Consider the following 488,031-nt stretch of genomic DNA (forward strand, 5'->3'; position numbering starts at 1 on the left):
TTGAAGTGTTCTCTGACTGGTTTTTGAATAACTCTTGACATCTGATTTGTGTCAATTTATTCTTATGTAGAGACTGTCCAGTTTGGCCAATGTACATGGCAGAGGGGCATTGCTGGCACATGATGGCATATCACATTGGTAGATGTGCAGGTGAACGAGCCTCTGACGGTGTGGCTAATGCGATTAGGCCCTGTGATGGTGTCCCCTGAATAGATATGTGGGCACAATTGGCAACAGGCTTTGTTGTAAGGATAGGTTCCTGGGTTAGTGTCTGGTGCGTGGTTGCTGGTGAGTATTTGCTTCAGATTGGGGAGCTGTCTGTAAGCAAGGACTGGCCTATCTCCCAAGCTCTGTGAGAGTGATGGGTCGTCCTTCAGGATAGGTTATAGATCCTTGATGATACACTGGAGAGGTTTTAGTTGAGGGCTGAAGGTGACGGCTAGTGACATTGTGTTATTTTCTTTGTTGGGCCTGTCCTGTAGTAGGTAACTTCTGGCTCTGTTAAAAGATTCCTCCTCCCCCCACCCCTCTTCTTCCTCTCCTGCTGGTAATAGCTCACCTTACCTGACCACTCTTGTTACAGTGTGTATGGTAACACCCATTGTTTCATGTTCTCTGCGTATATAAAATCTCCCCACTGTATTTTCCACTGCATGCATCCGATGAAGTGAGCTAACACGGCTGCTACTCTGAAACCTTCCATGTTAAGTTACTTCTGAGAATTGATCAAACACAGGCTGGATGAACGTGGCTTTTTTTTTTTTAAAACTGTTCTTTATTTCATTTTATCTTTAGCTCCCCAGCGACCAACTATTATTGCATGCTCCTGCCTGAGGCACAGGGAAGTAGTGGGTTAGATTTTAAATCACAAGTACCCCAAAGGGGAAATGCATGTTCTAACTTTTCCATGTTTATGAATGTGGAAAGTGTCTGACGGCCTACCATACAGAACACCTGCCTGCAAGGAATAAGAGAGAGCAAGACCTCCTGTCATGTGACTGGCTACGCTCTGTTTGTAATGCAAAGATCTATAATAAGAGCCATCTGTCTTCTACAAAACCTTCTCACTCAGAACATTTTTACTGTAAGCCCCAAAACTGACAACCAACTGGAAGTTTTCCTCAGGCTGTCTTTAGATGAGGAGAAGAAAAGACCCGGATTAAAGATGTATTTTCTAAGACGCCTGCTGAATGGGTTTAAGAAGCTGGCCAATAAACCATTATGCAGTAGAGACAAGTCAACCCAATTGATAATTATGTTCAAGAGCCCAGCCTTATTGCCACACTATGCCCCAAACTTTTCAATATCAGAATCATTCTATCATTTAGCACATTAAGTCTTTCACTATAATCTTGGAATGAATTCCTCTGCCATTATAAATATTAAATAACCATACCATCTTTTGCATGTGGACATGTGGAGCAATCATTCAGAGCTAGTGGGGCCCTACAGATAAAACAAAATAATTAATAAATAATAATACCTTGCACTTACGTAGATCAGATTTTCAAAAGAGCTGAGCTCCCATTTAAAATGAATTTGTGTGCTGAGTCTATTTGCAAATCTGGCCAACAGTGCTTTTCCTCTGAGGCCAATACAATGCTTTACAAACAATGGGCCAGATCCTCTGCTGGTGTAAATCGGCATAACTCCATTCACTTTAGTGGAATGATGCCAATGTGCAACACTGAGAATCCCACCCTTTAATGATATAAGCTTCAGAACACTCCTGTGAGATAGTAAGTATTAGCACAGAGGGGGAAACTGAAGGACATGGAGATGAAGGGTGATCTGAGTAGACAGCCAGTACAAGGCCTCTGAATCACTCAAGTCCTTGCTTAAGTGGTGCAGAGCCCCATGTGGCTCTCAGCAGAGGTAAATTTCATCCTAAACGACTTGCCTTACATCACAGAACAGGGAAGTGTCTGTCCTGGTAAAATGCCCAGATTGCCTGACTCTCAGTCCCATGCTATAACCATTAAATCACAGTTCCTTTTTTCCAAGATAAAGGGCTTGAAATAAGTTTTTGCTTCTTGCCTCTGTGGCTGCTCCTGAAGTTCTGTGAAAAATTATACTCAGCCAGCAAATGTGGCAATATTTGCTTTTTTTTTTTAAATAAACTATTTTGGTGCCTGAAATGGATTAACCCTAATTGCTAATAGCACAAACCAGTTTTGATGAAGAACAAGGAAATGGTTTCCATTTCCCAAAAATGGAGCAAACTGATCTCAGGACCAGAATGCTTCTGAGACCTCAAGTGGGAGAACAGTGAAGCAAGCTTTTGGAGGAAAAACCTGAAGAGAATATTCTTGTTAAATTGCAAAATGATAACAGAAGATTCCTTACCTCCTTCACAATTATGTGACTGTTCCTTAACTATTCTGCTTCTGTGATATTTTAGGTAGAGTAAAATGAAGTTTATTTGTAAAATTCTACTACAAATAAAAATTACCCACCCATTGTTACTCCCTTTCTATGCTGCTAAGTAGTTTGCCAGGCCTAAGAGGTATACAAAGAGGTATTGTACCAAAATCTGCTTGAGTGCTTAATTAAAATTACATAGACTATAACACACTGCTTTTACAGAGCCTGATCCAAAACCCACGGAAGTCAAACAAGAGTCCCATTGGCTTCACTGGGATTTAGGTCATGTCCACAGGGCTATACAGATTCCCATTAGTGGAACATGAAGGTTTACAATATATTTCTATATACCAAGTAGCACCTTGTGGCATAGGTCAGCATCCATTAGCATTTAAGGGTGTAAATAAGTAAATAAATAATAATAATAATAATAAATTTGTAGTGCAATAGTGCCTAGGAGCCTCAGTCATGCACCAGCCCCCATTGTGCTGAACACAGTACAAATGCAGGACAAAAAGATCATCCTTGACCCAAAGAGCTTCTAATCTAAGTGAGTAAATCTACTGCCACTGGGAGAAAAGGCACATTCCAATAACTTGACTTTACCTGGAAAGAATAATTTGGACCAGTCCTTATGTGTCACCTAAAGTATACAGGAAGTGACAAAAAAATAACGCTTATAAGGGAAAATGTGTGTGAGAGTGAGAGAGAGAGAGATATTCATTGATTGATTGATGATCAGAGACATTTGGTTTTGCCATGCTCTGAATTTCACTAAATATTTTTGTACTGTGTTTTTACAAGATCATCTGTTCATGATGCTTTAAACTCAAGCAAACATAAATATGACCTTTTACTTCCAAGGCATGAGTGACAGTGATTCAGTTTTGCCATATTCTGAATATAGCTCATAGATAATTATGTACCATATTTGTAAGGAATCCAGTCCATAAATCTTTACATGCAGCACTTTAACCAACTTTAAAAGAATGAACAGCTGGATAGAATTGTAATGATATAATGGGGAAGAATAAAAATTGAATACTTATACTTATCTACTAAATTTTCCTCCATTTTACATTTATGTTGTCTTCTATATTTATTATGATATCATATATCAAATGATTTTACTTTCTCAGAGGCTCAGTTTTGTCTGCGCAGTTGACACCATCATCTATAGACAAATCTGGAGGAGCTGTAACTGACCTAGAAATAAAAGGAGACTGTTAATGATTTTATTAAACAGTTGTAAAAAGCAAAGTAGTGCTACTGGGTGAACTGGTCAATTAGTGGCATATATTTCATACATTTTTTTAAGGCCAGAAGGGACCATTAGATAATCTAGTCTGGCCTCCTGTATAACATAGAGCATAGAATTTCATCCAGTTACCCCTGCACTGAGACCAGTAATTTGTCTTTGGCTAAAAGATACCTTTCAGAATGACATCCAGTCTTCACTTCAAGGCCACACAAGATGGAGAATCCATCACTTCCCTTTCGGGTTTGTTCCAATGGTAAGCCACCCTCTCCGTTTAAAAAAAAAAAAAAAAGTGTGCCTTATTTCTAATTTGAGTTTGTCCGGCTTCAGTTTCCAGCTGTTGGCAGACTTGATGCCAGCTTTTGTCAAGGCCTCAGGCCTCACTGAATACTGACAAATACATAGCTGGAAACCAGTCTGGCTCACCTGTGTGTTAGTATTGTTAAAACAGATGTTAGAGTTATAAGAGGTCTTTAGTGTTTAGACTTTATGGAATGCTCGTAGGATGCTGAAAGTGTTAATCCTACTTATAATATCTGTATCCCATGTTATAAGGTAATGTTTAAATGATTGCTCTGTGATGATACCAATGTTTGCTTAAGACTGTACCTAAGAACATAAGAACACCATATGGGTCAGATTAATGTTCCGTCTACCCAGTATCCTCTCTTCTGATAGTGGCCAATACCAGGTGCTTCAGAGGGAACGAACAGAACAGGTAATCATCAAGTGATCCATTCCCTGTTGCTCATTCCCAGCTTCTGGCAAACAGAGGCTAGGGACACCATTCCTGCCCATCCTGGCTAATAGCCATTGATGGACCTATCCTCCATGAACTTATCTAGTTCTTTTTTTGAACCCTGTTATAGTCTCGGCCTTCACAACATCCTCTGGCAAACAGTTCAACAGATTGACTGTGCATTGTGTGAAGAAATGCAAACAAAAGGAAGTCCCACACAGCCAAGGGAGAAGCATGACCAAGTGTGAAATGCTAGTTTACCACAAAAGGTGCTCTCTCTTCCCCAACAAAAGAAGGTCTACAGACATCAGACAAGCCATTGTGGACAAAAGACTTTGTTGATTGCCTCCCATGAAGAAGGTATGTGCACAAGCCTTCACCCCACCACAGCATGAATGCTGAGGAAGGGAATAAAAATGCGTGTTAGGGAGAAAGATAGCTACATACTGCTTGAACTCTGTGGGGCAAAGATTTCTAAGCATAAGCAAAGGATCCTCTGCTGTTTAGTGTGGGTTAGCCCTAAAGGACACAGATTTCAAAAGATAAAAAACTTCTGTAATAAATATATACACACAAATGTCAGTGGAAGAGTTTGTTTATCTACTTTAATCTTGTAATAACTCATTTCTTTTTCCTAGTCAATAGTCTTTTACAGGATTGGCTACAAGCATGGTCTTTGGTGAGAGATCTAAGGTGCAATTGACCTGAGGTAAGTGGCTGGCCCTTTGGGACTGGGAGTAACCTGAATATTGTGGTTTTTTTAGTGTAAGGCAGTGTTTCCCAAACTTGGGATGCCGCTTGTTCAGGGAAAGCCCCTGGCGGGCCGGGCTGGGCCGGGCCGGTTTGTTTACCTGCCACGTCTGCAGGTTCGGCCGATCGCGGCTCCCACTGGCTGCAGTTCACTGCAGGCCAATGGGGACTGCAGGAAGCGGCGGCCAGTACCTCCCAGCGATGAACCGCGGCCAGTGGGAGCCACGATTGGCCGAACCTGTGGCCATGGCAGGTAAACAAACCTGCCCAGCTCGCCAGGGGCTTTCCCTGAACAAGCGGCGTCCCAAGTTTGCAAAACACTGGTGTAAGGGACTATCTTTCACAGAGAGAGGCCTGCCTGGGTGGCAACATAAGGGGTCCAATGAGACGGTCTGTGGCTCCCTATTAAGGTTGTTATACTGCCTGAGGATTTCAGACTTGTTACTTGGTTGGCAAAACCTAAGTAGAGAACACACAACCCATTTGGGGTTCATGCCCCGTTTCTGACAGCCTGCCTACAGTCGTCAGCCATTCCAGACATCATGACAAAGCCTTTCTCTGTTAGATGGAAGAGTCCTTTAGTACCCTTCTTTTCTCCCCAAGAAGGCATTTATATACCTCTTAATCCAATCACCTCTCAATCTCACGTTTATGTGTGTAGATGTTTTCTTAGAAAATGGGCAAATATTTGAGTCTGTCACCTAAATAGGCTGTGATGTTTAATTAACTCATTGAAAAGTTGACACCCGGTGCTTCGTTCTTCCATTATAAATACAACTAATACCCACAGACTTACCTGACTCCTGCGGTAGGAGAACCAGAGCCCCGGAGTATTGTACAATAAAGAAGGAAACCTATTCCACACAGACAATCATTCTTTTATCTTGAAACAAAAATGAATTGAAGATGTCAAACAATATTTATTACTGACAGAGTAAATTGGCCTGAAAATCATTTTTCCCAAGTCACTGATTCAAGTTAGATTATGTAAGGAGCTGTCCTAGCACCCTCTTCAATTACATTAACATGAGCCATGCACAGATTGTCACATTTTCTACTTAGTGCTTCACAGCACTGTTTAGGGTGGAGAGAATGCTTATAAAATTTGAAAATGACAGCAAGCTGGGAGGGGTGTCAAGCGCTCTGGAGGACAGGATTAGAATTCAAAACAACCTTGACAAATTGGAATCATTCGTCTGAAATCAATAAAATGAAATTCACTAAAGACAAGTGCAAAGTACTTCACTTAGGAAGGAAAAATCAAATGCATATCTACAAAATGGGGGATAACTGGCTAGGCAGTAGTACTGCTGAAAAGGATCTGGAGTTTATAGTGGATCACAGATTGAATCTGAGTCAACAACGTGATGCAGTTATGAAAAAGGCTAATATTCTGGGGTGTATTAACAGAAGTGTCATATGTAAGACACACGGGATAATTGTCCTGTTCTACTTGGTACTAGTGAGCCTCACCAGGAGTGCTGTTTCCAAGTCTGGGCACCACACTTTAGGAAAGATGTGAACAAACTGGAGAGAGTCCAGAGGAGAACAATAAAAACGATAAAAGGTTTAGAAAACCTGGCCTATAAGGACAGGATAAAAAAAAGGGATATGTTTAGTCCTCAGAAAAGAAGACTGAGGGGGCACTGATAACAGTCTTGAAAATGTTAAAGGCTGTTATAAAGAGGACAGGGATCAATTGCTCTCCATGTCTGCTGAAGGTAGGACAAGAACTAATGGTCTTAATCTGCAGCAAGGTAAGCCTACCCATGAGAGCAATCTACATTTCTACCACTCCCCACTGCACAGAACATCATCTGTTCCCTCCCCTCCAACCACAAGTTATATGGAGTGGATGAGTCTTCTGGAAGGCTTCCTATGCTATCTTATCCAACATTTGGGGACCAGGAGAGAACTGTAGGATGGGTTCACTCTTCTTCCCTAGCCAGATCCTCACATCTATGTCTCCTGGCGGCTGTTCCCCTCTCAGCTGGCTTCCTCTGAGTCCTTGCAGCTGAGGTCTTAATATTTTAAAACAATGGCATTTTCTTCTCCAAGTGGGATTTTTCCTGCCATCCACAGGCACTTTACAGACAGAAAAAAGGTCTTTGTCGTGAAGCCCTGTTTTGAAACAAGCCCCAAGTGCCCGCCACAGGACATAGTTTTTATAGTGAAAACAGACATTTAATCACTTTGCATTCTTTGCTCTTGCAGTTAGGCTGAGCCGACAGCAAATGTGAAAAATTGGGACCAGGGGTGGGGGGGAAATAGGAGCCTGTATAAGAAAAAGCCCCAAATATCAGGACTGTCGCTATAAAATCAGGACATCTGGTCACCCTGCTTGCAGTTAAATTTGCCTTTTACAAACTATTGTGAAAAAAAAACCATGAAATTCTGCTGTGGAAATGTGGCACCGGGACAAACAAAATTGCAGAAAATGTTGCCAAAAATGTCCTACAATTTTTCCCCATTGGATGTATGTCCTGTCTCATCAAAGATAAGCATTCTTTCTTACTTGTCAAAATTACTTAACTCTGAACTCCACTTTTCAGGAAAAGAAACTAATACTTAGTTTTCTTTTTTACACACAGGCACTATCTTAGATCTGATGGGGACCCTGTCACAGGGCGGGACTCACCCCTGTGGCGCCTCCCGCTGGTTGGCCGGGGAATTAGCTCTTCCAGCCTCCAGAGCACCCTCTGCAGGCCAGCATCTCACTGCCGCTGGCCCCCATGTCCCTCCTGGACCCTGGTGCCCCTTTCCCTGGGGTGCTGCCCCCTAGCAGTGCCCCACAGTCTCTGGGTCTCCCCCTCCTAGGGGAACCCCCAACCCCCACCACACTTCAGTATATGGCTACTGCCCAGTCACCATCTAGCCCCCATTCACTGGGGCAGACTGCAGTATATAAGCCACTCATCACAGGCAAGGGGGGTTTGGACCTGCTGCCTCTGCCTACCCGTGGGCTGCCCCCTGCAACCCCAGTACCCTTTTTGGCCTTCCACTACGCCTGCAGCCTGGGGGCTTTCCAGGCCGGAGCTCCCAGCTCCTCTGGCCTTCCCCCAGCCCTGCTCCACCTTAGGTACCCAGGTATGCTCCCCAGCAGCCAGGCCCTTCTCTCTTTAAAGGCAGAGAGAGTCTGTCTGCTCCTGGCCCACTGCCCTCTTATAAGGGCCAGCTGAGCCCTGATTGCGGTGTGGCCACACCTGAGCCTGCTTCCCCAATCAGCCTGGGAACTGCTTGCTCCCAGCCACAGCCCTCTCCTGGGCTTTTTTAAGCCCTTTAAGGCCGGAGCCAGTGACCACCCTGCTACAGACCCCTTTACAAAAACATCCCCAGGTAGGCTTAACAAAGAACAACCAGAGATTCTAGTATTTCAGAGCAGACCAGTGACCAAGGAAAGCCAAATACAGTGCATGTCCTTGAATACCTGTAGTGAGAGTTTCTAAGAGTTGGTCTCCTCGTCTTCCCAGAAGGAGGGCCATATCACCATATAGTTTTCCTTTCCTCCCAATCTTTAAAACTAAGGAAATTAAATGACATTTTACATGAATGTGTGTTTCGAACTGGTAATCTTTCAATACAATGAATCTGAGTGCAGAGCTCCTCAAGGTGAGGGATACTGCTTGCCATAGTATATTGTCCTTAAATCAAAAAACACCACGCTTTGAGTGTGGCTTGGCATCCAGATTCTTGCTCATAAAAAGTTTTATGCAACTTTTTTATTATTTTTGCTTGGAAATATTTTTTTAATAATCAATGAGTGAGAACAAAATATAAGAAAGGGGGTGAAAATAAAATCAAACGGGTGGAGGAACCTCTACCAGAATGGTGCTAGCATGGAGTTGCAGCAAATAATTTAGCTAAAGCACACTTGCTTGGTTTGCTTAGCTGAGCAGAACAAACAATCAGATAAGCCGACAGGAGCATATTCAAAGTCTTTCACTGAAATAAAATAATAAAGCCAGATCCATGGAGTGTGCTGCACATTGACACCAAACATGTAACAAAAAGAAAATGTGATTTATTATAGCATTTATCTGACAGCGAATGGTACATCAAGGAGCAGCAGTGGAAGAATGCTTTTGTATCATCTGGGGCTTCATGCTCTTTTGTGGCCCATCATTGAAACAGAAATTTTAAAAGTACCATTGACTCAGAGTTTCCAGTGGCACAGAATGAATTGTAAAGCAATCAGCACAATACACTGGTCACTATAGCTACACCACCCCCACCCCGAGGGGGATCAGAGCAACTTTTCACACTCAATTGGCCAAACTTGCAGACAGGAAAATAAGCAGGGGAGATTACTCGCAGGTAATAGGCCTACGAGGATGGTACACACCTCCACAAGACCTGCCGATTGCTAGATTATCATCACTTGTGCTCATGGAGCACAGTTGGGGTTAGAAGCTGTGCAGAGAAAGCCAAACTCATGAGCAAAGAAGGGTACATTGTGTCCCACTCATCCATCTCCAATTTACGTTTGAAGCTGGGCATCAAATTACGAGGACTGTCAGATCAATCCTCGTGCTCCAGGACACAAACTGATCATCAATTAGAATTAAGGACCTTTACCTCATGGGGCAGATATTGCACAATTTGCCCCATCTATGGTGCAGTGAGGCACCTCTCTATGAAAATGAAGTTCTAACTCTGAAAAGTGACCTCTAGTTGAATGGCATTGTGGGTTTCCGTGATTACTGCCTTTCAGACACTTCAGAGCCAGTTTGTTCAGCAGATGATTTTGCCAACTCCTACTGCTGTAAACTCTACTGGGGATCTGAGAGGCAAGCTGGGCTCCTTGTCCTTCTGACTCAGGCATCGGCACCAGCAATATAGAATCTGCCAATAGAACTTAGTCAATAATATGACGAATAGCGCATGCGACAGAAAAGGGTCTAGCTCACACTCCCGAAGTTCTGGTTACTCTGGAGGGCTAACAGAAGCAAGAGTTAATGTGTATTCTTCTCATTGCCCTTGTTTCTGGCTGCAGAAGATCCCACAGCAGGCATTGCATGAAGTAGGGCCCCGGGGTGAGGCACAGCATTCCACATCAGCTCCCTCCCTACCAGGATACAGGGTGCAAAATGGAGTCATACATTCTGCTGCCCCAGCTCCTCAGGTCCTCTCTCATGTACATAAACACATAGCAGACATAATTAGGGCCACAGAAGCTACTGTACCAGCTGCAGAACAGCTCAGCAGCCACTTCGTAGTCCAGTGGGGGGGGCTGGTGAGCATCACTCCATTGGCCATCCCAGCTACTCATGCTGGGCACAGAGCTGAAGGTTTGCCTCTAAGTACATTCTTTTGCCTTCCTCTGCAGCATTAGATATTGGCCACTGTGACTGGATACTGGCCTAGCTGGAACACTAATCCAGGATGTCACATCCTAGAAACCTAATTATTGGACCCCGATCAGGGCAAGGGCGCCTTCCGCATTAACCGCAATCTCTGCGATAAGCTTTTTGCTACACATGGCTGTTATAGACCTAATAAAAAGGTACTTTCCCTCTTTAGGCCTGTGGTTCCCAAACTTTTTAGTAATGTGGATCCCTTATAGATATTTTAACACTTGGTGGCTCCCCAAAACCAAACACTATTTTCTTTACTGTCTCAGGAAGCTAGATCCAAGAATTCAGGACACTAGATTCAAGAGGGACACTAGAATTTGAACAGTCTTATGGTTTTATTCAACCACATGTAGTATGTTTAAGTATATAATCTGCCAATCTAGTCCACATTTTTAAAAGTATAATTTGACAATATGGATTGTGGGCAAGTTCAGGCCCAGCCTAAGATTTCAGTGAGCAGAACAGACCTGGGACATCAAAGTTCTTCAGCTCCTGCTCTTGCTTTGACAAATCTCACACCGCACACAAGCTGAGGCCGGTGGACTCATGAATATGCAGTACAAAATATTGACTCTTCTTAACTTGTTCTATCAACTGGTCCTGAACATTATCTCCAAGGTCATTAGTGCATCTATGGTGGGTACTGTGTAACATAGGAATGGTTTTCAGTCCCCTGGCTGCTTGTTCCCCAGTCATAATTCTATGTGTCCGTTGCTGCTAGAAGTGCGAGGGTCTCGCCAATGGTGCATGCTTTTTTATATTTTCAATTCACATGGTCACAACATTAGGGGCTTCTAAATCTTTTTGAGGAAAAGTTGCTTCTTGAGACAGGATTTTTGGCTGTTTCATGCTTTCGGTTTCCAAAGGGAACAATTGCAGCTCTTGTTTACAGATTCCAGGTGTCTGGTATCTACATCGCACGGCAGTTTCCCAAGCCTCAGACTTTCATTTACTAACAAACACCACACTGGAGCTGTGGACTTTCGGCAGTCGTATCAAGAGACAAAAATCCAAATGTAACGTAACTATCGTCATATTGACTGCTTTTCTTCCTTGTCTCCTTAGCTTTATCAAAATCATCATCTTCTTCAGCCCAACATTCACTACATGTCAGCTCAGCACTTGGTAAAAACCATTCCATTATAAAGAGAAGACAGACCTATCTCACAGCTTCTCTCCCCTATCTGCTCGTGCTCTTGCTGCTCCTGGTAAGAAATCCCCCTGCCCAAGGCCCCACCACAACATCAGACACAAATCCATAGATAAAATGCAGGTGATTTTTAAACCGTATTTATTATTCTCTTCATTAGAAAACAAAACCCAAAACGGGCATAATCCATTAACATTTTTTTCCCCAAACACTTGTCTCTCCCCAGGAAAACTTTTGTGGCTCCCCAAACAAGGGAAAAGCCACCCTTATTAGAACAGAGAAAAAGCTACCAAGTTCTAGACAGAAGTTTGAGGGAAATCTGGATCCTCTTCTCTCTCTCTCCTTCGTCTCCTATTTTCAACCAGTGACCATCGCCATATGACATAAGCGCTACTTATCCATCCCTGCCCTTCCTCCTTTCTGCTCACCTGGACCCTGCTCATCAGACCATCTGAGATTCTATGGAGCAGTTATTTTTAGTCATTGGACGTGGTGAGGCAAATTTGCCACTGATATAACCCCATTAAGCCCAATTTCTTCTTGATTAAGATCAACGAAAAAGAGCATGAGCACCACTCTGATTTATTGTTGCTCCCTACTTGACCTGAAAAACGTGATGCAAACAAGGAGCAGAGGACTCCTCAGAGGAGCACTCCCATGTGTGAAGCAGAGCAAGTGTTACAGGTGTGCCTGCATCTACATAAACACTTAATAGATAAGGTACCATTAGATGGTGCTCAAGAATATGTAGCACCATTCCCGGGGTTTTTAGGACCTATAAAATTGCTGTTGTGCTCTGCAAATGACTTCCTGTGTGCAGTCCTTTACATGGAGCTTACAGCAGCAAGGAGCAGTCCCTGTGTGTCAGGAGGAGCCAGAAGCACTCCCCTCCCTGGGGTTTGGGTGTGTGGCCAAAATCTTCTCACTTCTTTTTCTACACCATTTAAAAAACAATCCCACCCTCTATCTCCATCATAATTGCTGAGGCGTTTGTCTTGCCCTTATCTCCTCCTATGATTCCTGCAACCTCCTCCAATCAGGCCTCCCTCCTAGCCCTAGAACTCACAGTGCCGAATGCCACAGACAAAATTATCTTCTTTGCCCATGTATCAGGCCACGTTACTCCCCCCTCTTTGAACTGCCCAAAGGCTTCCTCTTGCCCATCCTGCCATGCTCAAGTCCTCCCCATCAAAGCCATACACACAACTCAGCACCAGCCCACATTTGACAGCTCATCTTCTATCATGGTCACACTCATCCCCTTTCCTCCACCAACAATACCAGCATTCACATCCCCTGACTTCGTACGTTCTCCTGCACTGCCTCTTATGCATGGAATGACCTCCCAATTCTAGTCTGCCAGGCCTCCCACCCTATAAGCTGCTCCCTATTCATCAACTGCTTCCTTGAGGCTCAAAAGGAAAAACAATAGATTAAAGGCCAGATCCTGATCTCCTCATTCACACCAAGTAGTACCTTACTCTGTGAATAGTCCCATTGCTTTTAACATCAGTTAGAAAATGGGGGCTCTATATCTCTCCTGTACCTATTGTTCCTCCAGAATGTCATTGGAATGAGATTCTTGACATACTTTTTTCCAATGGCCTCGCTATTGCATCTGAAAATTTGGGAGTAAAATCAATTTGTGTGTGCAAACCCCACATTTGCATATGTAAAGCAACTGTGCATGTAAATGAGCATTCTCACACATACAAAGAAAGAGTCACCAGCAAATACTGTGGGTGAATTTTTGGAAGATCATTTGAAATTAAACTTGAATATTTGTTTCTTGTATCTCTGGTTTGAAAAATAAACCTCACCACATGTGCTTAAAGAGTATTTGCTGAGCCTCATGAATGCTTTCTAAACTATGACTTTCCAATTATATAAAGTGCACAGAGTCAAATTTTCTATGGGGCATAACCCAGACCCCCACATTTGAATGCCTAAAGTTATTGCCATATGTTTTGCTTTGCTTTCTTTTTGGCATCTGTCAAGGCTGATTCCCCAGTTTGGCACTTTGAGTGCAGAAGGTGGGGGCCCGCAAGGATTCTAAAAATTAATACTGGCCACTCCAGGCTTGTATTAAACTCCCAAGGTTACAGCTTTTTTCTGATCTTGGATGGGTAGATGCTGCCACCACCCAAGTGCAAAAACCCTTTGAGAACCCAGGAAGGCGCACTTGGGAATTCCTTCCTGTGGGGTATCCTCAAGTCCTTTCACCCCCCACTCTCTGTGGAAGAGCTGAGAAAAAAAACAAAGGAAATCAGCTGCTGCCACCAGCTAATTAAACAACATGTGCGCAAACCTCTTAGGACCCAAAATCCAATCCTGTTCTTAAAAAAGGTAAATGTTATTAAAAACAAAAGAAAGAAAATACATTTGAAAACTCAGGCTATTGCTAGATTTAAAAAACCCACTTACAGGAATCAGGCATCAAGAATAACCTTCTTGAGGTCCAGCTTAAAGGTTACAAGCAAAACAAAAGCATTTTGGGGTTAGCTCAGAGAAGTCCACAAGCCATAAAGAAATAAAAAGAAATAAACCTAGTTGTGTCTTCCTAGACATTTCCTGATCTACTTACATATCAGAGGATTTCAAGTGAGTAGTTTCTAGGTATGATTCAGATTATTTTTCATTCCTGGCCCCAAGCTTCTTACAGAATAGTTCCAGCCCTGTCTCTGCTTCTCCCCAAGAACAAAAGACAGACAGACAAAGGGGAAGTTTTTTCCCCAATTTTAACAAGTTCTAGCTTTCCCATTGGCTCTTTTGGTCAGGTGCCCACTCCCTTCCATTTACCTATGCAGGGAGACTTTTTAACCCTTTACAGGCAAAGCAAGTAGAGAACAACTACTATGCATATGTCTATACTACCCGCTGGATCAGCGGGCAGCGATCAATCCAGCGGGGGTCAATTTATCGCATCTAGTCTAGACATGATAAATCGACCCCCGAGCGCTCTCCCTTCGACTCCTGTACTCCAGCGCCGCGAGAGGCGCAGGCAGAGTCAACGGGGGAGCGGCAGCCGTTGACTCACCGCAGTGAAGACACCGCGATGAGTAGATCTAAGTACTTCGACTTCAGCAACACGTAGCTGAAGTTGCATAACTTAGATCGATCCCCCTCCCCAAGTGTAGACCAGGGCTAAGAGGGATTTTATAGCTAACTGGCTGGTTGGGTCCATAAAAGGGAGCTACTCCTCCCTTCATTTATCACAGCGTCTATGATTTTGTGCTTGTAAAAAGTCAGATGTGAGGTCAATGGGAGTTAGGCATCTAATTCACTTAGGCACTTTTATAATTCCCACTAGCCACCTTGCATCTTTCAGAACCAAAATATCTTTGAAAATCTGGATCGCAGCATCTCAGAGTTTCTAAAGCTTCAAACTATCCAATTTGTTAAAAAATACAGTTTGCATGCACATACAGAAATCTTCTCTGATTCTTTTTCTCACACAGTTTCATTGGAGTTTGCTCTCTTTTAGGCAGTTCTCTAAGCCTCTGAACAAACAGTGGATTCTATACTGTTTATACCACAGTTAATAGGTAGGGTAGTATAATCTGCTACTCCCACCCACTGATGGAAATTGACTGGGCCAGTTAGAGTCAAATACTGGATCTGGATTTTTAAAAGGGCTGGATAACTTTACAAGAAGTAACAAAATCAGCAGTTAAGCGTATTCAGATTCCATGCTGCTCTGCATTAGTTAATCTCTGCTGAGATCAGGAAGGATTTCCTTCCTCCGTATAAAGCTCTCCACAATCGGCTAGGTGAATTATGGGCTCTGGTCACCGCTATTGGTCACTGTGGAAGGCAGGACACTGGACAAAATGAACCAATGGCCTAATGCAGTATAGCAAATACTGTCTTTCTATAGAAGTGGGTTGATGACCCCTTTGAGAGGGAAAGGAGCCAGTGGAGATTGAAGCAGGCTCTGAAGAGTCCAGCAAAGATTATCAGATAAAATTATTGCCTCAGGGCCAAGGTTTATGCACACCCCACCTTGTTGACTTGCTGACACCCTACTGTTACTCACAGCTGCAGAGAGGTCAGTTCCAGGCACATGTCTCCAGGTAAACTCCTGAATCTTCACCATTCGTTGGCACAGGCAACCTGAAAAAAGAGCACTTTGCACAGGCTGCACATTGTCATTCATGCGGCCACTGACCATTTATCCAGCAAAAGGTTATTTCTGCAGCTTCTGTTTATGTTTGCCACACAGTGACTGCTGAGAGTTTGTTTGTTCAAAGAAAACGTTTCAGTCAGGTATCAAGACTTTAATATCCTAAAGTACTGCTCCAGAATTTGGTTGTGCTGCAAGGGCCTGCAGCTACAGAGATGTCAGGAGAGAGAGGATTTGGAGTGAATTGTGAGACTCTGCAGTGTGCTGATGATTAGGTGGTGTATGGAAAGGGGAGGGAGTTGAAAGGAATGTTCCAGGGCTAAAGCTGTTTCTCAGAGCTGCAATTTTGTGGCGGTTTTGCTAGATACAGTGGCAGGACCCCATCCAACTGGGGATTTCAAAAACAGTTTCAAAACAGGCAGCACTGACAGGATGGCTCTTTACAATCTGTAATTCTGGCAACCATTATGAACAGTCAGAGAAAATGAACACTTCCCATTGGCTGATGGAATTTTGACCTTGGCTCTATGTAGTATAAATGGCCACCAGAATTTTGATTCCACCCCTGCCATGAAGACCTAAAGATTTATTGTGATTGGCCTTCTCTCCTCCCTCAAATCTTTTTGGACTGCTGCTGTTGGCAGTCCCTACTGAAGGCCATATGGATGGCAATTAACAAGTATTCAGCAGCTTAGGACCAGTGATTATATTACTGGGGAATTTTATTATGAGATGTTTGATCCTCTGTGTCCTATGTTTTCCGGTGACATGTCTGAGTGCCAGTGAAGGGACTTTGTAAACACATTGCTCATTCTCTTTTTCACTGATCTTGTAATCAAGAAGAAATTGGGCTTAATGGGGTTATATCGGTGGCAAATTTGCCTCACCATGTCCAATGACTAAAAATAACTGCTCCATAGAATCTCAGGTGGTCTGATGAGCATAGCAAGAGTGAGGCAGGAGCTGTCAGGGAAATTTGTTTCCTTTTAAAATACACAGGGGCAAATTCAGACCTGCCAATAGCTGATAGAATGCCATTGTCAGCAATGGAGTTGCACCCACATACACAGGGTTTGAATTTGGCTCATGGCTTTATCAGATTTGTTTTTAAAAGGCATCTCTAACTTGGCCCAGCATCATGCCCTGGCAACTTCAGGACAGTGTCAGAAGGGTAAACGTGGTGACAGTCTGATAACTAGAACTGTGTGGGAATCAGAATTTCCATGTCATGGGAAATGCCACAGTTTCCAAATTTGTTTCTTTCTGAATCAGAACTAAAACAAAGAATTTAGAAATTTCCTGTGACACAAAATTTCAGAAAAAAAATTACTTTTGGGTCAAGCAACATGTTCTGTTTCAATAAAATCGAAATGTTTTTGTGAAAATGTTGACATGTTAAAAGTAAATTGAAAAAGAATAATATAAAATAATACATTCTAAAACAAGGTAATTTCAAAATGAAAAACTGAAACTTTGCATTCTGCAAATATTGAAATGGACCATTTTGACCATTATCAAAATGTTTTGGTGGTTGGTTTTTTTTTTCATTTCTATTAATGAAACGAAATTTCATTGAAATTGACATAGTACCACCTAAAATTTTGGTTGCAATTATACCGCATTTTCCAGTGGAAATTGTTCCGCCGGAAAAATTTTGACCAGCTCTAATTATGACTGAGGACTTGTCATTACTCTGCCTGGATGGGTGCACTTCTTCAGAATCAGACATGATTAATTTACCGTACACTTTATAGGCTTTATAGGCTTTGATTGAGTTGTTGATGTGACGCATGCCTTAAATTAGCAACTAGGACCTTGTCAAGAACATATGTATATCTGGAAATGATCCTTTGTTCTGAGTATCTTGGGGAACTCTTCTCATACTAGTGATCTGGATTGATCTGTAGACAGAGTGGGGAAAAATTCCAGACTATGAATATATACTGCAGTTGGCAGTACTACTGGCACACATAGTCAAGAGTGTTTATTTCTCCTCACTGGGAAAAGGACGTCAGTGTTATTATTCGGAGGTCCTCGCAGGCTAAGTGGTCTCGTGCAGCGATTCTCAAACTGTGGGTCAAGACTCCAAAGTGGTTCACAACTCCATTTTAGTGGGGTTGCCAGAGCTGGCTTAGACTTCCTGGGGCCCAGGGCCAAAGCCTGAGCCCATCACCCCAGGCCAAAGCCAAAGCCTGAGCCCCACCACTCCAGGCAGGGGGGATCAAGTTACAGGCCTCCTGCCTGGGGCTGAAGCCCTTGGGCTTTGGCTTTGGCCCTCATGCCCAGGCCAGTGGGGCTTGGGCTTTGAACCCCACACCTCACCCAGGGAGGCAGAGCTTGGGCGGGCTCAGGCTTCGGTCCCCCCTCCTGGGGCAGTGTCATAATTTTTGTTGTCAGAAGGGGGTCGCAGTGCAATGAAGTTTGAGAACCCCTGGTCTATTGCATGGCCCATGCTAATTTGGTGCTATGTTCATGACCAATGCTTGTTTATTTGTATAAATAAAGCAGTGGCCATAGCCTTCTGATGACAGGTATGGCTCTGAGTTAATGATGAAGTGGGACAGGGAAGGTGTGGGATATGCCAGTGTTAATGAAGATTTATTCAATAGTGACATTGGATCAGATCTACTGGGTGAATTCTTAGATTTCATTAGTTAAAGACATAGAGCAGTCTGTCTGATTAAAGAGAGAAAAAGCAGTAGGGAGCTCACATAAATTACTACAGCTCAATTAGGTGCAGACAGTTTAGTGAGTGTTTATTACCAGTAGAAAGGAAGATTTTCCAATTAGATTAAAAGGTTTTGAAAATAACAGTTATAGTGCACAGTGATTTAGACCCATCGCTAGAATAATACATTGTGAGAAGTAGCATTGATTAAAAGCAAACTGATAAGTTATTTGCACTGCCTCATTGTTTATCAATGGAGCCCCTGCTGCTTAGGTACAATTTACCTCACAAGATCAATGTGTGGACTTGGCTAATTTTCTTCTTGGCCTGAAGATTTATAAGAATGTAAAGGGCAGCTAAATCACTGCTGAAAATACCAACATGATTTATTTGGGGTAATCATCAAGGAAGTGAAGCTGCATAAATCATCAGGAATGTATCTTTGCCATGCTGGGCCTTTCAGGCTCGCATCCCTGCTGCAAAGCTGGTGGGGGTTTTTTTGTTTTTTGTTTTTTTTAAAAAGGATTTTAATCATAAAAGAACTTGATTCCAGTGACGTCCCATAAGCTCATTGTGGAAACTGAAAAAGGCATTAAAACAAAAGTGGAAATATATAGAGTGCTCAGAAAGTGGTCAATCAGTATTTCTGACAACTGATTGAAGGTACTCAGTGTATGGTTCGGTGTAAGCCCATGATTCATGAATCCCTATGTCCTATGGTGCAGTGTGACTTCCAGCCATGCTGAGCGAGCTGGAATTCAGGTCTGCTTTGCCAAAGGTTTTTTGGATATGGACTATGAGAGGCAGGGGGTCATTCTCCATGACTCTGAATGACTGATTATTTCCCATGTTGAGTTCGGGGTTGAGGGGAGGAAGAAAGAAAAGAAAATGAATGATATCTAAATTCCTCATTGTCCTACTGTGCCCTTCAGAACGCATGCAGGCTTGCAGCTGCTTCTAATCCCCATCTCCCAGCATTGTTTAGAAAACTAGGAGAACTAAGTGGAACCAAAAAAAAAAAAAAATCTGACCTAAAATGTTCATTTTAATCCAGATACATAGAGTTCTAAGTTTAAATCTTTCTTCCTTTGTTCTCTTTTTGTGTGTGAATAGGACTCAAATGAATCCAAATGTCATAGCGTTAATACCTCTTCCTCTCTGTATTTCTCCTCTCTATTGCATTTGCATATGCAGGATTTTGCCTTTGTTAACACATTTGCCCTAGCACTGGATTCAATTCAATAGCTATTGAAGAGGATGGCAAAAGGCCCATTGTCTGCCAAGGGAACAGAATTGGGCCCTCTCCTTTTGGTTTTAATGCTCAGTCCCTCTCTCTCTCTCACTTACATCCTCCCCCCCCTCCCCTCCCAAGAACACTAAGTGCAATTGTCTTCCATAGAATCATAACAACTAGAGCCGGAAAGGAACTATTATTATTATTTATATATATTATGTCAGTGCCCAGCATGTGATGGATGCTGTCCAAGCACACAGGGATATATAGATCCTGCCCTCAAGAGCTTGCTGGGCCACTTCTGCAGAAAGCAAAGGGAGCAGATTTGTGTAAACATGTGAGCACATTTGTTCCTGTACAAATACCCTTTTGCTTGCACGAGATACTATTTTCATGCACACAGCTTGGAGGGACATGTTGTAGCTCACAATTGCTGTGACTACAAATGGGTCTCGGCATTTTTAAAATGGGGCTCAAGCAACATTGTGTCACCTACTTACACGAATAATAGTCCTATTGACTTCAGTGTAAGCACTCACCAGCATACTTAAGATGTACACGACACAGCCCTAAATCATCTGGTCTTCCCCTTGTCCCGTGCAGGCTTATTCTAGTCTATATTATAATTCTGAGTGCTTTGTCCTGTACAGGTAAACAGTGGGGCTTTCCTTTGGGCATCTTTTACACATTTTATGAGATGTGACTGCCCTAATCGTAAGTACATTTCACCAAAGCAACCAATAATAATTTCACACCAGAATAAGGCACATTCGAATCCCATCCAGCCACCCCAACTGCTATTTTCACCTGATTTGAATAGCTCCTGGTGAATAAACTACGTGACATTCCTTTTCACAGTAAATGTCCTGGTGGTTTGCTAAACTGGGCTTTAGGTTCGTTTTCCTTTTAATTGAAAGAGCTTGTCATTTAAGGCAACAATTAACATTTGTTGTGAGCAACTTGATTGTAAATGACTCCTGCTATTACACTAAATACATTTAATTATGATGTATCAGTGCATAGAAACCTTTTGTAACGTTGTACTCTAACATCCATTTTCGCTTAATTAAACTCATTATAGCAGCACTTCGCTACATAACTGGAGCAAAAACCAAAATGGTATAACTGAAAATCCCATTCTTGTGTTCAAAATAAAGGACATAATGGAAAATAAGCAATACTGATCTTGCTATTACATTATTATTTTAATGGTGCTCCCTGAATAATAGCCTGGAGAAAACTAGAGTTATAAAGAGATTTACTTACTAATAGCTGGAATTCTTTGAGTGTGTTGCCTCTGTACATGAGAGACATGGCATGGCCCCTCAGAGTTCTGGAAACTTCTGGAAAATGGTACCCATGGAGGCCTCTAGAGAATACAAGGAGAATTATCTATGCCTGTATGTAAAATCAGTTGTACTCAAACCAATAAACTATGGTTGCTTAGTAAATGTATTTAGTGCTGTACAATCAGGGTTTAATGACTCCATTTGAGTTCAGGAGCTTTCCAAGGGCCCCTGGAATATTTTTAGTATTCCCTGGTTATGCCCATTATCTGTAGGCATCTTTACCCTGTTTCTGTGACAAATTATGGATAATGGAGCTGATTTTGAGAAGGGCCAAGCAGCTGTAGCTCCCACTGGAAGCCCTCAGAATTCACAAACAGCTTGGTACACAAGACATAAGAATGTTATTGCCTTCTGTCTGCAGGTGTTAAGACCAGTAGGAGCATAATATAGACACCTCCATCTGAAACATAGTAAAATGCATAGAAATATATATATACATATACATATATATACATATACACACACACACACACACACTGTGCTGTGCTGTGCTGTGACAAAAAAAGAAAAGGATACTAGACCTGGCCAATCTACTGACTTGTGAATCTGACAGGTAATTTGGGGATTAATAATAGTCATTTTTCAATTAGTGTAAGTATCCATTATGTAGACTTGGAGTTATCCAATTAGGTTACTGGCAGGAGGCGTACTAAAGCAGAGGTGATATGGATAAATGTGAGATGAATACATGTCAATTACAGCCTAAATTGAGACCTAATGTACACTTACCAGTTCAACAGAGATGGGCATGAACTGTAAAACCTAGATCTGAACTCCCCTTAAGTTCAGGGGTGCTAGGATCAAGCGTATTGTTTCTGCCCCTAGAATTCAAACCCATTATAAAGCAACCCCTCCTTTCTCTTGTATGGACTCTGCTAAGAGGTGCTGAAAATCATGCAGTGTCCAATCATGTTAACATTTTGCATTGCTAAGATTGTTTCTTGACTGACTTTCAAGTTATAGTATTTCTTTGGTCATCTTGACCACTCTATGTCAAGAATCGAGGCCACATACTAAATTTCCAGACCAAACAAAGATAAACAAACTTTCTCTCCTTCATTAGTGCTTCCAACACATACATAGAGCACCTGGAGCTGCTGCTTTTATCACCACAGTTTACACCGTGACATTTTGCTGAAGAAAACTCACAAGAAGCAAAGGAGGTTAAGACGTGAGTGGGGGATTTGAATTTTTAATCCCCACTGAATGTAGATGCTTCTGAAATGAAATCAAAGGGAGCCCAGGCTCAAATAAACTCATCTTCACACACAATTTCATGTGGAATAAAGAGTGACATAAATATTATTTTATTTTATATGTACTAACACAGTGGTTTGATGATGTTAGCATAAGACATTAAATGGGGGCAATTTCAAAGTGATGTGTGAAATGTACAGGCTCAAATCCTGTTATTTCTAACAGGATTTCTGCATGTAACTCCGGTGCAGTGATTGAAAATTCCCCCTCCCCTCCTTTCTCCAGTTAATCATGAGGTCAGAGTTAACTGCAGCCTGTCAGTATCTAAGTGAATAGGTTTTACATATCCTAGCTGCTCCCTTGCTCAGCAACAGCCTGTGCTAGCTGCAGGCCAAAGATAAGTCCTCAGGGATTACCTTTAAAACAACCACCCAGGCTTTTTGTCAGAAACTCAGAACAAAAACTAAAGAGCTGTAATCCTCTCTTCTGTGGACTGGCCAAATACTAAGAATGGAAGGTTCAGAAAGAGCCCTTGAAAGTCCGTGCAAAGCTCAACCACATTTACAGTCGCTATGTTACAAGGTCAGCCTGGCTGTTCCATAAGACGTCCTGATTTTTTATTTTTACAACTTTGGCCTTTTTGTATTGCTTCAGGCTAGAGCCTTCGACAAGCACTGGCAGAATAGGTGCCATTTGTTTTCATTATTTTTCCCCAGCAAAACCAGTTTCAACTCTTAACTGCTGCCAAATGTGGATTTGATTGACTGCTGCTCTGCACGTTGTCTAATCCTTTACCCCAGCATAGGGTGGACGGAGAGTGCTAACTGATCATACTAGTAGCGTATCACACCCACTTTGCACTGGTGTAAAGGTCCGTCCAAGGTGCTGGGCAACAGAGAATAGGTCTGAGCATTCTCAGGTGCATCTTGCATGTAGAATAAGAGATGGAAAAAGAACAGTCACTCTGTAATTTAGCCCATACAGCCACAGGAATAGGGTGGCCCATGCCATACTGTGGCTGGGATTTAAAAATCAGCCATTGTGCAGCAAGCGGCTAGAGAGCAGCGCTTCCCTTTTTTAAAGAAAGCAGCCTGCCCTTAAAGAAGGTAAAAACCCTCTGACTCAGTTTTGTTTGCAAAGGAACCAGTGAAGCTTTTCTGTCACCCTGGGCGAAGACTTAAATTGGTGCTAAGTAAGGGCAGGAAGTAAAAAACCCTGCCCCGAGAAATGCAGACAGATTTGGCCCTCAAAACCTCAAGCATGGGCCAAAAAGTTGCTGGATGTTGCTCAAGTGATCAGAGAGCCTTCCCATGGCCATGCTTACCACGGGACTGAGTCAAACATCCCCACCCCTGAGCCGCACAGGTAAGCCGACCTCATTCCCAGTGCAGACAGGGCTTGGCCGAGGGCTACCAGTACTGACAGGAGAACCCTGCATGTCGGCATAGGAAGTGTCTACACTCAAGCGCTACAGCGGTGGAGCTATGCCGCTGTAGCATTTCAAGTGTGGACAAGCTCTTACAGTCACCGATGGAGTTTATGTCTTGTTTACTGCTGCTCTGACCTGTTTGACCCTGTATGTCACTTCTTAGAGACCTAGTCACAGAAAACAGCACAGGCGTTTGTGACAAGGACGAGACATTAAGGGTGAAGAATGTTTTTATCTTTAAATTTTAGACCTTTAAAACTCATAAGTTAGATTCCAATTCAAACATTAATTATTCTTAATTATTATTATTAGTTTGGTTGGAGAATGAAAGGACACAAAGCTCTGAACTAAAACTAGCTGAAATTTGGGAAGCGAAAACAGAAATTCTGCAGCAGTTATAACTTACAGGGGTAGGCACAGAGTTATAATCAGAACCATTCCACCCCACCTATTTGCTTGCAAAAACATTGAAATGCAGCCTCAGAGGGGTGAGAGGATGGTATCCAGCCAGTGCACAGAATACTGCACACCAGTGTGGAGAACCTTTGGATCTTTAATGACCAGCCAGGATGTATCTGCTTAAAAATGTCATTCAAAAGACCCACACCCATTGATGCAGCTGATAGTTCTTTTTTGGAGTAGCACCACAGGGTCCAATTTTCACAAGACACAGCCTCAGTTGTTCTTGAAAATATATCTGTACGAACAATGCTGGGTTTGTGTGTGCCCACTGCATACACATAGGTATAAAATGTGGTTTCCCTGATCTAAGTGTGCAGGTGAGAGGGAAGGCACAGTCCTGCACCGTACCTGTATAGAAGACAGCCAGACTTACCATCCAAGCAAACGCTAGGCTGTTAAGCTGCCCAGTCCACTTTTTGGTGCTTCTTGCCCCAAAGAGGTCACGGCTGCAGTAGTGGCGAAGGACCAGTCCATCCTGCTTGCCTAGTGGAGTTAGGAAGCTGGAGCTGTAGGGAACTGCTTCAAGGACATGAGGAAAAGAAATTCTTTAATTGCCTAAACACCAATGCTAGGAGCGTGGGTAACAAACAAAAGGAATTAGAATTGCTCATTTATGATCATAAATTTTATTTAGTTGGTATTACTGAAACCTGGTGGGATGATGCCCATGATTGAAATGTTAAAATCAATGGTTATAACCTATTTGGGAAGGATCAACCGGGGGAGTGGCACTCTCTTTAAAAAAAAAAAGAATTGCCTGTTTGTGAGTGACTGATGCATTCAGAGGAAAATGATCTTGACTATCTATGGATCAATGTCCTAACAAATAAAGCAAAAGATGAGGTATTGGTTGGGGTCTGCTACAGATCACCAGATCACAGTAGGGAACAGGATGACTGGTTCCTTACACACCTATCTATAATGTATAAGGGAAAAAATGTGTGTGATCATGTGGGACTTCAATCTGAGTGACATATGCTGGAGGTTTCATGCTGCCAGTACTAAAAGAAAATGTCCTTGGAATTTCTAAATATTACAGATGACAATTTCCTAATGCAAAAAGTGTTACAGCCAACATGGAGGAATTCTATATTAGACCTTGTCTTGACAGATAAAGAGGAACTGATTACAGAACTAAAAATTAACGGTAACTTCGTTACAAGTGATCGTGACTTGTTCAAATTTGTAATATGCAAACAGAATACATTCCAGAATACATACCTGGTGCTTTAAAAGGGCCAACTTTACGAAGTTGAAAACAATTATTAGCCATATCAGCTGGGAGAAAGAGTTTAATCAGAAAAATGAAAATGATAACTGGGAAATGTTTAAGAACACTTTACTAGATGCCCAAAAAGCCACAATCAAGGGAAAAGACTGTATTGGTTTTTAAATGCTCCTGGTTTAGAGAGGGATTGAAGGCAGCTATAAAAAAATAAATAATTTAAAGAAAGGAGAAGTTGATAGTAATGAATATAAATCAGAAGCTGGGAATTGTGGAAAATTGATAAGGAAAGCAAAGTGACACAAAAAGAAACCTATGGGCCAGCAGTGTTAAAGAGTTATTTTAAGTATATTAGGAACAAAAAGAAGCCTAACAATGGCACTGATCCATGACTAGATTCAAATGGTAGAATTATCAATAATAATGCACAAAAGGCATGGTCAGTATATATTTCTGGTCAATAAATATTTCTATTCTGTATTTGGGAAAAACAGATGATGTATTCATATCATATAACTCTCTTTCCATTCTACTACTATTTTTAAGGTCAGGCTTGACAAAGCCTTGGCTGGGATGATTTAATTGGGGATGGGTCCTGCTTTTGAGCAGGGGGTTGGACTAGATGACCTCCTGAGGTCCCTTCCAACCCTGATAATCTATGATTCTATGATTCTATGATACTAGGATCTCAGGTGGATGTTAAACAGCAGCTACTAAAGCTAGACATTTTTAAATCAGCAGGTGTGAATAACTTTCATCCAAGAGTTTTAAAAGAGCTGGCTGAGGAGCTCACTGGACTATTAATTTTCATTCAGTCTTAGAACAGTGGAAAGTTCCAGAAAGCGAATGTTGTGCCAATAATTAAAAAACAGTAAACACTATGACCTGGGTAATTATCAGCTGTCAGTCTGACATTGATCCTGGGCAAAACAGTGGAACAGCATATAGGGGACTCCATTAAAGAATTAAAGGAGGGTAATAAAATTAATGCCAATAAACATGGATTTATGGGAATTGGATCCTGTCAAACTAACTTGATATAATATCTTTTTTTGATGAGATTACAAGTTTAGTTGATACAGTTAATAGTCCTGACAAAATGTAATTAGACATCTGTAAGGCATTTCACTTGGTACCACATGATATTTTGATTAAAAAACTAGAACGATATAAAATTAACATGCCACATATTAAATGGATTAAAATGCATGCAGGGTCGTTGTAGCCATGTTGGTCCCAGGATATTAGAAGATGAAGCAGCTCTGTGCTCTAAAGCTTGTCTCTCTAATCAGCAGAAGTCGGTCCAATAAAAGATATTACCTCACCCACTTTGTCTCTCTAATATCCTGGGATCAACACAGCTACAACAGCAGTGCATATTGCTATTTGATTGCTCTTCAGTGGCCTTGCTGAAATGATTTGGTGATGTCTATCCAGTTGACAAGGATCCATAGCACAAGATCCACCAATACAATTGACTCTACCTTTGACGGCCTCATGACAGAACCCAAGGGTTGAATGGTCCGGGAGCCTGAGCTAATAACCCCCTCAAGCCACAGAGATACTTTCTTGAGGTCATTTTCAGGTCAATTTTCTTGAGGTCAGTTTCAACCCGGCATTTTCAGGATCCCCAGATTTGCCCAAAATGTTTTGATACATAATTTTAGAAACCCACAGACACATTCCCTTGCTCATTTACAAAAGTCACAAGGGATTGTCTATCTCAGTTGTGGCAACAAAGTTCCAAGGATCAGACAAAAATAAACCATATTTAAAAGTGAATTTGAAGGTGAACAACCTAACAGCAGCAGTTAAAAACAAATTTTTACAGTATTAAACATCTCAGTAGCATTTCTTGACACATTTGGGCCTGATTTTTAAACCTTGCTTCTGTTTGTGAGAATACAATTTTGTACCCAATCAACTGAAAGCACCCAATCAACTGAAAGCTAACATTCAGATTTCTAAACTGAATTGCAGGCAGAATGGCATAGTCAGATACCCAAATGTTTGCGTTTATATCCACAAAAATGAAGGCCCATTGAAAATCCATAGCAACATTTACACCTATATACCTTATAAATTAACTAAACCCAATCAACCAAGAACAAAACCCATTAAAGAAACTGAACATTAACATATGAAAACAACAGTAACAATGAGGCCAACACAACTCAAATCCAAGAGAATGCATAAGTGAAAATATATGCTTAAATTATTTGAAAATCCTACATCAGAGGGAAAAATAGTACACTGGCAAGCATGGAGACAATTTGGCTGCATTTACCATGCACGTGGAATGCCTCAGGGCATCACACCCGTGTACTCTATGTCTGCTTCCCTCCCAACAGGCAGACAGCCACACACACACATTTACACATTCCCCAGCAACCCTCGGGCTGCACAAGACAAATGTGGCTTCTGATGTGTAATTTCATGCACAAACAAATTTTTCAAGATATCCTTTGGAAATGTGTCTCTTTATGCATTGCCACATTTTGAGCTCTCAAAAGAGGTGACTGTACCACAGTCAAGAGGAGAATTATTGGCCACAGCTCATGCCTCATGGTGAAATACACCAGTAGTGCAAGCTGGGTGTTACCATTCTAGATGCATTTTGGGTATTTAAAAAGAAAAGTAGAAATAACTGAGATATTTAAGTTTTAAAGTTAGCTGCTAATTGTGCACAGCAGTTAATTTCCCCCAACATTTTATGTGATGAGACCAACTCTTATTAAAATAAATGGGATGTTGGTACCATTCCATTTAATGCCACTTAGCAATGTCACAATCCCTCTTATTATGGATTTTTTTTACTACAATACTTCCCACTCACATGATCAGAAAGCTAGACTCCACCATTCGTGTTAATGGCAGTTGCAGTCCTAAGAAACTTTTTTACAGAAGAAATCCCTTGAATAATGTGTTCGGTATAATACATATAATTACAACAGGAGTTTTGTGTGCTCAGCACTTTTGAACATCAAGCCCAGGGCATCTCAAGTTGGACACGCAAAAAGTGAGTCACCCCCAAATTAGTAGTTACGGTCAAACATTTTGGCCATAATATCTATGGCTAAAAGAAGGAGATAGAAGGCTGTGCTTTACTGGATTTTGGTCATTTATCTCATATACACGGAGATCACCTTTATAAAGCTTTTCATGTTTGCTTAAGGCCAGAGAAAAAAAAAACTTTTTATTTCTTTAATGCTTCATTTTTAAAGTACAACTTTGAAAATATGTTTCCTTGACTACAGATTTTTGTTTCCATTTTGAAAGGGCTGATTGAATGCAGGAGGTCATGAATCATGCTGCTCTGTGAATTTTGTACTGCTAATATTGCTGCGAATGAGTCTATAATAGGATGTCATCTAGTAGCTAGGCACTGTCTTTATTAAGTTGTAATAAAAAGGAATTCTCAATAGTTACCGTGAATTTAAGGCACTTTATTGCTGAATATAGCCATGATATATTGCAGAATGCTTTTTAATTGGTTGTTAGCATCCAGTGTGTTGCTAAGACCAGCAGTTTGCATCTAGATAGCACCCACATGAAATCAGTTTTAAGTCTGCACTCTACAGTACTAGTTAGAATTAAGGGGTGAACATGTTTTCCATTTTCAAGATCCCTTTAATGATCAGGGTTTTCATCCCTTTCCTGGTTCTATCCCACTGTTACAGTGTCCATGTCAGTAGCTACTGAGAGACCATTTAAATATCAGGTTTAAGCAATTACCAACCAGTTTATGGGTGTGTTTAATTTTGGGAGACTTTGGGTCTTTTTCATAGTTAGTCTTTTTAATTTTTACTTCTAATTGTTCATCCATATGCTTTCAAAACCCCTAAGGAGGGATATCACAGACAACAGAGATGGAAAAGGCCTATTAAGTTACATTATCTAGGTCATCCCCTCAGAGTATTCCATGAAGTATATTCTCAAGTGCTTTCTCCAGATGCTATATATGGAAAAGAAAAATACTGCACAGTGTGTGAGTTACTGTATGTCTGTTTTCGCACTAAATATTTAATATCCTCGCTTCCTTGCAACTGCAATATAAACAACAATAATAGTTGTTTGAGATGGTAGTTTTTAGCATTCTCTGAATCAGGAATTGAAAATTTCTCACATCTGAGGTTTGGGACTTGCAACATTAAGACTTGCAAAGGTGCCGATCAAACATTGCGAGACCCAAGGACCAATAGCAGTTTAAAGGTCTAATATCTTGCAAACAGACAGAATTGGAAACAAATGTTTGGTAGCTTTCGTAGGCTTTGCCAATGACATAACTGCAAGATTTTCCAACTCTGGAACTTTGTGAGATATATATCTTGAAACTATGTCATTCTGATTACCATAATACTTTTTGTTCTTACTTGAATTCCAAAATGATTTTAGCAGCCACTATCTTGAGAACTCCCAGAATGCAAACACTACACTTTAATGCCATCTAAAGCTTGGCTCCTCATTTTTAAATTGTACAAAGCACTAATAAGTTTAGTGAGGCAGAGGTTACTACAATTATGTCAGAACTGAAGTGGGGAAAAGTACACGATGCTACTTGGAATGACATGATGTAAAGGTCTGCTATGTCATAATCCGCAAGGCTTATAAACTCTTTTATAAACCAGAATACATTTTTTCAGGAGCAATAAGCAATCAGTCCTCGATAACTGATAAGAAGGAATAACTAAGAACTAAGGAATAACTAAGAAATGAACAAAAGGTCCGGTCATGACCCTTTGTTCCATGCACAGAGGAGAGCTCTGTGTGTAGATCCATTCAGTGGCATGAGTAGGAATCATCTTCTTCTACACCATGATCCTCTCTATTCCTCCACCAACAGAGATCCAAGGACCTGCATGCGGACAGAGGGCAGGGCAGAATGAACATCTTTCCGCATCTCAACCACATAAGACATCCAATCAGGAGTAAAGCACTCTGAGATTGAACAGCCCGCGCTGTGTCCAGAGGCAGCTGCTGAGAGGAGAAACCTTGTCAGTACAGGTCAATCCAGAGGAGAACAGGTGGGAGCTGAGAAACAGCAAAGATACAGGGTCTCATTTAGAAGTCTCTGTATCTCATAGGGTTCTCTGAGATCTGTGCATATCTTAAGGGATCTGTGAGATTCAGGGACCAGCCTCTCCACTTCTTATGTGGAAAGGAGGGGGCAAATCTTTCACCCATTTAAATATTCTGAGGAAAAGCAGCCTTGAAGGGAGCCTCACTGATTTATCCTTCCCCCTTTCTCTGTTTGTGGTGGGGGTTTCAGCCATGTTGGCTCAATCAGGCTGTAAGTTAATTCATCCTGATGAGGACAGACAACAAAAACTCAGCCATCACCTTTATTTTTGTTTCACATTGCCTAGCGTTTTGTAGTTTGGTGCCTTCTCTGGTGCCTGGCAAAGAAGAGACTAGGGAGAAAAAAGACAAAAGGAAACAAATATTTCATCTCAGATTTTTATTTGTGGTTGTACTTTAAAAAGAGGACAGTCAGCTCTTCATGAGTTAAAAAACTGGAACAGATGTCTGGTAATAAGGAAAAAGTACAGAGGAGGGGGAAATTAAATAAGATCTCTTGCAAGAACAGCTTTAGTATCTCTGGAGGTTATAAGAGCAATCATGTTCCTCTGAGCAGCTGATGGAGGACATCATTAAAATGTAGGCACTCCTTTGGAAGAGAACTTTCAGCTTGATTCACTCATTAATAGACACTAATGCTGGATTGTGCCTGTGTGAAAAAAAAAGAAGAAAAATCTGGTTCACTGAGTCTGACTCTCCTAAACCTTAACTAAAGGAATCCTTTCAAACTTTCTCCAGCTTATTAGAAACATAAAATTCTATTGCGTCAAGTTGCTTTAAGAGACACATAACACTACGCTAGGCAACTAATGAATCATCATAGCATGGGCTGTTTGGGGTATGCTATGTGGATATATGTCTTCTTCATTTACAATGTCTAGTCATGGTTGACTATCCAGTCCAAAAATAGTGGAGTGCATAGGCAGCCCTTTAAAACTTAGCTGCCACACAATATGACTGTTGCATCATGTTCTATCTTGTAGGCATGCATGCGATAATGCAGTGTAGGAATACTAGGGATCGATGAACCATGGAGGTTTAGTTCACAAAGGGGATGATGAACCAAATCCTATGGTTTGGTTTGAAAACTTGGAAGTGTTTCAGGTTTGCTTGGAGGTTTGGTTCTGATTAACTTGAACTTTCAAGGTGTTAACCGTATGGGTAGCCCCCCTTCCTCTGATGTCTCTTCTAACAAGCCCCAGGACCTCATTTTCTTTCCTTAGGTATCTTCAGAGGGTGAGGGGACCCTGGGATTTGTTAGTGAGAGAAAACAAGAAACATCAGTTTGGGGGAAGGGAGGTTCACCAGTATGCCAGCTGTGTTAACTTTACCCCATGTTCACTGAACATTTGTGGGCTGGTCACAGAAACAAAACTTTAATTCCTGTCTCAGTTTGAATCACTCTGACGTTGGATGGAGATATTTTGCACAGATCTCTCTATTAAGGAGAAGATGAGAGACAGTTCAGCATAGCCTGGTTCTAACAGTGCAGCTATAAAAGGAAGGAAAATCTCAGTTTTAACGTTTGCTGTGTTAACTAAGTACCCAAAGGAAATATTTTGAAACCTTGTTTAGATGAAGGGAAGATGCTTATATGACATCTTCTCTATAATACGTCCAAACTCCATTGTTTAAAAGTACATCTGAAAGAATGCAGACCTACATAGTCTTTCTTCCCCATGGGATTCTAATAGGGTAGAGGCCTGACATACCCTTAGAACAGTGGATCTCAAACTTTTTTTTCGTGACCCACTTGAAAACTGCTGAGGGTCTCGGCGGACCACTTAAGGATCTTTCCAAATGTTGTTTGTACCATTAGCTAACTATTGTAAAGCACTTTGGATAAAAGCGCTATATAAAAAAAACAATAATAATTTACTTTTTTTGTTCTACAAATAAAAGCATACAACTCGCCAGAAGTTGGGAATGAGTGACAGAGGGTAGATCACTTGATGATTACCTGTTCTGTTCATTCCCTCTGGGGCACCTGGCACTGGCCACTGTCAGAAGACAGGATACTGGGCTAGATGGACCTTTGGTCTGACACAGTAGGGCCATTCTTATGTTCTTAAGTTAATTCATAGTTTAATATCAGTAGCCTTACCTTTCTAATGCGATGGATGTGCCCTCTCTCCCCCGCCATGGCAGCCCCCGAGCAGAAGCTGGGAAGGAGAGGGGTCTCTCCCTTTCTCCTCCACTGCAGCCCCCGAGCTGGGGTGAGAAGGAGGGGGGCTCTACCCTGCCACAGCAGCCACAGAACTGAGGCTGGGAAGGAGGGCCGTCTCTCCCAAGCAGCCTCAGCCCTGGAGCTGGGGAAAGTCACCTCTTTCTCTTGCTGCCACAGCCCTGCACATCGCAAATTCCACCCCCTCTTCTCACCCCACTCCCCCCACCAAGACCACGACTTCAGCTTACATGTGCATCTTCTCCAGGGTCCAGGCACCTAATTAGTGGAGCCATGCCTGCGCGGCTCCACTAATTGGGTGGGTGGCCCTTCATTCTCTCGTGTGCGGCCACCCAGGGTTGCACCTTAGAGGGAACTATCTGTGGACCACCTGAATGGAGCTCACGGACTACTGGTGGTCCACAGACCAGAGTTTGAGAACCTCTGCCTCAGAAGTTGTGCTTTTTAGTGAGATAACAAAATATTGGATAACTTGTTAACGATGGGGTAGGAGACAGTCATAATTCATTAACATATTGGATACTAGAACATAAAATAAAAGTATATTAAATATAGAAAAATGCTGCTTTGTCTCAAGTACTGTCATGTGGTAGCTGTGGGTAAATGCTTACTTTTCAGTGGTGATCACTGTACATTTGCAGATATCTTTAAGTCAGATTTCTGAATGTTAACGTTGTTTTATACTGAAGTTCACCTTTAATTTAGCAACTTGCCCGTCAGAGCTCAATTATTTCTGTCTGACTTTGCAATAAAGCCACAATCCTTTATTGAAAAGTGATCACATTAACAGAGTACAATCCAGTGTTAGTATTAGGAAAAGCCTGCCACCTACATTTCATTTATGTGTAGTTTCCACAGTCTTCTCTAAAGAAGTAAGGGCAGAGGTGAAAGTACGCCCCGCTACGGTGTACCGGTAAGAGCCGGTGCGCCATACCAGGACTGGCTTTCCGAGAGGGTAATTTAAAGCCCTGAGGTAGCAGCAGCGGGGCTGCAGCTGGGATTTAAAAGGCCCCGGAGCTCCAGCCGCTGCTACTCCCCCCCTTCCCCCCGGGGCCCTTTAAATCCCGGACTGAGCCCTGCTGCCCGAGGGGTGGGGTGGGCTTTGGCGGGGATTTAAAGAGCCCCAGAGCTCCAGCCACTGCTACTGCCCCAGCCCTTTAAATCCCCACCAGAGCCCTGCTGCCAAAGCCCTGGGGTAGTGGGGGTGGGGCTCCGGCGGGCATTTAAAGGGCCAGGGCGGTAGCAGCGGCTGGAGCCCCAGAGCCCTTTAAATCCCCGATGGAGCCCGGCCACTGCTACCCCAGGGCTCGGGCAGCAGGGCTCAGGCGGGGATTTAAAGGGCTCGGGGCTCCGGCAGCTGCTATTACAGAGGAACCCCAGGCCCTTTAAAGCTCTGCCAGAGCCCAGAGCCCCGGGGTAGCTGTGGCAGCCAGGAGCCCCCAGGGCTCCTCAGTGATTTAAAGAGCCCGGAGCTCCACTGCAGTAGTGGCAGCTGAAGCCCTGGGCCCTTTAAATCGCCCCCGAGCCCCAGGGCTCCCAGGCGCCTATGCAGCTGGTAGCTCAGGGGTGATTTAAAGGGCCCGGGGTTCCTCTGTACCGCAGCTGGAGCCCTGGCCCTTTAATTCAAGATTTAAAGGGCCCGGGGATTTAAGGCCCTGCCTCTTCCGGTTGAGGCCACGCCTCTTCCAGTTGAGGCCATGCCCCCTGCTCAGGACTCTGGCATACCGGTAAATCCTCTAACTTACTTTCACCCCTGAGTAAGGGAAATATTTATTTGGGAAGTAGAAAGCTAATAAACTTTCCTTTCTATGCCTGGCACAATTATAATTTGCTTTAACTATGAGTACAGTGTTCCGCTGTAATATTTATTCAAAAATGCTATCAACCCTCTTGAGTGCAAATATTAATATGTAGGGGAAGATTTGCAAATTTCCAACTTCCTTTACTATGTGGAATAAAAAGCCAGTCTTTTCCCATATTAAATAAAGTTAAAATTAATATGTTTTGTAATTTGGAGAACACACTAGAAAATGTAACAACCTAATATGAACTCTTAAATCTTTTAGTACTATAGGTAAGCATATTCACCACTGAAGAATTCCTAAGCAGACTTACAAAGTGCGCCTGGGTGCACTGCCTCATATTTGCAAACAGTGTTGTCCATCTGAGTTGCAACAGGATTCTGTAAGGTAGCATTAAATGTTCTCTTCAGGACAGTGTCCTTAAACAATGGGCTTAGCTGTGGAGACATAAATATATGAATTTCAGTCAAATCAACAGTAAGCATACATGAGCAGAATTCTACAATAATCTTGCTTATATACTTCCTAGGAAAGAAAGATTCTGCTTGCCACAAGAGACTGCTTCCTCCAAAGCTTCTTTATGGAAATCCAAAGCTTCTGTATGGAAAAGCACTCAACATTATCTACTACAGCTAAGAATACCTTATTACACTGTGCCATTTTGGATTATTGAGCTATAAACAATCCTGGAAACTGCAGGTGCTCAGCAACACTGAAAATCAGGCAAATTATTTAGGTGTCTACATACGGATGAAGGACCATAAGTTTAGGAACCTTTTTTAAAAAAATCGTGGAGCACGGTGATGGAAGTCTTAGTAGTACGAGTGAAGGGAAGGAGGAAAGAACAGAACTAGATGATCTTTAGAAGTCCCTTCCACTCCTACAGTTCTATGATTCTATGACTGCAGGACCACCTATATAAATAAATGTTTGCAGGATCAGGATCAGGCTTGGTAAGACTGAGTTAATTCAGATGTATATGGGCATCCCATTGTTCAGGTGTTTTTTGTTTTCATCATTACTAATGCGCAACATCACAAAATATTTTATGCATAAAGATGACAATAAATTAAGGAGAAAATGATCATTTTAAGGTGAGATTTCAAGGGAGGAAGTAATTCTTTGTCTTGGAGGGAAGGAAGGACAGAGGTTATAAATAGATGTGGCAGGAGGGTCATGTGGGTCCCCAACCTCTGAGGCAGAGATCAGAGGAGCAGTGAGTGGGCAGAGGAATAGGTGGGAATGTGGTCAAAGATATCTGGGAGAGGATTCTGGGGACCATAATGGCAATTTTGAATTTTTTAAGTCAGTTAAAGTGACAATGGATGGGGATGATCTTTCTCCCTGAAACAGGAAAAAGGCAGTAGCATTCTTAACCTTCTGTGGCTTAAAAAGTAGGGAGTTTGGAAGATTATAATAAAGGGAATTGCAGTATGCAGCAAGGGAAATGGGTGACAGAAATGAAGGGCCTAATTCTCATTTACACCTAGGCCACTTCACACTCATCTGTCAGTGTACAAGATCCTTAAAGTAGGAGTAGATTATATCTAAACTCATTTTAACATCCCTTTACATGATTAGAACAGTTTAAATCAGTAGAGGCAGGGTCATAATAATTAAACATTCTAGGAACTTTCTAGAAAGCTCTGACACATAGAAATGGGAACCATTGGTGAAAAAAAGTTTTCATCATGGATAAATCCAATATTTCTGACCTTGGGAGCAAGCTAAAGCCAGATTTACAGAGTCATGAAGTCAGATACATGGGACTAGAGCTGGGGAACTATTTTTAGTGAATGATATATTTTACAAACAGGGGCCTTTCTTCTGTGCATATAAAGGGAAGGGTAACAACCTTCCTGTATACAGTACTATAAAATCCCTCCTGGCCAGAGGCACAAAATCCTTTTACCTGTAAAGGGTTAAGAAGCTCAGATAACCTGGCTGGCACCTAACCAAAAGGACCAATAAGGGGACAAGATACTTTCAAATCTGGGGTGGTGGGGCGGAAGAGGTTTTGGTCTCTCCATTCTATGTGCTTGCCAGACACAGATCAAGGAAGCAAGCAATCCAACTCCATTAGAATTAGTAAGTACTAGCAAGGGAATGTGTTAGCTTATTTTTGTTTTGGCTTGTGATTTTCTCTGTGCTGAGAGGAAGGTGTATTCCTGGTTTTCTTTTTGTAACTTTAAAGTTTTTCCCAGAAGGAATCCTCTATGTTTTTTAATCTGATTGCCCTGTAAGATTATCTTCCATTCTAATTTTACAGATGTGCTTCTTTTACCTTTTTTCTTTATAATAATGTTCTGTTTCTTTTAGAATCTGATTGGGTTTTTTTTTAGTGTCCTAAAAAAACCCAAGGTTGGTCTGTGTTCATTTTGTTTATTCTCAAGCCTCCCCAGGAAAGAGGGTGTGGGGGCTTGGAGGAATATTAGGGGGGAGTAGGAACTCCAAGTGGTCCTTTCCCTGAGTTTGTCTAAATCACCTGGTGGTTGCAGCATTACCTAATCCAAGGTACAAGGGAAAATTTGTGCCTTGGGGAGTTTTTAACCTAAGCTGGTAGAAATAAGCTTAGGGGGTCTTTCATGCGGGTCCCCACAGCTGTAACCTAGAATTCAGAGTGGGGAGGGAACCCTGACAATGAGTTATTTGTAAACTGACTAATTTGTATTTGTCATTGTCCCATTAACACATCATGCAAACATATTTCAGTGTAAGTGTTGCTTGTGAATGATTCAATTCATCTATATCTTCAACTGTTTGATCGTCATTATTCATCATATATGGTTGGTTCCCCTAAGTCATATGGTATTGTTTCTGTTCCCTGACTGGATGACTGAAACAGTAGCAAACACTAACACAAAAATATAAATGATATGTTTATAAATCAAGAGTCAGTACTTCCACCACTAATAGCAAATTCCCTCTTATTTGTCCAGCATTTATGTGAACAAAATCTGCTGACACAACTGTTTGAGAATAAGCAAATATGAAAAAGTGTAAATGTGGCCAAATAGGAAAGTGATTCTGAATGAAAGAAAACGTCCATGAATAAATGAGGTGGGAGAGAAGTGGAATTAAGTAGTAAGAGCCAATAAGAGAAGAGAACTAGTGGGGAAGCTCCAGAGAAATAAAGTAAAGAAAACAAGCAACTGCATATGAATGAGGTAGCAACAAAGATCCTGTGACTCAATATTCATTTTAGAAAGAAACAACCAAGCTGTATTGAAAACTATAGTCACTGTATTGGATCAAATGACTGAACTGGAAACAATTGTATCCATTTTAGTTGCAACTGCGCAGTAGGGAGATATCAAGTCAACAGCAGAGTCATTAAATTGTTAGTTTCCATCTCCCTTTATAGAGGGAAGGAGAGAATGCAGATCTGCCCACACCATAAAATATTCGAGGGATGAGAAGAGTTAAAAAACAAATAATCATAGGGTTACCAACTTTCTAATCGCATAAAACCGAACACCCTACCCCACCCCTTCCTGAGGCCCCACCTCGTGCTCACTCCATCCCCACTTCCTCCACCACTTGCTCTCCCCCACCCTCACTCACTTTCACTGGGCTGGGGCAGGGGGTTGGGATGAGGGCTCTGGGTATGGGTGCAGGCTCTAGGGCAGGGCCAGAAATGAGGGGTTCAGGATGCAGGAGGGGGCTCCAGGCTGGGGGAGGGGGTTGGGGTGTGGGAGGGCGTGAGGGCTCTGGCTGGGGGTATGGGCTCTCAGGTGGGGCTGGGATGAGGGGGTTGGGGTGCAGGAGGAGGTGACAGATTTATGTTACCAATCTGCCTGAGGTGACAGGTGATCAGGCTGAGGCCACAGGATTGTAGGGGAGGAGGTGAAGGAGCACACCAGGCGACTATGTTTTAAAGCTTTATTAAGCAAATAACAGCAGTGAGTGCTGGGAACACTTCCACGTTACTTGGAGGAAGGAAGGAAGCCTAAGTGCCCCCACCCTAACACACTTTCATACTCACACACGCACGACCAGAGGCTAGCCAAGCCTGGGTGTAATGTAAGAAGTAGAAGGGGAAGGGTAGACGAGAGTTTTGTCCCCTGCACAGGCCATTTAGGGTCCACTGTTGATCTCCGACTTGCTTCAGCTTTTGGGAGGGTTTTAAGTTTTGGGTTTTTTGGGGGGTGTTTTGATTAGGGACCTTTGTCGCCCATGCTCTCTGTACCAGTTTAAACTGGCCTTTTGAGGCTTTTTTAAAACACATTGGCTTTAGGGTTGTTATGTTTTTATTTGCTGACCTTTGCATTTTTACTAGTTTTTGCACTTTTTGCTGTTTTGTTTGTTTTGTGTTTTGTTTTGTTTTTAATGGTTGGCTGGGGCTGGGTGAGATACAGATACAGCTGCAGGCTTTTGGGTTGCATAGAGTCTGTTCTAGTGCCATGGCCTTGGACTGAAGCCAGCATTTTATCTTCAGACTGAGCTGAAGTGTTGAGTTAACCTGGGTTTCTGGGGTTTTTTTGGCCTCTTGCAACCTGCAAAGGAACCTTTTACTTTTAACTTATACCTTTAACCCTTCCCAAAATACCTTGCAATACCTGCAACAGCATTAGCAACATACAATGCTAATTTGCCTCCCCAAGGAATCCCCTAAGGAAGGGGGCCATTGGGTTGTAACAAGGGCTTCGGGAGGGAGTTTGGGTGCGGGAGGGGGCTCAGGGCTCGGGCAGGAGGTTGGGGTGTGGGAGGGGGTTTGGGGTGCAGACTCTGGCAAGGCTGTGCTTACCTCTGGCAGCTCCAGGAAGTGGCCAGCATGTCCAGCTCCATGCCCACAGCACCCACTGGCCGCAGTTCCCGGCCAATGGGAGCTGTGGAGCTGGTACTTGGGGTGGGAGCAGTGCGTGGAGCCCCCATGGCCATCCCTGTGCCTAGAAGCTAGACATGCCAGCTGCCTTAGCCCCGCCAACCGGACTTTTAGTGGACTGGGTGTTCCAGTCAAAAACCGGATTCCTGGCAACCCTAAATAATTCTCATAATGCTTTTAAATTTTATAAAAGTTTCATCCAAGCATCTCAAGGTGCTTTGGAAGTTGGATAAGTATTACTATACCCATTTTACAAACTGGATAACTGAGGCACATTGACAGAACAGTGCAAGTCTGCTCTGCTGCTGCTGCTTGTGCATGACCAGTTTGGTTGACAGTAAACTTCAAAAATGTGTGACAGCAAATTGGCGTAATACTGAGTACGGCTGAGAGGCTTTGGACTGACTCTCATGAATTTCAGGGATCCTTAAACTGATGAGAAAATATAGCTACAGATCCTGCTTCCAGGGCTACAAGTGAGCCAGAGCAGAGAAACTAGTGAGGTTCCTTACTGCATGGGGTGAAAGTGGATTGGAGGGGCTGCACAATTCTGGTGCAGTGCAAAGCTCAGCTCTGGAAGGGGTCTCTTCACTGCAGTATGCAAAATGCAGGCCAGAGTGGGAGAACCCACTGACACCCAAATCCTCCTCTCCTGTGGAGACCATGTGTTAGGACAGTGGGAGCTAATGATGTTTTCAGCTTCCAGAACTGCTTCACAGCCATCAGCAACCTGAGCAGAGTTACCTAGCACACAGTGTGGTATGCAAGCAGTGTGTTCGATGGGAAGCCCTGGGCTCTAAGGATGAGGTCTACAGCTTTGAAGTTATTTGGACATTGTGACAGGTTTCAGTCGGTCCTCCGAACCCCTAGGGGGCGCTGGAGAGCTATGGTCCCACTGGCAGGCCTTAGTCACACCTTTCGGGCACTGCAGAAATAGCGGGGAAGGTGTGCCGGCCCGAGTCTGCGGCGCGCCCCGCAGGCGGGAGGGCGCCGGCCCAAGTCTGCGGCGTGCCCCGCTGGCGGGTGGGCGCCGGTACGGGTTTGTAGCGCACAGTTCTGCTACCCAAGGCAAGCTGGCCTGGGTAGGGGAACGCAGGCCCACCCAACTCCACAGCGTTCCAGCCCAGGGCCCGGTCTGTGGCAGGAGGCGAAGGTCCCACCGCTGGGTCAGCGGGGCCACCCGCACCCGCTGACCAAACACCCCAACCCCATGGTGCAGTTCTGCCTCTGGGCTACTTCCTACCCGGTCTCTCAAGCGGGTCTCTCCGGTCCCTCCAGCTCATCTGGGTATTCCGCTGCTGGCAGCTCCAGCTCCCCCCTCTGTGTCGGACTCACGCTGGCCCGGGCTACCGCCGGGCCCCTCCAGATCCTCCAGGTATTCAGCGGCCGGCAGCCCTGGTTGCCACAGGCCTTCCTCCCAGTCAGGTTCCTCCTTGCCCAGGGCCTCCCCTGGGTCAGCAGCAGGATCGCGAGGGAGCAGCCTGTGTCTGTCTCCCTCCCTGGTGCTCTCCTCACTGGGCAAAGGGCCCTGCCCTTTGTACTTCCTGTCCCACCCCTCCCCTTCTGGGGATTGGCGTAAGCTTGGTCTGGCCCCGTCCACTCAGGCTGAGAGGGTGGCTCTTTACCCTCTGGTTCGGAGGGGAGCCACCCTGGCTCCCTACAGACATATACACTGAATAAATGCAGATATACAGTATAATGTACTGAATTTTAGAAGGACATCAAGTGCAGCTTACAACTCAGGATTACTGAGCAACTGTATTCACATAAAAGTCAATCTTCTAATAACGTAATTTAAGCCATAGTTTAACTCTGAATATGCTGTATTCAACTAAGCTCCCGATTTGAGTATAGAAGTTAGTGCCATCAGCTGGATAAGAAATTAATACGAAGAACAGTCTCTGTAGTGTACATCTAGAAGAAGACCATTCCTTTGGCCCTCTGAGTTTGCACTCTACCTTTTGTTAAAAGGAGCCTAATCAAAAAGCAGTCCATGAAAAATCAGAAATATCTCTGAAACTAAGTCTGGGGGTTTGCAATCTTAGTGGATGCAAAAGAGTACAATGCTTTGGTATTTGAATTTTAAATTAATTTAAACATCTTCAGTGGGTATTATTTACAATTTGAGTAAAGGCAACACTGTATTCATATGTAATACCCTTGCACTTCTGCAGCAGCCAAAATGTGCTGAATTTGGCCTTTAGATACATGTGTGTGCATGCACCACTAAGTTTACTATGCTTGCATGGATGTAAATGAATGTTGAGTTTGGCCCAAAGTGTTTTTACACTTGACTGATGTAATTTTCATCTAATTGTTTCCCACATATACTCAATAAATCAACATCGATACATGGCACTAGATTATTTTTTTACAATACATATCTCCTTCCACACAGAGAACTGTTTTAAGGTACAAGTGCCTCCCTTATGCACCACTATTTTAATGTTTTACCCTTACCAGTGAGTTTCTCTAAAATACTTGGGAAATCTCAACTCATGTTACAAGGCTGGTGCATGTCTACTTTCTTATGAAGAAGTGGTGAACCAAGTAATGAGCTTACACTGGCCCAGCTTCTGACCAGTGCAAGACGGTACAATTCTGGTGCGTAAGACTGGGGAGCTGAGGGGAATTGGCTGGAGCCTCTCTATTGATGGTTCATGAGCAGCTAGGAGATCACTCATGTAACACAGTTAAGTGTGTCCCAGCCTGTAGATATCTATATATCGGTGGGTGTCATAAATATAAAGGGAAGGGTAAACCCCTTTAAAATCCCTCCTGGCCAGGGGAAAGCTCCTCTCACCTGTAAAGGGTTAAGAAGCTAAAGGTAACCTCGCTGGCACCTGACCAAAATGACCAATGAGGAGACAAGATACTTTCAAAAGCTGGGAGGAGGGAGAGAAACAAAGGGTCTGTGTCTGTCTGTATGCTGGTCTTTGCCAGGGACAGACCAGGAATGGAGTCTTAGAACTTTTAGTAAGTAATCTAGCTAGGTATGTGTTAGATTATGATTTCTTTAAATGGCTGAGAAAAGAATTGTGCTGAATAGAATAACTATTTCTGTCTGTGCATCTTTTTTGTAACTTAAGGTTTTGCCTAGAGGGGTTCTCTATGTTTTTGAATCTAATTACCCTGTAAGATATCTACCATCCTGATTTTACAGGGGGGATTTCTTTATTTCTATTTACTTCTATTTTTTATTAAAAGTCTTCTTGTAAAAACTGAATGCTTTTTCCTTGTTCTCAGATCCAAGCGTTTGGGTCTGTGGTCACCTATGCAAATTGGTGAGGCTTTTTATCCAACATTTCCCAGGAAAGGGGGGGTGCAAGTGTTGGGAGGATTGTTCATTGCCCTTAAGATCCAAGGGTCTGGGTCTGTAGTCACCTAGGCAAATTGGTGAGGCTTTTTACCAAACCTTGTCCAGGAAGTGGGGTGCAAGGTTTTGGGAAGTATTTTGGGCGGAAGGACGCGTCCAAACAGCTCTTCCCCAGTAACCAGTATTAGTTTGGTGGTGGTAGCGGCCATTCCAAGGATAACGGGTGTAATATTTTGTACCTTGGGGAAGTTTTGACCTAAGCTGGTAAAGATAAGCTTAGGAGGTTTTTCATGCAGGTCCCCACATCTGTACCCTAGAGTTCAGAGTGGGGGAGGAACCTTGACAGTGGGTTTGGAAGACTCAGGGTCCCATAGTCCAGGTTGCACTCAGGGGACCCCTTCACACCAGGAGTTCCCTACAAGACCTTGGAAAGGATTACAAGGTGCTACCTGCTCCTACGAAATTATACAGCCCTGACAGCAGGAGCAGAATTGTTTCCTGCCTCCCACTGCTCTGTTGGGGACTCATACTACCATCTGATTCTCCGATGACCCTGTTCAAGATCAAGAGAAGCAGTGCCTCTACCTAGAGAGTCCTCTGATTGAGTAGCAGCTACCCACTGTCCCCTGAAAGTCCACCTCAGGATATTGGTGGAGAGGAAGCTGGTCCCCATGAAGACAACTAATGTTCAGGTGTGTGTGGGAGAGTTTTGGGGTGGGGTGAGCAGGGAGGGCCTGCTAAAGGGACAGAGGTTTTTCATAGAGTCAGGTTTTATACAAACCCTAATCTCCATGTGAAGCAGCAGTGGTTGATTCAATGCCTGATCCTGCGGCCAAAATCCTGCTGGGTTAAATTCACAAAACTCATGAAACAAACCACTCTCCAATTCTAAAAGTATCTAGTGGATTGAGTGTAGTGGTGGAAGCCAGGAGCACCTGTTTTCTAATCAAGGAATCAGAAAATGAGACAGATTTTCTAAAATTTTAAAGTGAGGCTGTAACTTCTTTTCCAACCCTCTGCCCCCCTTCCACTTCAGCACAGGAACCACCCTGGGGACTAAGGCTCCCAAAAGGCTCTACTGCCATACAGGGAAGGAGCCCAAAGCCTCAGCCCTTACTCTTCCAGCCTTCACCCCCATCTTCTGGTCTGGAGGACATTTTTTTTACAGCTGTGACTCCCACACACTACTGAATTATAAGTACCATCTCCTTTCCCCTCTTCTCCCCCGGAAGGCAGGTAAAAACAACAGAGTGTCATGTCAACAAGACGGAGGCTTATGTTTAGGAAATTGATGTCGGATGCCATTAACATCTTCCTTTTCTACGACTGACGCTTACCAAGTATTATTGTCACTATTATCAGAATTTTCATGGCTGTTATGTCACCATGCTTCCAGCACATCCACCACAGGAACAGATGGGGTTCGTAGTGCCTCTGAAAGGGCCCAACAGACCTGTCCTGCCTGTAGCACTTGGCAAACTGGACAGCCATTCCTCTTGGAGTGTGCCTTTATACAATCCACTATTTCACCTATTCCAGTTGAAACTGGGAGGAACTATCCAAGGAAACAGCAAAGCAGACATAAGAAACTGGATATCAAACTTCTACTACTTGTCCACTGCACAGGACAATTACCTAGGTGCAGGTCACAAGAAGGCAGCACACATCTATCTGAACTAAAATTGATGCTGAACAATGCAAGATCCATCACCAACAAACAACAAGCAATACATGACTTCATTTAGTGATGCAGTATAGTTAGCAATACTGAGACTCAGCTGGATGATACTGCTAGCTCTGTGCTAGCCCACCTCATCCCCCTAGATTACATGGCCCATCACAAGTCCAGAGAGGTCAAGAAGGCAGGCAGCACTGCATTAGTCTTATTTTCAAATATCAGATCCAAAGGAGATGCCGCAGGTAAGACATTCAAATTCATTTAACTAACAGTGGAAACCGGAGACACAGCTAACAGATTTTATGCTCATTCACAGACCATCAAAGAGTATACGGTTCATAAAGGATCTCACTGATATCTTATTGATGATGGTGGTGAACACCCCTGACTTGTCATCCTGGAAATGTCAACATTCAGGTTGACAAAGGGGCAAACGTAAACTCATTTCCCCAACTGCCCTCCTAGGACTTTCACAGGTTAGCTCTGGTCCAACCCACACAGCCAGTCTCACCTTGGTCTTAGACTAGATGTCAATATAGAGGCTAACATAACCCAGGCAATCCTTTGGACAAACCATAACTTCATTTAATCAGAGGACAATGGTTTCCCCACTCCTAGGCAGCAAGAAAGACTAAAGACTCTGATTCAACCATGAAGCATCTTAGGGAATATCTACACTGCAATCCCAGGGGTAACTGCAGCATGGGTAGTCAAACCTTCACAAGGTTTACCAGCACTAGCTTGGCTATAAATAGCAGCATGGGCTTCAGTGTTGGCACGCAAGGCAAACAGATCCCCAGGGTGCTTGTACAGATGTGCTGAAGTCCCTTCTGCAGCATCTACACTGCTATTTTTAGCTGTGCTAGCATGAATAAAACCACCCCAGGTATGCCTACCCATGCTTCAATATTACCTCGGACTGCATGTTAGACATACCCTTAGATTCCATCAAATTCCAAAGCATGCTAAATAACAGCACCACTCCACCTTCAGGAGGAGAAGTCAACAATCTGGTGAATCCTTATGTTTATAGACTAGCCTCGACTGTCAACACACTCGCACCCCAAGCAGCTCCTCCTCCTCATTACCCATATAGATTTTCTTGGTTTTCCGACACCCAGCACAAGATGAAGAGAGAAGGTCAGGAAGTCATGCACAGATGTTGGAAAATAAAGACTGAAACAGACAGGATGAAACATAAATAATTTCTCCACACCTATCCTGAGGTTGTATTACAGACAAAGAGAACCTTCCTATCAGCCTCCACTGAAACTCCCAAATCCCATTTCAGGAAGATAGTCAGGTGGTAAACTGCTTCATCAATCCTGACTGCCTGCAGCCCACAACAAAACCCAACACCAAGCCCTGGGAAGAACAATCAGCCTACTTTGCTGAAAAGATCACATACATTTGGGAAAAAGAAAAGGAGTACTAGTGGCACCTTAGAGACTAACCAATTTATTTGAGCATAGGCTTTCGTGAGCTACAGCTCACTTTATCGGATGGGAAGGCTCTCAAACAGCATGAATCTGCTCTCGCTATTCTGACCAAGAAACAGCCCCCTAAAATCCCAGAGTTCAGTACACTCACTCCTCAAAAAGTTCTGGACATCCTAAAGGAGTCTCAACCCAAGATCTGTGAACTTGTCCCAATCCCTTCCTGGCTGACGAAAGACACTCAACTGGTGCCACTAATGAAGGAAATAGCTGATGCCTTGTTCAGTAAAGGATTCCTCCTTCAAACACGCTATAGTCCAACCAACACTGAAGAAACATGCGTTCTTACACACATCAGTTCTTGCCAGCTACCAGACAGTATCAAAACTTCCACTTCCGAGTAAGCTCTTAGAGAAACTGACCAAAGGCTAATTACATGCTCATCTAATTGAAGATAATATCCTTGATCCAGTACAATTTAGATTCAGGCCAAGACATGGGATGCAAAAAGCTTTAGTGATACTGATGGGGTGATCTCCTCCAGTCAATAGATGGTATGTAGGCATCCATTTTCATCCTCCTGGATCTCTCTGCAGTATTCAACACTGTTAGCCATGAAATACTGCTGTCCTGCCCGAGAGGTGACAGAGATCCAGGGTAATACCCTAAAATGGATTAAATCCTTTCTGGGGGGAGGGGGTGTGTGCACACAAATAATAGAGATAAGAAACTGCCATTAGACCCTTCACTTATGGAGTCCCATAAGGATCAATTCTCTCTCCAGTCCTATTCTACATCTACATGCAGCCACTAGATGAACTAGCCAGACAACACAGCCTGAAGTGCCAGCCATATGCAGCTGATACACAGCTCTACTATCCTTCATCTGACCATACCACTACCACTACGATAGCCCTGTGATTGTATGAGATGAGCCCATGGATGAAAAACAGATGGTTGAAGCTGAATCTGAGCAAGACAAAGCTTATGTTGGAGCAGAAGAAAGCACTTTGAAGGGCTTGCATCCATGGCACGGTATCCTCTGGCTGAAGGATACAGAACACCTGCAGTTATTCAATTCAGTCCATAATTTAGGAGTGCTCCTGGATTTTTCACTGATGCTAAGCTTTCACATAGCAGCATCCATAATTAATGCTTTCTACCATCTTTGGTTGGCTGAGAGACTCCATCTTATTCAGCAGCCAATGATCTGATCTTTGTTATATATGTCTTTGTCACCTCCTATCTAAACTACAGCAAAGAAATGTATGTGACCATGAAACCATGAGATCTTAGGAAACTCCAAGTAGCACAGAATGCTGCAACACATCAACATAAGCTACCATGAGCATCTCAAACCAGTCCTTACCTCACTACACTGGCTTCCGATAGAATACCAAGTCAAGTTCAAGGTGTAGGTCCTTATCTTCAACTCAACGGCCACAACCTAAAGCTCCAGAATGAAAACTGTGGCCAACAGCTCCACTCCACATGCACAATGAAACTTGCTACCACAAGGCTAAAGCTCATCTGTGCAGGAGACAGAGCTTTCTCAGGGGCTGATCTGAGACGGTGAAATGAACTCCCACAGGAACAGGACCATTATAAACCTCATCACCTTCCACTCCAGTTGCAAGGCTCCCTTCATCAACCTGTCTTCTCTAACATAAACACATAGCAGTTAGCACATTTTAAAACAAAACAGAATCCGACACAGCACACACAACTCTCCCCAACAGGAGAAAATGAGAGAGAGAATGAACTATCGATGACAAATGTTACATTGCTTAATGCATTACTGGAAGGCACTCATTGTGTTTATGTGTAAGTAATTTAAATTATTTGTTTCAGTTTCCTTGAGGATGGTCTGAGGATTAGTTAATGTTTGTAAATGTTTGAAAATGGAGTGCAAAGTATTTTTGTTATAGGTTAGGTACTACCAAAATTACTCAGATATCCACATTGTGAACAGGAATCCCTCTAAGAGTCATTATTAAACAAGAGAAAAAAATGAAGGAGTAAGGCCCAGCCTCAGGCTTTTAATCCAGGCAGTTATTATTTGCCTGGAAATGCACAACCCAGTGGTCAGCATTGCTACTACAAACTGTGCACTAATACAAACATCTGAAAATGTGAAAAACAACTTTTCACATACATACAGTTTTTGTCTCAAGACTGGCCAAATGGAATTCTAGAAAATGTTCCTATAGCAAAAATAATAACCTCTGAGCTGACAACAATTATAAGAAATTTCAGCCCACAGAGTAATCTCCCCCCGACCATCCCTGAAAAGTAAGTGTCAGAAAAAGAGGGTTGTATGATCTAAATTTCTGAATTTTGCAACGTAAATTCTACTACCTTTTTTAAAATTTAGTGTGGGTTTACTAAGATGACATCAAAGAGTGTTCTTTACACATAACAATGGCAGGATATGGCCTAGTGGTGAAGAAATAATACCAGCTTTGAAAAGATTTAAGGCTCTTGGAACTGGTTACAAGTAAACAGTCATTTAGTTTAACAGCATGCCCTAGTATAATAGAATTTGGGAAAGTATCCAATATGGGATGACAAGAACTTGTCTTCATCTATGATTTGCCACATGGTATGCATCTTCATGCAGTAATGGCCACAACCAATCACTAATACTAAAGAGCTAGGAGACATTCCCACTCCAACAGATGTTTTTTCTTATAATCCCTCAAAACTGTAAATTTCTTTTGTTCACTGTACAATAAGCAATAATAAGAATCCATCTCTGCACTGATCTTCCAAGATTTTCAAAAACTCCTCCTATACTTCCAATTGATGCCAGGCTATGTAATTAGGTTCATTTTAATGCCTTAGCTCGTTAGGCAGCTTAGCAAAAGTATTTACATAAAGGAAAAATCTAATAAATAACTTTCTCATCTGTAAATACTAAAGGCCAGAGTTTTCCATGTAACAATTTGGTAAGTAACCCTAATCCTTCTAATAGCTATACTTGGACTATATAATATCTCCAGAATAGCAAAAAAGTCATGTAGTCAATTTCTCACATAACAAGAGTTATCCTGGACACAAAAAAACTTATACCACTTCTAAAATAAAAAATATATTGCAATAACAATTTTTAAATTTAATGGAAAAATAATATTTTGTCTCTGAAATTCTACAAAATAATAAGTTAACAGAATATGGAGACGTACGAGAAAATGCAGGACTACATGTTGAAAGTAACATAAATAATTTATGCACTCACAGTTCCAATAAGATGACCAGTGAATGTTCTCCTTACATTACCCCATTTAGCCCAATATTCCGCCTTTTGACAGGGCTGGTGCCAGATATTTCACAGCAAATGAACAAAACAGGGCAATTTATCAAGTGATCCATCCCCTGATGTCCCACCTTCTAGCAATCAGAGGTTTAGGGACACCCAAAGCATGGAGTTGTGCCCCTGACCATCGTGGTTAATAGTCACTGATGGATCTATCTTCCATGAACTTACCTAATTCTCTTATGAACCCCAATTCTCTTAATACTTTTGGTCTATACAACATCATCTGGCAAGGAGTTTCATCACCGGTTGACTGTGCATTGTGTGAAGAAGTACTTTCTTCTGTTTGTTTTAAATCTACTGCCTATTAATTTCATGGGATGACCCCTAGTTTGTGTGTTATGTGAAGGGGTAAATAACACTTATTCACCTTCTCCCCACCATTCATGGTTTTATAGACCCCTATCATATCCTCCCTCAATCGTCTTTTTTCCAAGATGAACAGTCCCAGTCTTTTTAATCTCTCCTCACATGGAAGCTGTTCCATACCCCTATGTAAGATGTTTCACACTGTGCTGTAACATTTTCTAAAATGTGATTGCTCTGTAAGCAAATATATTGTAACACACCTTAAAAAATGCACAAGGAGAGCAAATGCATTATTCTAAACATTCCTTCTGAAAACTATAATACCCTCACTCATGCTAAATAGTACTTTGCTTCACTCATGTTCACACTGACACTGAGAAGACTATTAGCATAGAAAGGCACTACTGTGTGTAATGGGTTGTCTTAAGCATTTTCTGATCAATATCATTGTAATGCATTTTGAAAATCTATACATTTTAAACACTCATTTTGTAGGGAATACAAAATAATTTAAAAAAAAGAAAATGTGGATGCTTATCTGAACCTTATCCAAATGTACAAACCCTGGAGAGCTGATCCTTCCTTCTAATCCAGCTTTATGTAACCCTTCCATTTTCAACCCTGGCTCACAGCAGTAGCCGCCAATTCTATTACCTAACCCTCTGTCTATAGTCTCTTAGATCTATACCCTATCCGAGATTAAAATTGAATATTCAACCATCAATCTGTTACTGGAAATTAACTCTATATTTTCAGTGCAAATACTTTCAAAGGCATTTATAAAACCAAGCTCTTGGACCAGTTGAGATAAAAGGATTCAACTGGCACTAAGCAATCTACTATGTGACAGAATAATTGACTAAGGCCCCAATTCAGCAAAGGATTTAAGCACATAGTTAAGTCCATCTCTATTCAGCAAAGCACTCAGGCCTCAATTTAGGACAGCATCTCTATTCAGGCAGGATGCTTAAGCATGTGCTAAAAAGTCCCATTAACTGGGAACAGACCACAATGTTTTCCTGAACAAGAATACACTTAAGCCTATACTCAAATGCTTTCCTGAACCAGGGCCAAAAACATGTGCTTAAGTGCATTTTAAAAGCTATTTAGGCATTACTACGCTCAGTGTTGTGATGACTAACTGATTTAGGAGCCTAAGTCTGATTTTCAGAAGGGATTTAGACATTCAGGAGTCTAAATCCAATCAACTGTTGATGGAATTAGTCTCCAAAGTGCCTAAATGCATTTGAAAATGAGATTTAGTCTCCTAAACCAGTTAGCCATTGCAGTGTTGAGCACAGTGGTGCCTACATAGTTTTAAAAATGTGGACCTAAATGAAAAGAGGAATGAATGAGTGAAAAGGATTTTAAGGCAATTCGCTCTACAACATTCTAAATAAGAGTTATTTTCATGGAAAACTAGTTCACAGCCACATAATTTTGTAACTTACAATATGGAAACAAGTTTAGTAAAAAAAAATGTAATTTATCATTCATAATTGCCTCTTGTATACAAATGCTTGTACAGACTTTCAATGGTCTGGAACTAGACTAGTTGAAATACTATAAAAATAACATTATATTACATATATTTCAAATAAGCAAAATTAATACATTCAAAAGTGCAGAAAAAAATACTATCCACAAACATCATGTAATTCTTTTATAATCTTTACTGAACATACAGTGTGTGATGCATACAATACGAGAGGCAATTTAAATGTTGAATGAATTGCTGAGATATGGGTCTGCTAGCTATCAGCACATATGTTAAGTATAAAGAAAGCATTCACTTTTCACTCATTAATGCCATAATTTTTCTGTTTGCATTTCACTTTGTTACAGGCTTCAAATGCCAGTTAAAAAATTTAAGTAACAACTTATTTTTTTATTACAAAGATATAAACTTTTAAATCGGCATAGACTCTCAGGAGAGCAGTAGAAAAATTATTTCCATTTTTTATTTGATTTTAACAATTAAGTTCTCTGAGCATTAAAAAAACAACAACAAAGTTTAGCAATTGAACAGAATACCTATTGTATCTCCAGGCAGCCGAAAGAAAGCTGCCTCAGGGAAAGAATTTATTAAACATCCGTTCTCTCACCCCACCACCTACCCATTTTGAACTCAGAATTACACAGCATGCATCCTGTCTCAAAAACATTGTGATTTGCCTTTCAGTCATATATTTCCTGCTGCTGGTGAAATCTAAGCTGTATTTCATGAAAAGGTTCAACTCAAGAATTATTACAATGCCATGGTTACAAGGCAAAATATATGGTAGACTCAGGGGGCCAACCAAAGGAAACTTGGTTTTAGAAGAAAAATTACCCCTCTATTTGGAATTTCATATGCACAACCTTTTGCATTTATGTTTATATGTATCTGTAAAGTTTAACTGAATATCTCATAAACATCATAATGCTGACCTGTTTTATCTGCAGTGCACTTTGTGTGGTCCAACCATTTGTGAAATGGTAACGTTATCTAGTAAAGGCTGTTTATGTTTCGTTTATCATTTCACAGTCATTCTGAAAACTTTTCCAAAGATGTGTGAGAAATGCTTAGGGCTGCCAGTTTGTTGGCAAAGCACCCAGTAAGCAATTTGTAAAGATTGAAAACTTATGAATTTCTGAATTGAATTCTGCATCTTTGAACTTCCCTTTCAAAACATACATTAAACATACTTAATGAAATTAAAACTTTAATAAGTTTTAACGATAACTTTAACAATAACATTTTCAGTGCTTCCAACACAGAGAAATGGCATAGCACTAGTTTAAATCACACAACTGTGAGCAGATCCTCAACTTGGATTTTCCCCAAAATTCAGGCAGAAGAAGAGAACAGAAAAGATATCACTTGAGTAAAAATGGAATTATCCTCACCAAGCGACACTCACAAATGACTTGATACTGTAAGATGCTGAATGCTCCCAACTTTCCTTGAAGTCAAAGGGAGCTGAGGGTATGCTACACAAAAGAAGAATCTATCTCATCATCTCCACTCTGGAAATATATCAAAGTTGGCTAGGGAAGGAAAGATAAAAACTGTGCAGAATTACTAATAACAACCAACACAGTACCTAATATACAACCACAATACACAGACTACTACAGCTACCAGTAATAGGGCCAGATCCCTTTGACTTCAGAGGGAATAGTCACAGTAGTTAGCACTATGCACAGTAGTAGGTGTATGTAGAATTGGACCCTTGAAAGAAACCCACAATGGCTAGCATTCAAAAAAGCAGCAGAATAAAATGATTCACTTAGACCATGTGGGAGCTGATAGGGCCACCGGGGCTCGAGGTGGTGTAGCGCCCTCAGGAGGGAAAAGGAGGTGTGGGACCGCTATTGAGACCAGGATGGGCCCTAGGGGACCCCTGCTGGGGCAGGGTCTATGGCCATGGCTCCTCCATCCCCTTGCTTGTGGGGGATAGAGGACCATATGGTGCTGCTATGGCTGAGAAGGGCCCTGGGACCCAGGGCGGTGCTTCCAGGGCTGGGCCCGTTGCCAGGGCCAGCAGCCACTACTGTGGACTGGGTGGAGATGGTTCCCAGGGTTGTGGCGATGGGCACAGTGGTGGCAGTCCCCACGCTGCTTGCATGTATGTGTGTGGGAGGGAGGGCTATGCCACGGTAGCATATGCTCCTTATGTCTGCTGCTCCCTCTCCTCTTCCCACTTGGGGTGTGGAGAGTGAGAGAGGGATTGTGAGGCTCTGGCCAAGTCTACAGCCAGCAGCCCTGGAGCTGCTCTGAAGGGGCCAAACAGAACGCTCAGTCCCTTTCCCCTCCATCTTAGGGCTAGGTGACAGGGGTCAGGGCGCATCTAAACTTTGCATGCCAGGAGGTAGTGCCCAGTCAGGCATTCTGTGCCCTTCTGGTGTCCTCCTGGACTGCAGAAACCTCACCACTTTATTGGAATGACAAGGGAATTGAAGGAAGATTTAAAAGTGTGGGAATGATTTCTGGAAGAGTTTAATAGGGTTTCAATATGGCGTTTGGACTGTTTGCTCAAGACTGAGCTGTAGGTATATCCCAACACTTCAGGAGGAGGTGGTTTTGAGGGGTTACTTTCAAGGTGAGAGGTGTACTCAGAGGTGGCCAGAGAGCTGAGTGCCTCGGGGCATTATAGGGACATCACCTTTCCAGAGGTTTTGTTCATATACTGGTGGCAGGCACTATTTGGGGAGAAAACTTTCAGGCCAAAACAGTCCGTTGCAGGGTAACAACAGATCTGTGGCCCATACTGTAAATAGATAGTCGGCTAAAACTGCTCAGTTTAATGAGACAGCTGAGAGCCTTCATTTTACACTTCCGGGGATCTAACATGCTTTTTTATGCACTGCATGTCCCAGGAGTGGATAACGGTGCTGCCAATGTTCTAACATGATTTCAGGATGACAGATTTTAGGTACGCCGCCTGCCAGCAGGGATCCGCAGGTGATGCCTTTGGAACCTTGGCTCATGACAGCTATGGGACTAGTCAAAGACTTGGTTGCCCCGTGGACTCTGGGGGCCTGTAAGGTCAGGCTTACAGAGTTCACAGAATTTAGGGCAAAGGAAGAGCTTTGGCACAAGTGATTCATACCGACACACCACATGGTGCGATACACGGTCATTTGTCCCACCATGGGTTTTCATAGATTCCCAGAACAGAAAGGACCATTGTGATCATCTAATCAGACCTCCTGGATAACACAGGCCAGAGAAGTTCTCCAAAATAATTCACAAAGCAGATCTTTCAGAAAAACAACCCATCTTGATTTAAAAATAGTCACTGATGGAGAATCCACCATGACTCTTGGTAAATTGCTCCAGTGGTTAATTACTCTTACCATTACAAGTTTATGCCTTATCTCCAGTCTGAATTTGTCTAGCTTCAGCTTCCAGCCACTGGATCTTGTTATATCTTTCTCTGCTAGATTGAAGAGCCCATTATTAAATATTTGTTCTCCATGCATATACTTATAGACTCAAGACTTATAGTAATCAAGTCACCCCTTAACCTTCTCTTTGGTAAGCTACGTAAATTGAGCTTCTTGAGTCTATCACTATAAGGCATGTTTTCTGCTCCTTTGATCATTCTTGTGGCTCTTCTCTGAACCCTCTCCAATATACCAACATTCTTCTTGAATTGTGGGCACCAGAACTGGACATAGTATTCCAGCAGTGGTAGCTCAGTGACAAATACAGAGGTAAAATAACCTCTCTGCTCCTGTTTGAGATTCCTCTGTTTATGCATCCCAGGATTGCATGAGCTCTTTTGGTCACAGCATCACACCCAGAGCTTATGCTCAGTTGGTTATCCACACTGACTGCCAAATCTTTTTCAGTCACTGCATCTCAGGATAGAGTCCCCCATCCTGTAAGTATGGCCTATGTCCTTCGCTCCTTCCACTGTATCACCACCACCAACTAGTAGATCTGTTCCACTGGTTTAGATCAGTGGGTTTCCAGACCCATATAGCACAGTTCTTCAAGGGTGGTTCAGGAGGGGCAGGTGCAGAGGGACAAAAGATTACATGTAACCCTGACATGCTTATCAATGGCACTATCACAGGTATTCAGCTGTGGCAGGGAGGCCATTTTTATTTAGGGTGGCATTCATTGTTGCCTTCTTTGGCACTTTTAGAATCAGTGAGTTGGGCCTTTGGCAGACACAGACAGGTCCCAGCAGGCATTGAATGTAACTGAAGTATGGCTATTTACAGGAGCAGTGTCCCTGTTATTACGGTACCTTTAAAATGGACCAGAAGGGAAGGGGGGACTTATTTGGTATTGAAGGAATGTGCATTTCAATGCCAGTGCCCCATTAAGGCAGTAAAAGCCATACTAGAAATCCAGAACCAGCAGCCAGGCCTGCTGTTCATACATGATGATGACAGCTTCCTGACAAGGTACCAATTCACTGTGGTACAGAGAAAAACCTTGCCATGACTCATTCTTTGAGGATTGAGGCAGCAATGCCAGTGACCACCGGGGGGGGAGGGAGGGGCAGCCATTGGCCAGTGGAAGGTAGAGATGATAGGGCATGAGAAATTAAGGTGTTACAGGATTTACCTCTGCACCCAAAAAAGTGGCAAGGAATGGTAAACTATAGCTAATGTGATGCGTTTTTTTTGTTTCAGAGGGTATCCAGAGTCTACTCAGTATTTGGATTTGTGGGCACACTATAGTGCATTGGGCCCACCAGATGGCAGGCAGATCAGAGTTGGGCTTCAGTGCAGAAACCATTTGCATCCAGTGGTTCAGCAGACAAGGCATGCAGTGGGACCTGCTCATGCCACTTCTGGACTCATCGATGAACAGTGGGGATCTGTGTCACATCCTGGTTATTTACTCTGAAGAGAACAATCTTGGGGGTTAATTTAAGGGATAGAATCCAGAGGATTGTTGGCTTGATTAAGCTATCACAGTCAAAAGTTAGGTTAATGGTCAGTAATGCTTGTGAAGTGGGTTTGGTGGGGAGTTGCAGACCCAGCCCATGTGGACAAGGCTCAGAACAAAATGAATCAGGCAGTCACCAGGATATTCCTGGAGACAAGGTTTTGGTGGTGTAATGCTGGCACCAGCTCATGCCAAGGTGCCTGGTCATGGTGCCTGGTGCCAGCTCATGCCAAGGCCCATAGGCCTCACTGAACACTTATAAATGCATAGCTGAAAGCCATTCTGGCTCATTGTGTGTTAGTATTGTTAAAATAGATACTGTAGTTATAAGAAAGTGTTTAGACTTTATGAAATGCCTGTAGAATGCAGCATGTATTAATCTGACTTATAATAGCTGCATCCCATGTTAGAAGGTAATAGTAAAGTGTTTGCTTTGTAACTATAATAATGCTCGCTAAGACTGTAAAACCACAGTCAGGTGAGAAGCATGACCAAGTGTGAAATACTAGTTTACCACAAAAGGCGTCATTTCCTTCCCAACAAAAGAAGTCCCATAGACATCAGACATTGTGGAACATCAGTGGACAACAGACTTTGTTGACTACTTCCTCCCACATCCATGAAGTGGGTACTGTGTGCACAAACCCTCGTCCCATCACAGCTTGAACATTAGGGAAAGGGAATACAAATCCCTGTGATGGAGGAATTGTTATCATTACGCTGCTTGGAATTTGGAGAGGGCAATATTTCTAAGCATAAGCTAGGGATCCCCAAACTGCTTAGCTTGGGTTAGCCTTAAAAGACATATAGAGCTTTCACATTACAACAACTTCTATTACTTTTAGAAACCTAAGACTGTAACTCATTTGTGTATGTTTACCTGCTTTAATTTTGTAAATAACTCTCATATTTCTTTTTCCTAGTTAATAAATCTTTAGTTAGTTTAATATAGGATTGGCTACAAGCATCTTTGGTGAGAGATCTAAGGTACAACTGACCTGGGGTAAGTGACTAGTCCTTTCGAACTCTAACCTGAATATTATTGTGATATTTAGTATAAGGGTCCATCTATCACAAGGTGGTAGCAAGATAGACCGGGGTGTCCAAGGGGACTGTCTGTGACTCCATGTTCAGGCTGTTTTAGTGCTTGAGGAGTTCCCACTTGATGGTTGGTGAACATACAACCAGTTTGGGGTTTGTGCCCTGGCTGGTAACAGTCTGCCCTGAGGTTGGAACCCACATTTATGAGCCACTCCAAACAGCTTGACAGGTGGTACAACATAGAGATGGCTGTTGGAATTGGCCAGAATTTTTCAGGTATGATGGTGTACATTTTCCGGATGGAGGCACTGACATATGGCTGTGGAACGTGAAGGAACTGATGGGCAGGAGTTGCGAAACCACGTGGTGTGGTTGGGGGGGGGGGTGAACAAGCTAGTCACTGGTGCCCCTTTTCACCAGTTTCCAGTGAGGTTTAAAGGATAAAATTAACAATTCCCAGTGGTAAAAGACATGGGACTTTGCTGATGGGCTTTGGGCTCATGGGATAGGTTGAAACCCTGTGGCCCTTTCTGGATGAGGTCCCCACCTTCTGCACCCTCTGTCCCCCTTGTGGGTGAGAGGTGGTAGGATTCCAAGCGAACAGAATATTGGGGGTTAGGCTGAGAAAAGAGTACCCAAGTTATGAGTTATGTAGTAGGAGCCCTGTAACTCCTGCACTGGAACCACTTAAACACCTGGTATATGAGAGTATGGGTGTTTAAGTTAACAAAAGTTGCGGCCTGCCACTTAAAATCCATCCATATATCTGTCCTCCTTTTGTCACTGTGTCTGAATCAACAAACGAGTGAGCATCCTCCAATGGGCATCTATGCCATGGCTAATCAAATGTGGCTTCTTGCATGCGTTGAGGCTCTGATGTTACTTGAGCAAAGAGATCTAAGATTGTTTACAACTTGACCCACTGATCTCCACTATAAAGACCACATAGCAACAAATTCTAATAGAAAATGTTTGACCATTCAGGAAAAGAAAAAACTTTTTAGTTAAAAATAAAAGGGATTTGGTGGGTTGGTGTTTTGTTTGTTTGTTTGTTTTGGGAGATGAGGATTTATATAAATACATTTCTCTTTGATATATTTGATCTGCCACAACACAGAAAGAGGCTTTTCTTTGATTGTGGCCACGATCAAGCAAAACACCTAAATTTGTACAACACATGAATAGTCCCATTTAAATCAACAGGACTATACGAGTCTTAAAGTTCCCCACTTTTAAAATAAAGCATCACTTGTACACTTCTTTTAACCTGGAATACATGGGGAAATGTTCTTGCACTTTTAGAAGAACACCAAATCTAGAAAATAAATTGGAGATAAATAAACTTAAGATGAAAATACCTAAGTAAGTAATAGATTGGACTTATTGAACCTGATCCAATACCAACTGAAGTTAATGAAAAGCCTGCTATTGACTTCAGTGTACAAATGCACATTGGATCAAGCCCATATACAATAGACCCGAATCCACGTCTTTCATTAAGTACCATGTTGCAATCATTTTGTTGTATATTTCCAAAGGATGTTCCAAAGACTTTCAGCAAAAAATTTACAAAGCATACTATTTCCATGGACAGAAGAAACAGAAAAATGCAGAGCTATATAAATTTAAAATTCATTCTCTCAACTTCATTACAATCAAGCTCTGAGGACACTAACTCAACTTACTTCAATGAAGTCTGAATGCTGAGAAGCAGCATATACACAAATTGCAAAGTAGTGTGTCAGACTGCTAAAACAATAGATATTTTGCAAATATTTGCAAAGTACTGGAAATAACAAAGAACCTTTGCAAAATATCTGCCTAGAAGTTTGGGAACTGGATGCTAATGTTTGATAGTCTCAGAAACTAAAATGATCTTTTACAAGTTATTTGCATTAAAAAGAGCTTCTTTCTGCACAGGACATAAACATTTATAAGCATTTTTTTCCAAGTATCATAGAAATAATCAAATGGAAAGTATTCATAATACATTCAGTAAGGGCTTGCGCTTGTTCATAAGCTACAGGAGGGCCTCATTGCATAGGCTGTTTTGCCATGCCACTGAGCCAAGCAAGAGAAGCTTTGTTAAAAAAAAAAAACCTCAATATTCTTTCTGTAAGATTCTCACAGACACTTCCCTGTGCTCATACCAAATCAAAACTTATTCTTCTCCCTCCACATCTCAAATTCCTTTTGCTCTTCCCCAGAACAATTGTACGCTGCAGTTACCACATCTTTTTCTCATCCCTTTGCCTCTGTTTGACAAATTTTCCATTATCCTTTATTCTCTAGCTGTCCAATTTAAATTTAAATTTAAATTGAAATGACGAGTACAACAGAACCGGGCAAAACACAAGCCAAGTGAAGTTGTTTTAAACCTCACTTATAGCTTTAGGGCTCTGCGTACAGAAAGTATTCAAAATGTAAAGATCTTTTTCTTGTTACAATCCCCAGATCATTAGGAATAAGAGCCATGGATTCCACCAGGAATAAACAGTTTAAAAAGCACATAGACTCAGCCCCAGAAATGTATTTCACTTATTCCACACAAAAAATTATTCCCTATTTTCCAACATAGCTGGACAGTCAGTCAGTCAGAGAACAGAGACTTGAACAAGTCAAGATGTCTTTTGAGATGACAGTTCAAAAATAGATTTTGGCCAGGGAGACGTGACAGCTCCCATTGGACTGTAGATCTCTCTCAATGGCAGCCTGAAAGGGGAACTCTCACCATTCACTCAAACCTCCCTCTCCACAACAGTAATATGTGGGATGATGGGTCACTAATAATAATCAGCTCAAGAGACCCCTGGGGCCCCAAGCGCTAGGAGGAGATGGGAAGAAGTCCATATCCGGTATATTTTTTATATTTCAGAAATCCCCTTTCTAGAAATCAGACCACAGCCCCACCCCACTCATGGAGCCACCTAACGGGGTTTCGGCTGCACCCAGGATGCTCTTAGACTGAGGAGAGGGATGGGTTTGGAATGGAGACCACTTCAGCTACTACCACCTTCATAGCAGGAACACTTCCTTGTATCCAGATTAGTCAGCTCAGTGCATGGTCCCCATACATAGTGTTTTGGGACTCGTATATCCCAGAAAGCCACCTAGCTGGTAAGTCCTAAAGTAATCAAAAGGAATGAAGCATTTACAAAATGTCAAAAAGAACCTATTCCTCAATACTGAAAGAAGGCAAGGAAAAGAATGAACAAAATAGAAGTATCAGTGTGCAGATTACACCAAGCATAGTATGTCTCTTGAGAGTGCCATTTCTTACATGCTGCTCTAATATTTCTCATGGGAAAAGGCTCATCGGTGTTCAAGGAAAATCCTTTTGTATAGCAACTATGATTAAAAACAAAAGCTGGCAACAGAACTGTTCCAGATGGTGCTTAAGAAATTATTACGAATAAGAAAGTATGTCAGGTGATAAGTGAAAGAACCTTGATAAATGCAAATTAATCTGATCACTTATTTTCCATTGCAGAAAGGGAATACTTCTAAATTACTAAAGTAGACAATGCTAGTTCATATTATCTTACAGCTTACTTCTGTGACACTACAATATCTCTATATTCTGTAGCTATATTATACATAGATGATAGCTGCATGCATATTTACAGTGCATCTGTACGTCAAAAAGCCTATAAAATATTTGAAAACTTTACAGCTATACAAAGTGTACAGGAGGTATTTGTAATGTAACGCTGCACTCCACACATATTGAACTTGTTTACAAAATATATTAAAGATTGTGGAAGTTAAAGATGAAAACAAACTAATGATAGCAATTGTAACATATCAAAACTGATACAAAGACCAAACGTTGACTTTCATATGTATAATAAATATTGTACAGACTAACTGCCATCTCATAAATGGTGCTGTTGACTTATATATGAAGTTGGCTAACATGTATATATGCAGATCAGTGATATATGTGACTAGTGCGCTAAGCAGACCTGGCTGGGTCTCAAGCAGGACAAACAAAACGTCAGACACAGAGCTCCTCCCTCTGAGTGATACATAAGCAGCTGTGGAAAGAGTGCTGAGCAAATGGGATGAGAGCTGTCCCCAGAGCAGAAATTGTGTCACTGTTGCTTTGGACGAGACAACTCCCGTGCTTCTCAAGATTCACCTTCTGTTTTCCTTTCGTCTGTTTGCATTCAGAGGGAACCATATCCCAAGGATAAGGTCCTGCAGCACATGACTCTTCTCAGCTGAGGATACCGTGCAATGATGCTGTCATCGTTGCAATATTGGTCACAATGAGATTCCCATGCCCCAGATCATAAACTTGCAGGTTCTGTTCAGCAGGATAGGAATCCAAAACAGGCCACATTCTAGCCTAACAGAACCATCACCAGTCCCAGTGCAATATGAGGATTAGAAAAGACTTTTATAGATTTTGTGACAGTTACATAGCTTTGATTTCTCAAAAAGCTGAACAGATTAACAATGGACTATGCCTCCAAATCTAATTGTACCAGAAGACATTTTCTGTATAGATAGAAAAAATAAACCATCTACTAAGAATAGAAGTCAACTGTAAAACAAGGTATCATCACTCCAGATGATTGGAGAAAGATATAAGAGAGAAACAAATATACCAACATTTTATCAGATTAATAAGAAAAGGAATTGTGACCAAGTGATATGGTGTAGTGGAAATATAGCATTATTTCCATTTTATTGGTCTAACAGAAGTGTCCAGTGCTTACACCTTCCTGAGTGGCAGTGTAGTTTAAAGGATCAGACTCCTCAGGAAGTCACCAGATGTTGGATAGCAAATGCTAACAAAGTACAATTGTACCAAGACAGATATTCCCCTTTCCTAGAGTGACATGCTACAAGAGTGACTTGCTACAAGAAAGAATTCAAGCTAGTGACCAGGGTGTATATTTCATTAAGGCTTGTTAGCGGGGACCTGCACCTAAACTTTGGCATGTTCAAAGAGAAAACTATATAATAATGATCTACAATTCATTTTCTTAAGAATTAAAAGGATTGAGGGAAGAAATCATTACAAAGCTTATTTTCAATGTATTTTTAATCAAATGGATATTTCTCAAAGACCCAGAGGTACTGTAAAATTTGTGCTAATATTTAAGAACCACTAAGTATGATTCCTACAGGAGCCTTAGTAGAAATATTACAGGCTCCTCAGAGTACGGTATGTTTATTTTTAACACCCATTTTTGCTTTTTTGTAATATTGTTTGATAATTCAGCATTTAACCAGTGCAAAGTTTTAGGGATTAAAATTGACATTACATTTTCCAGGAGAAAAATAAAGGAATAAATTTCTGGCAATCAGTCTAGTTCATTTACATGAATTATAAGCGGTTTAAAATAATTTGCTGTGTGAGTAATTCTAACCTTGCAAGAAAATCTTTAAGTGAGTTAAGATGCAAATTTACATAAATGCAATAAATGTTTCAAATCTTGTATTTGTGTTTTCCTCAAGCAAAATATCTTTTTGCCAGCAACTTTTGGCGGCTTTAATTGTAATGAGCAATGAATGGCTAGCTCTATTAGATGAGACATTCAAGTTTTAACACAGTGGTCTAGATAAAAATACCCATGGGCACAAAGGAGTTGCAAATTGAGGTTGATTTACTCAAGGAAATGTAATTTTGAGCCCTGACTGGTTTTTAAAGGAATTCCCCTGGTGGAAGCTGACTGAAAAGGAAAGACACTGAATCAGCATCTCACCCAGCTGCCCGCATCCTCTCCAACTCTTGGGGTGACCCCATCCCATTTTGGTGGCTGCATAAGCTGACACTGGGTTCATCAGCAAAGCAGAAATTTCAGGCAATTTGCACCACTGTATCCTCCACTCCAGGCAAATTTATTTGCACCAGAGGTGGTGTCTGAACCATCACAATTTTTCCAGTTGTAATTAGAGATGGGTAAATTCCTATGAAAAAGTAAGAATTCTTCAAACTTTCACTCATTTCTAGGACCAGAGATAGGCCTGAGCCATGAAGTTTGGATCCAGAATCAAGGTGTTTCGGGTGTGGTGTTCTTTTTCTGATGTATCTTATAGAAATGGGTTTCAGCTGCAAAGTTTGGATGAGGATCCAAACTTGCCCAAAGTTTTAAGGAGATTGGATATAGTGTTCCTATATAGCCAGGGCTGGATTAACTTTTTGTGGGCCCGGCACCAAACATATTTATGGGACCCCTGCGGAATGATTGTAAAAGGGGCCAGGGGCAAAAGCACAGTGGGGCGGGAGCAAGGGTTGGTCCCTGGAGCAAGGGAGGGGCCATGGGTAAACTGCAAGCGCAGTAGGGCTGGGGAGGGGGTAAACAGGATCCCCCCCAACCCCCGGCTCCCGCCCTCATAGAGCGGATGCCTACCTGGTTCTAGCCCATTCTCTTCGTCTCCCTCTGCACTGAGCTGCCCCTCCTCCCGCAGCAGCAGGACAGGTTCTCTTCCAGCCCTCTGGGGTGGGTGCTGGGAGTGGGAGGAGTGGAGGCTAATGTGGTTACTCCTACAACCGGACTTTCAGTTTCCAGTAAGCACTGCTAACCGGACACTCAGGTTCTGTTTTCTACTGGAGTTTCCAGTTTAAAACTGGATATCTGGGAACAGGGCTTTTAGAAAAGCCCGGGGGGGGGGGGGGGAGGAAGCAATCACTTTTAAGCAGGGAGGGAGCAAGTGGTGGGTGGGCTAAGGAGCGGAGAGGAGCTAGTGGGCAGGGCCATGTCTGCTGTCCTGCTACCCAGGTAGATTGGAGACTGGAGGTATCAGTTGACACAGTATGCCCAGCCCAGGTGACGTGACAGCTAGTGGTGGATTTAGAGTTAGTGGGGCTCACCGGCCCTGTGCTCAGCTTCATTTTTGGGGCCCCTCCTTGGGACCCAGCCAAGAAAAAGAAAATTCTCTCTTATTTCCCCCCACCCCCGTTTTGCATTCTTTTTTTCTTCATCCTCCTCCTATAAGTAATAGCAAGTAAATGAAAATAAAGTGAGATACCTTGATTGTTCTTGTAGTCCAACTTATTTTTCCACAGACCACTTGAAAATCGTGGAGGGTCTCGACGGACCACTTAATGATCTTTCCAAATATTGTTTGTATCGTTAGCTAACTATTGTAAAGTGCTTTGGATAAGAGCGCTTTATTAAAAAAATGTAAAAAAAATGTTGGGGCGTGGGGTCTGGCCAGGAGCTAGGGTGGGGGCTCGGGGTTGGGGCAGGAGGTTGGGGTGTGGAGTGCTTACATGGGGAAGCTCCTGTTTGGAGAGAGGGGTGCAGGTGGGAATGGCAGGGGGGTGCAGGAGCTCCCGTTTGGTGCTCAGGATAGGGTTGGGAATGTGGGGGGGGGTGTGCAGGAGTCAGGACAGGGGGCTGGGGGTATGTGAGGGGGTGCAGGAGTTAGGGCTGAGGGTGTGGGGGGTGCAGAAGTCAGGCAAGGGGCTGGGGAGGTGTGAGGGATGCAGGGCAGGGGGCTGGGGATGTGTGAGGGGGTGCAGGGGTTGAGGCAGGAATTTGTGTGTATGTGTGGTGCAGGAGTAGGGGCAGGAGGCTGGGTATGTGTGTGCGGGTGCAGGGGTCAGGGCAGGGGCCTGGGGGTGTGAGCTGGGGTCTTGGGGGGTGCTCATGGTGGGGGCTGGAGGGGGTAGCCAGATTCCAGCCCCTTCCCCAAGGTCCCACCCCCGCCTCTTCTCCTCCTCCTCCCCGAGCGGCGAGCATGCTGAGGCTCCACTCTTCCCCCTCCCTCCTGCTGGCAAACAGCTGATCAGCAGCAGGGAGAGGGGGAGGGGTGGGAACATAGCACCCTTGGGGACAAGGCTGGGGAGGAGCTTGGCTGCCGGCAGAGCCTGCCTTGATGCAGCAGGAGCCCCAGGAGCCAGCAGCATCGAGCTTCTGCCCCCACAGAAGAGAGCAGGGAGCAGAGAAGAGCGGGCCAGGCGCCATGGTAAATCCGGTACTATATATAGCCATACTTTGCTCAGCAGCAAACCATTTTTAAGGTTCTCCAAAATACAGTGAAATTAGTTACAGATCGGAAGACAGTAGATCCAGCCCCATGAGGATGTCCATTAGTATACAGAGAATCCTTTGATGGCACAGAGGCCAGTGTAGCAGCTTTACAACATTGCCTTCCCGGCCCTCAGTATACAGTTGGGGCACCTTTAAGCACATTTGGGAACAAAATGGGGGAGGCAAACAAACTTTACCTTCCTCACCTCACCCAGTCCTGTGTTGAACGCAGCTTGGCCAGTCAGAGAATCTGGACTAGGATGTTTCATTTTAATAGTGGTCAAAGCTCAGCCTGTCGGTCACATTTAGTACTCAGTACCCAAATCCAGCTGTGGTACAGCAATTAACAAGCAGTATATATTTTCTAGTACAAGAATAACATACATTTGAAGCATTTGAACATGGAATCACCTCTTTCCATTCTTTTTCCTTGTGATGAGTTGGTATTATCTAACGTAGAAGGCGACCCAGGACAGAATGGAGTGATTTTTGCTGAAAGTAATTGTAGAATAAGAACTAAAATGGCTAAGCAAGTAAAGACTCCATGACTTGAAGCAGGGCAATGTGTCGGTAAGAGAGATCAGCAGCCTTGGGACATTTATAGCACACACCTCCCATTAGTAATGACTGTGCATTCCAGATGCCAAAATCTCACTTCAATTCATACTGTATAACAACAGCTTTTAAAATATTGATAATTACAACACTATACTTCACACTTACAGATGACAATCTATATTAATTAGCTGGCAGTTATTAATGATGCACACTTAATATAAAGCTGAGTCAATTCTGGCAAGGTACTTAATGTTATTTCATAGTCATGCTGAAAAAACACCAATCATTTCAATCTCACAAACCTAAGAGCAGATTATTTAAGGTTTCTTGTTGTCACTTTAAAATATGCACATAGCCTGTTCCTGCTGTAACACTGTGCCAATTACGTTTCCTTTTTAAATGTATCCTTGCGAGACTTCCTCTTTTTCCTAAGAGTAAGTTTTAGAACTTGAGAAAATAAACTGAGAAAAATGTTAGCTTAAATCTTAAAATGAAGACTTTGAAGTAAAGTCGTAACTCAGTATGAGATGTCAGGCATACAGCTCTTCACTAATGATACTGGAGTTGCACATTGAGTGTTGTTTACAAGGTAGACCAGGGATCGGCAACCTTTGGCCCGCAGCCCACCAGGGTAAGCCCCCTGCAGGAAGTGGCAGCGAGCACATCCCTCAGCCCGCGCCGCTTCCCGCAGCCCCTATTGGCCTGGAGCGGCGAACCGCGGCCAGTGGGAGCTGCAATCGGCTGAACCTGTGGATGTGGCAGGTAAACAAACCAGCCCAGTCCACCAGGGGGCTTACCCTGGCGGACCACGTGCCAAAAGTTGCTGATCCCTGAGGTAGACTGATAACTTTAAATTTGTCTATTCCTGCTTCATTATTGTTGTCAGAGTCTAGCATATTAATAAAAAGTAAAGTGGATACATAGATTATATATGGTAGCACTGAAAAGAAGAGTGTTATTTACAACAATTATATTGTGTGTTTAGGTTAAAAATCCTTGAAAAATTGACAAAATTCAGCAACTTATTTGGGGAGGAAAACAAGTAAAAAGAATCTGGTTCCTCATAGAATACTTCGATATACATTCTCTACAGATAATTCTGCTTATGAAATCCAGGTGTTACCACTGATAGTAATTGTTTAGCAACAGTTATCACACAGGTTTATCTGAGAAACTGTAATTTTGCTATGCTTAGGATAGAAGATGACCACACTGTCTCAAATTTTGTGGTGTGTTAAGTATTTGCAAACATGGGCCTTTTAATCATGTCCACTATGTATTTTGTTTTCCACAACAAAATGCCATTGCCCATTCCTGTTTTGAAGTTTGGGACACACCTTAGTTGAGGCAGCTCATATTTTACAGAAAGCAGAAGCAGCTTCAGACAATACCCAACTGGGCTTTAAAATGTCTTTAACATTAAGCAATTTTTAGATCCTGTTTCTCATTCCCTACTCCCATTTCTACTCTCTTGTTGAGGCAGAGGCTGAGATGGTGCTGCTTTTGTGACAGAAGATCAGAGCAGCACCCATTGGGCAGACAGCCAAAGACCAAAGAGTTGGGACACTCTCCTTAGGGTTGACTAAATATTTCCCCCCTTTGCTTCCCCATCTAAAACAAACAAGGGGATGGGAACCTTAGGCTTTTAGGTGGGGAGCCCTGAATTCCCTGGATTACTTTATGAGAGGAGAGATTCGGGTGCTGTTCAGACTACTGAATACCTTTCAAGAGGCAAATAAGAGAAAAAAAGATGGAGAGTTTAACCTCCAGGATAGGGAGCCAGCTCCTTCCCCCAACTCCACTCTACCAGCAAAAGCTGTTGCAGACTTCACTTAGCAGTTTCTCCTTTTCACAGTAGCTGCCAACTCCCACTTCTGTTTCTCCCCGATTTTGAGGCATAGGTCAAGGCTGTGGAAGAGAACATACAGATACTGTTGCATATAGGGGAGGGTTCCAGTCTAAATTCTCTTCTGCTTTCTACATGGATTTTGATTATAAGAACTATATTTTAAGGTTAATTGTTGCATCTGAGTGACTTATTGTTACTCTGACATCTGAAACAATGTCATATTGAAAGGAAGGAACATTACAATCTTGGCTGAAGATTCCTTTACATTTTTTACATTGAGTGGTGGTCTTTAGAAATCCCTTTCCTTTCCCCTCCTTTATTATTTCTTCTTCCTTTTATTTTCCCCTCTTCAGCCTTATTCCTCTTCCTATTTTCTTGTGACTCAATCACTTATTCAGTTTAACTATCCTCTTTTCTCATTCCTATGCCTCTTTCTATTTCTCTTTTACTTCTACTATTTTAACTTTCTTTCCTCGCCTCACTCTGTCAGATAGGTAAACTATATGTGAATATAAAGACTGAAATCCTGGCCTGTCATAAATATAGAGAGAAGGGTAGCATAAAATCCCTCCTTGGCAGCTGTACTGAACCACCTTACCTGTAAGGGGTTAAGTAGGTCAAATAACCTAGTTGGTACCTGACTGGAAGGACCAATGAGGAAAGAAGATACTTTCAAATCTGTGGGGGGAAGGTTTTGTTTGTGCTCTCTCTTTGTTGTTCCCTCTCTGGACGGAGAGAGAAGCCAAGCAGATACAATGTCTCCTAAAAATATACCTGGAATATCCCATTTAAAATCACAGAAATTGTAAGTAAGGCAAAGAAATGTGTTAGGTTATTCTTTGTTTTAGCTTGTGAATTTTCCTATGCTACAGAGGTAGTTTTATTCCTGTTTTTGTAACTGTGAAGCTAAGCCAGAGGGAAATCCTCTCTATTTTAAATCTTTTTATTTACCTGGTAAAGTTACCTTCCATCCTGATTTTGCAAGTGTGATTCTTTTACTTTTTCTTTATAAATAAAGTTCTTCTTTTAAGAACCTGATTGATTTTCAGTGTCCTGAAGACAAAGGGTCTGGTCTGTGCTCACATTGCTAACCAATTGGTTGGTATATTATTCTTAAGCCTCCCCAGGAAAGGGGGTGAACGGGACTGGGGAGTATTTTGGAGGGATAGGGATTCCAAGTGACCCTTCCCTGAAATTTTGTGTAAATCACTTGGTGGTGGCAGCAATACTGCCCAAGGACAAGGAAAGGAATTTGTGCCTTGGGGAAGTTTTTAGCCTAAGCTGGTAGAATATAAGCTTAGGGGGGTCTTTCATGCAGGTCCCCACATCTGTACCCCAGAGTTCAGAGTGGGCGGGGGAACCCTGACATGCCCCCTCTGAAGATCTAATGTTTGGTTTTAAACTTCTGACTCTTTTTTATCATTTCTATGTGAATACATTATATCATGGGCAAACAAGCCCATACAGTTGAACTCCACATGCTATTTTGGAAGGAGTTAAGATGGCCTAATAGCCATATACATTATGGAAAGCTGGGGAAGCTGAGACACATGATCTCAAACAAATTAATTTTTAGGAGGTAATATAAATGGATGACTTGATAACTAAGTTATAAAGAGGTGGAAAGACAACAGCATATTTTAAAAAAACATCATCTTCATTTTCCTCAAATGCCTGGTTTGTACTTTCTATTTTATTTTGTAATTTCATCTCTAGATCGATAATTTGTCCATAAATTTGTTGAATAAGATGTGAAGACTCAATTAATGGATAATCACTGTAGAGATGACTCAGAGAAAGAAATGGATCTTTGAGAAGGATAAGTTAGGACTGGGGTAGTGATCGGAGGGCAAAGGGGCCCAAAAGGACAGTGACTCTAGCATGGGGAAGTTAAATAACCTGAGAGATGCTAGGCTCTGTTACAGCCTGCCTTTTTCCTCTTCTCCTCATCTTTGTTTTTCTATCCCGTTGTCCTCCCACTATATTTTCTTCTCCTTTCTTTCCTCACCTTTCCGCTTTCTTGTTGACCCTCAGTTATTTTGCATTCTAGTCATACAGTAAGTTTATCTAAGTATAAATATACCAGATGTTAGAGTTTTGTGCCATATTCTTTTTCGTTCCTACAAGTGTAAATCCAGAACAACAACTACTATAGTCAGTTGATTTACTCTGGATTTATGCTGGTAAAATGGAGTAGATTGAGGCCCTTTGTCTTGCAATGTTAACAATTTAATTATTTTCATTACTCTGTCACTTTGTTACCTCTGCTATCAGTAATCTTCTAACAAGGCTAACATCAAGCACATTGTCCTTATAGATTATTCCCTTATTCAAATAGCTGTAACTCATCTACTAAAAATAAGGTGGATAACAGAACAGGGTTTTGTGAAGCTATATATCAGGAAGAAAGTTTTATAGCTTTAGTGTTGCTTACAAATCAATTCCTTGGAGTTGGGTTACCATTAGTAGCTTTTAAGACTGCCTGGAGCTGTGTCATTCACTGCTATTTTGACACATTAATGCATTAATGGTATGTGGAGGCTGACATAACTTCTCTGAAGTACTATTACAGTAATTATTAGGAGTCTTCCACAAGATATGCAACGTTAAGAAAGGTGACAAAAGAGTATGTAAATACTCAGACATCACTTAAGCACCCATTCAACATTGACAGTGCATAATTAAGAAACTACAAAAACATTGAGATACAGACTGTCTGCTAAGAATCCCGTTAGAAAAAAATGAGCAGGAACAAAGAGACAGTCATCTGATAACGATGACTGGTGGTCTCAATTAGTTATTTTTGCTTCAGTAAAAGAGGGTTATAAGTCATAACAAGGTAAAGAATGTGAGATATTATGTTCTGTTTAGTTCTTTTGAAGAGAAAATGTTCCATTTCTGATTAGTTATTAATAAAATGAATACTGATTCAGGAGGCAATTTAAGAGGTATCAGATGGTATGAATCTTGAATCTGTGTCTAGAAGCATTAAACTTGGGACAAGATGGATATTTCAATTCCCGCTTAATATACCACAAATATCTGTTATGGTAAATTAATAAGAGTGGAAAAAAATAGTTTGGAAAATAAATCCCAGCAATCGCTAGTCAGTTTATTCTCCTCTAACTAAATTTAACCTGGATTATTTTTTAAGGTTAATATTCATATGAAGTAGAAATTAAATACATGATCCCGCTCCTCTCCTTCCAACAATGATCATTCTCATGCCATGCTAAAAGCTCAGTAAATCAGTTCTATGAACTGAGTCACTCAGTATGATAGGGTTGAGCGTAGTAGCCGTGTTAGTCTGTTTTCGCAAAAAGAACAGGAGTACTTGTGGCACCTTTGAGACTAACAAATTTATTTGAGCATAAGCTTTCATGGGCTACAGCCACTTCATTAGATGCATAGAATGGAACATGTAGCAAGAAGATATATATACATACAGAGAACATGAAAAGGTGGAAGTTGCTATACCAACTCTGAGGCTAATTAATTAAGATGAGCTATTATCATCAGGAGAAAAAAAAACTTTTGTAGTGATAATCAAGATGGCCCATTTCAGACAGTTGACCAGAAGGTGTGAGGATACTTAACATGGGGAAATAGATTCAATTTGTGAAATGACCCAGACACTCCCAGTCTCTATTCAAGCCCAAGTTAATGGTATCTAGTTTGCAAATTAAATCCAGTTCAGCAGTTTCTCATTGGAGTCTGTTTTTGAAACTTTTCTGTGGCAAAATTGCCACCTTTACGTCTGTTACTGAATGACCAGAGAGGTTGAAGTGTTCTACTACTGTTTTTTGAATTTTATGATTCCTGATGTCAGATTTGTGTCCATTTATTATTTTGTGTAGAGACTGTCCGGTTTGGCCAATGTACATGGCAGAGGGGCATTGCTGGCACATGATGGCATATATCACATTGGTAGATGTGCAGGTGAACGAGAGCACCTGATGGCATGGCTGATGTGATCATGATGAGCTACCACCTCAGCTGGAACAAGGGCTGTACCAGGAGAAATGATTGTGCCCAGACTAGGAAGGTGTCCAGCTCCAGTCTGTGAAAAAAACTTATTGAAACATCTCTAAGGACCCCTACTAAATTTCAAATGGAGGTGAAGACCCCTTTGGAAATCTTAGACATAGTCCATGGAACCTCTGCTCCAAACAACAGTGGGTCTCACTGTCAAAAACATTGGATTCAGTTTTAACAGTAGAAGCAAAACTCAGCTGAAGCCTTCACTGAGGACTATTGGTTCTCATGTTGCAGATTCTCACACCCGTGTCTATTACTGTGATATGCAATGCAACGTGAATCACAAATGCTGAAGGGAAAAAACAGATTGACAGAGCCAGAAGACTACCCAGAAGTCACCTTCTACAGGACAGGCCCAACAAAGAAAATAACAAAACGCCACTAGCCATCACCTTCAGCCCCCAACTAAAACCTCTCCAGCACATCATCAAAGATTTACAACCTATCCTGAAAGACGATCCCTCACTCTCACAGATCTTGGGAGACAGACCAATCCTCGCTTACAGACAGCCCCGCAACCTGAAGCAAATACTCACCAGCAACCACACATTACACAACAAAAACACTAACCCAGGAACCTATCCTTGCAACAAAGCCCAATGTCAACTCTGTCCACATCTCTATTCAAGTGACACCATCATGGGACCTAATCACATCAGCCACGCCATCAGGGGCTTGTTCACCTGCACATCTACCAATGTGATAGATGCCATCATGTGCCAGCAATGTTCCTCTGCCATGTACATTGGCCAGACTGGACAGTCTCTACGCAAAATAATAAATGGACACAAATCTGACATCTGATGAAGTGGGCTGTAGCGCACGAAAGCTTATGCTCAAATAAATTTGTTAGTCTCTAAGGTGCCTTAGTATGATATTTCTCATATTCTCTGCTACCCAGCAGCATTTCTTTTCCTTCAAGCCTCCATTTGGGACTCAATCCTGGAAGGGGCCAAGTATCCTCAGCATCAGGCCCTTGATCCCTATGCCTTTAACAATCTCATTGCAATCTACTCTAGAAACTGCTGTGCTCTATAGCTCCATTTCTTTGCAACTCTGATGCTGTGTTTTCTCTGAGGACGCACTAAATTCTGGAGAACTTCTGAGTTGGGACTACACATACACACACATATATCTCGGGATTCCGATGACCTCACAACACACTTGAGCTTTGCAACAATGGGTAAAATAATGTAACTCACTCCTGGGTGTGTTTTCAGACTGTTTGTGTAGTATCTTCTTTCACTCTTGATACACATACAAAAATTACACCATACCTGTGGTAGTTTATTGATTATTTTGATTAATTTTAAAAATATAATTTAAAACTTTTGTGGGTAGTATAAAAGCCAAATTTTCTGCTTGACTTCAATGGACCATGCTAATCACGATTTTTTTATTATGTTGAAAGGTGAGCTGAAAGGCTATCTGCCTGCCAGGACCTGAGTTAAGGTTCTGTGTTTGCCCTACAATATTTCTTGGCATCATTGACCCCAAAATCAGACCAAAGAACTGCATCCTTTAAACTTCCTTAGGTGTCTGTCTGTATGATCATCATTTTTAGCTGGGGAAATACAGGTAACCGGTCTGTAAAGTTATTTTTAACTGTTTTTAATAATAGTTGAAATATTTAAATCAATAAATTCTTACTGCCAAATCCTAAAGTCCAGTGATAATTTAGCAAGAATAAAAACTGAACAAGAACCTCAAGATTTGGCCTCAATGATTTTGAAATCATAAACATTTTTATATTCATAGACATATCAATATTTAAAGTTTTTTCAGTTTACCTTTAATATATGAAAAAAGTAGTTCAACAACATGAACAATATTTTAAGTGCTCCAAGGACATTTTAAGTCTGTCAGTTTTTAATCATAATGACTGTCTGAAATCAGGCGTTTCATACACGTTAAATTTTGGCAGCAGCCTATTTTCAGTAAAATGGCACAGTTAACATTTGATTTAGAAACATTTCAAAACAGGCCACAGAAAATCTTTTTTAAGACTACAAAATGCCTTGGTATGATTTATGATATGAAAGGTAGTAATGTACCTTTGAAACATATTAGAACTGTATTTCTCTTGTTTTATTAAGAGATTCCAGCTTGCACCTTGGCAGCTTGATATATGTTTTGTTACATCTCATGTTTTTCACCTTTGCCATAAGGACAGAACAAACTTGATACTAATATTCTACTGGTTAGATTAGCTACCAAGAAGGTCAGAGCCTTTTCACATCTTGATAGGAAAGGAAAGCAAATGAGAATTGCTTTAATAAGTATAAGTATGGTATTGTTAGATTGAAAAATAAAGGCTTTTATCTTTTTTTTATCATCCATGGACTAAGCTTTCTTTCCTTTTGTATTTAAACCTCCTACAAACTTTAGGTTAAAATGTGAACTTCTTGTTTCACTGACAGGGGTCCAGCCTACAGCAGAGCCAGTCTCCTGGAAACCCAATGAGCACAGCTGGCCCTGATAAAAGCTGCCTGATTGACCATGCCACCGGATTGACTGAAGAAGTCAGCAAGATGATACTTAAGTTCACTAGCAGCAGCAGTGCAATGGCAGGGTTGGCCTGGGCTGGCCTGGTGGGAGTTAGAGGATTTTCTGACCCCCAGATGAAGTCACCCTGGAAATTGAAGAAGAGCCTACTGGAGAGGGAGAACAGATACAACATAGGGGAAAAGAGGGCAGTCGAAGCAGAAAGTTACAATTGTAGGATCCCTAGCCAAAGAAATAAAATGAGGTAATGTTAACCCTGAGATAGCAGCTGAGTGGATTAAAAAAATATAGTAGGCTGCGAGATGGAGATCTTTAGCTGAATGTAAAAACAAGGAGAGAGTTGATACGCTGCTAAAAACTAAAATGCTGGGGGAAGTTAAAATAAGTTGCCAGCTTTAACTGAAAAAGAGGGTGTAATATATGGAACGCCATTAGAACTGAACAATGGTGAGCTAACTAAAAGCACAGGAGAAGATAAAGTATTAGTTAACAAGTGACTAATTAGTAAACGAGGATGGGAAAACAAGCCATCAACAGCAGTACTAACTGGCCTGTGATGGGGTGGACAAACCTCACCCAAGGCCAGAAGAGTTTAAAGGGCAGTACTGGGTGCAGGTATTCCCACTCCAGCCCTGCAGTGCATGCTCCAACTGGATACAGGGCTGAAAAGGGAGCAACCCAGCTCAGAAGAGGGTAGGACAGACCTAACCTGAAGTGCCCTGATAAGAGCACCGGAGCAGTGTCTCTGTGGGAATAAGACCATGCGATGAGCCTGATTAGGACTGGTGGTTTGGTTGCCTTTTTCTTTTTCTTTTCACCTTCTATTGGACTGGAGGGACCCAAGCTATCTGTCCACCTTGCTGCCCCTCTGAGTGAAAGAGGACCTGGACTGCAATACCCACCCACTGGGAGGTGGCACTAAGTATACTAACCACTAGGCCACCTAACCCACTGAGGACCCAAGTACACGGCCATTGTGGCTTAAACAAATTTTGTTTTCAATAAATAGACCCAATGGACTCTGTAATGTGGAAGAAACAATGGATCACCTTTTGTATGAAAGGACTTTATTAAAGAAAGGGAAAAGATTTCTGAGGAATCAGATATCTTAAGGTAACAGAAGTTACATTATGTTATTTAGTAAAAATATTGGGGAAACAGAGTACTATTAAAAAGGCTTTGTTACATTACCTGAAAGACACAGGGCAGAGTGAGAGAATATAAACTGCAAAGTATTGAGGAATTATTGTTGGTGGCAGCTATAGACTATTCAGTCAAGTCTGTTTCATCATAAAAAGGAGAAAAACGAAAAAGTCCAGTGGCTGCTCAGTGCATTCCTAGCCTGCACTTTTGCTTAGTCCTGTCCCTACCTCCACTATTTCTAGCCTTGCCCCAGCACCCGCCTGCATCTGTTCCTGCTCCAGCCCAGCTCCTTCCTGAACTCTGGTTCCTGGCTCAGACCCTCCGCTGTACCTTCGGCTTAGGCTTTGGTCTCTGATTCCTGGCTACAACCTTTGGCTTTGCTCCTGGAACTGCCCTGTCAGCTCTAAACTGGACTCTTGCTCCAGCCACTAGTCCAGATTGTCCAAGACTCAGTCGCTGATACCCACAGATAATGTTATCCAGTTCAGGATTAAACTACTAGTTTACAAACTAAACAATAAAAAAGTGATAATTTGTGGTAACATGTAATATGGAAACACAATTTTCCAACATACACATGTAAAACTCTCCTAGCTAGCCATTTGCTCCCTCCTCTCCCAACTACTGTTTTTCAATAATTTTTTTAACAGTAAGCAACATCTGTAAGGAATCACTGAACTTCAGTATTAGGAAGTACCAGCATAGGTTTCCTCTCTCTCTTAAACATTCCCTTTTCAGGTACACACAGCATACACTGTGCTCTGATAATACAGAAATTGAGACTAAACTATTTAATAATTTCACAATACAGTATTTAATAATATGCCTCTGTAGCAGCTGTACTAAGCCCACATACATGGTAGAAAATACAATGTATTTACCTCTCCTCTTTAGAAATTAAAGCACACACACTTTGTGTAGGAACAGACTGCATACCTGTCCTCAATTTTATAATCAAAAGAAGCTTTAAAAAGAGCTTAAGTATCAGCATATCACGTGTATATCATATTTGCCTGCCTGCCATGCCCCAAAAACCAAGAGACCGAAGAAAAGATTCAAAAAAGCACTTTTTTTTTCTAATGACACAAAAATCCTTTGTTATATGCCAGGGGCAATCATGACACATCATGCTCTGATGACCACAGTCATAAAATATGAAATTTAGTAGTAATAATAATAATTAATAACAACAAAAATGTTATGCATGTCAGTATTGGCTACACAAGCCTAAATTCCTGAGAGCAAACAGAAGCTGTTTCTTGAGAAGATGCATTTTCAGAAAGAATAAAAAACTGGTGGCCAAGACAGAAACAAGCTGCAAGCATTTGGTTAACAAAAATGAAATAATTTTCTCTTGTTAAGAGACAAAATGGAATGAGTGTTTAAAATTATCAGATTATGTTACATTAGTTCATTCAGAGATTTTAGAAATAACAGCCCTTTGGATAGGAAATCAAACATACATAAAGAAAAGGATGAAAAGATTCAGTGTAACTCCAGAAAAGAGTTTTACACAGACCTCTTGGATGACAAATTTCAGAGTAGCAGCCATGGTAGTTCATCTTAAGAGGAAGTTCAATTGCTAGGAGTTTGTGACCAAAAAGTATCTTGCTAATATGTGTTTATTTTAAATAAAGAATGCTGATTAATGACCACAAGTAACAAATAACAAGAAAATGTATCAAAGGTTTGTATGTTAAATCAAAGACCAACGGAACTATTTTAATGTTGAAAAGCCAATGTGCAAGGCAATCCTTCAAAAATAAACCCAATCAAAATATATCATAGGGAACTGAAGAGCCACAAGGATGGTTAACTGCTTGGATTAGAAGTACACAGATGAAGTGATTCCAGCACACATCAAATAAGAATAAACAAGTACACATACAGAGATTTAAGATGTACGTAGCTAATTTATTCTGCTGATGTTGAACCAAACTCAGATTGCTGGAGAACAGATGATCCAAGTGCCTGTATTGTTGTATAGTAGTTTTGTTAAATACATTTACAAAAACAACTAAGAATGTGGAGTGACTTTACATAAAAGACCAGAAAACTTCAAAATGGACTTAACAAAGAAGAGACACCACATAGCAAGAATGTAGAGCAAAAGTGTATATATATATATATATGTATTATCCTGTCTTCCTTACCTAAAGATAGCATTCTAACTCGACAGTAACATAATAGCTAAAATTAACATTGAGACATATTTTAAAATAGCTTCCGCTTCACACTGGGAATATCCGTGCAGTACAACATTAAAAGCTGTATCATCAACCGCTCCATTACTGCAGTGGATCATAATTCTTTGTAGCACACAGAATGCATGTCAAGTTCTAAGCAGTTCACTCCATGAAGACTATGACACATGAACTGCACACCGATAAACATGCTCTTTAATTTGTAAATTATATATTCTGACATCATAGAACATAAACCTTTGACATACAAAACATGTCTATCAGGAGCTAATTTAAAACTGAAGCCATGGAAATAAAAACAGTGTTTATATATTGCCTTGAGGTGGTTGCTTTTCAGCTTCTGGGGATGGACTGTTTCACAGAGAGGTGTGGGTCTCATAACAGTGCAGACTATCAAGACAATCTAGAACAACAAATGAAATAATTGCCAGGAAAAAAATCTCAGCGAAACATGAGTGTAAATTGGGGAGCTTCTTTGGATAAATCAGGAAATAAAATATAAAATAAATATAGAGAAATTGAAATAGCAAGGTTCACAAATCTCTCTCTGGAAGGCTTCTATGCAGAAGTACGACAATTGTAATATAGAATTGTTCTTTTTCATAATGTTAAATGTATTTTTCTTAAGTATGCTACAATCTATATATATAAAATTACAGATAGAACAGAATGGGGAAAAAGTTTGTCCAGTGTAAGTTCATTTGATATGAGCAATCAACAGTGAGGAGAGTTTACAGTTATTGTAGTTCTTACGATGGGCATGAAATTGCTCTCACTGAGGTCTATGACAAAACTTTGTAATAGCTAAATAGTCTAGACTGAGGACCAGATCTTGGCCCCTGCTCTGGCTAATTTGCACCACTGACAGCACAGAATAGCTGTAAAAACCTCAGATCCAGTCCCCTGCGGTATTATCCCACCAAAACTGGATTTCCACTGTAGGCAAACCTCCTGGTGAAATAGAACCACTTCAGTGGCTCCTGTGCTACTCCCCTACTGGTCCCATGGAAAGTGGGTATAGCTGAGACAAAAGGGATGTGGCTGCGGGTTATTCCTAGGTCCTAGTAATGCCTTCCTGCTGTAATGATCCCTTGGCACCAAAGGCAGATAAGAATAAATTAGAGCAGTTCCAAGACACTAGCTTACACCAAGTGTCACATACATCAGGATAGGGGTGCACATAGGTTATTTTGTCCCTTTCCCTCTGAGGTGTGCTAACTATTGCTCCGATGATAGTACTGTGGAGCTGAAGATGGCATAGAAGCAGAGTCCCCAGCAACTGCACAATGTTCCACAAAGGTGCCCACATAACCACTCTGCAGATCTCTGAGATGGGGACATCCTTAAAGAAGGCCACAGATGAGGAGATAGATCTTGTGGAAGGATTCCTTTGTGGGGACATAATATTTTTGTCTGCCCCCTTGTACATGGGGGCTACTGATGTTGGGGTTTGCCACATTGTCTCAGCTGGGTCTAGGAGAGCCTCATTGATTGGGAGGGCGATTTTCAATGAGGAGGAAGAGTGAAGGATGTCGATGAGCTGGTGGTGTGTGTCTTTGACCTCCTCCAGTGGTATGTCTGCCACTCTTTTCACCAGCTCCTGAAACAAGTGGAAGTCATATGCCATGAAAGGTAGTGAAAGCTTCATTCAGGGAAGAGAAGGATATGGCCTTAGGTGTTACCTCCTCCTCCATGTCCCCTTCTTGCTTCCCCATTTCTTGAGGCTCTAAGGCCCTCAATGCAGTGGCCACGGGAGCATGCCTGTGGCATTGTTGGGTGATGCTTCACACCCTTGAGGCAGGCTGTCGGAGCACCACCCATGAGTCCCAATAGGGGCACTGTGTTAGCATAAGTCCTGATGGAGGTGCCCGGGGTGGCCGTACCAAGATTATGGTAATGCCATCTGCTGAAATGTTCCCAGATCTTGTTGATGGTGGATCCCATATGGACCTTGAGAGGAGTACTGCAAAATTCCCTCCAGCTCACTATCCAACCCCTCACTTGACAATGGAGTGGCACAGCATGATTGTGGGAGATACCCTGTGCCTGGCAATGGCTCAGTGCCATGAGCTCAGTACTGAGGGGCAGAGAGTCAGGTACCTTCAACATGCCTCAGTCACCATCTGATGGAATTCCGCTGGTACCGAGGGCCCCCACATCAGTGGCAGTGCCAGGAAAGATGGAGAACTTGTCCGCACCAGTCTCTCTGGTGCCAGGTGGGATAATATCGCTGGCCGTACCGATGTTGACTTGTGTACCGGGAGTATCTTAGGCCATTTGCCCTTATCTCTCGGTACTAAAGATTCAGTGCCCATGCCCAAAGAGTCTGTGGGCCTGTCAACAGTACTGGAGGCCGACATTTGCCATGAGTGCCGGATGATCTCTGTGCCAGCGGTGCCAAGGATACCGAGCAAGATGGTGATTGCTTTCAGCTATCCCTGAGCTCGCTGAGGAGACTTCCCACTCTCTTTTCCAACTTATGAGAGGAGTCCCCAGACCATTTCTTGACTCACTATCCTTCAAAGTCAAAGGTTGAGGGGAAGACTCACACCTGTCAGAGGCCTGGAGTCGGAAAGCTGCCTTCATAAAGATGATTTTTTGGCAAAGCTGTCTGACCTTGCGGAATCTCGGTCAGAGCTGCTGGCAAGGCAGCACTTCTGTTGGATATGGCCCTCACCGAGACAGCGGATGCACTGGGAGTGCTTGTCTGCAACCAAGTTCACCTTACTGCAGTTGTGGCACTTCTTGCATCGCAGCTAGCCAGGCATACCCTTGTTCAGGGGGTCCCCCGCACCTGAGTTCAACACAAGAACAAAGTCATTTCTTCATCTTTCTTCTTCTTCCTTCTCTCTCTCTCTTTTTTTTTTTTTTAAAGACACAGCCAAATAAAAAGTCATAAGAGGAAAAGAAACAAAAAGGCTTCTAAAGAAGCTAAAATGTAACAAATGAAAGAGAGTTAACGATCCACTAACGGACAGCTAACGGCTCCATCTTCAGCCAGAGGTGGGTGAGAAGGAGCTGCATGCACTGGCTTGCCTTGTGGCACAGCGCGAGAAGAGACGCAGCATGTGCGGGCCCAACGGACACTGCTACTGAAGTTCTCCAATCAGCAGCACAGGGACATACCCACACCTACAGTGGAGCACCCATAGGGACACCACTCAAAGAAGAAATAATATTTAAGTGAAGATCGTATTCTAATAAAAATTTTTACTTCACGCAACACTGTTCTATTCTTTGAAAACAAAAGTTGCTCTTCAGAAGTATTGGTCCAGGGTTTTATACATATTGCTGCATAAAAGGAAATGACCCTAACATGAATGTTTTAGCAATCTTGTGATCAATGCCATAATACTCAGACTTAAAAATAAAACCCTCTTCAAAAATTTCATGATAATGGCAGAAAGAATGCTACAAAAGCGAGAGAGGAATTTAATTCCATGTGACTTCTGTGTGCATAACAAAAATTACAGGAGTAATGGGTACATTTTTTTATGTAATAACAAGAGACGGACCTTAAAAACTTGCAGGAAACAGCAGAAAATTTGCCTCAAAATGATTTTTTAAAAGCAGCTGAACAAAACCATGGCAAGTCAAAATGTTTTCAAAAAAGCCATTCTACTTAGATCAACAAGAAACATCTGCCAGGTTTCAGATATCAAAGCCCTCACTCAACTTCAAACAAATCAGATCTCTTTGAAAGCAACCGAGGGGCCTGAAGATACAACACAAACACGAACACAAACCTATGTGTTGATGTACTATTTCTCTTCATAAAAAGTGTGATATTTGGGTCATATTAAACACACACACTTAAAAAAACCCAGCACTAGCACTTCATGCATACCTCCAAATGAAATAATTATTGAAAGGAGCTAAGAACTGTTACTTTTGGCAGTAGCATGCCAAAACAAGCTTTGCTTGCTGCAGGGAAAAGCGTATCCCAGGGCATTACCTACCCCTGAAATAGCTCTAATGATGTGTGTGCAACCCCCATTTCCCTCACCTGGCACCTCTACCGCCTTCCCTTCAAAAGTTGATCTTAAGCTTAACCCTGCATTATCTGACTTCTGAGCGTTGGTTTCTCAAACTTAACATAGCACTAGCTATTTGCATGAAATTATTTTGATTTAAAAACAAAAACCCCAAATCCTCTGAAAGCTCAGATTTATTTTAAGCTCCATTGGCTCCCACAGTCCAGCTCTTATGTTCTTTGCAGTAAACCACAACGGACTGAATGGGGGAACTCATAAGTTTCACCAGCTTTGCCATTTTATACTTTTAAAAATGTATCTTTACCAAACTATGGTCCTTATCTATGATATTCCTATAGTTAGAATGAACAAATACTGCAGGTGGTCAACACCTAATTTTCACGGGCTTCCACTGCAGGCCCACTGATTTTGGCCTATTCAGTTTGAAGCCTGCTGAATAGAGCCCAACTTAACGGAGGCCATCCTATCTCAGTGGCATCTTCAGCACACAGGTATCTTAAATTTTGAGGTATTTTGAGCAAAGTTTGTTTTCTTCCATTTCACCACACTATTTTCTGTTTATTATCTAATCACAGTCCTTTCCTCCACCACCAGCCCCATTTGGAATATCAGGCTATGACAAAAGATATTTTTACTCAGTGGTGCTGGAACCATTTGTATAGTGAGGGTACTGAGAGCCATTGAACCAAACTGGCAACCATGTATATGATGGAAACCACTTCAAGCCAGGGGGTGAGGTAGCACCACTAGTTCCAACACCTATGTTTTTACTTTAAAAACAGAAAATGTCCTAAATAAGGACATGTATAAAATAGCTCCCAAATGATGGTACATGTGTGTATGGACCACTTTGTGAGGGAAAGAACAGATCTGCATTTATGTCCTTCTTCAGGAAAAAAAAGAATACACTTTAGAGAACACATCTACATGTATTTGTAAAAATAAAAGTTCGGTTTCATGTGTGAATATGTATGAGGGACAACTGACCGCTAGGAAGGGAAGGTCGAAAGTCTGTGAGCTAAGAAGCCGCAAACAAAAGTGTCTACATACACATTTCTGTGATGAGAACCTGTGTATGTAGATGTACCCCTAAACAGTGATGGACATGTGTGCAGACATTTTTAACTATGCTGAGTATGCAACTGTGTGATATCTTATGTATATATTGGGATGTCATAAATATAAAGGGAAGGGTAACCACCTTTCTGTATACAGTGCTATAAAATCCCCCCTGGACAGAGGCAAAACCCTTTCACCTGTACAGGGTTAAGAAGCTAAGGTAAACTCCCTGGCACCTGACCCAAAATGACCAATGAGGGGACAAGATACTTTCAAATCTGGAGGCAGGGAGAACAAAGGGTTCTGTCTGTCTGTGTGATGCTTTTGCCGGGAACAGATCAGGGATGGACTCTTAAAGCTCCTGTAAAGTTAGTAAGCAATCTAGCTAGAAAATGCATTAGATTTTCTTTTGTTTAATGGCTGGTAAAATCAGCTGTGCTGGAGGGAATGTATATTCCTGTTTTTGTGTCTTTCTGTAACTTAAGGTTTTGCCTAGAGAGATTCTCTATGTTTTGAATCTGATTACCCTGTAAAGTATTTACCATCCTGATTTTACAGAGGTGATTCTTTTACCTTTTCTTTAATTAAAATTCTTCTTTTAAGAACCTAATTGATTTTTCATTGTTCTTAAGATCCAAGGGTTTGGGTCTGTGTTCATCTGTACCAATTTGTGAGGATTATTATCAAGCCCTCCCCAGGAAAGGGGGTGGGGAGCTTGGGGGATATTTTGGGGGAAGACGTCTCCAAGTGGGCTCCTTCCCTGTTCTTTGTTTAAAACGCTTGGTGGTGGCAGCATACTGTTCAAGGACAAGGCAAAGTTTGTACCTTGGGGAAGTTTTTAACCTAAGCTGGTAAGAATAAGCTTAGGGGATCTTTCATGCACGTCCCCACATCTGTACCCTAGAGTTCAGAGTGGGGAAGGAACCTTGACAGGGGCATACTTCAAATGTAGGGCATCTGACAGGTCTGAACAGGCTTTTAATTGATGTATATCTGTAAGTTCTCTAACTATGAAATATCCTGGGCAAAATTCTGGTCCTAATGAAGTCAATGGCAAGGCTCACATTGACTTCAATGGGGCCATAATTTCCTCCATTGTATCCAAAAGAGCTATCATGAGTTAGGATAGATTTGATTATGACTAATCTTGGTTTATGAGAAACTTGATTAGAAATGGCTGAATTTGAAGTGAAATCACTTAAGGGTGAGTTTGAAATGTTCCATGAGTTGGTGGATCGGCACTGCTGCAATTGATGCAGCAAGCGTCAGTTTAGCGGGTCTGGTGAAGACACGAAATCAATGGGAGAGCACTCTCCCATCCATTTGTGTACTCCACCTCCCCAAGAAGCAGGAAAGTCAATGGGAGATGCTGTCCTGTTGACACAGTGCAGTGTACCCACAGCGGTAAGTGGATCTAACTCCGTTGACTTTTACATTATTTACATAACTGAAGTTGTGTAAGTTAGATCAATTTATGCAGTAGTGTAGACCAGCCCTCAATTATAGACCTTGGGGAAAGATTTTTTTCATGACTCACTTCTCTTTGTTCATCTGTGCCATCATTATACCCTTATGATTTCAAGCATAAATGTAATGCCCATGATCCACACACAATTCCCACTGACATCTGTGGGAATCAAATACATGAAATAAGGGAAGTTTATGAACGTTTATGTCCCACTGTATACCACACTAAATAAATAAATGAATATGTTTCATGTCAATAACTTGTGACAAGCATAGTGCTGAATTTTCTGTAAAAACCTCCATGAAAACTGAGCATCCACAGTGTATGCTGCTCAGAAACATGCCCTCTGCTTAAAAGCAGAACATTTCTGTCTTATTAGTCTTCGTGTTCTAAGATCTATGTGATACCATTATTTGGTAGTACTGGCCTTGCATATTATATTGCTGAATTTATATTTACAATCATTTGCTTGATATACAATTCAAGAGAATGATCATTTGATTTTACCTGCATAAAAATATTAAGGGCCACACCCAGCTACCACTGAAGTCAACAGGAATTTCTCACTAATTTCTCAGTGGTGTGGGCCCTGAGGCTATGCCTACTCTGCAGCTGGGAGTGAGCCTCCCATCCCAAGTAGACAGACTTGCGCTAACTCTTCTCAAGCTAAAGTACTAAAAATAGCTCTGGAGACACTGCAGCTTGGGCAGCAGCTCAGGCTTTCAAGCCCACCCAACCCCTTGGGTCTGAGCTCAAGTGTACACTGTGACACAACATCCACATTGCTATTTGTAGAGAGCTAGTCTGTCTACCTGGGCTTAGAGGTTCACTTCCAGCTGCAGTGTAGACATAGCCTAAGTGGCCAAAGGAGTCTAGAACATCAGCATTTACGGAAAGAGGTAATACATTTATACTTTTTGTTTAAAGAGCAATTATGGGCAAATGTTAAAATGATCATTGTTACACTGTTAAAAAGATATTACCTCATTGACCTTGTCTCTCTAATTGTTACAGGATCATTCAAAAATGTATTTACCCTGGCAGAAACTTTTTCTGCATCGGTCCGCAATCACTGATTATGTGCATTACATTTTAAATTTGTGCAGGTTTCTCTATTTCATGCAAACTCTCTTTTAACACAAGGAACAAAAGCACTGATATTACTGAGTGAAATTCACTCTTATGCAGAGGGTCAACTGAAGGTCTAGGCACCTCTTAAACTCCACTTAATCCCTCATGAATGGGTTTCAGCGATACTTACATGTTGCAAAGACTGTGAGCTGGCCCTGTGCCTCGGGATGAATTTCATCCACTCTAAATGAATATGTTGATATTATATTTTCTATGAGTGTGTACTTTGAAAAGTTTTGGAATTGTGAAAATGCTAAGCAGAAAATTGCTTTTATTTTTATATGCAAGATGTGTAATCATAACTATCCTAATTCTTTATTCACTAGTATTTCATAAGGGCTAGGTATTGTTGATGGCTTCTACCACCGCCCCAGAGAAAATGTAACATTAAAGTTGTTATTTCATGCCCTGAATATGTATGAAGTGTCCCTCTGGAACTCTCATAATTTCAATTATGCTATTGCATCTACTTGAAAAGTTTTACTGTATTTCTATGAAAGATTACTCTATGCACTTTTCAACAAAACATTTGCTATAATTTCTTCTAGAGAAGCCAGAGGAGGTCTTTGGGATTTGAATGCTATGGCCCAAATTTTATAGTCTTTAACTAAGCAAAAATCCCATTGACTTTAATGGGAATTTTGCTTGACTAAAGACTGCAGATCTGGTCCTATGTGAGCAAAGTACATAATGTGATTCCCGAGAGTTCTAAATGTGATAAAAACTTCTGGGTTCAAGAAAACCTATCTGTATAATATGAACCTGAAATGTGATTTACATGACGGAACTTCTATTCCCTTCTTATTCCATGGATGACAAAACAACTCCCACTGCCCTCTCTGCAGTGATAGTTTTATTAAAAGTATATTTTAATCAATTTAGGGGGGAAATTTCAGTCCAAAAAGCAAAATAAAGATGCACAGGAAAACATCATTCATAGTTGGAGGCTACAAATAAAAGACATTCCCCTATATTGGGAAAAGAAAATACTCCCACAGAATTACTTACTACTAGATAATCGGTGAACTACATTAGGAGGAAAGGAGTACTTGTGGCACCTTAGAGACTAACCAATTTATTTGAGCATGAGCTTTCGTGAGCTACAGCTCACTTCATCAGATGTATACCGTGGAAACTGCAGCAGACTTTATATACACACAGAGAATATGAAACAATACCTCCTCCCACCCCACTGTCCTGCTGGTAATAGCTTATCTAAAGTGATCAACAGGTGGGCCATTTCCAGCACAAATCCAGGTTTTCTCACCCTCCACCCCCCCACACAAATTCACTCTCCTGCTGGTGCTATATATATATATATATATTATATATAAAGTCTGCTGCAGTTTCCACGGTATACATCTGATGAAGTGAGCTGTAGCTCACGAAAGCTCATGCTCAAATAAATTGGTTAGTCTCTAAGGTGCCACAAGTACTCCTTTTCTTTTTGCAAATACAGACTAACACGGCTGTTCCTCTGAAACCTACATTAGGAGGATAATGCTTTTATTTCTTCCATAGAAGATTTTCCAGCATCCCTCCTCTAGAAAGCCCTAACTTAGCTCACTGTTAATTGCTTTAGTAGCATAAAGATATTCTATCCATGTTGACCCTGTGGGGCACATTTTAGTGAAACCAAAAAAAAACAAAAAACCTTTTAGTACACATTCCTTTCCACTCCTAACTATAATTATTGTAATTAATCCATATTATATTTCAGTATGTAATTCAAACAGCACTTTCCTTTACTTGGGTTTTTGTGATTTGAAGGAAAGCATATTCGCTTTTTTGGATGCATGGATGTATATATATGTATGATGTAAGAAGTTAGACCTAGAAAGTGTGTGTATGTGTGCATATATATATATATATACATATATATATATATATAAAGTGAAATGAATTTCCTTCTAGTATTTGAACGGAAGCAGTTTTACAAGGAAAATAAGATTGACTGTTCTGTCACTGGACCCATCATCATCCATGCATCCAAAAAAGCAAATATGCTCTGTGTGTGTGTGTGTGTGTGCGTGTGTGTGTATGTGTGTGCATGTATCACATATACATATGTGAGGTAAGAAGTTAGACCTAGAAAGTGCAGTGCGTGGTAGTCATCCTGAAGGTGTCACTGTGAAGTAACTGAAGCCCTCTATCTAATTATTAGATTTGAAAAGCAGTGGAAACCTCAACATAGTTCACACTACAGTTCAGTGAATCAATGTGTGTGTATATATATATATATATCTTCTCCATTTTGTACTAGTCACAGAAATTTAGTTTATTATTTAATGTGTTCTAGCTCCAAAAGCAAATAGAGGGGTCCCTAGTTTGTTTCTGAAAACAAAGGTCAGACCTTATGTAATTCTCACATGAGCTTACCCAGCATTGTTGACATTTCAAAAGTTCATAAAATGTCAAAAATGCAAACAAGGCACACTGAAGGGAACAAAAGTAATTCTTTTACAGAAACTACAATCCTAGTAAAGTCCATATAATATGCAGTAGAAATTAAGAACAGAACCGTTGTTAACAACCCTCAGGAATCCTGTCAATATTTGTGGTAGTACATCCATCCATGGAACTTAATGTCTATCTCATAGGAAAACTTGCAGATTTTATGTAAATCTAACCATTTTGCCAAAACTTACAAATCCACAGCATGTCTGTTTTAGAAGCTGATTCAGCCATCTCTAAAGTGCCTTAATAGCATCATGAGAACAAAGTGATAGTGTTTGGTGTCACAAAAGTATTGTAGTGGGAACTGGTAGCAAAATTGTTTTTAGAACGCCTAACACTTCTGATCATAAAAGATTCTTATGACCTTTTCTTGAGGTCCATTGTTTGCAAAAGGCCTTTGAAATTTGGCAGGGACAAAGCACCAAGGCTAGAGATTTGCCTTTAACCTGTCCCACTAAATTCACTTAGGTTTGGCTGAGAAACAAACTTCTAACATTTGTCATCTCCCTTCATTCCCTTTTTTCCTTAGAAAAATGTTGGCAGCATGCCAAAATAAAATTGAATATAAACACTGTAAGCAGGGTCCATGCCAACACCACCATGCACTGCACTGGGAACACCTGGCAGCTGCAGAAGTAGCTGTAGTGGGGCGAAGGGAGGGAGAGAGAACCACACCCTCCCCAGACCTATAGTCTCCATCCCCCTCAGGGATAAGAGCTCCCTTCATTGCCGAGGGGGAGGGACAGATTAAGCTCCTCCAAGTTAACTGCCCTCATACCCAGAACATGGCTTCAAACCTTCAGCACTTCAGAAAACAGTGTGTATGGTAACACCCATTGTTTCATGTTCTCTATGTATATAAATCTCCCCACTGTATTTTCCACTGAATGCATCCGATGAAGTGAGCTGTAGCTCACAAAAGCTTATGCTCAAATAAATTTGTTAGTCTCTAAGGTGCCACAAGTACTCCTTTTCTTTTTGCGAATACAGACTAACACGGCTGTTACTCTGAAAAAATGAAATATACCCATATGGATCTTCAAAGCCATTAAAAGCACGAGAGACATTTCAGACACTAGGCTCAAACACCAGGTACAGTATGAGAACTTTTAGGAGGGAGCAGAATGGCATGAGAACTTGCTTAAGGGCAAACCAGCAATTGATCTCAATTTAACAGAACAAAAAACAAGTAATTAACCTCTGTACTGAAAGACAAAGCTTTACAGATCATGCAAAAAGAAAGAGATTTCTAAGGATAATAGGAAATGTAAAAAACTGTCAAATTACACATCACACGTACCATCCAATTTTCCTGTTCATAAAAAGGCCAAAGGGGAGCTACAACAGCTAGACAATGGACTTCTCCTGAAAAAGTTGAACATTCAATGCCATGGGTATTCCCTATCCCAGTGGCGCCAAAACTAAAACACCCTGGTGAAATAAATCAATATACTGCTGCCTAATGAAGACACTAGAAATGAAAGATATCTCACACCACTTTAGATGACACTATTACCTACTTAAATGATATGAAAGCATGTTTAAAATTAGATTTAATCTCTGTATACTATCAATTAAAATTTAATCAAGACTACCACTATTTTAACATTCTCAGCACACATTGGACCGTGATTTGAATTTTGGCATCCCATCTGTAGCAGAAATCTTTCAGATTGATATTAAAGGAACACTGTCATGTTTAAATGGAGTACTGAATGTCAGTGATGACATTCTAGTACATAGAAAAATGCAAGAATAATGATACCAGACTGGAGGCCATCTTTCAAAGACAGAAAGAACAATTCAGCCTTACATGAGAAAAATGTGATTATTAATGAGCATTTGAATTTTATGGCTGTTTTTTAAGAAAAAAGGGAGTGTCTGATGACCCCCTGAAACTCACAGGCATAAAACAAAAGCCTATGAACTACAAAACACTGCAGAGATAAGAAGCTTTCTGGCCCTCGTCTTTTTCTTCCTTGCTTGCTTCCTTACCTCACACCCGTCCCCTTGCCACTGTCGTCATCTTATTCACAACATGGCTGTTACTTAGCTTTTATGTAAAATAACATTTAAAAAAATAAAAAAACAAAACAAAACATGAGAATGGACAAAAACACATCAAAATGCCCTGAAAACATTTTTAAAAAATACAGGGACCAGTGATTCTATCATATCATACTTTGACCCACAGAAACAAAACAGAAATAGTGAACAAAGCTCTCTCAAATTGAAAGGCTTTTAACAACTGATTCAGATATCAGGTTGAGTTTGCACGGCTGGTAGTTAGAAAAACACAACTTTGAAATTGGTCCAATTTGTTACGAAAATCATTGTGAAACTGGAAATATGGAATTATAAAGGCCATTTTTAAAGAATCACCTTTCAAAATGTAACCACACTTTCATTCTGTTATAATCAAAAGCAAAAGTAAGTAAGTAAATGTAAAATAATAAGATCAGAACTTAACTATATAGCACAACTAAGATGCTTCTAGCAAATGCACTATTTAATAGACCGGTGAGTAATAAATTGCTGTCCATACAATCAGTGGAGAATGATATGGATAAAGAAGCTATTCTCAAGCAAGACATGCAATAAAAAAAAGAAAGAAAGAAAGAAACACAGCTGATAGGAAAGTGCAAATGAACCAACCATACATAGAATATTGATCGAAAGTGTGAAGCCAACCAGTAAATTTCAGATATCACATGGCTAAATTCCTTTTTAAGGTTATTTTAAAAGAAGAACAATGATCCCCAGCATGGAAAGGAAAATTTTCATGGACTGTAAGAAAGCAAGCCGGAAAGAATGCAAGAAAAAAACTGATGGTTACTATCAGGAAACAAGATGAAGTTCTAACAGATCATGGTCAAGGCATAATTGAGGACATCATACCATTTTATCTACAAGGCAAAGCACCAATCAACATGTTTAAAGACTTTGGACATATTCTAAATACTTCTCAGAAGAGTAGGAATAAATACCACCAGATCGATTTTTGTTTGCAAAACAATGATGGAGAAACAATATCATGTGGAAAATTTAAAAAACCTAATATGTTGTGATATAATAAATATATCTCCTTTAAGATTTTTCTTACAGCATTTAACAAAAATAGTTATTTCATACTACAACATCTGAAGTTCTTTCATATTAGCTAATTCTGGCTGGGATGATTTAGTTGGGGATTGGTTATGCTTTGAGCAGGGGGTTGGACTAGATGACCGCCTGAGGTCCCTTCCAACCCTGATATTCTATGATTCTGTGAATTCTCTGAAATGGAATCATTTGAAAACTTGAAAATGGAAAATATGTAGAGACCTTACAAATTCCTAAAATGTAGATATTACCATTCTGCTGCCATGCTGCAGCTGCTCAAAGTAACTACACTAATACTCACGTACCACTCTTAGGGCTAGTGAATGAATAAAGGTATAGTCCAAAGTGTTCCAACACAGCAACACTATAGATGGCTCTCTGTTTTCTGCAGTTATGGTTTTGTATCAAATAGATAGATGAAAGGTAATCCAGTATTACAGTGATACGAGCCATAGAAGGATTTTGTAGGTGGACAGAAAGGAAGAGAAAGGGAAAACAGGTGCTTACTTCTCCTCTCTAGATTTGAATTGGGTTCTGCTGCAGAACCCAGATGGAAGCTCTACACCACCCTACAGACACTACAGAGCACTGTATTTGGTTCAGTGTTTAAAATATCTAAAAACTGAAAAAGCTTGTTCAGTCAGAGTCCCATATTGTACAAAGCAATGAGACCTAAAGCCCTAGATCTAAAGCTTTGTAGAGTGACCTATCAATGCTTGGATGAATTCACTTTCTGACCACTTCAGTGTTAATTATGAACTTAAGTCAATGTTGATTTCTTTGATTAATTGATGAGAATGAAAAGCTAGGAGAAAGCAGAACAAACAGTATCTGATTAAACAATTTAGAGTATGTTTAGGAATCTATTTTCTCATGTTATTAACCATTTTAAAGACTGTAGTCATAAAAATACTTATTTGAACAGGCAAGATTTAAATGTGTTTTCTACATGTGTCTAGTATAGAAATATATCATCATACGCAAGAGGAGATCTTTTATTGGACCAACATCTGTTGGTGGAAGTACAGGCTTTTAAACTACACAGAGCTCTCCATCAGGTCTGAGGAAGGAAATCAGACTGTCTGAGCTAAATACAAGTTGGGACAGATTGTTAAGCATAAGGGCAAATGCATGTTGTAGGTAGTAAAATGAAATGAAGTGGGCAATTGAGGGTTAGCCTGTTATGCATAAGAAGTTTCAAGTGGGCAATTAAGGGTATTTAGCTCAGACAATCTGATTTCCTGGAGACCTCAAAAGCTTGTTTCCACCAACAGAAACTGGTCCAATAAAATATAGTACCTCACCTAATTTGTCTCTCTCATACCCTGGGACTAACAGGGCTACAACAACACTGCAAATAACGGGAAAACAAATACACTTCTGGTCTGGTCCTGGCACAAGAAATATATTGATCATGTAGCTATGCTGCATTAAAGTTGTTTAGTCCACTGGTAAACAGAAACTCGTTTGTACTCTGTAATACAAACAGCTTACATTTGGTTTTTTTAATTGCCTTACTTTTCTCTTTATTACCTTTTTAAAAATTGAGTCCTAGCTACCTTTTCTTTGGTTGGTATATTAATATCTGGAAAAATCTCCCTGTGTGCCTAAAATCAAGCTTCTAATTCCATATTTGTGGACCTAAACAAATAACCTGATTTCTGAAAGTGCTGAGGACTCAGTAGCTCCCAATGACTTGTATGGGAACTGTTAGGTGATCAGTCCACCTATTGAGGTGCATAGACTTTGAAGCCCATTTTTAAAAACCTTGACTTGTGGTAATTATGACAGACCGGTGAGTTACAGATCTAGGAGTACTGGAGCATCACATGAACTGTATATTCAAAAAAGAGTTTGATCATTTTCTACTTTCTCGTGCATCCAAGTTACTTGCACATTACTAAAAAAAACTATCCTTCTTTTAGCTTATTCCAGTCCCTTCTGAACATTCACACCTCTATTTTACAAAATAAAGAGGGAATTATTTATGAACGGACTATATGATGTATAAGTAAATCATAATAAAAAGTCTCTGGAGGAAAATGATTAAATGCAATAAGGTTGGCAAAAACTTCACATAAACACACTGGGCCTGACCCATTTACTGTATTCTATGGGGGAGGCCACTGGAATCACGGCTTCAGGCCTCCAGTGACAAAAATGTCACTCTCAGCAAAGTATCACAAGTTTGCTGAAACTTACATTTTGTTGATGGATCTAGAGTCAGTCTACCCAGGTTAGAAAGTGGACTGGGCTGGCTGGTGGAGAGGAGGTGAATGCAGGGAATCTTGGTGATGTGCTGATTTATCATAAGCTTTTAATAATCCCTAACTTGACTCTGTGAAGAAATCCAGTAGCTCTGAAGGGATGCTGTGGCAAAGAGCACTTGACCCCTCCCTCCTAGCCCCCCACATTCCCCAGAGCTCTGACACTGAGAACTTCCTTGGCTCTTCTGGGAGGCAGGGAATGCCCTCTGCTAAGGGAATGCTCTCTCTCTATTCTCATCTGAGCTTTTATGGTTTGGGGAAGTTCTTTATCTACTCTACATGGGCCACAAGTATTTTGTTTTTATGCTTGGTTAGGAATCTCTTACTTAAAAATTGTAAACCTATATGGAGAAAAAGCGTCTTTCATGTTATTTTTACTGCCCAAATCATATCTATTTCCTGTGTGGCAACAATAGTATCATTTGTCATCACACAGTGATAAGATCACATCTTATGTCAGGGGCCAGGAGAGAAATGTGATCTTGTGCATTATATGATCTTATCTTTAAATTGTAAAAAAGCTCTTTAAGAGATGAAGGACAGTGTAACCCAAACCAAAATAAGATTTTTATTTTTTTAAAGAAAAACATGATCTTGTTACCTTTTAAGAGAATGCCCAGCTTGATTAGTATTACTAAACTCCCTCAGGCAGAAGAAATCTTTACATTAAGAAAAAAATGGAGGATGATCCACCACAATAAAACTTCCCTTAGTTTCTTCCAAATATTTTTAGTCATTTTTTTTCTTGTAACAGCTTCTGATTTAAATATTTTAAAGAACATTTTATAGTATAGCAGGAGAATGAAAAACATGTAACATTAATAGATTAACAAGACGCAATTTATTACATAAAAATTAAACATATTAAATATTTGTTTCCAATTTTTGACTTGGAATTTTTGAGCACCAATGCAGGATCCTGTTTACTTCCTCAGCTGCAAATGCCAAAGCACTTACAATAATAGTAATATTTACACACACACATACACAAGCTGGTAAGTGTGAAATCTGATGCAGGAGAATAGGTCAGACAAATAAAAAGATCTCACTGAGGCGCAAGTGCAATTATAATATAAAAACCAGCAACTGTTTTTAGAGATACATTTCAGAAATAAGACAGTAAAAATGAATATAATAAATTATGCACCTAGCATTATAACATAGAAACAACTAAAAGTGAGGTGTTGCACTGAACATGTCCTTTGGAGATACATCAATAAAAAGTAGAAAAAAAGGAAAGTTATATTTCTAAAAACCAAAGAGATGTGGGAGGACGTCTGTAAGAATGGGCTATTATCTCAGACACTCAAGCCCAGATCCTGATCAGTATATAGGTGCCTACCTTTGGATTAAATGAGAGAGAGACAAGGTAGGTGATGTAATATCTTTTACAGGACCAAATCCTGTTGGTGGAAGGGACAAGCTTTCGAGCTTCAAAGAGCTCTTTTTCAGGTCTGGAGAAGGTAACCAGAGTGTCCAAGGTGGAACAGATTGTTAAATATAAGGGGTTCACATATGCTGTAGGAAACCACTTAAAATGAAACAGACAATTAAGGGTTAGCAGGCAGAGGGTGTGTTACATATTGTTGCCATAAGCCATAAAACCAGTGTCTCTGTTAAGTCCATCGTTTTTAGTGTCCAGCAGAGAGATGAATTTAAAATCCTAGGCTCTCTTTTTGAAGGTCTCCTTTGCAGTCAGATTTGGAGTGATCGCTTTGTGAAAAGTGTTCACCATGGGTGTTTGGTATATTGTGTTTTTATTTTATTTTTGCTGTGTGAGTTCATTCAAGAGCATAGTGATTGTCTGGTTTCACCAACGTAGTTGTTATTGAGGCATTTGATGCACAGGATGAGGCCCACCACATGTTGTGATAGGCTTGTGTAGGACTCATGGATCTTGTAAGATGTGTTGCAGGGGTATTGATCATTGTAGCAGTGGCAATATATTTGCAGGTTTTGCATCTGCTGTTCTGGCAGGGTCTGGTGCCACTTTGAGTTAGTGGGTCCTAGCCTGTGGTGAGCTTGCTTCTGATTATTAACTTGATGAGGTTGGGGGGGAGTTGTTTGAAGGCCAGAGAAGGGGGTTCAGGAAAGATTTCTTTTAGGATGTGGTCCCCATCAAATATGGGATGTAAATGTTTGCTGATAACCCACATGAGTTTTAGTGTGGGGTAGTAGATGACACCTTCTAGGTGTGGTGTTCTGTCCGATCTCGTGGCACCGAGACCACTTAGAGAGAGAGAGATAAAATGAGTCTGATCTACAGCCTTAGCTAAGAGCCAGATGGCTTTTAGCTCATGCGGTAGAGGCTCATGCATTAAGCTCCAAAGGTCCCAGGTTTGATCCCGCCTGCTGACGACCGGGGTCTGTTGGCGTTACAAGTGGCAACGAGGGTGGGATCGAACCTGGGACCTCTGGAGCTTAGTGCATGAACCTGCATGAGCTAAAAACCAACCAGCTGTTAGCTAAGGCTGTGGCGCAGATGCATTTTATCTCTTTCTTTAAGTGGTCTCAGTGCCACTGGATGGGACAGAACACCACACCCAGAAGGTGTGTGGGTTACATGTGGTCAATGTTTTTGTTTGTTTGTTTGTTCTGGTTTTTGTTGTTGTTTTTTTTTTTTTTGTCTTTTCTGTATTGAAGCAGGTTCTTTTGGGTGTCCCATTCCATTATGTGATCTACTTCTCTGGTGAGTGTCCTTGTTTAGTGAAGGTGGTTTTAAGCAGGTTTAGGTGTGCACCCCAGACTTCCTTTTTGGAGAAAATTCTGTGGTATCTGAGTGCCTGGTTGTAGACAATAGATTTCTTGGTGTGACTGGGGTGGTTGCTGGATCTGTGGATGTGAGTATGGTGATCCATGGATTTTTGTATAAAGATGTTTGTAAGGCTCCATTTATGAAGCTAATCAGAGTGTCCAGAAAGTTGATGCTGGTGTGAGACTGTTCTAGAGAGAGAGTTTGATGTATGGGTGGTGGTGGTTGTTGAAGTTGTGGAAAAAATCAGGGAATTTAGGTCTTCTGTCGACGTCACGGTCTCCTTTGAGAACAGGACCCTGGCCTTCCGCGAACCCGAGCTCATAAGCTGGAAAAATACACCCCCCTCTGGCCGACACCCTGAGAGCGAAGGGCTATGACGTGCAGATGGATGCCCTGACTGCGGGAGCCCTGGGTGCTTGGGACCCCTGCAACGAGTGAGTGCTGCGGACCTGTGGGATCGGTTGATGCTACGCACGGCTCATGCGGCGCCTCATGGTCTCGGGCACGACCCGATGGTCCAGGGACATCTACATCGAACACATCACCGGCCACCGACAGTACCAGGAGGTGTGAGCCGGTACAACATCGTGCATCAACTATGAAAAAGGGACCAAGAGACTTTTTCCATTGGACCATATGAACTGGAACCATAAACTCACTGAACATTAAATCTCACCAAATGAGGGTAAATCCATCCTCATCATCGTATCCACTCATTGTACTTCACACCTGAGCATAGCCATTATATGAACAACATACCCCCATATCTCAATGTCTGTACTTTGACCCGTTAACCTTTTACCCCCAATCAGAGACATTGCAGATTATGTATTCCTTACGCCACCCGATCCTAAACCGAATTTCGCATCCCTTGATAATCTGTACCTTATTCCCTAATAACCAGAAACTCTGTACTGTTTTCTTTTTATTTTAACATCATCTTAATAGGCAATGACAGAGAGTTGTTGTAACCCGCTCCCTGGTCTGGAAAGGGTTACAGCAGTGATGAGCTGCCAAAATCTTAACAACCGGTTCCCTCCTCACCCCACGAGGGGGTCATGGCCTGCCCCCACCCCCTGGGACTCCTGCCCCATCCAACCCCCCTCCCTTGTCCCCTGACTGCCCCCAGAACTGGGCAGGAGGGTCTCATGGGCCACCGTAGTGGATGCCCACCCCGCCCCGCCCCTAAGAGCCAGAGGGACCTGCCGGGGGGCCAGGTGGGGAGTTCCGGTGGTGCTTACGTGGACAGCTCCCAGAAAGCATCTGGCAGGTCCCTCTGCCTCCTAGGGGTGGAATAGTATAGCTAAGGGGGGGAGCAGAGGGAGCAGCCGCTCCCCGCACTGATCACATCAAAAGTGGCACCTTAGGCATCAACTCCGTGGGTGCCCCGGAGCTGGAGCACCCACAGGGAAAATGTGGTCGGTGCAGAGCACCCACCGGCAGCTGCCCACCCCGCGCCCAGCACCAGCTCCGCCCTGCTCCGCCTCCACCTCCTCCTCTGAACCCGCTGCCCCGCTCTGCTTCTCTGCTCCCCCCCTCCCCGGCTTCCGCGAATCAGTGGCTTCGCGCTCAGGCCCAGGGAGGCGGAGGCGAGCTGGGGTGGGGAGCGGTTCTCCTGCGCGCCTGCCCCCAGGTTACCTGCTGCGGCGCGGGCAGCCCTCCTCGTGCTCCCCCACCCCAGCTCACCTTCGCTCCGCCTCCATGGGCCTGAGCACGAAGCCACCACCTGCTTCTCAGCCCTCCCAGGCTCCCCGCGCGAACAGCTGATTTGCGGGAAACAGTGGGGGTGGGGGACGAAGAAGCAGAGTGAGGCAGTGCATTCAGAGGAGGAGGCAGAGCGGAGGTGAGGTGAGCTGGGGCCGGGCGGGGAGCTCCCGGTGGGTGCTCCAGCCCCAGAGCACCTATGGAGTTGGCACCTAAGGTGCCACTTTTGGCCAGTTGTTAAATTTAGAAACCCTTTTAGAACCTCACGGGACAACCGGTTCTAAAAGGGCTTCTAAATTTAACAACCGGTTCCAGTGAACTGGTGCAAACCGGCTCTAGCTCACCACTGGTTACAGCCAGCCCTGGGAGAGGGCTGGAGCTGCGGGCTAAAAGCTAGGCTGATTGGGGAAGCAGCCACAGCTGGGCCATGCCCCAATCAGACCCTGATAAAAGGGCTATGAGCCAGGAGCTAGACACACTCTCCCTCTAGCTTCAGAGGGAGAAGAACCTAGCTGCCTGGGAGCTGAGGGTGCAGGCAACCGAGCAGGGCTGGGGAAAGGCGAGAGGAACAGGGGAGCTCCCGCCTGGCAACTCCCCAGGCTGCAGGCCTTGTCAAAGGCCAAGCCAGGTACTGGGGTTGCAGAGGCTGAAGCCCAGGGGCTAGGCAAAGACAGCAGGTCCAAACCCTCCTTTGCCAATGATGAATTGCTTGTACACTGCAGTCTGCCGCAGTGAACAGCGGCTAGATGGTGACTGGAAGTAGCCATAGACTGAGGCAAGGTGGGGATAAAGGGTTTGGGGTTCTCCGGGCGGGGGGGGTGAGACCCAGAGCTGTGGAGTTACTGCAGGGGGGCAGAACCCTGCTGTAGAGGGGAACCGGGGTTCGGGAGGGACATGAGGGTCAGTGGCAGGCGAGACACAACCATGCAGAGGGTGCTCCAGAGGCTGGGTAGCTAATTCCCAGGACGACCAGTGGGAGGCACCGCACCAGTGAGTCTCGGCCTTGTGTCAGTTGTCTATTGGCCTCATTAATGTAATACTCACAATTAAGGACTACAATAGCTCCCCCTTTTTCTGCTGGTTTGATCACTATCTAGTGGTTGAATTTCAGGGACTGTTATTTGAAATAAATGAGTGTTAGGTACCTAAATACCTCTGAGGATCTGGGCCTCAGAGCACAGACAATTGCCATTAGAAAGAAGGCCTTACAGGTTAGGCATTGGAAGGTAAATTCTTTTAAAGGCTCAAAATGAAGATTACATAGAACTTGGAACTCAACACTAAACTCAAAATACTTCAAAAGCAGAAGCTTCTATGAAGGAAAGAATCTAAAAAGCTGCTTGAGACCTGACAGTTGCACATTGTCCTGCAGAGCTCCAGTGCTGTTGATCATATTTATTTCCCATGTGGTTACCTCCATATTTGAATTGTTCTAACCTTATCCAGAATCTAAAACATTACCTAAGAATAGTAAATTCTACTGAAAGATGGATTTCTCTAACAATTCTGAACCCACTTCTAATGATACCACCCCTTTCTTTGAGTATGTCTATACAGCAGCTGCAAAGTGTGCTTCACATTTCATGCAGCTATACATGTACTAGCTCTACTCAAGCAAGCATGCTAAAAATAGTCTTGTGGCCATGGCTTCATGGGCAACGAGTTGGGCTAACCACTCAAGTATGTACCCAGGGGATTGGGCAGGACTCTACTTGGGCAGCTAGCACGACTTGCCACTCACGCTGCCATGGCCACACTGCTATTTTTAGCATGCTGAGCTGGAGCAAAATGAGCGCAGGTATGTCTACCTATGATGGGAATTATATCTGTGTAGACGTCAGTTACATTTCAATCTAATTGCAGCCACATTAATTCTGCACATGTTGTTAAAAGTCAGGGCATATGATTAGTTATTTGAACTGCAAAGTAATTTTATCTGGCAAGGACACTGTTTCACCATCTAAGGAATATTTTCACACTTCTTCCTCTATTTTCTCAAACACACATGAAAGTTATAATTCACACCATTGTCACCTCTAGACTTTATTGCTGAAACTCCTTATTTTATGGATGCATAAACAGATCCTCTCATACCATAAAGATTGCAACTCACGCAGAATAGTGCTGTTAAGGCTTTTACTGACTCTAGGTGTTCAACAGAATTCAGCAGCTCTTCAAATAAAGATGAAAAATGCTACAATTTAAGATTCAAAGACATCAGAATTATTTTTAAAAATTGTGTAAAAGTCATGGTAAATTCCATATGGGGAAAAAAAAATCTAAATCTGGCAAAGGACACCCTTTTCAGACTATTTCTTGTCCTAGGGGAAAAAATGTCTTAGAATTTTTTCTTCTTCATTCATAAGCGGCAGTTCACATTTTTATGACAGAAGTCTATGTTTGAAGTCACTAAAACACCAACTTGTAAAAATGAGGCTGAGGTCACTGCAAATGCCCCACTACAGAACCCTGTTAGAAAAGGCTTTTTCTAACAACTTTTCAAGTAAAAAGCTGCTCTAATTTCTCTGTCCTGTCTCTTCCCCTCTCAAGAGCTTCAAATTATAGAATATACAAAAAATCCAGAAACTCACTGTTTATTACTGTGCAGTAGTTCACAAGCGGTGCTGGGTATCAGACTGTTCTCATGCACAGCAGATAATGTGCTGTGGTTTGTTCAGCTGCATTCTATAGTCATATCAAATTTCAACAATCCTTTCTTATCAGAATCACACAAGGATAGCAACATTCTTGCAAATGAAGCACTGCATTGGTTTCAGTAGGAAAACTATTGTTGCACGTTCATTATAAAGGGACATTAATTAACTGTAACTCAAGTTTCTACATATCTCCAAGAATAAAACAGAAGTCTATAGACATTCAAGAAATGATTGATGTGAGCAAGGGTTATTACTATATATTCTAGATCTTATCTAGCAGCTTAATTTTCGCCTAACTGCCTATTAAGTAATACTTCCACTCATAGCGACAAAAATTCAAAGTGACCCCCCCACTGGTCTACAACTTTGTACCCACTTAATGGGGCGGGCAAAGTCAGCCTTTTTCATAGATGATTCCTTGTGCAAAATTATAGGCATATATTTGGAGATTGTTTTAGTTTTCTGCATCCAAAGGGAAGTAGCAGGAATGTCTTTATGTCCAGAAACGTGACACAAGTAGAAGTGCTCTCTGGAAGCAAAAGTAGGGTTGCCAACTCTTCTGATTTTTATCATGAGAGTCATGATAATTGGTCCTTTCCTAAAAGCCCCACTTGCTGGACTCCTATGAATATCTGAAAATCTGAGCTTTCATTTTTTAAAAAATGTTAATTTAAAAAAGTTTCTAGCCATCATGATTGAAGAGAAAAGTATGAAAATGTGACCACAGGGTACCCTGCAGGCTCCAAAACCTGAAAGCAATAAAAACAACTATCAAAATATATCATTTTTAAGCCAAGATCATGATTTTTGAACATTTGCTGCTAGTGATACTGCAAAAGTGCCAAGGGGCTGAAATGACCTGATTGCCAAATTGATTGCTGAACTGCTGCAGCTCCTACTGACTTCAATGTCAGTTGAGTCTGAGTTGAGTTTCCTCCAACTCTGGGCAGGGTAACTGATGCCTTGAGCCAAGAGGTCTGCCAATTGTGTTCTACCCATAAGAAAGAGGATAACCAAACTATTTACTATACTTTGGTTCCATCAGTTCTGTGGATTTTTCATCTAAGGGGCAATGTCTGAAAGCATTATCATCCAGTGAGAACCCCTACTTGGGCCAGCATTACAAATCTTAGTGTTGGGGTTGGCTCTCCAGGTGCCATACCTCAATATCGAGGGAATTTTAGTGGCCAAGAGGGATGTCCTCCTCCAAGTGGCTGTAGAACATGAAGATATTGTCTTGTAGACATATAGAACATAGACTTACTTCAGGAAACATACTCTACTACTGACACTTTCAACTATCAATTCCTGGCTTTGCTGTTATGCCTTACCTCCATCACAGGCAATACAAGATGGCACCCTGCATCAGGAAAGGTATCCCAGCAACTCCAGTCTCATCATCAGGTCCAAATGATGCTATTGAATGGCAGGCTATAAAAGTGAAGGACCTGATTCTTATCAACGTCTACAAACTTCCATCTGCCAATTGGCCAAATCATGCCTTACTCATTTTCTCAGGACATTTAGTTTACTGTGGCAATTTTAATTCACACCATTCCCACTGTGGGATTTCCAGATAATTATACAGATGGAGTAAGGCTAAAGAAGTAGATCTCTATGGTTGACCTGCAGCTTCTGTATGATCCTAAGCAGCAACCCACTTTCCATAGCCTTTTATACAACTGGGCAACATGCTCCGTTGGTCACACAGTGTAAAATGTTTGTTTTTTCTTCCTCAATCCCAGCACCAGACATGTCTGTACACAACATGCATACAAATTCCAAATACATGTGGCCTCCAGAAACTCCAGTGGAATTTCTGAAAGGCAAGGTGAGATCTGTTCCAATCTGAGTTGAACTCTCTTGTGGATAAAGACTCCAAATCAAATATTAGGAGCAAATATATCAGTGCCATCTATCAAGTTTTCTGTGATAAAAGTTCTGGCCACTGCAAATAAATAGATACCTAAGGGATTTTTCTGAACAATTCATTCTTGGAAGGTCATATGATGCAAACAGATATCAGGAATTTAAATCCAACAAGAACGAACAGGAGCTTTTTGTCAAAACTAGAGGCTTTTTACTCCACGGGCCCCGGGGGGCGCTAAACTATGTCTAAGATTTCCAAAGGGGTCCACACTGCCATTCGAAATTTTTTAGGGGTCCACAAATAAAAAAAGGTTGAAAACCACTGCTTTAGAGGTTTCTTATTTGAGCATTAAAATACAATTACATTTAAAATTCTTCAAAACAACTTCTGTTAATAGATGCTAAATAAAAATGCAAAGGGTTTCGAAAAGTAGGATGTTCCTTTGTGTATAAAATGCTTTATGTACTTCTTTATATTTTAAACTCATTTCCCTACCAAGACCTACTCATTCATTTAGAATAACAAGCTATTGCTATGACTATTTGGCTCTATTTTCTATAATTCTCAGTGTGAGCCAGATTCTCTGAGAAGTTAAGGCCCCTCTGTGCTGCGAGAGAAAAGTACTATTGCTTTAGCCAGCATAAGTAAGAGTAGCGCTGTGACTGCTCTAACTTGTACTGAGGTCCAGTCCAGCCAGCCCTAGGATGCGCGGGGAGGGTTTCAAGGTCACTTAGAGCCACCTTTGTCTCTCCTCCACTCTGTCCCCAGCTGGGCTGGGTATGAACTTGGCACACCTAGGGATTGAACCCTATTTAGGCCACACGTTCTGCTGAAGTTGCTAGTGCAACTAGACTCTTTACTTAAAATTCAGCTTTCTGTTCCAGGGGACTGGCTAATTGAAAAATAATATTTTTTTCTACCCATGAAGTTGGCTAAAGGAAGAGATGCAGTCATCTGTATTGTAGCAAATATTGTAACTTACAGCCCGTGGGCAATTATCATTACTAGAGAGGTTACAAAGCCCATATGCATTGTCCATTATGGCCTTGCTTTCTGTTTTAGTTTCATTTTTCAAAACTACAAAGGGTATGAGACCATTATTACAATCCTGGGAGAATAGCCATTTGAGTGATTAGAACAATTTTGCAAGATAATAACCTCTAAATGTTAAAGAAAATACTGCACCAGATGATTCTTAAACAGCTAAAGAGATTTTGTTTTATTTATAAACAAACAAAAAGTCATTAGAATGAATGGTAAAGTTACTTAGGTTGGCATCAGTAGTACAGAGAATTAACCATATTTATTGTGATCTGAGATGAATAGCCCATCTTCTTCATCATAATCAGCTTCATCTAATTCCATCCTTCAGAAACTTTAATTTATCTAACTTACACAGAATGTGTTAAATAAAAAACCACTTCACAATATTAGTGTAATTTACATCAAATGCACTAGAGAAAATTACCTAATACAATTTTCTAAACCATTTAATATCATGAACTTGGCACTAAAAGGAGAAAATTGCTTTTTATGATTTGTAGGCTATTGAAAACACTGCACACCTGAATTCACACAATCTGTGCATTATCATGCCTCTCCCTTAGAAGTATAAAAGCCTTAATAAAGCAGAAAGCTAGCCTGAATATTCTGTGCATTAGGCAGAAAGATATAATAAATTCCTAGTCTCACTCGCCAAGTTAGAATCTGCAACTGTAACAGTACAGTTGTGGTCTCTTTTCAGATTCTGGCACGAGTGACTAGGAAGTCACTTCTTACTCTGGAGTGGTTTCTTTCTGAGGGAATAGGAAAATATAGCAGCGGGGAAATAAACATCAATTTAAAAAAAAACCAAACAGCTGAATCAATGCTACCAAATAACAGGACTCTCCTAAAGTAAAGTCAATATATCTATAACATGTTGAGATTTCATTACCATTTTTGCTACCTATTCAGCTGTTTGTATAACCTACTCCAAATGAGTTTAAGCCAAAAGAGGATAATCGTATATCGAAAAAATGTTGCTAAGATACTACTACATACACAGGGCCAAAATCATGACATCTTTCCTAACTCATGGCCAGATCATTCCCTCCTGGGGTCTATTCAATGAGAAGGAGTTCAGGAGGAGAACATTTCCACCTTACAGGGCTTCCTCATACCCTCACTCTGCACAAAAGACCGCTTCTTTTATTCTGTTCTTATTCAGGCAAACCTCACTTGGAAAGGAATGGGCTACATCCTAATAGGTGGTGAGGACCCATTATTCCCCCTGAAGTAAATGGGACTTGTAGTTGGTCAAAGATTCTTTGGATCTAATAAGTGGGAGTTCTGACTCAGAAAAAAAGAGTGTCAACTGAGTAAGAAACCTATTAACTTAATTTGGAAAATAGGTTTCTTTTAGTTAAGATTTACATTTTACAGAGTAATCTGGAATACTTTTCAGAAGTGCAAACAGTTTCATTACCAGAAAATTCAAATTGTGCAAACAAGTTCGTTCTAAAAGGTAGGCTTTAAAGGATTACCCTAAACAAATCTTAGGAACAGGGCTTCCAATTTTGTAGAAAAGTAAATGACAAAGTAAATGACAGTTTGCAATATTTTTATATTAACTAAGCAGTTTTTAATATATTAGAAAAAGCAAAACAGTCAAATACTGGCTTTAAGGTAAAACAAAATGGCAAAGTCAGCAGGCATGCAAGCTATATTTTGACACGAGGCTGAAAAAAGTCACAGTACCCAATTCACAGAGTTTCCATGAAACATAATATTCCATTCCTTGAGGGAAAGAAAGAGTTTAGTATTTAATTACTACTATTCCCAAAGGAGCAGAATGGCTATGTTCAGAACACTTTAGAAATATACAGATACTAATTTTAACTGGCTTTCCTCTATTTCCTCTATAAATACTAAAATTATTTTGTGATTTAACATCTTCACCTACTTTGTGTATTTTACTATTTTTTTTTTTGGCAGAGTACTGCATTGTGAGATACTTACCCCAAATCCAAAATTCTGTACTGTAAAGGTAATAGTAATTTAACAGGAACTTTTTAAAATAAAAACAAGCTGAGAGAACCATAGGGTAAATTTAGAGGACAGCCAAGAGGCTCCTAATTAAGCTGGCTGAAATTCACTAAGGTTCTTGAGGATCTAGTCCATGTTGCTAACTGTAAGAAATGTACTTCTGTATTCTCTATATAGATTACAGTTTTTGTCAAATCAAAGGCAATTACAGTCAAATTCATACATCAATAAGAATCAAGTCAATAGATCAATGACTGTGTGCTAGAAATATGTTAAAAATATACAAGGATTTATACAGTACTGAGTCTCCATTCACCTATTTAGGAGTTTAAGGTGGAGTATATTTCGTACAAAGCCTTCTGTTTTTCTAAAGAAGTGGTACAGCCTTGGCAGTATCACTGCATGCATGTTCACACTGCCTAACCACTGTGCTTGAAGTTGTGAGACCACCTGTAACAGTGAAAGGGAAGTTTGGGGTGGAATTTTCAAAACCATTCTGGATTGGCTCTGCTCCCATTTAAATCAATGGCAAAGCTCTCATTGACTTCAATGATAAAATAGGTTTCAGAGTAACAGCCGTGTTAGTCTGTATTCGCAAAAAGAAAAGGAGTACTTGTGGCACCTTAGAGACTAACCAATTTATTTGAGCATGAGCTTTCGTGAGCTACAGCTCACGTACAGATTGTAAGGGTGGAATCTTCAAAAATGCTCAGTAGTAAAATCTTCATTGACTTTAATTAGAGCAGAGTTAGGCCAGCACTGAGCATTTTTGTAGATCCCACCCTTAAAGTATGTACCATTGATCACTAGCTTCTCTGCTCAAATCGCCAACAAAGATATCAATTAGAAATAATTTTGGTGTGGATATAGCCATTGGAAACTTGATTAAAAGTTACCACATCTCTTTAAAAAGGCCAGTGGACAGTCATTGGAAGGTGAAAGTTGCAGTCATCAGTGGCCTGGGTCAAAGTCACACAAGTGATCTAGCAGTGAAACTGAAAGAATCAAAACATCATTATGGACAAAGTGGGACTGGGAGTGGATGGGTCATTACACAAAGTAAGACTATTTCCCCGTGTTTATTCTTCCCCCTCTGCCCCCCCGCCACTGTTCCTCAGACGTTCTTGTAAACTGCTGGAAATGGCCCACCTTGATTATCACTACAAAAGTTCCACCCCCTCCCCACATTCTCCTGCTGGTATTAGCTCATCTTAAGTGATCCCTCTCCTTACAGTGTGTATGATAACACCCATTGTTTCATGTTCTCTGTGTATATAAATCTCGCCACTGTATTTTCCACTGAATGCGTCCGATGAAGTGAGCTGTAGCTCACGAAAGCTTATGCTCAAATAAATTTGTTAGTCTCTAAGGTGCCACAAGTCCTCCTTTTCTTTTTATGGACAAAAAGTGGCACACAGTTTTTAAACTTACATTTTTTTATGGACACTGCAAAAGAAAAGTGATTAATTAAAACATGCTCTCCCTTAATAACGTCAATGGCAAGTATAGTACACACTTACTATAAAACCTTCAAATGTAAATAAATACTGTTTGCTCTCCACCTTAAACTTTTAATGACAGTGAGAAAATAGTACAGCAAACAAGATATTCAAGCTTTATCCAAAAGCTCCTATAAAAATGACATTCAGCTTGAGACTAAAATAAAATTTCAGACCTCAAAAGCTTTGAAATATATAGTCAAAGGCTAAAATAAAATTACAATATTTAATGTTCAGCACTGTGCGGGTGTGGTGGGACACACTTTATCTGAGCAAAACAGTTTTGCAAGATAGTGGCAAGGAAAGCAGCTTTATAAATATTTGTTTTGAGGTAAAAATTCCAAGTTCTTCAAAATAAAAATATACTATATAATTGTTCAACAAGTCACTGTCATCCGAATACTTTTTTTCTGATGGTTTTTACCTTTATTTTTGTCTCCCATTTTTGTCCTGCTGTTTTAGAAGCTTAACAAGTACAGTATGTATAAATTTAATTCTCTTATATAATTCCCTAGAATATTTAGAAACTGCTATATTTACTGTTTTTCTTTGACATTCATTTAGTGTGTTTTGTTTTGTTCTACGTTAAAGAAAAAGGATTCTCAATCTAACTAAAGGAGGAATTATGTTTATATCCTTTTAATAAAAAATAATTCCTCCCACTTGCATAGTATGTTTCAGCTGAAGGTCTCAAGTGCTTTAAGAATACTAAGGGCCAAATTCTGGGGTTAAATGTCAGCAAAAGTTGCATAGTGCAAAACTAGCATGAGTATAAATTAGTTTATATTACATGCTCAGGTATGGGGAAGGGTGGGGTTGTAGCAACAAAGCAACCAGCAGATCTTTAAAGGATGAGGGATGCCTCCATTAAGAACAAGTTTGAAATCTCTGTAAATTCCTTTTCTGTGGCTCTGTTACAGGGCTGGGCTGGTTCAAGATACTTAAAAAATCCACTGATAAAGTGTTCAGACTGCAAACTGAACAACCTCATGTCAACTAATCTATACTTATTACTTGAATGTCCAGCAGCCCTTGTGAGCTACGGAGGCCAAGGAATTTTCAAAGTTAGTTAAAAATCATCCTGCAAAGGCAGCCTTAGCTGACGATCTTATAAAAGCCACCAGGGGACAGAAAGCACCTTTTAGAATAGGTCCTGGATCTTAATTTTTAGCACTGGCCCAGGATCAATCTGAACAGGTCCAGAGTGAGGACAGTTCCATTGCAGATCTGTTAAAAATGCTTTCACCCCAATATACAGAAGGAAAAATCCCAAGGTAAGCTGAATGTTTCTAAAAAAGACTACCCAATTGGAAATTTCCATTTACTGAAACTAATCCTTTTTGCTCTTTCCTGGCGTTTCCTGCCCAAAATGTAACTCTTTTGAGACGAAAAAGCAACCTTGGTCTGAAACAGAATGAGGGAGCTGAGGATTTGCATGAAGTGACTGTTTTGCTAGGGTGTGCATGAATCTAAATAAATTCATCCAAAGTCAGTACAGGATTCCATAGTGTCACTTCACAGAAAAGTGAAAAGGGAGGCATCTAATAAACATCATACAAGAATCAGGTTTCAGAGTAGCAGCCGTATTAGTCTGTATTCGCAAAAAGAAAAGGAGTACTTGTGGCACCTTAGAGACTAACAAATTTATTTGAGCATAAGCTTTCGTGAGCTACAGCTCACAGAAGTTTTAGTTCTAGTGGAAACAGCTTTTTGTCCAGCTCAGCTCAACTTCCTTGAAGAGCGCAACAAAGATATAACATGTACACTTCCAATTATCATGGTCCTTTGCACTCAGGAACCCAAGTAATACAGAGGTGAGATGGAGATCAGAACCTAACAAAACTCAGACCAATGTGTCCTGCTTCAGCTCCTCCAAGCCAGCATTTTTGACTTCAGCTAATGTTTTTGGATTTCAGATTTGAATAAGAAGCTACCAGTGTTCTGGAAGAGTGATACGAATGGAGATAAGTAACAGAAAAGGTTATCAGTCAGTGGTTAAGAGGATTTCGTCTGGAGGGCATGGAGCATATATATCGTTCCCACCTGGTAAGTCAATGCCCCCCACCTGAGCTGGGCTTCCACTTCCCCCTTGATCCACTCTGATACTGCCCTCTTAACCTTCCCTGTGTAATCTAGAGCAGCAGAGACGCTTAAAGGGGCCACATTCTTTCTTAATGCTGTCTAGAACAAAGACCTACCACATTCAGTTGTGGTGAGGACATTTTTTCACACCCTAGTCCACAGACTGTGCAAACTCAGACTGTGGCTCTATACTACTCACCACATGATGGCTGTGTGGAAAAGGCAAGTTCAGTTTTTACATAAAAAGTGTGATGGGGTGTAGTTTCAAATAAATTTGAGCCTCTTATTACACCAAATAAGCAACTTAAATAAGTGTGCTGATTGCTGTGATGATCAAATATACAAACTAGGGATAATAGGGAAAAATCTCAGGAAACAACACAAATGGTTTAGTAAAGTTAAAGCATAAAGTGCATCATGGCTGGAGAGGGTACTGCAAAATAAATTCAGTTGTTAAAATATTACAGTCCTAAGAATGCCTCCAGTTTGTGAGGAATGAGAGTTCATAAATTTTGCCATCTGTAAAGTTCCAGGCTGCTAGAATTGTACATCAAAATATTACTGAATTTCCATAAAGAAAATTGATAATGAAACTGCTGGGATATTACCATGAAAAGGACAGAAGCCTCAAAACATCCAAAAGAGAAAATTTTAGACATCTCACTGATGGAGCAAGAGGTTCTTCTATGAAGTAGAGAATTTACTACCTATAAATTCAAGCCACCTTACACTGAGGCCTCATCTACACTGGCAAGTTTCTGTGCAGTAAAGCAGCTTTCTGCTTGTTTCCCGAGCTCAAAAGTGGTGTTCCATTGTGATCAGTACCTCCGTGAATGCCACAAGCAATCTTGTGTTGTAGTTACTACACATGGCGAGATCAGTGTCACACTCCTCTTGCCTTTGTAGTTTAAGAAATAACTCCACTGCCACTCGTGACATGTTGGTCAGAGCAAGCAGCATACTGGTCAGCAGTTCGGGATCCATTCCTGCAGCTCGAAAGAGGTAGGCCACACAGTACACAAACTGTTAAAAGATGGCACCAAATGCGGACGGAAGCACAGGGATGGCTGGATGTGAAGCAATGCATCACGGGGCATTGGGACTGGACCCAGGATGCCCCGCGAACCCCTCCGAGTTCCCACAAGTCTTAGTGGCAAATGAGCGAGAGGTGCTCTGTGGGATAGCTGCCCAGAGTGCATCGCTCCAAATAGTGCTGCAAGTGTGAACACACTATTGCGCAGGCAGCTGTCAGTGTAAACACACAACAGCGATTTTCCTTCTGCGCTCTCTGAGTGGCGTTGTAACTGCCGACGTTGTAACTTTGCCAGTGTAGACGTACCCTGAAAAGTCAGAAATTAAGATGGCAAGTTCTTAACAAACATTTCATAATGGAATGACTAAACAAATTTGGCCTAAAAATGTATCTACAAAGGAGAAAAAAATCGATAGGGAACGCCTTTAAATGATTAAGTAAAAACACAATTAATTTTACCCAAATTAGGTTTGATTTTTAAGTCTCCATTGATTGCTCAAAATAAGATAAACCTGCAGTTTCTAGACCCAGATGTGTTTCAGTTATCTAAATGCATAACAACCTCGCCAATTATCATCTTGTGCCAAAGTTGCCTTTTGTGAGGAAAATTATTGAGAAAGTCAAGGCAGAGCAATTCCAGCCTCATATGGGCTCCTCCAATTTTCTGAATCTCTATTGATCTTCATTTTGGTCTTGGTGTAGTATGGAGACTTCATTAGTACCTTTAGCTGATGAGCTCCATCTTGCCATGGTCTACAGTCAGATGCCTATGATGATTTTATTAGATCTATCGGTGGCCTTGGATACGTCAGGTCCCTGTATACAAAATACTAGCAATATTGATTGTGTCCTTTTTAATATTTAATTAAATAAAATTCTCTGTTCATGAATGTTTTCCAGCTGCTACCTAATTTACCTAATATAGTATTGGCTTGCTGCGAATATTAGTGTGGCACAGAGTAACATACCTATTACATCTTAGGAGAGGATGGGTAGCAGGAAGGGGGAGTGTGGGGTGAAGAGTTTTACTCCTATCCCTTTTCCGGATGATGTGGTTGGGCAGCAGCAGGAGAAAAAGGGATGGGCCAATGAATCGAAGAATATGGGAAAGCAACAGTGGATGGGGGCAGCAAAGGAGACTGTATACTCAAGGAGGAGAGAGTGGAGCACAGCTATGGGTGGGGACAGCAAGTGTTCAGGGCAGGCATGCAGCACTGTTAAGGGAAAGAACAAGACATTGGCCACTCTTCTCCAGGACCTTATCTCAGCTAGGCACAAGAAAAGCAGAAAACCACAATGCCAGAGTGGACAGAAATGAAATTTAGATCTGATCATAGTTCTGTGGACACTACAGGCTAAAACACCTCACTATCTCCTCGAACAGCCTTTCTTATACATCTACCAAAAGGGCAAAATAGGACTCTACATGTTAGGGGTTTCAGCACAGATGAACAGTTACTCAATAATACATTTTTGTCAAGTGGGATGATAATTCTGATGTATTTAGGTTGGTTGGGAACAACCAAAGGCTTGCATGAGTTTAATCTATCTGGCTTTAAGATTAAATTCAAATAAGTTTATGGAGGAGATGGTATGATGGGATAACATGGTTTTTTGGTAATTAAATATTCATGGTAAATAGGCCCAATGGCCTGTGATGGGATATTAGATGGGGTGGGATCTGAGTTACCCAGAAAAGAATTTTCTGTAGTATCTGGCTGGTGAATCTTGGTGAATCTTGCCCATATGCTCAGGGTTTAGCTGATCGCCATATTTGGGGTCGGGAAGGAATTTTCCTCCAGGGCGGATTGGAAGAGGCCCTGGAGGTTTTTCGCCCCCCTCTGTAGCATGGGGCACGGGTCACTTGCTGGAGGATTCTCTGCACCTTGAAGTCTTTAAACCATGATTTGAGGACTTCAATAGCTCAGACATAGGTGAGAGGTTTTTCGCAGGAGTGGGTGGGTGAGATTCTGTGGCCTGCATTGTGCAGGAGGTCAGACTAGATGATCATAATGGTCCCTTCTGACATTAGTATTTATGAATCTATGATTGCCAGAACCTTGTGTGAATTACCATGAGTAAATCTAGGCCCCAGGTATTAGGTTATTTATTCATTGAACACTAAATCTTTTGCAGGCTACTTGTAAAGAACTGGAAAGCCCTCCCAAAGACAAGTGCTCTTGGGAAGGCAGTCTAGACCAAAGGGAGAAGAACAGGGCTGCATTCTAATTTGGGCTCTGCTACAGGCTTACAGTGTGCCCTCAAGCAAGTCACTTCCCCTCTCCATCTCACGTTTGCCACTTGTGAAATTGTCGATGGCCCCTGATGCAGGCAAAGAGGTAGCTACACACAAGCACATATTATATGTAGATACAGATATATTCATGCTCTCAGGTAACTTTTGCTTTGTTTTTATGTGAAAGCAAATTGGATTATTGGATTTAAGCTAAAGTCATGTTTTAAAGTAGTCTTAATAAAAGATACACCGTACACCATTAAAATCTGGACTTTTACCGCAGCACAGTGTTTCCAGTACTCCCCATGTTTAGAATTCGAAATCTCACAAATCGCATAATAAATATTTCACTTCTGCAAGAGGTATATTCCAAGATTTTAATGGTGATCATTGTAGTTCATCCTTAAGGGAGCCATTTAGGGATCTGGGGGAAAAAATGGGGGATTGGTCCTGCTTTGAGCAGGGGGTTGGACTCGACGATCTCCTGAGGTCCCTTCCAACCCTGATATTCTATGATTCATGAAAGGTACTACATCAAAATGCACTTGCTGGATATTTAAAAACCTGTTAGAAATAGGAAATCGCAAAAGTTAACATATAAGTAACTTACCAGATACTTTCACCCCACTTTCTAATGGGGGGGCTGTATTTAGATAAGAAAACTTTCCCAGTGATGAAAGTAACTATTGATAGGGAGAGATTCCTGTGAATGAAAATATTTAAAACACTCAAAATCCCAAATTCCTCTTAATTCACCTGACTCCCCACTTTTTTTTTAAAAGGACTGAGCAAAGGTATCCATTGCCAGCCACACTGAGCTGACATCTCCAAAAATAGACTCGTCTTTTCTCTGACAAAAGCCACTCTTTACAAACGTGATAGCCAGGCATAAACTGACATAGCTGAAATATCTGTACTTGGGATACTCACCTTTTCACAGTGTTGAGAGGGATATTATACTAATCCAAGGCAAGAACGTATAAATTTTGGATAAGTATTATCTATATCTTTACTACAGCATCTATTCTATTGAACTATACATTTGTTGAACAGATAGGGTTAGTGAATTGAAGTTACAGATTTTAACAATGAAAAGCTACATTCTGAGATGTCTCAAGGAATGTCTTAGAAACGGGAATAGGTTGAAGTTTATTCAACTTATGTAGCTTCAAAATGGCTACACCTCAGATCCACATTCTTGTAGTAACTGACTCAACTGAAAGAACCATTTGAGCACCTGACATTTCTATTCTGACACCAACTACATTGAATGTGTATGGAACAGCATAGGACACTTGGCTCTCTGGCTGTCCTTAGCTGATGAACAGTTCTAGCTGGCTACAGGTTAGAGGAGCTTCCAGGCTTGTAAGGGCTAATAAGAAAGCTGTAACTGTCTCTGAGCCCCCATCTACACCAGCCTCTTCTGCTTCGAATTTCTGCTTGGTGCAGCAAAGAATCTAGTCCTTTGAGGGTGAAAATAATCCTATTTCCCAAACTTGAAATTGAAGCACAATATAAATAGTGATATGAAAGTAAATCTCTTACGCTGAAGAAATAAATCTGTGAATGCAACTCTAGGACTTAAAAATCCACTTGTTCATGCATCATTTTCAAGTGAGGAAACTTTTCCCGGGTAAGCATGGAAAACTAAACCATAAATTCCTGGAGAATTTAAGCTTCCATTTTTAAAATCAGGAATATTTACAATCCTTGTGGTTGCATAAATAGCCTTACACACAAAATTGATGCAACCAAGACAATGTTTTATTCCTGAGTCTGCAGACAGATGGCTCCATTTCTGCTTTTAGCTGTGTAACCATGCCTCAATGAGTCTCAACTCAGAACTCCTCAAGATATGCTGGCTAACTATTTTGTTAGTTACTCCAGGAGCAAACATGTGAAATACAGGTATAGAGCAATACTCATAACTTCAAATAGAAAAATGATATATGATACAGATAGCATAATCATAACCAGCAAATCATAATCTTTTTATAGACACCTCACTTGACAACCTTTGTACAAGATTTGTTGCAAATATATAACAGTGGTTGCAACAACGATCAATATGGTCATACTTTAATCAGAAAACGTCACAAGCTGAGAAGCAAAAGCACACTGAAATTAATAAGATGGGTCAGTGTCAGGACACTGATGCTCCCTAGAAAAAAGTGAAAGTGTCAAGATTCATGTCAATTTCGAGGTGCTGCTGTTTGACAAAGCTATGAGCCAGAGCCTCTCCTGCTGCAGGTATTTATAAAGGATAAGTACTATAAAAATATAGGCTAGAGTGGGAGTAGAATAGCAGAGACCTCTTACCCCCCAGAAGTCTGGGGGAGGGATAGAGTAGTGGGCAACTTGAGGGGGTAGTGAGTGGAGACCCTCCATCTCCCGCAGCAGACAGGAGGCTTTGCAGTATATGTATGCCCAATAGAAACAGTTCCACTCGCATAAGTATGGATATACATTAAAAATATGAATCTTTTTGTACAATTCACAAAGGGAAGAAATGCCTTAAATATGAAGAGAAATATGTAGAAATTACATTTGCATTTTGTTGTTTCTACCATAAGACAACATCAGATCTTCCTAACCACAGCTAGTGTTGTCAGTTCCTATTTAGTACCATTGTAGGATTTAAAGTGGCAAATGAAATGGCAAAAACCTCAAAGGCATATTGAAATTCCAAGGGTCAAAATGTGATCTGTATATACACTTGAGGAATTGTTCAGATCTCACTTTCAGTGGAAATAGTTTGATTTAAATAATCATCTTTGTTGATGCAGCTCTCAAACCGACACATGAATATTCTTGTTCAAATGAAAAAACAAAGCTACTTTATCGTATATTTTTATTTTTACTCTTTTAGATGAGTATGTATCATACTCAACTTGTCTTGACTTTTGCAACTCCCTTCTCTATGGACTCTTCAATTCCCAGCTCACCAGAATCCAGCATGTGCTGAGAGTTGTGCTCTCCCTCTTCATATGTACAAAGAGCAAGCAGCACATCAATTGAATTGTTAATACTGCCAGCTCCCCACGCATTTCAGGATCTAATTTTTGGTTTCCCTCCTTGTTTTTAAAATCCTCACTGAATTCACTCCAGCCTGTCTCACAGACTTTGTTGCTTTTTTTTCCCATCACCACCACTACCACCAACACCAATTTATCTAGTAATGGCTTTTCTCTGTTCCTTCACATAATTTCAACAGTGTTGTTACTACTTGTGCAGCATTGTAAATCTGAGGCTAAACCAAAGAGTTTATCATCTAGTTTATACAGAGTAGAGACACTTAGAGGAGGAAGGGAACATGGGGGTGGTGGGGCAAAACAAAATGAAAGGAGATTTTTTTTTCCAGTATGCATTATGGATTACAATCACTTGAGTTCTCCATTTACTTCAATCTTTTATAGATTCTTTTCAAAAATATTTTATAACTGTATCATGGGTAGGCACAGGAGCAGCCAAATAAAAAACCATGGGAGGTTGATAAGTGAAAGTAATCAGTTTCAAGGAGGTATTTGAAGGACAAGAGTGAGGTCATTCAGTGCACTGGAAGAGGGATGTTCTTCCAAGCTCAAGGGACAGCATGTAAGAAGGTGTAGAGCCATGAATGGGTGAAAGAGAGAAAGGGTACATCTACCAGGGATAAAAGACCCACAGCATGGCTGTTGCTGGCCTAGGCTCGCAGGGCTCAGGCTGCAAGGCTAAAAATCGCTATGTAGATGTTCATGCTTGGGCTAGAGCCCAAGCTCTGGGACCCTCAACCTTTGCAGGATCCCAGAGCTCGAGCTCCAGGTCCAGCCCAAGCTCAAACGTCTATGCATTGATTTTTCAGCCTGAGCCCTGCAAGCCCTGGGCAGCTGACTTGGGCCAGCTGCAAGTTTTTTATCCTTGTGTAGACGTCGCCAAAGAGAGCATGAAGGTGTGTAGAGTAGTAGTAGTAGACGATGGTCTAGATGTATATAAGGTCAGAGTTATGAAGGATCTGGAAGGTAAGTTAAAATGTAATGCAGGAGACAGGACATTACTATGGAGACCTGAAGGAAGTGACATTTCTATAGTAGTGGGAGAGAAAAATCATATTTTCAGCAGTATTTTGGAGGAAACGGAGGGGACGAAGGAAAGCTAGGGAGGCCAGGGAGAACATGGTGGCAGTCTTCAGTGTAATGATGGTCTGAGGCAGGAATAGCAGCGTTAGCAGTGGGACAGAAAGGAAAGGATAGATTTTTGAGATATTGAACTGGAAGAACTGACAGGATTTAGTGATAGCCTGAATGTGGATGGGGATAAAAGCAAAAGAGAAAGGAGTCGAGTAAAGAATGGCATCTCTGGTGTACCTCCCCTGTCACAGTAAATACCTCATTTTAAATCTCAGATTACAACATATATTTTATCATTATTTTAGACCACTCAAAAATGTATAAGGCACTCGGTCTTTTCTCTTTTACCTACACAGAATGGGTGGGCTTGTGGGTGAAGCATGATGGGGATTCAGGCAACCTAGATTCTAATTCCCAGACTGACTTTCTGACTGATGCTGTGCATAACCCCTGTGCTTTGGGGAGCTCAGAGGGAGCTCTGTTCCCATCTGTCTCCAGAAGTGCGAGGCACCCCAGAAACGGACAGGGGGAGCTGGCACAATGGCTTAACTCCCCATGCATGGCCAGTAGCACTGGATGGCTGCAGCACGTACACTGCACCCCACAAAGGGGTGTAGTGGCAGTTGCACAGCCTCCGAGAGCCTAGCAGCTCCAGGAAGTGCTCCCTGAAGCAGAATGCCTCCTGCTGCTCTCATGGGAGTGGGGCAGCTCAACATCAACCTTATCATGGGCCATGAATCAGTGATACAGTTCAGCCCAGAAATCTTAGAAACGCTCTCACTTTCGGCTATTTGCTGTTTTGGAAAACAGCATGTATGCAAAACACTATCTACAATGATACAATTTTACGTTGCATGTAATGGTACATCACAAAACCATACGGCTACAGCATAATTTTTAGTACACGTATGGCATCTCTTTCCCAAATCAATCTAAATATCTTGTCAAGATCCATGATACCCAAGTGTATCTTACAATTGAGATGACAATCATAATTCCCTGTCAAAACGACCCAGCAGCCTCGTTTATTTTCATGTGGTAACTCAGTCTTGGTACAGAGATCGGTATTCCCAGAGAAATACATGTATTCTGGCCTCATGTATTCTGCAATTATGGAGCCACAGAATTTGCTGCAGAATTGTGCTCCAAAATTCAGCTTTAAAAAAAAAAATTATTCTACTCGTTATTATAGGGGGAGAAATAAACAAAAACAAAAGCCCACAACAACCTTAGAACCATAGAATATCAGGGTTGGAAGGGACCTCAGGAGGTCATCCTGCTCAAAGCAGGACCAATTCCCAACTAAATCATCCCAGCAGGACTTTGTCGAACCTGATCTTAAAAACCGCTCAGGAAGGAGATTCCACCACCTCCCTAGGTAACCCATTCCAGTACTTCACTACCCTCCTAGTGAAAAAGTTTTTCCTAATATCCAACCTAAACCTTCCCCACTGCAACTTGAGACCATTACTCCTCGTTCTGTCATCTGCTACCACTGAGAACAGTCTAGATCCATCCTCTTTGGAACCACCTTTCAGGTAGTTGAAAGCAGCTATCAAATCTCCCCTCATTCTTCTCTTCTGCAGACTAAACAATCCCAGTTCCCTCAGCCTCTCCTCATAAGTCATGTGTTCCAGTCCCCTAATCATTTTTGTTGTTCTCCGCGGGACGTTTTCCAATTTTTCCACATCCTTCTTGTAGTGTGGGGCCCAAAACTGGACACAGTACTCCAGATGAGGCCTCACCAATGTCGAATACAGGGGAACGATCACGTCCCTCAATCTGCTGGCAATGCCCCTACTTATACATCCCAAAATGCCATTGGCTTTTTTGGCAACAAGGGCACACTGTTGACTCATATCCAGCTTCTCATCCACTGTAACCCCTAGGTTCTTTTCTGCAGAACTGCTGCCGAGCCATTTGGTCCCTAGTCTGTAGCGGTGCATGGGATTCTTCCGTCCTAAGTGCAGGACTCTGCACTTGTCCTTGTTGAACCTCATCAGATTTCTTTTGGCCCAATCCTCCAATTTGTCTAGGTCCCTCTGTATCCGATCCCTACCCTCCAGCATATCTACCTCTCCTCCCAGTTTAGTGTCATCTGCAAACTTGCTGAGGGTGCAATCCACGGAATCCTCCAGATCATTAATGAAGATATTGAACAAAACTGGCCCGAGAACCGACCCTTGGGGCACTCCACTTGATACCGGCTGCCAACTAGACATGGAGCCATTGATCACTACCCATTGAGCCCGACAATCTAGCCAGCTTTCTATCCACCTTATAGTCCATTCATCCAGCCCATACTTCTTTAACTTGCTGGCAAGAATACTGTGGGAGACTGTGTCAAAAGCTTTGCTAAAGTCAAGGAATAACACGTCCACTGCTTTTCCCTCATCCACAGAGCCAGTTATCTCGTCATAGAAGGCAATTAGATTAGTCAGGCATGACTTGCCCTTGGTGAATCCATGCTGACTGTTCCTGATCACTTTCCTCTCCTCTAAGTGCTTCAGAGTTGATTCCTTGAGGACCTGCTCCATGATTTTTCCAGGGACTGAGGTGAGGCTGACTGGCCTGTAGTTCACCTTGAAAATGTGAACCAAATTAGATCAATGAAACATTGTTCTCCTGAATCTTCATGCAGCCTGAAACAATAATTCTGAGAGGTGTAAACTGCACCATTCGTCTTAATGGATTGTTGACTGTGAAATCTAAATCTGCAGAATATTTAAAAACTGAAGATGTCAGAATAGCATGAAAAATGGAATGAAAAATCTAATAAATACCACATGGGCTGCTTTATTGGCAGGAGTAATCAATTATTTTTGTCCAGGTCCAAATTTCTTGGTCAAGGTATAGTCAAAGTCCAGACTCCAGAGGAAATTTTTTTAAAAAAAATAATGAAAATAATAAGTAAATAAAAAGATTTCGGGGTCTGTTCAAAAGCATCTGGCGGTTCGGATTTTTCCTGTGGTCCACCTATTGACTACCGCGGGGCTATATTATTCATTTTTATATTTAATTTAATAAAAACCTCCATATGTTTAATTTATCTGAAGTGACTGAAAAATCTAAGGGCCTTTTTGCAGAATTTAGGTTCAGCTTGCCTCAGAGGTCATGGAACCCTAGGAATATCATGTCTGGGTTTAGAAAATAAACAACCTGAATGAAATCTTGGGAAACAGGGGGTATAAACTGAGGACAGAATTTGATCCGTAGTGTTAACTAATCCCTGCTTTTTAATGTAATAAATGCAAATATTAGCAGCTTTTTTAGCTGTTTAAAAGGCAGGCTAGTTATCTTGCATAAAGACGCACTGGATGGTATACTATGGGCTCATTCTCTGGTATGGTTTGAAGAGGCGTTTAAAAAGGCTTTCATTTGTTGCAATATGTTGAACCCAAATGCTCGGGTTTTAGAAAATAATAAAATAAACCTATTGAACATATAAGGATAAAAGTTCATTTCCGGTTGGCAAAGTTAGGATATAAAACAGTACTTTCTGGTTGAGCGCAGTTAGTATGTCTATTAATTCGATGGTGTTATGGGACAGGATTTCCCTATGTTAATTATTGCAAAACTCTGAGCAATACTGCAGTAGCAGGTAGTATTATGAAAATTGCACTTAAGCATCCATGGCTGAAGTAACTCATGTATCTTGACCTAGAGTATGCTGAACATTTCTACTGTTCATTAAATAAATGGAATATATTCACTAATTACATTAATCCACAACTCAAAATTCTCACCAAAACCTGAATATTAATCCCACACTTTTCAACAAAGATTTAATTGTAAAGTAAGTACTGATTACAACACTCTACTAAGATTTAATTACTTTAAATAATATACTACAATAAATTTACTGTATACTTTACAGCGTAATTAAAACTAAATTACACTTGCCAAATAAATGAACAAAGTATATTTTGTGAGTAAGGGTCCCTGGTCATTTGTAATGTTCATTCGTTCATTTAAACAGTAACAGTTCAATTCAGCACTCAGAGGGAGATTTTCAAAAGTGCAAATTGAAGTTAGGGGTCCTACTCCCATTGATTTTCTATAAAATGGAACTACTTATATGCTTAAAGTTAAGCACGTGCTTAAGTTCTTTGGTGGGTCAGGGCCTATTTGCCAACTTACACCATCCTTACTTATCCTGAGAAGTCCTTTATTCCATAAGCAGTCCCATTGATTTAGAACCTTAGAAAAATCAAGATTTATATAGCAATCACTCAGCAGACAATCACATGTTTTCTCTGCACTATACACTTTCTGTTACTCCTATAAATTTATATTATCTGGCAAGAAGCACGGTTCTATTAAGTTGTAAGACTACTTATTGGTGGGGTGGGGGGCACAAGTGCAGGTCAAATTTGGAGCAGCACTGAACTACTTCTGTGGGTACCTTGTTTTATGAAAGGTCCTGAAAGAGCCACATAATAAAAGGTAAATATACTTTTGAATAATCCAGTGACTGTTTTTATTTCTGATATAATGAAACCATCAAAATTTGTGAAAACTATTCTTTAAGTCATAAGATATCACAACATCATTTGTATGAGAGACAATTGGTGATACAAAAATCAAGGTGTCTACCTCTGTTACATGTTTTCACAATTTCTTTAGCTTGCTAAAAAAAATTTTAAGATAACTTCAGATGTGCAATGACAATAACTTTTTATTTTTAACCGAAGTGTGAATGGAATGGCAATTTCTTCTGTAAAAGCTTTAAATAAAAAAGAAAAGCCAAAAAATCTACTTGGAAGAAGCAGGAGGTTTAAATGGAAGAGATGTAAAGCTGAGGTTCTGACTTTCTGACCAATAGGAGAGCAGTTTTTACAGGAGTAAGAGGGTTCATTCCAGTCTCTTGAACAAATTATAACATTCACTGATGACTACCCAACATTTTCACCACCAGTTTTTGCCTTTTTCTCTAATGACTAAAGATACTTTTTCCTGGAATTGAATGAGAAATGTCTGCATTTTACCTCCTGCAAATCTTCTAGCCCTACAATACAGAATAATTAAGCGTAATGGTCTCTCTCAAAAGTCCATGACTCTAACTACACTATGCATCAAAATGTCTGACCTCAAAATATTATGCCCTTTGGAATCATCTGCTGCAGAGGGCTAAATCCATAGGGGTGGAAGCTGATGCAAGAGGCGAGGTTAACCTCAGGCTCGACAGGACAAGGTGGTGACTGGCCGGCCAGCCAGCAAAAAACAGGCAAGGTGGAATCAAGGAGTGAGGAGGAACTGTAGCCCAATCTATAGATTACTTATTACTTATATTGATTACTTAAGAATTCCCAGTAATTACTCTGAGGTTTGACAGGTTCTTGTCCCAAGATCAGGCCCAGTATTCTTAAATTACTGTTCAGTTGGGAACCCCAATGTACACAATTACAATACTTACACTTTAGGATTTATTCCTTGCATTACTGCTGAATAAAATAAATGCTAAAGGTAGCTCTATGGGCTATAGAATTAAATATTCTAGAGAAAGTGTTATTTTGTTCTTGAAAAACAAGCCTTGGGTATTTTTCCTAATAAGGCATGTACTTATGGGAGGCACTATTGCCTAATGGATAGAGCCAGGGTTCTATTCCTGTCTCTGCCACTGGCCTTCTGGGTGACCTTTACCTCTGTGCCTCAGTTTCCCTATTTGTAACATGAGGATAATTATACCATCCTCCTTTGTAAAGCACTTTGAGATCTGCTGATGAAAAGCACCAGATAAGAGCTAGGTATTATCATTATTTTTGCTTCTGTGAAAAATCTATGAATTAGAAAACACTTGAAATGGGACATGAGAAAAGAAATGAGCAAGAGAATATGTGAACCTACCTTTGGGTGGAAAAGAGATGAGAGGAGAAATAGATAAAAGAATTGGAGAGGAGTATTAATGGCTGTGCTGCCAGGGGAATCCTGGATAATTGAGGCCTAATGCAACTGGACAGAGAGCATAGGTTCAAGGCTGCCACTGCTGAGGAGTTCCATAGGAGTTCTTGAATTACAGTTCTGTTTAAGACTGAAAGCTTGTCTCTCTCAAGCTTGCCCAACAAAAAAATATTACCTCACCCAACTTGTCTCTCTGGTATCCAGGGACCGACACGGCTACAACAACACTGCATACTACGACGTTTTCTCAGATACTACAAATCAGGGATATTATTATTTTTGGCATTTAATTTTGTTGCATATGGAACGAGAACACATTAAAGAGAGACCTTACTAAAACTGTCTAAAAATCAGATATCAAAATGTACAAGTGTTCAAGACACACAAAATTTGAACACAGATTCACATACTATACTAATATCTTATTGGTGTATTTCATACAAAGTTGTATAATGGATGCATTTCTGCTTTTTGGATCAACCAGTTAAGAATCCACATTTCTACAGATACTGTAAACACAATGGTGAGTAAACTATATATGATACCAGTCAAAGACATAGTTAGTGAACTGATTAGTCCTAACTTTTCCACCCAGTTAAATGTGAATGTTGTGCCATGCATCATGCAATCATAGTCAGTTGCTACAGACAGCTTCATACACAGCCTACCAAATAGTATGTACAACTTTCAAATAGCTATATTACCCACAACTCATTATTAAACACCACCATAATCAGCATCTGGAATCTGCAAATCATCAGACTTTCTAACCTTGAAACTTAATAATGGACCAGAGGGTAATCTCAGTTATATTTGCGTAAACCTGAATTGATTCCATTTTCTTTAGTAATGCTAGTCCAGATTTACTCGAGTCTATTTGAAAATAGAATCTGGCCCAGTATTTTCTTATTCTGTATAGGAGGTCAATTTTTTAATGGCCAGTTTTAGTAAATTTGTCTATACAAGCTGGAAAAATATAGCATCCACAGAGTAACAAAATGCATTTACCAAAGTTGCAGTAATCATTCTATGGAAATTAATTATAATCTTAATTAGAACACATAGAACATATTTATAAACTTAATTATAAAGTTGTCATCTTCTGCTAGTCAGTCTTCAAATACATTTTCCTCCAATATTACTTTTCCAGTGATATAATACAAATTCTGACTGAAAATCCATCATTCAAATAGTCAATAATATTTGTACTGCTTGAGATACTAGTTATATTTGCAAACTGATATGTTTAAACGGTCCCTGAGTACAGATGACAGATTAATCTAAGGGTAGTTTGAAGCTGATACAAATAAATTCTTACATTTTAAGGTATTCATTCATTCAGCTTGATTACTACTCGCTTGGTCCTGTCACTAAAGTGATTAAACCCAAAAACTTTTAAAGAAAAACTATCCCTCCAACATTAGTATGATTATCAAGAAGAAAAATAATAATAATTCTCTAGGCTGAAAAAAAAATTAGAAAAGTTCATAAGTACTATCTCGAGGATACAATCCTCATCTAGTGAAGACAGCAGGATAATTACTTTAGTCTACCGCCAATTCCATTTGGGCAATTTTTAACTCTTAAAGCTTTGACGTTTGTTTGGTTAGTGTGAATTATATTCATAATTATTCCCATTTTAAGCACCAGTTTGTGGGAATCTGTAATCGATACAAATGAATAAACATTAGATGTAAAAAACTAATTCAATGTATCAATGCAGAAATAGTGGAGCAAGAGTTGTTAACATATACAAAATAAGCACGCAATAATTTAGCCACAGAATATGTTAATGGTACCACACTACTACTTTGTAATATCTACTTTTGTGGCAAATGTAGCAAGCTGAAGGACCTATTTAATTTGATTTATTAATCTCTTAGGGCTACTATTAAAGCTGAAATAAAATAATTGTGGTTTTTATTACCACATGTCAATCTGCTGCAACATTATACCTGAAGCTACTTGAGCCATTGTCATAAAATTTCCATTATGTTAGAACTCTATTAGCTACAATTCAGTGAAGAAAAAGCAGCTCAATTTTGAGAAAACAACATGAATTATTTTAAAATATATTGAAAAACTGACATCACCTTGAAGTCTAGTATTATACTCCTCTCATTTTTCATTGTTAATTATAGGAAATAAGCACCAACGAAGCAGCTCTCTTGGTTTTATTTATGCTTACATTTACATCACTATTGTTTCTGTTCACACCTTCTCATAGGAACATCAATCTAAACCTTTAAGTTATGGGGAAAATGACACCATTTTTAAACTTTCTATGAAATAAATATTGTGCATTAAGATGACAACTTAAAGAAGTATCATATCAAATATGACCATAAAGGCTTTCAGATGAAACCAAGTGTCCCAGCAGATGACATCGTGAGTTTAATCTATATAATACAAGAGCAGGAGCAGGAAGAGAATATTCTAACATTTGGCAAGATTGCTACAGTATAGATTTAGGAGAATTGCTTTCTCAGATCCTACATAAAGCATCCATCATTTGCCATGAATGTAAATATGTAGAGAGTAAAAAATAGAAAGTTTCACAGGGCTCAATGCACACTGTATTATATCCACAGTGCACAAGACAATAGCCAGTTTTTTGTAGATCAAGTGTCTGGTTTATCCAAGATATGGAAAAGATGGTGGAGAGCACAACAAGCTATTAGCAGTTTCTTGTTCTTCTGAATCAAACTTAAATAACCCCAATTTCTTGTCTTCTGAAAGTAATTTCTATTGGATATATCAAAGTTTATTAAATTCATTCACAAACAATTTTGGAAAAGTAGCAGATTTTTAAAGGTCTGCTTTGCTATAACTATTAGTTTTAAATAGACCTAAATCTTACTGAATACTGGATACTTAAACTACTCTGGAACTTTTAAACTTACATTACTTTAGAATTTTTTTAATTTGAGAACCCATTCAGAGTCCCATCTACACTGCTTATGTATGAAATATTCCAACACAAAGTCTTGGATACATTTACTAGTTGACCTAGACTGATTAGAAATCATATTACTCTTCAAGATAAAATTAGGTTGTTCTCGAGCACATATTGGCCTTTTTAGCGTTAATAAATAATTACACTAGTGTTATAGAAAGGTCGGAAAATTAAAAATACATAATGTCATTTTTCACAAAATCCCAGATGTCACAGTATTACTGTAATTTCTGATATACTAAACTGAAATTCAGTTTTCAAAACTACACTAATTAATTCTATGGACTTGGATTAAAGACTAAAATTTTCTCCATCATAATCACAGATAGTAAGAGAGACTCTTATTACAAAGCTTCTATGTAAAATTATTGAAAATGATCCTAGAAGCATCGTATTAAGAGAACAAAGGCTAGGAATGTCATCTGGTCTTGGAGAATGTTGTTGTTAGATTGTGCTAGTTTGGGTGAGCTGTCAGAATAAGTGGAGTTCAGTTGTGCCATTAACCTGTGACATTTCTGACAGTGTAAGGCTATCTACTGTGAGAAAAGTAGCACATTTATTCTTTTAACTTGCTTCACCTCAGTTTGTAATGGTACTAAGATAAGATAGAATGGTTTAGTGAAAGACAAAAAACACCACCACCAATACCCCAAAACTGATTAAGCGAACCAAACCCAAAAGGCATACAGGGAGATTTTTCATAATTAGATATAAAAATTACTCTGTACAGAGTAAATGAAACAAATTCTGCCAAGAGAGAGACCACTGTAAATGTAGATAATTTACCCATCATAAATCTGGACATTTTAAGAACAAAAATTACAACTTCCAGTGCTGACAATTTGATTTATACTCTTGTCGAGCTACGTTTAAATATCTAGAGAGATAGAAGAACAATGACAATCGTTGCACTATTTGTGCTTCTGGAATTAAGTTTTAACTTTATAAATCCCAAATTCTTGATGTCTGATTTGTGTCCATTTATTCTTTTGTGTAGAGACTGTCCGGTTTAATGTGATATATGCTATCGTGTGCCGGCAATGCCCCTCTGCTATGTACATTGGCCAAACTGGACAGTCTCTACGCAAAGAATAAATGGACACAAATCAGACATCAAGAATTGTAACATTAAAAAACCAGTAGGAGAGCACTTCAATTTCCCTGGATACTCAATAACAGACTTACAAGTGGCAATTCTTCAACAAAAAAACTACAAAAACAGACTTCAACGAGAAACTGCAGAACTGGAATTAATTTGCAAACTGGACACCATCAGATTAGGCCTGAATAAAGACTCAGAGTGGATGGGTCACTGCAAAAAGTAATTTTCTCTCTGCTGATACTCACACCTTCTTGTCAACTGTTGGAAATGGGCAATGTCCATTTTGATTGCATTGGCCTTATAAGCACTACAAAAGTAATTTTCCCTCTGTTCATATTCACCCCTTCTTGTCAACTGCTGAGAATAGGCCACTTCCACCTGAATTGAATTGGCCTCATTAACACTGACCCCCCACTTGGTAAGGCAACTCCCATCTTTTCATGTGTTGTAATATATATACTGCTTACTGTATTTTTCACCCCATGCATCTGATGAAGTGGGTTTTAGCCCATGAAAGCTTATGCCCAGATAAATTTGTTAGTCTCTGAGGTGCCACAAGGACTCCTTGCTGTTTTTAAAAATATAAGCATTCTAATACAAAAAGCATTACTTAATGGAAGTGGTTTCCTAATTAAGGGAGAGTGAACTATACTCATTATGGTTGGGGGCAGTTTGAGGTGGTCTCTTAGGACCAATGTTATCTATTAAAGGTTGGGTCTTGTACGGGTTTTACCGTACTTCGGAACAATTCTGCTTTTTTTGTTGTGCATTCGTTTTAATGTTTTTTCCCTTCTCTCTTTTCTTTTAAACTACAAGGGCTATTTGCATAAAAACTTGAGATTTGACTTTTAAGGCTATGTCTACATGACAATACACCAGATCTGCACTTTACCACTAGCACAACTTCACAGGTAATAGCAACAGTGAAAGCTGTAATGTCAACATGGATCAAGCGTTTTCACTACAATGTCCTGAACCCTGCTCGGAGTACCATTAGATGATAAAATAGTAAAAAGAAATGGGTTGTGGGCTACGCTACAACCTCCACTATCACTACCACCAGTGGGAAGTTATGGATCCCAATTCCTGGGGTAAACACAGCCCAAAAGTTCAGCAATTCCTCCTTACTCTCCTTCTCAAGTTATAATTCTTTATTTACGACACTATAATACACTTGTTACTGAGAAGATTGTGATCTCTGTACTGACGCTCCCCTTGGGAAAAAAAAGAAAGAAAAAGAGTAGGAGAGATTCATCCTCAACAGCCAATGAAGTCAATAGGGTTAAGAGTGTTCAGAAGTTCACAGGATCAGTTTCACTCATTTTGATTCCCAGTGGAATATAAGGACACGGTGGAATTTCCAAAGGGACTTATGGAAGTCAGGTCCATAATTGCCATCAACTTTCATTCCCTTAGGCCCTTTGAAAATTCCATTCTCAAAAAATAAAGTTGTTGCTCTTATGTAAGTGTCCCTAGTAATCAAATGAGGGAAAATATATACTACCAGGAGCGTTTGTATATACAATATTCTTCATAGACGCTTCAGCAATTTTTTAAGGAACCAATCCTGCAAGATGTTAAGTGCCCCTGTAACAGGATGGTCTCTCCCCACTAAGAGCAGTGATGCCCAGGACTAACGATCTCCTGTTCCAAGACATGTCCCATCCCCCTCAAGGGCAGGTGTTGAAAGGATCAGTAGACAAGCTGGGAGTGGAAGACAGGTATTAATCAGGTGACTACCTCCTGAACATGATAAAACCCCATTCTAAGTTCAGTGGTGGGGAGTCTGGAGAGGGGTGCATGCACTCATCCTGGAGCAGGACCTTAACACTGAAGAGAGTGAGGACTACAGAATGGAGTGACTGTAGAACTGTGTCCCAAAGGAAGAAGAGAAGCACTACCCTATAAGGAAGATTGTAGATATCCTGTTTCAAAGGGAATCTGAGAAAGCCGGCAGAAGTGCCAGAGCAGAGAGCTGTCCTTTCACACTGTCACCCTGTGGCAAAGATGAAGAAGTTTGAGAATAGCAAGTATAGGAAGAAGCCCTGTTAAGGAGAAGCCCATCAGCTTGTGGCTGGGGGTGGGAGCTAGGCAAAAAGACCCATTATTTAGGACTGGGCACTCATGGTAAAAAGTAGGTGTGAGTCCCCCCTGTACTACCACCCTGATAGAGGATGCAATGACCTCTGCAGTTCAGGAGACAAAGAAGGGACTAATGTAGCCCAGGAGGACTAGAAGTTGAGTTTCAGACTAACAGCCGTGTTAGTCTGTATTCGCAAAAAGAAAAGGAGTACTTGTGGCACCTTAGAGACTAACCAATTTATTTGAGCATGAGCTTTCGTGAGCTACAGCTCACTTCATCGGATGCATACCGTGGAAACTGCAGCAGACTTTATATACACACAGAGAACATGAAACAATACCTCCTCCCACCCCACTGTCCTGCTGGTAATAGCTTATCTAAAGTGATCATCAAGTTGGGCCATTTCCAGCACAAATCCAGGTTTTCTCACCCTCCACCCCCCCACACACACAAACTCACTCTCCTGCTGGTAATAGCCCATCCAAAGTGACAACTCTCTACACAATGTGTATGATGATCAAGTTGGGCCATTTCCTGCACAAATCCAGGTTCTCTCACCCCCTCACCCCCCTCCAAAAACACACACACACAAACTCACTATCCTGCTGGTAATAGCTCATCCAAAGTGACCACTCTCCCTACAATGTGCATGGTAATCAAGGTGGGCCATGTCCAGCACAAATCCAGGCTCTCTCACCCCCCCACCCCCATACACACACAAACTCACTCTCCTGCTGGTAATAGCTCATCCAAAGTGACCACTCTCCCTACAATGTGCATGGTAATCAAGGTGGGCCATGTCCAGCACAAATCCAGGCTCTCTCACCCCCCCCCCTTTTTTTTTTCTCGGGGGACACACACACACACACAAACTCACTCTCCTGCTGGCAATAGCTCATCCAAACTGACCACTCTCCAAGTTTAAATCCAAGTTTAACCAGAACGTCTTGGGGGGAGGGGGGTAGGAAAACACAAGGGGAAATAGGCTACCTTGCATAATGACTTAGCCACTCCCAGTCTCTATTTAAGCCTAAATTAATAGTACCCAATTTGCAAATGAATTCCAATTCAGCAGTTTCTCGCTGGAGTCTGGATTTGAAGTTTTTTTGTTTTAAGATAGAGACCTTCATGTCTGTGATTACGTGACCAGAGAGATTGAAGTGTTCTCCGACTGGTTTATGAATGTTATAATTCTTGACATCTGATTTGTGTCCATTTATTCTTTTACGTAGAGACTGTCCAGTTTGACCAATGTACATTGCAGAGGGGCATTGCTGGCACATGATGGCATATATCACATTGGTGGATGTTCAGGTGAATGAGCCTCTGATAGTGTGGCTGATGTTATTAGGCCCTGTGATGGTGTCCCCTGAATAGATACGTGGGCACAGTTGGCAACGGGCTTTGTTGCAAGGATAAGTTCCTGGGTTAGTGGTTCTGCTGTGTGGTATGTGGTTGTTGGTGAGTATTTGCTTCAGGTTGCGGGGCTGTCTGTAGGCAAGGACTGGCCTGTCTCCCAAGATTTGTGCCAAATTTGAGCCAAAGTTTGCTGTGTGACTGCCATCAGTCCAGGATGAAGGATTTGAGGCATTCAGCACCTGAGGTGATCTTAAAATCATAACTAAAATGGTGAATATTTGGTGAATAAGCTGCAGCCAAAATAATTTTTGAAGGAGCTAGGCCATGATATAAAGTAAGAGTTTCATCCTGTAAACTACACCAGCACAGTACTTACTACCATGGGCAGTCTCATTGTAAGTGCTTGCAGGATCAGCCCTTAAGCCATTTTAGTGTCAAATCATTTTTTCCCAGAATGAATAGCTGAAATGTTTATTTGACCCACAGTTCAAAAAATAGTTTGCCCTCACAGTTAATCTTCTGACATCACTTTTAAGAATGATAAATTCTTCACTTGTTGGGATTTAGTACTGGTATAACAGTCTCAATACATTATTAATATAATTCTATGGAGACAAGATTACAATGTCAAATGAAACAAAATGATGTCAAAACAAATATCTGGATATGCATTATGCTGTCAAAATTAAATCAGGTGAAAGGCTGTTACTGCAAATCTTTAGAGACAATATACTGCTGTCAGGATGATTGCAAAATGTCTACAGAGAAACTTATGATGTGAAAACAAAAAACTAGGTTACCTGCTTGTAAATGGGGTTCACCAAATACGTGGTCTTTACAGATCCCCACTTGAAGTCATGCACTGTAGCACCTTAGAATGGTTTTTAAAAGTACTTAACCTACAAGCCCACCATATGCACATACTGTGCTAAGAACTATACACAGAAGGACACAGAAGTGCAACAGCCTCTCGTCCTCTGACTTCCTGTACACCTGTCCAGACAAGATATTCTGAAGAAAAGCTTAAATGAAGGATGGCATTGAATCTAGATCTGTGAAGACAATTTAGCTGAAGAATTCCCTTTACGGGGAGTTTTTTCCCCTTATAAATCTGCCTCCACAGATTCCCACTCTAGGAAGCAGTAAATACGTTCACAGGGGAAGGGCTAAGAAATAAATATAAGTAAAATATCATGATAAAACTGTCTTTCCTAAATAAGCCTATGAGCTTATTCTTCACCTAAATAGTACCACTGTGCAAATGTGAATGAAATAGCTACCTTATAGATAATAGCTACCTTATAGATATCAAATATAGCTACCTTATAGATATCAGCCCAGGTGGGAACCTTGTTGTGATACGGCTTCAGAGCTGCCATAGCTCTTCTGAAATAAGGCTGGAGACTTTCTGGTGCTGAAACATGTGCACTCTTATCAATCAGTCAATCAATTCTACTCGCTGCTTAGATAGTCTTGGGACTGTCTCCTTTGGGACCAAGCCCTTTTAACGATACCCAACAATGCCAAGAAGATTTACAAATATCTTCAGTTTTCTCAGCACAAGAAATCCATGTCATTTCACTTCCAACTTGTAGAGAATTACCATCTTGGAAGAGCTGAAGGATAGAGAGGAAAGGAGATTGGTTGAGCAATGGACTAGTGAAGCAGGAACTGAGACATGCGCTTAGGAAGAACTGAGGCAGTGCTGACATAGGAAAAAGTCTTATGGAATATAGTGAAGTCACTACTTGTGTGATTATGGTGATTGTGACAAAAAGCCCCCACTTCAAGCAGATGGTAAAAACTCTCTGAGAGTTCAAACTAATTCTGTAGCTTAGCGAGGACCAGATAGTGATCCCAAAACTCAGCAGGGATCTTTGCTGAATGACAAAGATGAAAAGATTTTTCAAGATGGATTTTCCCAGTGTGAGTAAATAAATGGAGATTTTTTTTCTCCACTGACTCATGGTATTACCCTCAACTTGGAATTTATAAGAGTGAGAAGTTAATTTCTTTAACTAGGGTTGTAAAAGTAGGACTGTGTGATCTCTACTCTCACCCTAAATTTCTATTTCACAACATAGGTCTTCGAAGATGCTGAGAGATTGATCTATGTTTCGCCATACAGAGCAGTGCCACCCCACTCTAGAAGTGCAAGATCCACACTCCTATGGGAAAAAAGGCCATTTCTGGATAAAGAATGTGCCCTTTTTTCTGGAGGAAGCAACTGGGCAGATGCCCAGTCCAGTGCAATAGTGAGATCAAATACAGTCCTTGGATATATAAGCAGAGGAATATCCAGTGAAGTAGCGAGGTCTTATTACCACTGTATATGGCATTACTATTACAGTAATGGTCTCACTGTATCCAGTTCTGGTGCCCACACTTTAAAAATTATGTTGACAAATGGGAAAGGGTTCAGACAAGAGTTACAAGAATGATTAAAGGTTTGGAAAACATGCCTTACAGTCAGAGACTTAAGAAGATCAATCTATTTAATTTATGTAAGAGGAGATTAAGAGGTGACATGATAATATTGTATAAGTATTTACCAGAGCGAAAATATTTCTGACAATGAAGGGCTCTGTAATTTAGCAGACAAAGGCATAACAACATCCATTGGCTAGAAGCTAAGCCTAGACAAATTCAGACTAGAAATAAGGCGCACATTTTTATCAGTGGGTAATCAACCACTGGAACAACCTACAGAGAGATGTGGTAGATTCTCCATCACGTGAATTCTTTAAATCTTTCTGAAAGATATGCCATACTTCAATTAGAAGTTATGAACTTGATGCAGGATTTACTTGGTGAAATTCTACGGGCTGTGCTATGCAGGAGGTCAGACTAGATAAGGGTCACTTCTGAACTGAAAAATCTGTGGCACTCTGAAAAATTGGGAAAGCAAAAGGAGGATTTTACAACAACACTAGGAGGTCTGACTACCAAAATTCATGAGCTTAAGTCAGAGTCATCAGGATATTATGAGTATTTTTGCCTTGCTTTATGTAGCACCTTGGAAATAAGGGGAAACAGAGGGAAGGTACACAGAAACCTGTTTACAATTGTACCAGGTCAATTCCTGGATACCTTTCCTTGTCTTTGAGCAGAATTATCAGCATCCGCTCTTCTTCTGACTAGCAGAGGTCTATGTGCAAGCTATCACATTCCAGAAACTGCATATTGACTACACTTTGAGATAAAGACCACCTGTGCTGATTCCAACCCAGACAAATGAGGCTGCTATTCTTCTCAGGAGAACAGCCGAAGAAAAGACTATGTGCCATCACAAAGATGAGTTACCTCTTTTCAAATTAAATTGGATCTTACCCGACCCTGACAAATGAGAGAGAATGTTGCTGTAGACTTGTCCATCAGCAACTGAACTACATGACCCTAAATGACTATAAAGAATAGACCACATAAAGAACAGCAAAATGATGAATGAGAGTGCATTAGAATACCATTCTTTTTTTTTTTTACCCAGAAAATTGAAAACAAAGGGTTTTTACACACGCGCGCACACACACTTTTATGTGGAACAAAGAGTACTTTTCAAAGAGTACTTTTCACAGAGTATTTTGAAAGATGCATAAGAGCTATTTAGAATCAGATTACATTTTGCTAGTGAGTCAATAAATAGGAATGCAGTAACACCCTCTTTTCACTTGTAAGTGCAAATCCACTGATCAGATCTACCATACAAACCCAAATGAACACATTAAACAAGACCTAATTTTGCTCCCTGTCAATACACATCACATTCACAAGAAAAGCAGAATATTCTCAAAATGTTAAGGGCCGTATGAAATCGCCTCAAGAACTGCTTTCAACAGATCAGTTCCCCTTGTTCATCACAAGAATTTAAAATCACATTGTTTTTTCTTGAGAGTTGGACTGCTTAGCATTTTGCAAATTTAAGAAAAAGCAGTATACTTTGGAACATATGTTGTACTCTAAGATATTTTATTATATATAATATAAATGTTACCTGTTTTCACACAAGCAGCTGGCCAAAGTCCAGGGCTCTGTGAGTTGTTTCTGCCTCAGGAGAAACTGATGACAGAGTCACAGTTTATCCAATCCTGTTTATTCACAAAGAATGTACCAAGTCCTGTTTCCCTGAGCACAGGAGGAATCAAACAACAGGAGATAATTTCTTTGCTCACAGCTCCAAACTCCTTTCAGTCAGCCCCGCATATCCAAAACTTTCTCTAGGCTTTTCTCAGGGACACACTCCGAATGCTTGTTTAGGCAATATCTAGAGCTTCCTTACTGCTTTCTCTCTGCTTCTGTGGTTTTCCTCACCCGCTCTTACACACACAAAAACACACCCCTCCCCCAAATGATACCCAGTGAAAAACTTTGTGCACCTAGTTCTAATTCCTGGATGGACTCACATGTGCCTTTGTTGTAGTTTGAGGTCTCTACTGTTTCTTACATTTGTCTCAAATGAATGGTGGCTGCTACACTCACCAATTTCAATGTCATTTCACCCCAATCCGTAACATTATAAATATACTAAAATTAAATAACGTTTCCATTTTGGACAATTACAACACAATACACAGTGTTTTAATGGTAGGACCAAATCTCCATCATCTTATTCATAATAAGTCATATTAACTCTAATGGTCCATGATTTGACCCATAATTTGTAATCTTATGCAAAGGCTTTAATGTTTGTCAGTAAAGGAAAGAGAACAGAAACAAACAATTTCGTTTTATATATTTCCCTTCATACAAAGATATCTCATAGGACCATGCATACAATGATTAACACTTATAATACAAGAAACCAAATAATCAACCATTAAGCTAAGAGCAACCGCTCTTACAGCCTTGAATATTACATGTGAATTTATCTAAAGAGGAAATACTGGCCATGAACTAGTTTCCCCAACTATTTGTGCAAAACATCATGAGATATTTAGCTTTTTCAAGGACAACCAGCAGAAAAGAGTAAAAGACACCTTAGCTTACAGTCAGATCACAAGGGTGACAACTTATTATTCAAATGTGACACTTTCTCTTGCGTCCAGAAATGCTTTGGTATCTTCAGTTGATTCACCTTAACTTTCCTGGGTATCCCTGTGTACACAAGCCCTTTGAAATGCATTTTATTACACTAAAAGGGACTAGAATGGTTTCTTAATAGAATGCCTTTCTAAGTGTTCCATGGCATGTAACAGCTCTGTAACTTGAGCACAAACTCACACAAACATTCATGTTCTAAACTAAACCACACTGCTTCAGTAGGCATATACCATTAAATTGTACTGTTTACACTAGTGGTTTTAATCTCTAAGGTGCCACAAGTACTCCTTTTCTTCTTCTATGTTTCTTGAACAAAAGACTCTTTATAGCTCCCTGTTAAGGGAGAGATTAAGGCATTCTTGTAATTTTCCACTTCATTGTTCCCTTGACTATTTGACCTTTTGTATTTTTGGATGTAACTGATCATGGAAAAAGTCAGCAGAGTACTATTGCAATTGATTAAAGCCGGCTTTCCAAAAAGATCACCTATCCTTCAGAAAAACATATTAAAATGAAACACAAAAGCAAAAGTTATTTTCTTGAACGCTTTGCAAACATGATACAGTGCTGTGTCAGAGAGGAAAATTTCTATGAAGCCTTTCAATCTGCCAACAAATTTCTTATATTCTTCCATATTTTAATAGAAAAAAAGATGTTTGCCAAGGAACAAGCCATGCATACCCAATACCTCTTTCCTTTATCCCTTTATTTTATGGTTCACTTTCATTAGTACATGGGGAGCTGATATAGGCGAGAGGAGTTACAAGCTCATCCTCTTTAAAATAAATGGTTGAGTTCTTAGGATGATACACCTCTCCTTTCCACACTGATTTTTTTTTTCTAACTTGGTTAGGTCTAACCAATCACATGCATTTTTACATCCTCATATATTGAAATGATTAATTAGTTGACTTGGCTATGTGTTCCAATCCACTGTAGAGCTGCACAAAACTATATTGAAATAAAGTAATTTGGGGGCTTCTTCTATGGTGTGCTTTTGTAAGGATATCACAAAAATAATAATAAAGAATAGATAACAGCATCTGAAATATGACTAAAGATAATCCACATTCTCACTGTCCAAGTTTTTCAAGCCAATTACTGACTGTTTTACTATGTTTCCACTTACTTATTTTTATTTTGTTGGGTAGAATTTTCATTTATCATGAAAACTAGCTATTAAGCCCACCTTCAGAGCTCCTGCTGCTGCTGCAGAAAACAATGCCCAAATAGTGTTCGATGGCACATTCTGAGGAACGGACAAGCTGGGGTTACCTGAGGATCCCCTATGTGATAAGCACTCTTCAATATTGCGGTAAAGTTTCCAAAGTACATTCATATATTTAAAACATGAAATGATCTTATTGAGGATGGTAAAGGAATGGTAAAGGGGAATGTTCTAACCTGACCATGTGGGATGCTGAGCCTATAATGAGCATGTGTGGTGTTGAAATCAGTCAGAGTTGAGAGTGCTTAGGACCCCTCATGATTTGCCTCTTAATTACAATTAGCTCTCCATTTACCTTCTGTACTTACATGGTCCCCAGTACCTTAGTATCGGAACTCCTCATAATCTTTAATGTCTTTATCCACACAATACCCCTGTGAGATAGGAACAACAAGCACTGCCCTGTATAGGCACCAAAGCATGAATCCAATATCAATAAAAACATTTTTTCTTATTTCGATTTTTAGAACATGTGTCTTTGCAATAAAAATCCTGGTTTAAATTATATGACTGAAAGGACCTCATTCTGCCTGTGATGGATGTTAAGAAAAGCAAGTAGTGATGGAAACACAAACCAACCATATGTTACACTATTCTTACCTATAATAGTAATTTTGTTGCAAAGATACTTAACCTTTAGAGGCCTGGAATTTCTTTACATTACCAACAATAGGCATCACAATGAATACATTATAAGTAGCTCCTGTTATGAAATCATTAAAATTACAACTGTCCACTATGGGCCAATTTGTCCTTGTCTCTAGAATCCATGGGATCTGTGAATAGCCCACACAAGGAGTATGCACAGGAGCAGTCACAGTCCCCAAACTCAGGAAAGTGCAGCCCACCTTTGCATTTGTCTGCAAAATATACCAGATGAACCAGAGCACAATCCCCCTCGGGGCTCTCCCAGGGTGGTACAGTTCAGCATCATCCCCAGCTAATGGCTGTGGCAAAATATCACAATCTATTCTGGGTATTAGGAGAGCTGGAGAGGCAACGTGCTTAACCTCTGGATTGGAAAGAGTACCTCACTTTGCTCAAAAGTGGTCTCCATTGCTTTGTTCTTTCTGGCTCTTTGACAGCAGCTTCTCATCCAATTTAACTCACCAACCTAGTAACAGTGTTCTCCAGGCCAAGCTGCTTTCACTAAATACATTTAACATCATGGCAGGCATTACGAAAGTACTGTTGTCCAGTCTCCCAGGTACTTTTTACAATGATTTATTTCAATTCCTACCAACTCCTTCGTGGAAGATCCCACGGGCAATGGAAGTGGCAGCACTCCACAGCAGCTACAGGACACCAAGTTAACAAATAGGCCATTTTCTCCAACAAAATGGCTAAATATGCCTCTCAGGCTGGTGAGTCTGTATGTCCCTTGGCCCACAGCTTTTCATGCTTGTTAAATAAAAGCTTCCAAGTCAAAGGGAGCTGCTTGTGTGCTCAGCAGATTTGAAAATCAAGTCACCTCTTTAAGTGCCTAAATATTGACCTAAAAACCTAAGTTCAGGCTTCTATTTTTGAAAATCTTGTCCACAGTTAAATCTTGTCCACATATTAACATAGAGAATAATAGGATCAATCAGAGTCTGCAAACCAAGCCCAGCAAAAGCCAGACTTGGAGAGTGGTCAGGTTAGGAGTAGTTGTACTTGTGGCACCTTAGAGACTAACAAATTTACAAGAGCATAAGCTTTCGTGGGCTACAGCCCACTTCATTGGATAGTGACAATTAAGATGGCCCATTTAGACAGTTGACAAGAAGGTGTGAGGATACTTAACATAGGGAAACAGATTCAATATGTATTCAAATGGTGTAATGTGTGTAATGACCCAGCCACTCTCAGTCTCAATTCAAACCCAAATTAATGGTATCTAGTTTGCATATTAATTCAAGCTCAGCAGTTTCTCGTTGGAGTCTGTTTCTGAAGCTTTTCTGTGGCAAAATTGCCACCCTTAAATTTTTACTGAGCGGCCAGAGAGGTTGAAGTGTTCTCCTACCGGTTTTTGAATGTTATGATTCTTGATGTCAGATTTGTGTCCATTTATTCTTTTGCGTAGAGACTGTCCGGTTTGGCCAATGTACATGGCAGAGGGGCATTGCTGGCGCATGATGGCATACATCACATTGACAGATGTACAGGTGAACAAGCCCCTGATGGCGTGGCTAATGTGATTAGGTCCTATGATGGTGTCACTTGAATAAATATGCGGACAGAGTTGGCATCGGGCTTTGTTGCAATGATAGGTTGCTGGGTTAGTGTTTTTGTTGTGTGGTGTGTGATTGCTGGAGAGTATTTGCTTCAGGTTGGGGGGCTGTCTGTAAGTGAGGACTGGTCTGTCTCCCAAGATCTGTGAGAGTGAGGGATCATTTTTCAGGATAGGTTGTAAATCTTTGATGATGCGCTGGAGAGGTTTTAGTTGGGGGCTGAAGGTGACAGCTAGTGGCGTTCTGTTATGTTCTTTGTTGGGCCTGTCCTGTAGTAGGTGACCATCCTGGTCACTGTGGATGTAGAAGCCCTCTACACCAACATTCCACACAAAGATGGACTACAAGCCGTCAGGAACAGTATCCCCAATAATGTCACGGCAAACCTGGTGGCTGACCTTTGTGACTTTGTCCTCACCCACAACTATTTCACATTTGGGGACAATGTATACCTTCAAGTCAGCAGCACTGCTATGGGTACCCGCATGGCCCCACAGTATGCTAACATTTTTATGGCTGACTTAGAACAACGCTTCCTTAGCTCTCATCCCCTAATGCTCCTACTCTACTTGCGCTACATTGATGACAACTTCATCATCTGGACCCATGGAAAAGAAGCCCTTGAGGAATTCCTCCATGATTTCAACAATTTCCATCCCACCATCAATCTCAGCCTAGACCAATCCACACAAGCGGTCCATTTCCTGGACACTACTGTCCTAATAAGCGATGGTCACATAAACCCACCCTATACCGGAAACCTACTGACCGCTATACTTACCTACATGCCTCCAGCTTGCATCCAGGCCACACCACACGATCGATTGTCTACAGCCAAGCTCTAAGACCAATGTGATATATGCTATCATGTGCCAGCAATACCCCTCTGCCATGTACATTGGCCAAACCGGACAGTCTCTATGCAAAAGAATAAATGGACACAAATCTGACATCAGGAATCATAACATTCAAAAACCGGTCGGAGAACACTTCAAACTCTCTGGCCGCTCAGTAAAAGATTTAAGGGTGGCAATTTTGCCACAGAAAAGCTTCAAAGACAGACTCCAACAAGAAACTGCTGAACTTGAATTAATATGCAAACTAGATACCATTAACTTGGGTTTGAATAGAGACTGAGAGTGGCTGGGTCATTAAACATATAGAATCTCTTTCCCTATGTTATGTATCCTCACACTTTCTTGTCAACTGTCTAAATGGGCCGTCTTGATTATCACTACAAAAGTTTTTTTCTCCTGCTGATAATAGATCATCTTAATTAATTAGCCTCTTACAGTTTGCATGGCAACTTCCACCTTCTCTGTATGTATGTGTGTGTGTATATATATATATATATCTTCTTACTATATGTTCCATTCTATGCATCCGACGAAGTGGGGTGTAGCCCATGAAAGCTTATGCTCTAATAAATATGTTAGTCTCTAAGGTGCCACAAGTACTCCTGTTCTTTTTGCGGATACAGACTAACACAGCTGCTACTCTGAAACCTGTTAAGAGTAGTGTGTTTCAATTGTCCAGTATGTGGTGATCTAGCCATAAAAAGGACTATATTCCTACATCTGCAATCCATTCATTTTTATAAGACATTTCATCTGATGGGACTAGCCACTTTGTTCAATACGGGATATAGTCAGTGAGCTTCTAAGGCTGGTCATGAGTCAGCTTCACTCCATGTCACGCAGCAGGCAGTCACTGATTAAAGTGCCTCATTAAGGGACATGCTGTGTAATCCAGTCGAATCCAGTGATTTTATGAGCACTGACCAGTTCTCTGAACCACTTTTCTGCTGCTGAAGTCATCTTTCTGCCACCGAATGTGACATCAATCCTTCTGCCAATATCAAGCTATCAGAACAAGAAAATTCCCAGATGATTTGGGCATATGAAGAATCACCCTTCTGTGCCTACCCAAAGACAATGAAGCAACAAAGAGACATAGAGGAGATGCACGTGGAAGTTAAGGGCAGGCACCTACATCGTCCCAGGCCGGGAGTGCTGTTGAGTTGCTTTTTTCTGATAAGAAAATGAAGGGAATCAAAATTACCTAACTTGCAGCAGCTGAAACTAATGGGAGCATTTGCAGACTAAGGACTAAAAAACCTGACAAAAATAAAGCACGGCACATGGACTTCTCCATCTGTGGTTGATCATGCAAGGACTGGACCTTTACTGACTTTGGCAAGATATCTCTCATGGGCAGGGTAGATGTCTGAGGCATTGGCCTCTCCATGGAACCTGGAGCACTGTTGGAGATCCGTGCAACCATTCATGGTTTTGGGTACAAATGGATGTTGGCTACTGCCAGGATAACTCCTTAGGTTGAGATGGAGGAACTTAGGGATGACAACTGTTGCAGGGCCCAGTGTGTAACTGGAGCTAGTGTACATTTCAGAGAGTTTCTATGTATGTTTATGTTGGCAAGACATCGGAACATTTTTAGTTTAACAGTAAATACAAGTTTATATTGTTCCAAAATAATTTTCACATAAACAAAAGGCTTAATTAGGCCCAAGCTATTTTTTACAAGTAATGAACGCCAAAGCTTAAAGCAATTCAGCTATTAAGACACTCAGTGATAAATGGAAGTGGAAGAGTTGGTAAAAGAGCATTCATTATTAAATACCTTTTAATGCTGTACCTCTGGCTTAAGAAGATAAACTAATTACAATAAAAATAATAGCCTCTATTCACAAAAAGCCTCATCATCAGTAAAGGCAGATTTATATAAAAATAGATATGGATCAACACACCTTATAAAGACAAAGAAACAAAAATGTTGAACTTGATTAAAAATGCACTCCTTTATGCAAATGTGAATGTGCAAATATTTAACTCTTAAGTAATGAAAAAGAAATCTTAACCATGTAAGAGATTGGGGAAGTTCAGTCTAGTGTACATGTTTATACTGAAAACATAGGAAAACAAATCCTCTGCAGTCACAGCTGGGGACTGGGTTTCATGATTAACTCTACACTATTCATTATGTGACCTTGGACAAAACACTTTTCTTCTCTTTCTCAGTATAACTGTTTGTTCAATGGGTATACTAATACTTACATACCACATAGCCGTTTTCCAAGTTGAACTTGGTGGGGGAAATATATTACAATTATTGGTCCAGTCTATGATGAAAAGTAATATTTTTACTTTATTTATAAAGCATTGTTTTTATATATACCTAGAGTGTGAAATACACGAATTTTTATAAAGAAAAGAAATAAATAAGGTGCTAAAGATATTTGTCAGTTACTGATGCTTATATTGACCAAATTTCAGTACCCTCAGAAGTTTCTTCATCATTCATTTAAATATACTGTAAAAGGAATTACAGAGTTCTATACTGAATAACCATATAGAACAGTAACAATCGCACATTATACTGGAGAGGTTCAAAGAGAATTAATTTATTTCAACTAATAATGGTCCCATATAAATTTATTTTCTAATCAAATCCAAAATGAAACTTGGTAAAAAAAATTACTTCGAAGTAACAGGATAAAGGAAACAAGATATTCTTTCAGTATGACCCTCTGAGAACATGATTTGGAGCAACAATTAAGTAATCTATTTGGTTTTTAAATGCCATTGCCTTTTAAAAACAGCAGCTCTCTGATTCCATTAGGGTGTCAATTTAGAATTATGAAAGCACTTTAAGTTCTTTCAGATTCTGCTGGAGCGAGTGAGGAAAAGTAAAAAGCCTTTCCAAGTTCAAGGGGGTCTGACACATCTCAGGTGAAAGTTTACAGTCATTGGGGTGATGCAAAAAGGTAGAATTCTTCAACTGTACCACACTTCTTTGTAGACTCTTTTTGTTGGTTATTATGGAGACACATAGTTGAACCCATGTTCTACTCTGAAAAGGACAATGTAAAAATGTTACCTACTTAACTCAACAGATCTGTTAACTTTTTATGTATTTAGTTTCATATAACCTCGCTTTATTGCCAAAAATAAACTGCTATTGCCTTTTATCCTTGTTAGCCCTGCAGGCCAACAAATCTAAGGGCAAGTCTACACTTAAAATGTTGCATCGGTGCATCTGCACCACTGCAGTACTTTAATGAAGACGCTCTATGCCGAGGGAAGAGAGCTCTCCCACCAACATAGCGCTGTCTACACCAGGGGTTAGGTTGGTATAGCTATGTCACTTGGGGGTGTGGATTTTTCACACCCCTGAGCAACACAGTTATACTGATATAGGTCTGTAGTGTAGATCAGACCTAAGACTGCAGCTGCGCCACTGTAGCACTTCAGTGTAGACACTCAATACCATGAAGCAAGTGGTTCTTCCATCACCGTAGTCAATCCACCTCCCTCAGATGTGGTATAGGTTGATGGAAAAAAATTTCCATCCACTTCACACTGTCTACACCGGCGTTAAGGTCAGCTTAACTATGTTGCTCAGGGGGATGGATTTTTTACACCCTTGAGTGACGTAACTGGGTTGACCTAACTTTTCAATGTAGAACAGCCCTAAGTTACTGTCAGTGAAACTGCAAACTCATTGATGGCAACTGGGCTGCACAGGTATCAAAGTGGAAACACCCAGCACTGATGCATCACCCTCAATCTCTGGGCAGGATTTTACGTCTTTTCTGCTTGAATTAAGCTCGCTGAGCGACTAGAGATGTTGGGAGCACTTTGTTGCACCAACCTGTGTTTTAGACCTGTATTTTTCTGACTGGTAAATGCCATTGGGGAAGATGTGTGCTCATTGTTGGTGGAGAAGGTCAATCTCTCACTTAGGAAAGACAGTTTGCTGGCTTCCCATATGAATATCCTCAAATCGCCTGTGCTCATGAAATCATCAGTTAACACTGTCAATCTGGGCAAGCAACAGCCTGTATCTAACATTTAGTTTCACTCTTTCCCCTTAGCCTGTCTCTGTGCTGTGTTTTTAAAACTGTAAATGCTTTGGGGCTGGGATCATGCTTCTTTGTTTGTACAGCTTCAAACATATTTTGGATGCTAAGAAACAAATACATACTAATAATATTCATATTAAAATAATTTTTGGTTGTCTTTGTGGGTGAAATTCTGCTAGATTTTATATTTGCACTACGCTTTTAAAGATTTGTCAAAGGCACCTATAACATTGCATAGGTGCTTTATATTCATGTATATAAAAATAAATATATACATGAATACTATATCCTGAATCCTGAAAGTTCAGTTACAAAAGAAGATGTCCGATACTGAAATAGCAAAAATGTGAAATCCTGATACACAAAGCAAATTCAAATGAAATACACACCTACACAGCTGTTTCAGTAGCCCTAGGCCACATCTGTGGCCCTGAAAGCTGAAAAAGATGTTATGGGAAAACAGCTGCCTGAACGTATTTAAAATGTAAATTATTTTATATATTAGCAAGAGACTTGGGGGAAAAAACCTATTGCTTCGTTATGAACAAGATGACATTCTGATTTTCCTTTTAAAAAAGGATATGCTTGTAAATATTTTAACAACATATGAATCACTATACAGCCAAACAGAAAAAGTTTAGCTTGACCAAAGTGAACGAATTCTATTTAATCACATGCATTTCTAGAGCTTTAAAATTCCATCTCGCCTGCAGGGTATTTTCTCCCCATATGGTGATTTTCACTGAACAACACTGCATTCCTATAAAAAGGCATTCCTCTCATGCAGCAATGGTGAAATGTTAAGGCTCTGGGGCTGTGAAATATTAAAGCAATCCCTCACCTGAGGCTTTGATACCGTCAAATCTTACAAGCTAAGCTAAGAGGTGGGCTTGTTCGGTGCTTGCAAGAGAGACCCTCAAGAAAAATCCTCTCCCGAAGAAAGCAATGTTGGGGACACTACGCTGGGAAAGATACTACATTTGTAAGAAGACATAGAAACAAGGTTGAATCAATTTTGGATAGATAAAGTTCCCAATGGCACTTTTCACAAGAATAGAGTTTTAGATCCAGTATTAATGGCTAATTTGCCATCTGAATTTTTACATCCTGTCAACTAGAGCGGGTCACAACATTTTTGACTAAATGTAATTTCGTCAAAGCCAAAACATTTTGTGGAGACATGTTGATTTTGGCAAAGTTTTCGATGGGAAGGTTTCTGAGGTCCAGGGCCCTCTGGTCACTTTTGAACAAAGTAAGAATGAGAGACAGACTAATGGAAGAGCTCATGTTTTCAATCCAAAAACAGCTGTTTTGATGCAAATCAGTTTCACAAAAACATTCGAAAGGTTTTATTTTCATTTCCAGGTGGAACAGAAATAAATTTCAAAACTTTGTAAGTTGCTGCAAAACAGAATTGCTACACTCCAGCCACTTCTACTGTCTACTTTAATGACTTATAGAGTATCACTTTCTGCCCCAAGTTATTGTATAGTGTTGTTGTGTGAGGTGAAACAAATGCTACGTTCCCGTTTAGAGGATTGTTGCATTTCAGAGATAAACCACTTTGGGAGACTTGGGAACTAAAGAGCTGAATAAATGAAGTGTTATTATTCATTGTAGTTCCTCACATACAAACCTCACAGAGAAAAAAGTAATTAACACATCTAGGTAAAAGAAATTATACTTCAAATCACAACCCCTTTAATGTCTGTATTTCTTACATTCCAGAACAATATATTTAATTTACTTTAAAACTTCAAAATGATTCTTGTTCAATATATCTTTTTAAAAGTTATACAGTTCATATAATATATTACAATGAGAAACTTACGCAGCACAGCCAATTTAATTTAAGAAAAAGATTAAGATGTGAGTTGATAATAGTTTGTAAATACTTCCTATAGAGAGATGATTTCTGACACTAAAAGGGGCTGTAATGCAATAGTCAAAGGCATAACAAGATCCTATGGTTATAAATTGTGGCTAAAGAAATTGAGATTGGAAATGAGGCATACATTTTAAACTAGTGAAGATAATAAACCACTGGGATAACTTATCAAGGGATATTAGCGGATTTTTTGTCATTTGAAATCTTTAAATCAAAATTGGATATCTTCCTAAAAAAATGCTCTAGCTCAACCAGAACTTACAGGCTTGATGCAAGAATTATTGGGTAAAATTCTAGGAGGTATGCTATGCAGGTCAGACTAAACAGTTGCAATGGTCTCTTCTGGCCTTTACATCAATGAATCTGTGGAATCTCTCTATATATTAAGAGACACTAGTGGTTCTTCGTGGGCATATGCATTGTGGGCAGGACCGCTATAATACCTGGAGTACTCTGGTGGAGTGCCTGAGGGAGCATGAAAACATCTATACTCCTTGAAGGCCAATGCTTGGGTGAGGGGAGCCACAGTTCCACCCATTGTCCATCCTCCCCAACCTCTTTGAGACACCGTGTGCGTCCAGGGAAAGTCATAAGTGAGCTGTCCCAGTGCTTCCTGGAGTTATGGGGAGAAGTCCATAAGACCCAGTTCCTTATTCCCCACAGTATGTCTGTGTAAGGGATAGCCAGATTCTAGTCTTAAATGTATTCTTTCAAATATTATACAAATAAAATTCCCTAACATAATAGGAAACAAATACAGGAGTAACTATGATGTAAGTGATATCAGCATTTCCAACACTCTACGAACATAATGACCATGACATAATTACCTTCAAAAATACATTTCCATTTTGTAGGTGTCAAGGTTCCTCCCCCACTCCAAACTCTAGGGTACAGATGTGGGGACCTGCATGAAAAACCTCCTAAGCTTATCTTTACCAGCTTAGGTCAAAACTTCCCCAAGGTACAAAATATTCCACCCTTTGTCCTTGGACTGGCCGCTACCACCACCAAACAGATACTGGTTACTGGGGAAGAGCTGTTTGGAAACGTCTTTCCCCCCAAAATACTTCCCAAAACCTTGCACCCCACTTTCTGGACAAGGTTTGGTAAAAAGCCTCACCAATTTGCCTAGGTGACTACAGACCCAGACCCTTGGATCTGAGAACAATGAAAAAGCATTCAGTTTTCTTACAAGAAGACTTTTAATAGAAATAGAAGTAAACAGAAATAAAGAAATCCCCCCTGTAAAATCAGGATGGTAGATACCTTACAGGGTAATTAGATTCAAAACATAGAGAACCCCTCTAGGCAAAACCTTAAGTTACAAAAAAGATACACAGACAGAAATAGTTATTCTGTTCAGCACAGTTCTTTTCTCAGCCATTTAAAGAAATCATAATCTAACACGTACCTAGCTAGATTACTTACTAAAAGTTCTAAGACTCCATTCCTGGTCTATCCCCGGCCAAGACAGAATATAGACAGACACACAGACCCTTTGTTTCTCTCCCTCCTACCAGCTTTTGAAAGTATCTTGTCTGGTCATTTTGGTCAGGTGCCAGCGAGGTTACCTTTAGCTTCTTAACCCTTTACAGGTGAGAGGAGCTTTCCCCTGGCCAGGAGGGATTTCAAAGGGGTTTACCCTTCCCTTTATATTTATGACAGTAGGGTTGGAGTATAAAGGGACCGTCATAAAGATTGACAATTTAGCTTTATCTGTATGATTCAAAATTTGGGAGAGGGGAAAAAATACTGGATTGTTCTATTCTTTGTTTCTTTCTGTGTAGAAATCATAGAGCTGTTGTCCTATTTCTAAATTCAGAGACAAGTTTGTTTTAAAATGCCCAAACTTTAAGAATGCTTTAATGAATAATACTCCTTTGATTACCTACATTCTTTTTTGTTTATTTTTTGTCTCAAACCACATGCCTTCCTTGAAAAATATTTTCAGCATGATTAAATAATGGCAATGTGATTCCTCCCCTCCCCCCGCCTTCTAGTTAAAAGGTTTTAATGGATAATATTCAAGAGCCTGTCATGGAAGTACTACTTAAATACTAAAGTTTTAAGCCATTTATCTTATTGCAACTTTCATTAGCACATATAAAATAAATCTAACATAATACAGTATGTGCACATGGAAACATATTTACTAAAAATCCTCTTTATGCAACTGTCTTTATCAAGGATTGAAGAGCAATGTTAATGCATAACAAAACACCATCCTTACAACTTAGTGGGTCTTTTTGTTGTTGTTGCTTTTTAATGACTAATATTGAATCTATTTCTAATATAATATCACTGCAATAAGCACAAATGTACATGTTGTCCAGCATATTATGGACAAAGGCTTACTGGACTGCAAGAAGGGCAGAGGAACAGACAATGCATAAGGATTAACATAAGATTCATGGCATTGGAACCAGGGATCCTTATTGCACTACACAATTACAAGGCCATGTTTATGTCTCTTCTCTTAGGTCCTGACCCAATTCCTACTTAAGTTAATGGGAATCTTTCCATTGACTTTGATAGGAGCTGGGTTGGACCATATATCTTCCCCCATCCCATCGAGGATCATGCAAACTGAATTTCTGCTGAATCAAAAATGTAAAAATGTTGTAACTTTTCCCTTCTGCACCTCATTGATAAACAGGATACTATGTGGTCCACTGTACGCAACTGGTGCATAACATGCACATTTCTTCAAATGTAAGCACATCCTTACACTACGTACTTGTTGCCGTACTTATTAAAGCTGGCAATTGTTAAAAAGTATTTAGAGAATCTCCTTTAACAAATAAAAGACAATTATGAAATCAGCTTGCCAATGATCAAATTAATATTGAATTCTAACTAAGCAGGAAGATGGCTGTTTTATGTGCCTAGCTAGACATTTTTTTAAAACTATGAGATAGCAATAAACTTTTAAAATTGTATTTTTTTATGATTCTGAGACCAGCTTTCACTCATGATCACAAGCCTTTTTTTTGGAACATGAAGAAATCCCTCTCTGCCTTTGGGCTATCCATTATCTGTCTGTCCATAAAATAAAACAAATACTCAAAAGAATCCTCTCGTAAATGTCCAGAATGCAAGTTGGACAAAAGCTTGGAAATATATTTATATTGTATTTCTCTGATTTATTACATGCTCTATTTTTATTAATATTAGGTCAGATATTTTCGTTGGGGGACATCTGAACATTATTTTCGCTGATGCTGTCCTTTTATTAAATATGCATTCTAGAGAGAAGTGTTTTCACTGAACTAGCTGAACATGAAAATATCATTTCCCCATTTGTTTAAAATTTAAACTAGAGAATGAAATTAATTTTAATTTCAGCTATGTTATACATTTTATGTGTAAATGCTGTAAAAAGATGCGTAATGATTGCGTACATCTAAAGTAAATTGGTCACTTAAAGCAAACAGAATACAACTGTAGTGTTTTACTTCACTGAGTATTAATGTTTAATAAAAACCAGCACTAATGCCAGTGGATTTTAATAATAAACCACATCCAGAGAATGATTTTGATAATTTTAGATAAATATAACGTAGGTCCTCAGTTAATTTACTTTAAAAATGGCATATGTGTTTCTAATTCCTAATAAATTGTATTTAATCCAAAATTTTCATGAAGAAAAACAAATTAAATGTATTTTATTGATTCATAGATTCCAAGGCCAGAAGGGACCATTGTGATAATCTAATCTGACCTTCTGTATAACACAGACCAGAGAACTTCCTGAAAATAATTCATAGAGCATATTTTTTTAGAAAAACATCCAATCTTGATTTTAAAATTGTCAGTGTTGGAGAATCCACCATGACCATTAGTAAATTGTTCCAATGGTTAATTGCTTGGACCCTTAACAATTTACACACTATTTCCTGTCTGAATTTGTCTAGCTTCAACTTCCAGCCATTGGATCGTGTTATACTTTTCTCTGCTAGATTGAATTATTCAATATCCATATATAAATACTTATAGACTGTTAGCAAGTTACCTCTTAACCTCTCTGAGTTAAACCAAACAGATTGAGTGCTTGGAATCTATCATTATAAAGTATGTTTTCTAATCATTTAATCATTCTTGTGATTCTTCTCTGAACCCTCCCCAATTTATCAACATCCTTCTTGAATTGTGGACACCAGAACTAGACACAGTAGTTCAGCAGTGATAGTATCACTGCCACAGATAGAGGTAAAATAACCTCTCTACTTCTACTCAAGATTTCCATTTATGCATCCCAGGATCGCATTAGCCCTTTTAGCCACAGCTCCACACAGGGCACTCCAGGTCAGTTGATTAACCACAACTCCCAAATATTTTTCAGAAAGTCACTGTTTCCTAAGATCGAGTCCCCCATCCCGTAAGTATGGCCTACATTCGTTGTTCTAGATGTATACATTTAGCCACATTTGTGCCCAGTTTACCAAGAAATCCAGATCACTTTCAGTCAGTGGCTTGTCCTCTTCATTATTTACCACTGCACCAATTTTTGCATCATCTGCAAACTTATCAGTGATAATTTTGTGTTTTCTTCCGGGCCATTGATTAAAATGTTAAATAGAGTAGGGCCAAGAACCAATCCCTGCAGGACCCTACTGGAAACATACCTGTCGATAATGACTCCCCATTCACAATTACATTGAGACCTATGAGTTATCAGTTTTTAATCCATATAATAGTGTTTGCCATGTTAATTTTATATTATATCAACCCTATTATCTTTATCAACCAAACTTGTAATCTCATCAAAAAATCTCATCAAGTTAGTTTGACAGGATCCATTTTCCACAAACCCATGTAGATTGGCATTGATTATATTACCCTCTTTTAATGCTTTATTTATCAAGTCCCCTATCAGCTGCTCCATTATCTTGGGTGACTTGAAACTAAACATATAAGAAGCACAGAACAGAGAAGCCAATCACTAATTCAAAACCAAAGTGTGGGTATTATTTATGAATACCGATCATCTTATATTAAAAATACATCATAGATCAGTATTGCTAAGGGAGTCCGTAACTGAGCTTTTTAAGTTGGAAGAGAGCAAAGACACTACAGAATCTGATCTTTTTGCATACCTTTGCTGTTTACAAAATAGTGTACTTTCTATGTATTGTAACACAGTAGCATTAGACCCTGATCCTGCCAAACATACTTTTGCTTAACTTTACTATCCCCAGTTGACCCCTTGAAATCAATGGGACTATTCAGGGTAGAAACTAGCTAGTTTGCAGGGTGAGGCTCTTAACTGTTAATATGGGGGAATCCCCAATTATATATCTCCGACACCTTGCCTATACTCAGTCCAAAAACGTATAAGAAAATAATAACTGGTCTCTGCAGAGATGGTCTATGCTACACTGTGGCCCAAAGCAAATTTTTTCAGCTGAGTTATCAGGTGCTAAAAATGAATTTCTAATAAAAATGCTAAGAGGCCTTTAACTACAATGGTGCTAGTGGGCACTACTAAAATAAACAGAAGTCCCTGTCAATGCCAGAAAAACAGTCCATCATAAGAGACACTTTTCTAGAAGCTTTTTATTACATCTGGATGATAATAATCTTCCCACTCGTGAGCCTGCTGGTTTCTGGGACATATCAAGCTTGTCAGAATATTTTTACACATTCCAAACAGCAGGCAGAGTAAACAATAACAAAAGAGAAAACAAGCGCTGCATATCTTCTTTCTCCGAACACTACGGTGTTTGTAGTTAGTAACAAAAGCAGGCATTTAACCAAACTCCTGCACACATTAACATTCTCAATTTAAATGGCTGCAGTTACAATGTAAACTTTCTGGGCCCAAGCCTCAGCTGTGGCAGAGGAGTGCTCAACAAAGCTGAGGAGTAAGAGTGTGTGCATGTGCAAAGGCAGATTTAAGCTACTTTTGCACTCCCCTGATGATGGGGCTACCCTGCATTGGGCTGATCCCTGACATAAATTAAGGAGGCCTGATGGCTGCCCTAATTTATCGTGGCGGCCTATGGCTCCTAAGCACATTAGAACAGCCCGGGGTCACCAAGGCATTGGGATGCACCAGCGACACTACTGTTCTCCCAGTCATGCCCTCCGAATTAGTCTCAGGAAGGGGAGATGGCATAGGAGCCGCTATATCCGATGAAGTGAGCTGTAGCTCCTGAAAGCTTATGCTCAAATAAATTTATTAGTCTCTAAGGTGCCACAAGTCCTCCTTTTCTTTTTGCGGATACAGACTAAGATGGCTGCTACTCTGAAACCTATAGCTGCTCTATGTCACATAAAGAATGCCCACATACAGGTGGACTTCTCCAGCTGCCAGGTATGCCACTTTGTAACTGGCAAGTATATAACCCGGATTTCTGCACAGTTCTCCCAGAGTAGTACAGCAATCTTTTTAAATTAGTTCTTGACTATATTACAGGCAAGAAATAGATTTGCGAGAACTTTTAGATTGTGATATAAACTGTGGCCTGACTCTGCAAACATTTCGAAAGGACTACTCTGGTAATTACTTTGATGCTTGATAGTAAGTGTTTTAAGGACTGGACCATATTAAAGGCAAAGTTGAGACTGAAACTATCCTTAAATGGTCCATATTTCTTAGTGTATTGTACATATTATACTGTACATAACATCACTTGTTGCTCTGAGACTCTTCCACCCAAAGGATGAGGTAAAGGTTAGAGTGTCAGGTTTAAAATGAAGTTGTTTATCAAAAACCTGAATTCTCCTAACTGAAGGCCAGATTTTACCAGGCCTATGAACAATGGCATTTAGAAGGAAAGATGATCTAGCCTGTAGCTTAGTTAGTAACTTGGCCTGCAGAACCTTTAATTACTGGAAATGGTAAGAACTCAGCTTTGTAGGAATTGGTAGGACTCTCAGAGACCAGGCCCAATTTACAGGGCTGGTAAGAATAAGCCCCCCTCCCCCGCCCCTTTTTTACTTGTAAGCTTAGCACATTCTATCTAGAAATTAATGAGAGACAATAAACATAGACCCTCAAAATGCTGTTTGTCAGTCACTTTTCACAGTAGAACCACACTTTAAAAATAAACGGGTAACTGACAGTGGCGTGACACAACAATAAAGCTGAAAGAAGTCTGTGTTTGACATGAATTTTATGTCACTGAAAAGTGCAACACTTCCTGGCTAGTGAGTCATCTATTTGGAATATTACCATTGCAAGAGTCAATGTTATGCACACGCACTGCAAGTTAGTTTACCTGGGAAGAAGCACATGCATCTGAGAGCATAACATAACCTCAAACACTGGAGAGTCAAACATTTTGAAGAACAGCAGAATATTAGATGATCTTTAGTAAAATACAGAGCCTACATTCAATTCCTTCAATACTTAACTAAAACCAAATCCTAAAGATCCAGGGTGAGGATAAAAGTCCAAAATGATGTCCCTTGCTTTCAAAATTGAAAATCGTTTTTCAATTACCCACACAAAAAGTATTTTACTCTGATAAATATCTGCCACCCTCCCTTCCTACCTATAAAATGCTCCAGTAGGAAGGAAAGAAGAAAGACAGAAAGACAGAAAAGCCAAACCAAGTCTTTGAAAAGTTGCCCAAAAACATACCTCCATTTGCACACATTATATGCGAGGATTTAGCTTGGAGCACATTTTTACTGCTAATTTATAAATCCTTGAAATATGGGGTTTAAAACAGAATGTTAATATAACTAACTACAGTAGTGCTTGCAGGCACTGCTATAATGAAGGAAATAATTGCATCAATAAAATTATACTAGTTTGACACTAACAGTTTGCCAAAACAAACAATTCTGAATATCTAACAAGCACTATAAATATGGCTGTCATCATAAATCAAAGCTATCTGAGACCAGGATGGATGAAACTCTGAAAAAATACCAATGCTACTGATGACTCTTTATAAAAGAAAGCATCTTCGGAAGCATTAAGAATTTTATTAAGCTCCTTCATGCTCAATTATGAACTCAGTGTTCCTTTGAAATTTTTCATCGACTATCATGTTTTACAGTAGATACAATTATGCGGAACTTGGATGTAAGCTTCTATTTGAGTCGCTGTAGAATCAACAGGTTCTAAACTCAGAAAATTACCTCAGTATTTTAAAGAAATATAATCAACTTGGAATCTAGCCAATTTAAAAAAAATTAATTAAAAGTACTTCCAAGTGGTACACTATGTCTTATTTTCTCCCACTAATCACTGCAGTTTTATAATTACCATTTTCTATTTTTACAGTGTTTTTCTCTCTCCTATTTCTGTACAAAAAACCCAAAAGAGTGAGAACTACTAAAGCCCCAATCCTACGATACAAAAGCCCACGAGTAATTTTAGCATGTGAATTGACCCACTGGGTTCTACAAGTCCCCACAGGATAGGGGCCTAAATGATTCTAAAGACTGGTCTACAAATAGAAATTACACCAATTTAACCAAATCTAAATTGATTTGGTTAAATTGGGGCAATCCCCACGCGTGGACACTCTTCAATCAGTTTATGGGTGCCTTATATTGGTTTATATTAAATTGGTAGCAAAGAGAATTAAGCTAAATTGATATTAGTCATTCTTACATCAATTTAAATTTCCCACACATGGGAGTTGATTTAGAAACTGACACAACGGCTGTATGAAAACATGCCTAACATTTCACACTTCAGGTGTTAAACAGTGAACTTTCCCTACAAAAGGTATGGTTCTAATACAGGCTAATGACCTCAAAAAGATTTTATTTTTCCTGCATGCCTGAAAATTAGAAAGCGACAAATCAATTATGTTTTTAAATGTAATAAACAAATATTACTTTCAAATCAAAATTTGACTATGATTCAATAAACGTTTGCAGCTGCCTATCTACTGATACCTCAGGTTTTCAGAAGCCACCTGTCAATGTGGAATTATACATTATGTAGGAATAAAGCTCTGTATTAAAATATGAATATGTTTTGTGGGCATTGCTTTAATGAATTATAATGAGTCTCTCCATAAATTCCCAGATGTTCTATATTGATGAGCTGATGAGTCTAAAAACCTAAAAACATAATTAAGTTCAGAAATATTTCCCAACAGTTTCTGAAGGACTCAATATTTTTCAGGCAATTATTAGAATGGAAGCAAAATGGATTTTTCATAATCTGCACATTCTTTTATGGATTGCCTTGGACTGCAGCACATTTAATTTGTTTAATGCATACTGATGATCTATGTTATGTAGTATGGTTTGAAGCAGAATTGGTGAACTCTTTCTTTTTCAATTTGTATAGTGCATCCAGGGGGAAACATTTAAGTAAAATAAAGAGCTTTAGAATGCAAAGTATGTTGCTACAGTAGATTGACGAGTTAAATTATATTGACATTTCTTTTTGCCTGATAAATACCTTCCTGATCTTAACTATTATTACGTAACAGACCACTGCCAAGTATTGCTGTTAACACAGCTATGAAACCTAAATATCATCTCATTTGTGTTACAAGTATGTGTGATTTACTGTCATTACCAAGATAGCGTGGATTGAGATAGGAAGACAGAGGCATTGACACATTAGAAAACCATATACTGTTTAAAGGGCAACTTCAAAAGATGAGAAAAATTTCAAAACAGGTCCCATGTCATATCATCAGTTACAACACTGTCACACTAATGGCTAAGAAAAGCAGGGGAGCAGTAACAATAAGTGCATTCATCTTACTATTGCCCTGGAAAAGGTGCACCTGTATCCCAGTGCACTCTGTCTCCTTTTATCCCCTGATGAGTGCGCTCCATGACAGTGGATCTGATAGTGAGAATGTTAGCTATCTGTCATCCCTTCTTGCTGAAAGGCACCTTGACTACATCCAAGGACTGTAACAAGAGTAAACTATAGCCGCCCCTGCTACCCAGGTCCAGTTTCTTTGTTACGATGCTGACACAGTAGTGAATTATCTAATAAACATATTCTAAAGCAAAGGCTAACAATGTCTTTAATACATTTTTGCTTTGTAAGTATTGCATGATATGTAGCAGATATAAACAACAGGAAACAACTGTTAAAAGTATTAAGGTATAGTACTGTATTTACAAATATGCAAGGAGGCAATATACACTTAGGACCCAATCCTGGAGTCTGACTGATCTGCACAGAAGTGAAGTGTACATATGAAAGGTGGCTGAAAGCTCACCTTTGCACTCTTCTGATCTTGTTGCTACTCTTTGCAGAGCTGGTCCTTCTGGTCCCCGTTTCAGCAGCCTGACATATCTGACAGCAAACAGGCCCCAGTGACCGAAAATGCAGCCAGGAATCAACGTGGAAAGGAGGGATTCCACTTATCACATTTTTCTGGTATAGGGCAACAGGGCAGGGAGTGGTTTGAGAGCCCGCACACCAGTCTACACTAGTGAACTATTAACACACAGGGAATGGGTCATGAACATTGCAACAAGTTTCAGGAATTGCAAATAATCTCACCTACTTTAGCGCTAGATGTAAGAAGATTCCAACATGGGATCATGGTACAGAAAAAGTTGAGAAGCAATGTACTAGAATGATTCCCCCCAGACTAGTGACACTGGCTTTAGGGCCAGTGTACACAGGCAGTGTGATGTGAACAGTCACACTCCAGTAAAGAATCTGGCCAGTACCGTTTGCACAAGAAGGGAGGGTTTGCCTCCAAATACTTTCCTTTTCAGAACAGTAAACTCCCTGATTTGTTTGTTTTTTATGATTCTCTGGGAAGCCTTAGTAGCGATTGAATGAAAATGCGATATGTTCATACATTATCTGGAAAATTTAATCCTCCCCTTTGTGGAAACATTTTTGATAGATGTTTTGTTGTGTTGTTGCAGTCCTATATAATATTATTGAATAAAGTTATTTAGTACAGTGAAGTTTAGCTTGGGGATTTCTATTCACATGGGGCTTTACAAATGTAGATGAGACATAAGAAAATAAGATTTGCAACAGTCACATTACATAGGAAGCAGCTTGGTTTTTAAGCAGTTAATTTTGTATCCTGATGTGACCAGTGCAGATAAATAGTTCTTGGAGGTTGGTGGTTTACTGTTTACCACTTACAATGCCCTTGTTTATTATCTGTTTTGGTCTTATTTTTGATGCCAACAGTTAAGTACCTACTGTAAAATGTGAGTAGATACAGTAACAATAGATTCCACATTTTTGACGAAGATATTAGAAATGATTCCATTAGCATCATTTGTGCCATTGATTTTTAAGCAGAAGCCCCTTTGAAATCAGTGGAGGGTTTCTGCTTAAAAATGTATGACATGAAACAGTTGTTAGCCTTTGCAACCTTGAGTCTTGAGTTGCAAGACTCATCTCTTCCTGCAGGCATTCTCTGAACAACTAAGAGCAAATGGTATAGTAAGTAAATCCCCTAGATTAAACTACTCAAAAGGTAAGGGGTTTATAGCTAAGTGGGAGAAACTGTTCTTTCTTGTGAAGTAAACTGTTGAACTTCTAAATGAATGTCAGAGTGTTTTTATATTATATTGATGGGTTTCTTCAACATTAATATAGCAGTTCAAGTGCTGATAATTGTTTGATTAACAGGTTGACGTTTGTATTGAATCCATATCCTTTTAGTTCCTTGATTAAATTATTTAATTTTGCTCTGCTGGGCATTTTTTCTTTAGCTAAGGATATAGTTACTATCTGTTCATTTTTTATTTTTTATTTTTTTTAAGTTTGATTACAGAATTACAAACTCAAAGTCCAACCCTGGAGTCCTTACTTAGACAAACTCTTATTGAAATCAAACAGGAATTTACCCTGAGTGAGAACTATAGGATCAGGTCCTCTGAGCATTCCTATAAGTAACATGAACATTTTGTATAGTCCCCCACAGATTTCTCAATAACATTTCATTTCTTTATTAATGTACAGTACAATAACTCCTATTTATTATTGTTAATAATATCACAGAGGAAATTGCCTGTAGTTATCGTAAGATTTTTATGAGACTAAAATTATTGATATTTAGAAACTACACCAGTCAGGGACTTTTCAAGACCTCTGAAAGAATTTAAAAATGAAGGAGCTGAGCTGCTAACAAAAATCAAACACTAAACAGAAACACCTGATCTTCACCTGTACCTCTTCATGTACATGAAAATACTGATTACAAAACTTTACATTAGGTAGAAGTGTTTATGTTAACAATAAATTAGCCTAAATGTAAATATGAGGCTGTCTGTTAAAGTAAGGCAACGTAGTGCAAACTTCTTATACATCCTCATGGTGTTCATAAGTGTATGTGCTGTTAATAAGAGGCAAGGTAGGTGAGGTAATATCTTTTATTGGACCAACTTCTATTGGTGGAAAGCACACGCTTTCAAACGTCAGAGAACTCTGCCTAATATCTGAAGAAAATAACCAGAGTGTCTGAGCTAAAACTGGGGCAGATTGTTAAGCATAAGGGTTTTCACACATGCTGTAGGAAATCACTTAAAATGATGTGGGCAATTAAGGGTTAGCAGGCAGTAGGGTGTGTTTCAAATTGTTGTCATGAGCCATAAACCAGTGTCTCTATTAAGTACATGGTTTTTACTGTTCAGCAGAGTTATGAATTTAAGCTCCTAGGCTCATCTTTTGAAGATTTGTACAGGTTTCCTTTAAAGATGAAGACTGGGGAGGCCAGGTATATAGTGATGGCTTTGTGAAAAGTGTTTGCCCAAGGGTGATTGGGTGTTTTTGTCTATCATTTTTCTATGTGAGTTAATTTGAGAGTGTAGCGATTGTCTGGTTTCACCCACATAGTTGTTGGGGCATTTGGTGCACCAGATTAGGTACACGAAATGTTATAATAGGCATGTGTAGATCCCATGGATCTTGAAAGGTGTGTTGTGGGGGGTAATGATCATCGTAGCAGAGGAGCCACGTCTGCAAGTTTTTCATGTGTTGTTCTGGTAGGGTCTTGTGCCACTTTGACATGGCGTGTCCTGGTCTGCGACGAGGTTACTTCTGACAATGAGCGTGGTGAGGTTGGGAGATTGTTTGAAGGCCAAAAGAGGGTTTTCAGGATTCATTTATTTTAGGATGTGGCCCCCATCAACTATGGGTTGTAACTGTTTGCTGATACCCCAATGGGTTCTAATATTGAGGAGGTTGGTGACAACAAGTGGTGTAAGGTCCATGGTGTTTTTTCTTAATTGAAGCACGTTCTTCCTGGATATTTGGCCCCTTTCCATGATGTGATCTACTTCTCTGGTGAAGCGTCCTTGGTCAGTGAAGGTGGTTTTAAGTATGTTAAAATGTATATCCCTGACTTTCTTTGGAGCAAATTCTGTGGTATCTGAGTGTCTCGCTGTAGATAACAGATTTCTTGGTAAGTCTGGAGTGGTTGCTGGATCAGTGAAGGGAGGTGTGCTGATCCATGGGTATTTAGCATTTAATCATTAGGTAGAAGCTGATCATAGCGCCAAGGAAGATGATGCCGGTGTACGAGCGTTCAAGAGAGAGTTTGAGGGAGTGGTGATGGTTGTTGATGTTGTGGTGGAAATCTGAGAGAGGATGAAAACATCATCCATGTACCCCAGGTATGGTGCATGGTGCATTTTCCAGAAATGTAATGTGAATATATAGTTCGAGAAATAAACCACAGCATTAAAATGTTGTTTTAAAAATGCTTTTACTTTCAATACTCTACTTTTCTCTATATGTTGCTTTTTCTGATCTCCCATCCCCCAATATTAACTCTGATGGTTACCCAGAAAACTGTGAAGTTAATATTTTGCATTGATTTACACCCATCTAACTTTTTAAAATAAACTCTAATAAATTTCTGAGGATTTTAAATGAAATAAAAACTGAAAATGAAGAGAGGCATAAGTACTAGAGAGGCATCTAGTAACCTTTGCAGATAGCATACATATTATTAGAATTTTGAAATACTGAACCTTTATAAGTAAAGATTTACAACGTCAAAGAGGGTTTTAATGCTCCATATCTCACTGTTACAGCTAATGAACTAATTACACTAGAAATCGTGCTATTTTGGACTTCTATAACACCTTGCATCTGTAAATTCCCCAGAGTTGCATGTGTTTCGACAGGAATGCTCTAAATTTTGAAGTACTATGTATTGTATAAGTCACTAGCTGTTGATAGTGACCACCAAATGCTCTTTTAAATTTAAGATTGTGAATTCCAAGTGAAATGGTTTCATTTAGCTCTAAAAATGGTTAAATGCACTAAACTGCTCGACATAATGACAAGGCATTTACTGTTTTTTAATAACTCTACCATTTTCTTAGCAGATGATGCAGAACCAATTATAGCGATTCGACCACTTTAATCATGAAAAACAACAAGTGATGACCAGATCATAATAGTACCATGGTCAATTTTCTCTCTGTTTTAAGCTATAGTTTAATTTTAATAGTGTACATCTCTTGCATTTTTCATAAGCAGTGCTTTTGCTCAGCTTACCTATACTCTCCATGAAGATATGGGGAGATTTTTTAGCATTAGATTTCTCATCAAGAGAAATCACATTTTGCAAACGTCTTTTCAAGATGGTTGATAAAGCAATACTATTTTCCTTTTGTATGTTTCTATTTTGGACTAGGAACCAGTGAATTTGGCATAAAGTTTGTCTTATCAGCTTCATAACAGGGATTTCCGAAGAGGTTGTAAGAACGGGAATTCATGGAAAGGCCACAAAACGGCAACATGGACACACCATAGCTAGGATAGGGGCTGCAGCCATTCTGTACCCCTGACATAATGGTTTGGGCCACTAGATCCATATCAGCATGGATACAATAACCTCAAAACAGACTCACCCTAACCTTCCACTTTACATGCTGTCCAGTTTGGGGCCAAAGTGGAGATGCACCCCATTGCACAGAGGGTTTGTGGACACCCATCCATGCAATGCTCCCCCTGCACCACCCTCAGCCCAGCTAGACTACAGAGCCTAAGTGGAGTGAGGAGACTCATGAGGACCCTCTGCACCAGAGTGAACGTCAACCTGCGTCATTATTTATTATTAGTAGTATTATTTTGTAGGGTTACTGGGAAATATCTTAAATGGATACTTTATTTGTACTAATTTCTAACAGGCCAAATCTTAAACTTCTGTCCAAGAAGGAGAGGGAGAGAGAAAAAATGAAGTAGTGCTCCAAACCATGCTGCAAGTCAGTGCAGCAGTGGGGAGAACAGAAGCACAGCCACACTGGGTCAGATCAATGGTCGATTTAGCCCAGTATCCTGTCTCTGACAGAGGCCAGTACCAGAGCTTCAGGAGGAGCATACAGAACAGAGCAATGTTGGAGACATCCACCTCAGTGTTCTCCCAGCTTCAGAGGTTCAGGGTCTCCCTGAATGTGAAGGTCCATCCCTGACCATCTTGGCTAATAGCCATTGATGGACCTATCCTCCATGAACTCGTCTAGTTCTTTTTGGAACCCAGTTATAAGTTTGGCCATCACAACAACCCATGGCAATGAGTTCCACAGATTAATTTTGCATTGTGTGGAAAAAGTACTTCTTCTGGTTTCTATTAAACCTCTTCAGAGTTTCACAAAACATAAAGAAAGGTTAAAATAGAATGTTGGGAATTGCAGCCAATAGCACAACTGATAAATTGTGGGGAACAATCTCATGACTTACATGAAGGTAGCACTGACCACCTCCACTCTAATACAAGGCTATATTTTTATTTGTCCTTCAGCAATGAATTACGCTCAGGTGCAATGCATTCTTGAGGAGCGCAAGAGATGGCAGCTGAGAATCAGCATTCATGGCCTCTCAGCTGGACCCTCTCCCTTCAGCAACACTCCACTTATTCATCTTCTGAGCCTGGATAGGACACAATATAATTACTCCTTTGTTTTTATGGCCCCTATTCCAACTAATTTGAAGCCAAAACATATTGACCCAGAGTGGTTAGAGTACATTTCCTATGTGAAAATGACAAATCACAGCAGCCCACTGGAATAATCTAATCTTTCAGCAATACAGAAGCTAAGATGCCACCACTATATCGAGTGTATCTGTTACAGAGACCTTTCCCCTGTGCATTCAGTTAAACATAATGATGGACTGAAAATGTTATTTTATTATTATTTACAATGTTAAGAGTATGTGTTGAATACCACTTAAGCACAGTACTAAAATTTGCAAGCCATTTTTTCAAGTTCACAAATGCAAGTTCTCCATAAACATCAGTTCCATCTCAGTGTGACACCTAAGCATTCACTCTGCTGGTAACTGCAAAGATATAATTAAGCCACACTGGAAGCTGTCTATAATAGACAGGCATTTTCTGTATTTTTCAATATTGCACAGTTTTAAACAGTTTTAATATTGTAAGATAGTAAATAGAAATTTTTTTAAAATGCATCGTATGGAGGAAAAATGAGCTCTCCCCATCACTGTTGTTCTGTAAGAACACAAAAGCTAAGAAGGGTTTAGCTGGAACACATATTGTAAGTATTCTAGGAAGTGGTGTTTGTGATCCATTAGGCAGGACTCTTACTTCTGAGTCAGTACCAATGCCCTGGTGTCGTGTAAAGAGGCAACATTCAGCTGGTGATTCTGACGACATGAATGATTCTGCATGGTGAATCAAATTTACTGTGCTGTGATGATTCCAGTGACATTTAAAACTAAAGGTGCTCAGCATTTGTGGTCATATAAGATCTAAAATATTATGGTGATAGTTTTAGAAATGTTTATTAGATTAGATATGAGATACTACTTTTCATAAAAGACTACAGATATAAACCCTGATGTCCCATCCAAATTCCACTTACAGCAATTACATTCTTCCTGTATCAACTACCCCTGTTGTTGCAACTGGATAGAGTACACTTCTTCATTCTTGCTCTAAGCTGTTGTCTAATGTTGCTATATGCTGTTTATCAGCTACTACATTCCGCCCCAAAAAGAAGGGACTGTATTTCAGTAATGGGCAAATGATATTGATAAAAATCCTCCTTCCCTTCATACATTAAATGCATTTAAAATGCTTTCAGATCTGCTACATAAAAGAGTAAATTATTTATCTTTTATGATAGTCAGGCTTTGTTCACGGGTGTTTCTTTGACATATGGCACTAAAGTTTACTCCAGTGTGTTAATAATATAAAGGTTACATTCCCTAAAGAGTAAGATTTCAACTATTTATTATATTTTTGCGTGTACTCTCACTACCATGTTTTTCCATCATTGTTTAACACATAAAACTGAAAATAATATAGCTTGTTTAAATACCAGGAGCCTACAGGTGAACTGAAAATGACCAGTTTCCAAGGAAACTAAGTTGAATAGGCTAAAAGTGCTGTGAGTATTGTTATTATAAACAAGATTTAAGAAAGCAGTGTCGCAGTTAAAGAAATACTGAGCTGAAATCATATTTCAGATATATTGTGTGGTATTAACTCATCATCCTAATCAACTAATATTAACCAGCACATGAAAAATAGCAGGGAAGACTGCATCTTTAAAAAATATAATAACCCATTGACATGCAATAATTGCCTTAAAATATAGCTATGCCATGATACTCCTGCATAAAGCAAGCATGCTTTCGTTTGTGCCTCACATCCTATAAAAGCAATCTTCACCCCATCATCTTCTCCAGCTACGGTCTCATATCTAGTCTCTCCATTTCTCTGTTGGAACTGATGCCTCGTCATGGACTGGTCATCGTGACATGCTTCTCATTTGGGGCTTTCGACACATTCAGCAGACAGCTGGCAGCTTGGTTTGGCATGACAGGTGGTCAGTTTAAGGCTGATGGTTGCTGAGCTGTGCCAAGATGACAAATCATATTCTAACGCTTTTCAACTTTTACACAAACAAGTTCATGTATGCAATGGCATTCACTTAGGCGTCCAAGCATAGTCATTCCCAGAACTTGAACAAGCCCTAAATGCTGACCTGAGTAAGACAGCCCCAAACTGTAATCGGTGTCATTTAAAACCAAGAGTGACCAAGTCAGTTTTGAGTGTGTTCCATCTTCACAATGCCAGAGTAGCCCAAGAACTCATATTTCTTAATGGACAGAGCTTGAAACATGAATCCCATCCAGTCTACTTGGAGTAACACTAGATAGATCTCTCACATATCTTAAGCACCTGAGGAAAACTGCAGCTAAGGTGAGGTCATATAACAACCTTCAAAGCAAATTGGCTGGCACTTCATGAGGAGCAAACATTCAAACTCTTCAGTCATCCAGTTTAGCTCTGTTACTTTGTAGAAGAATACTGTGCTCTGGTTTGGTTCCATTCATCTCAAATCAGGTTGGTTGACAGTTACCTGTGTTCAACTGTGCACATCGTACTGGGACAATTCAACCCATACTAGTACCGTGGCTCTCCGTGCTAAGTAAAATCAATCCTCCATATATCCATTGTGAGGATTACAGCCAGAATGGTTGAAAAGATCAGGGCAAACCCAAGCCTATCGCTATAAAAGACTTCTTCGGCCACCCAAGAGCAAGGTTATCGTCAAGGCACCCATTGTGGGCCCACTTGCCATGCCCAGATTTCTCTGCAACATTGATGTGGCAGGAAGAATGGTCTGCAGCTGATGTCAGAAACCAATCTCTTATTATTTACCCGACCACATGTGTACCAGGCTTTGATTTGCCATGCCGCTTATAGGCCCTTCTGAATCAATTTGGAACGGGCCAGGGTCAGCGTGCATCCAGCTTTCATACCTGTGGCCAACAAGAGTATCCCACATGCGGCTGTGGCCAAAGACACACAATGTTCCACATCACTGATGACTGCCTTCTGACCAGATTTGATGGTGGTCTGAGGGCTCTGCACTTTGCTGATGAGGCAGACACAAATTGCCTTGGCAAGCTTCACATCCAGTAAGATGACCATTTATACCCAGTCATTTCTTTCTGTCCACAGTATAATACTCACTATTTCAGTTGTTCAGATAGCCCTCCAACTTCTTAAAAATCATATATGGTTGCTCTGACATGGCCATTTTACATAAGGTTTATTTTGTCCCAGGAATAGTTGTTGTTTTTTTTAAATTAAAAATTGTGCTGAGAGTGCACTATGATTTGATTACATAGTTAGGCTGCTAATAGCTTCTCCAATTCTCTTGTTGTCCTGATTACCATTTTCCTGTGAGCTGATTTCCATTTCAAAGAATATTTTACACTTATATTGCACTTGTTGCCTAAGGATCTCAAAGAGCATTATAAAGACAGGAATCCCTTGTGGGGATCCACCTCTATGAAATTTCCTGGAAATTACCTGTTATTTGTTCCAACTTAGTGCATCCAAAGGAAAAATATATCATTTTTCAGAAGTATCTTTATGAGTCTCACACAAAAATGATTTAGCAGCATCCCTAAACATCTACAAGATTAGGGAAACTCATCCCATAAGCAATCAGCAACATGGCTTTGTAAAGAGTGGTCTTGTCAAAGAAACTTGATTACTTTCTCTGAATGAAAGAATTACAAAATGGAAAAGCAGTAAATGTAATGTATTTAGGCCAAGATTTTCAAAAATTGGTGCCTAAATATAGATAACTAAAACCATATGTAGACTCCTAAATTACTGGCCTCTAACATATTATGATGAGAATAGGGCCTGATAAATTAGGGACAAGATACAAACACTTACAGTTATGTTTCTTACAATAATATATATTTCTTACAAAGAGATGAGGGAGGTCTAGGGTACATTGTTAAATCAAAGAGAAAATTTTTAACCATGGAACTCTCATAAAAGAAAAAACAAAAAGTAAAACAAATCAGAAAACTGTTTAGTGCTTTGAAGATTTACCCGACACTATTGTGTCCTTAAAAGTAAAAAGATCACATTTATTTTTTTCCTAAACAAAAGGAAAGCAACCTTTGTTCTCAGAATAAAAACCACATGCAAACTGACTGAATTACTTTTGGCGGTTAGCTATGTAAATGTTATGAATGTAGCTGTAAAAGTTAAACGTCATCTAATTTGCACAAAGACTGTTAATAATTTGTACAGCAGATAATTAGGCAACTTGTATGCTTCCCTCAGGTCAGGAAAAAAAAAACACTCCAAATTTCCATTTAGTAACAGAACATTGGAAAAAACAGAAACTTCTGCTTTACTATTCTCCTTTATCAAACTGCTCCCTTTATTTGTGGAAAGGCCATTGTAAAACCTACTATTTATAAATAGATGGATATACTAAAGCCCCAGTTGTCATGTACTCTTTACTGTATTCCCCCAGAGGGGGTGAAAGTGCAGCTAAGATTTGAGAATTTAAATGAGAATTTAAACAAGAAAAGAATTGTATTGTCAGTTAAGGTTCCAAGAGAACCATTTTAACTACCTCTCCATGAGTGCCTCCTAGCCTCCATATACTAGCAGGAAACACATCCAATATAACACTACCCTTTTGCTCATATTTAATACAACAAGGCCTTACATAACCATGGAAAATGTCACATACATACATAAAAAGTGAAATATACAGGTTGTATATTACAGTCTAATGCACGGGTGGCCAACTTGTGGCTCCAGAGCCACATGCAGCTCTTCAGAAGTTAATATGTGGCTCCTTGTATAGGCACCGACTCCGGGGCTGGAGCTACAGGTGCCAACTTTCCAATGTGCCGGGGGGGTGGGGGTGCTCACTGCTCAACTCCTGGCTCTGCTATAGGCCCTGCCCCCACTCCACCCCTTCTCGCCCCCTCCTCTGCACCTGCCATGCCCTCACTCCTCCTCCTCCCCCCCCACCCCAGAGCCTCCTGCATGCCATGAAACAGCTGATCGGGAGGTGCAGAGAGGAAGGGAGGGGGAGGCACTGATCGGTGGAGCTGCCAGTGGGTGGGCGGCACTGGGAGCGGGGGGTGTGGTGCAGAGCTGATGGGGGGCTGCTGACATATTACTGTGGCTCTTTGGCAATGTACATTAGTAAATTCTGGCTCCTTCTGAGGCTCAGGTTGGCCACCCCAGGTCTAGTGTATATGATACAGACTGATATGGGGGTCTATTAGGAAGCTGGGCAGGGATATGGCGCAAGGATGCTGTACAGATTACAGTAAGCACACTATGGCTGGGGTGAATGCAACACTGTCTATATTTCCTGTTTACACAGACTCTTACCTTCTTGCTCTATACCCCCTAGTGGCTGCTGTCAGCTTTTGCAACTACTACCACAGAGGCATCTCTTTAGCTGGAATCAAGAAGGGTTAATGGGAAGGGATAGATCTTGCACATATGTGGAGGATGGCCAGGACAGGGATGTGGGAAAGTTTCCAATCCATAATAAGAAGGTGGGAATGGTATTGAGCTCAGAATAGGAGAAAAATGAAGGTTTTATTATTACTAATTATTATTATTTGTCTATGGTAGCATGCACAATGTGATGAAAGTTTCTATATAGACAAGAAGCCGCAATTCCTGCCCTGAGATCATAATCTAAGTAAAGACAGACAAATAGAGGTGTGGAGAAAGAGGAACGAAATAAACAATTTTTTGTAAGTACATATATCAACTAGATCCACTGGCGGCCGAGGTGGGGAAAAGGGAGAGAGAGAGACTGGTGACAAACTATGTACTCACATATATGCACAGCCAATAATGAGTAGGTCTATTCGCCGTATATACTCTCATTTTACTTGAGTGGGAAAGACTACTCATAGCAAACAACTTATCTGTGGAACATATCCCTCTTCTCTTCTGTAGTAGAGTCTCCTGCTGTAGCCTCTGGACAGCCAGCTCTTCAGCACCCATAGTAGTATTTATGTTGCATTTGGGTTATTTCACAAGTATTTACAAAGAATCAGGTTGTAGCAGCAGTTGGAAATTGTAAATGTAAATTGCTTTGGATTTACATCATCAGCTTCCAAAATGAAACAACTGGAATGCAGTAAACTTGTATATTATTTTTCAGCTCTTGCCTAATTTTTTCTCCCTTTCCAAAATTTCCTGTTGTGGCCACTGACTAAGGAAATTTTAAGCCCAAAGAAGCTTTTAGAGAAAGTAGGCTACCAAAATAGAGCTTAGAGTGGAAAGCCTCTTGCACCTTTAACAATAGAGTTGTGACTGGCAACTCTGTAATAAGGATATAAAGGGCTTAAAACTGATTTTACACTCTGGGGATATTTTAATCAATAGTGCAATTACTGCAGCAATAGTATCTAAACCAGAGTTTACTATCTGGAGCAAATGACAAGCACAGAATCCAAATTTACTACTTTTGCTTTACAGAGTGCATACCATCACCTTTCCTCCAAGTGAATGGCCCTAATTGATTACTATATTTTACTGACATGAGTCAATCAGAAGGGCTTTCTGAACCAAAAATCTTGATAATTAAGATTAATATATCAATGTCAATTATCAGGTAATGTTGGTCCTGATGTGGGAGACAAGCTAAATTATTAAACAGTTATGAACAGTCTTATAAAATTATTTTTAAAAATGAAATGAAAAACTATGTATACATCAGAATTAATATATTATTTTTATCAAAGAAGGTGTTTGTAATAGGTCTCATTTTTATTAACAATTTTCCTGGTATGGCAAAAGGGAGGATCATTCAGATAAAGAGACAAATGTCAAATGAATGGCTAGTTACGCCTTGGAAGGAGGTATTAGATAATAAGGTTTAAAATAGAAATACAAGGTCATATTTTCAGCTAGTGTAAATCTATATTGATTTCAATGGAGCTACACCAGTTTACACCAGCTGAGAAACTGTCCAACAAACTGTATTTCTGTTTCCAGTATTCATTGACAAAGGGAAAGCAAAGAGTTGTATTTTCTAAAACTATTTTTCCTATTAGCAAAAGATACAGGAGTACCCAAAAAGACAACCTTTTTTGGTTTTGAGTCATAAAAGCCTCAAAACATGTAAAAATTAGTTCTAGCAGGAATCTAGCATAGTCAGAACTATTTGAATGGGTCATCCACTTCCTTAATAAAAGAACAGTCATTCAATCAGTAATTTATCCCTTCAACGTTCATTACTGCATAGGTGACAGCAATGAAGAAATAGTTTTACACAACAAGAAAAAAACCTAAACCAGTAACAACTACCCCGAAACCTGGGTACGATGCACTCTTTTGAAAGGCCTCCTCCCTGGTGAGATCTTATACTGCTTATTGAGTTCCCCAGCCCTTCTTCATTCATTGGCCCAAGCCACTTATAGAATCATAGAAATGTAAGACTGGAAGGGACCTTGATAGGTCATCTAGTCCAGTCCCCTGCACTGAGGCAGATGAAGTATTATCTAGACCGTCCCTGACAGATGTTTGTCTAACCTATTCTTAAAACCCTCCAGTGACAGAGATTCCATAACCTCCTTAGATAATGTGTTCCCTGCTTAACTACCCTTACAACGAGGAAGTTTTTTATAATATCTAAGCAAAGTCTTCCTTTCTGGAATTTAAGCCCATTACTTCTTGTCCTGTCCTCAGTGGATATGAAGAACAATTCATCACCCACCTCTTTATAACCACCTTTTACGTACTTGAAGACTATATCACATCTTCCTTCATTCTCCAGACTAAACAAACCCATTTTTTCCAATCTTTCCTTCTAACTCATGTTTTATTTTTATCGTTCTCCTCTGGACTTTCCCGAAGTGTGGCACCCAGAACAGGACACAGTACTCCACCTGAAGCCTTATCAGTGCTGAGTAGAAATCTTGCTTGCACAATTCTTGCTAATAAATCCTAGAATGATGTTCACTTTTTTTGCAATGATATTAAATTGTTGACTCATATTTAGTTTGTGATCCATTATAACCCCCCAGTCCTTTTTTGCAGTACTTCTTCCTAAGCAGTCATTTCCCATTTTGTATTTGTGCAATTGATTATTCCTTCCTAAATGAAGTACTTTGCATTTGTCCCTATTGATTTTCATCCTATTTATTTCAGACCAGTTCTCCAGTTTGTCAAGATCATTTTGAATTTTAATCCTGTGCTCCAAAGCACTTGCAATCCCTCTCAGCTTGTCTGAGGCTTGAGCAAAGAACTAAGCCCCCAATCCATAAAGGTTATTGCACTCATCTGGGATGTGGGAGACCCACAATCAATTCCCCTGTTGTCTCACAAGAAGGGATTTGCAAAGAGGTTTCTACCCTCCTTCCCCCATCCCCTAAGGCTCGGACTATAGAGCCATTCTGTCTCTCTCTTTGGCCCAATTAATATTTAATACAAAGTGGAACAGCTTCAACAAGGAGAGACCCACACCATAATATTCCATAGTCCAATGGCACTTACCTGAGAAGTGAGGAACAAATCCCTTCTCTTCATCAGGCAGCGGTGGGAATTGAATGGGGCATTCTCATGTCCAATTGAGCACCCTAACTACTGGGCTAAACCATTCCTCCCCACCATCAGCCATTTTGTAGTAAGTTAGGCATGTTCAGAGCATTCTAGATAGGGCCTTTCAGGTGACAGAAGTGTTTGAGTCAGGGGTTTGTGGATTAGTAGCAACTACATCAGGGGTTTAGGTGAGTATGTCCTTTTATGGATCTGGGCCTAACTTTTTGGTTTCTGGGAATCAGTTATTACAGAACTTTCCACTGTTGCCACCTCTTACAATTTAATCATGACTCTCACATTATTTGGGGGTTTTCTTAAGGCCACCTGCCTCTAGAGTCATGTGATCACATGAGAGTCTTACCAAAGTTTCAACAGCTATCATTTTTAAGCCTGAATTATTGTTTTTGAAACAGGAGGTTGGCAGTACTGCTTCTGTATCCTGTTACACAATTTTTCTGTAATGGATCCGTTTGGTCCTCTTTACACTAGAGAATAAACAGTTTTAAATCCTGGCCTCAAGTGGAGGGCACTTAGGGCAATCTGTGGTTGACATATGTTAGGGGTTTTCTACACAGGGAAATAGCCTGGAATAACTTCTGCAATAGCTCCACTCTTATTCCACACTGAGTGCCTTTGGGGAGTTTAATACACTTTCTAAGTGGATTAAGTTAAACTAAAGTGCAAAAAGGCATCCTTACTGCAAAATAAGTGTCTCCATACAGGAGCTACTGCAGAATAGCTATTGCACTTTAATTTCACACCCTAGCTGATTTCACAGCAGCTTCCACACGTTGACAAGCCTTATTATTGCAGGTCATGTTCCCAGTGCAGCAAAGGCTCGAGTTTGAATGTAAAAATTATTTTATTTACAAGCATGAGAGACAAGTATTACATCCATATCCAAGAAGAATCTGAAATTTCCTTATCAAGTTAGGGGCAACCCATATTATGTTGTCCTTATTATGGTGCAATTGTTATAAAACTCTTGAAATCAGAGGGACTAATGGAAAAGGCTTAATATGGAGTGGATATCCTATCAATTGCCCCTTTCTTCCCTACTGCAAGAGAGATCCTTTTTGTTTAACTATGGAAGATAACGGGCATTTTTATTATCTAATAATGCTGAGTAAACACAGTTTATCCATTGTCTGCACAGAACATTTGGGATTAACTAAATTTACATGGCAGATTTAATTTTCACTGGAAATATTTGGGTTACAGAAACATCAAATTAATCTCTCCCATGCTGAAGATAAATCAAGGTATTTCAAAGAGTAGCCTTGCTCCTTATTGCTCTCTGGCTGTTGAGGTTTGAGACTGCAATCACCGTGTCTGACCTGACAGCTGCATTGTCTGTACCCTGCTCTTGTATGTCAGTGAGGCTTCTCAACTCTTGCAAATTGATCTAAATCTTGTACTCTGTTCAGAAATTTTTCCCTAAAGCAATCTGGTCTTTCAACAAGGCACCAAAACCAAATATAGTAGCATCTGTAGTTAGAATAACCAGCAGTGAACATTCATGCAAAGAAGATAAATGGCCATCTGGCTGAGACCAAGCAGCGAAAGTGTCAGACCCAAAAGTGAATTTTTTCAGAGAAGCAAGTGAAAACAGAGAATTGTACTGAACTCCATACATAATCTTACCTACAAACATTACTCAACATATGGTCTATGCAAAACAAAACAACCTTTTATTTGTTTTACTCAGACAATTAAAGGAGAACACCATTCCTTAATGAGGAAAGGAGATGCAGGTATATGAAGTGGCAGGTCATCATGTTGGGGGACTTAATACTACACAAATAATAAATTGTACGATTATGGCCCTGAGTTTCATGCAGCTTGCTGCTTTCCATGGCAACAGAGAATAACTAATTAGTTCAGTTAGCTGCAAGCATATCTAGTGGACCTGAGAAATAGATAACTATCTTGTTTGAGACTTTGGGGTATAATTTCAGCACTTTATATGCAAAAGTAAGGCTTTATCCTCAAAGGTGCCATTTATATTACAAAGCTAAAGAGTTCCATCGTCCCAACATTCACCTTCTTAAAATTATAAACTTGTTTCAAATTATGACTTATTTTTAACATGTTAACAATAATAAACAAGATCCGCAGCTAGTGTAAATTGGAGTAACTAATTTAAAGTCAATGGAGCTACTCTCATGTGCACTAGCAGAAAATTTTCCCCAAGATTTCTTGGCACTTTTGATATCTTAATAAAAATTGTAAAATTTAGAAGCATCTTTAAAATTTGATAAGCATGAAGTACATAACTTCAAAATAAAAATAAAAATTAAAAGGATAAGAAATAAATTAAGCTATTTTAAAAGTACACATTAGGCACAGGTAGCGCCCAACATTTTAGGTCCTTTGTGGACAGGAGATGAAGTATATTGTGTGAGGCTTTTTATAAATTACTTTGAAAAAACTGTTGCATGAGTGTACATAAACCAGAAGATTAGGGAGAATGAGTGGGAAGCGTTGTTAGAATCCAGAGTTAAAACTAATTGAAATGAACTAATAGCTCTGCACCAGAATACCCCATGAGAAAAGGATAAAGTTCTCGACTAGCAAAAGGTCGAGTCAGTTCTTATCTTTTAGTAATTTGATTTATCCATCCTTTGTTAAAACCCTCACTGGAAGAAATAGGCAGCCTCCAGCACAAATAGTACTGACTATATAAATAATTCTTACTCAGTCTGAATAGGTGCTTAATTGAAGGGTCAATCTGGTGTTTAATAGTATCAAATGCTGTATTATTGTGCTCATATTGGTCTGCTACTATTATAACTAGGGCCTCACTAAATTCACGGTTTATTTTAGTCAATTTTATGGTCATAGGATTTTAAAAATAGTAATTTTCATTATTTCAGCTATTTAAATCTGAAATTTCACAGTGTTATAGTCGTATGGATCCTGACCCAAAAAGGAGTTGTGGAGTGGTTGCAAGTGGTCATTGTGGGGGGGGGGGGTAAGGGTTGTGGAACTACTATCCTTACTTCTGCGCTGCTGCGGACAGTGGTGCTGCCTTCAGAGCTGGGCAACTGGAGAGCAGCAGCCGCTGGCCGGGATCCCAGCTCTGGAGGCAGAGCCGCCGCCAGCAGCAGCGCAGAAGGAAGGATGGCACGGGATGGTATTGCCACCCTTACTTCTGCGCTACTGCCTGCAGAGCTGGGCCCTCAGTCCGCAGCCGCCACTCTCTGGCCACCCTGCTCTGAAGGCAGCAGCGCAGACGTAAGGGTGGCATGGTATGGCACTGCCACGCTTACTTCTCTGCTGCTGCTGGCGGGGCGCTGCCTTCAGAGCTGGGCACCTGGCCAACAGCTGCCGCTCTCCAGCTGCCCAGCTCTGAAGGATGCGCCGAAGTAAGGGTCGCAATAACGCGACAATCACCACCACCCCGCAACTCCCTTTTGGGTCAGGACCCTCAATTTGAGAAATGCTGTTCTCCCCCATGAAATCTGCATCGTATAGGGGAAAAGCACACAAAAGACCAGATTTCACGGTCCATGATGCATTTTTCATGGCCGTGAATTTGGTAGGGCCCTAATTATAACAATGTTGGAAAAATTATATTGTGAGATTCTTAGCCCAAGGACCAATGCCTTGATCAGATTTGTCCATAAGATGTCATGCTCATCTATAGTGCTGCATAAAATAAATAATAATATTATGCATATTAAATTCTATGTAGTGAAGCACCATTTTAGAGTAACAAAAATATTTCCATAAGTGCTTGTCCGACTCTTCAATTACATTTCACCAGTTTTTATAATTACACCATACATTAGGCCAAAGATCATATTAATATTACATCCACAGAAGGCTATAATGTGTTCCAAGTCTGGAAAATTGAACAAAATTGCCAATTACATCATAAAGGTGTCACACAGATAAGCTGGCATACCAAAAAGAACTGACATACTTGCTTTCACACTGTCAAGTAAAGGGGTGGTAAGTAATATGACAGAAACGTTTACACTCGTTGCTACATTTAACAGTGTTAAAAACAAGTAATTAATTTGCACACACTGTACAGCTTTTTGAGGGTTGTAACTTTTATTAAAGTGTCTGCCAATTAAAAAAAAGACAAAACTAGAACTGTGGATTAGCACAATTTTTTAAAAGAAGCATTATCTTTTAATATACTGTATGGCACTGTCTGATTTTCTAAGAGGCTTCAATGGGACTTGCAGCTGCTTAGAACCTCTGAAAACCAGACAAGTCATTATATTTCTACAGGCTATATTGTGCCATCAGTTTTCAAGTAGAACACACCAGTGAAATCAGAAGGGAGTTCTGTTGAAAAAGCGATGTCATGATTATGGCGCTATGTCATTTATAGAAATTGTACAAAACATTCTGGGCGAGTTCCTCCCCCAATCTCTTGACACTTTAAGCTAGGTGAAAAGGATCGAGTGGCATAAGTTTTTCTAAAAGAGTAGCTAGGCAGGGCTGCGGCACTGGAGATTCTGGGCAGTGCTGGACCTATAGGGCCTAGGGTGCCATAACTGATGACACACACCCCAGGGCTATCTAAAAGATGGCGGATGTTGCAGAACTGCCCAGGATTCTGAGGGTGCAAAGGTGGTTTACCATCACTTTATCGCATGCCTGCCCTGAGCTCCAAGTTATGTGCTTCATCTAGACTTAGAGCCACAGCACAGAATCTCACCCTCCGAGTACAGTTTGAAATAAAACTATTTCAGTATGCAGAGAGAAAAAGTTTTGTATTCAAACTAAGAAGGACCTTCATTCCTGTTAACCTTTCTTGAAACAGTTTCCATATTCTAGAGCATAAGGGTCTGATTGTCACAGCTCATACTCATATGGGTACAGGCTTCAGAACTGGGCCCTAACAGTTCACCATCAAATATTAAGAAGGAAACAAATTAGAATTGTGTTATATATTATTTCTAACTCCCTGAAGGCTCATTTTAGTCTACTTCTGAGTAACAGGATCCCAGTGGCACAAAATAATTCTTTACTTATTCTGCTTCACAATTATGGCAGTGAAAATAAATAAACAAGACTCTATATTACTGGATCAATAGGGACTTATGATGCGTCATGCAATATAAGCATCATGATCATAGTTACTTGTGGATTTCAGTTTATATAAATATGCAAAAACTTTCTTGCAGTAAACAAAGCAATGTAACTTGAGAAGTTCAATGTATAATAAACTTGATAAACATTACTTCAAATATAAATAGAACTTCAGTAATATCTCTACGCTCATCATGATCACAGTATTGTAACAGTTTATAGTGTGATACCACAACCACAGAATTTACTGAAAAATTCATCCCTTGGAATTTTGCTCCAGGATCCCAGCTTACATTGAAAAAAGTATGTTTCTAGCCAGCATGGTTGTGAAAATAAACTTGCAACAGATAACAGAATGTAAATCAATGAGGTGTCACCTGATGGACTCTGCAGAGAGTCTGAGACCATAGATCTAAAAAGTTTGGATTGCCAGTTCACCCCAGTGGACTCTGCATTGCTGCAGCCATGAAATATAGCACTTTTAAAAGATGCCATTGAATTCAGTTTTTTGCTGAAGAATTTACCATTTTTCTGCAGCCAGGCATTAAACATTGCTTTTTTTGACCGCCTGCCCTGCCAGGACCTGACTGCAACCGCCTGTTGCTTTGCACCTCTCCACTACAAGGAGGTGTTAATTATAGCATATTTTTCATACACTGTTCCATGAAGCATGACAGCATGAGATCAAGGGAGCTGAGGAGCTGGAGCTCTTCCCTTCCCTGCAATATGGAGGAAGGAGATTCTGAGTCATGCCACTGGGAAAACATTGCAGGAACACAAGGGTGGGAGGCAGTGGGCTGCCTAAAGAGTACACTAAAAAAATCCATCCAGAAATAAATCACTATCAAAAATAATTGTTTATGAATTTTATTTCAAGGAATAGATTCAACTATGGGCCAGCTGTGTCAGTGGGAGAAGATGCGTGTGTGAGTGAGATGGGAATGAAAGAGCAACAGAATACGTGTACATTGCTATGGAAATTTGTCCTATTTTGCCACAACATGGATGGAGCCCTAATCATGATATGTGCTTTTATAGCCACAAAATTCTGACTATTAAAATTGTCATCATCAAAATATTTACTGGATGTCTGACCAGCTGCACTATAAAAGCAATATGTTAATCAACAATACAACATTTATAGTTTTTATATAGTTGCAACTTACACAGGGGAGAACAGACATTAAAAAGGACACCACTGAGGCCTCTACTCTTAAAAACTGAAAAGTTAAAGCTTACTAAAATTATGACTATAAAACTAAAGCACAGATCTCTATCATTATGCTTTTCCACTATGAATTAATTAACTTTAAATGATTTCTAATATACAGTCATATGCTACACCAGTTCTTGTCCATAACTAAACTCAGAGATTAAGACTAACCAAGGCCCAGTCGACTTCCCCAAAATGCTCCAATCCCTCTGCATCCTCAGACTATGTATGAGTAACACATAAAATCAAGCAGAAGCAAAAATACACAACACATGCTCATTTTTTCTATCAGATGCAGGCAAAAACATATGAACACAACCAAAAATACGACACTGGAAATACTGAATTGGAAATGACAAAATCATTCAAAAATATAGCTCCATCATTGCAGCAGCATGTATTTCAAAAAAACCCAACAAATTCCATTTCCCACTACTGAATCCAATTAGTCCCTCAGCTATGTTTAGAAGAATTGGACTCATGCTGACATCCAATTCACAGAGAGGTCTCCCAAACATTCCTTCTGATACAGAGACCCCATTGACTCCTGACTGATGCAATCACTGATAGAGTTACTGTATGAGTATTCTGTATCCCTAACCTTGTATTGTCCCCTTTGATGATTTTTCTTTCTTGTTGAGAAATTTGCTCAACTTTTCTTCTCTCTTCCCTTTGTCAACCCACTCCCTTTTCTATAAAGTCTCTCTTTTCTCTTGTTCTGCTTTCCAAGTTCTTGCTCTCTTCCCAATCTTTCCATTTCTCATCCTTCCAATTACTTCATCCTCTGTCTCCCCTCAATTGCCATCTCACCACCTCTTCTCCTTTGTACTACCCCAATCTCTCTCTCCATTACCCCACTCCCGTCATTGTCAAAATGCCGGGTTCTCTAGTTATCTCAGAACATATATAGACACAATGCAGTATCTGAACACCACACCACCATAAGATATGAAAGTATTATTCTCATTTTACGGACAAGGATCTGAAGCAGAGAGAGATTTGCTGACTTGCCCAAAGATCACACACAAAATCTGTAGCACAACCGGCAATTGAACTCAGAATTTCTAATTCGCAGTCCACGTCCTTGACTGCAAAACCATCTTTCCTTTCCCCCAATCATTACACTGCATTCCCTTCTCCCAAAAAGTTGTAAGAAAAGGATCAGGAAAGGTTTCTTTTGGCAGCGCCTATTCCCCCATAGGACAGAGGAACAATGATAAGCTAAATTGGATCTCTTCTTCCCCAGGGAGTAGAAAGCCAACAGGGTCCAAAGGTGGAGCAGAACTGGAGGGGGAAGGGAAGAGGCTTTCTACAGATACTGTTGCTCTTGCCTCCCATTTCATTGCCTGGGAAGACCAGCTAATGTGGCTGGGTCTCCTCAGACCTAATCCCAAGTAGCAGTACATTTGGCACATAATTGCTACCCAGAGGTGAGAGAGCTGTGTCAGGGAAATTGTAGCAATTAGTTAGATGGTGAAGGCTGCCCTTCCACTGCTCTTTCATCGAGTTTTCTGCTCCACAGAGCTAGGCCCCTTCCCTCAGTAGGCCGCCAGTCAAAGATGTTTAATTTGCTCATGGCTAAATCCACTTTGGAATACATAAGTATAGCACAAAGAGAAGATTCAGGCACTGAAAGTGTACTGTATTTCATTACCCTGAGCAACAGAGGGAGCGAAGGCTAATCAAAGTAGCAATATTTATTTACTCCCATCTGACTCAGCAGTGAATAATAGGTCTGAGGTGAGCCTCTACTACAGCATCTGTTTAAAGCACATACAGTAGGTATGTTGACAAATTCTCACTTACTTTGCTTATTACTGGTCACATTTTTAAAACCTGGCCTCCATTCCTGTTCCCACAATTTGGGAATTGTCATTTAGATATCTAAATTTAGACTGTCCCTACAACTCATGTTAAATGCCTCAATACTGCCAGGAAGATTACAAGCACAACAAGAGCAATGTAGCTAAGGCCAGGATGGCAAATCAGCCCCAGTATGTGACTGAGAACACAGCCCTTATCAACAAACCTCATAAGCTCCGGGGCCAGGAGTAATCTCTTTCACTTCCTTAAAACGCTCCACTCTGGAAACAAAGAGGGAAATAATGGAAGCTGACTTCACGACAGGATTGTACGTCCCAGGTCCTAAGGGAGGAAAAGGAATAATTCATTAAGTAAAGAATTCTTTTAAATGGCTGTTAATAATAGTCTTAGAATGTTGTTTGGACTAGTATATGGTTTATATATATCCTGCAACCTTACTGCCAGATGTCCTACAACATTTGTTTTTCCTTTTAAAATGTAATGTTCATGAAAGGCACCAGAAATAGCTTTGTGGACTGAAACATTCAGAATAATTCCGTCACAAAGAGTAGTAGTGTAAACTTAGCTACACCATTCTATCAACATGGCTGAACTCTATGTTTTGAGGGACTACCTTCAGTGGAAAAGCAGTACTCCAGACTCGACTACGATATAGTCCTTGGCTTCTCTGCTGAAATGTGAGCTGTTGTAGGAACTGTTGTACTTCTGAGAGTAGAATGTGATGATCACACAATATATGGAATCAGGTGACTTTGGACAGTATGGTTAGAAAAGAGAATCTAGTGGAATCCTGTTGGGAGCTGGTGATGGGGTTTTTGTTTGTTTGTTTTCCGGTTGTCTACACTACAAACATCCTTGCAAATATCTTTACATTTTTCATTGGTGCAGCTACATCGCTAATAGCCGGGGGGGAAGATTTAGTATAGACTTGACTTAGACATTCTATCACCATGTGTCAAGGTTCCTTCCCCACTCTGAACTCTAGGGTACAGATGTGGGGACCTGCATGAAAAACCCCCTCAGCTTATTTTTACCAGCTTAGGTTAAAACTTCCCCAAGGTACAAACTATTTTACCTTTTGCCCCTGGACTTTATTGCTGCCACCACCAAGCGTCTAACACATATATAACAGGGAAAGAGCCCGCTTGGAAACGTCTTTCCCCCCAAAATCCTCCCAAACCCCCTTTCCCAAACCCAAAATCCTCCCAAAATCCTCCCACCCCCTTTCCTGGGGAAGGCTTGATAAAAATCCTCACCAATTTGCAGAGGTGAACACAGACCCAAACCCTTGGATCTTAAGAACAAGGAAAAAGCAATCAGGTTCTTAAAAGAAGAATTTTAATAGAAGAAAAAGTAAAAGAATCACCTCTGTAAAATCAGGATGGTAAATACCTTACAGGGTAATTAGATTCAAAACATAGAGAATCCCTCTAGGCAAAACCTTAAGTTACAAAAAGCCACAAAAACAGGAATATACATTCCATTCAGCACAACTTATTTTATCAGCCATTTAAACAAAACAGAATCTAACACATATCTAACTAGATTGCTTATTAACCCTTTACAGGAGTTCTGACCTGCATTCCTGCTCTGGCCCCGGCAAAAGACAACACACAGACAGAGAGAACCCTTTGTTTTTCCCGCACCCACTCCAGCTTTGAAAGTATCTTGTCTCCTCATTGGTCATTTTGGTCAGGTGCCAGCGAGGTTATCTTTAGCTTCTTAACCCTTTACAGGTGAAAGGGTTTTTTCCTCTGGCCAGGAGGGGTTTAAAGGTGGTTAGCCTTCCCTTTATATTTATGACACCATGTATCTAACCTTACCTTACTCAGAGCAATCCAGTAACAATGCCTGAGTCCTGTATTAGTACCACAGTAGAGGTACTCTGGCAGTGAATTACAGCTACAAAATTCACTAGTACCTGCAAGGTCTCAGTGAGCAAGTTGAAAAGAGCTCAAAGAATGTGTGAGGATGAGATCAAAGTTGCTGCCAGCATGAATCTTGTGTCAATTATCACCTTTTGTTGGCTGTGTGCATAAGATGTGTGGAGAAAAAATCACAGCTTCACTGAGTCAAAGAATTTATCTTTCATTTTCTTACTTTCTTCATATTCCTCTGCAGTCTTTGTATTGCCTCTATATTTAGCATAGGATAATTAGGATATGTTGCTAATTTAATACAATCTTTATATTTTTAAAATTATTAATGGGACAGATTCTATCTGTTAGATCAGTATAACTTCTGAATCACTGCACTGAACTCAGTGGAGTTACTCAGGCCATCAGTATAACAGAGAGCAGAATTTGGCCCTCCATTAAAAGTAAAATAAGGTGTTCATTTAATTCTTCTCTGAAATTTATGAAAACAATCGGTGTTCCGCTAGCCAAACTGACATATCTAACTCCTAACAAATTTGGCTCCTCAAAAAACTATGAAACTGTGTGCAAATGTGTGTGGCCACAGACTGTCTCTCCTAGCTGGCACACGTTGATGATAACAAAAAGCAGCAGGGTGTGCCCAGCAAGGGTGTCCATGATAGTGATTTAAATACTTTGATCTCTCTCTCTCTCTCTGAATACAGTCCGATGCATAATGAATGACTTTAAAATCAGTAACAAATATCTCCTTACAAGTGATGTAATACTAAGAATGTACAACTATCAGCTTTTTTTTATTCTAATAACTGAATATCATATACCTGACCAGTAATCGAGGGCAGAGGGACTAGGTTGGTTTTGTTTTGTTTTTTTTATGTAAAATAAAGTTCTGCAAAAAAAATATTTCTTACTTAAATGCCAAAACTGGGGTTTTCAAAGGAGACTATTGGAGTTAGGCACTCAATTGCAGTTTTATGCACCTAACTCCCTTAGTCTCCTTTGAAAATCCCAGTCCTAGTGTATACTTAGGCTGAAATTATGTTCTCAGTTACACCAATGGAAAACCAGAGTAATTCTACTCACTTCACTGAGTTACTCTACATACATACTCAGATATTTAAAAGAAGAATTTTATCTTTATGCATTTTTAAACATCTGAAATAAGGGTACATAAAATAGTATGTGAACTTAAAAGCAAACAGTAAAAACGTATCACTTTGTGTGCCTTCAGAAAACCCACAGTCACAGGACTACCAAAAAGGAATCAATGACCAGAGAGAAAGAATGTTAAACTCGACTGTAAACCATTTTTGAAGAAAAAAGGTTATTGTCATGATTTATAGATGAGGCTGATAATACTTCCATCAGTGTCTAACAGCTAGAAACAGATTATTTGTTCATCCACATAATTTATAGCCAAATGGTTTAGCCTTGCTTGCATGAAACATTTCCCACCAAATTTATTTTAAAACTCTCTTCCCCTCCTGCCCCAGTTCTTTCTCATTAGAAATTTCTTGTTCACAATTTTTATGTAGATATTTTATTGGATATTTATTGAATAATATAGTATTATATAGTTTCTCTATTCAAGCAGTATACCCTGCCTCCTGTAAATTAAGAATTCTTGAACATCATGCTACACTTTCAACTGACCCCATCTTCATTCATTCCAAAATTATCTTCTTAATATTAAGACTTTGGTCAATGGAGGGTGGGTGACGGTTTTGTGTTGAAATTAATTTTAAACATAAAAGAAAGGGAATTTTACATACATATCATTAGAAATCAGCCTGTACCATTTTTACTTCACAAGTCTGATACACAGATATCTCGACTAAAGATGTACTTACCGTGGGATTTTTTTGAACCCTACTCTCAAGTTCACTTGCAGAATGTGTGTTCCCAATGGCAAAGGAAAATATTTTAACATTGGTTTAAAAACAGGCAATATTTATTTTCTCCCTTTAGTTTACAATTAAAAAACACTATGCCGAGATTTTAAAGATACTGATACCATGCACCTGAATTATTCTTTTACTAGCTCATGTATATGTTCCGGTGTGGAAGGTCATATAATCGGTGATTTACTGTACATTTTGGAGGATCATTTTAATATCTTCAAGAATTGCTTAATTGTTTATTAATCTCATTTTTATCCTACATTTGTGGTTTCTTCGGATGTTAATGTTAACAGTATGCTAGGTGTTAAGTATGATTATTAGGTCTGTTATTTCCAAAACATCAGTATAAACACATTTTTAAATACCTGTCTCCCACCTCAGTACATATGAATCATTGGTAATATGCATAGAGGGTGAACTACGGCAAGTGGCTAGAAAGTATGTGGACCATGGAATATTGTAAGGAAAACTGGATAATTAAGGAGTATCTCTTCAGTTCAATACCCACAAAATGTACACACATAGGGCTCAAGCCTACTAACACTGAAGTCCGTGAGAACAGGATCAGTCTCATATTGTAATCTGCAATTGTATGGCTAGTCCATAGGTTACATGTACATGTACCAACCAACCACTAAGACCTACTCAGGTTAATGTGACATGCAAGACTCTTGTCCAAAATAATACTGATTTTAGAACAGATTTGTCTCTAGTCTGTTACCACAATAATGATTTATATTTTTAATTTTGAAATAGACTCTCTAATCTTACCATTTGTTACAGTAATTGCTAATTTATTTACATATGCGGCTATAGCTACTAAAGCAGTTGAAATGAGTTACTCTATGGCTTTAACCTTATTATTATATTGAAGTCTTTCACCTGTTCTAGGGTGAAACAAGACTTCATTTATCATGCCACCTGGTGTCAGTCAGTTTGCTTCATTTCTGCATTATGCCTGTTTTAAGACTTCTAACATTAAAAAAGTGTATTGTGTTACACAGTTTTTTATCTTAGAATATATTTCCCATTACATATGCTGCTGGTTATGTGATACAGGTCAAAGGCTTTCATTGCCTTTCCCAGCACCAGTTCAGAGCTGAATTATGCAGAAGCTGTCTGGAATTTATTTACCAAAATGCCACATTTTAATCACAGGTCAACGAAGAATAAAACTTCTCATTCCAAATCAAACACCTATGAAAAATCTGCCTGTATCATGATTGGTATATAATGGGAAAATCAAGAGCAGATGATTCTTATAATTATATATTTTCCAGCCCTGTGCCGGTTCACTCTCTATGAAATGTCAACCAGTGCTACAGGGCAAAAATGGCAGAGAACAGGAACAATGGGTAATTTAAAGTGAAAATCTATATTTCTGGCCCCTCAATGAGACTGTTCCAGTATATCAAAAAAGGACTGAAAAATGACTGTTTTTATAAATAAGAACTTTAAAATCCAAACTTGGATGAGGAACATGAATTTTCTTTGTAACAAGCAGAGAATTATTAATTATACACTGCTCACTTGCTCTTCTACATTACTGGGAACTGCTGTTACAATATCTTATGTGGTCTTATGAAAATCCATTGTTAACAAAAGCATGAATTCTGAAGAGCAAAAAGGTATGCTGGAAAACCTACAATGAAAATGGGAAGTGTTATTTTACACAATGTGTTTTAAATGTTTTTACATGTTTAAATGTTTTACATGTTTTTAATATGTATGTTCTGACTTTTGTTCTAATCAAGTTACGGTAAAGACAAAAAATTAGTACATAGGGAAATATCACCACTGCCTGGAAAACATTATGCTTAATATTCATCTGCTACTACTAAAATTCATTTGGATTTAAATGGCACTTCCGATGATGGTTATAAAGCTGCACAGGCCATTCAGTCCTCCATACTTGTAAAACAAAACACACATATACACAAGGATACAAAATTCTAAAAAGTTGCTACCAACACACCACTACATTTTGATAAAAAAAATAAACAAAATACTGCACTACACAAAACAACAGCATGCTGCACAGGGACTGATAAACAGAGATAAAAATATACCTAGTTGGACTGCACTGTGCCTGTATTACCTGAAAAAAAATCTGTTTATAGTAGTAAATGACCTCAACATTGTTTCAAAGCCATTTGCAATAAAGATCCTACCTAGAACTTGTATCAGTCATTCCTAAAAGACCTTCTATTGGCCTGGAATCACGACTCTCATCAACTCTGCCGCTCTGCAGCAAACGTGTTTGGAAGCAGTAGTAGGACTCCAGACACCAAGATGGTGGAGACAAGTTAGTCTTGAAGATGAAAAATTATGAACTTTCAGGCTTTGTGCCCCTGGCAGCTGAGTCAAGAATCACTCACTTCTGTAGAGTAGTGGGCTCGCGCTCTCTCTCTCTCAAATGTTGGAGGGTGCATGGAGTAAGATTAAGATCAGTGCAACTGAACAGAAACTCAGCAGACTCCTAGATTAAGCAGCAAAAACTCTCCCTGGGAGTTTAAATTTGCCTAGTCAAACCAAAATGAAAACAGAATAGCAAGTTCTCTAGCCCTATTCCCTTCATTCAGCTGAACATGCTTTGACATGCTAAATCAGAGCAGCTCTCAAATCTACAGAGCTTCTTGGCCCAATATCTAAACAGCAATCACCATGTGTTTTAAGGTTCTGAGCCCAACTGGGCTCAGTTGCACCTGCTTAACTCAGGTGCAGGTAAAAGATTTAGGATTGGTGCCAGATATCTTCATGTAACTAGTACAACTAGATACAACAAAAATACTCTGAGCACACTGTCTCTCATAACAGCTTTCCCCGCAAAAGGGAGCAGCAAGCTAACTGGAAAACAGGTGTTAGGAATTTGTGTGGGGCGTCTCTCCAATGACAGTCTTTAAATCCTTGATTAGGGGTTTATTTGTGGCCTATCACTTCTATTATATGTCATTTAATTTTAAAAAGAGTTCATGTTAAGATGTCTATGGTGTGTTGCCCATTTAATGAAGTCTATTTCATAAAGAAACCTGTCTGTCAATCCAGCATCTCTGCTTTCCTTGTGGCGACAATCAGCTGCATACTTAAGCCCAAGGAGACACTCCCCAATGGAATTCAGAAAATGCACTCCAGAACCCCTGCTGCTATCCATTCACCTCCACTCCACCCCAAAAGCCTCAAATATTACTATCTGAGTCCGACAGGTGCACAATTTAGGGATGTTAGATCCCAGATGCTTCTGAATGCACAGGAAGAGGTTGAATCCAAAAGCGTTTCTTCCATCTGCACTTTGCAAAAGGCAGCCTTCTCTCTCTCTGATGCAGTCCTTGCCACAATTATCCATGTTTCTGTCACCTCGACATTGCTGTAATGTGTTCTACATGGGTCTACACCTTGGGATCATTTAGGAGCAGAAGCCAATGCAAAATACTGCAACCTACTTATTAAGAAGAGTTGCACATGGGAACAAATCAAAGCAGATCTCCATGATTTGCACTGACTTCCAGGGAGAATTCAGGGTATGCTAATCTTGTTACCTGAGAGACCCCCTCTCATCCTGTGATATACTGCCATACTTTAGATGAGCAAAGGTTCCTGAGCTACGTTTATACCCTCAATATAAACAAGAAAAATCTGATGGGAAGACATTCTCTGTGAGCAGTATTTGGTTTTGGAATTTTCTTTCTCCCCCTTGGTCTGCTAGACCGTGGATTTGTAAATCATCCAGGCATGTTTCAAAGCCCATCCTTCCCCCCTCCTTCTTTGTTAAGGTTGTGGAGGTGATATATCTATGGGCAGTTCTTTATGTTTATGTTGTAACTTTTAATGTACAGGATAAATACCCAGAGCTCTTGATGGGCACCTATTTGAAAAAATTGAATAAAATAAATAAATTTCCATGGTGGGCTTCCAAATGGGCAACAAATGACCAGTGCATGCCACCACAGTATGCAATTGACTTTTCTGCACTCTACAATTTGGCAACACTGAAAAGATTCTGGAAGGCAAAAGGACTACCCCTACTAAATTACAGTACCATATTTTAAAGCAAAATAAGCTGATGAGCTTCTTAACCCAATGAAACATCCTTTCTAGGTTCAGTTGTTTGTGGGCTGTGGGTAAGGTACAGAGAGAGGAAAGGAGAAGAGGGAGGGGAATCTGAGGCAGGACATAGTGAGTGTGAACGGAGAAGAAATTCAGAATACACTGGGTGAACCGAGAAGAAATTCAGAATACCACTGCTGCGCCCTGTGTAGTCATTTACATCTGTGCAACGTGATGTAAACTGCTATGGTAATATTTTTACACCCGCTCTGCGCTGCTGAAAATGACAGCACAAGGTTCAAGGCTGACCCCGGTCTGTGATGGAAGACATTTGCGAAATAAGTCAATCATTCTCTCTACTTTAATTTTGCTTTTTTGGCATTTTTCAAATGTAAATTGAATATGTAGCAACACTTCTCTCACAGGTTGTTGAGTTCAAAAGCTGAACAAGTCATTCAAATGTGAAAGATAAATGGAAAGAGTTTCAAGAGCTCCAGAAAAGAGTTGCTGCCCCTCAGCTCGTTAGGTTCTGTTCTCCGGCCACAAGTTTTTGTACTTAATGTAAATTAGTTAAAGCTTTCTAAATTGCAAACATTTCTAGTTTATCAACAGCGAATATTCTGGGGAGAGGGGTTAACCCTCACACTGTAGATAATGAAGATGTGACGCTAAGAAATAAGATGAATTCAATAATTTATTAATGCAGACTATTGAAGTCAATGGTAAATGGGACAAAATACAACATGGTTTTACAAAAGGTAGATCTTGCCAAACCAACCTGATCTCCTTCTTTGAGAAAGTAACAGATATTTTAGACAAAGGAAACGCAGTGGATCTAATTTACCTAGATTTTAGTAAGGCATTTGATACCGTGCCACATGGGGAATTATTAGTTAAATTGGATAAGATGGGGATCAATAGGAAAATTGAAAGGTGGATAAGGAATTGGTTAAAGGGCAGACTACAACGGGTCCTACTGAAAGGTGAACTGTCAGGCTGGAGGGAGGTTACCAGTGGAGTTCCTCAAGGATCGGTTTTGGGACCAATCTTATTTAATCTTTTTATTACTGACCTTGGCACAAAAAGTGGGAGTGTGCATATAAAGTTTGCGGATGATACAAAGCTGGGAAGTATTGCCAATTTAGAGAAGGACAGGGATACCCTACAGAAGGATCTGGATGACCTTGTAAACTGGAGTAATAGTAATAGAATGAAATTTAATAGTGAGAAGTGTCAGGTCATGCATTTAGGGATTAATAACAAGAATTTTAGTTATAAGCTAGGGACGCATCAATTAGAAGTAACGGTGGAGGAAAAGGACCTTGGAGTATTGGTTGATCATAGGATGACTATGAGCCGCCAATGTGATATGGCTGTGAAAAAAGGTAATGCGGTCTTGGGATGCATCAGGAGAGGTATTTCCAATAGGGATAAGGAGGTTTTAGTACCGTTCTACAAGGCACTGGTGAGACTCACCTGGAATACTGTGTGCAGTTCTGGTCTCCCATGTTTAAGAAGGATGAATTCAAACTGGAACAGGTACAGAGAAGGGCTACTAGGATGATCCGAGGAATGGAAAACTTGTCTTATGAAAGGAGACTCAGGGAGCTTGGCTTGTTTAGCCTAACTAAAAGAAGGTTGAGGGGGGATATGATTGCTCTCTATAAATATATCAGAGGGATAAATACCGGAGAGGGAGAGGAATTATTTAAGCTCAGTACCAATGTGGACACAAGAACAAATGGATATAAACTGGCCACTAGGAAATTTAGAGTAGAAATTAGACAAAGGTTTTTAACCATCAGAGGAGTGAAGTTTTGGAATAGCCTTCCAAGGGAAGCAGTGGGGCAAAAGATCTATCTGACTTTAAGATTGAACTCGATAAGTTTATGGAGGAGATGGTATGATGGGATAACATGGTTTTGGTAATTAAATATTCATGGTAAATAGGCCCAATGGCCTGTGATGGGCTACTAGATGGGGTGAGATCCGAGTTACCCAGGAAAGAATTTTCTGTAGTATCTGGCTGATGAATCTTGCCCATATGCTCAGAGTTTAGCTGATCGCATTATTTGGGGTCGGGACGGAATTTTCCTCCAGGGCAGATTGGAAGAGGCCTTGGAGGTTTTTCACCTTCCTCTGTAGCATGGGGCGCGGGCCACGTGCTGGAGGATTCTCTGCTCCTTGAAGTCTTTAAACTACGATCTGAGGACTTCAATAGCACAGATATAGGTGTGAGGTTTTTTGCAGGAGTGGTGGGTGAAATTCTGTGGCCTGCGTTGTGCAGGAGGTCAGATTAGATGATCATAATGGTCCCTTCTGACCTAAATATCTATGAATTTATTTACCCTTTGGTACTAAATAATAATCTTTTAAAATGATAATCCTTCTAAACACATTCTGAAAATATGCAGAAAGGCAGTCAAGCATGTCTTTTCCAAAGGTTACAGGGTGTTTGTGAATCTACTGTTGCCATTAATTTAGCCAGTAAAAACAAACACAGAAAAGTTAAGAGCTTGGTTTCCAGCATAGTACACTATAAATGCTGGATAGGTAAAACATTTAGGTTAATAGGACTCTGTGGGAGGGTTCAGGACAATCTGTAATGGGAAGGTGAGATCTAACCTGCTGAGTGTTCAGCCTGAAGCAGTGCTTTCCAGTTAGTTGCTCTGTCATCATGTTTAGCTGTAAGTCACTGTACTTCTAACCCCATAAAAAAAAACTAGAGATATTTTAAACCTACTGAGGTGGTCTTATGAAAATGACATCTTCTTAAGGACTCTGATCAACAACAAAGTACTTACAGTGGCTGCAGTTAGCGTAGAATTAGCATATTCATTATAGAACCCTAGTTCTAGTGTTTGTAACTCAGCTGGAAAAAGGGTATCTATGTTATAACTTAGCAAACCTACAGAATCTACGGTCACCATTAAAATCTTTACAATTGTCTTAGTAAGCAATAAATGTTACTGCATTATTCCCCAAGTTGTCCCTATTCTAAGAACAGAGGAAACGGTAATACCATGGCAACATTATCTACTTGTAAAAGGTGAGTTTAATGGCGACTACATTACTGTATGTACACACACACACATACACACACACACACACACAGATTGTAAGCCCCCAGGGGAGGGACTCTACCTTTTAAACTTTTTCTATAGTGCTTAAACAGCATTGGTTCTCTCCAATAAATAAATATATTTTATATTGTCTTGATTTTCAACAGGGCAGAACACCCACCATTTTCCATTGAATTAAATGGAAACTGCATAGGTTCAGCACCTTTGAACATCAGATCTGTACATTATAGGTACAACAGCAGTGAGACCCACATTAAGGATTCATAATACTTTCCATTATAAATCTCAATCACTTTGGCAAACTTGAATTATTTGAGCATAAAGTGTGAGCAAAAGCTAGTTAGCCTTCATTCAGGACAAAGAGAGTGGAAAATAGCTGGTCTTATCATTGTTACATTTTTTCCCTGACACTTGACCTTGATATTTGGCAAGGAGATAGTCCTGGCAACAGAAAAGTGCTTTTTGCTGTAGCCATGAAAATCCATTCAGGTTTGGTGAAGTTACAAGCCATAGAAAATCACAATAGCAAATACATAGCAAAGCTTGTTAGAAATTTGCTTTTTACATTCCTACTATATGATGCATAATCAAACCTCATGAATTCTCCTAAAGCAGCCACACAAATGAAAACTATTTTCACGCAGCACACAGGAAATACAAACAACCACCTTATTAACTATATGCATCTAGTGGTACAGAAAAGTGAAGAATTACAAAATTGAGGTCTACATTCATATTTTGTTTTGGTTTTTTTGACAATGCTTTTAATGGGCAATTCTACTTAGAAAAGTGACAGTAAAAATGACATTGTTGAGTTCTATGTTTATTGTCACTCAAAGATTTCGATCTTAACATGTTCAGTTTACAAGAAAAATATGGTTGTCTAACTGCTAGCTCACCCTGGAATCTGAGAGTCAAGCTGGGTTCTTTTCTGCCTGTGCATCAGCATCAAATAAAATACATTTTGAAAGTCAAATTATGCCCTTAATTAAATCCATGCAAACCCACTGAATTCAAATTATGCATAATATATTCCAGCTCCTTTGGGCACAGCTACATTGATTCTTCAGTGCTAACAAGAATACATTTCAGTTAAAACATATTTTTGTCGCTACAGTTAATAGGACTCTGAATATACACAAGGAACAGATCTGTTGAGTAAGATGGTGTCACTCATACATAGTCACTTTACAGAGCAGATGAGTACCTTAAGGCTCTATAATGCCAAGCAACTTCATTTTTGCTGATCTTTTCCAAAAATGAGTAATAATTGATGATCATGTGGCTTTACAAGCTTTTCCCCAGGAATCTAAGGAATCTTTGTGTATTATCCTTTTGAGAAGGCTTCCTCTATCTGGCAAAGTATTATGTGAAGTGTATACTTGGCAAGCATTCTATTATATAGTATAGTCAAAAAAGTAAGTCTAATGAGTATTTGAAATCTAAATCCAAATATATATCTGGTCTGTTCCTGATATGAAGCCAGTTTTGGAAGTGTTTTGGGCATTTTACGGCCAATACACTCATCCAGCAATATAGAGATGAAAGAAAATAAGAGATGCACATTTGAAAGAGTAAAAAAAAAAGAAAAGCAATACACATGGCTTTCCTGGGTTTCAGCTCAAAAACAGCACAGTGACGTTTAATGTCTCCTTTAAAAGCTGAAGAAATCATTCACTTTACTCTGAGTGACCTCTGGTGGTAAGACAAACACACACATACACACATACATTGTCCAGTTATACTGAAAGGAGGACAGGAGACACTTGATATGGTTTTATCAGGCTGTAACTTTATTATTAGATGTCTGGGATTTCTCGGTAGGTAAAAGTGTACAGTGTAGGTAACTCCATGATCATTTCAATATCTGTGGGGGCTTCCGCCACTCCCCACCTTTTTCCATCAGGTCCCCGAGCCAACCCATTGCTGGGACCTTACCATCCTCCCCCTTGAGTGAGGGTTAAGGTGGGCTATAAGGAAGGGGGGTTGGCTCCCTGCCGTGCCAGTCGTACAAGCCGTGAACCTCCCCACCTGATCCCTTCTTTCTACTCCTTTAACAAACACTTCCTTGTTAAATCCAGATAAGTGGCTTGTACAGGTCACTGTATCCCTTCCCTATGGAGTACCTACATTGGACATCTGGCCCATACTTACATAATGAGTTGAGACATCATAGCCTAACTCCCTTCCCTATTCACTATAACAAAGCCCTGAACCCACTGTGGGGAAGGTGAACACCCCCCCCCACACACACACTCCATATTGGCCAATCTGGTGATGAGGGAAAAATTCCTTCCCAGCCCCCCTAGAAGGAGTCACTAGAACGATGCCCACAACAGGTCCTGACCAAACCTAGTATTTTGCCACCTTTAAGGGGAGGGAGGGTGGGTGTTGTTCCACCTGATCTGGGGTAAAGGGGCTTCTCCTGACGCACTTGCCCTTTATCAACTTCCCAGCCCTTCCGATCCTTGGGGGATGAGTCAGCGTCACCATGCTGACCCACTCAACTTTTGCAGCAGCTTCTGAGCCTCTCTTAACCCCCGTCCATAAAGAGTTATACCTGTTCCCCCGGCAAGCCAAACAAGTTCCCCCCGACCCTCTTTAAGGTGCAGTGCAGACATTACCAGCCACCCACTTATCAAGACTACTTTTAAATATAGTTTCTTCCCTTCATCTTTTTCAGAATGATACAACAGCCGATGAATTCAGTTCAGATTCTGTGTATTAAGAAGGAAGTTTTAAGTATATTTTGCTCTTCTTAATGTTCTTCACTTTAAACGTGTCCCTGTTACATGAAAAACAAGATAATTCCCAATTGCAAAATGGTATATTCCTTTGGAATTTGGCTTTTTTATATTTGGTGGGTTTCTTTGTCTTTTGGGGTTATAAGCTAAACCAATCGAATGTTATTTCATCCTTATTGTATTATAATCAGTAGAAAATAGTCAAAGACCAAGTTCTGACTCTGAATTTATTTAATGAGTCTTCTTCAAACTTATCTGATGATTCTTGTAAAGTACCAGAGGCCTTTATTAAAATGTATACATCTAACGTAAAGGAAATCACTTACAGCTATCACATGCAAGACATACAGTCCTAAAAACGAAAGTTTTATTCAATTAATTAATATATCCATTGAGACTGTGATGTTTGCATTGTGCTAAATCTAACATGCACCTAGATCAGAAATAGCAAAAATACCACACACACCCACACACCGAAAATTAAGAAGAAATACCCAAAGGGTCACAATCAACATTTTCAATAGCTTACATCAAGCATTTTTGACCCGCAGCAGTATTAAAAACACCTTTACAGAACCAGAAAAAATGTTTTTTTATGTTTTTATTATTTTAATTGAGGTGTAAACGCTTTGAAGTATTCATAAAAATGTCAAAAACTGTTGATGCACTCTAAAGAGTTTTGACCAAGAAAATTATTACAATTCATAACTGCTGATCACTGCAATATCCCCTCTTATTTAACAATGTCCATGAAAAAAAGAGAAACGTATTAGGTCTCTGCTTCAGCAAACACTGAAATCTATTTATATGCAAATAAGCTATCCATTATTAGTATGAGAAGAGACTTAGGCATAAAGGGAGAAATAAATTATCACTGGAAACCCTTAATGAAATCTACTTCAAAACATAACATTTTACAAGAGCCCTCACTCATGTAATGTTTGTTCAAGCCTAGAAGGGAATTGGTGAGTTCTGCACTTAGATGAGATCTCATACTACAATATTTCCCATGCCAATTTGTTTTATAAAATGCATTTATTCTTTCCTTAGAAACAACCTGATAATTATAAATCCACAGTTTCCTTGTGAAGGGCTGCATTTTCAAACTACAATGGACTTCGGTGCTCCTTTTACATTATTACCAGGCAGTGGGTTGTGGGTTTTTATGAGCACTTTATTTTTGTTAAACTATGTTGTTGCTAATTTATGTAGAATAAATCAAGATTATTGACAATTCCTGTATTAACCAAGGAATAAGCATCAGAGAGAGGTGTAGGCTAAGCACAGGACTGGAAAGAAGACACTACTGAGTTCTAAACCCAGGACTGACACGACTGACTAATTGAGTAGCCCTTGGCTAAATCACTAGGACTCTCTGCCTCCATTTCTCTACATATAAAATAGGGATTTATATCAGCTTTTGGGGTTCTGATGATTAGTTAATGTTTGTACAGCACTTTGAAGATGGAAAGTGCTTTCTAAGAATTATTATTATTGTTAGATGACCACTACCAGCTCAAAATAAATAAGAAAGGGACAAATTCCCAGTTTGAATTCAATTTGTCCATGAATCTACTCACATTCCAAGTATCTGATTCTTGTGCAGAACATTTTCAATAAGGAACCTTGACTCTGGAATTAGCTTCCTTCACTGGGCCAAAACAGCCCTGGCCTATTGACCTTGAACAGTCTCAATTCTCAAAACAGGGCTCCTCCTGTTCTTCTTAGCATGACTTTGAAGATAAGCATTCCATAGTCTGAAGTCTTTCTTTCATAGGCATGCCATGTCAGCTGAACCTACCATCACAACAGGGCAGATTGCAAAGCTCACCTATTAACACAACGTGTTGCCTGTTTTTCTGGGGATCCAGGGAGAGGTCGCTTGAGTCCTTTAATGGCCACTAGGCCAATTTGTTAACACAATTTAACTGATATATTTGTGTGTGTATATATATATATATATATATATACACACACACATACATACTATGAGTACTGTTAATCAACACACAAAATTATGATGAATAAATAAATGAATTAATAAACAATACAGCTGTTAGTATCACAAACAATAAAGAGCAAGGATGCAGTTCTCTGCTGGCTAGATGTTTGTGATATTATCAACACTTGCAGAAATACAGATCTTGGACTTTGCATCACAGATAGAAATGTAATTTGTCATTTTAAGCTTACATATGTACTCCTAGAGCCTGATCCTAAGTGGTACGGAGTACCTCAAGGGCTGAGCACTCTCAATTCTCACTAACATCCAGTGGAAATGAGGGGGCTCAGAACCTCCCAAGAGATTCTTAGTACATTGCAGAATTATGCCTTTTATGATCTGATATTTCAAACAATTAATTTTTATAAATGTTTTTCTGTTCCTTTTTATAGAGGCACAGAGTTCATGTCACTATTTGAGAAACCTAAGTGAGGGTCACTTCTAAAGCCAAACTTTGCTCTTGGTTACAGCATGGTAAATCCAAAATAACTCCACTAAAGTCAATAAAGTTACTCTGGATTTATAATGGTATAAATGTGAGCACATGAGTAATGGGAGATATGCAGGCATGTAGTTTTCTGCAAATTAACAGAAAAACAAAAATAAGACCAAAGTATCAAGAAGCAGACTTGATAAAACAAAAATAAACCTTCCATCTGCACATAAAGGGCTACATTTTTATATCAGTTACATTGGGATAAATCTGGAATAACTCCATTGAAGTCAGAGGTGGTTACTGAGACAAGAATCTGATCCAGAGAAATTTCCACTGAGTTCTAGAAAAAAAACATAGGTTTCCAGTGAAACAAGTCAACTCTACATATATCAGTGAGAGGCAAATATTCAAAATCAGACAAAAATCACATTCAGGGGCCCAAATATCTGAAAGTTATCCAGATGCCTAATTATCATCAAAATCCACATATAAACTTCTGTTCTCTCCCTCCTCCAAGACCAGGATTCTTTTCCTCTCCCGGGGGGTGGCTTTCACCTAATAATATTTTAGGGGAGTACAGGCATGACCAAACAAATTTTAACAATCAACTCTGATATCTTCAGCAGAGGGGGGCCGGTGTCAGACTCCCTCTTTCTCCTAAATTTTCAAGGGTAGTTAAATGGTATTGCTGCCCATACCAGAATACACTGGGCAAAAAAGAAAATTCCCTTATTGTAGAAGACCTTCTTAACTATTTTTAGCAGCTGACTCAGAAAAATCCAGACACCTCTTCCAGTCCAGCTGCCCTCACCCTTTAAAGTTCTCAGCCTGAAATTTCCTGAATGCACACAACTATGGGGAAATCTTGCCCATTAAACCAGTGTGAAATAACCATTGCAGTGGGCATGGAAGAAGAAAATTCCAGTGTTACTTCTGCAAAATAGGGAAGGAAGGACCTTTAATATGTAAAATAACTTGGCAAGACTATTTCACAAACTAGATATCTCCTTTCACTTCAATCCATAACCAACCACCGACAGTTTTATCGTGTCATTTAAACATTTTTCCCTCTCTATTTTTATATACATAAATGTAAGCACAACATTATATTGTTCATAGGAACAAAAAACAATAAGCCCTCTTTTCCCTTTCATCTGTCCCCTTTTTAAATAATATTGAATTTTTAACAGATTTACTTCTATTACTGCCATAGAGCTACTTCCCCATGATCATGCTGAATTGGCAGTTCCAGAAACAGCCTTTTCTGGAATTACAGATTAGGTCTAGCAAAGGACAAAGTAACTGTAGGTTAAGGAGGACTTGAAGAAACATGATTTAATTGTCAGATTGTGTTATTTATGGATTCATACTAGCACTTCAAAAATGGGGCACTTGCCAACATTGCTTTCAGTCAAAATGTGAGCTACCCACTCTTCTACTTCCAGTGCCTATTGTATGAAAATGAAAATGGGAACAGGAAAGTGTCTTTAATGGGTATAATAAATCACAATCACATCAGTAAAAAGCAATTACAGCATATTTAACTTCATACCACTCCAAGTCAATCTATAATATTATGTGTTAATTTCAGTTCAAGTGATATTAAAAAAAAAAACCCTACAGGTATTTTTCTTGTTCTCACCTCTTTTTTGCCCTTTTCATTGATCAAATTAGTCCATATTCCCTCAAAACCCTTTGATCGTAGTAACACCATTAGAGAGGGCACAGCTATTTAATTTTTTGCTGTTAAAATCAGCCAACAAAACCATTCGCATCTGCACTAGAAGTGCATGTTTTTTAGAAAAATTAGATCTCTTTCTCCCCCTCTGGGACAAATGTAAGACCAAGTGATTCCCAGAACCTACATGCTGTTCAACACCAAGTATTTTGTTAGAACTTAATTTAACTTCTCAATAGATGATGATGTGAATGAAAAAAAATTATGCTATTCACAATTTTGAATTCATTAGTTTGCTAGATTATCGGAGTCAATACTCAATAATTTTAACCAGAAATGGAAAATTGGGTATATGTTGGTAATTAGGCAGACAGCTGATGTCAAGGGATATTTTTAAGTGATATGTGTACAACAATTTCCTTTAATAACACCAACAATTTACTGCGGCGGAGGCATAGATAATCTCCATCAGTAACAGACCCAATTCTTCCTCACTGGTCTTCATCTGCCAAGAAGGACATGGGTCCAAAGTACAGGTTGTGGCATGAAATATTTCTAAATCTTCTACCATTTATTGAGCAACAATAACCTAAACTCAAGCAGAAAGGACTTTGCACTCAATTCAGTCCAAAGCCATTTGATTTAAAAAAACACCCACATGTTAATTTCCAAATAACTGATATTCCTATGTGTGTCTGCACATATAGTCATATGGACATGCATCACTATATTGTAGAAATAAACACAATTTGTTAAATTTCTATTAGATACATTATGAGACTTAATACTATTAAAAAATTCTTATGTCACTTATTACTGTACAGTGGTAATATACAATCGTATCATGCGCATACTTATCTAAGAACTGCACTTTAAGAACAGAAAGGTTAGTGTATTAAAAATGAAAGCGTAGTGTTCTGTCTCTAATAATACTATTCAAGACTTTTTCTCAAAAGGCTAATTTCACTCCAGATTTTCAAATAACTAGCTCTATAAAATATCACAGAAAAAAAAACCCAACAGAAACAGGAATAGCTTCTACAGGTCAGATCATCAATATTTTTATTTTCATCAAGTGTATCATAGTTTTTACTTTTTAACATTAATTCAAGATATTTGTATCTGTTATCTACCCTTTCCATGACTCGTTATCCCAATCCTAAAGACTGCTATTTTTAAACATTTTTTTCATTTATGTAGATTTTTTTAGTTTGTCTTTTTTCTCATTTTCTTTTTAAAATAGATTCTCACTCTATACATAGTAACTCAGCCAAACATTCCTTCTTCCACAGCCCCCATCTCTATTTTATTCCTATGTAATCTAAGAATTTTCCTGCTAGACTCTGTGAAATGCAGCAGAGCTAAAACATAGGGCGGGTTGTTTTTTCTCCCAAGTGCAGTGTTTTCTGCCCCTTCAACCTCAAGGGGACAGATGATACTAAATAAATTACTTATGTAATGCTTTTCCAGGAACTATACAAACATTCATCTTCAATCCACACAGTCCCTCTGTGCAGTACATAAATAAGTACTGTATTAATCATAGAATCATAGAATCATAGAATATAAGGGTTGGAAGGGACCCCAGAAGGTCATCTAGTCCAACCCCCTGCTCGAAGCAGGACCAATTCCCAGTTAAATCATCCCAGCCAGGGCTTTGTCAAGCCTGACCTTAAAAACCTCTAAGGAAGGAGATTCTACCACCTCCCTAGGTAACGCATTCCAGTGTTTCACCACCCTCTTAGTGAAAAAGTTTTTCCTAATATCCAATCTAAACCTCCCCCACTGCAGCTTGAGACCATTACTCCTCGTTCTGTCATCTGATACCATTGAGAACAGTCTAGAGCCATCCTCTTTGGAACCCCCTTTCAGGTAGTTGAAAGCAGCTATCAAATCCCCCCTCATTCTTCTCTTCTGCAGGCTAAACAATCCCAGCTCCCTCAGCCTCTCCTCATAACTCATGTGTTCCAGACCCCTAATCATTTTTGTTGCCCTTCGCTGGACTCTCTCCAATTTATCCACATCCTTCTTGAAGTGTGGGGCCCAAAACTGGACACAGTACTCCAGATGAGGCCTCACCAATGTCGAATAGAGGGGAACGATCACGTCCCTCGATCTGCTCGCTATGCCCCTACTTATACATCCCAAAATGCCATTGGCCTTCTTGGCAACAAGGGCACACTGCTGACTCATATCCAGCTTCTCGTCCACTGTCACCCCTAGGTCCTTTTCCGCAGAACTGCTGCCTAGCCATTCGGTCCCTAGTCTGTAGCTGTGCATTGGGTTCTTCCGTCCTAAGTGCAGGACCCTGCACTTATCCTTATTGAACCTCATCAGATTTCTTTTGGCCCAATCCTCCAATTTGTCTAGGTCCTTCTGTATCCTATCCCTCCCCTCCAGCGTATCTACCACTCCTCCCAGTTTAGTATCATCCGCAAATTTGCTGAGAGTGCAATCCACACCATCCTCCAGATCATTTATGAAGATATTGAACAAAACCGGCCCCAGGACCGACCCTTGGGGCACTCCACTTGATACCGGCTGCCAACTAGACATGGAGCCATTGATAACTACCCGTTGAGCCCGACAATCTAGCCAGCTTTCTACCCACCTTGTAGTGCATTCATCCAGCCCATACTTCCTTAACTTGCTGACAAGAATACTGTGGGAGACCGTGTCAAAAGCTTTGCTAAAGTCAAGAAACAATACATCCACTGCTTTCCCTTCATCCACAGAACCAGTAATCTCATCATAGAAGGCGATTAGATTAGTCAGGCATGACCTTCCCTTGGTGAATCCATGCTGGCTGTTCCTGATCACTTTCCTCTCATGCAAGTGCTTCAGGATTGATTCTTTGAGGACCTGCTCCATGATTTTTCCAGGGACTGAAGTGAGGCTGACTGGCCTGTAGTTCCCAGGATCCTCCTTCTTCCCTTTTTTAAAGATTGGCACTACATTAGCCTTTTTCCAGTCATCCGGGACTTCCCCGGTTCGCCACGAGTTTTCAAAGATAATGGCCAATGGCTCTGCAATCACAGCCGCCAGTTCCTTCAGCACTCTCGGATGCAACTCGTCCGGCCCCATGGACTTGTGCACGTCCAGCTTTTCTAAATAGTCCCTAACCACCTCTATCTCCACAGAGGGCTGTCCATCTCTTCCCCATTTTGTGATGCCCAGCGTAGCAGTCTGGGAGCTGACCTTGTTAGTGAAAACAGAGGCAAAAAAAGCATTGAGTACATTAGCTTTTTCCACATCCTCTGTCACTAGTTTGCCTCCCTCATTCAGTAAGGGGCCCACACATTCCTTGGCTTTCTTCTTGTTGCCAACATACCTGAAGAAACCCTTCTTGTTACTCTTGACATCTCTGGCTAGCTGCAGCTCCAGGTGCGATTTGGCCCTCCTGATAACATTCCTACATGCCCGAGCAATATTTTTATACTCTTCCCTGGTCATATGTCCAACCTTCCACTTCTTGTAAGCTTCTTTTTTATGTTTAAGATCCGCTAAGATTTCACCATTAAGCCAAGCTGGTCGCCTGCCATATTTACTATTCTTTCGACTCATCGGGATGGTTTGTCCCTGTAACCTCAACAGGGATTCCTTGAAATACAGCCAGCTCTCCTGGACTCCTTTCCCCTTCAAGTTAGTCCCCCAGGGGATCCTGGCCATCCGTTCCCTGAGGGAGTCGAAGTCTGCTTTCCTGAAGTCCAGGGTCCGTATCGTGCTGCTTACCTTTCTTCCCTGTGTCAGGATCCTGAACTCAATCAACTCATGGTCACTGCCTCCCAGATTCCCATCCACTTTTGCTTCCCCCACTAATTCTACCCGGTTTGTGAGCAGCAGGTCAAGAAAAGCGCCCCCCCTAGTTGGCTCCTCTAGCACTTGCGCCAGGAAATTGTCCCCTACGCTTTCCAAAAACTTCCTGGATTGTCTATGCACCGCTGTATTGCTCTCCCAGCAGATATCAGGAAAATTAAAGTCACTCATGAGAATCAGGGCATGCGATCCAGTAGCTTCCGTGAGCTGCCGGAAGAAAGCCTCATCTACCTCATCCCCCTGGTCCAGTGGTCTATAGCAGACTCCCACCACTACACCACTCTTGTTGCACACACTTCTAAACTTAATCCAGAGACACTCAGGTTTTTCTGCAGTTTCGTACCGGAGCTCTGAGCAGTCATACTGCTCCCTTACATACAGTGCTACTCCCCCACCTTTTCTGCCCTGCCTGTCCTTCCTGAACAGTTTATAACCATCCATGACAGTACTCCAGTCATGTGAGTTATCCCACCAAGTCTCTGTTATTCCAATCACATCATAGTTCTTTGACATCACCAGGACCTCCAGTTCTCCCTGCTTAATATCCCAATTTAACATGTGTGGAAACAAAGAGGTTAAGTTATTAGCCCCAAGTCACACAGCAAATAAGCGTGAGACCCACAAGTTAAAACAAGGTATTTTGACTCGGAGACTGAAGTCTAATCCATTATCCCAAACTGCTATCTGGACAAGTCATTCAAACTTCCTGTGTGTCAGTTTTCCCATATGCACTTACATTCCACTTTTTCATCTGTCAAAAGAGTTGACAAAAGTGGGCAAGCCCTCATAGCCTCTTTCTGTGGAGTGACATAATGAACAGATAGATATAAAGCAATTTTTCCTAAGCAGCCTAGTAGCTTAGTGGATAAGGCATGACCCAAGAGTAGGAGGAAGGTGGCTTTATGCCAGCTAAATATCCCTTGTTGTTGAGGCTGAAGACAGAATTGTTCAGTCCCCAGAACAACACAGAGCATCTTCAGGACTGCTTCATCTCACACCCCATCTGCACAAGTCTCCAAAGATCTATTTGGGCAGCCAGGAATAGTCAGGGCACAGCAGCACTCTGGCCACACCCCTTTTTCTAACCATGTTCCAAATGTGATTCATTTACGCCACCATGATCACATAAAAGTACTTGAATAATACAATATCATATAAAGAAAAGGAGTACTTGTGGCACCTTAGAGACTAACCAATTTATTTGTAATTTATTTGAGCATGAGCTTTCGTGAGCTACAGCTCACTTCATCGGATGCATACCGTGGAAACTGCAGAAGACATTATATACACAGAGACCATGAAACAATACCTCCTCCCACCCCACTCTCCTGATGGTAATATGCTGGAAATGGCCCAACTTGATGATCACTTTAGATAAGCTATTACCAGCAGGAGAGTGGGGTGGGAAGAGGTATTGTTTCATGGTCTCTGTGTATATAATGTCTTCTGCAGTTTCCACGGTATGCATCCGATGAAGTGAGCTGTAGCTCACGAAAGCTCATGCTCAAATAAATTGGTTAGTCTCTAAGGTGCCACAAGTACTCCTTTTCTTTTTGCGAATACAGACTAACACGGCTGTTACTCTGAAACCTGACAATATCATATGCAATTTTCTATAATTTTCTACACTGGTGTAGCAACATGTAGTACTGTTTACCATTCTGTGTATGCCCAAGTGATACCTGTATGCCAGAGTAATCCAGAAAGTCCATAGCCAAAGAGTGGAGAGGAGGTTATATGGAGTATGGATGGAGGGCTTGAAGCCCTACCTGGAAGCTTTCATCCAGCACAGAACCCCTTTAAATAATCACAAACTTCAAGAAGTGTAAATGCTATTATAGTAAGGAGGAGGGGAAAACCACATGTATCCAGGGGCTCCATCTGATACCAATGTGGTCCTTCATGTCATATTTTAATTTTTACACATCTCAATATTAAGTAAAAATAATTTTAAGTATATACAGCTCACAAATAATGTCTTCCTATAGATGTTGTATGAGGGTGGAATCTTGTACTTTCCCTTCCAGAATATAATAATTTAAATTATAGGCTTAACTAAATGTTGCTTTGGCCTGACAATAATAGCTCCACATCTGCATTGGCCTTATTTTATGAACTGAACTCAGTTCACAAATTGCGATTAGAGTTTATTTTTTAGAAAAAAACATTCAAATATTATTCTGCTGTCTATCAGAGGTATTTTTGTTTGACTGTTTTTTAGAGAATCTACTGACTCAAATAGTACATTTTATTTTCAACCAGGAAATTTGTACATACATAAAGATGGAAAGGCCATGATCCTGCAAATGCTTGAGCATATCCTTAATTTAAACCACAGTAGTCCCATTGACTTCAAAGAGACTATTCGTGTTAATCCAACTGAACACCTGTGGCCCAAATAATGAAAATACATAACAAATCTTCCAAGAGTTTCTCAGTTTTTATGTTGTACTTTCAGTATCTCAGCTTTCAATATCTCGTAAAAGATCCTAAATGATGTATCCTTTTATACTTTTTATAAGATTTTTTTCCATTTCTCAAGCAAATAAGGGTTACCATAAAGTATCCTTTTCTCTTCTTCTTAAATCCTTACTAATTAAAATCTGTCAAATATACTTACATTTGTGGCCAATAGAATACAAAACACAAAAATAATACACAGATACAAAGCACAGAAAATCATTAACTAGAGCTATGTCACAGGAAACATTTTGCAATTTTCAGTAAAAACAGGTCTGCCATTAGCTCAGATAATTTTGCACCTCCCGAATTCCACAAAATTCTGTGGCAATTTTTAAAAAACACAGAAATACGAAAACCTACTATTGTTCAAAATGTCATGCTTGCGGGAATGGGAAAGAGCCGTCTTTGAAGTATTTCTTTTGTGAAATCAGAAAGAAGGTACAGAACATGCAGCAAAAATCATCCAAAGCACATGAGTTGGTGGTGATGGGGGACATCAACTACCCAGACATCTGTTGGGAAGATAATACAGCAGAGCACAGATTATCCAACAAGTTCTTGGAATGTATTGGAGACATATTTTTAATTCAGAAGATGGTGAAAGCTACTACGGGAGAGGATGTTCTAGATTTGATTTTGACAAATAGGGAGTAACTGGTCGAGAATTTGAAATTGGAAAGCAGCTTAGATGAAGTGATCATGAGATGGTAGAGTCTGTGATTCTAAGGAATAGTAGGAGGGAAACAGCACAATAAAGATAATGGATTTCAAGAAGGCAGACTTTAGCAAACTCAGGGAGTTGTTAGGTAAGATCCCATGGGAAGCAAGTCTAAGGGGAAAAACAGTTCAAGAGAGTTGGCAGTTTTTCAAAGAGACATTATTAAGGACACAAGAGCAAACTATCCCACTGCATAGGAAAGATAGGAAGTATGGCAAAAGACAATGCTGGATTAACCAGGCACTCTTCAATGTTCTGAAACTCAAAAAAGAATCCTGCAAAAAGTGGAAACTAGGTCAATTTACAAAGGATGACTATAAATAAATAACACAAGTATGCTGGCACAACATTAGAAAAGCCAAGGCACAAAATGAGATTAAACTAGCTACAGACATAAAGGGTAACAACAAAACATTCTACAAATACTTTAGAAGCAAGAGGAGTAAGGACAGAGTAGGCCCATTACTCAATGGGGCAGGGGGGGAAACAATAACAGAAAAAGTGGAAATGGCAGAAGTGTTAAATGACTTTCTTTCAATTTTCACCAAAAAGGTTAGTAGCAATTGGACATCTAACATAGTGAATGCCTATGAAAATGAGGCAGGATGAGAGGCTAAAATAGTGAAAGAACAAGTTAAAGATTACTTAGACAAGTTAGATATCTTCAAGTCACCAAGGCCTGAGGAAATACACCATAGAATATTCAAGGAGCTGACGGAAGAGGTATCTGAGTGATTAGCGATTATCTTAGAAAAATCATGGAAGATGGGAGAGATTCCAGAGGACTGGAAAAGGGCAATTATAGTACAGTACCTATATATACCTTTTCCTACAAAAAGAGAAATACGTACAGCCGGGGAATTACAGACCAGTCAGCTTAACTTCAGTACCCGGAAATATAATGGAGCAAATAATTAAGCAGTAAATTTACAAACACCTAGACGATACAATGATAAGTAACAGTCAACATGGATTTGTCAAGAACAAATCATGTCAAGCCAACCGAATAGCTTTCTTTGACAGGGTAACAAGCCATGCGAATGGGAGGGAAGCGGTGGATATGGTATATTTTGACTTTAGTAAGGCTTTTGATACTGTCTCACATGACCTTCTCATACACAAACTAGGGAAATACAACCTAGATGGAGCTACTATAAGGTGGGGTGCATAACTGATTGGAAAACCATTCCCAGAGAGTAGTTATCAGTGGTTCACAGTCAAGCTGGAAGTGCATATCGAGTGGGGTCTTTCAGTGAACAGTTCTGGGTCCAGTTCTGTTCAATATCTTCATCAATTATTTAATGGAATAGAATTTATTTAATGGAATAGAGAGTACACTTATAAAGTGTGCAGACGATACCAAGCTGGGAGGGGTTGCAAGTGCTTTGGAGGATAGGATTAAAATTCAAAATGATCTGGACAAACCGGAGAAATGGTCTGAAGTAAATAGGATGAAATTCAATAAGGACATATACAAAGTACTCCACTTAGGAAGGAACAATTGATCACTTGCACACATACAAAATGGGGGAGAATTGTATGTCTCCTGCTCTGTTTTTCCTGCATACTGCCATATATTTCATGTTATAGCAGTCTCAGATGATGACCCTGCACATGTTATTCGTTTTAAGAACACTTTCACTGCAAATTTGACAAAATGCAAAGAAGATACCAATGTGAAATTTCTAAAGATAGCTACAGCACTGGACCTGAAGTGCCTTCCAAAATCTGAAAGGGATGAGGTGTGGAGCATTCCTTCAGAAGTCTTAAAAGAGCAACACTGATGTGGAAACTACAGAAGCCAAACTACCAAAAAAGAAAATCAACCTGCTGGTGGCAGACTCTGACTCAGATGATGAAAATGAACATGCGTCGGTTCGTACCGCTTTGGATCATTATCGAGCAAAACCTGTCATCAGCATGGATGCATGTCTTCTGGAATGGTGGTTGAAGCATGAAGGGACATATGAATCTTTAGCGCATCTAGCACGTAAATATCTTGCGATGCTGGCTACAACAGTGCGATGAGAACGCCTGTTCTCACTTTCAGGTGACATTGTAACCAAGAAGTGGGCACCATTATCTTCTCCAAATGTAAACAAACTTGTTTGTCTGAGTGATTGGCTGAACAAGAAGTAGAACTGTAGGCTCTAAAGTTTTACACGGTTTTATTTTTGAATGCAGGTTTTTGTATATAATTCTACATTTGTAATTTCAACTTTCATGATGAATTGATTGCACTCCAGTACTTGTATTAGGTGAACTGAAAAATACTATTTCTTTTGTTTTTTACAGTGCAAATATTTGTAATAAAAAATAAAGATAAAGTGAGCACTGTACACTCTGTATTCTGTGTTATAATTGAAATCAATATATTTGAAAATGTAGAAAACATACACAAATATTTAAATAAATGGTATACTATTATTGTTTAACAGCATGATTAATCACGCAATTAATTTTTTTAATCGCTTGACAGCCCTAATAAATACAGAATTGGAGCCTTAATTATGAAACACACAAACAGACAAAAGTTGCCCTTTTGCACCAATAGAAAAGACTACATATGAACTAGAAATAACGAAGTAACAATATTACATCGAACAGCAACTAATCAAATAGTTGTACAAAACAGAATAAATTCAATATTTCAAATGTATTTTAAATACACTATTTCAAAAGTTGGGTAGCAATCAATTGACAGATCAGGGATATTATCCCCATTTTAAAAGTAAGATTCAGTGAGATTCCGGGAAGCCAAAAGGACCTTTTTATCATCATGATAAAAGTATATATACATTTTTTAACTCAGTAAAGTTGTTATGTTATGGGAGACTGGGGAAGGAAGAAAAAGGAAGGAATAAAGAGAAATCTGAAAAAGGAAACTCAGCCTGCATAAATAATAATTCTTTTCAATAGCTTTGGATAGATCAAGCAATATATGAACCCACTATTTTTTATATAGAATATTTCTTTTTTTTTTCATACTTAACTCATTAGTGTATCTTATTTTTTAGACACAACAAAAGAAAGAATAATAGTGGGAGAATATCAAACAGATCTGACTCAGAAACCTTTATGTGGTATCCAAAATAATTTTAATATCCATAAGAGAGGATCAAAATTATTGACAGAATTTTAAACATCCACAAAGGTAACCAAACAAATCTTCTCATTTAGATAACAAAGGGAAGCCTAAAGCATGATTATTATGCACTATAACATGATTCTCAAAAAAGGGTAGCATTCAGTGAAAGAAAGAGTCTTCCTTTTGAATCATTCCAGTACTATTCTCTTTTTGTTTCTAATTCAATCTCTTATTTGTCTCTAGTCAACTACAGGCATCCTAATTTCAAGAATGGATATTATATTAAAGAGTATACTTTAAAATCTAAAGTTTTAAATTTCCACTACAATCTCTGAATTACTGCAAAAATTCTTTGAATGGAAACTTTGAGGTAGCATCAGAAAGTTTTTAGATTAATCATTTTTTTTAGATTAATCAATTGTATTTTTAGATTAATCAATTGTTTGAGCATCTGCTTTGGGATCTGCAGCTGCTAATGGGGAATATGACATGGAGTAGTAAATGAGTGAGGACCTCCCATATTGTTGCTGCTGGCCTCTACGCAATCATGAGTGCATCTCTGGGTATATATTTATTCAAAGTAACCCTTTCTTTTTTATTACTTCCTTTTACCAGACAGTATTAGATCAGGGATAATGTGCTATGTAGCATTCTTGAAAGCTAATGCGATGCATTTGTTTATTAAGTTCAGTTATACTAAAAGGAAAAATATCTGTGAACTTTAGGACAGGCTGCTCCCAACCAAATAAAAGCATCAAGAATCAATTACAACATACATCGTATTTTTAGCATATGGCAAAGGCTCCTGTGTCCCCCTGGATAGGTACTTTACTATATTATTTATACATTTAAACAAATCAAATCAATAAATAACAAAAACAATTATGCAAATTTTGGCCAAACCCCTGAGAGTAAAAATAATCAAACCAAGATAAAAGAAAAACCACAACCATTTCCTCAGTCTTTAAAGACGACTTTATTAAACAAAGGTAGTCTCCCCTATTGGCTGGCCAGTGGTCTTTCAGTCCTCTTTAGATACTCTTCAGGGGGCCCGATTCACTCTCATTTACTTATCTACAAGGACCTGAGTTCCGTGAAATCCTACCCAGTTAAGTCAATGGCAAAACTCCCACGGACTTCAGTGGAGCCAGGATTGCACCCCAGGATTTCGCCTGCAGGTTTTAATGACACAACTAACATGGAATGCAACGTAAAGAATCTAGCTTCCTGATCTGTGTCAGGCCTTACAAGAGAAACAAAGGATCTCAGTTTGGGATCTTGACTGGTAAAAACCATTTCAGCTTACTATTTTCATTTTGGTCATTTTCAAGCTACACATATATTCTGTTAATGATCTTAAAAGTTTTTTTCCAACTAACATAAAGCATTTTTCTCTATTATTCTTAAAGAGCAAGATGATAAGTTACAGAATCAATGTCACACAATGGAAATCTGTTCATTACAATGTATAATAATAGCTGTACTAAGAGAATGCCATTCCTAACTGTTCCAGCTCATTGGCTATAAAAGAAAAAATAGTTTGTACATCTATGGCCCATTTATGCCTAATTTTGTTCATTTTGATGCTCCTCCATGATACTGACCAAAGTAGAAGGTCATGGAGACTCACCCACACTAAAAGTGGGGAGTGAGGGAAAAGTCTTATTTCTGCAGAATATTTTTACTGGAAGTACTGTATTTAGTGCATTAAAAACCTTCATTTAAATTTCTAAATAGAGGAATGTTCCTTGATTTAGTCCCCAAACCTGGGAAGATTTATGCATGGGTATAACATTATACACTGTGAACAGTCCCCATTGACTTCAGTGGGACTACTCACTGTGCATAAATTTAAGCATATAAGTAAATCTTTGCAGGATTGAGTCCTTAGAGATGAAGACAATTCAGATTAAGAAAGAGTTAAGGATTAAATTTATTTTTGTTTTTAAGCATACCTCTTTTTGAGACGCTGTGTCAAGAGATCTTCTAACCTGTACTAGTCAATAATGCTGAATTATTGCTTTGGAGTAGTTTGTGTTCTTGATAATACCAAGGAGGCTCTTTGTAACTGAAGTGTAAGCCATTGGTGATTATCACTTAACAACTTTCATTTATCTTAAAACACAACAAAGTAATTAACCTTTACATTCTATTAGGTTGTTTCACTTTCTGCAACAGTATTACATTTTGGATATTTCCATCCTTATGGAATTTAGATGGGGGGGTGTTTTTGACTTCTACTAAACTTTAGGAGCTAATTAAGCAAGTGAGCATCTATTTTTGAAGCATCTCATTAAAATCACATGCTACTAATACTGAAAAGTCCTTGGAATTTCTAAAAATTACAGGTGATAATTTCATAGCTCAAAAAGTGTTGCATCCAACACTGAGAAATTGTATCTTAGGACACAATCTTGACAGATAAAAAGGAACTGATCACCGAATTAAAAATTAGTGGTTGCTTATGTGCAAGTGACCATGACTTCATTACATTTGTTATGGGCAAACAGAATGACGTCCCAACAAGTAATATATATACTTGGTGCTTTAAAAGGACCAATTTCACAAAGGTGAAAACAATTATGAGCCAAATCAGCTGGCAGAAAGAGTTTAAACAGGAAAATTGTGAATAACTGGGAAATGATTAAGAATATTTAACTTAAAGACGCAAATCAAGGATAAAAGTCTTTACTGGTTAAAAAAAAAAAAACACAGCCTGCCATAGAGGGGAAGTGAAAGCAGCAAAAAATGGGGGTGTGGATGTATACGTATGATTATATATATACACAATGAATATAAACTAGAAGCTAGAAAAGATACAAGGAGAAACCTATGGCCTGAAGAGTTAAGGACAATAATAAGGAATTTTTTAAGTCTCAAAAACAAAAGGAACCCTAACAATAGAATTGTCCATTACTAGATGGAAGTGAAAGAACAGTCAATAACAATATACAAGAGGCAAAAGTGTTCAGTAAATATTTCTGTTCTGTATTTGGGGGAAAAGCCAGACGATCTGTACATACAGTATGATGATGAAGTCTAAATACTTTTCAACAGTAACTAAGTTTTAACTTCTTTAAAAATGTATAAGAGTTTTAAAAGAGTTGGTCAATGAGTTCGCTGGCCTGTTGATTTTCAATAAGACTTGGAAAACAGGGGAAGTTCCAGAGGATGAAAAGAAAGTTAATGTTGTGCCAATATTTAAAAAGGGTAAACAGGATGATATAAGTAATCATAGGTCTGACTTCAATCCCAGGCACAACAGCAGCTCAGACAGAACTCGATTAACAAAACATTAAGGGATGTAAAATACTTAATGACAATCAACATAGGTTTATGGAAAATAGATCCTGTCAAACTAACTAGATTTTTTTTGGCTGGGGGAGGAGAGGAAGGAGAGTTTACAGGTTTGGTTGATAAAGGTAATGATGATGTGCTATACTTATACCTCTGTAAGTCATTTGATTTGGAACTGCACAACTTTTTGATTAAAAAATTAAAATGATATAAAATCAACATGGCACACCATACATGGATTAAAACCAGGCTAACTGACAGGTCTCAGAGTGTAATTGTAAAGAAGGAATCATTATCAAGTGGGTCTGTTGCTGGTGGGGTAACACAGGGATTAGTTCTCAGTGCTACACTATTTAATACTTCTATCAATAACCTAGAAGAAAACATAAAATTACTGATAAATTTTGCAGATGACAGAAACATTGTGGGAGTAGCAAATAATTAAGAGGAGAGGTCACTGACAGAGTGTGACCTGGATTGCTTAGTAAGCTGAGCACAGTTTAACAGTATATGTTTCAATAGGGTCAAATGTAAGATTATATATCTAAGAACAAAGAATGTAAGCCATACATACAGAATGTATGACTCTGTCCAGGGAATCAATGATTCTGCAAGACTTGGGGGTGGGGGAATGGTGAATAATCAGCTGAACATGAGCTCTTGATGCTGTGGCTAGAAGAACTTATGTGATCCTTGGATGCAAAAAGAGGGGAATATGAAGTAGGGTTAGCAAAGATATACTACCTCTTTATCTGGCACTAGTGTGACCATTACTGGAATGCAGTGTCCAGTTCTGGTATCCACAATTCAAAAAGAATGTTGAAAATTGTGGATGGTTCAAAGAAGAGACACAAGAAAGACAGAAGGATTAGAAAACATGCTTTTGAGTGGAAGACGCAGAGAGATCAATTTATTTAGTTTATAAAAGAGAAAAGATTAAGTATTGATTTGATTACACAACCTATAGATACCCACACAGAAAATAGAAATTTGATAATAGAGGGCTTTTTAATCGAGCAGACAAAGGTATAACAAGATCCAAAGGCTGAAAGTTGAAGCTAGACAAATTCAGATTAGTAATACAGTGCATTTTTTAAAAAGTGAGGGATAATTAACCATCGGAAAAATCTACAGAGGTTGTGGTGGATTCTCTATCACTGGCGATTTTAAAATCAGCATTGCATGTTTTTCTATAAAATATGCTCTAGAGTTCAACCAGTTATAGGAACTGAAGCAGAAATTAGTTCAGGGAAATCCTAGGGCCCGTCTAATACAGCGGATCAGACTAGATAGTCACAGTTGGTCCCTTCTGGCCTTACGAATCTATAATTATTTAGGGGGGAAAAGAATAAAGAATTGCTCTATGGTGTTCTTTTAAAAGCTGGCAATCTCCCTCATTCCACTGATTTTCCATATTTCACATAACCACAATAACATACATTTACAGTGATAACATACTGTAAGTTTTGCAGTATCCATAGATAGAAAAGGAGTACTTGTGGCACCTTAGAGACTAACCAATTTATTTGAGCATAAGCTTTCGTGTGAGCTGTAGCTCACGAAAGCTTATGCTCAGATAAATTGGTTAGTCTCTAAGGTGCCACAAGAACTCCTTTTCTTTTTGCGAATACAGACTAACACGGCTGTTACTCAGTATCCATAGATGTTTCCCATGTGTAACTGTATTGTAGCTATAGAGGATCAAATCCCAATGAGCCAATTACATCATATTACTACTCCCAACAAGCAAATCAAATATGTAATTGCATTCTAAATATTATTTGTGAATTAAAGGCAATAGATGCAGAGACCCAACATGAAGCTATCCAGGGGATCAGAGGGCACATAATATTAAATATTTATGAAAAAAATTAAAAAGTTGAAAAAGTATTGCAAAACCTTAAGAACTTGTCTAAAGTTTTTTAGCTTGGCAAAACCAAAATTTCTTAGAGTTCTTCTATCTCTAATGCCTATACAACATACATCTTTTTCCAGTTTTCACAAAATGAACTATTTCTTCTGCCTTCAGAAAGATTATTCACACTTCCAATATATTATAAATGTACATTTTGATAACTCTATTACTTTTCTTTTTAATATATTCCATAACTCCAATGTTATTTCTATAAAAAAAAGTAAAAATCACTGATATACATCCTTGTATTCTTTGTTTCACTAGCTTTGATCTCGCATTTAAATTCTTCTCAGAAATAATGCCATCTTGTTTTTCTCAGACTACAGACAATATTGAACCTCCCTGCAGTAATTGTTTGATTGTGGGAAGTAAAGCTGCATTTTCAATGATGTGCTTATTTGATCTAACAATGCAAATGTATTTTGATGTTACTTCTAGCACTGACTTTGAAATGATTCCCTCATTAATGTAAGCAAGCATGTGCAACAGCATGTAAAAGCCAACTACCCACACAGTGATATCTACCTGTAGCAATACAGAATTTTCAAGCCAAAGGATTCTATAATATATTAATTAACATATATTATATTCTATAATAAACAAATACAATGCTTTTCTTTAGTACAGTTTCTTTATTCGAAAAGCTTTTCAGAGTTATTTGAAATGATACAATTATAAAGTTAAATAATAATAGTAGAGAGAGAAAGAATACAAGAGGTATAGGACAAGATGAAAAGCAATGTTTTCAGATTTTTAATGAGATGGAGAGTGAATTAGGTGGACAGGGATCTGTTCTGGGTCTGTTCCTATTTAATATCTTTATTAATGACCTGGATGTAGGAATAAAGAGTATACTGATCAAATCTGCAGATGACGCAGAGCTATGACAGGAAGGCTATTCCAAGCTACACAGGCTGCAGTGGAGTGCACTCAAATACCAAGGCTGTATGGAGTGACAGGAAGAAAGCCAGTTCTAGATATGCAGAAGCAGTGCAGATGGTAGTAGACAGACAAGGGATCTGATTCTGATCTCACAAAGTTTACGCTGGTATAACTCCGCTGATGCCCATGGATTTATAAATGTTTAAATGAGAGAAGAGTAAGATCCAAAGTCAGTGAAATAGGCTGGAAAAGGAGGACAATTTTGAACAGGATCCTGAAATGAAATGTTGTCTTGTGGAGTTCTTTTATACTGGGGACGATGTGGTTGCCTTCCTTTATCCATGTGAAAAACTCAGTCATTAGCTTTTCGTACACGCTGGAGTCTGGAACGTGGGGATTTGGGGAAGCCCTACAGAGTCAAGAGTTGCAATTTTAAAAGATTAAGTACAAATGAGGATTTCAACAGGAGTAGAGGCAAAGCAGTTTCTTACATGGGCAGTACCACAAAAGTAACAATAGGCAGATTTCCAAACAAAAAGTGTTCGAGGAGAGTTCAGTGTCAAACATGACACGAAGGTTATGCATGAGGAAGTCAATATAACGCCTGAGTCAAAGGAGATGGCAGAAGAGACAGAACTGTGTTTGACAGTGATCCCTTTGTCTAAGAGAATCACTTCTGGTTTTGAGACATTTAAGTGAGACAAAACGAAGAGACTGATTCTCCTCTGCTTTCCACCAGTTCTACACTGATGGAATACCACTGGAATGACAACAGAGACACCGTGACATAAAACAACAGTGACACAGTGGGGAATGAGGCCCCATATGTTTACTTAGTCAAGGAAGGCAAAGTAAATGTACAGGAAGGAGGAAACTGAGATGTCAAAAGTTTATATATTTGAGTATTATGAACATAAAAATGCCAGTTAAGATTACAGATATAATGAGATAACAAAATAACATAAATAACAACAATTAGCACTATCAAGGTAGAAGTGGCAGAGGGTCAGAAACTAAATCTAATGACATGGGGCAAGAGCCAGCAAGAAAGAAAAATGTTAGAAAGGATAAGAACCAGGAGAGCTGAGAAGAGGGTGAACGAATGAGGTGATTTTCTAAATAATTAATTAAATGTTTCAATTCACTCTGAAAATAAAAAAGCTAAGTATCATAAAGGAGTTGGATCTGAGGAAAAAAACCCAAAGATTGCCAGCACCTTTGGAAAGGAAGAAAGTGCTGATAAAAAGCCTTAGAACATTGAGGGCTTCATCCACTGGGAATGGAGATGGAACATGTACCATTCATTATTTTTCAAGATAACTTGTGCCTTTAATGGTCTGTAGTTGATCCATGTACTATGGGAAGCTTACATGACAAAAGAGTGCTTTCTGGTGGGGAAAAAAGAGCTCAGGGCAGAGAGCATAGATATCAAATACAAGGACGTTTTCTTTTGGGGAGTGGAAAGGTTGTTAGCAAATGGGGAAGCAAAAAAGCATATCAATCTGGAGAGATTTATGGGATGAACGTGCTTGAGACCATATTGAAGAAGTTAACTGTTAAGGCTGATTCCCCACTCTGGCACTTCGAGTGCAGAAGGCAGGGGCCTGCAAGGATTTTAAAAATTAATACTGGCCACTCCAGGCTTGCATTAAACTCCCAAGGTTACAGCTTCTCTCTGACCTTGGATGGGAAGATGCTGCCACCACCCAAATGCAAAAACACAAAATCTTTTGAGAACCCAGAAAGGCACACTTGGGAATTCCTCCCTGTGGGGTACCCTCAAGCCCTTTCACCGCCCCCCCTCCCCCCGGGGAAGAGCTGGGAAAGAAAAACAAACGAGATCAGCTGTCACCACCAGCAAATTAAACAACATATTCACAAACCTCTGAGGAAAACAAAAATCCAATCCTGTTCTTTAAAAAGGTAAATTTTATTAAAAACAAAAAGAAAGAAAATACATCTGGAACTCAGGCTTTTTGCTAGATCAAAAAAAAAACAATTACAAAAATTAACCATCAAGATAGCTCTCTTGAGGTTCAGCTTAAAGGTTACAAGCAAAACAAATGCACTTGGGGTTAGCACAGAGGAGTCCACAAGCCAATAAGAAATAGAAGAAATAACCTTAATTGCATCTTCCTAGACCCTCCCTGACTTACTTACATATCTGGGGTTTCAAATAAGCAATCTCTAGTGTGACAAAGTTCCTGCTCTACCTTGGTGGGTCTTGCGCTTATTGGCGGATTTTCTCGCCTTGGAGCTTCACAGCAGCCTTCAGCTTGGCCGTTTTTCTGAATTCACAGTCCAGGTCAACTCCTCCTGTGTCTGACCAGGAGTTGGGAGGATTGGGGGGGAACCCGGGCCCGCCCTCCACTCAGGGTTCCAGCCCAGGGCCCTGTGGAATGCAGCTGTCTAGAGTGCCTCCTGGAACAGCTCTGCGACAACTACAACTCCCTGGGCTACTTCCCCATGGCCTCCTCCCAACACCTTCTTTATCCTCACCACAGGACCTTCCTCCTGTTGTCTGATAATGCTTGTACACCTCAGTCCTCCAACAGTTAGCGTTCTCACTCTCAGCTCCTAGTGCCTCTTGCTCCCATCTCCTCACACACACACCACAAACGGAAGTGAGCTCCTTTTTAAAACCCAGATGCCCTGATTAGCCTTCCTTAATTGATTCTAGCAGCTTCTTGATTGGCTGCAGGTGTTCTAATCAGCCAGTCTTAATTGTCTCCAGAAGGCTTCTGATTGTCCTGGAACCTTCCCTGTTACTTTACCGAGGGAAAAGGGACCTACTTAGCTTGGGGCTAATATATCTGCCTTCTATTACTCTCCTATAGCCATCTGGCCCGACCCTGTCACATATCCCCCCCTCTGCTCAACACTACGGGGTTGGGCAACTTGGGACGTCAGGCAGTGTACTCATGACAAGCCATCTGCATTGCCATGGTGGCTTCCAGCCTGGTGTTTTTTGGTGAATTGGAAAGGTTGTAGGGACAGGAACTATCTGGTCACCCTTGCGTTCTTCTCTTTATTTCGCTGCATCCACTGGAGGGGTGCATGGTCGGTCACAAGGATAAACTGTCATCCCAGAAGGTAATAATGTAGTGTTTCCATGGCCCATTTCACAGCTAGGCATGCTCTTTCAACCACAGCATACTTCTGCTCTCTCAGGAGGAGTTTCCTGCTGAGGTAGAGGATTGGGTGTTCTTCATCTCTGACTATCTGTGATAGGACCACTCCCAATCCTACTTCAGATGCATCTGTTTGTAAAATGAATTCTTTGTTGAAGTCTGGGGCTATAAGCTCGGGGTTACTGCAGAGGGCTGTCTGTAGATCCATGAATGCTTTCTGTGTGGCATCTGTCCACTTCACCATGTCTGGACCCCGGGCTTTTATCAGGTCTGTCAGGGGACTCGCTCTGGTAGCAAAATGGGGAATAAATCATTGGTAGTACCCCACCACACCCAGGAATGCCCAGACTTGCTTTTTCCGATTCGGCTGGGGCCAATTTTGGATAGCCTCTGGTTTGTTTAGTTGGGGCTTGATCATGCCCCTTCCAAGGTATTTAGCCTCAGCTAGCCCTATAGCACACTTGGCTGGGTTGGCTGTGAGGCCAGCCTGTCTTAGCATGTCAGGAACCGCTTCCACCTTTCCTAAGTGGATTTCCCAGTTGGGGGTGTGAATAATCACATCATCCAGGTATGCCACTGCATAACTGTTATGGGGCCGCGGGAGTGTGTCCATAAAACGCTGGAAGGTGGCAGGTGCCCCATTCAGTCCAAAAGGAAGAACAGTATATTGAAACAGACCCTCTGGTGTGGAGAATGCAGTCTTTTCTTTCGCATCTTTGGCAAGGGGAATCTGCCAGTATCCCTTTGTTAAACCAAGGGTGGTCAAAAATCGGGCATTGCCCAGACGGTCAAATAACTCATCAATACGGGATATGGGGTATGCATCGAATTTGGATATCTCATTCAGCCGGCGAAAGTCATTACAAAACCTAGTGGTGCCATCGGGTTTGGGCACCAACATAGTCAGGCTTGACCACTGACTGTGGGACTCTTTGATGACTCCCAGCTCCAACATCCTTTTTACCTCTGCCTTGATCTCCTCCCTTTTTGCCGCTGGGAACCGATAGAGCCTTAAAGTTACCTTTGTCCCAGGGTCTGTGATAATGTGATGATATGCTTCAGTGGTCTGGCCTGGTTTGGTTGAAAACACATCCTGATATCGGTTGATCATCTCAGTTACCTCCTTCTTCTGGTTTGGTGTCAGATCAGTGGATATCCTGATCTGCTCCTGCATATTATTTCCCTGGATTGTTGTCTCTTGGGCCACTACACACGCCTCTCGTTGGTGCCAAGGCTTTAAGAGGTTAATGTGATAAATTTGTTCTTGTTTCCGGCATCCTGGCTGCCACACCTTATAGGTTACTTCCCCCACGGGTTCAACCACCTCATAGGGCCCCTGCCATTCGGCCAAAAGCTTGCTTTCTGCCGTGGGTATCAACACCATCACCCTATCCCCTGGTTGGAACTGTCGGACTTTTGCCTGGCGATTGTAATGGGTTCGCTGGGCCTCCTGTGCCTTTTCCAAATGTTCCCATACAATAGAGGTGACCCAGGCTATCCATTCTCACATCTTCAACACATGGTCAATTATATTTCTCCCCTCATTGGGCTCCTCTTCCCAGATATCTTTTGCAATATCTAGTATGCCACGGGGGTGGCGTCCGTATAATAATTCAAAGGGGGAAAACCCAGTTGAGGCCTGAGGTACCTCCCAGATTGCAAACATAAGGTAGGGTGGTAGGGTGTCCCAATCCTTCCCGTCTCGACTTACCACTTTCCTTATCATTGCCTTGAGGGTTCAGTTAAACCTTTCTACCAGCCCATCGGTCTGCAGATGATAGACTGAAGTTCTCAGGGTATGTTCTCAGGAGCAGCGTACAGAGGTCCTTCATTAGCTTCGACATAACTGGGGTACCTTGGTCTGTTAATATTTCCTTTGGTAGCCCCACTCGGGCAAAGATCCCCACCAACTCTTTAGCTGTCGTTTTAGAGGCCGTGTTCCGCAGAGGGACGGCTTCTGGGTAGCGAGTAGCATAATCCAGAACGACAAGTATATATTGGTGGCCCCGGGCTGTCTTCTCCAGGGGTCCCACTAGATCCATGGCTGTTCGCTTGAAGGGGACCTCTATGATGGGAAGGGGTACTAAAGGTGCCCTCAAGTGGGGACAGGGACTGCGCAGCTGACACTCCAGGCAGGACGCACAGTACCTCCGCACGTCTTCATGTATTCCGGGCCAGAAGAATCGTCGCAGGACCCATGCCAGGGTCTTCTCTACCCCCAAATGCCGCCCAAAAAGATGACTATGGGCCAGACTTAATACAGCATTCTGGTGTTTTTGAGGTACTAGAATCTGCTGTACCTTCTGCCCCTGTACTAGTGCAACCCGGTATAAGAGATTCTTCTTCATTATGCAATAGGGTCCTGGTCCCTGGGTTTTCCCTTCCACAGGGACTCCATCTATTTCGGTCACCTCCTTCCTAATGTTGTCATATCTTGGGCCTTCTGCCTGGTACCGTCCAAAATTTCCTGTCCCAGGGCTAATCTGCCCGAGATCTAGGGGGCCAGACTCTGTTGCCTCTCCTGGTTCAGAGGCGTTAGGGTGTGGGTCCGACTCGGGTGGCCCTCCTGGGTGGCCTCCTTTTCAGCTGCTCGGGTCCGCCTACCTACGAGAGCAACCCTCTGGCTTTGGGCCAGTATTCAGGTTCCCAAGGCCTTAGCTGCCCTTCTTTCCCTTTTCGTCTTTCTACGCTGTCTGGGAGTGGAGAACAAATCTGGGGATATTTCAGAGAAGGTTGGGGTTTGACAGTCTACTGTGGATGCCTCACTACTTTCAGGGCTTCCCCCTTTCTCCAATTCCCCTACTGGGAGTAAGTCTCCAAACCCTGGGAAGTCCCTCCCTATGCGCACTGGGTATGGGAGTTTAGGGACTACACCTACTGCTACCTCAGTAGTGTTCCTCTGAATCTCCATTTTTACTGGGAGGGTGGGTAATAACCAACTGTCCCATGGACACATGTTATCCCCGTACGCTTAGCCCACAGCAGCTGACTACGCTTCACAAGCTTCCCAGAGACAAGCGTGATAGCACTCCCCGAATCAACCAGTGCTCTGATCTCTACCCCATTTAGCTTCACTGGTCTAGTGTACATATGTGGGGTTAGTGAGGCCCCCACAAGGTGGATTAGGGAGCATGGGTCTCCCCAGTTCCCCATGTTACCCTGCATACGCTCCTCGGCATTGGGACACTGTGCAGCTATGTGTCCCCCCCACCCCCCCACCCCCCCGCAGGCGTAACATCTGTATGGAGCCCTAGGCATTCCTTTTGGTTTGGGTAGTCTAACATCATGATCCTCTTCCCCCTCAGTGCTCCGACTCTTTGTGGCTTCTGGTGGGCCTTCATCCCCTCTCTTTTTCCACCTGGGTTCTCCTGGTGGCCCAGTCACCCGAGCTCTAGGGCTTGGTGCTGCTCGTTTAATCCGGGGTGCTTCTTCCTTAACTGGTCGGGTCAGCTCCCTTGCCGTCCTTCGCCTTTCTACCAGTGCGACAACCTCGTCGTAGGTGGAGGGTTCGTTCTGGCTTACCCAGGCGTGAAGGTCTGGCGGTAGTCCTCTCATGCACCGGTCGATGACCAGAACCTCTAGTATCTCCTCCGGACTCCAGGACTCAGTTCGTAACCACTTTCGTGCGAGATGGATGAGGTCATATAATTGGGACCGCGGGGTTTTGTTTTCCTGGTACCTCCACTCATGATATCGCTGGGCCCACACTGCTGTCGTTACCCCAGATCTGGCCAGGATCTCTGCTTTCAGCTGGGGGTAGTTTGCCACAGGCTCTTCAGGCAAATCATTGTTGGCCTTCTGGGCCTCCCCGCACAGGAATGGAGCGAGGATGCCAGACCACTGTTCTCGGGGCCAACCCTCCCGCAGGGCTGTCCTCTCAAAGGCCAGGAGGTATGCCTCTACATCATCCTCCCGCGTCATTTTCTGCAGCCAATTGCTGGCCCGCATGATCTGCATCCCCATCATGGCCGCGGTTCAGCTCTGTAAGGGCCTTTACCAGGTTTACTAGTTCCCGCAACATAGCCCGGTATTGAGCAGCCTGGTCCATCAGCAGGCGATTAGTCTCTTGCTGCAGCCGCACTGCCTCCTGTTGGGCGGCTGCCTGGACACGAGTAGCCTCCTGCTGGGCAGCCGTGGCTTGTATCAGTGCCCGCACTACCTCCTCCATTGTGGTGAAAAAAAATAAAAATAGATCCTCTTACCTTTTTTTTTTCCTTCCAAACACCCTTCTCCTGCCACCGCGCTGTGGACACCAGATCCCACTTCTAACACCAGTTGTGACAAAGTTCCTGTTCCACCTTGGTGGGTCTTGCGCTTACTGGCAGATTTTCTGTGGAGCTTGGAGCTTCACAGCAGCCCTCAGCTTGGCCGTTTTTCTGAATTCAGAGTCCAGGTCAACTCCTCCTGTGTCTGACCAGGAGTTGGGAGGATTGGGGGGGAACCCAGGCCCGCCCTCCACTCAGGGTTCCAGCCCAGGGCCCTGTGGAATGCAGCTGTCTAAAGTGCCTCCTGGAACAGCTGTGCAACAGCTACAATTCCCTGGGCTACTTCCCCATGGCCTCCTCCCAACACCTTCTTTATCCTCACCATAGGACCTTCCTCCTGGTGTCTGATAATGCTTGTACACCTCAGTCCTCCAACAGTCAGCGTTCTCACTCTCAGCTCCTAGTGCCTCTTGCTCCCAGCTCCTCACACGCACACCACAAACTGAAGTGAGCTCCTTTTTAAAACCCTGATTGGCCTTCCTTAATTGATTCTAGCAGCTTCTTGACTGGCTGCAGGTGTTCTAATCAGCCTGTCTTAATTGTCTCCAGAAGGCTCCTGATTGTTCTGGAACCTTCCCTGTTACTTTACCCAGGGAAAAGGGACCTACTTCACCTGGGGCTAATATATCTGCCTTCTATTACTCTCCTATAGCCATCTGGCCTGACCCTGTCACACTAGGTATGATCTGATGGTTTTTCATACCTGGCTTAAAGCTTCCTACAACATAGTTCAGCCCCATTCCTGCTCTGTGTCTCCTCTCTCCGGAGAACAACAAAACAGACAAAGGGAAAGTTTTTTCCCAATTTTAAAAAGTTCTAGCCCTCCGATTGGCTCTTTTGGTCAGGTGCCCACTCCCTTCTTTTTACCTATGGGATTTTTTAACCCTTTACAGGTAAAGCAAGTAGAGAACAGCTACCAAGAAGGATTTCATAGCTAACTGGCTGGTGGATGTCCATAAAAGGAAGCTCCCCCCCCCAACCCCTACTTCATTTATCACAGTAACATTATGAGGAAAATAAGTGACAGAGGGAATTCATTAACATAACAAGGGTGGTCGGTGTATGTGAATAAAAAAGGGACGTTGCTAATAACAGGTGCTCAGAATCTGAACAGAACAGGGAATATACCCAAGAGTATGGTCTTGGGTGTGCTTAGGAGTAGTCACACACTAAGACTAATGATTCAAGAATGGAGATAACACTGGAAGAAAATGGGTTATCATGCTCATAAGTATGTATTAAAGAGTCCCTAGTAAGTATGAAATCAAAGGAGAGAACAGTCAAGGAGAGAAAATGAAAAGTAAGCACTAATAGATTTAAAAAGCAACCTGAAGTTATTCTGTGCCATCCTCTGCAATTTAACCTATATATTTTTTGAGAAAATATTTCCTCCTAAATATTCTATGACCACTTCTGTCATATTAGGATTACTATTTAATCACAGAATTTTAGCAATCCAAATAAAACAAGTTGAGGTAATAATTACTAACACAATAACATGCACAATGTGAAAAAGACTGGTTACATTTTACTTAGCTGTTAATCACACTTTGCCAATTTACTACAAAAATAAAAGAGGCCAATCCCTTCCCTAATAATAACCTAAGTTAGAGAAGCCCACTCAATCCATTTTCAAAATTAGGCTTTTCTTTCCTTTCATTTTGATAAAAGATGAACAAAGCTGATAAGAACAATTTGTTCATTTCTTCTTTATGTCAAGGTACATATTAACTCTAACCTAAGGACCTATCCGATTAGGTATCTAAAAGATAAGGATTTAACAATTTACCAATCACACTTCTAACAGACTTCAGTATTCATAAGTGAAAAGTTTGTGGCGCTCTCCCAATAAATAAACCCCTTTTGTTTTTGCATTCCTAAAATATGCTACATGTACTGTATACTGCCTTATTTGCATATTTTAAAACTACAACCTACACATTAGATTACACTTCATTTTAGGCAGACAAGTCATTAGAATCATACTTCGCAAAAAGTATGTCAACAACTTAATTCTGTTCAGATATTTTATCACTGACTGACTGAAAGCCATTCTGTTTCAATAATGTACATTTTTTCAAAATTAAATATTGAATTTGTTTTTTCTAGATGCTTGCAGCTGCATTTTACTATATACTTCAGAAAGGAACTGTAATTACTCAACTGATAGCGTATCTATCATAAATCTTATTAAAGAAAAAGCACAGAGAACCATAGGATGGGGTATTGTGCTTTTTATTCTGTCATTTCATGTAATCAGTTATGAGTATACTACCAAAGCAGCAAAAACAACCTTTGTGTGAGAGAGTAATCTTTTTTTCTTATTGTTGTAAATAGCATTGCTCAACAACAAAAAGGAAAATGTATCAGAAGTTTTCGATGCATAACTTCTGTAAGTTTTGAGAAAATTCTTGCTAATTTATTTTTCTTTTTATTCCTTTCAGAAAGGATAATCTTCTACAAAATATGTTTTTATAAATATAAATCATGCCTTTCAAGAGCTCTGAATCTGCTCTGAACTTCCTGATATTAGATTAAAAAATATTTTGTAGACGGAGAAATAAATGAGGATTACAAAGTTAGAGCAATATGTAATAAATGTTTGCCTGGAAAAAAAATACAACGAATCTCTTTCCACTGAAAGAAAAAAATTAATGTGTAACAACATTTTGCTAGATGAATCATCAGACCTCAGGCACACACATACACATTTTCTAGAGTGATATGGAATTAAGGAAAATAAATAAACCACTGGGCAAGAGGAAAGTCACCTCATGGATTTAAAAATGGGTCTGTGATAGAAAACAAACAGTAAGAGTGAACGGCTGCTCCTCATAATAGAGATTAACAATGGGTTACCCCAAGGTTGGTGCTGGAAACAGTGTTATTTGACATATTCATGATTTGAATGAGTAAACAGACAATGATATGGTGAAAGTTTGGTGATGATACAAAATTGTTTTGGGTTGCAAGAACTATACGGGATCATTAGACAAACAGGATGAAATTAAATGCATTCTGGGGCTGGGCACCATGAAAGCTGATTACATTTATCTTTAGATAAGTAAGGTATTATTACATGGATAAACAACAGTCAAAACTTCTCATATGCAATGATGAGCTGTGAGGAAAATGCCTTTGAAATCATCATCGATATCTCAGTGAAGATATCTGCCCAGATATCTAGCAGCAGCTTTATAGAGCAACTAGTACACTTTGGTGCATTAAAAACTTGATGCACAATAATACAGAATATGTTATAGTGGCATCAATCCAACAATAACTCATTGAAATGGCAAGATATGCTTTAGAGTTAAAACCTCCAAAGAAATTACAACAAAGATTATTACAGATGTACTTGGATATGGCAAGACATTGCAAAATCTTCATTATTCAGTCTCAGAAGTAGCTTATTAACAGAAGGCTTGAATGGTAACTGACTTGATGGACCAATGATTTAATTTGGAACTACAACTCCTTTGTTACCAACCTATAGCTAAACCAGTCTGACATTCAACATTTCCCATTTTCTACTTGTGGACGTATGATTAATTTTCTAATTAGTTACTACATAAGACATAATGAACCTTATTTGTCCAAGGTGCACCTCCATCAAGAGTCAATGGAGCTACATCCGAGATGCATTTGGCTCAATAGGCTGTTAGAAATGTAAACAGCCAGGCATGGCCCCACCAACACTACACCCCCAGACTCCCCCCTTCCCACCAACACTGCAGCTCTAGGCCCCCTGTGCACCAGAGGTTGGTCCTGGCAGGAGTCACCAGGATCAGAGACCTCCTGGGCTACAACCAGGGAGACCGGGTGGATCCCCTGACTCTTGCTCAGCGTATGGGGCTCTCCACCCTTCGTACTTCCCAGCGCAAACTTCAGTAGGTAAGAGCAGCCTTGTCGCCCGCCTCTCAAGCTTACCTGGAGCAGGTCCTGAGGGAGGGTGCTCCACACGTGCACCCAACACCCCGGGCCCTCCGGATCTTTTCATCGGGCCCCTGTCCTATAAAGCGCCCTGGCCTTATACCTTGAGCAGGATGCATGACATGCAGCCAGTTCACTTTCAAACCATGCCAAGGGCACATCTGTACATGCTCGTGCTCCATTTCCTCATCCTAATGTTATCTGTTGAGGGTGAGGAACCCCAGTGGGCCAACCTATATTCCACCCTAGCTGTGCAGCCCGCCAGGGATATCAGCTGGTGTTTCCTCCATGGAGCCGTGAGCACATGCATGTATTTGACCCAGTTCACTCCTGTCCCCGAAGCCTATCCCTTCTGTGGTGTGAGGGAGACCCTGGTGCACGTTTACCTTGAGTGCACCAGGTTGCAGCCCTTTTTCCTGCTCCCTGGACCGCCTTTTATGTTTTTGGCTGCACTTCTCCCCCCACCTCCCTATATATGCATACCCTTCCCGTGGCCCCACAAACTCACGGGACCTCCTCGTCAACTTCCTCCTAGCGATGGCCAAAGTGGCCATCTGGAACACCATTGAGAGGATGTTGGCTGAGGGAGTTCTCTGCGACTGTGAGGCCTATTTCTGATCCTCCCTCCATTCACGCATCCGGGGAGAGTTCCTCTGGGCGACATCTGCTGGCTCCCTTGACACCTTTGAGGAGCAGTGGGTAGTGTCCAGGGTTTTCTGCTCCGTGTCCCCTTCGGGTTCCTGTCCTTGTTATTTTTTTCCACTGTCCCCCATAATTACTTGAGTTTCCAGGCTCTTTGGATCCTCCCCATAGGCTGGGGGAGGGACCTTAGCCATGGGCAGGCTTGTGCCCACCCACCTTCCCAGAACCCAATGGACCCCTTGCTACTGTGCTCTGAATGGTGAGCTATGTGGTCATTTCTAGGCTGCTCCTTAAAAAGCATGTAAAGTGCTCATACCGGAAAAGAGTTATGGAGATAAACCATTATGCATTCATAGCACTTTAAATGCACCTATTACTCAAACATCAGAACCTTCTGCCTGATCTCTAAGTAATCATAATGGTACAACATATACCCCCACTTGCAAAGAGCACAGCATAGTTCCCCTGTATGATTTTGTTATTTCCTTTCTGACATCGGTTCACTTCAATCTGTATTCAAGTAACATTTTGCAGTTGAAGTATGAGAACTGTTATGAAAAGGAGCAATGAGGTAGAAAACTGTCTTTTGAACTTTTTCTTATACCACGACTTTTTTCACAGTGTATTTCAAACAGATTTGCAATCTGTGAATGCATGTACCCTGCAATGAATTTAATTTAATCCTTAAAATAACTTGACTGGAAAATACAGTTCAGAAGGCTACACTATATACTGAATTTCATTTACAATGAAACAAAATGACTCACAGTACAACTATAATCTCTTATCATACACTGCTATGATGTCACGATTTTGTATAATATCATTTTCTACCCTTGTAGTGAATACAACTTTAGAGTTGTCAAAAATGTTTTAGATTGACTTGAAATACATATAATCTCCTTGACAAATATTTTACATCATATTAAAAAGTTACTCATTTGTAGTTTGGGTTCCTTTGCCAAAGTGTTTTGGTTTTTTTCCATTTTACTTATGATGAAGTAAGCAAAGATTTCACATTGTGGACAATTGCAACTAATACAGAATTTCTGAATCATTTATCAGGATTTATAATAACTGGAGTTGCTAACTGCTATGGGTGACTTCACTTTAGACTTGTTTCCCATTAAAGCTAGCCTATGATTCTAGCACTATCTTCAAAAGTAACCTTAAAAATGGGCCAAATTCTGGCCCCTGAGTGTTGTTCCAGGAACACACAGGGGCTCTAAAGTAGCCATAATAGCCAAGAGGAGAATTCACCTGATACAGGACCAGCCCTATGCAGCATATGTGGCCATACGTTGTCTCCTCTTCATAACTCCCAGAGTAGGGAGCATGCCAGAGGTGGGAGGAGGAGCAGCAAAAAGCCTTTATGGGCTGGGAGACACTGATGTGGCAGCCACTGCAGTAAGGGAATTCAAGGCTACATTTCCCTTTCCACTTCACCTGTACCTCCTGTGCTGACTGAAGGCTGCAACACAGAATTTAGGCCTGTATATTATGTACTGTTATTCAGCTGAATATCCTGTTCCTCAACTAACCAGATGAAGAGGGTTATTCAAGCAAATTTATATTTCAAAATAAATCTTTCTTTGTTTTTTTTCCTTGAAGACCAGCTCCCACTTGGTGTAATGTCCAACATGTACTCTGTTGATGACATCATATCCACAACAGAAGCATGGAGCCCATTTATAAGGGTATGATGAATTGTTTTTGCTTGCAGTACTGCCTGGTTTTGTCATACATTATAATATGACAATTTTTTTCAGACTTTAGAAAACCATGCAATATTATAAGAGATAAATGGGATTTAATTTACCCCTATAAACAGGAGCCAAGATCTAAAGTGATTCAGTGAGAGTGATACACTAACAGTAGAAAGTACGGTAGGGGAACACGTCAAGTGGGAACTGGTGATCCATAGTAGGTCTGGACTTCACAGATCTCCAACTGAATGAAAACTATGTGCTGAATACCTATTTTATCCTGTCGTTTAGGGGCATTCAGAACATAGCCTAAATTTGTTTGATTTTTTTCTTTGTGGACATACAGAAGAAATTATTAAGAAGTAACATTTGTTGGTAAAAACCCATTAACTGGGCTGCTGAAGTCCCAAAGTGGCAGGAACAGTGGTCTCTGTGATCCTCCAAACCTGGGAAACAAACCAAAAAGGGTTGTAAAACCCAGAAGATGCAGGAATAGGGGCCTTTGTCTCTCCTAATCCCCCCCCCCTCGCCCTCCCGGTCTCTACCCAATGGATTTTTTAATCTATTAAATTCCACATAAGGAGAGAGAAATCAATCTGGCAAGATGACTATCCACGAAGGGCTTGACCCTGAAAGGTGCTGATCACTCCAATCTGACCCAACTAAGGCACTTAAACACATGCTTTTAGAGTCTTTAAAGAAACTACTCACATACATTTTTGGATCTAGACTAGAGAGTGTTCAGTTCCTTGCAGGATCAAGCTCTAATGGCGCTCCACTGCCACAGTCTATACATATGCCAGTTTAAAATGACTTAGAGACCCAGGAGACTTTGATAACCCAACTAACAAATGTCTGGAGATTCCCAAATCCCAGATGCCTGCATAGAAATGCAATTCTGAATTAAGAATTGCTTTACAAGATTAAGCTAAAGTTAAAGAGAAGCAGCGGGATTCATTGCAGAGCTCCCCATAGGCCAATAATCCAATTGCAAACAACATACAATGGCGAAAGACTGGAATGTGCCTGCCACAAAGGCATACATTAGAGAATTATTGTTTGAAATAAAAGTCAGTGAAAATTGGGATGTAAACTTCCTTCAGGGAATTAATAAAAGATGCAGACAAACATGTGGAGGGACTGAAGTCAAGGCAACCTTAAATGAATATTCAGATATGCTAACTGAGATACATGGTAAAAAGCAAGGACCTTGAGATGGAATTAAAAATAGATGATTAAGGCCAGATTCTGCAATCCTTACTCACACTGGGCAATAAATTTCTCCATGAATAGACCCACTGAAGTCAATGGAGGTAGGCTGAAACTGGCCCTTGGAGAACAGGGCAGAAGAAACAACGTAAGAATGAAAGGACCCCGAGAGGTGACAGAAAAGGGTAACCTTAAAAATATATGAAAACACCACTAAGAGAATTCTTGTGGAAGGAGGCAGAAGTTTCCATGTACATACACTGAGCACACTGCAAAGTCTCCAGCATGTACTTTATTCGCTTTAAGAAAAGCAAGACAACTCAGCAGAATTACTGGGCACCTGCATCAGGCTACACTTTAACCCCATTTAAGAGCTGAAGCCAGTGCAAAATATAGATGCCTCTTTAGGGTGAATCTTCCCAGGAGTTCACTACAACAGTGGTTCAGGATTTGTACTGGCTGTCTATTAGCATCTGGGTTGAGTTTAAGGTTTTAGTTTTGGCCTATGTCGCCCTAATTGGCCTAGGTCCTGCCAACCTGGGCTGGCTGCCTCTCCCCCTTTGCCATACCGTTACAGCTACAGTCAGAATAAAACAGATGGCGCTTCTAGCAGGACATTTTCCTTGAGAGTTCCTTGGCTCTGGGACTTGCTCATCATCCTCACCTAGAAAAATTTAAATCTACCAAATGTAGAGCGTGCTCCAGTGACCATCTTCTTGTCATTCAGGAAAGTACAGGATAGTCGTATGATGGAAAAGTGACTGACCCAAGCCCTCATCAGCCTTGGAAATTTAGCTATTTTATTTTACTGTAAAATAGTTATAGTTAAGCCTCTGCTGTTGTAATAGACAGAATTAATGAAAGTTAAACTTCTGAGCCTGCATCAGCCCTCATTCCTAAAATTGTAACTGTGTCGTAATTTAATATATATAACAACAGATTTTTCCCTATATCAGCTTAACACCTGCAAACTGTAAACAAGCAAAAAGTATACAATAAACAAAACGTCAAATAATGAGAAAATAAATCAGAATTTGCCAACTTTTACTGAAAGTCGCCTCTTATTCTGTGCATAGAAATTTGTAATAATTGCAAGCTGCGCTGTTGACTAATGCTAACATACAATAATCAAAGCATCATCTTTATCCTATTTTCAGTAAAGATGACACCTGCCAACATTTAGTCAAAACAATCATTTTAAATAAAAATACATAAATAATGAATAATTAATAATAAAGTAATAAATTAATGTGTTACCTTTAATAGCCCATTCTCTGAGGAGTCTGAAAACTGTACAGAAAGTAAGCAAGTCTAGAAAATCTCTCTCTCAAAAAAATCACGTTGCCCAAAGGGCCTGTGGCAGCTTAGACAATCTTCATACTCTGCTGCCCTAAAAAAGGAGGCTGCAGACAGGTCACCAATTGGCTACGTCTTCAATGTTAAGAAATGGTTTCCTGAGCAGAAATTAAACATAAGCATCATTGTGCTGGTATGGCACTCATTCTCCACCTGCCCAGGAAGGCATTAATAAATGACCACTGTGTCATTGACTTTCATAAACCCAGGCAGGCAATCAACTTTCTCCACATGTCAGGGACCTACCCTCCTGTAGGGCCCTCCACACATCATGAGTAAGTATTGTCAAAATTAACTGGATAGCAGATGTTTTTATTTCTTTCCTGGCTAACTCTACAGAAGGTTGCTCTAATAACCAATGAGGAGGTAGGAGTTGTTTTTAGGAAGGTATTCTTCCAAGTGGCTCACAGAACTCAACTGATCAGCCTCCTTCAGGAGACAGCTGGTTTGGATTAACAATTTTGACAAGCAAAACAAATAGTTTCTCATCTGCTCTCTACAGTGCTAGAGTATGCCAACACCCAAGGTTGGTGGAGTTTTCTGTCCACTTCAAGACTAGTCCTTCAAGGAAACTCCAGCCTCCTTCACTGTCATTCCAGATTTCTGTTTTCAGTGGAAAGCATGAATGTCAGAAACAAAAGGTGAGTCTCTTGAGTGAGAGAATGTTGATAGCTAAAGCAAGTCAGTAATAATAGCTCCCCATCATTACTGCTGTATATTAGTGGTTCTCAAACTTTTGTATTCGTGACCCCTTTCACATAGCAAACCTCTGAGTGCAACCGCCCTTATACATTAAAATACTTTTAAATATATTTAACACCATTATAAATGCTGGAGGCAAAGCAGGGTTTGGGGGTGGAGGCTGACAGCTCGTGACGCCCCATGTAATAACCTCACGACCCCCTCAAGGGGTCCCGACTCCCAGTTTGAGAATCCCTGCTGTATATGGTAGGTTTACTTGCTCACAAATTCTTCAAGAAGAAATTGATCCAGGAGCCTTCAACGATGAACCCAAGCATCCAGGATTATTTTACTAACTTGTAACCAGTTTGAGTGACCTTGAATTGCACTCGACGAATATCTGACCATGGCACTGGGGTGACCCTAAATTCCTCTATATTCAGATCTATGTCAACCTTAGATCCAACATACTTGTATTCTCCAAGGAGGTAAAATGCAATGAAGAAATCAGCTTGTCATATCTCAGAGAATAATTTCAGGTTTACGTAGGCTGCTTGTATATCAGATTTCTCAGACACCGCACTTCCTTAGCTTAAAGGATTGGGGGAAAGATGTTCAAAGGATCCACAGTCCTCAGTTAGCTATTTGGTGCTACAAACTGATGCAACAAACGCAGTCACATTGTTCCCCTAACATTCCCATAATGTGGGAATGCAATTGTGCTCCTCCATACACTCTCTCTCGGTTATCCCTTAAGAATTAAAAATATAAATAAAAACTAAAAACCTTAAGAATTCCTAAAATGTTTAATAATAGTCGAAAAATACTTAGCTCTTCTATAGCACACTTCATCCATAGATCTCAAAGTGCTTTACAAAGGAGGTATCATTATCACTATTGTAGAGGTGGGGAAATTGAGGCACAGATATATGAAGTGACCTGCCTAAGATTACCCACCAGGTTTGCAATAGAGCTGGAAATAGGACTCAGGTCTCCTCAGTTCCAGTCCAGTCCTCTAGCAGGCAGACCACACTGCCTTACAGGATAAGAGTAGAATAAACAGCTGGGACAAATAATTGCTTTCTTTTTTATAATGATTTTGCTACTACTAAAGCCATATGTGCCAAATGTAATCTAATATGAAACTCTAACCAGATTTCACTGGAAATTAGATGCAGCACAATGAGTGTCCAGTATTTTACTGGGTACTTTAATTGCACAGATCCATTTTCCATAGTGAACTGATACTGACTAAGTTTGGATATTTGCATAATACTACCCTTTTTATTTACTTCCTTACTTTTCCTCACTATGTAAGGGAGCAAGTTTAACACCTCATTACCTTCTGTCATCTGAAGGAAGGAAGGGTAAGAGAGGAAATGATAGTTATGGAGTTGATAGGGTTGTCTTATTCAAGGTCATTACTGGGATAACATCCTGAGAGCACAGCCAGTCACAAAACTGCTTGGCTAGCGCAAAACAGTTGCCACTATCAGGCAAACAAGGGCAGGGGAGGGTACCACAATCTCAAGTAAAAGCTCTCAAGCCCAGACAATCTTTTTGGAGAAAGAGTGGCCCTGATGTATCACTCAGATACAGTGGCTTATTTACCCCTTCTGCTAACCCGGAACAACACTTAAAATGTCACCCTGTGGCCTTGTCCATATAAGGGCAGAAAGTAAAAATCTGCCACCACCTGCTACAAGCTGCTGAAGTTACTGGGTTCAAATCCAGCAAACAGACAAAACTTCAAGCATGCCTTTATAAAGCAAAATGAAATACAAGACAATGGCAAATCAATTTGAACATCTAAAAAAATGATGAAATATCATTTGAGTTTCATTTTTAAATAGTTACACAGCTACATACACAACTTTATGTTCAGGTCCAACTGCTTCCCTATTATGTTATTTTTCTATTTATTTCAATACAAATTAAACAAAACACCCAGACACGGGGATGTAATACATATCCCTTACATCCCTATGTTTGGGTGTTTTGTTTAATTTTTGTTGTAATAAATAGAACATTATACTAGCACTGGGAAGCACATAGGCCTAAATTTAAGAGTTGTATATGTAATTTATGATTTTGGCTTCTATGTACTGCTCCATTAATTTTCTAGGTCTCTGTTGTCTGCAGAAGCAGCTGTCAATCTATGACACATGCTGTACGCTCTCTCGATCTCTCTCTTTTATTCTTTTTTGTTTTGTTTGTTTAAGATAAAAGCAATTCACACGGGAAGTGTGGGTTTGTGTTTTGTGTATGAGAAACTGCTATTAGTATTTACATCAGGGTGACCAGACAGCAAGTGTGAAAAATCGGGACGGGGGTGGGGGGCAATGGGTGCCTACATAAGACAAAGCCCCAAATATCAGGCCTGGCCCTATAAAATCGGGACATCTAGTCACCACCCTAATTTACATCATCAAAGCACCCCAAATGTTCAAAGAAATTTCCAAACGTACAGGAAGACACAATCTCTACCTGAAAGAAAATGTCATCTATAAAGACAGACAGATGAAGGGTGAGGAAAAGAAATACTCCATACATGAAAAATGGCCAGGATGACAATAGGCATATGTAAGACAGGCTTCTCTTGATTTTATATTATAAAATGAGAGGACCTTTCTTCTCTTCTGGGGGTTGGCTCTGCATTTAAAAGGGGCTCCCCTGTTCACTTTTCTTTTCTTTTTTCTTTTTTTTCATTTCACACACAAAATTATTATCTAGTAAAATTCCTATTGCATAGCGATGATGTTTTCAGAAGATGATATGCATCACGCAGTTTAATTTCATATATATAATATATAAATAATTTGAAATAAGGGCAACAAATATTTCTATGTCCTGGAATAAAGCTTTTCTCTAAATTTAAAACTAATATTTTATAACTAGCATAATCAGAAAACAATACATGGTGCAAGATGTCACTAGCAGATGGTGATTTTCAGAAAAAAATAGATCTCTATGAGCACAGAAAACCTGTGAAATATGAGGTTTTTGTTTACATTTCACTGTACTGTTTAGAATCTAAAAGCTTTTTCTTTAAAAAAAAATTGTGTAGCCCTCTTAGTAGCAAAGACATCCTTTATTCGTAAATCAAAGCACTATTGCCATTTTTGTTCTGCAAACAACACTGAAACATTGCAGGAGCATGCTTTTTAATGGGGTGCAAATTCAAAGCATCAGATTTTCAGCTGTGCCTAATAAGCACTGAGCTCAGCTGAGGTGGCAGGGAGGCACAAAGGATCCATTTGTGGGTTCCCAATCCTACTTCTGGCCACAGACTGGAACAGCCTCAGACATGGTTTGGAGCAGCCTCTTAGGACTGCCTGAACTACACTAGCTGCCAAATCTCCCCACAGCAGCCTTTCTGGCATCTGAGGATTTTCTGGTAGTATTCTGGCCACACCATCTATGTCAGGAACAAGATGGACTATACTGCCTCTGTACCACTGTGGATCCACATGCCGATTGGATCCTCAGATGTCCAGCTCATTAAGTTGCACGGCATCTACCTGAACTACATCTGGCTAAGGCTGCTAGTCTTTCATAAACACTAAATTCACTCATAACTTTTTTAAAAAGTAATACAAGTAGAAAAGCAAGCAGAATGGTATTTACTATCTCCCACTGTAAATGTCTATCTACTCTAACCACAAAGAGTGTAGGATCAGATATTGACAATCTGAGGACCTGAGCCAATGCCCACTGAAGTTTTTGGGAGCTTTTCAATTAACTTGCTGGGCTTTGGTTCAGGCTCTAAGACATTTTGGGTAAAATTTTCAGAAGTGCCTATGTCCCATTTTCCAAAGCTATCTAAGTCATTTATAAAGTCAGTAGAAATTAAGGACCCTAAATAACATAGGCATCTTTGAAAATTTTACCATTCACAGGTTGTTCCGAGATGGTTCCTCACCTTCCTGTAACAATTGTTCTTTGAAATATGTTGCTTATGTCTGAAGCGCTGATCAGGAAACTAGACAATCTTCCAACAAGACAGACTGGAACTGTTCCCTAGAGCTTTGAGGCCATAATTTTCTAACTGAGATTTTGCTTCCCAATTTGAACAGTCATAGCAGGCCAAGAGGGCTGGCGAGTTGGCAGTGAGGAGATATAGTCCCACAGCTGAATACATCTCTCCCCCTAAAAGTCTAACTTTTTTACTTCCTTTTATTTGGTAGTAGTCTTAGCTCAACCTTGCTGGTGACTTTCATTCATCATTGCCACTACCAAAAAGTCTGATGTAGAGTGTGAATAAAATGGCTCAAATGCCTGGGATGGACCCTGGTATTTGCACTCTGTTCACTTAACTGTGCACTTAGATGAGGGGTTTTGCCACGGTGACATGATGGATTGCATTATCACCTCATTTATTGGAAGGGCTACCTTCCCTGCGATAGCCAGGTGCAAAAGGTCTATAACAATATGAGGATTCATCTCCACCAGGTCCATCCGAATACCAAGAGATGTAACCATCCTTTTCAGGATCTCTAGGTAGACTTTATAGTAATCTGGTACTGAGGAGGAAGATTCCAGTATGAGAGTATCATCAGGTGACAAGAATGATATATTCAGAGGAGGCAAGGCAGAACTTTCTTGCGGTTGTGCAGCCATGTATGTTAGTCCAAGGAAGTTTGGGGAAGATCCAGCAAGTCTCTCTAACACTGAGTCCTGCCATTTGTGCAGGGGACTGGACTAGATGACCTCTCGAGGTCCCTTCCAGTCCTATGATTAAGTCTGTTTCTGGAGGCTGTTTGGTACCGACCATTAGTGGTCAGAACTTAACAGGGAAGCCTCTCTTCTTAGTCATCTGCTTTTATGAGGAAGCAGAGATGTCAATCTCTATGCAAGAGTCATTCCCCAAGGCATAAGGCTGATACAGAATTGGAGGGGGACCAGTTTTGCCTAGACCAGGCTTCCCAATCTCTGCATGTGCTTTGACAAAGCATCTTCTGTGAGACCAAGAACAGGAGACCCAAGAAACCACTTCAGACTGACAAGAAGTAAAAATACAACACAGGCCAATTTGGTGCAGTACCAGAAGGAGTCCTCAGAGACCGGGACTGGAATTCGCATCAAGACTGTCGTACAAGAGGCAGCATCAAAGCCTTCCTGGAGATTGGTACCATGTGATGAGGTGAAGCCGGTATCAATGGCCTAGACATCATCATCGAGGAGGCCGATGAATGCAGTACTGGCTCTGAGACCCCTGAGGCCATAACTGACCCTAATATCAGTGCTGATTAGCATGGCACATGTAACCATGCCAGTAGAGGACCTTTGCCCTGAATCAGTGACAATGGCATTAGTGAAACGTACAATAGGCCTCTGGTGTTGTAAGCATCAAAATGGATGACTGCCCTGCCATAATCAGCAATGATGAATCTACTCCCATCACTGACGAGGTAGCCAGTCTCAATAGTCCTGGGATGGGTAGCAGGGTCAATGGTTCAACCCTGTGAGAGTCACTGTGACCCGGTACCATGGAGTGGCAAGCTAAAAGGCATGCTCTACCGTCAGTTCCAGATTGGTCTTCTGCTGAAGGGGAGTCCTGTAAGAGGGACTTTGAAGAAGCCAATGTCATCTTTTTCTTACACTTCAGATGCTGCGAGTGGTCCGAGTTATTATGCCTCAAGGAGGAGAGCCCCAGTGAAGGGGATCTCCTACATCTCTGTCTGTTGGCAAGACCCAGGTGGCACTCCAAGAAGTGGCTGATGAGCTCCCTTGTGACCACTGAAGGATTTTGACATGGGCAAAGAGCAGCATACATGAAAATATATCTAAGATGCTCTTTTCTCTGCTTCTTTATTCTGGATTTGAAGCAACAGCCAACTGGATGTCTGTCTCTAATGTGAGCCTCACCCAAGTACTTTAAAGAGCAAGACAGAATGTCACTAACAGTCATCAGCTTATGACAGCCTAAGCAGGGCTTAAAACCAAGGGACCTTGGCACAGGCCCCCCCAGTACCAGGCAGGGCCTGGAGGCCCACTGGATCTTGAAAAGAGAAAAGAGAAGAGAAAAAAGAAAAGGATGAAACAATGAGTACTGCAAGATAAAATTATTTAACTATAAGTGACCTTGTTCACAGAAGAAAGATGCTATAAATGCTCTCACTACTGAAATGCTCTCACTACTGACCACAGTTCATTCTTACGGTTTGAAGGACAGGTGGGATGGCTCTGCTCTTTATACATTCAGTTTGGAGCTCAAGGAAGCCAGGGGACATGCAGGGCTGCCCCTAAGGATATCGCTAGGGAAAACTTGCCAGCACCGGTGCATGTGACACACACACGCCTACAATCTAATGAAGATATGTACACATTTGAACAAGAATTTGTCTTACTCTCTGTAGGTTTCCATGCGTTTTTATTTTTTACGGAACCTTTTAACGTATCTATGGTTTTAACAGTAGAATGTATGACACTCAAATTTAAGTTATGGCAAGGTTGCAGCTTTGAAATATTATTGTTCACATCTGTTTTTCAGAGTCCTTATTCACATTCCACCATTCTCTCTGAAATTTTGAAATATGTTAGAACAGTGAACTCCACTGATTTATTACACAGCTGGATGTTATTTGAGCAAGTCAGTTAGAAATTTCACAGTGTGTGCAACATATCAAAATACGTCAGGAGCTTTTATTATGTAGTAACATATAATAAATGAAACAGCAACAATAAACAGAGAAGCATATTCGAAAAGTTTGTGTTCCGCTTTACTAAACATCACCCCTTTTGGAACCTGCAAGTCTTTTCCCAGAGACAGGAGGACTAAAATACAAGTTTGAGAACTGATATCACATCTATTCACTCAGCAGTTCAGTAATTACAGAATCATGAGATATCTTCCGCATTTAAATAGAGCACTATAACTTTTACTCATGGCATTTTTATTGGTTTAATTTTCTAGGTAGATTATTTAGTACATGCTCTTCTGAAGGATAGGCAACATGTCATGCAGAAGTACCTTAGATATATCTGAAGCATAGGATGAGATCAAATTTAGTTGGACCTACCAACTTAATATACATAATATCCTCTTGTGACAGAGTACTTCTTAATTTAATTATTAGATTAACAAAAGTTTGCATATCCGTTTCAACTGTTCAGAATAAATTGTCTATCATCTTGTAATGTTTATAGCATTTACCTTGACCAAATGCTTAAAGCAAATTAGCCTAACACAGCATCAAAACTTTCTGAAACTATGTTTCTTAATGATGCCTAAACAGACTCTATCTAACTAAGGAGTTCTTCCTGAAACCAGTTGGAGAAAATGGAATGGACAAGGGTAATTAAATATTTTTAATAAATGAAATAGTCATAACTCTCTCTCCCTCTCTACAAATATACACAATAAAAAATGACCAAAGGTTAAAATATCTTTATAACTAAAACATTTTGTACTAATAAAATGGATGCCAGTCATTATCCTGACTACCTTGTTTACATATTGCATCTGCTTCTCCCACACTTTTTTGTCTTTTGTCTTTTTAGATTGCAAGCTCTTTGGGACATGGACTGATTCCTCATATATGTTTGAACAACATCAGCATCTATGGGCAATACCAAAATATAAGTGAGAATATAAATAACACTCAGTCCACAGCCAGGTTGTTAACACTTAACCTGATGAAGCTCAATCTTTATCACTGGCTCAGTAGGCTTCTGCATGCAGTTCTGTAAAAAGCTGTCAGAAAAATTTTGGTATCATGCTGGCATGGGCACCTGATAACCACTTCTTGTGAATTTACTTTGACTGTACTGATGCAACCTGTGTCTCAGAATATGTTGGTGTCAATTCTGATTGCTGATTTTCTGGGAAAGGTGTTACTTGCTGCTCCTGGGAGTCTTCTGGTTTAGATATCTGTTGTGTATCTGTTATTGGCACTGAATGGTCAGGTAGTAAGTGCTTTCTATTAAGTTTGTACCTTTCTCCTGTACGTGTTTCAATGTAATATGATGGTGGCTCTGGATATGTAGCTACCACCCTTGCTGGTTGTCAAACTTGTGTTCTTTCCATGCATACTGGATAGTGAGGATGGAACACAGATAGTGGCTGAGCTGTCTGGTCACTATATTTCTTCTGTCGTTCCTGTAGCAATTTTCATCTGGTGTGAGCCCTCCAAGGTATTTTGGATGGTAGCAGCATGTGTAAGGATAGAAGAGTTGTTCTCAACATCCTCCCCACCAACTGTCCCGGACAGTATTCCATACCTGTCTGTGATGTGTTTCCCAACTCCAAAAGCACTAAGATAAGATCTCTACTTGATGCAGCAGTTTTGTGAAACACTGATTTTATTGTCTGAAAGGTTCTTTCAGCCATTCCATTAAACAGTGAGTATCCAAGACCAGACTGAGTGAGTTTCATTCCCCAAGATCTTACAAAGTTACCCATGTCTCTGATTGCAAATGGAACATCTTCACTCACTAATTCTTCAACAATTCCATGTCTCGCAAATACAGCTCTCAGTTTAGCAATAATATGTGCTGACTTGTTTGGCAGACACAATAACTTCTGGAAATTTGGAAAAGTAGTCCACTCTGGTTCCTGAAGGACAGAGGCTGCAGTTTGAGGAAGATACACTAGGCTACCTGACTGTGCTAGAAAGCATGACATGGTGTGAAAAGTGACCACATTCTGCACGAAGCAAGAAGTGGCTGTTTTTGTCAGGAGCACAGTACATCAGTAAATGGTGCAAACTACTACACAGAGTCAATATACTGGTTCTTGATGCTCTGTGGATTGCAAACAGAAAGTACAGAATATTGAGGTACAGTGCAAACACAAAAGTGAAATGAAAAGTAAAGCAGTTAAACTAGAAAATTGTATTTTAAAAAAATCTGAACATGGAATGTTGCAAGCCAACCACAACTTTATTTTTCTTAGTAATCTTGCTGAGAACTGGATTAGATGGAAACAACACTTTTGCATCTATATGAAAGCCTCAGGAGCAGATAAAAACAAAGAAGACATAAAAGTAGTGATTTTACTGTATTCAGTGGGAGAGGAGTCTGTGGACGTTTATAATATATTCTCCCAGCAGTTCACGGAAAATGCTCCCGCTTGGATGGCTTCACAATACTGAGAAACTATTGCAACACTAAGAATATGTGGCATGTGAATGATACCAATTCCGGTCTCACCTACACCTAGGAGAACAGATATACAAGTACATTACAAGCAAAAAGAAAGAAATTGTAATTTTGGAAATAGTGAAGATGGCATGCTCACAAATCTGTGTTCATTGTTACTGATAAAGGACTAGAGGGAAGTTTGCTGAAGGACCCTGATTTGGGCTTGCAAAAAGAAACAGACATTTGCAGAGTCTCACAAATTATAAGGATACAAATAGAGATCATGTCTGGGCCACACACTGAGTAGTTCATACAAATCTTGCATAAAAGAGTATTCAGAGCAACATGAGCAGGGCCCAACCACTAGAGAGTCACAGCAAAGCAGACGCACCGGCAGCTCACACAAAGAACTTGCACATGCTGTGATAAGACATACCCCACTCATCGTCTGTCCAGCCCTTTGGAGAAATGTTTCAAAATGGAAAATTAAATCGCTATTCTTCTATGTGCAGAGTGACAAATTTACCCAAAATACAAAGTGACAAATCTCTGGCTAAACCAGAACGTGAGCAATCTCTTGTAGATACAGTATTGTAGGGTAATAGAAACCCTATAGCGCACTCAGCAGAACATTGGTATTCTACAGAGTATATAAGGAATATTCCTACAAAGTTCAAGCGTGGTACTGGGGCTGAAGCTAATGTTTTACCAGTTCACCTTTTGAAAAAGATAGCAGGTTCCATCCAGATACAGCAGTCTGATGTGCTTGGCTTATAGTATAGGCGGTTGCAGAATAGACTCTGAAGGAGAGGTCACCTTAATAGCAGCAACTGTCAAGTTCTCCATCATGAAGTCATCTTCAACACCTCTGTTAGGCAGAGAAGCTTGCACACAGTTAAACCGAATACACAGAAAAGGTATGCTGTACCCCAGGCAGCAGCATTTTTCCCCCCCAGGGACTAGGAGATTCCATGGGAAGCATTGCATATATATGAACCCATCAGACACCCTTCTCATACAGGGTTGCAAAATTATGCCTTTTGTAATGACCAACAGACTCAAGGCAGGCAGTTAGAAAAGGAAAGGATTATAGCCAAAATGAATACATCCACTCCATGGATTAATATGTTGGTCATAACTGGGAGGACAAATGGTAAGACTAGGATTTGTTTGGATTCCAGAGACCTTAATACGGCTATTCTGAAGGAGCATTTTACTCCATCCTCACACTAGCAGGTGTTCAGTGCTGACTAGCTAGTAAAAGCATATTCACTAATCTACATGAGAAAGATGGATATTGAAAAGTGACATTACATAAGGAGTTGTCTAAGCTGCGCACTTTCAGTACACTCTGGGGCTGATAAAAGTTTCTCAGTCTACCTTTTGGAATAAAGTCATCTAGTGTTTAAAAAGTCCAGGACTGTTCAATTTAGAAAAGAGATGATTAATGGGGGATATGATAGAGGTCTATAAAATCATGAATGGTGTGGAGAAAGTGAATAGAGAAGTGTTATTTGCCCCTTCACAGAACACAAGAACTAAGGTCACCCCATGAAATTAATAGGCAGCAGGCTTAAAACAAAAGGAACTACTTCTTCACACAATGCACAGTCAACCTGTGGAACTTGTTGTCAGGTGATGTTGTGAAGACCAAAAGTGTAGCTGAAGAATTAGGTCAGTTCAGGGAGGATAGGTCCATCAATGACTATCAGCCAAGATGGTCAGAGACAGAAGGGGATAGCTCAGTGGTTTGAGTATTGGCCTGCTAAACCCAAGGTTGTGAGTTCAATCCTTGAGGGGCCCATTTAGGGATCTGGGGCAAAAATTGGGGATTGGCCCTGCTTTGAGCAGGGGGTTGGACTAGATGACCTCCTGAGGTCCCCTCCAACCCTGAGATTCTAAGGGGGTGTGCTTCCACCCCTCCCAGATGATATTAATGCTGCTGGAAGAGCTGGCATTTTAAAAAGGGGGAGGGATAGCTCAGTGGTTTGAGCACTGGCCTGCTAAACCCAGGGTGGTTATGAGTTCAATCCTGGAGGGGGCCATTTAGGGATCTGGGGCAAAAAATTCGGGATTGGTCCTGCTTTGAGCAGGGTGTTGGACTAGATGACCTCCTGAGGTCCCTGCCAACCCTGATATTCTATAATCTAATCTAGAACCAAATGCTTTGGGTATCCCTAAACCTCCAAATGCCAGAAGCTAGGAGTGGACAACTTGCAGTGGATCACTTGAAATTTGCCCTGTACTGTTCATTCCCTCTGAAGCATCGGGCACTGGTCAGTCTGAAGACAGGATACTCGGTTAGATGAACCATTGGTCTGACTTAGTATGGCTGTTCTTATGTTCTCAGTGAAGTGTTTCAACAAAAGAAAAATAAAACATTTGCTGATATTGCACGTGTCCATATAATAGCAGATGACGTTATAATAGTGCCTTCAACTCAGGCAGAACATGATCAGATACTGAATATAGTGATGGCAAGGGCTCAAATTGAGAATATCAAGGTCAACCCAGATAAAATTTAGTTCATGGTAAAAGAAATCAAATACTTGGGATCAATGCTTAATTTGTGCCAGGGCTTAGCCCCAGCACCTCTAAGCTTAGCAGTTCATTGCCCTGGCACCTCTGGACTTGCTGCATTCGTTATGATTGTAAAAAAATTGGTTGAGCCCTGGTACCTAATTGTTTGAGCTCCTCTTTCATTACAAATTAAGCACTGCATGGCATGCATATTCTCATCAAAGGAATCAGGCCAAATGACAGTAAGGTTGAAGCTGTAACTAACATGAAACCTCCACAGGACAGGAAGGCATTACAGAAGATTCCCTCGGGATACCTGGAGATGATTTGATTCCTTGCACAGCATACCACCAAGATGAAACATCTCTGACTACTTGTCCTGTCCTCACTGACTAAAAAGAATTAGTCCCTCTCTTTTTCCATATTTAGGGATAATTATTAAATCAAATCTTAATTTTATTTCCACTTATATATGCTTTTTAACAACTTCAAGCTTTCTTCAGAAAAATGGCTTTCTTTTTCAGAATTTTCATGAGATGCTCACTTCTTAATTCTCTCCAGTTTCACTTTGTCTTTGTATAAATGTGATACTCTAAACTGAACAGTATTCCAACAGAGACTTAATCACTGCCAAGTGGAGCAGAATAATTACCATGCATGTTTTACACATAATATTCCCTTAATACAAACCAACGTATCATTTGCCTTATGTTGTTAGAGTGTTACCCTGTTGACTTATATTCAATCTTCCATTATAACTCCCATCTCTCTCTCTATGGTCCTTACCTGCCTAGTATTCTCCATTTATACAGTTATTTGATTTTCCTAAAGGAATCATTATATAGTTGGGTTTTTTAAAACTCATTTTATAGATTTTAGCCCTTTTCTCCAGTTTAGCAAGTTTATACTTTATTTCTACAGGGCTTGTATAAAACTGGGAAGTGAGGGACATGATATCCTGCTTCCCCTGCACTGAACTACTGTTAACTTTTCATTTTATTCATAGAAGTAGAGGACACATGCAGGTCTCACCTAATCCTCCAATCCATTAATATACTGAAGAGCTTAAGAACCAAAATAGACTATTATAGGACACCACTCATCACTTCCTGACTTGACAGTGAACCAAGGGTGGTAATTTCCATCTTATTATTTTAGCAATTTGTGTATCTATTTTATAATAATTATATCTAATGTACATTTCTTTAGTTCCACATGATATTCTCATAAACTGTATTAAACGTCTTACTAATGTCAAGATATGTCAACCATTTCCTTTAGCTACTAAGCTTGCTGTCTCATAAAAAAAAGTTACATTAAAATGCTGACACTCAGTACTTGCAAGTAATTAACACTGTGAATAATTCAACAACATTAATTGCAAGCAGTAAATGTAAACATTTTAATACTGACAATTGTACTGTGGAATGATTTCTTTTTGATTAATTACTGTTTATTCTTTATCCTATTTTGCCTAGCTTCTTAAAAATATTTTTTTATTTTTAGTACTATAATGCTATAGTGATGGTCTGTACCCCTATGTTCACCCCTTTCACAGGATAATGATTAAGGATCAGATTTTGTCACAGGCAATAAGAAAACATTCACAGCCCGTGACCTGTCCATGACTTTTACCAAAAATACCCCTGACTAAATCTCTACTTCTGACGCCCCATTGTGACTTCCGTGATCTCCATGAAATAATTGCAGTCTTAATTATGATACATTTCATACAAATTATATCTTGTGAGGTATCATCTGAAAACTCACAATTGTCTAATCATTATTGTCCTAGTAAAATATGTGTGGCAACATTGTATGTAAAGTTATAAGATTCTTCTCTATGGTGTTACCTTTACTTTGAATTCAGTCTATGTTGTTACATCAGGCATTAGTTGTGTTTTACTTTTATTTTTCTTGTAACCTATTCTCATTCATTATATTCACTGAAAATCTATCTTTCAGTAGTTAATAAACTTGTTTTATTGTTTTATCTAAACCAGTGTGTTTGGACTGAAGTGTTTGGGAAACTCCATTTGGAATAACGGCATTTGTGCATATCATTTTCTATTAATAAAATGACGGACTTGATATGAGTTTTTACTGTCCAGCAGAGATCTGGGCAGTACAAGACGTGCATTTCTGGGGAAACTTTGAGACTGGGAATTTGCTGGTGTAGCTCTGCAGTGTAATTCAAGAGTGGATGGCAGCAGCACTCATATACGATAACTGGGAGTAACTTATATACTGGAAGCTGCGGGAGAGCAGACCAGAAGTGGTAACTCTCACAGCAAAACAGAGTAAAAGGCACCCCAGACTGGAGAACTGAGAGGACACAGCTGTTCATCAGTCTAGACGGTACCCTGGGTAAGTCACAGATGCCTAGGAACCATAGTCATTTGAATGAAAATATATATATCAATCTATTTAACAGGCATTTAAGTTATATTTACTGCTGAGTAATTCTCTAAAGTTCTTCTTTTACCCTTTTGAAAAACAGGTACCACACATTCAAGCTATCTAGGTATACTATGTGCAGTTCCTTCCTCATTTTTAACCTGTTCCTATCAGCCTTGAACTTTTATTCCATTAATCATATTTTAAGATGATTGAATCAAGTAATTAACTCTTTCAAACCTTCTCACAAACAGCTATTTTTGCCCCCTCTCTCTGTGAAGTAGTGGATCATCATTTTCTTTTGCTGTTATTCTTATTTCTTGCAAACTTCTGTAATATTTTCCATCTTCTTTTTCTACTTTTTTCATTAAATATTGAATTGTTTCTATTGAAACATTTCAAAACTATAATGGGAAAACTTTTCTCTTGACATTAACTTCCGTAAAAATTTGAGGTTTTTCACAAAATCTAATTCTGGTACTTGACAACCTCTCTATAATATGTCTAATAACCACATTAACAAAACCAAGATCATGTCAGTTGGGGAAAATCCTAACAGGGCTAAGAATACCTCTCTAATATTCTCTTGTTTCAGGGGACATCGCTCATTTCCCAAAGTTACCTACATTCCAAACACACATTCTCGCTTCACTTTTATTGTAGAGATTTATTTACATAAGAAAAAAATATGAAAATAAGCTTACAGAAAACTTTATTTATACTACAGGAATGAATCTCACATTTTAAGTTTCCAGTTTTTTGAGGTTTTTTGTGCCCCTTATTTTGGGTCTTTGTCAGAGATTACATACCACATTCAGGCTTTGACAAGTTGATGGCATAGGACTAGTTTACCATTATAAATTTCAAGCAGTGACTAAATTATAAAGGGAAGGAAATTTTAGAAATATTATAGCTGTGAGCTGAAAGCTGCTGGCAGAGTGTGATTAGTAAGCACCAAGAAGTCAGCTTTCTCAAAAAGGCAGCCCAGCATTTTCATAACTCTACTCAACCCAGAAAAAAGCACTATTCAAGATTTTAGAAACAGAAACACACTCAGAAGTTTGCCACAGACATCAGTACATCACTCTCATTCTAACATTACATCTTCTACATTCAAAGTGAAGGTTTGACTTTAGCATGGCATATAGCCTTACGAGAGCAGAGTTGTTTGGGGTGCCGGGAAAGAAAATTGATTTTTTTAAATTCATAATACATTATTAACAGATGACTTATAAATACAGACTTGGTAGAATCACCTGTGGTGAAGAAAATCTTCCACGACAAGCAGGACTTCCATAATTGTTCATTTTGGCGATAAGAGAAAGAATGGCCCTATCTAGTAGGGTAATTCCTGTGTAACTATGAGAAAATTTAACTTGTATTTGCAAACATACATTTCATTGTAAATATTTTAAATGTACCATTGTAATTACATTAGTATTGAATTATTTCCATGTCTTTTTTAGTACAAAGTGATAAAGCAATCATTTATAGACAAATTGAGTTTTTATCATAAAATAGAATAATTTATTGCTTCTAAGAACAAACTCCTGATTTGAAATGCCGTTTACATTTTCATTATTATTTTACAGATTATTGTTCACCAAATCAGTTTTCAGTGCCGTAATTTATTTCATTTAGATTAAAAAAAATTATTGATTTATTTTGCAGGAAAGCAAGTTCACCAAGTAAATGAAAGTAGAAGCAATGATCAGATCCTTAGAAGAAAAAAACCTACAGTATTTTGTTTTGATTTATTTTTATTGAGAATGTGTAGGTTGATAACCATATGTTCCTACTACAAACTATTATGGAATAATAAAAGGATCCTTTTGGTTTGGTTTGGGAAACAGCATATTAAATTATTTTTAAAAATTAAACACTAGTTTTGTGCTTTGGGATTTGCTCATACAGTACTATAATTTTTGTACTAATTTATTAGTTTAAAGTGCGCAATATCTTTGCTATCAATGGCAAATGTAAATTTAATATTACATAATGTATGTAAGTAGACATGATTTATATATATACATACTTGTGCAAGAGAAAGCCATATTAAGAGAGCCATATATATATGAAAAACCCTTACCCTTATCAACAGACCAGAGTTCCCATATACTCTATCTAAGCCATGTTTTACATCTACCACAGTGTAATTGTAGCTTGTTTCCTTTAGTTCTTTGTCTGCATTCAGTAAGGGGAAAAGAAAGTAAACTAACTTCTGTAAAATCTATAACTATAATTTATATGCCAAAGGCAGGCTATACTATGACTCAACATAATGCAAAACTCCCACTGACTTCAATGTGAGCAAAATTGGCCCCTTTAGTTTTCATATTTTCCTCACGTAAAAAATCACACATCCCAGGTTTTACCAGAACTTGAAAACAGACTGATCTGCAAGGTGCTGAATATTTCCTGCAACATTCTGAGTGCCTTCAACTGTTATTGTCATCACTATGCCATGTAGTGATGTCACGGAACAACTGTATAATTATGTGTCCGTGGTCCCAAAGTAAATTGATTTTTAAAGACACATTATGTCATAGGTCAGAGTTAAGGTTGCTTGGGTGCCTTAAGTGTGCATTTCTACATCTAAACATGCTTAGATTTCTATTTACCTTAACTCTGAATTTCCTAACTGTGTAATGCTTGTTTTTGGAATAATTACAACATCTTTGTAATGTTTCTAACCTTAAGTTATGGATATGTATTCCTGTTTAAAGAAGTGTATATGTGGGCATTTATACGATGTGATATTCCTAATAATTTGATGATATATAATATCTAAATTATTATCTATTTGACTGTTATGACCAGATTGACAAGTAAATTCTGGCTACTTTAATCACACACACACACACACACACACACATACACAGCCCCTCCTTCTTAACCCCCTCGTTCTCTTGCACAAGTGTACCTTTTCAGAGTGACAGGCCAGGAATATTATTCTAGATGAAGTACAGTAAGGGTACCTGATGAGAGTCAACATGTCAGGAAAGCCAGAGGAGGAGGATGCCATAGTACTGACAGGGAATAGGAGTTTTACTGGTGTGGATTGAGAGAAAAAGCTAAATATTAAAGATTCTATAAAGGAAGAAATAGCAAGATTTGAACATGGTCTGGGTGCATGGGTCTACAGAAAGCAGAGTTGTAGGTGGCCTAAATAAATGACAGAATGGTGGTGCTGTCAACAACAACAGGAGAGGAAAAGATGATCAGTTTTGCCATATTCAGTTTAATTTCATGAGACAATATCAGAAACACCTGCCTTGATGCAAGATTGAACCAAAGTAGACAGGTCAGGTACAGTGAGATAGATTTGTGACTCAGTGTCACTGCAGTTGACAATGCAGTTGAAATCACAGAAGCAAATAAGATCACCTAGGGTGAGGGTGGCAGAGGGACAAAAGGAGCTGGACTGTGAGGGTGGTTAAGCACTGGAATAAATTGCCTAGGGGGTTGTGGAATCTCCATCACTGGAGATTTTTAAGAGCAGGTTAGACAAACACCTGTCAGGGATGGTCTAGATAGTCCTGCCATGAGTACAGGGGACTGGACTAGATGACCTCTCGAGGTCCCCTCCAGTCCTATGATTCCATGAAAGGGGACCGACCACCAACAACAATAAAGAAAGGTTTCAGAGGAACAGCCGTGTTAGTCTGTATTCGCAAAAAGAAAAGGAGTACTTGTGGCACCTTAGAGACTAACCAATTTATTTGAGCATGAGCTTTCGTGAGCTACAGCTCACTTCATCAGATGTTTACCGTGGAAACTGCATGAGCTTTCGTGAGCTATGAAGTGAGCCGATGAAGTGAGCTGTAGCTCACGAAAGCTGATTCTCAAATAAATTGGTTAGTCTCTAAGGTGCCACAAGTACTCCTTTCCAGTTGTAGACTGTGTGCCAGAAACTCATCATCTTTCTTCTGTCATTAAAATAGTTTTGGATTGATTTTCTGACTCTACATATTTCATTTCCTCCCCCTAGTCAAACTAGGCTCTCCAGATTCTCCACTAGATTTAAAATTTAAAAGCTTCAGCAAATAAAAGTTCAGACTTTATTAGTGTCTCTAATCTCCAGTCATTTCTGCAGAGCATGTGGAAAAGAGATGCTGTAGAGTTAGATACACACATAATGTATTCAGATAACCTCCACTGACATCACTTAGCATGCTCTGGAAATCAATTTTTATTACTTTAAGTCAACCATAGGCAGTTATGCCAAGTCACTGACACACTAATGGTCTCAAAATGTTTCAATAAGAAACAGAAAAGCAGGAAATAGTGATGTTTTTAATTTAAAATGCACTTGCATTAAATATAGCAATTTACATGAAATAAACTTCATATAAGAATGATCTGTATTTTGTTAATTACCTGTGATTTATGTTTAAAACACGTATCTGATACCTTTTATCTAAATCTTCTATATAACTTACATTGTCCTCAAATCTGATTGAATTTTTATTATTTTCACTAACAAAAAGGAGCTATTTTTGTATATTCCAAATGTTCTCCTATAATTTAATTTTAACACAATTTTATTGTTTAATAACTTTCCTATAGAAAATGTTCTTTACAGGACTGGACTCTGTCCTGAGCTTTATTCAGAGGGAATATTATTTCCTTTTGTTTGCAAAGAACCACTCCTATGTCACTGCTTCAACTGTTAACAAAAACACTGGTCTTGTCTAGGACTCCCTATGGAAATTCATCTTTTGTATGCAACTCAGAAGTCCCATTGAAGACCTCAGTATAGGAATATCTCCATCTCTGATCGAATGTGAATCTGTATCTGCTGTGCTGTATTCCTCTTTGCCTTCTTTCCATAAGTAAAAGCTTTTCAAAATGGCTGCCACGGTACTTCTGCACAAAACTGTGTTTGATAGAATCTGTGAAATCACAGAATTTTGAATAAAGAGTGGATTTGCAAGCTGACCTGCAAAAAGGTAATGCACCTCAAAAGTATGAAAGTGAAGAGAAGTGTTTTTACCCTGCTTGTAATCAAAGGGATGGGGGGGTTGTTTTCTTAGTTTCTGTTTTGTTTTTGTTTGTTTTTAATTTTTTTCTAGGTGCTAGAATTTCAGAGTGTGACTCAGTTGCCTCTGCAGTGTTCCCCTGAGGTCTGTCAGAACATGACCCACCCAGCTGTCAGGCTGTGCTGGTAGACTGCTATCCAAGGTTGTGGTACTTTGGCCCTCCAGCCAAGGCACATGTCAGTCTTACCATTTCCAAGGTGTTAAGGTCCAAAGGAAATCAGGAACAAACAAAAAAATAACCCTCAAAACAGGATATTGTGACAAAACTTCAGTGGGATCCCATCCTTCTATTCAGGACTTGTCTGCAAACAGACAGCTTTTACTGATCCCCCAGGGCCCAGCCATCCCTTCTAACATGGGCTTTGACCCAGCTTCTCTCTTAACAAGAGTAGCAGAGCTCTGATTTGGTCTAGATCCCCTCCCTTAAATGCCCCTCTCCATACCTGAGGTTTGCTGCAGGTGTATCAGGGCAAGGCACATTTTCTCATTACCAGTGTGGGGCATATCTCCCCTATTACACTGTTATAGATGTTGGTGGAAAAGAGAGCTTGTACCAGAATGATTAAGCAATTTACTCTTCATGTATGAGAAAATTATGGCCTGAAGTAATAAATTAAAAAGTTGCCTAATGATAACTAGGCAAAGATAAAGTCTCTATAGTGCCTTACTTCTTCTGGGACCAGCAGAGGAAAGAGGGCCATTTGAAATCCACTGAGTCTGGAGAACATTTCTACATTGTACCTGTCCCTTTTGTACTTTAGAATAGCCTCAGGACTCCTCTCAACCATGCCAACTAGCTATGGGCCCAAAGCTGTACATCACTAGAGCACATCAGCACTCTGGCCATGCCCCTTCTAACACCTTAGCCCCTACATTGGTGGTGAGGAAGAACTGGCATTACTCTATGCCACTCAGAAAAGGAGTACTTGTGGCACCTTAGAGACTAACCAATTTATTTGAGCATAAGCTTTCGTGAACTACAGCTCACTTCATCGCATGCATACTGTGGAAAGTACACAAGATGTTTTTATACACACAAACCATGAAAAAATGGGTGATCATCACTACAAAAGGTTTCCTCTCCCCCCACCCCACTCTCCTGCTGGTAATAGCTTATCTAAAGTGATGACTCTCCTTACAATGTGTATGATAATCAAGGTGGGCCATTTCCAGCACAAATCCAGGGTTTAACAAGAACGTCTGAGGAGGGGGGAGGGAGGGTAGGAAAAAACAAGGGGAAATAGGTTACCTTGCATAATGACTTAGCCACTCCAAGTCTCTATTCAAGCCTAAGTTAACTGTATCCAATTTGCAAATGAATTCCAATTCAGCAGTCTCTCGCTGGAGTCTGGATTTGAAGTTTTTCTGTTGTAATATCACAACTTTCATGTCTGTAATCGCATGACCAGAGAGATTGAAGTGTTCTCCGACTGGTTTATGAATGTTATAATTCTTGACATCTGATTTGTGTCCATTTATTCTTTTACGTAGAGACTGTCCAGTTTGACCAATGTACATGGTAGAGGAGCATTGCTGGCACATGATGGCATATATCACATTGGTAGATGTGCAGGTGAACGAGCCTCTGATAGTGTGGCTGATGTTATTAGGCCCTGTGATGGTGTCCCCTGAATAGATATGTGGGCACAGTTGGCAACGGGCTTTGTTGCAAGGATAGGTTCCTGGGTTAGTAGTTCTGTTGTGTGGTATGTGGTTGCTGGTGAGTATTCGCTTCAGGTTGGTGGGCTGTCTGTAGGCAAGGACTGGCCTGTCTCCCAAGATTTGTGAGAGTGTTCAGTCATCCTTCAGGATAGGTTGTAGATCCTTAATAATGCGTTGGAGGGGTTTTAGTTGGGGGCTGAAGGTGACGGCTAGTGGCGCTCTGTTATTTTCTTTGTTAGGCCTGTCCTGTAGTAGGTGACTTCTGGAAACTCTTCTGGCTCTATCAATCTGTTTCTTCACTTCTGCAGGTGGGTATTGTAGTTGTAAGAATGCTTGATAGAGATCTTGTAGGTGTTTGTCTCTGTCTGAGGGGTTGGAGCAAATGTGGTTGTATCGCAGAGCTTGGCTGTAGACAATGGATCGTGTGGTGTGGTCAGGGTGAAAGCTGGAGGCATGTAGGTAGGAATAGCGGTCAGTAGGTTTCTGATATAGGGTGGTGTTTATGTGACCATCGTTTATTAGCACTGTAGTGTCCAGGAAGTGGATCTCTTGTGTGGACTGGACCAGGCTGAGGTTGATGGTGGGATGGAAATTGTTGAAATCATGGTGGAATTCCTCAAGGGCTTCTTTTCCATGGGTCCAGATGATGAAGATGTCATCAATATAGCGCAAATAGAGTAGGGGCATTAGGGGACGAGAGCTGAGGAAACGTTGTTCTAAGTCAGCCATAAAAATGTTGGCAAACTGTGGGGCCATGCAGGTACCCATAGCAGTGCCGCTGATTTGAAGGTATACATTGTCCCCAAATGTAAAATAGTTATGGGTAAGGACAAAGTCACAAAGTTCAGCCACCAGGTTAGCCGTGACATTATCGGGGATAGTGTCTTGACGGCTTGTAGTCCATCTTTGTGTGGAACGTTGGTGTAGAGGGCTTCTACATCCATAGTGGCCAGGACGGTGTTATCAGGAAGATCACCGATGGATTGTAGTTTCCTCAGGAAGTCAGTGGTGTCTCGAAGGTAGCTGGGATTGCTGGTAACGTAGGGCCTGAGGAGGGAGTCTACATAGCCAGACAATCCTGCTGTCAGGGTGCCAATGCCTGAGATGATGGGGCGTCCAGGATTTCCAGGTTTATGGATCTTGGGTAGTAGATAGCATATCCCAGGTTGAGGTTCCAGGGGTGTGTCTGTGCGGATTTGATCTTGTGCTTTTTCAGGGAGTTTCTTGAGCAAATGCTGTAGTTTCTTTTGGTAACTCTCAGTGGGATCAGAGGGTAATGGCTTGTAGAAAGTGGTGTTGGAGAGCTGCCGAGCAGCCTCTTGTTCATATTCCAACCTATTCATGACGAGAACAGCACCTCCTTTGTCAGCCTTTTTGATTATGATGTCAGAGTTGTTTCTGAGGCTGTGGATGGCATTGTGTTCCGCACGGCTGAGGTTGTGGGGCAAGTGATGCTGCTTTTCCACAATTTCAGCCGGTGCACATCGGCGGAAGCACTCTATGTAGAAGTCCAGTCTGCTGTCTCGACCTTTAGGAGGAGTCCACCTAGAATCCTTCTTTTTGTAGTGTTGGTAGGGAGGTCTCTGTGGATTAGTATGTTGTTCAGAGGTTGTTGGAAATATTCCTTGAGTCGGAGACGTCGAAAATAGGATTCTAAGTCACCACAGAACTGTATCATGTTCGTGGGAGTGGAGGGGCAGAAGGAGAGGCCCCGAGATAGGACAGCTGCTTCTGCTGGGCTAAGAGTATTAGTTGGATAGGTTAACAATATTGCTGGGTGGGTTGAGGGAACCATTGCTGTGGCCCCTTGTGGCATGTAGTGGTTTAGAAAATTTAGTGTCCATTTTCTTTTGTAGAAAAGCAAAGTGTGTGTTGTAAATGGCTTGTCTAGTTTCAGTAAAGTCCAGCCACAAGGAAGTTTGTGTGGAAGGTTGTTTTTTTATGAGAGTATCCATTTTTGAGAGCTCATTCTTTATCTTTCCCTGTTTGCTGTAGAGGATGTTGATCAGGTGGTTCTGCAGTTTCTTTGAGAGCGTGTGGCACAAGCTGTCAGCATAGGCTGTGTTGTCTTTTTTACCTTCAGTCCTTTTGGTATGATGTCCATCTGTTTGCCTTTGGAAAGGAAGATGATGTCTGTATCTGTACAAGTTTTTTCATGCAGTTGATAGATTTCCACTCCATACAGCTAAATGCAGTGCCTTGCATAATGATAGGTTTCAGAGTAACAGCTGTGTTAGTCTGTATTTGCAAAAAGAAAAGGACTCCTTTTCTTTTTCCAAATACAGACTAACACGGCTGTTACTCTGAAACCTGTCTCTATGCCACTCAGAGGCTCTACTATTTTGGAAAGAGTCCCCAGTTGGCCCCAGCCCACTCCACTCCATCAGCTCCCAGCCCCAGCGTTTCCGCTTCCCACCACAGGTGAGTGCGGGACCTTTCCCCCACCCCGCCCCGCCCCCAGTGACATGGCTGGGGCCAGGGCAAGGAAAGCGGAGCGGGCTGGGGCCGCATTGCTCCGCTTCCTGCTGCCGGTGAGTGCAGAGGGCGTTCTTTCCCCAATCTTCCCACACTCACCAGCAGCGGGAAGCAGAGCAACCCAGCTCCAGCCCATTCCACTCCGTCAGCTCCCAGCCACGGCTCTCCGCTTCCCGCCGCAGGTGATTACAGGGGATATCCTTTCCCCAACCTCCCTGCACTCACTGGCGGCGGGAAGCGGAGCGACACGGCTGAGAGATGGCAGAGTGGAGTGCGCTGGGGCTGTGTTGCTCCGCTTCCCGCTGCTGCTGGTGAGTGCCTGTCAGGGGGCAGAGGGTGTGGATAGGGGTCGGAGCAGTCAGGGGACGGGGGCGGTCAGGGAACAAGGAACAGGGAGGGCTAAAACAAGTTTGATATAACGTGGTCTCACCTATAACGCGGTGAGATTTTTTGTCTCCCAAGGGGTGGGTGGGTGTGTGTGTTTGTACATACCCTGATATAACGTGGTGTATATATAAATATATATATATAGCTTTGAGGGGAAATTTAAACAGAAAAATATGAATGATAATTGGAAATAGTTTAAGAACATTTTACAAGATAGCCAAATGACCACAATCCCACAACTCAGAAAGAAGTCCACATTAAAAAAAAAAAAAAAAGTTAAAAAAGCAACCTGTCTTAGAAGTGAAGGCATCTATAAACAAATTGATATAATAAATAACAAATAGAAGAAAGGAGAAGTTGATAGTGATGAATATAAATCAGAAGCTAGAAAAAATTATCCTTTTGATAATTGAGGCAAAAGGATACAAGGAAAAATCTGTGGCCTGCAGAGTTAAGGATGATAAGAAATTTTAAAAAGTTTATTAGGAACAAAAAGCACCCTAATAATGGTATTGGTCCATTTGGAAATGTTAAAATTATCAACAGTAATGTGGAGGAGGCAGAAGTGTTCAATAAATATTTCTGCACAGATAATGTAGTCATATCATATAATGATGAAACACTTTCCATTCCAATAGCAACGTAAGTGAATGTTAAACAGCAGCTATTAAAGTTAAACATTTTTAAATCAGCAGGTCCAAATAACTTGCATCCAAGAGCTTTAAAAAAGCTGGGTAGGGAGTGTACTGGACAGTTAATGTTGATTTTCAGTAAGTCTGGGAACACTGGAGAATTTCCTTGAGAAGACAGGTCTACTCCATGGCAAACCAAACAAACAATTATCATCCTGTGATCACATTTAGGGATCTTTTGACGCCACTTGTGTTTTGCATGAGAGACAAAAGGAAAAAAACACAACAGAAACAACCAAAAAAACACAACACAAAAGAAAAAGAAGCTCAAGAGATTTTAAGACCTTGATGGACCTTGCCACAAGCAACATTTATTAAAAAAAAAAAAAAACGAACAGGTGAGAAGGGAAACAAAATAGTGAACAGGTCTTAGAAAGACCTTTCTCAAAGTCAAATAAAAAAGGAGTTCCCTGAAGCACCACTGAAAGGGAGCTCCTCATTCATCTTCACAGAAAGAAAACTGTCATTTAACACAAGTGCTGACCACCATTATGCCTACTTCCTGTTTAGGCTATTTAAAGATTCAAAACTTTGAACTAAATATTTTCCACATCATCTTCTGGGGGAAAGATCTAAGAGTTGAGATTTATTATCACTAATTACTTTTGTATGCTAAAAACACTGAATAAGGATATTCTAAGCAACCAGTGTGAAATATAACTTTTCTAAGTGCAAACAATTCTTAGATTATATATTCAATATATGGATAATCCTCCTCCTCCTTTTCTTTTTCCATTCCCCACAATGTATTTTCTTCAGTTTCATATTTTGGTAATACATGCACAAATTATTTCAACATGTTAAACAGGAGAATAGTTATATTGATAAATATATGCACCATTTGTTCCATCAAAACCTTTGGGAAGTATAACAAAGATTTACAGGTGGTGTTAACAGTAAATGTAGTTCTTTAATGTTAGCGTCCCTTCCTGTTCTTGGTGAATTTGTAACCCAGTTGATACTAATTTGGCTTCCAGACTTTTCTTTCATGTCAAAAGATTCCGAACAAGCACACCCTGTATACTAAGAATACCTGTTCCGGTTGAATTCTTCTAAAATTATCTAGTTTCCCCAAAGTATCTGTTGTAATGAGAACTGCCTTTTAAAGATTATATTTTATTTTTTAAAAGATTTATAATAATGCTTATTTTTTTTACTCTGGCCTTGACCCTGCAAAGACTTACACATGCCTACCTTCACATATTGTGAGTAGTTCTGTAATTGCAAGATCAAGGCTCCTGGGTACCATAAAAAGCAACTAAATATCAAGATCCCAGAACTGAGACACTCCACAACATGCATTCACAGGAAAATTTCTAGTGAAGTTTCTTTTAAATGATTCACAAAGAAAGCTGGACTTTGAATGAAAAACCCATGCTTAAGGAAGGTAAGAAATGCTGACATTAAAGAGAAAAGGAGTACTTGTGGCACCTTAGAGACTAACCAATTTATTTGAGCGTGAGCTTTCGTGAGCTACAGCTCACTTCATCGGATGCATACCGTGGAAACTGCAGCAGACTTTATATATACACAGAGAATATGAAACAATACCTCCTCCCACCCCACTGTCCTGCTGGTAATAGCTTTGATTTAGTATTTGATTTAGTATTGTTTCATATTCTCTGTGTATATATAAAGTCTGCTGCAGTTTCCACGGTATGCATCCGATGAAGTGAGCTGTAGCTCACGAAAGCTCATGCTCAAATAAATTGGTTAGTCTCTAAGGTGCCACAAGTACTCCTTTTCTTTTTGTGAATACAGACTAACACGGCTGTTACTCTGAAACCTGACATTAAAGAATCATCATGTTTTCCATAATTCCCCCTCTGTTTTCTAATAGATTAAAAAGGTAGCACAGGATAACAACTACTTATTTATAAACACTGAAATATGAATAAAAAATTGTTAATGGTAAGATTGCAAGCTTCGACAGCTATATTTTTAATTATTTATAATTATGGATTGTGAATGAGTACAGAAGAAGTAACACTTAGGCCAAGTCCTTGCTGGCATAAATGGGTTTTGCCAATTCTTCTTTTACATAGAATTGATAATCTGCTTAAAATGATATTGCTGACAGAACAAAGGTAACACGTTGTATTGGAAGATGTAAGATAGAGATACATAAAAATGAAATGATAAATAAAAGCCCTGTTTTTCTGGGAAGACCCAGGACAGGGTAACATAAAATGACATGACCCAGAAACTGCAAAGCCAGCAAGAAAAACACAGGCCCAAACTGGAGAAACACCCGACCCAAAAAATGAAGGACAAGACTGAAGGATCAGACTAGGGGATCAGTAACGGAAACAACTATCATGGAAGGTGGTAACTTGTGCCCATTTACCAGTTTCATCTAGTCTATTATTATTTGCCTGCCATAAATGTATGCCCAAATACTACAGGTATAATAATTTTGTCTGAAATTGTATTAAATAAAGACAAAAATTGATTAAGCCTAAATGGGGTGGACTTGTGACTCAGTTTCCCAATTTTCACCCCCAACAGGGCCTAACAGCTGTAACATATACAAATTTGCACTCCAAACTAGTACCACTCCAAGCAAGATCCCTTTTATCTAGCGGGCAAAGAATACGGACAACAATAGTCTTTAGCAGAGGTTCTCAAACTGTGGTCCACAGACCACCAGTGGTCCACAAGCTCCACTCAGGTGGTCCATGGATAGGTACCTCTAAGGTGCACGCCTGGGCAGCCACACATGAGAAAATGAAGGGCCACTCACCTAATTAGGGCACATCCATCACATTTGAAAGGTAAGACTACTGATATTAAAATACGAGTTGTGTGCTTTCATTTGTAGAACCAAAAGATGTTAATTATTAAGGTTTTTTTTATACAGCACTTTTACCCAAAGCGCTTTACAATAGTTAGCAAACAGTACAAACAACATTTGGAAAGATCGTTAAGTGGTCCGCCAAGGCCCCCAGCAATTTTCAAGTGATCCGCAGAAGAAAAAGTTTGAGAACCACTCATCTATAGCAAACACGTGTACGCTCCCTGCCAGTTTATAAAAACAGAACCAACAAATCCTATAGTAGAAGCAGACTGATTTTGTTTATATTGTGATCAAGTAGAACCATTATATTTATTTTCACAAATATACTGTGCTAATCTGCAGTTCATTTCAATGTTCAAGCAGTATTTTTTAATTAAAGAAAATACATTGCACCTAATTCTATTCCACCAGTGAAAATCCAGAGAAATTCCAAGAGTTACAGCAAAGTAACAAAGACCATATTTTATTCTAATAGGAGTGTTGCCTAACCAAGTAGTAACTACCATAAATAAAAGATCAATATAAGTTTTAGGATCTGAGCTACTGACACACTGCAATAACCTGAGAGCTCAGCTATGTTTTAGAAACTTCATACTATTTCCGAGTACGTAATATGACAAGCCAACAAGCAAATAGAAGAAATTAGTTTTCACACGACAGTGACTTTTATATCAAAGGTATTGCTTGTAGTCACTGAAATAGTGGACAAAGTTACCTTCATGTGATATGTTCAATTAATTTTAAAGATAAATTGTATTTGTTGCCTAAAGTAATTTCCTGTTGGAATGTGCCTAGAAACACAATGATGTTTTGGGGATGATTCAAATATTTTCCCTATGAAGGAGATGCTTGTTAGTGGAATGCACTGTTCCATGTTATAATTGTTGATTATTTATTAAGCATCTGCAATGTACTCAGCGCTGTACAAAACATATCTACCAAATTGCAAAATATTTCAGGTAATGACTGAGGCCTAAAACTGAGCCTCGTTACTCTTAACTCAATGTTTTTTCCAGGTTTATTTTAATTTTTTTCCACATTTCTCTCTAAATTTTATTTCCAGCAAATAAACACAAAAGGCCAAGTTCTACCCTCATTTACAATGGAGTAAACCTGCAGTAGATCCATTGTAAGTTTAAGTAATATTTTCTGCATTTCATTTTAAGTGAGGCTCCCTCATAAAACCATTTACAAAGCTGTGAAGGAAAACTTGTTACAATAAAAGAAGATTACTTTATAATGTGATCCACATCGTTTGATAATTTTTTCATTAAATAAATTCAAATACATTTTTATATTCGATTACAAGAATTTAATGGAATACAGATGAATGGTCACTATGACACAATTTTCCTACTTTAATTGTGCTTAATTATGCTTGTTCTATAGCTTTTTCTAAAAAAAAATCTAGCTAAGATCTACATTATAAACATTGTGGATCTGGACATTGACTCAGGATTCAGTACAGCAAAACAATAATTTAAATCACTGTATAAACAAATATGCTAAATTAAAAATAGTTCTGATATTTAGTGCAATAAATACAGAGCTGCAGATGTTCTCTCTTGTGACAAGAGATTCATCTCCAGAACAGAAATGCATCACAAAAATTTATTTCCCACATCTCCTGGGGGAACATACAAAAACCTACACCTCAAAGTCACCTTCTGAAATGAGCATAAGCTTTCGTGAGCTACAGCTCACTTCATCGGATGCATACTGTGAAGTGAGCTGTAGCTCACGAAAGCTTATGCTCAAATAAATTGGTTAGTCTCTAAGGTGCCGCAAGTACTCCTTTTCTTTTTGCGAATACAGACTAACACGGCTGTTACTCTGAAACCTTCTGAAATGATTCTTTTTGAATTACCTTTCTCCAAGAAACAGTATCATTTTGTGTTTAAAATGTTTTACTTCACAAAGGAATTGAACACTAGTGTATAATGTGGACCTAAAGAACCATTTATATCTATAGTAATAGAGTCCCTCTGGCAAACAAAAAGGGGGAAATTACTTTGCATCAAGCAAACTGTGTTTAGTTACATATATTTTAAATATTTATCTGAACCAAATCAATGGTATTACATATGTGACGTTTCACTCCATATTCTTTATGAAAATATGCTTATGATATGAATATGACATAACTGAGATGTATTTTATTCAAGATGGGTCTTGTAAGGTATCATCAGAAAGGTTATAATTTACTGAATGTGATTATCCAATGTGTATGCCTGTATCATTTCTGTATCCTAAATTAGGAATATTGACTATGTATCTGTATTTCAACTATGCTACTTTGGGTGACGCCTACTGCTAACACTTCAGGTGCAACAATGGAAAAGCCAGAGAGGGTGGATTGCCCATCAGCAAGGACAATGGACTGTGAAAAGGCTTGGCCTTCCTGTGGATGCTTCATATTGCCACTGACTCATGGATGCTGTGATACGACAGAGTCAGGTAGTCTTGTCACCTGATAATAAATATTACTTGGGATTTCTTGTAACTTTCCACTGGAAATGAAGGGGGGGGGTCAAGTTTGGGAAACAAAGGATTCCCGTCTTATGTAAATCCTATTTAAGGGTGGGGAGGTAGTCAAACAGGACTCCTCCTCTCTATGGCCTGTCTGCCCAAGAAGAAAGACTGCTAAAGTCACCTGAAGGGAAGGCAAGGGGGGAGTCCAGTCTGAAAAGGAATATAACTGGAAATCTGAACCACAGAAACTTTGCAACCAGCCTAAAACAACATTTAGGGTGCGAATTTACATTTTGTAACCTGTTTCTTAAGTATATTGAGCTTAGCTTGTGCATTTTGCTTTATTTGGTCAGTAATCTGCTTTGTTCTGTCTGTTCTCTCTTAAAAAATAATTTTTTGTAGTTAATAAACTTATTGGTTGTTTATAATATAACCAAGTTTATAGTTTAACCGGTACACAGTCTAACTTGAGGGGGTGGCAAGAAGTTGTGTATATCTCCCTCCACATTGAGCGAGGGGATAAATTTCATAAACCCTTTGAGTTTATACCCTTTAAAGGGAGAGAGCCCCTAAGGCTGAATCTTTCCAGAGCGGATCTCTGCCTCTCTGTGCAGCTGGATGTGGCCCTGACTGTGTACTTGGCTGGAAGAGGCTAGCGAGCCTAACCCAGCAAAGTCAGATAAAAGGAGACCTAGGCTGGCAGAATAGGCTGATTGAGCAGAGGAGGTTCAGTTAAACCCCAGCACATCAGGTGACACCCCAAAGGGCCCAATCCCTTCACAACACAGTACATACATTTTACTACACAAAACTTGCAAACAATGAATATTCAGTTGGCCTTGGAATCTGTGATTATACAAGCAAATGTTACACATTAAAATTTGAGGGAGGTGGCTCACAATAAGAACGTGCACTGGAGCCCATCTTTCTATTCCACTGTCACAGCTCTGACCACACCTTTTAGGTCCTAGTTTTGTCTTATCTCAGCTGTACACAATTACTACTGCTACTCTTAGGTGAATTCTGCACCACTGAGCATGCACAGAATTGATGTCCCCTGCAGATTTCTTTGCTTCCCCACAGAAAAATAACTTTCCATCAGGGAAGCAAAGGGAAGCCACATGAGCAGTCATGTGACCCTCCCCAAGCAATATGTTTCAGGTGCCCGGGGCTGCCGGCAGAGAGGTAAATCACTGTGGGTGCATGGGGCAGGACTGGGGAAGACCCGGCTGGTGGTTCCTACCCTGTACTGGGCTCAGCTGTTAGTCCTGGCTGGGCTGGAGTAGATGGAACGTCCTCTTCCCGTGCATGGCTATGTCAGACCCACCCCCAAATTTCTCCCCTGACTGTAGTACAATCTTCAAACTCACACACACATGCTTCCTGCACCCATTGCTCCTCAGTTGCAGGGGGAAGGATCCATGTAAAGGGAGCTGCTCCCTCATCTGCCCAACCCCCGTGCATCCAGACCCCCTCATAACCAGACCCTCTGGCTGAGCCTCACCCTCCTGCAATCAGAACCCTTGTGACGAGCCCCACTCCCCCTGCACCTGGACCACCCTGACAAGCCACCCTCACCCAAATCCCACCCCACTGAGCCCCACCCAGCTGCACCTGGATCCCCATCCCACTGAGCTTCCCACACCCAGATCCCCATGCAGCGCTCTATCCCACCCCCCACCCCTCTGCTGAGTCCCAAACATCTTCACCTGGAACCCACTACAGAGTCCCATTATTGTTGCACCCAGAACCCCCCAACAAGCCCCTGTGAATCCAGATCCCACCTGCACGCAGATCCCCCACTGAGCCAGATCCAGATTCCTCATCCAGATTGTCCCACACAGAAACCTCTGAACCTACACCTAGATCCCTCCACACTTGGATCCTGCCTTGCTGAGCCTGCCTGCCCACACCTGGTGCACATGGCATGGAGGAGCTGGGCCCTGGGGTGTTTCTGGGGCAGGACCGGTCCTTGCACCATGTCAGGGTTGGGTACAGCCTCACCGCTGAGTCCATGTCCCGGGGGTAGAGCGGGAATTGCACAGTGATCTACCACCTCTGTGCAGCCAATGGCCTCCCTAATGCCATACTGCAGACTCCACATTTATTTGACAAATAAAATTTGCAGAATTTTAAAATATTGTGCACAGAATTTAAGTTTTTGGCGCAGAATGCCCTCAGGAGTACTACTGCATCTAAGGACACCAGTACCACTGCCTCCTTCAACCTACGAGGTGGTCTGATTCTATTACTTGTCCCAGACTCTACAGATCCTGGCTGCAGCTCTGTAAATTATTTATCTGAATACAGCTGAAAAGGAGTTATGGTTAAAAGGGACTGTGACAAATAAGCTAAATACAGAAGTGGTGACTGGAAGGGTTTTCAAGGGTTATGAGAGAGACTCAGCACATCACTTTCCAGTGAGTGGGAGGGGAGGAATCCCCCTCAACATTATTTATCAATCTGGAATGAGAGAGGACCCTCTTTTCCCGCAGCATTTTCCAGTGAACAAAAAGAGTTCTCCCAGAATCCTAGATAAATTCAAAAAACAAAAATCAGGAAACCTCATCCAATTGACAGCACACTTCTTTCATCTCTGCTTTACTCCAACCTATGGAGCTGGAAGAACCTCCCATTTTTGTCCCTCTTTTTCCTGTCCCTCTTCCTGCTCCGATTCCTTAATCCTGTTAAGAAGTCACTAGAGGAAAATAAAGAACTGGATTCAAAGAGCAGAGAGAGGAATTTTATGCATCTGGGACTGCAGCCAAAGAAAAAATTAGGTGACGGGGAGAGTCTGTCTTACATTTTCTGTCTTTCATTATTCTTTGCCTCTATTTCCCTCGTAGATGGCTCTATAATGATTGTAGTCTGGAATGTTCCTCAGGATGAGAGAAAAGGGGGATTAATCACACACAGTCTTACATACAATGTTTTTTTATATCTATTTACAAAGACTATCAGGTTAGTAAAATGTTGCCAATCTTAATCCTGTCCCTTTAAAGTCAACAGAGAGTGGAAAATCACATGATATTATTTTATTGTACCACATATTGTACTACATTAAACCTACTTTCCTCTGGTTCTCCTCATTTATATGCTTCAGGAATATGCAATTACAAATGAGAAGAAAGCCAACAAAAAGAGCACTCATTTAATGCACATTTTCACACACCTTCCCTCTAGTGATTCCAGCATTGTTCTTACCTCTTACTGCTACCACAGGCTACTTTTTGAAGTTCCATTTTTTTGTAATGTATCAATTTAATTTTTGATCAGCGTGCTTTGAAAGCAAATATTACAGGCCAGGAGTAACCTTTACAGGCAGCTTCACAGACACCCTGTAACCTAAAGTTTTATATATTATGCTACACACAGAATAAAATACTAGAGCTGGTCACAGTGTACTCAATTAATTTTCACATTTTTCATCAAAAATATATTCAGTGAATATTCCATCAGTTCTACTTCCTATCAATTATTATACAAGACTACATCAAACAAATTCCCCCTAAAAACAGCAGATAAATAAAAAATGCACATTATCCCTCTCTAAATTTAGTCCAGATAGAATTACTAAAAGTTTCAGTAAACTGAAAAGGTAACAATATCCAAACAGAAAAGAACTAGTTCTACAATCACTTAGAAACAGCACTATGTATGACAAAGATTCAAGCGGAAGTCTATAAACATGCTGTGGTTTCTCATCAACTCTCATCATTTCTGGATCCTAGTAAGTAAATCAAATCCAAGCAAGTGTTTACTTTGGAGTTGTCATGGCAATCTTTTTAGTTATCAGCTACTCTTTCTTCCTTCTCTAATTGCTGTGAGAGAGCTCTATATAACCTTTCTTTCTAGAAAGAAAATGGTGGCTTCTGAGCACGACAGGATGCTTTTTCCCCTTATTGTCAACCTGACTGAACAGCACTGTAAGCCAAAGTTCAACACACTGGTGTTTATTAATCTGCATTTACAAATGCTGTTGAACAGCCAAACTCCCTTTTTTAGAATCAGAAAGGCCAACTGATATTTGGTAGAGTGGACCAATTACAAATTGTGTCCACCTTGGTCTAATTATTCCAGTCTCCCTTGTGTGCCCTAAGTTTGCAGCCCAAGGTGTTCCTAATTTGCATTTTTCAGCTTTCACAGTCAGGTCTTCACTTATGATTCATAAAGGAAGCAATCTACATGGTTGCCCCAGTTTGGCTTTTCAAGCTCTGAGAGTTGGGCAGCCCCAGTGGTAATCTCAGGTTTGGTTTTCTCAGGTTTAACAGCAATTAAAGCCAAAGTGAATTCATTCAGTCCCTTCAGCACTTTGCTTACCATTCCCTGGAAAGTTGTAGCCACATCGAGTGTGCAAAAGAATAGTTTAGGGATCTCAAACAACCTAGAGGGATATTGAAGGCTGACACCATCAGTCAAAGATATTTGCTCATAACCTTTCTCTAAATCAATCATAGAAACAAAGTAGGCAAGTACTAACCTGTCCAATTAATTACCTGGTCTGGGTTCAACCTGCAGTATTTATAGAAACATGTGGGACAAGTCCTTTAAGGTATAAATAATATTAGAGAAATCCAGAACTTTCTGAAAGCCTGTTTACACATATCCATTTCATGTTATCTATTTCCTTCTTAGTCACCTGATCTATTCTCTTGCAAACTCCAAAGGTCACTCTCTCCAATGGGATCTATGTCTGTTGGATTCTTGGCCAAACGTACAGGCTCTGTGTGAATCAGTGCATGTGTGCAGCTTGGGGTACTATGATACTGAGACATGCTACAGAAAGAAGTTTTTGAGGTTTCTGGACTCTGAGTGACAGGTACTAGAAAGCATTTCTTAGCTAGGAGAGGAAGATAGGATGATGTGTCTGGGATCAGACGGAAGCAAATACCAGAGGTGTGTCTGGGTCTGAGAGTGGGGAAAGGTGTAAAATCATACTGGTAATGCTGTACTTCAGAGATGCAGAAGAAAGGAGAGATGCAATGCCAGCTGGTTCTCTGGGGAAGGATGGAGTAGTATCAATTTTTAATGGCATCCCTCTTTTCTTGTGTGTGAGTGGGATGATGACAGGCATCCTAGTATTTTAATTGCTTCTCTGACTGTAGCTTCACATTGATTAAAACATTTTTTCCCCGAGAACAGACATGGCCTATGGGAGGGAACAGAAAACCCAAAAGGAGTTTCAGTATATTCAGCAGTTTCATGACAGAGTACCCACAATCAGTCAAGGTCTCTCCTAGTGCAGAAATCCAGAAGCATACCATGAAACTAACATTTGGGAACGCCTAATATCTTCCAAAGTTCCTGATCAGCACAATCCCTGGATTCTAAACAACCCAACGAAATATGAAGGCTCATTTGTCAGTTGTATTAGTTAACATTTCTCCCCATTATCAATGCAGGTACAAAGACCACTGGACTTTCATATCCTCCCTAGCAATGTTGTTGCTTACAAGTATTGTAAGTAAAGTTTCATGATCAACTCAGGAAACACACAAGTTACATACATTTTCTTACAATTTTTGCATCGTTAGTAATGCATTTTTGTAAAAAATCTTTCTATAGCCTTTTTATTTCCTTTATCAGCTTGAAAAAGTAGTAATTGCCTGCCTCCATGTTCGAGCATTTTTTCACCTTTTCCAGTTTCTTTACATTCTGAAAATATACTTCCTTTTTCAGGATATGACCTTCACCTTCTTTTCAATACAAAGACAAAGCAGTCATCAACCTCATTTATCACTAACTTTGTACTCATGTCACTAAAAGGCCCCAATGATACCTTGGTCAGCCCGTTTGCATCTGTTGTATGCAGAAGGTGACCTAAAAACATACCAACTAGTCAAACAAGCTTTAGAATTATGTACTGAATGCTCCAAGTAAACAATATAAGAAGGGAATGAAGTACATTTGTAATTCAGAACTACTTCCCCCCTTTTGCAGGTATGCTGACATCCACATTTGTCATAGCCCCGTTGCTCCTGGTTGCCATGAGGGCCCACCATTCATTCTGCTGGTGACATCAAACCCACCTCTGACTGAATTCTCCTAGAGGCTTAAGAGTTTGCCTGTAAGCTCCTATATTTTCTCCTGTTGCTTTAACCCTCACTTCCTCATCTACTGCCTTCCCCCCACCCCCTGCCAAAAAAGGAAAAGGGGCTAGCTACTTTACATATTACCCTGATTATTGACGCATACTACATGTAATTTTAAAGCTGTTGGAACTTATTTTCACTGTGTTATAATATACATAGAAACTGCCAGTAACTGCTACGGCTGAATATCTAAAACTACACAGCAAATTATTTTTGCTAAGCCAAATGCAGCAATTACTAGCACTACCTGTTAAGGGAAAAAGCAGAACTACAAATCATTACTGTTAATCCACAAACCAAATTATGGTATTACGGGGAAAAGTACCAACTTTTTCCACTGTTTATTTTGACCCTTTCCATTAAAAAAAAGGTTAGCAGATTGAAACTTAGACTGAAAATCCTCTATATAGCCATAAAAGAAATATATCATGGACAATGTCAGTGCAAGCTCTCTCATATTGCTCCATCATAGTGCTTCAAACAGGTTCATTAATTCTCTGATCTCTCTGTTGAGACAAAGGTGCTGTTTATTGACAATTCTAGTGATAGTTTTGTGATGTGGATTCCTGCTCACTGGGAAATGTCTGGTCTCGGACAGTTAGATGATCAAGATTTTCAGTCAGATTTTCACACAGATGATCAAGCAAGCAGCAGATGAATACAACTTTCAAGTTATTACCAACTTGGGCTTGATTTGCAGAAGCAACCTGGAGGTGAAAGGCTCTATAAACTCATTATCAATCCCATTATAAACTTATGATTTAATATTGGAATTTTTATTGAGATACATTCATTTCAAAATTTGTCAGAACAACTTGAAAAAATCTGGAAAGAGGTTTCAAAATAATAGTTAATGTAGGCTACAGAATAAAGTGGATCCTCATGTCAGCACTGTGGATAACATTCTTGGAAGACTGGGACCTGACTGAATTTCGCCTCTAGGTTTTGTGGATAGCGTGTATTTGTCTGATTTTGTTTTTTAATAAACATTTACGATAAACTGTTTCTATCCAAGGTTATTATTCTAAGATTCCAGAACAAACACAGACTTTCTGGCTGTTTACTGACAATACATTTCTAGGACACCTTTAAAGAATGTCTTACTACTTATTCTACTTTTCTTTCATTTTTTGAAATTGTATTTGCTACCTCAAACTTCCTTAAAAACACACAGACTCTTTGAATTATAGTGCCGTTTTCTCACAGCTTGTGAGGGAAAGTATCACATGTCATACAGAAACCTGGGGACCAGAATACAATAGCTAGCAATAGTGTGACAATTTGCCACCCAACAACTTAATGGCTGGGAAACTTGATTGTATCTGCAAGGTGCCAGACAGCTTTAGGATAAAGGGAAAATGTACCCTACTGCCCAACCAGAGAGATGTGAGGCCATTAGCTCTTGTTCCCAAATCATTTATTTAAAGCCCAGTCCAGGGTTTCTCAGGCCTCTTGTACCGATGATGGAGACACAATTAAGAAAATATACTAGGAATACTATTTAGGAATTTAATATTAGGAATTTGTATGAATGTTCGTTTGTTGCAACTTGCAGCCGGGGTTCAGTGTGGATATAAGGCCAAAAAGCCAGCAACCAGAACATAAGAGACGTGGGATTTCACTGGTAGACCCTACGTCTATGGGAAAAAGTCCTGAAGTCCTTGCAGACTGGGGTCCCTCTTTGGTACCTTCTGACCGCTTTGCAGGGGGAAGACAAGAGGATTTAGTCGAGCAAGCTGAACCCTGGGGTTAGGGCAGTGGAGAGCTACCCTGAGTTATGAGCTATATGAGAGATGCCCAGTAAAACTCACACTGAATTCACCTAAATGCCTAGTTTGGGAAGAGAGGCAGATAGTGACCCTCTCCAATTTTACATTTTAAAAAGATGCAGCCTGCTGCTTAAAATCCATCCCTGTCTGTCCTCATTAGTGTCCCCTGATCTAAGATTCATTATATAAAAGGCAGAGATGGATTTACAAGCACTTTTGAAATTATTTCCGAGACTCAAATTACAAAGAATTTTTCCCTGCAAGTTATTCACTGTAAGTTGAGAATATATTTCTATTTTTCTAATGAGCAAATGCGTAGCATGTGGACTATTAAACATTCTCATACCCAATCAGTTGTAAGAGTAAGTCAACAGTTTGACAAGCAAATCAAACCTGACCCATATGCAGTAAACAAGGTCTATACTTTTAAATGGAAACAAACATCTTTATATTAACAAGGTTCAAAGTCACCACACAGAATGAAATATAAAGTAGGCATATGTTTTGCCAACTTATCAATTTGGTTGATTTTCTTAAAAAGCAACACACTGCTTCCTTCCCCAAACCTGAAGAGCTCTGTGTAGTTCAAAAGCTTGTACCTTCCACCAACAGAAGTTTGTCCAATAAAAGATATTCCCTCACTTACCTTGTCTCTCATATCTTGGAAACATCATAGCTACAGCAACACCACAAACAATTTTGTTCTTAAAATGCAGTGATATTGGTTATTTCATTAGTTAAACAATTTCCATTTGACCAGCAAAATGAGTCACCAGATAGCCTCAGATTAATCCCCTCAGGGATGAAGTAGTATCTTAATTCACTAATGTATTTTTAACAGGTGTTGATTCTTTGCTTCCTACTTTACTTACTGGTCGCTAAATTGGAGGATTGGCATTAAGGCTCAGATTTGCATCCCATGGGACATGGGTGTCTAACTTCCCTAAGCTCTGTTGAAAATCCCAATCTAAGTTCACTTGACTCAAATGACTTAACACTAACATTTTGGAATGGTTCTCAAGAAGTAGAATAATATTTTAGCTGTTTTATTCCAGTTTTATTAAGAAAGAAAGTAATAAACTTACCTGGTACATCCTTGTCAGTATTGGGTACATTTTTTCTAGGTGTTGCACTGAGGAAAGACGTATGCTTTCTTTTAGCCAGTGTGGTTCGGGGAGGCATGTAGTGGCTTTTACTGTGTGATTTCTCAAATGATTTTTGAACCTCATAGGAGCCTGGTGGTGGAACTTCCTATAGTATTAAAGAAAATAAGAAAAAAGTGTCAACTGAAATAACCCAGAATTCAATCAGTGTGGTAAGCCATTACAACCTCCTCTGTAACACAAATTGCAGGAAAGCACCACATACTTAATTTAAAAAACAAACAAACATTGTTTCTTATGTCTGCTACAGATAGATTTCAATATCAGTATAATACTAGTTTTATTGCATCACTAGACCTTTAGTTTAATAAAAGGAATAATTTATTATGGGGGAAAAGCCACAAATGCAGAACAGGCATAAAATTGTTATAACTATTTATTAAATCCTGCCAAATGCCTGGAAGTCCGTTAAGACACTGAGGTTCCACTACAGGGTGTGCTAGGAAACTGTGCCCAAAATCCAGACTGAAAACTGAGGGGCACTTTGAGCTCAGGAAAGGAATAGCCAATGTCCTTTCAGAACTAGAGCTGGGCAAATTCCCCTCTCCTACCAAATATTAAATTGTGTATAACTAATTAAATAGTCATTGGAGCAGGAACATGGAGTTGTTTCCTATATTATAGAGGAATACTCTAGGGTAATCGGGAGTGGGTCTCTCTCAGTCTTTCCTGTTGAAGCTGTTCCACACTAGGCGAGAGACAGCTATCGAGAATGATGCTATAACCTGGTTGTTAAGGCACTCACCTAGGTAGTGGGAGACTCAAGTTTATGTCCTTACACCATTTTTTTTTTATACACAGTGGAACAGCTTCCACAAGAGAGACTGAGAGATACCTACACCAGGATATCCCATAGCCCAGTGGCTAGGATGCTCCTTTACAATGTGGGAGACCCAAATTGGAATCTCTTCTCCAGCTCAGGCTTGGAGAATTGAACTTGGATCACACAAATCCCAGGTAAGTGCCCTAACCACAGGGCTACAGCTTATAAGGGAGGCAGCACCACTGCTCTTCCCTTCTACAGTGAATGGCAGGAGGGCCTCTCTCACATTATCAGTTTTGATTTATCTTAAAAAAAGATTATTAATATTAACATTTCTATGTAATACTGTGACTAGTGATAAAGTATTTCTGTATTCAACAATTTTTAATTTAAACGGTTCTTGTTCCATTCTAGTTGGAGGGTTCTTAGATTTATTGGACAAGATGAATCTCCTAATTTCAGATTTAGTAATTTCCAATTAAGCTAAAATATTTACTCTTACTCATTTATAAATCTTTACTGCTATGCTCCTGTACTAACATTTGAATCAACATCAAAGCAATACAATTATTAATTACAATAATTCTAGACAAAACATCAAATGTCATATCACCAAAGTCTTAAACAGCAGATAATGCTTCCATGTGAAAGTTGAAATATTCCATTTAGAATTAATTCTGCTTGGGTTTGGAGGGGGTCTTTTCTTTGTTTGTTTTCTTCTTCTCTTGTACATATATCACAAGAAACATTTTAGGAAGATATCTTTGCTTTTAAGAAATCATCGCCTTCTAGAGCTGGGTGAATAATGGATTTTTTGGTTCACTGGCCAATTCCCAAGTAAGTTTTGTTTTGGATCGAACCAAAAATGAAATACTTTGCAATTGCACTGAAATTTTCAGTGAGTCAATAAATCAAAATTTTTAATTTCAATGTTGAGGAATTTGCCAAAAGCAAAGGAAGACTTGAATCACAAAATGGTGTGGGGAAGGAGGAGGAGCTCCATTATAAGATTTAACCCATGGTTAGGGAACACACCCAGGATGTGGGAGACCAAGGTTGAATTTCCCTCTCAGCCTGAGGTAGAGCAGGGATGGAACTTGTATCTCCCACAACATTGGTGAGTGCCCTAACCCGCCCCTGCAAGCTCTCACTCTCTTTCTCTTGACCCAAAGACTATTCATGATCATTACAAATTGCAACTATGAATGACAATGAATAGTCATCAGATCAGGGGAAAATAACTCTATAGCCTAGGGAGGTTAGGACACTCTCCATAGATGTGGGAGACTCACATTCAATCCCTGCTCTATCACGTAGAGAGGGAAATTTGACCGAGGTCTCACACATCCTGCGTGAGTACCCTAACCACTGGACTAAAGGTTATAAGGGAGAGCCTCCTCCTCCTTCCCCCCAATTCCAAGGGAGATATAACCTCTTTCTCCAACAGCTGCAGAATGCTACATTAGATATTCTGCAGCTGCCAGGAAATGCATCTTACACACACACACCAGTTTTATAATCATATCTACAAATAAGTTCATGGGGATAAGTTTGACAGACTTACTGAGGATGCTAAATAATTCTAGAGACATCCTATTGTGAGAGCAGGTTGTTCTTTGAATAGTTACAATTATTCCTTGGCGGCTGACATTCAAACGCCCCACAGCCCAAACATCACAGCATCTTCCTATCTGTCTGCTTAACATTAGAAGTCAGCCTGGGAGAATCAGTAAAGGAACAAAAACCAAAAGACCACACACATCACTGTCCCTTCCGTTCACCCTAAATATTGCAATTTATTATTTAGCATGTGCATAGTCATCTAGCCAAGCAATGGCATTTTCACTGGCATGATGCAGTTCTTCTAGGCCACCGCTGAACCTAGTCAGCAGGTGTCATAAATATAAAGGGAAGGCTAACCACCTTTAAATCCCTCCTGGCCAGAGGAAAAAACCCTTTCACCTGTAAAGGGTTAAGAAACTAAAGATAACCTTGCTGGCACCGACCAAAATGACCAATGAGGAGACAAGATACTTTCAAAGCTGGAGTGGGGGGGTAACAAAGGATTCTCTCTGTCTGTGTCTTTTTTCTTTGCCGGGACCAGAGCAGGAATGCAGGTCAGAAAAGCAAAAAGGGCTAATAAGCAATCTAGTTAGATATGCATTAGATTCTGTTTTGTTTAAATGGCTGATAAAATAAGTTGTGCTGAATGGAATGGATATTCCTGTTTTTGTGGCTTTTTGTAACTTAAGGTTTTGCCTAGAGGGATTCTCTGTGTTTTGAATCTGATTACCCTGTAAGGTATTTACCATCCTGATTTTACAGAGGTGATTCTTTTACTTTTTCTTCTATTAAAATTCTTCTTTTAAGAACCTGATTGCTTTTTCATTGTTCTTAAGTTCCAAGGGCTTGGGTCTGTGTTCACCTATGCAAATTGGTGAGGATTTTTATCAAGCCTTCCCCAGGAAAGGGCGTGTAGGGTTTGGGAGGATTTTGGGGGGAAAGATGTTTCCAAGCGGGCTCTTTCCCTGTTATATATTTGTTAGACGCTTGGTGGTGGCAGCAATAAAGTCCAGGGGCAAAAGTTAAAATAGTTTGTACCTTGGGGAAGTTTTAACCTAAGCTGGTAAAAATAAGCTGAGGGGGGTTTTCATGCAGGTCCCCACATCTGTACCCTAGAGTTCAGAATGGGGAAGGAACCTTGACAGCAGGCATTCATCGACAATGTGTGTCATCATCTGTGTTGCATAGGAGCTGCACAAAGGGCTATCACAAAAGCTCCAGCAATAATGGTTAGCTGCACAGAGACCTTGCCTGGTCCGGAACCTGTTCAACAGGGACCACTGATGATGGGGCAGGTCAAAACCAGGAGGGCAAATTGTGTGGTCAGTGACAATAGACTGATTGGGGATCATAACAGAGATCCATTCCTCTCGCCAGACTGTTTCTGTCCAAACACCCTGGCGTGGCGGATGAGACCATAATGACATAGTGACAGCAAGACTGCAGCTGGTGGTTTGAAAAGGTCACTGTAGATTGCAATGAGGAAGGATAAGACCCATCAGGACACTCCAGTGATGTAGAGAGATCCCAGAGTTCTTTGTGAGCGCTCCACTACACCTAGGAGGGCATACTCTCTTTTTTAGCATGGAGCTGTACAGGTCCTCACTTGAAACCACAACAGGGGGTGGTTCCAGATTTATAACTCTATTAGTCATTCCAGCAGGTTGTATGGTCCCAACTAGAGAAAAAAGACAGACCAAACACAAAGATTCAATATGGAAATCCTGTAGTATGGGAAACAGAGTGCTCATTCATATGACCGCACCTCCTCCTGAATAGGAGAGACTGGTAATCAAAGTTCAATGGAACCTGCATCTACAGGCTTCTGGGGTGAAATCCTGGCCACATTGAAAGCAGTGGGAGTTTTGCCACTGACTCTGATGGAGTCAGGACTTCACCTCTGAAGTTTATATGGCTGGGAAGCTATAGGCACAAGCTCCTGCATTAGGTTAAAAATCCCCATTTCCCACTAAGAACCTTTTTAATAGGCCTCAGATGAAAGTGAAACAGAAAAAATATATCATTCTGATGCAAAATTTCCTGTAAGTAGATAAACAACGTTTTTCTAAGATTTCTGATGTATCAGCAACTCTTTAGGAATTCCAAAAAACCACAAAATTTGTATCTTTGATGTTTTAATGTTTCTTTTTTAAAACATATGCATGAATGTGAAGTACCTTAAAGCAAAACGTATTATAAAACAAGAATTGCTATATTTAAGCATGAGAATTCTTCCATTATTTCAACTGAAATTGTGATTTTGCAAGATATATAATTTATTTTGGTGTTTCCATTTGCATCTCTCAAAACACTCTAGGCTCAGTACTGAAGTTAAAAAACACAAGCATTAGTCAATCATACGTCAAAAGGCATAGAAAGGCAACTAGCAAATTAGATATATTGTATATATTGTAAAATTAAGTTTGTTTTTCATCTACTGGGTAATTTTCAACATCTTACAAATCAAGCACGGTTACTGACAGCACATCTTTTGCATGGAAGTAATCAACTATGCAAATGGCAGTTTTAAGAATTTAATCTTTTTTGCCTCTGGTAATTTCTTTGCTTTATGTGAATGTTCTCAAATATCACCTTCCATCTATTACATCTAACACAATGTGGCAGGCCAAACAAAACAATGGATCATACCCATGGTGGTGGTGGTGGTGGAGTGGGGGGGTTGTAACAGGACTAATTTCCCATGCCACTGGTTTTCTTTCCCAGTCATTTTCTTAAATTGGGCTTGGCCCCTCTTCAGACTTACAAAGTCTTTCTTAAATTACACACAGTTACATATAACAGAAAAAGCAAACAAACAAGTGGGTTAGTTGCCCGTTCTTCTATGAGAGACCACTGACCCTTTCAGCTTTCTCCAGTTCTTTCCCCATTCTGTGGGAGAGGAGTTTTTTTATATACCCAGCCCCTTTTCCCAGCAGATTTTGCTGGAGCCATAGACTACAATCCTGTTTGCCATAGGAACTATAGCTCCCACTCTGCCATGCTCTCTTGGTCTAGTGAGAGAGAGGCTGGCTGGAAACACACAGGACCAGCTTAATTCCGTACCACTATGAGGTGAGGAAAGATCAAATTCACCCTGCTCATAGACCCTAAACCATTAGAAGAGTGGGTTTCTCCATAAGACCATTGCTTCTGCCCCACAAACTACATCACCAGTCCCACGAGTAAGTTTTAGGAAAACTTTAACAGGACAATACTGGTCCATCTAAAACTGTAAAGGGCAGGTACACCCTGTCACCCACACTTTCTGAGCACACATTTTAACATTTAGCTTAATTCAGACATACAACAACTAAAGCCCTCAATTTAAGATATATCTTTAAAATATTAATTATGCAACATCAACCGAGACAGAAAGGCAGTATACACCCATGTTACTTGCATGCTGGAGGTTATAATCATACTCCTTTGAGAGTACTCACCACGTGCTAAAATCCTGGAATGGGGAAAAGGTGGAAATAACTGGGATGTCCCAAGCCACCCAGCTGCACCAGAGAACTCCAACTAAAACAAACCAATTTCTTGTCCAACCTATCACTGCAGTCACCCAGGATTATTGTTCTAGGTGACTTCAATGTCTATGCAGGCAAAGGCTCTTTTAGGTTGCCTTCGGATCTCATGGCCACATCCCTAGTTCTCATGTATACCTGGACACACATCTGATTTTCATTTACAAGTGGAATTGGGTATTAAGAGTGTAATTTTTAAATACTCAGTAGGATCAGATCATAGGTAAATTGAGTATGAGGTGTAGTTTCATCTTTGTTTCCATCAGGATAGAGAACTTATTTCAGTAGTCTAATCATGAAGATCGCAGGATCCAACTGATTTCAGATTTCTCCAGGGGAGAAGACAGCAACCCAGTCTATTGCTAGTGTGATTGTTAATCATTAATACAATTCCTTCTAAGTATCCTATTAATTGTCATCACCTGTCACCATTCACGCATACAAAATAATCTGCAACCAACCAAACATATGCAGCCAAGTCAAATTGATATTTTTTTAAAGGAAGTTCTCTGATGGTGGCAGTGTGGGGGTGAAGAAAGTTCTTTTCACCACAGCATTTGCAAAATCACATCCAGCAAAAAACTGTCTCAAGTGATTGAATACCCACGTAAATCCTGATGGGGTCTCTTTTCAGGGAGTCAAAATTTCTCTTCCACAAGGAATTTTCCACTTACTTCTTCTGAATCAGGCGCAGAAAAGATTTGAATCCACATCTCCTGAGTGCCTTAATCACCAGGCAAAACAGCCATTCTTGTTCTTAGGGCTTGTCTACACTGGCCAGTTTAGTCACCAAAAACTGCCTTTTGGCGACAAAAGAGCAAAAGCGTACACACTACAAAGGGACTTTTGTTACGAAAAACGCCTGCTTTTGGTGACAAAAATCTTACACCCCTACGAGAGACTTTTGTCTTTTCTCCTTCCTTTATTGTCGACAAAGAGCCAGCGTAGACACTGCTGATTGTTTTGTCGACAGAACTGGCTTCTGCCAGTATCCCACAATGCCTGCCCTGATTGCTCTGCACAGTGTTTTGATCTCTGCTGCCCTGCAGGCATGCGCCCCTCCCCTTTCAGTGCTATGGGAAGTGTCTGTGGGCTGCTCCGTTTGGGGAACAAACAAAAAGCAAATCACTGGAATGCTCCTGTTCTGCCCTGCGCTAGGAACACAGCAGCAGGCAGACTGTTGCTGCAGGGGAGGGGGACAGACTGCTATGCTGCTTTGCCATTCCTCAGCACGGAGAGCTCACAGAGCTACTCATGATGCTGCTCTCGACAGCTGAGGAGGCTGTGGGAGAACTCGGAGAGAATCCCAAGATACATACCCACAGTGCATTGCTCACCCTGTCGATGATGGAGGCCCCAATGTGGACATGATCTGTTGACAGAGGGAGCAAGTGTGAACACCCTTTGGCGATTTTTTTTTTGGTGACTTTTGGCTGTCGACATAAGTTTTGTCAGCAAAACTTGGTAGTGTAGACAAGCCCCTACTCTCTGTGGCCCAAGGAATACAAAGCGGAACTGTTTCAACCAAAGAGCTTAAGAGGAGAATAGTCAATAGCTTGGTGGACAGAGCACCCACCTGATAGGGGAGAGAGCGGAGTTCAAGACTCTACTCGAATGAGTAATTAGATATTTATGCAAAGTGGAAAGCTTCAACAGGCGAGCTTGAGAGCAATGCATCTGAGAATAGCCGACAGTCTGATGCTTAGGATGATCACCTGGGGAGTGGAGAGATCTGAGTTCAAATCCCTGCTTCACAGTGGGGATTCAAATCTGGGTGTCATCCAGCCAAGTGCTCTAACCATTGGGCTAAATGTTATTGTGGGTGGGGGACACACATGCAAAGTTTTTTGAGCTGGCCCTGAAAAATCTTTTCCCAGCTCAAATTAATCAGTCAATTCACAGTTTCAGATCAACTGAGACTGAATTTTTTGGCAAATAAACTATAAGGTCATTAGATCCTTATTCAAGAAGCCATCACTGCACACCAGAAATTTTATCATCATCTCACTCTTTTTAACGTTCCCATTTGGGGGAAAATTAAGAATGCAGTGGCAAGACAATTGTTAGTGGAACTGACAAACCTGCCACATATAGTCAAAGCTTCACACTATCTGCTGCCATTGAGGGTGTGAGGACAGAATTAAGCGTGTTGAATTAGTGCACACCCAAGGGACTAAGCTTCTGAGCATGACAGCAAGTGAGACTGAGGCTAATTATAGAGGTGCAGAAGCTGGGAGGGTGCAGAAGTCAAATTTGGCACTGGCGATCATGTGATCATGGTAGTAGACAGAAAGCAGAAAGAAAAGGAGTTTAAAAGCAGGAAAAACCAATGGAAAAATGACAGTATTATGGGTGGGAGAAAGCTTGTAAATTAAGTCACATTTCTGGTAACTCACATGCCTAGTATCCAGGCGTAGGGAGGATGGGGAAGAAAAGAGACAGACAGCCTCTCAAGTGAACCTTAGGTGCTTTGCAGATTTCACCTTTCAGTGAGGCCAGATTCTGCCACCTTTATATGCTGAGTGGCATCTTTGTGAGTAACTCCACTGATTTCAATGAAGCTACCTCTGAAGTAAGCTGCTGCTCAAGCGGAGAAAGGATATCAGAATATGACACAATGTGTGCAGTGAATGAAGCAAGGGTCTTGCTACATCCTGCCTCATTCAAGTAGGATGGAGGGCAATGTACCTGTCCTGTAGTCGGCTAAAATGCACGTGAGCAAAGATAGCCTGGATAACCCTTCTATTCCAGCAAATGCAGCTGCCATGGATGGAGGCAAAGAATTCCTTCTGAAAAAAGATCTTTGAGGAGATCACAACTGTGACTTACATACCAAGATATCCCCTCTAGCAGCTCCACACAACCTAAAACAGTTTTGAAGAGAAAATTCTTTTCAATGACTATCACCCCCCCACCCCAAAAAAAGGCTAAAGAACCTTCAGAAGGAGATATCGATAAAAACAATATAAAAGTAACAGAGACCAAAACTGGAACTAGTTCATCCCTGGTCTCAGTGATAATTACATAAGGATTTAATTTGGCACTCTTTCTAGAGATCTGTCTAATGAAAGTACATTTAATTTAGCTGTGCATTCAGGCACTGGTATGGAAAACTGGCTTTCTAGCAGTAATACTAATAAAGATTCTTATTTTTCCAGTACAATACATGTTCTTGGCAGCTTGCAGATCAAAGATGATAGTTCTGAATCTTTTGCATCAGTTTAAATCAGGAATAATTTCAAGCAAATCAGTAGATCTATGCCACTGCAAAACCAGTATCACTGAGATCAGATTCACACTTATTGTCTCTGCCCCCAAGAGTTTACAACCAAAGTTAAAATATAACATGAAGGATGAGAAAAACAATGAGGATAGAAGGAAGTGGACCAAGACACCCAATATTCCCCATGTCAAATCTTCAATGTTACTGGGTTTGCTTAAGTTATTAACAAACCTTAAAATAGATTAAAACGATTAAAAACCAAACCTTTCTGCCACACTGAGGACCTTTAACTAAATAACAATAAATTCAGAGATTAAGATTTACTAATGGCAAGAAATTCATTTTCACCTTCCTGATATCGCTATCACAGAGCGCCACTGTAAGACACTCTGTAAGTTAGCTGTGACCTCTTTGAGAAGGTGAGCTGAACAGCTCTGAGGCATTACTTTCCCAAAACCAGCATCAGTTCCTGATGCCACGTGGAGAGAACATGATTTGTGAAGCTATATGACAAACTCCGCATAGCATCTCTACATGTTTTAGGAATGGGCACACTGCGGGTGGATGTCATTGAAGTTGACAGAGGACACCAAGCCAGTCCTGCTGTGCAGACACATGAACATTAGCCAGTGGATAAAAAGACTGGTTCATAATATTATACACTTAAGATGGCCCTTGAGACTAGATGGTTTGATCACAGAATATTCTCCAATGTCATATATTCTGTTCAACTTTCTGAATTTCTTATTTCAGTTTAAGTTCTAGCTAATTTCTTTTTGACATCCAGTGTGCAAACTCACTTCCCCAGAATGATTACAGGGCTAGCCTTTTTTCAAACTGAAATAACACTAACAATTAAAATAGTAAAAATAGAACGTCATCATATAATTAAAGACAATGTCATAATCCATATATTAAGGCTGCACAAGCATGGGTGCAGACCCAGTTCTCCCCATAAACCCCAGCTCTTGTGAGATCTGTCTCCCCTCCCACCCACACACTGGTTCCTAGTCCTAGTTTTCTTGTCCAGCCATTCCCAGTTTCCCTCTCCGCCCTTCTCCTTGTCCAATCTCAGTGTTCTTCACTGGCCAACTAGCTTCCAGTTTCCCCCATTTCACTCATCAGCTCCCAGTCCAAGTCTCTTTGCCCAACTAACCCTAGCTTTCTACCCCTCAACTCTCAGTAAAAATGTCTCTCTTTCCCACCCCTCAATCCCAGTCTTGTCAGACTCCTTATCCCAATCAACACTTTTTCCTCCCCCCAATCTGGCAATTGTCCTCTCTGCATTTTAATCAGTCAGTTTCTACTTCCATACTGCCTGTGCACCTGAAGGGCTATTTCTGAAAGCACAGGAGAGGCAGGCTCTCTGCTTTCAGTTCTGGTGGCTGGCCCACCCTGGCACACAGCAGTATATTCACAGAAAGTCCACCTTTGCCTCCATAGCCTTAGGCAAGCTAGAGCATGCTCATTCATTCTTTGGGGATGGCACATATGCAGTCCTGGCAGACATAGGAACTGTGAGGGAATGGAGCATTCTTAGTCAGCGTGTGCGCGCGCAGTCTGGTCAGCACTAGGGTCTGTGAGGGGCTTATGCATGCTCAGTGAGGATAGAAGCTTTGGAGATTTCAGCTACTAAAATCTCAGAAGTGTTTTCTAAGCATGTGTCAACTTTTCAAAGGCTTAAAACTAGTGCATATTTGAGCAAATTTTCATACAAACAATAAAAGGCAAATCAATGACACAAAGGCCACACAGGCCATATTTTAAGTCCTTGAACAAAGCAAGTGGGTGGTAGAGTCCTCAAAGAAAAGGTCAACAGAAAAGGTCAAACAGAAAAGGTCAAAACATATGTTTCTCTAGCCTTGTTCTCAGAAATGGCTGAACTATTTTGGCCGAAGATTTCCAAAAAATATCATCCTGAGGCAGACACTCAGCCCAAACTGCTAAGTTTGGCAAAGAGGGTCTTATTACAGAAGTGTCAAGCAACTTTAATAATAGTGCTACCAGCCCTCTCTATAATAATAATACTTCATACGTGACCAGTTCTTACAAGTACTGTGCAAATTCTACATTAAATTTAACAATTTTTTTATTTAGAAACTGTTTGTCCCCTTTGATTGTAAGTTCCCTGGAGCAGAACAGTCCTTAAGTGTGTGGAAATAGCACAGTAGATAATGGACAGCAACCCAAATAAACATTAATACTAATATTAATAATACATTAAGGCCAGACTTTCAAGACATTGCCTGTTCCTCACATGCTTAAAATCCAACAATAAGACACAGAATGTGAAATTCTGGCCTTCCTGAAGTCAACAGGTGTTCTGCCATTGACTTCAATAGGACTAGGATTTCACCCATATAAAGTCTATTTTCCAGCACCTACAAAAGGAAGCCCCAAACAGGATGCAAATCTGCTATTAATGTATCAGATGGCAACATCCAAACCTTGCAAAAAGTGGGAAAGAGTTAGCAGAACAATAATTCTAGTCACACAACTTAATTCCAACCTGGATGACAAGTGCCAAAATTAGTAATTTAAGTCTTTTAATATCCCTAGATAAAAGGTATTATACAAGTGAAAAGTTTATTATTTGGTTCCAGCACCAGAACTGAGCTGACTAATACTTTGTGACACTTCTTTTGGTGTAACAAATACAGCTGACCAAACAAAATTCAGCATGACTAGATGAAACATCCCTAATCCCTATTGCCCTAACTATATGCATGCTGCTTCTGAACCATCTGCAAACACTACATGACACAGGGTTAAGAAAAAATCCATCAAAGAACCTAACAGTTAAAAAGACATTTTTCTCTTCACTGTTGATCTCATGTCCATATGCTTCTGTGCTTTATTATCATTTATGCTAAACATGTAGCGCTGCTCATAGCTGATAAGTCCAATTGCAGGCCATGATTTTTTTATATATATAATTTCTTTGTGTACCAAGCACCTTACATTTAATTATTTTATATATCTGGCAAAGTGAGTATCTGATCATGTCTCAGCTATTTTGATGGTAGTTAAGTGACTTGCGTATTTCAATCCAACCTCTTATTTCTAGATAAACAACCTCTCTCATGATATGCAATTTCTATTAAAGGAAAAAGCTTCTTCAGGGCAAGAATCTTTAAAAATCTAATCATGGTCCTTGTAGTTTTCAAAGTCAGTTTCAAATATCCAAATGCATAGGGACTGACATGTAATTGTAACTCAATTTTATTCAGCATATAATGTAATTTTACTAATATCTATATTAGACATAAAAAGATGAGGTGTCTTATAAAAGACTCTATCATTCATTAATATTATTGAGGAACTGTCATGCTAAAAGTTATTTCTAACTTTCTTCATGTATTTTATAGGATTAAACTAAATTGTATTTTGCATTATTTATTGCCTAATTTTTAAATGTCTCTATCATAGTCATTGGGAATCTACAGCTTAATATATCAGAGGAAAATATAAAATTTCTAGATATTCTGGCCTAGCAAGAACAAAGAGAGAATATTGTCAATGCTATCAAATCTTCAGATTCCATCCAACTATGGCTACTTAGTATAGCAATGATATTTTAAAATATTTTGAAAACCAAATACCTTCGTATCCTGCAAGAAAATATCATACCTTAAAAACAGAGGACCCAATTCTCTGTGAGGGGCTTATGCATGCTCAGTGAGGATAGAAGCTTTGGAGACTCAGTCGCAGAAGCTTCACTACCATTGAATTCATTTGTGAACACCACGTAAGGGAATGCAGAATTTAGCTCAATGTGCTTTCTAATTACAAATGGAAACAATCAATATTTTACTTTTTGTAGCAATATAATATATTTTGATGAACTTGATATATAATCCTGACATTGATAAGAATATGTGAATGTCTACAGTATCAATATATGAACCGATAGGAAAGTGAGATCAAATCATGCCCTAATCTAATTTACACCTGTGTAAATGCAGAGCCAACTCTAATTACTCTATATTACAGTGGCATAAGTAAGAAAAAATCCTACCCTATTCTATTTCGGTATTTCTAAAGTATTCATAGCGTATAATGCCAGAAGAAACCATTAGATCATCTAGTCTGAACTCCTGTATATATCACAGGCCCTTAAATTTCACACAGTTACCCTTGCATTGAGCACAATAATTTGTGTTTGACTAAAGGATAACTTGTGATTGCCTAAAGCATATCTTCCAGAAAGGCATCCAGCTTTGATTTAAAGATCTCAAGACATGGAGAATCTACCACTTCCCTTGGTAGTTGTTCCAAAGGTTAATTACCCTCATTGATAAAAATTTGTGATTTATTTCCAATTTGAATTTATTTGGTTTCCGCTTCCAAGTAATGGTTCTGTAGAGGGGTATTTTAACAAACAACCAGGTACCTAAGCCACTGCCAACTATTGGGATGGTCTCTCAATTATTTTGCTTATTGCTAGGAATAGTTATTTAGTGGATCTTTGCAGTAACTTAGCTTAGTTAAGGGGAAGGCAGAAGTGAGGGGTGAACCTGACGCTCTGTGCCCTTTTCTTGGAGTGCAGGGGTGAAAGTCTGTGAAAAACAGGCAGCCTAGAAATATATACACCTGCCAGACTAATTGACCCAAAAACCACAACACCACATCCTGTTTTTGGCAAACCTTGCAACCTTTGCTTTTGCTCCATTTGATCAGCTATGCAATACTTTAGATTGACATGTTTTTTCTAATTTGAGAGATATAAAAGGGAACTGGGAGTCTGGGTCAAACGGATCGCTTTGTAGACACATCAAGATCTCCAGCCACAGATGGACAGCTGGCCAGTGGAACGCTACAGCTGAAATCACCCAAAAACCACTCCAAACTCCTGAGGGGTAATCCTAAGGGATATTTTACAGTTTGGGGTGCTCTATAACTTATTGTATTTGTGCATGCTTGAGACTAGATAAAGCAGTGACTAAGGAGATGCATTCTGTTGGAGGTGCAGGGAATTAAAAAGTACTGGCTTTAAGTGAAAGCATGTGGTTTTGATTTGTTTGTGTCAGCCACATAACAGACAGAAGTGCTGTGTCTCCCTTGGTTTGTCCTGATACCGACTCGCAAAAAGTAAAGTAACAAGAGCTTCAGGTTCACTGTAACACAGGTACAGAGAGCTTCGGGTTCACTGGAACCCCAGGTAACAGTTCTTGTTATACCTTTCTCCACTAGATTAAAGAGTCCTTTATTATCTGGTATTTTTTTTCCCCTGTGAAAGTACTCACACCCTGTAATCAAGTTGCCTCTAAATCTTCTTGTTGATAAGCTAAACAGACTGACCTTTTTAAGTCTTTCATTGCAAAGAATTTTCTCCAACTCTTGGATTACTTTTCTGGCTCTTTACTGCACCCTCTCCAGTTTCTCAATTATTTTTTTAAAATATAGACACCAAAACTGTACACACTATTCTGGTATCAGTCTCACCAACACCATATACAGTGGTAAATTCACCTCCCTACTCATATTCACCACTTCCCTGTTTATACAGTTAAGGATTGCATTAGCCCTTTTTGCCACAGCACCACACTAAGAACTCATGGTCAGCTGCTTATTCACTATGACCCCTCAAACTTTTTCAGAATCACTATTTTCCAGGATATAGACCCCCCATTCTTTAGGTATGGCCTGCATTCCTTCTCCCTAGATGTATAACTGTGCATTTGACTATATTAAAATATGTTTTCTTTGAATGAGCTCAGATTATCATGCAATCCAGATCACTCTGTTTGGCTGCCTTGTCCTCATCATTATTTACATTTTACCCATCTTTGAGATATTGCACTGTTTTCAGTCCCAGGGAATTTCTTTATTTCCATGTTAATGTTTCAAATCAATTATGCACTTTATGGCAAAGGCCAGGAAACTTAGGGTGGCTTTAGACTTCGCAAAAGAAGAACAGGAAGAACTGTAAGATGCCAATATGACTTCATCAAGAGCTCTAAAATTACCTGAAAAATCAAAAAGGACTATTACAAAAAGTGGAAACATGGAAGAATTGCTAAGGAGGAATATAAAAGAATAGCAAGAGCATGTAGGGACAAGATCAGAAAAGCTAAGACACAAAATGAGTTACACATAGCAAGGGACATAAAAGGCAGTAAGAAGAGGTTCTTTACCAACATTAGGAGCAAGAGAAAGATGATGGAAAACATAGGTCTTCTAGTTAGCAGGGAAATAGAGCCAATAACAGATATCAAGAAGGATGAGTTGTTTAATGCCTATTTTGCTTCACTCTTCACTAAAAAGGTTAATGATACTCAACACAATTAATATTAACAACACGTGGAAGGAACACAAGCCAAAATAGGGAAAGAACAGTTTAAAAAATATTTCGATAAGTTAGATGTATTCAAGTCAGCAGGGCATGATGAAATTCACCTAGGGTATTTAAGGAACTAGCTGACGCAATCTCCAAACTGTTAGCAAATATCTTCAAGACGACAGGCAAGGTCCCAGAAGACTGAAGGGCAAAAACAGTACTTATCTTTAAAAAAGGAAACAATGAGAATGGAAACATGTCTTTTAAAAAAAAAACAAAAAAAAAACACCTTTTTCTCTTATATCAGCTTTTCTAAACCTTTTATCATTTTTGTTGCTTTCCTTTGGCCTCTCTCCAATTTGTCCACATCTTTCCTAAAGCATGGCACCCAAAATTGGACACAGTACTCCAGCGCCAAGTAAAACAGGACAATTACCTCCCACGTTTTATGCAGGACACTCCCGTTAATACACACCATAATGTTAGCATTTTTCCACAATTGTATCATATTGTTGGCTGATAATTAAGTTGTGATCCACTATAACCCATTGATCCTTTTCAACAATAATACTACCTAGCTAGTTATTCCCCATTTTGTAGTTGTGCATTTGATTTTTCCTTCCTAAGTGAAGTACTTTACACTTGTCTTTATTTAATTTCATCTTATTGATTTAAGACCAGTTCTTCAATTTGTCCAGGTTGTTTTGAATTCTAATCCTGTCCTCCAAAATGCTTGCAACCCCTTTCAGCTTGGTGTCACCTGCAAATTTTTAAGCATACTGTCCTCTCCATTATCCAAGTCTTTAATGAAAATATTGAATAGTAGTGGACCCAGGACTAACCCACGTGGAACCCCACGAGATACACCCTCTCAGTTTGACAGTGAACCATTGACAACTACTCTTTGAGTACAGTCTTTCAACCAGTTCTGTTCCCACCATATAATAATTTAATCTAGACCACATTTCCCTCCTTTGCTTATGAGAATGTCTTGTGGGACTGTATCACAAACGTTACTAAAGTTAAAATATATCACATTTATTGCTTCCCCCATCCACTAGGCCAGTAACCATGTCAGAGAATGAAATTAAGTTGGCATATGTTCTTGATGAATCCATGATGGCTGTTCCTTAAAACAATATTATCCTCACGGTGCTTACAAACTGATTGTTTAATAGTTTGCTCCGGTATCTTTTCAGGGGAAATCTGATAGTCTTTATATTTGTTAAAGGCAGTTATAAAGAGGACTGTGATCCGTTGTTCTCCATACCCACTGAAGATAGGACAAGAAGTTATCGGCTTTATCTGGAACAAGGGACATTCAGCTTAGATATTAGGAAAAACTAACTATCAGTGTAGTTAAGCGCAGGAATAGAATAGGTTGTAGAATCCCATCAGAGGTTTTTAAGTACAAGTTGGACAAACACCTATCACAGATTATCTAAGTTTACTTGGTCCTACCTCAGCACCGGGGGCTGAACTTGATGACTCCTGAAGGTCTCTTCCAGCCCTACATATCTATGATTTCACTGTCAATCAGATCTTTAGCTTCAAACAAATGGCTGAATTTAATAAGTACATGCAGCAATCTTTTACAGACTTCCATGAGGCCTTTGATTCAGTGCACTGACCAAGTTTCTGGGATCTGATGAGGCAACTCCAGGTCCCTGAGATTATAATGTCATTGATAGAAGATCTCTGCAGTAGAATGGAAAGGTGTGTTTAACTCGATGGCAGATACATAGCATAATAAATTCTCCAGGAATTTGGCTAGGCTGTGTTTTGTTCAATATCAGCATTGATTGGTTAGTTGGTGTCAAGGTTCCTCCCCCACTCTGAACTCTAGGGTACAGATGTGGGGACCTGCATGAAAAACCTCCTAAACTTATCTTTACCAGCTTAGGTCAAAACTTCCCCAACGTACAAAATATTCCACCCTTTGTCCTTGGATTGGCCGCTACCACCACCAAACTAATACTGGTTACTGGGGAAGAGCTGTTTGGACGCGTCTTTCCCCCCAAAATACTTCCCAAAACCTTGCACCCCACTTCCTGGACAAGGTTTGGTAAAAAGCCTCACCAATTTGCCTAGGTGACTACAGACCCAGACCCGTGGATCTTAAGAACAATGAACAATCCTCCCAACACTTGCACCCCCCCTTTCCTGGGAAATGTTGGATAAAAAGCCTCACCAATTTGCATAGGTGACCACAGACCCAAATCCTTGGATCTGAGAACAATGAAAAAGCATTCCGTTTTCTTACAAGAAGACTTTTAATAAAAATAGAAGTAAATAAAAATAAAGAAATTCCCCCTGTAAAATCAGGATGGTAGATACCTTACAGGGTAATTAGATTCAAAACATAGAGAACCCCTCTAGGCAAAACCTTAAGTTACAAAAAAGATACACAGACAGAAATAGTTATTCTATTCAGCACAGTTCTTTTCTCAGCCATTTAAAGAAATCATAATCTAACACGTACCTAGCTAGATTACTTACTAAAAGTTCTAAGACTCCATTCCTGGTCTATCCCCGGCAAAGACAGAATATAGACACACACACAGACCCTTTGTTTCTCTCCCTCCTCCCAGCTTTTGAAAGTATCTTGTCTCCTCATTGGTCATTTTGGTCAGGTGCCAGCGAGGTTACCTTTAGCTTCTTAACCCTTTACAGGTGAGAGGAGCTTTCCCCTGGCCAGGAGGGATTTCAAAGGGATTTACCCTTCCCTTTATATTTATGACAGTTGGTAAGCCTAAGGAAACACCTATTGGTGGTGCTGAGCTGAATACCATTTTGCTTTTGGATCTTGAATATTCTGAGGACATTATCTGGCTGGCTCTGTTTGGTGAACTGCTGCAGCTGATGGCTGATCCAGTCAGGAGTAGATTCATACATTTCAAGACCAGAATGGACCATTATGATAATCTAATCTGAACTATTCTCTATTAACAACTGCTTTTTGAGATAAGTCAGTTAGCCACTTCTTAATTCATTTAATGTTGAATGTTGACAGGGTGATATCCTGTGCAGGGCAAGAAAGTGTTAAAGACCATACTTGGACTCATGTACCATACTCACTGCACCTATCCTGGGTTTGGTCTTAAAAGTAGGGGAAGTCTGGCAGTTAGCCTGGAGGCTGGCTGGGCTGGCAAGAGATGGAAGATTTTCTGACTCCAAATGAAGCCACTCTGGAAACTGAAGAAATATCTATTAGAGATAAAGAATGGACACAAAGTAGAAAATAAAAAAAGAGAAAAGTAGAAGCAGAAACAGATGATGGATGATGATCTCATTAAAATAACAGTGCTGAGGAAGGAAACAAACCAAAATGTCAAAATTGTAAGATCCCTAGACAAAGAAATAAGACGTTAACCCTGTGAAAGTAGCTGATTGGGTTAAAAAGAAGCATAGAGAATATAGTAAGAGCGAGGAGGCTGTGAGGATGGGGATATTTAGTAGAATGTAAAAACGATGAGCAAGTTGATACACTGCTAAAAATTAAAATGCTGTGGAAAGTTAAAATAAGTTGCCAGCTACCAAAGTATTTGACTGAAACAAAAAAGGGGTAATACATGGAGTGCCATTATAACTGACCAATGATGAGCTAACTAAAATCACATTTCCTCCCCAACTCTCACAATTTGAATATACAAAACAGACTGTGGGGGAGGGGAATTGTGTGTCTTTAAGTGATGGATTTCCAGCTGTGCATTTTGGGAACTGGTGCATAGCTGTGACATCATCAAAAAGGCCCAAACAATCAAAGTCCCCAGACATTGTCCAATAAAGATTTTGTAGCTGCCCTGGGGCTGGACAGGATCACTCTTGAGGTCCCTTCAAACCATACAATAATATGATTCTATAAGAAGAAGGAGTACCTTTTATGTCTAAACCACATAGATGTGCAAAGAGAGAGAGAGAGAGAGAGAGAGAGTTTTGTTGTTGCTCTAACTGTTTGATATCAATCCTAGCTCAAAGCGAAACCAAAAATCTGGAAAATGTGCATCCTGAAAATCTGATATTTCACAATAAACATCAATTTTCGATAATCTCTTAAAATTTGCTATTCTGACCTTTGTATATGTTGCAATTTGTCTGAGACAACATTAAGTTTGGGTTGGGGAACACTGAGAACTGAACAGACTCTTACCTGCTCATGTCCAGACTTTCTAAGGTTTGGGGGTTTTAAAAGGTGTGCAATTTTTGTAAATCAAATATAATATTGTTTTCTGGGTATTAGCTGAATTCCATTGAATCACCTTAACTCTTTTTTAAGAAATTCTATTCTTGACTCTAAGATTTCATTATACTGACTATATATCTATTGTCATCCTTTTAAAAAAAAACCAAGAGGGAGCCTTTTCTTAAGATCACTAAAAATATAATTTTCTTCTTTTTCATTATCCTAGACATGAGAGAGAGACATAGATTCTACTCTTATATCTGGCCTCTTCTGCTGTCTTGAGAAATCAGACACGAGAAATCCCTAACATACAGAGAAAAATACACTAAAATCACCACTGAGCACTCCTTATGAAATGGTACAAAGGAAGACAAACATTGTTTTTATTTTTACAAAATGATTACTGCTCCTGGTTTAAAAAAAAACTGAGGAAGTGGATGTGAATATTTTTATCTCAACTGGAACACATTTAAGAGTATTTTCTTCCAGTCATGACTGATGAAGTGGAGACATGAAAGCAAAAACTAAAACACACTAAAGGCCACAGTCTTTTTTCACAAGTAAATAATGAGCAGTTTCCTTTACTATTTGCTGTTTTATGGTCCCACAGTAGCAGCTTTATGCCATAGTGTCAGCTGTATAAGCATTTTCATTCGATGCTGATATATTCAGGTGCTTGTAACTTCCTTGAAAAATTACACCTTGGGATTCAAACTTATAAAGACTATGCCCAACCAAAAGGTGATTTTTAAAAAAATGTTGAGTTATCCAAATATGAAAAAATGGTTTACTTCATGTTACACAATAGTTTGTTTTTTGTTCATAGAAGGGATAGACACTGTTTCTCTTAAGTGGTCCAATTTCTCTCTAAAGTGAACCAAAGGGTAGAATCGGGCAATTGCTGATCTACTTAGAGGGTTTTCTCATGTTGCAGTATATCACAGGGTTATATTCCTTCTTTCCTGTTCAAAATTTATATGTTTTATATGTTTCAGAGTAGCAGCCGTGTTAGTCTGTATTCGCAAAAAGAAAAGGAGTACTTGTGGCACCTTAGAGACTAACCAATTTATTTGAGCATAAGCTTTCGTGAGCTACAGCTCACTTCATCAGATGCATACGAAAGCTCATGCTCAAATAAATTGGTTAGTCTCTAAGGTGCCACAAGTACTCCTTTTCTTTTTGCCAACATTTATATGAGGATGTAAGGGGAGATAGGGAGTACATTGTGGAATTAAGTATCTTCAATACGTAGTGAAGATACACACCCATCAGATAGAACAGTCCAGATTATCAGGCAAGATCAGGGCTTGGATGCAAGTTAGCTGAAGAGAAGTCAGGTTGTGAAAACCCTGGATTTGGGTGTAAGAAGGGATTTGAACTTTAAGGCACAGAAGTATTCACAGTAAAACATATCTGAACTTTTTTTATACTAGAAACATTAGGCCTTAATTTCAGACTGTGAATGGAAGTTTCCACTATTCTAAAATGTTAAAAGGAAACTGATGTGATTATCATGGTTCTGTTTACACCTATTACACAACAATATTTTAAAAAAATAAAAAAACTGCTCTGTATATGCACCTAGAGCCTGCCTAGAGCGTGCCCTGTAATATGGAATATATAAACAGGAGAAAACAGTTGCCAGGCTGCAGTCACAAAACCAGCACCCGGCATTTGGTGTATCGTTGCCAAACATTTTAAAATTAATATGTAAAAGATTCGCTATGCAGCCAATCATAAGTAAATGTCATAAGACCTGATAATAATCTGACTACGTCAATGGAATGACTCCCATTGACTGCAATAGTTTTTAAATCAGATCCTTAAGCCACAGAATGATAACTATTTGCAGGTTCTGATTCTCTCTTGAATTACTTCTCTATTAAGGGTTCTTCCATTATTAAACAATACAGATTTAAAAGGCATTTTTATAAAAATATAGAGTACACACTTATCCGCAGTAATTTGTAAAATTAAAAAAATATTTTATAAGTTTCATGGTGGTAACAATTTGAATTAGGTTGTATCTTCCATGTTCCACAGAGCAAGAAAACTGTTTAGCTTCTCCTTGGGGGCTTTACCACCATAATGCTCATTAGACACAATCGAGAAGTGATAAGTCCTCTCCACTACTAGATACTTCTCTACTATAACAATGCAAGTCCTGGAAGAACTGAAAACTGAAGCGAAAATTTAGTGTATACTAAAAGAACTGAAGTGAGAAGTGTAAAAGTCTAACAGGGGTAGAGCTACTGCAAGTCCTAGACAGGAATAGAATGGAGGCCTACACAAGTGACATTGCTTTCAGGATAAAGCCCAGAAGAGAAGAAATGTTTTAATTTTGTTATTTTCATTATTGTCCAATGCATATTATGAAATATTAATGCACCTGAATCTGATGCAAATTTGTATCTAATAAAGTCCCACACATCTACATCTAGGAACTTTGTAGGTAGATATGGAAATACAGAATGCTCTGACCATGAACATCTCATTTTAGAATACATTTATTTCTATGGTGTTTTGAGGTTATTTCTATATTTAGCTGTTATTTGCAGCTTGAATGTAGGGATAGAATCACTCAGCTGTGCTTTGAAGTCCTGAAACCTAACATACTTATAATATAAAGAGAAATAATCCTGGAATAAGGTATAAACTTTTATATAAAAGACTCCTATTTTAACCCATTGATTACTGTATGATTAATAATACACTTCATGATAAATAACAGAGCCATAACATATTAAATGTTTACTTTTCTGGCACACTGATGTGCACACAAAAATTCTTGATTAAAGCTATTTTTCAAATCCTTTGTGATGCAAAAAGTGTCAGGTGACAACCACTTCACTGTACATAGCAATAGTCTCTGCAGACTCAAACAATATGTTCATAGTTGCTTGTGTTATGGAGCTTTAATGGCATCTGTCTGACTTGATTTATGTTGCCTCTAGTCTGGAGTGAAACAGAAAGTTCCTTCTGATGACAGCCACTACTCCCTAAATCAGACCAAGAAATCAGAACAGCACATCCATCAACATGAACAATTAACTTCAAAATCAATTGCTTATTAATGGATAACATAGAATATATTGCACCCAAAGGAGTGACAACTGAGGTCCAGTTCTGTCAGGCTGTAATAAACCTTCTGCTAAAAAAAATAATAAATGAAAACAGGTAATGTCTAACGGACTTGTACAAGACATTTACATCTATAAACAAGAATATGCTTGATATTTCTTTATTTCAATTAGCTTTATTTACAACTCAGCATTACCATAGTGTAATTATAGTATTAGAAGTGCTATGAATGACCTGAAATATGTAGAATTCCAAAGAAAGAAAGCTCAGCGAAGATGTAATATTAATGTTAAGAAATCAAGAAATTAAAAAGTCTATAAATGCAGGATCGAAGATGAAAGCTCCCTAACTCCACAACAATGGGAAAGACTTCAATAGGCACTGAATCAGATCCACAGAGACCTTCAATTTTTAAGATCTTGTATTGATTTATTTAGACAGTAAAGCTAAGGAATTCAATTTACCTACCTACAGAATGATAAGCTGAGACATGCCTGCCTAGATGGGAACCCGTGGTTCCAGTTCTCTCTGGCCTTCAGCATGAGCAGAAAGCTGCTCCCTGCCTTCTTACACTCACAAAGTGCTGTGACTCTAATCCTATCTTCAAGTCAGAGCCTCTAAAAAAAATTGCCTTTCTGGGTGAAACCCTGGCCCCACTGAAGTCAATGGGAGTTTTGCCATTGACTTCAATAAGGCCAGGATTTCACCTGTTTTTCAAAATTAGGATGATTTCCCCAGACTACCTATCTAGTACCACTCACCTTTATTTGCTTTCACACAAACATGCTGTTGCTGGTACAAGAGCTTTCTCAACTGCTATTCCTGTCATTAGCAACAGCTGATCTGTATCTCTTCAGAGATCATCAGAACTCCATTTGGTTTGATTTTCCCCTTTGCTTAAGTCTCCTTTTATTACTGCTTTCTGTATTTTTTTTTTTTTTTTGCCATACATGGCTGAATTTTCAAAGTGCACACACACACAACCAGCATTGTACATACACACATACAAAAGCAACTACTGCAAATAGTTGTACTCAATTACACAATAGCAAACTGCAGACATAAGTAGTTCTGCATACAACAGAAGAAATATTTCTGAAAACTTAAATAACAAAGGACATGTCGTCTAACTCTGCATGGCTCTTCTGTCATGAGAATTCGGAGGATGATCTCTGGCTTATTTTCCATTTGATTTAAACCTCAGGCCTTATCTGATCTCACTCTCTCACACCAGGAAAAAGAAAAGGAGTACTTGTGGCATCTTAGAGACTAACCAATTTATTTGAGCATAAGCTTTCATGAGCTACAGCTCACTTCATCGGATGCATACTGTGGAAGGTGTAGATGATCTTTTTATACACACAAAGCATGAAAAAATACCTCCCCCCACCCCACTCTCCTGCTGGTAATAGCTTATCTAAAGTGATCACTCTCCTTACAATGTGTATGATAATCAAGGTGGGCCACTTCCAGCACAAATCCAGGGTTTAACAAGAACGTCTGAGGGGTGGAGGGGGGGGGGTAGGAAAAAACAAGGGGAAATAGGTTACCTTGCATAATGACTTGTAACTATTTTACATTTGGGGACAATGTATACCTTCAGATCAGCAGCACTGCTATGGGTACCCGCATGGCCCCACAGTATGCCAACATTTTTATGGCTGACTTAGAACAACGCTTCCTCAGCTCTCGTCCCCTAACGCTCCTACTCTACTTGTGCTATATTGATGACATCTTCATCATCTGGACCCATGGAAAAGAAGCCCTTGAGGAATTCCACCAGGATTTCAACAATTTCCATCCCACCATCAACCTCAGCCTGGTCCAGTCCACACAAGAGATCCACTTCCTGGACACTACAGTGCTAATAAACAATGGTCACATAAACACCACCCTCTACCGGAAACCTACTGACCACTATTCCTACCTACATGCCTCCAGCTTTCACCCTGACCACACCACACGATCCATCGTCTACAGCCAAGCTCTGCGATACAATCGCATTTGCTCCAACCCCTCAGACAGAGACAAACACCTACAAGATCTCTATCAAGCATTCTTACAACTACAATACCCACCTGCAGAAGTGAAGAAACAGATTGATAGAGCCAGAAGAGTTCCCAGAAGTCACCTACTATAGGACAGGCCTAACAAAGAAAATAACAGAACGCCACTAGCCGTCACCTTCAGCCCCCAACTAAAATCCCTCCAACGCATTATTAAGGATCTACAACCTATCCTGAAGGATGACTGAACACACTCACAAATCTTGGGAGACAGGCCAGTCCTTGCCTACAGACAGCCCCCCAACCTGAAGCAAATACTCACCAGCAACCACATACCACACAACAGAACCACTAGCCCAGGAACCTATCCTTGCAACAAAGCCCGTTGCCAACTGTGCCCACATATCTATTCAGGGGACACCATCACAGGGCCTAATAACATCAGCCACACTATCAGAGGCTAGTTCACCTGAACATCCACCAATGTGATATATGCTATCATGTGCCAGCAATGCCCCTCTACCATGTACATTGGTCAAACTGGACAGTCTCTACGTAAAAGAATAAATGGACACAAATCAGATGTCAAGAATTATAACATTCATAAACCAGTCGGAGAACACTTCAATCTCTCTGGTCACGCGATTACAGACATGAAAGTTGCGATATGAAAACAAAAAAAACTTCAAATCCAGACTCCAGCGAGAAACTGTTGAATTGGAATTCATTTGCAATTTGGATACAATTAACTTAGGTTTGAATAGAGACTGGGAGTGGCTAAGTCATTATGCAAGGTAACCTATTTCCCCTTGTTTTTTCCTACCCCCCCCCTCCCCCAGACGTTCTTGTTAAACCCTGGATTTGTGCTGGAAATGGCCCACCTTGATTATCATAGACATTGTAAGGAGAGTGATCACTTTAGATAAGCTATTACCAGCAGGAGAGTGGGGTGGGGGGAGGTATTTTTTCATGCTTTGTGTGTATAAAAAGATCTTCTACACTTTCCACAGTATGCATCCGATGAAGTGAGCTGTAGCTCACGAAAGCTTATGCTCAAATAAATTGGTTAGTCTCTAAGGTGCCACAATTCCTCCTTTTCTTTTTGCGAATACAGACTAACACGGCTGTTACTCTGAAACCTCTCACACCAGTGTAATTCCACAAGACTTCATTGGAGTTACTCCTGATTTATACCAGTGTGAGCGAGAAGAAACAAGCCTTTTATGCGTTAAAGTCCTAATGAAGGTGCCAGTTGTTTTTTTAAATGCAGAAAGCATAGCTGTTTGATTCAAGGCTCACAGGCTGCATCAAATTCAGGGCTCTGAGAAAAGAGAAAGAAAGCGTCAAGAGAAGTATTACTCTACCACTCTGTGTCCCACTTTAAGCATCTGTTTTACAAAAAACTATCCCCATTTTACAGCAAGATGGAGCTGCAATGATTCCAACTAATGTAGAATGTGTGCAGCTGTCTTTACCACTGTAACAACTTGGTGATAAAAACCCCTGTAGTCAGTGTACACTAGACTAGAGTATACACCAGCGGTAGCACCATTGGAGCTGAATTGTTGCTGAAAAATGAAAAGAATTCCCTAGCATAGGAAAGGCCTAAGAATGCAAGAATCCAGAAACATAACATCACATCAATTTCAGCAAAAAGATGCAGAAGGGGCCACAACTAATTCTGTGTATCAGCCAAGATATTTTCTATTTCTGTATTACATCTGAATGTATTAAACACATACAGAGCAGGGACAAAAAAAACTCCCTCACCTTTTTTTCTATTGTTAGGCTTCAACTGTATTGCCACTAAATCACTTCAGCTGCTTAGTACATCCTCAGCCCCTTTCAATAACACTGTGAAAACAAAACACAAAGCACTACTGCATACTAAACACTGTCAAAGCTTTCTCACACTAGATAATAAATAACCCCAAATGGTATCTACAAAGGATAAACAATATTGCTTCTATGCTATAATAAAATAAGGTACTGGTAGCATAAGAGTCTAAAAGATTTAGGGAGAAATAAAAAAGGACACATATTCCTATATCCTTCAAACATTAGGGTACAAAAATGAGTTCCTATGCTGTGCTGTATTTATCTTCAAATAGCTTTTTTAAATTCTCTAGCATGGTCCATCCCTGCTTTTTTCCCCCGCTCACACACAAGAAGGTTACTCACCCTGTGCAGTAACTGAGGTTGTTTGAAATGGTTATCCCTGTGGGTGCTCCACTTTAGTTGATTGCACGCCCTTGCGCTTGTTATCTGAGATCTGTAGGAGCAGTGCCTGTCTGGGTCGCACCTGTGCTGTCCCGATCTCATGCCACCTCAGGCAGTTACACAGCACCGTGCCACCAAACTCCCCTCCGCCCCCTCGGTTCCTTCTCTACCGCAGAGTCTCTAGCATGAAAATTCCAAACTAGAGGGGAGGAGGGAGGGTGGTGGAGCATCCAAAGGGACAACCATCTCAAAGAACCTCAATTACTGCCAAGGGTGAGTAACTGTCTCTTCTTCTTTGAGGAGTGTCCTGTGGGTGCTCCATGTTAGGTGACAGTAGAGCAGTGCCCATCAGTGGAAGAAAGGGGCTTCGGAGTTGCAATCATTGTGGATGATAAAACTGTAAGTCTCTAGAGCATCTGATGATGAATGCTGTTGCTCTATGGCATAATGTGTGAATGTATGGGCTGGCACCCAGGTTCCTGCTTTTTAGATATCCATAATGGGGACATGGTTGAGGAAGGCTACTGAAGCAGCTAGTGCTCTGGTGGAGTGTGTACAGGTCCCCAGTAGTGGTTGTATCTGTTGTTGATGGTAACAAAAGTCAGTGCAGCTGGAGATCCATTTTGATAGCCTCTGTTTAGATATGGTGGATGTTTTAGCCCATTCCATGATGGAAAGAAATAACTGTTGTGATTTTCTAAGAGTCTTTGTTCTCTCCATGTAAAAGGCTAGCACACTTTGGACATCCAGGGTATGGAGTGCTGCTTCTCGTTCATTCTCATGGGGTTTTGAAAAGAACGATGGGACATGAATTGGCTGATTCAGATAGAATGAAGATACAACCTTTCGTAAGAACTTGGGATGTGGTCTTAAGGTAACTTTGTTCTTGAAAAATATTGTATATGGGGGGTGCACCATGAAGGCTCCTATGTCCTCTATCTATCTGGTGGACGTGATGGCGGCAAGGAAGGCCATCTTCATCGAAAGGTGGAGTAGTGAACTAGTGGTTCAAATGGGGTACCGTAAGTCCCCATAACACCAGTTTGAGGTCCCATGATGGAGTAGGGGCTCATATTTTGGGGTAAATGTTACAAAGGCTCTTGAGAAAATGCTTGCTGGTTGGGTGAGCGAAGATAGAGAACTCATCCACTTTGTGGTGGAATGCTGTAAGGTGCACTCTAATCAAGCTCTTGGAAAGGCCTGATTTCTTAAGTTCCAATATATAGTCTAGTACCAGTGGCAGAGAAAAGGAAACTGCCATGATTTATCTATTTTGGTACCATATATTGAATCACCCCCATTTGTTCAGGTATGTATGTCACATAGTTGGTCTATGACTGTTCAAAAGAATGCTCCTTACTTCCTCTGAACAGGTCATTTTGATTTCTCAGAGCCAGGGAATAGCCATGCCTTGAGGTGGAGTTTTGCCAGGTTCAGGTGGTGGACCTTGCCCACATCATGAGAGAGGAGATGAAGTAGAAGAGGAAGAGCGTGTGGTGAGCACATGGTCATCTTTAGGAAGTAAGGAAACCATGTTTGTCTGGGCCACATGGGGGCTATCAAGATTATTCTGGACTTGTCTGTTCTGATCTTTCATATGACCCTCAAAAAGGGATTGAAAGGTGTATAGCAGGGGTATAGCATCCCATTTGATGAGAAAAATGTTGTCCAGGGAACGGGGTACCAGTCCCTCTCTAGAGCAGAATTGTGGGCACTTGGCATTTTGGGTCATTGGAAAAAGGTCTATAGTTGGGAACCCCGCAACTGTTTGAATATATTCCATAGCACGCTAGGGTTCATTTCCCACTCATAGCCCTGGGAAAGTTTTCTGCTTAGTGCATCTGCAGTGATGTTTTGGCATCCTGATAGTAGGAGGTTGAGATGTCAACATTGTGACTGATGCACCAGTTCCATAGTAGCATGGCTTCCATGCATAAGGAGTGTGACCGTTCTCCCCATTGTCAGTTTATATAAAACATGCAAGCAATATTGTCTGTGAGGATCTTTATAGTTCTGTCCTTGATCATAGGTAGGAAATGGGAGCATGCATTGCAAACTGCCCGTAGTTCCAGTAGGTTTGTATGTAGAATGGCTTCCAAAAGAGACCAGCAGCCTTGGACTGTGTGATTGCACCAGTGAGCTCCGCAACCTAGTAGGGAAGCATCCAGACTGATTATCATTGCAGGGTTCTGTATAAAGGGAACTTCTGCACCTACATTGTTTGGTTGTGTCCACCAATGTAGAGAGGTTTTTTTTTTACTTTGGTTGGCATTGTGAGATGTTTGTTTATGCTGTCTCTGTGTGGAACATACAATTTCCAGAGCCAGGCTTGCAAGCATCACATGTAGAGACTGACATATTTGATGACAAATGCCATTGCGTACATGTGGCCCAACAGTTGAAGGCAGGTCCTGGCCAATTTCTGGGGACTGCCTAGTGTTGTGGAGATTAGATTTAGTAAAGTCATAAATTGGTGTCCGGGCAGCGAGGCTGTAAGACTCCAGAAGGTCAATGTAGGCCCTGCTGAACTTCACTCTCTGCACAGGTATGCATGTTGATTTCTGTGCTTTTATTTGTCGGCCTAAATGTGTGAAAAGAACTACTGTGTTCTGAGTAGTTTATAGTGCCTCTTGTTGAGTTGAAGCTTTGAGTAACCAAACCTCCGAAGAGGGGGATATTATGACATCTTGCCTGCAGAGGTGAGCCACCACCACTAAAATACCCATGGGGCAGTGGACAGTCTAAAATGCAGTACTTTGTACTGAACCTCCTGCATGAGGGATGTATTGTTATAAGAAAATATGCGTCCTGGAGGTTGATGGCTGAGAGCCAGTCCCCTCTTTCCAGTTCTGGAATTATGGTTGCTAACGTGACCATACCGAAGTATTGGGTCTTCACAAAATTGTTGAGTCTTCTTCAATTGAGAATAGGTCTCCATTTTCCAGTTTTTTCCTGTGGTAGAAAATAATGTGAGTAGAATCCCTTCCCTCTGTGTTGTGTTGGTTCTACTGCGCTTAGGCATATGAGATAGTTTACCTCCTGTCACAGTAGATGTTCATGAGAGGGGTCCCTAAAGAGGGATGGGGAGGGAGGGTGGGTAGAGGGAATAGAGGTAAATGGGATGGAATAGCCAGTCTCGATGATCTCTAATACCCATTTGGCTGATGTGATGGTCTTCCAGGCTGGGTGGAATGGGGTCTGACAGTCTTGGAATGGATGGGAGGTACTGGGTATTTCCAGCACTTGAAAATGTGGGCATCTTGGGCCCTCAACCAAGATCTGAAAATTTTTGTCTTGAAGGAGGTTGCGAGCACATCAAAGGCTGGGACCGGAGCTGTCATCATTGTGCAAGTCTCTACTTACACCTTTGTCATCATATTGTCTCTGGGGTTGTGTATAAGGCACAGACTGGAATCTTTGCACCAAGTAATACTTGCCCTGTTTTTTCTTATTTGTAGGGTGTATTTATGCCCAAGGATTTCAGAATCGCTCTGGAGTCCTTCAGTGTGTGGACAGACTCATCCGTTTTGGATGTGAACTGCTTGGGGCCTTCAAAGAAGAGATCCTTGATTGTTGATTGTACCACTTTGGGAAATCTGGAGCGATGGAGCCAGGAAACACATCACATGATTACAGCCGTGACAATGGAATGTGCTGCCATGTCTGCTGAGTCCAGAGAGGCTCTCAAAGCTATTTGAATGAGAAGATGGCCCTCCAAGATGATCACTCTGAATTGCTCCTTTTTGTCTTTAGGCAGAAACTCAGTAAATTCCAATACTTTCAAGTAGTTGGTGTAATTATATTGGCCATTAACGCCTTATAGTTGGTGATCCTAAATTGTAGGGTCGCCGATGAGTAGGCCTTATGAACAAAAAGGTCTAGTCTCTTCCAGTCCGTCATATGGGGTGATTCTGGAATGCTGTCTGCCCCTTTCATTCACAGCCTCCACCACAAGGGAGTTTGGTATGGGGTGTGAAAAAAATAATTCCATTCCTTAGAAGGAACATAATATTTTTTCTGCCGGTTTGCAGGTGGGTGGGACTACTGTTGGGGTCTGCCAGATGATTTTGGCCAGGTCCACACGAGCATCATTGATTGGTAGGGAGATTTTAGAAGACGTTGACATCTGTAGTGTGTCCAGCAGTTTATGCTGGGACTCAGCCACTTCCTGTAGTGGTATGTCCAGGGAAGCTGCCACCCCTCTTAAAATGTTCCTGGAATTGTTTGGAATCGTCCCTTGTAGTAGGAGGTGGGGGCATGATGGCTTCATCCAGAGAAGAGGATGAGAAGTTGGTTGCTGGTGGAACTTTCTGGTCTGAAGTCTCCTCCAGTTCCCCAACTGCCTCTTCCATGGGTTCAGAGTGTGAAGGGGAATGTCTTGACTTCACCTGGGGTGGATTGGGAGGCTTGTGGTATTGTGCGTGGTCCCAGTAAAGCCACTGTGATGGAAAAGGCATGGGTGGTGGCATCCATGGGTGTCCATACCAGCTCTGAGTTTCAGGTCCAGGGTGATAATCCCGTTGTTGTGATGAACCTAGTCTGGTACTTGCATGGAAAGGTGAGGAGTGGTGGGAGGAGGAGATTTAATAAAGAAGGAGCTGATCTGTGCAGTGTGGTAAATTGATAATACCGAGAGTGTCGGGGTGAGGTTGGTATTGAGAAAAGGAGATTCCGGCATCAAGGAGATGAGGAGATCCTTGTGGCAGAGGAATTGCTGCAGTACTAAGAGCATCAGTACTGAGGAAGGTGTTGTTGATGGTACCAATGTCTGTGCCACAGTTGTCAGTGCCGAGGATCACGTGCTATGTGCTGTGAAGGCAGAAGGTGGCACCACAGCTTGCAGCAGTGCCAAGCTGCTCAGCACCATATGCCTCATTGGCTCCGAGAGTACCAAGGTGGAGGGGTTTAGTTTCCCTTTGTTGCCTTTGTCCAAGACAGCCCACTTAGGATCCTTTGCTCATGCAGTACCCACGGTACCAGATGGTCCCACTACCTCAGAGATGGAAGGTCCTGGTGCGGTGGGTACCGATGGGGTCTGCCAAGTTGGAGAACACTGCTTCTTGGTGGGTTCCCAAGGAAGAGAAGTCAGAGCCCGCTTTTTAGGCAGCTTCTTGGAGTGCTCTTTTGTCTGAGTATGTGGAGGAGAATGTCTGTCAGAGACTGGTGTGGGAAACTGGTGTCCAGGGCGAGTCTGTGATCCTGGCTCAGATGCCTGGCACAGAGACTTCTTCATCATGAGAAGGTTCAGTTGCAGGTCTCTCACCTTCCTGGTACAGGCTTTCAGATTATGGCAACGTGAGCACTTCTGCAGGATGTGTGTCTCTTCAAGGCAGTGGACACACTGTGAATGCCCATCAGAGACTGGAATAGAAAGTCTGCACAAAAGGCAGTGTTTAAAATCCAGGGAGCCAGACATGCCCCTCAGAGAAAGGTTTTCTCCCATAAGGAAGGGTAACTGAGCTATTGTAAAGAGTATTTAACAACTGGAACTTAATTTCCTAATATAAGAGAAAAAAAGTTGGGATTTTTTTGTTGGTTTTTTTTAAGATAAGAAGAACAGTGAAGGATAAATAACTATAAAACTAGCTATAACTAACTATTAACTTAATAACTAGAGTAAATATTCTAAAGTACAAAGGCGCTGCTAAGTGCTCCGTCTCAAGCCGAGGGCGGTAGACAAGGAAATGAGGGGGGTTGGTTGCACGGCACTATGTAACCACCTGAGGCAGCGCAAGATGGGGAGAGCGAATGTGCGACCCAACCAGGCACTGCTACTACAAATCTCCAATTACAAGCACTGGGGCACGCAATCACCTAAAGCTGAGCACCCACAGGGATACTCCTAGAAGAAGAACCTACAATTCTTCATATTGGAACAAACTTTATATTCTTTTAACAAGGAAGCGATTTTAGCCACAACCCTTGTTACTGTTTTCATTTTTTTCATTCCCTGCTCCTTTCTTATAGCTTGTGTTCATTTTCAAAGTTTTTTTTTTAATTTTACTCCTTTCTCCAATCCTCCCCAACACATTTCCCAGATATACAGAAACTAGTTTTAATGGGCAGAAGCTGAGAAAGAAGTTGTCACATTTTCTGCCATCCAAAAAGGACCCAGAAAGTAAAGAATTTCATCCAAGAACAAAGTTTCTGATTTGTCAGGCATAGAATTCAAGATCAGGAAAGGCTAATTTCTGGAATGCAAAGTGAGGCCACTCCGCTCAATTTCAAACTAAAGAGAATTCAGTGAAATTTGGCAAAACATATTTATCCAGTCCGAATTTAAAGTATTTTTATTTTAATTGCTTGAGACATAGACTTCCATGTCCTGCATCCTAACACCCTTGCACTCAGGGATTCACCTCATTAAATTATGGCTGCCATTTTGAGTTTGAATTGAGAAGAATTGAGTCTTTGTGGCTATTTTAAATGTTTTTAAAACAATGTCAATTAAAAATACATATTTGAATATATGCATTTTACTTTAAATCTAAAGCTTTAAAATACTTTAAAGGACTAGTGGAAGTTGCTCCTTCTGAGTATTTGACAGGTACTGCAGTACACCAGGATACCTTATGGCAGTAGTCTATGATCCACAAAATGGCCAAAAATTAATCCTACAAAACAATGGGAGGTTTTTGGGTGCCGGGAAGATTGGTGAAGGCTTGTGGGTTTTCCTTAAACCAGTTCCACAGCCTCTAGCAGCATCCTTTCCCCAGTCCCAGAGTATAGTATGGTGGGGACATAGGAAAGGAAAGGAAGGACGAGAGCTTCACTATAATGGTTAGTGGCAGGAGGTGGAAGAGCAGGAGCAGGGGAAACCTATTGTTTCTTTATTCCTCTCCCCTGGCTGTAGCGATTGCTGGATTCTGCCAAATTTTAATTCTCTGTCATTGAGACCCTGCAAGCATCACTTTGTAACCCATTTGAGGGTCTCACTGCAAGAACAGAGAAACAACCTACAGGTTGATCACAATTATGCTATGCTTTTCTGTTGAACAGACTCAGTGTATTTCTAGCTCAGATTCCCTACATTGTTTTGTCGACAAGTGAGGGGGAAAACAAATCCAATAAACTACAGTACCCATCAGCATCTCTTAAAACCCCTACTGTTTCCTTTACTGAAACATTCTTCCTTATGCACTTCAAAGTTAGTACTTTACTTAGAGACAAACTGGCCAAGTGTTACGAATATGAATTATTTTGAAATTGGCATAATCTGCTGGAGAATGTACATCTGATTCTACATATTCATATTTAAATAAAAACCTCACACCACACTATGGCTAAACATTTTTAAAAAACAAAACCACTAGTGATTTCCCAGAGCAGAAAGGACTGGGAATACTGTGGAAGTAGTGCACTTGGATCCAGGGGGAGATAGCACCCCTCCTGCTGACCCAGTTGTGGCACTGACAATTAATTGGGGGAAATAGACAGCGTCTCCCAGGAGGCACCAAAAGAGCAATTTCTGTGCTTTGCTATTCCATGCTCTAGGAAGAGATTAGAAACCATGAAGTGTAAAAATAATTAAGTTATAAAAAGTACTTGACAGTTGAATCCTGTATATAACTCCCTTGGAGGTTCTTAGTATCTCAAGCACTATAATACACACATATTTGATTATTGATCCTAAAACACAATCAAGACGCTCAAAAGGGAAAACAAAGTATAACATTTTTAAAGCAATTCATCTTATATTTTGAATGAAATATTTTCTAGGCTTAAAATGTCACTCTGTCTCATTCATATCCATGGGGATCAATGAATAATGGCACTGATACAGGCATATGTTATTCTTATACTCATCAAGTAGGATTTCAGAAGGGTCCCTTCAGATTAATAGATGTTCACAGTAGGCTGCAAATCAAATCATTACTTCCTGCTCAGAATGCCTCAGAGTAGCTCCATACCGACACTCATAATGAATAGGGAATAAGACCACAAAAATTGCTGTTTAGCAATTCCTAGCTCCTTAGGTACTACAACTGTGAACAGGAAAAACAGGGGCACCCTCCAGAGGAGGGAGAATTGTCTATAAAGGCCTTTGTCAGTTTGTGCCTCACATGAGGGATGTAGACCCATTAATAGTAGTTTATTAGATGCTATTTTAATCTCTCACACCATGAAGCACAAGAAGATGGTAGAAGAATCCAATAGTAGCTGCCACAACATCATGCTGATTTTCATTAAATTTGTTGAAAGGGGACTCAGCATGGAATTATTAAACTACTTCAATGGCAAACGACTAAAATGGCTCATCTATTTATAGCCATCATATTCAATCTTTATTATTTGTATAGTGACACCTGCTAGTGCTGTTATAGTTAGGGTGCTGTCAGCCTCTCTTCTATAATTCATGTTTCTCACAGTCTTCTATAGCTGTGATAAAAACTTTCACTTGGCTGGAACTGGACAATAATAAGTATTCAGAAAATGTTTTAAGAAAATAAAACTAAAGAAAGTACAGTAGAGGTACTTTCTTGTATTCCTTGCACATCCAAAACTGACATCAGCCCTCACTATTTTCAAATTGCTTTTTGTATTTCAACAACTCAGATATAAATATGCTTTTTAAAATGCAAATTTATAGGCTGGTAGGCTTCATAATATGCTAGAATCTTCTGGGATTTTTTAGAATATATTTATAAATAGCTAAGTTATAAACATGGAAGTGTCTATTTTTGCTGAAGTCATTATGACACAAGTTCTAAGCACCAGCACTGCTATCATAGAAAATTCAGCTCATCCATATCTGAGTGGGATGGAGGTTGCCTGTGATAACAGCACTATCTGGAGAAAGAAGATTAGTAAGTGCCACTGTGGCACCTTAGTGTATCTGAAAGGTTTGAGTGACTCTAAACATTGATGACACGAAATAGCATCACAGAACTATGTACATTCTTAATGCTCTGCTGTCTTAGCGTCTGCACTGTGAATATAGATGTAGCCAATATTTTAAAATTATCTGTGGCTCATACATATTTGAGTTATATGGTCACAATCCTAGGCCAAATTTTACCCTCAGAGATGCACACACTACTCCTGTCTACTTCGGTGGGAATTTCACACATCCGCAGCCCAGGGCAGAATTTGACCTTATATCAGTTTTATACTATACATTTATTTATTGATTGAGATTTTCAATTTATACAAACTCCATACCAAAGGGAGCACATCCACAACTCCAGGCACCCTTGACATACATTTAAAGTCACAAGAAAACAGAAGCTACAAAGTAAAAATCAAAGCAACAACACTTCCTTTCCTTCGCTAACATGAATCATCTGATCACCAATTCTGTGATCAATACAGTTTAAAATCACCACCACATTTTCCCGGCACACAAATCCCCTCCGTCAAATACTTAAGCCCTTTGCTCTGGTTGCTCAAATAAATGGGTATGGCACCATGCCCAGAAGATCAACACATTTGACTACTTCAGACCTTGAGAGGCAGAGCATTCCAAAGGAAAGGTGCCCTTACAGAAAAAAAAAATCTACCAGCAGCCCCCTTCTTTGTATAAGGGACATTAAGCTCAAGAGCCTCTGCTGAACACAACTGTGGGCATTTGACATCAAAAGAGAGGTGGTCTTGAGGGTAGACAGGTGTGAATCCCTGTTTGGAACATGAAAGCGTTCAAAAAAAGACTGTTTCCATTTGGAACATGTATAAATCACCATTTCTTTCACAGTTCTCATGGGAAGATTTCATTCGCAGAACTTTGTTTGAACATTTTGCTGATATCTAATAATTAAAAAATAAAAACTTTAAATGAGTTGGAACCGTTCATAGAGTCAATGCCAGGAGGGTTCATTCTGATCCTCTCGTCTAACCTCCAGCATAACACAGGCCACTGAACCCCACCTAATAATTTCTGTATCAAGCCCATTAAGCTGTGCACATGCAGTAGCTAATCTACACATCCTCATCCCCCCTCTTCACTCACAGGTCAGATTTTACCTTCAGAGATGCACACATGTATCCAAGAGCAGAATTTGATCTTATATATTTTTGTTTGTTACTCCAACTTCTTTTAACTTAGGCACATATGCGCACTTCTATAACTTAATTCATGTGAACAGTCCCTCACATAGCTACTGATCCTGACTGGGACTCAAAGTGCTGCCATAATATAAATTATAAATAATATCCACAGCATTCTAGAGTTAAGTTAAAAACTTGTAAGTTAACAGTGCAAAGCAGGGGAAACAATAGGTGCCATTTGAAGAAACTTTATCTATAACAAGAATATTTTAGTGGAAAATTTTAAAAGATACATTGCTGAAAACTTTGAGTGTGAAAAGAACAAAGGATTTGGACCCACCCAGGCCTCAGTCCTGCAAACACTTTTGCACTTGCTTAACTGGGGCACTAATGGGTTAAATTCTTTCCTCAAGGTGCTAGATGTCGAATAGGTGAGTGTAACTTAGGAATTTCAGGAGGCTATTAACAGATAGCAAGCTAGATTCTCAACTAATATAAATCAGTGTAGTTCCATTGAAGCAGATGGAATTTACACCAGCTGAGGACATGACCAACTGCATCTTAAAAACATTCTAAGTATATTGACAAAGTCCTTAAACAGAACATAGTATATGTAACAATTTACTTAGTAACATGTATAGTAAGCACATTAGTACTTGGGTACATTTCTGTGCAACAAGCTGAGCATGGTATCCCAGAAAAAATTGCTATGGAAGAGCAAGACCAGATAGCAGTTTGTGTCACATTGTCAGGACTTACATGTGTAAAAAAAAAAAAAAAAAAAAAGTTCAAATTCAGTCCACTAGTATTGTCATTCTGATGTATCCTATAAATATGAAACTGGAACTCAAGAAAGTAAAGCTTGCCACAAAACAAGATTCTATAATATATTAATACTATACACAGAGATACAGCATGTACCACAAGACATGAGGAGAATCTTTAAAACACAAACATTCTTAATGTGTATATAAAAATAACTGTGTGAGTGGGGAGGCAGAAGGCATAACTAAGGATCATAAACTGTTGCCCTAATTTTAATGAAATGAATGGTAGCAGAGATTACTCTTATTCAAGCCATACATAAATCAAGTCAGTAGTTACATATTGGCTAGTCATGACAGCCCTGGCTTTGGTTCTCAATCATTACAGTACATTTTGTACCTTCACTGAAGTCTTTGAACAAATGGTACATGTCACTGGCAGCCTCATCTACAATTAGAAACCCAAAGGTTGGTACTCAAGAGGAGTTCAACCTCGATCAGAACAAAGGATTCAACAGTTTTACATGCTTCAAAGAGGAGAACAGTTTGTTTGAAGCAAAACTTTTTTGTTTTGCTTCAAAGATGCTTTTAGACTTTTTATTGAAATGTTGTGAAAATGCAAGAATGTGTGTTAAATTCCCTTAAAAATAAACTGAATGGTTTCACCTATCATAAATTAGACATCTACAGCTTAGGGACAAAAGCAAAAAGGTTAAGAAAAAAATGAGTTACATTTAGCAAGGGGCATAAAAGGCAATAAGAAGAGATTCTTTAGGTACAGCAGGAGCAAGAGAAATACAAAGCTAAGTGTAGGTGAAGGATTCATGCAGGGTTCATGCACTTGCAACATTCAGGGCACACCCTGAGTGTTGTGTAGGAGCAGTGCACACACGGCTCCTCTCAAGGGCATGAACCTTGGAAACTCGCCCAGAGGACATGAACCATGGGAAGGGACTGGGCTCAAGGCCCGAGAGCAAGGAATGCGGTAGATAGAAATTGGTAAATAAGAATATTAAACAAAGCCAGTGTATTCCTTTTATCTGTTGGAGTATGTAATGCGCAGGAGGAGGGGGAGAATAAAAGAGAGGGTGGAAAGCTGACAAGGCAGACCAGCCTGCTTGCTTGCTTAAAGCCTTGTTCTGTCTTGTATTTGGACTACAACATGTAGGCCCTCTACTTACCAGAGAAGGAGATCTCATAACAGATGTCATCAAGGCGGCTCAGGTGTTTAATGCCTATTTTGCTTCACTCTTCACTAAAAAGGCTAATGGTGACCAGATACTCAACACAACAACAAGGGGGAATAAACGCAAGCCAAAATAGGGAAAGAACAGTTTAAAGAATATTTAGATAAGTTAGATGTATTCAAGTCAGCAGGGCCAGATGAAATTTATCCTAGGGTACTTAAGGAACTAGCTAAAGTAATCTCTGAACCACTAGCAATTATCTTTGAGAACTCATGGAGGTTTGCTGCAGTCCCAAAAGACTGGAGAAGTGCAAACATAGTACCTATCTTTAAAAAGGGGAATAAAGGGGACCTGGAGAATTATAGACCAGTCAGCCTAACTTCAGTACCTGGAAAGATACTGGAATAAATTATTAAACAGTCAGTTTGTAAGCACCTAGAGGATAATAGGGTTATAAGGAATAGCAAGCATGGATTTGTCAAGAGCATATCATGCTAAACCAACCTAATTTCCTTCTTTGAAAGAGTTACTGGCTTAGTGGCTAGAGAGAAGCTGTAGATGTGATATATCTTAATTTTAGTAAGGATCCTAAAACAGTTCCTGTGACAGGGTCAAGACTCACCCCCGCTGGCGCCTCCTGCTGGCTGCTCCAAGAATTAGCTCTTGTCAGCTGTGGAGCGCCCTCCGTGCATGGTGTCTCGCCCGTCATCTGCTCTGCTGGTTTGGGACCCACGTTGCTCCCCACTCAGCGGCGTCCTCTTCAGGACACTGCCCTCCGGCAGTGCTCCCGACTCCATTCTCACCCCCTTCCGGGGGAAAGGGGGGTTAACAGCAGTCCTTCGGTTTTCACCTGCCTCAGTGACCAACCACAACCCCAAAGTCTAGCCCCTCACCTCAGGAGTAGATTGCAGTCTCTCTCGGCCACACTCCCCTGTGGCCAGGTGCAGTATAAGGGGGGAAGGGAGGGACCCAGGCCCACCCACTTCTCTGCGTCCCAACCCAGGGACCCTCTAGCGGAAGCCTCTCTCTGCCCTCCTTCGCTCCTCTCTTGTCTGCCTATCTTCCCTGGGCCACTTCCCCTTTGGCCCTGTGCACCTACTCGACCCTTTTAGCAGGGGCCCACAGCCTGGCAGGTAGCTAGGCCGGAGCTCTCCTCTGCTCCCCCGGGTGGGCCCAGCACTGCTCTGTCCAAGGTGCTACCTCCCTACCTCAGGAACCAGTCCTCTTCCCTTACTAGTCAGGGAGAGACTCCCTCTCCTCTGCTAGGCAGCCTTTATATAGGACCCAGCCCGGCCCCAGTTGGCTGCCTCTCCCTTTGTCCCAATTGGCTCTCCAAAGGCCCTTGCTGATTGGCTGCTGGTCTGCGCAGCCTCTCTGGCCTGTTCTAGCCCTTTTCCTCATGGAGTGGGGCAGCCGCCCCACTACAGTTCCACACAGCATTCTCAAAAGCAAACCAGAGAAGTGTGGTCTGGATGTAATTACTATAAGGTGGGTGAACAATTGGCTGAAAGACCATTCTTTGAGAATGTAGTTATCAACGGTTTGCTGTTAAACTGGGAGGGCATATCCAATGGAGTTCCACAGGGGTCAGTCCTGGATCCACATTATTCAATATTTTCATTAATGACTTGGATAATTGAGTAGACAGTATGCTTAAAAAATCTGCAGATGATGCCAAGCTTGGAGGGATTGTAACCATTCTGGAGGACAGGAGTAGAATTCAAAACAGCCTGGCTAAACTGGAGAACTGGTCTGAAATCAAAAAGATGAAATTCAATACACACAAGTGCAAAGTATTTCACGTAGGAAGGAAAAATCAAATGCACACCTACAAAATGGTGAATAACTAGCTAGTGGTGGTACTGTTGAAAGGGGCTAGGGGTTACAGTGGATCACAAATTAAATATGAGTCAAAAAAGTGATGCATCAGGTGAATTAATAGGAGTGTTGTACGTAAGACAGAGAAGGTAATTGTCCCATTCTACTTGGCACTGGTGAGGCCTCTGCTAAAGTACAGCATCCAATTCTGGGTGCCACACTTTAGGAAAGATGTGGACAAACTCTCGGGAGTGCAGAGGAGAGCAACAAAAATGATAAAATATTAAGAAAACCTGTCACGGGTGATTTAGGTGTACTTGGTCCTGCCTCAACAGAGGCGACTGGACTTGATGTCTTCTCAAGGTCCCTTCTAGTTCTACATTTCTATGCTTCTGTCTTTTGATATCAATGCTTGAATTTGCTTTAAATCTTTACTTATCTACTGTCAAATAGCAATGAACAAAATCTATATTCATTAAGTGCCATGTTGCAGTCCCTCTAGACATTCAAATTAATGTCCCAACTTATTGCAATTTACTATCCAATCTTCTTAATTTAATAAATATTAATATTATGTACTATCTGCTAGAGCACACATACCTTTTTTCTTTGACTTCCATAGGTATAATAGTATGTGAGGGATGGGGGGGAGCATGGGGGAGGAGGAGAGGTACTTAATAAAAAGATAAGGTGCCTACCTGAAAAAGAATATAAGTTCTCATTCCCACATGTGGAGTTCAGGACTTTTTGTCCATTAAAAATATCTTTTAACATTTTATGAATCAGAACCATCACAAGTGTTGCATTTAAATGTGTCTAAATGGCAATTAATAGCAGACAAACTGCTGACTTTAAATTGACTACTGTGTCTCATTTTGTGATAGTCTCAAATTTATCTGTATAAGAACATAAGTTCTGTAAAAAATAAATTGACTTTCTAAACAGCAAGATGTGAGGAGCTTAAGCAGCTGGATGCTAGAGGCACATGCCAAATTTTCAATGCTATAAATGTCACAACAGATTTTTGCATAAAGACTGGCATGTGTTTAAACACAGAAACAGATTATTATTTTTCACTTTCTATTCACATACTGACATTCAGATCAAAGATACAATCCCCCCCTCCCCCTTTTTTTAAAAACGGAGGTAGGGAGCAATGTCATACCTAGTTACCAAGAGAAAAAAGCATCAGCCAGAAATGAAAAATCATGCCAATGAAAATAACAAAGGAAGATTTTGGAAAACATGGAAATAAATGGAAAAAAATGACTTTATAGGTTAATATATTTTATCCTATTTCATTTGAAAAATCCTATTTGCCGGACTTCCATATTTTTTGTTTTTAAATTCTCTTTATATTTAGATATAGGGTCCAGACATCAGGCGAATGTTTCTTCCTCTCACCCTGTCCATTTCAGTAATGCTGGAAAAAGGCAAAGAACAACAAAGTTTCAGTATAGCAGGTATGTAAAATTTTCACCCATGTAATTTTTTTACTGCTTCTTTGCCTGTCTTCTGTCACAGCTGAAATTCTATCACATCTACTTCCTGCTAGGAAGGTGCTCCTCAGATCAATCATCTAAGAAAGAATTTACTGAGGAAATCCTGCCTCCTACCCCAAGGACAAAAAAAAGCCCAGATGCCATGGAACCAGCACTCCCAAAGGAATGGTAGCAGAACCTGTGGATCTGCCACTATACTGATCTAGCTGTGGAGAATCAGAGTGGTGACCTGGGGGGAGGAAGATTCCTTCCCCAGAGTCACCTGGAACCCATACACCCAAAGCTTCGGTATAGAAGAAAAGGATGTAGAAGCAGAAGAGTATGCTGTTTCATAATGAACATCAAACGTATGTTAATTTATAATGTTGCTATCATTGCAATAATCACCAGTGTGAGAGGTTAGTTTAATTTTACATATACAGTAATTGGAATCCAATCACCTAAAAATATACTTGAGCTTTACCTATTATGCTGCCTACCCTTTGAAGCATGAAGCATTAACATTTTATTTTCCTTCCCTGCTTTGATTTTCTGATGTATACTACTTAGGGAAAAACTCTTTCTTATGTAGTTATGTCATATTTAAAAACAGGATTTCAGCTAATCAAACCCAAAACTTCTACTAACTGTACTGCATTTCACCTGACCATAAGCCTGGTGCAAAAGAATGGATTTGCCTGTCAAAATATTAAGAACATTCAGTTATTCAGTACTGTAATTGTGTCTAGGAATTTCTTTCCAAATAAAAAATATGAAGAATAATATTCAAGTTAAAGATTATAATCACATGCACCCGATTATTTCTCAAGTACTCAATTCATTTGTATTTTTAAAAATTCTTTTAATTGTAAATCTTACACACACACACACTTTTATAAAAGTAAGAGACCTAAGCTATCAGCAAGACAGGATGGAACTCCCCAGCTCAAAAGCTTTCTGGTCCTCTGTGGTAGTAGTGTTAGCCTGTGAGATACCTACACATAAAACTGCTCCGTCACACAACATGAACTGCCACTCCCAGCGTCTCAGCCCTTGGTCAGTATATCTTTCTTTTGATTTTTTCTTACATCCATGGGACATTCTTCTTTTGTCTGTTTGTGTAACAGGGTGCGACTCACCAATCCAGCATCACCTGTTGGATGTCCCAGGGATCAGCTCTGCTAGCCAGGGCATCCTCTTCTGGTGGTGTCTTGCCCGCCATCACCTCTGCTCCTTGACCCGGGTCTCCTCAAGGACCGGGGTGTCCTCTTCAGGACACATCACACTTGGCTGTATCACACACACTTGTATCACACAGCCCTCCAGCTGTATTCCACTTCCAGGGGAATGGCAGTCCACTGTCCACCCACTTCTCAGTGGTGATTGGCGGCAAGGGTGGGACCCAGGCCTGCCCACTATTCTGGGTCCTGGACCTAGGACCCTGTAGATGGCAGCCACATGCTGCGTCCTCTCCAACCCCTCAGTCTACTTCCCTGGGCCACTTCCCTGCAGCCCCAGCACCTTCTCTGCCCTTGTCTCAGGGCCTCAGTATGTCAGCTGTCAGCCGGGAGCTCCCTCTCATTCCCCTGATCCTGCCCAGCACTGCTCTGTCCAAGGCAGCCAGTCCTCCTCCCTCTCCAAGTGACTGACCTGCTCTGCCCTGCAGCTCTTCTCATATGGGCCTGCCTATATAATTGGCTATAATCCCTAATTGGCTGTTCCTTATAGCCCTCTCCAATTGGTTGTCTCCTGCACAGCCTCCCTAGGGTTCTATTACCCATTTATGGGCTAGTGTGGGGCAGATGCCCCATCACAGTTTGATTTAAATTACACAACATCACTGCTTGTCCTTCGTGACCTTCCAGCAACCATATGAATTCTGCAAAAAGCAATGGCTCCTTAGAAAAAGTCAATTAGCAAAACATACCATACAAAAATGGACAAAACAGTTTTAATTAAAACTGCCCTCCCTAGGAATATAAGAAAATGCCAGCAGAAAGGAACATGAACTTAAAAGGGCCTCAGTCTTTGATTGGAGATGGATGGCTGAATGAGAATCTTGCGTGGTTATATCTTATGTAGAATCATAAGCAAGAAAGTTTCTCTTTCTTTAAAGATTCTATCTACCCAGGATTCTCACTCTTGAAGAATAATTAGCTTGAGGGATGGCTCAAAATAAAAAGAACAGACCAACATTAAAAACCTTTTTTTAATTAAAGAAGGGATAAAGTATCTCCAAAGGATTACAAGAGGCATAGGCAGAGAGAGCCTCAAATGTGTATCTTAATAAAAGCAAAATCTTTCACAAATTGACCAACTCAGATAAGAGACTTCCTAAATTAATCTAAATTTGGGGCACAGGCAGAGTTTGGGCTCCCTTATTTCAAAAACAGCTTATCCATAACCTCAAGATTAATATGGGATTCCTCAATAGAAACTAACTCTAAGCAACAGGTTATTTTTAATTTATATATATGGAGGACTATATGGCTGTTTTGCACATGTTCTAGATAGAAACATTATTGCATATGACAACCAAATTTGCCCTCCTGTGGATAGCATGAGCCATGAGGGAACTTTCCAGGTATATGCCTACCAGAACACAGTAGTGAGAGAGCCATTTGATATGGTCGTCATAGAGATAGCATTGACCCCAGAAGATACACCTTTTATCATCAAGATTGTGAAGAACAACTTCACTAAAATAGGCATATAGGCACAGGGGAAACATTTGCAAATAAAACTGAAAATCTTTCACCACTTTCAAAAACAATCTAGGATAAGTCCATAGCATTTCCTTATCCTTATGAAATTGATTTAAAGTGGATTATCCTGCAATTTACTCACTCTGAGTTGAAATCACCAACCCCAAGAAAGAAACCTCCTGTGTAAAAAAAATTTTAACTCATTCACTCTGTAAGCTGAAATCACTGACCCCCAAAAAATAACCTTACATGTAAGAAACTTGAGCTTACAAGTAGTGAGTGCCTTTAAATGAACTGTTATAAATTTTGTCAGGACAACATTAATTCCCAAGTTGCGGGGACCTTTGTAATGACTGCCCTTCACCTTTAAGCAGAGGAGTGTTTGGCTGGCTGGCTGAGTGAAAGGAACAGAGCTTTATGGCTGGTAGGGGGAGGAGAGGGTGAAGATGAAAACGGCTGTAAAAGGGGTCAGCGTGGTCGCTGACTCATCCCCTGGGAATGATAAACATGGCGTTACCTGCACTATACACTGTTATCTGCCGGATAGTCTCAGACATCTAATAATAAAGTTGCAGCCTGATTAAACACATGTCAAATGTCTCCTGTCCTTCTTTTGGCATAACCAGACAATGAGAGGATTCACATGTGTCAAGCCATGCATGAACTTGATAAACAAGGGGCTCGGACACAATTTAGCTTGTTCATGATTGTCTGAAATTATCATCATATGAACAAGGATGAAATTAGTCTTTAGAAGAAGGAGATGGTCTTATGATTAAAGCACTAGCCTGAGACTCAAGAAATCTGGGTTCAGTTCCCATTTGTACTACAGACTTCCTGTGTGCCCTTTGATAAATCACTTAATCCCTCTGTGCCTCAATTCCATATCTGTAATATTTGGATGATGATAATACTGTCTTCCTCCCACCCTTTGTCTTTTCTGTTTAGACTGTAAGCTCTTGTAGCAGGGGCTGTCTCTTTATTACATATTGGTCAATGACTAGAACTCTAATAAATGTTAACTCCTCTTAATGTTGATTTTCAGTAACTTTTGGAATATAGAAGAAGTTCCGGAAGACTAGAAGAAAGCAAATGTGCCAAAGTTTTAAAAGAGCAAATGGAATGACTGGGATAATTATAGACCTTTCAGCCTGATCTTGATTCCTAGACAAAATAATGGAACAGCTGATACAGGACTCAATAAGGCTTAAAGGATGGTAATACAATTAATGACAATCAACACAGATTTATGGAAAATAACTCCTGCAAAGCTAACTTGGTCTCTTTTTTCAAATGAGATTACAAGTTTGGTAGATAAAGGTAAAATTGTTGATGATAATAAGTATGACATGTTATATATGATATGCAATTAATATGATATGCTAATAAGATGCTAATAGTGTTAATATTTAGACATCTATGAGGCACTTGACTTGGTACTGCACAGTATTTTGATTAAGAAACTAGAATGATACAAACTTAAAATGGCACACATTAAACGTATTAAAGAATGGATAGGTCTCAAAATGTGTTTTTAAACAGAGAATTATCAAGTCTGTGTTTACAGCGGAGTCCAGCAGGGAACAATGCATGGCACTGCATTATTCAATGTTTTTTATATGTTTTACCTAGAAGAAACCATGAAATCATGATTAAATTTGTGGATAACACAAAGATCGGAGGAGTGGTAAATAATGAAGGGGATAGGCCATTGATTTAGTCTGATCCTTGGTAAGATGGGTGAAAGCAAACTATATACATCTTAATACAGCCAAATATATATATATAAAATCTTGTAATAAAGACTGTAGACCATACTTATAGGACTCTATCCTGAGAAGCAGTGATGCTGAAAAAGATATGGGGTGGGGAGGTGTATCCCGGTGGATAATCAGCTGAATATAAGCTCCCAGTAGGATACTGTAGCCAAAAGAGCTAATGTGATCCTTGGAAAGTCAGGAATCTCATTTAGGAGTGGGAAGGTTATATTACCTCTGTATTTGGCACTGCTGTGGAATACTGTGTCCAGCTCTGCTGTCCACAATTCAAGAAGGTTGATAATACATTGGGGAGTGTTCAGAGAAAAGCCACAAGAATGATTAAGGGATTGGAAAACATGCCTTATGTGATAGATTTAAGGCGCTCAATTTAGTTTAACAAACAGAAGGTTAAGATCACAATATGTAAGTACCTACAATGGGAACAAATATTTAATAATGGGCTCTTCATGTAGCAGATAGATGTATAACAAGATCCAATGGCTGGAAATTGAAGTTAGACAAATTCAAACCGGAAATAAGATGTACATTTTTAACAGTCAGGGTCATTAATCATTGGAACAATTTACCAAGGGCTGTGGTTGATTCTCCATCGCTGACCATTTTTAAATCAGGATTGTATATTTTACTGAAAAGATATTAGAAATTATTCTAATTTCAGAACAGAAATTTTTACTGAAAAGATATTAGAAATTATTCTAATTTCAGAACAGAAATTATTTCAGGGAAGACCTATAGCCTGTGTTATACAGGAAGTCAGATTAGAAGATCACAGTCATCCCTTCTGGCCTTACAATCCATGAACAGTGGGGCCCTGATTTTGGTTGAGGCCTCAAATGGAGGTTGGTAGTTGGTAGGGGGTGATGCATTTACCATGGTTTCATTACACTGCACTGCAAGTCTTTTCCACAAAGTTATAAATCGCCTCCCACCAATGCCCGTACATGCAGCCATTCAAGGACGCCCCCCAAATTCTGTTTGCCTGACAACAGACCAAGTGCAGCAGATAGATGGTACCACTGTCTGGTCAGCCTCCACACCTGTGGAGGTTAAAGCATAATAATAAAGTATATATGTAGTTTAAAGAGGTAAGACTTCTTCTATTAATGTATGATTTGTACTTTTTATGGTAGAGTCATAAGTGCCACACCGCCTCTATCAGGAAATTTGTCTGGTAACTTATTTCTACACTACACAGTAATGTAGTTACTAGCCATTAGATATAGGCTGTCATATACATATCTCGTGAGTTGATAGTCAAGCAAAACAAAGATATTAAATTTATGACATTCCAACTTCAGTGAAAGCAGTTTTACCCTGCTCCCATTTCAATAAATCAATGAGTATTTGGGAGTTAGAGTGAACCACAAGTTGAATACGAGTCAACATGTGATGCAGTTGCAAAAAAGGCTAATATCTTTCTGCTGTGTATTAATAGGAGTGTCATTTATAAGACAGGGGAGGTAACTGTCCCGCTCTACTCAGCACTGGTGAGGATTCATCTGGAGTACTGTGTCCAGCTCTGGGTGCCACACTTTAGGAAAGATGTGGATAAACTGGAGTCCAGAGGAAAGCAACAAAAACTACATTTTGCAGGAACAATTAAGGCACTTCATTTCCAACATCTGGTCCCAAATGTGGAAAAAGTCCAAAATATTTAAATACTAAGATACTGCATACATAAGTCCAAAGGTGACTGCTTTTTCCCAACAGGTTGTTCAGATGGGCTACTGCCTTTCGTATTCAAAAAAAAAAAAAAGCCTTCTGGGTGAGAGAGGGAATGCTGAGACAGGAAGTGCTTCTCCTTCCCATACTGTAGAAGCGTTCCCACTGCAGCTCTTCACCACATCCCAAAGATATCCATCAATACCTAGTGCGGTACCTATGTAACCACCTAGCATCTCCCTAGCAATTATATGCTAGATACTCCTTTTTGGGTGTGTGTCTAGCCCTCAGATGTTGTCCTCACAGAAAAATCTTATAGATTAAGGGAGGAGGTGGCCTGTACTTGACAGATCCTGTGAAAACTGCTGGAAAGGCAGACATCCAATGCTTGTGGAAGATCTCTAGTATGCAACAAAGGGGTCCAATCTACCTACAGGGTGACAGCAACAGTTGGGGAACCAGATCACCAGTCCTCATGAAGAAAACAATGTAAAATGTAAAAACAATGGTGGTCCCAGGGCCTTAGTGTAGGTACCAATATACAATCAACAGCCCACACATGCAAATGTTCATGAATTTGGGCAAAAGATGATAAACACAGTGGGCTCAAATCCGCTTGTGGATTCTATGTGAAGAGTTCTATGTGAATTATGCACCCTAATTATAATTGGCTAAACATAAAAATTGGGGCTAAATTTCTCATACTTGGTCTCCACTCAGCGGCTTGTCATGAGAATAACAAAAAAGTTACTGTCTTGCACTTATAACACCATGCCCCTTGCTCTCATTAGATCTCATAAGATCTGCAAAGTTGGACCTGTCCAGTTTTTGGAAAAGAGACCTTTTAAGAGTGAAGTCACAAGATGCTGTCTCACATACATAACCTGGCAGTGCTAAATGGAATTCGTTTTTTTTTTTTTTTTTCTTTTTTGGCATATCCCAGAAAGTTAAAATGCGTAACTGCACCTTTTTTTTTGTTGAGATTCCTCTTCTGGGGTTGTTCCAGAAGGTTCAGTCTTGTTCTCTTTACTGTTCAATGTGTGTATGAGTTATCAGGAAGAGGTTGTTTAAATGTCACAGGCTCTCATGCTGCCACTACTCAGAAAACATCCTAACTTATGTCTCATTTTCAGCAGATGCAACCCATGCCATCAACAAGACAGTACTGTGCCTGCTATTGGAAACACAGACAACAATGGTGGAGGGGAATGCCTCTTTTACATTCAAATGACCAAGAGATTAAGGACAGGTTTCAGAGGAACAGCCGTGTTAGTCTGTATTCGCAAAAAGAAAAGGAGTACTTGTGGCACCTTAGAGACTAACCAATTTATTTGAGCATGAGCTTTCGTGAGCTACAGCTCACTTCATCAGATGTTTACCGTGGAAACTGCAGCAGACTTTATATACACACAGAGAATATGAAACAATACCTCCTCCCACCCCACTGTCCTGCTGGTAATAGCTTATCTAAAGTGATCAACAGGTGGGCCATTTCCAGCACAAATCCAGGTTTTCTCACCCTCCACCCCCCACACAAATTCACTCTCCTGCTGGTGCTAGCCCATCCAAAGTGACAACTCTTTGCATAATCAAGTCGGGCTATTTCCTGCATAGATCAAGGTTTTCTCACATCCCCCCCACCCCCATACACACACAAACTCACTCTCCTGCTGGTAATAGCTCATCTAAACTGACCACTCTCCAAGTTTAAATCCAAGTTAAACCAGAACATCTGGGGGGGGGGGGTAGGAAAAAACAAGAGGAAACAGGCTACCTTGCATAATGACTTAGCCACTCCCAGTCTCTATTTAAGCCTAAATTAATAGTATCCAATTTGCAAATGAATTCCAATTCAGCAGTTTCTCGCTGGAGTCTGGATTTGAAGTTTTTTTGTTTTAAGATAGCGACCTTCATGTCTGTGATTGCGTGACCAGAGAGATTGAAGTGTTCTCCGACTGGTTTATGAATGTTATAATTCTTGACATCTGATTTGTGTCCATTTATTCTTTTACGTAGAGACTGTCCAGTTTGACCAATGTACATGGCAGAGGGGCATTGCTGGCACATGATGGCATATATCACATTGGTGGATGTGCAGGTGAACGAGCCTCTGATAGTGTGGCTGATGTTATTAGGCCCTGTGATGGTGTCCCCTGAATAGATATGTGGGCACAATTGGCAACGGGCTTTGTTGCAAGGATAAGTTCCTGGGTTAGTGGTTCTGTTGTGTGGTATGTGGTTGTTGGTGAGTATTTGCTTCAGGTTGCGGGGCTGTCTGTAGGCAAGGACTGGCCTGTCTCCCAAGACTTGTGAGAGTGTTGGGTCATCCTTTAGGATAGGTTGTAGATCCTTAATAATGCGTTGGAGGGGTTTTAGTTGGGGGCTGAAGGTGACCGCTAGTGGCGTTCTGTTATTTTCTTTGTTAGGCCTGTCCTGTAGTAGGTAACTTCTGGGAACTCTTCTGGCTCTATCAATCTGTTTCTTTACTTCTGCAGGTGGGTATTGTAGTTGTAAGAAAGCTTGACAGAGATCTTGTAGGTGTTTGTCTCTGTCTGAGGGGTTGGAGCAAATGCGGTTGTATCGCAGAGCTTGGCTGTAGACGATGGATCGTGTGGTGTGGTCAGGGTGAAAGCTGGAGGCATGCAGGTAGGAATAGCGGTCAGTAGGTTTCCGGTATAGGGTGGTGTTTATGTGGCCATTGTTTATTAGCACTGTAGTGTCCAGGAAGTGGATCTCTTGTGTGGACTGGACCAGGCTGAGGTTGGTGGTGGGATGGAAATTGTTGAAGTCGTGGTGGAATTCCTCAAGGGCTTCTTTTCCATGGGTCCAGATGATGAAGATGTCATCAATATAGCGCAAGTAGAGTAGGGGCTTTAGGGGACGAGAGCTGAGGAAGCGTTGTTCTAAATCAGCCATAAAAATGTTGGCATACTGTGGGGCCATGCGGGTACCCATAGCAGTGCCGCTGATCTGAAGGTATACATTGTCCCCAAATGTGAAATGTGAACAACGCTTCCTCAGCTCTCGTCCCCTAAAGCCCCTACTCTACTTGCGCTATATTGATGACATCTTCATCATCTGGACCCATGGAAAAGAAGCCCTTGAGGAATTCCACCACGACTTCAACAATTTCCATCCCACCACCAACCTCAGCCTGGTCCAGTCCACACAAGAGATCCACTTCCTGGACACTACAGTGCTAATAAACAATGGCCACATAAACACCACCCTATACCGGAAACCTACTGACCGCTATTCCTACCTGCATGCCTCCAGCTTTCACCCTGACCACACCACACGATCCATCGTCTACAGCCAAGCTCTGCGATACAACCGCATTTGCTCCAACCCCTCAGACAGAGACAAACACCTACAAGATCTCTGTCAAGCTTTCTTACAACTACAATACCCACCTGCAGAAGTAAAGAAACAGATTGATAGAGCCAGAAGAGTTCCCAGAAGTTACCTACTACAGGACAGGCCTAACAAAGAAAATAACAGAACGCCACTAGCGGTCACCTTCAGCCCCCAACTAAAACCCCTCCAACGCATTATTAAGGATCTACAACCTATCCTAAAGGATGACCCAACACTCTCACAAGTCTTGGGAGACAGGCCAGTCCTTGCCTACAGACAGCCCCGCAACCTGAAGCAAATACTCACCAACAACCACATACCACACAACAGAACCACTAACCCAGGAACTTATCCTTGCAACAAAGCCCGTTGCCAATTGTGCCCACATATCTATTCAGGGGACACCATCACAGGGCCTAATAACATCAGCCACACTATCAGAGGCTCGTTCACCTGCACATCCACCAATGTGATATATGCCATCATGTGCCAGCAATGCCCCTCTGCCATGTACATTGGTCAAACTGGACAGTCTCTACGTAAAAGAATAAATGGACACAAATCAGATGTCAAGAATTATAACATTCATAAACCAGTCGGAGAACACTTCAATCTCTCTGGTCACGCAATCACAGACATGAAGGTCGCTATCTTAAAACAAAAAAACTTCAAATCCAGACTCCAGCGAGAAACTGCTGAATTGGAATTCATTTGCAAATTGGATACTATTAATTTAGGCTTAAATAGAGACTGGGAGTGGCTAAGTCATTATGCAAGGTAGCCTGTTTCCTCTTGTTTTTTCCTACCCCCCCCCCCAGATGTTCTGGTTTAACTTGGATTTAAACTTGGAGAGTGGTCAGTTTAGATGAGCTATTACCAGCAGGAGAGTGAGTTTGTGTGTGTATGGGGGTGGGGGGGATGTGAGAAAACCTTGATCTATGCAGGAAATAGCCCGACTTGATTATGCAAAGAGTTGTCACTTTGGATGGGCTAGCACCAGCAGGAGAGTGAATTTGTGTGGGGGGTGGAGGGTGAGAAAACCTGGATTTGTGCTGGAAATGGCCCACCTGTTGATCACTTTAGATAAGCTATTACCAGCAGGACAGTGGGGTGGGAGGAGGTATTGTTTCATATTCTCTGTGTGTATATAAAGTCTGCTGCAGTTTCCACGGTAAACATCTGATGAAGTGAGCTGTAGCTCACGAAAGCTCATGCTCAAATAAATTGGTTAGTCTCTAAGGTGCCACAAGTACTCCTTTTCTTTTTTCAAGAGATTAAGCCCATTCTTCTCAGTCAGCTATGATGATTCCTGTATTCATCCCAGGTTAGATTGCTGCAACAGAATCTACTTGGGGATCAAAGTAATGGCCAAATGAAAAGCTTTAGCTGATACAAAATGCAGCAGCCTGCTTCTTAGACATTAAAGACAGGAGAACACATTATATCAGTGCTCCATACACAACATCAGCTCTGTTTGATTCCAGATCCAATTTAAGATTCATGGTTTTCATTTTTAAAGCCCTTAAAGGAGCTAAAACCTACCCATCTTGTAGAAATTTTTCCTTCTAAGTGACTCTGCCCACTTGCCTCTGGGCAATCATCTTTCAGGCAGCAGTCCTCAAGCTGCCTACTACAGAAGACTGTTGCTAAGCATTGTGAACCACATGCATGCCACTCTTAGTAAGCAGGCACACAATAAAGAAAAGAAATACAAATAATTTAGCATTTATTTTTCTGCACTGAATTTTGTGCAAATATAAAATGTATAGTAATCATTACACATTTTACACCATATACTCTATTTCTTCCACTATTTATAATCATGAATTGGATTCTTATTCTTTAAATATATTCTGCTGTCAAATAACATATTGCAAAGGTTTTTTTAAGTAGCGTATATAAAAATCTAAATGTTCAAGGTAACAATAAATAATACTTTTGTTACATACTAAAATAGCAGCAGTTAGAATGCTGTTGCCATTGCCAACTGTGATAGGTTTATTATTTTCACATAATATAGCCTACTTTTTAAGCTGTGAAATCAGGCATAGCCTATTGAAAGATATAAATTTCTTAGTAAATGCCTAGACCTGAAACCCCTGTAATGCATATCACCACAAAAATGCAGATTTACATTCTGTAAAATAAAACTTTAAGTCTGAAAACTGTAATTATGCAGCACAATATGATTTCAAGGAAACCTTAGCTCTTGAAGTAAATGAGCATTATGGTATGCAGTACTTTTAATATGCTACCAAAATGATTCTATTAACAATTCAGCACGAAAGCAATAATTGTGACAATGTACTAAAAATGATTTAGCCATTAAATAGAAGCCACTTAACTACTTACACATCATATGCAAGCGGAGAGAGCAAGGCTAGAAGCAATCCAGTTATTAAATCATTCAAACACTATGGATTTTCTTTTTCTGTTTCCTTTATTTTAATGCTTTTAGTTTCTATATTTATTCATATGTCTGGAGAATCAGTCCAAGTTTCAGTATTGCACACTTGTCTGAATAAAGCTAGTTCTCTAATAGTTTGTGAAAAAAATAAATAGTAACAGTATTAGAAAGCCTTAATTCTCTCCTGTATCTTTCTTCACCCTCCCTTTTATACACATAGTCACACACAGAATGATTAAGGTGTTCCTATATTTGATCAGGGCTAAAAATTTTAAAAGCACCTAAGTGACTTAGGAGCCTAAATCCCATTTTCAAAAGTCTCTTAGGCACCGAATTCCCATTGACTGGCAAAGCAAGAGTCCCCAAATGGCAAAAATCTCACCTAATCCCTTCATTAACACCACCAATATCCTTCTTTTCTCCCAGGCTTGCAGAGTATCGTAATCTTCAACACTTTGCTCCCCTTTTCCACATATCTAGTCTCTCAATGAGCTCTGTCACCAGTTGCTTCCACCTCCATTGCCATTGCCCAGGCCATGGCCACCTCTTGCCTTGACTACTAGAATATTCTACTTTCTGGCCTACGCCACCTCCCTACCAACCGCAGTCAATCCAAACTACTGCTCATATAATCATGTCCTTTCCCACTGCTCTGAACATGTCACTCCTCCCTCTTCCACTTGTTTCCTGCCCCTTATCACATCAAAGCCAAGCTCCCTCTTCTGACCCTTCAAGGACCTACATGATGCTGCTCCTACCTTTAGCTCTTGTCTCTTTTGTCCCACTCCCCTCTCATTCTTTATTCTCCTAAATCCTCCTCTTTTTTCTTTTTCATTCTTCTAACTTCGTGTCTTCCATGATGTTGCCCCCAAATGCTTGGGGCATTATCCCACTTCCTCACCACCAAGCCCCTTCTCTCTCATCCTCCTCCAAAACCCACTTCTCTCGGGAATCTTTCCTCACCAATAGTCTCTCTTTGTTTTCGTTCTTTCCCAGAACTGTCAGCCTGTGACTTGGGTTTGGAAACATGTCTTACCTGATATTTGTAGAGCACTGTGTGCATTTACAATACTACAGTGTTTTTTATTAATAAAACATTTTACTTATTTTGCAGTTATAGTATCAACTGAAGATCTCAAATCACTGTAAAATTATTAATTTTCATACCACTATTGTGAGGTAGGCACGTACTGTCATCCCCTTTTCACAGATAGGGAAACTGAAGCACTGGGAAGTTTAAGACTTGATCAAGAGCACACACAGCCTGATTCTATTACCCTTCCCTGTGCTGAGTAGCATTTACCTGAGAGGTAGTACTCTCATAAGTACTACTCAGCATGAGCAAGGATGGCAGAATCAAGTATACAGTGACTGATAGAGGGAAGAGAAGAGAACTCAGAATGCCTGACTCCCAGTCTTATGCTATGACCCCAAGGCAGTGCTTTCTCAATATACCTCAATTATTACAATTATTATTTATTATCTGTATTATGCTAGTGGCCTAGGGACCAACTGAGAATACAATGTCCCAGGCCACTGTACAAACCTAGAGTAGCCCCTGCCCTGAAGAGTTTACAAACTAAATAAATTGTCTTTTACTCTTGTAAATAATCTGCCTGTTTTTCCATTAGAAATACCAGGAATATCAGACTTCATTTCCCTCCTTTTGCTAGAGGTCTTTGACAAATTCAGATACAACAAGAAATTAAAACTTGAAGAGGGAAGAGTGATTAAATCATAGGTCTTCTTCTCCACCACACCACTAAATTGATAGTGTTTAAACAATTGATAAACAATGTTGGACATCATCTCTGTTATGTTAGAACTCGGTCTGCTCTGTGTGGACAGGCGTCAAAATCATGCTAACAACCAGCTTAAAAACAATATTTTACCTCTGGTCTTTACAGAAAGGAGACACCTATATACACAGTAAAAACAAACAGATTTACACATTTTGTAAAAAGAGGAAAACAACATATTAAAAGTAAATGTTATTGAACAGAAATGTTAACTTGTATTTAACTACATATATAACTATAAGTTGTATCAACCACCCATAAGGCAATTTTTGGTATTCTTTTCTGGCACTTAACCTCTGAGTGCAGGTCTACACTAGAAGCACACCGATGCAGCTGCGCTGCTGTAGCACGTCTGGTGAAAACGCTCTATGCCGACGGGAGAGCGCTCTCTCGTTGGCACAATTACTCCACTTCCATGAGAGGTGGAAGCTGAATACATAGGTAAAATTAACATTCTGGTATAAAAAATACTAAAGGTCAGTTTTCAGTGTGGATAAAAATACTAGACTGCATGCAATTCATAACAAGGCAAGCGGTAACATTAGAATTGGCCTGAAGATAAGAATTCCATTTCAGGAAAAATATTGAGGTTTTGACATTTGTTTTTGTTCCATATCAGAACTACACCTTTTGAAATTATTCACAAAAAAACATGAGAGAGCATTCCACCCCAGAATACCTAATAACCCAGTGGCTAGGGCATTCACCTGGGATGTGGGTTCAAGTATCTGTTCTGCCTGAGTCGGACCAGGGTCTCCCACATCCCAAATGAGTGCCCTAACTACCAGTCTACAGAGTCAGCCTCTCTGAATCTCTTCTGTTGGGACTGTTCCACTTTGTATAAATAAACAAGCATTCATTGGGTCACAGAAAGAGGCTGGCTCTATAGCCCATGGTTAAGGCATTCACCTGAGAGATGGGAGACTCAGGTTCAGGTCCCTGCTCAGAATCAGGCACAACACAGACTGGAACCCTTCTCCCATGTTCTAGATCAGAGCCAAAACCACTGAGCTCTTGACTATTCAGGGCTGGCTCCCCCAGGAGACATTTTCATTGAAACCAGTAAGTTTCCACAAAAAATTTCAGTTTTGATGAATCAACATTTTCTAACAAAAAAAAGTTTCATAAAAAACTAATTATGGGCTTGCTTGTTAATATATAAATCTTCCCTACCCCTGGAAAATCCCAGAAGGGAGATTGTGATTTAAAGGTATCAGCCTCCAAGTTCAACACCAAAAATGTGCAACTGACTAAACAGAATTATAGGAGACTGGAAGAAAACCCAGAGCTGGACTTGATCTCTTGGGCCCCCATTCAGCAAAGTACTCAAGTGTGTGCTTAACTACTTGAGTAACCCAGTTCACTTCATTGGGACTATCAATTTGCTTAAAATTACACATGTTCTTAAGTGCTTTCCTAGATCAGGGCCTTGCAGCACAACTCCCTGGGTGCTTTTGCTGGGTCTCTGGCAGGACTCAGTTCTGCCATTGAGATTACTAGTAAGTATTTTGCTGGATGGGAGTATAGAATTATTATTTTTTCCTCTGTGTCATTATCAAGGGTAAGCACAACATACATTTACAAAATATTATCTTCTGATGATATTTGCATCAGAATACATGAGATTATTTGCATATTTTTTTAAAATATAAAGCAGTTTAAATTTGAAGGCAGTGATATTCCAGATTTTAAAAAATTAGATTTAAAGACTATTCGGATCTAATACATACACAAAAACTACTTTGGATTATGTTATTTTAATTACATTTTGCTTGATTTGCTCTCTGACCCTTCACAGTAAAAATAATCATTCAAATTTTCATTACATTCATTTTCCACATGTATAATAAAATATTATTCTGAAAATGATGTGCTTTTTTTTTTCCAAAAGCATCTATCCCTCCATGAAAGTAAACTATGATTCCGTATAATTTCTCAGTGATTACTTAGAGATCCCTGCACTTTTTCCTATTACACTATCCATCTATTTTTGCACAGGCATCTTTATTCTTAAAAATATTATTGGGTGCAATATTGTGCTTGTTTATATAGATCTGCTGTCATTGGCAAAGCCAACAGTTACCCATTTCATAGGACCAGAAGTCTAAATTTCTGAGCATTTGGTCATCATTATATTCTAAAGAAAGTATTAATAGACCTTCTGTTGAAGATTTTAGGTGAAAAAAAATATTATAGTGACAACATAAACAACATTTTACAAGTTACCTCTAAATCTTTCAACTAATTTTAAAGTACATCATCCCTTTTTTCATAAAGGAAAATAGTAAATAGCATAATTTAACAATAACTATATTAAAACTGCAATATCCAAAATGTGGCACAAGGAAAAAAAACAATATTTCAATTTGTTGGTTAGCACACATGGTATGATAACAGAAAGAGGAAGAAAAATAAGTACCCACACGTTTGTTCAGAAAGTATCCTCTTTAAAAGGCTAAGGTGTTTTTCATATTGTTAAAGAACATTTTGTTTCTTATTTTTATAATGACTCTTAGAAACTCAAGGCTGAAATATGCTGCCTGAGTGCAAATTGCTTTCTTTAAAAACAAGTTGGCTTCTTACTACAGTATATGGTTCTCACAAGTACTGGACTGCTTGCATTGATATATTTTAAGAAAAAAACAATGGTGCATTTATTCTTGGGGAAAATATGCATTTGGATGCTAATTACTGTTGATACTAGGGGTATCTCCAGCTGCTGGATGAATATCCAATGCTTTATTAGAATGACCTGCCAGGATTATTCCTTCGGGAATCTGCCATAGCGAAGGTACCTCTAAAAAAGGCAGACTACACCATTAGGCAGCTAGTAAAGAAGTGGATGTTTCTTCCCCAGAGAGCCAGCAATAAACTGGTGTACATCTCACACAGGCAGGGTGGCACCAATGCCCCTCATATGAGTATTTGTGCGACATTGCAGTGATCACTGACGCCTTCCACCTTCTGATGAGCCCGGACGCCATGGTGAGGAACATCACAGAAAGTGCCATGCAGGATGTCATCAAGAAGCGAATTGCCAGGACCCCTCTCCAACCAAAATGTCGCTACCTACCTGAATGGCTCGCTGGAATGTGAATTTGGAAGAGATGGGGGAGACTGTGCTTTGCTCTGGACTCATGCCCGCAATGCTACGTGACGACTGGAGCAGCGTATCGACTGCTGCTGGATGTGGTGCGAGGAATGTCAGGACCTGGAAGTCCTCGTATCAGAGATAAAGAACACAGACCGCACAATCCTCACTCTCAAAGCTAGAACCATGCTGGAGAGGGCCCTGAAGGATGCCATCCACTGCCAGTATGTGGAAAACCTGAAACGGAAGCCAGGCCAGGGCAAGGCGTTCAAGGTGACGAACAAGTGGGACGCCAGCAACCACTTCCTCCCGAGGGGCAGCTTCACCCAATTTGCCGACTGGAGGTTTATCCACAGGGCCTGGCTCAACTGCATTCGCTGAACAGAGCCATCCGCCACAGGAATCAGGACAAGCAATGTAGGAAGTGTGGCTATGCCAACGAGACACTACCCCATGTCCTGTGTAGCTGCAAGCCCCATTCAAGAGTCTGGCAGCTGTGACACAATGCCGTCCAAGATCACCTCGTCAGAGCTATCCCACCACCCATAGGGAAGGCTTCCATGAACTCCACCATCCCCGGAACCGACAGCCAACTGCGACCGGACACCGTCATCACCAACGAGGACCGGAAGAAGATCATCATGGTGGACATTAAAGTGCCTTTTGAGAGCAGGACTCAGGCCTTCCGCGATGCCCGAGCTCAAAAGGTGGGGAAATATACCCCTCTGGCCGACACCTTGAGAGCTAAGGGTTACCAGGTTTAGACAGACGCGCTGATTGTCAGAGCTCTGAGCGCATGAGACCCCAGTAACAAGCGAGTGTTGAGAGAATGCAGACTTGATCAGCACTACGCTCGGCTGATGCGGCAACTTGTGGTGTCGGATGCCATCAGGTGGTCGAGGGACATCTACATAGAACACATCACCGGACATCAGCAATCCCAGGAAGGATAGCTGGAGTGCCGATGAGAAGCGCAGTGGGGAAAGTAATTGAAATACTTTCCTCATGGATTGTATTTTCCATATGGACTACCCTAAATGCTCAATTACTGAGGGACAATCTACACTCATTCCTATATTTGCTTTCTACAGCCAAGTCTCTGTATAACCTTCAGATTCTAGTTGGGTTATCGCTGATTATGCACTATATGTATCTTATGACTTTTCAAAACGAACTTTGTATTGAGGATAATCTAAGCACTATACCCAGATGTACAGACACTCTTTTCTTAATCTGTGTACCATATAATTTTTTTTAACATTAGCTTTAATAAAAACATTTAAATCTGTCCCAGGCAGCTGATTTGCCAGACAATGTTGCAGACTCTTGACAGGTTCAGAAACCTCCCTTTCCTCCAAGAAAAGAACTAGTAACTCAAGCTACTCTGCTTGGCTCCCCATCCCTTCTACAGAAACAACTAGCAGGCCCACAGGCACCCATGACCTGCCTTCCCACAAATTTCCAACCCAATAATCCCCCATTTCCTCCCTCAGTCCCCCTGTTTCTAATTCCTCTGCTACCTCACAACTTAGTACCCACTTTCCTACTGACCTCAGACCTCTCCCCTCCTGACATGGAGCTTCTGCACTGAAGCAATTCTTGATCAAAGAAATTAGCAAAAGCATAGATTTCAAAAGTTTCAATACAATTAACTTAGTCAAGTAACCTCTTAGCATACATATTACACTGCAATTTATCAATTCATGCAAAATGTTCAGCAGTTCATTGTGTATTTACACTAATTCTTGTTTTCTGAGCAGACTAGAACTATTTTGTTACCTGTGAAATCAAGAGAATCATTGAACATTTATTTAAGAGGGTTCTTAATTTAGAAGGACTGGCTTCAACAAAAATTCAAAAACAAACTTATTATACCATTGTTAATCAAAACCTTTTTTTTTTATGGTTGCTTTGGTGACAGATCCTTATGATTCTGGATTGTTAATGATGAAGAATCTTAAATTAAGAGGAATCTCTTTCCTAGATATAAATCTTGACCAGCAGTTCCAACAGCTGACATATTTTTTCTGTCAGTATCTATTAAGATGTATGCTAATACTAGCTTTCATTTTTATTTTCATTTTAAATGGAGTGCCACACTTTAGTCCCACATTCAGGACCCAATCCTGATGACATTGTAATGAATCGGATTTCTAAATCTAATATCTATAAGATCAAGATATGGGCCCAGATATTCTGGCGGCATTTGCAGCCTCTTGGAAGTCCCATTAATACATAAAGCATACACAAAAAGATAATTGACTTTCAATTTTTCCTAGTAGGACCACTATTCTTACATTCAAAATCATTTGGAAAATAGACAGTAGACTTTGAAATATGCTACACATGAAGGTGGTTTTGATTTTATTTAACTACTAAAGAAAAAGTTATTTTTTGAGGTGGCTATTGTATTTCTAAATACTTTCAAAATAAGGATATGTTCCTTCAGTTAAAACAATTACTGCACCAAGTGATTTACAATTTTTACATACGCTGCACTGCTATTTAGTTGACATCTGACTTGTCTAGTAGAGACAGTAAACATTTATTTTATTGTTGAAAAGTGCTTTAAAACATTAAGATATATGCCAATTACAATATACATGCAAGATATGGAATTTTTAGTGTTGAATAATTGTTCCTGAGGGAAGGACAGGAAATTATAATGAGTTTGCAGATTTAAAAGTGAAATGCCATTTAACATTTCTCTGAAAACTCAGTAACAAATTTGGAATAAAGGAAAGAACCCTACAGTAACTGTGATTCTGCGAGATGTTATAGTCAGTGGAAATCCAAACATAGGTGCGCATACATCTCATGTGCACAAGATTTAATTATTTTTAATAGTCTCCATCAGGGCCATACATGTGCCCTGTGCCTCCTCCATGTGCTGCCATAAAGTGTGAGACAGCCATGTCCCTCCCTCAGTTCCCTCAGATTTCAAAGTCTGTGATAGATGAGTACTCCGAAATACGGGGATGGAGGACAGGTCATGGGATCCAGAATGACTACAACATCTAGAGGACCAAAGTTACTGTAGGATAAACAACTGTTCTTTTTTCTTCAAGTATGAGTCAGTGTGGATCCCATGGTAGGTGACAAGAGGGAGTATCCCCTCAGGCTGGTGCGAATGAGGAGCTCTAGATGTATCAGTTAAAAAGAGGTTCTAGTGCTGCTCTCACAAAGTTGACATCTGACCTAGCCACTAAGTCCAAGGAAGAGTGTTTGACAAAGACCAGTGGGTTGTCCCTCATCGCTGCCTTGCAGATATGATAAGCCACACATTCCTGAAGCAGGCGGAGGATGCTGCTTCCATTCTGATGGAGCGATCTTTGACATTCAGTGGGAGATACATCAGCCAGCTGGTAACACAGTGAGATTTGATGTTCAGTGGGAGAGATACACTAGCCAGCTGGTAAGACAGTGAGATACACTGTGTTACCCATTTCGATCCTCTGTGAGCTGAGATGACCTGATCTTTAGAAACCCTGGTTGTTGCTAGAAATAGACAGGACAACAATCTGAAAAGTTTGATCCTGTCATCGTAATAAAGCAACGTCTTAGACACATCTACTGTGTGCAATTTCTTTTCTCCCAGGGCTGAGTGTGGCTCAGGAAGAAAGGCGAGTTGATTGATTGATTCATATGAAATTTTGAGACTACCTGAGGAATGAATTTTGGGTGAGATCTTAACACTGCACTGTTCTTTTTGAATACCTTATGTGGAGGTTGGCTGTACATACCTAAGCTAACTCCGGCTGCAGTGATAGCCTCTAGGAAGACCATCCTCAGAGCGAGGTGGTGTTAAGGAGCATTCTGAGAGAGGTTCAGAAGGAGGCTCCGTGAGTCTCAGGACTACTATATTTAGATCTGAGATGGGAGCAGGTTCTCTGACTGGTGGGTAAGTATGTAATAGCCCTTTGAGAAACTTTGATACCATCAGGTGAGAAAAGTCAGAGCATTACTTCACAGGTAGATGGCAAACAGATTGCTATGAGGTGGAGTTTAATAGAGCTGAACAAAAGGCAGACCTGTTTTAAGTCCAATAAGTATCAAGGCCAGAACAAGGTGAAGACCATGCTGGGCTGCCCATAGAAAGAAGCTCTTCCATTTAAATGAATGGGTTCTTCTGGCTGACATTTTCCTGCCTTATAACAGCATTTCCTGGACCTGAAGGGAGCAGCTTCTGTCCGTAGTACTCAACCAGACAACAGCCATGACATCAGGTGCAGCCACTTCAGGTCTGGATGGAATATTTGTCTATGGGGCACAGGCAGTCTGGGAGCTAGACTGGAATTGAATGGACATGTTCAGCAAGTCTGTCAGCCAAAACTGTGTAGGCCCATAGGGAGCCACAAAAAGATCATACCTTTGTCTCTTCTCATCTTGGAAATTACTCTGAGGAACAAGGAGGTTGATGAAAAAGTATATAGTATGCTTTGAGATCACTGCAGAAGGAAAGCATTTTAGAAACAACCCCAGGTTCACGGCCCCCCTGGAACAAAAGTTCTGGCACACCTTCCAGACAAGGGGAAGATGAATACGTGCCCCCTTGTTTGCTTATGTATTTCATTGCAGACGGGTTGTCTGTCAGTATTCGCATAGTGGAGTTTTGAAGAATGTTGAGGAAGGCTCTGCAGGCTATTTTAGTGGCTCTGAGGACCAGGACTTTGATGTGGAACCTCATGACTTCTGGGGCCTAGGTCTCTTGCATTTGTAGATGGTCCAATGGACTTCTCAACCTATGCCAGATATTTCCATAATTAAAGTTTTTGTCGGTGAGAATGCAGAGAATGGTACCCCTCCATGCACGTTTCTGGGTTTCTTTTGCCATCTTAGTTCTGCAACAATGAGAGGTGAGACAAAAACCTTCTTATTCATCTGGTGTTTTCCTGGGGAATTGACTGACATGAGGCAGAGGTGAAGATGTCACAGGTGAAGTCTGGCAAGTACTGCCATGTATATGCAACCAAACATATGGCCAACCAGCCCCAGACATGGAAATATCATCATAGTCAACTTTTACTCTGTCCCGAGCATTAGCAATTGCATCAACAGGAATCTTCATTGGGAAGGTATACTCTTTCCAAGTTGGAGACAATCAGAGCTCCTATGAATTCTATCGTATTTAATGGCATAACAGATGATCTTCTTCATAGTTCATCATGTGGTCTACCATTTAGAGGAGGAAGACTTGCTCTTGTCTCCTGCTGGAATCTGCACTTGATCAGCAAATCATCCAGGTAAGGATAGACATCAGTGTTCTTCCTTCTGAAGTGTACAGGTACTATTCCCAGACACTTCATGAAAACTCTCAGTGGGGAATCCATTTTGTATTGAAAATGGTTGAACCCCACTGTGAACCTCAAGTACTTCCCACAGGCCAGATGGATGACTATGTGGAAGCGTGTATCCTGAAAGTCAATAGCCACAAACCTGACTTACGCCTGGAGAGATGTGATAATGTCGGTAATTGTTACAATCCTGAATGTGAGGCGGAATATGTATTTGTTCAGTTTCTTCAGGTCTAGGATAAGACAAAATCACCTTTCTTTTTTGGGATACAGAAGTACTGTGAGTAGAACCTCTTCCCCTGTACCCCCACAGAACTTCTATGTCTCCTAGATGAAGCAACAAGCCTTGTTTGTTTATAATGAAGTCTCATGAAAAGGGTCCCTGAAAAGAAATGGGGAAGCAAGTTAGGTAGGGGGCAGAAAATGGAATTGTATAGGGTAATGTTCGGCTATGTTTTCAAATGCCCATTTGTTGGTTGTGATGGCTGCCCAGACCTGGTGAAATGGGACAAGACTGTTCCCAGAGGTGGGGCCAAGTTCCAGACTGGCTCTGCTGTGATTCTTGACACTCCTGTCAAACCTGCTGCCCTCTGGAGAGGGTGCAGGGTTGGTCAAAGAGGCAGAAGACAGGTGTACTGTGAAATAACTGAGTTTCTTTCTTTTCTGATACTCTGGCTGTCAGCCCATGTGTGTAGCATGGCATACTCTGCCTTTGTTGGGGCTAATATTTGTAGGGCTTTCTATAGAGAGCCAGTTTTTAAATTCCCTGGGATTGTAGCATGGCTCTCAAGTCCTTGAGGGAATGGAGCAGTTCATCTGTCCTCTGGCTGAGGAGATCCATTCCTTCAAAAGGAAGGTCTTCAATCATGGGCTATAGCTCACCTGGAGCCAAAAGATGTGCCTCATTGCAATAGCCTTGGCCATTGACCTCGCGGCTGTATCAGAGGCATCCAAGATCACCTACAGTGATGTTCTTGTGGTCATCTGGCCCACTTTAATTATCTCCTTCATTTCATCCCTGCACTCCTGTTGGATTTTGTAAGGAAGGAAGTGATCCTCTCCCAAATTATATTTGGTGAACAATGCCTGGTAGTTCACCACCTGAAGCTTCAGCAAGGCTGATGAATATACTTTGTATCCCAAAATGTCTCCTTTCTTAGGGTCTTTGTCCTCAGGAATTCCTTTAATGGACTTCAATTTTTCTTGTGCTGCAGAAATGACCAAGGACTCTGAGTCTGGGTGGGCATCAAGCTGTTCAAAGAGCTCCATGGTACTTTACCTGAGGTCATTCCCCAATAGCAGTGGAAAAGTACCTCTGCTCAGTGCTGGTGAGAAGGAATATGTTGGCAATGAGGAGGAGTATCATCTCTCTTCCTCAAGAGGCAGAGTTCAGGAGTAGTGTGGAGCCAGTGTCGGTCACCTCATTGTTATTTGTAACTTCCTGGATGTGAAGGGATCTGTCCATAGTATCTCCAGAGGGGAGAGAGAATCCTGCAAGGCATTTCTCAGATCTTTGCTTGGCTCTGTTCTAGGTTCTGGTATAGGGATCAGTGCCAGATCTCTCATTCCACCTAATTGCTCAGTGGCTTTATCCTTGGAGGACTGATGGTTCATGTTATCTCTACTGGACCTTTTTTCAGTTTTAGAGATATGTTTAAGCTCAGTCTGGCTATGTGAGTCAGTGTCCTGTTTATGTCTGGGCATAGGTGCCAGCTTCAATGGCTGAAGTGCTAGCATAGGCACCAGAGCCATCAGTGTCAGAGCTGCTGATTCTGAGGTAGTTGGTGCTGAGGATGTTGATGCTGAGGTCTTGAGCGTCGGGACCTTCACTGATGTTGAAGTAATCAACGTCAACTTCACTGGTGCCAACTTTGTTGGTGTCTTCTGCCTTCTTTCCATCTAATCCCAGAGTGTGATGTGTTCTCAAACTAGTGCAGGCCGATGCTGGTTTATTTGGCCTCACTCTGGTTATAACTGTCACCTCTGGATCCCAAGTGACCCATGTAGACTGATCTAGAAGATGTAGCTTGAGCCAAGAATCCCTTAACCTATATATCCTGGAGGAACAGGACTTGTAATCAGAGCACCTGTCTGAGATGTCTCTCTCCTTTAGGCAAAAGAGATATTGGCTTTGTCCATTTTTGAGGGGGATAAGTCTGTTGAAGGGTGGGAAGAATTTGTGAGGTGTTGTGGTTGGCACAAAGCACTTCACCCTAATGTACAGTGGATGTAAAGGGGGATTGTAATGAGGTTCCCAATAACCACTAGTGTGCCTCCTTGTGTCTATACAGCTCTCACTGCATTGGGTGCCCCCTGCTGTTTGTTGCTCACTCTGCACCAGGTTCCAGCCCAGGGACCCTAAAACCAGCAATCCGGGTCTGCTCAGTCCCTGTCCCTGTTTCTCTTGGTTCCATCCTCTTTCTCTTGTCTGTCTCAGGGTTTACTATTGAAGCTTACACCACTCCCAATAGCTACTTCACTACCTTTTAGCTTCTTGCCAGAATCCTTACTCCTGGGCAGGATTCTAGGGCTAACTCCTCTGACTTCCTTCTGGCCCCTGACAACCTCTCTTCTCCCAGGAAATGTTGGCAGACTCCTTCCCCAGCAGCTGCTTTCTGCTCTCAGCTTCTTTCCTTTAGAGTGTTGGCCCAACCCTTCCCCAGACAGATTTCATTCTCAATTAACCTTGGCTTTCCTTCTCTCAGGTAATACCAGGTGACCTACTTGACCTCTCAGACCCTCATTAACCCTATCAACACTGATGTGAGACATACACCACAGCACAGGGATCAGCAATCAAATTCTTTTCTTCTTTCTTTCTTAACGAACACCCTGTAGAACCAAGTATAAAGACAAGATTTCTTCACCAAGTTGGCCTGGGAAAATGGCTTAGGGTATCTAAAGAGAGAGTAGCAGATTGGCCATTCCCTGCATTCCATCTCACCGACATTGGGATTGTTAGCGGGAAGTGAGTTAGAGTCGCAGCCACTCTGTCTTTTATGTCCTCACGTGGGAGCATGAGGTGGCAAAGGAAGCATGTGTGGCCCCAATGGACACTGCTATTCAAAAGAATCTGAACACGCAGACATGAGGTGCATGCACACCTACAGTGGGATCCACACTGAGATATACTTGAAGAACTGTTACAATAGATACTGTACAGCTGTATTATTTACTGGAACTTATATTTTCTAATTCTGAGTACTGTCTTGTCAAGCATTTATTATGTGCACCACTCAGTGACTTCACACATGCACAAAGCTCAGAGAACAATTTGAAGACATATGGTAAAATGATTACTTTGCTGATCTGTGTCAAGAAAACCCACTTTCTACTTCTTATGAGGTCTGATTAATATCAGCTTGTTCATTCAAAATTTAATTTTCAAGAAAAAAATTTGTACTGGTCATAAAATGTCCAGCTCTGCTCTTAAAAATTATTGTAAAAATGGTACTGTAGAATTCTATTTTACTTTCTTTCATTCAATGATTTTCAATTAAAGTTCATTTGCATGCAGTGTTGTTGCAGCCTGTAGCCCAGACCTGAAAAAGAGGTCTGTGAAGCTCAAAATCTTGTCCCGTCCACGAATGGAAGTCAGTCCAATAAAAGATATTACCTCACCTTCCTTGTCTCTCTCAAACAACATCTGCTCAGCTTAGAGTAAACAAATATTCTGCTTCATAACGCTGACGCTGCATGTCTACGTGGAAGGAAGCGTATACACTGCATGTGAGCCACAAAGCCATTGAGAAGCTAGTAACGTGACACTAAATTTCAGAGAGGGGTATTTTTTTAAATGAACACGCTAGTTAAAAAGATTCTAAAGTCAAAAGCGTATATATTAAAAAAACTGAGAATAGAATGGAGATCCTTAAGTATATGGTAACTGAGTTGCTTAGCCCATTAAAAAAGTAGAAGCAGGACAGTTAGAAAAACCCTTATGATTAAGGCTGTGAGTTTGTCACGGAGGTCACAGAAGTCACGGATTTCGTGACTTTCCGTGACCTCTGTGACTTTTGCAGCAGCCAGTGCACCTGGCTCAGAGGCAGCGCAGGCAGACCCTGCACCAGGCACACCACCGGCCGCTGCTCGGGTAGTCTCTGGCCCCCGTCCCCCCCTGCCAACCTGCCCCCAGCAGAAGAGTTTGGCTGTGGGAGGGGGCAGGGGGTTGGGTCACGTGACAGGGTAAGGTGGACTCTGGGCAGCACTTACCTGACTGCCTCCCAGCCAATGGGAGCTGCAGGGGTGGTGCCCTGGCTGGAGGCAGCATGCAGAGCTGCCTGGCCACGCCTCCACCTAGCAGCTGAACGAGGGGGATGTCACCGCTTCCAGAAATTCCCCCAGGTAAGCACCGCCCAGAGCCCACCTCACTCCTGCCCCCTCCCACACCCAAACTCCTGTTGCTTCCTGGGGGAGCGGGGAGATAGGTGTGGAGACAGGTAGGAAGCCTGCTGGCTCCGCCAACACCCACCCCCCCGCCCCAGCACCAGTGGGGGTCTTGGGCCGCACACCACCCCCACCCGTGCCCCCAGCCTGCCTTCCCCCAGCACCCGCAGGGCCCCTGGGTAGCGGCCCTCCCCCCACCAAGTTTTAGTCATCGGTATTTTTAGTAAAAGCCATGGACAGATCACAGACCATGAATTTTTGTTTACTACCCATGACCTGTCCATGTCTTTTACTAAAAATACCCATGATTATAACATAGCCTTACTTATGATTAAATCATAAGGCTGAAGGGGAAAATTTGAGACAAAAGTATCCTTCAACAAATGGAAATTAAGCCCAAGTACAACCAGCAGGAAGCTGCATAAACTGTGGTAGATACAAGTTAAAATGAAAATTCGCAGGACTAAGATGGAGTTTGAAGGACAAATTGCCAATAATCAAACAAATAATTTAATTGTATCAGAAGCAGAAAGCCTGCAAGAGGACCAGTGAGTTTGCTGAACTATCAGGGATTAACAAGAGCAATAGGATATTACAGAAAAGTTACATGATTCACTTGCATCAGCTTTCAACAGTGAGGATGTTTAGGAGACATCTATCCCAAAGCTACTCTTTTTAGGTAAATAAAAAACAGGTATTGTCAAAGAGTGAGATGTCAAAGGTAGTAGTGCTGGAACAAAATAGTAAATTAAAGAGCAACAAAGTCCCCTGCACCTAATGATATACATCCAGGAGTTCTGTAGGAATTAATTATTAAGTGATTCAATTTCTAACAAAAATATGCAAGCTCTAACTAAAATCACTTACTACAACAGAGGACTGGAAGGTAGCAAATGTCTTTGGAAGGTACCTGTCTTTAACAAAATGTCTTTTGAGGTAATCCAGGAATTACAGATCAATAAACCTTACTTCAGTCTCAGGTAAACTGGTTGAAAAAATCAGTAAAAAGAGAATTATGAAAAATCCAGAGGAGCATAAGATGATAGAAACAGCCTAGCACAACTTCTACTGAGGACAATTATCCCTCTTTAATGTATTCTTCAAGAGCACCATCAGAATAATGGATGAGGAGGAACCCACTGATAAAATGCATATTAGGACTTTCAAAATGCCTTTGAAAAAGCTCTCATAAAAGGCTCTTATGGAAAAAAGTAGTCAGGCGGTAAGTGTCAAAATACTGCCAAAGGCTAGAAACTGGCTAAGACAGAAAACAAAGAATAATACCACAGTGCCCCAGTGTTCCACACAAGGACAGGTGTTCTTTAATACACTTATTAATGATCTGGAAAAGGTGGTAACTAGTGAGGTGGCCAATTTGCAGATGACACCAAAATTATTTAGGATAGGCAAGACCTCAGAAGACTGTGATGAACTTTGCAGGGGCCTCATAAACCCAGGGGAAAGGGTAACATAATGGGAGATGATATTCTTTGTAGACAAATGCAAGAACTAAGTAGAACTATTGTAAGAACTAAGTAGAACTGCTCGTATACATTGCTGCATTCGAAATTAACTTTAACCACTTAGAAAGAAGACCTGAACATCACAGCTCAATAAAAACTCTCTGCTCAATGTACAGCAGTGGTAAGAAAAACAAAAATCATGTTAGGACACACAGAATCAGAAATAAAATAATACTGAAAATATTATACCACCATTCTGGAAGATGTCATTCTCATTGCTGTAAATTTACAGACCCCACAGAAAATACATGCCAGATTCTCTGCGAGCATAATTTTATTAATTTCAAAGGACCTTAGCTTGCAAAGAATTTGACCCCACAAATCTTGTTTGTATTCATTAGTTTAAAATATTAGTGGGAATTCAGTAAAATAAAAAGAAAATCTAAATAATCTGGAGAGTTATCTTACCATGGTAACTACTGGAGTTCTTTCTGTTGATGACAAGAAAACAGATAATTGCTTTTGTTGTTTATGTGATTCTTCAGTGCTCCTTTTGCCCTGAGAATTCCAAAGTACACAGAAGTGTTAGTCTTTAAAAAACTCTATTTCAGACTCTGAAAATTCCTTTGTAGTTTTAATTCACTTCAGTTCTGTTGGCATTAGAATCAATCCATTCAGTGTATACAAATACAAATAGTTATACATTGTCTCCTTCCAAGTTCCCCATTACAGTATAAACCTCTTGAAACCTAAACAAATACATGATATTAAGGTACTGTTAAGCCTATGATGTTCAGTGCTCCAAACTCAGCAAACGAAAAGCTAAGATGATGACAGCTTGGCCATATTCCTCATCCTTTATATTTTATAGCAAATACTTCACAAATATAAACATCAAACAGAAGTAACCATCCAAAAAGAGAAACAGGAATAGAAAACAGTGCAATGCAGCAAAGCTAAGTTTTTACTATGAGCACTTTAACTTTTAAAGTTCCTGGTGTTTAAGTGTTTAAATTTATAAACATATTGTTATACTAACAATATAAACAGTAATTTATTTGGTTTTCCTAAAAGAAAAAAAAGAGAAAAAAGAAAGTTAAAAGGAGGCCTTAAGTGTTCAAAGAACCTTTATTTATTTATTTCAATTCATGTTGTGATCTATCACCAATCTTTATGTGCACTCACAATAAAAATATTTTAAAACATTTACGTGAATAATAAGCTAAATTAACCTAAGAAAAATATGTTTGATTTCATATTACTTTGTGTTAAGCTGTTAGGACCTGATTCAGGGAAGCACACCGGCACATGCTTAAGTCCTACTGACTTCAAACGCCGCATGTATTATTCTAATGTCAGGCTCCATAAGTACAGCAGCTTAATGGTGACATCAATAGGACTTAAACACATGCTTCAGTGCTTTCCTGAAGCAGGGCCTTAATACATGCACCTTAGCTGCTCTAACTACAGAACTAAAAAAGCCTACATTATGGTAACACTTGTGGAGCTTGTAATGTCCATTTCCACAAGAACAAGGTTTGTAACATGTAACACTTACAACTGTGGCATGCATGGGTGCTTATAAACAACACAAGAGGTACAGTACAAAAGTAGCACCACCACAGGAGCAGGAAAGGAAAGACTGAGCAAAAAGACCATTTCCTGAGCCTGCCAACTTGTACTTACAGAATGTACTCAGGGCTACTACAGCAGAGATCGCAGTGGGACCATAAAAGGATAAAGGGTACTTTTCAAGATACTGACAGCATCTTTACTCACAGCTACAAACTTACATTTTTTGTGGAGAAAGGGGGAACAGGTTCAGGACCATGCAGTTTCCTCACCTGCACTCTTCTACTCACTACCCTATATCCACTCTCTCTCCTCTACTCCAATGACCCATTCACACACAAAGCCCACTCACCCCAGGTTGGGAATCTATGATATAAATTATGCTCCCCACTGGTTTTGTGATACCATATAAGTTCTGCCTATTGATACCTATTGCCTATTCTGCCTATATTCTTCCTATCCAATGGAAACCTTTATGTTATGCCAACTTGGTGTATTTAAAAGCTTTATGCACAAAAAATTAAATGCAGGAAATGGAAGAACAGGAACAGTGGAAACCATAATCATGAGCTACATTACTCCACGTAGAATAATAATTTTTTGACTACTGTAACAATTTTGTGACCAACACTGAAAGCTATGGCCTTGAGAACCAATGTAGCGTTTTGAAATGTTAACTGCAATTTTTTTTCTTTTTCAATCACTGTATTTCATTTATTATTTAATGCAGTGAGTTTAAGTATATTTTTATATAGGGGTTTACATAGATAAAGGTATCAATATTTTGTTATTAATCTCTCTTAATCAGTACACGAATGTGGAAAATACTAGCTATTTTTGAGAATGTCTTTTGTTAAAGGTGTAGTAATTGCCGGTGGGGGGGGGGGGGGGGGAGAAGAGGGTTAAGTTTTGTGTTCCATTAGGTTTTAGTAGCCGCTTTTAAAACTGAATAGAGGTGCCATGAAACACTGCTAACCACTGATTTTGGTGCACAGGCCTGGCTATATCCCCAAGAAACCTTAGTTTGCCACCCCCACCTCTGAGAAGAGACTGTTAGATCTACATTTTTCTATAATGAGTTCTAATGATAATGTATGTGAACTATTCAGCTTGCTTGATTAAGACCTAGGGGAACTAAGTTATTTGCATTTGACAAATACTGGAAAAAACTTTCCTACATCTAACATATTTAGTAATATATATTCTCTTCCTTCCCATATGATGATAATTCTGTTAAAGTAAGATGTCAGGGACCAATAATGGGGTCCTTAGGTAGTTGTACTTGATATATTTGATAATACAGAACTTAAGAGACAGAGTCACTCCATGAGTGAAGTATGTTAATTACTTGATCCTGCATGAGAAGCACTTATTTTGTTGTTTATGTTTAGTTTGACTTTTGAGATTTTTATATCTTTACTTGAATGCTGAAACCTAGGAATGCTGTACTTTTCCATTTATAAAAAAATTTTAGAACAAAAATTAAGAAAAAACACTTATTGTGCTGTTCATTGTAAAATAAGAATATTAGAAAATTACTGTAGTTCATCTTTTGTTTACTTGCCTCAGCCTAACTTTACTGTGTAAGATGCAGCCTTGAATGCAGTATTATTTATTGTCAGAAAGCAACGCTGAGTACCTTGTAATTCCAAAAACCTAACATTAATTTACCAACAACTAAACCATATGAATTGCTACATTGTTTCATGATTGGTTAATCTAGCTAAAAGCACTGTAATCCTACTGGATGTTTTCTAAAGAGACTAGAGTCCTCATTACTTTAATTGGGCATACAGTATATGTCTGTGAAAGATCACAGAGAACCAAACCATGGAGAACTGAATAGAGCTCCCAGCTCTCATGGAGAAAAACCATGTTTTAGATCTAAATTATTTTGATCCTGACCATGAATTTTGCAAAGAAGAAGAGCAGAAATAATGAAAATGTTACGAACTCAGGTCTGTGAAATAGTGGTTAATGTTAACCAACTCTCAAACACTGTTAGAATACTGAGCCTAAAAATTACTCTGTATATAGAAGAGGCCTGGCAGCAGCCTAACCAATAATACAACCCCAATAGAGGTGCAGAAGGGGCCCCTGTGAATGGTTGGGCAAGGAGATTGAAGGGGGATACTGAGACTCAGAGGCAGCCGGCTCCAGGCTAGAAAAGAGGATCCTGAGGGTTCCTATCTGCTCCTGGGATCATTACAGCCCTTCCTGGCTCCACTCCCTGTTCTCCAGCCTGACGTCAGGCACCACCACAGCTGCTCCAGCCCCTCTGGATCCTGTTCCCCCCCACTCCGGGGCTTTCATTAATTTATGCAGGCATGGAGCCCCCCACAATATTTCCACTGTGAGGGCACTAGCCCCTCTTGCCCTCTGGTTGTGCCACCTGAGAAAACCATATTTGAAATTTGCAGAAAGCGTTACTGTAAGTTAATCAAAAAACTATGAATTATTACAGGAACCTGTGAAGAAGGCAGAACATTCTTTAGCCTTCACAAAAGTTTAATTTTATTTTACAGAAACCTAGCCAGTGCTGGTGCACTTTATATAAATAAGAATTGAGAAGTAAGTGTGGAAGCAGGGGAAAGGACTGGGAAGAGACCCTGCTGTGGAGCACAGAACTGGACACTAGTGAAAAATCTTTGTGGGAACAAGATAAAACAAGAACAGATCAAAGAAAGGTACGAGGATGGATTGCAACATGAGCGTAAGGAGGACGCAGACCTCTCAAATGCAGTTTTATTCACAAGTGAGCCTGCGCACAGAACTATTTGTGAGCCATGCTTACTCAGCTTAGCTCTCTGTCCTTCTCTAGCGTCTAGACCAAACAGAATTTAATGTATCTTCTCAGCCTTTGAGCTAACAAGTGAGGGTTTTTCAGTTGAGGCAGCAAAGGCTCCAGTTTTAGATCTATAGGTCCAGGTTTCGATCCCTCTGTCAATGCCCCATGTAGGGATGTCAAAGAACATCTCCAAAATCGAAAAAAAAATTAGAGTGGACAGATAATGACTGGGAGCAACTCACTCATCAGCTAGCAGGTGAAAAGTAAAGTTTGCCTAAATAAGAAGTGTTCTTGACTGGATGAACTAAGCCACCCCTCCAGGGCATCTTGTGATTAACAGTGACCAGGGGAAGAAGAGAGAAAAGTTATCTATTTATTGTTCTACTGAAATTTTGTGTTTGCATGAAATATTTATTTTTATAACTTTTACTGTTCAAATAACATGTGTCAGAAATTGGAAGACCCTGGAAACTGATCCCCATTTAAGATAAGGCCCCTTTACTCTACCATGCAAAGTGTAAATTTATTTTATTTAAGGCTTCTTTTCTTGCCAGAGTGAGGTAAAGGGATTTTAGTGTAAATGACAGTGATGCCCCATGTGATCATCATTGCAGTAATTAAGGGTAATACAATAACCATGATAATTTATAAAAACAAGTTTTACCTGTACATAAATCCTAAGGTAAAAAATGGTATATCTGTCTAAACTCTTTGCACAAAGGTTGTGTGACTAGAGCACCTGTGAAAAAGTTAACAGTTAATCTATGTGCATTGCTTGTTTGTAATCAATGATTCAAAAGTCTCTTACACAAAACAGCATGCAAGTATATATTCCTAAACAGCATATGACTGGGGAAAACAATTGCTTGCAGAAATCTTATTTTGCAGTACTATCTGTTCAAGTCTTATTACTATTTGAGTCATCTTTGAAAGAACAAAAATGTACATCTTTTGTCCCAATGCTGAGTAGGAATATTGTTAACAATTATTACATATGTGCTATATTTCCAAATCATAAATCCTAGTGAGAAAGAAACAGAATTGTTAAATTATTTCAATATCTGATTGTTTGTGTTATTGCATGGCCAAATGGAAATTATCTGGGCAAATCTGTGTGATATGAAAGGATGATATCCTTAATGCCACCTCCACCCTTTAAAAATATCACAAAACTTGCCCGTTCTACTTGATGAATATTTATTATTTTAGCTTTGTTAATTAACTGGTACCCAGCTTGGTTCTAATTGGGAATTTGATAGTAGTCCTTGTCCATTTTAACAATTGTGTGCATATATGTGAGGGCAGAATTTTATCCTGAGTGCATTAGTTAGACTATATACCCAGATTAATCAGCATCAGGCCAAACTGCCATACCATGGTGAATATATGGCAGAATACAAAAAACGTGCCCATGCTACTTAACCTGGACTGAGAAAATTCTGACTAAGATGATAAAGCTAAGCATTTCAGTAACATAGCTACACAGCATTTTTAGAAACAAAGTGGGATCTTTGTGTTCCGATATGCATATCAAAATGTCTGAAGTGGTTTTTTTTTGTTTGTTTTTTATTGTTTTGTTTTTCCCCCCAGCTCACAGTTATTTCAGTAGAGTTGGAGTCCAAGTTCTGGGCAAATACTGAAAAGTTGAAACATGCATATATGGATCTATACTATACATGTATCTGTGTTTATTATTTAGTTCTCTTCTTCACAATATGTATTGCATTGCAAACTGGGACACTGGTCAGGGTGGGTCAGGGTTATGAGGGGAAGAAATTTTCCCCTAGGTCAAATTGGCAGTGACCTTGGAGTGCAGGATGGATTGACTTCCTCTACAATGTGTGGGTGCAGGTCACTTGCTAGGATTATCTGGGTATATCTCATTTAATCATTTCCCTGATTGCAGGGACCTCAAGCACTGGTGCACCTTGGTCCCTCCTATTCACTATCCGTGGTACATAATAATCTAATCTCCTGTGTCCCTCATTTACTTTGGCCTCCGTTCCATTGGGTTTGCGTGCAGGTGCTTGGTGGTGTCAATGGCCTGCAACATACAAGAGATCAGACTAGATGACCTGTTCGTGACAGCTTGTAGTCCATCTTTGTGTAGAATGTTGGTGTAGACGGCTTCTACATCCATAGTGGCTAGGATGGTGTTTTCAGGAAAATGGATTGTAGTTTCCTCAGGAAGTCAGTGGTGTCTCAAAGATAGCTGGGAGTGCTGGTAGCATAGGGCCTGAGGAGGTAGTCTACATAGCCAGACAATCCTTCTGTCAGGATGCCAATGCCTGAGATGATGGGGCGTCCAGGATTTCCAGGTTTATGGATCTTGGGTAGCAGATAGAATACCCCTGGTCAGAGTTCCAGGGGTGTGTCTGTGCTGATTTCTTCTTGTGCTTTTTCAGGGAGTTTCTTGAGCAAATGGTGTAGTTTCTTTTGGTAACCCTTAGTGGGATCAGAGGGTAATGGCCTGTAGAAAGTGGTGTTGGAGAGCTGCCAAGCAGCCTCTTGTTCATATTCCGACCTATTCATGATGACGACAGCACCTCCTTTGTCAGCCTTTTTGATTATGATGTCAGAATTGTTTCTGAGGCTGTGGATGGCATTGTGTTCTGTACGGCTGAGGTTATGGGGCAAGTGATGCTGCTTTTCCACAATTTCAGCCTGTGCACATCAGTGGAAGCACTCTATGTAGAAGTCCAGTCTGTTGTTTCGACCTTCAGGAGGAGTCCACCCAGAATGCTTCTCTTTGTAGTCTTGGTAGGAAGGTCTCTGTGGGTTAGTATGTTGTTCAGAGGTGTGTTGGAAATATTCCTTGAGTCAGATACGTTGAAAATAGGATTCTAGGTCACCACAGAACTGTATCATGTTCTTGGGGGCACAGCGGCAGAAGGAGAGGCCCCGAGACAGGACAGATTCTTCTGCTGGGCTAAGAGTATAGTTGGATAGATTAACAATATTGCCGGGTGGCTTAAAGGAACTACTGTTGTGGCCCCTTGTGGTACAAGCCTTAGGGAACAGTATCCCTGATAATGTCATGGCAAACCTGGTGGCTGAACTTTGTGACTTTGTCCTCACCCACAACTATTTCACATTTGGGGACAATGTATACCTTCAAATCAGCGGCACTGCTATGGGTACCCGCATGGCCCCACAGTATGCCAACATTTTTATGGCTGACTTAGAACAACGTTTCCTCAGCTCTCGTCCCCTAATGCCCCTACTCTACTTGCACAACACTGATGACATCTTCATCATCTGGACCCATGGAAAAGAAGCCCTTGAGGAATTCCACCATGATTTCAACAATTTCCATCCCACCATCAACCTCAGCCTGGACCAGTCCACACAAGAGATCCACTTCCTGGACACTACGGTGCTAATAAACAATGGTCACATAAACATCATCCTATACCAGAAACCTACTGACCGCTATGCCTACCTACATGCCTCCAGCTTTCATCCAGACCACACCACACGATCCATTGTCTACAGCCAAGCTCTACGATACAACCGCATTTGCTCCAACCCCTCAGACAGAGACAAACACCTACAAGATCTCTATCAAGCATTCTTACAACTACAATACACCTGCTGAAGTGAAGAAACAGATTCACAGAGCCGGAAGAGTACCCAGAAGTTACCTACTACAGAACAGGCCCAACAAAGAAAATAAGAGAACGCCACTAGCCATCTCCTTCAGCCCCCAACTAAAACCTCTCCAACGAATCATCAAGGATCTACATCCTATCCTGAAGGACGACCCATCACTCTCACAGATCTTGGGAGACAGGGCAGTCCTTGCTTACAGATAGCCCCCCAACCTGAAGCTAATACTCACCAGCAACCACACATGACACAACAGAACCACTAACCCAGAAACCTATCCTTGAAACAAAGCCTGTTGCCAACTGTGTCCACATATCTATTCAGGGGACACCATCATAGGGCCTAATCACATCAGCCACACTATCAGAGGCTCATTCACCTGCACATCTACCAATGTGATAGATGCCATCATGTGCCAGCAATGCCCCTCTGCCATGTACATTGGCCAAACTGGACAGTCTCTACATAAAAGAATAAACTGACACAAATCAGACGTCAAGAATTATAACATTCAAAAACCAGTCAGAGAACACTTCAATCTCTTTGGTCACTCGATTACAGACCTAAAAGTGGCAATTCTTCAACAAAAAAAATTCAGAAACAGACTCCAACGAGAGACTGCTGAATTGGAATTAATTTGCAAACTGGATACAATTAACTTAGGCTTGAATAAAGACTGGGAGTGGATGGGTCATTATACAAAGTAAAACTATTTCCCCATGTTTATTCTCCCTCTCCCCCCCCCCCCCCACTGTTCCTCAGACGTTCTTGTCAACTGCTGGAAATGGCCCACCTTGATTATCACTACAAAAGGTTTTTTTCCCCCCCGCTCTCCTGCTGGTAATAGCTCACCTTACCCGATCACGCTCATTACAGTGTGTATGGTAACACCCATTGTTTCATGTTCTCTGTGTATATAAATCTCCCCACTGTGTTTTCCACTGATTGCATCCGATGAAGTGAGCTGTAGCTCACGAAAGCTTATGCTCAAATAAATTTGTTCGTCTCTAAGATGCCATAAGTACTCCTTTTCTTTTTGAAGACCAGAAGGGATAACATTTTTAAGAATGTACATTGTATTTCTAAACAATATTCATGAAACATTTCCAAAACCCTGAGGCTTTTTATTCTGACATACCAAGTCCCCAGGAACCTCTCTTTACCGTTTTTTAAAAAGTTAATAGCTTCAAGTTACCTGATAATCAGCTGGTCCAGGAGTACAGAAAGCTCCCCTCTTAAAAACATATAGAGGTCGAGGAGCTGAAGATCCAAATGCTCCTTTCTTTGTACTCTCCAAGTAAGCTTTTTTAAAATTCTCTTTTTCAATACTACACTTGAGAATATTATAGAAAGCTGGACCTGAAAAAGTCACAGTAGAGTAATGAGCCACCATCATAGTTCTGATTTTTTATCATAAATAGTAATTTAGAAATACATTATCTTTTAATATTCATTTTAAAAATGTTATGTTTTCATACTGTAGTGAATTGTCTCAACCAATGAAAGCACAGGGATGCCATACATTTACTGACCCATATCTGTGAAATTATCTGCCAGTTATACAAATGTATGGACCCTGTGGTCTGAGAGATTTTGATTTGCAAAATGATGAGTTATATTTCAGTAATATGTACAGTAATCACTCTTAAAAGCTTTTCCATTTTGCCTTGGATAACTAAATAACTACCTCAATTATTTAAGTTTAAAGTCCTGTTCAGCCATCCTTACACAGACTGAGTAGCATCTTACTCTGCAAGTAGCCCACTGGCCATGACAGCAGTTACCCAGGACAGACAGCACTGGTACTGCAGTATTGTTGATTTGGTGAAGAATGAGACAGCAGTTTAATAAGTGGGACTACTCAAAGAAAAAGGGACTACTCAACATGAGTAACGGTGGCAGAACAGAACATGGGGTGAAACTCATCCCTGGGCAAAGGGCCTGGACAAGGCCTATACACCACTTAAGTCCTCAAAATAGAACATTGCAAAAGGGTGAGCTGTACCCTCAGTAAACACCTAGGGAATGTGACACATTCTGGAATGTCATTAGATATTAGAAAACAAAAAATATGTTTAGTGACAGTTAAAATTACAGCAGAATGCACCCCATCAACCCAAAACCTTAAAAACTTGGAAATAAGAAGTTAAGGGGAATTACATGTGCATTCTTTTCCATCTTCATACTGCCTACAATGCTACTGATAATGCACTCTAATGCTCCATAAGGCTTTCACTTCCATCTCCAACAGAGACCAAAATTAATATATATCACAACTTCATCAAATTTACACTCAGTTTTGCAAAAAAAACATTTACAGTGACCTCATACACTTATACAATTATATCAACAGACAGCACATCTGACTGTCACACCTTCAATGTAGTAATCAATCACCTCCCAAAATACTCTACAGTGAGGGGGATAGAAGAGGGAGAGAATGGGGAGGGGAACCATATATTGGGAAAGTAATATTTTCAGGGGATGCTTTTTCAACACAGTAAGGGGTTTAAGAGACAATGAAGTGTGTTATGTCCATAATGGTCAATTTAAAGTTATTTTCCCTTTTTTTTTCTCTCTCTCTCTCACCCTTCTAAAAAGAAAATAATCTAAAACCCATCTGGATGCACACAGAAGGATTCACCAAAGTGTTGGGGAAGAGGGCTGTAAACAAAAGACAGACCCCTAAAGCATCCGTCATCAGTAGATACCATTTGCCCTGAATATGGACTTTGTGATACTCTAATTCAGGGGTCAGCAACCAATGTCACGCGTGCCGATTTTTAATGGCACACTGCTTCCTGCTGGCTCCCAGCCACCAGCCTCACTCAGCCCGCTGCCGAACCCAGGCCAGCAGTGGGCTGAGCAGGGCTGGTGGCCGGCACGCCGGCAGGCAACAGAGTGCCATTAAAAATCCTGCCTGCCCCGGCTCACTCTTCTCCGCCTCCCGCGGGGGCAGGGTGAAGAAGCTTGGTCCGCAGCTGCTGCTGCAGGGCAGGCAAGCTCCCCCCTCCCCCGCCTCTTCCCGCAGAGTGCTGGGTTCCTGCTGCTCCTCCTCTCCCTCCCTGCTGCCCATCAGCTCATGGCCCTTGCGAGGGAGGGGGAGCAGTGGAGCTGCAGCACGCTTGCTGCTCCAGGGAGGAGGCAGAGAAGAGGTGGGGACAGGACCTAGGGGAAGGGGGGTGGTATCAGGGCATATGGCCTCCAGCCCCCTGTCGTGAGCCGCTCTGGGCAAGGCGCTGGGAACACCCCCACGACCCTAGCCCACACCCCCAGCCCTCTTCCCTGACCCCTACACCCCCACACACACTCCGAGCCCCCTGCCCTGACCCCTGCACCCCCACACACACACTCCCAGCCCTCTGCCCTGACCCCTGCACCTCCCCACACCCCATGCCCTGACTCCTGCACTCTGCCTCACATGCCGCCAGCCCTCTGCCCTGACTCCTGCACCCCACGCACATACCCAGCCCCCCCACACCCCATGCCCTGACTCTTGTACCCCCCACATTCCCACCCCAACCCTGAGCACCAAAAGGGAGCTGCTGCACACACACCCACATTCCCACCTGCACCCCTTGCACCAAATGGAAGCTGCCCAGGTAAGCACTCCACACCCAAACCTCCTGCCCCAACCCTGAGCCCCCTCCCTCATTCTAGCTCTTGGCCAGGCCCTACATCCCAACCCCCAGCCTGCTTTTTCACCCCCAGCCCTGTGCTCAGTGCACTCCCACCCTCAGCTCAGTGCAGAGAGAGAGGAAGAGAATGGGCTAGAACCAGGGAGACGGTAGGTACCCACTTTATGTGGGCAGGGCCGGGATCCCAGACCGGCAGCAGGCTGACTGGCAACGGGCTGAGCCACTCAGTCCACTGCCCGTCTGGGGTCCCGGCCCCTGGCCCTGCTCAGCCCGCTGCCAGTCTGGGGTTCTGGCTGCCGGCCCCTTGCCAGCTGGGGTCCCGGCCGCAGGCCCCACTCAGCCTGCTGCCGGCCTAGGTGAACAGAACCCCAGGCTGGCAGCGGGCTGAGTGGGCCGGCGGCGTAAGATCAGCATTTTAATTTAATTTTAAATGAAGCTTCTTAAACATTTTGAAAACCTTGTTTACTTTACATACGACAATAGTTTAGTTATATAATATATAGACTTATAGAGAGAGACCTTCTAAAAAATGTTAAAATGTATTACTGGCACGCAAAACCTTAAATTAAAGTGAATAAATGAAGACTCGGCACACCACTTCTGAAAGGTTGCCAACCCCTGCTCTAATTCAAGCATTTTTTCTTCTAGGGCCCTGTAGTAAGTGGGGAGTGCATCACTGGGATAAATAGTTTTACCTGGCTATGTCCTTACCAGGCAGGAAGTAAAGAACATAAACCTCATTGGCAGTTGTTAAATTACTATATAACATCAGGCAGAACAACACTCTCCATGTTAAGATAGTTCATGTTGCATATTCTGCTGCTATGAAAAATCTACAGAGTCTATACTTCACACAGAGAATCCTTATTAAACAACAATACAAATTAAAAAAAATCCACTCCCCACAAATGCAATTCAAATTCCGTTTATTTTAGCTAGGATTTCTTTTAGATCAGTAAGCCCAACAGGTGCAAATAATATTGCCTACATTTATCACTTTGAACAGACAGTATAAAATTACCTGGAAACACCAAGCTAACAAAATCTTGAATGGAAGACTACATTTGTTTCCCTTTGGGCTCCTTCCAGATTTCAGTATAAATGAGAGTGCTGTTTGATATGTGTATTTTGCCTTAATGCCTACTGTATTTTAATAATACTTTTTAAGATTAATTGCTAACTTCCTAGAATATCAATCTGCCTAATATTGGGTCATGTAAACTAAATGCCAACAGTACTTGGATTAGTTGCAAACCTGGTGTTTTTTCGAGCCTGGAGTCCTGAGTGAACCGAACTGTAGTTTGACCAAATGGGATCTTTTTCATTCCTGATGGTTTCTTCAAGGATTCAAGAGCTGAGCGTGGTTCATTATATGTACCCGGAGCTGGGGTGATTGATTTCACATGTACAAATCTCTAGAGAGGCATAGGAAAAAATATGCCAATGACAACCTGCAGCACATTTAGAAACTATATGGGCAGAAAGTGCTCACATGAGTATAGCAACATATAGGGTCTCATTTCTTTCTTAATGAAGTGAAGATAATTTATATATAGTAACTAATATCTTGAATCTATCTGAATATATAGGACCTGATTTTCAAAGAAGGGAACAAGTGTAAATGTCATTTGTATGTTTACCAGTATTCAGCTTCTGTGTACCCACAGCCACAGTTTGCACAGATATGTACTCAGTCTGCACATGCACAAGTGGTATAGGTCCAGGTATTAACACATGCCCAGCTTCAAAAATCAGACTCCTCATATACAACTTTTATTATCATTGTCTGTACAATACATACTTTTTATATATATATACACATATATACATATACACACACACATATACACACTCTCTCTCTCTCTAATATGGCTGTACTTGTGTGCGTGTGTATGAAGTAATTCAAATTAGTTATATATATAATACATATAATTTGTTATATATATAATTTATATATATAGTATATATAATTTGAATTACTTCATACACGCACACAAGGATAGATAGATAAAACTAATTTGAATTACTTCATACACACGCACACACATAAGTACAGCCATATTAGTAGTTAGTAAATACACAACACAAACAGAATGGGGAAGAAGAGGCCAAATATCTGGGCAAGTACACCATAATAGTTTCATAATCCTATATGAGGAGATACTTACTGTCCACAAAGAACACATAGGGGATTGCTTTTAAGTTCTCATCCAAAATATCTACAAATAGCAGACCATGTGGTGGTCAATTGATTTATCTTGGAGAGATTAAATCAAATTTGATGACTGAGCCAAGGGATTACTCCATTTTTCTCTACACTCACACCGAAAAAAACCCAATCAGCTAGTTCACAACTAACTTGAAATGAAAGTGTGAAGTAAACCTCAATGTGCAGGAATTTAAACGTGCAGGGAGGAATTTTCAAAAGGGCCTAAGTGACTTAGGACTTGTCCACATGACAAGTTACTACGCTGCAAGTCAGGATGTGAATCTACAGCACACCAACTTGCCCTGAAGCAATGATCCAGGTGGACACTGCTTCAGTTCAGTGAAAAGCATGAAGTGCCCTTAGATGCACAAGTCCCACTGAAAGTCAATGTGCTCCTAAGTCACCTATGTGTTTTTGAAAATCCTAACCACAATTCTAACTACTGTAATTAAAATCATACAGAAGAGAAGGTTACTTACCCTGTGCAGTAACGGAGGTTCTTCGAGATGTGTCCCCCTATGCGGTAGCACCTCCTGCACCTGGGATCAGAGATCTTCGGTAGCTGTGCCCGTTGGGCTGCACATGTGCTCCTCCCCATCTCACACCATGAGCAGTGTCTATATAGCACTGTGCAGTCCAACTGCCCTCAGTTCCTTCTCTACCACAGAGTCTATCTTTAAACTCCAAAGCAAAGAGGAGGCGGGTGGGTAGTGGAGCACCCATAGGAGCACACATAGGAGCACACATCTTAAAGAACCGCAGTTAGTGTACAAGGTGAGTAATCTTTTTTTTCTTCAAGCAGCGTCTCTATGGGTGCTCCACTATAGATGACTGTAGAGGAGGGCCCATAGATGGAAGGCCAGGGTTCAGAGTGACATCTACTAAGGCTGATAAGACAGTGCATCCTTGTAGGGCATCATGGGTAATTGCATTGTGTTGGCTAAAAAAAGTCTGTAAATGCCCAGGTGGCTGCTTGGCAAATGTCAGTAAATTGGCACGTTGCTCAGAAAAGCAATTGAGGTGGACAGCGAGCAAGTGGAATGTGTTCAAGTTCCAGGTGGGGGAGGTCACAGTTTGCGTCATTGCTAGCAAAGGCAGAGGAACTCCAAGATCCATTCAGAGAAACATTATTTGGATATGACCTTTGATCTCTCTGCAACAGAGAGGAATAAGTGTGGTGATTGTCTGAAAGATTTGGTTCTGTCACTGTGAAAGGCTAATGCTCATCTGACATCCAATGTGTGCAGCATGGCTTCATGCTGGTTGCCAAGTGGCTTTGGGAAGAAAGAAGGAAGGTGAATAGGATGGTTTACGTGAAAAGAGGATGGCATCTTGGGTAAGAATTTTGGGTGTGGTCATAACATGACCTTGTCTTTGTGAAAGACTGTGTACGGAGGGTATGCCATGAGAGCACCTATCTCCCCTACCTCTCAGGCGGACATGATGGTGACAAGAAATGCTGTCTTCATGGATACGTGGGTGTAGGAGCACATTGCCATGGGCTCAACTGGAGGGCCTTTGAGATAGTGCAGAACTAAGTTGGTATCCCAAGGTGGGGGTCACATATTTGAAGGTAAAGGTTTTGATGGCCCTTAAAGAATCTTTTTGTGATGGATGGATAAATATGGAATGACCTTCTATCTTGGGGTGGATTTCTTGTTCAATGTCAGGTGATCTAGAGATTGAAGACGACAGAGTTCGTCTTTGTGTCTGTTTCTACTACGTGAGCGATTTGGGACAGTTCGCCCTATATGCAGCCCTTGGGTCCCAATAGGGGCCAATGTGGAGGAACTGGCATATGGGGTTGTATCCATGGGGGTCCATACCAGGGACCTGGTTCAGTTCTGGTCATTGGGTATCGGAGATGACAGGATGGTTCTCTGTGTGTGTCTGCTCTTGATATGATGGAGAACTGTGTGCAGTGGAGTACTCCTCTCCTTCTTCCTCTTCTTCCTCACTCAAGAACAGTGGTCTGGTCCTCAGTTTGGAAGTAGAGTGCTGATGTGTCTCCGGAGAGTAGGCATGAGGTGCAGGGAACTCACTGTGAAGACGTGACGACACTGGCATATCAGAGACTATGATTCTCTGGGGTATCTGAATGCCTGTGGTACCAACAGGAGCATCATCAGCACCAGCAGTGGTATAGTTGTTGAGGGCATAGCCAGTGCCGATGGCGGAATGCATTCCTTTGAGTGGCCAATAGCTGGTGCCAAGGGCTTACGTGGTGCTGAGAGCTTGCGCAGTGCTGGATGTTTAGTCGGTGCCAAAACACTCAGGATTATTTTTGTTGAGGAGGTTGGTGCCAATTTTGAAAGTTTTACACTGTCTTTTGCAGTGCCATGAGACAGTATTTCCACCTGTAGTCCCTCCCTTTTAGGGTCCTTGGACCTGTCTTTTGCGCCAGTACCAGAGATGCCTGGACAGTCGCGGGAGCCAAGTCTCACCCCTGAGGACGCTGGGGCTACAGACCTTGCCAGGGATGCTTTTTTCTGAGGTCGCTCCTTAGAGAGTGAGCTAGTGGACCTTTTCTTTTCATCTCGGTGTAAAAGTGTGGATTTTCTCTTGGTAGTGCATGGCAAGTGAGGGTCGGCTGATGACTGCGCCAACGGTGAGTGCCACATAGGAGAGATATCGGGGACAAGGTCGGAGGCTGGTTGCACAGAGCTCTCCATTAGCCTCAGTTCACAGTTCTTTCTGTACCAGGCTTTCAAGTTGAGGAATTGGGTATACTTCTGAGAGATATGACCCTCACTGAGGCAGTGTATGCACTGTGAGTCACCATCGGTCATGGGGGTGGCCTCACGGCAAAAGAGGCATCTCTTAAATCCAGGGAATCCAGGCATAACCCGAGCAGGGAGAGTTTCCCAATTAGGAAGAGCATAGAAAAAAGGAAATTTTTACGCTTAGCTAAAGTGTAATAGGGAGGAAAGGGCAACGGGTTTTGGGTTTTTTTAGGGGGAAGAAAAATTAAAGGAAACAGCTGGTATCTACAATTAACTATAATGGAAACACTATTACTAAAGACTCGGGATGGTTGAAGGGCTCTGCTCAGGATTCCATCCCAGACCAAAGGCAGTTGAGAAGGAAGTGAAGACATTTGGACCACACAGCACTATATAGATGCCACTGATGGCAGAAGACAGGGAGAAGCGCACGTGCGGCCCAACAAGCACTTCTGTTGAAGATCTCCCAGGCACAGGAGGCACTACCAGACTGACTGTGGAGCACCCACAGGGACACTACGCGAAGAATAACAAATGTTCAACCATGGGTTCCTAAAGTTAGACAACCACATCCATATTTTGTCATCTAAATAAAAAAATGACCTAATTTTCAGAGCACTTTTCACCATTGCAAACCACTGACTTATTCAGGAGCTAATTATGCTCAACACCTCTGTAAATCAGGCAGTCTCTTTAGGTGCCTAAATATGGTTTGGCACCTAAATTTAGGCATCCAAGATGGCAAATTTTGGTAAAAGCATACCACTGAAAAATTATCCCTAAAATATGCAAAACATTAGAAATGTTCCTCTTGTAATAACAAATGTTTAACAATCTTCAAAAAAATAAACTTGCAGAACTATACAAGGTTATTTTCTGTATGATTTTAATAAATGTACTTTCTAGTTCATATATCTGATGGAACACAAAAAAGGAAACACAGGAAAACTGACTAAAGTCATATCTACTTATAAAGGTTCTGAAGACATACACCCCTTGAAACTTTGCTCTCATTTAGCCTTGATTTTTACATAAGTTCTTGATGCATTTGCATAACTTTATATTTTACAGATTACAATAAATATAGAAAACCCCATGCAGAAAAATCCTTAATATATATAAATTTTCAGAAAAGGAAAAGCCACTCTGATAGCCTGCTGAATTAAAGTCATTGTAGCAGCCTTCTTAAAAGAACTTCCATGAAGTTGTTTAAACTAAATGGATGGAGAGTTTATTTAGATTCCTCTGTCTTCTAGGACATCCGACAACATTTCTGGTGAGTAAAAATAAAAATTAGATGTATGACACGCATGGAACAGACCAACTGTGGCTTGCATAAGATGTTCTTTGAGGAAGTAAATATGAATGGAAGGAGAAGGTTCTGAATGACAGGAAAAGAAAAAAGGAAAGGAAATTACAAAAAAAAAACAAAAAAAAACATGACCATACATTATATATGATAAAAAAAATCATCAAATGATATACTTTGAATTTGCAAACTATAACTCCATATCAAAGTTTCACGCTTACAATTTATGGTGTCACCAGAATCTCTCAATGAAAATAGAGTGTCATAACTCATAGCTACCTCATTTCTTCTCAATACAGTGTAATAATCTTTCTTTTCCTCAGCAATTGACAGTTGTGGGGTTTTGGGATGGGTGGTAAATTGTGATTTAAGAGCTAACTCAGTCAGTTATTCAGCAGAGGTCTTTTGCATACTGTATATTTTGTATTAGCTCTGAGTTTTTCCTTACAATTTTAAGAGTCATATTCCAAAGAACTGAAATGTAGTAGACGACCACATAGTCATGAAATATAGCCCCTGATGTGCTAGTAGCTGTGAAATCTTAATTAGCAGTGGGAGTGTGGTTATATTCAATTATTCTACATATAGTCTTTATACATAGATCTAAGAGGCAGCTGTGAATAGAAGGACTATTATACTCCATCAAGGGGTTCTGGTGATATCATAAAGTATGGAAACAAATATCACAAAGTCTTTGTAATTGTTAGAATGCTGAGATGGACCCTTGTTTCATCAGACCCTTGTTTCATAAATTGTTTGTTATTTTGTATTGCAGGCAATGTTCCCTCTAATTTTTGACATGCCATGTGTGCAAAAAATTTCTTCTGTGCAAATTTTTGACAGGCCATGTGCACAAAAAATTTCTTCGGTGCAAATTGTTGTGCTTCTGTGCAAATTTTTGTGTGCGCGGTGTTTCGGGTCTGTGTGTATGCGCACACGAGCACAGCTTAGAGGGAGCAGTGATTGCAGGTGGTGCTCATAAAGAAGTATGGGCTGGATGGATGCACTACAAGGTGGGTAGAAAGTTGGCTAGATTGTCAGGCTCAACGGGTAGTGATCAACGGCTCCATGTCTAGTTGGTAGCCGGTATCTAGCGGAGTGCCCGAAGGGTCGGTCCTGGGGCCGGTTTTGTACAATATCTTCATTAATGATCTGGAGGATGGTGTGGATTGCGCTCTCAGCAAGTTTGCGGATGACACTAAACTGGGAGGAGTGGTAGATACGCTGGAGGGCAGGGATAGGATACAGAGGGACCTAGACAAATTGGAGGATTGGGCCAAAAGAAATCTGATGAGGTTCAACAAGGACAAGTGCAGAGTCCTGCACTTAGGACGGAAGTATCCAATGCATCGCTACAGACTAGGGACCGAATGGCTAGGCAGCAGTTCTGCAGAGAAGGACCTAGGGGTGACAGTGGACGAGAAGCTGGATATGAGTCAACAGTGTGCCCTTGTTGCCAAAAAGGCCAATGGCATTTTGGGATGTATATGTAGGGGCATTGCCAGCAGATCAAGGGACGTGATCATTCCCCTCTATTCGACATTGGTGAGACCTCATCTAAAGTACTGTGTCCAGTTTTGGGCCCAATACTACAAGAAGGATGTGGAAAAATTGGAAAGAGTCCAGCGGAGAGCAACAAAAATGATTAGGGGACTGGAACACATGAGTTATGAGGAGAGGCTGAGGGAACTGGGATTGTTTAGTCTGCGGAAGAGAAGAATGAGGGGGGATTTGATAGCTGCTTTCAACTACCTGAAAGGGGGTTCCAAAGAGGATGGCTCTAGACTGTTCTCAATGGTAGCAGATGACAGAACGAGGAGTAATGGTCTCAAGTTGCAGTGGGGGAGGTTTAGGTTGGATATTAGGAAAAACTTTTTCACTAGGAGGGTGGTGAAACACTGGAATGCGTTACCTAGGGAGGTGGTGGAATCTCCTTCCTTAGATATTTTTAAGGTCAGGCTTGACAAAGCCCTGGCTGGGATGATTTAATTGGGGATTGGTCCTGCTTTGAGCAGAGGGTTGGACTAGATGACCTCCTGAGGTCCCTTCCAACCCTATTATTCTATGATTCTGTGATTCTTGTGGATTATGCAGCTAATAACGTTTTCAAGCGTTTTGAACAAGAAAGTAGAGAAGAAAGAAAAATATGCTATTGGCACTTACTTTCGACTGCGAAAGAAAAGGAGCACGTGGAACTTCATTTCCATTCTGTGTTATATTCTCCACCTTCTGAAACTGACTTTTTATTTCATATTGTCCAGGTCCTGGAACACCCTGAAGAACATAAAAATAGAAGCACTTAACATCCATTAGAGAAGTGCCCACAAGTATACTGAACGTCAAGGGCCAACTAGTTAAATATCTGAACCAAACTCACCCTCTCTATGAAATTATGAACACTTCATTAAAAGACCAACCTAAAGGAACGGTTAACCAGCTAATAAAGAAAATAAGCAAAAATCTTGTGACAGTTTCCAAGATCCCAAAAAAAGATCCCCTGCAACTTTGCTGCTCTCTACTGACAGAGCTCAGTACTTCCGCCACAAACAGTACACAGCATATTTAAATAATTTAGAAAATGTTAAAGTATTTTGTGATTTTATTCTTCTTCCATTTAGAGGGATTTTTCTGGCATATTTATGAATCAAAGTTTTCTTTGTAAAGTTTTTTTTCCATTTCATTGTTTAATTTAACTATTTGATACTTAATATAATGTGTTTAAAAAAAGAAAATATTGCTCTCTTTGCACAAGGCTGCGTGTACTTAATGAGTATACGCTAGATGTAGGTAGTCCTTTTAGTAACCAATTACTAGTGATTCATTGACTAGCTCTTTGTGTGTCTTCCATTTTGCAATATAGAAAAGATTTTGCATCTGCAGTACTCATTTACATAATTACAACATAAATTTTAGTTAACTCAAGAGTCACAATACATTCTGAATTTCTAATAAAAGGAAGCAGGCCCGCTCGCTCTATAGGGACAAACAAGAACTAATTAAATGCAAGAAGCTTTAAATCAACTAAACATGGTACAAAAATATTACATGGCTAAAGAAGATAGAAAAATAACTCTGAAATTAATCAGTTACAGTGATGAAAGGGACATTGTGCTTCATAGTCTATATTTGGATTATAAATGATTCAAAGCAGAAAATTAAACAGTAACAATAAACACTTTATAAGAAAAATGTTGCACCAGTTGCCATAGCATATGTTAGCAAACCAGATGCTGGGGGAAAGAGCATTGCTTTTAATGTAAATTTATAAGGTTCAGGAAGAATGAAAAGTAACCACACACTTGCTCACATGCACGTGCACACATCCCAGTATGCCTTTTCTTTTTCCTTAACTTGGTTTCATCTTAAATAAATCTCTGAATTTGAGTAATCGTAATGAAAAATTATTAGATTTTTGCACTCTTCCAGCTAATCTATCCTAGATTTTTACATTTTACCTAGATTACTGAGATTGTAGTTTACAATTGTGAATTAATGGTGAATTTTAACATGCACTTTTCCCATCTATTTCATTTCTTCCAGTTCATAGCAAAATATCTCCAAAAAGTGGAAGCCAAACAACAGTAAGGACTAAATACTTTTTATCAGCTGTTTCCCCCTACCTTGTGAAACTGTTATTTGAAAGTAAAAATAGTTTTTAAAAAATGTGAAAGGCCTGCCTTGAAAGCAGTTTCTGAAAGGAAGAAACAAAGGACCTGATTTTCAAAAAATGTGACCTGTCCCTACTTTTGTACATGCATGTTTACTGTATGTGCGAGCACATATCAGTGATTTTGTACCAAAACATCATGGGAAGTGCACACACAAGTGAGCGTCTACTTTTTAAAACTCAAAATATTGGCAAAGAATGCCAGCGAACATTTACTACCCACTGTCACATGACATAATCCATGGAGCTAGTATGCACTACATGCTGGAACTCTCATAAGAAACATGCTCCCATGAAAGTGCGAAACACAGTCCTTCCATTCACTTAAGCTTCCATGGTGTTGAAAATGGCCAGCCTAGTTAACAGCAAATCCCAAGACTTGGTTGGCCACAAAGTCAGGATGCCCAAACAACTCTACCATTTGAACGCTTATTGGACAGACCTGAGTTGTGCAACAGGGGCTATTCAGGGAAGTTTGGCTCATGTTCTCACAGTTCTAAGAATAAAAACTGGTGGTTCTAAAAAGTAGACTAAAATATCTCTCATCAACATCAAAAAGCTGACTGCGAAACAGTACACTAAGAAGCTGACAAAAAATGCTGCAAGTCAACACCCACCGCATACAGATAGGTCTGAATACAGTAATCTCTGGAGGGTCTGGAGTTCGAACTTAAGTAACTGTATTATGCACACAAACATGTTTCTGCATTCTCTCAAAAAGGAGGCTTAGAACACCACCGTGACCACAAGCTTTCTATGGACCACGATAAAGAAAACTAGAATCTTAAGATGACTACACATAATTACAGGAGTAAGATGACTAAGCCTTCCCCTGATGAAAAAACATTTTATCAACTAGTCCACAACTCCAAGAGAGCTAAAATTACAACTTCTAGTTAAATCCAATTCTAATGTGTCCAGGCCTCCACACAGAAATTCATATGACACAGAAGCATGTCAAGTGCTTCAGAAGCTGCTGTAATTAAGGATGGGATAGGAACTCAGTTTCTGGTACTGGATTCAGAGCCATTTGCAGCAGATTAAGGAGGAAATATGCTTTGAATTTAGCTGGATAAGATCTCTCCAGCCGAGGCCTTCATCAGCCCTGATCCTGATCCTTTTTCTTAAAATGATCAATAAAAGGTAGTGGAAGAAATGTCATAACCCTTGTAAATTGTACCGGCTCAGAATGAGTGCTGCAAATGCAACTTTTCCTACAGCACCTAAAGATGTTAAGATCCATTTGGCTCCCAAAGCATAGTGTAAATTAAATAAAATAAATTCAGTTTTGTGAGAAACATCTACAGAAATGGAAATAATAACTGTATGGTTATTTTTGCTATATTTATCTTCTTTTTTGAAAAATCAGAAAAATGTGCTGCATTTACAGAGAATATTCCCAAGCAGCAGCAATATTACTGCTGAGGATATGGCCAGCACATCATGCTCATTCTTGTGTTACAACCACTGTTCCCTCTAAACTGTGCGTGTGTTAGCGCACACACAGATCCTAAACCCCATGCACACAGCCAAACACCGTGCGCACAAAAATTTGCACAGAAGCACACCAATTTGCATAGAAGAAAATTTTTGCACACATATCCTGTCAAAAATTTGCACAGAAGAAAGTTTTTGCGCACACGGCTTGTCAAAAATTAGAGGGAACATTGGTTACAACTATTTGCAAAAAGGAAAAGGCAGCACTCCCCTCCCCAGCAGAAGCCAACCCTCTATGGGAACATAAGCACAAATATGCAGCCAACCTCTGTCATGAGAAAATTATCTTATGCAATTATAGTAGCACCACAGAACTATTACTTAATTTTTGTAATTTCAGAGATGTTGTTTGATGGAGAATAAATTGTACAATGAGTCCCCACACTATGCAATTGTATCCAAAACCTTGATGTGATTCAAACTTACTCAGGAAAGCATCAGTTTAAATCATTGGATATTTTGCCTAAGTGGTACAGGATTGGGTAGAAAGACAGAACTTTCAGCAGCTAATAAGAAATCTCATTACAGGATGCTATTGTAAAGTTATGGATAAAGTTATATTTGTCCATACAACTGAATATTATGATAAATCAATCACATTTTTCTATATTTTAATAAACAATGACATATTTCAATATTATGAATTTTCCCTAACATCTGGCTAGCAAAGTTTGTTTACGCTACAAAAATGAATTTAACTTTTTTTTTTTAAATAGAAAAAATCTACAGGAAGTACAACATTCATTGCAGCAGGCAGGAATTAATTTTGTTCTGAGTAATTTGCTAAAAAAAGCTAGTTATTATTAAAAAAGCTTGACAGATTTTAGTTACAATTCTCTTACTTTTACCCAGTCATTAAAGTGATATTATTACACTATGATCTATCTCATGGAATCATTTGTCTTGAAACGGATTACTTAATATTTTATACAGTTTTCATCAGAATATTCTTCATTTCTGGGATGAATGTGTAAGAAACATATACAGAGGTGTAACAAGACAGGACACTTAAACAGCAAACTCATGTATATTTAAATATTCAATTAAGTTTATTGTAGCTTGTGCCAGTTAAATTCTCTACCTCAGTTCTATTCTGTAAGAGAAGCAAAATATTAAAGAAACACTGAAAATATTAGTTATAACTTTTTTAAATATTCACAGATATATATAAATGGAATTGTAACAGTGTATTTATTTTAAATGAAATCATAATAATAGTTTGCACATCTATAGCACCTTCCACCTGAGAATTTCTAAAAGTGCTGTAAAAGCATTAATGAAGTAAGTCTCACAATAACCTCATTTATATAATAATAAAGCAGCAGCCTCCCCATTTTACAGATGATGAAAACAGTAAACCTGTGGCAGAGCTAGGAATAAAACACATATCTCCAGTCTCCTACTTCTTTGCATTAGCCACAAGAACAGCCTTCATTTCCAGAAGACCTATACACACATGCTTAACTTTATCTACTGTAAGGAGTATCAGTGACGCATATACACTGAAGTTAATAAGTCTGGCCAGTTTCAGTGGAGGGCATAATTGAAACTAACTAGAGTTATGGCAGTTTCAGTATGCAGATGACAAACCTTCCAGGGTCCTCAGCTAAGTTTCCTGTAACATGTGCGGCTGTGCAGCAACCTATTTAGCACAGCTCAGGTGCTCAGGGGAACCCGCCTGGGGACCTGCTGTGGCTGAAGGAGGGGCGCTCCTTCCCCAGACGGCCCCCAACCTGCCACAGCTGAAGAGACCTCTGGCCCCAACTATGCCGCAGCCAGGGTGCCCCTACCCCAGCCCAAACCCAGCCAGGCGGCCCAGCTCAAACCCGGGGTGCCCAGTCCAGACCTGTTGCAGCTGGAGCACCCCTTTCCACACCCAGACAAGGCCCAGACCTGCGGGGGCCAGGGGGAGGGGCACCTTTCCTGCAGCTCCAGCCCTGGAGCTGCTGCTGTGGAGAGAGGCAACTCTTCCCCCTAGCCCAGGTGCTGCTGTGGGGAGAGAGAGCTGCGGGGAGTCCTCTCTCCCCACCATAGCCCCAGAGCACCCTCCTGCACCCCAAACCCCTCATCCATGGCCCCATCCCAGAGCCCGCACCCTCAGCTGGAGCCTTCCCCCCCCCATGCCATCCCTCTTCCCCAGCCCTGAGTCCCTCATCCATGGCCCCAGCTCAGAGCCTGCACCCCCAGCCGGAGTCCTCACACCCCTGGACCTCAACCGTCTACTCCAGCCCTGAGCCCCCTCCCACACTCCAAATCCCTCAGCCCCACTCCCAACACATGAATTTTGTTATGTGCACTGATATGAAGGTGATGTGTCACACATCACCTCCATATTGGTGCAAATAACAAAATTCATTCCGCACATGGGTAGGAAAAATTAGAGGAACACTGATCCTCAGGTTCATGGCAGAATTGCAGCATGTAATTATTTGGGTTGGAAGAGACATCTAGAGTGTCCTGTAGTTCATCATGCTGTCAATAATACTTTGATTATACCGACTTATATATCTTCTTTTCCACAGCTGCAACCAACACAGATGTCACAGTGTCTTAATTTTGCATTTATCTCCTAGGTAAAGGACAACTGGCTTAAACTCAACCTGGGCAAGACTGAAACGATGCTGGTCAGAACAGTCTTCAAGAAATAGCTGAGATATAATTCTCTCAATCCACTGAACACCCACTGCTCATCAATGTGGTGTGAAGCCTTTGGGTCCTGAGTTTAAATGGTTAGGTCAGTGACAAAATGCCTTCTTCCACCTTTCGCTTCTGAAGAAGCTCTAACCCTTCTAGTGGTCAAAACAGATGAGGAAGCTTACCGTTCCCGATAGTTGTATGTTGCCATTAGTGTTGACATCATATGGGCAAGTGACGTATCGTATTGTGTGGTGCGACATGGAAGAGAATGAAGGCAAAGGAATAAATGTATCTGAAAGGAATCCACATCCTCAAATGTGTCCAAAACCAACCACACAAGAAGAGTATTCTGAACTCATCAATAAATTGTCCTTAAAGTCAGAGAGTCAGCCCCAGTGTAAATAATATTTAGACAGTACAGGTCGATAGATATCCTAACCTTTAGGCAAGCTGATGAATAAACTTTTTTCCAGAAAACGTGTCTAGACTCTTTGGTTCTTTTTCTTTGGGAGTTGACTTTCCCAACTTTTTTACTTTCCATTTGCAGCAGTAACAACCCATCAAGTTGGAGGATGAGTATAAAATACTCATAACCTTTGGACAGTACTTGATATCTCTGACCAGCACGTTCTGAAGTCGTTCAAACTGAGGCAGAGGTAGCCCAAAGATTTTGTGCCTGTTCTAATATTCCTTCATTTACAGGGAGGGAAATTATATTTTGAGAGGCTGGTTGTAAATTATCAAATAATTTGTATGATTTTTCCTGTACGATTTCTAGTGGGACTTCCAATGTTTCTGCAATGTGCCTCAATAATTCTGGAAAGGTTTTTAAATCATCAGTTGTTTCAGGCACCATGTATGAGATAGCTTTGTCATGTGAAGAAGAATGTGGAGAACCAGATGAATACCTTCTCATCACTATAATTATGTTATTCTCCTGATGCCATCATTCAAGTAGGAGAATGATGCAACACTCAAGAACGTGAATTAAGTGATTTACATATTGTCACAGATCCAAGCAAGCACCCCTTCCTGGCCACCCATCAAGACTGCTCTGAGAAGGGAATCCAAGACTTTGTGCTCTGGATCGTCAAGGTGTTTCAAGCTCCTGGAGCCTGAATAGAGTTTAACCACTATCCCAAGCTTCGGGTCTGTAAGCACACTCTCCAGATACAGATCTGCCATCTGGCACCCTCCTCCAAGCATTGGAATCCACTGTCTAGCTGCCTGGCCCCTTTGCACGGCATTCACCCTTTAGACTCACCAGTTCAATATTAGGGTTGAACACACCCCTTTCCCAGAACTCCACCTAAAGGTGTGAAGCTTTTTGCTTACAGTTGAACTCTCACAGGTGCATGCTCTAGTTTTGAAGCAGTCAACACACACACACTTTGCCCAGTCTAACATCTTTATGCTCTTTTATATGTATTCATGTACAGAACAGATGAGTACAGATCACACAAAACAAACGCTAAACACATGTCCCTGCCTCAGTTTCCTCACCACTCCAAGAATTTTTTAAGCTGGGGTCTGAGTCCCTGGGACCATCTGGATACAGGAAAGTGGCCTGGAGTCCCTTACCCCTCAAAAGTACTGTGTGCTGAGTGACCTCTCCCTCCTGGACTGGAGAAAATGGCCACCTAACAGACCAAACTCTGCCCTTTAAAACCTTCAGTGTGCTACGTCAGGTGACACCGTTGCCAGTTTCCCCACATCAGCACCCACCAGATGACTTTGTTGCCATGGTGACTTCCTCCCATTAATCCAGTTCTTCTGGGGAGGGACCAGTCTTTTGCCTAGAGTAAAGAAATTTCCAATAATTGGGTAGTTAAGAATCAACTAGCCATTATTCCAGAGGATTGGAAAAGGACAAATATAGTACCCACCTATAAAAAGGGAAATAAGGACAACCCAGGGAATTACAGACCAGACAGCTTAACTTCAGCATCCAGAAAGATAATGGAGCAAATAATTAAGCAATCAATTTGCCATCACCTAGACGATAGTAAAGTGATAAGTAACAGTCAGCACGGATTTGTCAAGAACAAATTGTGTTAAACCAACCTAATAGCTTTCTTTGACAGGGTAACAAGCCATGTGAATGGGAGGAAAGCGGTGGATGTGGTAGATTTTGACTTTAGTAAGGCTTTTGATACTGTCTCACATGACCTTCTCATAAACAAACTAGGGAAATACAACCTAGATGGAGCTACTATAAGGTGGGGTGCATAACTGATTGGAAAACCATTCCCAGAGAGTAGTTATCAGTGGTTCACAGTCAAGCTGGAAGTGCATATCGAGTGGTGTCTTTCAGTGATCAGTTCTGGGTCCAGTTCTGTTCAATATCTTCATCAATTATTTAAACAATGGAATAGAGAGTTCACTTATAAAGTGTGCAGATGATAGCGAAGCTGGAAGGGGTTGCAAGCGCTTTGGAGGATAGGATTAAAATTCAAAGTGATCTGGACAAACTGGAGAAATGGGCTGAAGTAAACAGGATGAAATTCAATAAGGACAAATGCAAAGTACTCCACTTAAGAAGGAACAATCGGTTGCACACATACAAAATGGGACATGACTGCCTAGGAAGGAGTACTGCAGAAAGGGATCTGAGGATCATAATGGATCACAAGCTAAATAGGAGTCAACAGTGTGACACTGTTGCAAAAAAAGCAAATATCATTCTGGGATGTATTAGCAGGAGCATTGTAAGCAAGACACGAGAAGTAATTCTTCCACTCTACTCCACACTGATTAGGCCTCAACTGGAGTATTGTGTCCAGTTCTGAGCACCACATTTCAGGAAAATTGTGGACAAATTGGATAAAGTCCAGAGAAGAGCAACAAAAATGATTAAAGGCCTAGAAAACATGACCTATGAGGGAAGATTGAAAAAACTGGGTTTGTTTAGGCTGGAGAAGAGAAGACTGAGACATGATAACAGTTTTCAAGTACATAAAAGGTTGCTACAAGGAGGAGGGAGAATAATTGTTCTCCTTAACCATCTGAGGATAGGACAAGAAGCAATGGGCTTAAATTGCAGCAAGGATGATCTAGGTTGGACATTAGGAAAAAGTTCCTGTCAGGGTGGTTAAGCACTGAAAGAAATTGCCTAGGGAGGTTGTGGAATCTCCATCATTGGAGATTTTTAAGAGCAGGTTAGACAAACACCTGTCAGGGATGGTCTAGATAATACTTAGTCCTGCCATGAGGGCAGGGGACTCGATTAGATGATCTCTCAAGGTCCTTTCCAGTCCTATGATTCTGTTATTATTCTTTTGCCACTTTCCACTGGAATTTTCAACCTAACATGGAGGCAAACAGACCATAGAGAAGGCAAAATGCTGCACATTCAAAATGGAGTTTGCAACCTCACACAGACACATGAGGTTTATAATCTCTCACAGAATTTATAAATTGTGCAGACATATTCCCAATTCATCACACACATATGTCCTATGTATTGTGGGATAACTTGTCCCAAACTTGTGAGGAAACTTGCGGATACTATAGCCATGGGGACCAACATAGCCAAGGTAGAGGTCCATATGGGTGAGACACATTCACCGAACTCGGAGGATCCCTAGGAGAGTAATTAGGTTTTAAACTTTTTAATTCATAAGCCTCATTTGTATTGCTTTTTCTATTATTTTTTTTTCCTGTCTTGCTCTGTTCTTAGGTGGATTCCTCTTGCTGGAGCTGAAGGGAATCAGAGTCAGAACATGCAAATCTTTCTGCTGATGGGATAGCCAAAGGAGATTTTAAAACTCGAGTAGGCTTCTATTCTTACCCCTATTGTTATGCTGATGAAGAGAAACCTTCATTACAAGTATCTCTGATCCTTCATAATCAGGTGAATTAGATGGTACAAAAATAGGAAACGCTTGCAATAAACGTGACTCGGGCTCTGGAGTTACTCTATTCTAAAAACAAGGGAAGACATCAAGGAATCCTTCATTGTTGAGGAATCCTTTGCTTCATCTAGCTACTTTGAAATCTCCAAAGGCATTAAAACGGTCAGTGCTGAGAAAGAGTTTGATCTTAACAATCCCGCAGTGCCAATTGGCAAAGGATTCACTGTTCTGTAACCGCAACTCCTATCAGGCCTGACAAACTCACTATTCCTAACACATCACTTTCATAATATTTAGCCATGAAAGGTCTTGTGAGGTGTCTAATAAAATCTTATGTAGATTAAACATTGTAAGCCAACACGATGGAAGCCTCTTTTCATATGGAGTTAACACAAGTACGTGAAGACAACTTCTAGCTAGCACATCAAGAAAAGAACCACAGGGTTTAGCCTGATTCTGGGGACAAAACAATGACAGCACAAAAAGTACAGTGCTTTTTGCATTCATGAAAGGTGATCCCAGCCATGTTGGCTGGTAAGGCTGGGAGAATGCTTCAGGTGAGAAACTACTTTAGACAAGGATTTTAGCCTGCTAAAGTCACGTTTAGACTAGAAGAAACATGTAACACTTTTTGTTTTATATGTAACCATTTCTATTCCCATTATCCTTACTCAGTATCTTAAATCTTTATCTTTGACAACAAACTTATAATTGTTTTCACTATAACTAAATCTCAGTGCTGTGATTTTATAAAGAACCTGATGCTGAGTTGTACCAGTCAAGCTGTGTGTATACTGTTTTCTTGGGGACAGCAAACATGCTAATTTCTGTGAGCGTCCAGTGACAGGGGCTGAATACTTCAGGAGGACTTTGCCAAAGGGGATCAGGGGCTGGGGTATGTTTACTGTTACCTTCAAGACAAAGTAAAGGCTTCCAGAGCCCTGAGGAAATTGTTCGGGTGGCTAATAGACTGGTGGTGTCCAGGAGCTGACATTCAGTTAAGCAAAAGTAAAGTATTTCTTTTGCTGAGGCAGGGGGGTAACAAGGTGACCCTCAGTTCTGGGCACTCTGAAAAGCCATCTCAGAGATTCCCTCATCAAAGATGGTACAGCTAAAGCCGCAGCCAGGGTGGATCCTCCTGGTTTCCAGCAGTCTTAAGCCAGACTGGTGCAAAGCAGATAGAACAGACTCAACGTCAAGCCCAAAGTGTTCACAATAACTTTTCTACTCCCACAGGATTTTCAGTGAGAGGGATTTATTTGGTCTACTGGGTTTTTGATTTATTAATGATGCACCTTAATAACCATCATAATAGAGTTACACATATCGAAAGCTACTATGAGTAAAATATTATTATATAATGAGCTCCATAATCTCTGGAGAAATAATATATAAGGATATTATACCCACATAAGTATTACTTCAGTCCAATGAATTTCATCTCCAGCACATTGAATCAATACGTATGTTATAATTATACTACTAATGCAACTTCTGAATTTATTTTATAATGCTAAAGTGCTGCAGTCTGTACAAAAATGATAGCCAAATTAGTCAGTTTCATTCTAAAATTATAAATATTCAGTGTGAAAATGCATTAGTATTGAAATAAAACTCATTCTATGAAACCTTACCTAATGAAAATTCTTTCCTCAGATAAATATTTGATACTCACCTAAGCAACCTGTGTATTCACATAATGTAGGATTACGACTGATACTAACCTCCCAGCACTGTTTCTTCCTTTGCTGCCCCCCATGTCATAACAGACAAACCTCCAGTTTTTTTTTCATCAAGCAGAGACCTCTTGGGAATCTAACTACAACATGGAAGTGTATCGCCCTGCCATTACATTAGAAATGAGCTTACTTTTCCACTCCCAAACTTTACTTTTTATTGATTTAAATATTTTAAAATCATACAGATGCTGTATTCTACAAAGCTCAAAATCACACAAAACTATACATGTTCACAGTTTGGCACCAGCATAAGCTCAGTACAAATTCTTGTATATCCGTATGGGTCAATGCCTGAATCCCGCATTCACAATAGAGAGAAAACTAGGGTCCAATGAATACAAAGCCAAAGAGTGTAAATAAACATACGTCTTGAAATGTCTCACCACCATTTGAAGAGTCCGGTGGAAAGAGGTCAACAGCCATATTTGACTGATCTTCAAAGCAGCATTAATTTCTCAGCAAAATAACAAATTTGCTAAACTTTAACAAACATTTACATTGGCACATATCAGCCCCACTGTTATCGAATGGCAACAAAGAAAATTGTAGATAAATGTATTGTTAATAATTAATAAATATATATATTTATCTTCAAAGCATTGTACAAACATAACTAATTGTCACAATACTCCTTTGCGGTAGACATGAACTATTATCATAATAAAAGTGAGTCATTAGTTTGATGGCTAAGCCAGTCTGCTTGAATGTTCTTGTTGCTCCTGAAATATCTTGCAGAGAAAATAAAGCCACAGGTCTCTGAACAGAAAAGAATCACAAGCTTTTTGTCCCCCATGGTGATTTCTATAAGCAACTGTGGTGCTAATGTTGCATTCCAACAAAATGGAATTGGTAGAGATGAGAGGAAGGAATTAACTAACTGACGGGCCAATTACCCTGAGCTCCAAGAGACAGAAAATGAGGATAGACTCATGCAAAGTCCATTTCCCTTGAGAGTATCTGTTCACCATTTGGCTTTCCAACCTGAAAGATTATCAGTAAAAATTCAGGTCACAGGAAACCATTAAGAGGATTGCCTGAGAATTAATTGGTTTTATGAACTCAACAGGAAAAAACAGTAGCATGAATCTGGGTGAGCTCACAAACCAGAACATTAACTATAAGTGATGGTCCCACTAGGACAGTAGAAAGGATTGAAGGAAGTTTATATATGGCGTTAAAGACCAGTCAACTGTATCTGAACACGATACCATCAAGCCTAGAAGGTGAAGGCCCAGTCAAATAGACAGCCTAGGAGTCCTATAAATCCAAAATAAGGAGTCTGAACTGGGAGGATCTGTCCTTGTAAGGATTTTGCGGGGGAAAGGGGTGCATGCAAGAGAGAGATTCAAGTCATTTTTGGCCAGAAAAAGAGCTCTCAAGGTATATCTACACTACAATAAAAGACCCGTGGCACTGTCTCTCAGAACCAGGGTCAATGGACTCAGGATCACAGGGCTCGGAGTGAGAGGCTAAAAATATCGTTGTAGAAGTTCAGGCCTCACAGAATCTGAGAGTCTGGGATCCAACTCAAGTCCAAATGTCTACACATTTTTTAGCTATTTTTAGCCCTAAAGCTTGAGTCCCATGAGCCTCAGTTAATTGACCCAAGCTCTAAGACTCAGTTGTACTGGTCATATATTGCAGTGTAGACACACCCTTCTGATGCACCAAGTTTTGTGTAGGAGTAAGAGCACTCTTCTGAAAGTTGCAAATGCATTTATGCTCATTTAAGACAAGCAAGTCTCTGGTAGTCACACAGCTCGATGGTAAAAGGAGGCTTTGATTAAAAGGTCATCTAAGTCGTAAAAAGTTCCTTGCAGATGAAGGGCAGCCACCAGCACGACAAGTCTTTGAAAACACTTTTGGGGCTGTGGCTTGCCCAAAGTGTAGAGTGATGGATGGCAGATAATACTCAACAGTAGTATTTATCTCTGATACAGTGACATTTAACTCTTACCTAAGATGCATGTAACCAGCAATGAAAGAGAGAAGAGCCTTGGGGCCAGAAGATGGGAATGTGAAGATATGCTTGCATGGAGTTATTTCCTTAATTAAAATGAATGTCTCCAAATAGAAGGAAAAATGCACTTAGCAGTTACGCAGGGAGAGGCTCAGAACCACACTTAGGTCACAAGGTCCATTGTAGAGCCCAAGGATGATATGGAGTGCCATGCACTCCACCCTGACACACTCTTCCTACTCCAATGTGAACCCTATGTGGGTTGAGGAGAGCCAGCTACACCTACTGAAGTTCTCATGTGGCTCTTTAAGACTACTTTCAAGTTGCATTTTTTCTGCTAAGGCAGCACTAACCAGATGGTGCCAGGCCAAGGATCTGGCCCATCATCTGAAAATAAATAAATAAATTTTAGCTATTAAAAACAACTCATCAAGGTCTTTCATAGTCTCATTGATCTCATAGTTGTTTTATTTAAAAACTTGAAAATGATCTGAAAATAAGATCAAAATGCTGGATTGCACTGAATCAAGACATGGTACTCAAACTACTGCTTATTTCCAATCATTTTCTATTCTTAAACATGGTACAATATATCAACCATGAATGTAAAAAGTCAGTCTATAATACAACTGTGACGCATGGCCAGAAAGGGTTAAACATCCTGCAAAATAAATGACTCAAATTCAACCCTTAAAGATTTGTGGGGAGATAACACTTGTGTTTTTGTATATTTACATATGTATGGGTAGTGGTCAACAATCCCTGTCTATGCTGTATTCTGATAATTCAAAGATTAAAAGAACATCCTAGCATTTAAATGAAGTGTAAACACAGGATATCTCTATATTCATCTCTCTTTGAAATGTATAGCAAATCATCGGTGAATGGTGAAGGAACAGGCGATTGTCTCATGTTAATTTGTATAGCTAAGTACCAGTGATAGACTGCCTGATGGATAAATTGCCTTATGTGAATATGTGTGAATAATTAACAACGATGCTTAGGAAATAAGAGCCTTGTGTTCCCCGAGGAACTCCAACTAGTCAAAGAAGACCTGATATTATATAAAAGATCCTTGGGACCTGATACTTTTTTATCTCAGATCTGCTTGAGGTTTCATGCAGGGGAAGCCTAAGCCACAAGGACTGAGATCCCAGTTCTGACTGGACCGCCCTGAAATGTAAACATTGGATTAAAAACCTATGGACTATTTCAGAAAGAACTCTTTGCAACTACAAAGCTCACCATCTCTGCTACGAATCTGAACCTTGTCTGTATGTATAAGAATTGAACTCTTGTCTGTATGTATACTGATCTTTTAACCATACTCTCTCTCTCTCTATTGTTTTTTAATACATTTTAGTTTAGTTAATAGGAACTGGCTGTATGCGTGTATTTGGGTAAGATCTGGAATATTCAATAACCTGGGAGGTAATGTGTCTGATCCGTGGGATTGGTAGAACCTTTTCTTTTATATGATGAAATAAGATTTTCAGAAATCTTCATCATATTTGACTTGGGCACCTGGATGGAGGCCTGAGGCTGGGTTACTGCAAGGGAACTGTGTTGTTTGGACTTCTGAATAACCATTAAGGTATAACAGAAACTGTTTAGTGCTGCCTTGGCAAATCTAAGTATTGAACCATCCACCAGCTTTGGGGTTTGTCTGTCCCGTTCTTTGCAGATCACCCAAATTGAGTGACCTCGGCTGGCTCCCCACTAGGACCCTAGTCACAGTGGCATAGTCGTGCTAGGATACACATTACCACAAGTTAATTGGGTTTTTGCATCAGAACCACACACTTGTCAACAATTAATTTTGATATTGGAGAGTTTAAGTTACAGTGAGTGACCCTGTAATAGGATCTCAGTTGGTCCGCCGAGCCACTGGGGGGAGGTGGGGAGCTACTGCCTGCCGAAAGGCCTTTGTCACACCTTTCTGTCGAAGGGAAGTTAGCAGAGGGAGGTGAGCCAGCCAGAGTCCGTGACATGCCCCTCAGGCCGGGAAGCGCCGGCAAGAGTCACTGGTGCACCCCTCAGGCAGGGAAGTGCTTGCATGAGCCACTGTCATGCCCCTTAGGCAGGGGAGCTCCGGCATGAGTCAGTCTTCTTTATTGGGGTTCTGCCACCCGAGGTGGGGTGGCTGGGGTAGGGGAACACAGACCCACCCAACTCCACTGCGTTCCAGCCCAGGGCCCTGACAGTGGCAGGAGGAGAGGGTCCCGCTACTGGGTCATAGATTCATAGATATTAAGGTCAGAAGGGACCATTATGATCATCTAGTCTGACCTCCTGCACAATGCAGGCCACAGAATCTCACCCTCCCCCGCCCCACTCCTGCAATAAACCTCTCACCTATGTCTGAACTACTGAAGTCCTCAAATCATGGTTTAAAGACTTCAAGGTGCAGAGAATCCTCCAGCAAGTGACCCGTTCCACATGCTACAGAGGAAGGCGAAAAACCCCCAGGGCCTCTTCCAATCTGCCCTGGAGGAAAATTCCTTCCTGACCCCAAATATGGCGATCAGCTGAACCCTGAGCATGTGGGCAAGATTCACCAGCCAGATACCCAGGAAAGAATTCTCTGTAGTAACTCAGATCCCACCCCATTTAACATCCCATCACAGGCCATTGGACCTATTTACCATGAATAGTTAAAGATCAATTAATTGCCAAAATCATGTTATCCCATCATACCATCTCCTCCATAAACTTATCAAGTTTAATCTTGAAGCCAGATAGGTCTTTTGCCCCCACTGCTTCCCTTGGAAGGCTGTTCCAGAACTTCACTCCTCTGATGATAAGAAACCTTCGTCTAATTTCAAGTCTAAACTTCCCGATGGCCAGTTTATACCCATTTGTTCTTGTGTCCACAGTGGTACTGAGCTTAAATAATTCCTCTCCCTCTCCGGTATTTATCCCTCTCATATATTTATAGAGAGCAATCATATCTCCCCTCAACCTTCTTTTGGTTAGGCTAAACAAGCCAAGCTCCTTGAGTCTCCTTTCATAAGACAGGTTTTCCATTCCTCGGATCATCCTAGCAGCCCTTTTCTGTACCTGTTCAAATTTGAATTCATCCTTCTTAAACATGGGAGACCAGAACTCCACACAGTATTCCAGATGAGGTCTCATCAGTGCCTTGTATAACAGTACTAGCACCTCCTTATCTCTACTGGAAATACCTCATCTGATGCATTCCAAGACAGCATTACCTTTTTTTCATGGCCATATCACATTGGTGGCTCATAGTCATCAGCGGGGATCCGTCCACAACACGCTGACCAAACACTGACTCAACACACTGTCCAGTTTTGCCCTGGGCTACTTCCTACCCAGTCTCTCGAGTGGGTCCCTCTGGTTCCTCCAACTCATAGGGATATTCAGCCACTGGTAGCCCCAGTAGCTCCAGCTCATCCTCAGTGTCAGGCTCACTCTGGCTCAGGTCGCTGCCCGGCTTCTCCAGGTCCTCGAGGTAATCTGCGGCTGGCAGTCCTGGTAGCCCAAGCCCTTCCTCAAAGGTCAGGTTTCCCCAGTCCAGGGCCTCCCCTGGCTTGGCAGCAGGGAACAGCCAGCAGTCTGTGTCTGTCTCCCTCGCTGATGCTCCTCTGACTGGGCTAAGGGGCCCGTGTTTTGTTCTTCCTGTTCCACCCTTCCCCTTCCAGGGGGTGGAGTAAGCTTGGCCTGGCCCAGCCCACTCAGGCTGAGAGAGTGACTCTTTACCCTCTGGTTTGGAGGGAGGCCACCCTCGCTCCCTAGAGACCCAATGATCGTATAATGATCTTGACAGAAAAAGCCTTGAAGAATTGTGCTCACAGAGGGAGTTGTCTTTTACAAAAAAGCCCCAAAGCAGGAACTCAAAAATCTTTTAATTGCCAGTGATAAGGAAGCAGACACAGCAAAAATGCTTGCAGTGAGAAACCAGCGGCAACTTGAACAAAAGCAAAAAATAGCTGATATGGAAAAAGCTGCTGCTGAAAGAGAATGCCTGTGTTTTGAACATGAACAAAGAATGGTATATATTCGATTGCAGGAATTAGAAGCTAAGGCAAAAGTGGAAAAAACTATAGCTCCAACTCAAGAGAATAAAGGAACACCAGGAACTGTATCATCCTGAAAAACCAGCTCCTCTCAATAACAAAGATGGGGATAGAATCTACCCAGTTTGTAACAATGTTGATTGGTATGTTGTTTGACTCTAAGCAGTTGTCTGTGTGTAACCAAATATACCTCAACACTGCCACCTTTCATGTAAATGCTTTTACTCTGAGCTCAGGTAAAGGTAACCTCATAACTTGTGCTGAGAATGTAAAAATCAATGGTAAAAGTGGTTTAGGGCAAATTACAGCTTCTAACATCACTTTTGTTAAAGCAAATCTTTTCAAAGAGGAAGATTACTTACCAGATGAGAGTGTGAATACTGTAATCCTCTATGAATTTACTGTAAGTGTGCCTTTAGCCAAAATCCACTTTGAATGGAATGGTGTTAAATATGAAGCTATAGCTGGTGTAAGCAAGTTATTGCTTAAGGATCTTTTGATTGGGGATGATATTAAAGCTTTGTTCAGTCAGGGTGATATAAATGAGTCACAGGAAAGAAATAATCCTGAATCTGTGTCTATTAGGAGCAAATACTTGCCTATGGAACATTTCTCCGAATGTTTGTCTTGGGAAGATAGCTGTTTGTCTGTGCAGAAAAACAGTTTATGTGTGAATGAAATTTCTGAGTGGCTGTCAAATATCTCAGGAGTAAATCTGGCATTAGATAAGGCTCAGGAAAATGTTTCTCTAGAGCAGATTAAAGTTGATGGTCAGGTTAAAGCCCTAACTAAGAAAGAAAGGGTTACATTCTTGGTGAGTGAAGTTTGTAAAAGTGACTTGCTTAAAGTAGCTCAGTATAATGTGGAGAATAGTGGTTTATCCGTTGGGAGTGGCAACTTGCCTGTTAAAGAAGATGCCCCACTTATCAGGTATGTGTCTGAAATCAGTCATGGGTGCTGGGACAAAGAAAAAGCTATCTCCAATTGTTTGTCTGTTTTGAATAGCAGCATGCCTGCTAAGAAACACTGTCTCTCTAGTTCTCTGTCTGTAAAGCAGACAGAAGAAGCCTGTCAGCCTATGAGGAAAATTTATCAGTTGACTCAGAGTTGATACTGGATACAACTAAAGCCCAAAAAGGAAGTGGTCCTAAATTTGTGTCTGCTAGGGATGATGACATTGTAACTAGGTTGCATCTAGTTAATGTCATAAATACCTCCCAGAAACCAAGAGATTCTGGTGCTTCTATTTTGCCTGTTGCTAGTGTGTTCCTGGGTAAAGATATGACAACCTTGTCTGATCAGGTTGATATCATAGCCAGGGCACAAAGAAAGCATGAAGGTGATTTGACTATGTTACCCACTGACAGTGTGGAAACTTGTAACAAGGAAGAGAGTGCTTCTAATCTTTTGACAATGAAGTCTAGCAGCTTACCTGAAAGGGGATTGTGTAAAAATCCTCCTGATGGGCCACAGGTGATTCTGGGTGTAAGTAAAACTCAGGAAGAGTTTGGTAATTTGTCTATTGTACCAAAGTCGATTCTGAACATAACTAAAGCTCAGAAAGAACCTGTTGCAGTTTATGATATTGCAGGAGGAAAAAGGAAATTTCTTCGTGAAGTCCGTGAAAAGAACTTGTTTCCATTTACTCTAAATGAGCCATTGTTGATAGTAAACAGCCTCTCTTCTGAGAAAAGTGTGTTGGTTCCTAATGGCCAAAGTCTTTCAAATGAAAATGAATCCATTGAATTTGCTTTGGAAAAATCTAGTGTAGATAGCTTAAAGGAGGCTTCGTTAGCTCATATTGAAAGTGAACAGTCTGTGTCTCAGGTTGAAGAAAGAGGCTGGTTTCCTGGTTTTACACAGCAAAACAGACCCATAGACTCTTTGGATTTGTCATGTGATTTCTTAGTAAGCTCTAGTGCATCTGATGCTTTGTGGATGCAGAAATTGGTAGGTGAAAAGCAGGAGAACTGTAGTTCAGACATAATGATAGAAAATGGTTGTGTCTCTTTAAAGCATGATGTCCATGCAAACTGCCTAGCTGACAAGAAAAAAAAAGGGCAAGCTAACTCTTAAAAAGCAAACTGCCCTTACAAACTTGCCTCCCTCATCTCTAAAATACCAGAACCCCAAGGAAGTGGTTAAACTGAAATCCTATGTTAAGAAAAACCCTAAAGTAAAGAAAAAGCTACAAAGGTTCAAAAGGAATATTGAACAAGCTGACCTAAAGAATGATTTGTCTAAACAAAAGGATTGGCATAACAAAAATTATTGGAAATATACACTTGTGATGAACTGATGTTAGTGCTAATGATTGTAACTAACTTGTTGTTAATACCAAAGACTGGAAAAATGTACAATGTGCATGGTCTTTTGGAAAAGCCCTTAAACATGTTAAGAGTGGTATATAATAGAAACCCTTATGCTGTTCGGTTCAACAAGAACACGCTTGTGTTAAAAGGCCTAATAGTGTTAAGGTTTCACAGCAATGCCTGTGCACATTCCTAAAACTTTGCACAGCAGAAAAAACATTACAAGCTTGAACTGCTGTGCAAACGAGGAACCTGAGGTACAACACCTCACAGCCAGAGTGAGCGTTCTCTAAACAACATTAATGGTTATGTAAAGTCAACACATAGACCAAACCCTGGAATCACAAAAGTGTTCCACAAAGTCTGGACTAAGTTTTTAACTTGGGCCAAAGCATGCATCAATAATTTGGCCTTTCTAAGAATTCAATGTAAACACAGCTCATATCAATGTTGGGAGGTCCTTAAGGTGTATCCAGGAGCTTTAATTTCTCCGTTCCACACCAATCTCGCACTGTGGATGGGATGCATGGCCAGAAAGAGTTAAAAATCTTGCAAAATAAATTACTCAAATTCAACCCTTAAAGACATGTTGGGAGATAAGGTTTGTGTTTTTGTGTATTTACATATGTCATAAATATAAAGGGGAAGGGTAAACATCTTTAAATCTCTCCTGGCCAGAGGAAAAACCATTTCACCTGTAAAGGGTTAAGAAGCTAAGATAACCTCACTGGCACCTGACCAGAATGACCAATAAGGAGACAGGATACTTTCAAAGCTGGAGAGGGGCAGAAAAACAAAGGGTCTTGTCTGTCTGTGTGATGCTTTTGTAGGGACCATAGCAGGAATGGAGGTCAGAACTCCTGTAAAGAGTTAGTAAGCAATCTAGTTAGATATGCGTTAGATTCTGTTTTGTTTAAATGGCTGATAAAATAAGTTGTGCTGAATGGAATGGATATTCCCGTTTTTGTGTCTTTTTGTAACTTAAGGTTTTGCCTAGAGGGATTCTCTACGTTTTGAATCTGATTACCCTGTAAGGTATTTACCATCCTGATTTTACAAAGGTCATTCTTTTACTTTTTCTTCAATTAAAATTCTTCTTTTAAGAACCTGATTGCTTTTTCCTTGTTCTTAAGATCCAAGGGTTTGGGTCTGTGTTCACCTATGCAAATTGGTGAAGATTTTTATCAAGCCTTCCCCAGGAAAGGGGGTGTAGTGCTTGGGGGGATATTTGTGGGGGGAGGCGTTTCCAAGTGAGCACTTCCCCTGTTCTTTGTGTAACACTTTGGTGGTGGCAGCTTTTAACCTAAGCTAGTAAGAATAAGCTTAGGGGGTCTTTCATGCAGGTCCACACATCTGTACCCTAGAGTTCAGAGTGGGGAAGGAACCTTGACAACATATGCATGGGTAGTGATCAACAATGTCATCAACAGTCCCTGTTAGAATACAGATATTCAGGCCTGCCTGTAAAGGCCTATACTTCAAGAACTTAGGTGTATTTTCATCACTTAGCTAGTTACATGAGTATAAAGACAAAGAATCAAAATCACAGTCCGCCTGTGTATGGGCCTTCTCTCACAAGGATAGTCTGAGGTCGTATTCTTAGGCTAAGGCCTTTGGCTAAGCATCAGGGGCAGCCAGAAACTGGGAAGGGTAGGGTCACATCCTCACATCCAAAACCAGTCACACTGAAATAAGGTGGTATTGGGCTGTTAAGAAGACGATCCTGTCCTGATAGTGCCCATCACCACCACATAAAGAAACAGATCTTAAGATGGTTAAAGAAAACTTAGTTTGATAGTATCCTGTCTGGCAAGCAATCACTTATCAATGGTTGTGGTTGTAAAACCTTCATTTCTGTATGTTTGATCTTTATGGCCCCCACTTTTCTATTGTTAATCTGTCTGGTTATCTAATTGTTTCTGTCTACTGTATAATTAATTTTGCTAGGTGTAAGTTAATTAGGGTAGTGGGATATAATTGGTTAGAGAATTATGTTACAATATGTTAGGACTGGTTAGTTAAATTTCAGTAAAATGATTGGTTAAGGTATAGCTGAGAATATTACTATATAAACTGGGGTCAAACAGGAAGTGGAGGGAAGAGAAACTGGAATCATTATTGCTAAGTGGGGGGGAACGGTGACACAGGCAAGGCTCTGCAGCATCAAAGCTGGGAACAGGGACACGGGGTAAACGCTCTGTGGTGTCAGAGCTGGGAAGGGGATACGAGATAAATGCTCTGTGGCATCAGAGTTGGGAACGGAACACTGGGGAACAGACTTTATCGGCATATAGAAATAAGCCCGACTGGTGTGAAGGGCTTTGGAACAGGCTTGCTTGGAATCTAACCCAATAAACATTGCACTGTCTGTACTTCAGACTTCTGGTCTTTTGCTGCTTGCTGTCTGCATGACAAGAACCAGGGAAGTGGGAGGGTGAAGGGAAAGCCCTTTAAAACCTGTCTGTGCTGTATTCTGATCATTCAAAGATTAAAAGAACATCCTAGCATGTAAATGAAGTGTTAACATGGGATAGCTCTGTATTCATCTCTCTTTGAAATGTATAGCAAATCATCGGTGAATGGTGAAGGAACAGGTGATTGTCTCATGTTAATTTGTATAGCTAAGTACCAGTGATAGACTGCCTGATGGATAAATTGCCTTATGTGAATCTGTATGAATAATTAACATCGATGCTTAGGAAATAAGAGCCTAGTGTTCCCTGAGGGACTCCAACTTGTCAAAGAAGGCCTGAAATTACATAAAAGATACTTGAGACCTGATCCATTTTTATCTCAGATCTGCTTGAGGTTTCATGCAGGGGAAGCCTAAGCCACAAGGACTGAGATCCCAGTTCTGACTGGACCGCCCTGAAATGTAAACATTGGACTATAACCTATGGACTATTTCAGAAAGAACTCTTTGCAACTACAAAGCTCATCATCTCTGCTACGAATCTGAACCTTGTCTTTATGTATATGTAAGCAGTGTCAGGATGAGCTCCACCCTGACATCTGGTGGTGAGGTGTGGCAAGTTGTGGAAAAGAACTTCAGGGGCCAATCTCATTTGCATAGGCACACCCACCACGCCTAGAATGAGACCATAGCTGCCCAAATGGTCACTTTGGCTGCTGTGGGATCCCCAGTGTCTCTGTTATTGGGGCAGGAAGAATAAATTGTTATTACCCTGATTATGGGAACTGTGCTTGGAACTGTACGTGGCCTTTTGTTATGATGGAGGGATTCACCATCAACTAAGTAGCACTCGCTAGGCAAGGGTCATGGGTTCCAAAACTGTGTGAATGGAGAGAGGCTGGGGACAAGTATTAATACTTGGTGGCATGGGCCCCTTGGTGAGGGCCTTACATGCTAATTGCACTTCCTCCTCTCTTCACTGTGGAATATCAGCGCTAATTTTGATTTCATTAGAAGTCTAGTTATAGGCTGCTGAGCTCACTTTGGGCTGACAGTGCACCAGCACTGGGGCTCCCCTACTACAAGCTGAATTCACCTAAGAGCTGAAATCACTGAGTGTTGTGTTAAGTAGTGGGGGAGCCTGAAGATATATTGTGGAGCAGTTCGATGCGGAGCAGTGTGTGGATGGCAGGAGCTGCTTGTGGGCCGTGGAGCTGAGCGAAGGAGTTCGTGGGGCGGCTGGCGGAGCGGAGCGCAGCTGAGCGAAGGAGTTCGTGGAGCGGCTGGTGGAGCGGAGTGCAGCTGAGCGAAGGAGTTTGTGGGGCGGCTGGCGGAGCGGAGCGCCGCTATGGAGCTATGGGACGGTCAGCTTCAGATCACGTAAGGTGCCTCTTACCCACGTCCCATTTCCACCCAGGTTGGGAGGTAAAGCTCCGCAGATAAACTTTCGAACTCTGGGGCTGCCCTGACCAGGGACAGAGACTTTTGGGGCATTGGACTTTTGGGACTTTGGGTGATTTGGGGTTGCTGGACTCAAGAACCAAAGGGAAAAGGGCATGCCCCAATTTGCCTGGGGTGGGTTTTTTGTTGCTCATGGGTTGTGTTATGAATCCTGTTGGTGGTGTTTCCCCAACATAATGCCACATTGTTTCTCTCTGTTATTAAAAGGCTTTTGCTACACTCAGACTATGTGCTTGCGAGAGGGGAAGTATTGCCTCTTGGAGGCGCCCAGCGGGGGTGGTATATATTTGTCCCAGGTCACTGGGTGGGGGCTCGAGCCGGTTTGCATTGTGTTATTGGAATGGAACCCCTAGATATTGAACCCGGCCCTTGTTGCTGCCAACTCTGACGGGCAGAAGGGTTACATATAAGAATTGAACTCTTGTCTGTATGTATACTGATCTTTTAACCATACTCTCTCTCTCTCTCTATTGTTTTTTAATACATTTTAGTTTAGTTAATAAGAACTGGCTGTTTGTGCGTATTTGGGTAAGATCTAGAATATTCAATAACCTGGTAGGTAATGTGTCTGATCCATTGGGATTGGTAGAACCTTTTCTTTTATATGATGAAATAAGATTTTCAAAAATCTTCATCATATTTGACTCAGGTACTTGGATGGAGGCCTGAGGCTGAGTTATTGCAAAGGGCAGTATTTGTCTGACTAAAATCTCATCCATGAGGTCATAAGAGCACAGATTTGTATACAATGACAAACATTGATAAACGCAGTTATAAGTAAACAGGAGACAAGCGGTCTCTGAATAACAGCCATCTTAGAATAATTATGGGTCACTATTTAAAAGACAACAGGCCATTTATAAAATATATGTTCATTTGTAGTCATTATGTTCTTTACAGCTTTATTATTAACATTACTGTAGTTAAGGTTCTGTCAATATTTCTATTTCAAACCTCATTTTAAGGCCTTTAGGGCCACATTTTGTCTCAGGATATCCGTACATCAAATTCATTTAAGTAGGCACATATCCATAGGAAGAATCTGGCATATACATTCAATAAAATCTGCACTGATAACTTAGTATTTGAAAACAATCTTTGTGTGTGCTTTGTATGAGACAATCACACAATTGCAGCAAATAAATTAATTTAAATTCACTAACCTCACCATTGTCAAATACGGATTTTATTACAGAATGCAGGAATTTTCCAATTTGCCAAATATTTAAAGGACAACTACGTATCTAAATTTACTATTGGAATCCCATTAAAAAGTGTTTCTCCTTCCAGGAACCACTATTTCTCGGTGTCTCAATATGCAGTGACATATTCTATTTTCAAGTACAAAGGCCAGAATTATTTATATTACTTCTACAAATAAGTATTATTAGAAACAAGATGCAGTACTTGTTATGAGCATATCATAACACATAGCTAGTAATGAATGTTGTAGTCAAGGTGCAAACTTTTCACAATGAGAATCCTATTTTAACATGCTTATAATGCGGGGGAATCTCTTTGGAACTGAAATATTTGGTCATCTGGCCAAATGTGAATCATTTTCAGAATAAAAGGGACAGAAGAATCTACTGTAACCTCCCTCAAGATATGTTCCAGTCCCTTATTTAGGGTGACCAGACATCCCAATATAAGGGGCTTTGTCTTATATATGCAACCATAACCTCCCCCTAAAAAAGATGTCCCAATTTTTCACATTAGCCGTCTAGTCATCCTACTCTTATTAGAAGGGTTAAAGCAAAATAAGCGTGAATTTGATGGCAAAAAAAATATTTTAAATTTAAAATCTAACAGTAAACCATGAAATCCCATATATTGTTTGGCTTTCAGGGTGGCAGATACAGTAATATCTTTCTCTCACAAACAGTTCTCCGTTATGTTTCTGTATAGTTTAGGGTAGAATTTGGACATCTCAAAGATAATCACTAAATGGCTCAGATATCTCCTCAGTCAGATCCTTGAGTATTCTAGGATGCATTTCATCAGGCCCTGGTGACTTGAAGACATTTAATTTGTCCAGGTAATTTTTAACTTGTTCATACACTATTTTAGCCTCTTCTGATTCTACCTCATTTTCACTGGCATTCACCATGTTAGACGTCCAATCACCACCAATCTTCTTGGTGAAAACCGAAATAAAAGTCATTTAGCACCTCTGCCATTTCCACATTTTCTGTTATTGTCTTTTCCCCCCCATTGAGTAACGGGCCTACCCTTTCCTTGGTCTTCCTCTTGCTTCTAATGTATTTGTAGAATGTTTCCTTGTTACCCTTTATGTCTCTGGCTAGTTTGATCTAGTTTTGTGTCTTGGCCTTTCTAATTTTCTCCCTACATACTTGTGTTATTTGTTTATATTTGTCCTTTGTAATTTGACCTAGTTTCCACTTTCCTTTTTAAGACTCTCTTTTGTTATTTTTAGATCACTGAAGATATCCTGGTTAAGCCAAGGAGGTCTCTTGCCATAATTCCTATCTTTCCTATGCAGTGGGATAGTTTCCTCTTGTGCCCTTAATAATGTCTCTTTGAAAAACTGCCAACTGTCTTCTATTGTTTTTCCCCTTACACTTGCTTCCTATGGGATCTTACCTACCAGCTCCATGAGTTTACTAAAGTCTGCCTTCTTCAGATCCATTTTCCTTATTTTGCTGTTCTCCCTCCTACCATTCCTTAGAATCATGAACTCTATCATTTCATGATCACTTTCACCTAAGCTGCCTTCCACTTTCAAATTCTCAACCAGTTCCTCCCTATTTGTCAAAATCAAATCTAGAACAGCCTCCCCCCAGCAGCTGTCTCCACCTTCTGAAATAAAAAAGATTGATATGAGGATTCAGAAGTGTCCAAATTATAGAATTAATGAAGACAATGACGGCAAAGATAAGTCAAAACTAGTCAAGAAGATAAGTTTGAAGCTCAGAGAAAAATAGTGGGTCAGACGTTCACCAGGGTTCTGTCTCACTACCAGGCAATAAGAGTGAACTGAGGGAGGGTTGCAGCTGCTCCATCCTTTATGCCTTAGCACAGGACCACAAAGAGGCTCAGGAAACACATGCAGCCCAGGAAATTGCTATTAAAAAAAAATGACAACAATTATTTCACACTCCTGGGATGTAGGTGCAACTATAGTTGGATCCACACTGACACTCAAAGAACTTACATTTTCAGAGAGCTAACAATGAAGGTTTAAAACTCTAGAGCTTACTGGCAATCAAGTCTCTCAGAAGAAAATGCTTAAAGGAAAAAAAAAAAGACCAATAGGCAACAAAGGAGAAAAGCTGTATCAGCCACTGCTATCTCAAAGGCACCAAACAAACACACACAGGTTAAAGCAGAACTGGAAAAAACAGAAATAATTATTCTTTTAGTTGATGTGCTAACATTACTTCCTTAGTACATCTGATGTTCCATTCAGATCAATATTGGAAAATTATTGTCTTGATAAAAACTTTAAAATTGCACCCAGAAATGCTACCTCATTGAAGATCAACCTATCCTAACATTAATATAAATGTAAAATAGCAAGAATTATTAAAAGAAAGAACATGGTTGGAATTTAGCTAAGCAAGGCTTCAGAAGCAGCTACTGAGATAAATCCAGACTGGTCATGTGTGCTTTTGACATTATAGCCAGTTAAGAGTATTTCATTGTTTATATGTTTTCTCCTATAGTGCCATTTCAAACTATTCAATCCTTATGTTCTCAGCTGACAGAATAACATTGGACGGCATTTGATACAAAAGTTGCAAATGCCAGCAACAGCAATAAATGTCACCATAACTTTAACAGGTACATTTAGAAAAACTATTTTTACATTCATCTACATAACTTCATTGAGTACTGAAATAAATTCCTCTTTGGCTATTTTATATTCTTTTAAAACATTAATATTAAAAATAAGTGCATTTATATGAAACAAACTTCAGTCTCTTATGCAACACTGCTTAGCTGCTCAAGAAAACCTGTAAAACAGAACACTCAGATAGTGGCAAATATTTCTCTCTTATTTTACTTCAATACACTCGAGGGTTTCCACTGTTTCAGCCAATAAAAGCGGGATGTCCTTCTGAAGCTCATCAACACCTTAAGTTGGGAAAGAGGTTCTGTTCAGTGACACAAGGTGCCCTTCTCCTTGCCTTGAGGCGCAAGGGAAAAAACTTGAGTTACATAATCAGGCCTTCCAACTGGTGTCTCATTCGTTGTGTAACTGCGAGATCCACCATAAGATGTGTCTAACTTTTAAGATGGCACTATATTAAACTCCTTGCTACTGGTAAATATTCTAAAAACACCAACGTGGAATTCTGTGTTGCTGAACCTACAAAATACACTAACTGTCCACAGATTTTAAAATAATGTTAACAAGTGATCAGTAGTGGAAAAATTAATATAAATATTAGATTTTTTTTAAATCAACCATGGTGGTAGAAGAGGATTTATCCTCATTAAATTTAACAGCAATTCTACTGTTATAAAGAAACACAGTTTTTGCTTTCACCTCTGTGTATCTATTTTAAACTTTTTAAGTTGGTAAACAGAACTATGAATGCAGTGCAGTTCTTAAACACTGTCGAGTTCTTTCAAAATTCTTGTTTGTGATATACATAAAATACTTTGGTTGTATCAGAGAAAAAGAAGGTGAAGTCAATACCTAGAATTTGACTGAAAATGTGTGCAAAAGTTCAAAACTACTGTGTGTTATATGGCAACAATTTTGCTAAATTTAAACAAATTCAAATATTTGTATTAGCTGTATATTCATTTTCATATAGCTAGTTTCAGAAAAACTGGAAAGAAAAAGGAAACCCACAACGACAAGCTGGCTAGTTCAAGAAAAAACAGCCTAGTGTATCAGTGTTAGTCAAAATATTTTCTTCACTCTCTGTGAGGTAACTGTATATGTGTGTCCTGTATAGAATGACTTTGCCAGTCCTCCAGGTGCGCCCAGAGGGCAATGTAGGCAATAATGACCCATCTGTTCACCACTGGCAACTAGCAAACTTCTAATGAAGACAGATGTGGGTCACCTGTACAAGCAGGCTGCAGGGTGTTAATGAATCCACCTAATGGTCACTACCTGCCACTTTTGACTGATTGATGACTAAAAAGGTTAAGCTTGAAAAGCTAAGATGAGTATTTCAGGTAATCATTAGTCTTACCAAGACATCTCTATCAGTCTGAGACACTCATTCTTTACTATTGTCTTTTCCCATTACTGAAAAATGCTTCTATTATATTTCTTCGGGTATCTGAAATAACCCTGCAAGACCTTGTGAAAAATTATTTCAGTTTCAATTTCATTGCCCAATGAAATAAATGTTCCAACTAGCTATAATAAATTTAAAAACATACTCTCATACTATATTTTATGAAATCTTTCCTCACATCTGATCATTAAAACCGAACCGAACAATTTAAAAATACATATTTGCCAGTTCGTTGTATGTTTATTAATAGTTTTATACAAGTCTATTTTGATAGCATACCTACAGTATGACAGCTTATTTTTTAAAGTTAACTTCAACCATCAAGAGCAAGTACAGTAACTGGGTTTTGTGCAATGATCATTGTGGGAGTTAGTGGAGATGGAATTCACTCTCCCAACCCCACATGAAGCCAACGGCACCACAACACAATCTGTCGCTTATGAACACTGTATGTGATGCAAATCCAATAAATATTTTTATAAATGATAGTCTGTTTAAAATGATTTTGTAAAAACTTAAGTTCTCTTCTGCAATTTAAAGAGCAAGTTTTTATCAGAATGGAACTCTCCCACTGTGTCCTTATTATCTAACCCCATGTGCAAAGATTATCGAGAACCATGACATATCATGCCAAGACTATTTTTAGGCTTCCTTTTGTGTGCTCATTTCTCACTCTTGAGTGCTTTAGAAATGTTTCAGTCTTAGCCTAAGCTTCCTGGCTTGATTTTTACACGCAAAAGTACCTTAAAAATTCAACAATTTCTTGAAGAGGGAAGAATGGCTTTGTCATGCAGAATGACAACTTGTCTCCAGTTAGAGCCAGATATGAAATGAAAAAAGCAAGATATTAAACCACAAAAACAAGACATGTACATGGGATATTTTCATCCTACTGGTACAATAAACAAACAACATTATCAGGTGCGCTTCTTGGTTACGTGACACATGCTTGAAAATCATTGATCATTTATTTATTTCAGTAGTAAGGAGACAAAAAATGTTGATTTTTAAAAACATCTATATGAGGTGTTTGTTGGGATGAGGAAATTCTGCAGACGAAAATTTCTCCCTAGGGATAAAGGAAATATTGCAAACCTTTTTGAGTTTACTCTGTGGTGAAACCTGAAGACAATTTTATCTTCTGCTATTATCTGTTCATCAGAATCTTATTAATGTGTGGCAACAGAAAAAAAGTCATGGTTGTACCGAAAAGTGAAGGGAAGAAGTAAGAAAAATAGTATGTAATGTTAGTAAATCTACAAAATATCATATATTTTATATTACAAGTTTTTATTCTGAATGAGTTTATTCATTTGCAAAACATTTTAACATGACTAGCCAATCTGATTTCTGGTGCATTTTCAGTGACTGGAGGTATGAATTCAATCCAGTGATAGTTTGGACACAAAGTATTGTAAATCGCTCTCTGGGAAATATTGAATTCCAGATACTTCATAATATTAAACACAATATTTGTAATATATTAAGCTAACAATCAGTTGATTTAATACTTATTCTTAAAAAGCTAACAGCAAAAGATTATTATTATTATTAGACTAGAAACATGGGTTGTATTCCCAGTTCTGCCACTGGGTTGCTGTGTGACCTTGGGGAAGCCATTTAACCTCTTTATGCCTCAATTTTTCTTATCTGTAAAATGGAGATAATTACCTACAGCACAGTAGTTTTGCGAGGCTTAATTCATTTATATCATAGGGCACTTTGACAACCTAGGATGAAAGTTACTAGAGAAGTGCAAAGTATTACCTGCAAGTTACATGCTTCTCACTTTGCACACATGGATAAGAGAATTTTTGGCTTGATTCAAGCTAGCTGGTGTCTTATCAGAATTACAGTAGAACTAACACTCATCCCAAGCCTTTTGATAAGATGAAAGAGAGCACTGTATTACCTTTAAAGTCTGAACATTATTTTCCACAGTATCATAATACTATTCCTTCAACAGTACTCATTAATCTTGTGTATTTTATACTAACTTTTTGTTAACATATTTAAGAATTCATATAAAATAAGCAGTCAGTGACCGTTTCAGACCTATCTTGACATACACAGTGTTTTTTTGGGGTTTTTTGTAAATGGAAGGAAATTTATGTGTACTCTTTGAGGATAAATACTGCTGTTTTCCCCTAATATATATTCAGGAGGACTGCTATTTAAATTACCTTTTCAAACAGATTTAAATTCACAGATGATTTACTGTTGTTCCCAGTACTGCAATGATTAAGAAGCCTCAGTTTTCTAGCCTGAGGCAACAAAAGCTCTTCAAGAGCCAATGAATTCAATCTATATGAGTTTGAGTATTAACTTCTGCAGAAAACCACTGACATTACACTGAAAATTAAACTTATTGTACAAGGTTGATTGATTTATAACAAAAGCTTTCACTGATCAATACTACAGGGACACCTAACAGTGTGGCAAAGTTGAGAAAAGAAAAGGATTAACTGAATTTATTTTGTGTATTTATGAGAATGTCCTCAACATGATATGTAGTTAAATGCATATACAACAAGCTAAGAATATAATCTGTTTCAAAAGAAATTAAGATGAGTGTTCATACTATTACAATAATATATACATAAACCATTCTAATGAGGACTATACTGTTCTTCATTTAGATCACCACCACCACCACCCCCTTATTTAATTGATTAATGAGAAGTATTAATGACTCAAATCAAATCTGGTCTTCAGGCACTAATAAATGCGCTAGAATTATCCGTAATGATACCCTCCAATCTCTAATTACTATTGCAAAAGTATAGTATAGTTTTTAAAATGTTATATTCATTGAATATACAATGCAAAAGTTATATTCCATGACGGACTGCAGATCTCAAACCCAGATCTGGGTCCACAGGCAGTGGTCATGGCTGTCATCTGGCAGCTCACTGGAACCCATGGAGAAGGGGGCTGACAGAACTCTAGCTCACCAAGGACTCCACCCACAAATTGAGGGGGATGTCCAGCCCCACTGATTGGCTTGGATACACTACTTAAGCGTGAATGATGTACAGAAGTTGTCTGAGCAACTAGGGGAACCCTGACTGGCTGCCACATTGGACCCTGCCTACTTGCCTGACTCCTAAGCCCCTGTCTTCCTGCCAGTTCCTGGTTCTTGCCCTCCTTATCCCAGATCCTTCTCCATTCCTGGTCCTTACTTCTCCACCCTCACCTTTGACTCCAACTCTGGCTTCAACCCTTGGCTTGACTCCTGATGGCATCTCCACTTCATGGCTCCCAGCACCAACCACTAAGCTGACCACCCACACCTCAGTCCTCAGATATTCATATAAAAGCTATATTTAAATAATATGAAAGCTGAAAATGGAAGCACTCAGACTAAAAATGCCAAAATTAAAGTTTCTATGATATCTTAACTCTGTCCATATGTCTTTGCCTTAACTTTAGTCTTTAATTCATTACATATGCTCTCTCTTTTGTTGCACATTGTTCAGATTCATTCAGGTTCTGAGAGAACAATATACAATTGTGTAGTTAATACATCATCAGTGTTACACAAGCAATAAGATTAAGGTTGTATAGGCAACCTTGTCTTTAGCATTTCCAGATTTTGAGTGCTTCATTTTGCAACCTTCTCTCATTTTAGATCTATTTTACACACACACACAGACACATGCGGCTTTCCTAGTTTTTTAAAAGAAATAAAAATGACAAAAAAATTTCTATGGTGTGCAGCTATTTGATATACACGTCCCAAGTCATGCTCCCAAGGAAGCAGATACTACTTTCATCTGTATGCACCACCAAATATACTGTAAGGCCTGGTCTACACTACGAGTTTATGCCGGATTTAGCAGCGTTAACTCCGAATTGACCCTGTGTTGGATCATATTAAAGAAGTTCTGTATTAAAATCACAAATGAGTTTGAGTCCCCATAGTTTAAATTCCAGGGTATTACTAATTAAGAGGTCTCTTGGTTTTTGGTACTGTTTCTCTCCCTCTATGTGTGAAACTTGCAAGCTGCTAATTGTGTTAGTACATTCTAAGACAGAGTCTGTTCTCAAAGCAATTCTTTGTAACAACAACTACTCACACAGAGACAGACTCAAAGCAATACTCTGTAACAACAGAAACAGTACCCAGAGACTCCCCGCCCTTTTGTTGTATTCGCTTTGTTAACAATTGTGATTAAAAGAGAGATAGAGGATTATGTGGATGGATGCTTGGTGTGGATAATAACTGAATGATCAGGGAGGTGCCAGCCTAAGAATCCAGGGTCCATCGGCCGACGAAGGCGTCAAGTGGAAATAACCAGAGGACCCCCCGGAGGGCAGACTGGAATCCACCCAACAGCCTCAAGAACGGGAGAACCAAAGAACAAGATAACATCTGGCAGCACGGAGCAGTCAGGAATGTTCCATCTGCTGACTGATTCAGCAACAGCATGATGAAGCAATTCCCATAGACTGGCATAGGAAGAAATTCCTATAAAAATGGACTCTAGAAAGTGAGAACTTTGGGGTCTGATTCTGCAAACCAACTTCCAGGAGCGCCAGATGAGCATCTGACAAGGCCCTGCTCCCTCCTCATGTCCAGGCCACCTGGCCAGCGGCTTGGCATGAGCAACTCTAAGGCTGGTAACTATGATAACAACCTTGCAGAACCTGTGTGTGTGTGTGTATGAATGAATGTGTGAATAAATATGAAATTGAATGGAATGTTATAGCTATAACTAACTGCTTACTATGATTCTTTCTGTATTCACAATAAATGTGGCATTTTGCCTTTTCCCCTTTAATAAGATCCTGCTGGTTTTTATTTTATTGGTATAACACCTGCACCTGTCCACACAAAGAAGCCATTTTTTCGACATAAAGGGCTCTGAAAACCGATTTCTGTACTCCTCCTCAACGAGGGAATTAGCGCTGAAATCGACATCGCCGTTTCGAATCAGGGTTAGTGTGGACACAATTCGAAGGTATTGGCCTCTGGGAGCTATCCCACAGTGCACCATTGTGACCACTCTGGACAGCACTCTGAACTCGGATGCACTGGCCAGGTGTACAGGAAAAGCCCCGGGAACTTTTGAATCTCATTTCCTGTTTGGCCAGGCGAGCTCATCAGCACAGGTGACCATGCAGTCCCAGAATCAAAAAAGAGCTCCAGCATGGACCGAACAGGAGGTACTGGATCTGATCGCTGTATGGGGAGAGGAATCCATGCTATCAGAACTACGTTCCAAAAGATGAAATGCCAAAACATTTCAAAAAAATCTCAGAGGCCATGAGGGACAGAGGCTACATCAGGGATGCAACACAGTGCCGCGTGAAACTTAAGGAGCTCAAACAAGCATACCAGAAAACCAAAAAATCAAACGGACGCTCCGGGACAGAGCCCCAGACATGCCGCTTCTATGTTGAGCTACATGCAATTCTAGGGGGGGCCGCCACCACTACCCCACCCCTGTCCGTGGACTCTGAGGATGGGATACTCTCCGCCATGGCTGAGGATTTTGCAGATGGGGAAGATGAGGAGGAGGACAAGCTTGGGGAGAGCACACAGCACACCATTCTCCCCAACAGCCAGGATCTTTTTATCACCCTGACTGAAATACCCTCCCAACGCAACGAAGCCGGAGAATGGTGCTCTGGTGAGTGTACCTTTTTAAATATAATACATGTTATAAAAGCGTTTTTTAATGATTAAGTCGCCCTGAGGACTTGGGATGCATTCGTGGCCACTACTGCTACTGGAAAAATCTGTTCATATGTCTGGAGAAGGAGCAGAAATCTTCCAGGGTCATCTCCATGAAGCTCTCCTGGAGGTACTCTAAAAGCCTTTGCAGAAGGTTTCTGGGGAGAGCAGCCTTATTCCGTTCTCCATGGTAGGACACTTTACCACGCCATGCTCGTAGCAAGTAATCTGGTATCACTGCATGACAAAGCCTGGCAGCGTATGGTCCCGGTGTTTGCTGGCATTCAAGCAACATCCGTTCTTTATCTCTCTGTGTTATCCTCAGGAGAGTGATATCTTTCATAGTAACCTGGTTGAAATAGGGGAATTTGATTAAGAAGACATTCAGAGGTGGCCCTTCCTACTGGGCTGTTTGCCTGTGGCTGAAAATAAATCCTCCCCGCAGTTAGCCATGCGGTGGGAGCGGCGGCCATTGGCGCTGAGCTGTTCGCGTTTGGCTAGCAGAGATCTTCCCTGATACCAGCCAGGCGGTGGGGGGAGGGGAAAAGCGATCATCCCAGAGAATTGGATGGGGGGAGGGGGTTAGTTTGGTTTCTGCTGCTGCACGTTAACAGGAAAACTGCAGCAGTAAATGGCCAACTCAACGGGCTTTGCTTGGTATGGGAAAAGAGGGGGCTGCTGTTATGAAGGTTGCAGAAACCGAAAGACTTGGTTTACCATGGCCGCCTGCAAGCCAAATTCTGTTGCCCGGCCCTGCGTGTGTGATCTCTAACACCAAAGCCACAGGCACTCAATATAAGATGCAAAATGCAACCTTGTACCAAAATCATATGTGCTATGTAATGTGAATAGTGCTGTTCACCGTGAAAGAGTATAGCCATTGTTCTGTAAAATGTATCTTTTTAAACACTTCACTCCCTTTTTTTCCTCCAGCAGCTGCAAATGTTTCAAGCCTCCCTCCTCCATCCCAGAGGCTCTCAGGTAAGGCGGCAAAAAAAAAAGCACGCGCAATGACATGTTTTCTGAGCTCATGCAGTCGTCCGGCACTGACAGAGCTGTATGGAGCGACACAATAGCAGAGTACAGCACCATGGCCGATGAACGTGAGGAGAGGTGGCGGCAGGAAGATCAGAGGAGGCATGAGGAGACGCTGGGGATACTGCAGGATCAAACGGACATGCTCCAGCGCCTGGTGGAGGTTCATGAACGGCAGCAGGATCACAGACTGCCGCTGCAGCCCCTGTTTAACCACCCTCACTCCTCCCCAAGTTCCATAGCCTCCTCACCCAGATGCCCAAGAACGCAAGGTGGGAGGCTCCGGGCACCCAACCACTCCACCCCAGTGGAAAGCCCAAGCAACAGAAGGCTGGCATTCAACAAGTTTTAAAGTGGCCTTTTCCTTCCTTTATACCCTCCTCCCACACCCCACCTGGGATACTTTGTGAGTTATCTCCCTGTTTTTATAATCAATTAATAAAGAATATATGTTTTTAAATGATAGTGACTTTATTTCCTTTGCAAGCAAGCTGTGATCGAAGGTGGGAGGGCGGGTGGCTTACAGGGAATTAGAATCAACCAAGGGGGCTGATTTTCATCAAGGAGAAACAAACAGAAGTGTCACACAGTACTCTGGCCAGTCATGAAACTGGTTTTCAAAGCTTCTCTGATGCGCAGCACGCCCTGCTGTGCTCTTCTAACAGCCCTGGTGTCTGGCTGCGTGTATTCAGCAGCCAGGCGACTTGCATCAACCTTCCACCCCACCATAAATATCTCCCCCTTACTCTCACAGAGATTGTGGAGCACACAACAAGCAGCAAGAACAATGAGAATATTGGTTTCGCTGAGGTCTGAGTGAGTCAGTAAACTGCACCAGTGACCCTTTATACGTCCAAATGCACACTGTACCACCATTCTGCACTAGCTCAGCCTATAGTTGAACAGCTCCTGACTGCTGTCCAGGGTGCCTGTCTACAGCTTCATGAGCCAGGGCATTAAGGGGTAGGCTGGGTCCCCAAGGATAACTATTGGCATTTCAACATTCCCAACAGTTATTTTCTACTCTGGGAAGTAAATCCCTTCCTGCAGCCGTTTAAACAGACCAGAGTTCCTGAAGACGCAAGCGTCATGAACCTTTCCCGGCCATCCCATGTTGACGTTGGTGAAACGTCCCTTGTGATCCACCAGTGCTTGCAGCACCACTGAAAAGTACCCCTTGCGGTTTACGTACTGGCTGCCCTGGTGGTCCAGTCCCAAGATAGGGATACGTGTTCCGTCTATCGCCCCACCACAGTTCGGAAATCCCATTACAGCAAAGCCATCCACTATGACCTGCACATTTCCCAGAGTCACTATCTTTGATAGCAGCAGCTCAGTGATTGCGTTGGCTACTTGCATCACAGCAACCCCCACAGTAGATTTGCCTGCTCCAAATTGATTCCTGACTGACCGGTAGCTGTCTGACATTGCAAACTTCCACAGGGCTATTGCCACTCGCTTGTGAACTGTGAGGGCTGTTCTCATCTTGGTATTCTTGCATTTCAGGGCAGGGGAAAGCAAGTCACAAAGTTCCATGAAAGTGTCCTTACGCATGCGAAAGTTTTGCAGCCACTGGGAATCATCCCAGACCTGCAACACTATGCAGTCCCACCACTCTGTGCTTGTTTCCCAGGCCCAGAATCGGTGTTCCACAGCATGAGCCTGCCCCATTGACACCATGATCTCCAAATTGCAGGGGAATGCAGTTTTAGAGAAAAGTGTGTTCATGTCCTCATCACCGCGCTGCAGTCGCCTCCTCGCCTGGTTTTTCAGGTGCTGGTTCTGCATACACTGCACGATAATGCATGAGATGTTTACAATGGTCATAACTGCTGTGGTGAGCTGAACAGGTTCCATGCTTGCTGTGCTACAGCGTCTGCTCCTGCTTGGGCAATCCAGGGAAAAGGGCGCGAAACGATTGTTTGCCATTGCTCTGGTGGAGGGTTGGCTTACAGGGTTGGCTTACAGAGAATTAAAATCATCAAAGGGGGTGGCTTTGCGAGAAACAGAATGGCCCCCTCAAGGATAGAACTCAAAACCTCAAGGATAGAACTCAAAACTGGGTTTAGCAGGCCATTGATTTCACGGAGCAAGGGAGGAGAAAATGAATACAAAATAAATCTAGTCTATTTCTTGTTTTGATCCACTTCATCTACCTTTATACATCTTGCTGGCAGCAGACTGTGCAGTATGACCATGAGCCATCATCATCGCCTAGCTGCTCGGCGGAAGACAGTGCAGTATGACTGCTGGCCATCGTCTTCTGCTGGTGGCAGATTAAAAGACAGTGCACTGCTAGTAGGACTCAATCGCCATGAGATGAAGCTTAAAAGGAAAATGACCTGGCTGAGTCACTCCCATGTTTGCCCAGGTGCCCCGACCTCATCGAGGTCGGTTAAAAGAGACCCTGGACTACGTCGACGACGGCTACCAGTCATATGCACTGTCTGCTGCCAAAAGGCAATAAACTGTTGCTGTGTAGCAATGCAGTACCATGTCTGCCAGCACCCAGGAGACATAAGGTGACAGTGAGCTAAGCGGGCTCCATGCTTGCCGTGGTATGGCATCTGCACAGGTAACTCAAGAAAAAAGGCGCAAAATGATTGTCTGCCCTTGCTTTCATGGAGGAAGGCAGGGAAGGGGGGCCTGACGATATGTACCTGTGACAATGTTTTAGCCCCATCAGGCACTGGGATTTCTACCCAGAATTCAAATGGGCGGCAGAGACTGCGGGAACTGTGGGATAGCTACCCACAGTGCAACGCTCCGGAAGTCGATGGTTGCCTCGGTACTGTGGACACACTCCGCTGACTACATGCACTTAGAGCATTTGTGTGGGGACCCACACAATCAACTGTATAAAACCACTTTCTACAAAACCAACTTCTATAAATTCGACCTAATTTCGTAGTGTAGACAAGGCAGGGCTCCTTCATACCCGTCTCATTCCTCTATGCACCATTTCAGATCATATGGAAGACAGCCTCACCTCATTCCCCACACACCTTCCTTAAATATGCACCCATGCAATAAAACATGTGCTAATGAAGCATTAGAAGATCGTTTATCACATGAAAACCAGTACAAATGCACAAATTTGTGTAGTTTTAAACCCTTATAGCTCAGCCAAATCCAAGCAGATCACCACACCACCAAAAGTCAACTCTTCAGTCTAGACACTATGGCCCTGATTCAGAAAAGCACTTAAGCTTTGGTATAATTTTAGTATATGAATAGTCCTATTGCAATGAATGGGACTACTTGTGTGCTTGAAGTTTCACATACACTTATGTACTTTATTGAATTGGGGGGGTCTATATAATGCCAAATTTCAAGTTCATATCACCTATTGTTAAGGCACTAGACATGGTCAAAGAAAAGAGTGCAGCTTTTTTTTTTAAAATGACATAATATATTTTTCTCCCACTCTTTTTGCCCTTAAAAATGGCTGAATCATTTGTACTCAACCATTACAGAAATATCCTCTCCTGGCTGAGAACCACCAGGCTATATTTCAGCCCACAAGACAAAAGCTTGACAGCTTTTCAGTACCTGAAAATGGCCTTCTGCAAAGGAAAACACTTTTGCAACCTTCTTTTAAACTAAAGTATTGCTCTCTTTTTACTTCCCTTACTATATATAGCAATGTTTTAATAAATTCTAGGTAGAAAAGGCATTTTATTTGACATTAATCAAACCACGGGATGTGCACAGTTTAATTTCAGATTAGCTCCATGCACAAATACCTAAGAAACAAACAATAATGCAAAAAAGAAGCTCTCTTTCATTACTGATGATCTCCAAGTCATTCCTAAGTATTGGCGCCATCTAGTGAAATCTTACCATATCTATACTGAGTTCAAAGAAATTTTATGCAGCTCTGGTTCAAAAGCAAGTTACCATAAGGAAGTTAAAATCTCATGCTGTACACTGAAGAGAAGTATCATAACATAATTTTCATAGCCAAAGGAGAAAGTGTTCATAAAACAAACCAAATATCTGTAGGTGCCTTTGGATGTAAAATTCCAAGGTAACAAATATTTAATCCTTTTTAAAACTATTTTTGCCATTTCTATGTTTACCGATACAATAAGCTTGAATGTTTACGAATGTTAAAAGTACAAACAAACTAAATCTATTTAAACAGTAATTTAAGGACATATGACAAAGTACTCTGCACTATTCTAGTAAAAGCTTATGCATATTCTTTATTATGTACAAAAAAATCATGTTAAAAAACAGAGGTTGCAAATTACTCAATTATTAGGAAATGCTGGAACTCAACCTTAACGTGGTCTCTTTGTGCATTATGTTATTCTTCCCAAACATTACTTAGGATATCTGTGGCAGAGCCAAGGGTAGAACCCAGCTCAATCCAATGCACATTTCATCACTGCAGAGGATGCCACGGAGATTCCCACACCTGAGCCATTCTTTTTAGGTAAAAAATCTGAGGAACTATCCCAGATTGAGGTGTCAATAGAAGAGGTTTTGGATAAATTAACAGTTGATAAATTAAACAGTAATATGTCACCAGAACCAGAGGGTATTCACCCAAGAGTTCTGAAGAAACTTAAATATGAAATTGCAGAACTATTAACTGTGGTATGTACTGTGACAGGGTCGGGCCAGATGGCTATAGGAGAGTAATAGAAGGCAGATATATTAGCCCCAAGCTAAGTAGGTCCCTTTTCCCTGGGTAAGGTAACAGGGAAGGTTCCAGAACAATCAGGAGCCTTCTGGAGACAATTAAGACAGGCTGATTAGAACACCTGCAGCCAATCAAGAAGCTGCTAGAATCAATTAAGACAGGCTAATCAGGGTACTTGGGTTTTAAAAAGGAGCTCACTTCCGTTTGTGGTGTGCGTGTGAGGAGATGGGAGCAAGAGGCACTAGGAGCTGAGAGTGAGAACGCGGACTGATGGAGGACTGAGGTGTACAAGCATTATCAGACACCAGGAGGAAGGTCCTATGGTGAGGATAAAGAAGGTGTTGGGAGGAGGCCATGGGGAAGTAGCCCAGGGAGTTGTAGCTGTCGCACAGCTGTTCCAGGAGCCACTCTAGACAGCTGCATTCCACAGGGCCCTGGGCTGGAACCCGGAGTAGAGGGCGGGCCCGGGTTCACCCTAAATCCTCCCAACTCCTGTTCAGACTCAGGAGGAGTCGACCTGGACTGTGAATTCAGAAAAACGGCCAAGCTGAGGGCTGCTGTGAAGCTCCAAGGCGAGAAAATCCGCCAATAAGCGCAAGACCCACCAAGGTAGAGTACCCTTTGTCACAGTACCCTATCACTAAAATCAGCTTCTGTACCAATGACTGGAGGATAGTTAATATCACACCAATTTTTTTAAAAGGATCCAGAGTCATTCCTGGCAACCAGTATCAGGCAAATTGATTGAAACTATAGTAAAGAAAAGAATTATCAGACACATAGATGAAGATAATTTGTTGGGGAAGAGTCAACATGACTTTTGTAAAGGGAAATCATGCCTCACCAATCTACTAGAATTTTTTGAAGGGAGGAATCAACAAACAGGTGGACAAGGGTGATTCAGTGGATATCGTGTACTTGAACTTTCAGAAAGCCTTTGACAAGGCCCCTCACCAAAGGCTCAGCAAGAATAGAATGACTGTTGAATGTGCCTTTGGCCACTTAAAGGGATACTGGTGCTGTCTTTGGCAGGTTAGACCTCAATGAGGAAAATGTTTCCATGGTCATAGCAGCCTGCTGTGCTCTACACAACATTTGTGAAACTAAGGGAAGATGTTTCCACAAAGATGGAGCACTGAGGTGGATTGGCAGCCAAATTCCAGGGCTGTTAGAGGGGCTCAACGGGGAGCTATCTGAATCAGGGAGGCTTTAAAGGAGCATTTTGGCAATGAGTCACAGTAATGTGGGTTTTCTGTAATGCATTGAGCCAAGTATTGTTTTCTTGCACCGAAGTGTGAACCCTGTAATGACTTATGTATGTGCGGTAATTTAACAATGCAAATGCACCAACTGGCATGGTGTATGAATTTTAGCAGCAATGATTGTATGTAGGAGACAAAGATTCATTCACTTTCTATAATTATATTTTTATTAAACAGCAGTGCAAACATTTCTATCTTCTGGAAGGAACATGAAAATCAAGAGCACATTTGTCAGTGAGGCTCTCACAGCTGGGTGTACGTCCAGCTGTCATTGTGAAACATCTCCATCAGGGTGGAGAGCCTGGGGCACCGCGACAACCCTGGAACATGCGAGGAATGTGGGAGTGAGGGGGAGGACATTGAAAGCAGCTCTGTAGGGCCTGCAGGGAAGGTGAGCACAGATGTGTTCTGTTTGCAGTTCACAGTCAGGGACCTCAGCATGTCTGTTTGCTCCCTGAGCAGCTTTATCATCTGCTCCTGCCCATTTCCTATCCATTTGCAGATTTACATTGATAGCCTCTCTCCATGCTCTCTGCTTGCAATCGGAAGCACCCGAGGATTGCAGCACCTTCTGGAACATGTCTTCTTTACTTCTCTTGCTTCATCTCCTTATCAGAGGGCTACTATTCTGAATAGTGGCACCATTTTCCATGGGGGTGGGGCATGATAACAGTCGATATCTTGCTCCTGACAGTAACCGAGGATGCAAGGATGCAGCTCCTGCATGAGTGCGGCTGCCAACTAGATCTGTAAGCTGCTCACTTATATGCTCTTATGGTGCCCGCAGAAGTGGCAGTTTCCTACTGTGGGGGAAGAAACAGGGCAGCCCTCCCAAGAAACTTCGGCATAAGATTGCAGAGTACCTCCAGGAAAGTTTCCTAGAAATCTCTATGGAGGATTTCCGGGGCATCCCGTGTGCATAAACAAACTTTTCTGCAGCGCCCCCTCTGCCTCAACAGGGGAATGAGAAGCAGATACAAACTGTACCTGTTTCGGTTATTTCAATCCTTTTTCTACCCTGACTAAAAAAACAGAGCATTACCTCACGTTTCTCTGCAATATCAAAGCACAATGAGTGCTTACCAGAGCTTCCCTCTCCTGCATCACATGCACCAGAGCAGGAGTGCTGGGACGAGCTAGACCCCTCAGGAGTTAAACAGAGGTTCTGGCTCACCATGCCACTGGATGTCCCTGTCGCCTATCCCTCATCCTCCTCCAACTCCACTTCCCTGTCCATGATGTTGTCCTCGGGGTTCACTCAGCTGACCACTGTCTCCAGGCCCCCCAGTGATGTATCCACAGGGCTCTTGAAAGTGGAGGTTGGGTTAACGCCAAGGATGTAGTGCAGCTCCTTGTAGAAGTGGCATGGCTTTAGCAACACCGGAGAGACTATTGGCCTCCCTTGCCTTCTCGTACGCCTGCCTTAGCTCCTTGATTTTTGCACGGCACTGCTGCATGTCCCTATTGTGCCTTTTCTCCTCCATGCCACAAGCAATCTGCCTGGAGCTTGCATGGAGCGGTGACTGCACAGCCTCCTCCTCTCCACAGACCCAGCAGATCCACCACCTCTGATGTACTCCAGGCAGGAGCAGATTTGCTACAGGGAGTCAGCATGGTAAGCTGGGCAGATGCTTTGTGAGCTGTCCACACCAAACAAACAGGAAGAGCAATTTCAAAAATTCCCTGGGCTTTAATGGGGGAGGGGCACATGCCTGTGTACCTGGCTGCAGGGCAGCGGAGTTCAAACTGGTGACCAGAGTTGTCACAATGGGCATTGTGGGACACCTGCTGGAGGCCACTTAGGGCAACGTAAGCAATGCAGTGTCTACACTGAAACTGTGTACTTTAACTACGTCATCTTAAGCACTATGCCTTTTTTATTTTGATGTAGCAGGAGAGTTAAAGCGGCAGGAGGAGCATTGCAGTGTATACACCTCCATAGTTAGGTCAACATAAGCTGCCTTATGTTGACTTAACTTTGTAGTAGGGCTGTCAAGCGATTAAAAAAACTAATTGCATGGTTAAACGATAGAATATCATTTATTTAAATATTTTTGGATGTTTTCTACATTTTAAAATATATTAATTTCAATTACAACGCAGAATACAAAGTGTACAGTGCTCACTTTATATTTTTGATCACAAATATTTGCACTGTAAAAAACAAAAGATAGTATATTTCAATTTACCTAATACACATACTGTAGTGCAATCTCTTTATCATGAACAAGTAACTTATAAATGTAGATTTATTTTTTGAATGCAGTTATGTAACAAAAACACAATATAAAACTTTAGAGTCTACAAGTCCATTCAGTCCTACTTTAGACAATCGCTCAGACAAACAAGTTTATTTACAATTTGCAGGCGATAATGCTGCTCTCTTCTTGTTTACATCACCTGAAAGTGAGAACAGACATTCTCATGGCACTATTGTAGCCAGCGTCGCAAGATATTTACGTGCCAAATGCACTAAAGATTTATATGTCCCTTCCTGCTTAAACCACCATTCCAGAGGACATGCTTCCATGCTGACGACAGGTTTTGCTCAATAACGATTCAAAGCAGAGCAGACCGATGCATGTTCATTTTCATCATCTGAGTCAGATACCACCAGGAGAAGGTTGATTTTCTTTTTTGGTGCTTTGGGTTCTGTAGTTTCCGCATCTGAGTATTACTCTTTTAAGACATCTATAAGCATTCTCCACACCTCGGCCCTCTCAGATTTTGGAAGGCACTTCAGATTCTTAAACCTTGGGGTGAGTGCTGTATGTATCGTTAGAAATCTCACATTGGTACCTTCTTTGCATTTTTTCAAATCTGCTGTGAAAGTGTTCTTAAAACAAACATGTGCTGAGTCATCATCCAAGACTGCCATAACATGAAACATATGTTAAATAAATATTTTAAATAGTCATTGGTTGCCATTATTTTTCATGACTGAAGGTTTCTCTCTCAGTGGAGGCTGTTGATTAAAATCTCCTTCAAAAGAAATTCACAAGATTGGTCTCTTTCAAGATGGCCACACCATTTCCTATTGTTCCCAAGGATATGGAAGCCAAGGGACCCTTAGGGAAGATGTTGTTTCCCTATGGTGTCAGGAGACTGAGCGGAATACTCCACTATTTTGAAAGTGGGCAGTTCTTCATGCAAGTCTCTGTAGTAGAACATTTTTCTTCTGCCTCTGCTGGGAGAAACTGACAATTAACCCTAAAAAATTCATTAAATACAATCTGTACACAAGATTGCCATGAATTTTAATATTTATGAAGTTTGAAGAGTCTGTCATTCTGTTATTAAGATTATATACCACAAAAAGGTTTGATACAAGGTGTTATTTTTAAGGACCCTCTTTTTAAATTAATTTTAATTCCTAATTTAACAGATTTACTTATAAATTCTCACAACATTAATTCTGTATTCAAAGAGTAAATGCTATAATTTTGGGGAGGCAATGCTCTACTTTTACACATATTAACTGCATCGCTACTTTGTGTGCAAAACTCAATCCAATCTTGAGTATGGAGCCACAACTGGCACCTCCATGACAAAAAGATCACAGGACAGAGCCATTGGTGCCTATCACTAAGCATTCCCTTCTGTTTTGGTATATTTATGATGGAGTTCTTTTCTAGTTATGTTCCACTTAATTCCCCTGCAGCTTCTGACTCCTGATTTATTTTCATTTCCCTTTTCTTGATTTTGCATAGAAAGTGAGTAGCTAGCAAATGGCCATTCCAAAAAATATAGATCTTCTACTGAAGGGAGTATGTGGAGCCTTGCAGGATACTGAATTTGCAGACTCCAACATTTTCATCCAAAATTGGTTGCTTGATTCCTGTTAGCTCCTTCCTCTATGCTTGTATCACGGAGCTCAAATTCAGAAAATTTAGGATTTGCTGACTTCATAGTTTAAGTATCCCATTCTCTACTTGCCTCCCTGATTCAGACCATCAAAGAGGTTTTTTTAATCATGTAATTCAGATAGAGTGATAATGATAGTGCATCCCCTTTAATTCACTCAATTTACAGTATCTCTATGGTTTAATATTGAATAAAAGAAACATTGGTTCAGCTTTTTTTCCCACTAGGTAAACCCAAAATCTAAATATATAGTTCTCTAAGTTATTCAGTAGTTTAATCGTTCAATCATGGTCCAAGTTATATTTTGTAACAATGCTTTCAAAATATTTCAGCTAAGCTGCCATTTTATGCTAACTGTGCTTCCTTCCAGATGGTTTAGGGCATATATCAAGAACCACATCTTCATTAAAATTCATAATTTTTGAGAACAGCATTTCTATTTTGCTTCAAAATGAGAACAACCATTGCTTTATATATGGAGGGAGTCCAGCAACTCTAAGCCAGACCTCCGAATTTTACGGTGTACAGAGGACTAAGATTTAATTTTAACAACTCTCTGACAATCCACATGCAAAAAAAAATGTTTTGTCCCCTTTCGTATAATAACTGCCCTCTTTGCAAATCTTGACATTTGGAAAATTTTTCTATACTTCTCTCTTTTCATCATGCAATATCTTTACAGCACCATTTTCTGTCATTTAAAATATATATTGTCCATCATCTTATGTTTTCAAATACTATAGAGTATTTTAGGATACAATTTGTATGGGTAAAATTTGTACTTATTTCTAGATTTTTTTTTACTGTAATGACCCAGCGTACACACAAAATGTTTATAAATTCAGTTTGGAATTTTGGAATATAGTCACTAAAATCTCCCAGGCTGAAGTGCACAAATAAAGACTATTCACTTATAGCACCTATGCTCCCCTTATCCACTCCCTTTGCCTCAGAACTGCCAAAAAAAAAAAAAAATAGGCAGGAGACTATGGTTTACCATTGGCAACTCAGACACTATAGAGCAATGACAGCAGTCATTTGAACAGAAGTGTTTTAGCAATCTACAGTTCTCACTTTCACTAAGGGGCCCAATGCTAGAATATTTTTCTCCCACAGCTAACATTCCATGAGATTCAGTTTAGCTTTCATGGATTTGTTTTCTTATGATCTTTGCAGTTGCTAAATCATGAAAGCCATCCATGATTTCTAAGGGCTCTGACCCAGACATACTCTTACTCCTGTATGAAGTCCCACTGAACTGGGAACTAAGGCCCAGTTTTTACACTTAAGTATGTGCTTAACATTACACACTTGAATAAGTGTTTGCAGGATAAGGATCTAAGTTATTAACTTCCCCTTCAGAAACAGCATGGGACAATCCTACATGAGAAACTGTGGCCTGAAGTAAGTCAGATCTTTGCAACATGATCTCATTACTTCAAGATGATATAGCAAACGGCTTTTGCAGATTTATGCCTGTACTTACACCTCAAAGGGGCCCTGTGCAATTAGGGTTGCTACCTTTCTAATTGCTGGTAACTGGACCCCCAATACCTCACCCCTGCTCCGCCTCTTCCCCCCAAAGCCCCACCCCTGCTTTGCCTCTTCCCACAAGGCCCAGCCCCAATTGCCCCACCCCATCTCCCCCCGTTGCTCCCTGGATCATCTCAAGGAGTCTGCCTGCAGGTAGGAGGCAGCTGCGGCTGAGCAGGGCCTGGCGCAGGTTAATGACCCAGTGCTTCCCCCTGCCCTGCGGTAACCAGACTTTTGGTTTGGGTGCCATTTAGGGTTGCTGGGTCCCCGAAAACTAAAACCAAAAACCAGACTATCTGGGTAAAAATTGGACAGATGGCATCCCATTGAGCAATAACGAAGCAATCTTGATCGCAAGAGGCTTAAATTGAAAGGTTTTCTGGTTAAAAATACTGTTTCCCTCTCAGCACTGTAACTAAGTATAAACATTTTCAAACTTATGACGCCCTACAGTAGAGCCCTACATAATTTTATGTTACTTGGACATTAACAAAAAAACTAGCAAAGCCTCACTCCATCCACCCTTTCATGTGCATAAAAGAACAATTTGTTTCATTCTTTTTTAAAAACCAACTGCTCCTGTTAATCATCTTGATACTTTATTCCACGTAATAAGTGTTCTCCGATAAAAATCCACCCAAGTGCCTCTAGTGCCCAAACCTTCCTAACATGAACCCCATTGTTCCTATATTGCATCCTAGCTCAAATATCTTTGCAGAATCTACTGGATTTATTTCAGAGTTCTTTATAATGCACACATTCAGCAGCTTTGATTGGCTCTCTTTCCCCTGAAGATGGGAGAATAGGAAAGGATAGTCAGAGGGAGATTTCCCTGAAGACTAAGGGTTTTCCTACATATGTGCAAAGGTAGTGAAAACTGACAGTTTAAGGAGAAAAAAACAGGGTTGGCACGTCTGCCAGGGGAGTTTTGCTTCACTAAAGAACGCAGTTCTGGATAGTTATAATTGATTACAATAAGGATCAATTATCCTAGCTTCTTCCAAAGCTCTGGAAAAAATGACTTTATGGTATATATGTGTTATCCTCATATATGATAAATCTAATCTCAAACTTAGACTAACTATACAAACTATACAATCCAATGAAGTGAGCTGTAGCTTACGAAAGCTTATGCTCAGATAAATTTTTTAGTCTCTAAGGTGCCACAAGTCCTCCTTTTCTTTATACAAACTAGGTCATATCAGTAGACTTATAGGGAGCACACAATTTTTTTTATCATTTGAAAGCTTTTACTGGTTCTATTGCTATTTCCTATTATATCTGTACAGGAAATCTTTCTCAAACCAGTCGAATATTTGAAAAACAGTAGAAAATGTTTAGGTGCACCTAGTACATATGCAAGTCTCCTTAATAAGTATGCATCTACTCAAAAATGAGCACAATGCTAAAATGCATTTATAATTTTCAAAATGATCTCTGAAAGCATAAACACACTGTGTAAGCAAATTTAGAAATAAAGCAAATAACTTTTACCAAGGTAGGATCAGAGTCTAAAATAGGGAAAGAACAAGTCAAAAATTCCTTAGACAAGTTAGAGGTCTTCAAATCACCAGGGCCTGATGAAATTCATCCTAGAATACTCAAGGAACTGACTGAGGAGATATCTGAGCCATTAGCAATTAACTTTGAAAAGTCATTGAAGACGGGAGACATTCCAAAAAACTGGAAAAGTGCAAATATAGTGCCCATCTATAAAAAGGGAAATAAGGACAACCCGAGGAATTACAGATCAGTCAGCTTAATTTCTGTACCCGGAAAGATAATGGAGCAAATAATTAAGCAATCAATTTGCAAACACCTAGAAGATAATAAGGTGATAAATAAGAGTCAGCATGGATTTGTCAAGAACAAATCGTGTCAACCAATCTGATAGCTTTCTTTAACAGGGTAACAAGCCTTGTGGATAGGGGGAAGTGGTAGATGTGATATATCTTGACTTTAGTAAGGCTTTTGATACGGTCTCACATGACCTTCTCATAAACAAACAACGGAAATACAACCTAGATGGAGCTACTATAAGGTGAGTGCATAACTGGTTGGAAAATCATTCCCAGAGAACAGTTATCAGTGGTTCACAGTCAAGCTGGAAGTGCATATCGAGTGGGGTCTTTCAGTGATCAGTTCTGGGTCCAGTTCTGTTCAATATCTTCATCAATTATTTAAACAATGGAATAGAGAGTACACTTATAAAGTGTGCAGATTATATGAAGCTGGAAGGGGTTGCAAGCGCTTTGGAGGATAGGATTAAAGTTCAAAATGATCTGGACAAACTGGAGAAATGGTCTGAAGTAAACAGGATGAAATTCAATAAGGACAAATGCAAAGTACTCCACTTAGGAAGGAACAATCAGTTGCACACATACAAAATGGGAAATGACTGCCTAGGTATGAGTACTGTGGAAAGGGATCCGGGGGTCATAGTGGATCACAAGCTAAATGAGAGTCAATGTAATGCTGTGGCAAAAAAAAGCAAACATCATTCTAGGATGCATTATCAGGCGTATAGTAAGCAAGACACAAGAAGTAATTCTTCCACTCTACTCGGTGTTGATTAGGCCTCAACTGGAGTATTGTGTCCACTTCTGGGCACCACATTTCAGGAAAGATGTGGACAAATTGGATCAAGTCCAGAGAAGAGCAACAGAAATGATTAAAGGTCTAGAAAACATGACCTATGAGGGAAGATTGTTTAGTCTGGAAAAGAGAGGGGACATGACAACAGTTTTCAAATACATAAAAGGTTGTTACAAGGAGGAGGGAGAAAAATTGTTGTTCTTAACCTCTGAGGATAGGAGAAGCAGCAATGGGCTTAAATTGCAGCAAGGGCAGTTTAGATTGGACATTAGGAAAAACTTCCTGTCAGAGTGGTTAAGCACTGGAATAAATAGTCTAGGGACTCTGTGGAATCTCCATCATTGGAGACTTTTAAGAGCAGGTTGGACAAACACCTGTCAGGGATGGTCTAGATAATATTTAGTTCTGCCTTGAGTGTAGAGGACTGGACTAGTTGACCTCTCAAAGCCCCCTCCAATTCTGTGATTCTAAGAATAAACAGTTAAAATTAATATAATTGGTTTTAGTTCAACTTTCCTTTTTTCTTTCCACATGCATCTCTAAGGGCTCAAATATTCTGCAATGCAAAACAAAAGATTTATAAAATTCTATGTATTAACTTCAAAAACATTTCAAAGAAAGCCAAAAGAATAACAAAAGGTATTTTTCTAATTAACCTTCTAAATTTATTTTAAAGTACAAGTATATTTAGTGGATCTTGCTGACTTCTAAGATGAGTAATGATTACTAATCATCTAATTTAAGGTTTGCCATACCATTCCAAAAAAGATCAGTTTAAACATATTTTCCCTTTCATTATTTTTAGCAATAAGAACAAAAAGCTTATGTCCCTTCAAATAAAATATTTTGCCTGCTGTAAGGCAACTTTTAAGAAAAGGCAAAAGGAAGAAATCAAATGTGAGAACTAAAAGCTCAATGAACAGGCTACTGATTTTTCATCAAGAAAGTTTTCTTTCATATTTCAATATAAATTACAATCTGTTTGTTCATTCTGTCTATACAATCTTCAAATCCCAGGGTTTCAATCCCACAATAAATTATTTGTTATAGACTAGTAAATAGCTGAACTGGCATTACCTTCTTTTCTTCCTGTAATACTATTACTTCATGATACCGTGGGACGTAGGGTTCATATTTTTTCTTGTCTTCCTTTTTGATGTTGACATTCTCATAATGCAGTGCACTTTCCCTTTAGAAAGTTTAAAGAGAGATTTATGAGTCTTCAGTTTTAAATGCCTGAACATGTAAATACGCATAGTGAAAGCCTTTTGTCCTTTGACTATAAAACAAACAGCTGCTGTTTGTAATATTTAATGAAAGCCAGGATTACTCACGAATGGGAGTGTATAAACATATGGTACAATTACACTGTAAACCTGCAGAACCCACACAAATCATGTTTCACTAATTTTGGTTTGTTACTTTTTCATATTCAAAACTATGTAGTAATTATCACCGGTTGAGTCGAACAACAATGCAAAGGAGAAAAAGCTAAAAATCAAAGGCCAGACAAGTTAGGGTTTCTGTCCTATGAGATATATGTGCATTGAAAAACAAAGCCTCAAGTGACTTATAAGGTTCTTACTTTAACTGGAGATTTAATACTGTAACCTGACAAGATCTGCCTCTTTATAGCACAAACTCATTAAAATTCAAAAGCCTCTCAGTATTTTAATAGTAGCAATGCTCAGAAGAGAACCGCTTTATAATTTAAATATAGAGAGGCACAGATTTCAAGGAAAGGCACTTAAAAAAGATAAAATTATTTCTATTGGTTACTTAAAATGTCATCCTCTTGCCTGGCATTCCAAGAGGCCTACAGAAGGCTGGAAAATGATTAAATCATGACAGATACTTGACTAGCAGATTAACACCAATCAACCTGTAGCTAAGGAATGTTAAAATTAGCTGTAAATATTAATCTCTACCACTTCCTAATCAATTCACCATTTCATCAAGCATCAGTCTTAAAACTGAAAATTCTATGGCAGATATTATTACCTGGCCCTTATTCAGCAGATCATTTAAGCACAGGTTTAATTTTAAGTACATTCTAAAATTCTAAAAACACAGGCCACGATTCAAGAAAACAATGAAGTACATGCTTAAGCCCATCACGCATTAAAGTTCACTCTTTATAGAATTAAAACTTAAGCCTACCTGCAGAAAAAGATAAACATTAGACCACTCAGACAAATTCTGCCCTCAAAGCCCATCCATAAATACTGACTGACTTCAATGTGAACTGAATATGCATATCTCAGGTTAGTTTCTGCCCTATAAGTACCAGATAGAGGGTTAAAAAAAAAAAAAGATCAAGTGTCTAAGGGTATGTCTACACTACGAAATTAGGTCGATATTACAGAAGTCGATTTTTAGAAATTGATTTTACACAGTCGATTGTGTGTGTCCACACAAAGCGCATTAAGTCAGCAGAGTGCATCCTCACTACCATGGCTAGCGTCAACTTACGGAGCAGAGCACTGTAGGTAGCTATCCCACAGTTCCCGCAGCCTGGAATTCTGGGTTAAGCTGCCAATGCCTGATGGGGCAAAAATATTGTTGTGGGTGGATTTGGGTACATGTCATCAATTGCCCCTCCCTCCATGAAAGCAATGGCAGACAATCGTTTCACGCCTTTTTTCCATGCGGATGCCATACTGCTTTCAGCATATGGTGTAGTAGGACTGCTAACCGTAGTCATCCACCACTTCCTCTGCAACTCTGCTCCGCTGCTATTGTCTCAATAGCGAATTTCTCCATGCTGTCTGTCACGGGCTTCCGGGTACGTGTGTTCTTCCTCAGGAAATGTGCGCGGTGCTAACCATCATCCTCCACCGCTTCCGCTACAACTCTGCTCTCCTGAATCCACCTTGCAGATCCTCTCGTTGTTCTCTATAAATATCTATTCTTGTGGCATCTGTTGTCAGCCACCGTTTCCGCTGCAACTCTGCTCTCCTGCAGACGCCATACCACGGCAAGCATGGAGCCCGCTCAGATCATAGCGGCAGTTATGAGCATTGTAAACACCTTGGCATTATCCTGCAGTATGTTCGGAACCAGAACCTGCAAAAGCAGGCGAGGAGGCAACAGCAGCGCAATGACGAGAGTGATGAGGACATGGACACAGACTTCTCTCAAAGTACGGGCCCCGGTAATTTGGACATCCTGGTGGCAATGGGGCAGGCTCATGCCGTGGAACATCGATTCTGGGCCCAGGAAACAAGCACAGACTGGTGGGACTGAATAGCGTTGCAGGTCTGGGATGATTCCCAGTGGCTGCAAAACTTTCGCATGCGTAAGAGCACTTTCAAGGAACTTTGTGACTTGCTTTCCCCTGCCCTAAAGCACAAGAATACCAAGATGAGAGCAGCCCTCACAGTTCACAAGCGAGTGAACTCTGGAAGCTCGCAAAGCCAGACAGCTACTGGTCAGTCGGGAATCAATTTGGAGCGGGCAAATCTGCTGTGATCCAAGTAGCCAATGCAATCACTGAACTGCTGCTATCAAGGGTAACTCTGGGAAATGTGCAGGTCATAGTGGATGGCTTTGCTGCAATGGGATTCCCTAACTGTGGTGGGGCAATAGACAGAACGCATATCCCTGTCTTGGGACCAGACCACCTGGGCAGCCAGTACGTAAACCGCAAGGGGTACTTTTCAGTGGTGCTGCAAGAACTGGTGGATCACAAGGGACGTTTCACCACCATCAAAGTGGGATGGCCGGGAAAGGTACATGACGCTCGCATCTTCAGGAACTCTGGTCTGTTTGAACAGCTGCAGGAAAGGACTTACTTCCCAGACCAGAAAATAACCGTTGGGGATGATGAAATGCCAATAGTTATCCTTGGGGACCCAGCCTACCCCTTAATGCCCTGGCTCATGAAGCCATACACAGGCTCCCTGGACAGTAGTCAGGAGCTAGTCAACTATACGCTGAGCAAGTGCAGAATGGTGCTAGAATGTGCATTTGGACCTTTAAAAGTGTGCTGGCGCAGTTTACTGACTCAGTTAGACCTCAGCAAACCCAATATTCTCATTGTTATTGCTGCTTGCTGTGCGCCCACAATATCTGTGAGAGTAAGGGGGAGACGTTTATGGTGGGGTGGGAGGTTGAGGCAATTCACCTGGCTCCTGACTATGCGCAGCCAGACACCAGGGCAATTAGAAGAGCACAGCAGGGCGTGCTGCGTATCAGGGAAGCTTTGAAAACCAGTTTCATGACTGGCCAGGCTACAGTGTGACAGTTCTGTTTGTTTCTCCTTGATGAAAACCCGCCCCCCCTTGGTTCACTCTACTTCCCTGTAAGCCAACTGCCCTCCCCCCTTCGATCACCACTTGCAGAGGCAATAAAGTCATTGTTGTTTCAAAATCATGCATTCTTTATTAATTCATCACACAAATAGGGGGATAACTGTCAAGGTAGCCCAGGAAGGGTCGGGGAGGAGAGAAGCACCGGGTGGGGTGGTGGATGAGGGAAGGACAAGGCCACACTGCACTTCAAAACTTATTGAATGCCAGCCTTCTGTTGCTTGGGCACTCCTCTGGGGTGGAGTGGTTGGGTGCCTGGAGCCCCACCCCCCAACCCACGTCTTGGGCGTTCTTGGGCGTCTTGGAGAGGAGGGCAGGCGGTTACACATGGGTTGCAGCAGAGGTCTGTGCTCCTGCTGCCTTTCCTGCAGCTCCACCACACACCGGAGCATGTCAGTTTGCTCCTCCATTAGCCTCAGCATTCCATCCTGCCTCCTCTCATCATGCTCCTCTCATCACATTCATTTAACGCTTTCCTGGACTTTGCCATTGTTTGCCTCCACGCATTCTGCTGAGCTCTTTCAGTGCGGGAGGACTGCATGAGCTCAGAGAACATTTCATCACGAGTGCGTTTTTTTCACCTTCTTATCTTCACTAGCCTCTGGGACAGAGATGATAGGGGGAGTGTTGAAATATTTGCAGCTGTGGGAGGAAAAAAAAAAGGAGAGTAGTGCCAGAGAACTTCCTTCGTGTAATCCGAGAGGTGTACATCTCGCTCGGTCAAAGGGGAAACCGCCGAGATCCCAATCCGGAGTGGAGTTAAGCAGGGCTGTCCCCTCAGCCCCATCATCTTTAACCTCGCCATGGAGCCGTTGCTGCGAGCGATCTCCAATGGCACAGATGGCTTCAACCTCCACGGTGAGAGGGTGAGCGTCCTGGCTTACGCGGATGACCTGGTCCTGACTGCAGATGACCCAGGGAACCTCAAACGTATGCTAGATGCCACCAGTCGAGCTGCCAATTGGATGGGGCTCCGCTTCAATGCAAAGAAGTGTGCAACTCTCCACATTGACGGCAGCAAAAGGGACTTGGTGCAGATGACAGGGTTCCAGATCCAGGGCGAGCCCGTCATCCCCCTGGCAAAGGGCAGGCGTACCAGTACCTCGGCACGCCGACGGGTTTCCGTTTCCGCCACCAAGATCGATGCCTCCCTGCTAGCACCATGACAGAAGATAAATGCTCTGAACACCTTCCTGATCCCCTGCATCTCGTTCATCCTAAGGGGATCCGCTGTGGCGGAGGTACCCCTCAACAAGGCAGACAAAATTGTCCGGCAGCTGGTGAAGAAGTGGCTGTTCCTTCCGCAGAGAGCCAGCAATGAGCTGGTCTACATTGGCCACAGGCATGGTGGTGCCAATGGGCCTGCATGGGCGACCTGTGTCACATCGTGGTGATCACCCACGCCTTCTGCCTGCTGATGTGTCCCAACGCCATTGTAAGTGTCATAAATATAAAGGGAAGGGTAAACCCCTTTAAAATCCCTCCTGGCCAGAGGAAAAATCCTCTCACCTGTTAAGGGTTAAGAAGCTAAAGGTAACCTCGCTGGCACCTGACCAAAATGACCAATGAGGAGACAAGATACTTTCAAAAGCTGGGAGGAGGGAGAGAAACAAAGGGTCTGTGTCTGTCTGTGTGCTACTTTTGCCGGGGATAGACCGGGAATGGAGTCTTAGAACTTTAGTAAGTAATCTAGCTAGGTATGTGTTAGATTATGATTTCTTTAAATGGCTGAGAAAAGAACTGTGCTGAATAGAATGACTATTCCTGTCTGTGTGTCCTTTTTGTAACTTAAGGTTTTGCCTAGAGGGATTATCTATGTTTTGAATCTAATTACCCTGTAAGGTATCCACCATCCTGATTTTACAGAGGTGATTTCTTTACTTCTATTAAAAGTCTTCTTGCAAGAAAATTGAATGCTTTTTCATTGTTCTCAGATCCAAGGGTTTGGGTCTGTGGTCACCTATGCAAATTGGTGAGGATTTTTACCAAACCTTCCCCAGGAAGTGGGGTGCAAGGGTTGGGAGGATTTTGGGGGGAAAGACGTGTCCAAACTACGTTTCCCAGTAAACCCAGTTAGAGTTTGGTGGTGGCAGTGGAGATCCAGGGACAAAGGACAAAATTAATTTGTACCTTGGGGAAGTTTTAACCTAAGCTGGTGAAAGTAAGCTTAGGAGGTTTTCGTGCAGGTCCCCACATCTGTACCCTAGAGTTCAGAGTGGGGGAGGAACCTTGACAGTAAGGAACATCGCAGCAAATGCCCTCCATGATGCAACAAAGAAGCGGATCGGCAGAGCCCCCTCCAACCAAGACACCACCACCTTCCTGAGCGGTTCCCTGGATGGCGAATTCAGACGGGACGGACGCAACATCGCTTCACTGTGGTCCCATGCTCGCAATGCCACGCGTCATCTGGGGAAGCGCATCGGCTGTCGCTGGGAGTGGTGCGAGGAGCACCAGGAGCTGGGTGTCCTGGTGCCGCAGATCAGGTCCAACAACAACAACATCATCACCCCAAGCACCAGGGGCATGCTGGAGAGGACCTTGAAGGCAGCCATCCACTCACTGTACATGGAAACCCTGAAGCGTAAACCAGAACAGGGTAAAGCCTTCGAGCAGTGGGACCAGCAAGTGGGACGCCAGCAACAACTTCCTCACCGGGGGCGGCTTCACCCATTTCACCGACTGGCAGTTCATCCGTGCCCGGCTCAACTGCATCCCACTCAACGGAGCCATCCGCCACGGGAACCGAGACAAGCATTGCGGGAAGTGCGGCTACTCCAACGAGACCCTGCCCCACCTCCTGTGCAGCTGCAAGCCCCACTCCAGAGCCTGGCAGCTGCACCACAATGCCATCCAGAACCGCCTGGTGAAAGCCATCGCGCCTGGGGGAGGTCACCGTGAACTGCGCCATCCCAGGTACTGACAGCCAGTTGCGACCTGACATGGTAGTCACCGACGAGGCCCAGAAAAAGATCATCCTCGTCAATGTCATGGTCTCCTTTGAGAACAGGACCCTAGCCTTCCGCGAAGCCCGAGCTCGTAAGCTGGAAAAATACGCCCCCCTGGCCGACACCCTGAGAGCGAAGGGCTACAACGTGCAGATGGAAGCCCTAATTGTCGGAGCCCTGGGTGCTTGGGACCCCTGCAACGAGCATGTGCTGCAGACCTGTGGGATCAGTCAATGCTACGCACGGCTCATGAGACACCTCATGGTCTCGGACACCACCCGATGGTCCAGGGACATCTACATTGAACACATCACCGGCCACCAACAGTCACAGGAGGTGTGAGCCAGTACGACATCGTGCATCAACTATGGTAAAGGGACTGAGAGACTTTTTCCATTGGACCATATGAACTGGAACCATAAACTCACTGAACATTAAATCCCACCAAATGAGGGTAAATCCATCCTCATCATCGTATCCACTCATTAAACTCCACACCTGAACATAGCCATTATATGAACAACATACCCCCATATCTCAATGTCTGTACTTTGACCCGTTAAACTTTTACTCCCAATCGGGGAGATTGCCGATTATGTATTCCTTACGCCATCCGTTCCTAAACTGAATTTCGCACCCCTTGATAATCTGTACCTTATTCCCTGATAACCAGAAACTTCTATGCTTAAACTCTGTACCGTTTTCTTTTTACTTTAACATCATCTTATTAAATTTAAAAAGACACATTTTAGAGAACAACGGGTGGACCCTTTCATGGTGAACCAAGCTGTTAACATTACATAGCACATGTGCTTTCGGTACAAGGTCGCATTTTGCCTCTTATATTGAGGGCCTGCCAGTTTAGTGTGAGAGATCACACACACAGGGCCAGGCAACCAAATTCAGCTTGCAGGCAGCCATGGTAAGCCACAGTCTTTTGGCTTCTTCAATCTTCACAACATGTGGGAATGGTTTCAAACAGCAGCGCCCTCCTTTCCCATACCAAGCACCCGTTGGGTTGGCCATTTAAAAGGAGGAGCTGCGGTTTTCGGGTTAATGTGCAGCACAAACCCAACTAACCCCCTCACACACACATACCCAATTCTCTGGGATGATAGCTTCACCCCTCCTCCCACCACGTGACTAGTATCAGGGAAGATCCCTAGCAGCCAAACACGAATAGTTCAGCGTGAACAGGCTTCCCCCAACACCGTGTGGCTAAAAGTGGGGATGATTTCTTTTCAGCCACAGGCAAACAGCCCAGCAGGAACAGTACCTCTGAATGTCCCCTTAATAATGTCCCTGGAGGATTTCTGCTCCATTCCCAGACACATTAACAGACTTTTCCAGTAGCTGTACTGGCCGCGAATGCATCCCAAGTCTTCAGGGCAAAATAATCATTAAACATGCTTGTTTTTAAACCATGTATTATATTTACAAAGGTACACTCACCAGAGGTGCCTTCTCCAGCTTCATGGTCTGGAAGCCAGCCTTGGGTCCAGGGTGATAAACAGTTCCTGGCTGTCAGGGAGAATGGTTTCTCCACTTGCCTGTTGTGCACTATACTCCTCCTCCTCTTCCTCCTCTTCCTCCTCCTCCTCCTCATCTTCCTCACCCCAAAATCCTCATCCCTGTTGCGTGAGACTCCCCCCTTGCAGGTGTCCATGGACAGTGGTGGGGTAGTGGTAGAGGAACCCCCGAGAATTGCATGCAGCTCATTATAGAAGTGGCATGTCTGGGACTCTGACCCAGAGCAGCCGTTTGCCTCTTTGGTAGGCTTGCCTAAGCTCCTTAATTTTCATGCGGCACTGCTGCAGGTCCCTGCTATAGCCTCTATCCATCATGCCCTTGGAGATTTTTTCAAATATAACGGCAATATTCGTCTTTTGGAATGGAGTTCTGATAGCATGGATTCATCTCCCCATACAGCAATCAGATCCAGTACCTCCTGTTGGGTCCATGCTGGAGCTCTTTTATGATTCTGGGACTGCATGGTCACCTCTGCTGATGAGCTCACCACACTGGCCAAACAGGAAATGAAATTCAAAAGTTCCTGGTGTTTTTCCTGTGTACCTGGCTAGTGCATCTGAGTTGGAAGTGCTGTCCAGAGCAATCACAATGGAGCAATATCGGAGGCCAAAACTGTTGAATTGCGTCCACACTACCCCAAATTCGACCCGGTGATGTTGATTTCAGCACTAAACCCCTCGTCAGGGAGGAGTACAGAAATCGATTTTAAGAGCCCTTTAAGTCGACAAAAATGGCTTCGTTGTGTGGATGGGTGCAGAGTTACATTGCTCTAACGCTGCTAAATTCGACCTAAACTTGTAGTGGACACCAGGGCTAAGAGACTTAGGAGCCTACAGCATGGTCTACACTCTGTGCAATGTACTTCGGTCCACTTAATTTCCGGTGTAGACATAGCTACATCAGCAGATGAATTCTTCCAGTGACCTAGTTACAGCCCCTCAGAGAAGAGAATTAACTACACTGATGGAAAGTCCCTTCCATTAATGTAGGAAGCGTCTGCACTATAGTGGTACTGTGGTAGAGCTGCAACACCATAGCTGTGCCCCTGTAGCATAGACATATACTTAGTCCCATTTTCAAAATTGATTTAGGCACTTAGGGCCAGATTTACAAATGTATTTAGATATCTAAAGATGCATATAGGCACCAAATGGGATTTACAGAAGTGCCTATGCAGGTTAGGCACCTAAATACCATTGAAAGTCATTTTTAAATTAAGGGCTAATGTACAAACTTTCTTTTTCATATGCCAGGAGATAAAGGACTTAAGTAGTTTCTCAGTCACAACACAGTAAAGGAGCAGGCACAAATTCATTTTTTAAATATCATAATAAATTTAAAGAACAGGGTTCCTTATATAGCAGATTAGGAAGTTAGTGACAAGCTAATAAGTGGAGTAAGACTGAAAGAATCTTTACCCTGCTCTGAACATGGCTACTGACATATTACACTAGCCAGGCATGAGTATCACTGTAATATATTTCTCATCCATTGTTCTATGGTGTGCACATTTCCTATTGTTTAGAATTCAACTTTTAGTCATAGCACACAAGAGTTTCTGAAGGAAGTTTATACTTTTGCAATCACTGACTATCCTGCTTGTCACTAAAACAAACTTTTTAAATTTTATTTTCATTGTTCCTAGACAATAAACAACATAGATCATTCTTAATGTGACGTTCCCAAGTAAATAAGTGGAATTGTCTGGGTATGTGGCATTGTTTGGCAATCTTAACTGTGCATTTCCATACTTTAAACTGTGCCCTTCAATTCTCAGTAATTACTGGCTTGGGATGGATAACAAATTCTTTTGTATAATACAAGTCAAATTAAATAATTATGTCATTGAAATTAATTTGAAAACTACCTCTTTTTGAAATTAATAGACATAAATAAAAATGGCATATTGTTACTTACTGAGTTATATCATACTCCCCAGGTCCAGGCCCTGCTTGAGCCTTAAATTCACTACGTTTTCCTGTTAAATTACCAAAATGTACTCCTTTATACTTCATGGCAGAATAAGTACCATTCTGAAAAATAAAGATAAAGACATTTTACAGATTGTGAGCCAAATTTTCTACCCCAGGTCTCTAACATACATAACTTAAAAATATAGACAGATCTGTTTCCCAAGTGTGATTCAAGGGTTATTACACTGCATCTTGGTTTGTGTACATCAGAGCTGATCATAAAAATTCCAGAAAAACTTGTTTTTGTATAAATCTGCCAACTTATCAAAAACAAACATTTTGTGGAAGCAGTTCCATTACAACCAAACTTCTGATGGACCCCACGGACGTTTCCTGCCTGCTTGCCCACCTGGCTTCTCAGCACCCTGCTAAACCAGAAGCCTCACAGCTTGGGAGCGCCAGCTCCCCTTCAGCTCACCAGGTGGGCTACTAAGGACCCAAGGCTTCCCAGGCTCCCTGGGTGCCCAGCAGGCTACCAGGCTGACTGCCATGGAGCTGGAGACTGCAGAAGTGAGGACTGAATTTGACATAATTCCTATCAGTTTCAATCCTTAATAGCTGGTATGAAACTGACCAGACTCTCATTTGGGGGGCAGCCAGAAATCCCAGTTTGCACAGTTCATGTTTTGGTGGAATGTTGTGGAATCTCATTACCATGATCATCTTTGAGATTTTGGCTTTTCACCCCAAATTGGGAGAAAAACATTTCTGAGGAACCAAAATTCAGTTTCCCTATGTGCTCTAGTGCACATAGATAAATCTTCAAGTAGTATTTCTTAATTCACATCTCTCCTAAAATGACCATACGTATTTCTGTATTTACTAAAGTTAGTGCCCTCATTTTAGCTTTCACATACAGAATAGTTCCCTAGTCAGACCGTGTCACATCAGGTAAACAGTCTGTAGCTTTCTCAGAGACACACCCATAATTGATGTGAAAAAGCAGGTGCCCATTTGCAGTTCCCCTCCAAAATATATGGACTAATAACCCCATATAACACAAAATACAAAAAGGACAAATATGCCAAAACTTAGATGCAGCATTCTGCATCAAGTAATAACCTTTAGCCCCTCCATGCCACTCATCCATTATCTGTCCAATTATACCATGTTTATGGCAGCCACACACTCATCACTCTAGCAGTCAAATGCATAGAATCATAGACTTTAAGGTCAGAAGGGACCATTATGATCATCTAGTATGACCTCCTGCACAACGCAGGTCACAGAATCTCACCCATCAACCCCTGTAACAAACCCTTAACTTATGTCTGAGCTATTGAAGTCCTCAAATCGTGATTTAAAGACTTCAAGGTGCAGAGAATCCTCCAGCAAGTGACCCGTGCTCCATGCTGCAGAGGAAGGCGAAAAACCCCCAGGGCCTTTGCCAATCTGCCCTGGAGGAAAATTCCTTCCTGACCCCAAATATGGCGATCAGCTAAACCCTGAGCATGTGGACAAGATTCACCAGCCAGAAATCCAAAACAGAATTCTCTGTAGTAACTCAGATCCCACCTCATCTAACATCCATCACAAGCCACTGGGCATATCTACCGCTAGTAGTTGAAGATCAATTAATTGCCAAAATTAGGCTATCCCATCAGATCATCTCCCCCATAAACTTATCAAGCTTTGTCTTGAAGCCAGATATGTCGTTTGCCCCCACTGCTTGCCTTGGAAGGCTGTTCCAGAACTTCACTCCTCTGATGGTTAGAAACCTTAATCTAATTTCAAGTCTAAACTTCCTGATGGCTAGTTTATACCCATTTATTCTTGTGTCCTCATTGGTACTGAGCTTAAATAATTCTTCTCCATCCATGGTATTTATCCCTCTGATATATTTATAGATAGCAATCATATCTCCTCTCAGCTTTCTTTTTGTTAGGCTAAACAAGTCATTGAGTCCGCCTTTCATAAGACAGGTTTTCCATTCCTCGGATCATCCTAGTAGCCCTTCTCTGTACCTGTTCTAGTTTGAATTCATCCTTCTTAAAACATGGGAGACCAGAACTGCACACAGTATTCCAGGTGAGGTCTCACCAGTGCCTTGTATAACGGTACTAAAACCTCCTTATCTCTACTGGAAATACCTTGCCTGATGCATCCCAAGACCGCATTAGCTTTTTTCACGGCCATATCACATTGGCAGCTCATAGTCATCCTATGATCAATCAATACTCCAAGGTCCTTCTCCTCCTCCGTTACTTCTAATTGATGCGTCCCCAGCTTATAACTAAAATTCTTGTTATTAATCCCTAAATGCATGACCTCGCACTTTTCATTATTAAATTTCATCCTATTACTATTACTCCAGTTTACAAGGTCATCCAGATCTTCCTGTATGATATCCCGGTCCTTCTCTGTATTGGCAATACCTCCCAGCTTTGTGTCGTCCGCAAACTTTATTAGCACACTCCTGCTTTTTGTGCCAAGGTCAGTAATAAAAAGATTAAATAAGATTGGTCCCAAAACCAATCCTTGAGGAACTCCACTAGGAACCTCCTTCCAGCCTGACTGTTCACCTTTCAGTGTGACCCGCTGTAGTCTCCCCTTTAACCAGTTCCTTATCCACTTTTCAATTTTCATATTGACCCCCATCTTTTCCAATTTAGCTAATAATTCTCCATGTGGAACCATATCAAATGCCTTACTGAAATCGAGGTAAATTAGATCTACTGTGTTCCCTTTGTCTAAAAAATCTGTTACCTTCTCAAAGGAGATCAGGTTGGTTTGATACAATCTACCTTTTGTAAAACCATGTTGTATTTTGTCCCAATTACCATTGACCTCAATGTCCTTAACTACTTACTCCTTCAAAATTTTTTCCAAGACCTTGCATACTACAGATATCAAACTAACAGGCCTGTAGTTACCCAGGTCGCTTTTTTTACCTTTCTTAAAAATAGGAACTATGTTAGCAATTCTCCAGTCATACGTTACAACTCCTGAGTTTACAGATTCATTAAAAATTCTTCCTAACGGGCTTGCAATTTCATGTGCCAGTTCCTTTAATATTCTTGGATGAAGATTATCCGGGCCTCCTGATTTAGTCCCATTAAGCTGTTCGAGTTTGGCTTCTACCTCGTATGTGGTAATATCTACCTCCATATCCTCATTCCCATTTGTCGTCCTACCATTATCCCTAAGCTCCTCATTAGCCTCATTAAAGACTGAGGCAAAGTATTTGTTTAGATATTGAGCCATGCCTAGATTATCCTTAACCTCCACTCCATCCTCATTGTTAAGCAGTCCCACTTCTTCTTTCTTTGTTCTCTTCTTATTTATATGGCTATAGAACCTTTTACTGTTGCTTTTAATTCCCTTTGCAAGATCCAACTCTACATGGTGTGATGGGGCAAGGTCAGATGGATATAGAAAAGTAGTGGGAGATAGATATATTAGCTCCAGGCTAAACAAATCCCTGGTACCAGGATAAGTGAAATGGCAGCTGCTCCAGGTCAGTTAAGACACCTGGGGCCAATTGAGAACTTTCCAGAAGGTAGGGAAAAGGCTAGGTTGATTGGGACACCTGAAGCCAAACAGGGGCTGGCTGAAACTAGTTAAAAGCCTCCCAGTTAGTCAGGTGGCTGTGCATGTCAGGAGCTGTGGGAGGAAGTTGTGCTGTTGGAGAGGTTGAGTAGTACACACCATATCAGGCACAAGGAAGGAGGCCCTGAGGTAAGGGTGAAGCGGAGCTTGAGGAAGTGAGGGCTGCTGTGAGGGAAGTAGCCCAGGGAATTGTACATGTCATGTTTCTAAAAGGTCAGCTACCATAGCTGATACTATTAGGGTCCCTGGACTGGAGCCTGGAGTAGAAGGTGGGCCCGGGCTCCCCACCACCACCTTTGCCCCCTGATTAATCACTGAGACTGGGAGACAACAGAGACTGTGCAAGGAAGGATAACTTCTCCTTATCTCCCTCGCTGGCTTATGATGAAAATGGCTCAGTAGACTGTGACCCTTGTCTCTAGAGAGAGAAGGGTTACACGCAAGGTCACGGTGAGCCTCTGAGGCTAGCGAAATCCGCCAGGAAACGTGGGACCCACGGAGGCAAGGACAGAGCTTTGGCACAATGGCTTTTGGCCTTTCTCGCTTTATCCTACATGTTCTGACTTCAGTGAGGTAGCTTTCCTTGCTAATCCCTCCCATCTTCCACTCCTTGTAGGCTTTCTGCTTTTTCTTAGTCACCTCTCTGAGATGCTTGCTCATCCAGCTTGGTCTACAACTCGCCTATGATTTTTTTTCCCTTTCTTGGGATGCAGGCTTCTGATAATTTCTGCAACTTTGATTTGAAGTAATTCCAGGCTTCCTCCGCCTTTAGATCCACAAGTTTTTCAATCCAATCCACTTCCCTAACTAATTTCCTTAATTTTTTAAAATTCGCCTTTTTGAAATCAAAAACCCTAGTCACAGATCTATTTTTGTTTATCCTTCCATTTAGTTTGAACTGAATTAGCTCATGATTGCTCGAACCAAGGTTGTCCTCTACAATCACTTCTTCTATGAGGGCCTCACTGCTCACCAAAACCAAATCTAAAATGGCATCCTCTCTTGTCAGTTCAGCAACTACTTGGTGAAGGAATCCACCAGCTATCGTATCCAGGAAAATCTGAGCCCTATTATTATTACTAGCACTTGTTCTCCAGTCTATATCTGGGAAGTTAAAGTCTCCCATGATCACACAATTCCCACTAGTATTTACTTCTTTAAAAACATTAAAGAGATCTCTATCCATATCCATATCCACATCGGATCCTGGCGATCCATAGCACACCCCAAGCACTATCCCAGGGCAGGCTCTCATAGCTTTTTTCCCCAGTGTGGTTTTTGCCCAGACAGACTCTGTCTTATCCAGTCCATCACTTCTTATTTCTTTACAGTCTACCTCATCATTGATATACGATGCTACTCCACAACCTTTGCCTTTATTTCTGTCTTTCCTAAATTTCCCTTCAATACCTGTACTCCAGTCATGACTACTAATCCACCATGTTTCTGTTATCCCTATCATATCTGGTTTCACTTCCTACACCAATAGCTCTAGTTCCTCCATTTTGTTACCTAGGCTCCTCGCATTAGTGTACAAACATCTTAATTTTTGCCGTTTGGCTTCGCTCACATTCTTTACCCAATTAGGCACAGACATTCTACCGCCAATATTACCTGTTAGATTGCTATGTACACTGCCCTTCTGCCCTATGTCCATTCTGCTACCCCCGGCTGTATCCTTTCTTACTTCGTTTTCTTCCCTCTCAAAGAGCACAACTGGCGTGGAGATTACCTGGACATCTGGCCCGAATTCCTAGTTTAAAACTCTCTTGATCAGTTGTGCCATCCTCCATCCTAGAAATCTATTTCCCTCCTTACTCAGGTGATGTCCATCCCGAGAGAATAGTCCTCTGTCTATGAATGCTTCCCAGGGGCCATACATCCCAAAGCCCTCCTTGTAGCATGACTGCCTGAGCCATCTGTTGATTATCATAATCTTGTCACACCTTTGTTGCCCTTCCCTAGGAACAAGCAGAATCCCACTGAAGATCACCTGTGCCTCAATTTCCTTTAGCATCTTCCCCAACCTGGCATAGTCTCCCTTGATATGTCCCAGCGAGAATCTAGCCGTATCATTTGTTCCCACATGAAGGATAATCAATGGATTCTTTCCTGCTCCCGTTAGGATTCTCTTCAGCCTCAGGTCCACATCCCGTATCTTAGCACCCAGCAGATAGCACACCCTTCTGTTCTCTGGGTCAGCTATTGTTACATGCCTGTCTATTTTTCTCAGTAATGAGTCATCAATCACATGGACCTGCCTTTTCCTGGCAATGGTGCGATTCTCCAGTCTATCCCCTGTTCCATCTGGCCACAAGTCCTCTTGATTCATATTGTCCCTTGCAAATCCTCTGCATCCCATCCTGTATCCTCCTGGGGCTCCTATTTGATGTTATCTCCATTGACTCTTGCCCTCTTCCAATAGGACTATCTGCTCTTCTATTTTTCCTTGCCCTCTCACCTTCAGTGACCACCTGCTGTGCCCCTTCTTCATTTTCCAACTCTGCAAACCTGTTCCTGAGCTCTATTTCTCCTTCACTGCCCCATCTTTTTCTCTGCCTGGTTCTCCTAGTCAGATGCTTCCACTGTCCACTTTCCTCACCCAGCAGTATCCCCTCAGAGTTCTTTGGTCCTGCTTCCATCTGCAAGTATGAGCTTTTACCTTCAGCCTCCTCAAGTCTTTGCTCCATCATCCGCTCGAACCCCCTTCTAAACTCAACCAGAGTCTCCACCTGCATCTCCAATCCTAGGATCTTCTCTTCCATCAGCTCTATCAGGCGGCATTTCATGCAGACGAAATTCTGTACAGGTACCCCCTCCAGGATATGTACATGCCACAGCTTCTCCATCCAGTCATCTTCATAGTGTCTTCCACTACTTGGGTCACTACCACTGCTGCCTCTGTGTCTGTCATAGCCTTCTCACCTAAGTCTTGTTAGTCTGGGAAACACCAACCAAAACAAAACACCCACCCACAGCAAAACAAACCCCCATATAACATTCAGTGGACTTTAGATAACGTAGACCAGAAGAGACAGGTCCCTTAATGAAAGGCTGTCAAACAACTGAAATTTCATCTTCATGTCACATCATTCTGCCCCACTATCCATTCATGTCATGCTCCAATTTCACATTTGTGCCAGGTGACTGGTTACATAAATAATTTATGCATAGGTCATGAGTCTTAAATGGCTGGAGAAAATATGTACAGCGGTGTAAAACTCACCAACTTTGGTTCACAGGGTGTTTGTGCAAACCTTTTATTTGGTTTGGGTTGTTAACACCTGAGTTTTGCATTCAGATGTATCCAAATATTTGAAGTAAAACTCAGTCAAGACCCCTGAATTTCACCCAATTTCATGTCAAACATTTAAAAGCACAAACATTAAGAAATAACTGTTAAGAACAAAGGCTGAGATTTATAAAGGGGTTTGAAAAAGTTTGGCATGAAATTCAATGGGAGTTGGACACCTGATCTTAAAGTGCCTTTGAAAATCCCAAACAAAAAATATAAAGTTTTTTACAACAATTCCAGACACTTAAAACTGGAACCAGAATGAACATAACTGCCTTCTCAGAAACATGATGGGATAGTGATCCTTGGATACACATTATTGGTATACAAGACAGATAAATTAGGTTAAAGTGGAAAAGATGGTATATTAGGCAGATATGGTAGCAGTGCCTCTAGTCAAGAGTGACATAAGCCCATTTTCAGCTGCTTAAAATAGTGCTAAACAATCATTCAGGCTGACAGTTCCCATGCCTGGTCTTTGAGTTTTTTAAACTTTTGGCAAAAACAGTTCAGCAATTTTTAAGAACAAATTTAGAGAAAAAAAGGTAGCTTTCCCAATATTGAAAAATCTTTCCATTTCTTTGAAGAGCTCTAATTCTTCCACGGTTTGGAATAGGGACTTGAGCATCAAGAGGCAGTCAGTCCTGGAATCAGAAAGGCGCCTTTTGCTTTCCCCAAGAAAATCCACCCAGAACTTCTTGACTTATAAGCCTCTGAAAATCATCATCTTCATTTATGAGTAAATGGTTTTTAGAGGTTTGCTGCTAGAATTTTCAGACGTTCTGTCTGCACTATGCATGCCCCAGCCCCAGAGAACACCTGCATGCTCATGCACCAAGTATGCTCCCATGTCCCACTTGGGTTTCTTTGTAGTAGGCACAGAGCTGGAACTTCAGATAGGACACATGCACAACAGCATCCTCTTCCCTCTGGCGTAGGGGAAGGAATCTTTTCTTGACTTCAGCCAAGCACTTTCAGTGACTGGTGTTCATAATTATGTAAACGTACTATTGAGCAAGGCCTCAGATTTAAAAGGTAGGTAAATGTTCTCCTCATTTTACAGAAAGGGGACATGGCATAGCTTGTACAAGAATACTTCTAGCATCCCGGGACTAGAACCCTGTCTTCAATATGGCTCTAAGTCCCATCCGTTTAAGTGACACTGCATTTGAGAATGAATATTACAAATCTGTATGCTTGGCTGTGCTGTCTGAAACTACTAGATCACACTCCCTTCCAGAACCAGGAATCTAACCAAGGAATCCTGATTCCCAACATTCTTCTGATGTCTAGAAAATAGTTGTGTAAGTCACAGGCTTCCCTCTAATGACTGGTCCACATAGAGGATAACAGCCTAATACTGCTATCAGTTACTCTCATAAGTGGTAGAGATCTGTCCTGTGAATCTTGAGATCCTGGATTCAAACCTTGCTGATGACCCATGAGTAAGTCATTATTATTCCATGATGGAATGAGAGGGGGGGGTTTTCAGCTTGCTTTTCAAAAAATATAGTAAATGACATGTAAAAACTACATGAAAAAGATTAAAGTTGCAAAATCATACCTTCAAAAAAGTTAGCAGAATTAGGCTCTTCCTTGCAACCTTCTGAGTGTATGCATTATGGTACAGTCTTTAGTTACAGGATCACATACTTTTCTACATGACCTCTGCTTTATCCAGTTCAAAGGGTGGAGAGTGACTGAGGCAGAGGGTTGCAAGAAGTATTGTGTTTCAGACACTGAACTATGACCTAGAACAGCTGGGTTCTATTACTCAATCCGTCATAGTATCAGGGGGTAGCCCTGTTAGTCTGTATCCACAAAAACAACGAGGAGTCCGGTGGCACCTTAAAGTCTAACAGATTTATTTGGGCATAAGCTTTTGTGGATAAAAAACCCACTTCTTCAGATGCATGGAGTGAAAATTACAGATCCAGGCATTATTATACAGACACATTATTATACTGGCCCTTTTCTTCATGTGTCAGACTCATAATGCATATGCTTACAACACCATCAGAGAATGCTGTTACTCTCATCTACCTGAAAACATGCGCACTCCTTCAACTACTTGCCCAGAGAATAAAACAAAACAAGAACCAGAATACTTGATGGTGGAATGCATATTTAAAGGTTTCGTCTTCCATATATAGCAATGCACCTAACAAATATAGTGCAGCATATATTTTCACATGTTAATCCAGACCCATAAGTATAATCCATAAATGGTTTCCACATGTTTTCAAATAGATCTCCCTTCCTTGCATATGAAAAAAATCATTATCCCAAGAGATGCAATCTGAGTAAGGCTAACTGTCCATTCAGCCTCTGTTGTGAGAGCCCTGTCTTTCCAATATCTTAAAAATTATTCTCTTTGCCGCCATTAATAGACTCTGCATCCAGGATGCTGTCCTTGGTGAAATGTTAGTCCAAGCACATATACTGTTTAGTACAAACAAAGTTTGATTAGCAAAAGTCCTTGTTCAAGAAGGATGATCGTCTTCCCTGTCACCTTTTTCCAATATGCACATGAATTCACAGATCTGAAAACATAGGGATAAAATGTCTGACATAGTTTTGACCCCGTTGTCAAAAATGTATAATTCCTGGATGCATTCTACCCATTTTCAGGGGTACCTGCTATACATTAAAATTCAAATGCTTACAAATTTTACATAGAATTTTGTCAACTGTTACAAAATTAAGAAACCAAAATATTTTCCTTTCTTGTGCACCTCTACCTCACTTTCACCTCCTATAACTGGCATAAGATGCCACTATTATATATATAGAAAAATTATATAAAATAGATTCTTGGTGAGAACTACCTCTAATTTTCACAGTTAACAGGACTTTAGCACCATCAGGTGACTTCTGTCAGGCAACATTTACTATTGTTCTAGTATATAACCACAACTGTAAATAATGCTTTTGTTCAGATATGGCTAGATCCAACTTTATTTAACTGGAAAAGATTAGGGCCAGATCATCCTGTGGGGATCTGTGCATGGCGCAGAACCTTCCCACAGCAGGAAAAGTCCGGTCCATTTGAACCACTCTGGCTAGGTGTCAGAGGACCCCCAAAGCTTGATAGCCCTGAACTCCAACATATCGTCCACGATCTGTGGAGACATTGGGTGACAATAGCCTCACACCAGTCAGTCTTAATTTCTTTGACCACTTAATGGGTGAAATATAAATGTCCTTCAAATGGAATCCCATCCAGAAGAACAGCTGCTGTGAAAATAGCAAGGTTGTGGGGGGCGAACGGGGGAAAATTTTAAGAAAGAATACGCAGAGCTATAGCAAGGATATCAAGGCCCATTAAGAAGGAAAATGGACACAGGTAGACTGTCATGTTACTAGGACATCATTTCATTAATATGTTTTTGCTTTTCTCTCAAGGGAAGCAATACCTGGCGAGCTAATAACTTCATACAGTGCAAGAGTATCTGGCCCATAGTTAAATTCCATTCAGAAGTATATATTAAAGACACATATGTATTGAACTTTTTATATCCTGAATGTCCTTGAAGTATATACAAAGTCCTTTTGTTATCCTATAAATAAAATGGATGGTGTGTTTAATGATAGTGGTATTGGAAATCATGTAAAAATTTAAAAAAAAATTTAAGAGAGACATTACAAAGTTATAGCAGGAATTCTCCTACTTCATACAAAGCCTGCTTTAAAAACTCTGGCTTATTCCACAGTAGTCAATGGGAGTTTTGCCATTGATTTAAATAAGGCAGGATTTCACCCTATCTTTAAAAATTATTTTCCATGAAAAATTGAAAAGGACACTAAATTAAAAATATTTTCTATGCATCTTTTAAATTTGAACACATTGCATGATTAATAGGAAAATTATTTGTCTTGCTCCCTTACTAATTTATTTTTTAGCACACATTATGTAATCTAATAGTGGTAGGAAAGAAACAGTGCCATCCAGAGGATTCAGGGGCCTGGGGCAAAGCAATTTCGGGGGCCCCTTCCATAAAAAAAAGTTGCGATACTATAGTATAGTATATTGCCCCAGGGCCTGGGGTAAATTATCCCACTTGCCCCCGCCCCGGGCGGCTCTGGAAAGAAAACTAATCAGATATGTACTAATTTAAAAAATGTCTTAAGCAGCCTACGCTCAGTACATAACAACTATGTTGCCCCAACTTCAAAATATTGCTATAAATGCCTTTAGTAATGCTTTATACAGTAAAATGTTTAAGACATATGATTTGTTCAATGAGCAATTTTAGAATTGCTTTATTTAGTTTACAGAAGTTCAAAATAATTTTCATATTTGTGCTTTACCCACATGCTTAACTTAAGTGTCTTCTTGAATTGGGTCTTAGTTTGCTAATTATTGGAAACTGAGTATGTAAGGAACAGATGTATTTTCATTTATTATATATCATTTATTCAGCACTCAAAAGTGTGTTAGGCACTTCATAAAACAGATACAATGGTACAGTCCCTATTCCAAAGGCCTTATACTACAATTTTAGATGTGACCCTGTAAAGGGATAGCACGAGGAAAGGAAATCCGATTTTATAATCCGATTTTGTCAGTTATGGTATGTGAACATCTTGATGGTTCCATTAAAGTTAATTTCTACAGTATGTTACTCATTTTTTAAGACAATATAGAACAAGTCAATTTTTAGAGATATGGATGAGGAAAATGGTGGCCCAATGAAAAACAATTGAAAATCATTCATATTCAGCATACAGAGCCAAAATCAAATCAAGTAAGGAAACACAAAAATAAAGTAATTAAAATGCATCAATCAGGAAAATTACATTTTAATGCAATTATATTTTTACCTTTAAAAAAATATGTAGCATTACCAGCTGCTTGTCTTCTGAGCTCACTATGCAAGGTTAGGTCTTTCTTCACTTGAAGACAGACACTGTCTAACATATAAAATTTCAGGAAATAGAAACTAACTAATGATAAAATCCCCAAAGGCAAACCTGCATGAGTTGGCATTTTAATTATGTATGCATTGTGTATTTGGATTAAAAAGACATGCAACATCACCTTCCGAAAAGGGAAGTGTGGCAAAACAATGAATTGAGAAATACAGAAGTAGTTTTAATGACAGACACTCTAAAGTTCATTATCACAGTGATTTGTCCTATATGTTATTTTAATGACCTAAAACTTTCTACTCAGCCCCTACAGCTTACTTCATAATTATGCAGACCTTTAGTTTTACTATCATGGCATGATTATCTGATAAAGTATACAAAGTTATAAACCTATATAAATGTAAATGAATTACTGAATCTCTTGTATTTAAGGTTATTGAACAACCTTCATAAAGAATTAACTTTTCATTTATTACTAAGCTCAATGTTACTGTCACCAGTGGCTTTGACAAAGATTAAATCATCTACGCATTTTTTAAATTTTTGAGATTTTTTTCCTGATGGAGTGTCATACAGTATGCTTTTTTCATTCCACACTGAAATCCAATACTTAAATGTTTAGAAATATGCAAGAATCTTCGAGTCCACAAACATTTGACATCAAGAGAGCATTTTTAGTGATTCAAGCAGTTCCACAATTTTAAAGGTGATCCAATAACTGCCTATTCTTTTTCAACCTCAAAACACTTTAAAAACATCATCATCTTATATACACAGATTAAAACTCTGCATTAAAAATAATATAAATTGACTGCTACTTAACTCACTACCCTTTGCATTACTCAGGTAAAATATCCCATCTGTAATGGAATTAAAAAGCCTTTTAGAAATACTGTCATAGACTGAAGAATAAATTGATGCACTCTTAATAACTCTAAATCACCAAGCTCTTTATGCCAAGAAGTGTTGACAATACCAACTTCAAGGTCACTGTCAACTTGGTAAGTCATTAGCAAATAAAATATGGCTTAATTGAAGCAAACTCAGCAAGGAGCTGCATTATTTTAAGTGAACATTGCAGTATAACTTGAAGAAGAATTACTAATCGCCACTCCCGTTGACAATGAAATAGATGAAGAAGGTGCTTTGTAACTTTTTTCTATGACTTTCCCGTAATTAAATATGGAAATAGATTCCGTGAAGAATTAAAAGTCCCAGAGTGCATTAATTTCAGGCACTAATGGACTGCCTTCCAGTGTTGAAGCACGCAGGTAGTTCCCAGCATGATTCCAACTTTAGCTAATATGTCAGTGTCAGACTCCAGCTGTATTCTTAGCTTGAATACCCAACTTTGAAAAGCAGATTTGGGATGATTCCACATGCTGTTTTAAATGGACGAAAAATGTGTGTTTCATATTCTGAAATGTTACCTAAAACTTTATGTATGTGTTGTCATAAAATGGCTTGGATTAAAGCTGTGACCTAATTGCCTGAAGATGTGGACAAACTAACTACACATACACACGGCTTATGGAACCTTTATAACCAGCTCACTCACAAATTACATATTTCATGAAGTAGTGTAAATAAACTATACTTTTGTATAATGTATTTTAAAATATATTTAAAGAAATCTTTAAAAAAATAATACACCTGATTTAGCTATTTTTCTTCCCTTTTCCTAACTTGAGCTGCTAATGCCACCATCTTCACAATGGGAGTAAGCCTTTTGCAGATCCTGTTACTTTAGAATAGAGAGCAGCTCTCAGGTCAGACCTCTCCATTCTGCTGCTCTATTCATCTAGTCTGTCCTTATCACATTGTACCAGCACAGTTCCCTCCAACCACTATTTTATGGGCAAACAGCCGATTTCCAAAGAGTTCCCTAAGTCCCAGCCTGACACTCCCACCAGTACATCACAGCAGCTGCCAACATGTGAACCCTTCACATGGCTCCCTGGAAGAAACACAGAAAATAAACCACCTTTTTTTAAAACTAACTCTTAGAGCACTGTGATCAGTTTAAACAACATAAGTATTTGTATTATAAAAATAGCAAATGGTTATTTTCATTAAAGTCTCTGCAGAGCTCCATCAGTATCAAAGGGTCTGGCCCAGTATCACAAGGAGGAGCGACAGATTTTTATTAGTACTGCATATAAGCCACCCTAATCGACCAAAGTACCTAAATATGTTTATCTTAAAGCATGTGAGTAGTAGTCATCAGGCCTATGCACATGCTTATAGTTATACACTTGCTTAAGTGCTTTGCTGGACTGAGGCCTTAGATCAGGATGAAACTCAGAGTGCTTTGGGAATTCAATTGCTTATCCAAAATAGTACCCATGGGAAAAGACTAGGCCAACCCCAGGGAGTCACATGAGAACAGTAGCAGATGAGGGAAAGAAGGATCAGAAGGGAAGGTCTGGACTGAAGTAATGCACACATTAATATGAGAAAAACTATACAGTTCTCCCACACCATCTCTCTATAAGCAAAGAATCTCAGTAATCTAGGAAAAAGAGAAAGCAGAAATAGAAAAACAGACTATCACAGGCACTGCATAATACATACTGAAAGAAAAGAATACCTGAAAAATATTTTAAATATATTGTCAACTTTGTTTGGGCTTTTTATCATTTTATTTCTTTTCTAATATTGTTTTATATTGTTTTGTTAACTGTAAAACACTTAAGCCTCTTATTGGATGAAAGGAAACAATAAGTAAAAACTATAATTTAAACAGATACACCTTTTGTAAATATATAGGTGTTCTAAAATCAAATTTTCAAAAAAATTATAAAAAAAGGAACTCATTTATTACTACAATAAAACTCTCCAGTTCTGAAATGCTGGTGTATGTCTACCATGTATATTCACTGACGAAAACACAGACTGGGATTGCTATTGCTTATGTAGTCCCACAAGCAATATTTTCAAAATCAAGATATTAACAAATCCTACAGAAACTATTTACAGTATTAACCACACCTGGTTAGAAAGATTATCATCTGTAATATATAACAAACTGTTTCTATATTGAAACAAAAGTTACAAATCATAGCCTTAAAGTACCTCTATGTAAGAGAGCCCTCAAAACAAATGAGCAGTTGCCCAGTTCGACCCTTTGAGCCCTGTCAGACACAGAAGAATGAAAATACCTAAACATGATTACTTCTATCCTGAACAAGGCTGTAACCCAAGTCAGTGAGAGTTTTATTATTGCCTTCAGCACAGCCAGGCTCTCACCTGGTCTTTGCCAATTCCCAAAAACGGTATCCTGATCTAAAATCAGGCTAAAATGATTGAGGAAATCAAACAAACAAATCAAAAACCACCACAAGCACAAAAAAAAAATGCAGAACTGCCTCACTGTTAACTTCTCATAACCTATTCCTAAAGAAAGCAAATTAGAGACAGAAATTATTGGCAAGATTATCTACACTCATTTAGAAAAACACTTAAGCACCTTGTGTAGAGAAGTGTTGATAATCCCTACCAATAAGAGAACCCGTATTCTTCTGTATTCCCTTGCAAGGTGAGTTGTTGGTTTTTTTCCCTTTCTTCAACCAATGAAGGATACACACCGAGTTTATAAACTGAAATCCAAAGTTCTCACAGAACCTCTCAACATTTGTTGTCTACCTTGTCACAGAACAGTTACCTCGGAAGCAGTCAACCCTGTATGAATACAATCAGACTTGTCCACCAAATAGATAGAAAAGTCTCACAGTGCAAAATACTTGACAGTGTCAGGGTGAAGACACCCCAAATATATATGCAGTATAGAGAACCAGTAGTCAGGACTTTGACGAAACTATGTTGGCGGTGGAGAAAACTTTCTTCAACTCAATCATAGCCACAGTATTATTTTAAAAATTCTTTTCACCACCATTTGGCATTTATAAAGTAACTTGTACAGAATTCTCTATCCAAAATTTCAGAAACCCTGTTGTGTCCATTAATCTCAGTATTGATCAAAATGTTAAAAAAATATTCAGATTTATCAATTACAAAATGATTGACAATTTTTTAAAAATCAAAACCATTTTAAGTTTTTGGAAACTTTAATTTATTCTTTTACATTTAGAATGTAAAATGTCTAAATAAATATGATTTTTAAAGTTATACAGAAATGTGAATTTTGAATAAAACCTTGTATAGCAAGCTTTTGCCAGAGTGCTTTTTTCCACCCTTTTAAACAACCAACATACAGTAAGGTAGAATGCTCCAGTGAAACATTCCTGAGCCAGGAATTCTTAAATCTGATCCAAGCTCAAACACTAATTTTACTGTGCAGCTTTGAATGTCATTTAACCTATCTGTAAACTGAAATAAAATGTACCTTAATCACATAGGTATTTTGAGAGGTTATTTATGTTTGCATAGTGCTTTGAAAATGTGAAGTATTACATGAAGACTCTGCTGTAGTAGCAGCATAATACACCAATAGAAAATGGGATTTCAAATGGAAAAGCTAACAACTTCAACTCCTGTTCAATGTTAGCATATAACACTTGGAAATCATAAGGAACTGAGTCAACGTAATGACTCTGCTGCCCCCTAATGCACTTGCTGGAAAAATAGTTACAGGGAATAAACAGTAACTACAAAGAAGTGCTGAATTATTCCCATATTTATTTTTGTTAGTTACAAACTAAAAATTACTGTCTCCTGTTACGATGAATAAGATGAAGTTTTAAGTAATAAGGGCTATCTGTAAATGACTCAAACCCACAATGCAACTGTAACAAAGAGCAGTGATTATATGCCATTCAGCTAAAATACAGAACTTCGTATTGCATCTTGTTCAAGACAAATGCCACTGACTGGGACACTCACAGGACATCTTCATCACTACCCAGTGAACTGCACTACCTGTCTAGTTTAGGTAGTTTCACAGTCACAAACACACACCAGACTGCTTATCTTTCATCAAGGTATGTATTTATTCCTCTCTTACATAATAACATTCATTGTTCACTGCAGGTTTACAGCAACAGTAGGCCTCCATGCAGCTCTCACTCCCACACACAAGCTCACCCTCTGAGCCTCTTTCTGAGCTACCCCTTGCTTTCTATTTCCTCCCCTTATATTCTCCCCAATTACCTTGTTAGCCCAGTGATGGTCACCCAGGTTCTCACACTCCCCATACAGAAAGTGTATAATTGTCCTCAGCTGGGCCTGCTGCCTTCTCCAGGCTGAAGCAATGTCAGTGATTAGGATGCTGCTGATAGCACCCTGTCACAGACAACAAATAGAAATGGGCAAAAATTTACACAAGACAAAAGAAAAAGGAAAAGCTTCAAGAGACCTCTTCTAGAACAAGAGCACGGAATCTAAACACGTTTGCATCACATGCATTTTGCAGATGAGCTACATTAAGTGACTAGTGACTTATATACATTTGTACTGTTTTTGTTTTGTTTATGCAGAAAAATTTGTCAGTCTAACATATTGCCTTGGTTGGTTTTAATTCAGTTTAATTTTCATAAACTACAAACGTGTAATTCCTTAACTCTGAGAGATCCAGACATTTGGTCAAATCCACTCCAGCTGATCACCAAAAACAAAGTCATCCCACCAGAAATCCATAAATAGAAAATCCTTGTTAACTTACAAATCTTTTAAAGCAGAAATCACCATATAAGCTTGATGTGAGAGAACCAACAAATGACACACCACACATAGCTTTGTCTTCACTGCCAAAAAAGTTGTGTTTTTACTGTGTGATAACTAACACAGATAAGCTATCCCACTGCAAAATCCTAGTGAAGACATGGCACTGATGTTTTTAATTGCAAGGTGAGCTAAGCAAGGTCAATCCTATACTCCCCATCAGTGGTCAAATTCTCTATTTAACCTTGTGGTAAAAACTACATTGCCATGTCTTCACTAGGATTTTACAGCAGGACAGCTAATGTATGTTAGTTATTCCACAGTAAAGAGAATACTTTGTCTGCAGCAAAGACATATCATTGGCTTCAGGGGCTTTCAGCTATAGAGGGGACTTATCTGTCTGAAAACCCTTGAAGACAATAACTAATGTTTTGGGTAGGCAGTCATTGGGGATCAAACTAAAACAACCAAAATTTGGACAACAAGTCTTCATAGCACACTTAAAAAATAAAGACAAGGTCCCAATGTCCCTTGGAATAAACATTCTTTGCAAATCAACTGAGATTTGGATGTTTAATTCTCATAAATGTTAATGGAAGTCAAACAGCTAAATTCCTAAGAAATCTGTGAACATTTTAACCCATACTATTTCCTGATTTATGTTGACATTCTACTGCAAAAAAAAAAGTAGAGTCTCTGATGGGCAGGTAAGCATTATGATTAAAACAGGAAAGGTGGTGGCCAAAAGTCTAACAGAGATGCCATTTCTGTACTAGTGAGTTGTACAGACTTCTCTGTTGGGTCCTTTTTTACTTTGGACTCATGTTGGGTTTTTTCATTAAAGTTTCCAGATTTTACTAAAGAACATACTAGATTCAGAGATTCATAGATATTTAGGTCAGAAGGGACCATTATGATCATCTAGTCTGACCTCCTGCACAATGCAGGCCACAGAATTTCACCCACCGCTCCTGCAAAAAACCTCTCACCTATGTCTGAGCTATTGAAGTCCTCAAATCGTGGTTTAAAGACTTCAAGGAGCAGAGAATCCTCTAGCAAGTGACCCGTGCCCCATGCTACAGAGGAAGGTGAAAAACCTCCAGGGCCTTTTCCAATCTGCCCTGGAGGAAAATTCCTTCCCGACCCCAAATATGGCTATCAGCTAAACCCTGAACATATGGGCAAGATACTCGGGGTATTCTGTTTGTTTTTTACAGTGATGCTTTACTCTTTAAAAAAATAAATGATGGTGCCAAAGCAAATTAAGACCCTGAAAACACAAAACAGCCATAAAAGCTCTTGTGTTTCAGGGAGTAGGACTGCAAGACAGTGTTTCTCTACTGCCATTTCCCAATCTCCAGCATATAAGCAATTGTAATCAACCAGGGTTGAATTACAAGTGAACAAGACTTCCCTCAGATGTCTCTCCAGACAGTGTTACTCATTATTAAATCACTTTACAAAAGAATTAACCTCAAATTAGAGGCATGTGCAGTGGTGTCTCTAAACTTCAGGATAAACTTTCAACTTTGAGATACAGTCATACAAGGGTCTGAGCAGTCTGCCCCAGATAAAGCATAGGAGTTAAGCCCATTCATAACTTTAAGTATGTAAGAAGTTTCATTAAAGTCAATGAGACTATTCATATACTTTTAGTAGCACATTCACTTAAGTGCTTTGCTGGATTTGAGCCAAATGCTCAGCACATTGCAAGACCAAGCCCTTGCAGAGAAACTACAAAACATAAGTCAAAATCATACCGCTTTAAAATAAGATGATGAAAATGTTACACAAGTATTCCAGGTTCTGAAGGGGACTGTGCTCTAATGGTTATAGACCCTTCGGCATCATCTTCCCAGCCTGCCCCGTCCTGCCTCCAAACTTTAGAATGTCCTACTCCAGCCTGTGCCCTTATGTCCTCATCTCCCTCTTCTCCTGTTCCTGTCTTCCCCACCCCAGCTTGCTCTGTCTCTCTCCCCACTCTGCCCTCTTCCTCATCGATCTACATTCAAGTGTGGCTGCTTCCTCTTTTTCCTCCACACTGCCCTGGATTAGCAGGAGATGCATTGAGAATACAAAAGAGACAGCTTTCCCTGCTCTCAGTTGCCCCAGCAGCCCACATCATCCTTTGTGATAACTGGCAAATAATGAGATTATTAATTACTCTATGCACCATGCAAAGCAACCTGACAAAAATACAGAAGACTACAAAGCAAACTATGGATAAGAGTTTGACTATTATTTACTTGCCATTAGTTTTATTTCATCTACCACTCGTTCAGGGAAGAGACTGGGGTGAAGGGGAAGAATGGTAGTATTCCACTCTAGCTCTGGCTGCAATCCCAAAGGAAATGAATATTTTTGCTAAAATTATCAACATCAAAATAGTTTGTCAAAACTTCTAACTTGCTTCAGCATAAACAGCCTGTTTAGATACAGAAGTAGGGCTCTACAAAATTCACGGCCATGAAAAACGCATCACAGACCGTGAAATCCAGTTTCCCCACCATGAAATTTGGTCTTTTGTGTGCTTTTACCCTATACTATACAAATTTCACGGGGGGAGACCAGCATTTCTCAAATTGGGGTTCTGACCCAAAAGGGAGTTGCGGTGGTGGGGTGGGGGGGTTGCAAGATTATTTTAGAAGGGTTGTGGTATTGCTACCCTTACTTCTGCGCTGCTGCCTTCAGAGCTGAACGGCCAGAGAGTGGGGGCTGCTGACCGAGGGCCCAGCTCTGTGGGCAGCAGCACAGAGGTAAGGGTGGCAATACCATCCCATCCCATCCTTACTTCTGCACCATGCTTACTTCTGTGCTGGTGGTAGCTCTGCCTTCAGAGCTGGGCTCCCAGCCAGCAGCCACCAGTCTCCAGCTGTCCAGCTCTGAAGGCAGTACCACCACCAACAGCAGTGCAGAAGTAAGCATGGTGCAGAAGTAAGGATGGTTTGGGATGGGAAGCACAACCCCGCCTACAATAACCTTGCAACCCCACCCACCAACTCCTTTTTGGGTCCAGACCCCTACAATGACAACATTGTGCAATTTAAGATTTAAATAGCTGAAATCATTAAATTTACTATTTTTAAAATCCAATGACTGTGAAATTGACCAAAATGGACCATGAATTTGGTAGGACCCAATATATCAGTCAGTTTGTATCCCTTAAAGCTATTGTTTCAGTTTGTAAATTCATTAAGACAACTGCCTCAACTTGGTATTCAGAAGGATAGCTTTGCCACCAAAAGAGCTAGAAACTGAATTTATTTTAAAAAGAAATCTTGAATTTTGCAGAAACTGGTGGGACCAGAAGAGGACGGTTTGTCCAGCCCACAAGCACATTCCTTCTTAATTCAGCCCTTGTGCTCTTTACAGCATTGCTTGCTAAACTAGTGGCTACTTTCGTGTTCCCTTTCCAGCCAGGTGGAACTAGAAGAGGTAGTAGCAACAACCTTTTAAATCTATACTGTTTTCTATTCTTTCTGCCAAATTCCACAATAGTGAAGTAGATCCCACTCGACTTATTTCAATGGAGTTGCACCCATATAAATCAAAAATGAAATTGGCTCTATAGCCATCCCAAAATATATAATGATACCAACACCATTAACTTTCACTCTTAAGAGAAAATATGTCATGACAACCTTTTATAGTTAAAGATCAACCTTAAATTATTTTGTAATCCTGTGGCCAGTCTTATGAAATTGTTCTAAAATTACTTACAATTACTGGTCGATAGTATGCTGGACCCAATGTCACATCTCTTTGAGGTGGGTATTGTTTAATAAGAGTGCCATCTTCAGCTTCTTCATACCCAAATGCTTGGCCAGGAGAAGGGATAGAGGGACCATCCACTTTTCGGTAGACTTTTATACTGCCAGCAGTCCTCTGTAAAAACAATTAGATTGTGCTTTAAAATAGATCACAAACACATGGCACGCATGTTGCATAAACCAAAGGTGAATGCACCCAAAGAAAAAGATACAGCCCTACACTTTATTAAAAAGGTGGTCTAGAATATTAACTTTTCATTTTTATGTTTTAAAGCACATGTACTTTTAATAGATGTCAGTGTACGAGTGAATCATTAAGTAACCACTGAACGTTATAATGTCACATACGTAGAAGGTTTCAGAGTAACAGCCGTGTTAGTCTGTATTCGCAAAAAGAAAAGGAGTACTTGTGGCACCTTAGAGACTAACCAATTTATTTGAGCATGAGCTTTCGTGAGCTACAGAAGTGAGCTGTAGCTCACGAAAGCTCATGCTCAAATAAATTGGTTAGTCTCTAAGGTGCCACAAGTACTCCTTTTCTTTATACGTAGAAGGATAACAGTACAGCACTTTGCGTTCATATAATCTTATTGGCAGAGTGAAAATTTAACTTTATTTTTCTGTGTAGATTTCCCCAATTTGATATTATCCCTTTTCAGCTAACTTCAAATTTCTGATCTGTTTATTTGCATGGATATAAATTCTACGAATAGTTTGGTAAAATAAAATTTACACAGTAATCTTTATGATTACATTATTACCTTCCTATATAATTGACTGTAATCTCATTTCTTTCAGTGATCTATTACTACCAAATGTGCAATAAACTTTTGTCATTTATGACCCAAAGGTAATTCAACTGCCATGCTGATAAATTACAAATAAAAGTCACATGAGGAAAGCTGACACATAAAGAATGATACAATAAAGCAATGATGCAAAACACATCTAAGGAGTTCTACTCTATTTAAAGTTAACTACAGAAGCTCTTAAAAAAACTTTCTGGTAACTATAAATTTAACCCATATAAATTAAAATGTTGCTATACCCTATTTCAGTAAATGTCAGACCACCAAATCTGTGCTGAACATGGATTTTTGAGTCTGCACACTACTCAAGCACAACCCATGAAATTCTACTCCTCTACCAGGGAAAGGGCCAGTACAGGTAATCACATGCACTGTAGCCAATGCGGAAGCACCAAGTAACCTTCTGACAGCAGTAGGGAGGTGTAATTGCAGCACAGGTTGGCATACCTGAGCTAGCTTTGAAGTCTTACCTCCCCACTCCCAGGTGAGCATCGGAACCACCAGGCTATAGATTTTTCTGGGTTGGGTTGCTCTTGATCTCTCCTATTGAAGCTTTCTACTTTGTGTAGACACTTAAGTATTCCTCAGAGAAGGTCCTTGAACTTGGTTCTCTCCCCTGCCAGCTCAGCACCCTAGCCACCAGGCTACATGCTATTTTCCTCAACCTCGCCTGTTGACACCATTCCACTTTGCATAAATATATAAATGTGTCTTGAACCAAAGAGAAGAAGTGAGAATTACTCTACAGCATCGTGATTGAGGCACTCATCTGGGAGGTAGGAGAAGTGGATCCACATCCCTCCTCTGAATCAGGCAGAGAGAAGATTGTAGTTTTAGTGTATACTGGAAGATTAGTCTTTTAAAAGATTTATTCTTATTTGAAATGGTTTCACAGTAGTTCTACAGATTATTGTTCGCTTCATTTTTCAGTATTTATTTTCCCTGCATTATTTCAACTTCCTCTCATCAACTGATCTGTCTTGTGATAATTGTGAGCATCACTGTAGGTATGCAATTGTACTACATGAGGCTGGTTTTGAAAAGATTAAGTTCAGTAATATGTTTACTAATGTTTTCACAAATTTTATGTTTACATTTGTGATCAATTAATATGGCATAGTCCTTTTTTATTAACATACCTGTTGAAGATGTTCTTTAGGCTCTCTCTCCTTCCTGTTATTAATCTCTAACTCCACAGCAGGAGGTTGGTTATAGCTTCCCGGTCCTGGAGTTTCTGTACGGATCTCTTTGAAACGTTTTTCTTTGTTCTGCGGACTCTCACCACCTTTTATATTATTCTAAAAATATGAAAACATGAATATTCTATAAAATTATAAAGTAAAATTAATTATGAACTTGACAAGAACTTCACAAAATAAAAAAACAGTTGATACCCAGTCCTTTAAACCAAAGAGCTGACAAAGTGTGCACTAATTTATATTAAAATACTCTAGATGCAGATCAATTTTCTTTTCTCAGTTTTGTTTTACTTGACTTAAAATAGGAAATGCAACTATTTAGACAAAGAGGCTGAAAATATTTGTTCCACCTCTGCATTCTCTAATGAAATGCTATTTTAAAATTTCTTACAGCAGTACTCCTCAGCAAATTACAAGTATCCCTGTGCTTTCTAATGCAATAAGATATTAGTTGTTGTTTCTTCTTTTTCTAGTAAAGGAAAAACACTATATAATTTATTATCATCATCTATTTGTTCATATTGCAATAGCACCTAAGAGAGCCCCAAACATGGACCAGGAGCCCAACATGGTAGGTACTGTACAAACAGAACAAAAAGATGGTCTCTGCCCCAGAGAACTTACTATCTAATGCTGTGCCACCAAAAGTTAGATCACTGGTTCCTTCTATATAAATATCAATATGTTTAACAAATTTGAGTTGAATTGTACATACAAAAGCTTCTGCATTTTCAATACACCGGGTCCAGAATCAATAGGTTGTGTTCTTCTGATCAATGATTGAGAAGTAGCAGCAGCACCAATAGTAAACAAGTTCCATTATAAGAATCCAGATGATGACAGCTTTAGAACCACCAACTATGTGACCTTTGGTTTCTAATGAGTACCTGTCACTGTCCGTTCTTGGGGGCTGAGGTCTTTGACAGGCCTTCAAGAAAGTGAAGGGATGTAAGGAAGAAGTCCAAAGGGGAGGGAGGAGCTACTGATGCCCGACACCTTGAGACAGTACTTACAGAATTACAACTCATGCAGCTATAGTAGAGGTTAGAGCTGGCTCATAATATGAATAGGTTTTGCCATTTTCTTCAGAACACAGTAGAAGAAACACAAATGAGGTACTCCCGATGTTGCAATTTAAAGGGAACTAAGACATATTCTGGGGATAGAACCTCAAAGGAGCACCAAATACCTTATTTCAGCATTAGTGCTGCTACTGTACCTGACAATCATTAATAACAGCACAACCTATCCATAACTAATTAGTAAACCAGAAGTTACAGAAATGCATTTTTATAATTACTCTACAAATGCAAATTTTACAGAAATATAAAATGTCAGAAATTGCTTTGTTTACTTCATTTTACCTGTGTTGTTTTAGGTCATATCACATTCCATCATGTGTGCTGCATTATGTCAGATTTCAGGGAAATACAGTATTAATGTGATATTAATGAAACAAAGTAATATATTATGATATATCAGAGAGGAAAGGAATAAAATGTCTTTCTAAAACAGGTGTACTTGTGCACCGTTTATAGTATTTCCCCCCACCACTACCCTGCCATAAAAGAAAATGGCTGTCTACAAGTTCCACACTGGATGACTGATAATCAACTCTAAGGGCTTGTCTACACTTACCGGGGGTTCAACGCGCGGCGATAGATGCATTGGCAGTCGCTCTCCGGTCTAGACCCGCTAAATCAACCGCCAATCGCTCTCCGGTCAACTCCTGTACTCCACTTGAACAAGAAGCACAAGGGGAGTCAACAGGAGAGCGTCTCCAGTCGACATCGCGTAGTGTGGACCCTGTGGTAAGTAGATCTAAGTACAACGACTTCAGCTACATTATTCATGTAGCTGAAGTTGCATAACTTAGACCCATCTCCCCCCGTAGTGTGGACAAGGCCTAAGTGCTGCCAAAGCCTGAAGTACCTTTTCCTTACACAGCTAATTTACAATTACAATTAAAGATTAGTATACATAAACTGCTATTTTGAGGGATTATTTAATTTTTCACACTACAAATTAAAACAGAACAAGATTCAGCAAGAAGACAAAATGTGAGGAAGAGCACTGAAGAGACCTTCTGATACTTTTAACTATGATTGCTGTTACAGCGTGCTAGTATGAAATTGATTGCATTACTGCCTTTTCCCACTGGAGGCTGTAAACTGTAGTCAGCAAGTCTTAAAAGAGTCTGCAATGGAGAAGGTCAAAAAACAAATATACTACATTACAATGACATATTCATAATAATGAATTTTTCCACTGTAAAATAGCAGCACACTTTAGAAACTGTTTAATGTGTATACTAATTGCATTGTTTTTACATATTTCATAATTGCTAACAGATAGCATGAAAGTCATGTTTTGTTTTAATTCCAAAAGTGAACTGTAAACTCAAGTGTTTAATACCTCGTCTTAATTAAATTTAAATTATGTATTTACATTGAGATTGTTGACGTGCAGACTTACTTATAATACACAGTTATAACAACTTCAACTGTGGGTTATAGGCACTGGCCCACTTTGGCGGTAGTAATGAGCAGTACTGCCCCAGAAAAGCAGTACCCATCCTCAGCTTCTGGCATACAAAGGAGCAACACACTCTCCCCACACATCTGACCAGCTTTGGCTGCAGATACAGGAAGGGTGACCAGGAGCCCCACCATCCACTTCTGAGTGTTTTGAGCACGCAGGAGAATGCTAGGAGGAATCAACTCTCTGTATTCAAAAGAGCTCAGGGCCTGCAATTGTGGCCAATCCCTGCGCATGGATGTGGGGGTGAAGGGAGCCTTCTGGTACCCTTTCCACCCTTACAACATCCTCAAAGCAGCCAGATACAATCTGGACCTATATAATCATTAAAACGTTTCAGTTCTGTAGCCTTTCAAGTGATTTCAAATAGATATATTTATTAGATTTAAATTTAACTAACAAGCAAACAATGTTTTCAGATAAATGGAGAATGAAGGAATTAAATAAAATTCCAGCTTCTCTTTAATGCTAATGTTATTATTGGTTTCAGAGTAACAGCCCTGTTAGTCTGTATTCACAAAAAGAAAAGGAGTACTTGTGGCACCTTAGAGACTAACCAATTTATTTGAGCATAAGCTTTTGTGAGCTACAGCTCACTTCATCGGATGCATACTGTGGAAAATACAGAAGATGTTCTTATACATACAAACCATGAAAAAATGGGTGTTTACCACTACAGAAGGTTTTCTCTCCCCCCACCCCACTCTCCTGTTGGTAATAGCTTATCTAAAGTGATCACTCTCCTTACAATGTGTATGATAATCAAGGTGGGCCATTTCCAGCACAAATCCAGGTTTTCTCCCCCCCACACACTTTTTTTTCCCCACACACACACAAACCCACTCTCCTGTTGGTAATAGCTTATCTAAAGAGATCACTCTCCTTGCAATATGTATGATAATCAAGGTGGGCCATTTCCAGCACAAATCCAGGGTTTAACAAGAACATCTGAGGAACAGTGGGGGGGGGTGTAGGTAGGAAACACCCATTTTTTCATGGTTTGTATGTATAAGAACATCTTCTGTATTTTCCACAGTATGCATCCGATGAAGTGAGCTGTAGCTCATGAAAGCTTATGCTCAAACGTTATTACTGAAATCCTAAAAGCACACGTACAATAGAGCAGTGGTGTTCAAACAGGAAGTATGCCACCCTAGGGGGGTGCAAGAGGTTCTCTAATTGGGCACCAAGAAACTGGGATCCCACGGGTCCTGCGGGATCCCATAGGTCCTGCAGGATCCACTGCCATAATAGCGAGGGGGGATAAAAAGAGAGTGGGTATTGTGGGATAAAAATAGAGTGGGTATTGCAGGTTGGTATGGGAGTGGGATAAAAATAAAAACAGTCCTCCCACACCACAAACCACACGAATGCCCCGGCCAGCAGCTGCTACTCTCCAGGTGCCCAGCTCTGAAGGTGGCATAGGTCCCAACTCTGTGTGTGCTCTAGGGCTGGAAGAGGTGGGGCAGGGGTGAGGGCTTGGGGGAAGGGGTCGGGTGGGGACAGGGCCTCGGGTGGAGCGGGCATTTGAGCACCCCGGGGCCTGGAGGAAGCCAGCGCCTGTGGAAGGTGGCACTGCCACCAGCAGCAGCACAGAAGTAAAGGTGGCCTTACTTCTGCACTGCTGCTGCTGGCGGCGCTACCTTCAGAGCTGGGCAGCCAGAAAGTGGTGGCTGCTCTCTGGGACATTCATGATGCTTGCAGTGCAGGAGGGCTATTTTTTTAATCCTGCTCCCATCCCACCCTGCAATACCCACTCCCACATTGTTGAATTTTTATCCCGCTCCCACTATTATGGCAGTCCCGCTACAGGGTAGAGCCCTGGCAAAAAAACCCAAACAGTTTCAGATTACTAGTAATGGAGGGAGGGAGCAACAAATTCCATAAATGGTAAGGGTGGGGCACGACTGGAAAAGTTTGCGCACCACTGTAATAGAGTATACAGAAACCTACCAAGCAAACTTGAGAAGGTTCCTTTGCCTTTGCTCTCAAATAATTCATCCAGCATTAACCTGAACTTCCTTTATTCTTACTGGAACCATTACTAAACAGTTTCATTTATCAAAATCAATATAGCATTCATTACTCAACCCTCATGGGTCTTAGCTCTTTTAAAATGATATTCTCTGTTAGTACATTGCGGCACCAAGAAATCTTGACCTACACTATACACCAAGTACCTACTACTACTGGAAGGGAACTGCATAAAAACAACAGAACGTCTAGGGAGTCAGACAGCTACTTAAAAGCACTCAGAAAAAAAATGAATTTTTAACTGTCACCAAGCATCCAGCAACATCATGTTTGGGGACATCAAGGGCTCTTTTGTAAGTTTTCCACTGGGGAAAGAAGTAGAGCAGGTGGGGGAAAGGGGGCATGCATGAGGAGACAGAACAAAGAGGGGGAAAGGAATGTATATAAATAAAAGTTCTTGTCCAAATGATCACTTCCCATCATGCTGTCTCTTTCACTCCTGGCCAATTTAATGTAAGGAGGAGGGTGTTTATTGATTTGTTCCACTGAAATTTGTTATGAACACCATTTGTTATTACCGTTTTGAAAGTCAGGGAGCAAATTTCCTTTCTCTTAACTTGTTTAATGCAACTTCTATGATTTTACCTGTACTTTGGCAATATCATAGTGTCCTGGTCCTGGAACATCAACCTCAGCGTTTGGAAAAGTAAAGGCAAAGTCTCGAGTTGTCAAAGAAAGAAATGGAGCATAGCCATCTGCAAATGAGGGGGGTAGGAAAAAAACCGAGTAAAACATATGCACTTACAAGAGTTCAGGAAAGCAAAGAGTCCATATATGCATCAAAATCATTTTTCAGTAATGAAAACATTTGGTTCATCTAATTTTTCTGCTCCATTGAAAAGATGGGAAATATATAAAGAATAATGTTAGAGTGTGCGACTGAAAAACGATAAAGTTATTTTATAAGGCAGAAAGCCATCTCCGTAATTATATTTTAGACCTGAAGCAGCTAACAGAGTACCGAAGGCCATTCTCTATTGCTTCTCCAAACCCTATATCTTCAGGTTCCTGCTTGCTCAGAAGAAATTAACAGATTTTAAGCCCAAGAGGGACCATTAGGATCTTCTAGTCTGACCTCTTGCATAACATAAGCCATAGAATTTCACCAAATGCTTCCTGCATCAATTCTATTGATTTGGTTGACCTAGAAAGGCATCCAGTTTTGACTGAAAGATTATTAAGCAATGAAAAATCAATCCATGGAATGCTATTGACCTCCTTCTCACATGTACAGAGAAGTGCAAATTCACTACCCCAATATTCAAACAACTACACTGGCTGCCCATTCATTAGAGGATCCAGTTCAAAATTCCCTTTTCTGATTTTAAAATGCTCCATGAATTTGCTCCATTCCCTTTCTATATAGATTACACTAGGCTCCTCACAATCCCTTCACATAATCTGGCCACTGTTGGTAAAGGGGCTGCCTCCTTTGCAGCTGCAGGCAATTCTCATGGCCTTCTGCATCTCTCTACCTCACTGATCCTCTATTTCATTTAAAATCTTGAGTAAAAACATAGCTTTTCTCCTTTACCAACTTCTCCTAATTTCTGTCTCCCCTTCTGCTGTTACTTAACTCTAAGCAATGTTATTTAACTTCATAAAGAAGTTGAGTTAGTTTGTATAAAATGTTATACAAAGTTATTCATAGATTTCCTATATTTTAAACACACAAATGACCATTATGATCACCTAGTCTGACATCCCGCACGCCACAGGTATTATGTAGTAAGGTTGGATAGATGTACATAAAATTATAGAAAAGTGTTTAAAATTGAGTTAACTTCCCTGTAAATGAAGTAATGCTTAATTACAATTGAATTTATTTTCAACTGGGATTTACTTTAGTTGTATTTAAACGCAACGCAGTCTCCTACTTCAGGTTCATTAGGGAAGTTTCCAGTGGATTTTTCATTTTACTTCTGAGATAAGGTAATGTTGACAGCAAGAGGGAAGGTAAAGAAATAGGAGCAAATAAAAGAAGAAATGTTACATTTGTTTATTTTTAATGCTCCTCACTTCCATTACTAATACTTTCATTCGTAAGATCCACAAAATGGCCCTCAAGGGCTAAAACCAGTTATATGGCTTAAAAGGGATAAACACTGCATTTAATTTACCATTTCACAGATAAAATTAAGATAATTAAAATTAGGTAAAATCTTATTGTATCTGACATCTCAATTTAGGGGGTTTTGGTGTTTTCAGAGGCTGTACCTCTGATGAGTGCCACTAGGGGACAACCTAATGAAGTCTGTATTTCTGGCATGGCCTTATAATTAATCCATGTTTAAGTGCTACAAAAGAACATATTAACTTAACTCTATATCCATCTTGACTTTTGACTGCTGATTGGGAAGAGACTGTTACTCATAGCTCCTTTAACTTCAATTTGTATCTGAGACCGAGTTCTATACACCTGCTTCTAAGATATCACTAATTAGGCTGAAAGAAGGATTCCAATACTACAGACAGCTATTCTCAAGTCATTCCTCCTTTAAATAGAGAAAAAAATAACTTGTCTGATATCCCCATATGTTTATATCTTCAGCTGCAGAGCCTTGCTCTTGTTGAAAAGAATATAAATGGAAATCCAAAGCCACCCAAGGAGACCCAATTTCGTTTCGTACAAAGGAAGTAAAAATACTTCTAGTAAAATATATTAAAGCCCCGCTACACACTGAACCCTACTGAAAACTCATTTATGTCAAAGTGGGATAGAGAATTAGATAAGGTTTTTCAACAAGAGAATTAAAAAAGGTATTTCTGAATACAAAGCCATCATTTTAACAGTGTGGCAGACTGCTGGACTTTGTACCTCGGACCTTGCATTGCAGGATTTCCAAGACTTTTCTCTCACATGGGCTGCATCTCCATCAAAAATACCATATACAAGTATTTTTGGGGGGAGAGCATAGGACATTGGGAAAAAGTGCCTGGGCCTAATTCTCCTCTCACACAGGAACAAATTAGGAGTAACACTGCTTAAGTCAGTACTGTTACAAGAGTGTAAAACCTGTGCAAGATATGAATCAGGTAAACCATGTTTAAATATGTGGAAGGAAGAGATAGTTCAAGCTGAAGAAAGGAATCACATCATCTCCATTTTGAGAACCAACTCAACCAGCTATCCTGACGAAAAATCCCAGCAGAGACATGGCAGGGGTAGTTTTTACTTCTATGTAGCTAGTGAGGTAAACCCTGGGTGGGGAGGAGGGTATATATTGATCTCCATTAGCTAAACTGTAGTAAAAACTACTTATGCCTTGTCTCCACTCCCCCTTTCACAAGGAGATAGCACTCTCGAGGTGCACCCCTCCTTCTGCAGCTTTTCCCTACACTATGCTCCGACCTTTCTCTGGGTCAAACCTTGCCCTTAACAGGAGCAGCTCAGGGCTGGGCTCTCTGCCAGACCTCGGTGAATATCAGTTTCAGCTGCACGACTTGGGCTACCTATTATTTGCTCGCTGCCTAGTTCTAGGGGGGCGCAGCCCAGGTTTGTGACTGGCACCGTCCTACACAACCCTGCCTGGGGTTGTAACCGCTCCGTAGCAGCCCCGACGTGGGCTGTTTGATGTCCCTGCGAGCCCCAGCGGCAGCGGACACCGGGGAGTGGGTGCGACGGCGGGTCCCTGCACAGGGGCGGGCCAGGGAGCGGGCAGGGGGAGCCCGGGAGTGAATCTGGCCGCTCCCCGCCCGTTACCTGCTTTCTGCTGTTTCCCGGGCTGCAGCTGATAGGAGCCGGGCCCCACATGAGCCTCGGTGCCCCCCGCGGGCCGAGTCAGCGCCCGCGAAGCGCGGTCGTACATGTCTGCTGGCCCCGCACCCCGAGAGCCAGCGCTGGCCGGGGGCGGCAGTCACCATGGACACCGCGGGGCCCAACACGCCGGGCCGGCCCGAGGAACCAGCCCCGCCCCCTCCCCAGCCAGCCTGCCTGCCTGCCTGCCTGCCAGGCCGCCCGCCCCTGCCCTCGGGCACCCGCCCCGCAGCGCTCCCCTCTCCCCGCACAGAGCCTCCCCTTCCCCCCGCGACCCGCCCCGCTCCCCTCTCCCCTCTCCCCTCACACAGCCTCCCCTTCCCCCTGCGGCGCTGGCCTCTCCCCCCACAGAGCCTGCCCTTCCCCCGCGACCCGCCCCGCGGCTCTCCCCTGTCCCCCCACAGAGCCTGCCCTTCCCCCGCGACCCGCCCCGCTCCCCTCTCCCCCCACACAGCCTCCCCTTCCCCCTGCGGCGCTGGCCTCTCCCCCCACAGAGCCTGCCCTTCCCCCCGCGACCCGCCCCGCTCCCCTCTCCCCCCACACAGCCTCCCCTTCCCCCTGCGGCGCTGGCCTCTCCCCCCACAGAGCCTGCCCTTCCCCCGCGACCCGCCCCGCTCCCCTCTCCCCCCACACAGCCTCCCCTTCCCCCTGCGGCGCTGGCCTCTCCCCCCACAGAGCCTGCCCTTCCCCCCGCGACCCGCCCCGCTCCCCTCTCCCCCCACACAGCCTCCCCTTCCCCCTGCGGCGCTGGCCTCTCCCCCCACAGAGCCTGCCCTTCCCCCGCGACCCGCCCCGCGGCGCTCGCCTCTTCCCCCACAGAGCTTGCCCTTCCCCCGCGACCCACCCCGCGGCTCTCCCCTGTCCCCCCACAGAGCCTGCCCTTCCCCCGCAAGCCGCCCCGCGGCGCTCCCCTCTTCCCCCCCACAGAGCTTGCCCTTCCCCCCCGCGGCTTTCCCCTGTCCCCGCACACAGCCTCCCCTTCCCCCCCACGACCCGCCCCGCGGCGCTCCCCTCTCCCCCCACAGATCCTGCCCTTCCCACCGCGACCCGCCCCGCGGCTCTCCCCTGTCCCCCCAAAGAGCCTCCCCTTCTCCTCGCGGTCCGCCCCGCGGCGCTCCCCTCTCCCCCCCCCCAGAGCCTGCCCTTCCCCCGCGATCCTTCCCGCAGCGCTCCCCTCTTCCCCCATAGAGCCTCCCCTTCCCCCGCGACCTGCCCTGCAGCGCTCCCCTCTCCATCCACAGAACCTGCTCCCAGCGCTCTCCTCTCCCCACAGAACCTGCCCCACGGAGCCTGCCCTTCCCACCCACCCTGCAGCACTCCTCTTCCCCTCACAGAGCCTATCCCTACCCCTTGTTCGGCAGCCTTCCTCTCTCCCACCACAGAGCCTTGCCCCTGCCATCCTTCCCACAGCACTCCCCTCTTCTCCCATGTGATGTTATTGACCTGAACTGGGACCTTATAGATCATTGTTGTAACCAAGGTCGTCTAGTGGCATCAAATCTTGTATAAAGGGGGTCAAATAAGGTGTCTAAAACAAGGTTATGGTTTGCTGGTTATGATTATGCTATCTGTGTGCATCTGTCATTTTTTAATTTAAAGTTATAAGTATTGGCTCTATACTATCTGTAGTTCAAACGTATGCTATGCTTCTGGGTGACACCCCAGACAAGTTGGTGTCAGCTCTGCTTAGCCTGCTTTATTGGCCATTAAGGACCATCAGCTATACAATTGACCCATTGAGAGAAGGCAGATACAGGTTGTGACTCAGCAAGGCATGCAGGGACCTGCCTATGGGCAGAACTCTGAGGTTTTTCCATACCTTGTGATGGACAGCTTGTCTTTGGGACAAAGAAAGCAGAGACCACATGACAAGAGACTATAAAAAGCTGCTACAGCTCCTCCATCTTGTCTTCAGTCCTGCTTCTTACCTCTGAAGGAACTTTGCTACAAATGGAAACTCTACACAAAGGACTGATGACCCATCCCAGCTGTGGATGTACTCCAGAGACTTGATTTGAACCTGCAGCTTATTCTATCGCTGCTACAAGCCTGAACCAAGAGCTTTGCCATTACTGTATATAATTCATTCCATTTAACCAATTCTAGCTCTCATCTATATCTTTTTTCCTTTTATGAATAAACCTTTAGATTTTAGATTCTAGAGGATTGGCAACAGCATGATTTTGGGGTAAGATCTGATTTGTGGATTGGCCTGGGTATGGGGCTTGGTCCTTTGGGATCGAGAGAACCTTTTTTCTTGTACTGGGGTATTGGTTTTCATAACCATTCGTCCCCATAACGAGTTGCACTGGTGGTGATACTGGGAAACTGGAGTATCTAAGGGAATTGCTTGTGTGACTTGTGGTTAGCCAGTGGGGTAAAAACAAAGTCTGTTTGGCTGGTTTGGTTTGCCTTGGTGTGCAAAGGAACCCTAGCCTTGGGCTGTAACTGCTCTGCTTTAAGCAATTTGTCCTGAATTGGCACTCTCAGTTGGGTCCCACCAGAACCATCATCGTTACACCCCACAGAACCTGCCCCTTGCCTCGCAGTGCTCCCTTCTCCCCCCACAGAGCCTGCCCCTGCCACCATCCCGGCAGCGCTCACCTCTCCCCCCACAGAACCTGCGTCAGCTTCCCACCCTCGCCCCCGAGCCTGTTTCTGCTCCCTAAAGCCTAGCCCACAGCACTCCCCTCTCCCTCCACAGAACCTGCCCTTGCCCCTGGGAACCCACCCCGTAGGACTCCCCTCTCTCCCATAGAACCCACCCCATAGCACTTCCCATGGGGAGTCCTGGGGGTGGGTTCCATGAGAGAGAGGGGAGTGCTACAGGGTGGGTTCCATGGAGAAGGATCAGATTCTATGGGGGGGAGGGAAGTTCTCGGTGGGGTTCCTTTTCACCAATAGAACCTGCCCCATGGAACCTGTCCCACGGGACTCCCCTCTCACCTGATAGAACCCACTCACAGAATTGCCATCTCCTCCCACAGAACTCACCCCACTGAACAACTCCCTCTCTTTATAGAACTTGTACCCAATAGAACCATCCCTTTCCCAAAAGAACCTTCCCCATAACAATCCACTCTATAGTACATGCACCTAATAGAACCTCTTCTTTCCCAGGAGAACTTGTCAGCAAAAGAACCCACCTCCTCCAATAGAATTGCAAACATTGAATCCACTCCTCAGCTAGCTGTGAGAGATCAAATTGCTCCAGGACATTGCACATGCTTTGATTAGTAAAGGGTTCTAACACATTGCTATAGAGTTTAATACGCTTACGTTGCACGTACTATGTGTTATACATACTGTGTGTTATCATGGGCTATATTCAGTAACATAGCTAATAATCCAGAACACCACATCCTCATAATTTGAGCAAATTAATATTAGTATGAGAACCTAAACCTTTTATTTCCTGTCTTTTTGATTTTTAATTTTAAGACTTGAATGCAAAACCCCCTTCATAAATACATTTAAATTTCCTTGTTTTTTATATTAAAGTAGCAGCATTACAGAATTGTGCAGTTCTATTTTGATGAATTCCAAATCCACAAACTGCAGCACACTACTGAAATTCTGAAAAAGGGGGATGGTGATGCCGAGGTGGCTCCCCATTGTTGCGGCCAGAACTATGTGTCCATCACAGCAGGGTAATTGAGCCTTGAGACTTTTCACCAGAACATGAGTTCACCTTTGCTGGACTACACACTGCTACTGAACCAGCAGCCAGGCTTATGGGAGACAGGGAAGGACCAATTTAAGAGCTCATTTACACTTAAAACTTACATTGGCAAAGCTACATCTCTCAGCGGTGGATTCCCCTACCAGCCCCAGCGGTTGATTCCCCTACCAGCCCCAAGGAAGTGGCGTACAAGGGTAGGTGAGCCGAGCGAGGGGGCTGCAGGCTGAATGTGACCGCGCTGAAGAAGAGCTGTGGAGAGGGTGGAAGCTTTTTATTTCTGTTAAGATAGTTTTGAACTTTAGTTTGGGTACCTGACCCTGGAAGGAATGGGCTAAAGACTGTGCCCTGGCTGGAGGGATGAGTTCTCTGAAGGAAACCACCACAGCCCCAGAGTGACTGTTGACAAGGGCTGCTACCCCACAAGGACACTGTGATGCCATGCCTGGCCATGAGGAAGTGCAGAGTGATGAGTAAATCCTGTTACAATGCTTTTTCTTACATTACTTTAACTACAGCATGTCTGACACAACTATATTTTTCTAGTTTAGTTTATCCACTCTCTCTTTTCCGACACCTCATGGCAAGCACTGTATCTCAGCCCTAGTCTACATCCAACTCCTACTTCCTTCAAAGGCAGTCTCACTAATGATAGCACCTTTGGCAAACAGTAAATGACTGACTGTCCTTGGCCACTTTTATATTGCGTGAGTACATGTGCTGCCAGACCCTTATCTGCAGAAGGGATTCTTTCAGCAGCAAATTAACATGAAGTTATTTACTTTGTTCATATTAGATACAAGGTTAACGGGGGAGGAGGGGAATCACTCCAGGTTGCACTTGCTTTTGAAATCTTTACTTCCATATTCCATAAGTCCTTTGGAAGAAATTTCATACAAAATGAAATCAAAGATTGCCTACTTGAAACTTCTATTTTGGATGGGATAAGTATTGCTGGTAAGTCATATAAATAATTGTGCTGCTAAGATTTGAATTTACTTAGCTCCTGGCCAAGCCCAAACTTGGGAGGGAAGTAAATATAGCCACAAGAAAAATGAGACCGATTTCAGCGTTTCTTTCAATACTACAAAGAGAGCACTAGATGGTGCCTTTCCCCAATTTTCTCAGAATACATGTAGTGCAACTGATCTCTGCTCTTTTCATCACAGTAATTCCTACGTGAATATGATGTGTCAGAAAGACTTCACATTTTACTAATAAGTCGCAAAGAAAAATGTATTTGCAAATAATATCTGAGGCTATCGTTTAGACATGTCTAAGGCAAAACGGATCTATACTGAAAGACAGTACTATAAAGTGACAAGAGAAAATCACCTTTCATATACATAGATTTTTGAATTATACATACAGTAGCATTCCAGCAGCTGTTGTAAGTGAAGACCAGAAGGGAAACCTCTTCATTAGCCTGAAGAGACTTGAGCATGAGCCTTTGCTCCTTGAGTGACAGTGACTAAGAGTCCTGCAGAAATTGTGTGCTCAACCTATGCTGGCATCCATCTCTCTGGTCTGAGCAAAGTTGCTAGCCTCCAAACACTGGCTGACGCCATTTTTTTACACCTGACACAAATTTTGATAGGGTAATAGTTCCCCCATGCAGCCATTTGCAGCTGTGGGCAGTTGCTACAGCAAAAAGTCTAATAATGTGGGAGAGAGCATAAAAATAGATAAAATGGTGGAAGTACCCTTAAAGATACAAGGATGCAAAGGGATGGAATGCAAGCCACATGAGCAAAGGCTAAATGTATTATGTTTAGTTCAGAAAAGAGGAGATTTATCGGGGATATGATAGGGATCTTCAGATACTTGAAAGGCTGCCATAAAAAAGATGGAGGAAAAGTTGTTCTCTTTTGCCACAGATGGCAGGACAAGAGGCAATGGGTACAGCATAGCAGGTTTAGATTAAATTGCAGCAAAAACTTCCTAACTCTAAAAACAGTAAGACAATGGGAACAGACTGCCTCAGGAAGTTGTGAAAGCTTCTTCACTGGAGGTTTTCAAAAGGAGGCTGGATAGCCATCTGTCTTGGATGGTTTAGACACAACAAATCCTGGCAGAGGGTTAGACTAGATGACCCTTACGGTCCTTTCTAACCCTCCGATTCTAAGATTCAAAGATCATTCAGAGGAACCCAAACACACTTCTATAAAAAATGTGAAATTAATGCAAAATAATTATGCTAACTTAGTGGGATGGAGCGCTTTAAATGACACTCAGTGAACCTACTAGAGACAGAAGAGAAAAGCCAAAAATATTGTTTAATAAAATCTGAACACTCAAAAAGTACAAAATTAAACAGAGAGACAAGGTGAGTGAGGCAATATCTTTTATTGGACCAACGAGAGAAGAGCTCTGTGTAAACTCAAAAACTTCTCTCTCTCACCAACAGACAAGGCCGTCCCTAGCTATTCTGGGGCCCTACGCAACCCCCCTGAGGGGAGGAGCGGGGGGGGGGCTGGCCCCAGGCCTCCGCAGGGGAGGAGCGGGCCCCAGGCCGCTGCAGGGGAGGGGGGGAGCAGGGGGGCTCACCCCAGGTCTCCACGGGGGGAAGGGGCTGGCTTGGGGGGTAGGGGGAACCACACCCCCAGCACTCACCAGCGGTGCAGCTGGGGCTGGGTCACTGCACTCCCCCTGCTGGTGAGTGCAGCCCAAGCCCTGCTGCAGAGCTCAGGGGAGTGGGGGCAGGGCTGGGCAGGGGCGGGAAGAGGCGGGGCTGGGGCTGGAGCAGCACGCAGCTGTGCAGGGCACCAGGAAATCCTGGTGCCCTACACAGCTCGTACTTTGCATGTGAGTAAGGACGGCCCTGCCAACAGAAGTTGGTCCAATAAAAGGTATTTCCTCATTCACCTTGTCTCTTTAATATACTGGGACCAACACAGCTACACCACTACTGCAGACAGAATTGAATAGATATATTAAATGTTGTATAAAAGACAAGAGATTACATGGACTTGGTGGGATGATTGTGTTGTTTCTGGTTTACTTTCCCTTTTGGAGACCCATGTAAGATAATTTTGGATCTGAAATTCATACTAAGATGAGATTTTCAAACTGCACCCAAGCAAGGACGGTGGCAAAAAATTGTGTGAGTAATTGAGGATTACATTTGAGTGACTAAAGTCCCATGGAAGACACTGATTGAGAAAATGGACTTAAAGTAGAAGAAGTGAAAAGCTGGGAGAATGTAGAAGGTTAATGAGAGGATAAGTTTAAAAAAAAAAGTAAAATATTCCAGATTTCTAAAACTGTAGAAAATATCTTTCAATTTGGAAATATTCCCAAGAGATGGTTCCCCTTACTATAGCATTCCGTCTTGCGTTTTGTTCTGAGTTTTGGATCAGTTTCATTTTTTAAAACTGGCATGTGGAAATATCTAACAATACACTTCCTCCAGTGTTCCTTCTGCGAGGGGGAACTCGTCCTGCTTATAATGATTAGTGTTATAGTCAGTCTTCCAAGCTTCTGGAGAGATTTGTTGCTTCATTTCCTTTCCTGATTTCCTAATAGCTAGTCACATGGTGAGTTGTGACTGCTGTTATTGACTGGCTTAGAATTGCACACACAGCTAATCTGTGCTAAAATATCCTATTATTATTGTTAACCCATCCTATCTGCCTCTGCTGCCTGCTTATTTGTTTCACCCACCTGTAAAATCTTGTCATTTAAATTGTAAGCTGTTTGGGGTAGGGACTTTCATTTTACTATGTCTTCTTCAGTGCTGAGCGAAGTGAGACCCTAACCTGGTTGAGGGTACTACAATATAAATAAATAATAACATAGCCTAAACTCATAAAATTGTCCTCTAGTCCTTGGTGCAAGATTCCTATTATTTATTGTTGTTGTTTGTTTATTTCTATTGCAGTAGCACTTAAGAATCCAAATTTGGGATTTAGGATCTCATTGTACTCTGTATGTACAAACAGCACAAAGACAGTCTCTGCCTCATAGAGCTTACAATTTGTGTTAGAGAAGTATCCCAATACTTAAAAATTAATCAAAGAAATAGTTGTCTGGAATCCTTGTGAATGTAGACACATCTGTCTTTATGGCTTCAGGAACAACTGTGGGAATGAGGTTGACACGAATTAAAAATATTAAGAAAGTTGAATGACTATCTGTGTAAGGTTAACAACTAAACTATTGGCTGAAAGATAAAACAAATGGGACAAATCGGTTAAAAATAAATAATTGATTATGTCTATAACAGTATGTACCTTTACCATAACCAATACTTTATATTTCTATGACTCTACTGTATTCTGATATACTGTGTATGTGACACACTCTTCCTTACTTCTAATGTAAAAAATACTTCCATTATCAACAATTCTGTTTTCTGTTATAAATTTTTATTTTAAAAATACCCATGAAAACCATAGGCCATTTAACTAGAAATTGCTATAAAAGTGAGAAAACTAAGACTCCCAACTAACTTTTTATTGGTTGAATGTTTTGGCTTTGACGGAAGTTCAGCTAAAAGGACAAGCTACCAGCCTGGAATGACTCTTGAAGTTAGCAGACTTTTGAGCCTAGAACTGGTGATGCTACACACGGGAAGCCCTTCTGTGCATGAGAAAAGCAAGGATTACTCAATCCCCAAAGTGGTTCTTTATGGTAAACAGAGGTAAAACAGTCACCTAATTTGGCAAAGGTGGTTCAAAATTTGTCCTTCCTTATTGATAATACTGTAATACATGACATCCCAGAATTAAGACCCAGTTACTACCAAGTGCTAGAATCAATCAAGCAACATAGGAGACATGTTCTGGGTTGCAAATAGCACTGTTCCATTTAGCAGGAAAATGGAATACTTGACTCAAACAGTGGAGAGAAGCCAAGAAATGAATTCTCAGTAAGAATATCGATAGACAGGATATTTTAAAATGAAGAGGGGGGTGTTGAAAAACTTTAGTACAATAGATTATAACATTTGTATTTCTGCTGGGAATGGATGCAACAGGCAACTGGTACTCTCCACAGAGGGTCATTTTCTCTACTGAATGTGACAGTCTATACAGATTAAGAGAGCGGGGTCCAGGTTCTAGTAGTAGGGAAATTCAGAGGTGATAACAGCGTATGGTATACTGTTTCTCAGGGAACCCATGGAAAAAGACAACTCTGGACAAAATCTTCCATGGATTTTTCTGTAATTGATGAACAGCTGGTGGAATTTTGCCAAACTTGCCTCAAATGTGTTTTAAAAATGCCTCCAAGTCACTAAACAAAACTTTCTCCTTATAATAGCCGGCATAAGTCCTATTGGAAAAGATGACATCAGATGTCACAGAAAAAGTATTTTGAGCAACACTTTATTTCAACATTTAAACTTTGAAGAGGAGGAGGGTTCAATTAAGTTCTCCCAATTTTCTCCACTTGTATTCACTGCCCACACACACACTTGGAGGTTGAGGAATGCTAAATGTTTCTCCAACCAGAATGCTAAATGCTGATTCACATGACAGCCAGATAAGATTGCTTGAGAAATTTGCAATCTGTTCTCTCTGCCATGCTCCTGGTTCTGGCCTCCTAAGACAATAAGCTTGGGGCACCAGCTTGGGTCACCTGCATGGAAGTAATACATATGTTCAAACTCCACTGAAGTCTGACCCTCTTACACCAGGCTGAATTTACTCTAGTGCTTTAAATATATAAATCTGTGACCAATAACATTTGGCAAATTACATAATTTTACTATTAAAAGTTTGTTCTGGAGGTGAGGGACAGATCTTGGAAATAATTTCATATCCACAAGCATATTCCTCACCATCTCAGCTACTAATTCAAATGTTAAATCCTAGAAAGATCATTGGTTGGACAAAAAAGGAATTTTCTCCTTCCTGAAACATGTGCCTGGTTTTCATTAAACAGACACACCTTTTAGTCTCACCTACACTAGAAAAATTACCTCTTGCATGATGTCACCAAGTTTCAGCAACAGGTTCATCACCTGTTCACTTGCACATGGTTTAACTGCAAGCGTAGATCAGGACAAGCTGTGTTCTGCACCTTCAGGAAACTGTAGTTAAGGCCAGCTTGAAGTGAAACCTGTTATCAGCAACAGCTAATTTTCCTAGTATAGACCCAGCTTTCTGAGATCGGAAACACAGAGACCAACAATCAAGCCCATAGCACAATATAGCATTGTACTATCCTTATTAAATGAGTCCTGGATAAATGGGACAAAACCAAATCATATTATAACATGACTCCCCAACATGGTAGTTTTGTCACAGTAGGTGGGCCCTTAGTTTTGTGTTTCCTTGGGGCCACCTACACTAGAGAATTGTACATACTCATCTTGCGTGGATGTGATTGCGCTGCTGCAGTGGCACAGCGATTCCACACTCGACACTCTGTTGGAGCACAAAGAGCACTGCATCCACAGACAGCATTCCCTACAAGCATTGCAGTCATCTGGATTGTTGAACATATTCCAGAATGCCTAGCATCCTGGAGCAGGTGCATAGGATCTGGGATTCACAATATCTATTTTCACCTGTTCGCATTTTTGGTTTGTTCCATAGCTCTGTCTAGCGCAAGAGTCTGTGTGTGCATAAGTGGTAATAATTAAACCCTCTCATTTTCAGATGCCATAGCAGTAAGTCAGTCATTCCCTCTTCACACACTGCTGGACCACTTTTGTGTAGCAGCGTTCAAGGAGGTAAGTTCCTTGTTTTTAATATTTTCATTAATTTATCCTATAACCTTCTAATTTTTAATTGTATTTTCTTTTCTTCTGTTTTTATTTTATTTCATGGTTTCATGCTGAGTGCATGGATTGAGCACAGGATGACTGTAAGCCACCAATGAAATACAGCAATCCTAGGATGCAGGAGAAGCATTTCCAGTGATAGAGAAGTATTAATGCCATTGTACAAGACACTACACCCCATATTCAGCATAGTGATATTAGGATATGATTATGGCATAATTATGATGCATTTTGTACAACATGGGTCATGTAAGGTATCATTGGAAAAGTTATGATTTGCTGAATATGATTATCTTATTTGGGTACATGTATTATTTTTGTATCTGAAGTTATGAATATTGACTAGGTATCTGTATATCAAATGTGCTTACTGTGGGAACACCCACAGCTAGCCTTTCCGGTACAACAATAAAAAGACCAAAAAATGTAAACGGCTTATTGAGGAAATGCACAGAAACACAAGGATTACCCCAGAAATTGTGTACAATAGAAACCCCTCAGAGATAGCACTACACAATGGAAAATGTTTGACCCCGGTCACAGCAAAAGAGCTTTCCAGCAAGTTGGAAGAAGATATAAAAGGGGGGTAAATGACAATGTCTGGACCTCACTCTCTCTACAACACCACACCTGAAAGTACTGGAGGAAAAAGACTGAACTGGGGGGGAAGTGCTGTTTTATTTCTTACGGTAATCTACTTTGATCGGTTTGCTATCACTTATAATCACTTAAAAGCTATCTTTCTGTAGTTTATAAATCTGTTTTATACTTTACGTAAAACACTGTGTGTTGTTTGAAGTGCAAAGGGGATAAATCTCAGCTCATGATCAAGAGCTGGTGCACGTCCACTTTCCTTTGTAGAAGTGGCAGACTGGGCAATAAATTCATACTGGGCAGGATGGTGCAGCTCTGGGGTCTTAGGCTGGGGAGCTGGGAGTATTTTGGCTGTAGCCTCTCTATTGTGGGTTCATGAGTGGATGGCCACAGCATTCATGAACACAGTTGGGTGTGGTTCCTGTCTGTGGATGTTGGTGTGAGTGCAAGTTTGGAGAGCTATGCAGCTTGTCACATCACAGTGCAAGAGGGAACCCAGATTGGTGAGACAGAGGGCTCAGCTGTACCTCAGTTCCAGATGGCACCCCAGATGCGGGGAGAACCCATCACAACTGATAAGACCTCATCTGGAATACTGTGTGCAGTTCTGGTCATCCATGTTCAAGAAAGATGAATTTAAACTGGAACAGGTACAGAGAAGAGCTATTAGGATGATTGGGGGAATGGAGGACCTATCTTAAGAGAGGAGACTGGAATAGCTTGGCTTGTTTAGTCTAGCAAAAAGAAGGCAGAGAGGAGTTATGATCTGGAAAGGAGGAAACAGTGAAGTGACAAAGTTTGCAGTGGATACAAAACTACTCAAGATCATCCAAAGCAGACTGCGAAGAGTTACAAAGAGATCTCACAAAACTGGACAACAAAATGGCAGATAAAATTCAATGTTGATAAATGCAAAGTAATGCACAATGGAAAACATAATCCCAATTATACATACAAAATGATGGGGTCTAAATTAGCTGTTTCCACTCAAGAAAGGTTTCAGAGTAGCAGCCGTCTTAGTCTGTATTCGCAAAAAGAAAAGGAATACTTGTGGCACCTTAGAAACTAAAATTTATTTGAGCATAAGTTTTCATAAGCTACAGCTCACTTCATCGGATGCATGAGATCTTGGAGTCGTTGTGGATAGTTCTCTGACAACATCCACTCAATGTGAAGCGGCAGTAAAAAAAAAAGCTAACAATGTTGGGAATCATTAGGAAATGGATAGATAATAAAACAGAAAATATCATAATCTGCTATATAAATCTATGGTATGCCCACATCTTGAATACTGTGTGCAAATTTGGTCCCACCCCCCATCTCAAAAAAGATATATTGGAATTGTAAAAGGTACAGAAAAGGGCAACAAAAATGAGTAGGGGTATAGAATAGCTTTCATATGAGGAGAGCTTAATAAGACTGGGACTTTTCAGCTTGGAAGAGAGACGACTAAGGGGGCACATGACAGAGGTCTATAAATCCGTGATTGGTGTGGAGAAATAAGGAAATGTTATTTTCTCCTTCTCATAACACAAGAACAAATGAAATTAATAGGCAGCAGGTTTCAAATAAACAAAAAGTAGTATTTCTTCACACAATGCACAGTCAACCTGTGAAACTTTTTTCCACAGGATGTTGTGAAGGCCAAGACTACAACAGGGTTCAAAAAAGAATTAGTTAAGTTCACGGAGGATAGGTCCATCAATGGCTATTAGCCAGGATAAGTAGGGACGGTAGTCCTAGCCTCCGTTTGCCAGAAGCTGGGAATGGATTCCCTCTGAGGCACCTGGCATTTGCCCTATTGGAAGACAGAATACTGGGCTAGATGGACCTTTGGTCTGACCCAGTATGGCCATTCTTATGTTCTCTATAGGTACATTAGGGGGTAAATATCACAGAAGGTGAAGAGCTATTTAAGATAAAGGACAATGCTGGCACAAGGACAAATGGATATAAACTGGCCTTGAACAAATTCAAGCTGGAAATTAGAAGAAGACTTAGAGGAGCTAGGTTCTGGAACAGCCTCCAAAGAGGAGTTAACGGGACAAACAATTAGTTTTGAGAGAGAACTGGACAAATATATGAGTGTGACTGTATGACGAGATTGCTTGTGATGGTGAGGGGCAAGGCTTGGTAGCCCTGGCTTCCACTTTATGTCTTAAGTTCCTAAAAGCTTCACAGTTTCAGATGGCTAACTGCAGGGGTCAGGAAGGGATTTTTTCTCCCTGATGAATTCTGGGTTTGAGAGGTGTGTCAAGGTTCCTCCCCCACTCTGAACTCTAGGGTACAGATGTGGGGACCTGCATGAAAAACCTCCTAAGCTTATCTTTACCAGCTTAGGTCAAAACTTCCCCAAGGTACAAAATATTACACCCGTTATCCTTGGAATGGCCGCTACCACCACCAAACAATTACTGGTTACTGGGGAAGAGCTGTTTGGACGCGTCTGTCCCCCCAAAATACTTCCCAAAACCTTGCACCCCACTTCCTGGACAAGGTTTGGTAAAAAGCCTCACCAATTTGCCTAGGTGACTACAGACCCAGACCCTTGGATCTTAAGAACAATGAACAATCCTCCCAACACTTGCACCCCCCCTTTCCTGGGAAATGTTGGATAAAAAGCCTCACCAATTTGCATAGGTGACCACAGACCCAAACCCTTGGATCTGAGAACAATGAAAAAGCATTCAGTGTTTTACAAGAAGACTTTTAATAAAAATAGCAGTAAATAGAAATAAAGAAATCCCCCCTGTAAAATCAGGATGGTAGATATCTTACAGGGTAATTAGATTCAAAAACATAGAGAACCCCTCTAGGCAAAACCTTAAGTTACAAAAAAGATACACAGACAGAAATAGTTATTCTATTCAGCACAATGCTTTTCTCAGCCATTTAAAGGAATCATAATCTAACACATACCTAGCTAGATTACTTACTAAAAGTTCTAAGACTCCATTCCTGTTCTGTCTCTGGCAAGAGCAGCATACAGAGAGACCCAACCCCTTTGTTTGTCTCCCTCCTCCCAGCTTTTGAAAGTATCTTGTCTCCTCATTGGTCATTTTGGTCAGGTGCCAGCAAGGTTACCTTTAGCTTCTTAACCCTTTACAGGTGAGAGGAGCTTTCCCCTGGCCAGGAGGGATTTCAAAGGGGTTTACCCTTCCCTTTATATTTATGACAAGGTGTTTTAAACCTCCTTTCTTGGAGGCATCAAGGTGGACCATAGCTGAAGATAGGCCACTGGATACAGGTGAGGGAGCACAGGGTTCTGAGATGACATCAAGCATTCTCTCTCAGGTGCTTGGCTGGTTAATTCTTGCTCACATGCTCAGAGTTTAACTGCTCCCCATATGTTGGGTTGGGAAGGGATTTTCCCCCAGGTCAGGTTGGCAGTGACCTTAAAGGTTTTTGCCATTCCCTGCAGCATGTGGGTGTGGGTCACTTGCCAAGATTATTTGGTATATGTTACCAGATTTGCCTGTTACTTTGGGGTACACTCATTTATTAGAGTTACTCTTCTGGGGGGGAGAGTTCTGTAATTCTATCAATGTACTGCTCGTGTCACTTGTATGTTCATATGGAGCTCTACTTCTCCCTTCTGCAAGTCCCCTCCCAATGGAGCTATCCTGCAGGACCTAGGTTCCCCAGGGCTGGATTCCTCCAGTCCCAGAACCAGATGAACACACACACACACACACACACAGCAAGTCTGAGCAGACTGGGTCAATCAGCAGTTTCAAGCTGACCCCTTATATGCACCTGGGCTCAATAGGCTGGGACAAGCAGCACTTTCAAGCTGCAATCCTTATATGCCACAGGTACCGCACCGGAATAGAGTAAGCCTGAGCAGGCTGGGTCGAGCAGCACTTCCAGGCTGCCACCCTTATCTGCCCCTAGACTCAGCGGACTGGGTCAAGCAGCATTTTCAAGCTGCCACTCTTACATGCCCCGCAGTAGTCTGGGTCGAGCAGCACTTCCAAGATGCCACCCTCGTATGTCACAGGTTCAGCACATCCCTATCTCTACTTTCACGTTACAATTGTACAGGTAGTAACCCACTTGATGAGCAAACCCCACAGTATTTTTGGGCACTTCCAGGATCTTTAGCTTAGGTAAGAGAAGCGTTGCTGCAGAGTAAATGTGAGAAGCTAAAAACACAAATGAGTAAAGTTCAGAGAGAGAGAGGGAAGCAACCAGCTTAACCATAAAAGTTATTTATTGAATAATAGTGATAACTACACAAGGAGAGCCTGAACTAACATAACCATTACATTATTAAAGGTTACAAAAGTCATATACAGAACACTATACCTGATCAAACAAGTCAGGGTTAGAAAATTATACCTGAGGTAGAACAGAAAACAGAGAAAGAGAGGGATCTCACCGCTCAGTGAAGCTTGAACTGGTTGAGGTTCCCAAGTGATGGTGGTAGCTCAGGGTCCTGAGTGCTGGAGACAGGCAGAGCCCCCAGCACAATCAGTAGGAAGAAGATGAAATCCCAGTGGAACTCATGCAGAGTTTGGATCCAGGCATCAGAACACTTACTTGAGCATGGATAGGTTTTTTTGTAGGGAAACAACATTGGTTCAAGGGAGAACACTAGATTTGTTTATGGGTAAACTGGTGACTCAAGGGTTTTCTTTAGGCTAGACAATAGTGGCTGATCAGTCCTAGCTATGGGTGGTGTTCCTTCCAGGGAGCTCACAATGCAATTAGGCTGCTTCAGTATTTTGGATATCAATCAAAGATTCAAAGATTTATTACTAGAATTGGTCTGATAACTGCTGAGCTGGGTGTGTGCAGGCGTAGGTTCATTAACATCTGGAGCAGAGATCCCCCATGATGCAGTGCTTTCCTGCTTTTTTGGTCCCAGAGTTCAGTGCAGTTCTTGCCTTGGAATCTCTGTTCTCCATTCTGTATGCTCATGGAGATGCCTCACTGTCCCATCTTTGATGCAGATGAGGCTAGGTGAGTTGTCTTAATCCTATCACCCTTGTCAGGAGGGGTCTAGGTGTTCCTTTACTGCTCTCTGCAAGTCTTTTCTCTGATTGGTTTTGGTTCAAGCAGAGGCTGGGGGGTGGTGTCCTTTCATGACTCAGACAGGCTGGGTACTGCGCCCTGGTTCCCCAAGAACACAGAGCTGACTAGTATCATATATGTCTCATAATCGTTTCCATCTCATTGCAGTGGCCTTGGGCACTGGTGCCCCTTAGTGCCACCTATTCTCTGTCAGTGACATATAATAGTCCAGTGTCTTGTGGGCTGTTATACTTTGATTTAATTTTAGTTGTTGACTTTAGTGTGCAGGTGCTAGGTGGTGGTGGTGCTGTGGTATATAGGAGGTCTAACTAGGTTATCTGGTGGTCCCTTCGGTTCTTAAACTCTATGATTTATATTTTGTTTTGTAACTGAATTAACAAGATCCTTTTCTCATATTTCTCTCTTGTATCCAATACAGGAATGCTCCGGGTCTGGGTATAAAGGGAGGACATCTTTCCAGCTCCCTCCATGTGGCCCAGCGAGTTTCCTAAACCCTGAATGCCTTGCCACCGATGTATCAGACTTCGTTCCCCTGGACGAGGACTGGGTGCTAGGCCTGTGAGGCATTATGGAAGTCTTTAAATCTACAGTACTATCAAATCAGCTAAATTTACACGTAAAATTATGTCATTTTCAGAGTCACTCTTCATAAAACAGCTGGAGTTTAGCAGGTCTGGATGTTTGAACTTTGGGGAAACTACCACCTTTTTTTATTTTTTTTTTCTATTTGCAAATAAGTTAACAGTTTATATGTTTATCACTTGCTCACTCATTTTGAAAGTCTACCACTCAAATATCTCGTGACAGTCTCACCGTACCTCTCTCTCTTTCCCTCCCAGTTGTTTGTGATTCACCACAATTTTCTGCATCAGTTACGCTTTCATATATTCTAAAAATAATGTTTCCATAACACAGGAAAGAGGGTACTTTAAAGTAAAAGGTAACAAACTTAAACTTAACAAAATATATACTGCAGTTGTTCACACCCATTACAATTAACTAGTGCAATTTGTTGCCATAGGATATATTATACAAGAGAACAATTAGTTATTGTTCCTACAGAGTGCTTTGGACATCTAAAGTGCGATATACTAGAGAAGTATTATTTTGAAAATAAGAATAGCATCTTCATTTATCCAGCTGTGATAAAATTACAAGGTTATCAATCCAAATGCCTATGAAATAAACTGATTACAAATTAGATTTAAGAAAAAATGTCCTTTCCCTGATATAAAATTATATTAGGGTGGGTTTGTGTCTCCTTCTGAAGCAAATAATAACGGCTACAGCCAGAAGCAGAATCTTGAACTAGATGGACCAAAGATCTATTCCTAGCAGTTCTTTCATTCTAATTATATAATCCATATTCAAAAAAGCATATGACTGGAATAACTAAGAAATAATGTAAAACAGTAAACTTAGAAAACATGGGAGAGAATGATATTATTTTACAAGCATAAAAAATACAACATATGTATGTACAGATATGGCAAACAGAATAATGAGAGAAGACACCAGAGATAACAAGGAAGTTCACAAGGGTTTGAGGGAAAGACTGTATCTATATCATAATAAAAAAAAGCACTTACATTTACCTTTTCTGCTTAGGTATTTTTAAAGAATCATTTTGTTCAAATTCATAGAAAGGGAGCCAGTTTGTCCTAAAATCACTAGGAGTTATCTTTGTATTGTCTGTAAACTTTTACATGAGCAATATGTCCAAGACCCTTTTAAGTCAAGTGGATATGTCTGAATAGTCTTTCTTTATCCAGTGCACAGCTAATGAGCATGTCATGGCTAACAAGAGATGAAAAATAAATTTAGGGCCAGATTTTTAAAGGTATTTAGATGCTTAACGATGCACATCTAGTAATACAGGAATCTTTACTAAGTTGGCAGAAAAGAATGGCTGGAAATAGCAGACATATGAAGTCTAATAAATAATGTATTTGTGGTGAATGCACGAGGAGGGTAAAAGGTTGCCTTTGTCCCTCAGGGCCTTGGAAGGAAATAAAATCATTGGTCTCACAGATGTGGGTTTGACTCTGACAGTGGTCCATGGCCCTCTCCTTCTTTCTCTCCCTTCTGTCCCCTTTTTTCTTCTCTCCCTTAGTCCCCTTTTCTCTTATCTTTCAGTTTCACTACATCACTATTAAAAAAACCCACCCAAAACTTTAAAAAACAAAACACATGGACCAGACATGTCACTTGCATATAATTACATTGTTATTCTGTTTGTATGTTATATCCCTCTTTTCCACCTCCCTTCTCATTATCTAAATTGTAACATCTTCAGGGCAGGGACTACTATTGTTTGTATGATGCCTAACACTATGGGGCCCTGATCCCAGATAGAGTCCCTAGGTGCTATCACAATAAAGATAATAAAATACTAATAAGGGAGAGACAAAAATTTATAAGGTCCAGTGGTAAAGCCAATGGCGCTTAAATTCCCCAAGCCAAATAGCTGCAGGTTTCTATTTCTTCTCGAACTTTTTAAAATTATATATACACCTATACCAGGGAAATTAAAATGCAATGTAATGATCAAGGACTCAAAACAAGACTTTCCAGCAGCTAAGGCTGCTCCCAAAATGCTAATTTAACCATGTTGCACATGTCGAATTTCTGATACTTAAGTAATACATTTAACAGGTAGGTGTAAAAAAAAAAAAAGCCTTGTGTAAGCAGAGTCAGAATGAGTTCTACCCTGACATCTGGTGGTGAGTTGTGGAAAAGGACTTCAGGAGCTGATCTTGTTTGCACGGGCACACCCACCCGGCCTAGCATGATGGGACTCCTTGCCCAAATGTTCACTTTGGCTGCTGTGGGATTCCCAGTCTCTTTGTTGTTGGGGAAGGAGTAATAAAGTGTTGTTATCCTGGTTATGTGAATCAAGGACAGTAGAACTGTACTTGGCATTTTATGATGGAGAGACTCACCCTCAAATAAGTAGCACTTGCTAGGCAAAGGACATGGGTTCCAAAGCCCAGTACATTGAGAGAGAGGTAGGTTGGGCTCTATCTGAGGGTGTGAAATACCATGATGATTCTGATTTCTTCTTCATCTCCATGATGTAATGATAAAGCTAATTTTGTCTCTATTAGGAGTCTTGTTAGGTGCTGCAGAGCTGAAATCACTGATTCCTAGGTCTAAGCATTAGACCTACTTTGGGCTAGAGGTTCTGAGCGCATCAGTACTGGGGCTCCCCTACTAACAGCTGAAATCATTAAAGAGGTGAAGTTACTGAGAGCTGTGTTAAGCTGGGGCAGGGCCTGAAGACATGCAGGTGAGCAGCTAGCAGGATAGCTAGTAGAGGTGCGGCTAACAGCAAAACTCCATGGAGAGGTGTGGCAATTGGCTATTGACCTGAGCAGTGGAGCATGTAAGGTGCCCCATACCTTGCCCCCTTCCACTCAGGCTGGGAGGTCAACTCTGCAGATGAACTTCTGAACTCTGGGGCTGCACTGACCAAGGACAGAAACTGTGGGAGAAGTGGCTGTTGGATTGCTGGACTTAAGACCCTGAGGGGAAAAGGACCCTGCCAAACTTACTTGGGGGTGGGTCTTTTGCTCGTGGTTTGTGTTTGTTTGTGGTGTTTCCCCACATAATGCCACATTGTTTCCCTCCTTTATTAAAAGGCTTTTGCTACCCTCAGATTCTGTGCTTGAGAGAGGGGAAGTATTGCCTCTTAGAGGCACCCGGGGGGGGTGGTATGTAATTGTCCCAGGTCACTGTGAGGGGGCTCGAGGCAGTTTTGCATTATGTTACTGAAAAGGAACCCTAGCTACTGAGCTTGGCCCTTGTTGCTGCTAATTCTGACGGGCAGAAGGGTTACACTTGTAAAAATGTATTATTGTTTGTTAATGTGCATTACAAAATGCATAGTTTGTGCAGGATGATTGACTTAAGGTTGCAGAAAGAGCTGTCATATCCAGGCCTTCCTAATTTTTTTATTTATTAATTTCTATCTTTATTCTACATCTAATGCTATAGATTTTGCAACTAATTAATTTTAAGTAATATACATGCAGAGAGCTAGCTGGGCATGTTTGCAAACATAGCCACACATAGCCATAGTGCTAGGTAAATGAAAGAAGTCATGAAAGGATAATGTTTTTAACAATTCAAGCACTAAAAGACATTAAAACTGAAAACCTTTAATGAGTAGCAGGGAGTGGGTTTGTTAATTCTAGTACCCTGGAGTGCCTGAGCAATGGCATAAACACAGTAATTAGAAAACTAGACTAAGATAGTCTGTACATTCTACCATCCTTAGCCGGTGGATAAAAGGTAAGAACTTTCCCTGTTAAAAGACTTTGATTCCAAGATTTGTCTGCAACTGAAGAGTGTACAGCACCCCCTGTCCCCATTGGGTAAAACAATGGGGAGCGACCCAAAGATGGTTTAAGCCACATTTAGGCTCTCACAATCTTGGACCAGCTGTGTGTTGGTCTGATCTCCCAGTGTAAGTTAGTGCAGCCTCTAATGTATTGTTGCCCTTGGCCTGAACATTTGGCCAAAATTCAGAGTCTGACCATGTTGTTTCTATTTGAAGAATAAATTAATGCAACAGTGAGTCAGCTATTTCTTTGATGCAATCCTGTTTACTTACAAAGCACATACACAAAGTTGATTCCATGAGCATAGTAGAAACAAAGAACAGGAGCTGGTTTCTTTGCTCATATTTTCCAAGTCTGCCTTTCCAGACAGTCCTGTACCCCACAGAGCTCCAGCTCTTCTACCTCCCAAAAGCATCCTCACAAATGCTTCTTGGGCTCTCTTAAGATATGTTGTTATATTTGTCACGCAGGAGTATGAATAAACCACCCCCTTAAGAAACATAAGTTATACCGACATAAGCGCTGGTGTAGACACGGCTATGTCAGCAGGAGAGTTTATCCTGCCTACACAGCTTCTGCAAATCATGGGGGCTGGCATAGTTAAGTTGATGGGACAGCTCTCTCCCATCAGCTTAGAGCAGCTACACAGAGAGCTGTAAACTCTCTAGTGTATCCGTGCGCTTAGTCTCTTGGCTTTCTGCCTCTGAAACTCACAGAGATAAACACAGCTGCAACCCATCAATCTCCCAGCCCCTGCATTTGCAATCAGTCCTCAGGGAAAATCCTCTTCTTGTCCCCAAATTAGTTCTTGCTCAGGCCTTTCTATGTGGTACAGTGCCATCAGTGGCAGCTTCTATTGTTTCAGCTACATAATGGAGCTTAACTGCTTCTTCATTTAGCCTAATGAAAGGTGGCTGTCATGCCCATCAGCTTTAACATGGTTTCTGCCTACAAATCAAAGATATTTGCTGGTAGCCATTAACACCTTCAAGCATAACAGTATGCTAACTGCTGTCGGTCTTAACTTTCAGGCTCACCTGAAAGTTTGGAATCGGCTTTCAATTGAACTAAAAGCACTAACCTCTCATTCCGTTTGTAAAATGCTAATTGCTAAAATCACATTTCAGAGTAACAGCCGTGTTAGTCTGTATTCGCAAAAAGAAAAGGAGTACTTGTGGCACCTTAGAGACTAACCAATTTATTTGAGCATGAGCTTTCGTGAGCTACAGCTCACTTCATCAGATGTAGTGAGCTGTAGCTCACGAAAGCTCATGCTCAAATAAATTGGTTAGTCTCTAAGGTGCCACAAGTACTCCTTTTTTTAAAATCACATTGGAATTGAAGTAGGAGAAAATGCAAGGTGGCCAGAGTGATGTAATGTTAAGGTCTGATATTTTGAGACACCAATGGAACTTATTTTGTGAATTAATGCGTATAGGTGGTGATTTGTTTTATTGTATAAGTGTCGGATATGTTTTAGCTGAACGTTTACTCCCATAAAATTCAGAAGGCCAAGGTGGGAAAATTACTCCTGTGAGTAGTAAGAAAATGATTAAATCACATCTTAAAGGAAAGAAATCCCTTGCACATTACACAAACAAAATAACCAACAGAAGGGGCCCATATTTTGAACAGCAGAGAGCATTCTAAGAATGATAAATAGCAGGACACTCTCTGCTCTTTTGATACTAGAGTTTTTCAAAGGAGCCAGATGGGGAGGGCCAGATGGATGTAAATATGGGGCAAGATTCTGTGCTTCACCTCTTGGAGGCACAGCAAGAACTCATAGTCCTGGGGGAGGGGGAGGCCCATCTAATTACAGACTAGTGCAGCTTCCTGCATCTCTAGAGCAGCCTCCCTGGGTGCCTAAGTTCTATTACAGCCTGCCCTGGATTTGCTACTAGTAGTGACCTTGTCAAGAATCCCCATCGCCCTATAGGCCTGCTCTCACTGCCCTGTTAAGCTCCCTTCCACCCCAAGCTTTACAACCGGCATGTCCTCTGCACTGGAGCTTCTAAGGGGATGTGCATAGGGAGCCTCTGGTATACTGCACAGTATCTGTCCTGTGGGAATTCTCCTCAGCTGGAATAAAAGGCTTTTTTCAGCCCCTGTACTTAACCACAGCAGCATATAGGGACTGGGGGATCAAAGCCTTACCCATGGAATGATATTGCTAAAAAGCCAAAGGAACTTTGTGAACAGATGCAACACAATTTAGCATTTTGCATGTTATCCTTTTAAACTGAGACATTTTCAAAAAAGAGTTATATTTATACAGTGCTTTTAATATTAAAAGCATTTTACAAATATTATGAACTGGTCCTCACAGCACCCTTGAGAGGTACATAAGTATTATTTTTAATACTTAGTATTAGTTTAGTATTTAAATTTTTAATTTTTTAATAATTTTTAATTATTTTTAATATTTTTAATGAGATGAGCAAACGAAGTTACAGTGATTTGCTCCAGGCTACAAAGGTAACCCATGGCTGAGTCAGGAGCTCCATGCTCCTTGGGCTCATCCACCCACAAACTGGAGTTGAAATAACTAACTTGGTTGTATTTATTTCTGTGCCAGTGTGTGTGTGGACACTTACTTTGGAGTAAAAGTATCCTTTTCAACGTGACTTAAGTCAGAAAAAAATCAATTTAAGCCAAATTGAAATTGGACACTCTTACTCCAAAATAAAACTGACACTTTTAGTTATTTTGGTGCAAATTACAATTGATTTACTCATTTTGGTACCAGTTTGTATGCAGAGAAATCCTAGTCTTGTGCTCAGATGACTTAAAATAAAGTTTCTACAAACCTGAAAGGGGATATTGAGGGAGGCCAGGTCTACACCATAAACTTACAATCAGTATAACAATGTTGCTCAGGGGTGTGAAAAATCCATACACTTGAGCAATGCAGTTACACCGACCTAACCCCAGGTGTAGACAGTACTATAGGCTAGTGTACTCTAGAAGCACTACAGTGGCGCAGCTGCACCCGGGAGAGTTCTCCTGCCGACACAGCACTGTCCACACCAGCATTTAGGTTGGTGTAACTTAAGTCACTCAGGAGGGTGGCTTAGGCAATGCCTACATGACAACTTATGTCAGCAAAACTTACGTCACTCAAAGATATGAAAAAAAATACCCTCCTGAGTGACATAAATTTCACCAGCATAAGTGGTATGTGCACAGTGCTATGTTGGTAGGAGAGCGTCTCCCGCTGATAAAGCTACCACTGCTGCGTTGGTACAGCTGTAAGCTTACTAGCGTAGACATGGCCTTATTCACGCTCCTGAGTGACAAGTTATACCAACATAACCTGCAGTCTAGACAAGCCCTTGGTTGACAGGAGGGCTTCTCCTGCTGACATAGCTACTGCCTCTCACACCAAAATGAGAACTTCTCACCCCCATAACAGCAACTTCACTGAAGCGCTATAGCGGCACAGCTGCACCGGTGCAGCGTTTTAAGCATAGACCTGCCCAGAGATTTACTTTCCTACAGTTCCAGAACCCTCTCTTTTCCTCAGTGGAAATGCTGCAGCAGAGAACATTGTGAGGACAACTCCCAAGAACGTTCTCTCCTCTCGTGTTGCTGCGGCACTTCACACAACAGGAAAAATTGTGAGAGGTGGGAGGAACTAGGGAGCTTGCACGGAGGAAGTCCTGGGAAAAACCTTAGTGACAGACAAGCTCAGGGAGGAAGCTCAGGCTGAGGTCTGAATTACCAATAAAGCCAAACCCCAGAAGTGGGGTGGTTTGGATACCAACATCTTGTCTACACTAGAAGTTGTACCATATAATTATACTGGTATAGTTAAAGCAGTACAACCCACCAAGCGTGGATGCAGTCATATCGCCATAAAGGTGCTTTATACTGATAGCTGTCCAATGCAGGAAGAAGAATAGCTATACCACTATAAAGCTGGTGCTTTAAACTAATATAACTGCATCCACACTAGGGTTTGTACTGGTATAATTGTAACACCACACACACACACACACACACACACCCCTTCCACACCAACAAAACGCACACACACACCCCATTCAAATACAGACCAGCCCCAACATAGTCTGTGTGAACTCCTGAGAGTGATTCTGCCCATCTACATACTCTATTAACACGAAACACATAAATACAGTTAATCCAAACAGTGATCTCCAAATTTCTTTCATGCAGTGCCCCAAATGTGGAACTGCTCTTTGCTTTTGTAATTATGGCTGAGAATATTAACTATTGTATGTATATTACACACTACTGGGGAGGGAGAGGGGGAAGACACACCAGAATCGCTACTCATGGCACTGCACTGTGTCAAAATCTGGGATTGGTTGATAGATCTTAAACTAAGCATTTAAAGGGACCAGATTATACTCTTTCCTCTGGTTACAGAACATATTCAGGAACTGACTTTCTTTGTATTTTTTAAGTTCTGATCTGTGTACCACTGATATGTTTGATCATGCTCTGAGCATGTTTAGTTTTTCCCCAATTTATGGCTGTAATACTTCCTCCTGGAGTGCATGTCACAAAACACTTCCTTGTTAACAGTTCAAACCTGTTGTGAGTTTTCCTAAATGAGGTAATATGTTGTGTTTGCCATGAAAGCACTGACTGCCCTAACTTTGAAAGCTACTATAAAGGAGCATATAATATACAATTCCACTTCTAAAATGTAAAGCACAAGAAAAACTAATAAGCCCTGCAGAGCAAGTGAAGGCTTTGGATATGTATTATGAGAATGCTGCTAATTCATAGAGAAAGAGGGGAATGACTCATCTTTTGTGCAAAGTTATCTGAATGCACTTAGACAAGGCCAAATTCATAATGTTCAGACACAGATTATTCTTGGGAATCTAAAAAACATGACATGGCTTTTCCATTAGGCTTCATAAACTCATAACCTCAATTAAGGAGTGTATGTGATGCTTGCATAGTCTTAGCGCATTAATTGTTAAAGCCAGAACATTTATACCAGGTGCATACAGCTGGGATGAGACAACACACATTAATTTGTGATTTTAGCTGTAAAAAGGAGCTTGCAGCAATTACTCACAAGCAGTCCCCCTGAGATCAGGGGACCACTTTCATGAGTAGTGGTTACATGCAGAAGTAAAGTTTGTTGGATCAGGGCCTATATACACAAGTGTGCTCACAAATAGATATTTAAAAGGAGGGCAATCACCCTTTGAAATGCTTACATACTGATTTCCTATCTATATATATTAACTGTATTAATTTATTTTGGGGGGCTCCAGAAAATAAAATAATTCACAGAGGAAATGACTTTTGCATATAAGTTGGAAGCCTTCCTTTGCACTAAGCGCTGAGGAATAGAAAACTGAAGTGAATGATTTGACAGACTGAACATGCATGTGTGGTTTTATTTTTTTCTATAAAGGAAGAAAACAACACGGAAATCTCTTATCTGATACATTTCGCCATGCTCTGGATACTTGTACCTGCAGTGCACATGTGCTCTAAAATAAAAACAGACAACATAAAATGACTGGAATATAGTCTGTCATTTTCTTCTTTCAGATTATTTTCTTGCACTGTCTATGACGTGATGTAAATGACAGTCAGTTCAAGCTGGAATTTCACTTGGAAAGCCAAAGAATGTCATGTTAATTCTATTACGCAGAATGTCTGCAGAACAGTTTGCAAAAATATGCTAATAATTCTAAAATAACTTCAGTGCATGCCTAGACAAGTCATTGTGTGGGGGTTACACTCCCCAAAACCCCATTAAATTAGATAAAATACAAAATAGAAATTGAGAGAGACTACCAGGTAGAATTCAAACTTGGACAAGCTGAGCCTACTTGCCACATATCTTCAGATATAGCCCTATAAATAAATAGGATAATGTCTAAAGAACCCAATGGTTAAGAATTATTTTTAAGATACAGTAGAAGCCTTCTTTTTTTCAGATTCTCCATAACTGCATATCATGGCTAAAATACCTTCCTGTAATTTTCTCTGACTTTTACAGAGAAACAAAACAGTGGACCCATGTCTTACTGAGTGGGATACACTGATAAGTAACTAATCATAATTCAAACACCTACATTTAAGAATAGAAAGTTATTCAAAGCATAATTCAAACTACGAAACCTAGAAGGTCAGAGACATAACGAGACAAATGGATTGCCCCCTAATGCATGCATCCACATGCCTCATTATGATGGCTTTGCCACTTGGGAGTTATGGATCTCATTCTTTGGTAATGAGTTTAATGCATTTCTACATAACATCCCACCTTAAGTCTCTGTATAACATGCTCTTATGATGCAAGTACATCATTCAGACCATTTAGGACCATACACAGACCAGCTCTACCAAAAGTGTATCACACCATGGGAAAAAACAGCACTACAGTTTAACCTTTATTCTTCTTTTGCATGTTCTAACAGGGGAAAATAGAAAAATGGCCAGTCTCCAATTGACATCAGATAGTTTTGCTTGAGTATAGAGTCTAAAATTGGGGACAACACTCACAATTTTAGCACAAGTTGGAGGAGACTTTAAAAAAAATTAAAAACACTTTCACAAGATCACCCTATTCCTGCCTTCCATTGCATGATTTTTTCCTTATTCAAAATGGCTACCATCTCCCATTACTTTCACTGGGGCTGAAGCCAAGCAAGATGACTGCTATTTCCCTACAATCTCCATATGTGCAAGTGAGACTGCTCTTAATTAAGATGGCTTCCAACTCCCATCCTTTTCAATAAAACTAAAGTCAGATAGCTATTTCCCCTGAGGGCTCAAGCTATGGTTGCAGTGCTACACAGGATACTGTGATAGGCTAGGGGGAGAGATTTGAAAAGAACGTAAAGAGGTTCAGGAAGAGCTTGAAGGTGGGTACAAGACAGGAGGAGGCTGAGGGAAGATCAGAGAAATGTACGGGTGCAAAAGAAGCTTAGGGAAAATTGGGCAATGTAGGATGGAGAGAGAGAGAAGACAGAGAAGGTTCAAGGGAATGTGTGGGAAAGGAAGAGACTTAGGGATTGCCTACACCTGAAAGTTGTTTTGGGTTAATTTTAGTCTTTTTGGGATCAAGTGCCTTCTATTCATACACAAGTGTTTGTTTTGACTCATCTGGCATCTCCACCCATATGAATAAACCCACTTTAGAAGCAAATTTACTAAGATCTGAGAGTTTTCCTGCAACAAAGTAGGTGTGGATGTATCCCCATCTCAGACCAGCAGTTCCATCTCTGGCAGTCCTCCCCCGGATAGCCCACACTGCTTTGACATCTACCTGGGTCAGCCTGTCTGCTTACATGTGTGCCTGGTTAGCTATTAACTTGTAGCTCTTGAGGATGGCGAGCCTCCAGCCAGTGATCCTGCATTGCAGTTCTGGCGTGAGCTCTTCACAGGGTGCTAGGAAAGTGGCCTTTAATGCCCTGAAGTTCTGCTGCCATCCCAGTTCTGCAACACTATCCTGTCCTAACAGTCAGTGGTATTTGGCAGAGTAGCTCACTGAGTGAAGCTACTCCAGGAAACTTTCATGTAAAAGTGACCATTCCATTTCAGCCACCTCCTCCTTGTGAGTTGCCTGTATCTCAACAATTTTGGGAGTAAGGGCCTGAAAGCCTTAAAAAAACAACCAAGCAAACAACTTTTAGCTATAACAAAGGAAATGCCAGACATATCCTTCCTGCTTCCAGATTGGATAATCCTTCCTGACTAAGTACAGAAGTGCCTGGAAGTAATAAGAAGTAATAACTACTTGATGGAGGGGTAACTGGATCTTCCCTGTAATATACATAAGAAGATTGTTTTCCACACCACAGTGGAATGAGTTCAGACAAATCCCTTGTCTTCTAAAGGGAAAGGGTAATGCAAAACCATGAGGAAAAATGTAGCATCCTGTCTTTGAATCCCAAAAGAGACGATGAAAGACCACACACAATGCTACAATGCAGCGAAGTTTCATAGTCGCGAAATAATATTTTTTTAAAAAGCAGTTTCTGCAGAAATGTCCACACAGCAGAATTCTCAGGAATGTGAGTTTCATACAGTCAACTCTGAGGCATGACTTTCCTTATCTTTTGATAAGAGAAACTGCCATTATTGGGGATTGGGATTGCCCATCCAAGTACCTTAGAGATCTCAAGAATCTGTTCAAAACCTTGAAAATAATTATCTGAAACATTTCACTTGAATCACATTGGGGAAGAAACACAACACTAGATCGTGCACTCCTTGCATGCACAAAATTCCCTTTGAAATGAGAGGTGAAATCAGTTGGTGTTTCATATAAATAAGGAGTGCAGGCTTGGGCCCAAAACACTATTAAGCTGAACAATTTCACAACAACTCTTTACTTTAGACTTTTCTCCTTCTTAAGTAACTATCGTTTACTTTATCATTCAACCTAATGATGCTTATAATGTGAGGAGAGAAATTAGACCCAGTATTGCTGTGAAACCCAGAGGCAAGATATTATACCTGTTGTGAAGACTCTTACTACTTATGTTTTCTCCCTCTAGTAAAATTAACTATGAACTTGTTATTTGTGTGACTTACATTATGGTACATTGATAAATTGTAAGCACTCTGATCTTGAACTTTTCCCCTTTGAATAACCCATTCTCTAGCCAGTGTCTTATTTTTCATTTATAGATAAACGGTCTGTAATGGAAATGTTGCATACAGATAGCATCAAATCCCACAGAAGTCTGCACATGAATCTGCAAGGCCCAAGAGGATCAACAAGACTTTGGTGTGAATCGATGTCATCAAAATGCACAGCTGCTAGAGGAGACAACCCGATCAGATTGGAGCACTTCTCACTGTTACGTATATAGTCCAGTGGGACAAGTGGAGGATGCTCTGGATTAGACAAACACAAAAAGGAGAGGAGACTTCCTTTTGAAATATGTACCCCTCTGGGGCCTGCTTGGAAAAGATGAAGTTGAAAAAACATAACTCATATGTGATCAGGAGAGTCTGCTTGATACAGCAGGGTCATGATTCTATCCCTAAATTAAGATCTAGGCAGGTAAAGCATGGATTTTAGACAGTCAATTTCCATTGTGTCAGCTGTAAAATCTAAGCCCAGACTTTCAGAACTGTGGGGTGTATAATTTGGACGTAAAATTAATCCAGTTTCCTATATAATTATAGTAATTGCACAAGTCAATTACACACACAGACACAGTTCTGAAAGTCTTGGCCCTGGATCAAATTTTCAACAAACATGCACTCATTTCCATAAGTACACAGGTGTGTGTACATAGGCCCCAGTCCAGCACAGCATTTAAGCACATGCTTAACTTTTAGCAGAGAAGCAATCCATTGTTGTGCTGGCTCCTACGCATGACTCCCCTTACTCCATTGCATTGGTTAGGCTCATCTGAGATCTGGCTTTAAATATATCATATATTTAGAGTTCCCCTGGCATCTCCCCATACTATTGGGAGCACCCCAAGCTCCAATGAATGGGTGGCAAGTACAAGCTGGTATACCTGAAGTTAGTCTGATAAACTGGTCCCCAAAAGGGTTGGGGAGCACTTTGAGAGGCCAACAGTTGATCCCACAATGATTGATCCCACATTGATCTCACATTAGTGTTTCCACCTGGGGGATTGGTGGGGACTGGAGAATAGCACTGAATGCTCTAGCTGCTGGCGTTTCAGTTTTAGGGCTATGTAATCACATCCATTCTCTGAAATGGCCTGCAGAGCTATAGGCTATGTCTGCACTGTAACTGGGAGTGAGCCTTCTAGCAATGTACACAGGCTCATGCATTAAAATTAGCAGTGTGGATGCTGCAGTTCCAGCAGAGACTCACGCTTGCCACACAAGGAAGATCGGACCCAGGGGGTTGTGTGGGCTTGAGAGTCTGAGCTGCCACCTGAGCACACTGCTATTTTTAGTGCACTAGCTCAAGCTGAGTTAGCAGGGGTGTCCACCAGCGCTGCATGGCTCATTCCCAGCTGCCAGGTAAACATACCTATTAAGGCTCATGGGACATCTGCCTGGATGTCTAAGTAACATGTGCTATAGAAACCCTGTAGGAAAGGCCCCACCACACAACCAAGAAACTTGAAGGTCTCCTTTTTCAAAGGATCTTTTATTGGATTATTTTACTTGTAATAAATATTCACATTAAATATGGTTGTCTTTGTTACAATGAAATGTAACCAGCATGCTGCACATTATTTGAGATGTAATACACCTCTACCCCGATATAACGCAGTCCTCGGGAGCCAAAAAATCTTACCGCATTATAGGTGAAACCGCGTTGCATTGAACTTGCTTTGGCCTCGAGCATTTCCGTTATTAATACAGTATTTGACACAAGAAGTTTTTTTCTTGGTGTTGTTTTAGAAAGGGCACATCTGATGTTGTCCTTCACATCAAGCCCAGGGGTGGGGCTTGGAGCCACGTGTCCCTGTCGGGGTCAGGGCTCACAGGCCGGGGCCGGGGCTTGAAGCTGTGCGCCGGGGTTGGGGCTTGCAGCCGCGTGCCAGGTTCAGAGCTTACAGCCCAGCGCAGGGGTCAGGGCTTGCAGCCGCGCACCAGGGTCAGGGCTTGCAGCCACGCGTCCCTGTCAGGGCTCACAGCCTGTGGTCGGGGCTTGCAGCCTGAGGTCAGGGTTCGCAGCCCGGCGCAGGAGTCAGGGTTGGGACTCACAGCCGTGCACCAGGGTCAGGGCTTGTAGCCCCGCAGCTCCACACAGCGGTCGGGGCTCGCAGCCTGGCGCAAGGGTCGGGGCTCGCAACTTGCAGCCGCACGCTGGGGTCGAGGCTCGCAACCCCCCACGTAACCAGGTCGCAACCCCCAGTTTGAGAATCAACGTTGTAGACGAGACAGAAAACCATTTTTGCTTTACCGTGTTATATCTGAATTTGTGTTATATCGGATCGTGTTATATCGGGGTAGAGGTGTATTTAATTTAGTGGTACCCCTTTGTTCCTCTACAGGAAATAGGAGTCTAAGAGCCAAATCTTAGATCCAGACAGCTACATGGGATGCTGGACGAGTAGGGACAGTTATGGAAAGCAGCCAGCAATCTGGAACATTCTGCTAGCCATTCCCTGATTCCTCCTGCTCTGTATAGACGCACCCCTTGTCCTGATGAGCAGCCCTGAGCACTCATTGGTGCTATGGAGAGGATGCAGTGGCTATGTGGTAGAAAGCTAAAAGCTATCTTTCCCTCACTCTGTGGCCCTTGCCTGTTTCTGGCTGATTCTCCTTCTTTCCTCTATGCACGACCATAAGGCTATAAGTGAACAGCAATAGGAAGGTGACTGTAGCTTTCTCTCTCCACGAAGGCAAAAACCTCTGAAAGCCTCTCACACAAAGCTCATTATCACTAAAGCAATAAACCAAATATATGCGGGAAATGTGTGTGCACTAAGCAGCATCCTCAGTGGGGCATCATTTTAGAATTGCACATGTGGCAGCCCAGGAAACCTTTGCATGGTGCAATATCCGGTAAAGAGTCATTCAGGACAAAAGAATCAAAGCAAATCGGGAACCAGGCAGCCAGTCAGTTTAAAATTAAAAAATAAAGCAAACCCTTGAAACAGAATGATTTTGCTGATTTCTACTTTCAGTTTGTTTTTTGTACACACAAACCCCCTCCAGCTTTAGTGAGTACTACAGTAGAAGAGTTCAGATTCTTCGTAGCCAATTTAGAAGAATGTTGCTTTGAACTATATCATCTGTGCATCTCTTTATAAGCATAAAGGACCATATTGAGCCCCTAGCAGTGTAAAGCTGGAGCAAGGCTTTTTGCCTCCTTACTTATCTGTGCTGGATTGGGCACAGTCACATTCCTTGCCATCATGAAGTGCAAGAGGCTGTGCCCACAGCACTGCTAGCCCCTCCAATGGGAGCAGAGTGGAGCCATGCTCCACTGCTCCTGCACCAACCTCCCTGAGGAACAATGGGACAGATCGTCTGCCCAGCTGAGCAAGCTTAACTGGCCATTTGAGGAATCCCAGTATCTGTAACTGGCCCTACAACACCTCTACTTGCAGTCCTCCAGTATAGGAGGTGTGGACAAGGAAAAAGGAGCATGGCTAGTTGGCTCACTCTTGCACTCTGGCAAACCCCAGTTACTGAAGCTGCTGCTTGCAGAATGTTGCCTTAAGGCTTCTCTATGTTGCTTCTCAGGACCAGATCAGTTCCTGGCAGCCTGAGGATCAGTGACCCACAATAGTGGGTTACAGCCACCTTCAGAGGCCATCTTCTGAGCTGCACTAGACGCTCATCGGCTGCTCCTAGGGTGACCAGATGTCCCAATTTTATAGGGACAGTCCCAATATTAGGGGCTTTGTTTTATATTGGTGCCTATTACCCCTCACCCCCGTCCCAATTTTTCACACTTCCTGTCTGGTCACCTTAGCCGCTCCTGAGGATCTGGTCCAACGTCTTTAGACGTATCCACTGGAGTGACACACTTCTGTATCAGCATCTAACATGGGACTGTAACTTACAGATACAGTTGAATTCAAAATAATCAAACCTTACACCATTTCTGAGAGTTAGGTATTCTGCTGACTTCACACATGGGGAAAACAGAAACAGGAAAAACAAACAAACCATATTTAACCAAGGCACCATAAGCTACCAGCCAACCTGGTATGAGAACTCTGCAATTCTAACATTTATTCCTGTGATCTGCCGACAACACTAGTGCTAAGTGCAAACCTCTGACAACTTTTCAATTATCAAATAGCTTAATGTAAACTCAAGCTTCACAAAGACCTGGCACTGCATTGAACAAGGCTTTCCCTGAAACAACATGGCTGCAGGATGTAACTCCTCTTTTTTTCAATTCTAGTTGTTTCTATAAACAAAATTACCATTAAGAAATCTCTGTGTGTGTATGTGTTCAAAAGCGCAACATCAGATGAGAGATATTTATATATTGCCACTGTCAACAGGCAAAATACCAGTATTACATGGAGCTGTGGAGACAGCATTGTACTTCACAAGGGAAACAATCACTGAAAACATTTACAAAATGTAAGCCATTAAAATGAAACACTTGCTGATTGGATGCTTGGATTTATTTATAATGCTAAAGGAAAATATCCTTTAACTCTGAAAAATCTTTGCTATAGTTTGTAGAAATTTCTTAATTTGTTATATGCCCTCTCTCACTTTGCTCCCCTCCAACATTAGCATTTGGTCACCTTTGTGCTGCTATTGCAGTGCCAGAGAAGGCATAACTGTTGGGCAAGTTCAGTGCTGCTACTGCAGGCTTCCTTATGACAGACTCCTCACCACGCCAAAAAATATTCAGCTTGCACTGAGTCAGCGCTGTGGGCTTTGGTTCCTACATTTCTGATTCCCCACCCCCAAGGGAAATCACTCCTAAGAGCAACCTCCTTTGCCTGAAGAGCAAGATACAGAAACCTGCTGATAATTACTGTGCTTTTGATTCCCACCCCCATCTTCGTTGCAAGGAATGACATTTTCAGTCTTGGGAAGAATCTGCAAAGTCGCCTTGCATTTTCTCAGGGTGGCTGAAGTGCTGAACTGAAAGTGTGCATGGGCGTGGGGGAGATGTACAGATAAATGCACAGTTAGTGCCTGTCATAAGAAAACCTGAAATCAGCATAAAGTTTCAAAAGTAGAAACTATGAGTAAAGGCAGTAACTCAATACACATGATCAGTTGGTTAAAAAAACCCCATGAATTGTCAATATTTTTGTGACTAAAATACTGTCTCCTTCTTACAGTAAGATTTCTGCTGTCATATTATTAGATAGTTATGGGGGAGAATTACTTAATGACCTGTGAGTATTCGTGAACATTCATACAAATCTCAGAATGATTATTTGTCCAACAATTTGTTACAAAAGTTCATGACTCATCATTTAGTATTATCTTGTTTAAAAATTTTCAGTCATTCCATGGCACAGGAGTAAAGATGCCTGTGTCCTAACACCATTGGCTGCAACGGTACAGCTGTAAAATTGCTGGAAAATGGGTACTAATTTTCCTAGTTCTTCAGACTCAGCCTATGTCATAAACATACAGCTACGGGTAGCATAAAATCCCTCCTTTACCTGTAAAGGGTTAAGAAGCTCAGATAACCTGGTTGGCACCTGACCAAAAGGACCAATAAGGGAAGAAGATACTTTCAAATCTGTGGGGGAAGATTTTTGTTTTGGGCTGTGTTTGTTCTCTCAGGAGACAAAGAGAGAGACCAAGCAAGTAATACAGCTCCTACTGGATAATACATCTAAAATTATAGGAATAGTAAGTAATAGCAAGGAAATGCGTCAGAGTATCTTTTGTTTTAGCTTGTGAATTTTCCCTTTGCTTAGAGGGAGGTTTATCCCTGTTTTCTGTAACTTTAAAGTTTTGCCTTGAGGGGAATCCTCTGTTTTGAATCTGATTACCATGTAAAATTACCTTCCATCCTGATTTTACAGAGGTGCTTCTTTTAGTTTTTTTTTCTTTATAATAAAGTTCTGTTTTTTAAGAATCTGATTGGTGTCAGTGCCCTAAAAACCCAGGGATTTGGTCTGTGCTCACCTGTACCAATTGGTGAGGATAGGATTCTCAAGCCTCTCCAGGAAAGGGGGTGAAGAGGTTTGGGGGGAATATTTTGGGGAACAGGAACTCCAAGTGGTTCTTTTCCTTGAATCTTTGTCTAACTCACTTGGTGGGGGCAGCAAATACAGTCCCAGGACGAGAAGGGATTTGTGCCTTGGGGAAGTTTTAACCTAAGCTGGTAGAAATAAGCTTAGGGGGTCTTTCATGTGGGTCCCCACATCTGTACTCCAGAGTGGGGCGGGAACCCTAACAGCCTATTTCAGATCTTTCTTCTCAGTATAAGAAACAATGGTGTCCCACTGTGCTCTATTCATAGCTAGGGGCACCCCGTTGTTGTGGCCATGTCAGGGGATTAACTTCACCCAGGTCTGACCCCCCTTTCTGGTACTCCCTGTGTGCCCTGCTGTCTCTCTGGAACTCAGGATACTCTTTGTGGCCTGGCCTTTTGACCAGGTCACTATAGTCTTCCTGCTGTCACGATGCCACTTTCCCAGTGGCCAGTAGGGGAACCCACTATTCTGGGTTCCAGTCTGGGGACCCTATACTTGACAACTGTGGTCTGCTTTCCCTCAGACCCTGTTGCTCCTTCCTATGGCTTTTGATTCCCCTCACTCACTCCTCCGGGAATACCAGCTCAAACTCCCTCCTCCCAGGGAGTAACTACAGATTACTTGAACTCTAGCCTCAAATACACTACCCTACTCCGAGGGAGTAGCTGGAGACTACTTCCTGGCTTTCCCCTAGCCCTGCTTGTTCCTTCTCAGCTGGGAAAAGTGGTCATTCAGATGATTACTTAGGCCACTTCATTCCCCTCAGCTGTTAATATAACCTACCTGGTTAATTGGCCCCTTCTCAGTCTCATTAACCCCTTTCAGGCTGGTTATAAATGGGTTAACTTTTCCTTCATTTTCTAGTAGTACACAGACAAACTGGTTCTGATAAAATATGAGCCTTACCTTTGCCGAAAACTTGCTAAAATAAAATGGGTCTGACAATGACAGACATCCTTGCTTCCTCAACACACACTTGCTGTGAAGTAGATATATTACTTGCATCCACAGGGTAAAGTGACCTCCAGAACTGCTTGTGGAGGAGAGGAGAATGGGGTGGAGTTGAACAGTCAATTGTTCCCCAGCTGGCTCTCTCTCCAATTAGAGGGTTGCACAGTGACAAGGGTCCTACTCAGCATTTGCCAATTTGCTGCACTTAAGATATTAGCTGAGGGCCCTCAGCTATGGAACTCTCTGGTACTGCCACAGTCTTGCCATACTGCAAGACCTGAGGCCTTCCTCCAAGAAAGGTGGCAGCTCAAAGGGATAGATATATTTCCTTTGCAATCAGCACCCAAAATTATCCTTCGGAAAGGCAACAGTGTCTTAGATGAGCAAACAAACAAAACCAAAAAATTAAAAAAAAACCCTGGTCCCAGTTAGACTACACTAGAGCTTCTAATAATTCTTGGATATGATGCTTAAATACCACAGTGTTAAACATATCAGAAACTTGTAAGCTACAGGTGGTAGATACTTCTGTATCACAGTTTAGGCTGACTGTACTGCTAAAAGCAAATAAACAGCACAAAATAGTGAAATATGAATGGATTTGACTTTTTAAAAAATCTCTGGATTTAATGAGTATTATAAACATAAATATGTAATTTTTAAAATGATTTTTATGTTGAATGTATACTTATAAGCAAAGTTACCCCCTCAGACTAATCAAACATCTCTAAGTACATTTTAAGAAAAGCAGATTAAAAGAACTAGGCATAAAACACAGAATTCAAAGGTATTTCAAAGGAAGTTTTACTTTTAACTCATAACTTAACAGTGTAAACTCGGATTCCTTTTTCAAGCTCATTAACGCTGTCCATAGGTTTACTACTGTTTCTTGCCTTCAATTTTGTTTTTCGTAACTGTTTTGCCTGGTTGGCATTTCCCCAAAATGTATTGTGCCATACAGCTGGAATAAAAGACACTGCATCCAGAACTATGAAGGCCTTTTTGGGTGCCACTAATGACTAATTCCTTCTTTGCTAGGTATTCCTAAGGTCAAGAAAGAAACTGATTTATCCTTGTGGAAGTTCTCTTTCCCCCCCCCAACCTTTACTTAGTGACATATCTATCCTGGATTTCAACTGATTTCACGATCAGTACTACTAGTTATGAGTTGTTTTACCAAATTTCAGATAGGCACTAAGGCCCAGATCCATGAAGGAACTTAGGCATTGCAATGCCAAGCATCGTGGTGCTTAGAAAAATCATGGGAACAATACTGAAATCCACAAAGCCTGAGTTAGATGCCTAGCTCCTTTACAATGAATCGAGAGAGATAGGCACCTTAGACTACAATCCACAAAAATAGTATGCTAGGCAGGGAGCTGCCTAAATTAGCCAGTGGGAGATGCTGACCGGGATGGTGGTGCTCTAAGCCATGTACCTCTCTTAGAGATAGATGCCTATTTCTGCTAGTGATCCTTGAACTGGAGGAAGATAGGTGTTCAACCACCTAAGTTGTTTGTTGTGGGCCCCATCGGTGTGTGTATTCAGAGCACTTCCAACAGTTCCAAAGCAGATATTTGTTATATGAGGTGAATGCCTATTACTAATATTTGTGCATTATGGAGTCACAACACTGCATACACAGTTATTTTCACATTTCTATAACTTAAACATGACCAAATCAGATTTATTAAAAACCATGATGATTGTAACATGACTAAAATAGTCAGCTTGGGAATAGGTTTTACAGACCAGTTATAGATCTCAGAAAGCAAAGCTGTTTCCTGGAAATGCTGAGAACCTTCATTTTAGAATAATGTTAAGGGTGTATATCTGAACAGGGTTGAGTGAGTTTCTCTCATTGTTAAGAGAAATAAAGCTGAAAGCCAGTGTGTTCTTTCCACTATTGGAACAGCATCCAACGTCTGTTCTCTTCCGCCTAACATACTTCTTGGTTCTTCTGAATTGTGCCACACTGCATGAGAGAACGTATGCTAGAAGTTTTCAAAGGAAAGCTAAGCCAGTGGTGAGGAGAAGTGCTGAGCCTTTGAAGCTGATACAGTACATGAAAAGGAAAATTCATAAAGTGACATGAAGTGGAAGGTCACAGTGACCCAGTTTTCACTGTTCCAAGGCAGGTCTTAAAACCATCCTCAATGGTTGAGAACACAGCTATATTGCTGGCTGCATAAGTTTGTTCTATAATTCTGCAATTCAAAGTACAATTTTCATGGTATTTTCTCTGTAAGGGACAAATTTTCAATGTTGACCACCAGGTAGTCACACCCTTACTATCTCTTCCAAAGGTCCCCTCAGACTCTTCCTCCACCTCACTAAGGAATTAAACCACCCCCAGCATGCATTTAATAGGCTATAACATTGTTCTTTCTGATTTTTATAATTAACTCCACTAGAAACATAATACATTGCTTCTATTTCCCAGTTATTTTTCCTTGTTGATGTATCTTTAACTACATGATCATTTCATTAATTTTAATTACATTCTCACAGGCTTTCCCAGTCATCGTAATCTACCATATTTCATAGTTGCTAACCCTTTATAAAATACAATGCATAATTATTTTGTCTTTCACACAAACTGTATCTCACAAAGCTTTTTAAATAATGAGAGCCTGAGGCTCCCCTACGTACGTTATTCCCATGCACCACAGGAGACTGGAAATTCCTCTCTTGGAGGTTCTCTTTTGCACTGCACTTTATGTAACCATTTACACCAAAAGGAGTGCAAAAATAAGTTGGTCAAATAAAATATATTACCTCACCCACTTTGTATCTGCAAAAAATACTACCATTTTGATTTGGTAGCATTTTATACCCTTTTGGCCCTGATTTAAACTACTAGATAAGGCACAGGGCAATAGAGAAGCAGGCCCTAGGTATTTCCAACGGCAGAAATTTCCTCCTTACAGCATGTAAGGGATGGGAGAGACACAGTATTTGCCCTCTCTCCAGAGAAGTAACAGCAGGTTCAGTTCAAAGAATCCAGTGATGCCACGGAGATCTGTGCAGTTCTCTGGCATCTGCTAGAGAACAGCACCATCTGCAAGGAGCTGCTGTGCCTTCAGTTCCCTCTTCGCAATTCACTGGAAGCTGGACTCTCTCAGGAGATACCGCTCACAGAAACCCCTCGTGGAAGGGCTCACAGTATAAGGAGGCACCTATACCAAATAATGCCCTGATCCCGCAAAGACCTACATATGTGTTTAACTTTAAATGTGCCACTGAAGTCTCGTTAAGTACATGTGTAGGTCTTACCAGGATCAGGGTCTTAGTCAGCCGCTTTATTTTTTCTCTGGTTTATGCCATGCATTTGGAAATGGAACAAAATTGTGAAGAAGGGCATCTGCCAAACCCTGCCAGCACCTTCCCCCCATCCTACAGATCTAGATTAGTGAAGAGAGGCTGTCACAGTCTCTTGTTTTCCAAACAAGTTGAAAGAAACATTTGGGACATAGTTACAAAGTTCAAGTAAAAAAGAAATATTGCTGAAGGACAAAGAAACTAAGAAGCAAAGACAAGGAAGGAAAGATATTTTTAGATGAGATCTGAAAATTGACGAAGAGTTGATGAAGCAGAGGGATACAGGAACTTTTTGCTTCTAGGATCATTTCAGAATCTCTATGTTATATCAACTACCAAATTATGCGAACTGCAGATTAAAAGAGAATCAAGTTTCTATTTAAACAATCTGCAGTTTTAAAACACTAGGAAAAAATAATTACAAAACCATGCAGCTCACGTGCAACTTTTTAAATGATTTTTTCCAACACTTTTCTAAAAAAGATTAATGTATTAGTTTTCCATATTAGTTAACCATGTAAATACATACATACATACATAAACAAACACAAATGGGTACACATATTGGACCTGTATCTATTCCCATTGAAGTGAATGGAAAAACTCCATTCACTTCAATGGGAGCAGGTCCGTTCTAGTGAATCATAAGGTTACAATGATTTAAATCAACAATTCAAACTATTTGGGTCTGTATTCCACAAAATGGCTGACAAATTGTTCCTTGATTTATCCCACAATCCTCTGTAGTCATAAAAGTGTACATAATTTGTTAATAAGAAGGCACATTCAAGAGGGTGAGGTGGGTGCTGGACAGAAGGGCTACTGATATTGGCTAGGGGTGGATCTGGAGTTGCTGTTGTAATGTGAAGTTGCTGGTCCTATTTTTTTTTTCCTTGCCTTATTGATATGAGTTGTCCCACTGATTTCAATTGAACTACGCATACACCTAAGACAAGCAGAACTGGCCCTGCAAAGCACCAATTATTCGTATTCTGTTTTACTATTCTTAGGTAATTATTCAGGCAAAGGTACATATTAATGTGGAAGAACTGGGGGAAAAAAATAAAGTACTCCATGAAGCTCATCCTACTAATTTTGTAAAAGTAATGGTTCCAGAAGAAAAACTGCAGACAAATATAATATGAAGTCCTTATGAGTAAATATTTTTCTATCATCCCATATCCAGTTTTACAGAGACCAAACGTTCTGGGGGAAAACAACCCCAAAATCCAATAACGCTTCACGCATGCAGAGTCTCTCATGAGAACATGCTATGTTCCATACAAATCTTTTTGTTTAGAAGCATTTATCTTTCAGTTCTAATATTTATGGTTCGGATTCAGCAAAGCATGAGGTTTCATCTATTTGAGAGGATTTTGTCAGATGTTTTGCCTTTCTTCCATTTTAGAAAGGGGCACTGATTCTTTTGACCACAAAGTTCACCTAAAAATCCAATCTGATCCTTCATCTTCTTTTCATTC

General features: G+C 40.7%; 1 protein-coding gene across 13 annotated transcripts; it reads right to left on the bottom strand.

Annotated features, from left to right (window-relative positions):
* Window positions 1-30,745: 30,745 nt before the first annotated feature.
* On the bottom strand, window positions 30,746-448,778 carry STPG2 (sperm tail PG-rich repeat containing 2). Of its 13 annotated transcripts, none has more exons than XM_048847110.1 (16): window positions 448,658-448,778; window positions 444,139-444,248; window positions 438,922-439,080; window positions 436,924-437,088; window positions 432,694-432,825; window positions 415,813-415,928; window positions 406,185-406,296; window positions 355,849-355,959; window positions 348,700-348,859; window positions 345,002-345,165; window positions 336,306-336,395; window positions 284,238-284,375; window positions 265,735-265,900; window positions 176,599-176,714; window positions 34,682-34,805; window positions 30,746-31,030 (listed from the first exon to the last, which is right to left on the bottom strand). In XM_048847110.1, the coding sequence occupies exons 1-16, from the start codon at window positions 448,737-448,739 to the stop codon at window positions 31,014-31,016; spliced, it is 1,962 nt and encodes a 653-aa protein (XP_048703067.1). In that variant the 5' UTR covers window positions 448,740-448,778; the 3' UTR covers window positions 30,746-31,013. The 13 variants fall into 13 exon arrangements, 12 of the variants coding, with proteins under 12 accessions (XP_048703067.1, XP_048703066.2, XP_048703065.2 ...); XM_048847109.2 differs by lacking the exon at window positions 448,658-448,778 and adding an exon at window positions 447,257-447,479 and having other exon boundaries at window positions 284,238-284,363; XM_048847108.2 differs by lacking the exon at window positions 448,658-448,778 and adding an exon at window positions 447,257-447,479 and having other exon boundaries at window positions 284,247-284,375.
* Between the last annotated feature and the right edge of the window lie 39,253 nt (window positions 448,779-488,031).

This window comes from Caretta caretta, chromosome 4 (genome assembly GCF_965140235.1).
Source record: "Caretta caretta isolate rCarCar2 chromosome 4, rCarCar1.hap1, whole genome shotgun sequence".
NCBI lineage: Eukaryota > Metazoa > Chordata > Testudines > Cheloniidae > Caretta > Caretta caretta.

Coding starts and splice junctions, on each gene's coding strand:
- STPG2 (XM_048847107.2), bottom strand. CDS start 447,362: ATGTACGACCGCGCTTCGCGGGCGCTGACTCGGCCCGCGGGGGGCACC. Junction 415,929..432,693: donor ACCATCACTGGGCTAACAAG/GTAATTGGGGAG, acceptor TTTATTTTTCAG/AATGGTACTTATTCTGCCAT. Junction 34,806..176,598: donor CTGGCCCCGGAGCTTATGAG/GTTTGTTGATAA, acceptor ATGTCTCCACAG/CTAAGCCCATTGTTTAAGGA.